Here is a 563,832-nt window from a genome sequence, read left to right as displayed (position 1 = left end):
GAAAGCCCAAAGGCAATGCTGTATAGCAATCGATCGATCGATCGCAGCCTCTCTAGCTTCGACGTCTCAGCTACGCCGATTTTTACGGGCTATAAGCACCCGTTTCCTTCTCTCTCTTATGAGCTTTCGCATATTATAGGCGAGCAGGCGCTTATAATATAACCCATTGCCTACGGGGCTGTACCGTGCCTGCGCTCAGCGATAAGAGGGGGAGTAAGTAAGAGAGAAAGAGAAGCTCGATGACGATGTAATTACCCTTGCGGACGCTGAATTTTTTATACCCAGCCGAGAGTCAAAGCAACAATATATAGGTTCGTATTTTCTGACCAAACACGCGTATAAGAGGGTGCACTCGCCGTAAAACAACGCCAAGGTTTACTTTATATAATACCAGCTAGCCGTGGCTACGCATACAGCACGCGGGGAAGGATGTCGAGTCCACTTTTTTAAGCCCACGCGCAAAATGCATGTAATCGTTGTTGTTTAACAATTTGGCACACACGACCACGTTATATACTCGTAGGAAGGATGCGACCACAATCAGCTCAAATGATGAATTGATAATATCGTTAATCCGATAGAAAGTAACGTGGCTCGCTTATGCATTAACATGTGCATAACTTTCAACGGAGCCGAGTGCGGTAAGAGCGACTGGCATTGCGGCTAAAGAGGACAATGCGCGTCGTTGCGACACTGCATTGCGTTGATATAATGGCGATGCCAGCCGTGATTTATACAAAGTATACTCATCCGCCGTCGAGCTGCGCTTCGACGTATCAGCGTGTTCTATCGCGGCGAATCAAACGTGTGTACGAGCAGCGCACACAAGCTCACACGCATGACATCTGGTGTTGCCACGTATAAAAGTGCAGCTCGGCCGGTGCTTATAAGCTTCCAAGGGATCGAGACGCAGCGCAGTCAGTGCACCACGACGCAACATCGAGTGCGTATATTCGATTGCAAAGCTACGCCATAATACGGACCAATACCAACTTTCAAGATGAAAACGATGCTTCGATTTGTGCTTTTTTTTCTCGTCCTCGTCGTGGCGTTCCACCTAGCGGCTGCTCGGGTATGAATTGTTATCACGTCTCGAAATATTCAATTTATCCTTGAAACCCTGTCTAATACTTTTATAACGAAAACAATTATTTATAATTCAAGGAGCAGCAACAAAACGGAATTCTCGGACAACTACAGAGCATGATGTCGCGTATGCAGAAAACTATGACCGACATGATCCAACAAATACAGAAGCAATTTTCATCCATCACGTCGCAGGGATAATCTATTAATTATTTTATAGAATTTTTATTCACGGAGCGTCACAAAGTTTATTATGGATCGACGTGTGCAAAATGTATCAAATAATTCCGTCGCTCATGTACTCATATGTATGCGATTAATATTTTATCTTTTATACATAATTAAAAGGTTACATTAAATCAATTCGAGCATTGCTGGTATACGTTGACACGCTGTACCCACTATACGACAAAGATTCCATTAAATCACTGCGAAAGACAAATTAAAAAGCAAAAATACATGCGTATCGATTATACTTTTGCTATTTAGTTAGGCTGTAATAAAATAATCTGCAGTGGCACGTTATTGTACCTATAGGTGAATGAGTAATACACATCGTATATTGAGCTCTATATGTACACATGGCTCCAGGCCAAATTGACCTGGTTTTGTAAGCTTTCATTCATCGATCCCTTTTAGATGATATGTGTACCTACACATGTGCCGTATCGACAATGTTGCAATTCAGTCATACAAATAAAGCCAGGGATCCGTTGGATTTTGAGACAATTAAATTTATTACCTTTGCATATTTTTTTTAACAGTTGAAGACAGTGAAACGTTGAGTGAAGTTATCGGAATTTTTAATTGAGGATAATAGATAGAGTTTTTATAAAGATAAATAATATATAATTCATCAATCATTTGCTAATACACCAACAAGTGGAGCCTTTCATAAGAAACTTTGTAATTATTGTTTTTGTCCTATAATGAAAAAATCCCTAAGCATATAATACAAGAAAACAAGTCACAAGTCTCAAGCAAATATTTTGAAGGTATCGTTTCATATTATATTAAAAATTAATTTGAACATTTTTTAAATTTTCCTACGCCGAATACCCTTTGTATTTTTTCGTAACATGGAAAATTTTACGGAGTTTATAGATGCTATTTTCAATCTTCTACTGCTAATAAACGAGAGAGGATCTAGGATAATAAATAATTGACCGTGAGGTTAATTGGTGAGGGGTAAGATACGAAAGAGACTAAATCGAACGAAAATGCATCCGTTGCAGAAAAAAGACGCTAGCAGATTAATTAACTAAAAATGTGCAACGAGAACACGAGCGAGAAAGTTAGCTAAATCACGTAACATGTAGCGTGGCAAGCTGCATCAGCACCATATGTACGTAACGTTTTATTATTTCTATATCGATTCCGGCTCTTTACACTTCATAATAGATAAAGCGCATTAAAGATATTTAAAGTTTGATTTCCGGATTCTCGGAAATATTTCACTCTCGCGTGCTGGTTAATTTCATATATAATAATTTTATTGACTCCATTGAAGTATTCGAATTTGAAAATTGAATTCATATGGTGTAATAATGATGGTTTTGATTAGTTTAATTGAAGATTACCGACTTTTAATCGAATCTAATTAAACATTCTACTTTGAATAAATTCATTTTCAATTATATACCTTAATAGATGTGATATTGATGGGTAAAGACTATGGTAAATGAGGTTGGGGAACAAGTCACAACGAAGCATATTGACCAACTCTTTTTTTTAACATTTCATTGTTCTTCCAGTTAAAAAAAAAAAAAAAAAAAAAACAGGTACTTAATGATGTACACGAATTGCACGATTAAATAATCCAAAAAAGTACTTCATTTACAACAATATCTATAAAACATTGGACATAAAAAAAACAAGTCAATGCGTGATATGTTGTTCTTCGCGACTTATAGATAGGTCCACAAAATCGATTTTGAGTTAAGCATCTAACATCAGATGCAAAATGTATACATATATTTTGCAAAATGTTCATTTTACATTTCCTATGACATGTGGTTTTAGACGGAGAATTATATCGTAACTAACAAAAAAATGTTCAACCATGAGCATGAAAACATTGAAAAACATCGAATGTTGAGCAAGAGAAATAAAAAAAAATTTTTTTAAATAATAAAAATAGTAAAAAGTGCCATGAATAAAGATGTGGTTTCAGCAATTCCGGCCTTTCTCTGCATTCTATTCCTCTATCACCTCTATAAATTTGATCGAGAAAGAAAGAGAGAGAGAGAGAGAGAGAGAGAGAGAAAGCAAGACTTTGAGTGCTTGCGTGTATATTATGAGCGCCTGGAACATCGTACACACAATGCATAAACGTATACGCTGCCAGTAGAGCTCAAGCATTCGATACAATGTATTATAAACACATAGGTATGTATATTTAGCCACGCAGCCACATGCGTATTAGACATATTGAGCAGCCGAACGCTTAGAAGATCCTTTGTTTCTCCCCATTGTAGTCGCAGCAAAGGCCCACCACGACGAAGCTCCGTTGTACCGCTGCCTACGCGTTTAATCAGGATTTTCAATCGACGCCTACAATGTGTCTGCTTCACCCTGGAATATTTGATCGAACTCGAATTATGTCAATCTATGGACCCTTTCAGCGTTGTTTAATTTAACCCATCAGTTTCGACTTATTCGACGATCTGCTTCGGAAATGGAAAAAAAAAGGTTTGCCATTGACGCTTCGGTAAGCTTGGATCATCGTTTTCTAAACTTCCGTCCATGCCGCAATGATCACACTTTGGAGTCGCTCATTTAGACGTATCAATGGCTTTTGCGACTCTTGGCCGGGACATTGTCGTCGATTTTCTCGGCAATTAAGGGAAGCAGCTCGCTCGATCGAGCGCATTATCCGACATTAAGCCGAGTAACAGAGACAAAACGTATAAGCTTGAGCGTCGGCTTCTTGGAAGCTCGGCAAGATGTACACCCATAATGGCTAGGTCACGATGGGCGCACTTGCCCGTCGAATTTCGCCAGAAGGATTAAGGCCGCCTGTGGCGAGACTTGGGCCCGGACACAATGCCAGCGGTCGTTTTCACGCGAGGCTTACAATTTGCGGCCACTCACCACCAACAGCCAACATGTAAATAAATCCAAGTTCACTTACATGTTATATGTACTCGCTGTGCATCTCTCGAGCGCTGATCGGCTGTTCGCTTGGCCAGCGTTCAAGGCACCTTTTTAACTTTGCGGATCACGCCTCGAGGCGGCGCGAGAGCAAAGTGTAATCGATATACGCGTTCAGCCTCTCTCCGCGTGGCCCTTTGTGCTTTCTTGTGCGTGATCTGTGCGGCATTTCCCTTTTGATTTTTTTTACTTTCGCACGCTCGCTGATTTCAAACTTGAACTTCTTACCTCTATTTAATTTTGAAATGAAATAATTAACTTTTACTTACATTGTAATTCTAAAATTATTAAAGTTATTGTTCAAGGTAATTTTACACTAACACAGTTGAAATTGTTCCAAAGGCTCATCGTGTTCTCTCGTGATATTTTCGTTAATTAAAATTTCCGGTTGTTGCATTATTTTTATACGTTTCTCAAACTCGAATAGATTTTTGATGGACAAATTATCCAGCAAAATTGTCTGTTTCTCGTGAAGGCGCAGCCATCCCTCGGGCGGAGCTTTGGTGCATCGCTGGCCAAACACAAAAGCAGCGAGTCAATGGTTCGAAGGACGGCAACAAAATCCGGAAGGATGCGACCATACGCACGGATAAAATTTCTGCGTGAGATAACTAACTGCTCGGTTGCGTTTTCTCCTCGCTCTTTAAAAATTTAGACGCATCTAATCCAAACTCCGATGATCAGGGCTAGATTTTCTCCTGTGGTGCTCGATTGAACGAAGTTCGATCAGAAATTAGCCGGATTTTGTTTGCTGAATTTGTGTAAATCGGAATTTATGATATCGCCTAGAGTCCGGATTTAAGCATTGAATACATCCTATTTATTTGACGATTAAAACAAATTACTATGTATTGGGAGGCATGGATATCAGGTGCGTTCAACGTTCGAAAAGGCCTTCGCTCCGAGTAAAATTCAATCAGTAAAGTAAAAACACATTTTGTTATTAAAAAATATTGATTCGCTTCAGAGTTTAATATACAAATAAAGCTGGCTGCTCTCGCTTCGCTTGCTCTATTTAAAACTCTTTGTTTCGATGAAAAAATTGGCGTGCATTTTTCAGCTGCACTGCACGGACATAGCTGCAGCGGCATATCAAAGTAATCAAAAAGTGTGCGAGCAGCTCGCACGAGGCGCACAAATTAAACCGTAAACAACGCGGCAATAAAAACATCTAGTCGAGTCCTGCACTAGCCGAGGCGCAAATTGTCAAGCATCCCTATGAATTTCCACATTTTCATTCGATTTTAGTATCGCAACGACCGAGACAGCCGCAGCAGCAGCTCCGAGCATGAACGTATCCTGTATGCACTGCACGTAGGAAATAAAAAAAAAAAAACACCTCTATCGGGTGCATCGTTGCTAATTGGTTTCTGCTTCGAAAACACAACTATGGACGACGAGCGACCACCTCGTTTTACACCCACCCCGAGCTCTACACTATTGTCCAATCATGGAAAATTAATTGACACAAGCCGTCCGATACATAGATCAGACTCATGCTCAAAGCACCACGCAGCGCCAACCAAATGATCAAGCTCCACATGTATGAATACGAATTCGTATTTTGATTATTTCCGTATTTCAACGCTACGCACCCCTCGTTTTAAACCCTCGCTTCGAGTTACCAAGAGTATTTTTATTTATTTGCTGTTTTAGACGATGTTTATGTTACAACGTGCTGCAAATTCATATTTGTTAGTTTTGTTATTACTTGGAGAATCATCGGGACAAAAACAAGCTGAATTGTGGACAGTCAATTATCGTTCCCTCTCTTTTTTCCGCAGATTCAAATGTTCGCCAAGTACGGAAAGCGAATCGGTCAGATTTAAGCCCGTAGCTCGTGATAAGGATTTCAATTGCTCAGCTCCTGTATCGCAGAAAACAATTTTCAAATCGTTGGTATTCAAATGATCTACCGAAAATCAAAATCAACGTTTACGTAATTGTTAAACATTTTTTTCACTCGTTCATTTTACAAAAAAACATGGGAAAATGTTCATAACCAAATTAACTATTTAGTTCGTATCTCAACAGTATGATGGTATTTTTTACATTAAAAAGATCTTTTTGAAGTTGAAATAATTGTAAAAATAATAATGATTATCGTTTTGATTCCAATTAAATTTACAAAACATTTTTTCGATAGATGTATTGATTTGATCGATTGTTCGACGATTGGTGAAAATTTGTTTTTTTAAAAAGTTGTACGAGGTGCACGCGTCGTTGGGAAAAAGCAAACTTTCATAGGGTCAGAATAACTGAACTCGACAGGCTCGCTGTCTGTACCCGAGCAGTTTTATAATCCTAATCCGTCGGTTAATCGTTCATCCGCATATATATCCCATGGAGAAAGATAATCGCAGCAGCACATGTCTCTTTCTTGCTAAACTGTTGCAGCCCTGTCACGATTCCCATGTGAAATGGCGCTGGATCAATGGCTACCACGATACGTGCTCTCAATTTTTTGTCACTTCGTCTCTGGTCTCAATAACCATCTTTTCAAAATTTTAAATTGTAAAATTACATTATGTCAACTTCTAATAGGTGAAAATTCATCTTTAATCCAGGGGAAACTTTCGATAGCTAGATTAAAAAACAAATTTTCTTCATTCTCCTCCATCTAAAATTTTCTTGGACTATAAAAAAAAATTTAAAAAAAAGCAGTTTCCACTAGTTTTAAATAGTTAATCGATTTATGTTTCATAAATTAAACGTCATGTATGATACATGCATCGCGTGCGTACGCTTAGAAAGTAAAATAAAGTAAACATCAAAATTTTATTATAGGAAGACACAATATGGAAGGAAAGTATTTTTTCATGTCGGAGCGATTTTCACTTTCAGGATATAAAATGTGATGTTTGAATTTATTTCAAGAATTACAATGAGAGAAATCAGTAGGCTTCATTGGGAAGCCAAATAGTCGCGGACGACTGTCAACTTATTGGATAATTTTTATGAGTGTATATAAAGTAATAGCGATAATGGCGTATTAGAAGCAACGAAGAACTGGCATGCGCCAGTCGATAAACACCAAGGCAGACAAATTAGTAAAGAGACATGTAATCGCGCGCGTGCGACCAGCGACGCTCGGATCGAAGCACTGCACGAGGCTCCATTGTAGCGCCCAAGTAATGGTTTTCATCGCTCGACAAGCTTTTAAGCGTGCAAATACACAAGCACGCATGCACAAGGGCCGTAAGGCGCGTAGGTAGGGACAGCTATAAGAACGCCATCGACGCCGAAACGATGAGATAAAGAGGCGCGACGATTTCCTGCGCTCAGCTACACTCTATATGTGCTATACCTCATAGGCTAGACGACAATGATTACGACAAGGATGGGGATCAAATGCTCAGAAACGTGTGTGATAGACGCGACACGTTGGGGCATCGGCGCACGCCGCTCGAGGCTAACTTCATACATACACACACACACACATCGCCCGTAAAGCATAAACGCAAGAGCAAAGGTAAACCTTGGCGGTAAGTTGGGTTCACGAGCACCCCAATCTCCCATCCCTCCTGCTTCTGGCTTATAAGGCTGCGTATTATAGCTCGCTCTGTATAATGTATATAATGTGCTACACACCCATGATCCTCTGCGACTGGGCGACTGGCCCCGCTCATGGGCGCATCGCAGCGAATCCGGTTCGCAGATGAGAAGAGAAAGGACAAACAAAAATAAGCATGACAATGGTAATTCATGATATAATGTCTATGGGACGTGTAATGCGCGATTACAAAACGGTTTTAGATTATTAACGAGACGAGCATTTGAATAATTGAACGGCCTCGGCTACATTCGCTTTGCTGCAATCTCGAGGCTTCGTTTACTATACCTACGGATCCTAATGCGGACGAAGGATGAAGGAATTTCGCCCAAGGATTAAGGATCAGGATTTCGTTTCGCATGTACCGAGCTCCGCTACCCTGTGTCGCGCTGCAGCTAATGTACCTCTGCTTATTCCTGCGGATCATCCATTACATCTACACATAAATGTGCTGGGGCTCGTTTGATTACTCCAGCTTCTTTATTCCGCAGCTCGTGTAAGTACATCTCGATAGGTGACCCGTATTACAAGATGTTCATCGTACCCGTAGCGCAAATTTTCATGGCCACATTTGCATGATTCATAGAACGAAGCTGCTCTAAGCACTGATTATACCGAGAGGGGCAGAAAAACATTTTATTAGTTTAGAAGCGTAGTCGCCTGCTCTTTAAAATTTTCAGCGCTAAACGAAATTTGCGTATCAATTGCGATCAAAGTATCGAGAGATGATTTCGTTTGTCGCGATAACCTTCCGACTTTCTTGTCAAATGTTATAGCGTGCATTTGAAAGTGGAAAATACTTGAAGTTCAAAAGAAAATAAGCTCGTTCAGGGTGTTGCGCAATTGCGCAATGATTATTTTAGCTAGTTGAGAGCATCCACTGTAACAACAAATTGTCGTCTTATGTAGGTCACTTTCTCGCATGCGCGCAATGATCAGCGATTTCCGTATACATATTAGACCGTACGCTTATTTGTAAAAGGTCTAAGAGAAATAACCATTCAATCTACGTTTAAGCTCATCTCTTAATAATACGTGTCTGTACTTTGAAGTATCCGCGCACCGAGAGTGAATAAAAAACTTACCTATCCTCTCGGACTGATTATAAACTTTTACGACTATATACATTGTCGATTGCATATTACGAATGTGATATTTTTCATCAGCTTGCTAGGAAAAAAGGGAAAGCCTTTTTTATTTCCGTAAGTAATCTGGTCAAATTCAACACGTCCGATTAGAAATTTCATACATCCAATGTATCATTAATGTTTGTCCAAAAGAGAAGAGTCCTAGTTATATATGCTATTTATGTTCGGAAGAGAGCGAGCTACATAAGTGTGAAGAATGAAAAATCAATTCACACCTGTTGTCAGGTGGAAGCAGTGCGACAGAGCAGCAGCTCTTCCTGTTTGTGACGTCGAGTCGGCGAGAATAATGCGTGTAAATTAGAGGCTCTTGAGCAATTGCCGGCGTAGCTCGTCCAATCGTCGCTCCAGCTCGTTTCGGCAAAGGTATAATGCCGCTCGTGCGAATAATCAGCCGTCCCCCGACTCGTGCCCATGCGATGCCTTCCTCGCGATGATAAGACCGAAACGCCCACGTCTTCTATCCTTTTCCGTCCTCCCTACTCGGCGAGAGGTAGTAGCGCGTGAAAATTGACGACGACGACGACGACTCGAGGACGATCGGAGGAGGGTGGCTTTTGCCTGCTGGCACGGAAATTCCGGGCCGTCGTGCGCGACTGATGTAATATGACAAACAACGTGCGGAACTCGCATCTACGCGCGACTCGCTGCACGCCGAGCCGACCTCTGTAATATGCGTTATGCGTCGGCGACACTGTCAGCGCCGCTTTGTTGTTTTCCATGCGAATCATATCACGTCATTGCTTGTTATTTTATGGATTTCAAAATCAAAGTATTTCAGTCCTTCAATCATATAATATTACCATCACATGAAGCAAAAATATTCCTTTAATAACTTTGACATTTTCCCCGTTTATTATATTTGTAAAATCGTTTCTTTGACGCTTAAAACCTTTCATGTTTTATGTTTTTTATTTCAAATAAAAATTCGACTCAATAATTTATCAATAATACAAATCAGGTAATAACAAAAAATATAAAGTTTCAGCGCGAGTTTGGAGTTTTTATGTAAACAGACGATTATGCATTGCTGTTATCGAATTACTCCGGTTCCCAAACAAAATTTTAAAATGATATTTTATCGGCACGTCAAGGTATATTTTATCCAAAAATAAAATTTTTAATCCAGTTCTCAATTGAAAATATCGTCAAAATGATTTATGATGTCCTAAAGAACCTCAAAATTAAGATAAGTTCAAAGCTTTTCAGATAATTATTCAGTAAAAGTTTTAGAAAACAATTGAAAATTTGAATTTTGAACTGACTTTGCCAACTTCTTAACGCTTTATCTGTCTGGCTCCCTCTGTTTTGTAAGGCTTATACACGCAGCCGTCGCAGAAATACTTATTTTTCACCAACTGATGTATTCCAACCCCTTGACCAATTCGAGATGATCCTTTCCCCTGTAGCTCGATACTATGTATCACCTTAGCCGCTTTCGTCCTCTCTCTGTCTCCCGCCGAGAGAAGGGGAACACTTACTGCGAGTATTGCAATAGAGGGGCGTGGCCATGTGTAATGCCACGCCTACTCGATATATCGAGCCAGAACATCGTGTCCTTGTCTGCGGAGCTTTACGCTCATCGCAAATTTGAGGATGTACAGCGGACGATCATATTATGATTGAACATCACACGCACGCGCAGCTCTTTTGTATTAATAAGTGGCGCACTTCACTGATAGTATCATATAGATATCGCATCGCCGGCTTGATAATGTGCCTACGCTTGCCAGCCACTATATGTATGTGCGTATGTTTACCAACACTGTTGTGGCTCATTCGTAACTAGTAAAGCCGGGATTCTGTTTGATTTTGATACAACTAAATTTATTACATTTTATAAGAAACGATGAAGAATACCAAGTGAAAACTTTAACGAGTTTATCAAAATATATGGTGGAGGAAGTAGATAAAGCTCAATAATTTCTCAAGATAAATTACAGATAATTCATATTTCTAATATACAGGAAATACATTCAACGGTGCAACAATCAACAATATATACATAAAATTTGGGAATCAAAAAAATTTCTATTAAGTAACACGAAAAAAATCTGATAAAACTTGAAATTTTAGACGAAAAAAATAATTGCCTCCAACATTTTTTCATAAAATTTGAATTTTTCATTATCATACTTTCATTCGAAGATTGTAAAAAAATATTTTTTTAATCAAGTAAAAATGTTAGTTGAGTTATCCATTATTATGAAGTAATGTTTGACGAGAATCAAACAAATTCGCGTGCTATCTCGTAAATCTGATTTTAAGTGAGTGCTGAAACTCGATATTCAATGCTTTTTACCTATTCTCAAAAATGTAGCTTTTACATGTTTTTTTTTCCAGTTTGGGTCTGAGAAAAATAGATGAAAATGAATTTTTACCGTAAATGTGGTTGCTAATCCACGCGTTACCAATCTCAGTTCACAATGTTGATGGCTTTACTTGTCAATATCTATGCTTTATCCGTTTAAAGGAGGTTGGAAAAGAGAAGATTAGAAATCATTAATCAATCTAATCACTTGACGAAACCAACCATAATCCCAATAGATAATTGATTATTATGTGATACATGTAATTTTATGGGGGGTAATATAACGAATCTCAGTGAAATCAGCCAGACGCGCATGAGAATTTTTAATTTCCAAGAATTTTTAAATCAAAAGTTGAATATCTGAAATGCGTTTATTCGCTTTTAATGTGTGCCAGTGAGTAAGGTGTATAAGTGAAAATGATATACAACGTGTATAATAGACGAGTGAGCGAGGCCCGAGTTTTGTGTGATAAATACGTCATTAAGTTACAAGTCGCAGGTTTTGACGCTTGGCTCACGGGCCGATGAGTTGGCGTGCGCAGCTCTCGAAACCAAGTGCGAGCGAGGAAAGCGAGAGTAAGCGAGACGGAGCGAGATGAGTGCAGGATAGACACCGAATAGAGTGTCTGGGGGAGGCGTGGCCCGCTGCGGTGGCGGCGGCGGCATGAAAAGCTAGGAGAAATGGACACGCCCATGCGGTGCGACGTTACGTGCCATCGGCGCCTGGCGCGTGAACAATACTCGAAATCATCGACAGACACCCTCGCGACAGCCAAGCCGAAAGTGTTCGGGACATTCGCTCAGCGCAGCTCGCTTTAGCTCATCGGCCAGAGAGGCAACCTCGACACGACTCGTCTTATTCGTTCTGTTTTTTCGACTTTGCTCGACAGACCAATCAAAGTGATATCGACGTACGAGTTATTGTGAAAAGTTTCCTACGAGTGGATCAGTTGAATTTCGCGCCGGACAGTGAGTTGAATCCGCTATCGCTGTGAGGCCTCGGTCGCGCATACCGGCCTCGGTCCTGTGTCGAGAATCGCTGCTCGTCAGAAGAAACTCGCCGATCCAAACGCTAAATTAAAGTCGACATCCTGGCTACTATGGTAGAGAGCAGTGCTTATAGCGGCGATTCTTCCCGGTCGCCGCTGGCAGAGTCACCGTCGCCGCGTTTGATTGCCCACCATCATCACCATCACCATCACCATCACTTGTCGTCGAAAACACCGCCCAGCACGACTTCCGAGCATCTGTTCGAGCATCAATTGGACCTACAGCGTAATTTGTACTCGCCGGAATCGCGTCGTAGAACTCCGGCCTCGGGCTCGGCGTCGCTCTTCACCATTGACAGTATATTGGCGCCTCGATCGAACAATAACAACAACGACAGCAGCAGTCCCAATCACAACAACAATAGCAGCAGCAGCAGCCACAACAACAACAATAACAATAACAACGTATCCACGGCGGCCCTCGTTGCAGCGGCGAGTCTCCAATCCGCCATTCACGACAGGAATGCAGAAGTAAGCTCGGCCGTCGGGACCAACGGCAGTGTCAGGCAGGCTGCAGCGGCAGCGGTGGCAGCCGCCGCGGCTGTGGGAGTGCATCCTTTGCAGCAGCAGTTGCACCACTTGGCTTTCACGTCGGCTGACTTTTTGGGTGAGTTGACTTTTTCCCTCTTTTACTCTTCTCTTGTCGATATGACTTTGGCTAGAATCGCCAAGAAGCAAAAAATATCTTTCGCGCGTGTAGGCCTTAGCTAGTAAAACTCACTTGTAAACACGCACGGAGCACGTATATGAAAAAACGATCTTGGGTTTTCGTAGTGAAAGCTTAACCCGCGAAGGGGAAAAAAGCCCAAGGTGCCGAAATTCCCACAGACTTTGTAAGAGCTTTCGGCTTGTTTTCCTCGTGAAAATCCCCAGGGAGTATGCAGTCGGATGAGTGGTGCTTTCGCATCGTCTTGTACGTCAGCAACTGTGTTCCCTAAGTGTGTGTGTGTGTGTATGTGTTTGTATACAAAGAAAAGGGACTTTGCGGGAAGACGAGTAGTGCGCGGTGATTCGAGAACTTAACACTGATATCGGATTGCACTTTCCAACACGGACGAACAAAATATCTGTGAAAATCTATGAAAGGATTTTTACCGAACTTGCCTATGGTTTAATGATAAAGTTATTATTATATGACACTTTCTTTGATGCTGTTGTATCGAATCGAATAAACCGTATGTAGGCATAATTATTGCATAAAAAAGTAGTAATTGATTCGACGTACTTGGTACACTTGGAATGTAAATAAAGGAAAAGTATGATGTTGTTGGCAAGTTAATGTTCATATCGGTAAATACATGTGAAAAATTTGAACTTGTTTTATTACTACTTTATGTACGCTCGTAAATATAAAACAAATCGCCCACGCATTAAAGCTTTTTTGGCGAAAAGTTGGAGAGGTAAAGGATGAGCGGTGCGCAAAGGAAAATCCGCGTTAAGATCTCCGCACACGCACCAATGATCTCGCGCGAGCGAAAAACTCGCGCCAGAAAATACTTGCGGAGATTTATCGTCGCGACTGACTGCATATCGGCCGCCTAAGAAAAAACATTACGCCTAAGCTGCTTTTATGTATGCGCGCAAAACTCGGCGCGCTGAGAGAGATTCTTTTTTTTCGCTCCTCGCGCCTCTTCTTATTTTTTTTTTTTTCACTCGACGACGCGTCCCCCGGGATCCACGTGCGCTCGAGACTCGATATTTTAATAGATAATACTCGCAGCTTTTCACTTCGATTTATGTACATATTATTATATATATGCGCGTTTTACACATTGAAGCGGAAATACCTGTGACGTAAGAAAATAAGGAGGAAAAAGAACGGAGTTTTTAGGAAGACGTTACTTTTGTATACTTGCAGCGGCAGCGGCGGCAGGCTACCCGGCTTTGTACTCGAACAACTACGTAGCGGCGATGGCCGCCTCGCTGCATCCAGCGTCGGGTGTCTTTTACCACGGTAGTCATCCTTATCAATTGCCGGGCTCGGTGAGCGCCGGAGGTGTCATGACAAAGCGCAAAAGACGCCACCGGACGATTTTCACGGAGGAGCAGTTGGAGCAGTTGGAAAACACGTTCGAGCAGACGCATTACCCGGACGTGCTGCTGAGAGAGCGATTGGCTATGCAAGTCGACTTGAAGGAGGAGAGAATCGAGGTAAATTGCGCGCGCAAAGATCTTCGAACGAGCCCACAATCTGCTGTTTGGGCAAACACGCGACGCCGCTTGTTTACCGAGTAATTAGCAAAACCAATAATCCGAACGCGTCGTAACTCCGGTAGGACGTGTTCGGCTCGTTTCGCTCGATTTAATTTCCGTCGCCGCTGACGAAACTTGCATTCCATTTGCCTCTCGTTCTTAAATCGGCCGTTTAGTCGAAATAGTTGGCCAGCTTTGCCGCAGCTTTGCATAGTGCAAATAATCGACGAGACTCAAGGTCGGCCGAGCAGCAGTGCCGAGGCGAACTGCGAGATCGATGTATAAGTTGTTAGGAAGATGTAGTCGCTGGCTGCTGATGAAGCGAAGGGTGCGTCGATGATGCTTCGCCAGCAAATTGACTCGGACAGGCGTGATGCTTGTGCGAGCTCCGCTTCTGTATTGCTTGGATAAATCTGCTGCCACGGCGATCGCAGTAATCGTGCGTGAATTTTATACGCATACACGGACGAACCGAGGCTGGCCCCAAAGAATCTCCAAGTTTGCGTCGATGAAACATTTTTGTTTGCTCGTAAGCCTAGTTATACGCTGGCGCTACACCGCAGCTATTTTTTCATGTTTGTTTTTGCCAAAAGAAAAAGTTTCGGTTAATTTTTTCCCATTCCTTCTTTCTCTCTATCTCTATCTCTGTTTATAACGATTGAAAATGCACAGTATCACGTCGTGCTGTTCCTACAATTAATCTTTTGCATTACTCTGGTTATTTTTCTAATTCCGACTTTGTGCTTTTACCAGCTAGTCAGATTACGCGGAAAAAACCCGCGTCCTCGGCAAAATTTAATCTACAAAGCCCATTAGGATGCTCCACCTAAGCTCTAATTTCGCGGAAAAAAATCGAGGAAAACGACGCTACTCATCCTTGCCTATTTTATTACGGCATGTACGGAGCTCGGCTCATCAGCCTAGATTATTAAACAAACATGAAAAGAAAACAGTTGATTTCACACCTTTTCCAGCCTTCGTGTCGACTCGTTTCTCATGACATAGGCATTACGTGCCGTGATTATTTTGATTCACCGGCTAGAACCTCAAGAGGACCTTTCATTAATTTCATATACAAAACTGCTTTGCGTGCGCGCGATATGGCTGAGTGTTTATCGAGATGATTCGAGGATTAGGAGAAATTGAAGCCGAACGAGACAATTGGTGGGAATCGTCAAGGAGTTTAATGATCGCTACATTTTCACTTGTTTATTTAAAATAGTTGCAGTGTTTTTTCTTTATTTGTTGTTTGAAAAGCGCCAAGTTTATTTGGATTCGATTATCCTTTTCCCAACCAATATTGCGCTTCGTCAATGGGTCGTTCGGCGAGCTGTCGGCAAGCGCTACGCGAAATTGGAAAATCAATAGCGCATTAATTATGCACTATCGGCATTGTTTGCACGGAACTTTAGATTATGAGCTTTGGTGCGCGGCATTCGGAGCGATTATACGGCCGAATTTTGGCAATCGACGGCCATTATTCAACGAACGATTGTACGCAGCAGCCAAACATCCGAATGAATGCGTGACATAAACAATGGGACTGGAGGCCGCTTAAAGCCCGACACGAGTTTGAGCGTGTGCGTTTAATTAAAATTGTCGTGTCGCGACCGCTTCATGCATTTTTCCGTCTCATGTATGAATCCTCGGACTCGTATAGCTCTTGGCCGACTCGGCTTTCTGCTCTGATCAGGAAAAATGAAATCGAGCGCGAACGTAAGCCATGGCCTCGCACCTCCCGAAGCATAAAACGTGTATTTTGCCTTGCGACTATCCCGGTCAATCTAAAATCTTTCTTTCAGTTGAGCCGAGCATTTACAATACCAAACAAACGCGCGGCCTCTGCTTTTTATGTGTTACGCGCGCGCGTGTCTATTATTCCGGCCCACCCGTTACACAATTTTTGATCACACACACACACGTTTTCCTCAACTTATGCGGTATAGATTGCCTCTACAATACGATTTGTGCTGACGCTTTACCTAATATACCTACTGTGACCTGCATTTCATCTTTGTTTACACTTTCTCGATTTTTTTCCTCATTAGATACATATTAATACGGCTCATGGAATGTAAGATTTTATCCGTAGTCTTTTGTAGCGAGAGGTGTGAAATATCTCACTTTTAAATCATCGTTGCCCAAGAAGTGCTCTAATTATAGCTGTCGACAGATAAGACGTGGAAATGATTCTATTAGAGTCGGAACCGATTTCTTTTGTTTTTCCTACTAATAATCTAACTCTATCTCTATGACGTATATTGTTTTGAATTTTGACGAGATTACCAAAAAGATTGACCAAGCGTTTTATGGAGTTTTCAAAGCTTTATTCACTAACTTATTTCATAGGCGGTATAGGAATATTACACCATGAACGAGAGATTAACACCGCGATGCGCTTTGTAGATTAAATTTTGTCCCAAAAAATATCCTACCACACAACATTTCAGCTAACTCGTGTTATAAAAACTCAATTCAATAGATTATCGTGTTATTTGATAAATTAATTATAAAACTCGTTAAATAATTATTGGGCATTTTTAACAGTCTTCAGAAGACAAAATATTCAACAAACCGTTCAATTTTTTGCAGGTTTGGTTTAAAAATCGCCGTGCCAAGTGGCGAAAGCAGAAACGCGAGGAGCAAGATCGAGTGCGAAAACTGCAAATGGATCGACCACGAGCCAATAACGCCACGTCAGGCGAAACAACCAACGTCAATCCATTAAGACTTGCCGCACAATCCGGAGGGCCACTTCAGTCACGTCATCACGATAACGACTCTAGTTCAGATCTCGAGGTCGCGTAGTCTGGACTGCGCCCCTAAATTTTCTAGTTGCAAAAGTGAATTAGGAATTTTATTATTATTATTATCAATTGTTACTCTTTATATCCATCTTTAGGTTGTAAAAAGACTTTTTATTACAATGCTATGATCTGAACGTAATGAGCAAATCGCATCACGTTTCTTGTCCCAAGTACGAAATTAGCGGCGTTGATTTAATTTTTGCTCGAGACAAGAACATCATTTTTAACGTGTATAAATTCGATGCCATTTGCCCAACCTGTGATTTTTTCGTGATCAAAATTGTAAATGTGCCAAATTCGAGGCGTCTTTGCAAATTCGATTAAGCTTTAAAAAGCATTAATATTTTCACGAATCGAGGAGACAAATCGAAAGTATGCAATAATGTATTTTACAACGTTGTTGTAATGCAATTATTCAACGATTAGTTTTAAATAATATAAAAAATGTCCATGACATTTAGTTGTGAATATAATTTTGTTTTTCTCGTACGATAATAAGATGCGATAGCTAAAAGTATACTCGATCAGAATTTTTTAATCGATGAATCGATTATGTACTCAAGTAACCGTACGACTGTAAATATTAGTAAATGTATATATTTTTGTAAATAAGAAACTCAAATGTATAAAAATCAAAATTATATTAGCGAATATTACTGTTACGGAGTAAAAATACAGTAGACTCGAGTGATAATGTAACTGTTTTTTTTTAAATTTTCTTTTGTTATGAAAAATAAAATGGTTGCATTGAATCAATAATCATATAATTAAAATGAAAATACAAAAATAAATATATAACCACGAATCAAGATTTACATTCTCCTCGGGATAAACTTGTTTTTGAGACGAAAAATGTATTTAATAAAAATTCTATCGATCCAAACTCTACAGGACTTTCATTGCATCAAATTATGCTTATTCATCCCTAAGAAAAATTAAAATTTCTAAAGATTCATACAAAAAGAGATTACTGGGTATAAATGGATTGTGTGAAATAAAAAAACAAGTCCTTCCAAAAATTTGTTCTATAATGAAAAGTATACAAATAATCTTGAAAGATCCATTGAGACTCACACCTCGATATGTTGAAATCCTGGCCGAAACAATGAAAGAAGAAAATCTGCGTATTTGCCTTTCGGCTTTTTCAGCGCTTCGCGTTAGCGAAGATAGGATTTACTGGAGAGAAAAAAGTAGCGCTTATTGATTTTCTCAAAGGAAGCGAAAAAATCAGATTCGTCGAAGTGAAATCCTTTACTAACGCGAAGGCGCCGCAATTAATCTGCGCGCACAGTGCGGAGAAACTCGAGGAGTTTTGCACATAGCCTCGAGAAGGGCACGCGTACGGGGGCATAAACTCCATGCGCCGCCTGTGTGCGGTAAGCGTGTGTGCAGCCTCGTAACAAAAGACAAATCTTCGAGCTAGCTCTCGGTCTTGGCGAAGAAGTTGCGAGCACACAACACATAGCCAAGCTCGAAGAACTTTCGCGAGCGAGAGAAGTGGATTAAGACGCCGGAAGTCATTGAGCCGTCTAATTTTCTTGGTAGCTTTATGGTTAAATCACTGCCTAAATTTATTGAGAGATGGCTTTGATGGCTGGGACAAAGTTTTACAGAGTGTGCAGTCTCTACTATTTTCTATCAACTATTTTCAATCTGCAAAATCATCAAGTTCAAATACTATCAAAGTTTCCGTTTTAATCGTAAAATGAAAAAATATATATTTGCTTACGTAATAAATACTTGTTACACGTGTTTAACAAAATAGACTGTCCCAATCTAGAGTTTTCAAAAATCCTTAAAATTACGACTAACAGTTAATTAAACTATCGACAATTGGACAATTTTTCAGCCGCATGTTTTACGCGGGACTTTCTTAATCTTTTTTTGCATTAGTTTGTCTTCTGCGTAAGGACATCTTTGCGATTTCAAAGGGCACTTTTTCTTAGCCGCACCTTCATCTTCGTCGTCATCACCGCATTTCCTCGGACGTTTTCTATCGCACGGAGCACCACGCGATGTATCCTTCATCCTAACAATTTCGAGAGGCCGAAGAGTAAATTGACTGCACTCTGGCGAACCGATGATCAGAATTATGCTACCAATGAGCTCTTCTATACAAGTTGTTCTGTCGAGCAAATGCGTAAATTTGAAAAATCATGTCGTGAAACAAGGATGATTTTAAGAGTTGAGAAGATAGCTACCTCAGCAAGTAGACGGATCCATCTCCAGGCACAAATATGGGAGGTCCGTAGGATTTGACGTCGCACAAGTAATAGACGCCAAAGTGTTTGAATACACCCAAGCGACTATTTTCACAGGCCAACACAGCAAACTCGTGCTCTTGAAATAATTTTTCAATCGATCGCCAGAGACAACGATGGCCTCTTAGGTACAATTGGCCACAAATGACCGGTAACGCTTGCACATGACACTCGATTTCACCGATGCTAAAGCTATCGCGAGCTTTCAAGTTCCAGTCGTCCTCATCGACGTGGCTCTTGGTTGTTTGAAGGCTCAGCGCACGATTCGTGTAAAAACTGCAAAATAGAAATGAAAAATGTGCATAATTTAGAACGCAAGGGGGTACGGAAGGAGTCGAGGGTGTAACAAAAGCACTGACTCGTCACCGCATACAACGATGGCATCAAGAACTTGCGGCGTCCAGTACTCGGGTGTGTTGATGAGGACCATGGCCGCGCAAACGGCATAGCAGGCGCTCGCCTGCCTATTGCGATTTTCCTCGGCGAATCGCTCATCGGTTATGTGATATTTTCCCCAGAGCACGTAGAAACGACCTGGTTGGATCACGTCATAATATTGCCATTTGGGTGTTGGCTCCAACCCGGAGAAGAAGCTTCTCTTCCAAACAAAGTGCTTCTGGTCGAGCCAAATTGATTTTTCAAGCTTCTCGTCCGCCTGCAACGAATAGCAAGGAGACAAAATTATTTGAAATAATTTACGTTGAATTTGATATCGCGTTTAGAAGGTCCAATTAAGTGCAATTACCTCGGACAATCGATCGATGTCGGTCGGACTTTCGGGGTCGTCGCAAGTCTTGTCGGTCAATCTAGCCTCTGGATCGTAAGTGCAAGACTCCTTGTCTTTGGGCGTCAGCTTGAGCTTGGCCTTTCTCGGGCCTCTCGTGAACAGTTTGACGTTGTGTATGCGACACGAGTGGAATATGACTTGGTAAATTTGCACGGTGAACTTGTGCTTCCTCTTGATGCCGCGCTTCCTCAAGTCCTTCTCTTGCTGCGTGACGACGGCCTCGTAAGTGTAGGCTCTGACGGTGAGCAGCATGAGGTGCCTCTTGAGCGCGTCCCTCGAGCAGAACTTCATGATGCAGGCGTAGCCCGAGTCGTCCCAGAAGCCGTAGTCGCTGCAGCGGTACGGATTGTACAGGTACCAGAACGAGCCCTCCTGCCAAAAGGCCATGCTGAACCTCGACGTCCTGATGATGCAGTTGTTGTAGCGCATCTCGAGGCCGTCGAACCACTTCTCGATGCTCTTCGTGTACTTGTTAACCGTGATCCGCGCGCATTCGCGGTGGCGCTGCGTGCCGAAGGTAGCCTCGGTCAGCGTCAGCTCGGGCCGCAGCTTTTGACGCTTCACCTCTACCTCCTTCTCGAGGTATTTGAAGCCGATCGACGAGCTCATTGGCACGTCGCAAAGTTCCTGGATCAGCTCCAGCTCGATGCTGTAGTTGTAATTGAAGACGAGAACGTCGTCAAAGATCTGACGCTCTTTGATGTTCAAGTGACCGATGTGAGTGAACAGTAGCCAGGCGTGCTGGTAAATGTAATCGATGTTGGCGCCCCACGCAAACTTGTATCTGAAGCCGTCATTAACCACAAACATTTACGCTTTTTCCCCTTTCAACGTTGTCTCGAGTGCACCCCTACCTCAATTGGGTTTTAGCCAGCAAGGCTACCATCGCCTGGTAGAGGCAAAATTTCCAAGTCGTGCGACGACTCCTCGACAGCTCACCGAGATGCATCCCAGTCAAGCCTCTAAGGCAAACGTTGGCGTACTCGAGTCTTGCGTTATTTTTCGACGTCAAACTCCAATAAATGTAATCGCCGAATACCAGGCCAGGTTGATTGCCACAAGCTCGATCGATCGTGACTTTGATGTCGGGTTTGGGCTTCGTCACAGGAATTCTGGCGTGCCCGAGCTCCTTTTGGTGCGCCATCTCTTCCATTCTCTCGTCGTCGCTCGTACCTGTGTGAAAAGTAGTCTCGAAAAACTGCCCATTCAAATGCCAATGAGCAAATTCAAAAGGTCTATTTCTTACCGGGTGAGTCTATGGCGTTGACTTCGCAGGGCGATTTCAACATTTTCTTCATCTTCATTTTTCTCAGCCTAATTTTCATTTTTCTCACATCATCCTCGTCTATGCATGGCCACGATCTTGGCCAATCCATTCGACTTTTAACATTCTCATTGGCGCTCTATATAAACAAAAAAAATCAAACGATTGTCCATCAAAGTTTACGATGAAAGCCAACGAACCGATGGGTTATCGCGCAGAACTTTCCAAATCGGATCGGGCAGAGTGCAGGCTTTTTGAACTTCTGCACTAAAGGCGTGTATAGGCCGAGGGGAAGGCACAATTTTGCCCAAATATTCCTCTTTGACCAGGGGAGCGCGGGGCTTTCGCTCAGTTTTATTGAACATGCCCGATGTCTCTTGCTCATCTTCCCTTTTTTTTGCCAAATCGTCTACGAACCTGTCGAAATTTTCGAGCGTAAGACGAGGTTTAAAAAATTAATAATTTAAAAAAAAATATTATTGAAATGTTCACATTCTCATGTAGGTGCGCCAAGGAGGATCGTCTGAGCACTTCCATTCCTCTTCTTTAGCACAAGGTGGCTCTTGTGGAGGTATTTTTTTCTTCAGAGTACAATCTTTGACAGCTTCCTGTGCATCTTCGGGTCTAACAGAAGGCCGGCCAATTGCCGGATTACTTTTGCTCGCCATCTTACTGCGCTTGTCACTTATAGTTGAGTTTTTTATTTTATCATACTTGAAAATTTAGACATTGATTTTGACTGGATTGTTCAAACAGGGAGAGAAGCCCGAATACTGTTTTCAGGTTAAAAACAAAGGACTGCTTTTTTTTTTATGTTAGTATCGTAATAATCAAATTCGAGTTTTACCAATCTCCATCAGTTTAATCCGGGTTGAAAAAAGCAAGCGGCAATGGAAATGCTCGAGTCGATAAAAATCTAAATAAAATGGATACATTTGGGTGTAGGTTGAAAGGGGCCTAGCAAGCAGCTGCCTACAGGTCTATTGTACGAATACGAGCTACGAGCTGTTAACCCAGCGATTTTCTAATTATTTTCCACAGCCCCGAAGCCATAAATTTTCGTCGATGATATGTTCTCTCTCTCTCTCTCGTTCTCTGGCAACATGGGTAGTCAATCACGACTGCGTACGCGCGGTGCGGCGCTCAACTACCGCTGCGAAGCCAACGATGCTAGATTTTCAAAGTCTTTATAAAATTACCGGCCTGATTCCACAGCCAATGGAAATAAAGTTTGAAGCCTTATCGGAGGATGGAATTCAGAGCGAGAACGTTGAGCGGCAAGTTTTCTGCTTTTACACTTTGCTGCAGACGTGTGCCACCCTCTCGTTTCGTCTCACCTCGCCTCTTTCTTTTTTTCAGTCTCAGACCGGTAGGATCATTAATGGATTTGTCGGCACGAGACGAATGTATTTTGTGCTTTGATTCGGTAGCTCGATTCTTTTTTTTTTCGAGTCAAGTATAGCGAATCAAAGTGGTCGTAAATACACATAGGCAAACACCGGAGAGGAGGGAGTAAAGTAGTAGACAAGCCGAGCGATAAAAGTTTGATGAAATACTTAAAACTTGGCTGAGCAGAAGGAAAGAAGAGAGAAAGGAAGTTGGAAACAATCCAAGGGTTTGCCATTCGCTCATTTGTACTGGGACGCGTGTTATCTGTATCCGCGGCGAAGCTATACACAGGCAAAGTTGCCTCTTTCTATTTGGCTCCGGTCTCACTTATATACTTTGCTCGGGACTTTGTTTACTCAGCGGCGCTCCGAGTTGTTTTTAAAACTTTACTCCACTCTCTCCCTTCATCAAGTTACTTATACATGTATATTATAGGCGTATACTCGGAACGAAACAAAAGTATTTTATCCGTCAATCTCATTGAATTTGCTGGAGCCAACAAAGCTAGAAACAGTATCGGTGAAATGTTGGCATGCATAATGCATCGGATGTCGATCGATTCGCTTGATCTTCCTCAATTACGGCCAATCGTCGCTTCGATCAATTATCTAATAATGATTCATATGCATCATCGCCTCACTGTTAATCATTGGATGAATACACATATATTACATTAGTGTAAACTTTATATAGAAATAATAGAGAGGCCGAGGGCATGAGCAGGAATCGCAGAGAGAGGATGACCGCTCAATATACAGAACATGATGACATTAGCGCATATCTGTCGCTCGTGATCCAATCGGGCGACGTTAGGGACACATCATTCATCGTCCAAAGTACAAATGATGAATAATCGTATATAGGCAGGGTGGCTGTATGATCCATACACAACGAGCGCAATTACGGTGGCGGAGAGAGAAAGAGCCACAAAATAAACATCGAGTGCGGCTCTATGGCTAGAGTCAGGGCTGGGAGGTAGGGGGCGCGGGGGTGGCGTACGCGGCAACGCAGAAAACCGTAGCCCCGGGGTCTCCATATAGGAATGTGGCAGGCACGAGGGCAGGCATGAGGCGTATTCGCGTGTATATTCAGCCGCGCGCGTATATACCTACGCGTATACGCCAGCTGCCGGCTCTCGTTTTCTGCGGCAGCGGCGTTGAACCTTCGGGCCGTCCTTTATCGCCCTTTGCCCTGTGTCGCGTGCGTGTGCGCATGGCTTATATAGCCAGCCACCACACTAGGATCCAATTAATTTTCTTTTAATTACCGCTCGTTTCAGCGAGCGAGCTAGACCAGTACCGTTGCGCGCTTCACGATTCTCCGCTGCGACTCTTGTACATTTGTCGACTGCCCGGCCACGTGATTACGTTTTTTTGACTTTGCAGCGATAGACTATAGCAGCCAATTTCTCCGCGAGTTTTCATTATTTTTCTGTTATTCCAACGCGTTGGCTCTGCTATTGCCATATATGTATATGATATTCATCCACGATCCACGACAATAATTAACGTTATTTGCTTAATTACGCTATTGACCATTTTATGTGCTATCTGGCGGGGCTCATCTCTGTGCGAATATTTATACAGGCCGCGCGTTTCGTTTTCCATTTGAAAGATGCAAAGTGGCGCGCGCTACAGAGCTCGCAATACAGCGACCAGCGCAAAAGAAACCATAAGTATAAGCCCTAGATAGCTCCCGCGAGATCCTGCGCTCGCTGCTGCCGAGTTAAAACCTTTCGAGTGCGGCTAAAAATAGGCCCCACCGGAGAGCAAAAAAAAAGTGAGAGAGAGAGCAAAAAAGTCTGCGTATATGTATATATAATGTGTAAGTAACCGTTCATCCCTTACTTATATTACCTCTTCTTTCTCCAGCGTAGACGATTCAAAAGAATAACGCTTCGCTCGGTCTGTCTCGCGAGCGACCTTTTAATTATCCCCTCACTGACGTTAAATTCTTTATCTGCCTCTCTCTCTTTTCTCTCTTCTCTCTTCTCTTGCGGGTTGAAACAATGCGTGTGCCAGTGAGCGAGTCTGCGAGAGAGAAAGAGACGGAGCCGTGTTTTCTGAGCAAACAGCAAAGGCCAATGTTGATACGCGGTAATAGAATAATCTGGCAGCTGATTCCGGGGATATGACTCGCGGCTATATGCTCGCCGAACTTGGAATCTAAACTGCAGCGCGCGCCGCACACGCAGTACCAGCACTAAGTAATACTTAGACCCTTTCCAAGGGCTATACCTACGCACATACATTATATACAGAATTATATAGCCGTACATAGACACACGGACAGAGAGCACGTAACGAGTGAGAGAGAACAGCCGCCGATTGCTCGGCTCGATCCTGCAGCCCGTACATTCGAGCTCCAACTTTCCAGTCTCTATACGTATATATGCGCGCTGATTTGATTCGCTGTATGGCTTGCTATTCGAGGGCTGTGTTTTGCTTCGCTCTGCGTCCTACGACTCATTTCAATTTATCCAAGTGCATGCGAGCTTATATATATGTATATACTACAAGCGCTTCACTAGTGCCCACCTGCGCCCTTGGTCTTACGAGCATCGGAACTTTTTTTCTTTTCTTTTTTCTACTTTTTTTGCCTCCCACGAGATGTGTCATGAACGCGTTTACGATTGTAACTACGTCAAATGTGCAAGAAGAAATGGCGCGCTGGAGAAAAAGATTTCCGGAAAAATACTTTCAACGGTATAGTCGGTATATGTGCATTTATAAATATTCAGCTGTACACGTAAATGCGCGTGGGCGAGTGTGTGTGTGTGTGTGAGTGAATACGAGCGAGTTTGTTGAGCGAAAAATTGAAAAATGCCAGACTTCACGTGCGCGAAAATTGAAAAACTCCCGGAAACGAGCTCTGCAAGACGAGCGGAACGCAATGTAAAATATGCCCCAGCTACATCAGCGCGTGCAGGATATGCAGAAGAAATTTCACAGGCTTTACGGCTTGCTACATGTCTCTCTTTTTATCATCTATGGATGCAATATATAAAAATGGCTTTGCCTATTCATATTCATATCCTATACTCGTACTCGTACAGAACAAGGATGTCAAAATAAATTGACTTGGAATAGAGTTGAGAATTCGTCTAGTCAAAAAAATATTTTTAAGTCACTGAAAGCAGAATTGCCGACAATCTTTACTCTATTTCAAAATTTATTGATAGAAAGACTCGGACATTAGAATTGTAACGACATTTATGAATAAGCACCCAGTTTTACGAAGACTAGTTCAAATCAGGTGAGTAGAAAAGAATAAAGCACCTACCAAGATAAATTGCTAGAAAATATGCGCATCGTATTTCCGCACGTCTGCTTGAGCAATTGGCTGTTGCATGGCAAATTTGCACTCTTTGACTTTTTAGTCAAGATATATTTTATCCAAACTTACGCTGCCGCTCGAACGTGTGAAATATCACGCACACATATCAAAGCTTTCATAAATCATATGCGTAGAAAAGGCATGAGACGAATAAGCAATAATTTCACTTCGTCCATGCATGAAATATGATTTATGCGGATGTAACCTTTGTAAATTCATTCTCATCAATCGAACAGTCATTTTAATACCAGTTCGCTCTTATCTTTTTTTTCAAACGTTTGAACAAATCTTTCTTAACTCATGACTCTGTACCGATCCTATTTTATGATTAAGCGATAACCTAGATAATCTAAACTTTTTGATGTACATAATTTTATGCAGCTTGAAGTTAAGTGAAGAAATTATAACGCAGGCAATTTATGATACCACGATACACGACGTATACTAAACAATTTAGGACGTATTTCGAAATCATAGCGCTTGACACATCAAAACGTATTACTTGTCACCTACAGCTGTTACTCGCATTTTAAAGCTTGAATTCTTTATAAAATGGTCATATGATCATCAGTCAAGAATAAAAACATCGCCTTTTAATAACGCGGTAGTCAATAATAATCTACAGATTAGAGGGTGCTGACACTATACGCGTTGGCGCTCGAGCGCGCGCGCGCGTGACAAATGCCCGGGTTAATGTACGCGTGGCTCAGCTTTTCACATCGGTGGATTACTTCAACTAATCCGCAAACTGTTGTTTAGATATATTTAATATAATTACAAGAAATTTCCCGATGATCGACTTAGAAAGATTTGGCCATATCTTCCATTTGATAATCCTAGTAATTGATAGAAAATCAATTATATGTATTTTAGGTTTATCTCGCAACGTTATAATTCAATTAATTGTCAGCTCTACCCGCTACTTTCAAATTGAAATTATTTCGAGCTTAATAATTCCGCATTTAATTATTTTTGAACAGAATTTACACGTATATTCAATGTGAACTTTTAGCCATACTCGTAACAAATGCCAATAATAATAATCATTTGCTGCACATATAAATGTGAAACACATACAATATTATGTTGTAGAATGAATCTAGTACGCATATAACTGTACTTTTGCTAATTAATAAATTAATGAGCGAATTAACAGGGAATATTCATTAGCAAACTTGATTGAACTTGCGAGAAGCTGCATAATATAAGGTAACTGCATAATATAAGCTATATATTATGATGCTCGTTTTACAATGCTGCGCTGCGCTTTATTACAAGATTCATCGGGCGAGCGCGATAGCTTCTAGTTTTTCCGGTTTAATCAAGCGAGTGATTATATTGCTGGCCGATCGATGTGCTCCAGCGGGCAACTCTGCTTTTCTTGCAAAAGTTACACGAGAAGATCTTCCTTACGCGCTGGCTCGATCCATTCTGCGCAGCAGCTAGAGTTAGTTTTTTTTTTGCGAGTCTTATCGTATGCCCGCGCCCCAAGAGCGACCTCGTAAAAAGCTTATTCGACTAATCGATGCATGAAAACAATTTCTCCTCGAATGTTCCTCGTCAATGATCCGGCCGATTGAGAAAAATCACAACTCAACGTCGGCATTATTTCGAAAATATTGACTCTCATCTGCAGAACAAACACCGATGAAATTTGAGTAATTGTTGTTAATTTTACTCGTGCTCGAGTCCCAACCGCATCGAAGCGTTACATGTACGAGTAATTTACACCCCAAACGATAGTTTACGCCTGCACCCAGTCCAAGCACTTATGTACGAGTGTGCGTGCGACGTACTACTAAGTGTTCGAGGGCCGTGCGTAAGCTGCATCGTGTGGATTGTATACTCAGGTGTGCCGACGGGGGATATATAAGTGAGAAGCCCCGACTCTGCGTACACAAAATCCCAAGAGTATCTTACTCGCAGATGACCGCAACTTGACCTAATTTGCTCCATTTCCAATGAGCTTCCGCAGCCAGTATGAAAGCAAAAGATTATCGTAAACGTGTCCAGTATCGATCCCATTTTTTTTTAATGCGAGTAAATTATTTTCAATATGTTTAAATTATTTTTCTTCTAAATGCTTTTTCATAACATGTTTTTGATTATAAACTCATAATTCAACGTGTTGTTAAACCTCATTTCTTCCCCTCTGCTTTAATATCATCAGTTCCTAGGGTTCCTTTTAATATTATTCAAGATTTATATTCATACAAGTATCTTAATGTTGCATTCATGTCGCATCTATTAAAATTAAGATTATCTTTTAAATTGTCAATTATTTGATGAAGTGACAAATAAAATAACACTTTCAGATTGATAATAATCACCCGTTTCTCACTACCCATTTTACGACTAATAATATAATCTTCACAACAAAACTGCTATAGTTGTCAGAAAAAATAAGCATGAAATCATACTGATAAAAATAAATAAATAAATTTCAATGTTGTTCAAAAATGCTCGCGTTCTTCAATTTACTCGATATTTTTGTGTAGTTTAAATTATTCAACTGTTTTTGAAATAATTTCGCTTCGTTGCGAGACATTATTCAGATAATAATATGAATCTAAAATCTTTCAATCAAAAGATGTGATACCGTATCTTCTAACTTATTAAAATGAAACGTTTTCTTTTTTATAATTTCTTATTACAACTTATTAATAATATTAATTCAAAAATTTTCAGACGTGTAAAATTATGCAGGGTTGCAACATTTAAGAGATAAATATATTTATACATATGTAACGAGATTTTTGTTATACTTATAAATTACATTTAATCGACGAATGAAAATTAAAAATACAATATTTTTGATATCGCTGTTTACTCCAAGTCTGCATTTTTATCGACAGTCAAATTTATTGCGAAGCTCTGCTGACAGCGAACGTTCACAAAATTCGACACTTGCGTTCGATTATTCATTGAATGCAGAGTTTTCTCACGATTCTCTAGCTTAATCATTTTTCAACTAATATGGACGTTAAGGATAAAGTAGTAATTGTGACCGGAGGGGCTCGAGGTATCGGATATGCAATCGTCGAACATTTTTTAAAAAATGGAGCACAGGTCTGCACAGTATCAAGAGTGTCCTTATTCAAATAGCTAAGCTTTCAATTGAATTTTTTACTTCAGTATGTTGGCGTATTTGATCTGTTTGAAAGAGACGACGACCGAGTCACCAACAGTTTCAGCAAACTCGCCGGGACATTTGAAGAATCGAGATTCGAATACTACAGGTGCGACGTAACAGACGATAAACAGTTTCGAGGTACAGCTTCAGAAAAAAAATGTTTTCTCGTAAGTCGAGCTTTTGATTATCTTTGAATTTATGTTTGCAGACAATTATATGAAAGTTTTGAAGTTGAAAAACTACGTGGACGTTCTTGTCAATAATGCTGGCGTGGCAGATGAAAATAATTACGCTCGCATGATCGACATTAATTACGTAAGTCTTATGCGATTGCGCATAATCAACGTGAGCCGTTTAATATCATTGACTTTTACAGACGGCCGTCGTACGAGGAACTTTAATCGCAATTGAGCATATGAGATTAGACAAAGGTCACAAGGGTGGAGTTGTTGTAAACATCGCTTCATTTTTAGGTTTAGTCAACGCTTCTCTAGCACCTGTTTACAATGGCACAAAACACGCCGTTGTGTCTTTCACTCGTTCCATGAAGGTAGGCACTTGGTAGTTTTACTGAATATATGATTTCTAAATTCTAAATGTGATATTGCAACATTTGTTCGCAGTCACATTTTGACAAATTGGGTGTTCGAGTTAATGCTGTGTGCCCTGGTATGACGGTGACGGACATGATTGAACCGACAACTATGCGCAAAAATGTTTTTGAATTCGTTACTGACGAAATGGTGCACGAGCCTCTGAGCGTTTATCAACAGAAGTAAATTTGTATTTTTTAATTTTCCGAGTACATCTTAGCTTATACTAATATTATGTTTTCTATCCGTAGACCCGATAACGTTGCATTCGCCGTTGTAGAAATAGTTCTAAAAGGCAAGCCAGGAGACGTTTGGTTGGCTCAAAATGATGAGCCATACGTAAATACTGGAGAAGAAACTGATTTGAATAAGTTGCGAGTTCCTTTTTAATATTTTACAAAAACCACTGGACGAGTTTGAGTCTCTGCATATAAAAATCATCTGTTTCATACTGTTATCATTTTTTTCTATAAAATGTTATGCTTTTGGCATTTGACAAAAAAATTAAATGAGTGATTATTAACATGAAAATTGCAAACAAACTTCTTGCCTTTTTTCTGCATCAGTTGCGTGAAATTTATTTTAATACATTTTTTGACGCATTTATTGCATCACCACAATGCATTTGATTAGCGTTATGGCCGTGTCTTACGAGGCACATCGAGGCGTGCGTAAAACGTTCATAACGATGAACAGACGACAACGTGCTCTGCACGCGACATAAAAAGCCACGTAATTTTTCGTGCATTACCGAGCTTTCATAATACAAAGTCCTCGTGATTTGCACTTATAAATTTTAAAAGTTTCATAATTCATTAAATCTTACATATGAATACCTACAACTTCAATTTAATTCACTTGTCAGCATATAAATTAGTTTACGGACAAATCAACTAGGTGAAAATTACTCGACTAGATCAACAACCGCGAAACCAATACTTTTACTACATTCCTTGTTTTGATATTTTAATATCTTCTATTTATTTAAGATAGTAAACTCGGACTAACATGTAAACGCTTATACGAATATCGGATCCACTATATTAATTCGGTATATGATTTAAACAGTGATTTGATCACACAATCATTGACGATGGAAGTTCGAAACTAGATAATATGTGTTAAAATGAAAAAAAAACAGTTGTGCCTATTTGTAAGAAGTTAAAAAATCAAGCTAGAAGACGATTAGATTGTTGATCTAACGTAACGCGAAACGATAAGCACGTTTGCTGCAGCGTTAAAACTTTTAAAATGTATTTGAAGGACATCTCTTTACTTTCTTCGAATTAAATTAGTTAATAAAAGCTAAAGGTCTCATAGTGCAAAATGAAATGATGAATATATAGCTGAGAAGGGAGTTTTTGTTTTGGTACTGCAGAGGTTCAGCGTTTATTTTAATATGTTAATTGCAATATATGCGATGCGCATTTGCAGTCCGTCGCTTTCGATTAGCTCGTTACATTCGGCGAAATACGCGAGAGATATGTAGATGTAGGCTCGCCTTAGAGGGTGGATCGAACTCTGGTGTTTGCCTGGGTCCAAGTAACAACGCGCGCCCCTGCATAGACGCACACATAGGTACAGGTATATTACGCGATACGCACAACGCGCAGATCAAAGAGCATCGAGCTCGCGATTATCCGTCCGACGGGGCGAGAGGATTCACCGCAGCTATATAGGTGTTGCGTACCCGTGGGCATTGGCAGGCTTTTATACGCGCGCCTGCCAGAATATGCGAGTTTATTCTCGTGAATATCGACCACAAGGGCTTTTCCAAAATTTCGTAGAAATTCTATCCGGAATAGATGCAGCGATAGATACGGTAATGCATTTATCTCGAAGCTTTCGTGATAACTCGAGCTGAGATAACTTTTTCGAAGCGTAGACGAGCGACTCGCAGTCTCATTTTTCGATTACTATACGCTCGCTTTCTGCATCACGTTAAATTAGTTCGTGTACCTGATGTTATTTACGTTTCTTATCGTGCAGCAAGCCGATAAAATCCAAGTGACTTGTTTCGGTACATTCTTTACAACTTCAGTACAGCCGAATGGGTGTAGAAATTATTGAAATAACGAGTCGTTACTAATGATGACTCGTACGATTCATTTGAGCACTTTGATGCAGTACATGAAAAAAAAAAATTAACAATATTATCAGCATTTCGAGCAAATTTCAAATCATTAATCAGGTACTTGAGCACGCATCGAAATAAACATGTATCATCGAAATGTCGAAATTGCAAACTTTTCAAGAAGAATAATAAATAATGATAAATAAACTGGCGATAAATCTATCATACGGAAATCAACAAATAACTGTATCGCCAGTGGATAGAGAATACAATGAACTCTGGCTGACGAGTCGCGGGCTTTCGAGGAAAAAGTGCTGAAATGATCGATTGCTGCGTTGGCGCACGTTGCCGAAGCAGCTCGCTTCGTCCGATGCTCCTCGTCGTCGATGCTGCTGCTGCTGCTGCTGTACGAAGGGACGAGGAGTACTCGATTGAGAGAGAAAGAGAGCGACAATAAGGGAGGGGGACGCGTTCGGCAGCGCAACGCCCTTCGCGGTTTGCTTCGCCAATGGCTCGCCGACGCCCTCCGTGCGCGCTCGGATCAACCTCCCGCTGGCTCGAACCCTTAGAGGCCCCCGTGTGGAGGGGCTGCGCGCGCATTTCGCCACTCGGCATGATAGGACACTTGGGAATATTACCTACGCGAATCGAGAGAGAGAGAGAGAGAGAGAGACGTGCATATAACTCTGCACCTAAGCGGCTGTCTTACGCCGCTTTCACTCCAATATAATATGCATATGGCTTTTGCAGTAACACAGCGCAAAGTAGGTTCAAATAACGTAAACGACGAATCTGCTACATCATATATGCGTACGTGTATATCGCTGTAAATGCTAATCGTTTTCATTATTATCTCGATTGACAAAGTAGCCAACTTGTGTCGATCGTAATTGTTTGCCATTCAAAAAGCCAAACTCAAAGTTTAATCGAGTATACTAAACGGTGGAGTTGTTTTGCTTTAAAAACGAGAAACTGTATAACTCACTCAATTTTGTCGAGATTCGCGTCTGGCATCTGTGTGCCTATTCTTATAGTCATAAGTACAGATTTCAGACTAACAGACTTTTGAAACATTACCCAAATTTAGATTCTAACAAATTTGGGTAATCCATGCGAAGTTGCTTAATCTTTTAGAGTGACACGCATCACGGACCGATCACGTCGAATCCGCAAGTTTTTGCTTGGATTCTAATGAAAAGCTGTCCGGCAGTACGGAGCACGGCTTCTCGCTGGTGCACCTTGGTAACACCCCCCCTGGCGCGATTGAAGCGCAACGCGCGCACAGACGCATTATATAGGCGAGAACATCGCACACGCGTATTAATAGCGAGAGATGGGAATCCTGAGCCAGCCGCGCAGCAGCGGGAGCTTGCCAACAAGCTGTCACTTTGCGTAATTCACGCAGCATTCGGTATCATAGCCGTGCCAATATAGCGAAAACATCCAACGGCTTCGCGCATACGTCGCGCGTACCGTACGTCTGCGTGCACCCACACACACACGCTTATAAAATATAGCTATCCCCGACTCTTGACTCGTCGTCGCTCTATTTGCCGTACATCTCGCGCCGCCCTAGACACCCCAGCCCCCTACATTATGGACAGCTATCACTTTACACTCGTAGCTTTTATGTATTTTTATTACGCTCTAACGAACGAAGATCCTGCTCTCGCTGCACCCACCTACACAACTTTACCTTCCAAATTACAACATCAATCGTGCGAAAAACAGACTCGCCGATCGCAAAAATTCGGTCGATACATCTAGCGTTTTCTGTTTCTTAATATCGTTGTGCGAGCAATTTTTTCCTTTCCTGGATTCTGGGCCCTTTTCCAATTATATTGTACTTGATTCGTGGAGATGAGTTCAAGGTAAAAGTCTATTCGAAATTGTGAATAATCACAGCAAAACATCAAAGAGCTGCGTTTGTGTTATTTATTCAAAGTAAAACGCTTTTATCAGAAAATTTCATACGTGTTGCTGCATGAATTGAAGTGCAATGCTGTTCCAAAAACTTTCATCGGAACTAATGAAATTGCAAGAAAATCTGTAGAAAAAATTTAAAACTTCGAGAAACGTCCATCGTTGTGATAATTACAAGTTTTGGATTTTTAATCGTGAGTCGAGCAAAGGCAATATCGACAGATGGAATAAAATACATGGGCAGCTTAGATTGCGCGAACGAGGGAGCTTAAATTTTCCAGCCGACTGACTCGCGCCTGGCTCGCTGCTCTCGGCCCTCTGACAAATCTAGCCTTTGATTTGCTCGATTATATGTGCCTTTTGCCGAGAGACAGGACAGGTGTAACGACGGCTTTGTTCGTTTGATCTGTGTGCATGTGTAAGGCAAAGACAACTTCAGCTGCTCTAGGCCGGCTTGATTCTTGCACCGAGACTCGACCTTTATATAATATATACCTGCGTGCACACAGCTGAAGAAAGAGTGTTAATTTACATGACAGAAAGCGTAGGAGACTCGTACTTTTTCCGCCCTTTTACAACTGCTCAACTTCATTTTCTTAATTAACTTGCAAATTAGACTCGAATTTTACTTACATTATAATAAAACTTATTCGATGTTACATTTATCATAAATTCACTTGTCCGTGCTCTTGTTCAAACGTTATGGCCATTAATTTATCTGTAAAAAAACTCGTAGTATAGCGACAGGTAATAATTTGAACATTTTGCCTCCGATCATTTGAAATTATTTAAAGTTAAAAATAATATACTGAGAGTTTTAAAGGACGCGACAGTCCAGGCTGAGATAAAACAGCCCAAGGGGTTGTCTGGCACCTAATTAGAGTAACGTCAGAATCTTCAGACGCGTTAACCCCGTGCTCGGCTCGGCGCTCGTTTAATAATAAAAATAATAATAAAATAATAACAATAGAATTATACATAATCCAAGCTGTGCTCGGAGAAATATTATAATATGGCGCGGAGAGACGCTGTTTTACGTATATATACGCAGGTTTGCGCTCGCAGCGAAGAAAATTCTTTTCACGCGCTCGCTTCCTACCTACAATGGGATGATAAAGTTTTCTTTGGGCGCCGAACGAGAGAGTCTCTTTCTCCTCTTTGAAAGCTCCTCTCCGTTCAGCCGCCGCCGCTACCTCCACTCCTGCGCTTATATATACCAAACTTTCGCGCTCTATATCTATATGTCTGGCTCGGCGCGTAAAGCTCGAGGGTAAGATGAAGAGGCAAGGAAGCTTTCATATGAAAGTACCTTCTTCGATATCATCTCATTTTGTTTCAATTTTTTTTCCTCCTTTTTCCTCTTCTTTTACTTACTGCTCTTTTGGCTTTTTCCTGGTATCTTCTCTTACTCTTCTGCATATAACTCATATAATACATTGTACAATATTTTACTCCAAAGACTCCAAAGAAAGTTTAAATATATTTATTAATTATGCTGTAACTCATTATAATTTTCCAATCGAACAAAGGGCTAAAAATTGAGCAATTTTACGATTCAATGGAGCTCTTAGGTAAAATTCACTATTTTCCAAGGTAACAATTCCATACAAAAAATGGTGCCACATCACCGTAAAGCTTGTAAAAATCAAAACATTAATCTCTCGGTCAACAATAGCTTGATATTGTTTTATAGGCCACTTGAACTCAAATGGTAAGATAATGGATTGTATGACGCTTTGGTGATGTGGAGAATCGCCAACAGCGAACCAAACGTAAAGCTTTATTTTTCCATTCTGATCCCATTTTGATCGTGGAAGATCACCGACTACACCCTGACACGGGCTCTTTCTGCGGCTCCGAGCCAGTTGCGGCTTTTTTCAGGTTACGACTGTAATAAGAGAAAATAATTGAGCTGTCAACGACACTGCTCGCCGTTGTGAAGCTTAAGTAGGCATTTCATGCGTTATATTCTATACGCGACAATGATTATGACTTAGCTTTTGTGTCGACGAGGGGGTGGGACACTGCTGCACAGTGAAATTCATTATATTGTCTACTTGTTATGCATAGATCGGTATAGATTATCATTTCAGACGATAATACTCGTAGCGTCGTTATCGCTCGTATCGCATTTTTTTTTACACTCAAACGAAAACTCACTATCAAGTTGTGATTCTATACCTTCAACGATAACCACGGACTCGCACAGTCTTGTGCAATTTCATAATGCGAGCCGAGCGTATATTGGTAGAGCGAGCAAAGAAAACAAAGTAGTAAATACAGAAAAACCTATACTTTGCTCCACACCCCAAGGCGTGTGTATTATTTTTAGGGTAAATGGACCTGCGACTACTAACGAGAGATTCGAACGAATATTGAGTCCGGAGAGGAGAAATCCAGATTATAAATACCACCGAATAATCAATCATTGATTCGAGTATTCAATTATTCAATCATTAAGGGCTCAAAGGGGGCTTAAAATCGAAAAAAAATTTATTTCATTTTCAAGTAGGATTTTTTGTCACCTTTCCATTACATTTTTTAAAATTTCAAAATTTTGATCACTCACTGAGATACAGCTGTTTTCGTGAGCCATTTTCGTATACTTTGCGTGTTAAATTTTTTCTTCTTTTGCCTTTTCTGGCGCTTACGTTTTTAAAAAGTGCACCTCAGGGTCGTGTACACTTCTTCAGAACATCAATGATTACGGTCGCCACCTTGGGCGTACCAATCCGACCCTTAAGTCACCCAGCACAAACACTGGAGCACAATTTTTTTTCATTTTATGTTTTTTTTGTGACCTCCATCATGAATCTACTGATTGAAAGTGACTTATGAGTTCGATCACCTCGCCCGAGGTTGTGACCGTAACCATACGAAAATGGCTTAAGGAAACAGCAGTATCTCAGTGAATGATCAAAATTTTGAAGTTTCAAAAAATGCAATGGAAAGGAGACAAAAAATCCTACTCGAAAATAAAATAAATTTTTTTTCGATTTTAAGCCCCCTTTGAGTCCTTAAGGACAACGAAAAAAAGTATCGAGAGAAAAATATAATAATCTTAGCGAGGCACAAGTAGTTGGTTTTATTTTTCTTGAAAATTTGCGAAAGCTAGGGAGAAGTACGCGCGATAAATGAGAAAAAGGGATTTCGTCGTGATAACGCGAGCTCATCGAGCTTACGTAATATTTCATAACTATGCGTACAATGAAGCTCAAGATAATTATGCGTCTGCGCCTCGGGGCTAAAAGTACTATCATAGTTGAAAGAGAAAAAAAAGGGCCTACGAGCGAGTGAGAGAGAAATAGATCCAAGTTGGGCTTGGCGTCACGGGTGCCGTGAACGATATTATATATGTCCATAGCAACCCCAACAATATAAGTGCAATTTCACTTAAAGCTCTATCATCAACATTGTGACATAAAAGAGCATTAGACGTATCCCGTCTTTGGGAGCGCGCGGGGTGGATCAAGCCTGAAATAATACCTGCTAATGGCCCGGAAGTTTTAAGGTGACGAGTTTACGCCAGTTCATGTGGATCTACACGTATATAGCTGTCCCTGCAAGGGTGTGCTAATTTGTATTTCATCATCAAATACAACATAAAAGTATCATCGCTTATATTGAGCTTTGCTGCCTTTTGTCAACATAATGTTCTTGATGGTATAATGACCTGAGAATTTATTTTCTTTCTTTAATTTTTTTAAATTGCAAGAGTTATTTATTTGAAAGGATTGTCTTTAAATTATGTATTTTTATTATGTTTGAAATTTTATTGATGATACTCAAGTAGATAGACAAATTTTTATCGCAAAACATGACAAATAAATTGGAACATTGTTATTTTAAATATAAACTAGATTAGAGTGGTCACGAATCGTGTTTTTTCAGGATACCTACTTTCCATAATCAAGCAGATATAAATCTGTCGATCGGAAATCGTAAGAAGTGCAGCATGGAAGCGTAGCTTAATAAGAATAAATGGTAGGTACAATTTAAGCAAAATCAAAGCTGTACGCTTGCAAGAATATATGTATATAAATAGTCGACAATGCTTACGCAAACGCAAAACCAGTGTACATTATACGCCTCGCGTACGGCATTTGTCGCGTGAAATAATTAATTAACACGGGGCAGTGGCAGCAGCTTCGCCTTGGCGCATTATAATTGCGTCGCTAGAGGTTTTAATGAAAAGCCTCGGCAAGCGCACAGCAACGTCTATACTCAACTTTTCTCTCTCTCTCTCTCTCTCTCTTGCTGGCGTAAAAAGTGCAAATTATCGTTATAACCGGCCGAGCTATATAACAGCTCGAATACTCCATGCTTGCCTTATTTGATGTTTCATGCTATGCTGAATTTAGAACGAGAGAGAGAGAGAGAAATGGTAAATTGTAACGCGCCCCGAGCCAGTTTAGTTGCTGTATAAAAAGCTCCGTAATATATAATATTTGCTTTGAACGAGAGCTTGTTGTTATCGTTTTCGCTGTTCTGCGCTAGCGTAACTCTGAATCAGTCACGATTATATTGATTCAGATTTTACATTAAATTCATGATTTTCGTTGTAATAAAAAATCACTACTAGCATTGAATATATACGGCGAATGAACCAATAGGTCAATACATTAAAGAATTATACTGCAGCAAGTACAGTCGTTTTCATGAGCTACTATTAAAATTCATAAAAGTGAACGCATCGAGTTATTTGCGCGGAGAGTAAATAAGAGCCGAGTCTGCTGCTGCGCTCAAGCGACATAAAATTGACCCAAAGTGGCGCCTCGATATCCTTTATTCATATTGGCGCGAAGGTCTCGAGTCGCACGCCTCGCAAAATAAACTTCTTATTTATCCACTAATTATGAGACGGAGAAAGAGAGAAATGCGAAACACGCGTCGGACTGCTGTCCTTATACGCCCGCACAACATTATTTAAGCAACGAGCTCGACTTGTGTTACGCTATTGACTCTCTAGTATTATACAATATAATAATATACATTTAGCTTGTGTGTAGTAGAATAATAGCAGTGGGAGCAGCAGCTCTACGCACATAAAACAACGGTAGTCAAATCAAACATTAGCCTATTAACTGGGTCAACAACTATGCATATAATAACGTCGCACATTACTGCTTTTCATCAGCTCCAACTAGTCTCAGCTTCTTGATTTGTCATTTCATTTTCTACTTCAGGAGATTTTTATTTTTATTTTTTCACTCTCTCTCTCTCTCTCTCTCTTTAATAGATTTTAGCGTAACACTATAATTTTGTTCACCCATACATGTTTTCAAGCTTTTGAGCTGCTCTCCACTGATCGATAGTACGATCAAAGACCGGAGCGTGGCCGATTTCTCCGTGCAAGGGGTATGAAGTGTTCAAAGCTAAGTAGTAATTTTAACACCTTTGAATCACGCCTCACACTCGCGTGGAAAAAGCCTCGTTACGAACGAGACAGTATTTATTTAGTGTAATCGAGCGAATAAATAGTGAATTAGGAACGTCGATCAAGCTGCGCAAAGACGATAGAAATCATGACGAAATGTACAAATAAGCAAGTAAATTTTCGTCAAACACTTGGTATGCGCTTTCGACAATTGTATTTTTTTTCACCGTGTGCTTTCCGCGCGACAATGGGAGAGAACTTGAGTAGATGCGCTCGTGGAAGAAAGGAATTAGGCAGAGGTACGAAGAAACTTAGTCCATAATGTCGGTGAATAATCGCGTCGATGAAGCGCAAAGCCAATCGCTTTCCGAGTTCTCGTCCTAGTGGAAAAGCCGGAGGGACGAAAACTTATTCGAAACTTGGACCGATCTCACGACTGGCTGGGCAATTGCGACTTTGAGGCTGCACCGCGAAACCGTAATCCTCGCGCACAATCGAGTGCTGAGATCGATCGAGCGTGCCAACTCTTACAATCATCGTCTTGTGTACACACGCGTTTTATACTTTTATAATACGCATCTGTACGTGCGCACGAGCGTCTTATACTTTTGTCCTGGCCCTGCACACGTTCGACCTGCATTCGGCGGCCCAAGGCATGTAATACAGATAAAGGTGTTTTTTACTTAGCCTTAAAAAGAAATTGAAACTGACCGAGCGAATTTAACGATCTACTTCTTACGAAGATTACATTAATTTTTTGAGCTTCGTGTATCGAGCGATCGATTTTACTGCTTTACACGAATGTGTGGAAAGGAAGGCGTGATTTTTCCGATGGGATAATATTTTCATTAAAACCAGCTTTCGGTACTCTTTGATAATCGGAAGTGCGAGAGCCACTGTAATAACAGTTAATAATCATGTACAAGGCCGAACAATCCATACCTTTCAACTTCAATTGTTTCGGCACTCAAAAATCTGTAGAAAATTAGTCGATACGTTATAAACATACGCGTGACTGGCGGCTCGCTCTTACTCCCTTCTTGATACTTTCAAATTTTTGAAAGCAGCCTCCAAAATCTGCTGTGTACTTAAAACATGTACTTCAACGAGGCGCTCTTTTTGATGCCCACAGCTCAAATCGACGCTACGTCTACCAGCTCGTGTTTGCGCTTTGGTCTAGTTTTTTCAAGCTAAAATGCAGCCAGTCGCTCAATCGTTTGCGCAGATGTATGCACGAGTTCCAGCTCGCTACTCGAATACCTCTTGCAGACTCCGATCCAAAGATGTGGCGACTTAGAACGGATTGAAAAAAACGTCCAGCACACTCCTCGGTGCGATTGTTTTTGCTTGAACATTGAAAAATTCGATCGATTAAAAATCTGTTTTTCACGCCAAGCGCTCAGGCGCTCAATCGATTATCTCTCTACATCGAGCAGTATGACTACATACACACGCGGATGTATAGTATCTGCGTTCGCGTCAACAGACGGTACTGTTTGAATTATTATTCAGATGATATTCAAATGACGCGTGTCAGAGAAGCCCAGCGCGCGGGCCAGCCGACCCGAGCGAAAATATTTTCTCAGATAACAATCTCGTAGCGCGTGTGCAGTGTCGCGACGACGCGAGCCCTTTAAATACCGCTATGGGGTGCGCTCGGTCCATCGAGCAGATTTTAACTTTTCAAGATAGCTCCAGCCCGGTTAGTTCACGTCTAATGCAAGAACATCCTTTTATTATTTGCTTACTGGTTTTTAAACGCACTCCCATATAACATACTCCACATCGAATCCGCGACCTTTCTACGTATCTATATCAAAACATATTTGAAAATCATCAATGCGCTACTTTTTCAATTCAAATAATTCTTTATTTTTTTCACGACATACCTTTTATTGATTTATTTATTAGAATATCTGCGGGCACAGTCATCTGAAAATGTTCAGGATTTTGAGGCATCGAAGTAGAATTGTATTCAATATTTTCTACCAATATAAATTATCAATGTTTTATTTAAAATAACTTTTTCCATTAACAAAAAATATTCATAAAGTCTGTTTAATCTTACTGATTAGGTTTTTTTTATATTTAACGGTGGATTAGTTGCAATGCACGTCCTGCCATGACAGGTATCCATTTTTTTTAAACGATTACGGAAACGATGTCGTTTTCGTGAACCCATTGAAACCCTCATATTGTTCATTTGAAATTCATCCTTAAGCATGTCATAAAACTCAACAAAGTCCTAAAATTATAACAGGTACGAACGATCAGTATCAATAAAAATCAGTTGTTTGAGAGCTCAAAGGGACTTGCATTGTTTGAAAAATAATTTCTCTATCTACCATTGCAAATAAAAACTTTTCATACAATTGAAAAATGAAAGTTCGATTAAATAGCTTTATATCAATTGTAGGTAATTAGAATTTCCAAATGTCATTAAAAGCATGCGAAAAATTAATTTTCAACGTTAATTTTCACCCTTTGAATGTTATAAGTGGGTCTTATAAAGAAACAAAATGTACCTCGTTATCTTTGAAGACACAAAAAACATTGTCTTCATCTTTGGTAACTCTTCGCACGCAACTGTAGGTGTTGTTGGCGACATCTTGGCATTTGCAAGAATAATCTTTGCTACAATGCTGTTAATCACGTAAAAATTGCACATCAAGTAGAGGAATAATTTGTAAGTACTTATTAGCGTGGCTTCAATGAATTTATAATATACATACGCTAAGATTGATGTCGTTATCACTTGGACAACCAGTGCTTTGCTTAGATTCAGATTTTTCTCCCTTGTACTCCACCAGAACTGTACGATCCTGAACAGTGTAATTGAGTAGCGACATTCCATCGGAAGGCACCTCGATTCCTGCGATATCAAGAATCGTAGCAAACAGATCGACGCTGCTAACCGTCGAATTGACACGAGTCGCTCGATCGATACCTGGCCCTCGAATAAGCAGAGGCACACGAATGTCTGTTTCGTAGGGCTGTCGTTTGTCGTAGGGTTGGCTGAATTGGCCTTCAACAATTTCCAAGATGTAGTAAAAAAAATCTGCTAAACATTTTAATTAAAATTACCTATATGATAACCGTTATCGGACGTGAAAATGATATAAGTCTCGTTTAGAAGTCCTTGCGACGACAATTGAGAATACACAGCTTCAACGAGTTCGTCTACCGCTACGAGGGTCTCCCAGCGCCTACGATAGATTTCGTCTAGTTTCTTGACGACGTTCGAAGGCAGTGGCGAAGGACCCATTCGTACAAGCCAATGTTTGTCCTGCGAAATTTCATCCGTATAGATAATTACTTTTGAGCGGTCACTTGGACGCGAGGATAAAATTCGACTTTACAGGCGACTGACCTTTTGAGATATAGTGTTGAAGTTAGGGGTCCGTTTGGCTGTTTTACCTTTGTACTTGTCGTTGTGACGAGGAGCCGGAGTGAAGGGTTCGTGAGGAGCCGGTGGAGCCAGTACCATTAAAAATGGTTCCTCGGCTTTTTGCTGTCTCAAAAAGTTCAGGCCAAAACCTTTCTGAAAATTCATTGAACAAGTATTTTTTATTTGGTAAAATTCATAAAATTGACTGCTATTGGTACTTAGTACTCACAATTACGTCGGTCAGGTAATCATTCGGCGAAGTCCCATACTTTCTTTCCTTGCCATTGATGGATAAAGAATAAGAATAATACTTGGAATTTCCAACCAAGCCGTACCAAGCATCCCAACCTGCTGGGACACGTGACACTCCTCCGGCTTTTTCGTTTCCATACTAAAGCGATAATAAGCACCAATTATACAATTAATACTATTATAAACATGATAATATTTTAGATCTCAAAATTGACTGTTTGCAGAACTCGACTTTACCTTATTCAAATATTTGCCAGCGTAAAATGTCTTGTAATTTTGCTGGCGTTTGAGAATAGCAGCGAAGGTATTATTTTCGTGTTCGACTTGCCATTGCTTTCCGTTGCAGCCACCGGCCAATGAGTTGTCGTAGGTACCGTGATTATGTTGATACTTGCCCGTTAGGATAGAGGCGCGATTCGGACAGCATATTGGTGAAGCTGCAAACTGTAAATATCGCGATATCGTGGTGTAGCTCAATAAATTTCGGAATATAATGCTTTTACCGCTTTATCAAAGGTCACTCCTTCTTCTCCGATGAATTTTCGCGTATTTGCCAATGGTTCCTAAAACAACCTTACGAACTTACAATTTTTTTACGTACACGAGTTAATTTTGATTACACATTACGAACCATCCCATCGAGGACAGAGTCCAAATCGTCGGCAACGATTAGAACTATATTTTTGCTCGTACATTTCCCAGCAAATAACAACAAAAGAAACGGAAAGTAATGTAACACACTCATATTATAAGTCTGCAGTCAAGCAGACGCTGTGCGACTGCTTGATAATACGATACGGTTATTAAGTGCTTGATTGTATTCAATTCTACAGGGATTCCCTGCACACATTCAAATATCTTCTGCTCTTGCGACAGCATCCAATGTATCTTTGTTTCTATTTAAACTTTAAAGAGATAAAGATAGTCTAATCTTCAAATAGGACTTACATAAATATTGTTGATTTATTATAACTTGAAATGATGTTTGTGGGATTTTTTCAGATTATTTTCTTTTTTAACGACAATTGTGGAGGAGGGCAGGAAAAAACTTTTATAATTTTCATAAATTCTTCATTTTATTCAATATTTTCTCCATGGGTTGTGAAAGAATTTACAGCCCCTATTTAATATTAACAATCTAATTCGATTATAAGAGTACATAAAACAAATCTGAAACTCAGTCGATTAAGTTCAATATTATTTTGGAATGGACACAAATTCATGATGAATATTACACAAATGCAAAATTCATTTTAAATAGTCGAAATTACAAGTAAATTTTTTAGAACGTATGGTAACATAGTTTTTATTCTAGACATTTCATTGTGCTTATAATAAAAAATCGTTTTCATAATTTTTTTCGTGTCAGCTCACAGAAGAAACGAGCTTTATAATAAGAGCATTTTCCGTTCATCATAATATTTTATTAATAGTTAGTTTATATACAGTCCGTTATTAATTCAGTACATTTATTAAATGATTGTTTTTACCAAAATGTCTTTACAAAAAGTTCAAGACAAGATCTATTTTACGTGCATACATTTTAATGAATCATATTCATTTTACTTAAGTAAATATTTACATAAAAAAAATACAAATGTGAACAATCACGATTATATTTAACAATAAATGAACACAAATTTAACTGCATATTCTTACCTACTCGAAAAAAATCACAAAACTACTGACTTCGTTAACGAAATAGTAAGAAATTGATACATCATACCTAGATTACTTTTTTGAAATTGTAAAACTCAAATGATTAATCGTCAAATTAATCGTACTGCTAGGCCTTCCTCGGCTTTACTTTTTTGCTAATGCTTTTAGCATTAATATTCTTAAGCTGCTCAGCAATAAGCTGTTCTTCTAATCGAGGGTCACTCGAAGCCAAAAGATTTTGTTGATTTTGAGAACTTTTTGTTGTCGATTTTCTCGACCATTTTTCAACAGTAGTGTTAAGCCAGGCTGAGAGAGCCTCACGGTTATAAAAAGCAATGGTAACAATCAGAATAAGCGGCAGTGGTAAATAAGTTATTTGACCGCCATCTCCATGATCGTGATGGCGTTCTCCATTGAAATGAAGTTCCGCATATTTGAAAGAGCTATTAGCTGTAAAGTAAAATGGCTTTATATCGTACTTATGCGTTGCTCTTGACAAAGTAGTTTCAAGTTGAACAAAGTATTTTTTGCCATCTATTTGAAGAGGCGGAAAATGCAAAATTACTCCACTATTGGTTGATTTCATGTGATTGTTATTATCTAATCTCAAAACGTGAATGGGCGAATCTGCCTGATCTTCGCGACAAAGTTTTACCTAAAAATTAAATTAGTTTTTAATCAGTATTTGTGGAAAATTTGAGCTCGGATAATTTTAAAAATTGATCATAAATTTTTCAAATACCTTGAGAGTACGGTAGTTTTCTGGATGAGTCGAAATAACTCTTACAGACACATCGGTACGAGATACTGGCTGTAGAGCCATAAGTTTAATGTCATAAACGTCTTGCGTTGCTTGAACGGCAATAGAACTCGGAATCGCTCTGAGACCACGAATATTGGTATCTTCCAGTTTTACCCTAATTGTGTACATGCACTAAAGAAAAGTTAATAAAAGTCATTATTCAAAAGTGATAAGATATTCAAGTGGATGGATTTAAAAATCAATAATACTTTAGGCTCGAGTCCTCTGATTCTCCAGCTTCCATCAGCTTTAGTAACAACTTCCTCTTGTAAATGAGAACATTCCGCTTGACCTTTTGCTTCTACCACTAATCCTGCTTCTGGTTCACCATTCAAACAGCTGACAGTACCATAGGCACTGAAAGCTACTCGTCGACCTTGCAGAGATACTTTAACGCTTTTTCCCTCTTCAACCTTGATCATTTTTGAAGCGGGTTCAAAACGATATTCTTTCATTGTTGGTCGAAGATAGTATTCACCCGGTGACAAAGAGTGGAAGGTTAAACTACCGTCCTCCATTGTTACGAGGTTTTTACGGTAGCTATGAGTCCCACCGTTACTACCTGATAAAGAAATCAACACACCCTGCAAGAAAAGTATGCTTTTAGACTCGTTACAAAAAATCATTATGATATGAATTACAATTAACATACTTGAAGTGGAACGGAGCCTGCAACGTCAATAGCTTGAACGTTGATTTCAGCTAATTTACGAGCAAGAAATTTATAGCCTGATGAGCCATCGTCGTGTTTCAAAACATAGCCCTCTTTTTTGGCTTCTATACTATATTCAATACTAGCATCAAGAGGTCCAATTTTGAATGATCCATCTTTTTGTGTCATTAATGTATGTACAGGGACTTCTTTGTCTACTCCAAAAATTTGAACTGACACTCCTTCTAGGGGTGGGGATATAGAACCGATAATGATCTGTTGAAAATAATAATAATTTTGTTGTTTAGATTCATTATTGGAGATAAATAGTCCTGATTAATAAATAATTTGAAATATATTTACTTTTCCTTGCTCTGCACGGAATATAGCTACATCATCATTACAATCTTCTGGACCTGTGACTTTTATAGATGGAGGATCAAAAAGTAAAGCTTCAGATGATGGAGAAATAACGTACGTTTCTCCAGTAACTGCCTCAAAAGAAAACATATACTTATATTTATCCCCATCTTTAACTGCTTTGAGATTTTTTTGGCTATAAAAAAAAATTTTTATTAATATTATAAGTTATCAGTCATAATGAATGTGTTAATATTACATACATAATTGGAGATTGACCGTCAGACTCTCCCTCAATTTTTACAGATACACCCTCCACAGATACAGCACTAATTATTTTTCCAGTTTGAGTGTGTTCAGAAGAAGATAAAATGATCGGAGTTTGTTCATTTGTATTCCATGAAAATGAATCTTTAGCATAAGTATGACAGCCTTTTGGGAAAAATTCATATTTTCCTGGCATAGTTATGCAGTGCCTAGTGCTTCCTTTCAAAAGTTGCAAGTACATTTTTTTATTTTGCTGAGAAGGTACTGCATATTCAACTTTAGTATTATGAGATGATATAAATGTAACAGAGTATCCTGTTTGGCGGAAAGGTGGTACGTTTGGAGGTTTTTCCGAAACAATTGTTACAAAGTGGTTTGAACTATCCCAGCAGAAAGTATCTGAGTCTATTATAACTTCATATTGTCCAGGCAGTACATCTTCAAAGATGTACTCTCCATCTAAAAAATTTTAGAGCATTATTTGCCATACTTTAGAATAATTAAACTGTTAAATAAAATCGTATTTACCTTTAGCTTTGACTGTTTTGCTTTCAACTAAATTATCTACCATTCTTAAAGTTATTTGTGTTTGTCCACATGTCTCTTTAGAATCTTTATCAGGTAAACAAACAATAGAGCCTTTCAGAGTGGCTTTGAGTTGCAAGAAGTTAACATCTTTGATTGGTGATGCAACTACATCTATGACACGATTGACAGGGAAGAACCTGGAATAAAGAAAATTTTTTTCAAATTCTTATCCAATCAATATTGTCAAAGTATATTGAATTATGTTTAACACTTACTGTAAACCTTTAGACTTTTCATGTTCATCAACAATAACACTGAGGTGATAGGTGTCTGGAGTAAGATACACAGACCACTCACCGGTATTTGGATTAATTTCAATTTCTTGCATTTTAGTTGAATCTTTCGATTTAACAAGCATTTTCCTATTTTCTAAACTAATTTTTGTTGTTGATGAAATTTTTCCTGATACTTTATATGATTTCGGAGTAATGATTGGTAATTCAGGATTGCTTGGCATTACTTTAACAGGCATTTCTTCAAAAAGCATATCATCTGCAGGAATAGAAAAAAAATTTTGAAATATTGTATAATGAAAAGAAAATTATGCTTACTTACTTTATTTGAAATATAATTATGAAAATTAAACTTCGAAAATTCCTATAATACTTACTTGCTTCAGCATAGAGTATGTATTGTTTGGCCTTGATATTATCAGTCTTATAAGCTCCATTTTTATCGGTAACAGCAATTTGCTTTTTTGATAAAAATACTTTTGCCCCAGCTAAAGGAATTGCTGGTTTTATGGATGCCATGACTTTTCCACTGATCGTAAAACCAGTTACTTTGAACTCCTGAGATAAAATTAAACTGTCTTGAACAACAGAAAATGGAAGTTCTGAAGGTTTGACATCAAATTTCGTTTTTGACCCAGCATAATGAGGAATAAGAGTATATTCTCCTGGAGATAAAGCAGGGAATGAAAATCTACCATTTTCATCAGAGAGAATGTGACACAAAGGCTTCTTTTTTGAATCAAAACCCTCAACTGGTTTAGTGGCACAATATTTTGCTTGGCCATTCTACAACAATTTTTTCAATGTATATTGTTTAATCATGAAGCCAAGTTATATAAAAATAACAATAAGGATTAGCTTTTACTTACACCATACAGTAAAAATGTTACTTTCCCAACTGGTTCTCCTTCAGTGGTAGTTACTCTTCCACCAACATCAAAACCAAATACACTCAAGTCACCATCTTTAATTTCAGTATTTCCTTCTTTAACAATGACACTAGTAGAGTGTTTTTCCATGTGCCATCTAAACTCAATATGTTTTATTATAAAAATGTTCAATAAGTAAAAAAGTAAAATTAAACTGAAATATTTGAAAGTTCAAAACTTTTTACGAAAATATTAAAATAATTCTTACATTGGATGACTAGCTACCAAAATATATTTTCCAGGCTGAACTGGAGTAAAGGAAAAAATTCCATTATCTGAAGTTGAAGTAGATCCCAAAAGTGTTGTATTATGCTCGTCATATAAGGAAACAGATATTCCTTTTGGTCCAGATTTTGTTTTGGATGTGACAACCTTGCCAGTTATACCAAAACCTTTGAAGACAAAATTTATATCACTTCCTTGACTGCACAAATCTTCACCTGAACCATCAATATTTAATATAACTTCTGTAGGTTCAAAACTCCAGCCGGTTGGAGGTTCCAATTTCAAATAATATTCTCCTTTATCATAAATTGGAAGGAAGTAATAACCAGTATTAGGAGCACACTCTGTGTGATCTTTTAAACTTCCTGATTTGGTAAATCTGAAAATAAATTAAAAATAATAAGTAAATCTCTAAGATAAGACAAATATGCAACTATTACATAGCTTGAATGACATTTATTTACAACTCTCCCTGGTATTGAAATATGATTTGTCTTGATTGATGAATTTAGAAGGGAAGAAATTATCAAGAACTTTAATAATTTATAATCTGCAGTTCAGAAAATTATTTAACAAATATTTTATGTTATGTTAAATCAACAGACTGTTAAAAATGTATTCAATTTCAACTGGTTGTTACATTTAGTGCTATATTTAAAGGAGATATTCATAGTTTCAGTTGAAGCAAAGAAACTTCCTTTGATGTTTTCTTTCATTTCTCTTTGTCATTTATAATTTTTAGCATAAATAATTTATTCAAACAATCAATTTTAGTGAACAGACTATAAAACGCCGGAAAGGTTAGGTCACAGTAAAATAATGAGCTTACAATTTGACAGTGATACGGCTAAAATCAATGTCGGCATGGCTTTTAACAAAACCGCCGCAGCCAAGGATCTCGTCAGTGGCAGAAACGAAGCTGACGAGGCCGAGTGCGAGGAGTATCAGGATCTGCATCCTGAATGCGATGCTGTGGCGATGACGTATATAATACTACTCGGTGTGCATGCCCTGTGTAGCGGACAACACTTTACTACGTCGAGTTGGAAGTTTGCGACGCGTGACTGATTAAGTATCCATCTGATGACGCGTCGATAATTGTTATTATGATTTCGTTAATAGACCTTAGTAGACTGATTATGGGCCTATTTTGAGAGCAGATACGACAATTCAAATAACTACTTTCTGGGTCTTTCATCGCATTGCAGGTGCTAATGGTCTGCTTTCAAATGCACGATGTATCATTGACGGTATTTAAATAAAAAGTCGCTTATATCTAATGAGAAGGTCGAAGCATTTAATATAATGATCCAAAAATGAACTGATTCAACGATATCAAACTATTCGTCATAACTGTATCTTAATTATGATTTTTACTCTGAAAATAGTTATCATTTTTAAATTAAAATAACCTTTGTCAAATGATAAAACCTCCATTTATTTTCATTATGTTCAGTAACAAATAAACAACAAAGTCGTTGCAAATAAATTTTGAGCGAAAAATTCATGAATATGTACTTTTGGTAATAATTTACAAGATTTTATTTTTTTTAAATTGCAATTTATAAATAATGTCGCCAGGTAAGTGCTATTTTCACTTTTACTAATAACTTATAATTGAGTCAATCCAAATGGAAAATATTCATCATTTTTCTAAACTTAATATTAATACCCCTGAAAAATAGATTTGCAGGTCGCACGACATGATCATGATCATTAATCAGTACATTTTTTTAAATAAGGATATACCGAAGCCAGCGAAGAAATGAAAAATGTCAAACGTTTTTTCCGAAAATTCCATTGAATATATTTTTAAATATTTATGCGAATGTTTAGAAATCAACAAAATACAGACATTCCTGTAGCTCTTTAGAAAAATACATTTTGTTATTTCTATCTAGCTGGTTTGATCGGTACGTCCTTAATTATATTTATTTGGTTTTATGATCGTTAGACGAAAATAAAGCACTGCATAAAAATGTTTGAAATCTGAACATCCGCTGATAATGAAGTTGAGTTGTTTCGTTCTATTAGAAACGAGATAATCACATTATTTGGAGAGCGATTGCTCAGACTGCAAACGCATTTATCGATTTCTACTACGCATTTAGAAATTTAGCAACACATGACGCGATTTGCATATTATCGGCAGCTGGCGCGTAATGATAATACGTTGAACCAAAACCTGCAATCATCTAAAATTTGATGAATAATGATATTTATGAACTAAGCACTTCAACACTCTAATTCGCAATTTGCCATGGAACTGTGGCGAAGCGATTCAGAATTATTTCACGTTTTACGAAATTATTTTGATTGATTTTATTTTCACATTCTTTGTCCGAACTTGCATTTAGTGTTGAAATATACATAGAAAAGTAATCTCAAATATTTTTCGGAGAAAAAAATTTGATTGAGTTTATTTTCGGCAACTCTCTCATACCGGAAACTGAAAGTATCTATATTATGACGCCAATTGTTAATAAAACACACGATAAAACTTGGATAATTCGATGAATCGACAACTGCAAATGCAAGCTCACAAAACGTCAATGGAAGAAAGTTACAAAGCTTAATTCATAGATTTACGAAAATACTTAAAACTTGTAAGATCAGATGTCCTATCAATATATATCATATATGCTTTGAAATTTTGTAGAGATTCAAATGATTTTAAATGAAAAATTCGAGCCCGATGCTAAAATATGAGCTGCAGAATGGTAAAATGATGCAAATGAGCATTGAGGAATTATTGGAAAATAAAAAAGAGCGTGAGTTACTCGTTTGCAGATGCTACGCATAGACGAACTGCACAATATACGAATGCTTGGAGATCGTCGCGCGAATCAATCATCGCCGATCGCCGCCAGTGGTTGCACAATTTATCAAGTCGAATCTACACATCCGGATTCGAGAGCTATGCTGGCTAATGTATGCTGCAGTTGCGGCGCGCGTGCACATGTATATATAGGCGCTTATAAATATTCGGCGCCACGCGCAATAAAGCAAGCGCCAGATAATTCTCATTTATGAAAAAGGCCTTTTCGCCTTGGGCGTACGCGAGAAGCGTCTCTCTTTCTCTCGCTCGAGACTCTCGTGAATTTTTCGAGCGAGTCGCAGATTCTTGACAATTACTACGTCATCGAAACTATCATCGCCACACCATCTGCACGAGCTCATAATAATAATTGCGCACATTCATAATAATATATTATACGAGCTCGGCCGTCGTATATTTATAAATGCACATGCATGTAGAGAGTAGCGTAGAGACTGGACGACACCTATATATAGCTACGACGGCCGGCGCTACATCCTATAATTGCATGCTAAAATATTTGCATAGCGGCGCGTCGAGTTTGATCAGTTTTAATCTCGCTGCTTCTTTTTCTCGGCGTTAAGTCTTGTCGTGGTCGGCTGAGTCGGGTCGCTGCGATGCACTTGCGGTCGCTACTCGTGCGAGCCGAGAGCGAGACGAGAAAGTGGCCGTATGGCGCGACGCCGCGGCACTCGTTGCTGCGTGTGGCGCCTGTTATCGGGAAGAGATCGAGAGACGAGAGTCGCCACCGCAGAGAGCATAATATGCCTACCCGACTCTCAGCTAAAGTGTATTCGCACGCACCGACGCGCACCAGTCCAGCATCCACTAACGACGCGAAATCGATCGCTGCACATATAAATATGAGCCGACTTTAGTTTCGTTTCTGCGCTTCGATGATTAACTTCCATCCGAGCCTTACTGTCTACTCGCGACCGTCGAATCTCGAGCTTGCGCCTCCCGAAAGCCCATCAAAGCTCAGTACCGCCCACGTGATCCTTCCGAGCCGAGGCAGCTGCGTCCTCTGTTGCACCCTTTGTCCTCCTCGAGAATCCGCCGACTCGCCACTATGAACAAGTGGCTTTGCTGCACCATTTACATTGGCTTTTTCAGCTTTTCCGGTGAGTAAATTTCTTATACCTCATCGTTCGACTTTTTACACTGAACCTTCCTCGACTGGACGATTTTTATTCAATTACTCCACGATAAAAATACCTAATCTCGTACTAGTTTTCTAACTAATATTACGCAAATTCTGATTAATCTACTTTTCTAGCTTTCCGATATTAGTTTGACCTTACGAATCAATCGTCGACAAATTTTCCCATACCCATTCAAGTAAAATCAAACCCCATCGTTTAGAAACCAATAAAACCGAATCGATGCAAAACAATCTTTGCACTTTTTTTTTATTCGTACGCTGTGCTTAGAAAATCGTTTTTAATAATAAGCATTACGTTCGTGACTTTTCCTTGGCCTTGGATAACTATCATCTTAAATTTTAAATAAAATAATAATAATATTCTTTGGAATAATGCATTTATTAACTTTTGACCTTTTCATCTCTTGATCTATTATATTAAAGATGGAATTTGAGCGTGAGTACTTTATGAAATTATTCAATATATTCGTTAGTTTTCCTGATATTGATTTTTTTACTAAGAAAAATAACTAATCATTCTCACTACGCTGACAAATATTTCAGGGTTCATAGATATCACCAATTCAAAGGAGATTCTGCCTCAAAATACTTTATTGAATGAAGTTGAAACAATCATTAATAAAGCCATAAAGCTTATAAATGAACCAGCTACTTTTAAACTTTACACGAGGTAAATAATTTTATTTTCATCATTGTCGCACTGGAAAATCATTTGATATATTTTGAATTCCATGTGAATCTCTAGTTCATTTTTTTTTGAATCAAAAGAATTTGAACAATTCGTATTATTTCGTATCACCAAAGCTTTTGTATAACACTTCTATTCTCAGCGGTGACGTGCTCCGTTTCGACGAGTCGCGTGAATAAAATATTTGCACAAGATACTTTTTTATAGCGCAAAATTCTTTTATCGGTGAATGACAAACGCCGTTAATGTTCTTATGCTAATAAATAATCATTTTTTATGAAATTTTGCAAATTCAAAGATTCGACATTAGTTTGACATAAAACTTGCGTGTTGGACAACATTTATTGAGCTTAACATTGAAAATTCAGGTCAATATCAAGTTCGCCGTGAATCATGATATGCCGGTATCATAAATATACTTCGCATTTATATACTTATTTGGAAAGTGGCATTTTGCATTTCTCAAAGTTCACATTTGATTTAATATTTGAAAGAGAAAATTTTAATTATTGCAATTAAAATTATTAATGTATTTTATTTTATATAAGTACAATAAGTTTAGTGAAAAATGTTAAGTTTAATATTTATAATACTATTATTGCAGGGAAAATCCTTTTGGAGAAGAACAATTGCTTCTTAACAATACAGAAGTTCTCTATGCATCACATTTCAACGAAAGCAGGCCAACAAAACTATTGATACATGGCTTTAGCGATACTGGAAAAGAGGCATGGATCAGAAATTTAGTTGACGGTAGGAAATGAAATAAAATATTTTCTTTAAAAGTTGATCCTAGTGTCATTACGTATTCCTTCTTGATTTGTTGATAAATCGAAATTATGGTCTTTTATAATTACTTTTTCAACTATTTTCTTTGATTTTATGAAATAGTATATAATTGAACAAGAACCTAATGATTATAAAAGGACTTTATGGTAGACATGGAAAAGAAAAACTATTAATTTTAATATTGGTACATTTAAAAAAATTTAATCAATCTTATGATTATATTATGAGATGTTTGCAATTACATGAATCGCAATCAACGTTAGCCATGTGAATCTTAACATATCATTGCTGATTCATTATTTCTTTTTTAAAATCAAAAATCATGACTTCATTCAAAATTAATCAAATTATTTTTTTATAGCTTATCTCAAATACCAAGATGTAAATGTAATAGTAGTCGGTTGGGGTGTATTAGCTGCTGATCCTTACCCTACAGCAGCAAATAATACTCGCCGAATCGGTGAATATCTTGGAGTATTTCTTGAATTTCTAAGTCGCGAGTCCAATCTAGATTACAAAGATGTACACATCTGTGGTCATAGTCTTGGCTGTCATGTGGCTGGGTTCACGGGCGCATTACTCGACGGAAGAATAGGAAGGATAACGGGTACTTTTTTTTCTCAATTTTTTAATCAAGAGAGGTAAAAATTTTAATTACTCTCACTTTCAAAGGTCTTGATCCGGCGAGTCCGCTTTTTGAAACTCCATCCGGTGGTGTCGATCCCGATTTTCGTCTCGATCCAACAGATGCTCAGTTTGTCGATGTGATACATACTAGCGGTACAGCTTTTGGATTTTTAGCACCAATAGGTCACGTCGATTTCTATCCCAATAGTGGAAAATTTCCTCAACCTGGTTGTAATTTCGCTCCAACAAACAGTGAGTGTCCAGAAAAAGTTGTCGATTTATTTGCATGCGTGAAATAGCAGAAAATTTTATTTAAAAAAATTGCGAACGCAGCGGTCAATTTAATTTTTTTTTTTTTTTTTTCATATACTTAGCTTACTGCAGTCATACACGAGCTTACCAACTAATGACAGAGAGCATCGGCAGTACTTCTGGATTTAAATCGAGAAATTGTGAAAGTTGGGAAAAATACAAAGAGGGGCTGTGTGATCGTAATCCCATCGTCCTTATGGGTGAATACGCATCAACGTCGTAAGTATAAACATGCAACACCATCGATTCCACACGAATAATTTAAATTTGAAATATTTCTTGTCATACAGGCTACGAGGAAAGTATTATTTGACGACCAAATATGTTGCACCCTTTGCCATCGATTGAATATTTTATTTGAAAAATTAGCAATAATTTACTGCTGAAATTTAACTCAATACGATTCAAGTTATCGTGTAATATGGATAGATAAAACAACGCTTTCATCGACTAGTCATTTATAAAATTCATGAAATTGTACATCACACTCTATCATTTATTCTTCGCACAGGCTCGTAACATACTTCAATAATTTTCAATAAATTGTTTTTTAAAAACGTATGCAATATACTTGTAAATTAATCTCAAGTTAAATGTTGAATAATTCATTTTTGTCTCAAAAGATACATTGACAATGGTCTTGCTCACGAGAATGCCTAGAATAATTAATTAATGTATATTTTATTATTTTGTACAATATTGCTTGCATTTAAGTAACTTAGACTGTAATGTGAATAGTTAGCCATTTGTCTATTATTTTGATAACAACGTTCTGTAACCCTAAAAATCCAATTAAAATGTAAACATCCTGACATAAAACTGAAGTATACTTTTATCCATGTGTGTCAAATTAAACTTCATTAGTTTGTAATCTTTTTCTATCTACTTTATTTATGGTAACATACCTCTTGTGAATACTGCGTAAGTCAACTTTGGGAGGGAAAGTGAGTTAAATAGTACTTAAAGCAGGTTATATCCATTCTTCTATCACATTACATGTACATTAACATCACTTACCTACATTAAATTACAATATAAAAATATGATCAAGCTTTTCTTTTTAAATTTTTTACGACGCCTACAATAGTATCTAAATAATCCGAAAGATTGCATTACTGAGTGGAGCCACTGGGCAGTATCAGTGCCCCACTCCGTACTCCGCACTTTGCAAAAATGACGTTCTAATATTATACATTTGACTTAAATCTCAATTGTATCGACTGTCGAATCTTGCGTCGCAACTGCGCAGACGATAATTTCAATGTTTACATTGTTAAAACTATAAAACTAACCTACGATCTACAACGTATGTACTCGATTGTTTTGACTTTTCAAACTTTATTGATTAAACTTCTCTCGTAGAACAAATCGTTTCAGAAATTACAAAGATGGGTCCGGACAAAAAGCTAACTGATTCAACGCCAGCAGCTTTCATCGAACGGAAGAAAAAATTATTTGATGTTCTACACGATGCAGAAAAGTCACTGAATAAACACAACAATCATACAAACTCGAGAGTACCAAAAATTGAACAGCTTAAAATTTCTGGTAATAATGTAGAAATTAGTAATGGTGGAAAGAATAGAATTCATGGCTATCGAGGTCGTCAGAGCATATATAACCGTCCTGAGGGACCCGCTCCTCGTGCTAATATAAGAACAATCCCAGACTATCGCATTAATCCAGATAAATGGACATGTTACAGCTTGAATGATGTATCAGATATATCTAATGACAGTAATCGTGCTGCAGCCTTTTCTTTCTTGAGTGAATTGAAGAATAGAAAAAATAATGCTCACAGTTCAAACGACAATGGTAGAAAAAAGCTTAAATCTGCACCTTTGAATGAAGTGTCTATATTGAATATGGAAGTTGACAACGATAGTGTTCAAGAGGATACAAATTCAGGTATAATAACGTTTAAAAAACCAAAGAAAAAGGTTGAGAACAATAAGCCAGAAATTCGTCCTGAATTTAGAAAATCAAAAGTTATAATGCCCGAGTATGAAGTGGGCACTAGAAAAATTGATAAAAAAAAGACAACAAAAAAGTCAAATGTACAAATTGATAAAAAGAATTTATTGAAACTAAATCATCTTGATGAAATTGATGATGTATAAAAATCAAACTTGTATCATTAATTGATTTTCTGTAAATATTTTGTAAGCTAAGCATTGTTTTAGAATATAACTAAGCTTATTGTATTAATACAATGGAATCCATTTTAGCTAGAATTATTTAGCAAATGTAAATAAAGTAGCAATTAGAAATTGAGTATAAGTAAATAAATACTTACATAAAAAGAAATATTAGTTGTTTTTATTATCATGGAAAACACAAAATTAATTCTGTTTACTGACGCATATAGTGAAATGACTAAATTTTACATAGAACCACTATAGAGTTTCCATCAAATATTTTTCAGTATCTCTTTTTCTTACGCACTCAAATTTTTAGTAATAGGCATTGGTGCATATATAGGATGATTACCAATAACTTGTAAACTACACTTAAAGTTGTGAGGAAATTCACCTTTACTTCCAGAACTTCAGCAATTCAACTCAGAAACTTCAAAAAAAAGTTTAAATGTAAAGCTAAATTGAACATTTAAATTGGTATATAGTGTACGTACAACATACAGTCTCCTGTATATAAGCAGGTGTCACTCAATCTTTTCTAGCAGACCGAAGTGTACGCATGTAAACATAGCAGTGCATTTGCAGTTCGTGACATGTTCTTCGAGTTTGAATTATAGTATCTTATACCGTTTTATATTCACTTTGTTGTCTCGTTTGTCGCAATAGTAATATTGTCCGAAATGTTAATCAATAAAAGCCTATAACGCAAATATTACGTGGTACAGTCATCTACGGTTAAACACTAAATTTCATTAGTAAGTGGTTATGAGTTAAATAATTTTCTCAGGAGCTTGAATAGCAAGATTAACTCTTTATAGGTTAAAAATAAGTGACTTCTAAATCGTTTATAATTTTATTATATTAAAAAGATAAATCTATCTTCAAATCTGTAATGGTAAATTTACATTAAAAGCATCTTTTTTTCAATTTAGTCTATTTCAACTGAGTACATTCTTATTTTTTAATAAAATATTGAAAATAAACGTTGATTTTGAAGTATTTTTATATTAATTGGGAATGAAATAGTCTGCTATTATTACACTATTATTATGCTATGTGAAAATATTTCACTTGATTGGCTCTTTTAATCTTTATTTTAAAAAAATATAATATATTAAAAAACATGAATCATATTTACTAGATTTTATTTAAATCCGTAAAAAATTTATTTATTTTGATTTCTGCAGATAATGGATAGTGAACAACAAAAAGATGAAATCAATGCTTTAGAAAGTATTTATCAGGATGAAGAGTTTTCGTATCATATTGAAAATGACTTATATCAAGTAACACTAAAAATATTCATTTTGTTGCCGGACAATTTTTCACTGAATTATAAGATTAATATCGAAAAAGGAGAAGAGAACAGAAAAATTATCATTTCTCACTTACCACCATTAACTTTGTTGATTACATTACCATCAAATTATCCTTCTAAAGCTCCACCAAAATTTATTTTAAGATCATCATGGTTAGATAAAAAATCATCTACCAAATTATGTCAAAATTTAGATAACATATGGAAAAAAAACCCAAATCAAGAAATTTTATTTTCTTGGATCTGCTTTTTGCAAAATGAAACTTTAGAAATCTTAAAAATACATGATAGTTATAACATAGATCATCTTTATAATTCCTTTGTTTTACCTAAAATAGATGCACCAGAACAAAGTAAACCAAAAATTAAACATTTTGCCAAAAATCAATGCTCACTTGACAAAAGAGCAATATTGGATAAATTAAATGACTGTGACCCAGTTCAAATGCTTATAGATTATAACTCTGTTAGAAAAAAAATTATATTCAGGAAAAATTTTCACTCTTGTAAAATATGTTTTTCTGATAAGGTCGGTGAGAACTGCACGCAATTTTTACCTTGTGAACATATTTTTTGTAAAGATTGCATTGCGGGTTACTTGGAAATTAAAATCAAAGAAGGTGAAGTAAGCAATATATTGTGCCCAGAAGATAATTGCTCATCAGAGGTTTCTTCAATTCAAGTAAAAGATTTAGTATCAAATGAATTATTTTCCAAATATGATTCCTTACTTTTGTCAACGGCATTAGATACAATGACAGATACAATTTATTGCCCGAGAAAAGTTTGTCAGTATCCAGCTAGCAAAGAAAGCACTGAAAATATGGCAACTTGTCCTAATTGTTTTTACAGTTTTTGTACATTTTGCAAGAGTGTATATCATGGTATTAATCCTTGCAAAACAATCCCAGGTATGATCATTTCACTCTATTGTATTGTTATTTATAATCCATTGCCACAATTATTCAGTGCACTAATTTATTTTTCAGAAGAAAAATTGAAAATTTTAGAGGAATATAAAAATGGCTCCCCAGAAGAAAAAGCTAAACTTGAAATGCAATATGGAAAAAAACAATTGCAAACACTTTTAGATTCTTATTTATCGGAACAATGGTTGCGTGAAAATAGTAAAGATTGTCCAAAATGTTCAACTTCAATAGAGGTAGGCTTTTAAGTTATTAAAATTGTTTATCTAATAACTCCTCAATTCAAATAATCTCTTCAACTCATAAAACTTTTTTATAGCACCAAAAATATAATATACTTAACTTAAATTTTATTGAAAACGAAATTTAGTTAATTTACTGCTTAAAAATAGTACTTTTTAGTACTCAATAAACTTAACAATTAAAGAAAACGAAATGATTCGTTTTTAAGAGACTTATAAAAAGGGGTTGGTAGTAATTTTTAAGGGACTATTACCGGTTGGAAAAAAATGAGAAAATCTATTTTGATCATTTTTTTCTCTGCTCGTTTATTATATATTTACATCCTATTTCTTGCTCGGTGTTAAGGGTAAAAAAGTATTCAAAAACATTTCTAACGAGTTTTTTAAATATTTTTTCTCGGAATCGCATCATCTTCCTAAAAAGTGATATTTCAATATTGAAATGGTGGAAGTCGGAAATTTTTTTTCCAAATAACCCTTTTTTAGATCCTTTATCATCTCATACTTAATTTTCGACATTTTAAATGGTTTTAAATGGCAATAAATAGAAAAATACTCATTACAATTTTTCTTTTTTCTGTAATTTTCTGGTATATTACCTTGTCATATATGTTAATAAAGAAGTGTGTAAAATTTTATAAGGATCGGCTGATTGCTAGAAAACTTACTTTAATTTCGAACATTAATTGTCTTGAATCAAAAATTGAATTGCTATTTGCTTATTTATTTTACAGAAATCAGACGGCTGTAATAAAATGTCTTGCTGGAAATGTAGTTGCTATTTTTGTTGGATATGTTTGCGCATATTGGACAAGAGATTTCCATATGCTCATTATCGAGATGAGAAGTCCCCATGTTTCAACTTATTGTTTCATGGTGTTGAAAGAAATGATCATATCGATGATTATGAGGATGTCGATGACGACGATGATGATGATGATGATGATGACGATGATGATATCGATGATGTCAATGACGATGATGATGAGGGTGATAACAATGAAATTGTTATGAATATTCTCAATTATGGAGTAGAAAATCTTGTAGTTGTTGATGGAGACGTTATAGACATCGCAGATGGCTAGCATCAGTCTATATTGAAAATCTTTGAAATTATCAGATTAAACAATTGTAAATTTTATAATAATGTACAAAAAGTTGGTCACTCTATATTTTAAATTTTACTGTAAATTTTATAATTTATTTTCATTGAATTATATTCATAAGTAATTAAAAAAAAATAAATAATATATCTTTCAAATACATGCATTCTAATAGGCAATCATTAAGATAACTAGAAAGTAATTTCCAGTTGCACCAAATTCAAAGGTTTATCCTTAAGGGGAGGTTCTCATCAAACTTGACTAAAAAATCAATTTTTTTGTTGTATTTTCGAATTGATTATGCTTTCAAGAATACCTGGCTAAAATTTCATAAGCAAATTCGAATTTTTAGTCGGTCAAACTCAGGATTGAGAGTAAGCGCTTATACGGCACTCAATGGCAGTTAACAAATTTAAACGCGTTTTTCTCGATATCAAGATATCTCAAAAACTATTATAGATATCAAGATGATTTTTTTAAATTTCAAGGCAATTAAATTTGCTGGATCTTGGACTGTAATCATAATTTTACAATCATTATTTTTATTGTTACAGCACTTTTTAGAGCAAAAAAAAGAAAGTCCACCATTTTATGAATTTTTAACTTTTCTTCGTGATTATAGTCCAAGATCCAACAAATGTCTTCTAGTTTATAACAAAATTTGCTTTTTTGATTTCGGACAAAAATTGGCTGAGTTGGCGCTTATGGAGGTGCCTTTTTTTCATCACTATGTCTCAATGCATATTACTATGAAACTATTCGGTACTTTTCTTTAAAAAAATTTGTAAAAGTAGTTAATAACATGTGTAATAAGTACCAAAAAATTTGACTTCTTTATTTACTTCTTTCCATGAGAAAAAAAATCTCGAAATTCACGTCATTTTTGGGTCGCTAGATGAGAATTCCTCACCTTGAAATTTATACCCTCACAATTTTACAAAAAGCGCGATACTTGTTTGAACCCAGTTGAAAAAAATTGCATGGATATCCACGTGGAAATCCACGAGGATTAGTAATCCTCGTGGACCATACAGGGATTCCATGTGGATCGTACAGGGATTCCACGTGGATCATACAGGGATTCCTCGTGGATCGATCATGGGCTGAAAAAAATGCAATCACCACGGATATTCTACTGATCCACGCTGATTTTTTTTCAATCCTCGTGGATGTGGAACTTGTTCGCGAGCACGCGCTCGAAAATCAACAAGGATTTCCGCGCAATCCCCGTGGATCGATCGAAAATCAACGAGGATTTGCGCCAAAATCCCCGTGGATCGATCGAAAATCAACGAGGATTTGCGCAAAAATCCCCGTGGATCGATCGAAAATCAACAAGGATTTCCGCGCAATCCCCGTGGATCGATCGAAAATCAACGAGGATTTGCGCAAAAATCCCCGTGGATCGATCGAAAATCAACGAGGATTTGCGCAAAAATCCCCGTGGATCGATCGAAAATCAACAAGGATTTCCGCGCAATCCCCGTGGATCGATCGAAAATCAACGAGGATTTGCGCAAAAATCCCCGTGGATCGATCGAAAATCAACGAGGATTTGCGCAAAAATCCCCGTGGATCGATCGAAAATCAACAAGGATTTCCGCGCAATCCCCGTGGATCGATCGAAAACCAACGAGGATTTGTGCAAAAGTCCCCGTGGATCGATCGAAAATCAACGAGGACGTAAGATGTTTTATTACTAATACAAGGAGTACTAAATTTGAAAATTGAGAAGCACTTAAGGAATGCTGGGTCGCAAATGTTACATTGTTTCTCTTTTTTAGAATTTTGCATTGAATTTGTTCATACCTGATTTTCATATAGGTATGGTTTTATTAGAATGACACTTTTTGCCTATAAATAAAAATGATATTATGATATATTAAAATTTATTTTAATATTTGTTTATAAAACTAATTGAATGTTCCAGTAGAGCCTTAAGAAACAATATATAATTTTTGATAATTGCAAAGGACTATTCGAATTATAAATTTAGAAGCTATAATATAAAGTGGTCTCTCAATATTAAAACTTTTCGAATAGTTACAATTATAAAAAAGATAATGAAAAAATTATTCAAATAAGTAATGGCCGTGTCTTGAAAGCGCTCACTTCAATTCGCTTGTTCGCTTGGAATGGAATATTAAAAGTGGTCTGCGGGAGCAAAATTATGAGCACGTGGACTGAACGAATTGCACAGCCACAGCAGAACCGGGAAAGAATTTAGAAAACTAAGGTTACGCAAAGCGGAACGGTGTGAAGTTATCCGAATATCTCAATAAATAGTATTATTGTACCGTGTTCGGCTCACAAGTTTAATACGACAATAGGAGGTAAAATATTTTGCAAATTGCATCAGATAAACAACCTACTAGTAGAATTAAAATATCCTCGTGTGATCTGAGCTTTTTATTAATTAATAATTAGGGTAGCTACTTTAATATTTTTGAATCATTACGATTATCTAATTTTAGTAGGAATCTTGAATGAATCAAGGAGAATTTATGATTGACTCTTAGTCATCAGAATTCTGACAGTTACAATTTTAAAAAAGAACTAAATTTTAATATTTTTTATGCTTTCTATGTCAATTAATTGCATTGAATCACGAAAATAGTACAACTTTTTTGCGTTTTTTGTAGGTGTTTTTATATCTCATTATTTTTTCTACTATAGTAGTACATATATGATAATGAAAAACATATGTCAATTGATAAAAAATAAATTAATTTTTTTCTAGATAAAATAAAATTTGAAAAAGCATAATGCCAGAGACCGAGGCTAAAACAATTTTGGGTGAGTCAGACTAAATTGTTCATTAGTATAGTTTAATATAAAGTATGTATAAAATCATAACTGAATTTCTGAATAATTTTTTAGCCCCTATTTATACATCGGAAAAAACAGGGAGCGATGATAATGGCAATGGTTCCGAAAGTAAACCATTTAAAACTATTTTGCAAGCTATGAGACATGCTGGCAAAGAACCTTTTCCAGAAATTTATCAAGATTCAAAAGAAGAAGGAAAGAAATATGAACTTGCTGCTAAGTCGCAACTTAAAAAAGTTCAAAAAATATGGGTAAGAGAACAATACAAAAATGAAGATAAGCAAAAGAAATTGCAAGAAGATGAGGAAAAAAGATTAAAAAATTTGGAAGATGCCAAATCTGTTATGATAGAAGAAGATAAAAGTTTGCCTGAAGCTGTGCTTATTAAAATTGATAGAGCAAGTAAACATAAAGAAGAGAGAGTAAGAGTTTTTGGCTGGGTACATAGATTACGGCGACAAGGTAGATACAATTTATTAATTTTAGTTCAAGAATATAATTCTTGCCAGAAGGTATCAAAAATCAATCTTTTTTATATTTTAGGCAAATCTTTAATGTTTATTACATTAAGAGATGGAACTGGATTTCTCCAATGTGTATTGAATGATAAATTGTGTCAAACTTATGATGCCTTAGTTCTCAATACAGAGGCTTCTGTACATTTATATGGTACATTGAAGCCTGTTCCTGAAGGGAAAACTGCTCCTGGTGGACTTGAACTTTTAGTGGACTTTTGGAAGCTTATTGGCAATTCTCCTCCTGGTGGTGCTGATGCAATTCTTAACGAAGAAGCTCATCCTGATGTGCAACTTGATAATAGACACATTATGATAAGAGGAGAAAATGTAAATAGATTTTTACTATCATACTTTAAACATATGAAATAATAACTCATCATTGAAAAATTTCAGACATCGCGTATTCTGATTATGAGATCTATTCTCACACAAGCTTTCAGAGATCATTATAGAGATAGAGGGTATTGTGAAGTAACTCCACCAACTCTTGTACAGACTCAAGTAGAGGGTGGTTCTACTTTATTCAAATTGGATTACTTTGGGTAAATATTTAAAATGGCTGAATAAAATTTACCATAAGTATATTTATACTATGATATTTTTTTAGAGAGGAGGCTTTTCTAACTCAAAGCTCCCAGCTTTATTTAGAAACTTGCATTCCTGCTATGGGTGATGTTTATTGTATAGCCCAATCGTATCGTGCTGAACAATCTCGAACTAGGAGACATCTTGCAGAATACTCTCATGTTGAAGCTGAATGTCCTTTTATAACTTTCGATGATTTATTAGATCGATTGGAAGATTTGATTTGTGACGTTGTTGATAGAGTTCTCAAGTCTCCTATGGGACCTCTTGTTAAGGAACTCAACCCTGATTTCGAAGTACCTAAAAGACCTTTTAGAAGAATGAACTATTCCGAAGCTATTGAGTATTTGAAAGAAAACAACATCACTAAAGAAGATGGAAGCTTTTATGAATTTGGAGAGGTGATTTAATAAAAATATTATCATAAAATAATACAATTATAGTATCAAATTTTACTTGAAAATTTTTCAGGACATTCCCGAAATGCCAGAAAGGAAAATGACCGATAAAATAAACGAACCAATCATGCTTTGCCGATTCCCAGCAGAGATAAAATCATTTTACATGCAACGGTGTCCCGAAGATAATCGGTTGACAGAATCTGTTGATGTATTACTGCCAAACGTTGGTGAAATAGTTGGAGGATCTATGCGTATCTGGGATCATGATGCCTTACTTGAAGGATATAAAAGTGCCAACATCGATCCAACTCCTTATTATTGGTACACTGATCAGGTAAATAAATATTTTTCTCAATTCAAAAATATTTAAACCATTGGTTATTACAAAAAAAAAATTTTCAGAGGAGATACGGAACATGCCCTCACGGCGGTTATGGTCTTGGATTAGAGAGATTCATTTGTTGGCTTCTCAACAGATATCACATTCGTGAAGTATGCTTGTACCCAAGATTTTTGGAACGTTGTCGGCCATAAAAAATTTTTCCATGAATATGTTTTTGTTCACACATGAATAAACTAAATGTAGGTATAATGCATTAGGTTTCATTATTACAACAGTAATAACCCTTAATAAAAACTGACATTTTGGACCAATTGAATAAAAACTAGAAAACGATATAAAATAACTATTCTTTTTTTTGAAAATCAACAATTTATTAATTACATTTTATTTTATTTTAAAAACTAAAAATCAATCTGAGGTAACTAATAATACTCTGAAATTATATGGCTTCAGCCAACGTAATTTTTTCGTTTTTTAATCTGTATATGTTGTATTTACATACAAAGCCTGATGCATTTGCATGTGTTTTTAATCACTGAAGTTATTAATCAATATTAGATTAACATTATTGACTTATGAAGCACAAGATAATCCAAACAAAAATCTGATTTCTCATTTCTAACAGAATATCTTGAAAACAACTTCCATACCTTCAGATATATTTACTTTATTTTATAATAATGTATATTTAGCTTTTTTCATCCCCCTTTCAGATAGTTTGTAAGAATCGATATTTTTTCCAAAAGGATTAAACTCAAAGTTTTTAGCTTGTACAAACTATTTGAAAGAGTTGGCTGAAGATGAATATCGCGGTCAATCATTGAAACTAGGCAGCACACACATATGTATTTTTTTATATAATTTCAACAGTATTGTATCGTAACAGTTTTTTCATCTCATATTAATCCACACATGATATACGAAACAAGGCGTTTGTAGCTACATATATTACAAGTTATACATTTTATGTGTGTCCAGTTGAGAGTCAATATTCTATGCTAATTTTTAACAAGCGATTTGTCATAATTAAGGCAACAGAGCATGTTACTCAAACCTCGGCATACACACTTTTCTAGATAGTATACGTTGCATGAATACGCATGATTTTTATTTTATGCGCCATAATACATGCTTACAACAAAAAGTAAATAATTGGCAAATTCTCTTCAAACGTAGTCTAAAAATAAAATTAATATAATCGATTGGGCTTTGTACATGAATTTTTTGAGTTAAAAATATAGATAAATAGCCACACAGAGTAATAGCTTATTGGATATGGATATGCTGAACTCGAACAAACACTTTGCACTTTTCCAATCAACAAAAAAAATAACCAATTATTTATTTTAAAAAATTTGATTACGAGCATTGGCGTCGAATAAATTAGTTATACAATCTGTAAATTCTTTAAAAATTACTTCATATAGCAACAAAGTTCATTAGAACTGGAACAATAAACATTAATTATTCACCCCACAATAAATATAGAAAAAGCTTTTATAAATTTTTTTACTTTTTCCGATAAATTATAAATTTGTGTGGGACTCCAAACAATCCGTAGCAAACATTTACAAACGGATATTAACATCGTTTTTTGCACGACCATATAGCGCCGATCTACATACTTTCTTTATATACCTAGATACTTCCTTTTACCTTTAATCTATGGCACTGTTGTATATTAATTGTGTACAATACCTTAATAATTCACACATTTCAAAAATCGTAAATATTTTCAAATAGCAAGAATCGAATTGGAAATACATGAACGACTATTTTTAGCCAATGAAATATGCCAAGTACACTTGCCAAAAATCGATAAAAATCTAGTACGTATATCTTGTGACGTAGTAATCGCAAGTACATAGTAAATATTTTCTTTCTTTTTCTCAATATTTTTTAACGAGTCCAATAAAATCAGTCTAGTAAACATTGATCTGATTGAATAAAATTGAGACAGCACAGAATTGTTTGAACTCGAGAGACATTAAGATTCAGTTTACTTTCGAAAAACAGAGCATCATTATTGAATAATAGATTTTAAAGGAAATACGACAATTAGTTTTGTGATCATAATTAATGAGTGTCAGTTGAAAAATTCAGCTTACTTATTTCTTCTTTTTTACAAAGGAGTCTGTTGTCATTAAAGTACCAGTATTGAATTTCATCGACCAGCTGTGAATCAAAATAAGTCTTTGTATTTAATTGTATAACTATATAAAAAATAATTGATTTACCTTAATATATTGCGTGAACAACACAGTCTCGTTCGGGCAGTTGACGAACTTTCATCGAGCCATCAGCTCCACAAGAGAATAATCGTCCTGATGCATCAACGTGCAGTTGAGTGACTCCCTGCAGAAAAAATATTGTTAATAAACTTGATCGATCGGGATTAAATTTAATGAGAAGAGTTGACTTACTTGTCCGATATTCTTGAAAAAGCTCGATCTAGGATGTTCAGCTGGGAAGGTATAGAGAAGCGAATGGACGGTTAAACCCCAGACCTTGATGTCCCCGTCTCCGGCGCCGCTGACGAAGAATTCCTCATGTGGATCGAGAGCAAGACACTTAATGGCAGACTCGTGCCCCTGGAAACGATGACGTTGTTGACGTTGACGTACATCGAAGATGTTTATGTCACCCTTTTTGCCACCACTTATTAGCAGTTGATGCTGCGGCGCTAAAATGACCGAACTAGATCCTTGTTCGTGACATGTAAAACCTGTAGTAAGAGTTAAATAAAATGAGTCATATTGAAAGAAAAAAAATTATTCTTGGTGGATTATTTTTAAGTACCTGCTACAAGAGATTTGTTTTGAGGTAGTAAGGTATCCCATAGAGCCACGTTGCGGCTCTCAGGTCCATGTCCAGCAGTAGCCACCAAACTGCAAGCTCCCAAAAAAACGAAGTCAGATGTTACTTTGCTGTGGCATTGATAGTTCTGCGAGGAAAAAAATATCATCATAAAAACTGAAACTAATGGAAAGATGACAATAATTCTGAACTAAAGCAAGAATACTCACGAAGAAAGGTCTCGTTGTACCCTCTCGGCAGGCTACTTGAAAGAGACTTAGATGTCCATCAGAATCAGCGACGCCGAATTTATTGCCGTGTTGAGAGAAACGTACACGGGTCACCTTGGCAAAAGTGCCCGGTAGCCTGGGGGTTGCCACGGCTGATTGGTGACTCCATTCCCACAAGGAAACCGATCCATCTTGCGATCCAGTTAAGTCTGTAAACATAGAATAAGTGTCACGAGAGCGGTTTCAGCTTTACGATATGAGTGCATTTTATATATAAATGACTCACACAGCGGCAGCAAAGGATGCGACGACATTCTTCTAATACCGTCGATCTTATGTTTCAGTATCTGTGATAATTGATCGTGTAAATAGAGATTAGTAAGTTATTGGGTCAACGTTTTTTCGGCAATTTTTACTAACATCTATAGAATTCATAATTGAACATTTGACGCTTCAAATAGAAACATATGTAATTACAAACTTGAAACTTATCTGCAGTTTTAAATTAAGTCAAAAGAGAAAAAGTACAACTTATTAAACGACAAATATTGAAACTAGTTGACGAATTTTTGTTTTAATTCAAAAATAATCAACAAGAGCGATGATGATGCGACGATGAAAATAAATAATTAAGAAAATTAGAATGTCTTATTTACAAGGTTGTATGGAACCTCGCAATCAAACTTTGAAAAATTTGTTATTTGATTCAAAAATAAAAAAAGGCTTAGCTATGACTCTTTTACATTGTCATTTAAGCATTCCTGCGATCAAGAAAACGAATTTCACAATTAAGAAGAATCCTTTAAAAATTCTGAAAATTTTAGGAGATAATGCGTAGAACAAAAAGTTTTGAAATTACTATTAAAGTATACGTGAATTTTTTTTGATTTTTAAAGACTTTTTTGAATTATAAACACGATGTTTTAGACCAGAGTAAGATTTAAAAAACATCGTGAAGAGTCGTAAGTACGGAGTTTTTTCATTTTCAGGTCCATACAAGCTCAAAAAGCTTTAGAGTGAGGTTTCATATAAATTGGTAAATAAAAAACGTCCTAAAATACATGTATGATGTTTCATTTGAAAACTACCACATACTTGGGTCAGCATGCTTACAGAAGCATAATATTTAGCTTAAACTAATTTAAAAAAGCATTTATATCTTATAATTTTGCTTTTATTTTGCTCTTTTTATAATCTTTTTTCTCTACATATAAATGGAATATAGTTTCGTGCATGATGAAGGATGTTGGTCATCCTGAGTTGATGAATAAGTTATTGGATGGTGAAATTCTGGTATTAGCAAAGCGAAAGTAAATAGCCATTCCATCAACTCAAGGATCATCCTAATAAACGTGGCGCAATTCATAAGCAATAAAATGGTTGCAATCAGTAAAAAGCATTGATGCACATCGTGAGACAATGTAAATTATTATTTGATAAACCTTACATAATGCATAATGTAAGTCAAAGCGTAAGTACGGTCATGTGAGATAACGAAGGGTAATAATAATACTAAGCTATTGTCATCTAACTTGAGAGTCGATCAATTGATTTGCGATACCTTTCAATTGTCGGATTGATTATTTTAATGTCAATTTATCAAAAGCTATTGCAAATCTAACTCAACAGTTTAATAAAAGATGAAATGATGAAATTGCGGTGAGGGATAGAAAAATCACAGATAATGAGGGACTAACTGAAACCAAATGCATAAATAAAATATAATAAAAATAAACAAGGAGTTAAGGTTGCTTTTGCTTTTTTTCATGTTAGATGTTAGTCTCTCACCGGTTTCAACAAGTGTTTGCTCCTATCAGCGACAAACTGACAGAAGCGCAGGTCGTGGGAGCCAGGAAAAGCGGGCATCCCCTTCATCTGAGAGAGAGAATGCGAGAGCAATCATAAGTCGACAAATCGTCGCCACATTAACATTATACAATAGATGGCGCAGTCATTTTGTATCGTTTCGTTTCGTTATTAATTTATTAATATTTATTAGAAAAGAAACATTGAATTAATAGTGAATGCGAGTCGTCATTTTAATTGTCAGGTTGCGATATAAGCATTATGGTACCACTTTTTAGTGACCTTTGCACAGAAAACATACTCGCATGCAAATGTAAAATGACATTTAATTAGCTGAACATCATCATTTATAATATTATTACTTTTTTAACGAAATATGTAGACAACGAGATTGGTTTTTTTATATTAGTGTTTTTAGTGTTATTTGTTGACTAAATTGTGATATATGATATTTAACATTTTTTCATTTTTGACGATTATTATATAATTTGCAACTCAGTAAAATATCCCTGAAAAATGTCTTATGCATTAGTAATTACACTTTTGAAAAATTCTTTTTTGCATGATTTGTGGTTTTGTGTCAATAAATGAATCGTGTTATAAAGACCACTATGTACACGTGTAGAGAAATCTCCAAATTATTGAAATAATTATCAGACAAATGATAAGCTGAATAATTATGAATGAATCCTTAAATATGTTAATGTGTATAATTGAAAGATGGTCAATACTTTTACTGCAATCATAATTCAGTATACATGAGTGAATCGCTGAAGATTTTATTGGTTTCACACATTAATTGAGATTTTCAACGAGTATGTAATTGAGCTGTGTAGAAATAATAAATTAAAACTTACCACACTGGCACCGCGACCGCTTTGACTGCCTATGCCTGTTTGGTTTTGGTGTCCATTTTGTTGAGGGCTTTGGACGAGCAATGGTCTGTCAGCAGCGGTCTGATTTTTATTTAAAAAAAAATCAAGGTAATGGAAATTATGGAAATCATTGCCTGAATAAAAAACCATCTATCTATCAAATTACCTGGATGACTAGAAAACTGGTTGGCTGCGTTGGTTCAGGATCAGGCTGTTTATTTAAATTAATGAGGTCAAACTCGCATTCGTCTTCTAACCACGACGGAGATTCCAAAAGCAGTGAAATATCCATTTCTTGCACCTCGCGTGGCGTTGCTAATGACATAAGTCCTGCATTTACCTGTGTTCATAAAAAAATTTTTTAATACCATAAAAATTTTCGATGAATTATTAAACGCAAACAACAAACCTGATTTAGACAGAAGGCACTGATACTATCTTGTTCCTTGTGGATTATCCTTACAGGTTCGGGTAAAATTTGGGTACCACTGTCACTTCCTTTATCCTCTCCAGAACCTCTAGTCTGGGAATCACCTCCACTATTTGCATCTAATATAGAAGAAAGTGACCTTCTCTTTCCAAATACTGCACGTATGAAAATCTCTTGTACTGACTCTTGCCTTATTAAGTAACACCATAGTCGATTCGACGGTTTTGCCGACGCCATTCGAGTACTGAGAAAAAAATTTGTTTAACACACATGCAAAAACGAAGGACGCAATCATGTATGCAAAATATTACTTGAAAGGAGTGTTTCCTCTTTCGAGAAGTGAACGGTATTTATGGATAGCTGGTTTTCCAGGGGTAGGAATAGGATCTGGAGCACAGCCTGGTATGAAATTGACCGGTGCCGGACCTTTATTTTCTAGTTCTTCGCGCAAAGACTCCTGCCATTGGACCACAACTCCAAGAATTCCATGTATCAACGGACTGCTGACTGGTAATTCTGTAAAATTATCAAATAGTGATAATTCATTTTAGAGTAACAGTACATTCTTCTCGACTATCTTACCTTGCATTTCAATCCCAGCTATGGTTAAAAAGTCTTGCAATTGTTTTTGCAGAATTTTCACTATTGCTAATCTCATGACGCACCAGCTAAATGAGTTTGGATCAGTATGTTCTGTATTATCTTTTGGTTTACTCTTTGGTTTTGAATTGGTATCAAATACGTCATCTTCTTCTTCGGAAACCTCAGTTTCGGATACGGTCGATTCTGAAGAGTCGTAATCTATTTCATCTGCGAGTTCACCTTCAATTATAGGCTGCAACACGATTACGTTAGTTAATGTTAATTACAGTTATTTTTCGTTTGTTTTGAAAATTAGTTTTCTCACTTTTATAAGAAAATAGGAAATCATGCTCATTTGTGGAGAAATAAATTGTTCGCGATACGTTGGCTTATCTTCTTTCATATTCGGTTGTTGCCCAGAGAATTGACCAAGCAGTTTCATATTAAGTTTTACGCGCTGCTTAGTCAATGATGTAACCGTATTCCAGACACCACTACTTTTAGTAGATGCTGGTTCACTACTTAAACTATCGTTTCTTTCGATACTCATAGATCCCGTCTAAAATGAAAAATGAGATCAATTCAAAATACATTATATTGAATAAGCTCGAAAAGTTTTCAAAAAAATAGCTTACCTGTCCACTAGTACTAGCAACTCTAATCAATTTCTTCACACCGCCTCCAAATAGGCAAGACCACGTTTTATTGTCAAATTGATGTCCTACCAGTCTATATAATATGTGGCTATCGCAGCTAGATAGAGCATAGACAAATAAGCTCATGAATGTAGCTACAAAAGCTTCGCAGAGAAGGATATTTAGCTTCGGTGCATCCTCGTCCTTTTCGCGAGCTAAAAGTGCTCGAAGGCTCGTTACACCGGGCCATTTGCTAGGTGAAGTTGTAATGCAAATACCGTCATCAGAGGAGTAACGACGATGACTACGACTCGAGGCCACAAGATGTCCGCCTGAATAGGCCTCAACTTCAGCTGCCGCTGGAAAGCTGTCCCACGTTTGATGTTTGTGAACGAATGTGTCCGAGTCACACAGAGATTGGTATATGCACGCGCTCAAAGCTACGGCAAGATCTCGCAGCACGAAGACCTCGGAATAGTGGGTATTTTTGTGCGGCATTGGTGGATTTCGTAAATCAACGATCGTTTGAAGCATATCGTGCTCGAGTGACTGCAAATGTCTGACCGGATCAGCTACAACCGTTTTATTGCAAGCTACACTAGCACTTAAAAGTGGAAGCGTTGTAGGGAAGGGCAAGGGACTGAGCAACTGCTGCTGTGTCTTTTCTTGTTGCAATTCCTGGAGAAGCAGCACCAATTCCATTCTGACAGATGCCAGACCACCTCCAGATGCGCCATGTAAGGAGCAATATGACAACAACGTCCTTAGCAAAGTCTCATTAGCTTTCAGCCACTTTTTGCGTTTCACAGCCCTTTGGACCTTTGCTTCAAAGTCCAGCTTTTCCGCCACTAGAATTTCATGCAAAGTCGGCTGTTCGCCTGGTCTGTAGGATGGTGGTTCTTCCATTATACCGCTTTCGTCAGCATTCGCTACATCTCCGTCTGTACTAGCACTGTAATTGCACAATTGTCGCAAAGCATCAACTTCTCTCTCAAGCCATACATATAACTGATAACGTAACTGCCCTCCATCGACTTCGAAACCTGTTGCCAATGTAGACAATTCTTCCATTAAAATTTTCAAACACGCTACAAATTTCAGTTGCTGCGCCATTATATCGGTTGATTTCTTGGCTTCATCTGAAAATAAAAGGCTTGATGTGAAAAATGTACATGTGGTAAGAATTATAAAAATCATTACCGTCTTTTTCATCGGGTCTTTCCGCTTTAGCCTCGCTTATTTTCTTATCTAGTTTCATACTCATTGGAGGACTTTCATCGTCATCATTTTCCGCGTCGTCATCCCAGTTTAACTGCAATTCATCTTCTTTTTTAACCTCTGGTTGAGACCAGTCAAATGATGATGCTGATTCTATAAAAATATGTTACAGTTAACAAAAAAATTCATTAAGCAATACAGAATCTACAGTAGATTTTAGAAACTGACCGATAACCGAAGTAGGTTTGGAAGTATCCCAACTTAGCATACCCGTATCAATCTCATTATTTTGGTCTTTGATTTTGGTAGGACTATTCAATTCGCTTTCGTTGTCATCCGAATTGGTTTCCATGACTTTGCTTGGTAACTTAGAGAGTACCTCAAGCGCTAGAGCAGGACATCCAGCTTTGAAATGGGCATGGGCTGTGGTAAAGTATAGCTGCCGCTCGAGCGGAGTAATCGTATCTTCAAGCGTGAGCTGCTTGTCTTGTTGCGCTTTCGTCTCAGTGCCGTAACTAAAACCCGAAATAACGACAGAGTGTCCTTTCCTTTTATCCTGGGCAGTGGAAGCGATGTACTGACGAATTAGCAGAGGATGAGTACGCAGGTAGACGTAGAAATTGAAAACATTGGGATTGGCCGTGGAACCCACGGGCCTGTCCGACTCGTCGTTGTATTGCGGATGTAACGAGCCAACGTTGGTCAGCAGTAGAGTATTCAGCGAACCCGAGTAATCCTTGAGAATCCAGAGGGCCATGCTGCGAAGGAATGGGTCAGGATGCATACGCGAGACGTCGGGGTTGGAGCCATCGCGATCACAACCGAGAATCTCTTCATACATGAGTCGTTTGAAATTCGGTGATGTCATGTCATCCTCGTAGAGCCGAGCGATAGTCATGGCTAATTGTAAATCATTGAGCTTGTTGAGGCAGACATCGATGGCATCGCGTAAGGCACCAGCGAGCAGGAAAAAGGCCGCAGCATGCTCGAAACGCTGCTTACCTAGCAGGGCGAAGGCATTCTTGAGTGCGGCTTTTCTCCAGCGATCTTCGGCAAAGTTGTTGCTAAAGAAGCTGCTCATGCGCTCGTCGCGCCTATTACGAAAGAGACCCCACAGAAGACTTTTCTTTTTCATGGCTAGATAATATATAGCAGCATCAATAGGATCTTGATTCTCTTGGAAAGCAGCTTTGGCGATTTTCTCGATGCAGCGCTTGAGCACAGCCAAGTTAGTAATCCACCAACCAACCCCGAGCTCTTTTAGTACCGACCACTTGGGCTTGTCACGAGCATACGATGGAATCAGTCCCATCAATTCCTCTTCATTTTCGCTATGGAACGCCCAGACCAGGTTGCTGGTAGAGACGCCTTGCTGCTGAAATTGGGCCCGTTGGCTCAAAGGCAAGCAACGAATCAAATAATTGTAATGTTTCATGGCTAGAAGAAAGCGTAGACCACAATCATCGAGGGAGTCCATAGAAAATTCACCATCGGGAATGCCCGTAAGATTCTCTTTGGCTAAGGCGCTTTTCTGAGCGTCGTTGGCAAAGCGCTCGGCAAAGTCGACGTTGCAAGTTGAAACGGTGTCGGCCAAGGCCAGCAGATGCATTTGATCAAGACTCGACAGTCCCGGTAAATGGCTGTGAGTGAGCAAACGCGACAGAACGCGGCCCTGTCGGGGTCCGAAGTACGAGATACCCTGGCGTTCTGGCACCGAGCTGCGCCTGTCACGATTCTGACGAGATCTCTCGTAGTCCTCCTCCAACATGTCGTCGAGCGAGTCACCCTCATCGAGTTGGCCGTCGAACAGTTTGTTATAATCCTGCTTGTCTAACTCGGCCTGCTGAGTGATATTAGTCTCCTTATCTGCAATCAAGAGGGTCCAGAGCGGGAGCGGCGAAATCGATGTGATCTCGGCGTAATCCAACGTCAACTCCTCGGGTATCTGAGTACTCGATCCGCGAGGCTCCAGTGGCGATGTTGTGCCAGCGTAACTGACGGACATGGTGCGCGAACGCGACCAGCCACTACCCTTGTTTTTCATGATATTCTCGTCGTCGTTGCGTATGGGACAAGAGCTGGTGATGCAACGTACCAGATGAGCGAGAATCGCCTTGACCCAGCGTATTTTACCAGCGTTGAGCAGCTCCATCAACTGTTTGGGATGATATTGCGGCAAGACGGGGCAGGCAATACGAGATGCCTCAAACAGACCGTAGTCGGGCATGTAGTCGAGATTCGGTGCCGAATCGATACCGCGCTTTTTCTTCGCGTCGAGCATCGTGAGATTGATGCTGCTTACTCGTGACAGGTGCGGCATCGACGACACGTTATTCAAGCGACGCTGCGACGTCTCGTGCGCGAGGGTGCGCAGATCCTCGTCGCGTAGATTGCGACTTGCTTGAAACTCGTCCGATTCTTGCGACTGCACGGCCCCAGAGTGCATGCACTCGCTGTTCGGGTTCGCCTTCCACTGCGAGTAGACATGCATCTCCGAGTCCATACCGACCACGAGAATACCGTCGCGAACCCAGGATATCTGCATAGGCAGGGGTGGCAGGCCGTCTGCCGTTGTAAGCTCGATTTTGCGCAATTTCATCCAGCGAATCTCCTCGACGTAATGCGGCTGGGCCAGCGACGAAGCCTTACGCAAAATCGGACGCATCGTCGTCTGTGACTCTTTCATGGCTTTCATATTAGCTTGAGCCAAGTCCGAGCAAACAGGCGTGAACAGCATGATTTTGGAACCAACTCCTACGGTGAGAATATGGGAGCCGTCTTCTTTACTAACCCAGTCGAGCTGTACCAAGTGTTTTTGAGTCAAAGGACACGTGTTGCCATTCTCGATTATGGACTTTCTGAGGGACTGCAACGTGCTGAAAGACGGTACAGCAAGTAATCCCGCTTTGTTGGGTTGACCCGAATCCGAGCTATTGTCAGAGACTGATCCATTACGCGGTGTGCGCACATCTTCGTGGCTAAGGGTCTGCAGTACTTGAGTAAGACGCTGCTTCTTCTGCAAGTAGCGACTGTCGTACAAGTAACTGAGATCAAGATGTTGATCGACTTGAATGCGAGGCAGATGGATGTTTTTCAAGTGTATCGTGTCTTCGAGGACCCACTCGCTACCACCAGTACTTTCGCACTCATAAATGGCAACGCAAAGATTTACATAGCGCGAGTCGGGATCGGCTTTGGTAGGTCGCGTGAAGGACTTGCCGTACTTGTAGGCGCAGGCAATACGTCCACTGTAGGCTGCGCTGATGTTCAGTGGCTGTCCGCTTATATCGATGGTTGACTCCTTGTCCTTGCGGAACATTTCCCACTCGCACCATTCATAGTCGAGTGGATGCTGGTTGGGATCGCCCTCTTGGACCTCGCGTTTTGTAACTTTGCAATTCCAGAAGCGCACCGTACTGTCGCTACAGGCGGTAACAATAATATACGGTGCGAAGCAAGCGGGATAAATCGAGGAGCTGCTCAGATGACCAGCGGCTGGGGCTGCATGCACCAGCTCGACGTTCTCGGGTATGGGAAGTTCTTGGGTGCAAACTTTGGTGGTGCTAATGAGCACGTGGCTATTGGGATGATGGTGATGATGTTGATGATGATGCTGGTGAGGGGGTTGCAGATGGTCGCCGCTCTCGCTGTTGCGCCGACTGCGATGGCCGGATTGACTCGGTCGACGCGAGCGACGACCACCCGGTGTCGCTTCGTCCTCTTCGTCCTGGACCAGTTGTGAGTCGGGAACGTACATCATGGAACCACTGAGACCATGTCCCTCGGGCTGAGACGCTATTACCAGGCGCCACATGTGCACCGTAGTGCCTTTCGAGGTACGCTCGAGAACTACGATGTAGAATGGCTCTTCAAAGATCGCTGACTGCTGGAGATCGACCATGGCGTCGAGGTTCGATTCCATGAAGCCAAGATCGTTGGCCGAGTCAGCTGTGCTAAACGTTTTCTCGTCACTTCGTTCGCCGGTAATCAGCTGCTCCTGGAAAACGTGCAAGAACTGCGTATTCTGCCAATCGTGAGTAGCGTCGGATATTGCGTCGAGTTGAATGACGCAGCCAGGCCTGGCAGTCGACTGCTGCGATACGATTTGAATGCGATCATGCAGTGCGTGATGCATACCATCGTCGGAGCTCACGTCGCTGCTGAGACTCGCCATCGAGTCCATGAAACGACTGCGACGTTCGCTGATCGACACTTCGGCCAATAAACTGCGAGCGTCTATGACTGCTTGATAGACGCGTAAGCAGTGGCCGTCACTCGCGACGAAACACGCCGATGGAGAGTTCGACAGATTGCCCAGAGTGGTCGACGGTAGCAAAGTAGGTATCCAAGCGACGTTACTGAACGCAGATATTTCAGGACTATTAATGCGGGCGAGCTCGGAAACGCCGCCGCTTTTCGAGAGCGGACCAACAGCATCGACTCGCCAAAGTATGAGTTCGCTGCAAAAGCCACTGATTGACTTTTGTTCTCCGCTCTCTTCAACGATAGGCTCTTGCTCTTGCGGTTGCTGTTGCTCGGTCGACTGGTTGGGACTAAAATCGGGGATGTTGTGGTGAGACGTGGTCAGAAGCAACGGCAGTACCGGATGGCAAGTGATATCGTTAACGCGAAAACGATGTCCCGAAGCGCGGCAGGCATGTCCTATGCTAAGAACTTGTGAGAATTTCGTCTTATCGGCGAAGGTGAGCTGCCAGAGATTGAGCGTACCATTGGCATGCTTCGATACCATCGACACCATCGGGCTTGGATGGGCCAGCATCTCGCTCATAGTCTCCTGCTTATTTTGATCATCTTGCTTGTTCTGTTGATTCTGCGTCTGATTCGACTGCTGCTGATGGTTCAACTCGCTCTGAACGTTCTTGGCGAGTTCCTGGCCAGTGCGCGAAGTAAGTGTTGATTGATCTTCGTCTTGCTCAATGAGACTAGGTAAAGGAGCTTCGGTTGGCTGTTGCATGGCTGGATGTTGACCCTCAAAGGTAGACTTACCAACGACGGTAGAAGATTTGACGACCTCACGAATACTTGACAAAGGACCCCCTGTGTTATGCGAGTACATCGAGACGTTGTGGCTCATGGTCGAGGCATCGCCCAGTGGAAAAGCATTTGGTATGCGGGTTGAAAAAGAGATTTGAGCTTGACGAAACGAGCCTGGATGATACTCGTCCAGCCACTCTATGTGCCAGATAAGAAAACTTCCGTCAATTGGATGAATGGCGAATAACAAATCTGGGTTGTGATGCCAGTCACGCAATAAAGTTTCGATTTTAGTGTCCAGCGCATCGGGTGCCTGATTGGTCGTCGTCGCATCCGTAGCTATTGAATTAATCGACGTAGTATTGCTAAACAAACAAAAGAACACCCGTTACAAGTCATCTTTTTGGCTTTTGTCTTTTTGCTCGATAATCGTCAAATTCGTTAATTAGTTTACAACAGAGCGGTATTATTTGGGTAAAAAAAATTCAAACTCTCGTGGGAGCAGATGCAGAAAGTTATTCGCTGTAGTGCTCACCTAAGGCTTTGGTGCGAATGGACACTGTGGGGAAGGCTATGGTGAGACGAAGTTGTATGGGCTGTGTGATGCTCGTCGCTGCTGTGGTCATCCTGGCTTGTCGTGCGTCCACCAATAGTGCCTTTTTGACTCGTCGAATGTCGACTTCCTTTTTCTGTTGGTCGCACCATACCGTAACATGATAAGATGCTGCCTGATAAGTCATATTTTTCAACCCCGACCATGCACCATTCAACATGCAACACGTGCAATGGACAAGCAATCGTGGAACCATTTCCACGCGATAAAGTAGAGAAAACCATGAGTTTTGTTAAATTTTGTTAGATCCAAGGCAATTAAGCAAGCCCCCGATAAGAATGTGATTAGTAAATGATGTGATGTTAATAAAAAAATCATTATAAGCGAAAAAAATTCTTGTCATTAGTGCTTTCAATATTGGATTGTGAAAAATGAAAATTAAGTAAAAATAAAACAACATCTAGCCACAAAAACATGAACTGAAAAACGTAAGCAAACGTACTTGTTGGAGTATGTTCATCCTCTGAATCATGATCAACGTGATCCGTTTCTGATTGATTATGATGATGGTGATGAATACCATCTTCTTTTTCCACCACCTTTCTAGTGAGTTCCTGAGGATTTTTAATTTGATTAAAAGGGATTCGTTGGGATGGAATGTTTTAAAAATCTTACCTGTATAATACTTTCTGCTTGCATTGTAAATTCCATTTCTTTATTATTCAACCAGTGTAAAATAAAATTAGGTTCTCTGTCAGGATCACCAGTGATTAGACTTGGAACCAACGGAATATCTGTAATTTTATATAATTCATGACCATTTTTGGCCACAAAAATCTTTAAAACTAGTTCAGAAACAACTCATACCTGTTTCTGCATTAATACTTGCTGCTAAATGAAAATGCATGCCAGGATAATACCCAGTGTTTGTATAATTATTGTGAAAATCATGAACCGAATAAGTTGATGGTAATGTAGGTAAAGTTTGAGCAATATGACCAGCTTGATTATGTTGTTTCACGTGTCGTCGTAAATGGAAACATGTTCTGAAAAGAATTATACGATCTTCATACATTTTCTATTTCTTAAAAACCGAATCAAATATTGTGTACCTCATATGTTTTAATCTTTGCATAAACCGAGTTTTATGCATATTGTGATGTCTATGCTTTCCATGATGTCCATGTCTATCGGCACCTTCAAATTGGCTCATATTAGCTAATCCTTCAATTTCTGGTGGAATGGTTTCCGTCCAAACGCGGCAAATATTATCTCGGCATGAGGTAACTAACATATTAGATACTGATCCCCTAAAAAAACAATTATCAATGTGAAAATTTATATTTATCTTCTTAAAACTATTAATTGGAATATTCAACTAACTTTGGCATGTATTTACTAGTTTTTCTCCATGATATGTGGGTCACAGCTCTTGGATGTGCAACATAAACAAAACTAAAACTATCATTTGATACTGACTGAGAAAAGTTTGAATGATCCATACTCCTTAGAGGAAATACTGTTAATCAAATTAAATAAAAAATAAGTCTTTCACAACAAGAGGTATATGCTATTAATTTTAAACTTACATGGTTTGTTTTCAAACCAGATTTTTACTAATCTATCATTCTCTCCAGTTGTTGCAAAAAGTGTACCATCAGGGCTGAAGCTCATTAGATGTACTGGCGTAGCAGTGCGACACTTCCACACGCAATTCCAACCTCCTGGTTCATTAGCTGGATTTGTTTCTGTACCTTGTGGACTTTCAGCTTCACCACCAATGGAAAATGTGACAGTACCAGCTAGAATAAAATATATAGTATTAGCAATAATTTTTTTGCAAATGTTTAATCGAAAAAACAAAATAGCTGCAATCATAAACCATAAATTAAGTATTTAATCCGTCAAGAAGCTGATAAAATAACAAGTTACATTTGTAAAATAAAAAGTACATTATTAAAAATAAAGCAATTATATAAGCTTAATGATTTTTCGATGATTATAATCTTTTTTAAAATGAAGTGATGTAAATTAGGCTGCTGCAATAAAAATTCGATTGGATGAGGAAAAAATTAAGAAAATTAATAAAAATGTTCATTCATTAATAACGAATGAACTCACGATCTTGAACAGTAGCGGCCGGTGCACTGTGCTCCATAATTGCCGGTTCCTCTATTGCTTTTGGTTTCGAAGCTACGCATAATATTAAAAGTAACGTTATCGATGGATAATTAATCTAGCACAGAAATATTTCTCTACATAGTGACATTAATTTTATAAAATAAGCTAAATAAAAATACTCACATTGTTCTTCAAAAGGTAATATATTTTGATGCCAAAGTTGTAAGAGTTCTCCCCCTGTCAAAAGGCGAGTACCCTCTAAGTTCCATGACAGAGAACTGATATTGGAATCTGTTTGTAAAGTGCCAGTTTGTACCCATCTATATTCCAGATGCTGAAAAATTGAAAACCATTTTATAAAAAAGAATGATAAATTATTGTTAAATAATTACACGAAGCTACAATTAAAACAAGTCTAGTAAGTGAAGAATTTTGAATAGATTTATAATATTTAAATTTGTATTAATCAATGACCAATAATAACTGTGCAGCAATGAGCTATGAAAATAACATATTGCCAGGAGATGTAAACTTGTTGCATGTTGTTACATAAAATCATCATGCATCACTAAATTGAATGAGTGCTAATATAGAGAGAAATACTCACATGAGAACAAGTGCTATGAATAAGCGGTGTGGGTTCAAAAATGCAGACTTGATTCTCATAAGCAGCAGCAATTTTGCCAGTGTCCGTACTACAGTCGAGGCAACTGATCCTTATGTAGTTATGTATAGCTCCAGGAATAATCTGTGCCCTTTCAAAGTTGTCCGCAAGGATGACAATGTTGCAGCCAGCAGCGTAAGCCTTGAGAAAGAATAAATAGATATAGTTGTGGAGCATGATCTATGTGTACATAATAGTAGATTTAAACGTGATAAATCTGTCACGTCAGGTGCGCAGTACTCGTAGACAAATAGTTGAACAGAATTTGCATTATTTATTGAAATAAAACAGAGAAAGGACACATCGGGTATTTTGGAGTTGTAAGAAATGTGTCCAAGATAAAGACTCACCGTAAAAGATATGCCTTCGACGGAGCCGACGGCACAGCATCGATCGCCTGCATTGCAAGCTCCACTGAGTATCTGATGGCAATTCATGGCTGCTGGAGCTTTTAGTTATATTGCACTAAAAATTCAGAGCTGGAAAATGTTCATATTGCTGAGAAGAAGCTCGTTGTTCTTATCTCGACGAGACTGTGCGCAAGCAGACAGACGTATGGCAGAGCAGTAGCAGCAGGCTCTTATTTATCGTTCTAAGGTGTGTATACGCTGAGATAATCGCAACGCCGTGCGTATTTAAAGTCGCTATATAGAAGCAGCTGAGCAGCTCGCGCGCGGCGCAGGCAGTCAAGAGCTTCCGAAGCAGAGGACGCAAATTTTGACAGCAAAGTCGGCTACGTCGTCTAGCAGTAGAGCAGCTAATGCAGCCATCTTTGATTTTTCACATCACGCTGACGACGTTGACGGCGACGGCGAAGACGACGACGCAGACGATGATGATTGTGGCAGCGAGATCTTACGGCAGCGCTGATATACTGCCTGACTGACACTCGAGCGCGTATACACTGTACACACGTACACGAGCACACTTGCTGCTGGCTGCTACGATGTTTTTCGCTCTCGCGGCAAGTCGCTTCACGGCGTCTTACGCTTCACAGTCTACTCAGCAGCGTACACACTGCATTCGCCCTATATATCGGCGTATGTGTACGTTACATTAGGCGTGCTAGTGTACGTGCGCAAGTGCATATAGTTAAGTAGTTGCTGCACTCGCAATTCGCAATTCGCAGTCGACACACATAGAGAGCAGATAAAATCGGAGTGAGCGAGCAAACGAGCGAGAGAGAAAGAGAGAGAAAAAGAGACGAAGAATACGTCGATATATGTAACGCGTGTATGTGTATTGAATGCGGAGGATGCGAGCGCTGTCAGCAGTCAAGCAGTGTGCGCAGTTATACTTGTATATTATGCGATCGTCATCGGTGTGACAGTAGTCCACGTCTACGTACAGCAGTACACACCCATACGCGGGCGAATGTGCGCCTATAGTATTGCGTTACGTCCGCACGTCACACGGCGGCACACAGTTTGCACACCGCACACACGGCTACGGAGTGCACAGAGGGCAGTAGAGTAGAGTTGCCAAGTTATAAGCTAGTAGCAGGCGCGCACACGTCGTCGATACTATGTATAGGTAGCCAGCACACACCTACACCAGCTGGCGTGTATTCCGCCGGACTGGCCGTTGCGCAGCTGAACTTGGCAAAATATAGGATGTACGCGTAAGCGTTGCACTAGTCACTGCTTCGCTATATATACTACTAGCGACCCCGTCGTGGCTTCGCCCACGTTCAATTTTTTCAACAAATTCGACTGCTTAAAAGATCTTAAACAGGTCACGTCAAGTGCGTAGTAGGAAATTTATGAGTTGAGTTCACACACTTGTAAAACTCGAATAGCGTAATAGCACATGTACACGTCAAATACAATGTATTCCGATTCACCGCGTGTAAAAAAAACAACTGCTTTCGGTCTTTTTTATAACCATTAACCGTGCAAGGGGCGAGCGAGCGCGCAAAGTGGTAAAATACGAAAAAAATTCTGAACTCAAAAATAAATAAGCAAATAATGGTTTTAATATGATAGAAACCTGCGCAGTGGTATAATAAATATGTGGTAAAAATTTCAAGCCGATTGGACAAATAGTTTTTGAGATCATAAAGGACAAACAGACACCAACTTCGCTTTATATATATAGATTCGCGCACTGAAGGACTGTTGTTAGCTATACGTATATATATTTACACGAAATAGGTGTTTTGCGTATGCGAAAGAGTCGAGAGTGCGCGATAGGTTGCGCGCGCAAACAGCCACCCGCGCTCACGGTTCACGACAGTAATCGCGTTCGCTTTCGCAGCCGTACGCTGCTACATTGTAGTATATTTATAATGGATAGTCGGCGCACAGGTGTAGCAGAGCAAAAGCGCCGCAGCTGTGAAACGGCTACTATTTTCCGTGGCTGCGACTGTATCGTAACGATTCCCGATTGATACTTGATACTCCGAAGCGGTGAGCTATCGAACGCGCGACACTCGTGCGATAGCCGCCGTTTTTACAAATTGAAAGCTAGACTAGATTACGGCATCGATTGTCTAAATGGCTTTTTTATGACCATGCCTACGTACAAGCATACCAATAATTGTAACACCTCATTATGGTGTAACGTGATTTATAGATAAGCGTACGTTTATATGTACCAACTAATTGATATAAACACTGATGATCGATGATCGCGATGCAGCGAGAAAATTCGAATGAAAATTCGAATAAAGCTTGGAATGAAAATTTGAATGGAAATTGGCTCAACGGATCTATGTTATGTTTACGAATCTTGTGGCGCGATTCGCGCCGAAAATATTACTTTCGAACGAGTAGATGGGGCGGTGAAATGATTTGGGAGCCGATCGAAGGATCGAGTCGCGCCAGTCAGTTTTCGATCCGAGAGCAACACAGCACTCGGGCGTATCTGTCGGCGCGATTTTTCCTCGATAAACGTACAATCGATAGGCGGAAAAATGCCTTTCGTCCTCGGCACGAAGCAGCTGACGGTGTTTTTCGTCATACTGAGCATAATCTGTCTGCCGCTGAGCAGTCGCATCACCCTCCGATCGCTAATATGGAACGACATGAAGGCACTGTCTTCGACAAAGGGCTCGTACTGCCTCTCCAAGGATCCCATCATGCCGTTTGACTTTAGCAAGTTTTCTCAGGCCAATCACGATCAGGAGGTCATGCTCTCGGAGACGATGAACGAGACGCTGCGACTGCACATCTGCGACGAGCTGGCCAAGCCTTGCCGCGGCGAGAAGGGATACGCCATTTGCCTGCATCAAGAGGGACAAGAAGAGATCGGCCTCGGTAATAATTTGCTACACACTCTAATTGAATTGCTCGCGCTGGCCGATGTCTCTATTTACTACGCAATGTTTACATTTTGTGTGCGCGCGAGACAGGCAGGGAACCGCCAGAAGTCGACTCTCGATACGAAAAAATCTTATTCAAATACACGGGCGATCGATGCGACTCCGAGTCAAATTACACGGTCGAACTGGAGTTCATATGCAACTACGATTACCGAGACGAAGTATCTCTGTCCATTGTAAATCTTGACGTACGTATAATAAGATGAGACGAAAAAAAAAGACTCGAGACGCGCGTATACGTTAGTGGATACACACACACACACACACACAAATCTATCTGTTGCCAATGTAGTTCGAGCACTCGTGCCACGTTATAATCGATCTGCAAACGATAAAGGCATGCCCCGCGCCCAGGACACCCAACTGCACGTTCTATCAGGGCCAGGAGAAGTTCGACCTGTCGATGCTGCGCAACCACTACGACAATTACGAGATCAGCACGGCCGAGTCGGGCCCGAGGCAGCACAGCCCCATCATGCTGAACGCGTGCGGGCCCCTCGTGCAGAACAACACCCACTTCAAGGCGCCCGGCTGCGGCCCCGAGAGCACGGCCTGCTTCATCGACCGCAGCGACGGGGCCAACCCGGTGCACCGGAGTCTGGGCAGGCTCGGGCCCAACACCGGCTTCTACATGAGCGACCACGAGATCCGCTGGGTCATGAGCGACGGCGACCCCTGCCCCTACAACGAGAGCCTCAACTACACGACCGTCGTCTCCTTCCTCTGCAACCCCGAGAAGATCCTCAGCCATCCGCAGTACGTGAGCGGCCTGGGCCAGTGCTTCGTCCAGATCATGTGGTACTCGTCGCACGTCTGCCCCGAGTGGATCCTGAGCCAGGCCTCGGGCCGCGAGCTCGCCCGGCCCTGCACGATCCGCGACCCCGAGACCCTCTTCGAGTACGACTTGACCAGTCTCAGAGGCCAAGTCTTCAAGACGCAGACGAGCGACGGCGGCGAGTTGGAGATGGCCGTCTGCGGCAACCTCGGCGCCAAGAGCATCTGCAGCGACGGCTCGGGCGTCTGCAAGGTCCTCAAGGGCCAGTCGTCCGGCGTCTCGGGCGGCATCGGCAACAGCCACCTCTACTGGAAAAAATCCGGCCCCTATCTCAACTACACGAGCGGCGACTCGTGCTCGCCGCTGCAGCGCCGATGGACCAGCATCGAGTTCAAGTGCGGCCCCAGCGACAGCAGCCTCGAGGTGGAGTCCGATCATCCCTGCTATCAGCGCATCTTCTGGACGACTCCGCTAGTTTGTCGCAAGCCTTGCACCAGCAAAAAGTTTGGCCTGCCGCTGGGTCATCTCACCAACGATCTAGAGGACTACGTGGTCGAGCACAACGAGACGACTTATTACTTGAACGTCTGCAGGGAACTCGTCAATCCTCCTCCGGGATGCCCCAAGAACTCGAGCGCGTGTGCGATCGGTCCCAAAAAGACGGACGCGGCCAGCGGCAATTTGGGAACGTCGAGCACCGAGCCGGAGCTCCACGACCCCAATACGCCGCTTCTTGGCTTTGTCCACGGCGACACCTGCGTCGAGGATCCCACGCAAAACTATTCCGCCAGAATCATTTTCACCTGCGACCATGAAGTCAACATGGTAAGCGTATTTTTTAACTATTCTCTCTCTCGAAGCCGAATCGTACGCACGAACGAATATTTTCAGAGCTACCCGCAATATTCGATCTACTTCGATTGCATCACTTACTTCGAGTGGCCGACCATGTGGAGTTGCGGCAACGTCCACGCCGATTTGGACGAAACGACTTACAAAATCGTCAACACCTTAGGGGACGAGTGGGATTTGTCGCCGTTGAAAGACTACAAGGCCGATATACACCGCCTGTACAAGTTGGCGCCCTTCAGCCTCACCATGTTCAACCGAAGCAACTGCCCGGGCGGCTCCTTCATCTGCGATTATCGCCAAAACTACGGCCGAGAGATCCGTGTCATGACGGATTATTCAACGGGCACCGTCCAGCTGTTCTTCAGCAACGGTAGCATCTGCGATCGCAACGCAAGAGCCGTAAAAATCGCCAACTCCTGGAGGTCCAACAAGCTGTCCGCGATAATCGTGATGAAATGCAACGCCACAGCTGGACTAGGACTCCCAGTCATCGTCGGGGTAAGTTGACATCACTGATAATCAACCCCATTCACCAATGACCGATAAAAATCGCCCTTAAACTTCTTTTGTTTGCGCAGGAGGACATATGCTCGGTCGAATTCGAATGGCAGACCGATGTAGTATGCAGGGATCGAGAAAACGAAAAAATCCGGCCTCCTTCTGGCCGAAATGCTCCTCGCAATGAAACGACGAGTCACTGGCGTACGTAAAGTTTTTTCATCGTCCCACTCACAATAATTACGATTCATAACTATTGTCCTTTTCAGCTACAATATTTATTATCGTATCGGTCTTCATTGTCATGCTAGTAGTAGGAATTTGGTGGATTTACAAGACGGATTCACTCAGACAGAGGTTCATTGTGTTCTATCATAGATGCCGTCATTTTCGTCAAGCACCTGCACCAGGCAATGTCTCACGCGAAGATCTAGTTATGGAATAATAGTAAATTTTAACGATGCGTTTGTTTGTTAAAATGAAAATGTAAAATACAATATTTATTTTTTATAGGAATTTATCGTTTTTATTTTTTTTTATTAATATTTATTACAATTAATTAATTGAGTTGACATAACATAGCTACACCACGTATGATCCAGTGATCTGGAGGTTGACTTGTCGGCAATTCGATGGCAATCACAAAGTTCGTAGAGTGTCCTGTAGTCGACAGAGTTCCTCGTCTCTCGCTAGTCTTATACAACGGACACCTGAACGTGAGTCTCGGCAGTATTTCTTCTTTTCTTCGCGGTACCAACCACAACTTGGGTCGACAAAAAAATTATTTTTTCGTTCCAATTAGCAAAGAGTATTTGATGCTGAATCAAACTTACGAAAGGCATTTCGTCGAACAATACTTTGGGATAGCTCTCGTTAATGACCATTTGTTCTCGATCGAATCTGGCCCCGTCCAAATACAGACCGTAAACGTAAACTCCGTCTTCGGCTGCTGTCTCTATTTTCGTTTCTTTCATTACGTGAAAATCGTAAATCAATAAATCGATTGGAATTTGATATTTTCTGGCATAATTCTGACGGATTCCGGTCAAAAAAGCTTGAGTAAAATAAAATCCTGACAACCAAAACGTAGCTGGTGGCCCATCTTCGTACCATTTCTGTTAATGATTAAGAATAACTTATTACCTTAAAATCGAAACTTTTTTTTGTAATATAATATAGCACCTGTAAAAAGTTTAGCCTATCCAAAAAATCTTCGATATAATTTCCAAGTGATTTCAGTGACGGGTATGAGTTTTTCATCCAAAGGCGTGGAATTTTGCCGGTCAGCAGGGCTGTAAAGACCTGTTCGAGTTCGTAAGATAACACAACGATTCCTGAAAACGAAATTGAATTAAACAAACAAATTTTTCCATCGAGTTAATTTTACTTTTATACCCTTTATGGCACGTCCAACATTTATCAGACTGCTTCTGATGCACGAAAGAAGTTTGTTGAACCGGCCCATTTCCTGTACCAATACCGTATTCATACTTTGATTGTACGATGTCGGATATTTTTCCTCGGCTGCTTGGATATCGAAGTTGTTTGGAAGCTTTTTCAATATGTCAATGGTAATTTGGTAAACCACATCATCTTCCGATTTTTCTCCGCTGCTGTCCCTACTTTTTTCCTATTAGAATAATTTGCGATCTAAATTTATGTACAGTGATAGATGTGGAAACAAGCGTGTAAATCGTGCTATATAATGAAATATTCGTGATAAGAGTGCACACTGAGCTACTTGAATTATTTATCCATTACATATATCACCTTTACTTCCCACAAGTCCTGAATTATTGAAGAGATATAGTAAAAATAAACAAAACGAAGAATAATTTATTATAAAATCTATAATTTAGATTAATAAAAAAAGAAAAAAAAATAAATCATCTCACCGTACGATCCTAAACATGAAATACGATAGCATGATACCAATATTAAAATGAGTAAAGTTATTAAAAAAATTATAGGTAAATAATAATACAAGGTACCTGAGTAAGCAACAAAGACGAAAATAGTAAATCGGTTTCTTGATTATCCTTCACGATGTTGGCATTTTCGTGCAGTCCAAAAACGCTCGGCTCTGTTATGATTGGAAATTTGCGCGTGTAGGCCAGATAAGCTTCGTATTCTTTGAACAAAGGAATGTAATAAATGTCGGACGTCGGATCAACGTAGTAAACCTTTTGCTTCACAACTTCCCTACAAATGGTCATACATATTTTTACAAGAGTTTCTCTAAGATATTAATTGTTGAAACTCACTCGCAGTAGAAGGTTCTGAGGATCGCCATGAGAGTACGTCTGTCCCAGTCATCGGTAACCCGACCGCCGTAATTGCACTCTCCGGTCAAATAAATCAGCGCTGGAAATTGAATGTCTTCGTACTGATTTAAAAAGGTTTTCAGTTGAAGAACGCTTATTCTCAAATCCGTCTCGTTGAATTCGTACGGAGTGTTCCAACCGATCGAACCAAATTTACGACGTTCTTGAATGTTGGCGTGAAAGAAGCACAGAGCGTAGAGGAGCTTTTTAAACGTCTCGCTCTGGTTGCAAGATTCGAAGAATTCCGAATCGCTGATGGGGTCGCTCATGTAGGACTTGAGGATGTTGGCGCGAAGACCTTTGGGAGGCTCGTTCGTTATTTTGATGGAGTTCTGAAGTATCGAAACAGGAAAATGATCGACTGGGTAGCTAGTCAGCCAGAGTCGGAAATCTGGATGGGTCGTGTCGGGATAGAGGCCTTCGGCTATTTTTTCCAATGTACCCATCCAGCTCTTGGCGAGATGGCAATTCTGTAAAACCACCCAATGCCCATGCTTGACGCCGTTGTTGATCAATTCGACGGCTATGGGTCCTTGACCTTGACCGAGAGACAGAGAAAACAGCTTGTTGGCCCCGAAGCCTTGATCGTCGGCAAATTTCAGAAGCAGCTGCATGGGGTCGGCGCCGGGGGTCAAAATAAATATCAAAGGAGTACACGAATTCGAGTCCGCGTACGGTGCAGCCAAATCGAAGGGTGGAGGTTCCAAGTATTCTGCTCCCAGTTGAGCTGTAGTCAATAAAATCACACTTAATACTTGAAGAAACATTATTTTTAGCTGGTAACTCACATTCAACGAAATTCTGTACAGCTGGAACTATTCTGTCTGGTCGAATACATCGTAAAAGCGCTATCCTTTGGAACGGTGTTAATTTTTGAAATGGTTTAGGAAAATTCATTGACTGTGGCTCTTTTGAGTCAAAAATTTCTTTCCACTCGTCGATTTTATTCTCAAAATTTTCCCGTAATCCCTGCAATAAGTTTTATCATTGAGTAAATTGTACCAACATCATCATCGCTCGATAAAGACCTTAAAACCAGTGATATCGTTGAGTCGACACAGTTCGTTCCAAGCTTGAGATGGCAACCATGTGCTGGGGTTTTTATACGGATTATCCAATCCGACTCCTCCAGTTAAAATAAACATCCATAGGACATGAGACAGTTTACCCAGATTGCGAATTAAATTGATCACCAGCAAGAAGGAAAACAGTAGTTTATCCTTTTCGAAAAGCGATCGACATACGTTGTCGAACAACGACCGAGTGAAGTATTTTTTTAAATCAGCAATTCTAGCATCAATTTCTTCAGTTTGTTCGGTATTATCGATCGCCAGTTCAAACAAATTGACGAACCAACTTAACGAATATTGATACATTGGGTCGATGTTCACTAAATCAGCTGTAGATAAATTTTGTTAGTTTCTTCTAAAATATTGATTTATTTGATAAAAATGTCTTACTCGTTGTGAAGAACAAGACTGTACTGTAAACGGCAATGGGCGAGTAGCCTAATCTCGTGTCATCGATTGTTTTTTCCGTTATTTCAGCGGCTGCTTGTTTCACTTGAATCTCGTTGCTCAGTACTTTGGAAGAGCTAAGCACGGCAATGGCTTCTTCGTCTTCTAAAATGTCGCCTTCCGATGTTGCGAGTAGTGCCAAAATTTTGTCCTCCGTTTCTTTCAGCAATCTATAATGTAATGACGAATGAGTAACTAATGCTAAGTCAAAATTATTACAGCTTACTTTTTGTTTTCCGCTCCTTGAATGATCAACGAATTTTTCTCCGCTTCCAAGTCAGGTCTTTCTTTCGCGACCACGATACCCAACAGCTGATCCTCCAATCCGCTAGCTGTTATCATGAAATTTATCAACGTCACTTTCACCACGATCTCTGGCAAATAATGTGGATTTCTCAATTTGGTCGTTATATACATTCTAAAATGTCACGTTGGAAAAGTTATTATAAAAATGGCACACTCGTGTCTATGAAGGGAAAATTACCTGAACTCATTGTGGTACTCGACAACAGAATCGCCCAATTTGATGCACAAAGCACCGCCTTGTCTAAACGTATGCTTCATGAGGACCGGCTCGAGTAAGGCATCGAGCTCCTCTCCAATATTTTCCAACAGTATTGGCTGACCAAATTGAATGGCATTTTCGAGTATTCTCGGATAGTCGTTTTGACTCAGTTTAATGATACTTAAATTGAATTCATTTTCCATGTTTTTCACCCACTTGTTGGCTTGCCCTTGGGGATCGATCATCAGTGGCCAACGATTGGCATTTCTGCACAATGAAGATATTTTTTTTTACAAATATACAGTAAAGTAGTCGGGAGAAAAATGATTACTTGACGATTATTCCATTGTCGACTGAAAAAGCGTCGGTGGGCAATCCAAAAATATTCCAAGCTCTTATGAGAATTGGCACGCCGAGAATATCGCGTAAATTAAAATCTCTCGTGCAGACAACTTTGAGTTTAGTGCAAAGATCCACCCAAGCAGTGATTTGTTTGGCTCGATACGGTGTGGTGAACGGTCCTAGATAGGCAATCACACCTGACGCTATCATTATGTCACCGGTCAAACGAGAATACCTAAAAAATATTAAAACATTAGTGAGTGATTCCAAGTAATTTAAAAGTCTATGCAAACCTTTCTCCAAGTTGCTTGGCACTATCAGACCATCTGTTGTACTCTCCGCCCAGACCACCGATTAATTCTTCAGCTCGTTTCAATTTCAATTCACACTCGGTATTTTTGTCCATCATATTTTGATAATCTTGTTTTCTTGCTTTCAAATCGTCTTCCAGATTCGCCAGTTTCAACTGAAATTACGACGACTCGTAACTCGTAACAGATTAATCGATCAAAGTGAAATGGCATACCTGAACTTGACGAAGCTGTTCCCGCTTGACTTCGAGCTCTGCCATGGCTGCGTTATAAACGGCCTCGGCTTCGGCCAGAGCTTTTTTCTTCGGTGCAATGACTTTGGCGACTTTGTCGTATTCCGAAATGGCGTAGACCCACTTGCAGAGACCCTCGCAAGCAGTCGAGGCGCTCTTGATTTTTTCCGGATCAAAATTGACATTGGTAAAGAAATCGCGCCTGATGCGATCGATTATTTTTTCCGGTATATTGTCCTTGTCGAAGTTGATCAACGAGTCCAAAAATCTCACGTCGCTCAGTACTTTGAGCGAAGCTTTCCAGTAGTCTTCCATAATTCGGCCATCGGGTTGTTGTATCCTTTCCGGTTTTACTTCCTAAGCAAAGGAAAATAATGCGATTCTGCAACGATGTTTCTTCTTCACGAAACAAAAAATGTGCGTATACCTTCAAAATACAAATGCTCTCCATGACGAGCTTTACGCCGGCTGGAGGATTTTTCATGGCTTTCACGACGGCAATATCCGACTGAGTGAGCGTGTTCAATGCGGCCTGAGCTTCGTTGAGGATTGGCATGGCTTCCTCCAGATTAGCGTCGCATTCAGCTTTTATATCGGCGGCTTGGGCTGCTACTTCCTATACAACGCGGACGAGTGCGGATAACTTAAAGTAGGGATTATCTGGGAGGGAAAAAAGAGCCGTACCATCGCAGCCTCCTCGTCGATTTTGACGATTTTCTCGACCTCGGCGACGTCAGCGCTCTCCTTTTCGACGAAAGCCACGATTTTCTGCACGTCCTGCGTCGCCGTGACCAGCATGGGCTGCAGCTGTTTCAGCGTGTCCTGCATGACAGCGACGTCGCGCTGGGTGCCGTCCAGGCGGCCCAGGCCACCCTCGTAGCGGAGCTTGCTCGTCATGATTTCGTTGCGCTTCTTCTCCAGCACGATCTTGAAGGTGTTGAGCAGCTCGAGGTACGACGTGGGCGTGACGTAGGTGTGTCGTCCGAGCCGTTGGAGAAACTCGAAGCCGAGAGTCTGGGTGGACACGTGGAAATATTGGCACATTTCGATGGCGGCTCTGCGCTCGAGCTCCGTGAGCTCGATCTCGCCGAGGAACTTGACCGCCACGGCCGATAGGGCGTCCTCCGGCCAGGGCTGCATCCAATCGATGGTGCAGCAGTTGACCAGCGCCGGGAACGTTCTGATGCGATTGCGGAACGCGTCGCCGATCGGTGACATGGATACCGTTATGTGCAGCTGGTCCCGCGCGATCTGAATGAACAGATTGAACAGGGCCACTGTGCTGCCGTCCGTTTGGAGCGAGCGCTCGCGCTGCCTATCGATTTGCCGCATTTTCTCGCATATCTCGGCCTTCTCCTCGTTGGAAAATAGATTCGGCACCTCGCCGGTGTTGAGCATGTTATTGATGTCCTCGAGGAAGCTCTCCTCTTTGATCTGCGAGTCGGTGAACAGAAAAGTCGAGTGCAGCTCGCTCGACGTCGTCTTCAGCAGTATCTTCTTGATGTCCTCGTGCCAATCGTACGTGCCGTATGTCTTGGTGATCTCGACCTGGTGTACCTCGTAATCGCATATGTGCGAAGCGAGACGAGTCAAGGACTGTCTGCCGGAGCCACCGACGCCCACGAGAAGGGCATGACTTCGCGGCTGCTTGATTATTCGAGCGATCTTGGACAGGTGCTCGATCGCGAATCGGAAAAGCACGAGATTCATGGGTTTTTTCGTCATCGAGTTGTATTCCGACAGGTAATTTTCCACTATGCTGCGCAACAATTCCAAATCTGTCACCTCTTGGTACAGACGAACGTCGGCTTTAGGATCGGCAAAGTCGCAGTAAACCAATTGCCGTAGCTCGGTCTCACCAACCTGATAAAAATACAAATTTCAATATTTGTTTTTATTCGAAACACTCGATATTCATGCGTACGGGTTGAGACTTGTCAACTCTCAGATCGCTCAAAAGATCGTTGAGATTAATCTCCATTTTATCGACGAGAGTCGAGCGTATTTGTCCGACCAACCAATCGATGTCGGATTGCTCCACCAAACGGTCGCCGAAGACTCGCAAGATTTCGTGAACCCACAGCTTTTTCATGCTTTCCAGAGTTGGCATTGTCTCGGGCACGGACAAAAGAACTCCCTAAATCCCAGACAAAGCTTCGGTACACGATTTGGTGCTGTTTGATAATACTTTACCTGTATAACTCGAGAGAAATCCCTCAAATTGAATAAATAATGGGATTTCATCGGTGTAGGGAGTAAAAACTTGAGACTTTTTTTGTAAATATCTAGAGTAGCTAAGACAACTTGATCGATGCAAGGGTCGAATTCCTTACTAAACCCTCGAGTGTCCAAATGCCAGAGGATGATTTTACTGAAAATGGCGATCATCACGTCGTCGGAAAAATCCGATATGGTGGTAACGAAAAAGTGTCGTTTGAATCTCATGGTTACGTCTTTGCCACCGCTCACTGGTGGACTCATCGCACACATCAATTGCAGCTCTATCAGTTTCAACGCCGTTATGTCTTTTCGATCGTACCTGCGTGCATAAATACGTATTAAGCACAAGCCATAATACTCCATCAACATGAAAATACAATATGTTTTACCATTGAGATTGATCGAGCATTTGTCGCAAAAGTTCGATCGCAGGCTGAGCTCCGTACTCTTCTTTTTTCGGCATGGACACGTCATCGACAAATATGACCCAACGTTTACCGACTGGGGGACCATAAACGCCTTTTCTGCGTTTGTCTAGCTTGCTCATTATAATGTCCTGCGTCTGGTTGGCCGTCGTCTGAGCAGAAAAATTGATGAACAGTGGCTTGTACACCGCCACATCGTTCTTTTTCAGCAGAAAGTCCGTGACGTAAACGGATTTTCCCGTTCCAGTGGGCCCAACGAACAGCACGGGTTTCTGATGCTGAACGAGAAGTTGGAACAATGTTGTGTATCGAATCGTCTCGACAGTCGGAACGATTATTTGATTGACTGGCAAATCTCGCGGTATTGGCGGAGCGTTCATCAACTCGTCCGACCATAATTTCCATTTGCCTTTGCCCTAGATTATCCATTACATATTTCATAATGTGCCCTAATTGTATCATAAATATACGATTCAGAAACACGATTACCTCTTTGATGAATCTGTAGTCAAAAACTAAACCATCTTTAGGCATAATGAATATGTACGGCTTAAGCGGTGGTGGAATTGGATTTGGGAGATGGAATTTTTCCTTTAGAGCCGCTGGAAACTCTTTTTCCAATAGACCACGGAATAATTGACTGAAAGTAATTCTATCTTCGGCAATCAGAGTGCCTCCCATAGCCCAAATACACGAGAAAAAGAAAGACCCCTGTACAGACATTTTTTTCCATGTACTTTGATGATTATTTTATAAATTAAAATAGAAATTTATACCTCAACTTGAGCTCTGAGATCTAAATCACTCGGCGCTTGGGTCATTTCTTCGCTCCTGTAATCATCGAGGAAGCAATCCATCAGGTAAGTTATACTCTGAACGAGGTTTATATCCGACATAGGACACATTTCCTAAAAATATTTTCATTAACAAATAAAATTCACTTTTTTGCGAATAAATACTTGAAGCACGTACGGAAAGACCATAACGTCGAAGTACATAAAAAATAGGTTTGCAAAATCTCAAAAACAAGGATTCGAGCATGAATTTTTTCAACCAAGCGCTGATTATTTCTGGAGTAGTGTTGAGCCACGCCATGAGCAATGGTTCCCAGCCTAAGCTCGACGGCTCCATGTAAATCATGCCGCATCTCGATACAGTGGCAGGCGAAGCAACCTCCAAATCCATCGGCTCGAAAACCAAATTAGTCGTCGGAGCAAGTTGAATGATTTCACCGCTCATGAGGCATAACTTTTTGTTATCGTCCAACACGGTGTTCATGTTTTCGATCCAAATGGCATCGATTGGACCATCGAAAATGAGCCATTTGCGATTGTTGTTGGTCGAAGTAGCGAAAGCGCGATAACTAACAGCGAGAATTCCGTCTTGCCACTCGTGCGACGCTGGGTCGAATTGTCCGTACAATTGACCGATCGTGATGGATTTTGGATTAATCACGATAATCTCAACTTTTCTTTCGTTCATTAGTCCCTGTATGGAGTGATGAAGAATATTTTAGACATCGAGGAGGAAAAAATTTGAATTGCTTACTCTTTCTTCGAGCAGTTCTAAGGCAGCTGCCAACATTTTGTAAGCGGTCGATTTTCCACCGTGAGGCAAGCCAACGATCATGAAGCCGTGCCTGACAATCATCATCTCGTAAATCTGTTGTATTTTTATCAAGAACCAGGGAGTGCACTGGATATTGGCGCGTTCGCAACATTCCAGCACGCATGCATTGAGATCGGTATAATCAGGTTCCGGTAGTACCACACCCGGAAACAGGTCAGACATGATACCCTGAGAATAAGTTGAATTTTTTAGGCATTTTAAAACGAGTTACTTTAAAGCGAGTCAGACAATTCTTACATTGAAAAGCGGTACATCAGGATTTAAGAATTTTGGTAGATTAACGTCCCGTATACTACGAAGTATGAGCACGTCCTCGTTTTCATCGGGATATTTGAGCTTCAAATTACCAGCGGCTGTGAGAACGGATTTGACGGCTCTCATACCGTAATCATAATGACTTTGAGTGGACAGCTGCTCGGAACACAGTTGGTAAGCCGTCACTATTTTTATAGACAACGGCCTGGCTCTGTAAAAACCAAACGAGTACAGGGATATCTCGGCGATCAAGCCGTAATTGGGAACCATCATGGCGACCGAGCGGAAGAGGGCTTTCAAATTGTCCGGCAGTTCCGATCTACCGGCGTAACCCGGATTCATGGTAATGAAAATTGCGCAACTTGGTTCGACCCTCAGCTCGGTTCCTTCAAAGACGATCGTTTCCGATGTAGAGTTGATGGCCCTCTGAATGGTTAGGATCTGCTGGGCCACCACGGACAGTACCTCGAGATCGATTCGGTTGAACTCGTCGAAGCAAGCCCAGGCACCCGCCGCTAACAAACCCTGCGATAATCTTTGCTTTTGAGGCAGTTCGATGCAACCGGTACAACTTTCGTACCTTGAAAAACTTTCCAAGCGCTATATAATCGAGACCGTCGGAGCAATTGAAAACGACGCATTGTTTTGCGACTGCTTTGGCCAAATCCTTAGTGGTCTCGGTTTTGCCGGTACCAGCTGGACCTTCGGGTGCGCCACCCAAATGCAAATTGAGAGCCCCAAAAAGCGTGCGGTAGCAGCGATCGGTCAGAGGCGTTATTACGAGACGAGGCGAGTTACCCAGATATTCGTAGCCGTAGGCCAAGAATGCGTTTATCATCATGGTTAACAAATCGTTGTCCTGAGTGAAAATGTCCGCATGAAATTTAAATTGAAAAAATATCGAGCAATTTACAAACCATCCAATAATATCTCAATTGCGAGATCCAATTGAAATCTGTGGGGCTGGATACACCCAGCTTGGCGAGATCAACCAGCACGTCTCTGGCGTGTACGTCGAGCGTCACCAGTGCCTCTGTTTTGACAAATAAATGATTTAAAATCGATGAAATAGACGAGAAATCGTCATTGCTTTTTACCGAGAGTTGTGCGATTTTGCGTCGAAAGTTTCCCTCTGACAAGTATAATGATTTCACCGAGCTCGTTATTGCACTGGTCGACGTAATCGAGCAAGCCTCGCTCGGTATCTTGCATAGCTACTGTAATGTTCTTCGTCCAGTAAAGCTGCGATATGCAGAGAATTGTTTGGCCTGGCCAATCAAGCACCCAAGCGCTTCTAGCTTTCTTCGGGTAGGCATCCTTTGCTCTTATTACCTTGGATCGAAAGCAACTGTTTTCATATTTTAAAGTAAAAATTGAAGGATCAAAGCTTGTACCATTGCTCGAACGCTGTGCTTCATGAGACCCTCGAGCTCGACAAGCCATTTTTCCACCTGGCCCTTGGCTGCATTCGTGTCGATTATATTCTCCAATGTGACCTGCTCGTTTTCCGAAGATATCATAGTCGTTATTTCCAATTGCTCGGTAAAGTTGAGCCTTGCGATGCCTTCGAAACACTTCTTCAAGTGAGGTTGTACTCTGAAAAACCGACGCTTTTCATCAAACAAATCGTGACCAATTGCAACTCAAGTTACCGAGTAGGGTCCTTAGTTTCCGAAAGAATCTCCAGCAATTCGTCATTGGACAAGAAAAAGAATCTGGGAAAATAAACCCTCTTTTTCTCCAGATAATCGTTCAAGCCCTTCTGAATAAGCTCGAGCAGGTTGGTCGATTTTTTCAGTCGATCGAGCATTTTGTCGATTTGCACAACCGACATGACTTTCGGCTCGAGCACGACGCTCGACATTATGTCCCTCCAAATCTTATCGACGGCGCTGAATCTTCGGCCCTCTTCAGGCATCTGCTGCTGTATATCCGGAGAGGAGAAAATAGGCTCGAGATACATCCAAGTTGCCTGCACCTTGAGCCAGTAATCGATGATGTCCTGCAGCAAGTACAACGTCGCCTCCCACTCTCTTGGTTCGATCGGGTCGTAGAGCGAACGTTGCGATCAGTGGGCAAGCCTCGGCTAGGGAAAAAATCAAGGTCGATACTCACAGCGTCTCCTTTTCGAATGGTTTTATGTAAAGGGAATTCTTCATCGTCTGAGCCTTGGTGAGATGATCGTCGAGGAGCAGCTGAATGTCGTCGACGCCGGCGATCACGTGGGTGCCCGTGTCCCTGTACGGATTCACCGTGAACTCCATGTCGGTCCAATCGGTGTGCATCTTCTGCAATGCCTTCTCCAAGTTGCTCTCCTTGGTCGCGGCTTCCGAGATGTTCTCGAATTTCGGCACGTAATCGTCGAGGCCGAAGTCGATGACCTTCGAGAGGCTCATGTTGGCGTCGATCTTGATGGGGAAGCCGACGATCTCGGAGACTTGCTCCCAGTGCCTGGCCTTCATGCCCGGATTGCCGAGCGTCATAATGAGCGGTATGTGCTCGCGAAAGTCTTCGATCTTGAGCCGCACCGTCTCGGCCAATTTGCGTGGCAGCGGCTCTTGAAAGCTCTTCTCGAGCTTGTAGATCGATCGATAGGCCGTTCCGGACTCGGACTCAATTACATTAGGGTCATAGCTGCCGACCATCGAGCCCATCCACTTGTCGTGACTCGACAAAAATTCGCAAGCAGCGTCGTAGAACTTTTTGTAAGGCGCTAGCCTATCGGCGATCTACGCTTGCAAAGAGTCGACAAGAATTTTTCGCCTTACATTTTCCTACAATAAAATACCGAATAAAATACCTTACCTTTTTCCTCAGCGGATAGAGGGATATTTCCCAGCCAAACATTTGCTCCTCTTGATTGAAAGCGTCGATCATCTGCATGGCCTGCTGCAAGCGATCCTCCAACCTGTCGGCTTTCTCTTTGTAGCGGAATATCTCGTCGATATTACCCCAGTACTGCATCTCCTCGCTGTGATCGACGTACACCTCCAAGTCCTGATTGAATTTTTTGATGCGCTCCGTGAGGGCGGCTTGATATTCGCCCGTTTTGCCCTCGATTATTCGCCTGTGCTCCTCGAACACTCCGTGCATCCGATGATACCATTGGAAAGCCATGTTGTTGGTCTTGATCTCTACGGCTTTGAGGTGCATGTAATCCGAGAGAAACACGATGTACTTGATTATTTCTCGCAGTCTGTCCTCCAGTTCATCCGACAATTCCGTCTCGGCTTTTTTTACGAATACTTTCAGCTCCATGAGCTCCGACGTGTTGGGAGGGACGCTCATGGCTCTGCTGGATATACTCTGGTACTCCTCTCCGATCCTGCACAACGCATAATTATCGAATGAAATTACGAAACCCAACGTTTGATTCACAAAAATGCTTACAATTTTGACTTATCCTGATAATCGTGGTTCATCTGACTGATAAGCATATTTTTGCAATGTGTCGCGGTTTTACAAATGTATTCAATCAAGTCTTCTTTGTGAACCTCGAAAATACGTGTGAAACACAATGAGTCAAATTCCGAAGGGATGTTTTTAACGAAATTGTCGTATTTTTCGATGAGCTCGGCAAACTCTTGAAACGAGCGAGGCGGACTTTCCGCCAAGAAATTTTTCACGAACGTTATTTCATCTTTATTGATCAACGTTACATACTTATCGAAGGCTTGAACCTGCAACTCGGGCTCTATTTTGTAATACTCAACGAAAGCCTCGATTTTCTTCTTGTGCGGGTCGAGAGTGTCTCGCGATATATCTGGCTGAAATCACAAACGATGACATTTTTTTACTATTTGTACTTGTAAATTAGGATGATGTAGACAACCTTCAAGTTGGTCTGACATTTAGGTATATTTGGCAAAAAATCGGAATCGATACGTTTGTGTTCGTCAAGGGCGTCCAAGAGAGATTCCATAAGATCGCAGAAAACATTATTGAATGCTTTGAAGGACGGCTCAAAAATGATATTCTGGTTTCGAACGATCATGTAGACATTGAAATTCAGGGGAGAAATCTGTCGAAAAAAGTCGGAATTTTCAAGATATACTTTTCGTAACGACACCGTCGTCGTACCTCTGTATTCAATAAGCATTCCAAATAATCTTCGATCGATCGATAGCTGAGATAGCGCAGTTGGTCCTCCATCATTATCGCTAAACAATTGAACAATCTCCTCGCTTTGTCTTCGTCGTTCAAGTGCAAAGTGCCCCTCTTCTTGGCCTACAAAGCCAGTAAAGTATTTCGCATTCAAACGATTGATATATTCAAAGGGCCTTACAGTGTGAAACATGCTCTTGATTTTGGCTATCCACTTCTCGTCTAGGAGCATTTTGACGTTATTCATCGACACCACTAGGTCGTACTGGAAGTTGGACAAATCGTAGGTTTGAGTGTGAGATAACATAGCGTCTTTGTCGATCTGGCGAGTCGATCTGAAAGCGACGTTTACAAAGGTTATTCAATATCGCTCGTTATCAAGCTCCACTTCAAAGCAATCATATTGTACATAAACTCGCGAAACCAGAAATTCAGAGCTTTTCTCATGCAAGGATGATACAGCACCAGCGATTGTTCGAGCCTCTTGCAAACCTTTTGAAATTTCGTCCGATTCATCTTATCGGCTTTGGTGACTTTGTTCGGGCTCTGCGAAATATTCATTTTAATAAGAAAACCTGCACGGAGTACGTAATCATTAAGGCTTGCTATCCTCTCAAGCTCGAACAATTATTTTTGCACTCTACCTCGAAAAAGTCGTTATTCGTTAAGTGATAACCGAGAGCGAAATCGATCGTGGCTCTCTTGATGCTCATCACATAATCTTCTTTGATCTCGTCGACGAGCCACTGGGTAATCTCATCGAAATGCTCTCTCGATTTTTTTGGCACCAATGCTAAAATAGAAGCGAGAACTTTGTCGTCCAGGGGGCTTATGTAAGAATCAGCTATTCCGTGCGATAAGTAACGATAGTATTTGGGATTTCTCAACAATAAATTTTCGTTCACTTCCTCGACGGAGCAATCCTCTTTATCCAAGTCGCAATCGTCGTGCTTGTGATTTATTATTTCTATTAGCTTATCACGAAACTCTTCCCTTCTCCGCTTTAAAACTGTGTAACAGTTTTTTTTGAAAAAGCTCTCCTTCTCTTTCATGCGCGCAATCAAGGGATTTTTCGATTTTCTGTAATAAAGCACAGTATTTCTCGAGGGGTAAAAAAACAAACAAACAGAAAAACAAAAGCTCGGGAACTTTAGCGCTTAAATACCTGAGTAATTTCTCCGTGGATGAGTCGATAACCTGTTGAGGTGCGTCGAACATGGAAAATTCCGTGAGTATTTTGTCGAGATCTTCATTATTTTTGCGCTTATAACCGATGGATCTAAGAAATTTTTTCAACTCGATCGCACCCGTCGACTCGCGAAATAACTGGTTGGAATACATGTTTCGCCGATCCTCGAGAATGCGAATATTTGATTATTTCTTTGGCCCTATATACATGTGTTCTCGCCATAGGTTAATACGGCTTCGTTTCCATGACGATGCAAACTGCCCTTCAACGGACTAATGATTCTCATTTAATTGATCATTTGGATGGTAGGCAGGGTTGAAAAATAATCAAGTCATTTTTTTGTAGGATTTTCTCAAATTTTCAAATATATTTTTTTAGCTATACACTGTACAACTATTCATTCCGTGTATTTATTTTCTCTGCATAAATACAGCACATTTAATATGATGACTATACATTTATGAAAATAATATAACGTACAGTAATTATCATTATTGTTCATTAATATATACTTCCTTTGACATTAAGTAACAAAATAGTCATTTACCCTAAATACAGAGGACCGGTACGCACCGCACCAGTATGAAAATTGATTTATCGATTGTAACAATTCACAATTTTTCCACGTTTCTCGTAATAATATTGCTTCGTTTGTTGAAGAAAGTATAAATTTTGCTTTTTCCTTGTTGGTATTTTCCATGAATCCATAAGCGACGAAAAGAAAATGACATATACATCGTTACAAGAGGATTAATACATATCTCAGTTTGTTTGCGTATCGATTGTCATTGGATTTATTCATACTTTTATTTATTTTTCATTGCGCGTCTCTTGCTCGAGCTTATCCACGAATTCATACATATCTAAATATTGCATATTTTACAAAAATTGGTAAAAATGGAGAGCGAGAAAAAACTTATAGAAAAATCATATATACATATAAAAAAGCTGCACTCGTCCAGTCTGCGGTAAATTTAAAAAGTACACAAAACCAAATGCTAATTGGAGGACTGAAAGAACCGAATCGGCTTATAGTATTTTGTCGAGATCAGGATGAAATATGTACCGCGCTTGCACGAAAAATACACGAGTATACTCGAATTCATCGATAATTCAGCGGTCAGTGGTTGAGATGAATGTTTGCATTGCGCACACATACAAGTTACGTATTGACTTTTTTGTAATTCTCTATATTACTTTTCTATTGCAGTTTTTCATGCGTTGAATCGTTGATTTATGGCAAGTGGAAACAAATGGCGAATAAAGACGACAAAAAAAGAACGACGCTAAAACTGTTAGTCGGTCAGCTGAGCGAGAATGCACAACACCAAATGCATATTTTGTACCATGTATGCATATTGAGGTCTCTTCGTGTTCGTTTTTGATTACACAGCAGTTTTCAGCAATAAGCATATATACACATCGCGGTAGGCGCGCAATGTATTAGATATATATCTGTGTGCACGAAGGAGGTGTATGGCCCCTTGTATATACATACACACACACACACACACACACACACAGACACACGCATACATACACACGTATACTTTTTCTGGCTCTCTCGCTCTCGTGCGGGAAATAATCGATATTCCGAGACACTCGTGCGCTGCACACGTACACATGGACTCACTCACACGGCGTAGAGACGCACATACTCTTTATGACTACGTGTGTATATCTATATACTCTGCTCGTTCTGCTTATTATTCATACAATATATAGGATGCTATGTCAAGAATATGCAAGAGCAAGATTCATTATAATCCACTTTTTGTGGACACATATCGTCGTTATCAAATAATACATTATTTTTTTATTACTTTCATTCCCGGCCAGACCCTAGCTCACTCTCGCATGTGTGTATTTATAATCGCAATGAGTATGTTCAAACAGCCACTAAACACCCCACATTTATTATTACTCGTACCTACATTGTATTTGTGTGCATCGCAGCTGAAATGCTTGTATTTTTCATCCTTTTTTTTAGAATCGGGTCACTAGCTTGCAACCGTACAGTTGCTCGAGCGCCTTTATTTATTTATTTATTTTAATCTTACCTATCTTTATTATCTTTTATAATTCACAGTTTATTTGCTACATGCTGGTACGTTAATACGGGCTCTCGAGATTTGTTTTTTTTGTTTCATCTCGCTTTTTAGAATTGGAGGAAAAAAACGGAGTCAAAGAGATATATACTTACAAAAGATGTGAGCGTAATACTGAATTCTTTTCTCATTAAGTTTATTTATCGATACAGTATCTGACTAACAAAATCTACTGTGGTCACTAGTCGAAGTATTCGTCGGTAAGTAGGTTGACATTACATGTAAGTACACGGCAATTTCGTTACGAGAGTGAGAGAAAAAAGCTCAGCTTTTGTACGTGTTCCAAAAAAGTCGTCATTTGTACTTTTCTCTCGAAAAATATAAGAATTGGTCGATATATCCACATATTTGTATGCATATATATTTTATTTTTTACTTTTTATTTCAAAGAAGAAAAGAAAAGACGGTGTCGTAGGTGTGTCATTAGGTAGTCGTTGGCCTATGGGTACCTATTATCGTACTGTCCCGTATTAGTCTGATCGACGACTGGCTCGTCCGGGACACGAGGGACCTGCTAGGGCCTCGTGAAGCGATAGCGCAACGGTTGCGTCCAGGCAAGCAACTCTATAAAATTTTATCATATTTGGATTTTTCGTTTCAATCAACTACGTGATCATAATTCTAAAAAACTACATGAAAAATTCCATATAAACGTGCTTTTATTATCTATGGATATAAAAATGATACAACTACGCACAAAACGAAAAAGAAATAATATCGAAAAACATCTATTGCTTTTTTGTACATCGTTTCACATGATATAAATGTATAAAAAGATATATTATAAAGATGTATCATCTCAAAGCGTGTCAAAAATATACTATGTATATAGGTATGCACCGCATGTATAACATATTCTTGAGATGATATTAATGCGGACAAGAGTGTGTTTCTCGATGTATAATGTATGCATGTATATTTGATGCATTACAGTTCTATGCATCGAATGCATGAATGCATGCATTCGTAAATGGAAAATCAAATCGATTGCAGAAAGTCCATTTATTTTTTAACCGAGTTGATGTTAAAATTTGATTAAGCGCGTGGGAGTTGTAAGTAACACGTGTACTTGTCTACGTCGTAGCAAGTCTCGTACTATTTAATGACCAATTTATTGCTCTATGGAATTGCCACGTGCATTATCAACGTTCCCAATTGAAAACTCTTATTACTCCTGATTAATTGCATTCTGCGTAAGCTACGAGCACAAAATGCAAATACTTGCGTATATATAGCTTAGAGGATAGACACAGATTGTGTAATAGAGAGAGAAATGCTCGAGTAAAGTAGAGTTATATGCGTGTACAGTCCTCAAAATAAACTACGAAAATGATGATGATTAGACGAAGGCAGCAAAAAGTTCAATCGTCTAGAGAATCAAAACATACTAACAATAACAGTGATGACGATGAAAGCGTGCCTTAGATGTGGCTGTGTATTGTTTGTGTATACGTGTATTCTGTAATGTATGTACGTATTATGTGCGTGATTGTCTTCTATATATAATAATAGTATATATATAGATGCGGTCAAGCAGCCGAGCGCAACGTGCGTAAGTGTGTGTATAAATCACAAGACAGTATTTAGTGATGCGTCTCTAAGTGCTGGGTTGATGATCGGGAATTACCATTGTTGTTGAAGCAAGGCACCACCGCGTTCCAGACGCGATTGCAAAAGCCACGGGCTCGATTGTTCCAGCCCGCTATCGTCTGGCTGCTACGTCGCTTGAAACCTGCAGCGTTTTATTCATGTATTTTTTTTCAGTATTACTTGCGTCGCGTGTGAACGAAAAAGACTCTACGACTCGCTTACCATCTCCGTTGGCTTTTGACGTCTGTGTCCCATTGGCAGCAGCAGCGACAGTAGCAGCAGCATGAAAAAAAAGGAACAGAAAGAGAGCGGCAAACTTTATCATTCGATTAAAGAGACAAGATGCGTATAAAAACATAGAGAACGGAGAAAAAGTTTTTTAATTGGCGCTCGAGTTTAGTCAAATGCGAATATTTAATTGGAGGAGAGGTCAGAGGGTAGAGATGAAAAGGTGAGTGGTCGAAAAGTGGAAGGGCAAAAAAGTTCACCTGCTCGGCGCGTTTGGCAGCCTCGATCTGTGCCTGCTCGATCAGTTCGTTGACGAATTTATTGGTCTCGTTCATAAGCTCGTTGTCCTGCTTGAAGGCGACTTTGCGCTCTTCCAACGAGTCGGTCGAATCTTTGCTGAGAAAAGCCTTATTGTGATCCTCGGCCGGGGGCGATACAAACGACAACTTCATTCTGACGCTCATTTTGATCCGGCTTTTCTCTCCTTTCGAGCTTATCTGTGGCCTTTTTTCCTTCTATTCGCTTGTATTTCTTTCAAACTTTTGCTTCTTTATTGCTCCCTTGACAGAATGAAAAATTTTCCCTTTTAAAAATGTATACTTGTATATTTGCGTACATACACATCAGTTTTTAATGAGATCACAGACACACACACACACACACACACAAATGTACAAGCACGAGAGCATTAAATTACGAGTGAATATTTAATTTGGCGCCTTGAGCGAGCTGCGCTTTTTTTTCTCATCTTCTCGCTGCTCAAATATTAAAAACGTTCACGGCGCGTTATCGCACGTACAAATAGCTGCGCGACGATTTGTTTACTCGCAGGTAGCCGAGAGTGCACGCGTACTTACGGCCGTGCTCGGATATTACTCTACAGACTATGAAGCGACGATTACGCGGAACGAAAAAAAGAAGAAAAAAGAAGAAGAAAAGAATGCAATCGCGTACGTGGCTTTTGTCGGAATGTACTTGCACGGAAAAGGAACTTACGAGCGTGCTTGTTGATGGTCGACTGTCATTTCGCTCGTCATGTTGGATCGCACGAGACACAAGCGCGTGCTCAACAACAGCCTCTGGCGAGCAGCGAGTAGGAGCAGCAGCAGCAAGTGTCTGTAAATACGCGGCGCTCTGTGTTGGTGCGATCTTCGTGCGAGTGTGTATAGGTGCGTACACAAGCCCCAAGTGTGCTGCGCCTTGCCGCGAACAGACGCAGTCCTTGAGAAAAATGAGGCGTATGGAAAATCGAGTCGCGATACAGCAGTCAGCGGGGCCTAACCGTCGCGAGATCCTCGAAAACTAATCGGGCCACCTGTGGCTGTGGGCTGCTGCATCGTCCTGCGAGCAGCGCAACTTCCCTGGACACACTTTGCACTGGCACACTCGCGCACACACACACACGCACACACTCGCGCGTGCAATTACGGCCTGGGATTATGTCCCGCGTCGGAGCTTTCGCTCGGGCCGAGGATAAATCAAACAGAAAAAAGAAAACAAGCAGAGAAGCAATTAGGAGCGATAAAAGCCCTCGTTGACACGCCAAATCTGCCCTTGTTATTGTTCCTCGCTCCGAATTACTGCACTGCTCCGAGCCCGTCCGAGTAAATACGACGTCGAGGTGCACGTGCTGTTAAACTCCGATGCTTCGAGCTACGGCCAGATGAAAAAATAACAACACTCCGTGTTGACGCTGCTGCGTGGCGTCGTAGGGGCCGTTTTGGAAACGATCGCAGGCAGCAGCAGCCCGATCGCGTGCACATGGGCTCGAGCAAATACGACTTATTGCTTAGTTGGGAGCTGACGCGCGAGTATCGCAAGCTCGAAGGGAAAAGCTGGCCAGTCGCAGGCTCGCTCGCTCGACGTCCCTGACTACTGCTGCTGCAGCCTGTGCTGCTGACTAGCTGGCAGCTCGACGATGCGCCGCTCCCGCAGTTCCTCACTCCCGACTCCCGAGTCCGACGACGGGCGAAGCGAGACACGCCGCGCTTGCGCCTCTCTCTCTCTCTCTCTCTTCTCTCTGTATAGACCAGCGGGCGTCCACCCACCTCCCCGGTGCTCCGACATCATCTCGTGAGTCGTGGCTCGTGCACCGCCGAGCGACTCCGCATGCCGAGGCTCGCTTCGCTTTTCCCCCCTCGATGTATAACTATAGACGCGCACGTACAGCTGAATTGCCAAGCTCCCTCTTGTTTCTTGTCTCGCTCGCTCGCTTCTACTTAGGCGCCCGAACGAAACCCCTAACTTGGTGAATTTTCGATGCGGATGGGGCCGAGCAGTACGCTCTAAAGGCGAGCGATATACGAGCTGCTTTTTTTCATATAGCAACGCAAGCCTAACGTTGTTTATTGGCTGCTCATGGTGCTGACACACTGCCTGCGCCTTGACCCGTACTCGGCGCGCACTTTCCAAGTCGGCTCGAGCACACGAGTCCCGTGCAAGTTTTCCGTCCCGGTGTCATTGAAAAGCCCCGAGGGAGGGAGAGAGAGAGAGAGAGAGAGAGAGAGGAACTCGCGACGAATGCCGTGGCTCGTAATACGTAGCTGCCTGCACGGACACGCGCAAAAGTTATGCCAACAATGTGCCAGGATAATGGAGCGCGTGCGAAGCGAGCTTGCAGCCACCTTTAATAAAGCAAATTCTTCGCGAGACCCTGCCACTGTATTAAGCTCTCTTTCCCTCTCTCTTTGAGGTAAAAAATACGCTGATATACAGCCAGCTGGCTCGTGCACATCGCACCTACTTACACGAGGGCTCGAGATCAAAAGCTTTTTTATAACAGAGCGGCTTGCGCGACCGAGAGAAAATCCAGCGACTAAAAGATGCGGGAGAGTACGCTCTAAATGGCTTTTGACCCAAAGGTCGACACACCCGGAGCACTTGTGGCTCTCGTCGAGCTCTTCTACCTGCACGATTATCGAATATAATAATTTTCTTTCAAAACTTATATAATATATCTACTATGTGTATAATAACTAGCGAAGGAAAATTAATTAAAATCTGCTGCGGCTGTTAGCCTCGGCGTAGGACGTGCTCGAATTAGACGTCGTGTGTGCAATATAGACACGGCGACGACGTTTGCGGCCGACCCGAATAATTACTGGCGCGAGAGCTTGACATTTACTAATTGCTAAACGCAGCTCGCCTCGACAAATAATACAAAATGTCACGCGGCGAAAGCAATCAAAAGCACTACTGCGCATTTATAGCCAAGTATTAATCTTTATGATTGTTTTTATTTTTTACATATGACTATTTGTTGCGACTGCGAGCTCGCTTTTTCTTCTTGGTTGAGAGCACTCGTTGCAGATGTTGGCGCCAGGCGCGCTGAATTATTCTCGCCGCTCGCTGCCTCTCGAAGTTGCGCAATCGATCGGCGAACGCCTGCATCGTCGCCAGCTCGCGCTCTCGCTTCAGCCTCTCGTACTGCTCCGTTTGGAGTCTGTATTCCTCCTGCGAATCGAACTGTATTATAGATTCATCGTGCTTTTTGTACGTAGGCAATGAAAGACTGCACAGCACCTCGAGGGCATCGAAGTGTTGATCGGTGAGATGCAACTGTTTCTCCAGTGCCTCTTTGAGCTCGTGCAGCTTACTGAGATCGTCGTCGTAGGCCCTCCTCGCCGCTATGTTCGCCTTTTCCTTGCTCAAACTGCGAAACAAACAATTGCAAGGGCCAACGAGTTTGAATTGATACAAGTGATTGATACGCATACCATTGCTGGCGCAACTCATTCTCCTGCGTTAAATCGGCCGCCCTGAGCTCGTCGAGCATAACTCGATGGGCGCGCAATTGATTGGCCAAGCTGTCCTCTTGTCCGAGCGCGTCTTCTTTCAAGTCACGCAACGCCAGCTCGAAATGATGTCTGCGCGAGCAATAAAAGTTTCATCGCGAGAAACGATACGTTTATGTGCCGTCCCGCGGTCAACTCGCAATATATCTGTATATCGAAGGGGGGGGGGGGCAGCCTACTTACACTTCGTGTCGGAGCTTTGATCGATGCTGCTCGGCGAGTTTGTCGATTTGCGAGGATAATCGATCGACGTCCATTTGCGCGTCGTCGACTATCTGCCTGTACTGAGCCGTTTCCTCCTCGAACTCCTCCTCCAAACCTGATGGAAATTACCTTACAATTTTTCACCTTCCTTTTCCGTGTCGAAGCGAGCGTAAAAATGTATAATACTTTGAATGCGTTGCCGGACGCTTTCGATGCTGCTGACGGCGTTGCGTAGATCGATCTTGCGAACCCTCACTTGCCGCGGCGTTGATTTCATTTGCCATTCGAGTAGCTGCCTGAGTCGTTCGAGCCGATCGATTATCGAGACCGCATCCTCGGATAAGGTCTGCTTGTCGATGCACTCCAAGATCCTATCCTCGTGCTGGCTCAGACTCTGCGGGATCGAGTTTATTTATTAGATCTTAGCTATAGGCTCGTTATCTATTAGGCAAACCTCCAAAACTACCGCCCAGTCGAGTAGTTTCGTGCTCCTGTGATTTGTGACTCCGTGGGCCACGACGGCCTTGCCTGCGACACAGCAATGGTCAAAGTTTTACGCGATAAATCCTCGCTGCTATATTTGGCTGTTTTTCTTTCTCTTACCGTGATCGCACGAGGACTCGATGTCGTCATCGCTTCGACTTTTCGCGCACAATCGGACGAGCGCCACGTACTCTCTGCGAGACAACAAATCCTTGAGAACTTTTTGCTCCAGCAGCACTGGGATGGATATCTGCAATTGCGAACGATATCACGAGACGTCGCTAAATTGTCAACTGTCGATTTATTACCGCTATCTCGAGTTTCCGGGAAAAGCGACGCAGAATCCTGTCCACGCGATCGATAGCCAACTCTCGGATCTCCATTCTTCACGATGTCTATGCGCTCGTTCGAATTTTGCCGCGCTTCGGATGAACATATGACTCCGCCGCCAGACACGTGAATCTCGGGATGATTGTCATTTACGCGCTCTTTTGTCGAGACGTCAAGTAGAATGTCTGCTGCTCTGACTGAGCCGTAAACAAACGCCGATCGAGTCGCTCGAGCGAAACTCTGCTCTCTGTCATTTTTGCTTCTCTTTGTGCCTGTGTAATATCATGAACGATTGATCGATACTGGTGCCGAGTGTGTAACCTGTTGCTAGGACGACCTACACTTGTTACTGTTATATATTGCTGCGACAACACGACCTAACAGCGGACGTCCTAACCTTTACTCTCGGCTGAACAATATGTCAAAAGTTTTGCTTTGTTTTTATTAACTCGCCAGTACCAGAAAAAATGGAAACTGTCGAGAAACCACAAGCTGTGGATACAGTGGAAAAAGAGGATTCTGCTTCCAAAGATGAAACTAAAGAAAAGTGCGAGGTTTATTCGATTAGGCCTAAATTGGAAAATAAGTAAGTACTATACTGCTTAGCTCTGCTTTTCATTGCTTATGTTTTACTTAAAATTTTTATTATCTACAGATTCAAGCCACTCAGTGCCAAAGAAATAATTCATAATGTACTATTTGAACAACTAGCTGAAAAGGAGTACGACGAAGCAGAAGCCAAATCTTGGGCTAAGAAAATTACTGAAATAATCAGAGAAAGACTTAAAAGTATGTTTCAACAGTTTATTTATTATTGATTTATTTCAAAATTATTCACTTTAATTTTTATTTTCAGAATTAGATTGCAAAAAGTACAAATTTATAGTTAATGCCATTATCGGAAGTAAAAATGGTGCAGGCATGAAAGTTGGGACAAGATGTATTTGGGATGCAGAAACGGACACGTATGCCCATGATAGTTATAATAATGTAAGATGAATTTTTCTCTCAAATTTTTACCAATGAATGATACGATTAATTAACAACTTGTGTTTTATTGCAGGATACGCTGTTTTGTGTTGTTGCTGTTTATGCAATTTATAATTATAGTTAACTTTAGATAGCTAATTCCTTAGATAATTTTGGTAATAAAAAAAATTTGTGATCGTATAGAGAATAACAGTTATAAATGTATTGATGTGAATACAGTGAAGGGGTCAAGTACATTGTATGATAGTATTTATTATTATCTTTTTGTTTCTATATGTACATTATTCAAGATTCTATAAACTAGGTAAACCTTGTCTTACGTATTAATATCTTATTGTAATAAACAAAAAATATTTTATTACAAATAGCACAGTTATTGTTAACAAAACAACACCGCAAGTCAACATCCTTATGCAAAAGTTATTTTTGAATAGTAGATAAATTAAATAAATGATGTAGAATGTCAACTGAGTAATAAGACATGAACTGATACACGTATAGACACTTAATGTTATTGAACTATATAAAATGACAGGTTCAACTGCTATAAGAAAAGAAACCTGGTATAGTAATTAAAACTAGATTTAATAATAAAATGACACAGTACTAAACTAAGATTTCCTGCTGATTAAGAACTAAAATTTGTATGTATGGCATACGAAGAATTATAGAGAGACTTCATGATACGGTCATTAAGAGATACAGGTATAACAAAAATGTAAAAGTGCTGATAAAGATGTATAAATAAGCGATCAAGATTGAAAGGTCATGGTGTAATTATAATTGGTCTACATGATGACGCATGGCAATGCGCAACAGAGAGGTAGACAGACCGGCACGACTTTCTTTTTCGACTTGTCCTTCTTCTTGGTGTTCTCGGCCGATCCGTGCTCGTAAGCTGCCTTTTCCTTAGTCCATTCGCTCTGCGAGCAACAAAATGAGAATACGTGTTTTTACAAACGTCGATTGACAACTTCTACTCGACGTGATATCATTTCGGATGAGTAACTTACGCCGTTCTTGGCCATGGCTTCTTCCTTCTTGGCGAATTCGGCTGAGCCCGGCGGATAGTAGACCGGAGGTCCGGCGACGCTCTTGCTGCTGCTTCTCATGGTCGAGGTGCCGTTCGACGGCGAGTGTTTGATGTATTCCACCTCCTTGGTGATGTGTCCGTTTTTGCTGTGGAAGGTCTCCCTTTTCTCGACGACCTCTTGATGGTGTTGCTGCTGTTGATGATGCATCTCCTGTGGGTAAGCCGGACAGTTGGGTAAGCGATCGCGAATAAGAGTAAGAGTACAACGAGCTAATGGAAAAAAAAAGAAGAAGCTGCAGACTGACCTCGGAATCGAAGGAGGCCATGAGGTCCTCGATGCGCCTCGGTGGCTGCTGACGGGGACTGGCCGGTCGCTCGCTCGTCGGGAAGGGCCTGGTGCCGATGATCTGCTCGTCGTACTTGTAAAAGTGGGCATTGTTGCTGGACTCGTAGTTGGCAGCGGGCTTGGGTGGCCTCGAGCTGGTCGAGTAGTGCTGCTCCTCGAAGTGCTGCTGCTGCTTGCTGCTGTTGTGCAGACTGCTCTGGACGGGGCTGGTGGCGCGCTCGGACGAGTAGACGACTCGCTCCTGGCGCTGGTTCGACACGTGGTCGGGGTAGTCGCGGCTCTGCTGGACGTACCTCTCGCTCCGGTTGAGGGTGCTCTGCTGGCTGAGGGGCTGGGGCTGGGGCTGGGGCGAGGCCTGACGGTAGCCGCGGCGCTCGACGAACATCTTCTCCTCGTGGTGGCTGCTCTTGCTGACGGGGGTCGGGCTGGCCGCGACGTACCTGGGGCTCGTCTGCTCCTCGAGGTGGTAGCGCCTCTCGCTCGTGTTGCTGCTGCTGTGCTGCATGACCGGCGTCGAGGGCGGCACGTACCTCTGCTCCTCCACGTGGTACCTGACGGCCTTCTCGCTGCTCGTGCTGTGCTGGCTCGGCGGTGGCACGTAGCGCTGCTCCTCCACGTGGTACGACTTCATGATCTTCTGCTCCTTGCTGCTGCTGCTCTGCTGGCTGCTGACCACGGGCGGCGAGACGAAGCGCTGCTCCTCGACCTGCTGGTACCTCATGGCTTTTTCGCTGTTGTTGCCGATCTGGGGACTGGCTACCGGGGGCACGTAGCGCTGCTCCTCCACCTGGTACTTGACGGATCTTTCGCTGCTGCTGTTGCTCTGCTGAGGAACCGCTGCGGGCGGCACGTAGCGTTGCTCCTCCACGTGGTACCTCACGGCCTTTTCACTGGTCTGGCTCTGCTCCTGGGACTTGGGCACGGTGTAGCTCACGGCCTTGTCGACGTTCACGTTCTTCGTGACGCTCGTGGTCGTGCTCGAGGGCGGCAGGTAGTTCTCCGGCGCTCCGGGCAGCTCGTACGTGTAAGTCTTGATGGTGGTGGTGACCTTGGTGTTGGGGCCCGGGGCTAGGTTCGGTGGCAAGTACTCGACGTTGCGCAGCTCCTCGCTGGTCGCGTGCTGCTCGCTCTTCTGCAGGTTCTTGCGCGACAGAGCTGGACTGGGCTCGCTTCTCGCGCCTGTTCACCCAAGAAAATCGTTATCAAATTGGGGGCTGATTAAACTCGCGATCGATTAATGGGGAAAGCACTCACTGGTCTCCTTGAGGTATTTAAAGTCGCGCTCGGATCTCGACTCGGAAGCTGTCCTGTGCAGTGGCGCCGGTATCGTTTTCGTCGACACGTCCGCCTTGTAGATCTGCTCGCGAACAAATGAGAGGTTTACTTTGAGTAAGCGATCATTTATACGAATAAGGCATTGACCATCCTTGATCGGATGCCCAATTTGGCTATGGCGATGCATCATATATTTTTATGTAAAAAGACTCACTATTTCCTTGTTTTGATGCTGCTGCTGATGCTGATTTCTCGCAAAGTCGGGACTGTCGCGCGACCTCGAGCTAGATCGTTCGAACGTACGTTGGCTGAAGTCGTCGCTGAAACGCGTTTTCATTAATTATTATTAATGCGCCTGCAATTGCTGCGCGTATACCGGAGCAAAAGGTTGGGCTCCTCGCGGGCACATCCGCTGACTTGACTTTTATTGTATACGCGTCTTTTCTTTTTTATTTCGGCGATTCGATTTCAAGGGATATGACGTAAGCGCTCTGACCGAAGCTGACCGACTTTTACGAGCGCCGATCTTTCATTCGATTTTTCAAGGTCGCGTCGCGCCGTAAGTCATACATACTAATTAGACGGTGCCATACGCGCACTTGTGCGCATTCGCGCGCGAGAAACGGAGCTGCTGCAGCCGCCGAGAGATAAACGCTTTAGATATAATATGTTTGGCGCTAAATTAGCGACGGATGAAAAGCTATGTTTTTTATGGCTAATGAAAAGTTTGCGTAACGAGACGAGTGTGTGCTGCGCCCGAGTTTGTTTCTTCGCCGTAGCCGACGTTTTTTGCGCTTTTCTTCGCGTATGAATCGGCGACACTTTATGGCTCTGACGTTGCGAGTTAATTTTTTTGTCTTTCAAACGTCGGTACTGCATGCATGATATATGCAAAATCGCTTGACTTTAAACGCGCTGTAACCCGATACCGATATTTACGTACACTGGCAAAGTGTCAGAACGGAAAAAGCAAATTTGGGTTCCATGTGAATCAACGTCGCACTTTGAGGTAAATTAGCCATAATTGCCTCGAAACGATTTGCATTAAAAAAAGTGAAGAAAAAATGTAAATGAAAGAAAATGAAAGAAGTCGGTGAGGATGGTCGAAGCTCACAATACCACTTATAATTGCGATCACACGCACGGAGCGTTTAAATATAGAATATGATGGAACGAGCATAAATTTCGCCTCGATTCATTCATTCTTAAGCTACCATTGAGATCATCGACTACATCATAATGGATCGCTTCACCCTGAATATAACAACAACAAGCAACAAACGAATTGAATATTTTAATCGCACTGGAATCTATAATAGCCAGCGGCGCGGAGATGAAGAGAGAGAGGGAGAGAAAACCGACACAAACCGCGTAGGAGTGTTGCATTCCCGCGACGATCTTTTATAGAGATAGAGAGTGCATATGCATAGGTTGCAAGGATAAGCGCGAGATGTTGTGTGTGTATAGACTTTTGTGAGAGATACTTACGCGATGGAGGCGTCATTCCTACTGAATTGCTTGTCGCTCTTCGACCAAGATTCTGCGAAAACAGCAAAATTTTATAAATAAAAAGGGAACTAGATGCGTGACGCGATCTCGAGCAGCAGCAGCAGCAACAGCTTCTGCACTCGCAAATGTGCTGTTACTGCTCGGCTCAAGGTCGCCGCATTCCCGTAAAAGGCCGCATTTTCACTTACCGAGATTTTGTCCTTCCTGCTGCTTGTCGTAGTGGTAGGAGACCTGCTTGTAGGCTACCGTCTTGCTCTGACCTGGTTGAACCTGCGGATCGAATACAGAAACTTTGGTGAGCACGAGAGCGCATGAAATTCGACTCGATCATTATCGTTGCTCAATGGCGACGATCAAGGTTGACGAACTTCCGCTTATCGTTAAGAATCGCTCCTACTTCCGTTCGATTTCGCGATTCATTATTTATTTTCGTCATTTGTCAATTTTTTCTTCTTTCGCGAATAATATCACTCGGCAACTGGCGGAAATACATTGGAAATGCAATATTATGCATCGGACGCTAAGTTTAGAAGCAAGTTCACAGTTCTATTTTCGAGAGATGCTACCGCGTCGGCGTCGACTGCCATGGATTTTCGGAAAATATCACACTCGGTATAAAACAGAAAAAATATCGAGTTTTTGAGATAGTATCGTAAACACTTGATTCAGTTCGGAGCACGCTTTGTTTTCAATGTTCTTTATTTTGCCTCGAGGAGTTATGAAAATTAAGGTGGTTTATTTATACGTTTGTCGGGGCTTGAAAAATTATTGCAGAGCAATGGTTATTTCGAAACGTGTTATTCAGCCAGTGCTTAATAAACGAACGAAAACCCGAGTCGATTTACTCACGGCCAACAGAAAAGCGTTTGTGACGCTCGAAGCATTATTGAGTTTCGGGGTATTTTTAATTTATGTTTACGTCGGAGCAGAATTTTCTGTCAAACGATGATGTATTGAGTCGAAAAAATTGATAAACACGATAATTCAAGCTTTTAATCTAGTTGGAACGAGCTCGTTGTATACAATTTTCAAGTTTAGCGGGCAAAAAATGGCATATCGTTCGGTTGTACGCTCAATAAACTATAGTCGTGAGCATCCGGTAGCACAGAGAGGTATCATCGAGATCGTAAAAAGCGAGCGTATAGCAATTAAACGAGACGAGTTTATCGCGATGCAATTATGCACTTGTTAAAAAATTAATGCAACACTCTCGTATACACTCGGGCACACTTATCATGCCTCCGTAATAAAGATTTATTTGCAAAGAATATCTACCGTTTCCACTTTGATGACTCTATCTCGCGCCATATCGGAAAATCGGCTTTGATACTTTTCAGATATGCACACGGTATCCAGTAAGATCGGCAACGGAAAGTCGACTGTCGAGTCGATTGGAAATTACACGCATGCATGTGAGTGTGATGCGCGACTTGAATGGTACGTTCGCGCGCGTCTGTGGGTGTCACGCGCCAAGCGAGCGAGAAAGAGAAAGAGAGAGAGAAAGAGAGAGAAAAAGAGAGAGAGGTGAAAAAAAAAGAGTAAGAGACAACTTTGTACACAAGCGCGTGTAGGAGCCGACCACGCGCTTCATAATACACGCGCGAGAGAGTGAGAGCTACCTTATACGGCGGATCGAGCTGTGCAAAAGTTTCATGCGTGCCCCGCGCGAGTTACTCTCTTTTTTCTTTCGCGATCTCCTTCGATGGATACCTTTTTAATGAGTGTAAAATTTTTCGAGACATGTGTTATAACGAGGCTCGATGTGTCGATGTATGCGCCGCTCATAAAGCGCGCCTATCTACTTACATCTTTGAGCTCCTCGTCGAGCATCTCAAGGCCGGGAATTCCAGAAGGTGTGCCCGCCGGACCTGTGCTCACGTACTTTTCGATCGTCCTCGTGCGGCCGCCTCCCGATGACTGCGAGGGTGACATCGACCTCATTGCCGGCGATGCTGATCTCATTGGCGATTTTCTAATTGTTTACGGTGCATTTATTATTATTACGGGCAAAGATCGATCGTTATTTTTTTAATTCGAGACAATTACCTGCTGAGACTGTTGGATCGATCGACTGTACGAGACGATGTCTGGTACTGTTGTTGCTTGTGTTGTTGTTGCTGCTGCTGATAGTGATGGGAACGAGGCAGAGTGTCGTTTTTGCTCGGAGATATGCTCGTTTGAAGATCGTCGAGTAAGGCATCTGTTTTTTGTGCAACGTTCATTACCGAGCGAATTAAGGGATCTTGTGGAAATTTGGTTAAAGTAAACATAGAGTTAGCTTTATCTAAGATGGTATGTAAAGATGATGAGTTAATCGGTTAGTTTGATCGTTAATCAACACTGCGCTGAAAATGCGATGATCGCTTTATTCTGCTGGTCCAATTATTGATTTATGTATGCGTCATGCTTTATAATGATCGGAAGAGAGGTGTGCAAGAGCTGCAAAGAATTTGGGAAATTTTCGCGGGAGAATTAGAAATGCGTCTCAAGAGAAGGATAGAGCGATAGCACGACGAAGCATGTCATACCTAAATTGTTGTCGAGGTTGCTGGCCGAGGTGGACGAGTACGACGAGTGGTGGCTGCTGTTCATTGTTTTCCGATTCAGAGTACTGCTGGCCATTGTGACAATTGGAATTACTTCTCAAGGCTTTCGAAAGAAATTCAATATCTCCTGTTGCTACTGTTGCTTCTCGTTTCAGGCTGCAATTAAATAATAGGCGACTTTCTTAATTTAAAATCCGAGGAAGATAAACAGAGCGGAGGCGCGCTCGTGCGCGAAAGATCGAGTTTGCCCGCCTATTTCGAGCTCGATGCGCCAACGACGACGTGGAGCTCTCCACGCGCGCCTCTGTTCAAATCTGGAGTTTCGCAATTGCCAAGAATACGTTTAGAGAATATCGTATAATTGCGTGCATCTCTTGTATATCATATAGACGACGAACGTTCAATAAACAGCTCGAGAACGTACGAAAGACGAGATAATCGAGCCTTTTTTAATTTTTTTTGTCGTCGTCGTCGTCGTTGTTGTCTTTTTTTTTCAGATCGATCATTACACAAACTTGACCGACTTTTATCTGCCTCTCGGAGTCTGAGTCAAGCGTCGCTCAAATATATATAAGTAATTACTACATAATGATTTCCATATACACACACGCGCGTACAGAGAGAGAGACGCGTTTATACAGAGATGAGAGGCAGGCAGCAACGAGCTCGTTTTATTTTAGCACTGCGCGCGTGCTCTCTGTGCCTCTCTGTGTCACAACGGCTCGCTCGAATAGCAATGCTCTCGCGTGCGCATACGAATACCATTGCAAGTACACGCAACTATAGGTGCAAAACTGGAACCACTGGACGTTTTGCGCGCGCTCCGATCGGCGTTTCGCTGCGGCGTATATACGAGCGTATATGAGTGCGAGAGAGACTCGCTCGGTTGCGAGCGTCGAATCGTTACAAGGTCGCGGCGCGCGACGGAACGCACTACCATAATCATAACAACAATTGCCCCCGTGCGACGGCGCCGAGGAGCGAAGAAACTTTAAAGAAGACTCGAACAAGTTATTTTTGACTCCACTAAAGCTAATAAAGAGCTGCTGCGAGTAACTCGCCGCCGTTGGCTTCGGCCAAAGCGAGCCAACCTATTGTGAATATGCAGCGCACGCTCTGTTTGTTTTTCTCAACTTATTTCCTCCGTAATTCACAGCTTTTTTCCCCGACCGATTCCGCAATTTTTTCCTCCGCAGAAGCGTCGATAAAGTAAAGCTTTCACTGCGAATCAAGATTATTCTACGGACTCGATGTTCATGCGAACGCCGCGTAAATTCTATAAATGAATTTTGGAGCAGTCTCGGCTATGTTAAAAGTTTACTTTGCACAAAAACAGAGCACGTTTACACGATCTAGACTCGAGTAAGAGCGAGACGAGAAAAAATAATCACCTGTGCACGAATGGTCGAGACGTGCGGGAGAAAGGAAAAATCCTCTCGGAGGTGCGGTCACTGTGCAAAAAGCTCGAGTGTCATCGAGCCGGCGGTAACTTGACGCACTGATTTCTGGTACACACTGCAGACGGCACTGAACTGTCGCACGGCACCTCTTACGCACAGAAAAACACACAGGGAAATGTAAAAAAAAAACAACAAACCCGTAGCAAGAAGAACTGTAACAAGAAACACGTCGCGTGTACGCCGAGTGCGCGAGAAAGTGTCAGCTCTCCGGGGATGCGATCCGCAGCAGGTCTGGACGGCGACTATCAGAAAGTGCCGCGACTGCGAGAGTCTATATGGGTGCTTCTATCGGACGGCGCGGCGAAAAGTCGACGTTCGCCAAGTCCGCACGCATACACTCGAGCCGAGGCAGGCGTACGTATTATAAGGCAGCATATACACACGGCTCTTACAGTGGCTGGCTGCCCTACTCCACGGAGTCGCGTGCCGCCGTCGCCAGTCGCCAGTCGCTCTTTCGGCTCGCGCTCGCCATAGCACCGGAGATAGAGTGTTCCTGTCTCTCCTCCGCCTACGCGCTCTCTATACGCATTATTGAGCGAGCACCGAGAGAGAGAAAGAGACACGGATCACATCACCTTTTCTCATTTTCGCCAGCTGACGGCCTTGCTCGGGCACGAACGACCGCACGAGCGATTTGTTGTTCCTGCATTAATTAGCGTAAAATTTCATGCGGATTTCCGATTTTTTAACCAGTAGCCAGCCACATTACCAGTATACATTATAGAACTACGCGATCAGCCATGTCCCCATATAGTCTTATTTACGAAATATTATGTAGATAGCTCGTGTGGCTGGCTTTTTGATTTAATTCTCAATTGATGACGAAATCGGCGACTATTACATTTATATACATGCTCTCTCGAGCTGGAAATGCGCACGGAGAGCGTGATGACGCCCACGCGGAGCAAGGCGCAAAAGCCGCTCGTTCGCTCGTATTTGCTCGCTCGCTCGCTCTGCCGTGTGCGTTGCGCTAGGCTATTTTATTTTTGGCCAGGCTATGTTTATGGCGCAAAGCGACCGACGCGATATAAGCTCGGCGTCTTGCTTACTCGATGCCGAGCCCGAGCCGAGCCAAACTAGCCCTGCGATAGCCCCCCGGCGAAACACAACAAACGCGTACGAGTCAAAGTTTGATTATTTGAAGAAAAGTCATGGAGCCGCGACGTTTCTGGGACAGTGGGACACTTTCGCTGACCCCCCAGGCTAATTAGCCCGTGTCCTTGATCCACATCGATCTCGAGCAAAATATACAATCGCGGAGAATAAATAAAGGGACGGACGTGCGAGCGCGTGGGCACTTTCGCGGCGCGCAGTGTCAGGGTCAAAGATCGGTATCGACGACGTACCGCGATCATCAGGTGCGACGCGTTGCGCAGCGTCCGATGTACTAAATTTGGATCCATCTCTCGACTCGCTGTACGTGGAATCGCTTGCGCTTCCCTTCGATCGAAATAACGATCGGTATGAAAAATATGCCACTAATTCGCCAACACTAGTTGGACCATGCCCCCGCGCGCCTTCGCTCGTGGGAGTACTTACAAATGCCGTCATCGTTATTCCTCTCTTTATTCGAGTCTCGCTGACTAATTCCTCCCAATTTATATATAGATGTAAGTTTGCTCGAGTTTTCTCTCTCTTCTCTTTGTTTCTCTCACTTTGTGTTTGTTTACTACGGGTATATTTACACACGAAGACAGAAAATGAAACGCTGCTTGACTCGTTTGACGAAAAAACAACGAAAAGATGTATTTTATTGCGATATACATTACATGAAACGAGCTCGACACAGTTGATATACATTATACAAGAAGGTTAATCATACATAATGAGCTTTAGAAAAAGCCAAAACGGGCTGAAAGTAGGTTTTAGCTTTTCAGACTAGTTGGCTACGTAGTGTGTGTAGTATACCTCATGCACCTACAATAATAGCTGTCGATTTGCTCATAGAATAGCTTCTCGTAATGGGCACGCCGTTTTCTGCGATTTTCTTCTATTTTCTGCGGTCTACAACGCGTATATTTTTACGGATGAGATCATATATTTGCGAGTATCTACTGTACACAGAGGATTTTCTGCTGACTAATCGTCGCGATCGGCGCGCACGTGTTTGCTGCACTATATGTAAGCACTACTCGCGACGCGCGCGCCCGCGTGCATGCATTGCGTGCTTATACTTTTCTAATAAATCTACAATTTTAAGAGACAACAAAGAGAACGAGTTGCCGGATCGTGTGCGCGCCCGCTTGAACTGTACATGTCCGATTTATTCTCAAAGCCCAGAGAATCGACACAGTTCATTCGTGATTCTTTTCGCGCCTCGCGCGCCAACGTCCACAACGTTTCGTGCTCGCGACGCGATCATAAAAATCACTAAATGTATCCGAGCTTGATAAATTATTCATGTAACGAAGAACGCGTGTGGCATTATGCAATCTACGCTTGACTAGAATTATAACGTATTTAATACTCTACGAATGTTCCCTAATACAATTAAATATCCATCCCGTAGACGTCGTCCGACGTTAAGCTGAGTAACGCCGATGATTAGCTACTCGCACAATAATTATAAACGTACGTTTACTTGTGAGCGCAGGCCGAGAAACACATAACAAAATAGCTCGTGAATGATCTGGGATCTAAATATGTATGTACACGCACAAGACTGTTATTCAATACAAAAGGTACGTTTTGGTATAAAAGTGGAGGAGGTGTGCGTGAGAAGAGTAATCACAGCTATGTTATACATATATACGCGGCTAATCATAAAGGCTCGTGGCGGCACATCTAAGGCAGCGGTGATCTGGCTCGCTCCAAGGACATGGACGTCGAGGACGGCAGCGGCAGACTGAACGAGGCCGGCAGACTCGCCGTCGTCGCCATGGTGCAGTCGAGTTTGCGCGCCTCGTGCTCCAGCAGGACGGCGTCCAGCGACGGGTCCTGCGACACGGTCCGCAACGAGTCCCCCAGAGCCTGACGTATCTGCTGCATCTCGCGGCCCGCTCGGGAACTCCTGCGAAAGCAAAAAAAAGCTTAGTTTATGTCGAGCTCGATGCGTCACGGTGCGAGAAAGAGCAAGAAAGTACCTGAGCACGTACAACTGACGTCGCTTGATCTCCTGATTCAGCTGCTCGCGCAACGCGTGGATCTGTCGGATGGCATAAATGGCTCTCAATGCTGCGAACTTGAAATTCAATGAATAGGATGTATTATTTACCTGACTCTCCAAACGGATGACCTGCTGCCTGTGGCTCTGCTCCCGAGCCTCGAGCAGCTTTTCCGCCTGGAGTTGAGCGGCTCGCGACCTTTCCAGCTCGCAGTGGCTTCTGTCGCGAGTCGTCAGCTCGAGCATCGAGCTCGAGTGCACCTGAGCCTTCAATCGGCTTATCTCGGCCTCGCGATCGGCCAATTGCTTTTCCAGGCGTCGCACTTTGGCTCTAAGCTCGCGATTCTCCTGCTCCAATTGATCGTTGTTGAGCGACTGCTCGATCGACAGCTCGCTCGTGAGAATCTTTTCCGGCCGCTCGTAGCTCTTGCTGCGCATTCGCGACGACGACACCTGACGCTCCAAGTTGCGCTTGTCGTTCTCCAGGCCTTTTACCTGCGCATGCGATATCTCTCCTCGATAAAGTTTCCGACTCGTACGCTTACACGTAATTATTACCTTGTCGGTGAGAAGATCGAGCTTGGTTTTGAGCTCGCTTCTCTCGCGTTGCAGCTGCTGCAACTGACGCGTAATTTCCTCGTGATCTTTGTTGTCGGAGTAGTTGGCGGCTCCTCCCGAGCAAGCAGCGCCTCGGGAATCGCTCGGCCAGCTGGACAGTCTCAATTGGGCCTCGAGGCCCGAGCGCAACACCTCGCTGTTGGACACCTCGTTTTGGAGCCGCGCGTTCTGATCGCTGAGCATCTGATTGGCGTGACGCAGCTCGCACAGGCTCGACTGGACGTTTTCCAATCGCTCGGCCAATACCCGACGCTCGCTTTCCGTCGTCGATAGTTGCTTCTGGAGCTGTTGGATCGAATCGTCTTTTTTATCATTATATCCTCCTCGTTATTTGTGCACGATTTATATATCAAAAGTGTCCAATTCAATTCCAAGACAGTGCGGTCACCGAACCAATTTCCATGATTGCCATTAAACTTACCCGACAAAAGCAATACGTTACCTGCTTCATTTTTTCCGTATCGCTTTGAGAGTGCGCGTTAAATTCGATGAGGCTCCTGTGCAATTGATTGATCTCGCATTTCATGTCGCTCTCGGCGCTCGCAGCCGACTCCAAGGAGCGGTTCATCTGCTCGACGGTGCTCTTGAGGGAGCTGCATCGTTCTTCCAGAGTCGTGATGGTTCGCGCCTGCGTGTCGCAGCGATCTTGCAATTTCTGAATGTTGCTCTCCTTCTCTTGTATGATCATTTGCAAGCGCTGCAGATCGCCCTCCAGCGACATTCTGTGCACTTCCATTTGGGTGGCGCGATTCTCGCTCTTGCTCAGCTCCTCTTTGATCATGCGTTTGTCGTTTTCCAGCTTGTTCACCATCTGCTTCAGCTTTTCTATTTTATCCTGAAATGCGTTCAAACGTCAGCGTGCGCGAGTCAATTTTGTGCATTGCGCACGATTTGGCTTACTTCGAACATGGTTTTTTCATCGCAGTTGCCGCTCACCGCCAGCTCGAGGCTCATGACTCTCTCCCGGAAACGATCGCACTCGCTCGTTTTGTCTTGCAATTTTTCCGTCTGCGAACGATAACGGTTATCGTCTTAAAAATCGTATGTAATTCGGCTAATCGTGCCCGTTACCTGTTGCTGCAAAAGCGTGCTCTTTTGCATGAGCTTCGTCTCCATGGAGTTCTTTTCGTCTTGCAAGGATCTCATGCTCGCCACGAGGGAGCTCAGCTTCGAGTCGATCTTCATCTGATTCTCCTGAGCTTCCAAGAGCTGCTTCCGCGTGCTGCTCAATTCCGTTTTGCAGTCGTCCTGCGAACAAGCATTGATTTTTAATAACGTGACTGGGACTTTTTCCTCTTCCTCGCTCCTTCACTCACTCTTTCACGTTCGATTTGAGCAACTTGTTGCATGAGAGCTTTGACACCCCTTCGGACTGCCTCGGGATCCACGTCCAGGATGACTTCGCGATTTCCATCCGCTGGCTCTTGAACTGAATGGAAGAAAGCAAATGTAATTCGACTCGCATGACGTACTTCGATGCACCCACCTCTCGCAGGACTAAAGCGCCTCGTTTGTTGTGGGCTGACTTTGAAGGGCATACTGACGGAGCCATCGAATTGAATACCAGCGATGCGCCTGAGTATCAAAACGATACTGCTAAGTTTTTGCTCGAGCTCCTTCTTGTGAGCGTCCAGCTGGGAGAGCTGAGCGTCTAGAGCTCGGACTCGGCCCTCGGAACCGCCCAGACGAGCCTTGAGCTCCTGCAACTGCTGCGACGCGTCGGCCAAGCACACCTCCAAATTGTGCTTCTGGTCCTCGAGCTTTCGTTCGCGGCAGCGAGCCTCCTCCAAACGAACGAGCAGCTCCTGTTCCCGACCGCGAGCTCGCTCGTCTTCCTCGTCGTGGTGAGCGCGCAGTTTTCCCAGCTCCATTCGAGTCACTTCCAGACTGTTTTCTAAATCTACGACCTGTTGCGCACACATCGATCGAGGATCAACGTCAATACAGCAAAATTCAGCTCAAATACACCGACAACTCAGAGTACCACGACATGTGTGTGCAGATAAAGAAAAGACTGAGCTACGTGCAAATCTCACCTGTTTCTTCATCTGATGCAGTTGCAAGTGCAAACGTTCTCTTTCTTCGATCTCGTTCGCCAACCGTCCCTGAATTTCTTTCTCCGTGTTTTGAGCTTGATTGTTCAAATTTTGAGACTTTGTCAGATCTTCTTGGGTAATGCGTAGTTGCTGCTGAAGCTGCAAAATCTCACGCTCCGATTCGCGTATGTTGCTCTGAAGACGATTTCGGTCGGAGTCAAGAGCCGTTCTCGCCTCTTCCAAACCTAAATTGCATATTCAACGTGTCTATTGAAAAGAACTGATACGTGATTGAGTGCTCTAAATTACCGGCCATCTTCTGGTACACTTCCTCCAAGGTGCGCGCTTGTTCCCGTTTTTCGCTCTCGATTTGTTTTATGCGCTCCCGAAGTTCTTTGTTGCTGCTGTTATATTTTTCCTTTTCGTAATTGGAATCGGTCAATTGACGCCTTACGTCAACCAGTTCCTTGCGCGATGTTTCAATCGTTACTTCACCTGCAAACGTGTGACCAGTTTTGAAAATTTGCAAATATTAAAATATGATAGTATCGTACCTTCTTTCAATTTCCTCACTGTTTCTTGGAGTTGATTGTGCAGTTCATCGACCTTATCTTCGGACATGTGAAGCTGTACCTGCAATTCTTCGTTTTCCTTAACGGCGCTGTCTCTTTCGTTCCGAACCTCCTCTATTTTCAACTCTAATTTCAATTTTTCTTCTTCGCTTCTCAACTTGGTCTCATCGATTTTACTTTTTATTCGATTCAACTCGTCTCTCATTTTATTGAGGCTATTTCGGTCTTGCTCGGCTTGACAGGCAGATTCTCGTCGAAAACGATCGAGCGTTCCCTTCTCACCCTCTAGCTCTCGGTACACATTATCCAATTTGTCCATTAAAACTTGTTGATCTTGATGAGCTGTAAATATTCCCCAATTGCATTATCTGTTTAAAATATATTATGAAGGAAATTACCAATTAGCAAAGCTTGTTGTTTATCATTTTCTGCTCTTAATAGAACCTCTTCATGCTGTTGACAAACATTTTCTATGTGTTGTTGTAACTCTTCCATTCTTTGATTCAATTGAGATAATTCATTATCCTTTTCATTCTCTAATCTTGATAAATCCATTTGCAGTTTCTTTTCAGAAGCTACTTTAATTTGTTCCTAAAAATAGTAAAGTTTTTAGACAAAGTCGAAAATTTTCTTAAAATAACAAACCTTTTCTTCATTGAGTTTTTTAATCGCCTCTTCGCTTTGTTTTTTCAAATTTAGCACGACATTTTGGAATTCAGCCTCCTGGTTTTCGCTAAGCTGCGTTAAACTGTGTTTTATATCTCTCGCGTGTTTCTCGCTATTTTCTAACTCTTTGGTCAATCTCAGTATTTGACCCTTCAAACTCTCTTGTTTAATCAGAAGCTCCTGTTGCTCTTTTTCTAATTGCAGTTTCTTTGAGTGCATACCTTCCAAATTGCTCTGAGTTTCGAACAAAATGGCCTCGAGAGTTTCCTTCTCGCTGCGAGTCGAAGCCAAAATTTCTTGCAATCTTTGAATCTCCTTGTCACCACTCTCTATCATGACCTACAAGAATAAATTTGTTAATAGTTGAAAAATCCACATTAACTGCAGTCGTACGTTACCTGTTTTTCTTCATTATCCTTGACGAGGTCTTCTAGACTTCGATTGATCCTAGCATTCATCTCTCCAGCTTGCTCGAATCGCTGCTTCAATCGCATAAGTTCTTCATTGAGGGCCTCCTTTTTTCTAGCTAATATCGACAGTTGGTTGCTGAGATCGCCTCGCTCCCTACTAACCTGAGCCAGTTCCATCTCCACCTTCTCTTTTTCAATTTCTAAAAATTTCATCTTTTCGTGCATAGTGACTTTTTCGGATTCCAAATCTAATCGCGTCTGCTCGGCTTGCAACAATTCCTTCCTCAGCGAAGCCAAATCGTTTTGTTGATCGGTACACTGCGACATCAAGTTGTTCTTTTCATCGATGCATTTTTTCAGTTCTTCCTGCAAACGCGCTAAATTTTCTTCGTGCGAGAGGCACACAGCTTGCAACTTGGACATCAATTCTTGCAAATCGGATTTATCGAGCACTACGCGTTCGAGCTCCAATTCGATATCGGCCTTGCTCTTTTCCACCTGCGACAAGTGGGAATCGACTTCGAGTTTTTGTTGCTCGAGCACGTCCCTCGCGAGATTGGCTTTGCTCAGGTCTTCCCTCAAACTCAACATTTCCTCGCGCAGCTTGCTCGAACGTTCCTCCTCGATTCTCAAACTCGCCTCTCTCGAATCGCAGTCTTTTGCCAAGCGATCGACTTCGGCTTGCAGATAGGCTTTGTCGTCTTCGAGTCCCCGACATAGCTTTTCCATTTTGACGTTGAGCTTGTCCAGCTTGTCGTAATCGGCGTTGAGGGTATCGATCGTGCTGGCGTATTCGAGCCGACTCTTGTCGAGACTCAATTTTTCGCAACGCGCGTTATCCAGAGCCTTTTGCAGCATCTCTTTTTCTTGCGACAAGTGTAAACTCTGCGAGCGGAGAGAGTCCAGTTGTATGGTCATTTCGGCATTTTTTTCTTCCAGTGCCAGACAACGTTCCTCGATATTTTCCGTCTGTTTTCGCGATAGAGATAGCTGCTCCTTGTTCGTTTGAAGTTTCACCTGCAATCGAGAGGTTATTCTTAATTAGATCAATCCAATTTTAAATAACGAAAATGAGGGAAAAATAGTGTTACCTGCAACTCGTGAATAGATAACTGATACTTGTGCAAAGCAGCTTGAACGGCACTGATGGTGCTCTCGGCAAAGGCGGGAATAGTGGACACTCTCGTGGTCGGTCGTTTCGGAGGTGGACCAGCCGGGGAGAGATGAAGGTGCGGCGTGGTTTGACTGTTGACACTGGCGTCGATGTCCCTGGCCTCTGCATCCTGTATGACCGCGTGGGCGATTTCTCTGAGAGCCGTTTGAAGGATCTCCAGGTCTTCCTGTATCCGCTGCTTCTGGGCAAAGGCCGCCTCGCTCTCGCCGCATTTGTCCTGGAGAAGCTGCAGGTCGCGAGTCAGGTGCAGGATTCGCTCGTCCTTGGCTCGGACGTCGGTGAGGGCGGCCTCCAGTCGGTCCTTGGCCAGTTGCAGCTCTTGCGCTTCGGCCGACGACTGAAGCTGGCTCTGGCCTTGGGACTGCCTCTGCCGATCCGGCAGCATAGCCTGGAGCTTGAGAGCGAAGCCGGTGCTGCTGCAGGCGGCCAGAGTATCGCTGGCGGCGCTGGCCAACTGAGTGCGCATCTTGCCGAGGTCGCGCTCCGTCGTGAACTTCATGTCGGAGAAGAGGCGCTTGAGCGACACGACGTCCCGCCAAAGGTTCAAGAGACGCGCGTGTTCCGAGGCGTAGTACTCGTTGAAGGCCATTTCCTCCTCCTTCCACTCGTCCTCTTTGGTGGTCATTTCCTCGCGCAGCGAATCCCACTCGCTGCTGAGCTTCTGCAGATCGCTCGTCAGCGTCTCGTTGCTCCTGTGCGACTCTTCCAGTTGATCCTTTAATTGGGCGTTCGACTGCTGCAGACGCTCGCACCTGCGTACGATAACGACGGGGTCGAATTATATTTTCAAAGATACGTGACTCGAGGCGTAGCGAACGTTATCAATGACGCGTACAGATTATACGAAAGCTTACCTGGCGCGCTCCTCGGCGAGTTTTCTCATGGCAGCGTCGAGATCGGTAATCTGCTCGGCGTCGCGCATATCTCTCATAGTCTGCTGGGCCGTCTGGAGGATCAAGTGGCTGCTCGAGGCCGGCGCCAGTCTGTCCTCGTCGGCCGGCGAGTCCGAGGCGTTGTTCTCGAGCTCGGAGCATCGCTGCTTGTACTGCAGCACCTTGGCCTGGAGCCGGGAGACCAGAGCGGCCTGGTGCTGCTGCGCCTGCCGATACGTGTCCAGTCGACGCTTGTAGCTCGCCGCCTCCTCCTCCAGCCGATGGCGCAGCTCGTAATTCTGCTTGAGCAGCATCTCCGCGCTGTAACTCTCCTCGGGCTCCTCGTCGCCCGTCGTCTCGTCCGAGTCCTTCCTGCTGCTCGAGGCTTCCATCCTCCTACCTGCTAAACTCGACGACTGAGCCGGACCAATGCAACAGAGTGTTTAGCCTCCTTTGAAAATACCCTCCGATTTATGTTCATCGCGCTAAATTTTGTCTTCCTACCTCTTTGGGCTTGCTCGTCACTGGTTTATTGCTTATGGAAGTTCGGCGTCTGTTCATTTGCTCCCTCAGAGACAGCGAGGCAATTCTTGGCTGTTTCTGTATGATTTATCATTTGTTTGTGGTGAATCGCGTTAAGCGAAGCTCGGGGCTCGCTCGCTCGCTCGCTCGTTCTCGCAAATTACAAGAAGCCGATAATAACGATGTGGTATTGTGCGAGCGCGACGAGCGAGCAGATAGACTTTGACTTTGACTGCTTCGACTCTGTATTATTATTCAGTCGAGAGTTGCCTTTTCCTCGCCCCGATGATAATAGCCTCTCTTTTATTATCGAAAAATAAACAGCCTGCGCTGCGCTTGGCGCGCTCTTGTGTGTGCAGGCGATCGCGTGCGAGCGAGCCAGCCAAACAACAAGTCGTTCGTTTGGGCGGAAAAGCCGTTAAGCCGTGTGCGAACCGAAGGAAGAAAAAAAAGCCGAGCCCGCGAGCTCGTCCCGCGACGAGTCCCAAGTCAGACTAACGAAATTTGTCGAGTTCAAAAGCTCTGCAGGTGCGAGTTGGCCGCGCGTCGATCAATCGATTCGCTTAGACGCCGCCGTTGCCGCTGCCACACTCGCGGAAATCGTGCGGCCTCAACTTTTCAACTGATAATAGCCTTATCTGATATAGCCGTTTGCGCGGATCCAGACTAATTGTTCGTGTGCATACGTGCCGCGGGGCTCGCATCGCGACTTTTCGTCGTATATACTGCACCACTTGGACTATTTTTTCTCGCGAACAAGAAAAAATTCCTTCTTCTTCGTGTACAACATCGACTCGAGCTGGCGCGCTCGTCGATAATTGAAAAGAAAAAAGAGATATTATATATGACTGGCCTGTACGTCGATCCCGTGATGGAAAAGGGACAGTGGAGCTTTCGAGGCCGCGCGCACGCGGATCTGGGCTAAACATGCCAAAAACTTTCTCGCGCGGCTTATCTGTAAAGTCGTAAATTTCGAGCGCGTGTCCTCGAAAGCTCGGGACGCAAAGTCGAACATTTTCATAACTCATAAGTAGCGTTGCCAGCGTGACAGTATACGTATAGCACACGTTGCGTTCGTCTTAAAAGATGACAGCTTCGTCGAGGGGTGAAAAATTTACGGAAATAATCGGCGTATCTAGACGCGTTCAAAGGCCGTAATCATCTCCGGCTCGGATTACAATTGCGGTGGATGGAATTGTTCATATCGCTATTATATACGACTCGGCGCGCCGTCGAGGCAGTTGGCACGAAGACGCGCTGAAACGTTGTAGGCGCGAGCCACGATAATCTCCGGGGATTCCTTTAATTGCCGACTGGTGCGCGAATAAACTCGCGGCGAGCACGACATATCTATCGCGCTCACGTATACACTTGGGCCGTATTAATTTGCGAGTCGCGATTTTTCCAACGATCGTCGAGGAAATATCGCATCGGGAAATGTCAAAATTCGCTGACATGCTCTTCGCGTGCGCGTCTATTTTTGCGTTCGCGCCGATTGATTACGATTTTTTGCCCGTCGAGTGATTTTTCAAGGATGATAAGAAAAAAAAACCGTTTATTTAACGCGTGCAGAGCGATTCGCCGGTAAGCTAACAAGTCGCGTACATCATATACCTTTAATACGCTTGGCACGCAATACACCGAAAATGAGAATATTTTACCCGAGCAAAATAAATTTTTCGAAACGTCGAGTGCTAAAAATTTGTATGCGGGGAATGAGTAGGCATTTAAATATTCATCGGGAACAGCGCATAACTCGAGTCATAACGGAAAAATCGATAGGATAACGAAGCAAAAAAAAGGAAAAAAATTAGTACACTTAAAACAAGAGTTTATTAATGGAAAAAGGGGGGAACTCGCGGCAGTACAGAGAGAAAGAGAAAGAGAGTGCGAGAAAGAAAGAGAAGGCAAGCAGCAAGACGGAAATTGCCACTCACGACTCGAGCTGCGCTCGTGTATACGTCTTTAGGCCGCGCGAGCTCGCGCTCACGATTACGAGCTTCATTTTCAATTCGTCGTTGGAGCGAAGCTCTTTTTCCAGACGATATCATTCAATAGGCCCCAGTGATAAAAGCTGCCAAGAAGCGCGAGAGGCGCGAGAGGCTCTCGAGCAAAGGCCGAGATTATTGATTTCCATTGATGATGTTTTAAGCGCACATGCTGCGCATACATATGAATATATATCGTAACTTGGGACGACCAAACTGATACAATGACGGCACTGTCTTATCGTTTACTCTACGTGATGAAATCGTTATGTATTGAATGACCAAGTCTATATAATACAAAAAATTCTACTGTCGTGCAATAATCTCATTATGAGTTGTCGGCATCGTGTAATCGTGCATGTTGACACATCAATTATAATCGGGCTCAACTTACCGGAATCATACCGTCCTTTTTTTGACTTTTTATCTGTGCGAGGCAGCTAGAGGAAAATGGGCAAAACAAAAGGACTATTACGTAAAATTAAAGCTAAGCAAGTAGCGTAGGTGGCAGTGGCCCCCAATGTACTGAGGCTTGCATTGCTCGAGGATATATAGTCTTGTGTGTACAGTGTGTTCTCGGCGGGCTCGACTCGCGTGTCTCCGAGGATACACGCGGCGCTACCTGTCTTTTTCAAACGATAGGGGATACACCTGCCCGCCCCATATGTCGTTCCCGTATATATTCTTACATCCCCCCATTCCCGGCCTCTCTGTATAATGTTTGCCTTTTTTCTTTCTGCCGCGCGTATTCGTAACTATGTGACGACGACGACGACGACGACGACGACGACGACAATGATGATTGGACTTTTTTTGCCCTGCTCAAGGAAGCAGCAAAGACGATTTTTTAAGTAGAAAAGTTGGCGCACGAACGTACGACACAGAAAACTTTTCGCGTACAAAAGTTTATAATAGTCACTTCAATAGTAGCGATCGTGTGAAGTGTACATGAAAAATTTCATGACACGTAGCAGAGCTTCTCGCCAATTTGAGAAATAAAATTACGCTTTTATGTTTCGTATTGTGCACGCGCACACATATATAATTTATGCGCAACAGCAAAACAACAACAATAACCAAAAACATACGGACACACACACTTGCGCTTTAAAAAAGATTAGATAATTCGGGCTGCGCGCATATAAAGTCAAGTACCTACGATACCGAATTAATCTCTTTTGCATGGCCGCGTAAATGTATTTCTGTTTCTGCCTCGTGTTTTTGCGAATCTAATTCGCGAATTATTATTATATGCGCGCTCCAAGCTCGCCCGCACACGCAGCAGCAGTCGGCGTTCGCAGGCGCGCCGCTCGTGTCAGTGCAAGCGAGGGGCTAATAAAAATGGAGCGTAGAAAAATCGTCTAGCCAGTGAGTCGCGACGATGATGTATATATACGTAATTATTACTTACACTTGCCTTTGCACTCGCACTTATCGCTTTTCTCGGTTTTTAAACGATTGCGTGTACACGATGTATGTACTCGAGTACAAGATTGGCATCCGCTGCTTTTCCAATGATTTTTGTCGAGCCTCGAGGTACGTGCGGGTAAGGATTGAAAAAAAAGTTCAATCGGTAACGTGTGGTTGCAAAAAATGGTCTTTATTTAAAATTTAATTAAAATTTCTAGAAATAATTCCTAGCCCTTTGATCGGGGCGTAGAAAAGAGAACAAAAGTATATAAATAGTCGTCGGTGCGCTGGCATATATACGATCTGCACACACACTCACACACAACGCAGCACAGCATAGGCGATGCGCAAAGCCATGAGATATTACACATAAACCATAAAAGCTCGGAGCTTCCGTGTCGGTCGAAATAAGTTTTGCCGCTCGCGCCGAGCTTTCGCGTGCACCAGTCGCGCATGGGCTAGTCGTTATATCTATATATACGCGCTACATTGCATAACGTTCGATGAAAAATATGCACAAATACAAAGTGGCTTTGTATCGTAACACGTACACAAGGATTTTTCTCAGCTGAGAGGTTGAGGGTCGATGATTCGTTGAAGCTGCTTTTCCGCAGAGACAAGTATAAGACAGGCAAATGAAATCATCGCTCGCTCAACGAGACATACAAAATACAAGCGTTTTATTTGAGTCGAAGCGCATGAAGAAAAATATGCGTCGATTTCGTACGTAACAATGATACATGCAGGCGCTCACGCATGTCGATATGGCACCGCTCAACGCAACAAGGACTCTCGTACGCACACCAAGTCTATGGGAATGCTCCGATCCGAGGGTGCGCGTAAATATATAGGTAAGTATATGTTTTATGGCGCGAGAGCGAATATTCCCGCGGCGCAGTCCAGCTCGTTCGGGCGCGCGCGGGCTTGCTTCGGTTGTCAAGGAACCAGAGAACCGCATTTCAATATTATCGCATGATAAGATTGCATTAGACGTAGAGCTGGCGCGCGAGCGAGCGGCTGCCGCATCGACGAAGCCCTATCTAGTTCTCTCTCACTCGATATCTTTTTTCTCCATTTGCTCTTTGCCAAAGGCAATTTAGGCTTCTCCATGACAAATGTCATTTCTCGCTCGGGCGTTTTCTTTCTTTCCTTCTTTCTTTCTTTAATAATTTTTTTTATTTTCTGCTCAAAGAGCTTACGAAAGCTTTTGGCCGCGCTGCATGATAAACGGCCCGCGCGCACTCGATCGCCAGTCGAGTATTCACATTCACATGCAGCCAAACTGCGAAAATCGAGTTTTTTTTCTCTCTCTCTCTCTCTCTTGGTATATAATAATATCAGCTGGTGCTCTGTCATCGTGTTATTGTCGTGCACTGCCTCTTCATCTTGCTTCAACGTCTTGTAACGTTAAACATGTATATCGCTCAATCCCGCGAACGAACGCGAGCACCGCAGCTGTCGAGATAAAATTGCCACGCAGAGAATCAATCACTGCTATATAGCTCACATTATATTCGAATTCCTACTCATAATGTTTATTATTAAAACAAATAATCGAGTTGCATAGGCCACGAACTTGCATGATTTGCACGAAAAATCCAAAAATATGCATCGATGCGCTAAATAATAACGCGCAGTTAGTTTCCGCCTGCTCGCGCTTATATTATAATCATGCACGCGTATCGCACTTATCGCTTGTCTGAGATCTGTACAAATTGGATTGTGAGTGCAACAGAGAAAGAGATAATACAGCTCAATTTACTTTCTCTCTCTCTCTTACTTAATGAGAATTCAATTACGTGCTATATTCTAGCTTAATACGCACTGCGTTCCGTTGCTCGATTTCAATCAATATTTGAAGATTACAACAACGACAAAAAAACGAACCACTTATGAACTAAAGTATAAAATTGTACGTAACTAACAAGTTGCATTGTGTCTTCGATGGACATGAATAAACTAAGATTCGGGTAATATTATAAACTTTGTACAAAAATGCCTTAACTGGCGCAGCGTAAAGTTCGCCGATTTATCAAAAGTTCAACGTACGCCATTGAAGATTTAAATATGCGCACAAATCATCATCGCACTGAAAGTGTATCTGCCCGAAGTCGCAGGTCACTAATCGCGCACTTAAATAAAACAAACAAGTGTTAATCGAGGCACTTTATATTGAGAGAGACTCGGTCGATATCTCAATAAAATTACTGAACGACTGCCAGAGGCGGCTGATGCTGGGCCCTCTGGGCGCCCAGAGCATCCGCCAGTCGGCGAAACGGCAGCTGCACCCAGCAGTAGACGCAGTAAGGCAGCGGATCCCAGTAGATGAAGAGAGCCTCGCGTTTGTCCAGTCCCCGGGACGACGAGTCGCTCGCGTGATTGCCGTGTCCGCAGCTCGGTTGCTGCTGCTGATGCAGCTGCTGCAGCGACGTCTGCCTCGGGACGCCGATCAAAGGCCTCAGGAGCAGCCGAGCGTGACGAGCCTCTTGGCTCAAGTAGGCCGGTCCGAGGCCCACGCGACAGCCCAGCGGCAGCAACTCGTTGCCGGGACCGAGGCCGAATCGGAAGCTCAAGTGGCCGTTGATGCAGCCGGCCGAGTCGGCCCAGCCGAGCTCGAAGTAGCGCTCGAGCCAGTGATCGATGTCGGCCCTTGGCTCCGGCAGCAGAGTCGTCGTCCCGTTGCGAGCCACCTCGAGGCGGCAGGTGACGTTCGACAGCAGTCGAGTGTCCCTCAGAGTCGTGCAGGTGACGAAGCGAGCCCCGCACGGTTCCAGGAGCACGAGCCAGCGGCTCCGCAATTCCGAGTAGCGCTGCAGCTCGGCCGGGCTGAGCGGCAGACGCAGCTCGGGGCCTCGCTCGCGCATACCCACCGGGCCCGCCGGCACAGCCACGTAGGGCCCTCGCAGATCGCCGGACTCGGAGAGGGCCTGGGCCTCCTGCAGGCCTCCGCTGAGCAGCCGGTACGTCGGCACGGCCAGTCCGGCCTTGCGGGCCCTCGACAGCAGCTCGAGCGGGTCGTCGAGGCGCAGACACTCCTGGGCCCTGGGCACCCAGCAGTCGACGCCCAGCGATTCCAGGTGCTTGCGCGCCAGGGCGTCGTAGTAGGCCGGATTGGCCGTGTTGACGGGCACGAAGGCCGAGACCCGCTCGCGGGACACGATGTCTCGGAGGGCTCGGACGTAGGCGGCGGCTCCCGAGCGAGGCCCGGGCCTGGGCACGCTGTAGTAGCGCGTGCAGGCGCGAGAGAAGCGGGCCAGGCCGAAGAGGCCCTCGAGCTCGTAGACGACCACCCGGGCGCCGGCTTCCGACAGGCTGCGGGCTAGTCTGACCGTCTGGACGCTGCTGCCGCCGCTGAGGAGGACGCAGGGCCGAGCGCCTCGCCTCGGACCGGCTGCTGTCTGTTGTCGCGCGTTGTAGCGCTCGCCCGGCCAGGGTAGCAAGCGCAGACACGCCAGGCCTGGTTGCAGACAGAGCCAGCCCACCCAGAGCCAAAACGAGACCCAAAGGGCGGGCCAGAGCAGCAGATATCCGAATATCCTGCGGGCGGCGCTGCTGCGTTCCTGAGGAGCGGCCAGCTGAGACCTTGGGGCGTGCCGGCCGTTGCCGATCGGGCTGCTGTCGACTTTCAACCTGGACAGTTCTGCCTTGTTGATGTGACTCTGTCGGCGCTCGAGGAGCGAAATCGATGTCGTGGTCGTCGTCGTGGACGTCGGGCTGCTCGCTGACGTCGTACCCGTCGTCGGCGGGAGAACCGCGGCACTCGCGGCTGGACTGCTGCTCTTGCTGTTGCTGGGCGACGAGGCCCAGAGACCCTCGAGACAGGCGCCTTCGCTGCTGCAGGCGGGCATGATGTCTGCCTTATCCGAACGATGCACTCGAAAATTCGACGGTCAACTCGACAGCTCGTCACCAGTGCTCGGCTTGATTTCTGCCTGCATCTTGGCCTCAGCACGATCACAAGCTGCACTTAAGCGATATGTTCAACTGCACTCAACTGTATATGACTTTGTGTCCCGACGCTCCCTTGCAATAACGTTCTAACCGATTGATAAATTTGTGTAAATGTGCGGACGATCGGATATATTCTTGCGTCTCGGAGCGCCGATCGACGAATGCACTATGAACCGTAATTGCTTGCTCTCTCTCTCTCTCACTCTTGCTCTTGTGCGAGCACGAGCCCGCTACTTCTTTACTCTTATCTAATCAGACCTACCGGATTTATTGGCGAGACGCCTCGATTTCATCACGCTTCTTTCGACAAAAGCTCCGTAGCCGTCATTATATCCGCTCTTTTATTTTAGGGCTTTTTTCGCTCTTATCTCCAAAAATGTAGAAGCTTGCGAGCTTGCGTCAATGAAACTTGCGACGAAAATGAGAAAAATTCATTTACTGCCAAGTTGTGCAATGCAACTGATTAAGCTGATTAAGCTTTATCATGTCAAAGTAATAATTCGTCATGTTGAAGTAAACTATCCAGTAGCTGCCCGAAAAATAAATCCAAGTGCATGCAATCCAGCATTTCATTGTTCGAGTGAATGGATGGTAATAAACTGTGACACAACGCCATCTTTTGAAAAATCTTGAAATATTGTACTTAATATCGACGTAAGATACATTCAACATAATAAAATTACAATAATTCATATATTTTAATTTCCAAATAAATTAATCAGGGTCACAATTGAAAAAATATATGTTTAACTTGAAAGTACACATTTTATGGCTATCATAACTTATATTAAATAAAAATAAATAAAAAATCGCCACTTGTAGAAACTTTTAAAATCTACATATTGACAAAATACTGTTAAAATCAAATTTAGTGAATTTTAAACTTTTTAAAAATCATTACATAGATGCACGAAAGAATTTATTAATATTTTTTAATTACGTTTTTTATTTATTGAGCTTAGATAATAAAAGTCGGTTATTATATTGTTTATTATAGTAGCTCACACAACTTCCGGTGAATCGCTCAATGCAATGTATCGGTAAAACAGTTTCATGCTGTTACATTTTACTCAACATTAGAGTGTTCATTATATCTATAAAAAGCTGAAACTGAGATTGATAGTGGGATCGTCAATTTTCACCAAAAGTATCGAACAATAAATACTCAATTTTTGAGTATCAGTTATTCGGCGAAAGAATCAAAAAATTGATGCTGGATATTAAATGCATACCTTGAAGAGTAGGTATCGAATAACATGTATATAAGATATAAAACGATTTGGTTCCCAGTAGCTACAAAACGTAAATACAGCGTAGTAAGGGCCACCTGCGTATATAACATACGCGGCAATAATAACTGTAGAACACGGGTAGGTAACGGCATGGCCCCAACTTAGTCCTATTTACGTTTTCTACTGGGAAACTAGTCATTTTCCATCTTGTGTACATGCATTGAAAAATTAATTTTATAACTCATACGTTTATTTCATAATATGAAACACGAAGAGACTAATTCATCAGAACTCTAAAGTAAAAAAAACTGCTGCCAATTCATTGGCAAAGAGCTTCCTCATAAAAGATGCTATTTTGATGTGTAACCACTTATATGAACGAACCAAACCTTTATTGATAAATGAATTATAAATCTTCAATTGAAGCTATTAAAAAGAGAGTTTGTATTCTGAGTCTACGCTATCTTAGTAAAAAAGCTGAGAAGGCCATCATACATGTATGTATACAGACATTAGTTGAAAATTCAATTTAGTTTTCAAATATGTGAGCCAAATTGTCCTATGACTTAGGGTTCAGAACCTCGTTTTGGAGCCTATCATAAAGCTTCCTCTAAGGAATCAAAACCGAGTACCTAAAAGTATCGAAAAATGGTCGACTCTTTGTCTTGAGAATAAGTATCGAATATTTTAGAAAGAATCTAGTAAAATCACCGAAACCTACCACCGCATGAATACTTTGTTCTTAAAAGCAGCTTTAAACGAGCGCAAAATTCAAATTTAAAAATTTTTTACATTTTTTACAAAAAGAAGGGATTGCCACTCTCTAATATTCACAATTTTGAACAAATTAACTATATTTTTATTATGAAGCAAACAGAATAAAAAAAATATAATTGTTTTTACGTCAAAAATTAAATACACGAAATTCAGTAGTAATAGATGGGGAGGGTTTAGCCGAATGGTGAAGAATGATTTCAGTAAATTTTCACAATAGATTTATGGTAAAATCATATACTAAATTGAAGATTTTTGAATTTAGTTTATTTTATTTATATAGTAAACACTCGCACCGGTACGGGTGGAGTTGCGTATGACAACTCGACAACAACGAGGGCCCGCACGAGCAAGCTGTATGTATATACTCCAGCATAGATCGATATGACACATGGGCAGAAAGGAACGGATGAACGCGCAATCAAAGCTGATACACATGTGACAAAAACCAGCACGGAGATGACTACAGGCTGAGTCGCGAGGAAGAGCTGAGGTAATATTCGTTAGGTAGCATCTTTACGATCTTAAGCGTAAGACGGCCCAAGCGAGCTCTTTGCATCCCGTCGATCTGTCGATGACAAGCCCGAATCGGCTGAATTCCAGGAGACGAAGCGACTCGTAGTTTTTGCGCGCGTACGCAAAGTCTCGCAAAGTCAAAACTACTCGTGACATCCCAAAAACAAGAGCAGCGATAACAGTCACCCGTAAGGGGCCAGCAACGCACATGTGGCCGAGACCAGCACGGAGATGACTACAGGCTGGGTCGTGAGCAAGAGCCATTAAATGTCATCTTTACGATCATAAGCATAAGACGGCCGAAGCGAGCTCCAGAAGGCGAAGCAATTTGTAGATTTCGCGAGAGGCAATTCACCGAAAAACAAACTTGCGTGAGCCAAACGAATGAAAAATTGCAGTGCTCCTCGAACTAGCGGAGATTGAAATGTCCTCCGACAAACATGTGCAAGTCGTGCACGGGACCAGGAGACGGGGCAGACCGGACACAGAATGCCGTTTAAATACCGGGCCACAGGACGGCCGCAGGGCAGACCGTTACCGAACTTGAACGAGGGCAAAGCTACGCGCGATCGTGAAATATTTTACTTATCGGGACTTGGACAAATTTTGAGAAGTATTCTTGTGTATTGGGACTTAGTCGATTTCACGATCATTACGATTCAGCACTTGGTCGAATTCGCGAGCCACTCCGAGTTTACAGCAGTGAACCTGCGATCTGTACGCGCATCGAAAATACAAAGCGACGGGCGCGCGCCGAGCAACACGGCGAAGATATTTGTGAACACGCGCGTTAAGTGCAAGTGCCGAACATTCGAACGCGTAGTTTTCCACGACTAGCGATAGTCGCCTGTGGCCGCGGAGCAGTCCAACAGCCACTGCACCGTGTCCACGAGCGGCCAACAGCCGAACGGCCGAGCAGCCAAGCAGCCGCGATCAACTGCGCCACCACCACTTCTGCCACCGCCCCCAGTCACGAGTCTCATTATAATTGTAAGCTATTAATTTAATTAGCTGATAAGTCTCGTCGAAGTTCTTGTAATAATATTTATAACAGTAGTATAATACTACAGTCTTGTGTGAACCCAAGCCCTTGTACCTTTCATTTCTTCTACCTCACCCCACTAGAGAGACAACGCGTATAGAGTAGAGTCATTAGCTTTCAGTCAGCTGACGTATTTTATTAATAAGTAATAGATGGGCTAAAAACCCGTCATTACAATAACAAGAACTTTGCCTTTTGTATCACAACTTGACTTGATACAAAGATTGCAAGACAGGATTCTTAAATTAATGGAGTATCTGCTATAAGCATTTACAGACTTTCGAGTCTGAGACTTGCATTTTAAAGCAATATCATATATTCTCAGGCAGGAGTATTAATCGTCCGGTGAATACAAGCGGTTTAGAATTGTTGAATTTCCAAGGAGTACACTTGCAGACGGGCAGTTAGATTATAAATATTACTCTTATAAATATTTTAATGCTCTATCTAAAAAAATGAAAGACTTATGTGTTAGTATAAGGACTTGGATGAAATTGATGTAATATGAAATCAAGCTAATTAATATCGCATAAAAAGTTCTTAAATTTTTAAGGTTACCGTTATCATTGTATATTTTATCCAAGGCTATGAAAAACAGAAAAGTCCCAGTGTACGTGTAATCACTGGCCGTTGGTATGAAAAAAGTTTTATTTACAGTAGATCCGTACTCTATCTGAAAATTCGAATTTTCAAAAAAAATTTTTGAATTTTAGGATCTCCTGAAGAAAAGTTGTAGTTTTATATTTGCTTTTTATTGGACAGTGTACATGCTTGTAATTTTGCTAAAATATTTTTATTTTTTCTCATTATATTTTAATTAGTAGCACCATCCTATGTGCGGACACTTTTTGTCCCCACTAGATTTTTCTTAAATTGTATCTTTACACAAATTTGAATTTCGCGCCACTGTAGGTGCTGCTTTTGAGGACTGCGCACTTACATTAACTATACATTCACCATGAGGTATGTATGTTTTGGTTTATGAGCTTACGAGTTCTGCCGCTAGTCCGAGCGCAAGGCAAGCGAACGAAGAGAGATTAGAGAGACGGGTCTCACTCTCGTTAGATTACCTCAAGTATTATTCTTTCTTGTAGTAAATTAACAAAAGCTAATTGCACGAGACAGCATCTCGTTATCGTATACATTGGTTTAGGTAAACAGTGGTGATAAATTGGTAATACTTTTTTTGTGCGCAGTTACATTTTGATTTTTGTGTCTTACGCGTTTTTACAATTTCCCGAGTGAACCCATCTCCACTTTTGTGATTTCGTTAAGATGGCCGACGTTTCCGAGGGTAAAAAACTTACAGAATTGCGTGTCATTGACTTAAAAACAGAGCTAGAACGTCGTGGCCTTGACAAGACTGGGAATAAAGCTGCATTGCTCGAAAGATTAGCTAAGGTGAAATACACTTAATTTTCACTCTCAGCTTTTTGTAATAATTCAATTCAATTTCATGATTGTGTAATAACATAACCTACAAGTTAGTCACATTAGTCGCCGAATATTGACGGCTGTTCTATGTGTATACATACCTATATCTTTCAAAAACGGAAATAATTGATAAGGATGCAATGATTGATGTCACATACTCATTACTATAATTCCTTTTTTACAGGCCATCACTGGCGAAGGACATAATCCAGACGAATATTTGATAGTTCCTAGTGTGGGGCTTTCCAAAGCTACTCTTAAAAAAGCAGTTGGTAAGTAAATTACCCGTTCAAATTCCACATACATGACTTATTTATTATGAATACTTATCATATTTTTTTTTATAGTAGAACAGCCTACAATGGTACCACTAGTGGAAGAAACTACCAAGGCTGAAGACACCAAACGAGTAGAAGTTGAAGAAGCAGACAAGATTGAAAAAGTTAAAGAAACTCCAATGGAAATTAACGAAGTTGTAGAAGCAGAAGTAGAAGAAGACAGTAATAATGATCAACAGGCTACTAATAAAAAAAAATCTAAAGATGACGCACTGGTAGAAAAATCCAACAATTCTATAGATGGTGCCGAGGAACTTATAATCAATATTTCTGCTCAGCCAGAAGACCTCAACATGGTAATTAAACCAACACTTAATTTTTTATTTAAAAAATAACATTGTGAATTGTTATTTGATATAATAATAAATTCATTATTGTTAACATCATTATTCAATACATTTTCTATTAGGAATGTCAAGATGCTGAACCTGAGCCTGAAACTGAAGAAATAGAAGAAAAAATAGAAAAACCAATAGAAAATAAGTATACTGGTTCTGAAGATTTGAGCAATGTATCAGCAGTTGAAACTAATGGAATTGATAATGAAGATTCCATCAACTTGACTATTGGAGAAGATGAAGAAAATCTACTTGCAGAAGAGGTAAAGTGAATTTTAAATTTAATCATTTATATTTATTTAATTGAGCCTGTACTTAAAATCAAATTTATTTTTCAGTCTGAATCCAATGATAGGTCTAAAGGTAAGTCATAAGATTTGATAATTTATAATACTTTTCTTTCAAAGGTAAATTAGTAGCTATCGTTGAAAATTGAATGAAATTTTAACCAAACTCATGCGAGTGGCTGCAGAATCTAGTTACAGCGCATGTCATAAATATGTAAACTAGTAAAAATATCAGAAAATGCTTATGAAAACGATGAAGATCATTTCTCTAAGATTTGATCTTTATTGTCCAAATCAAATTCAGCGAGTATATGTTTTATGAGAACGAGGGCAAACTTCAAACCACTTTGATTGGAATAATAAGACAACAGCATCTTACTTTCGAACAACATCAGTTTCAGACAAGGACCATTTGGTGTTTCATCACTATGTTCCATGAGTATCAACCTAAAACTGACTGCTTTAGCAATATACAAAAAAAATTGCCACTTTTCCCGACGTGATTATTAATTGAAATGTTTCCTATTAAATATTGCTTACATTATCCATGCCAATTCGATACGCCGTTGGATTTAAATTGTCAAACTACCTGTTCGGTAATATTTAAAAGCCTTAATAACATTCAAGCTTGATGAATTATTTTTACGACCACCTTTGGGTTTATAAAAAAAGAAGCCACTTGATTAGTTGCAGCCTCTTTGAAGAAAATCTACTTCACTTCTGTAGATCAAATTTGCTTTATTGCTAAACTAATCATACAAGCTGAAAATTTGAACTGCACTGCTGGTCATACCCTTTTTAGTTTCTCTTCAAAACAAATTCCAGAGTTGTGTTGATACTCACTATATCATTGAAGAAAATCAGGCACATAATTATATATATTTATCTGATCTCTTAGTGAAAACATTGATTTTGGTAAGCTACAAGAGAAAAGTACTTCACAAGGTCTGAAGGGCCAAGAAGTATGCTAGATGATTATAATAGCGAAGTTAAAACTAATGTGTCTAGCTCCTCATCATAAAGAGTGACCAATATGCTACCTTGATTGTCTTAGCAGATGGAGATAATAAGAAGAAAATGGAAGAGAGTGACAACAGCAACAACAACAGTGACATCAGTATCAACAAGAAGGGAGACTCTAAAGGTAGCGGCAAAACAGAGAGCAGTGCTAGCGACAAGGAAGAGGAAACTGCATCTACTACAACACCAGCTTCTTCTGGTCCTAGTGCAACAGGAGTGAAGAACAAACAAGATGGAGAAGGAAACAAGAGGTTGGTCTCATTCTACCAAAAAAGGTTCACCGCTGTATTACCCACATCCAGTCTAGATTCTACTGGTTCTATACAACAACTGCCCCATACTGCCACACCTTCTACGACTTCTCTATGATCAGAGCAGCAATAGATGATGATATTTTAGTGGTTTCATTGGCGCAATGATCATTATTCTTTCCTTGGCAACAACAGTGCTTCTTTGAGATCAAATATCTCAAGATGCAGTCGTACATGCAAGATCTTTTCATTCCCTATATATACATATTTTTTCAAAACAGTTAAAAATGTCTATGTCTTTTGCAAAGAGCAATTTGCTCTAAGGTTTAGCACATTTAAATGAAGGCTTTAGATCCTATACTCTGGCAAATATGTTAAAGAATTGAAAAATTGGCTAGCAAATTTATAGTGATGGTGATTTGCAAGTGATATTTCGTGTTTCAATTAATTTTTGGTTTATTTATTGATGATGTTGATTGGTGATTGAGAAAAAAGAAAACTAATTATCATTAAACATATAGATTGGTGAAAACTAATTGTTGATATAACAAATATACAGTATACACCCATAGAAAGTGGACTAACAATTTGAATTACTCAAATGGGACGATAAGCTAAGATTTATTTGAAAATTTTTTCGTTTTACTGAAAAAAATTTTTTTAATCCTCTACTGGACTCACCGAGGTACAAAAACAATTGGGACTACAGAAATGAAAAGAAGAATGCGACGTGATTAAAAAAGTGAATTGTAATAAAAGACAATAAGTGACGATTGAAAGGACGTCGAAGAAGCTGTTTTCTTACATTGATAAATTGCTAGCCAAATTTGTGCTCTTAACATAATTACAGAGACATAGACAAGCCTGAATTGATTGAGCAAAATAAGCTGTAAGAAAATCAATTTGATTCTAATCATTTTTTGTTTTACTATTTTCAGCTCTGATACAAAAAAAGAAAGCTCCAAAAAGGAGGATTCCAAGGGTGAGTATCATATTTTAATATTGAGAGTATGATTAGTTAAAAAACAAATTCAGTTCGAAAATTACTGATAAATTATACTTTTGTAGAAAAAAGTTCTTCAAGCAGCTCAAATTCGTCAAGTAGAAATCTTTGGGTTTCCGGTCTATCGCATTCAACTCGTGCCACTGATTTGAAACAAATTTTTTCAAAGTATGGAAAAGTCATCGGGGCTAAAGTAGTGACAAACGCTAGAACACCTGGATCAAGATGTTACGGTTATGTTACAATGTCTTCGAGTGATGATGCTGTCAAATGTATCGAAAATTTACACAAAACAGAGCTGCATGGCAGGGTTATCACCGTTGAAAAAGTGAGATACACTTTTCGATAATTTCATAATTAATCAACAATTTTTATAAACAAAAATAAAATAGCATATTACTTTTCCTTTAAAGGCAAAAAGCGACTCCCAACAAAGAGATAATCGCAAACAAGCTGCTTCAAAAACTGATAAAAAAGATGAAAGATCGAAAGATTCGGAATCTAACGATAAAGAAGCTGAAAAAAAATCTGATGATCAAAAAGACGCGGAAGATAAAAACGTCAAAGATAAAAAAGATGCCAAAATCGATGAATCAAATAGTGATCGAGACAAACGCGAAAGCAACAGTCAAACTAAGGATGAAGGCTCTTTAAAAGATTGTGATGCTCGTTCAAACAAATCAGAAAAAAAATCTGATCATGGTCGAGGTAGTAGCCGGGAGGATAAAAAGCGTTCTTGGGATCGTGCACGCTCAAGATCCAAAAGCAAAGACCGAACCCGGCGTGATAACGTATTATCCTTTGATAAAATAAAGGTACACTATGCTTCTTTGATACGAAATTTCTACAGCTGTAAAAAAAATTTCTCAACATTTTGAGCTTTTTCTAGTATTGTTACAAGAATAGTAGTTGATTGTATAATTTTTTACAGGAGGAACGCGAACGACAGCGTAATCGAGACAAAGAGCGTCAAGCTCGAGAAGAAAAACGTCGTCAGTTTGAAGATATGAAACGCAAACGTGATATAGAACGCGAAGCTGCTCGTCTCGAGCGCGAACGTGAAAAGCTCCGCCTAGAACGAGAGCGAATTGAACAGGAAAAAGCCGAGTTACTGCGTTTAGAACGCGAGCGTCAAAAACTCGAACGCGAAAAGTTGGAACGTGAGCGTCAAGAATTAAAGCGTCAACAGGCTAGGTTGGAAGAAAATCGCCGAGCTCCACCACCACCAGCTGCCCTGAAACGCACTTTGTCTGATAGACGTGAACCCCGTGATTCTTATCCTGAATCCGACAGAAAAAGGATGGCGACCGACGGTCGCAGCCGACACAGTCCATCTGATAGATCTGACCGTAGACCAGACGTACTCGAAAGAGTTGAAAGAAGAATCGAAAGTTCAAGATATGACTCTAGACCAAAAGATATGGGCATGTCAAAACCTTTCAAAGGTGGCAGAGGCGGTGGGGACTTTGCATCGCGTGGTGGGCGAGATCATTTTGAATCTACCAGAGGGGGTGGTAGAGGAGGAAGAGGAGGTGTCAGAGATACCCGAGGACCACCACAAAATGATCATAGACCTGGAAAAGACAGATATGAAAGGCCAACAACGTTTGGACGCGAACGTGAAGTACATAGAGTTGAGGAGAGTTATAGAGGTGGACGAGATACTCGTTACGAAGCCAAACCCACTCGTACGTTAACTTAAATCTTTTGATTTCATCATTTATTCAAACAATCGTTAAAATGAAAAAAACATTTAATTTTTAGGTGACACTCGATACGATGTGGGAGGAACGAAACCGACAGGTTGGCAATCAGGACCACCAGCAAAACCGACTTATAATACGACTAATACACGAAATGAACACAGTGGCTGGAATAATCGATCTTCAGATACAAGGTAAATTTTATACACGAGTTAATTTTAAATAATCAATCTATTTTTAACATATTTAAAATGTGAAACATTTTTTATTCTAATAGAGTGACGTCGCAATGGAATCGAACTGATAATGTCAGTAATAACATGGGTGGTGGCAATGGTGGCAATGGTGGTCATAGTGGACACCAGCGCTCACAAGTATATCAGACAGGACCAAATCAATACGGTAGTAGCAACATGTCACAAGGAAACAGTGGGACATCGTATGGTGGTGCCAGATTTGATCCTTACAAAAATTCCATGCAAATGAGGAAATACTAAAAAAAAAATAAAAATCATCAAACCATTGTTTATGCATGGAAAAATCATTAGGTTGAAAGAAAAATGAAATCGTATTTTATGCTACATGTATAAGTATTCATACCATGATTATTAACTAGTGTTTGTTTGATCATTGTATTTTTTAAAGTATGTGATGACCGGACTTTTATAATTAAAAATATGGATTTATGTTTCATGACGTAGAAATTGTGGTCAATGAGTAACTTTGACGATCGAGTTTATATCATCTACTTATATAAACTGTTGTTACTACTTCACTTTTCATTCAAAAGTGGTACATAATTATGTATTATTATCAATGCAATTATATATGAATGCATGGATGTCTATACAATTAGATATTTAAGAGAATTTCAGCTATAAATTAGACACTACTTTAGAGTAGTACCTTAAAATGCTGTAAAAAGTTGAGTAAGTTCCATATGAACAAATGTAAATTTAACCATAATCAATAATTGTAATTAAGGAACGATTTTTTATGTAAAGGTCATGTTTGTAATGTAGGTTTGTATGGAAGAGTGAAAGATTACTGTTTATAATCTAATTTAATTAATTAAATTATAATGCAACTAAATATCAATAAAAATGAAAAAAAAAATTACTTTATTGATGTCATCTTTGTCCCGGGATCGAGAAAACTTTTACTTTCTGAAGAGTAATGTCAGAGCGTTTCGGAACGTAAACAACTTGGCGCCAAGCATCAATAAAAAAGGTGTGAAATATATAGGGCGATCGGAATGCGGACGTATCGCGCGACGATAACGACAAGACAACTTTGTTCGGAAAAATAAGGTAATGGAAAAAAGTAAAGTCGAATAAGGTGCGATAAAGAGAGGAGTAGGAGGCTCGTATTCGGAGGAATGAACAGGAGTAGGGAATATAAGGCAAGAGGAGCACTTTCCCTTACCTCGTGTATCGATGTGTTGTTGCTGCCGCTGTTTCTGCATGGTGGCGCCTGTCTATCTCGCTCGCTCGAGGAGAAAGAGGACCGTGCGCCGAGCCGTCGACTGGGATCGTAGGCAGAGAGGAAGAAAGAAAAAGAGAGAGAGAAGTGTGTCGAGGTCTTTTCACGGGCAGTCGGCGATCGTCGCCGCGCACGCGAACATCGGCACGAAATTATCCTTAAAGTTCTTAAAAAGCTGCGCGAATCGGTTCGCGAGTTTGAAAGAAGCTAGTGCCAGTCTCAGAGTCAAGAGGCAGAAATCGATTGTACTTCAAATGTAAAGTGCTTGGTTGTTGCTTGCTTGGAAAAACCGATCGACAGGGAGGAGCGCGCTGACTTCACACATGCTACTGCTTCTCATCAACGAGACAACATGTCAACGGCCTCAACGACAATCGGTGAGTCGCATTTGCCGAGTCTCTGTCCAGCCAACCCGAGCCGCTAGAATATCGGCATTTTCACATCCCCGTGCGTACGAATCGGTCGCATACGTATGCGCGCCAGCAAGAATAAAAATATGAAAAACACCGTTATAATCTCTTGTGCAGTGTGCGAGTGTAATGCGCTGCAGTGGTATACACGACTTACAAGAGCGCGTGCGAGCGAAGAAGAAAAGAAAAAGAATCGCGAGCGAAATGCATTAAAAAGAACCGCTGCATCGTTAATGCGAGCTTAAAATTAAAAACGATCGGTATCCGTTGTGAACAGCCGCACAACTAGGTTAGCAGGTGCTCGGCTGCCAATGATGGAAAGAAAACGAAAAGAAATCAGAACGTCGAATGATTTTTCATATTGGTCGATCGGGCCGCAATCGGTAACTAAATGTACACCTCGAAACGAATCGAGCCGATCGCAACCTCTGCGCCTCGAGGATCTGACAAAATCCAACGGCTCGTATAATAATTCTTTTCTCGGTAGTGGACGACCGGGTAATCTTCTGCAGGTGAAAACGTCATTTCGCGCTATGTATAAAATCGCAAATTCGCGAGAAGAGAAAGAGAAAAAACGGCCACAACTGCACGCATACAGCGCCCGATCAATGACAGAGAAATGCAGTTGGCGCGCTTTCACGTATTATAAAGGTGGCAAGAAACAAGTGTCAAGCTGATTTATATCAAAGCTGCGTAAGCGTCGCGGAGTAAAAAAAAAAGCGGTTGTCGCGCGAGAAGAGGCGCCGTGTCAAGCCACGAGGGAAGCTTTTTTTTACACTGCAAAACAAGGTGAAATTGCGCGTGCACGCCTGGAAATTAACATCGAGTGTCTTTTCAAAGAAACGCCAATATGAAAGACGCTCGCGCGCGCGGCTTTTTTCTTATCGCGTATCTCGTATACTTTTACTTTTTGTCGCACTGCGCTCTCTTCGAGGATATCTGCTCGACCAATTAGAAAATCGGTTACGCTCATACGCAACAGGGAGAAAAAAATAAAACGTTTATCTCGTACTAAAATATTGTTTAAACGTGAATCTAATGCTGTTCTCTACTCGAGCGTACCGAGAGAAATTAATCCTTTACAATGCATTAAAGCCTAAGTAGGTCAGCCAGACGTGTATATTGGCTTCGTTAGTATCATTTATGCACAATTTTCCGGAAGTACATAGAAACGTCGCGTCCTTGACAATGAGCAGGACATATCTCAGTTTTGTATGCGAGAGCAAAAAAAATCACGTAGAAGTGAAAGATGTATTCTCACTGGATCGGTCGATGAATCCACGATGCTAAATTTGTGTGTGTGTATACATGCGTATAAACGATCGCACACACGGGCTGACGGGAGTGGAAGAAAGGCACACTTTCTCGTATATATAGCCGTATACATAAGTGCGCAAAAGGTGAAAAACTTTCACCGTCGATCGACGAGTGTCTGTCTGCATGTGTCCGCCTACTCGCGTGCGCACTTTGCGATTAAAGCGAGAGAAGATAAAAAAAAGTCGTCATCGCGCGCGCGCATACCATTAAGTTCGCGCGCCTGCTATTACTTCACCGTGCGCGGAGCACTGCGTTTTTCCCCCCTAACGATCGAAATAGTCACGCTCGACGCGAGTGAAAATTATCCAAGATTTTGATCGATCGAAACGATTTCTCGCCGATGAATCAGAACGGATAAAAAAACCCAAAATGTCGGAGCGCAAGCTCGACACCGCGCTGCACACATACGTACGTCCGTGCGTAATTACGAAAGTTTATACGCGCGAAAAATTTAAATAAGAGAAATCTACGACGATGTTAGAGAGATCACTCGGGTGAGTTAACACTCGGCAAAAAGCCGAATCTTTCGACAGGGCATGATTCGAAGAAACATCGGAACGTCGAAGAGTTACCGATCGGCATCCGTAATGAGCGAATTACGTAAGGATCGCGGACACAAGCGTCAAAACGATGGCGTAACGTGTTTATACGCCTTTGCGCATCATATCGTATCTAATTGATTTTCGAGCAACATAAAAACGTAAACGCAACGATTAATTGTCATTATATGTAGAAAGTCGAAGAGTATCCGAGTGAAATGAATTCGTTCGATTATCGATCCGCGGAGTAAATTGTCAATATAGCCGGTGCAATTCATACGCTCGGGGTATGTAATTTAATCGGCAAGTAGCCTAGACATTGAGTAATAACAGAGCATACATCGAGGATCACATTGAGCGAGCATCAAACGAGTTTCTTGGTGTTCACGACCTTATAATCGCGATCAGCTGTTTTAGAAAATCATTCTTGCTTTGCTTTCTTACCGCAGGACTATGCCTAATATGGTGCTTGACAGCTGATCATACACTGGCCTACAACGAGCATGCTCCGATCATTCGAAATCAGCGTAAGTCGCACAAACTCGATTTAAAGGCCCGATTTTAAATGCCCAATTGTTACGCAAACGATGAATGTTTTGGATGTAGCAATTCCAGCTAGCAGTTTCAGCTACGGAGGTCATGTACCTCCCTTTCGAGCGATACCGAACCAAGGCCTTCTACCGCCGATGCGGCCCTGGGCCCATCCAGAGACGCCAGAGACTCCGGGATGGATGAGCGAGGGTAGCCAAGCGACGAGGATCGGAGGACCCATCAGGCGCCGTGACACGATCCGACCGCCGAGGCCGCACTTGCAGCTGGTCAAGGTGCCGGAGTCCGATCCGCTGACGACGATAACCGAGACCCTCGGGGCGCTCAACACCGTTGGCAATTACATCGTCAACATGACGAGGGGCGTCGAGTCCTCGGATGCACCCAAGGAACTGCCCTCGGCCCTCTACACCATATCGAAAAACATACTCGGTCGCAACGTTACCGACAGCATAGCGCCCTTCGTCAAAGGCGTCACTCTACCCTTAAGGTGAGCTAGAGTAAGTTAATCGCGAGCTCTACAACTCCTCATTCATAATCCCGGCTTTCAGACCAGGAGGTGGCTCCGTATCGTCGCAGACGTCGACCAGTAGTACGAGCCTACCAACAACGTATCCATCGACCACTACCACGAGCACTACCACTACCAGCACGACTACCAGCACTACCCCGAGGCCGACGACGACAACGACGAGCACGACGACGACGACTCCAAAGCCAAGCACGACCACGGCAGCAACGACCGAGGCACCCCTCTCGGTCGTGTCGATATCGGAAGTCGGCCAGTTACCGCAATCGGCCAGTTTGAAGCTGCAGGAGTCCAACGATCGAGATGCCAAGGCGAGCTCCGACGCGTCGCCGAGTTGTATGAGCGCCGACGGTGGCCCGGGCAAATGTCAGGATCTCAGCACGTGTCCCCAGCTGCTGCTCGATCTGACCAAGCTGAGGCAGTCCATTTGCTTCAAGAGCCTCTTTGTGCCGGGTGTCTGCTGTCCGGTTGACTTTGCCTCGCCATCCACGAGCGTCTCTCATATTCCCATTATTAAGTGAGTAGAGAGCTTGCAGGAAAGCTGCTTCGAATCGAGCAGAGCGATTTTTAAACGATTGTGTTCTATCCAGCACGAGGCCGACTTTGAAACCCACGCCCAGACCGATTCCTTTGATACCTCATACTACGACTACTACGAGCAGCACGACTACATCGACGACGACGACGACCACTAGCACAACCAAACGACCGCTCATCGCTGATCACGACTTCTTGACTAATTCTACAAATGGATTCGAGTCGATCGATAACAATTTCATTTACGACGACGAAGGTAAGTTTATTGTAATTGAACGAATTGCTGTGAACTCGCTTCGAGACATGTAGCCTACAACTGAATGAATCAACAGATTGCGGCGTCCGTAACGCCGGCAAATACCGAGTCGTTGGCGGCGAGGAGTCCCTACCCGGAAGGTGGCCTTGGATGGCGGCCATCTTCTTACACGGCAGCAAACGCACGGAATTCTGGTGCGGTGGCTCGCTCATCAGCAGCCGGCACATCCTCACCGCAGCCCATTGCACGAGAGATTCCCGACAGAGGCCGTAATTGTCACATAAACTTATATATAAAATCACTGCTTCCGATCGCTCCGGCAATCATTAAAAATAATTTTTAAATCATTTTCAGATTTTTGGCAAGGCAGTTTACTGTGCGGCTCGGCGACATCGACCTCGAGCGCAACGACGAGCCCAGCAGCCCCGAGACCTACTTGGTCAAAGAGATCCAGGCCCACTCGAAATTCTCGAGGGTTGGATTTTACAACGACATCGCGATTCTGGAGCTGGACAGGCCGGTCAGGCGCACGCCTTACGTAATACCGATCTGTCTGCCACAGGCCAAGCACAAAGGAGAAGCTTTTGCCGGCGCCAGGCCGACCGTCGTCGGCTGGGGAACTACGTATTACGGTCAGTTGCATCATCTTTTATGCATACTGCTTCTTTTAGAAAGTTATGACAGATCGTTGGCTAATCGTTCGCCAAAGCATTTCTAACGGATTGACTCTCGATGACTCACAGGTGGCAAGGAGAGCACGATCCAGAGGCAAGCCGTGTTGCCCGTGTGGCGCAACGACGACTGCAATCAGGCCTACTTCCAGCCGATAACGGCCAATTTCTTGTGCGCCGGCTACAGTCAGGGCGGCAAGGACGCCTGCCAGGGCGACTCGGGTGGACCCCTCATGCTGCGGGTGGAGAATCGATGGACGCAGATCGGTATCGTCTCCTTCGGCAACAAGTGCGGCGAACCCGGCTATCCGGGAGTCTATACCAGGGTCTCCGAGTATCTCGACTGGATCAAAGGCAAATTACGATGAAGAGAAGCCTGGCAAAAAGCCTTATGTGTGATTTAAATTAGTTTTACTTTGTTGAAACGCAAACGATTTAAATTTTCCATACGAATCTACCGAAGAGCTCGTTGTTACATACTAAGCGATAAAGATTAAGCGCTTATATTCGCCATTATTGTCATTGTTGTTGGTCGTTAAAAAAAAAAAAGAAAAAGTAGGCTTTGTTAAATTTTAAAGCTCGTAACGCATCGCTGCGTTGATCAAGGGCGTGTACATATATAACAAGATAACGTCGCGTATATAGATACGACGTGCACTAGTTTTTAACATTTGTATTCGACGCAAAAAAGAGTATTCAAAGAAAACGTGTATATATTTTTTATAGTTAATGGTAATAATAATTCGGCTTTATTTATTAATTTTAAAATATTTGTAATGAAAATTTGTTATAGCTTGTTTGTTTTCTATTTTAAATAAATTACTCGACTATACGTTAACAGTTCTGAAATAATTTTGATATTTATTATAGTCTTTTATGTATACTTTTTACAAGCCATTCATTAGTTTTGACTCTTTGGTTCCATTGAAAATACACGTATAAAAAATCTTTGGAATGGCATATTACCGCAGATTAGACTTTAGATAAAGTACCTTAAACTTTACGGCAATAACAAATAGCTTATTTCTTGTTCTTGTTCACTTCCATCTGCTGAATACTTTGCTCTATCGCTTCCTTTAAGTTTGCTGGAAGACCATTGTTTAATCTTTTTTCAATGTTTGAATAATCGTCCATTAAAACTTTGTCTATTTCCTTGAACAAGTCATAAGTGCTGCTCGTGCGGCTTGACCTCACTGCACTTTTTCCGTTTTCTTTGCCCTCAGTATGGCATTTCTCTTCGACATTTGCTTCATCCTCTGGAACTGTTTCACAGTTGCAATTTCTAATTCCAGTTCTGATATATTCATCTATTTTTTCTTTATCAAGAAGCGAAATAGTTTGACTTCTGTACAAATCGGTTTCAATTACGCTCGTAACAAATTCTTCGACAAATTGTTTATTGAACGATTCATCTACATTACTTTTTTTGTCAATGGGCACAGCTAGCTCTTGTCTTATTCCAGTTGTATTATCAAAGTTGAGACTTTCAATATTTTGATAATCATGACTAGTGGTAGTTTCTTTACATTCAGAATTTTGATCAACGCCAATTCCATTGGAAGATATGTTGTTGATATCTTTATCAAAATCGGACTTTTTACTGATATCTTGTTCATTAGAGCTTTCGTCAAATTGTAAATCAGATTCTTTATCTTCTGATAAATCCGAAGTTAGGCTTGTTGAATCACCTACAATATGAAATATAAATATCAAAAATGATTTTAAAAGTAGCGTATTGTATTTTTGCTTTACTTACATCTAATGTCAATATCAGTGCTAGAATATCCTTCTAACAACCTTATAGTTGGTGACTCTATTGATCTTTCCAACTCGCACATTCTTGCTGCCAGAATTCTAAATATACAAAAGAATGAGAAATATTTTTAAAATAGTAAAGAAAGCAAATACTCACTTATTTGTTTTTTTTTGATGAGCTAAGGCTACACTTTTATCATTTAATGAGTCCAGAAGAGCAGTACAAATACTATGCAACTCAGTTAAAGCAGCTGCTGCTTTCTGTGGAGGAATATTGGGTCCTTGTTCTAACATTTTTTCTAACTGTTTGAAACTCATAATGAATCCAGCAGCTGATTTAGCTCCTAACTTAATCATTCCTTTTTGTCTTTTGCTATCAAGCATACCCTGAAATATTATTGAATTATGAGTCAAATTATTTTACTACATTGTTTAATCATAGGAATAAAAATGTATACATACTTTATATTTTTTAAGTGACTGTACTGCTAGTTCTTTTTCTTCCATCATTTGCTTGAATCGTTCTTGCAAATACCTTTACAAAATCAAATGAAAATAAAAATTCATCGAGTGTAAGGAAGAATTTATATCATTTGAACTTACCTATTTTCATTAACCAATGAATCTACATCCACAGGTTGCGATGCATTTAGAGCCTTGGATAGTTCATAATTTAGTCTATGTGCTTTACACTTGTATGCATCTCTTTCGGATATGAGTTCTTGCTTCTCATCTATCACAGACTGTAAGTCCAATTTCAACTGATTACATTTAACATTTAACCTCTCCAATTGTTCAATCAACTCTTCCCTCTGATGAATGGCAGGAGCAGATTCCAATGGCAAAATAGTTTCGGTTTTTCTGGCGCGCAAAGCTTTGATATCTTCTTGACTTTCATTAAGTTTTTGTTTCAGCGTGTCAACTTGTAGTCGAAGGCACTTATTCTGTTCTTTAGATTCTATTAATAAGTCCATAAGTTTAGTATCTTCTTCTAAAGTATTTATAGTTTTACTTTTATCTTTATTTTTATTTGCTGCATTAACAGGTGAGGACTTGAAACCATTTATAGTCTTCTTAAGTTCATCTTCTTTGTCTCGTCTACTAATATCCTCTTGCAATTGTTCAACCATAAGTTTGTAACGATCTCTTTGGGCTCTGCATTGATCTAGTTCTTGTCCAAGCACCAATAATGCCTGAGTCTTTATTTGTACTTTTTTATGCAATAAACTCACCTGTGACAATCGGAATTATTATAAAAAAAAATTATTTCAAAGAAGTAAGAAACATATGGATCTAAAAATAAACTTACTTCGCTTTCAGCAGGTTCCACACCCCTGTGTAAGGGTGACGAGCCCTTACACCTATTTCTTTCCAATACCCCGTTCATTCTTCTACTGTTTTATTCAAAACAAAGCAGAAATTAGAAAGCATCAATCTGGTGTAGAATGAGGCTCGTGACTTGTCATGGGCGATGCTTTGCTGAAAAAAGCTCGGTTATTTGGTTTATCATCAAATCCTTATCAGCGAAGCAGCAAAAGAGTAACGATAGCACACTATTCTCCAAAAGGCAATCGTATTGTACAGGAAACTTTTTTGTGCAACGAACAAATCAGCAGTTGGCGTACTCGCTCCGAGCATAAATATATTATCGTAAAAACACGACGTGCAAACCACCCTCCACGATCGCGAATATATGTACCTACTGCTTGTGTATATACATATTTAAAGTACAGCCACGATGACAGGTGTGTGTATCATCCACTGCCTACATATATAGCTGTAAGATAGCACGTACACATGGATGACACAAGGCAAGCATGCAGTTAAGAATCCTGCGCGCTTACCGCCTTGTCGTCTGCGCTTGCGCGTAAACACAATAACAAACTTTGCTTGCTCGCCAGTCGGCCCCAATGGGAGACCGAGACCCGAGTCGAGGAAGTGAGAGAGAAAGAGAAAGAGAGAAGAAAGAAGCGAAGCGAGAAGAAAGAAAGAAGCAGTGGCTGCTGCAATTCGCGCAGCGTCTTTTAATACATGTACATACAGTGCACACAGAAGCTGAGTCGCGCATACATGTATAGAGTTTTTGTATACTCTCACGAGTCACGACAGTATCGACAGTTCACAGTATAGCTCATTCATGGTGTCTTTGTGAGTTTGCAGGCGTAAAGAAACGCACGCAGGATTTTTTGCGTCGTGCGTTACATTCGAAGTTATCGATCCACACATGACAAGTCGACCGGCGTGATGTTGTATACCACACCATTAGTGCTATAGTCGCGAAGCGTCAATATCCACTTACAGCAAGTGTGCGTATACGGAGTGCGAAAACATTATCCTAAGCGCGTCTAAGCGACGCATTTCCTTTGCACGTACAATACGTCTACTTGAAATATAGTGCCCGATAAAGCGTTTAGTTTGCGATTATTCACTATGCCGAGAATACGGAGCGAACTGCTGGAGAAATTTGAGCTCGAAGCCGGTAAGGAGTTGAAATTGTTGATGAAGTGCGTTGACTCGAGTGCCTGCTACAAGCCTTACCAAAAGGTGAGAACTCACTTTGCCCTGTCTACATCTTTTTTACATGATCCGATGATCATCGCTGTTGCGTGTGTGTGGCATGTGTGTAATCGTCGTTTATTTATTACCTTCCACTGCGATGAACATCAGGATATTATCTTACAAAAAAACATCGTTTCATTTCTTTTTTTTTTAGCTTCTCTAGAGCCGAGAGAATGTGCTATTTTATGCCCGAGCTCTAGCAAATGTGTGTCTGTATAATATATATATGACTACAGTCTGCAAAGTGTATAATTGAGTTACGTTATTAGAGAGAGAGAAAGAGAGCTCGTACACTAGGCCTATCCGTTGTTGACGTTGTCGACTTTCGAAAGCGGAGCGAGGAATTTAACGTTGTTTTGACTTGGCTTTTAAAATGCGTCGCGTGCGCCTGCTTGTAATGTAATTTAGACGCTATTTTCCATGTAACTGTCTTGAAGCTAGTGAATACTTGGAGCAATTTTTCAAGCTCGAGCTGCCTTTTCCGAGTAATGTTGGACTCGATCGCTTTCGAGAGCGCGTTATTTTTTCTCGCCTTTGGGCTCGTCTGCTCAATGTCTTGCAGCTTCGCGAAGGATATGTATATCATGCTTCAAGAATCTGCCTTTGTTTCATACGTTGACTGCGAAGCGAAGAGCAGTGAAGCTCTTCCGCAACGGAAAGAGCCGGGACGAGGGTAAAAATCTCTCTGCCGAGTGGAAAAAGCTAATGACCGTGTTATCGCGGACTTTGACAGTCGTGGACTGCTCGATATTATTCGTCACAGGCATTGCCACCACGTGTGGCTAATAGATAAAAAGTGAATAAAGTGACGACTGAACGGTACAAACTGAATATCCATTCGTTGGATTTCCAAACCAATAGAAGAAACCGCAAGTCCTAATTAACGATGGCAAATACAACAAAACCAAATCGCGTCGTCGCGAAAAAAATTGATAATTCGCGCTTATCTGCTGACGACTTTGCGGGCCTCTCTGCACTCGAGTGTCCGAGTATACACCGTATACAACTGCTGGGAGCGTTATCGGCTTCACATAAACATTACAATCCGTAAAAATATTTGGTCGAGCCGACTATTTATCATTTCTAGATGAATTAGACAATCATCTACCTGATATGCGTATCGTTGCATTAGTTTGCGATGCTCTCAGCACGGGGCAATTGTTTACTCGCAGCATCGATTTCGCGTCTCTTGCGATATAAGCGTAAGAGAAAGAATAAAAAAAAGCAACAATTATATTAAAGCGGAAGCCTTGTACATACATAATGCATAAAGAAATCATTGGCTCGTCTGTGTTGATAGTACACACATAAACGTGCATGTGCGCTGCGCGTTGCGAGCAGCGAGACTCGAGCTACTACAGCGACTAGTCCCCCCTTGAAATTTGCTCTGCGCGCGTATATATCAGGACACTAACATGAGCGTATAACGCCGCCGCCGCTGCCACTGCCGCTCCGAGCTGCGGTGAAAAGATATGTATGTGGTCAGTCGCCGATTAGAGCTCCGCTGCACACACGGCCTCTTTATATATACAATACATATACACGCGGCGTACTCGACTTTTATCAGTACTTGAGGTCTGCGACTCTGCCTATATATACACGTCAAACTCAAGGGGAAAAGTATTCAATAGCTCAGTTGTGTGCCAAGTGTATGTGCTATTTTGTATTAAAAAAAAAATTATTATAGTAGCTGTTTTACGAGAATGTGTAATGTATGCTAGATTAAAGAGCTCTCGCGTGTGTGTGACTCGAGTCTGTGCTATTATTCATCGAGTGTGTCGACGAGTTTGACAAAAAAACTCAAGCTGCCGTTTTTCTTTCGCTCGAGTCCAGCTTTTTTCTCGCGCACGAAAAGGTATCCTTATATAATTACATTCCTCTGCACCCGAGCTTTGATCGAACAATGTGTAATTTCTTCTCTCTGTTTAATTTAACGCGTTTAAAGAGCTCTTCCTGCGTTGCTTAATTGGTAAATTAAAGAGATTTATAATTATTATATCGAATGTTGAATATATTCGTTCGTCGTTCCACTTGAGCCACTTGTATTTTTTTGTGCTTTCTTCGGCCGATTTTTTAGAGCAGAAAAAAATATATTTATATCTATGCCTGTATCAAAGCTTGGCCGTTGGCAACGTTACTGTTTTATCTGATAAAAATACCAAGCGCGACCAAGACGAACGTGAAAAAAAAAAAATAATAAATCGCAAAATCGATGCCTGAATAATTCAATCAATGAACTTAATGCCGTCCGCCTCGTACGTACTACTATCACGCATACGTGCTGTTTCCCCCTTTGCACGCGTAACAACCATGAGACGGTATTATTATATAGGTAAGGCGGTCGGTGCCTATTCTGCATGTGAAAAAAGAAGAAAAAAACGAGAGTAAATATGAGCACGCGCGAGCGGTAAACGGAATCGATCGGTTTGAGCCATTAAAAATGAACACGGACATTTTCGAGTGCACGCAGGAAGACGTCGATTCGCCCGAGCGCCTTTTAGTTTTCACATCCGATTTTCTCGGCGGAATTTTCCAATTTGACACTGATTACAGATCATGTGTCGGACGTCAATCGGAAAATCGTTAATTATGCCGGGCGTCGCCTCACGAGGAAACGATAATCGACTGGAAATCGGCCAGATAAAGCTTAATTTCGTAAACGTATCCCATGATCGTAATAATTATAGACATGACCGAGAAACGGTGGTCGAATTAACATTTATTAATTCGACGACGCTCTACGCGCGCAATTAGCATAATTGCTCGATCCATCCATTTGTTTGTATCGCGAAGGCTCGAGTGTATCCAAGACAATTACTCCGCATCACGTTTTCAAAATAGTTGTCATTTTTTGTTCTTCCCAGTCTGAGTCACTTATGATAGGCGACCTCGGCAACGTATATATCATCGTTTTACACAGTCCTCTCGAGCACACGTATCGATGCTCTCAGCCTTATCCGCTTGTTCGCTTGGCATCGGTACAAAAAATCAGGGGCCTAGCCTGAGAACGTGTAAAAAAAAGTGCACTCTCACTAAAAATAAATAAGCACGCGTTCCATTATAGATTTCTAGCTCTTTTATTATTGGTATAGGCACGAATCGGACAACGCCGAAAATCTCACTGGCTTTTTTCACTGCCTTCGAGTCAGTTCGTAAACGGGGAAGCTGCCTGTGCTTCTGTACTGAATACCGATATTCTCTAATCTTTCATTTATATCAATTACTAGTATTTGATGAGAATGGTGGCTCTTTTTTATGATGGAATTGATCCGAAAATATCGATGATGGCTCTCAATAGGCGGTAATTGAATTTTTATTCGAGTGTGAAATTTCTCATGAATTCGTCTCTACTGCATTAACTCATCGGAAAGCGATAAAGCGAAGAAGCACATGGCTGGAAATTCTAGTAACGTAAACATCGGTAAAAGCACGTCGACGACAGCTGCGGTCGAGATCGTATACATATCTACATTATACATAATTCGCGAGTCGTGCAAAGTGCCGCGTAATAGCGGTTCACATAATTAAAATAAAAAATGAAGAAAGAAAAAAATGCGCGAGCGACACGACCTCAATTCGCTACAATGCGTTGTTGTCCTACACAGCCCCGCACAAGTACTACTGACGTTTGCATTATTGTCGCGAAAAAGATAGCTGATCTGCATGCATATACATTCGTTAGGTGTAGGCACAGGAAGATCGATTATTCTTCATATCTCTTTAGATTTTCGTGTCTAGGTCGTCATCTGCACGTAGGCTAGAGTGGCCCCCTCCCTGCACGTGCAAGAGATAGAGAGAGAGAGAGAAACGTTACGCTCTTCAGCGCACGCGGCTCTACGCGCCCAACTATTCGAGTTTCTCTTTTGGCTTCGAAACTGCATCTCCGTCGTTGTTGCGCCCTTTTTATCGTAAACCCTGCCCGCGCGAACAGAGAAAATGGTAAAGAGCTTGTGATGTGTGTATGTAGTTGATCCGCGAATAATTTACATTATTTTTATGATTCATCATTTTTATTTTTATTTTCAAGTAGATGCTATGTTGTTTTCTTTTATTTTCCAGTAAACAATCAGAAGTAGAATAAAAAGTAGCCGTCAGTTATTAAGTAGATTGCTCATTTGCATGGCTCTGTGTTTTTTTTGCTACCGATAAAGCAAGAAAAAGTAAAAAAAAAAAAAAGTTAAATGACCAGAGCAACGTGACTACCAGTGCACGCGAGTATTGTTGTCGATCATGACCAACGACAGACAGGTAAGTCGATGCTTCTTCGTTTTTTTTCCATGCGCACAATAAGTATGCATATGATATGTAGTAAACTTTTGCACCCACGTATGTTTGTTTTCACAAGTCACTACATTGATATTTCATTGAACCCACAGTGGTTCTGATATGTGTATATTTTTGCATCCCGATGTAGTAATATTTAGATGTCGACTTATCGTTGCTACGAGCTCGCGTTTGAAAACATTGGCTCGAGCCAAATTGGACGCGTTGCATACGTTCCGCGTGTACTGTTAACGATCTCAACTGCGATGCGTGTGTGCACACGTCGTTAATTCAATTATACCCAGATATATATATAAACAGAAAAGAATTGCGATAACAGACAGAGCGCGACGAAAAATTTTTGACGCGTTCAAAATAAATAGACATCGGATCGATATCGGCTCGTCCTTATCTAGCGCGACGTTTCGAAATTAACACGCGCGTCCAGTGCGCACAGCTTCGAGATTTTTCCGATCGCCATTACTCACTTGCGTGCACTTTGTGAATATATTTGCAAACATACGAGCGCTTCAACTTGTTTCCACACTTTATTATTAACGCGTATAGCATAGACACGCTGGCTATTAATGACGCAATGCCACAAACGCGCGCACGCGAGAAAAAACATCTCGAGCCTCGGCGACTCTTGACTCACCCATGTGTATGTTATGCTCTCGCACATGGTTGCAACAACAAAACGAAAACATCGTCATCGCTCCTCTCCTTGGTGTTCTCAGGCATGGTTCAAAGGTGTCAGGAGCAGCAAGTTCCGTCACGTCTACGGGGCTCCAGCGAAGCGGGAAAAATGTTACGACAACATCAAAATCACAAAAAATGCCCACGACTCGCAGTTCTGCGCGGTCAATCCGAAATTTCTCGCCATCGTCACCGAAGTCGCTGGCGGTGGTGCTTTCCTCGTGTTGCCGCTCGACAACGTAAGTATATTCCTAGCACATTAACTATGGCCTTCGAGCATAGCTGCTGCATTCTAATGCATTTGAATTTGAAAAAGCCACGAGCGAGTTCGTTAAACTTATTTCCCTAAAAATACAAATTAGAAAACGACTCACGCTCGAGCGATGCGCCGCGAACGTGCCCGAATAAAGAAAGTGATATATGCCGCGAAAGACGTTTGAATCGCTGGCGGGCGTCTGTGCGATAAAAATCTCGCGAAATGCCATCACGAACTGGCGTTTCTGAACTGTGTAGCTTTTTTTCCTCGCATTTTCTTCTAATTACACTTGCAACGCCTCGCTCGTACTTTCACTGCTAAACGCCAGAATGGAAGAGCACACAAGCTAGAAGCCTCGTGCAGCATCTTTTTTTGCCGATGCTAATTGCCTCTCGCCGCCGCCGGCAAGGATTAGCATTCGTTGTACTGTACTCGCGGGAAGGCGCGCGCAGCAACAAGCCGTAACGATGGCAAATTTTGCGTTCGTGCCCGCAGACCGGACGTTTGGATTTCAACGCCAATCGGGTGACCGGCCACAAAGGGCCCGTGCTCGATATCAAGTGGAACCCCTTCAACGACAACGTGATCGCCTCGTCGTCGGACGACTGCACCATCAAGCTGTGGCACATACCGGACGGCGGCCTGTCGCGCAATCTCACCGAGTGGCTGGTCGAGCTGCAGGGCCACAAGCGCCGAGTCGGATACATCGAGTGGCATCCGACCGCCGAGAACATCCTCTTTAGCGCTGGCTTCGATCACTCGGTCATCGTCTGGGACATCGGCAAGGGCGAAGCCATCAACGTCATCGACTCGCATCCCGACGTCATCTACAGCATGTCGCTCAACAGAGACGGCAGCCTGCTGGCCACCACCTGCAAGGACAAGAAGCTCAGGGTGTTCGAGCCGAGATCGGGCATCGTCGTGTCGGAGGGCATCTGCCACGCCGGCACCAAGGCCAGCAAAGTCGTCTTTCTCGGCTCGTCCGGCAGATTGCTGACCACGGGCTTCAGCAGGCACTCGGATCGCCAATACGCCGTTTGGAGTCAGCACGATCTCGGCGCTCCGCTCACCTGCGAGACCATCGACTCCAGCAGCGGCATCGTTTTTCCTTTCTACGATCACGACACCAACATGGTTTATTTAGCTGGAAAGGTGCGACTCGAGCTTTCCTATACTCTCGTACTCGGGCTCCCTGTTTTACTCGAGGCTGTCTTTTCATCTTGCAGGGCGACGGCAACATTAGGTATTACGAGATCGTCAACGAGGCGCCTTGGATACACTATCTCAGTCAGTTTATATCGGGCAATCCTCAACGAGGCCTGGGTATCATGCCGAAACGAGGCGTCACCACGTCGACCTGCGAAGTTTTCCGCTTCTTCAAGCTGCACGCTACTCGAGGCATGTGCGAGCCCATCTCTATGATCGTGCCTCGCAAAGTAACCTTTCTTCCATATTTTTCTCATTTTTTGCCTCTTTTTCTGCATACTCGCTCACCTTTTTTGCTTTTTTATCCTCGCAGAGCGACCAGTTTCAAGAAGACCTGTACCCAGACACTGCAGGCACGACACCTGCTTTAACGGCCAAAGACTGGATTAGTGGAAGCAACAGTCCGCCGATTTTGATATCCCTCAAGACTGGTACGGCATACTTTATTGCATTCTCACGATTGCTCGTGCTATATAAATTTAAATATATATGACAACCGTAGGTGGCAGTATAACAACTCACAAGCCGAGAGTGTACAAGCCATCGCATATAGCGACGACGGCTGACTTGAACATAAGGAACAAATTTGCATTTCTCTCGACGCCTACGGTGCCCGATTATCGACCAAAGGAATTCACCGAGATCAACGAAAAGAGCCAGAAAACATCAAATAATCAGAGCACGAAATTTCATCAGTTGCAGCAAAAATTCAATAGTGTCACCTTATCGGTATGTTTATTTCGTTGCAATTCTTGCTATGTAACTGTAGGAACCCATATACATATTTATAGTATCGAGCGTTCTTACACCTTAATAAACGCTACAATTAGCTTTTTTGCCTTAACCTTAAACAAAACTGTATTTTCCAGCTTTTTTGTGCATAATTAGCGACTGTATTAATTTTAAATGCTTTTTTGAATTTTGTCTGCTCGCTTTTAATTTCCGATAGCCTTTGCTTGAATTTCGTTGATTAGATTTAGTAGCATATATAATATTGCCGAAAAAAATCCATTTTCCTGAAAGAACCATTCTGATAATAAAAAAAAAAAGAGCCTTTTGTCTAATGCACTAACGCAACACTTTGCATGACCAACTTTGAAGACACCGAGACGTAGCGAGAAATTCTATGAGCTCATTAGCAAGTTTGAGAGTCTATCTCGTTATATTGATAAGGTAGGTTTTAGTACTTTGAATATCTCTTTCTTAATTCTTTTACCTGCTATGCATCCCCATCTATTTTCTACTTTATTGTACGAAGAAATTTAGTTGCTTTGAGAATTAACGTAACTAAATTAGCAATCTTCATTAAACTTATATACATTAATCATAGTACATTCAAAAAGTATCTACGTACTTGTATTAAATTATGCTTGCTACGTGTAGTTTAAATTTAACATTTAATTTTTTAACTTATATTTCTAGCCATTTTTGCATATTTTTTTCAAAATGTATGAGACTCGATAATAAATAGCTTCTTTTTGATACAGAATAACATAGTGACGTCCTCACTAAATGACAATAAATCGTTGGAATCCTCGGATGTACCAAACGATGAGGCTGATCTTAAAGTAGCTTACGTGCGCCAGGGCGAGGAATTAAGGCTAATCAGGCGCCAACTTGCCAACAGTCAACTGCGCGTGAAAGAATTGGAGGAGCAAATACGAAAGTATCAGCAGAAAGGCTTGTAAATTATTTTTGTAACTAACAGAACACGAAAATGAAACTAATTTTGACTCGGCTCAATGTTACTATATTGAGTGAACACACTTGAATTTTAGCATGCCGAAAAAATTTAGGATTTTTATTCTAGTTTGAGACGATGTATAACATCGTCGAAAAATGCAAATCAGTTCGATTCGTATTTAACAACGTCTGTATAATACAGAGTTTAATCTATAATTTTATTCCCTAACGCTACGAAACAAATAACGACTTATGATATCAAACGAAACGATTGCACAGTTGAAATACCTAATAGCATTTTAGGATTTTGGTATTATGTGCGCATCAGCTACAAGATGTGCAAATCTGTGATTTACTTACATTTACTCATTTTTTCCATTCCTTCTTTAACTTGGACATGAATCGCTTTTTCGTATATCGAAGTACACAAATTAATTCTATAATCATTTTAGTAGTCATTAGCTAGGACCTTCGTAAAAATACCATTAAAGGTCAAACTAAGTATACTGTTTACTTTTCAAACTGTATTATTCGTTTGAATAAAAAACAAGCGAGGATAAATTGGCGTAAAAATATTACAATTATTGTATTATTTATCAATGTTCTCAATTAAATCGATTATCAATTTCGCTAACTAATGAAATCTTGAATTTTTCTACGCAATTAGTAGAATGTAAACTCAAGAAAGTTCGTTTAATTTAAATTAATATGTACATTAAATCGAATAACTTTCAAAATATTCATCTTTTTACTTTAGAATAATGTACTGCATGTCAAGTGAATAAAGTAAAAAAGAATAAAAAAGTATTTTAAATCAAGTAAAAAATACTATACACCTGTCAGTAATAAATTCATCATTCTAAAAGAATAAAAGTGAAAAAGCATAAACCAACGGTTTATCTAAAATTATTTTTAATACCTTTCTAAAAGAAAAGTAGACTTGATCTGGACAAAAATGATCATCTGTTGTGAAACGTTAATTGTAGTTGTAACATGCGAAACAAGATTATTACGATGTCGTTTATTATGAACACGATATTGAGACATATTTAATCCAAGTTTGATTGTTAAACAAAGGCTTAGCCCATGTGAGTTAAAGGAAAATAAATATACCAATGCTCGAGGAATAAAATCTCGATGCGTGTAGTTGAAAATTATGACTCAAAGTTGCGCAGCGTGCCTTTGCAGAGCAACCAAAAAGAAACGAGACTGCCGTTTGTTGTATTCTTTGTCAGAGCTGTACGATTAGTTTTTGACGAAAGCAACTTTTACATGTTCAATTAAATAGAGCGAAAAAATATAGATGATGATATTTTGTACTAATTCTCTTTGAAGACTTGAAAAAGCATGGGCCAAGCATGTTAAAATGTGTATTGGCTTTGATATTAAAATAATCATTGTATAGAATGTGAGGAAAGCGATTAAAAATGATATAATAATAGATTTCATAAATATATCGGGAAAAACATATATTGCGATTATGCCAAAGACATAGAAAAGAAATTATGAATTATTGTAGCATGATTATATATTTAACAGAAATATACATCATTGAAAAAGTTTTTCAATAAAAGATTTGACTATTTCAAACCTGTGTTGTCCATTCCTTAAACCTATACATATTATCGTGATGCATCAGATCTTTAAGTTTACAAGCTATTCTTATTCTACGCTTAATTTGTTAAAACTACACGAACTCATGACACACAGCTGACAAAATGAAAATTCACAGTTGTTCAATTGGACGGAATCGTATACGTATAAACAGCATCAATAATTGCATAATTTATCTTAGCAGCAGGTAAGTTATCGGTGGCAGGGCCGAGAGCAGGACGATAATCAATTTCGAAGCCGATATCGACGTTGCTGGATTACATCCGTCCGAGCCACACGTGTAGACGCAAGTACGATACTCCAGTTTGTCGCCAGGCTGCTGGACGTACTCGCAGTAATTACCTAAATCTACGGATGAGCAGAATCTCTTGGTGCCAATACCTCCTACAAAATCAAATTGATCGATTAGTCTTAATCGAGTGGTAATAATAATCATGAATTAGTTAAAGCAAATAAATGCAAATGAAAATGTTAATAAAAGTTAGTGCATGAATAAACCTCCATAACGGCCAATAGTTTTGATGCAGTATTGCGCCTCAAAAACATGATCGCAGCTCTTTGGTTCAAGATAAGTGATGACTAAAGCCGGATTCTCGCACATCCACTCGTCAGCTGATGTGCATTGATAGCACTTGAGTGTTAGTACTCCAGACACCATGTAAATTAATGTAGTTAATTTTTTTCTTTTCATTTTTATTATGTGTTAATCATTTATCAACCTCAATTTGTTAATCCTTCTGTTTTATTTATCTAACTAATATTGATTAATTTCATTAGATTATAATTATGAAAGATTAGAAGACTTTGTTATTGACAACGCGTATTGTACCCTGCACCGTATTAATAGTCAAGCGAAATATTAATTCGCTGGAATCATGTTTTACCCTCGAAGCGTCCAACGTGCTTGATACAATATTTAGCGCCGTAAACATCGTCACATGAATCCGGCTCGATGGCCTCAGAATCCGTGAGAAATTCGTTGCACAAAAACGGCCTCGAACTATTGGTACTTACGCATCGGTAGCACTCAAGACCGCTAACTAAATAAAAACAAATTAAATAATAATAAATTGAAAACAAAATTCTTTACATACTATAATAATGAACGAGTAAAATATAGAAGGGAGAAAGGTTGAGGTAAACTAAGCGTGAGAGTCAGTCAATAGTGAATGCACAGATAACGGAATAATCGCTCTACTCTTCTCATCCTGATTTTGCATTTTTCCGATTATTGAATAAGTCATGCAATTAAATCGTCAATTTCGATTTACTTTCACATAAAAGATTTTTTTTAAATTACTCTGAACGTAAAAAACAAGAGAATAAATGGAAATCTATAGAATCAATTAGGTTTGCTCTCAAGTGCCTCTTCCTTAACCAGATAAGAACATAAAATAGTAATCATATTCGCGGGGAAGTTTAATACAAAAACATCTCACACAAATAATTTCTTTTTTCACAAAATTAAGTATGAAAATTTAATGAAAAATCACTTGAAACTTAAGTCAGAACAATGATAAATTTCAAGAAATGAAGCACGCATTCGTATTTTGAACTTAATATTTAAATTTTTTCTTTCAAGTTCGATAATGAAACCGGGAAAATTGTTTAAATAACATTTTCAAATGATTCAATAAAATATATAAGTAGTATGAAAAATATTAATTCGTAAGTTCGTTTAAAGTGATGTTTTAGTGGTTGTGGTCAATAAACGGTGAATAAATAATAACTCTGATAAAGTTTTAAAACTATTCAATCAAAAATAAAATCGATGTTACGCGAGGAATAAGCTTTTAAACATCATGTGTTGCACATTTCAGAAAAAGCTCATGAAATCGATTAGTTTGTTTCGTGAAAATATATTTATAATTTCAAATCAATTGATATTGAACGGTATTTGAGAAGAATTCGACTTTTGAAAGTTGGCAAGTCGTCGATGAGGATGATCACAGGTAGGTAGCAACGCGCACGAGAGGAGGAAAACAAGCGACCCATGCCGCCGTCTCCCACTCACGTTCAAGATCTTTCGTCCAAACGATCGTTCAAGCAAAAATGAAAGAATCTGAGATAATTTTTACGATCTGATAATCGAACATCCTAATTGATCTTTATGGACAAAAATGAAAAGAGTCGCAGGCCCGATGCTCGTTATACCGATTACAATGACCCCACCCAAGTGCAAAGGACGTTCGACGTTGTCAACGACTCTAAGGCGATGCTTTGTTCAGAGGGTACTCACCTGATCTCAAGCTTAAGGCTAGAAAAGCGCAGAACACGAGTCGCACGGTGCTTCTCATTTTGTATACAAGCCAGACGGCGAGTGAAAATCAAGGCAAACGATTTAATCGCCGAGCTAGACTCACTTTCAGGTTATAAAAACGCGAAACCGTCAATGTAGCGGAGTGCCCGAGCTAGCGAATAATACTGCACAGGAGAAGGAGGCACGACTCACGGCTCGCACTGGAGAACGCAGAGTCCACGACTCCACCATCCGATCTATACCTACAGGCAGACATTACATGTATAAAGGTGCCTCGCGAGCGGTGGGGGATCGAAACGGACACGGGCTGGGGCAGAGCCGCCCAGACAACGCCACGCCGCCGATGTTGCGTGTTTCGCTCTAATGAAAATTAATGTACTTTCTTGTGCAGCTGTAGGCCTATCGGCGGCACATGCGAGCGTGTGCGTATGTATGAGGGGCATCCCTTAGAGCGACCTTTACGAGCGAAACTCTCGTGTTGTACCTTCGCGCTGCCAAAAGGCGACTCGAGGCGATGCAGCCTTTTAGACTTGCGCGCGGCTCGATCGTCGTTGAAAGCTTCTTGTGCTGTGCACGATGCAAGAGGCCAATAAGAGGCCTGCACGAGCTTACGAGAGGAAGATGCTTCAAGAAAATGAATCGCTCAACTCGAAGGACGCTTCCCTCGATACAAAAAAGCCGATCGATTGGCCCCTTGAAATTATCGTCAAAACGAGCGAGCGAGTGGCTTCGAGTGCTCCAGCGATGCATCGAATATTAAAACTTTCACGGTCAATTTTACCCGGAAAAATGTTTTCCAAGGACGAAAGTACTTGTCAACTCTCATGCAGACACACACGATGCAAGAAATCGAGATCGAAGCGCACTTGTTTCGGAATTTACAAACTTATATGGCAGCTAAAAAAGCTGAGCATGTGCACGGTAAATTGCATCAAACGCAAACTAAACGCGCCACGATGCTTCATTCGATAAAGCTCCAGCCTGCATGCGATGGGCTTTTAGAATTTCTGCCGCAGTATTGGAAATTCTTCAACTTCCTAAATTGCACTCAAAATATCATTATTGCTTTTTGCTTTTATGCATAAAAAAATCTATGCTGCCTCATATTCCATACATTTTATTTATTGTTTGCATAGAGAAAAGGCAAAATATAAAAGTTTTTTTTCATTACAAGTATGTGGTTTATGCAGCAAAATTTAATATCAGTCGGCGGTAGTAAAAAAGTTGAAGCTACAACTTTAATTTTAAATATCTCAAATAATTATCTCAACATTTTAGAAATTCTACATTACATTGTATGATATAGAATGGTCAAACCTTCTTCTTCATCGCGTGTATCTGCTTTAACGTTTCGAAGACTTAAATTTTTTTTTACGCGTTTCTTGAGACTTAGCCGAATTTTTGCCTTTTCCACTTTGCGAACTATTGCCTATTGCTAATTTAGTTTTGCTCCCTTCTAAAGACGAAGCCGCTGATTTTCGGTTCTGATGATTGTTCTTCTTCGGTACCCTCGACGAATTAGAATGAGCTTTGAACTTGTTCAACTGATGCACAACTATTTTCTTCGCGACGCTTTTAACTTTTTTCTCTTTCTTTCCCGCGACTTCGGCCGAATTAGACGTTTGCTTCCGCACGTAAATGGGCTTATTTCTCAATTTAACGTGTGTCGAAATGATCTTGGAAACGATGACTTTATTTTTTGAGCTTTTATCTGGATTACCGTTGGTCACCGAGCTCTTCGCGAGTTGTCGTGATTTTTTCGTTTTTTTTCTCCCCGCCTTCGAGTTTTGCTGTCTCGATGCCTTGCGCTCGGATTTGTTAGTAGAGGCAGGAGACGACAATGATTTTTCGAGTGCCGCGATATCGGTAAATTCGAATTCTTGAAAAGTTCCATTTTGGAAACTACCGTTCTGAAAATAAATATGATGATGGGATCGGAAATGTGGAATACAATTTTTTTTAATGATTGCGTTTTAGTGCTTTTGCTTTAATGCTAAAAGTGACGAGGATTGTTGAGTGATTAGAAATAATTTAAATTTTATAATAGTGTATATAAAATTGATATATATTTTTTTAACGCTTTATCAACAAAAACACTATAAATTATTACGTAATCAACTTGCGCATAGTCATACATACATATATGTATATGATTTTTTTCATAAATATAGATCTAAAGTAAACATGTTTTATATATAATTCGACCAAAAATATACAAATTCTGACATAATATACATTTTTATACACATATGCGCATGTGATTATGAAAAACATTAAAATATACAACCATAATTCGCGAGGAATAATTATAATATTGTGTTGATTCGCTAATCACGCTTTGAATTATTTCAGTCGATTAAGGTATTTAAAATTAATTAATTTCACTTCGAGCAGAAGCAGTGTCGAGTATTTATATAAATTTTTTATCAACATGATTAAAGAGTTAATCCAACGTAAGCACTATTATGCCTGTTTTTGGACTGTTATGCTACGCTATTTCTGGCTATCTATAAATAAAAAATAATATTGTAAAATAAATGTCTGTTCTTCTAATTTATAACACTTTTACACATTAACATGCAAAAACGAGGCACAGAAAATTCAACGAAAAATTGCTCGTGCTCACACAACATAAGTGATAAGCTATTGATTTAAAAAGTATCTTAAAATATACCATTTTGTCATATTTCATCAAATCATTTCGTAATTTAATTACATTTTAAACGCAATGTAAAATAATAAAGATACTTTTTGTCCTTACGAATTCATACGTGTACATTGTATAAATCTAAAATGTTCTTGAAAGTCAAAGAAAAGATCACGACAAGAATGATTGCAATATATGATTTATAAAACTCTTGTCTCAGTCTATTCTAAATTTAAATTATATAATCATATAATAAACTAAAGTACAGATATAAGTTAAGTGCTTAATATGGAATGAAAAAATTCTTTAAGCTCGATTAATTTGTTTTTGAACAAGTGCTGAAAGCCCGTTTGAAATTTTTCAATACTATATACAATTAAATGCATAATCAAGTCCATGGAAGACCAACAATTTTAAAATATAATACATTTTAGTTATTACTGTTTAAGGCGCAATAAATGGCTTAGTCACTTGTTAAAAGCAAACGTTCAATGTCAGCAAAGACGGCACTGTTGTATTTCCGTATCAACGTCGTCGTTAGCTACTAAAATATCGTTTTCATTATTAGAAAGATTTACCTTATTTAAAGGTTTACCCTGGGTTTGATAATGATTCGTGGATATCAACTTCAAATAGGTTTTTAAAGCTTTCAAAGAACGATATTGACTGTTCGGTAATCGACTATTTGGATTACTTCCATTCAAATCCAGAATAGAGGGACCAAGCGCTGCTCCAACCTTCAACAAAAGCATACCTTGTAAGAATGATGTCAATAAAAGTAGCAATCTATGCTTACCTCCTCATAAATCACAGGACTATACTTCGGAGGGACAAATACTTGCCCTTGCAACTTGTTGGAAGTTTCTTTGATTCTGGCAGGAACTGTGTTGACTAAACGTCCAGTATTATAATTGCACTCTAAAGTATAGCTATGAACTAAGCCAGTTAATTTATACACGGCTACACGTCCAGAGCCTTCTCTGGACATTCCATCTCGTTTATCTCTGAAATAATAAAAAACCTTTAGATAAATCAACTATTGTTTTTTAAAATTAATAAATGATATTGAAAATTACTTTCGAAAAATAATTTCAAGTTGTTTTACGTAAGTATTTTGATAAAATTTAAAGAGAAACGATATTGCAAATCGATACTTACACACAGTACATATTTTTTTCGGCAAAATTACATGAAGTAAAGTGAAAGTTTGAATTGTTGATTGACATCAATTTCGGAAATAGCATGCATTCAGCGGCATCTTCTGGATCATCAAAATGATTTCCGTATATGAAAATTCCTTTCTTCGATGCGTGGCCGTGAAAATCGATGTACAAAAATAATCCTGACTGAACCGATTCACTTCGTGGAGTTGATTTGTTACTCTCTGTTTCAGTTCCAGACACATTTTCTAAACTATTCTGATTAACTGCTGAAAAATTTACGATTTTTATGAAGATTTTAAAATTGATATTCAGAAAATATACAATTATGAAAAACTCACTAGATTTTTCTGAAGCTTGGGTTAGAGCGTTGCGCACTTGACCACCTTTCTCAATGAATTTATTCTTTTCATCAACCGACATTTGAGTAACCTGTTGAAAAATACTTTAGAATATAAAGCTACATTTTATCAATGAACAATTTGAATCAATTTTTTTACCTTCCGTAATAATTTATTTGTTTCCCTAGATACTGAAGAGTTAATTGTTATGTTAGGAATACTAACTGTATTAGTACTAATACTTTTTTTTGTTTCAAAAACTTGGTCATCTAATAATTTATAAGAATTATGATAATATCTATAAAAAAAGTTAAAGTTAGAGAAATTGTTTGAAGGCTTATGATTTTAAATATTAACCTGAGCAATGCTCTTGCAGCATATATTGTTGGATGATCAGTTTTAGAGGGATTAAGATATAAACGATTTAAATTAATTCCTCTTGTGTCCATGCGATAATATCCTTGTGCCACTCCATCAGGGTTTAACATTGGAATGAATTTGAAAACGTAGAGTCTACGCAGTGTGATAGCAATTTGATCATCACGGTTTAGCAAAAATTGTATAAAACCATTTAAAACAAAACTAGATGGTGTTTCTCCTGGATGTACTCTTGCACTCATGAAAATAATCTAAAAAAAATTTGTCATAATGCCTTCAATAATAATTTAAATCTTTTATATAAGAATATGAAATTACCTTTTTATCTCTGAACTTAAATGGTCGTTTTTCATGAACCTCTGGAAATAAGTCTTTTATTTTGGCCTCTCTATCTTGAAGTATATTATAGAATGAACTTATTGTCAAAACATCCAGTCTCCTTCCTTCCAAAGATTTTATTGCACATTCTCTATGATAATAAATATCGTCTGGAAATTTTGTACTTTGTTTAGTCATTTTTGTATCTATTTTTTTAAGATAGGTCTGAAGATCGGTGTAAGAGAATGGATACGTGAATGCAAAATAAGTAACAGCATTTCGATTTTCAGGTGTACGGAAGTTAAATGATAATATAAATTGATTGTTCTTATCATCCGCCTGAAAAAAATTTTTTAATTGAATAAGATAAATTTTAATTGTGATAATTACAATCATATATTACAATAAACAAAGGTTTATCTCTTATTCGATCCCATTGTGGATGTCCTGGTACAACTTTATATACCGGTGACATTCCTTGACTAAACATTTTAACTTGTTTATTTAAATTGACTAAATTCAGTTTAACAACAACACCTGGTTCAGCAGCCCTGATACCAAAGTAAAACCATGTTTTATTATTATTTTGGTATTCAGTTCCTTGGCAGTCTTGTTTTGTCCAAAGATTAAATTCATAACTGGGAGGTTCTTGCGCTAGAGAATTCTTCAATGCTTTATTATTTTCATTTTTATTGTTTTCATTTTTAATTTCTGTTTTAGAAATGTCACTTTTATCTGAAAGAGAAATAGAAATTAACTTAGTTAATTTAAAAAAAAAAAAAAATTGCACCCACCATTTTCAGATTTATCAGATTTGTCAGAAATTTTTTTATCCTTAATTTCAACATTTTCAACCTTAGCAAGATTGGCAGAGTCAAAATTATTTACAAACAGAAATCCTTCGCACTTGATATTTTCTTCTATGTCTTCCATGTCTGAAAAAGTCACAGCATAAAAAAATAAACATAAACAATTTTCAACTTCAAGTGACTCATAATGACCTACTTGGTTAATTGACAAATACAGATTTAGCACAACTTTTAGTAATGATCATAACTTTTATTCAGTAGTCACAAAATTGGAAAATTGACGCACACATATAAAAAAACACTTTTTTGACAGACAATAACTTAGGTACTTAGTAATGTGGAAGTTGTACAATAAATCCTATAACGATAACGATCCATCCTTGAAATTGTATAACTATTAGAAATGTATAATCAGTACGACGAATTTATCCCTCAATGCGAATGTTGCATTATTCAATTATTTTCTTATTTCGTCCAGAAGAGTCCATTTCTCTAGTTGTTGAGTGCAAAAACACCACAGCTGCACTAGACACAGCGGTTTCCTTTTTTTTTTATTATTTTGTTACATGTAATAGTTGAGCAGTCGTCTGCTTTGTGCAACGTTCATGTTTGCGTATAGATATACCTGCACACCTGACGTTTATGCACGAGCGGTCACGACAAACACATTTCTTCAGAGCAAAATACCAAGCTTGACAAGCGAGGCTCCTTCTCTTATTTGGATCACAATATCGTAAAATTATATAGGTTCTATTTGTAAGTGAGCAAACGAGCTTTTGAACGGTATACTTGAAAAGTTCAAAACTTCCAAGTGGCATAATAAAAAAAATGAAATTATTCGATGAAAGTAATGGCGTTTTAAATGTAATTTGGAAAAAATTCAATACACATATTCGAAAAGACCGCGGTACCGTACATCGATCAGTAAGCGTCAATCTGACTCACGTAGCTGGTTTATGTACATATGATGCAGGCAGACATACTGTACATACTCAATAAAGTCACTCGCAAGAACCAATCTAATGTTATTATGGACGGCCGATGGTGGCGCCAACTACTGCGCAGTTTATCTTGAAACTGCAGCCAGCCAGCAGCAGCAAACACGTTCGTTCCAACTTCCAACTGAGTTTCTCGCTACGTGAAAGTGATACACGACAAGTACCCTTTTATCTAAGTAACTTCAGCCTTCAAAAACACCATGCCTAAAAATAAGGGTAAGTTTTATAAAATATTTATAAGTCAAGCTTCTAACATATTAAATATATAATTATACATTAGATTTATGGAAAAATGCAAACCATCCTAAGTGTATGATAACATTACACTTTCTTAGTCACTTTAAGACATAACCTATTGATACGTGAAATGCACGATGTACACAACAAGCAATTACAGAATACTAACATTTATTCTATTACTAATTACTAATTCACAACATATTTTTCTTGGTTATTAAATTCTTCATTGCATTGTTTTAGGAAAGGGAGGTAAAAACAGGAGGAGAGGAAAGAACGAAAATGAAACCGAGAAAAGAGAATTGGTTTTCAAAGAGGATGGACAAGGTAAATAATGTATAAATTTTACTCAAGTAATTTAATCATTTTATATTGAAATCAGGTTTTTGAAACTAGCACATTAATAATAGAATTTATCATGTGTTTGTTATTTACTGGCTTTTAACTATACAAAGTTTTTTAAATTTTACATACTTGATTCTGAGTAACCCTTTATCAATAGGATTTTCATTAAGCCTATTTGTCAAAAAATTGCCACTTCTTTTCTTCAGTACAAAATAATCTTTTTTCCTTGAATTTTTTATATCCAACTTTTTCTTAATAAATATTATGATTTTAAAGTATTTTTCTACTTGATTAATATAATCAATCATTACATTTGCTTATTTCAGAATATGCTCAGGTCACAAAAATGCTTGGCAATGGTCGCCTTGAAGCCATGTGTTTTGATGGAGTAAAACGATTATGTCACATCAGAGGAAAGCTCAGGAAGAAAGTTTGGATTAATCAGGGTGATATTATATTGATTGGTCTCAGAGATTATCAAGATGCCAAAGCTGATGTTATTCTCAAATACACTGCTGATGAGGCAAGAAATCTGAAAACATATGGTGAATTCCCAGAAACAGTCAGAATCAATGACACTGTTACCTTTGTTGAAGATGGTCTTGATGAAGATATTGAATTTGGTGATGAAATCAGTGATGATGATGAAGATGACGTTGATAATGTGAGTATTAATTATGCTGCTCCACTATAATTTAAAATGTTGTTGTAAGACCAAAATTTAATTAAATTTGTTCATTTTTCAGATCTAATGATTGTTTCATTATAAATGAAGCATAGCGCAAATACTACATCTGATAAAAAAGTTGAACTATGTTTTACTCGAACCATTAGTAACCAATTTACCAACTCCATGGTTTACTCTTGGAGTAATATGAAAATGAATTTGAATAAATGTACTGGACAAAAACTGTTTGATTTTAGTTTGTAAAACAGATAAAAAAATTATTAAAATAAAAAGGAATGGCGTGGAAATTCAAGAATTTTAATCACAACACTTGTTCTACCAATAGATGTTGAAATTATAATGACTATACTTTCATTAAGCAATACTAGATAACAAAGTAACTAGACGTACATGATTTTTATTTTATATAATTCTTATACATTTTTTCTCTATTAAATAACTTGTCGTTTTATTAAAATTGTATGTTTTTTTAATCCTCATATTCACTAATGCACAGTTGGATAATTTTTCAAAATAGCATAAATTAGCCGATTTTAGTTCAGCTCATTCTGCAAAGCAAATACAATCAAGCATTGGGTTATAAAAAGACTATCTCAATTACTCAAATTATTAATAAATAAATTAAAAATTCATTACCATATTTATTTATATATTTATATCGTGTATAGTAATCGTACATTTCATGTTTCAAATATAATCCGTATGTCTACAAATTAATAATTATATAAATATACACAAATTAAAAAGATTGTTATACATGTATAATATATTTATATTATAAATTCTCAAATAAAATTTGCTTCAAATATACATAATTCTAATACAATATAATATTTCGTCACTATATTGATCGCTTATTCTCTTTAAAAACACACGATGCTTTTCGCCATTTCCTCCAAAATCGTAGTTAAATTAAGAAACATCAACTTGGTTTTTTTTGGAATGGCAAATTTTCATCAGCATATACAATATTCTCTTAGTAATACAATATTATAATCGTTTATAAACGTATATCTTTTTTCTCACAATAATTAATAGAATATAATGTAGAGCGCAGGAAAGCATATAATAATATATATTTTTTATATTTTCATATTTAATATCTCCATTTTACATTTCTCATATATTTATAATTATAATCGTCCATCGAAAGCCGAAGCTCAAATGTATATAGAATCTCAAAAATGTTTATAAATACAAATTAACAACGATCGTTTCTTAGAATGTGTAATAATAGTTATATTAGTAGTTTTATGTGCTCAATTTTTTTTTACTTTTTCAGCTGATGACACATCTACTAATATATTATATGCATGTTTTAAAATATTTTTTGTTTCATACTATATAATATATGCTTGAATTTGATTTTTTTATCGTCTTCCACTAGGTACTACAATTTATTGTATCTTTATTTGCCCATAGCGATATTTTTCAAGTATTTTCCGTTTGTAATATATTGCCATTGTTTTCATAGTTTTCTTTCTATATGTGACCAACAAATTTCAACTTTGCCATGGACGGGCGCGCGGCGCTGATATATTTTTTTTCAAACATTCGTCAACAAACTAAACACTATTACCGATATATAATGTATACACGACTTTTAGTAAGAAAAGATTTGTCATTATAATTTGTAAGAAAAAGGTTTCGATCATTGAATGGAAAAAGAGGGAGGCAACGAGATTTTCAAAAGCTTTTTCCTTAATTTTTTTGTCAGATATGATATATATCTTTTCTTATTTTTCTGTTATGAAAGTACGTATACAAACGACACTCTAGGCCAAAAATGTGAATAATTACTTGTCTTTATGTATAATTTATGAAGTGATTGCGCGTACAATCATTGAAGCGGAAGTATATGGGTTTTTATTTTACACTATCTTAACGAGAAGCTTCGTAAGTTTTCTCTCGATCACTTTTGCAATTGCTTTTATTCATATATACCAAGGTGCATATTAGAAAAAAGTCAATTGATTTTTATCTGATCGTTGTTCAAAAATTTTTTTGTTAATGATCATTCCTTCATTGATTGCCCTTTCGTTCCTCTGACATGAATTGATCGACGATTTTTTGGAGCCCATCACCGCCGCTGCTACTACCATCTTCAGCAACTGAAGTTGTTATTGTTTGCGTTACTTTAGTGATCCTGAAAAATTTCAAAATGTATAGCAAAAATTAAAATCTCTAACTAACAATAAATGATGAATCTTTTTTACCTTTCGCTCGTGTCAGGATTTATCTCAGTTGTGGTTGTCTCTATGTAGGTTGGGTCACCTTGTTGCAAAAAGTCATTTTCTGTCATAAAAAAGAAATTCATCGTTTTTATAAACTTTGTTAATTATTGTTTTCTCAATACCGAATTATACTTTGCAGAAAATTGATTTAAAATTCCGACTATGAGCAAATGTGTTTTTGTATAATAAGGGCGACATTTATCATTACGTTACAGTTGAATAAATTATCATGCTCATTAATGTACAATAAAATTTACTGGACTAGACGCAAATAAAAAAAGTTTTTAAAACGCGCTGTGTAGTGTTGATTAAATACTAATAAAATTGAAATAAGCTATCATTTGATTGTAATTATTGAAGTACGAGAAAAAATACAAAAATAAATGTAAACTGCGAGTATCAAAACAGTCCTTCTATATTATGGATAAGTGATTTAGTTATTATTTTAAATTTATAATTCGTAATTCGATAAAAAATATTCTATAAATTTAAATATAAATACATCTTATAAATAAATGATTCAGATGATTATGAAATGAATATGTATGATAATGAATCGTAATATCATAGTCAAATCTCCCATTTTTCGGAGAATCGTGCTTTGCTCGAAGGATCGCTTAAATTTTAAGTACCGATCTTTTATTTTCAAATATCAGAGTTATTATACAATTATAAGCTCTCAATCTGTTTTCTATAATTTTATATTGACTTTTAGTCTATCCGTCCATTGCAATAAGTTCAAACATGATAAAAAAAAATTAATTACTCAGGCACCAAAAATACACTCGTTACTCTTGATGCAAGCATATATTTTCATCAACTATATACATTTTCAGGCCTTTTGACTGCATAACATATAACACATATAATAACAAAAAATAATTTAAATTACATCAGTGCTAAACTTAGCGAGCTTGTGATTAAGCGGTCGATAATATTTCTTGAAAAAATTTTCTAATACAGACCTCTTTCGAAAAAATGTAGTATTATAACCCTCCTACTTTAGAGGTAATACTTTGTTCAAATTTATTTGACTTTATTTAACTTTAGAAGTACTACTTTACTTCTCAACTCCTGCAAGTAAACCTACCTATATAAATAAATTATTTAAAATACAAATCGTTAAGTTATTCGCCCTCTCTACACTTTAGCTTTATCTTGAAACTTAATTTGAAATGTATTATGTGAAGGCCTATTTATTGATAATCAAGTGTTACGTAAAGATTTTAGGTAGGAAGCATGAAAAAGTAAGATTAAATAAGATTGGATTAAGAATGGCTACGTATTTACTTCTAATATGATCTTCTAATATGCCATGCCCTATTTGGGGTTATTGATTAATTGACTGAATAAATTATGCAACTACAAATACTACAAAACAAAATTACAATGATAAATAAAAAAAGTACTCATGAGCATACATAAAATATGTTCTAGTTAGCATGCATACGATTCGCCGTGATTAAATTTTGTCAGATCAGAAAAAGAGAGCTTGCGTCGTGAATCTTACCTCGCAATGTATGAATCTATCGGATACTTAATACAACGATAATTTTTTCATTTATTTATTTATTTATTTTTTTTTAAGAAAAAGGTTTTAAACGTACCCAGTCTCTCGAATCGAGTGACTAGAAAGAGAGCTGGCAACACTCTTAAAATCATCAGGCTCCAGTGCAAACATTACAGCGAGTAATGCAACCAAGATCGTGATCGCCGCACACGTCACAAAAACGGCAGATTTGGACCTTTTACTATTTGTTTTTGCATCCATTTTCACATCACCATTCTCAGTCGATTGTTTGCTATCGACACAACAATCGGTAGTTTCTTCCATTGCTGTCACTTGAATATTTTAATCGAATTTAAATCTCGATTATTCTTCTCTTTCAAATTGACCAATTATTAAATAAAGTGGTCAATCTAAAAGTAGCTGGAAATTCTTAATTGAAGACCGCACACCATATGAAAGCCTTACTTGTACTAAAGAAGAGAGCTACCATTTTATTAGCTGCGAGGAATCATTGATGCTCTCATTGTCACTTCGGGTATTACACATCATACAAAGATGACGGCGATTTAGCAGGTTTTTTTTTATCGCATGAATCATGTGCCCCAACGCATTGAATTAATTTTTCACCATCATTCCGAGTAAACACCACATTCTTTCGAACCATTGTGAGATAATTAGATTTGATAAATTGTAAATATCCACTGGCACAAGCTTTATTTTTCTGAGTTACAACCAATGTTACAACCAGCACCAATAAATTTTTGAATGATTATAATACACTTGACAGATCACTCATTGAAAAGTAAGGAAACAAAAAGGTTTTACGAGTAACAGACACGCCTCTTACCACATATAATATATAAATATAGATTTATCATAAAAATATCGTGCAAAACAATTATCAAGCATAAGCGCATAAAACACATTGAAAATCAGCATTGAATTAAAATTTGAATACACCATTCAAAGCCCTTGGTTTTCACTTTTATGAACGCATACATATAATATTATTATAATGAAGGTGTAATTAAAACAGCGTAGGTCATTTAAACATCGAAACACAATCGTATTACAGACATCGATATTCACAGAAAAAATATTTTTAAATTTACTATCAAAATAAGATTCAGCGAGTTATGTTCAAAATATTACTCATTAAAATAAGCTGTTAGTTAGAGGGATACCTTGGTCATCCTCCATAGGAGACAGTTCAGCGCCTTCGTGAAGCGCCACGTCCGAGCCGCTCGAGCTGCCCAAAGTTCGACCTCGTCTGTTGGGCGATCTACGCCGGCGATTTGGTGAACCGTCGCTGTCGGTATCGCTAATTGTACCTTGCCTCGAAGTCGTCTTGATGAGCGAGTCGTCGTTACCCGATACAGGCGATATGTCAATGCTAAATTGCGTATCCCAATGCTCGCTGGGCACGCTCGCTTCGCCCGAGCTGCTGCCACCCATGATTCCTCGCCAGAACTCGGCTTTATCGTCGGGTTGACTGGTCGTCGCGTCATTCATTTCATTGAACTCGAGATTTTTTAGGGCAGTGTCTATGTTCACCGTCATTGTGTTCTTCAAAAATGATGAAACTTCGGCAACCGTATCGTTATGTTCAGGATAATAGTTCTCATTCATGACTTTTTGCTTCTCGGGCTCGTCGAATTTCAGTACTAAATTTTCTGTGTTGACCATATCCTTGGCATATTTGTTGCATTTTTCGGATAAATTTTTTTTTGTAAAAACACTGCGGGAAGAATCTTGATTTTCCAAGGAATCGGCGGTATTTTGCAAATCCTTTAAATCTTTCGTGTCGATAGCGTTTTCGTTGTCGAACGATGATTTTTTCGATCTTGTCTCGTGTTGTTTTGTGGATACGCAAATTTCGTGGTTCTCTTTGTCAGTGATAAAGACTAACCCATCCAAGGTATCACGCATGAGAACAGGAGCAAGGAAATTAAAGCACATTGATACAAACTTAGTAATTCTTATTTCTAGCCCAACTGTAGCAATGGGACTCAAAATTCAACCAAAGGTATTTTTTGCAAAAACTTCCGATCTAACTTGATTTATTGCACGGTGTGTTAATAATAATAATAATAATAATAACAACAATAATAATGATTACAACAATAATATCAAGTCAATACAAACCGTAAACACAGTTAAAATTAATTTTTCGGTTAGTATGTGGTATTATTGCGTTAAAAATGAGGAATTGAATAACACCTATGCAAAAACATTCTAATATTCTGCTAGAAAGAATCTTTGAAAGATACTTAATTGAGCCTTGAATTGACAGAATGAACGATTTTTCGTGCAGTGATAGTGAGGAGAAAATGCAGAAAAGGTTGAATAAACTTTTTGATAATGGAGAAAATTCTCAAACCATGAATGAGAAAAGTACCTCTCAGTTTATAAAAAAATGTTTAAACCACAAAAGTCTGTGTAGAAAGCATCAGCATGTGCTAACTATATAAGATAAAGCTAAATATAATTGAGGGCACCGTTTATATACCATTGTGTACATCATTAACCCTATGATTATTATAAAATTATTGATCCTTCGATTTTAATAAGATGTGTAAGTGTTTTCATCATGATGAATGATGAGATGAGAAAATGAGAAATTTCGACATACCTGCTTGTTTCATATCAGCAAGAATTTGGGCTCGTTTAGTTGCCTCCTCGGTTATATCTGCAAATGCACAAAAAGGGTCGCATTAGATTGATTCAATTTTTGTTCAAAGAAACATTCAAAGCAGTGATATAACAAAGATTAGGATGAATGATGTATTTTCCCTGCATGTTTTACCTCGGAACATGCTTCACTATAAAGACTGAGGAGTTCCTGTTAATTCAATGCGATAGATCACTTACTTAATAATCAATCATTTTTATTAGACAGTGAATTCTCATGATTGGCTAAATAATAATAAACATTAATAATAATTATAGTAAAAGATCAAAATGACAACAGTAATGATACAAAATTAAGGTTTAAATAAATAAGAGATGAAGGGTGACAAATAAAAATTGCGATTAAGGCATGTCTTTTCATTTCTCTGTGTATCCAAAAGTCGTCCAGAAATGCGAAGCAGCGCAAAAATCCTGGAATCATGCATCAAACTGAGGTAAAAAAACTATCAAAATCAAATTCAGACACAATATGGTCACAAAGAAATGTGTTGATTCTTATGGCACATGTAGAAATCAAGTTGAAAAGACACTTCATGGATTGTACGAATTTAAATAATTTAATAGTTAATTAATTTTCATCTGGGCATTTTTTTATCCAAAAGTCTTTTTTCTTAGACAAATTGTACGTCTCTGATTTGTTAATCCTAAATAAAGGATGGTGATCAAGATTAAAAAAGTTATTGGGTACGATGTTATAAATGGCTTATTTGTATAAAAATGAATGGTTTCTTACACGTTGAACGATCTATTATGTGAATATATGACATAGTTGATTATTAGCTCGGTCGACAAATTATTCATTCAAGCACTTAAATTTTTTTACTGTAAATTCAATAATTATCAACCTACTAGAAATTATCAGTTATAAAAGTATCATTTCGATGGAGCTAATCATAATCGATATTAACAAAATGTGAAAAAACTAAGGTTAAAAAAAGCATTAAATTAATTAATTGTGTTACATACAGCTGGAATTTAATATTTATGAGTTTTACGCTTATTCATGTATAAATAAATATACGCATGTAGAATACAATTATTTGAATATACCTTTACTTTTATTGTTACTGAAATCGGCTGGATCGGGTGGTGGTGTCGTGCCCGTACACACAGACTTTGTAATGACTGTGGTGACGGTCTGATGAGAGACTGGGTCAGAATGCATTAAGTTGCTCGAAACTTCACTAGCGATTACCGTCACTGATTTTTGCGTTATTTGCACGCTGGAATTATCTTTTTCCTGGTACGATACTACTTCATGTGGAAGGCGTGATTCTTCTATATTAATACTCGTAACGGGTTTTGTATTGTCTATAGGACTCGACGATCCCAACATAATGTCTGATTCTAATGCGACTTCATCTCTAACTTTCTCTCGATTTTCGGTACTTGGGTTAACATCGTAGCTACCAAATGGCTTAGAGTCTTTAGATTCTCTCTTTGTATCTTCCCAGAATTTGCCGGTGGCGTCTTTAATACTATCTGTGGCATGATCAACTTCTTTCGCTATTTTGTGAGTAGCGCCTTTTGTCTTTTTGATTAAATTGGATATTACTCCGGGTTTTTTTGATTTTTTATTCTTTTTACTTTTGTCTTTTGACGTTGTGTCTCTTTCCAAAGAATTCCTGGCTGAACTTGGCTCAGAGCTTGACGAATCTACTGGTTCTAGTGAGCTTTCTGGCATTTTATCATCTATTTTCAATGCGAAATCGCGAGAATCTTGAAGAAAATCTGAAGTAACTGCTTTGACATCATCTGCATTAAATCTATCAGTCTTATATGCGTTCGGGGCATCAATTTTGGATTCATCGATTGTGGTTTTCTCTTCATCTGCTGGAGATTTCCGGATTATTTCAGAAGATTCAGTTTTTGATGAACTTATCACTCTACTCGACTCACTTTCGGATGAATGTTTTAATTGTGGTATTACAGAACTTATTTCGCTGCTTTTTTCATAAACATTTTTTTCTAAAACAGTTTCTGATTCTGTGATAATAGTTGTAACTTCAACAATACTTTTTTTAAAAATCGTTGACGAATCAACTTGCTTAGATTCTTCTGAAACTTCTTTTTTCGTGTGTATCAAAGTATCTTCGTCGATTTTGGATAAAGATTGTACATTTTGACTAGTTGTAGTTTTTTCTTTTTCATCGATTTGTTGGGTTGATGATTTTTCTTGTTTTGGTCCTTTTAAAATGCTCGATAAAAAGCCTCCAGTTTTACTTGAACTTTTTCTGCTTGAAGGTTCTGATACTTCTGGTGAGGATAAGGTATCACTAACGCTCTCAGATAATATTGTTTTTACTTCAGTCGTACGAGGAACTGAACTTTGCCCAACATTTTCTACCACTGAATCGATTTCTTTTTGTGACTTATTTTTTTCTCCTGAAATATTTACTTTCGAATTATCAGAAGATTCTTCTGATGCTCGTTTAGAGCCTTTAAAAATACCAGATAAAAGTCCACTAGCTTTATCTTTACTTTTATTTATTGATGAATTAGCGGAATGAGTAACAGTTTTAACATCTGACTCTAATTTATTATTCAAATCATTAGCGTTGGTTGATATTTCCTCAGTCATTTTGCGTATGTTACCCTCTGCTGAATCCATTTTCTCTATAACAAGTGAGGACGTTTCTTCAGCATTTTTAGAAACTGAATGAACTAGTTCTGAAGTAGCATCAATAGATTTTGCTACATCTTTTTTCATTTTTTTTTCCTCTTCTAATTCATTAAGTTTCGTTTCCTCGACGAACTCTTTCATTTCATCGGCAACCTCGTCTACGGCATGTTTAGCCCCTTTGAAAAGCCCAGATAAGAAACCAACTGTCTTTTCCTTTCGTTTTTTGGGCATCATGTCAGTAGAACTTGTGGTCATTATTGAAACATCTGCTTTTATGTTTTCATCGGGATTAACTTTTTGCTCTAAATCTTCCAGAGTTTGGTCAAGGTGTGATGAAGTAACTGCAGAATCTGTCAGTTGTTCTGATTTGTCTTGTGTTTCCAATGTTACTTCTTTTGATTTTTCAATTTCTTCATTTGCATTACTTTTAAACATACCAGAGAAAAATCGACCAGCTTTTGGTTTTTCATTTTTTGTTAATGTCTTAACTGAATCGACAGATGCTTGAGAAACCTTTTGGCCTTCACTTTGTGTGTATTTGGCGTCAGTGAAAATTTCGTTCTTAGGTTTTTCCGTATCGCAAAACTTAAGCTTCAAATCTCCATCATCGGGTATTATTTCTGAGGTATTAACATTTTCTACAGTTAAGAACGGATTCTCAATCTCCCCCAGGCTTTTTTCAATTTTTGATTCGATTTCATGAGCCTCTTTATCAGTTTCCTTTAATAATTCCTTAGCCTCATCAGCCACCTCATCGGTTGAATGTTTTGAACTCTTGAAAATTCCCGAAAAAAATCCGGTTGTTTTATCTTTGGCTTTCTTGGTAGACTCATTAACTGATTCTGTAACTTTCTCGGTTTGTTTGTTGATTTTGTCTTCGGTATCATCAATTTCTTTAGATATGGTGTCCTTAGCTCGACTGACATCTTTTATTAGTGAAGATGTTTTCTCAGCTACATTATCGCTTGTTTTTGTAACATTCTTTTCTAATTCACAAGCTGCCTCATGGGTTTCTTTGAGTATATTTTGTTTTTCTTCTTCAGTTTCTTTTTTTGTTTTTTCGATGAATGTTTGCACGTCTTCAACAACTTCATCCGATACATGTTTGGAACCCTTCAAAATGCCAGAAAAAAAGCCACTGGATTTATCTTTACTTTTTTTAGCAGTTGTATTAATTGAATCACCAGCAGATTTTAAATCACTTGAGGTTTTTTTCTTTAATTTATCAATTTTTTCAGACGTTTCAATGTCTAATTGTTTGGCATCATCTACTATTTCGGTAGTTGCCTCTAACATATCTGTAGCAGCTTTATCCACGTGTTTTGAAGCAGAAACAACAAGATCACCGGCTTCTTTTTTCACATTTGTTGCCGATCTTTTTGCTTTTTCTTCTTCATCTAATGCTTCCCTTTCCGTCTCTTCGATAAATTCATGCATTTCACCTGCTAAATCATCAGCAGCACGTTTAGCTCCTTTGAAAATACCCGAAAGGAATCCTCCAGTCTTATCTTTGCCCCTTTTCGATGAGTCACTAACTGAAGCATTATTACTGGTTTCGAACGAATCATCGTTTGCATTTTTTGTGCTTTCGATTGAGTCAGCCATTTCTTTACCACTTTGATTTTTTATTTCAATCAGTGAAGATTTTTCACTTGATTTATCATGTTTTGAAAGATCGGGGTTTTCTTCATCAGTTTCATCAACTTTTGATATTTCCGATGGATTTTCATTTTTATTTGATTCTCCGATCATCTTCTTCGCCATCGTTCCTTCAACATCGCTGCTAATAACCTGTGGCGCGTCTTTCGAAGTTTTTAGAATGCCAGATAGAAATCCGCTAACCTTGTCTTTTCCTTTTTTAGACATGCCATCAAATGAATCCGAAGCCAATTTCTTTTCGCTTTTAGTTTTCTTACGCAATTTTTGCGTGTCTGCTAAAGTCTCGCTGTATACTTTTTCAATATTATCTGCTACGTCGATGGCTGTATCAGTAAGATAATCAAGAGTTTTTTCTTGGCTTTTGGACGATGCTATAGTTAAATCAGTGACTTCTTTTTGATATTTTTCGGTTACATTTATTGCCTTTTCTTTTTCTTCTAAACCTTTTTTTTCTATCTCCTCGACTAATTCCTTTTCTTCATCAGCTACTGTATCAGCTGCATGCTTCACGCCCTTAAATATTCCCGAAAAAAATCCGGTTGTTTTATCTTTGGCTTTCTTGGTAGACTCATTAACTGATTCTGTAACTTTCTCGGTTTGTTTGTTGATTTTGTCTTCAGTATCATCAATTTCTTTAGATATGGTGTCCTTAGCTCGACTGACATCTTTTATTAGAAAAGATGATTTCTCAGCTACATTATCGCTTGTTTTTGTAACATTCTTTTCTAATTCACAAGCTGCCTCATGGGTTTCTTTGAGTATATTTTGTTTTTCTTCTTCAGTTTCTTTTTTTGTTTTTTCGATAAATGTTTGCACATCTTCAACAACTTCATCCGATACATGTTTGGAACCCTTCAAAATGCCAGAAAAAAAGCCACTGGATTTATCTTTACTTTTTTTAGCAGTTGCATTAATTGAATCGCCAGCAGATTTTAAATCACTTGAGGTTTTTTTCTTTAATTTATCAATTTTTTCAGACGTTTCAATGTCTAATTGTTTGACATCATCTACTATTTCAGTAGTTGTCTCTAACATATCTGTAGCAACTTTATCCACGTGTTTTGAAGCAGAAACAACAAGATCACCGGCTTCTTTTTTTATATTTGTTGCCGATCTTTTTGCTTTTTCTTCTTCATCTAATGCTTCCTTTTCCGTCTCTTCGACAAATTCCTGCATTTCACCTGCTAAATCATCGGCAGCACGTTTAGCTCCTTTGAAAATACCTGAAAGAAATCCGCCTGTCTTATCTTTGCTTTTTTTTATCGAATCTTCACGTTTAGGGTCTTTAATTTCTTTGGAAGTTTCGATTTCCTCTTTTTTTGTATCATCTTCGATTATAGCAGTTGAATCTGATATATTAGAAAGAGTTTTATCCACATTCTTCGAAGCGGAAACGAGAGCATCAGTATTTTTTGTCACTTTTGTTTCTAATCTTTTGGCTTTTTCCTCTTCGTTCAATGCTTCAATTTCGATTTCTTTGGTGTATCCCTTGGTTTCGCTCGTTAACTCATCCGCAGCGTGCTTTCCACCTTTGAATATCCCCGAAAAAAATCCAGCTGTCTTATCTTTGCTTTTTTTAACTGATGCAACTGTCAAGTCATCATTTTTTAGGTCTTGAATTTCTTGAGGAATACTTTCAACATTAGAGCTTACGTCTGCAGTGATGGAGGAAATTTTTTTGTCAGAACTGGCAATATGCGGAAGAGTTGTTCTCTCCAACTCTTTCTTAGTTTTACTGGTTTCTTCAAGCTTGTTTTGCTTTTCTTCATCTGCCTCTTTTTTGGTTTTTTCCAAAAACTCTTCAACCTCTTCGACAACTTCATTTGATGTATGTTTCGAACTTTTCAATATACCTGATAAAAATCCAGCGACCTTGTCTTTACTTTTTTTCACTGCTACATCTGCATGATCTACTGCTGTCTTTGCATCACTATCAACTTTTTTTTCCAATTTTTCTTTTTCGTTTGATGTTTCGTCAATGACTTGCTGAACACTATCTACCGATGCCTCAGTTTTTACCACGACTTGAGCAGTCAGTTTGTCTATTTCTTGTGAGATAGCATCAGCGTGGTCCTTAACATCTTTCTTTACTTTTTCAGATGATTTCTTTACCTTTTCTTCTTCTTCGATTGCTTCTTTTTTAGTTTCTTCGACAAACTCTTTGAGTTCATCCGTTATTTCGTCGGTAGCGTGTTTAGCTCCTTTGAAAATACCCGATAGAAAACCACCAGACTTATTTTTCGATTTTATTGATGATTCTTCGGTGAACTTTGTACTTTTATCAGATGGATCTTGAGTTATTACTTCCGCATCATTTTTTTCTTTTGCGGGTCGATCTACATTTGAACTCTTAGTGCTCGATAAATTTATCGTCACAGTAGGTAACATCGTTTTAGAATCTTTTTTCATTTCTTCAAATTGTTTTGGATCCATTTCTATTTCTTTTAAGACGACCTCATTCATTTTGTCTGATGACTCTTTTTCGTGGTCTAAAACTTCTTTTGTAGACTTCTTGGAATTTTTGAATATATTGCCTAAAAAGCTAGGTTTTTCTTCGGCTGTTTTCATAGATTTTTCCTCACAATCTGATATTTCTGTTACTTGGTCTTCTTTATCTTCTGTAGAATCCATATCTCTAGAATCATTTTTTTTATTTTTTGAAACATGTCGAGTACTTTTATTTGATTCCTCACTTTTCTTCAAAATTCCACCAAGCAATCCCACTTTTTCTTTTTTCTTTTTCGTTTCATTTGTTTTTTCTGCATCATCCTTGGAAATCAAATTTTCTGACGCAGAATCGCTAAGATTCGGAGTATTCAAGTTTTTCTTTCCTTCACTTTTATCGGCTTCTTCATTTATTGCTTCAGATTTAGTTTCTTCAAAAAATTCCTTTACATCTTCTACAACATCATCGGCAGCATCTTTTGCACTTTTTAATATGCCGGTAAGGAAACCACTTTTGTTCTTTCCTTTTTTAGCTGACTCATCTTTTGTCACTTTTTTTGATTTTTCATTGTCAGATAAGTGACCGGTTTCTTGTTCATTATCAGTCACAGAAATTATTTGAGGTACAGTTGTGATAGAAATTGTATGTTCATTTAACTCGTCTTTGTTTAGATTGGAAATAACATCAGTATTTTGCGTAGCATTATCTGATTCGTTCTCAATTTTCGTTTCTGTCAGTATTTTTTCTTCAATTAACTCTTTCATTTGATTGGTAGGGTCTTCGGAAGAAGACTTAGTGCCTTTGAATATTCCTGAGAAAAATCCTCCAACTTTTTCTTTACTTTTTTTCTGCTTTTCGGAAATTTCCTTTTCGGTCTTAGTTTCGAGATCTTCGCGAGGCTCAGTTTTCATTTTCAAATCGGTGCTAGAGATTTGAGAATCGACTTTTGTCTCATCAATTGTTTGTATCATAATTTTTCTTTCTTCTTGAATCTCCCGCTTAGTAGTATCCAAAAATTGTTGAACGTCTTCAGCAACTTGATCTGATGTACTCTTCGAGTTTTTGAACATTCCAGATAAAAACCCACTGACTTTATCTTTATTTTTCTTTATTGAATCTGCAGAAGGATCGATTGCATTTTTCACATCGCTTTCAGCCTTTAGCTTAGCAGTTTTAGTCTCTTTTGATGTTACATTTTCAACATTTTTTATACCTTCGGATACAATCACAGTTGTTTTTTCTACCTTGACAGCAGATAAATTGACAATGCCTTTACCTTCAAAATATAATTTTTCACTCAGTTCCTCATAATTGTCAATACTTGTTGATGGATTATTAGTATTATTGGATGTAGTAGTGGTTTCAGTGAAACTCATTATAACCGAATCCAAAACTTTATCTGAATCCTCTATCAAAAAATCAGCTTCCTTTTCTACATCGTGCGATAATTGTCTTATTTCTTCAATTTCTTCAGTAGGTTGTTTCGATACCACTGCTTTTACATCGCCAGATGCTTCTGTACTTGTATTTCCTTTGAAAAATCCTGATAAGAATCCCCCCGTTTTTTCCTTTCCTTTTTTGGCAGCGGTTTCCGCAGAATTCATTATCGTTTCAACTTCTTCAGTTGGTTTTTTTATTGACTCGATTTTTTCTTGAATCGTATCATGTACTTTATCAAGATTTACTTGCGGGGCTGCATTAGCTGGTATACTGATTTGAGTAGTCTCTTTTTCCAAGTCACCAGTTTTTTGTTGACCTAAAAGAAGTGTTTTGTTCTCATTCTCAGACGCAGTGTCCACTAATTTTTTAGATTCTTGTTTGATATCAGATGATGCTTCTTTTAACTTTTCATTTTCGTCGAAAGATTTACCCTGTACTTCTTTGACTAACTCTGATTTATTTTCAGAGAGCTCATTTCCTGAATGTTTAGTATGTTTAAAAATACCAGATAAGAATCCACCAGTTTTTTCTTTACTTTTTTGAATTTTTGCTGAAGTTTTAGTGGGTGTCATTTCACTATCGAAATTACTTGTATTTTCCGAAATATTTTCAGAGCCATCAGTTATATTCAGGATTTTTCTAGAAGATAGTTCTTCATTTATATCGTCAATTTTATTTTTCGAATTTTGCTTTTCTTCATCTGCCTCTTTTTTGGTTTTTTCCAAAAACTCTTCAACCTCTTCGACAACTTCATTTGATGTATGTTTCGAACTTTTCAATATACCTGATAAAAATCCAGAAACCTTGTCTTTACTTTTTTTCACTGCTACATCTGCATGATCTACTGCTGTCTTTGCATCACTATCAACTTTTTTTTCCAATTTTTCTTTTTCGTTTGATGTTTCGTCAATGACTTGCTGAACACTATCTACCGATGCCTCAGTTTTTACCACGACTTGAGCAGTCAGTTTGTCCATTTCTTGTGAGATAGCATCAGCGTGGTCCTTAACATCTTTCTTTACTTTTTCAGATGATTTCTTTACCTTTTCTTCTTCTTCGATCGCTTCTTTTTTAGTTTCTTCGACAAACTCTTTGAGTTCATCCGTTATTTCGTCAGTAGCGTGTTTAGCTCCTTTGAAAATACCTGATAGAAATCCTCCTGCTTTATCTTTGCTCTTTTTAGTAGGCTCACTGACATGATCTCTACTTGGTGTCATTTCTTCCTCACTGTCCTTTTTTAATTTTTCATCTTTGACAGTTAAATTGCTATCATTTCCATCAACAATCTTTACTATTAGTCCTTCATTTTGAACTACTTTATCAAGATCATCGATTGTTTCATTAATATTCGTATTAGCTTCATGAGATTGAAGTTTTACATCATCTTTCGCAGGCTTTTTATGTAATTTATTTTTTTGTTTTTTAAACGAACGTTTTGATTCACCAATGTATTCTTTAACGTCTTTTGCTGCTTCCTCATTTGAAGTGTTTGGTGTGGAAAAAACACCTGAAAAAAATCGACTGGTTTTTTGTTTAGACTTTTCAGGGGTTTCAATAGAATCTCTGACATTCAATTCTTTTTCTGTTTTTATAACTTCAGTAGTTGAGACTGTTGGACCATCATTCGAAGCTTCACTTTCAAGATTAATATTTTTTCTTTTCTCATCTATGATTACTGACGATTCTTCTTTTTTTTTCTTGGCGTCTTTGTTTAGTTCATATTCAGTTTTTTCTTCATCTTCAGATACACTTTTTGAACCCTTAAATATACCCGTGAGAAATTTGCTCTTTTTTTCCTTGCTTTTTGTAACGTTCGTTTCGATTTTAATAATTTCATCTTTAAGACTCTCTTTTGTGATTTCTTTTGCTTTAGCTGTGTCATCATCCATTTTTTCATGAATACCATCAACAAGTTCTGTAGTAGTTTCAATTGTAATTTTTTCCAATTTCTGTTTAGTTTCATTAACATCATCTTTAACGTCTTTTTTCACTTCATTAGTTTTATGCAAAATATTTAATTCGGCATCATCAATATTCTTTTTCATTTTCGAAGTTAGGTTTTTAGCTTTTTCTTCTTCCTCCATAGCCTCTTTTTTTGTGTCCTTTACAAATTTTTTTACTTCATCAACAACTTCGTCAGATGCATGTTTTGCACCTTTAAATATCCCCGATAGAAAGCCGTCCGTCTTATCTTTTCCTTTACTCGGTTCTTCGTTTTTCATTTCTATTTTTAATGACTTCTCAGCATGAACTTCCTCATCAATGTTTGCTGTAGTCGAAGTAGTTGTTTTATACAAATATTCTGATTTGTAAGGACATGCATCAATAATACCAGCAGTATTTATGCTGTCTTCTAGAAATTGTTGAGTCACTTTTTTCAAATCTGTTTCTACAAATATCGATGATTTTTCTATAACATTAGGACTCATTTTTGATTCATCACCGCTAGCAACTGGTACGTCTTTGGTGACACTAGATTCTCTAGAAGTTGATGACTTTTTATCCTTTGTTTTGGGAGATTTCTGGAACATTTTTGAAAATACTCCAATTTTTTCTTGTTTAGCGTTGTGACTTTCATTTTTGTTTATTTCAATTTCTTTTTTTAGCACCACTTCATCGTCTCGGTTCGTTTCCTTTTCGTTTGGTCCATCAGCATCTATGAGATCTATTTCGTAAAAGGAATTATCTGAATTTACTGTTTGATGTGTACTGTGCGATTTTGTTTTTCGATCATTTTCTTCACTACTGGTAAACGGAGCGTCAGCGGAACTTTCTGTTTTACTTAATTTTTTTGTTTTATTTTTTGATTTGGGACTCTTTAATATACCAAACAATCTAGAATTATCCTTACTTAGTTTTTCGTTCGATATATTTTTTTCAGATTCTTTACTTGCCATATCATCTTTATTTAATTCTACATCTTGTAAAGTTGATGCATATTTAATGTCATCTTCAATCGTTGCATCAGCTGATTTTTTCATTTCGTCTAGTAATTGAATCGTCGAAGCTTTAGTACTCTTGTCCACAATATCAAAAGAGATTTCCGATGAATCTTTTGGTTTATCTTTTTTATTTTTGGGAGATTTAAAAATGCCAGCAAATATTTTGCTAGATTTGTCTTTTGTTTTTTTACCGTCATTTAAATCATCTGGAAATTTTGATTCATTGTCTTGCAATGTTTCATCTTCTTCTTTTCGCTCGTTAGATACTTTCTCTTTATTGCCTGGTAAAGTATGTATTCTACGATCATCGTCGGATTTTGTGTTCTCTATTTTGGAGACAACAGGCTTAAATTTTTCACCTGCTTCAACTTCTATTTCTTGAATGCTTACAATACCTAATGGTCTAGTGAAATCAGTTGTATCGTAACCGGTATCTGCATCTTTTTCTGTCTTAACATCACGACCAGTAGTGATAATAGTTTTAGTAGTAATCGTAGTTATCGTTCGATCTCCATCGGTTCCTATGATACACTTTTGTTGAATTATAGGAGGCTCAAGTATATTACTCGCAGCGCCCTCGAGGGCATCAGATTTCTTTAGACTTAATGCATTCTGAACCTCGTTCAATTTTTTCTCTTCATCGTCACTAACAACCGACCACCCTTCTTTCGCTAACTTGTTCATCTCTTTCTCAGCATCCTGTTTTACACCTGTTAATGAATTTTTTTTTTAAATTTAGCTGCATTAAATAAATCATATTCATTGATAAATCTTTGTTATGGTTATTAATCATTGCATATAATCTTCTTATTCTCTTTGTCTTGCATATTAATACATTGATAACGGCTGTTAAACTTCCATACAGCGAATAATTGTGCAAAGTATGTGCAGAGGAGCAGCCATCACAATTGAATTATTAAACTCGTAAATTATTAGCTGATTTTATGTTTTCAAATAGTATTCCGTAATAGAATCGATCGATTATATTTACAATTGTATTAATTTTTTTTTACTACTGAATTCTAAAATACTACGGGTAACAAATAGAGCAAAGCTCTTCCAAGTATTTATCAATAAATTCATAGAAAGTATACAAAACTTGCATGGAAATGGTGAAAAATTAATTTATTCTGTTAAATTATAATCAAACCAAAGATACATTAATTATTATTTTATTAAAAATTGACTCAAATCGATAGCTGCTCCGTGCGCCCACGCAGGTATGCTGTACGATAGAAATTAAAATTAACGCATGCAACGCCAAATGATTGTTGAGTGTAATTGAGAACGCTGAAATATGTTTATTACTTTATACAAAAGTTGCAAATTTATCAATGAATAATGCTCAGATTTAAAAAAAAACATATAAAATTAAAAGAAATGAAAAAATTATATGCTGTGTAAATATAGTCTAATCGTCGAAAATAATAGAAATTATTATGTATTAATATTATGAAGTATTGTAAAAAAGCAAGCTGCTACAAGTTCGTAGAAAACGGCACCAGCTTCCAGAACCTGTTTATTGTATAGTGGAAAAATTATTTGGTTACATTATTGATTCGAGGCCATAGGGAAATGCACGAGAAAATTATTGTGCAGTAAAGCGGAATTCATTGTCAAGTATATGCATTAAATAGTAGATTATGTTGAGCTTTTAATCGCTAGAACTAGGTTTATATTTTTTAATAGTAGCTGCATATTTATTCTACAAAGCTCCGCAACCCTTGTCCCAATTATCTCAATTAAAAAGTTAATATAATAATGATCTTGCACGTGCTCAATTACTCACCAGAGACTATTCTGTTAGCATCCTCCAAGACTCTTTGACGTTTTTTATTATCGTCGTCGATATCCTCACGGGAATTTTTCACCATTGTTTCAGATGCGTGCAACTTATGCTCGATAAAATCAGCCATCATATCACCCAGCTCTTTTTCGTCACTAGCGTATTTATCTTTGATAGGGGTTGATGTAGCGTTGTAAATAGTGCCATTCGTTATCGTGCCGTGCTGTTTGGCTGCTGTTGAAAGTGCGAATGAAAGAAAAAAAATTCAACAACAACTAGGTGTGTAAGCTTAGTGCTAACGAAGGGAAAAAGGCCGTCTTGCCTTTGCAAAACTTTAATATATTGTTTTTTTTGCAACGTGTTTACTGTAAGCGAACGAGGTTAACAAATCACGATCACGAATTGACAAATGATTAAAGCTACTTTTCGCTGAACTGTAAAAAGTGTAAAAAAAGTAGAAGTGATTTATACGTGCGTTTGCCGAACAGTATTGAAATGATGCGCGTTACAACTCACTCTTCAACGCGTAGGCGCACAATGACAAACGCATCGACAATGAATAATATGATTCATACGTAATAAACATTGTGTAACAAACTTGTAAATTTCATTATAACGAAAAAGAAGAATAGAAATAATAATAAATAAACACGGGAGCATTCTCACAAAATGGGACTGCATAAGAAGTATTATTAGTGGTATATTTTATTACAAAGAGAAAAAAAGATGTATTTAATGCACTTTTTAACTTACTCGTCTTTTGGCTTCCTCCAGTAGTACTGAGATCTTCGACGGATTCCGAGTCCTAAAACAAAGAAAGAAAGAAACAAACTTAATTAATCGTTAAGTCAACGCGGTGTTAAACGATGAGATCAAGAGAGGGACAAACATTGGGCAAGCGAAGAGAGGGAAAATACCATCGACGTGACTCAAAAAGTCAAAGTGCACTATAAGTAGAGCAAGTTTATTATTATTTAAGATAATTTTCAATGCGATCGCGCATAGTTAGCCGCAAGTAACGAGCTCTCAAGATTCCTGTGCTAGGCGCGCTCTCGCTCGAGACGAGACTTTTACACTGGCCAATTAAAATTAACCTTGAGGTATTTCTTATACTTTTTTAAAAAATACACAGAGCACACATATATATGCCCGCGACTTACCTTCATGCGATCCGGCTCTTCATATTCAAGCTCAGCTTTAGGTTCCAGAGTAGCGTCTCGCTGAAGAGACGTGTTTCTCGATGGACCTAGCTCATCTTTGAAGGTGTCGAAACCAGGTTGATCTAGTCTGACGCGAGCTACGGCTTTCTCGACGTCGTCCGTAACCAGCTCGACGTTGAATATGCACGTTTTCACTATATCCTCACGGCCGATTTTGTTAAGCGCCTTTTCCAATGTATTACCTGCACATACAACAATGGACAAACACAATTTACAACACCTGACACATTTGAGTCACCAAATTGCGATTATTATTATAAAAAAATTTTTCAATTGATACCGAGAGTAACACTTTCAAATTGTTGAGTAAAATTTTTCGTTGTAAAAGCACTGTTTCGAAACTCAATAGATTTTTAAATAATATCGTCAGATCACTTCTGTGAAGTTGCAATGCCTCTCTAATTTTCTTGATATTAAGATAAGTATATCGCCCAAATGAATTATGTACCTTTTTTTCTTATTTCTTAATCTCGAAAAAAAAACACGTCATGCTCGCGCACAGCCTGGCTCGCTACTGATGAGACTATGGTCGATTGCACTCACCAATTATGAGTATATTGGAATGTACGCGGAGCTCAAGAGCTATCATCATCAGCAATATAAATATATATATATATATGACCATGTGAGATAGCTTGGCGCGTGTGAATGCTATAATACGCGTGAGAGAGTCGGGAGTGGGGGAGTAACACTTCCATGGGCCTCATACGCCGAGAATTATAATGAAGAATGACATCATGTATAGGTAGCAGTCGTTTTTGCACAGATTCCATCAGGACTGAATCATCTTTGTGTGTATCTGTCTCTCTTTACCTGATGTTTACTTCACCTTGCGCGCGCGCGATGCGCATTTCATACGCAAAAGAAACTGGTTTTTTGTACGTTTTGCACGTTCCGCAAATATAGCTTATTCGAGTCAAATTAAGTAATTTTTCACAAATATTTCATAAAACACAAATCTTACCAGTGGCTTTGTTACCATTGGCTTGCCAGGCTTTGAACATAGCGGTGGCTTGCTGAGCCGGCAAGTCTGGATGATTTTCTTTGATTTGAGCTATTTCATTTGGCGTAATATTCAACTCTTGTGCTAATTTTTCCCAATCCTTGTCGAGTAGGTTGGCGATATCGGTCAAACGGATCGTCGCTCTATGAATAGCATCTGGCCTGCCTGAAATAATTTATTCAAATACAATCATGAATGTTATTCAACTTATTGTAACTTTTTGTATGAATATTAAAATAAACTTACTTAAACCTCCATCTCTAAGGAAGCTATAGTTTTTAGATAGTTCAAGCAAGTCGAGCTCTGAACTGCCTCCATCCGGTATGATTTTTTCAGGAAGCATAATATTGAGGGTACAAATCGGCGTTTGAGGTGGTTCACCTTTAGCTTTTTTCGGCTCGCTCATAAACATGATGCGGCCCATTGTGTCTTGCGCATCAGGATCTCTTACCCTTACAGTGAAAGGAACGCGATTTTCTTTAAAACCTCGGAAAGGAAGTTGCAATTGTTCGCCACTTTTGAGCACAGGTACGAGATTACCAGCAAACTCCATAAACTGCGTTTTACCCTCAAGAACCTAGTACAGTATAACAGTCAATTGAGATTATTAAATTGAAGCATTGACGAGTAAGTCAAAACATGCGATTTTTTACCTCGACGTCTCGGCTCTTAGCCACTTCAGTAAAGTGCTCTTGATGCTCTAACGTTTTATCCTCCTTGTCATCGGTCATACAAAATACCCGCAGTCTTGCTTCCAGAGGATCGGTGCGCTTCGCAAATACAACGAATCTATTGTGAAACACAAGACAAGCGTTATTTTTAACTAAATACATTATCATTTATGTGTTGTAAGCTGGCGATTAAATATTTATGACGCGCGAATTATGTGTAAGTGAGGAATGCATTGTCATACTTGGCCATAAACGGCACATGCGTAGCGTGAGTATACAATTCAGTTGCCATTTTTGTAGCTTCGGAAACGTTGCGGCAATCCATGAGCCAAAACCTCGCTGATACTGTGGTCGTGAACGATACACAGTCCTTGACAAATGATAAGGGCGTTGACCCTGTTACGTCTTCCCAAACTGCTCTTAATTGGCCGCCTATGAAGTAGAAAAAAATGCCAAAAATTCACCTCATGAATTATTTACTCAAAGTTTTTTTTTAATTCAATTTAACTGTGTTTTAATTTATGAGATTCGATTTAAATGCCGCATAATCGAGCATGTTTTGCAAGCAAGAGCTCAAAAAGTATAACTTTTTTCCACATTCCAAAGAAATGTATACATTTTTGTTTTAGGGTGTGTATTTGAATGAGAGTGTACAATTTATGACGATAATCAAATGTCAAAAACACATGATCGAGTTTATAAATGGAATTCGACTGATAATGCTTGCGAAGTAACTGAAAATAATTTGACATTTAGCAAGTTCGTATATTTTACAAATAAAAACTTAAAGTGAAAGTCGGAGGAATACTCTGTACATTTTTTAACATAATTATGAATAGAAAATTATTTAAACAAGCCAATGTTAAAAACAGTACAAGAGACATTGTTTATAATGTATGCGAAAAAAAAACAATAAAGTAAATCTCAAGAAATTTATGTGTAATAGTTAATACACAATGTTCATCTGAATATAATGTCATATTATGTATTCACATTGCAATATCTGCTATTCACGTATATGACCTGTTCCACGTTAAACGTAAAAGGTCAAAAAATGGTATACAATGTTAAAATAAACTCATATAAAATACATTAAAAAATGAAAACCACAAAATTTGTGATCTAAAGTATATATTCTCATGTACATATTGATGGAAAATCAATATTGGATTTTTATAAATTAAATATTGTGGGTTTAGGTCATACAGAAAACCGTTTAATATAGTTTTTGAATGGGGGAAAAAAATATTGAATTGTATGAGTGACAAGTGCAAAGCTTTATCTCGTAAATGGGATTTCATTTCTATCTATACAAACCAAATTTACTGTCGATTTTATCTAAGATGAAGGTCGAAACATTTTTGTGATTAATGGTGAAAAATTGTTTTTTTTTTTGTTTTTCACGTGTTTAAGTGAATAAAAAGAAAACTTAATGAAAAATGATAGTTTCACAATTTGAAACTTTTTTTCAAATTTTTAAAATTTGCTTCTCTATGAGGAACCTTTGTGTGGGGGTTTATGTAGTCAGGAAAAATTTTTAGAAGAAATTTAGAAGAAATGTAAACTGAAAACCATAGTAACTAAATCGAATATGCAACAATATTAAAGTCTCAAAACGTTATGTATTACCAATTATTAAAATAAAATATTCAAAACTGATCGATTCTCAGTGGAGTCTAAAGGCCAATAAAAAATTTTATTCTATAAATATGAAATTTTATTGGAACTTTTCGGAAAAATGGCGCAATAAGCGTAATATCGCCAAAACAGCCATTTTTCGAATTTTTTTACACGTTTTTCGACACACTTTGATATCTCCAGACCGTTCAACTAGAAAGCCTATTACAAAAATTTAGCAGGTAGTAGTAGACATTCTGAAGAAGCTTTGTAAATACTTTTGGAAATGAAAGTCATGATCGAACACATTCAGATTTTGTTTTTTGATTCTTTCTATGTATATGGCATTTGGCAATCCGCGTATAAGAGTAAGCCGCGTATAACGAGGGATGCCTGTAATAGGTATTATAATAGGTTTTTCATGTGGCGTAGAAACTGTTGTTTTACTCTGCAAATTTCCAAATTTTAATGCACATTTTAAATTTGTCATTCCACTAGTGTACTTTAACATGAATCAAATCAAAGTATACAAAAATATTTATTTTCGACCTAATATTTTAATTGTTTTATGAAGACTGTTTGTTTTGAGGCATGTAGGATAAATCATGAAAATTTAATATTTTTATTATTTTCATGAATGGCTCATCCAAAAACCAGGCCTATATTAAACTGTTTTTATTTTTTTTTTAATGACCTAAAACCACATCAATATTTAGTTTATAAAAATTCAATATTAAATCTCTTGATCTATGAGAAATAGATCTAAAGAATTGGAGAAGCTTCTTATTTTTTTTATATGTGTGTATATGTTGAAAGGGAGCAATATCATTTTTTGGCCACACAAGTTGACATGATTTGGCCCATATATCATGTGTAAATCAAAATTCTATGAAAAAAATTACTTGACAATAGTTAAATTCGATTTTATACTTTGATTACTAGCAAACTAGTGAGTCATATTTATGGCAAAAGCTAAGCACTTAAGAGCATATATAAACACTACTATAAATTTAAAAAAAAATATCTAAATCATCTAACAATTATTAATAAAAAATCTTTTTTGATACAATAATAACATGTTGAAGTCGCATAACTATGTGCTGAACAAAAATGTATTGATATATAATGCGAAAAATATATAATGATATTATGGACATATTTATAGATTTATATTATATTTTATATGTAATGTAATAAATTTGTAAACTACGTTGGTAAGTAATGATCCATACCTAAATGACTCAATCCTAATAATACGCAAGCATTAACAATGAATCACAACAAGAATATATGTATAACAACAATGATAATCAACAAAATGTTTTTTTTTTTGTTTTGAATAATAAAATTTAAGTTTACAGAGTCTGTGCCACCACAAAATCTAATAATACTCGTAATTGTTTCAATAATAATGTATATAGAAATTCAACGCTTTAACGCTAAAAAGTATCTTTGAAAAATCTGAGAAATTCATTAAAATCAAAATTTTTGTCATTTATGGGAATTTTCTAAACAAAATAAGATTATAATGTATTTTAACACTAAAATATATAGTAGTAAAAAACGAAGTGGCTCTTTGATAGTTGTAATCATTATAAAGTAAATTAAACAAATAAAACATTACCAGTAATGCTGCAAAGCAGTCTAAGTGTCGGAGCATCTCCTGAATATTGATTTATCATCCCCTTATTTGCAGCTTGAGGTACAGGTATGGTTAAAATGATAGGCTTGTGAAACTTTCTTCTTCTGGGCTCGACCGTAACAATCGGAGAAACGGCCACCCTGTTGCCAAGTAATTTAGCAACGAGCTCGGCCGGTATCGGATGAGCCTGTTATTAATATTCAATTAAAACTCTTTCGATTGCAAAAATTAATTGATGCAGCATGGTTTCGTTTATACCTGTAAGCCAACTCGAATTTTCTTGGTAAGAGCTGCTGCTGGAAAGATAGCTTGCACTTGCGGAACAGCTGTGGAGGACACCGTACCTCCTTCTGGACCAACAGCGTGAACTTCTTGTCTTATGCGAGAAACAACAGCGAAATAGTGTGGAAAGTCAACAGTCAATATCCTGACTATACGTGAAGTTTGAAGGTCTTCCAACTGGCTTAATTCTGCGAGACAAATGAGCGGAAATCAGTGAGTGTATTTTAATTTTTGATATATTAGCTTAATCAATATGGATTTCATACAAAACGTACCTTCTCCTTCAAAACTCTCGTTAAGAACATCCTGAACAGCCTCTTCACTAGCTTCCAAGGTGTGCTCGCGCCAAGTTTCTCCATTGTCAGATCTCAGTATAACGATTTCACGCTCTTTTCCACGTAAAGAGGCAAAGTGTGGCACTTCGATGATTACAGGTCTGAATATTTACATAAAAAAATCATTAATGAGAAATACAGCGAGAAAAAAAGTCAAACACGTGGACGGAAACAGAAGCAGTAATTATTGAAGAATGCAAAGAAGCGGTCAATCACAAAGGAATATATCGTATTTATAGCTCTTTTATAATAAATTTGAACTTGAAATAAAATCAACATTTTTATTGCTTTGAATAAAAAAGACATAACGATAATCACGACTGAGTCAATAGTATAATTAAAAGGATTATGTTTAATTGTTGAGAGAAAATTGTCATATTTTTTTACCCTAAAAATTTAGCTCCAACAGGTCCAAGCTCGAGTATGCGACTTGCCAGTGCCTCACCCTCCATCAACGGTGGTGGATTCGTCAGTTTGTCTCTCTTGAGGTAACGGCACGTCACTCTCATGGGCATTGTGGCTTTTCGCGGTGGCACAATGACGCGTACTCCGCTGTGGCGACATCCTCGCATGGCACCGCCTCGGGCGTCCACCAGAAAAGAAACCAGGAAGCTGTTGATTCGCGAGCAACAAGAACGGGAGAGAGAGAGAGAGATACAAAATTATTATCTTTTCTTGAAAAAGTACAAGCTAGGTGTTGCATTATTTGAATTGATTGTCTCGGTGTGTATACACTTTAAGCGCGTTGCTGTGTTATGATAACTTTTCCGTTGTCATAATTAGAAAAGTTTATTGACAAATGTGTGCTTTACCAAATATTGAAGTATATTAATGTGCTGTATGGACGAAATATAATTATGCATATGTCTAGTATATACATTTGTAAGTGTTTTTTTTTTCTGTTAAAAATACCAATGGGAAATGAAAAATACTATATATTACAGGTTATAAAAAATAGATACTTCATGTGACTAATATCTAATAAGAATCAGTTAATAACTTTCCAGACCATATTAAATTAGTGTTAGTAATTATAAATAATTTATGTCTATGATTACTAAACTGCTTTTGTACTGCTGCAAAAGCTCATTTGTATTTTAAAGCGTGACCGAATGTGTATACATAATTATAAAGAGATAAGCTCGAATCGATAAATATATACAGAAAATGACAATGTTTCGAATTTATTTTACACATATATATGATCTGATAAGTTGAGTCCAATAGTAAAATTACTTATTTGTATATGTTCACATTCAAAAACTTTCTATGTGGTTTCAATAGTAACTCATGTTTTAAAATTTTTACTCGCTGCAAGCTAAAGCTTATAAATTTTAGTATTTTTAGAACAAAGTGTTCATTCAGGGGAAAATTCCTTCATGAAACTCAAAAATTTCTAGAAAATCATCATTTTCTAGGGATTTCTAGGGTTATTTAGAGTTTTGTACATAAAATGAAAAAATTATGTGTGCGAATTTTCCCCTAACAGCCAAACCCCATTTGAAAACGCTTCAACAATTCGAAACTGCAGCCTTAGATATATTTGTTTTATACTCTTGAATATTTTTAGAATTTTTTGCTAAAAAGTTAACAAACCCTTCGAAAATTAATAGCAAGTTTGTAGAACATATCTACAACAAATTTTTTTCGTTATTTCAATTCCCAAGACTCTTCTAAATATGAATGGATTATTGATGAATGATGATAAATGATTTTCTTACAAATGAATCCTGATTTTGTATATGAAATGAATTGATGACAATGTTAATGAATCGATGATAATGGCATTGAGTTAAAAAAAAGCAACTGAAAAATTTCTGAGCTAAATGTATTACGCCGTTGAGATGATTTTAAAAATAAAAGATTCTGTCTTTAGTGCGGCATCGTCAGATGGCAATAAAAATAAATTTTGTAACCAAACCGTAATTTCAAAATTATTTTATCGACTGTGCATGTTGTATGTTTTGTGTGTATGCGTACTGTGCATACGTCACTCATAGAAATTGTAAATTTCTAAAGGTCAACTATACATTTGACGTTTTCATTTTGTTTATAATAAAAACTTAAAATAGATACTCAAGAGCGAATTGTTTTTCTACGGTACATTTCTACAACTATTTACTTCATCGAACGTTACATTTGAAAGAAGTTTTTAAATTGAATCTAGAAAAATAAACATTTCAATATTTTTGCAAATCTACAGAAAACAAATGCAAATGAAATATCTTATAATTTGTGAATTTTAAAATTTAAAGGTAACGTTTAGCCAAAAATATCGGGCTTATGCATTTCTTAATTCCTTATCTCGAAGACAAAGCAAAAGAAAAATATTTTTTACCATAGCTTCGACATTGAGTATTATATTAGAGATGCATAATCTCGAGATAAGCCTTGAGCTTTCATGTAATCCCATTCCTTGTGAATGTGTGATAATATGAAGCGATTTTTTTTGTTCTGTATCTAACAGAACTAGTGAGATAAGAATTATAGAAAATATGATATAATTTATAATAATAGCAGAATGAAATATAAATGCCAATGTCTTGAATATAGAAAAATCATAATTCCGCAGAGTAGATAATACAAAAATTTTGTGTCAAGGCTAAAATATCGAATTATGATACATTGCTAACTGTATGAAATTTGTGAAATGATTCATTTGGTGAATGAATAATGAGAGAAGAAGAGAAAAATAAGATGTATAAGAAAACTAAAAAATGACACTGGCGCAAAGAAAATAACGATGCGTATAAACAATATATACTGGAGTACTTATGTACGTGGCAGTATCAGCAGAACGAAAAATAATAATTTACGCAAGCAGATCATTTTTAGCAGTAAAAAAAGCTATACTTTTGATGAAGAAGAAGAGGCTTCCACTTACTTTTTCCATGATGGAATTCTGCGAGTAGCGCAAAGAAAATAAGAACGTAAAGGATCCAAAACAAAATAATAATTACGCGTTAGTAATGTTTAATTATTTATGCTTGATACACATGTAAAAATATAAAAGATATACGCTATCGGCAAAGTAAAAAACATAAAAAATTATACAATGACGATCATGAGATGATGAGTCTAAATTTTAATCTTATTTTATTATCGTTTATTTTTTGTAGAGGATTATATACTCCAATAATCATTATGTATTATAGTATCGAATTTACGTACGACACTGAAATCCATTCACACGAAATATTCATGATCTCATCTTTATATATGATATATTTACTGTGTACATTGTAATATTCCTTTAGCGGACATGACGAAGATGCTGCGAAATACCTAGGATTAAATAACAGAATGATTTGAGAACTATACAAAAAAGATGTTGAATAAAAGTAAATCTGTAAGCATTGACCTAACATTGATTATTGCCAACTGCACTTTATTTACCCTAGTCGAGAAAATTTTATCATAGATGCGACATTGAATTACATACAAAGTAAAAAACATTTCAGAGATTGTTTACTTAGACAATGGCTAAGTTTAGACAATAGGCTAATCGAACGAAACAGCAGGAAATTCAACCAATAAATGAGAAGAATCATTTCAATCAAAATTATCTATAGTCTAGAGGGAAAACTTTAATAAAATTAACAAATTTTAGATTTTATAATTTTCGCTAAACTGTGTGTAAAATCTATTTGAGTATCATTTTTTGAAGGTTTAGTAATTATGATATTAAGAGAAATTTTCGTAAGAGCGCTTAAGCTTAGGCAATTTTACATGAATAGTTAAAGTGTCATTAATATCAATTAAGGCCTCTATATTTCACCGAAATTAAGTAAGCTTTAGAGATTATATTTTAAATTTCAATTTTTATTTAAATAATTTAAAAAATAACGTTATAGGTATGTATGTACCTGTCCCTCCACATTCCTTGTCCTTTTGGCACAGCGCCAAGAGCTGCCAGCGATTCATTTAGGGATTCTATGGAGGCACTAATAATTGGAAGAGAACACCTTAGTGTATGATTATACAAAATTCATCTGTCTAAACCGTGCTTTTTACTCACTCACATGCTATTTGGATTGCTTTGAATTTTATTTTAATTTTTAATTCGTTATTTTTTTCGTGCAGATTATACAATTTATTGATGAAATGTTTGGGTCGTTGTTAAAACTGGATATATATTTTGTAATAAAAGAAAAAAAATATGCCTACACAGATAAATATGATGCGAGATTGAAAAATTAAACTACGAAAACACATTTTTATTCTAGACTTTCAGCAACAAAAGAGAGTTTGTAAAATTACAACAAGAAGAATATAAAGAAGAATCGATTGAAGAAGTTTTAATAATGAATTAAAACACTCGTTAGTCCTATTTACAGTGTAATTTTAGTTTTCGTGGGGTTTTTTTTTTGTAAAGACGATTAATTATTATCAATCACTGTTCTTCTTTGAAAACAATCAACTGCTTAATAAACTACTTGAGCATAATACAATTTTTACGATAGATACATTAACGAGAGGGAGTGGGCAAGCATGCCTTAAATAAATTATATAAATATTATATATACATAATTGGAATGCAATAATAGAAGAAAAGAGTACAGAAAAGAGCTACTAGAATATATTATTTCCTACATAAGTACGGATTATTATACCAACTTCATAACCTACTACAAGAGATCTTCACAATACCAAATTGTTAATAGTAAAATACTAATATTTGTCACTACATAAAAAAACGTATCTACGATTTTAGGTAATGAACCATTTTTTTAGTCACAAGCATTCCGTTTTTCACCAACACCCATACAATTTTCGAAAATAATACTATAATACACAACATTATTGTTCCAAGATTAATTTTTAAAGTTCAACAAAATTATTCACAAAGATAAAATTACTTTTTACTTTTTTCTTATGAAGAAAAATTGCTGTTTTTTAATTTTTAGCAAATAAAGTAATTAGCTATCACTCCAAGGCTGGCAAATATTAATATTCTCGAGGTAATTTTTTCATGAAGCGTGTAAAAATTATTTCTCAATTATTGATTAATTCGAAATACATACATTATAAGCACTTATGTAATAATAGGAATGAAACCATTATTAGTAATATACTTTTATACATAAATATGCATAGTTCAATAAGACGCGTTTAAAAAAAGAAAAAAAAATTATTTACTGAATGTAGCCAGTTAGAAAAAAAGAAAGATCGATACCAGCAAGTATGATAAACATACCCAACATGAACTGGATGGCCACGATTGATATCAACGTTATCAGGTTTATGATTCGCCGCATTTTGTCGATTGTAACTCTCTTTGGTTATCATTTCGGTAATTGTCGGTGCTGCAAAAGAGAATATCAACAAATTATGTATTTCAACAGATAGAAAAAATGCATATCTTTCGAACTAGTCAAGAATTATTCACCTCCGGAGTGCCGATTGTCGCGTTCGTCGTCGGTTACGTTGACTCGCATCGAGTCATCCCCCATAGATTTCATGTCGTCGACGGTCATGTACCGATACTGCTGTTGATCACTGAGCATAGGATCTTCACCTGTGTGATGGGACCATTTTGATGATAATAAACATTATTATGTAAACAAAGAAATCATATTTTCTAGTGTATGATAATTGTACATGTACTTTAGACGATCTAATAATTAATGTAAAAATAAATAATTTTATCGTTAAAATGATTACAATGCAGTTAATGACAAAACCATCGAGTACACTTAGTCGCACGTGCGTGAGTGTTAAATTCCTTCTTGACGCGCCACTTCCTTACACAATTGCATGTGTCTGGCGGCTCTTGTATATTATGTACATTATCATCCTTGTTATCCAATTGTTTTAAATTTCTCAAACCTCGCTACGCGTATATTTTCATTCAATTCAATATTCTTTGCATAATACGTCTTTGCAGTTTCTGTATTGAATGTGTGCGTGTGCGTATAGCAGAGCATACAGCAACACGTTGCCGCGGTGGCCGACAACGATGACGACGACGACAAGTGACGCAATCGCATTAAATACATCATTCGCCCATGAGATCGAGGTCAACGCAAAACTACTCTATTCTCTTTCGGGCCGTTTCGATAAATTATAACTTTTTTTTTAATGCGTCAAATGTAGGCCAACTCTGAATTTGTCTTTTTCTTTCATCGACAAAAAAGTTTGTCTCCAGCTCATTTGAATTGCAAAATACGCGGATGTAAATAAATATATACACAGACGAATAGCAGTGCAGTATCGACAAAAAAGAGAGAGACAGAGAGAGAGCGGTACATTAAAAACGCACCAAATTCAATCAAGAGCTTGCTTATAGGCCACGGTAGTAGGTACACGAGTAAAGCAATCGTGTATTAATAGAAATTCACTGGTCGCAAAAACATACGCGTACACAAGCGGGCACAAAATTTGACACTAATGCCGCTACCCGAATCGATTCGACTTGCCGATAACGAAATTAAAATTATTATCTTTATGATTATACACAACGAAAAGGCCTCGGTCGACTGAAAGGGGAAAAAAAGCAAACACCGAGATAAGAAGTGCCGCACGGTTTATACAGTGTGAAAAAGAAGCCGAGCAAGTTTCATTGAGCCAAAAAAGCACGTGTCGATTCACGCAAATATAATCGCTGTACAGTGGTGTGCGTGTATACGAGTATTGGAGTAGTCAAAACAGAAGCGCACACACGCACACACTCGCGTAGATACACAGATGCACAGCACAGATGAATAATAATGCACGAAACATAGGTGTAAGTATCAAGCGGTCCATTTAAAGAACACACACAGATGTACCCACCGCAAAGTACGCAAGTATGTATACATGTACGAATATATGCAATGTACGTAGACTAAGGTATGTAGCGAGTCACTAGTTGCGCGGCACCGTCTTCACGAGCTCCGGTCCAACCGGTTTTTTTCTTCGATGCGGCGCACAATTTAATTCGGCGATAATATCGAGTGCAATCGACAAAATGGAAAACGCGTAGAGATTCACAAGCACGAGCTCGAGGGAGAAATAGAGTGCAAGAGCGTTGGCGACTCAAACAACACACGTATAATACGCACTCTGTTAATCCGCAATGATAATCCTTGAAGATATTTTCAGTCAACGCCGTCGTGTACGTTTGCGCGCGCGAGCCTCTCTGTGTATAATATACAGCCGTGTGCGTTGCCCTGCTGCTCTTGTGCAGCCTCATGGGAGTGTGAGCCGCTCTCCAAGAGTGAGCGAGAGAGACAGAGAGGCTGCTTTCGCTTCCCTCGAAAATCGTGCGCGATTAAAAGTGCAGATATACCGACTACACACGAGCGAGAGAGAGAAAGAGACGCGAAGAAAGAGAGAAGCAGAGAGGTGGCCCAAGCGATGCTCGCGCTCAAAGAGCGACAGTGAGCGAGCATTACATTGGCGGGTTTTATGTCTTTTTTTGTTGTTGTTACTCGTCGTCGTCGTCGTCGTCGTTGCTGCTGCTTTTTTGCAAACGAAAAGAAAGAGAGGCAAGAGAGAAACGAAGATTGGCGCGCTGCGGCATGCATAATGAGTTATTATCACGAAGAACGTCTGTTCTTGCAACCGATGATAATGCAGCGAATGTATGCAACGCGTCGAAAATCACCGCAGCCTAGTTCAACCTTACAATAGGACGGACTTATGGCCAGCCTATACCATATCGAAGAATGCGTCTACGCGCCTACACGCAACGACGATCTGCCAATTGCCTAATTGAAAGCTCGGCTAGACGCGCGCGGTCTATGCTCTGCTACGCTCGGCGCAATCGCCTCTTCAATTTTCTCCTTTTATAGTTCAACGATTGACAGGCAGACGAGATTAGTTGTTTATTTTTTCATTCGCTCTAATCAAATTACGGCGAAGATTCCTGCGGTATGTCATAACAATTACACGAAAAGCATGTACGAGCTACTTCGAGCTCGCTGTGTCGTTTCGATTTTCTGTCATACGTGTGCAGCGCCTGTGGTAGTGAAAAGTCTATTTATGGAAGATATAATGAGTCGAAAATTGATAAGAGATAAGCGACTCGCGGACACAATCGTAAACTAAACCGCGAGCGTGCACAACTCGGTCGATATCTATGTACTTCGGAGCTGCGAACTACCGAATTATTGGCGTCCGGTAAATGTATAATGTAAAGCTGCTCGTCGTCGACGTTAGTACATACATACGATACGTACGTACGTGAGAACCAAACGGGTAGCTTTTATCGCGCATGCATGTACACGACACGTTTAAATTGAGCGATGCGTCACCGCAATTATTACTTGTATTTATTTGCAAGAGATGTTAAATGGCAAAAACGTGTTCTTTCATCCCAAAGCAACGCTGCTGCTTTACGAGCATCCGTTGGCGCATGCATACACGAATGTGCAGCGGGCGTTATAAAAATCATTAAGAACTATTATAAAGACGAAATCTCGCTGCGTTACTCGATCGGTTTCGCGGCGCGAAATGTCGATAGTTTTCCGTGCTAGCCACGCACATTAAGCAATTTTCGAATTTATACTGCTCGCTTGACCTTCCTATTTTACTCGCAGCCATGTTTTTTTGAGCTTTATCGCTATGCACTACGTCAATTATGTATTTTCTTTCGCGCGCCGCGAGTTAATAAAGCCTGCCTAATAAAACCTTATTTTATATTTGCGAAATGTCTTGGAGATGCAGTTGCGCGACTGAGGAGAGACATTATAAATGCATTAAAATCAATATTTCCTCGAGCACATTGTATCGTCGCGCGCTTTTCTAGAAGCTATTTTTTCCATGCCTCGAACTTATGTAACGGCTACCACGAGCATCGTGTTTTCTCAAACGAAATCTTCAACAGGTTGGAACTAATACAAAATTTCATTCACATATGCGCGCGTATAAATTTGCATCCGTTTTGTCAGCTTATGCATAACAATGCGAATATAATATTTCCCGTTATGAAGCGTGCCGCGTGCTATATAGCTATAGGTGTGTACCGTTGGTCGTCGCGTACCGCATCGATACGTAAATATATCTAATTAATCTCGGCACAGGCGCGTTCGCAAAAAAGCATAGCGTTTTCCAAATATACGCGGATCGCCTTTGCGCGCGCGCGCGCGACCAAAATAGTTTTTCACGACCGAACGGCAAGAAAATATTCACACGCCCAAGAGGATTTCCCCCCTACCTCGGATATAAGTCAGCCGTCGTCGGGGCGACAACAAAAAGCACGCGCGCGCCCGAGCCGATGATGAGCGACCTACTTTTGCGCTTGTGGCCATAGCGGCGCAATTATAAATCATGTGCCTCGATCGCCTGGACTCGAGTGCCGTTGCTGGCGCCGAATTCTTTGCGCGGCCATTAAGATGCGTAACGCCACATCCTGCTCTTAAATGGCCACGTGTCTATGGGCTTGCATCAATGTATCATATCGATAAAGAGCGCGCGAATGTTGCTCAATCGCGAGCGACGAAAAGCTCGGGCCTTTTGAAAGTTCCGCGAATCCGAAGCTCGGCTCGCTCTACTTTTTAGTGTGTCAAATGTGCGCAAATAGAGAAAGATTGTATTTAATTAATATTAGCACATAGACATGCAGTCACAGGGCGAACGTCAAAACTCGGGCTTATAAAGCAATCAGCACATGCAAAATTAATATCTATTTTTTATTTAAGAATAAACAAGTTAGGTGTGTGTGTGTATTGGATGCTGCAGATGTGGCTGCGAGCGAGCGAACTTGAACTTAATTAGCAGCGGCGGCGGAGGCGACGAACGGTAGTTCAAGCCAAATATTATGCAGCTGTGCTGCAGCGAGTATTTTTCTTTTGCTTTTTTATTAAATGAAGTGTGAGAAAGTTCAGTGCACTTTTGGATTATAGAGGCGTGCGATGATGAGCGCGATGATGATTTTCGTTCAATATAATCTCTCATACTCATGACGTCGCTGTTCCTGTGGTTTCGTCGACTAGTGCATCCACAGCAAGGCATTCTATCCTTGCTCTTCTTCTTTTTCTTTCTTTTCTTAATTTCTGGCTCGTCGTTGCTAACGACTGCGCCCACTTGCAGCTTCTTCTTCATTTTTTTATCCTCCTGTGCTTTCGGCATACTGCACAATACTCTTATTTACGCGAAAGCCAACCGAGCAAAAACACCTTGTAACATTTGCATCCAACTGCTATGCACTGCGGGAATAGTTACAACGCACTTAGAGATCGCATTACGCGCAGACTAATTTTTTTCCACACATCTCTCTCGCACACACTGGACGTCGTTGATTATTTACGTAACGCGCAATAATTTTATTCGCAACGAGAAGAAAATAAAGAAGAACGGCACAACGATGTAAAACTATATCGTGTAAGAAATCGAGGAGGAGAGCCTCGACGGATGCGTCGACGCGCGGCAGGAACTCGACGACAACGCACAGCGACGATCAGTTCGGCAACTCAGACACGACTATTATACTAATTTTATCATAGCGCACGCGAAAAAGCTACGTCGGAAACGTACGTATAGAGAATCGCGCGCGCGGGAACGAGCCGAGTCGCCCCTCTACCTCAACGTCGACGAGCTGCTGCAATTGGACGCGTCGGAAAAGCTTCGGTGGAAAAAAGGTAGGCGAAGCGACAAAAAAAGCCGAGCTTGTTCGACTCGCGATACTCGTCACGGCAGGTGCAAAGTTTTTTCAGCCAAGTCTTTTGCCAACTCTTTGCTCGCACACACGAGGATTCTTATCGCGCACGAGAGCAACACCTTATGATGTACGCGCGATAAGTGCACGCCGCACGACATCGGCCTCGAATTCGCGAGTCTGCGCCGGAGTCGCTGCTTACCGAGGCACCCTGTTAAATCGGAAAATTAAATTTTCTCACGGATTGTCGCGTTTACGCACGTTACATAAACAAAGCGCACAATTTCTTACGCGTAAAAATACAAAAGACATTGGTTTTGGCCGAAAGCCACCGCGAGCGTCTATCTTTTGCTTGCTCGCCGTGGATCAGTCTGCGAGACTTTCGGTATACACATGTAGGTATATAAGCTTACATTAGAGCCACCGAAGCGAACTACATCTCGCTTAGAACTGAAACCATAAAGACCGTAAGGCTGTAGCAGCTCGGCTCTTCGTCGCGCGCTGCACTTGGTGCGCGCTATGCCTTTAACTGCTATATGCATTCGTGCACACAGACACACAGGCACACACACACACACACACACGAGCATTGCGTAACCATTCATGGCAGGTATACAATGCAGAGGTAGGGGATTTTATGTATACACACATGTAAGAAAAAGAAGCACGTGCAAGCGCGACGTTATGTGCATCGCTGATCGTCGCGGAAAATATTTTTTTTTTTCCTATTTTTTTTCTTCGGCTTTTTAGTGGTCGCGTGCGAATTTTTGCTACGCGTAGCTCAACTGTTTCGAGCACTGGTCTAAGCGCAGTTTGTGTGTATAATGAGCCCCTGACACGGATTTTTCATCTTTTATAGTGCTCAAGCCTGTGCGCGCTATTTTTTCGTTTGCTCGACAAATTAGCAGTCGGTCGCGATCGCGATATTTTCCTTCGACTAGGATTACGATTCAACGCTCATCGGTCGTGCATTAATCTTACAAAGTAATTCAAAATTTAATTATATTCTACTGGCGTATTTCAAAGAGCGGTGCGTTCGTTACATAAAAGAGCTCGCCGACGTAAGGAAGTTGTAATTTGTTCATTTTTCGATCGTGTTACGACAAATACACACACAATACAGCGAGGCCCTCATTTTTCTTTGTCAGTCTTTTGATAACGATTTTTTCTCATTATTATGTTACGCGCGAATTTCAATACTCGAATATTCGCCTGTACAACAACACCTGTAAATCAAAAGGGGCCAAAAAAGTAACGATTACGAAAATAGATTGTACAAGGAACAATGATAAAATATACCTCGAAATATACACGTACGAACGAATGTTTAGGGGCATTATAATATCAACAAAAGTCCGGTAAAATAGTCTCGCGGGCGCGCGTTTAAGTGTATATTTATCCGCGAGACGCGCGCGCGAATCCAGGAAAAGAGCCAAAAACTAGCTGCACGCACACTTGTTTCCGATATTATAGCCCATCGAAGTCCATTGTTGATAAAATACAGATCTCGCGCTCTCTTTTCTCCGAAGGCGCGCACATGTGATGCAGTGGCAACTATGAATCTGGCATATTGTGCAGGATAATGCTCTGGCCTATTTAACGATCCGCACACAAGCGCGCGCGCGCGGCCAAATATCGATTCTTTTTCTCTTCGCTCTTTTACGCGAGTTTAATGGACTCGAGCGGGAGTAAGAAAAAATCTCGATATACCGCGCTCATCTGGGCTTGGGATTATTTTAAAACGATGACTAACCAGTCGATATGCCGTTTATTATTTCACGATATATGCAAGCGTATATACGCGTGTTGCACAAATATGACTACAAGTAAATATTTTCAGCTCTCTTTCGCTCAGTGTCTGTAGCGGCGCCAAATCGCCCGCCCGCTCTTACGTCTATAATCATCGTCATTAATTAAAATTTACAAAAAGAAAACGCAATCGAACGTGCAAGCGCGTCTACTTCTCCAAGTAGAGCATAGAGAGAGCAGAAATTGTAACGATGATGATAAACAAACACGGAGCGTGCCACTCGTGCCGCTCGATGGGTGTTGGCCCAAGGCAATACAACTCCATATTGTCTACTTTAGAAGCACCTACTTCATCATCCTCCTCGTGTACGTCGTCATCGTTCGACTCTTCTGTCTTATCCAATACCCGCGAGCAACAGATTTCCTCATTCGAATTAACATATTGTGCGTATTAAACTCGAGTCGTGAATTTACTATTCGGCCGTGTTGCTTCGCAGATGCACAATATGTACTCGCAGGCCTATTCATAAAAAGTGAAAATTCCGATGTGGATCGAAAATTTATTCCAGAGCGCAATAATAGAAGCCAACTGTTGGCTCGACGCTAGCACTGCTGCAGTCCATACAGCCTGTAAGGCAGATCGGGATCATCGGCGACGAGCGATTAATTGCAGCAGACGTTCTCGGAAGAACGTAATGAATAGGCAAACAACGAAAATTGCTGCCTTACATGCCGATCGAGGCGAAAATATTCTTATTTTTGATGTAAAGCAAGGCTACGAGTCGTTACAACTCGAGCCGTACTCTTGCGGTGTCTATCCTATTATTTTTCATTTCCTTCTTTGTTGCGCGGCGTTGATTATCTAACTTGAGCTGTTCGTGTATACGTGCGTGTATGTGCTCGTGCATCGACGTTACGCACGTCTTTGGATGCTGCCGAGGCTGATTAGTTTTCACCTATTTGCTGCAGCTGCATCGACGAGTATCACGTATACACTTGTGCAGCGGAGGTCAAATGACCAGAATTGACACGATCGTGTGTTATATCTGTGCCGCATGCGCCATTGGTCGCATGTAACGAGTAATTTTTAAAACAAACATTAACGCATACAACCAGAACAGCTACGTGTGACTACTTGATCTAGCCTACATGAGAAATATATATTCACACATCTAAATTGTAAAAGAAGCGCAGCGAATCATACCAGAAGCGGTTAGCCGTACAAAAATAAAACATAACAATGATAAATGCATGACCAGAAGAACAAGGAGAACGACGATGACGATGATAAGCTCATAACAATCATAAGAGATGAATTATTGAGAATCGATGTACGAAGCGAGCAAGCGCGATCGAGTAATTATATACGCCGAGCGTCGCGCAACCATAACGACCGCGCACGTAACCAGATTATTTTTGATCTATTGATAGATGCAGTCGATCGTTACATGTATGTTTATAATATGAATGACAATGAGAAAACAAAAAAAACATCGCAAAAGCAGCCACAAAAAACAGAGAATGAAAAAGAGAAAGAGAGAGAGAGAGAGATTATGGCAAACTTACGAGTATAAGTCATTTGGCCCTGGTAGTAGGAAGGTAGGTACACGTGTTGCGCATGAGGCGCTTTACCCGCGTACACATTCATGGCCGTTGTGCCGATTTCGTCGCCACCTGACATTCATTATATGCACATTTGTATTGATATACCCCGGCGATTCATCAAAATTAAAAACAAATCCTATGCAAGTACGATGCTCTCAGTCGAGTATACGCGAAACAAGTCGTGCAACGCGCGCAACATCTTTTTGAGTTTTGATATCGAATTTTTTTTTTTTTTTGCAAAATAGGACGCCGAAAATAACTACGCGGCCGAATATAGACTTCTAATGGGATGGCTATATCATTCAATATGAGTGGAGCAGTGACTTAATGGCTAACAAGACCTAACGTAACTTTGATGTGAATAAATGCTTTAGAAAAGGACATTTATTATATTAGTCATGCAAAAAATATTTCAAATCACCACAAAAAACTAACATATTCGAGTTAATCTAACGACTTCATTTCCCGCTGTTAGTCACAAAATATATGGCTTGAGTAAAATTACATTAGTTGATCCGAATTAATGCCAATTTTCGTCAAAGAAATCGCATGCTTTTAACGGTCGTTAAAACTCTGAGCGCACATAATTTAACGTAAGCAACATCATATTGAAATCCTAAGTGTAAGCGAACAAACGGCATCTACGTGCCCCTCGAATTGACTTACCACCTTCATCCTCGCTATCACTCATGAATGTTTCTTGCATTGATTCAGGCGCTTGCACTTTGTACTTCTCTTCGATGGTCACGGTATGAGTGGTAGTGATAACGGTCTCCGTGACAATTTTTAATGTTTCCACGACCGTTATGTATCCGAGTTTTTGTGCGATGTCCAGGGCTGTTTGGCCATTCTACAATAAAAAGAGAAAATTAAGCAACTGCTTGGCCTCAAGAGCGATATGCAAATTTCGCGAGGCACGGGTAAAAAGAGAAAACAGAGATTAGACGAACATTTACATGTGCAAACACGGATACAAGTAAGTATACATGTAAAATATTTAACGCTACACGAAACATTACTTTGGCACTTTAACAATTCGTGTACTTACATTGGTGACGGAATTAGGTTGAGCCTTGCTCTCAAGAAGAAGATTGATAACCAATGTGTGTCCTTGCTGAGCGGCCTGATGAAGAGGAGTGTATCCGGCATTGGTGCGCTTTTCCACCGTAGCTCCGGAGCTCAGTAGAAATCGGACCATCGCAGCTTGACCAAAGTGAGAAGCGACGTGCAGCGGAGTGTAACCGGCCTGAAGTAGGTACGCAGCAAAAAAAAAATTAATTCACACATTAATTTTTATCGTTTTTCACTTTTTTACATTTTTCGAAGCAGCGTGGTATGTACGTGCACGCGCACGACAATCCAGCCTTTGTTTAAACGCGTACTAAAAGTACACTGTGAGGCGCGCAATATGTATGCATAGAGGGCACGTATAAAAGCAAGTAGAGCAGAGCAAGGGCGATTAACATCAGCTCGTTAAATTAGTATGCGTACTCTCTTTTGTAATTCAATTATGATGCTGAGTTCGATTGAAAGACGCGCTTTTGTTTATCAGCACCACGTAATCAACTGAAATGACCAGAGAAAAAAATCGCTTACTTTGGTTTTTGCATTGACTTGGGCGCCGTTTTTAACCAGAATTGAAGCTACATTGACTTTGTCTTCTTGTGCGCACAAATGTAGCGGTGTAAGTCCGTTCTGTGAAAAATACATCATTTGGTAAATATCGCAAGAAAAAAAACTTGCTTCGCATAAGGCTTGGCAAAAATTCAACAAACCTTGGCGTTCTGATTGGTATCGGCTTTATGCTCGATGAGCAAAGTCGACATATCGGTATGTCCTTCTTGGGCACTCAAATGAAGCGGCGTGAAGCCGGCTTTGGAGTCGGCATTAGCTCTTGCACCGTATTCCAGTAGCGTTGTGGCAATGTCCATCTATTGAGAAGCAAAAAAATCAACGTTGAGAGCATCAATAAAAGCATGAAAAAAAGCAATATCATGGACCTTGACTAGGTTTTTGTATCTCACCTGATTCTTGCGCGCTGCGATGTGAAGAGGAGTATGACCATTTTTGGCCATTGCGTGCGGTGAAGCACCCTTATCTAGTAAAAGTAGAGCCACATTTTGATGATCGTAGTGAGAAGCTACGTGCAGTGGAGTAACTCCGTTCTGCAAGAAAAAATTTAGACACGCGCCGTAAGTCAAAAACTCTCTTCGCTTTTATTTTCACAATGTATTACCTTTCCTTGAGCGTCAACCGGGGCATTCTTTTGCAGTAGAAGCCTAGCAACGTTCATGTTGCCGTATTTAGCGGCTAAATGCAAAGGCGTGAATCCTTTTTTGGTGACTGATGTGAGAGAGGCACCATTCTCCAATAAAACCGATGCTACCTAAAATTTGAAAAATAACACTCAGCTCCGATTCAAGAAGATTTATAAAAATCTATAATCATAATCTTACTTCTTCTTGGCCTTCTTTGGCAGCTATATGCAATGGCGTGTACAAATCTTTAGTTGTTACATCGACACTTGCGCCATGCTGAAGTAACAGCATGACGATATCTACGTTACCGAGGCGCGAAGCGACGTGTAGTGGCGTTTGCTCCTCCTGCAAATGTGGAAATGACAATCAAACTATTGTTCATAGGACAGAGTAAAAGTAGGAACCTACCCTAGCACGGGCATCAACCTGTGCCCCATTCCTCAGGAGTATTCTAATAATGTCAGTCTGATTCGCTCTGGCTGCTAAATGCAAAGGTGTTTCACCTCTAACCGTTGGTATGTCTGGACTAGCTTCGTGTTGCAGCAGGTAAATGACAATATTCATACAGCCCATGAAACTCGCGACATGAAGAGGCGTCAAACCGGACTAGATTAATGAAAAAAAACAATTATTGTATTTGACACAATAATGAAATATCTCGACAATGTACAGAAAAAAATGTATTTACTTCGGTAGTTGCTTCAATACTGGCTTTATGTTTTAACAGCAATTCAACGACTTTAATCCTATTTTTTTTGCAAGCGATGTGAAGTGGAGTAAAGCCATTCAATGCCCTGGCGTTGGGATCGGCATTACGATCCAAAAGCAATTTAGCTACTCTAACGTGTCCACAATGAGCAGCTACGTGTAAAGCCGTGAGATAGTCGACCGTGACTTCGTCAACAGGAGCTCGGTGATATAATAAGATTCGGGCAGCATCGACATGGTCACCCTGGGAGGCCATGTGCAGTGGTGCCAGTCCATTCTGTGAAATTTATTGTTTGAAATTAGTTGCGTATTCGAAATTTATTCTATGAGTAATGCAGTGGACTTACTTTGGTTTTCGAACCAATAGGGGCTCCCTTTTCAATGAGTATATCGACGACTTCATGGTGTCCAGAGCGAGCGGCGCAGTGCAGAGGTGTGAGTCCGTCTCTAGTTTTAGCTTCTATGTTGGCTCCTTTGCTCATCAGTAGATTGACCATTTTTATCTTTCCCCATTTAGCTGCCACGTGCATAGGAGTGATATTGTGCTGAAAAGGAATGGCATGTTGTAAAAATTTAATTATTCAATTTGAATAGTTTTAAAAGCGTTTAAAAAATACCTTAGCTGCAAAATTAATATCTGCTCCTTTATCGTAGAGCAACGAAGCGATTCGATCGTTGCCATAGTGTGCGGCGATGTGAAGCGGTGTGAAGCCACTTTTCGAAGTCACATCTGGATTGTGGTCATTCTGAATTTCAATTAAATAATTGTTTCAATAGTTTTTTTCGAATTCGAGATTTAATAAATGCATTATAATACACACTTGTAAAAGCAATGCTGCCGCTTTGCAGTCGTCCTTCTTGGCCGCAATGTGCAAGGCGGGCAATCGAACTTTGCCTCTCGTATCGTTTTCCAAAAGCACGGCCACTACCTTATCGTGGCCCTGTTGCATAGCGACTGCCAAAGGTGTAAAGCCGTCCTGCAACACGTAAATAGCTTAGCTTTATTTTCCGACATGGAGCGCATTGAACAAAAGGTCGATCAAGTAATTACATACCTCGGTGGCAAGTGTCTGGTTGGCTCCTTTGTTGAGGAGAAATTTAACGACCGAATCGTGATTTTCTTGCGCTGCCATGTAAAGCGGAGTGAATCCATTCTGGGATTGCGCATTGACCGACGCTCCTCTCTGCACGAGCAAGTGTACAACCTCCTCTTGTCCGGCTGGAAATAATAATTTTTCGATATCAGAATCGTCGGTCCGTCGTAAATGTTTAAAGGCTCGTAAAGCAAATGTAAGGTATCATAGAAAGATAGCTAACCAAGAGAGGCGATGTGAAGAGCGGTATTTCCCTTTTTTGTGGCCGCATCGACGATCGCTCCGCGCAGCAGCAGCTCCTTCACGATTTCCAAGTGTCCGTCCTTGGCCGCCAAGTGCAAGGCGTTCAGTCCATTCTGCAACGTACACAGGATGTTATTTTATTATGAAGAAAAAAGCTTCGCACGCACTCCAGGACGCGCATCTAGAAATATAAAGAGTCAACGATACACACAATGTATCCTTGAAACTTTATCTCCCCTTTCGCCGGCTGGGTTGAGCAAACTTTTTACCCTCTCTTAAGGCCTTTGCGTGCTATACAAATGCATGAAGCACATGATTTTACGCACAAAAGTGCTACAAGACACTCAGACGGCTTTGATAATGCGCGCACCCCCGTTCAGGTTATCTACACGACAAAAGAGCTTTAAAGTATCCATTTTTTTTCTCTTTCAGCCTCTTTCAGCCTCTTTCAAACCATCAGTCACGCAGCTTTTATCTACATATACCTACAGACCGGGAGGGGTCGAGACCTTTCAGAATTGCCATGTAATGAGCTTACCGCATTAGAGGTGTTGATGTCCACCCCGGAATCCAGATACTCGAGGACTTTTTCCAGCTGACCAGCTCGGGCCGCGCGCAAGAATAATGTGCTCGGTTCTCCCTGCAACACAGAAGCAATTAACATGCGTTAGTGATTTAATTTTGCCGATCGATCATGCTCAGGTGATTGATATATTTTATAATTGTCATTAAGTGCCGGTCGATAATTGCTTAATACGCCGAGCCGCCTAGATATCACGTGCGTTGATGCTGCACTCGTTTGAGCTATTTTTATTTTGAAATTGCTCGAGTAGACACGCGCACGAGCCATTCATCATAGCCATGTCCGCAGCCACAGAGACTTTAAAGTCGTACACTTTATTACTCTCTGTGCCTGCATTACACTGCAGAGAAAATGTATAAGGCATACCGTGTCACGATAAAATGTCCGCAAAGTATATATACTATAGCAACATATATAAAGATTGTTCTTATTATTTTTTATTATTATTTTCATTCCTTTTGCACGATAAGCGGAAGAAAGAGAGAAATATAATAGCGATTTGGCACGCGACTTTACCGAACGCAAAAGTAACGGTAAATATTAGCTCGGAAGCGTATCGATGACTGACTTTTCATTAAAAGGTATTGGTGAACGAACGAAAATCAAATGATTATTCTATACGAGAGTCGGATGGTCAATATTTGTTGGCATTAAGTCGAATCGTACAGCTTTTCTATACATAAAATGAATTAAAATCGATAATTATACAAAATTCGTGACAAAAGAAACGAGCCCAGAAAAGATAGGCCTTTACGAAGGGTTGACGCACGAAAGCGAGGGTGAAAAGGCTAAGCATATTATGTAGCTCGTGCCAAGAAAGGAAGAAGCCGCAGAAGGCGTACACGGTGTGTAACTTGTACACAGATCGGACGCATATCCTGCGGGTATCGCCGGTAAATTGTGGGTAATCGATATCCCCTACATGTGCTTTTCTTTCCTTTTCCCCCGACATATGCAGCTATTGAGCAGGATGGCTCGTGAGTCTGCTAGTTGCCGTGCAATACATCGCTTTTATCTTTTTTGTATCTCCTTATAAGAGAGAAAGAGACTCTACTTAGTCTCCTGTCGATAATAAATGAATGACAGTTCAGCGATACAACAGTTACAAAGAAAAGATACGAGGCGAGCTCGTTAGATTTCGAGTTTTAGCTCAAAACTCGGTCACGAGCTGTAAGCGAAAAAAACTTTCTCTCTCTCTCTCTGCCAGAAGAAATCTCTCGAGTGTACGTAAGTAAAAACTACATTATTCAACGCTCGAGCTAGCGAGCACTTGTACTTTGCAAGTTCAAATGAAAACAAACATGAAATCTGCAGCTTGCGAGCATCGAGCAGTGTTGATATAAAAAGCTATTTCAGTTAGGAGGAGATCAATCGCACTAGCACGCATTTGAGTATGTGTATTTTTATTCTGGCCCTTGGCCACTTACGATTAATACTTTCATCGCGTGTATTATTTAACGCTAATTCGGTTGATTCTTTCGTATATTTTAGTTGCTGAAACAGTCTTGGAAACGTCTTGTACAATCAGAGTGTAAGTGTGCACGCGAATTCTCGAAACGAGCGGGAGGCAAAAAAATCAATATAAGCATCTCGCTTAGACGAACGCATCTTGTAGCGCGGTTAGCGAGTCTCTTTTCATCGAGTCTCGAGGTGCACGCGGGGCCGTATAGCTAGGTGTATCGCTGTCGACGTTTACCTTTGCGACTAGGCGCTGCTCGACCGACTTGTAAAAAATTCACGTACTCGCGCGCTCTCATTGCTCGCTCGCGAGGTCAACGACCTCGGCACGTCATAATCATTACCGAGGCGCGGGAAATTCTTGAACTTTACTCGCGCGCACTTGCGAGATGCTTATTTTATAATAATGATTCAGAAGCGGAAGCGCCGTACCTTTTATACACCTACGCATTACGGTTCATTCTTACTTTGACCTTGCGAGCGTGCACAACTTGACTTGCGTAATAATTCGAATGAAACGATCGAGTGTGAAAAAAAGTGCGCGTGACGCCTCCGATAGTATATAACTGTATGCCAAGGAAGAGAGAGAGAGAGAGAGAAAGAGAAAAAGGAAACAATTTTTTTATGGCCTTCCTTATCTTAGTGGCGCCTGTATATGGACGAACGATGACGGCTCGAGAGACGAATACTTGTGAATTATGAATTCATCTCAGATGACTGCGTGAAATTTTGCACGCCAACGTTTGCTGCCACACTTTTTTTTCTCTCCTCGTGACACTGAATATAAACATGACGAATCGATGCTTTTCGAGGATTGACATCATTTCTTTTCTGCGATGCACTGGGTAAGGAGCTAAAAATGTTTCGTGCAGCTACAACAATTGAGCTTATGCCACGAATTCGAAGCACTTGGCGAAAACGAACTATTTATAAAGCCCTCTGTCTTTATTTCTCCCTCTCTCGCTCTCTCACTCTTTCTTTCTCTAGAGTATGAGAAAATTTGCCTGCAGCAAATGATGCGAGGCAATTTTGTATATTTCCTCTGAAAGCTCGACACGTACGCCAAGAGGTTTTTCGCCTCGAAAACAAATATCGATGTTTTGTGCGCGATCGAATCTAATATTAGAGCCACAACAGCTGAAGCATTTAAAAAAGTATTCACACGCACGTTAATAATTGGGTGTTTCTTATCGTGTCTAAGAAACGGACGAAAAAAAAAAGGTAATTAGGCCAAGGTCGAAGAAACATGCACAGACGCGGTCACGTCAGGATATGTTTTTCCTCGCGCAGCAATAGAATTTACTATTGGACCGGCTCGTACGGGTGCGAGTTTACTGCCTTCGTAATCTCAACGCACGCAGCCCTGCAGTGACGTCAATGTTCTATGCAATTGTCGCGTTTAATTCTCTCGTCCCTTTACGTGCCGCGCCAAAGACATAATACGTAGCAAGTTGATGCGATAAAAAAGTGCAGCCCTCGAGGCTCAAGCTCGGGCAGGAAAAATAGTGGAATGAACAACGAGAGTGACACAGATACATCAATGAGCAGATAACGGCTCGCGACGCTATTTCTAGTTTTATATTGTTCGCACAGGCGGCCGTAAAACGAGAATTGCCAATATGCATGCGCGCGTAACGAGCTGCAGAATTGACGCGTCGATCGTTTATATGTTTTTTTTCTCCGACTCGCGTTCATACGTGTGGCGCGCGGCTTTGATCAATTCCACGTATCTAGGACGACGTTTTATTCTTACGATAATTTGGACGATAGTCACGCGAGGCTCCTCCTTGCGATATTGCATCGAGCAACGACACATCGGTATCCCCTCGAATGTACAGCAGTGCTATACAATTCATATATACTTTTGACACCATGAAATTGATTCGTTAGCCGCCCGCATATCCGAGACGCCGGGCTGCTATGTAATTCAATCTCGCAGGGGAATTAAATAACGTCGACGTTTTGGGGCCGATTATCTTTTTCGTCGATCGTAGATTCGGCTGTGTACGAGTCAATAATTGGTCGTTGCTGCTCGCTGCCTGTTGCCGGCTATACGGAAGTCAAAGGTTAACGAGTTGTTAGATAGGCAATTAGGCCTTGTACAGAATCGTTGCAATCCATCAATCATCGTCGTTACATACACATCCGATCGAAGACGCAAGGAGAAAGAGGCATTCCGCTAGTCGAGATTTTTCCATCTAGAGCAACAACGAGACAGAGAGAGAGAGAGAGACTCGGGATCGGCTGGAAGAGCAAAATCAGACGTCGCATCGGTGATTTTACACGACAATTCGAGTCATTGATGCGCGCATACCGTTTCGCAAGTCTCTTGGTTGCGGAGGAGCTCGTTGCGCGCTGCGTTATATATAAATACCCTTTCCGGCCTTGATATTGACTGGGCAGTATGGCGCAGTGTGCAGTGCGCGCTTATACACGGCCGCAAGAGAAAGAAAGAAACATCAGAAAGTAAGAGAGTCGGACTATTAAGTCGAGAGGAGTTCGTTGCACCGCGACTCTCGCGAGGTGTGCGGAGACCTTCAGAGCGTGACCAAGAGACGATTCAGCTACGTATATACGTATATATACAAGTACAGCAGCGAAGAGAAAAAATCTTTAAGCACGAAGGGAGAACTTGCTCGTCCACCTTCGCTTCTTGCTTCTCGTTCGCTGCGCAGCGCCCGACGCTCTCCAAGCTTTTATAGCTTTGGCAGTTCACTCTCGCTCGGCAATGCGCAGCGCGTATATATAGGGAGCGAACGGCGCAAAAAGACAGCACGATTTTGCCGAGCAGCCCAGCGAAATTTTTTGCTACGTGAATTAGCGCGGCACTGATTCTAAGCCTGCGGCACTGGATTCGCCGTCTCGAGTACATCCTTTTTAAAGCACGCCGCCTGGCAGGCCAGCAGCGGCGCAACTCGTCACATTTCGGATGCACTCGGCGATTTAATGAATGAATACCTACGCTCTTGCGCTCACCGGTCACGTTCTTGACCCAGTGCGATAAAACGTTACGTGCAGCTCTATGCCGTACTCGTCCATATACATACGAGAATAATAATTTCCTACACCTAGACTCCACAGCTTATCGGCCGCACTCTGCTAAATGAGATTTAGCCGGATGCTGTAGGAGATATCGCGCCGGTTAATAGCGCGATAAATATTGAACCTCGAGAACCGTAGAGAGAGAGGAAATTATGGTGGTTTCTAGTTATTAGCAAAACACCGTTACAAAGTATATCGATTCGATTGCTTTTTACCCCCCGGTTTTTCGCTCTCTCGCCGAGATATAATTTCATTTCGGCCAGTTGCAGCCGCGTTCGAGTGTATAAGTCTGGCTGGCATGTAGGTGTGCAGACACCAGCCTAGGCAGCTACTTGGCAGCGCGCATATTTACCGCTTAGTTTTCTATATCTAAGGTACGTTGACCCTAAACTGCCGGCGCAGCCAAAGACAAGTGCTCGCTCGAGCTATATAATACGGGCGCAACAAACCCAGAGTCGGATCGTATCCGACGCGATGTTATATGACAGATTCGCTCGCGACAACAAAAGATCAGCTTGAAATTACATATGCATGAGTTGGAAGCGATGCGAGATACGAGCGATGAAAGAAGCCTAGTGTGTCCGAGATGATGAATTCATACAGCAGACCAAGAGAAACAGGGAGAGAGATGAGAGATTTTTAAGAATCGGATACCGTTGGGTCTACTCGGACTTTGCCGCTTGTGTTGAAGGGCGAAAAATTTTCGGCCATTTCTTTCATTCAGAGTCCTGCGTAAGAATAACGCGCCACAGCGGAAGTTCTTGAATCTTCAATCGCGCGTCACGCATGTTGGCGTGCAGCTGACCACTTCAATCATTTTAATTTAAATTATATAGGCCAAGTAGCTCTTTATGCTGCATTTTATATATCTTATGTAAGTCTTTTATCCAATTGAAGAATGGACCATTGGCAACAGACATGAAATCCGGACGGTTGTATAGAGAGTAACAGGTATGCATGCACGCGCAGCTGTAACGACCCATTGACTTTTTTATCGTCGCGAACGCAAAGCTGGTTTTACTTTTACCGCGAGCAGCGCAAAAAGTAAATTACAACGGTTCATTTTCAATGTTCATTGAGCGCTCGACCTAATTGATTAAAAACTTCATTATTGTCCGCAGGATAAAAATTCGAGCAACTTTTTATCCTACAGGTGAAGATCGGAAGAGAAATTTTAGAAGATGACGTAAGCAATCGACAAAACAACAACGCGCAACAACAACTGCAGGAATACTTATAATAGTTGAGTCACGCGATGTATAGCTGCACGCGCGCAAAACATTGAATTTCGCGTTGTTTATAAATGCATCATCATCGTCATCATCTTTATTTTGCGAGGTGTAAGCAAAAACACATGTACTCCAATCGCTTCTAAGATTTTTTTATGAAACGATATCGTTGTACGTTACTCCTTGGAGTGCAACTCAGTTTTTACGATCAGCGACGCGAGCGTCGGATACAGTGAAAATCGTTACGTCTGGATATTTCGATCGATGCGTTAAATTTTATATGTTAAGCCGCCTCGGAATTTGTGGACTTGGGCTGCGCCGGATGAGTCACTGACCTACTGCAATAACAAAATCGGCTAATTTCATTTTCGACCCTGTTTGTGTCAAGTTATGGATCTAAAAATATGCATGCTCTAAAAAGTGTCTTCTCTTCCCAGCACGTATGCACGTGACGGAATGACGTTTCAAGAAATACATTGTACTTTCGACAGATCCAAGAAATCAATTGCGTAGGGGCAATCGTGATCAATTGTTTCGAGCTAAAATGATGGATGCGCTTGCGTAAATTTCTCTATCAAAGTCCATTTCAAAGAAATCGAAACTGTCTTTACGACAATTACAGAGGAAGAAAATCAGACACCCAGAATTAAAAATCACGATACGGCGCTTCCCTAGTCGCTATCATTTCAACACGAACGTCTAAACGATTTCAATTTCGGTATCGTCTGTAGCTGTCATTTAGAGTTTATTTAATCTCCAGCATAGCGCCACAACTGGCCGAGTGTCATTTTCACGCGAATGCAATCGATGCGAAGACGTGTATGGAAAGTCATTAAGCGACTAACAGCTTTGCACTGAGAAGAGCGTCAGAGACGCAAATGTGCCTACATGCGGACATCAAGTTTTATGCATACCCACGCCGTACGAAATGCTATATTTAAATATAATATCGAACAAAAAGTAAGGCAAAATCAAAGTTGAGCTCGTGAAATAATGCTAAGCGTATCGTTAAATTTAAAAAGTTATATTACGAGGCAATCTTATTGTTGCTGTTCGTTCCGCATTACGCCCTTGAATGGGAAACAAATGAAACTCCTCCTTTCTCCGCTTCCTTTCCTCTCTCTCTCTCTTTCTCTTTCTGTATACACACATACACCGATGGCGGACAATTCATATAAATAAAAGAGTTATGTTTTTTACTCGACCCACATGCAGTTTCGTCGAGCGAAAAACGAATGGGGTCTTTGAATCCAATGAAAGAATACATTTCGATTCTTCCAAGATAAGAAACGACAACGATGACAAGTTGCATCTCTTGAAATGGATAGAGCGATTAAATTGACCGAGAGAAGAAGAATCTCCCCTCCTCCAAATTGTTTCATACGCTGTGTACTTATGTGCTTGCATTCGAGACCCGCTGTAATTGACTCTAAAGGCTTTGTTAAATGCTTATTAATTATGACGCTCGAGTTGAAATTGTTTTTTCTTTCAATTACGTGCGTAGGGCAGTTTCACGCGATAATTGAACGACGTTTTGCTCACCATATAGCAACCAATCGCAGTGGCCGTTCAGAAAAATGTATCCAACTCGAGCGAGATAAAATATAAAAAAAATAGACGCCAGCTTTCTCGGAAAAACGAAAGGAGAGCTGCGTCGTCGAGCGCACAATCGGCTTATTGTCCCACTGGTACGAAATTAATATCGTGATAATTATAAGATGCGATTTCGAATAATATTCGACTGGACGTACCGCCGTGAGCTACTGCAAGCTTATATCGCCAGTTAACGCCAAACAAGCAAAGCTCTGATGAGAGGATTGGATCACGCACACGCATGCGTCCTTAACCCACATAAATTATTTTCGCAGGATAATAAAGCTCGAGCGCAGGATCGATTCATAATTTGCCGGCTGGAGCTGGCATACAGCTGTGCTTTGCAAAGGATCCTTTGTGCGTTGAAAAGAATATGTTGTCCCTGCGCAGAGAGGGATGGAAGCGCTAGAGCTTTTTTGCGTAAAAATGTGACCTAGGGCAAAAGAAGGAGGCTTTCGAGTGCGAGACGCTCGCTAAATAGAGTTCAAGGCGACTCTCGGCTCGTGCAGGTGAGCGCGTGCACTATATACACGGGCCACAGGCATATAATTTTGCAGAACATATTCGACTTGTCCGTCAAGCTCGCGCCAGCTGATACGATCATTTTTCTTATTTCTGGCTTTACGTGTCGAGCATCCATCAACCTTGCCTCTGTGTGATATTTTTTGCGAATCCGCGCAAAGATACGAGCCGAGATATCCTTCGATCAGGATAGACGTGGCTCGTGCTCTGGCTCGAAAGAAGAGAACAACATTTTTCGCGCGCTACAATGAGTGAGCCGTGCACAAAAAAATCGATACACGAATGGGGTATGCACAGACTATGAGAGGGATGCACTGCAGTGCTCGCGCGCCAAGATGCGAGTATTTATATATCGGCCAGTATTACAAGAGAAAGACGAAGAAGAAGAAACAGCCGGTTTTATACTGCTGTGCACCCGTCCGAGTATCTATCTATGTGTGTTCGTGCGTGTGTGTGTGAATGCCTTTGCATGTGCGAGTTGAGGCATACATGTGGGCCAAGCGCGCAAAATGGAGGCTCCGGCCAGCCGGAGCGTAAGGGAGCGAGCGAGACGGAGAGCACGAGCACCAGTGCGACGATCGATATTTCAGAGAGCTGCTGTTGGCAGCGCCGCGAAAACTGCGAGCGATAGCTTCTTCCCCTTGTGCTCAGCGTACCCGTATCTTTTTCTCGGCTCGTTTTTTTTTTCGAGGCTAAGTTTCGTAGTGGTGGAAAATAGTTGCGCAATTTGAGAGAGAAAGAGCCGAAAGGAAGGTGCACGCGGCGAGAGGTTCGGAGGATTTTCGCCAGACTCGCCAGCGGCGGAGCACGTGACAGAGCCCCGGGAAAAGTGGGGCGTTGCCATCGAGAGTGGAAGCAATTTTTGCGCGCCGAGCACATTTCTCGTAGATCACGGATTGAGGGATGTTGGCGGAAAAACGGCGCGAAAAATATGGATCGCAAGCTTATAGAATGGTCGGAAATTCTGTATCTCAAGCGAGCTGCCTATGGGTTACGCTGATGCGTGTGACGTTTTCCCGCTGCGTACGAATGCACGTAAGGGAAAATTTAATTAAAACGCGTTGCGCTGCGTGCAGATAATTCGAGCTGGCTTTATGCACAAATATGAAATTACAAAGTACAAAAAAGTGAGGCTCAATCGTAATACGCATTCTCTTTCTGTCGTGTCCACGCACCCACACCCACATGTACACGTTCATATAGAAGCGCACGAGTACGTGTACGCGCAAAGCGTAGTTGTCCGCAGGTTTCTAATTTGCCTTGTGATCTAATTAGCTGTGCGAGCTCGAAAAGCTGCAGCGAGAAAAGTAGAGCCTTTCTTTGTAATTAACCGCGTGCAGGAGCTATCGTGTGTTCGCGATAGAACAACACGAGCTAATGTTGGCGCACGCGAAAGCTAATTAATTATTATTGGTAATTCCATGGCAAGTAATAAACGCACCAAGAGAATCTAATTTTTCATATTTCATCGATCGCAGATTATGCAAGCCGATAAATTGAACGGTATTTAGGTTGCTGCTTCTAGCTTATTCATTGGGAGCTCTTTGGACTTCCGAGGCCTTACGCTTGGTAATGAGCTTTTTTCTCCACGCTTCACGAGCTCTCCTCGGCGACACCGCAGTGCACTTGCAATCCCGAGATATGACATATTTTCACGCGTTCGATACCCTGTTACATCACAAAGAGCGAGAAGACTCGGAGGCAATTCACCCTTTTCCCGAGGCCGAGTTGTACACACGTATATATACCGCACTGCAAAACTAATTCCCTCGCTTTTTTCTCTTTACTTACGCTCTCTCTCTCTCTCTCTCTCTCTCTTTCTCTTTTGCTCTTCCATCGCTTGCGCAGCGACTCTTCTGTCCGACGATTATTTTTAGCTCGTATGCCGTGGAGAAAATAACCGCAGCGTACTCTGCCGCGCGTGCGGCAACGATCCATCCGAGCACGCACAGCTTAAGCATGAAGCTTTGCAAAGCTTATGCAAGCGCCGCGTGTACGCGCGTATTATATTACGCGCCCTATAGGTAATTTGGCAAAGGAAAATCGCTTCGCGGCCGAGTACACGGAGGAAGTCAAGTGTTTATGCTGCGAGATACAGCGAGAGGCGCGTTCTCTCGACCTCATGGAGGTTTTACACGCCGAGACGATCGTAGCACGGCTGATCGCGTCCGTCAATTTTCTCGTCTGCTAGACAGCTACTTCTTCATTTCAATTTTTTTATTTATTAATTTTTTTTTTTCAAACCGATGTAAATGCACTTACTCTTCCACCTCAAAGGAAAGGGTTACACGACGATCTGCATCATCGTTTACAGTTAGAGGTGTAAAAGAAAAAGTTTCGTGCGGTTTTGCGGACGAAACGCTGTGAAAAAAGCTCTCCTAGATGTAGGCAAACGAGATGAGATTACCATCGTCGCGGTTAAGGCTTTTTACCGAGCGACGTGTCACTTCGCTACCGACTTGTTGTGTTTCCAAGTTCAGACGCGCTCGAGATGCCAGCGGACGTGTTTTTCCAAATTTTTACCTCGATCCAGCGCTGTTTGCACATTGAGATTATATATATTTTAAGAAGCTGTGAATCATATGTTCACGTTCACGAGTTTCGACTAAAGCTGTGTTTATCGTGATTTTAATAGACATACAGTTGTTTGTCAACAAATTCAATTATTCTAGCTCTACACGGTTAGTTGTATGCAATGCATAATAGACGCATGTATATCAAGGTGTATTCTTGTACCCACTAGATACGATCGTGTGCAAAAGCCGTAATTTCTAATTCTCAAATTCACCGTGATTTCGTACGAGTAAAGTCATGATGTTTGATGGGATTAAGCAAAAAAATTGATATTTTTATCTAAAAATCCACGAAATAATTAATCTCAGCCTAAAAAAGGGCTATATATAAACTAGGGGGACACCGGCCGACGTCTCCGGATGAAAATACCCTTACATACTGCGCGTGCCACTTTACGCTACGTCTCGCTTAGGCTATATGAGTAAGCGAAATACGCGTCACGTATCCCACGTACACCTTCATTTATTTTCAAATTAACCATGTTTTCGTCCGAACTTTGTCCACTAACAGAGTGCCCTAATTATGAGTGCGTCAATATACATACGTCGCCCATGACCTATCAATAATTCAAACGGAAAATATTGCATTGATGCTTACTTTGTGCGTAATGCGCGTCGCGACAAAAACCTTCGCATTCTATTTTGACCGAGTGCGTGAATCCGATATTTCAGCTTAAAAGCACGGATTCGCTGCTGATGGGTATTTTACGATACATCTAAAACACGGTTTGACTGCGTCATCTCGTAGTTTGCAGCTGCAATTTTTTTTCCTCGTCGTTTATATGGATTTATATTCGCTCATGAAGTATTCATTCAGCGTACATTATACCTTCGCCTTGAAGGTTTTTCATCGAGGAATGCAGACGTTTCGTGGAATACCACGTGGCGCGCGTGTACATTTTCAAACCCAATAATGACATCATTAGTCTATTTTAACGATCGTCATAATATTGGATATCTAGAAGCGTGCAAGATCGTCTCAAACGTGCAATTTCTCGCAAAGCCAAGGGAAAGAAAGTAAGAAAAAAGGGGAAAAAGCTAGATATTAGTAACGTTGATCGCCACTGTTGCTGCTGCTGCTGCTGCAGTGCGTTTTCTGAACATCGAAGGACGACTTATAAATCCACTTGGCATTGCTCCAAATAAGCTTTTTTATCTTGCCCTTTTCCCCTCCTTTTTTCGGGAATGATTCGAGAGATGAAATTCTTCGTACTCGAGTTTTAAAAGTAATTTTCTAGCCAACGCAGGTAAATGCGCAGGTCTGCGTATTATAACGGTAGACGAAAAATTTTACAGCAGCGTAAATTCTTACGGTCTCGCGTGCGAAGCAATTAAGATTAATTGTGCGGATATAGCGTCTCGTTCGAACTATATTAAAGGAATAAATTGATTCGCGAGCACGAAGACACTGCACCGATAGATTCTCTAATTATCGTATTTACGTTAATTTATGTTTTTTTTATGAAAAACCGTTGCGATCTCAAAAGTCAGCAATAACGTCACCTCTCTAGCCATAAATATAGCCCACACGTGCTCCGAAACGTATACATTCGTAGGCGACCCGACGCCGCTCATTGTACGGTATTGTACGTGTGTGTATGTGCGTGCGTGTGCTATGTTTGCCAACGCGTATAACGAGTCCTCGAGAAAGATAGAGAGAGAGAGAGAGAAAGAGCAATTTACAGTGCGTAATACGCCGAGCAAATAATAAGTTCGTAAACACACTTGGAGAGTTAGGCAGCAGTAAGCGCATGCATCGAAAAAGCATTTAAAGATTTAAAATACAATCTTGCGTGATTGGCCATTGGGCAGAAACTGTGTATGTTTTATTGTGTAAACGCGTCGCTTCGGAAACAGGCGAACTGAGGCGCAGAGCACGCACACACGCCGAGAACCCTTGCGAACTCGTTAAAGCGTGATTCCGCCAAAAAAGCCGCACCGCCGAGCGAGCTGGCCTTACACACGTAGTTGTACGTACGTATACAGGAGGTAGGTAGGCTGCACATGCATACCTGGCTGCGCCGTTTGCCGAGTAGGCTACATATATATTACACATTCACGCGCATAGAGAGACGGCCCGAATATAACTAGCGCAGGCTTTAGAAGTCGAAGGGAATTTTATTTGTCCCGGTTAAATGTCTCCCCGCGTCAGGGGCCTTTGGTGGCTACATGATTGCCAGACACGTATGTAGGTAGGTAGGAAAGAAAAAAAGTCAGACGATAACAGCTGGTCGGGTAAAAATGGAGCGAGTTTTTCGCGCGACATAATTGCGATGCGAGCAGCAGCAGCTGCAGAGATTTTTCGACGAGTTGCAAGAGTTCGCACGCGTACTTATCGGGGAACGCTCCAATTTCCCAGGTTCGCACGCGCTCCGGGTAAGCGGCTTCGCTCGAGGAATTCTCAGCCCTTTCATTATAAACAAAGCGATTTATTATTGCTCTAAGCAGTGCCAGTGTAGCTTTTGCCAGTGTGCATGTGTGTATTCTGCAAGAGGCCCTATAGAGAAGCGCATGCGCATCTCAACGCACGGCCGCTTTATTTATTGTTCGACTCGGATCGTCGAGATTTATAATTAGATCTGTTTTAGGCATTCTAGAAGAGTCATTGACTCTCGGCGATTCCGGAGCAAATGGCCCGCGGAGATCATCGAAAGAGCCTATACGGGCTCTTCCGGCATCTTCTGACCCAAATATCGAAAAATCTCGCTGGCTCAGAAGTTTGCGCGCGTTGTAGCTATATCGCGATCCCATCCCGAGCTCCGAGTCATGTGCGGGTAAATAAAGTGCAGCCGCGTCGGGCTGCTATAGCTATAGTTTATATATCACGGCCCGCGATCGATTCGCACGCTCACTGGCTCGGGAGTCGGCAAGGCGCGAACGATTCGTCCGTCGATGCTCTCGAATAAGCGGAAAAAGTTTCAACGGATAACGAGCTCGATCGAGCAAACTTCGTTCTATTCTCTGTGCGAATCATTTGACGTACGGCCGAAAGCGGTATACGTGCACCTGCTCCCGCGACACACGCGAGCCTCGCGCCGTTGTCTTGACGAAACTGGAGCAGCCGTCGTAGGTATATAGTGCAGAGATAAGAGACTCTTTCCCGTGACAGCTCGCCGCAACGAGCGCAGCCTCTTCACTTCTTACTTACTGCGTTACGCGATATTGATCCACGCGCACGAAAATCGCCGAGCACGCAGCTATCATAATTATTCGAGCGCAGATGCAGCGAAACTGCAGCTAGAGCACGCGTACATACTTGCCTGGCGGCAGGCCTTGAACTTTGCTGCGACGTGTTTCGCGCGAAGGCTTTTTCCTCAAAGTGCCTCGGGGATAATGAGACCGAATTGCGAATGGGCGAGGGAAAAGCTGGACTTTTCGAGCGATGAATCGTCGACTCGATCGCACGATCGTTCTTATCCAATTCCGACGCGATGGCTGGAAAGGGTGCAGAAAAATGAAATTACTCGTCGTACCTGCTTGCCGGTGCGTGGCAACGTCTCGACGTTAGTCCCCGGTGCCACCGGCGCTGTCTTGTCGACGTTGCCGTTCTGGTGGTTGTGATGGTTGTTGTGATTGTTGCTGCTGGCGTCGCCGTTGCTCATATTGTTGTTGCACGCCGCCGTTGTCGTTGTCGTTACATTGTTGTCGCAGGTTAGGTCGGTGGTAGTGGTGGTAGTGGTGGTGTTGTTGGCTTTGGCAGCCGAGCCGCCCTTCTTGTCTTCGCCCGTCATGCTTGCGCCTTATGAGCAGTCACCCCCGCGATGATTCCCGGCCCGCTCCCTTTTATGCGCGAGTCTGTGCCCTGTGTATTGTTTGTGAATCCTCTTGCGCGCGAGCGCCTTTATGTGTGGTACTGCTCCTCTTTTTCTCGCTCTCGCTATTACCTGTCGCAGCGATCGATGCGCCTATGACTGGGCCAAGCGAGACGGACGACAGATCCTTCACGCCGGACTTTGACGTTTTGCCGATGAGAGCCGAGTGTTTGTCATTATATCCCAACGCCCACGCATCTGTGTGCATAGATGCTGCACATACACGATACGCGCAGACACGCCAACAGTCTATGCGTATACGCTAGTTATATAGAAAGAAAACCGCACCCCTCGCCAGCTATCATACCTATGTGCATTGTGCACTCGATTCGACACTTTTGCACCACTTTGCCTTTGCGTACACCTTGATCTCGAAATTTTATATCTTCTGTTTCTCGTTGGATCAGCCAAATAGATTGCACCAAAGATTCGAGCTTCGATGCTGCTTCCTTCGAAAATTCATGTAAATACGCATAGAAGAGAGACGCAAGGGGTTGAGCCGAGCAATAATATCAATTTTCTCGTCGTAGCTAATTTTACTGAAGAAACTCGCTCGAGTCCAGGGGTAGTTTTTGCGACTAGCTACGATTTTTTTTCGTGTCACGTATTAAATAGCACGGTTTAAGCGCTGCATGGGGTAAATTCTACAGCAGGCACTGGGCGACAAACACACGCACTGCACGCACGCACTTTCCAGCGGCACACGCGTGTGGCGAACGCAGTCCACAGACACCGGCCACTCCAGCCGAACTAAGCTGTGAATCGAGCTTAGGCAGCTCGACTCTTTTTCGCGCAGCAGCAGCTCCCTTCGCCGCGCGCCTTTTGCTTTCAACTTACCTATCAATCTGTGTGTGTGTGTGTGTGTGTGTGTGTGTGTGTGTGTGTGTGAACTGTGTACGAGTATAGCCGTTTCCCCTCTCTGCGCGCGCAAACACCGACACACGCACACAAGCTTGTGCGAAAACTTGCTCCGATGAGAACCGCCCCGTACAGATCGTCGAGCCGCCCGCAGGGGTTTCCGATGGCCTATCGAGTGACATCTGACGGCGCACTGACGCACCAAGTTTGCCGTTAATTTTTTATCTGAAACATCTATTTCTTCTACGTCGGCATTAGGAACTTTAAGATATAATAATTTGCCATGAGATAGCAATTTTCATAGAATATAAAAACTAAAATGAGTAAACTTTGAGTTTCATGATTTTTATTAAAAACGTACTATTTTATGTACAATGTATTAATCAAGTTTCAAACTTGCAAGTTCAAACTTTCAATTTTCAAACCAATTTTTTCATTTATTCATGATTTGCAAGTCCAATTAAAAGGGATTTGCATTATACGCACGAGGATTTATTAACTCACGTGAATTGAATTGTAAATACAATTACGACTTCATTAGTTTGGATTTTTTTTCATTTTTCTTTTTTTTTCTTTTCAATAATACGTACCCCTACCTACTTATTTACATATAAACATCCTTATATTTTCAAGTTATACTCATGTCGTACATTGTCAATTGAATATCTCATTAACTAGCCAGCATTTCGAAACAACGTCATTATAATAATTACAAAGTCATGAATATACGTGATGTATGGCTTATATCTACAAAAAAAAGGTATTCTCAAATTCAAACTTATTTACACCTGGGTAAATTCTAATTTAGCATAAACAACGTTTAAGATTTCAAACATAAGCGTGACATTATTATCAATTAAATAATAACTTACGATGAAACTTGTTGCTACTCTATTACTATATAAATTATCAATTATCATTCTAAAAATAATTACCGAAGATCGTGAACAAATTAGAAAATTAAATTTTGAATTACAAAGAAAACTGTTTACAATAAATTACTGATTATTCAAACCACGAACATTTTCGATGTGAATATTTTCAATAGAAGCATTTACAGAATTGTTAATTGAATGATCAAAATCAGCGTCGACAAATTCATCCAATAAATTATCCAAAACGACAGCTTCAGCATCCATATCGGTTTCGTTAACAGATCCACAACTCACTAGTTCAAAATGATTTTGCATCATATTTCCTGAAACTACAGACTCGACATCAAGAGGTTGACAAAAGTCTTCCTCTGATTGCTCTTGGTTGATATCCATAGGAACATTAAAATCAGTGTTGATTGAATCTGTGACTTCTGGTACTTTAAAAACATTTTCGTTCGTATGTTTCTGATCTATATCCATAGCATATGCAGGCTCATTGATGGTCGATTTACAAGAATTTCCTAATGAATCTATGCAAACTTTTTGCGGGTTTAAAGACTCAGTGACATTCAATCCACGATGATCATCTTCTAATTTATCTTTCTCAATTATTTTGGACGCAACGCTTTCGAAAACAGTCGATTTACCATTTTTATTCTCAGAAGTATCTGGTGCCTGAAGTTCAGAAACTAAACTTGCATCGGAAGTTGATTTACTAATATTTTCCGTGATGTTATTTTCACTTTTGTTCTCAGAAACTGTAGTTTCATTGATTCTTATTTTAATAATATCTTCCGAATTTTCTTGTTTAATTTGCACTGGTGCCTGGTCACTATTATTACATTCTATTGATTGACATTCAATACTTTGTTGCAGAGCATTTTCATCTATATCTTTTCTATCGTACATTTTATAACACTTGTTGCATTTTTTACACATTTCAGAGTGTAAGTGATAGCCCAAGTGTTTCTTGAGATATCTCAAATTTAAGCTTTTCTGACAAAATACACATTGTACAACCTGTTGTACACTGGGGTCATGGCTGTGTTTATTATGCTTTTGGAGCAATGCTTTTTCTGAAAAAGTTTTTTTACAAATGTGACAAGGATACCCCATCCCATCATGATAAGCCTCATGACTTGATAAGTAATCAATATGTAAAAGTTTATGACAAATCCGACATAAAGCAAATCCATGCTCCTTGTCAAAATGCAACTTTCTTTCATTTATATTTTCAAATGTTAATTCACATTTAAAACAAAAATAAATTGGATCATTAGAATGGGTTTTCATGTGTTTATCAAATGGTTCTTCAATATCAACAGATGCTTCACATTTTAAACATACAGTTTGTATGATCGGTTCAATAAATGGTTTCCCTTGCATCACTATACACCTATGATAAATGTATTTTTCAATTTTATCAAAATTAGTATCGCAATAACCACATTTTGGCAAAAGAGGATGGAACTTTTTTACGTGAATATTAAAATATTTGAAATTTTTGAATTTTTTACCGCATGGGCAAATGCTTTTAATTATGCTTCTCAAATAAGCTAAATCATGTTCCACTCCTTTTTCAGAAGACAGAATTTTCCTGAAAAAGAAAAAATGTTTTATTAAATAGGTAATTTTTTTCAAATATAATGTGATTATCATAAGGATTAGAATGTATTTTAAGAGAGAAAGTGATTTTTTTTGTAATGTTATAAAAATTTGAAACATTAACTTGTGAATCATTTTAAAATAAATACTTACTTGCACAAATTGCTCAAAGTTGGTACAGAAGAATTATCCTCAATTTTACCTCCTAAAGTTTTAGAATTTGATTCTTTACTGTCAGTTAAATTACTATAATTTGAATCGACCTCAACGTCTTCAATATCAATTTCTTCGTCATCTTCTGTCTGTTTCATAACTATAACTTTTTGGGATTTAGACTTTTGATATTCTTCCACTGAAGCCATTCCTGAATCATTTGATGATGCATCGCTATCTTTTGAAGTTCTAGATTCCTTAAGAATTTCATCCACTGGCGTTGAAGACGAACTTGGCACAACTACATAAGAATCATGTTTATTTTTTTTTATTTTAATATTTATTCCATTGGCTAAATCAGAATCATTACCACTACTTTTACAAGTGACTTTATGCATCCGCAATGTATGACTGTTTCTGAAAGTCCTTCCACATACACAGACAGTATTTTGCGTATCATTTTCAATTAGATTTACATCATTGGTTTTGTTTTGATCAATTTTAACTTTAGGTTTAAAAATGTTGTTTGATACCAATAAGGTACTGGGTTCGGAAGTTTTTGCTTTACGTAATGGTGAATTTAAAAATCGACATCTTGATGGATCAAAACTTTCAGGAGTTTCACCGCGTTTTCTATGTAAAGATTTATGATAGTTGAGAGTTTTCCTGGTTTTATAAACTCCATGACAGACATTACACGTCAATGATGTTTTCAATGTATTCCTTAACAAATTAGTATTGTTGAAAGTTCTAGACATCGTTAATTTGGGTTTAAAACGGTCAAAGTTGTTTAACTGTGTAAAGCGGTTTTCTAAACCTCGCTTTTTCTTTTGCACTGTCCAATTAGTAAAATTTCGCTTCCTTTTTTTAATGGGTTGTGATGTACTAGAATTTGGATTTATACTTTGAGTTTCAGTTTGTATTTCAGTTGGTGTTTCTTCAACAGGAGTGTCATCTAAAGTTTCGCACTGGGCTATTATTGAACTAAGACATCCAACTTTATGATAGCCTTTCATGTGATTCAAAATGTCAGTAGTTATTCTTTTGCATAGTACACATTTAATTCTTGGTTTGCCACGAGAAATTACTTTATCATTAGAGGTTTCTTTAATTTTTTTTAAATTACTGTTTGATGTGCTAGATGGTAGCACATTTGCGGCAGTTACTTTGCGTAAACCTAGTCCAAGTTTCATAACATTATCTTCCTCTTCCTCATTTTCATTGACTTGAGTTTTATTTTCTTGTAATCCAGATTCTCTTGGGTTAAGATCATATCTTCTTTTGGGAACCACATATACTCCATGCATCTTTTGTGCATGATCATGCAGTAATTCTGGACTTTGAAAGTTTTTGTCACATGTTACACAATGAAACAATTTTGTATGTCCTTTCTGTGTGTATCTAAAATCAGGAACTGAATTATTCATTTTTCTACCTTTTTTTCTTTCATATACTGCAATTTCATCAGATGAAGGTATTGATGAGAGCATTGAACTTTCACTATGAATTGAACTTCTGACACTTGTATCAGATCCTTTACACCTTTTGATGATTTTCAATGTTTCCCAAATTCGATCACATTTTTCAAGCTTAACGTAGACATTTTTCAAGTTGTATTTATTCTTATACAGTGCCATTAATTCATCCTCCTAAAAAGTTAGAAATATTAAAAGTATTGATAAAAAAGTTAAATTATATAAAAATGAAAGTTTTAATCGTGAAGTGAGATTTACATTGTAAGCAGGTGGTGAAACAGCTCGACACAAAATGCTCTCATCAACTTCTTGATAATGTTTTTCCGGAGGTAATTCTTCTTCGTCCATTTCGGAATAATCCATAACTCCTTCATTCTCGTGAAGGGCAACGTTAAGAAACGGGCCATCAGGAATAGGGTCCTGAGGTTCTTGTTTAATAACAATATCATCGTTAAAGTCCGTAGTCGAGACGAAGTTGGGCGCACTTTCAGCGCTCATCAGATTTGCACGACCCACTTGATCCATTATTTGGGTTTTATACGTTATGTACCTCTGCACTCGGCATGCAGCAACAACAATATCACAAAACAACAACAATAATGTCCCTCGGCGTGCGCAGTTTATTTGCAAACTTAAAGGTTATGCGCTTTGATAACGCAGACACACCAAGCTAGCTGCGCAGCGTAGCCTGACTAACTGCTAGGTCGAAGAGTCCGCCGTATATTCGCAGAATACCCTACAAGTAATATAAGTAACTATACACTGAGACTATGCAGAGACTGACTCTCTCCCCACGACCATGTCTGGCTCGAATATTGAGAACTAAACGATACCCATGCGCCCCCTGGTGGATCGGTGGGGAATTGAGGCAGATGAGTAAATTTTAAAAAATAACATGTAAAAATGGGAAAAACTCTGAATAAAAAATGCCAGCGATAACAATGTTGATGTTTATCATTCTTAAAACGAAGATCAGACCCTCACATAATTTTAGAAACAATAACATTCTTGAAAAATTGTCACATTTTTAAAATAACATAAATTAAAAGTCACGACTGACAGCAGTTTCGAAAACAGCATAAGTAGCACCCTACTGGCGTCTGCTGAGCATTTGCCGTTCGTTTGTTGACATTGCCAAGATTCACTAAATTTTTTCATATTTGACATGGATAAACTTAAAAGACCAGTGTATTGCAGTGTACAGGGATGTAAAAAAAAAAAAAAGGCACACGAAGACTGTATTAGTTTCCATAAACCACCAAAAGATCGTTCAGTTTTTAATAAGTGGCTACTGGCTCTGAAAGTAAAAAATTTATCAGTGCATGCTCGTATATGTAATCATCACTTTTTACCTGAAGATTTTTTACCAGGTTTGTATCAACTCCTTTTTGAAGATCAATCATTAAATGCTTATCTAATTAACTAATATCTAATTAACATTTGCATAATTATTTTTCTAGTACCAGGTAAAAAGCAGCTTAAACCAGAAGCAGTTCCCTCTCTAAATGTTCCTGTTTCTTTGATAACAACAATTACCAGAGATCCTAATTTGCCAAAAAAAAGAAAGGAAAGAATAGAAAAAAGAAATCTAAAAAAAATGTAAGTTTGATTTGCTGTCATTTTAATCTTTAACTAAAAATGATATATAATGAATCAACTATAATTAATATCTAGAAAGCTGGATGAAGAAAACCAAGCAGTCAACGAGAATGTACAAGATTCTAATGTTCAGCTCTTAGAAAGTGATGTTCCTCATATTAATTTAATAGACTCTGACAATGGTGTAGCTTATGACGCAGAACTAATAGAAGATATAACTCATAAAGATAGTGGTGTTCAAGCAACCTGTGATGTGATTGTTAAAAGTACTCAAACTGATTTGTCTGGCTCAACGTTCAAGTTGACTGATGCGTTTAACAGTGAAGAAAATCTTAAAATATTTACTGGTGTACTGTCATTCAAGATTTTACTCACATTAGAGGAGTGCATAAGTGAATTAAGGAAAATTGGTAAAAAAAAACGCATTATAATTCTTTCCCTAAGAGATTGTATTTTACTAACATTTGTAAAACTAAAACAAAATCTACCATACAATGCACTGGGTGTTCTATTCGGAATCAGTCATGTTATGGCAAAAAAATGTTTTATAAACACTCTAAAAGAACTCGCCTTGGTGTTGAAGTGTTTATTGAGATGGCCGAGTAAAGAAGAAATTCTAAATAATATGCCAAAGTGTTTTGATAAATATAAAGGAACTAGGATTGTACTGGATTGCTTAGAAATACCAATCAGACAATCCAAATGTCTGAAATGCAGAATTCCCACTTACTCTAATTACAAAGGAAGACATACAGTGAAAATTATGCTTGGTGTAACTCCATCAGGTATGATATCATATGTCAGCAAGGCGTATGGTGGTCGAGTATCAGACAAGGCCATTTTCAAAAGATCTCACTTATTAGATAGAATGATTAGAGGTGTAGATCAAATAATGATTGACAGAGGATTCTTGATCGAGAGAGAATGTGCTGAATTTGGTATTAAAATAATCAGGCCACCCTTTTTAAGAAAGAAAAAAAAATTTTCTGCCAATGAAGCTACTTCAGGAGCTGATATTTCATCTGCAAGGGTACACGTTGAAAGGAGAATAAAACGTATACGAGAATTTGTTATTATGCAAGGTCCCCTATCAACAGAAATTGTGCCTTATATTAACATAATAACAAAAGTGATTTGTGCCTATAGTAACTTATGCTCACCAATTTTAAGTGAAGATAAATTCAGAGCTCAATACTAATCAATGATTGTTAATAAATCTTTTTTATTTACTTTGGCAAACAATAATACTTAACATAATATAAACACATCTATGTATATACGCTTTCAATAAATATTTTATAAAATATTTATAACTAATTCGTTTTTTGGTTTTCTTGTATACATGGTAAAATATGATTAAAATAAGTACATTTTAAAACATTAAACATATTTTCAGAAAATTTTGAATTGTAAGAAACTTCAAAAACAACAAAAGAATCATCAAAAGAAGAATAGATGATGAAGTGACATTTTTCAAATCCAAGAAGCATCATTCCAAGTTGAACTTGAGCATAATACTTGTGTTTTTCTTTGAATATGTACACTCCATTGACAAGTTCAAGATAAGATAACTTGGATAAAATTTCTGAAATTGTCTTATCTTTTCCATCGACAGGACACTTTACTTCAATTAAAACTTTAGAAGTCCAGACCACACCATCAGCACTGTATCCCATCCATGCGCAGGATGGGCGTACTAGGAGTCCAGTTTTTTCTATTTTTACTTTAAAAACCTGCTCATATTTTTTTAACGCATTATCTTCATTGATTATACCATGATTTGTACTTGCGTTTCCTTCAAAATCAGATAAAAATACATTTTTGTATTTCTTCTTCCAATCAGCTTTTTTATTATCACTGTAAGTATAAATCTCATAGCATATGCTGCCGGTAATTCTTAATTTTCGTGCCTTTTTCCATAAATCATTCATTTGGCCCAAAGTCTTCATAAATAACTCAACTGACTCGCAGTGGGAAATTTGCACATGTTTTTCATAGAAATTACTATAATTATTACATACATCTACTGATTCAAATTTTAAATTTTCATCCCTCTGCAGCAAACTATGAACTAGAGATAAGTTGAGAATGTACTCTTGACTGTATGGTATCGTTTTAACATTTTTTTTTGTTCTCCTTTGTCGAGAAAAATGAATGGCAGCTTCACTATCAGGATTACCTGGAACGTCAATTTATAAATAAACAAATATAGTTTTATTCAAAATTATTATATTTATTATTTATATTATTTATTAAAGATTTTTTTGACTTTCACTCACTATCAATGAGTTTGTGGAAAAATAAATTATTTGTTTCTTCGTCGACCATGCCATAATCAACGTATGCATCGGCTTTTTCAAAATGACAATATTTGTCGATCGGTATGACATTTTGATATGGAAGACTTAAATTTTTTTTCACTTTACCCCATTTCTGTGGGGTATCGGTGCAGCTAATTTGTTCTAAATTGAAGATCCCTTGTCTGTGAAATTTTAAATAACAATAAATATATGTTTTTATCTTTGATTAAAAATTTAGACTTACCTATTTACGAATAAAAGAGTCGCAAAAGTATGTTTACATTTGCCGCTCTCGCCAGCGACACAATCACAATCACATTTTATAGTTTTTTTATTCGAATCAATCAATACCTCAATTTCCACTTTATAAGGATCATCATTAATCTTTGACGATGACAAGACGTATGATAATATAGAAGCTTTATTAGTATCACGTAACGTGCAACCGCACAATAAAATGTGATCGGCCAATAAAACGGCTATACCTTCGACTATAGGCCGCTTTGAATCCCCTAATATCGTATAAATATCTTCAACACTTATTTCTAATTCTATATTACTCATCTTTAGCTTATATATCAATAATATATTTATGATACGATGAGCATGAACACAACGTAGCAGAATAATGGATAAATAAAAAACAAAAGAATCGCAAATATCAATCAACTTGCGGTGGCGGCGGCAACTCCCGCGAAATTTTGCTACATTCATTTTACTATTTAAGACACGCAGATCAAACTTTTCAAGAATTTTATTGTTTCTAATATTATGTGAGGGTCTGATCTTCGTTTTAAGAATGATAAACATCAACATTGTTATCGCTAGCATTTTTTATTTACAGTTTTTCCCATTTTTACATGTTATTTTTTAAAATTTACTCATCTGCCTCAATTCCCCACCGATCCACCAGGGGGCGCATGGGTATCGTTTAGTTCTCAATTGTGTGACGAGGGCCTGCGCTTCGTGTCAATGAAACATCGAGAAAGACTGAATTCGCATCTTACTGAATCCAATACTAACGAGACCAATTTCAGTTTTCACGGAATATATTGGCCTTATCGGACTATTGGAATAATATTGACGTACTTGCGCGTGGAGTGTGCAAGTCGCTCGTTGGACAACGGGCCTGACAGACTGCCTAATGAACTTTATTACTTTCTGAGCTCACAGACTCAAGTCGAGTTGTTTTCTCACTCTCAACATGGCGGAGTGAACTAGCGAATTTTATAACTGTCACGCACGTTGTTGGAATTTCTTTAAATTCACTTATGGACTCTTGGCTTACCTCAAAAGGAAACTAAATCAACTCCCTTATGCTTGGCTATGCTGCAGAATCTTCATTAAGAGGCCTTCAATTTTTACACATGCATACATCATGAAATTTTATTGGTGTAAGTCTGCAGGAGTGGCTTTATGAACCACTTCTCACGCAGAACATTTACGGAGCATCGAGAAGGATGAAAAGTTTCAAAAATTAATTCAATTCTCTATGATGATTTCAAGGTCCATAAATAATTTTTCGTTGGGGCTTAATCATAACTTTTGGCAAATATATCGAATTGAATTTAATTTAGAAATTAATTAAATCTTTGATTTTTATATACTGAGAAGTATTTGAAACTTGACTATGACGATGACATTATGCTTGGATTAAATCCAGTCAAGGATAGGATTAATTTGTAGTAATTATAGCAATTTTACTGGAGTAACGTTCGGAGTACGTATGAAGGAATTATGAGAATTGGACTTGAATAAAGTTTTTAAAGACTCCAACATGTTGAGAAAAATATGGAAGTATGGGCTAGGCTAATGATATCAGTACAACGTTAAGATTTAACGGTCCATCTTTGACTTTCCAGTTATTCTAAAAGGTATTTAAATCATACGGAACGCTCCGAATAAGAGACGCGATGGAAGAGTCCATTTTGTGCGACTTGGAAAGCCAATGGAGCAGTCTGCATTGCTACAACGGCGTGGCGTTCGCGCGGAGCTCATATATTTGTCGGACAGCTACCCGTGAAAGTACATGCTATAAGTGCGATATATACATGATGGAGAGCGCGTCGACTGAGAAGATGAACAAATCCATCCAACTACCTCGGACCACTATATAGATGCGCGTTTTATCTTCAGGGAAATATATTTGCTCCCCCCGCGAGGCAGGATACGCACACCGGCAGGTCGAATCCGAAGTCCGAGCACTTTGCCGAGATAAAACGCAGCGTAGTAGATGTCACTTGAGCTCTATACTGCTATCAGCCCAAATATGGACGTAACGTCGAATTTTATCGGGAAAATAATGCCAGAGGCTATCGATTGAGCTGGCAAGATGTGAGAAACGAACGATGTCGGTGGTGGAATCCTTGGCACTTACACCTATGTATTCGGTAGACAGCGCTGTGCCTTCATGTGTATTGTATATAGTCATACAAAAATGACGTACAACGTCTATTACAGCGGCTCACGCCTGATCACGGCAGTGGGTGAACAGCCTCACAAAGATGAGAGACAAAAGCTATTTAAAGAGGCTGATAGCATAGCTTATGATGTATAAGAGGTGGAAAATCGACAAACCGCGCCAACTCACCTACGCTAAATGCTTGCCATTATTTTCATTCAATTTCGCCAATGGTGCTGTTTCTTGTCTTCGGATTTACCGTGGCCTTTGCACATCTTCTACATTTTTTCATTGTAGATTAATGTTACAAAAAACATTTCGATTTGCGTAACCCAAAGACCTTACTTTTCCATGCTGGCAATCTATTCAAGCTCGTTGCCTCGGCGAACAGTCTATGAGACAGACAGTGTCAGGCCAGTACTTTTAAATATATGTGTGACCAATAAGTGTCAAATTTTTCAAACTTCGTAATTGATGAATCGATTATTTAATGTGCAACTTGCTTTTTGTTCGTCGATTCAATGAGAAGCTTTTTTATAGATAGACAAATACTTCTCATAACACAACTATATTTTAAGGTTTCGAAAATCCTCATCGATGCAGTTTCAACTTCATCGAATCCTTTGAAATTCATAGTCAATTTAATTTAAGGATGTGTGTCGCTTTATTGGGCAATAAATTTTGAACGACTCCAAATTCGATGCAGAACATCGCACGTGCTAGGAATTTAGCTGATTTTCCAAGACATCATTACTTCAAAAAAATATCACGTAAGACTGATTCAGTGCATACGTTGTAACATGCGATACAATTAGGTAGCAAATTTAAAAAATAACGAATGCATACCTGCCAGTCGTCGTCAAGATGTTTCGGCTAGCGTTTCTATTGCTCGCGTTTTCTTTCAACGTCTTCCATTGCAGCCCTACTCCAGACTTTCCACACACAGGTTTGATTCTACGTCCGAACGTTAATTCGCCCTTTTGGATTAGAGCAGTGAGTAATTCTGGATTTATCAAAAATTTAGAAAACCGAAACTTACCAATCGGCGATGGCGTTCGAGATTTGTTTAAAAACATGAGAGGTAAAATGCTCATCAAGGATTCGATGAATTCTGGAGCAGGCGTGATGGGCATGGGATTGGATCTGAATTCAAATCCACTAAAATCAGGAATGGCCAACGATATGGTGGAGCGCATGATGAAAATGATGCGCCCAGGAAGTATATCTATTGATCTTTGTGAGTATTATGTATAGTATGAAATAAGAGTATAAAATCCATGAACTAAAGTTTGCGGCCTCTTGTACTCATTCTCATTATCTCTTATCAGCCAACGTAAAATTTGACCCGAGCAAAGATTGGGGCTTTCGCCTCGGCAATTGGTATCTGATCCGCAAGTTCGAGCCAGGAGAGGAATCGTCACGCAAAAATCTCGAAGAATGGATTAATTGGGACGATCTAATAAGCGACGATGATATGACTTTGTGGGGTATTTCAACGAGAAAACCTGTAGAAGTCAATTCTTACGCAACAAGTCATTCTTCTACATCACTTGAAATTGCCACCAAAGAGATGGTAACTTCAACGATCAAAGAGATCGATACAGAGACGAATGAACGTAATGACATTGCAAATGATAATGTAATAGTTGCGAACACATCAACTCAAGTCACAACTTCCGAATAAGCACAATAATAAATAATTTAGGCATCTTATATTTTATTAACATTTTAAATTAAGAGTTCAAAATTCAAGTTCTCGTAATTTGGTAATTCGTAAATTAAAGAATAACTATTTGCTAAAAAAATGTTCAAGTGTGAAAGGGTTTTAATAAGTACATTTAAATGTTGTCGTTAAGACATGAAATTTATTAAAAGATAATAATACAAATACGTGCGTAATTCACCAGCTTCATGTCTCAATCTGAGAGTAGGATTTACTGAAATAAAAGAATTTATTAAATTAATACAAATTTATTTTTTAAATTTTGGAAATGTGAAGTTTTCAGATAGATAAGCATGAAGAATGTGATGAACATAATGAAATACCTAAAACCATTACCATTCACAATAATTAGAAAAAAAAAAATTAATTTTGCACTATCGAAGACAAATAATACAGTAACAATGATGATTTTTGAAATAAATGGATTGATGGATTTATGGTAATTAAAAATTATATAAATTCAAGCCATATTAAAATTATAATGACATTTACCAACACCAATTTACATTAATATTTTTGAAATTAAAACCTTAAAGAATATAATGGATAATGAATACACTAAATCATTTAACAAACTAAATGAAGAAATATCGTAGTTGTATCAAGCACTATGAATTTAAATATAAAAGTGAAATAAAAAGTGACATGCTGATGACGAATCAACACAAATGAAGATGACCATCCTTTGTTGAAAGAAGAATGAATGTAGATAGATAGAGAATATTACTTCTTTCCCTAGAAATATTGATAGAAAAGCGTAACTTATATAGAAATAAGACCTAGGCAATCATGTATCATGACATTCATTTGAACTTCAAATATATTTTGTGCATTAGACATTTATACTAAGATTTGCGTTCAAGTTATAAGTAAAAGAATTATTTAAATGAAAATGATAACTATATAAAATCCATTAATAATAATTTAATAAAATAAGACCATAACCAAAAGAGATGCATAATCAAGTTTAGGTGCAATAGAGAAATATTACAAATATGATGTACCTTCTTTGAAGCAGCTCCTACTTTGCTCTTTTTGGTTCCTCTGACCTTCTTCATCCTATTCTTCCTTTCCTTCCTCTGCTTTCTGGTCTGCTTCTGTTTCTCATACAGACCATGTCGCTGTAGCCTGTATTTAGGCTCGAATTTCTTGGCATAGTCTAAGGTATCATAGACGAGAGCAAATCCTGTGGATTTGCCACCACCGAAGTTTGTGGCAAAACCAAATACAAACACCACGTCGGGTGTCACCTTATACATCTTCGCGAGTTTCTCGCGGATTTCAGTTTTTCTCACTGAAGGTTGTCCTGCATGGAGGACATCGACAACCTACATAATCATATAAATATCAATTGTAAGAATGATATGAATCAAATTGATATAAATAAAGCTCAAACTTACCATCTGCTTGCGGCAGAGCAGTCTGTTGGTCATGAACTTGCGAGTTCTAATTGTGCACTCGGCCTGTGAAAATATATACAATTGTATTACATTAGAGGTTATGTTCACTAGAGGGATATATTTGATAAGTTAATAATTTCCTTAAATTATAGTATGAACTGGAGTCAACATTCAACAACTTAGTAAACATAATTCTAAGGCTTTGACATTTCAAGAACCACTTTTTAAAAACAATTAAATTAAATCCTGCGTTGAATTAGCGGCAACATGTGAAATCACTTTTAACCAGTACATATTTTCATAGAGAAGTTATTGAATAAAAAGAAAATATTTTCAGTTAAACAAAATTGAATGTTTAAATTGGTTATGTCGAATAAACGTTGCTCCATTTTGCAGAGGATTGTTGAAAGTTTATTGGATTAACGCTACATACCATTTTGATTTTAGTTTTACTACAGTGAGTAGAGAAGTTTAAGAGAACTCAACATGCGGCTGGAGAGCACACGAAGAAAGAAATCTAGGCTATGTTCGCTTCACATGCTGAAGCGAACGCAGTGAATTTGGTAACTTATAATGCTCGTTAGCGCAACTGATGAATGGCGCATTTTTCAAACTTCTCAATGAAAAATTGAACAAAATCTGCTGTAAATTTTTAACTTGATATTTATTTAAAAAAACAATCTTAAAACGATGAAAATTTTACTTTGTATATAAAATATGATTCAGGTTTTTAAAAAATTCAAAATAAGATGAATTCAGGTATTATTAGTAAAAATATATTGCCAAAAAATTTGAAACAAACGTAATTTAAGTATCTCATTTAGTCGAATAGACATTGCAAAAATTATTTTTAACGTAAAATAATGCAATTAAAAGGTGTATTCATCATCTTTTAAATTATTCGCTAATGATACAAAATATTTTGTTTTCTCATAGAGGAAGCTTTGTGATAAGCGTCAAAATGAAGTTGTAGAACAATTTGGTTCACATACTTGGAAGCTACGTTGAATTTCCAAAAAATGTCTATATGTATGTGGTTGTACGTCCGGTGGTTTGAAACCAGTGTAACTTTGAAATGTAGGCACGTATTATCGTATTTAGACGCGGTATGATTTGTTTTGAAGGATTTGTAAATCGCAAGAAGCGTCAAAAACTTATTCAAGAAATTACATTTTTTTGTTTTTAGCGTATGGAATTTATAACTTTTGAATGAAGGCACGTATTTAGATGCGGTTTGGCTTTTATTAAAGGTTTTGTGTGTTGTATGAAACATCAAAAACTTATTGAAGGGTTCATGGAGGCATTAAAAAGTTACGATTTTATATAGTTTTGAAAATTAGGTTTTTGTTTGTGAGAGTTTATTGACTAATAAAATAATACGGTTTGTTATAATTTTGATTCCTAAATATGAGCTAAATTTTCATTAGCTTTAATATTTAAAATCAGGAGGAAGCACTTTGCCATTAGATGGCCTGCCACTATCTGTCTCATAGATTGTTCGCCGAGGCAACGAGCTTGAATAGATTGCAAGCATGGAAAAGTTAGGTCTTTTAGTTATGCAAGTCAAAATGTTTTTCCTTCCAGTAACCTTTGCAAAAGAAAAGTTTTTTCATTGTAAGTACAACTGTTATTAAAGTCTTCAATGGTGCAAATACATTAGACATGTAACCGAGAAAACTTGTACATAATAATTACATTTTCCTGAAATAAATATTTTTTATCGTAATTTAAAATGTTTGAAAGTATGAAAATGTTTTAAAAAGCTTAGATAACATCCATTGTTATTTAGCATAAATAAAATATTCTATGCATTTGTAAAAAGTTTGTGAAAAGCAGTGGGAAGTCATCATTGTAAATCAGACAACTCTAATTTAAACTTAACTTTAAAAGTTCAATTTAGATTATTAATAGAATTTGAGATGGAATTCATTCACCTTGAAAATAAAATATTTCTGCATAAAGCTTGAAAAAAATACATTTATTTCAATAAAAATAGGTGAAAAAACCACCTTCATTTTATACACAAGTATTTCTTGAATTAGTTAGACATTACACTCATCTGTCTGCAATAATTCTCTAAGTCTCTTAAAACAAATGCAAAAAACTTATAGAGCTGACTTAGTACATTATAAAAACGCAAAGATTTTCTACTGTATCACAGTATCATCTTGTTCCTTTTAACAATCGGAATTATCTTTTATAAAATCTCCACATTTATTTGATCACTATTTCTTACTTAAACTATTTACATTTTTATATATTTACAATTTATTGTCAGTAAAACTTATTTTTAGTCTTAAGCACATTTTTTTTTTAATCTCAGTACAAGTTGAAATTCGCTTGTAGCTACAATGTCTTGATGATCTTCATTTTCATTGACCCATTAAAAATCACATTCTTACATTCATCTGATTACATTTTATAATACATTTTTATACTTGAAAATAGATTTATATTTTTATAGTAAAAATATAAATATAGTTTTTCAACCATAAATTATCTGTAAAAAATTATGATAAATGAGCACACAATCTATTCATAATTTTCTTTGAAATTCATTCACATCGACGTTCTGTTTTTAATTTCATTTTGTTAATAAATTATATTTACACTTAGAAGTAACCACAATTTACAAAATTAAAACAATGAAATAACATTTATTCTTACATCAAAATTTTAGCTTTGTTGTAATATCTATTAACAAAAAAATGCAGAAATACGGCACTGTTTCATTTAAAGTAAAATCTTACTTTGTTAATTTTGTTCGTAGCAGTATATTTTGGCTTGATTAAGCCATTCAGACAATTTTCACTTTACATAAAGCTTTTTAGATTTTAACGTTATTAGTCAAATTTAAAAAATTTCAAATTCACCTTCATGCCATTAGGGCATCTTTGTGTCTTACATTTAAAAGTGTTTCTGCTTCTTGAATTGGCGCCACTTCCACGCACTTGCTATCAGACTCTGAATTTGAATTTGCGGCGTTATCACTTTCTTGAAGAGTCGATAAATAATTACCAATGATTTGAGCATTAGATGTACGCTTCAGAGTTCTAGAAAGTTCGCGTCTATGAGGTAAAGCATATCTCAATCTATCCCAAAACCAAGGATCTCCCCACTTGATGTAAGTGTTCATTGATAAATAAGCTTTCAAGTCAGGATCGAGATTTTGTATATTTCCCACGTCTCCATATAAAATGACAATTACTCGTGCTCTGCCTTCATTTAATGCCTAAAAAAATTAACGAGATAATTTTTTTATTGATAAAAAATGAGTGTAAAATTTTTACCTGGCGATGAGCTGTTTGAAATTCGATTTTTCCCCACACACTTTCCAAAAAATTTGGAGATAGCACAATAATTGTTCTACGTGACTCTTCGACAGAATGTGCTATTTGAGCTGGAATCCATTCACCTTGAAAATAAAATATTTGGTCATTTATATTTCTCAGATTATTACAATTTCATTATTATTATTATTTTTTGTTTTAATTTCTACTCACCAATAACCCAATCTCTGTAGTGTAAGCACAGCTGGTACGGTTTGGAGCCACTTTCGAGTTCAGGTACTAGGTCCTTCAAAACGAAATCCTCATCCAAGTGAGAGTAACTGATAAAAGCATCGTATTGTTTATCTTTATCCAACTCTTCTTCTGTGACAAATCTAAGGCATAACTGTTTCGAATACAACCAGATTTTTACATGTTTTTTGTATTTGATACACATGGCGGTAATCCAAGCAGCCAAAACGGCAAATACGACGACTACTGCACAAACTGTCAAGGTGATAGTTGATGCATTGGAACATATCTCATTAGCAGTTACCGTTGAAAAATTTTCTCCTGTTTCGGCACAGCTAATGCCATGAAGCTCCAGTTGAACTAAATTTTTTTGCACAAAACTTAAAAAGTCTCTTGTATTACAATCACACAGCCAAGGATTGCTATGAAGAGAGAGGCTTGTTAAACTTTTATGATCTTGCAATCGCGAAAGTACATTATTATCTAAACGAGTCAACCTATTATTATGCAATTTGAGCTGTTGCAAACTGTCGATCATGAAAATTTCTTCACTTAAAATAGAAATATTATTGAAAGATAAATCAAGTACTGAGATATTTTGAGGCAGAAGATTGACAGGAGGTATTTCCGTGAGACTGTTGTAAGTCATATAAACTTCAATGAATTTTCCTTCCAGATTTTTGATTGTTTCAGGAAAAGTATGAAAACTCCTTGATGTACAATCTACAGCTACAACTTGTCTTCCAGAATATTCCCAGCAAGTACAAGTGCCATTGCAAACACTGTTCTCCAATTTTATCTCACATCTCAAATCAGGCCAATGCACCTCTTTTAAGGTTTTACCTTTCAGATGGGCTGGAGACGTGCATTTTACGGTATCTATGGCTACAAAATTTACGTAATCATAAATATCTTGGGTAAGATTCTTCTGTGTGTATTTTATCAATTCAAGAAGATGACAGTCACAAACAAGCGGATTTTCAGTTGCGTAAACTTTTGATCCTCTGTAGTTTTCAGTATTTAACCCGCTTATGTCGATTGTGGTAATCTGATTTTTTCTTAAATTCAAAGTAGTCCTGTTATTCAAAAATCTCAAATTTCTCTCCTAAAGTAAAAATATTATTATGAATCAATTTTTTCAACGCGTATTGTATTTATATTACTATTGACTATAAATAAATACCGTAATTTTTTGAATTAGATTTCCTTCGAGATCTACGTTTTCGAGATGTGACAGCTGTGTCCAATGATCAAACACTTGAGTAATGTTATTATACTTTGCATCAAGACTTTTTAGATGCACCAAGTTAAACAGTACAGAAATGCCGTCATAACGCGTCGATTCCAATGTAAGTTGATTATATGACACGTCTATATATTCGATTTTTTTCAATAGTTTGTAAGCATCATAGTAAATAAACTTGAGGAAGTTGTTGGAAACGTCTAATACCTTTAAATTTTCCAATCCCATCAGCATACCCCTAATAAAACAAAATCAAAATTAAGAATTGTTTGATTGAATTCCATGGTTAATTAATATTTTTTACTCACTCGGTTAGTTCAGTCAAGTAATTGTCATCCAAGTAAATTCGCTCTAGATTTGAATCGCTAAACAAACCATCAGGTAAGGTAGTCAAGTTATTTTTGGCAACCCACAATTCAACCAAGGCGTTATTACGTTTGAACAGACCATCTGACAGTTCACCTATGCTATTATTACTGATATTGAGCGACTGTAAGCCATAGGTATTTTCAAACGAACTTGCAGGTATACTAGTCAATCCACTCCCCACCATTTCGACATACCAAAGTTTTGTTAAATTCTGAAAAAAACCTTCAGGTATAGACGTAAGAGCTCCTTCATTGTGATTCATACGAAATCGTTGCATCGTTTTATTAGCTGAGTGCAACAGGTCGGCCTCCAGTTCATCAATTTTATTAATGCTGAGATTAAGAACCTGTAGATTTACAGCATATTTGAGCATACCAGGGGGTAAAATTCTTAATGAATTATTCATCAGTTCAAGCGTTTGAAGGTTTATCATATGGTCGAATGTGCCTGGTTCAATAGTCTCGATGTTATTGCTCCACAGCAGCAAATCCGTGGCATTTTCCAATCCTATGAAGTCCTGCTTCTTCAACCGAGTTAATTGAAAATTTTCTGAAATCTCAACGACCTGTATTTCAGGATTTAGAATAAAAAAGTTGCGAGGCACCTCTTTGAGCTGCGTCTGTGTGATGAGAAAATGCTGAGGTTTCGAGTAGTACAACAAATCACTTGGCAATTTGGTAAAGTCACTGTCGGTCAACTCTATCCTAGGAGTTGGCAGATTTTTAAACATGCTACTATGTAGCACCGATTTAACGTCTTTTAAAATGAGTATGATCACATTTTCAATCCCCATGGAGTTAGCGAGGTCGTATATATTCAGGGATTCTGGTATGTAGCAACCGCGTAAAAATAATTTGGTGTGAGTGATATTCCATTGATTTTTGGTCAATCGTTGCCACGCTGCGGGATCATTGTTCAAACAGTCGACTATGAGGGAGAACTGGTTACTGTACTTTTTTTCGCAAGAAACTTTGAAGTCGGTAGTCTCTACTGTTTCCTTGCAGAATCCATCGACGCCACTGGTAAAGCATGCGACGAGAACGACACTCCACAGGGAAAAAATGAAGAAATGATGTCTATGATGTTGGCTTGACATCGTGGTGCATCACAGGATCCACCTGCGAATCAAAAATAGAAACTCGTGAGAATTGTGCACAAGCAGATGGAATAAAGTGCCGAACGCGAGACAAGGAAAAAGATCTGCACATCTGGGCATCGTACAAGCGATGTCATTGACTCGACAAGGCCTCCGTCAACGCGACGCTATTTCGATAACGAGCGCTCGTGATTACACATTCAAATTATTCAACTCGAATTTTTTGGCTACTTTTCGATGTTCTAATTTCATTTATAAAAAATTTTCGAGCGGTCGTTCCATTATCTGAGGCAAATTTTTCGCCAGACTCTCGGATCTGTTATATTTTGGATCAATGAAGGACGCCTATAAACAAGCTTTTTCGAGATGTACAAGGCCGAATATATATATATTTATACCCTCGCTTTTTGTGCTCTCACGATTCGGAGCTACATGCCTACTTCTTACATCGTAAAGACTACACACTCTTACATGCCGGTGTGCGTGTTCTCTCTCACTCTCTCTCTCTCTCTCTCTCCGTCGAATAAAAAATATCTCGCATGTATTTATTTTCCGATTAGATAATGAACACTGCTAAACGATAATTGTTAATCGTATTTACTTTTACGTCTTATTTTGTTCTCAGTTTCTGTCAGTTAATTAATGCCGGTTCTTCGAGCCGTTTAAAATTGTTTATATACTTAGCCAACATTTTTATTTTTTTTGATTTCTAATAAATATTTCTTAACAATAATTTTGTCTTTTTTCGATTACTACTTAAGATTCCCAGAGTGTATATACTCGTTATGAATTTATAAAGTTGTCATTTAAAAAAAAAAAGAAATTATAATAATAATAATTATAATAATTAACAATAATAATAATAATAATAACAACAATAATAAAGCGAATACTTCAATTTTTCAACTTAAATGTAATTTTTCGCCCGCGAGCTTTTGATCGAAGAATGGCGAACAAGGCTCAATTACAAATAACAATGAGTTTTGCTGCTACAATTTATCAACGATAAAGTTATAAAAATTGGCGCGTTACGAATCATCACGGTTATTATCAGTCTACCGCAGATCGACTGCGCATGAATCATTATGCATAGGACTCAAAGAATACAATCATTAACTCAAAAAATTTACTCACTTTAAACGAATAAAATATGTGATTGATTAAATTTCGTCAGGACAACTTCATAGCCCGATGGTAGCTGACATACATTAACATATATGTAGGTATGCATTCACTACACATACATCTATATCTATGTATATACACACATATGCATGTATGTATGTATGTGATATAAATGTGAGCAAACAATTTATGCACAACACAAACCAAAATAACCCAACACACAGGGATTTCCAGTTTATGTTGTTTAATAATCACTCACTCATATCGCTTATTTGTAACTTTTCTTTTGTTTTTTTTCTATACTAAAAAGTACTTGCGACACGCGTTATTTGCAATTTTTGCAACGCCACCGAAAGATGCTGCAAAGAAAGAGAAATTGAATATGAAAGAAAAAGGAACAGACAGCGACGTGGCCGGCACGAACTCGCGCACTAAAAATGCCATAATGATCAATGAATATAACGCGATGGCGGAGGGGACGCGCATGAAACGAATAGCAAGATCATGCGACGCGAAGAAACATACTGATCCACCTTCGTAGCTGCGTGTCTAGTGTCATTATTGCAGGCGCAAGTAAATGTTTTTCAATGTTTTTTTGCTCACCTCAGTCTTAACAAATTGTTGTCGTTGATCTAGCCTCGTAATCGGAGTCCGGAGCGTCGAGCAACTTCTTTGCATCTGTTGCCGTAGAATCCGTGTCGACAGCTACCGAAGTATCCAAATTCTTAACCGGAGAATCTTTATTATTAACGGCCGCGAAGTTCTTATGTTCCATTATTGACTGCAGCACCAATTCATTAATTTTTGAGTTCGTTCCAGATTGTCCTGGTAATTCGTCTTTATGGGGCAGAGCATAGTATAGTTTTTCCCAAAACCATGGGTCACCCCATTTTATATAGGTATTGGTCGAGAGATAGGCTTTAATTGTAGTATCAGTAATCTCTTCTATTTTAATAGTACCGTATATTATAATTATGAGACGAATTCTCTTTTCTAGCATATCAAAAAAATGAGCAGTTCGAAATTCCTCTTTACTCCATTGACTATTTATGAAGTTCGTTGACAAAACTATTATAGTTCTTCGCGACTCTTCGACTGATTCGACGATTTGTTTTTGTATTAATTCGCCACAACGCCAATCGCGGTAATGCAAACACAGCTTATAAGGGTTAGCACCGCTTTCTAGTCTGGGTACTAGTTCAGTCGCGACAAACATGTGGTCTTCATTCGCAAAACTGATGAATACGTCGTACTTCCTATCCTTATCCAGATCGTCTTCTGTAATGAACCATCGAAAGAACCGTTTCGAGTACAACCAAATTTTTATCTCCTTATTGTATTTGAAGTACAATGCTATTGAGTATCCAAAAATGACTCCCAGAATTGCCATGCTGAGGCTTCCTCCTATGATTAAATTTACATGATTGGCGCAAAGATTGTTAGCAGTCAAAGATGTAAAGTTTAGTCCAGTGGAAGCACATCTGACTTCCTGCAGGTGGAATTCAATAAAATTTGTTTGTATATATTCGAGAAATTCTAGCGTATCACAATTACATGCCCAGGGATTTTCGTGCAGAGTTATATTCTTTAATGACTGATTTTGTAATTTTAATAAAACGTTTGAGCTCAAATGAGTCAAGTTGTTTCGATGAAGTTTAAGCAGCTTAATATTTTTTACATTGCTGAAGTCAATATCGAAACGAGAAATGTTATTGGACGACATGTCGATCGAAACAACATTAGACGGAAGAAGGCGAGTGAATGAGGATTTATCAACTTGATTGAATTTGTTATGGCTAAGATTCAGCTCGATGTCCTTGTCTTTCACGTAATTAATGCCGAATGGAAATTCCTCCAAATTTTTCGAAGAACAGTCTATGACGATAGCATTTTTGTTTGGATAGTGCCAACAAGAGCAAAAATCTTTACAAACATCGAATCTGATCTCGGGTTGAAATGGACACATAAAGTTGTTTGGATCGATATTTGATAATGATATATTCGCTAAACGAGGTGGACTCGCACACGTGATGAGCTTGCCCTTTACGTGGTTAATGCCAAACGGAATTTCTTCGATCTTTTTTGAAGAACAGTTTACAGCGTAAGCATTTCTGTTTGGATAATCCCAACAAGTGCAAATATCGCCACAAACATCGTATCTGATCTCCGGTTCGTATGGACACTTTAGTTCGTTCATATCGATGTTCAATAACGATATATTCGCTAAATGAGGCGGGCTCGAACATTTGATTTCTTCTATTTGATTGAAGCTAACAAATTTTCGTGCTGCTCTATTGAGCAACCCCTTGGAGTAACGTACAAACTCTAAAACGCGACAATCACAATTCAATGGATACTGTGAAACTTCAATCACTATAGATTTAGGTTTATGGTTATTTTTGACATAATCTGTAGCCACTTCTTCGATATCATCCAACTCAATACTTTTAATTGGATTGCGTTTTAGATTCAACCACGCTTCGTGATTCAATAAATTTAGATCCTGTGTCTGAAAAAAAATTAACATTTTTAACAAACGCTTTGATATACTACTTTTATCATAAGACTTACTGATAAATGAGTGATGTTATTTCCCTCGAAATCGATTCGTTGTAAATTAGTATTTGTCAGCCACTCGTGAAACAATCTGGGCACATTATTGTTACTAGCATAGAGTTCCCTGATCGAGATACAATTTTGAAAGACGTAATCCAAGGCCGTGCCGGTCATACGCTCCAAAGTTAATTGATTGCGCGACACATCGACCACCTCAACTTGTTCGAGATGATTCTGATATTCATTGCAAATGTTAGGATCGATGTATCTTAGACGATTCGATGATAAATAAAGTCTTTTCAAAGCACTCAAACCTCTCATAGCACCACTGTGAAACAAATGAAGCGATTAATACGACATCGATGTATTGATTAATATTAATTTTACCTGGTAATGTTGGTCAGTAGATTGTTACTCAGTTGCAAGACTTCCAAGATTGTATCATCAAACAAACCATCCGGCAAAGCAGTTAAATTATTTGCCATAATCCATACCTCTTTCAATTGGTAATTCCCACTAAATAATGTCGCTGGTAGTTCGGTAAGGTGATTTTCACTGATATTGAGCGATTGCATAGTCGAATCGGAGAAAACATCAGCTGGTATTGATTCAAACCTGTTGGATAATGCCTCGACTTGCTGGATATGCCTTAAATCTCTGAATAGGCCCGCCGGTAGAGATTTAAGTGTTCCTTCATTTAAGCTCATTCGAAACTTTCGTAGCCGACTATCATTTTTCCTAAACAAATCGCCAGGCAATTCATCAAATTGATTCGCACCGATATTGATAATCTCGAGAGCTGGGATATTTTGAAAGAGACCACCTGGTAGGGTCTTCAATCTATTTCGAGAAAGATCAAGACTTTTCAGATTAAGGAGAGTATCGAAAGTACCAGCTTCTATTTCGTCGATAACGTTGCCAAAGAGCAGTAACGTATGCACGTTAATTAGACCTTTGAAATCGTCTCTTTTCAACTTTTCCAATCGAGAATTGACAATTTCAACCTTAAAAATCGTGTTCGAATTCGAAAAGAAGTTATGAGGCACAGCACGCAGCATAGTCTTGACGAGGTAAAAAGAACGAGGTTGAGTATCGTGGAGCAGGTCGCTCGGCAAATCCTCCAGTGGGCAATTTTCCAATTCGATCGTATCGATGATCAAGTCTTGAAAATTCGTTCTAGTAGGGATAGTCGACGAGTTGGTCAACTGAAATGTCACTACTTCTCCGAGTTGCATGCTGCGAAATAGATCGGCCAGCTGCAGATCGGTTGGCAGACGGCATCGATCCATACTCAATTTGACTCCAGTCACATTTAACCTTGGTAAGTTCGACCATGTTTCCGGCGATTCTGGATTCGTACAGACTAATTTGGTGACGTGGCCCTTTGATTTTGTGCAGAAAATTTGAAAATATTCGTTGATGTTTGGATCATTGTACCGGCAGACCCCCGAACAAACGACTACGAGCAGGAGATTTATGAAGAATATGCGGATGAGTAGTGGCATGTTTAGCAGCACGATTGACAGTCTGCAGGATTTAGAGTCTAAAAATTAAAAAATAAAAACATTAATATTATTTATATAATTTTTGGTATCATAAGTTTATTGTGGCTTGATTCGATGATGTGATCAGAAAAAATTAAATTGCAAGAGGAATTAATTTTTTCCGCACTCGCGATAAAAATATATTACGTCTGCGAGAGCTCATTCCATAAGCACGTATGTACATTTGAACAGCTGCGGATGCTCGAGCGGCATACTGCAGTCAAACAGGTTGCAAAGACGAAAAATACACTTAATCTTTAAAGACAGCGAAAAATAAAAAGAAAATTTGAATTGAATGTAAAAATAGAGCTTATTATATGAACATTACGAATCGATGTACACGCACCGTTGTTGGTAAATTTTGTCGACGGTCAGTACCGTCGTTGCCGCGCGCAGTTTACTTAATAAAGCTTGTATACATTTGCTTTTGTCGATAGTCATTACTTACAGTCTAGGTGTCCACCTTTGCCGGCAAATATTTACCGCTCAAAAGCGCGAAAAAGTAAATAAACAAACAAATTCGGTCCAAGTATTGGCGCGGCACGAGGCAAGCGCGCGATATTCTAATAATAACGTGGCACAAGCTAATCAGGTGCTATTGACATCGGGACTCGATACACGCGGCTCTATTTATATATATATATAAAAGACACGAGCATTCGAATAAGCAGCTCTTGAATAAAAAAAAAGTAACTAAAAAAAATTCATTCGACAGAATGATTGAACAAGTACTGCACGTGGCAAGCTAATAGCGAGATAACGAGATCCCATAATGTGGCTCTTTGGCGAGGCTCAGACTTGGGCGACTATTTTTTCTTTCTGTTTTCCTGACGCTCGAAAAAGAAAAAGAGAAATGAGTCTCGAGTCTCGTACCGCAATGCAAATACGCGTAACAAGATCTATTTCCATCGATCGTGGGCGTGCAAACATCGGCCGGTCGGATGGCCGGTCGATCGCGCGTATGCATAATTTATGGAATTTCCTGCGAAACGATTTCTTAAACTCCGGTTTTGCGTGATAAGCATCCTCTTGCGTTCGATCCTTCGGCATGCTCGGAAATTGAGTTTATGCATTTTGATTCTCGGCGCAATGTGTTTTCGCGCTCAAAACGATAAGACGTACTTATCTCATGAAAATGTCATCTGGTTGCAGACTTCAGGCTTTGTTTGTGCAGTTTAATGCGATTTGGCTGCGCGTGTAACGAATGTCGCGCTTATGCGTGAATTGTATGAGTGATACTATGAACCAAACAAGACGATTATTCTATTAGACGCGTTGAGGAACTAATTTCGCTTCGAGTCCGTTGCGCCTTGGTCAAATTCAGCATCGCTCAGTTCTAGCAATGACGTTCTACGATAATTTCTATTATTTTTTTCATCTTATCGTTTCCGGAAAAATGAGTCTATTATTTTCATTAGCGAGTGACTATTACTGAATACTCACTAATACGTAAATATCTGCGCATACGTAAAACTCGAGCGTCTACGCGGCTGTAGCGCGTCAGGCATTATCTCGCGTGCTCTTGCAAATGCTCTTGCAGGTCCGAACAATCAAGTATACAAAAGAGAGCACGTGGTTCGCGTGTTAAACATAATAAAAGCGAAGCTGCTTCTGCTGCTGTAGCAGCATAATTACGTTCCATGTATGTCATATGCTGCGCGTAGTACACACACACACGACTGCGTAGCCAATTGCGGCGCGCACGATTTATTCGCACATGAATCACGAGACGCGTCAAGTCGCAAAACAAAAGTTGAACGCATCTCGTGTCGGAGCGCACACAATTTTCACGCGCGTCTTCTAAATATAAACTGGCCTGCCTGACCCAGGGGGGTGCATCGTTTAGCGAATACGCTTATCATCTCGTTGACCCGTCTCGTTACAAGTATCTGCACTATCCATACGTGACGAGATGTCACTTGGTGCGCTGAGTGTGCAGACTATTTCTTTGAACTATCGATGGATTTTTCCCCAAAGTACTCTCCCAATCGACTTACAGAGCAGTCTTTATTGGGGAAGTGGCCGTCGAAAATAAACTTTCGAAAATACACACAGATGCGCAGCACTCACGGAGCGTCGAGCTAACGACAGAGAAACATATAAAAACGCACAAACACTCATAACGATAGGTATGTATGTAGTTAAGCGCGACGACCTAGTACAAGTGAGTGTAGTTGCCGGCGCACTAAAAACTTTTGCACGTATATCCGCATACACACGTAACCACATAAACATCTATATGTAAGCTGTACATGTATGGGTGTATGTATAGGCGATTTATTGAACTTACTGGATAGGAAAACAGTGTCGAGTCGTCTGTGTTAGATCACTCGTCAATTGACATTATCAACCGCATGCGAGTCCTAATCACTAGATGAAATTGGAAAATCGAGCCCGCCCGTTCAATGAAACACATTGATTTGCCGTACAACATATGTATGTATGTAAATAATACCGAGCGAAGAAAGGGGAGGGAGAGCGCGAGCAAACTGTTGCATGGAGCACAGAGCGCGGCGTGCTCTCCGCGCGTTTCTCTTCTTCTTGTCGCGGCGATCGCGAAAAGCCAACTAACGACCGCCGAGCGAGAGCCCGACAACTTCTCCGATCGTGATTCGACCTAAAGCGCATACTTGCTCGCAGGGGCCCCCAGCGCACGCCGCGCAAAGGAGAGAAACCAAGAGATACATATACATGCTTCTCGGCGCGCAAATAAAACGGCCTCTGCGCGCAATCTACTATAAACGTGTCCTGCAGCTCACTTTAGTTCGATGGATGCGGTGATGCAGGCGCAGCGGATCTTTTCGCACTTGTTTGCCGTCTAACATTTGAAATCGTTTTATAAGTTATAGGTCTTTGTGATTGATCGGGAAACTTTGATATTCAAATGAATCTGTATATAGCATGTTAGTTGCTTTCTTCATAATGGTTTGAACGGAAACGAAACATCGTTTCGTGTTTTTTTTACGAGTGATCATAAAGTATACTTATTCATTTAATTCCTCGAAAAGTAATATAGCGATTAAAACTGATTTTTCTCGTGAAGATATTAAAAGTTACACTTCGGTCAAAGACACGATCGTTTGATCTAAGATCTAATGAAAGGAATATCGGATCAAGTAAGTGAACTTTTATTTCTCAACCTTGGTTCCATTTTCAATGGATTTTTTGTTGACTGTACAAGTATACCTTCTGCGATGCACGTTTAATTTATGTATGCTAGGCAAGCGAATAAGATATATGGAGAAAATGAAAATAAAAAAATTCTGTTTCATTAATTTTATGCCCCCTTTTATTTTTTCTATGAGTATAGCAATCGAGATCAACTTCCTCGAAGCGCACGAGCACTTTGATTCACAAAGTTTTACGAATTTTTTCAAGAATCAATTTTGCGCAAAAAAATTCATGAGTATAGTTTATAACAACAACAATAAAAATTGAGTAAGGTAACTTGAATATAAGCTTCAGATAGCAAAAAATTACTGTTGGAAATTTCAAACTTTTTAAGTCGATTAACAAGTTGATTCTAATTTGTCGAAAATTCAGTACTTTTCATCTAAACCTTGCACAAAGTTACAAGAAAATAAAAAATTTTCTGTTATCGCTGTGTTGTAATTGTCGTTTTGAGTATTTGTGTCGACACTGTCCAAATAATCTTTACATATTTTGAAATTATTCATTTCAGTTCACAAAAAAAGCATCAATTTATATTTCAGTAGCATAAAATGAAAATTATTCGCACGTTTTGCAAATTGTACTGAATATGATATTAATAATGATATTGGAAATAATTTTAACATTACTTTTTAAGTTTTTGATGTACAATGCCTAAAAAACTAATTAGATGATCAAGTCATGGCATGTATTTTTAAAAATTAATCTTTTCAAAACTAATAGCGTTAAAAAGTAATAGTATTTAAAACACTCACAATAGTCTAGACATGTGACAAAAGTATAATTTTTGGCAGCAACTACAGTTAGAAATTCAGTAAACAATCTTAAATTTGAAAATGGTTTAAAAATTGGTACTGCTTAAATAGTTACTGAAAGTTAGTTAGTGAAGTTATTATTTTATGAGGAAGAAAAACAGAAACATATCTAATGTATGAAATAAAATACTAAGTTAAAAGCAGGAAAAAACAATTTCTTAATTTTACAAAAAATTGTATTTATTTTATAAATTCTTTATATTTTAGTTCATGGTACGTTTCAACCCATAGCTATTAATACTCTATTCTTTGAGAATATTTGTAAATGAATTTTTGAATTCGCTCATCTTACTCAAATAAAACATGAAAAATAAATTCAATAAACGGGTGCTCAGTAATAAGTTGTGTAAAGTGTGTGATAGCCGGTGATGTCTGCGCTATAAGCAAAAATCAAAATCTGAAAATATTTTATTAAAATTGCTCTTCTATTATCCGCATATGCTTTTTTTGAAAAGACGCAAATAACTCGTTCAATAATATAATACAGAAATAAATTTATGCATTTTCTATAATTAATTATGTGGTACTTTTTCAGTTTGCAATATGCAAAATTCGTTACGCATAAATAGTACATTTATTGAACGTTTGATTCTGTTACAGAGCAGAAAACGTAAGACCAGCGAAGTACGGGCGGCCTGTTGTGTGTATACCACATGGATGGGACACTAAAACAATAGAACACGAGAAGGTAAAAATATCGCCCCAACTTCGTTCGATAACCATATCAAACTTTTACTTATGTAAACGTAACACCTCGAAGATGTATCTATAGAGAACAATACAATCTTAATATCGAATTACGTGTTGACTTAAAAAATGTTAGATACTTTGAGCTGTTACTATTGGAGAAATTTTTATGGCATTATATGATGACGTAAAAATCAAATTCTGTGCGTTGAAATTGGTCTCACGTCTCGGTAATTTTTCAAACAAACATTCGATTTCTTTAACCATAAATACTTTGTATATCACACGTATTTAATAAATACTTAGTACCTATTTACAAGTTCAGCAGACGTCGTAAAAAAATCACGTGACATACTGACTTCCCTGATATACCGATAGCCTACACATATTCCAACCTACTTCGTTGTCCATGTCTGTATACATGCTCACACAGAACGATCTTGTCCTGTAACTAAACGTGCTCTGCGCCAGTTCATTCTCGCTCAGCGTCTCGTTGGATTAACATCGCCCGCGACCGTGCCGTCGAAACGCATCTGTACAGCAGCTTTTGATTTTCTTCTTTGGTAATCTTATGTCTTGAAACCTTTCTCTCGATTTTAATTCTTCGATATTTATTCATTTTTTATAACATTAAATTTGTTAGTTTATTTTAATCGTGAAAAGTCATTTGTTGTTTTTCAATTGTTCAAGTTGACAACCCAAAATGTTTGCCGTAGCTGTTGGATAGACTAGCAGAGGTCTGTTACTCTCAGTTTTTAAGGAAAAAGTTTATTCAATGGGTGTTTTGTGTTGGATTAAGGAGCTCTGACAAGTTTATACTTTAATCAACGTAAGTTTTTTTTTAAATCAGAAAAATTGAGAATGGTATTACCTAAAAATCGCAACTTTGCTGCTACTTTTGAGTTCTTGTGTTATAAAACATCTAATGCAGTTTGTGCGATCAAGCTTTTTCAACAGTACTCGGAACAGCTCCTCAAAATGTTATTTTAGATCTGAATCACTGTTTGTTTTTTTTGTAAGTGAATTATCATAGTGATATGCTTACTTCAATTGACAATTTTGAGACTGATATTTAATATCAACGTTCATACGTTTCGTCATTTTTTCTGTATTATAGCCATTTTATGGCGCGCGCCTTTTGTACTATAAGTTTTGTTTCGCGACTCGTTTATAAGTCTTCTATCGAGAACTCAATCGAAATACGCGGAATGCGACGAATAGACTCAATAAGCTAAAACATTCCGCAGTGCCACTCTGTTAACCAATCAGAACGCTGACAAACTGCTCACCCGATTTTAAGGTGAATGTAGCAGCCTCGTTTTTTACCGACTGATAATTAGAATTTTATGAAAATTCTACATACCTCCCATTAAAGAAAAATTGCAAAACTTTTCTAAAGTTAGAAAAAGTGAGGACACCAATCTCTTGCTTTTGTTGTACTGCAAGGCGATAATTTGAAACCGAGCGAACCTGTGATAAATATTTGTAGTGGAAAGGCGAAACGGCTCAAGTCCACTTTGCGTGTTTTCGAGAAAAACGCGTTTTACGTTGCATGTGAGGGCATAACTAAACGCGGACGACTTGAGGTCTGATACTGCGAAACTTTAAACTACTACGAGGTAACTTTTGGCCTGTGTACTTATCAAATCGAGAGGCATATCATAGTGATAATAAAGACCGTAAAATATGGACTTCAGTAATTTTGCCTGTCCATGGTTTGCACTTTAGTCCACTTTTAGCGGTCACTTTATTTTCAATATCGATAATTTCGTTCAGTTCGAGACCATAACCTCATTTAATGATTTTGCATTAATAAAATAGCTCGTGTAACGTTATACTGGTGTCAGATCTCAAATCTTACAACGAAAAAAAAACAGAGCTGAAAGTAGGCCCTCGCATATTATATCTACCAATCGTAAAGCGAAAAAAATGACATCCAAAGAATAGCTATAATCATTATTTTCTCTTATACATTACAATCGTCTAGATAGAAATTTAAAACCGGAAATTTTATTTGATCGTGCCTTATCTTTATTCGTAGAAAAAACTTTGCTCTCAAATTACCGTTTATCAAAAGTAAATTTGTATCGTTTCAAACAGTCAAAATCAAAAAACTTATTATATTACTAGGTTTTCTTGACTGTTTTTAAGAAAAAAATCAAAGAATTTGATCACTTCGTTTGAGATGATTACCATGATCATTTATATTCCAAAGAAATGGTCAAGTCCTTTTTGGTAGTCAAATGATTTTCTATGATTAAACTACAAGATAAACCTCAATGGCCAGAAAATTGAGTAATGAATGAAACTTTTAAGATTTCTCAAAATTGGAATAAGGATTAAGACCCGTCTGATACAGTTAATAATTAAAAAAACGAAGTAGAAATGCAGAAATGCATGAATTTCTCCCCAACTTCAAGATTGTGAGAGAGTTCAAGATATGTGAGAAAGGGATCTAGAGGACTCAAATTTTGGGAATTTGATTTTTCCACGTACAATAAATAGTGTGAATTTCGTTTTTTGAATCATTATCTATCATATGATATAACTCATTTATATGCATGTATTTATTGTTTAAATAGATGTTTTTATAGTCCTTTCAATTTTTTTACAAATATATTTGACAAAATTATTCGCTAAGTAATTTTAATCTATCATAAATTTGTTTTGACAGATTGGCAAAAATTTTTCCTCATCTATACACAACGAGAAATAAAATATCAACAGTATTAATAACTTGTGAACAATTATGAGTTGGAACAACGAACGTCGTTCACGGGACTATGCTGACAATCACCGACGTACTCACAGAAGCCATCGAGAGGACGGACGTCAACCGCGTAGTGACTACGATGATGATTCTCGGCGTTCGCAGCGTCAGAGGGATTACGATGATGTCAACGATCATCGATACCGATCAGATTATGATTCTGAACGACGCAATCGTAATGGGTCGGGTCGTAGATATCCGTCGATTGATTATACCAATTCTTCGAGACAAAAGCAACGACGTTCGAATGATTTGAATGATGATCGTTCAAGAAATCGCGAGCAGAGTTCACGATCAAGTTCTATGCTCAATCATGTTGGTCAACAAAACTCTAATAGAACTTCATCATCTAACTATGCTTCGGAGTGGTTTCGTGGTCAATCTGATTTTACCCAGCAGCCCATGTTGGGAGGCTATTCAATTCCATCTCCTCCTCGAGAAGTAATTGACGAGCCGTTGAACGATACTGAAGATGCTGAGGAAGAAGCTTTAAAATTATTGGAGGAAGTTGACAAGTTAGAGGCTGGCAACATTTCAGATATAAAAACTGAAATTCCAGATGGTAATCCCGAGCAGTATGAAATATATTATGACGATTTTCTCTCATACCCTGAAGATGGCCCAGTTCCTGAATGGTACCAAAAGCAGGTAATTATTTAATGCAGCTAAATAATTATAAAATCATACGCAAATGAAGCTGCTGCAGATTAAAATGCATTTACTTGAATTTGCAGTTGGATGTAAAAGTAAAACTTGCACTAAGTCGAATAAATAATGTAAGAGATAGAGTCTGTTGGAGCGATGACCAAGTTAAAGAGCAAATTGAACTAATGGAAAGCGATCACTCAAGTACTTTATGTAAAATGGATAAGCCTAGACATCCAAAAATTGATCAAGCTTGGTTCAATACATGGAAATTTGATTGTAAACATTTAATATTTCATACATACATTTCATCATCTTACAATGATTGAAATTTTTTTTTCAAAATTTTGACTGAACCAGTCACATGTATACATTTTTAATATTTCATTTCATTTTTAGGTAGACAAGCTGTGATATGTGGTAGTTTTGTGCCAGGACATGTGCACACTAAAGATTGTGAAAAAAATTCTTTTATACCGCTCATAAATCCAAATCAACAAAGTTTACCATATGAAATTCCCAAGTATATTTCAGAAATTGTTCAGGTATTTTTATTGTATACTGTTGTATTAATAATGTTTCTAACGATCTTTTTCTTGAAACTCTAATAGGAAATTACAGATTTCACTAACACAGCCATTGAAAGTAACAGTACAGTAAACGTTAACAAACCTGAATGGAAATGGATTAAACTTCGAAGTAATTATAAGTGTGAAGTGCTCGTTGTAATTGGAGCTCAATATATAAAACCAATAATTTCTAAGTTAAAAAAATTTTGTGAAGATAGGTTATTTAAAACCACAAAGATTTGCTCAATTTCATACGTAGATTTAAAACAGTAGGTATTAACTAGATAAGTTTGCAAAAAAAAAAAAAAAAAACATATTTTCATATCTTTATATTTTAGAGGTGTAAAGAATAAAAGTACACTTCCCATTATAAATCTTTGTGGAGAGCTTACAATGTTAGATAAAGTTGGGAATGTATGTGTCCAATATGACCATAAAACAAATATGCAGTTTAATGCAGTAGAATTTAATATACTAGGCAAAGTAATACATGAATATCTCGATCCAGAAAGTCACACAACAATTATTGATATTGGGTCCACCATAGGATTGTTAGGGTGTATGATGGGCAATGTAAGTAGTAACATATATAACAATTTAAGTCATAAAATAAATAATCAAAAATTTTAATTTTTAATTGAAGAAAAACTGTGCAAAAGTTATTGGATTAACTGACTCTAGACATGGAATGGAATTAGCAGAATCCATAAAATCATTAAATAACATAAATAAAGCAACGTTCATGGAATGTGACAAAGATAAAGTATATTCCAAATCTCTGTCATTGACAACATCATGTAGTTCTGTTGTTATTCTTAATTTGAATTCAGTTTATGGAAGATGTATGTTTTTCAATATGAATATTTGATTACTACCATTTGTGCAGCAATATCAATTACATTGGCTTTTTCAATTACAGATCCATTAATCTATGATGATATCAGAAAATTACCAACAGTTTGGAGACTCGTTATTTACGGTTGTTTTAAACCAGATTATGTGAAATATTTCACTAAATTGACAAACACCAATGATGAAATAGGTGAACCTTTTTTACCTATAAGATATTGTGTGTTAGATAAGTCACCATCAAATACAGATGAATTTATTATCGTACTACTACTCGAGAGATCTTCATTAGTTGATGGTAAAACAAAACCTTATAAAGAAGCTCCAACTATGAACGTTGGATCAGAAAATCTTAATTCTGGAGTTATGAATAACCATCGAAATGAAGTCGCACCTATTAATGATAATGTGAATATTTTTAGAATTCCCACACAAGAACCTAACATACCCTTGTTTACTACTGTTACTCATGGAGAAGTGTTTTCTATACATTGTAATAATCCTAATCTTATTGGGAGTATTGTTCCAGATTCAGAATGGAAACTTCATAAAATTTCTTTTCAAAATCCGTATTTTAAAACATATCGAGAAATACCTGCAAATTTTATAAATATGGAAATAGATGCTAGATACCAACGCCACTTGGAACTTAAAAATCAATTGAACGCACGTTATACAGTTCAACAAACTGTTGGAAACTCTTCTTTTAACTCGGAAAATCATTCCAGAAATGTAGTGGAGTCATTTATTCCTTTAGATTCAAGAGTGGAAAATCCTTACAACAATAATTTCAGAAATAATCAGCAAGTTGATGAAAATCTTTCTCAAAGTTTTAATTTGAATAGTTACCCAGAGAATGCATCAGAGACGTTGAGAAGGCGTGAAGATAAGAGAGTTGAAAATCCTTTTAATCGACAAGGAAATTCAAGAGATCCACGAAATAAATTGAGAACTACTGAGATCCAATCTACAGAATCGCGAAATCTTACATTTGAAAATAGAGGTACTAACACACTCAATGAACCTAGGCTTAATGTAAATAAAGTAAAGTTAGGCTTGAATGAATACAAAAATCGTTCGAAATCGTCTGATTCTTCTGAGTTGAACAATTTAGAGAAGTATTCGAGTGGAAAAGAGCCACACATGAATCGATCAACAGGTACATCAAGCAAAAAAGAAGATGTTTGCAAAGATAAATCATCAAATAGTCAATATAACTCTAAAAAAAATAGGGATGAAGTGCATAAAGTAAGATCAACTACAAGCGATTCATTAGAAAGACATCAAAATAAAATGGATAGAAATGATAAAGAAAAATCATTGGTTATTCGATCCACGTCAAAAAAACAAACAAAACCGGATGTGATGCATGAGAAAAAATCAACCAATAGTACTTCACTTGAATCACATCAAAAGAAAAAGGGTGAAAAAGATGAAGAAGTGCCATCTACTAGTAGATCACAAATTTCAAATGAAAAATTAAAGGAAGTACGTGAGAAAAAATTATCTATAAGTGAATCACGACAATCACATGAAAAATCATCTACAAGTACATTACAAACACAAAATGAAAAGTCTAAAAAAGGTTACAAAGAAAAACCATCTTCCAGTTCATCACATAGTTCTTGTTCAGTTCAGAGTAATAAGTCACCGCCTTCGGAAACTGAAAAAGATGCTAAAAAAGATAGAAAGCATCATAAAGATAAATCACATAAACATCATAAGCATAAATCACACAAAAAAAAATCAGAAAGATCCAGGTCTTCTAGTCACAAAAGTTCATCACCTGTGCAACAAAATTTGAATTCTTTGCTTACTCATATTGAACAATTAAAATCTATCAAAACTGAGCCTGAAAGTGGTAATACTGATAATAATGAAAATATGAACATTTGTCAAGGAAGTCAGCTTTTTAAAGTAAAGATTGAAAATATGGATCAAAGGGAAAACCCATATCGTAATTCAATTCAAGAATTTTTACCAAACCCAGTTGTTATTAAAACTGAACCAAGTACAACTATCGGAGATCAAAAATGTGAATACTCTGATAGTGATATTGAAATATTACCTCCAGTGAAAAAAGAACCAGTTTATGTTGCTGATAGTGATGAAGATATATTAGTTCCAAAAACTGACAAAAGTTCCACACATGACTCTAATGATGAATTAGTTGATGAACAATCTCTTTTTGTGCCATTACCCGAAAAATTAACTCGTAATACTAATCAATTGAAATTTTTATTTGAAGTTGTACAAAAGTTATGGGAACATAAATATGGATGGGCTTTCCAAGGACCAATGTTATCTAATAAAATGTTTAAATTGAATAATTATTCAGAGATCGTCAGTGAACATATGGATCTTAATACAATTAAAAAGCGCCTGGAGAACAAATTTTATTGGAGTTCTAGTGAATGTTTAAAAGATTTCCAAATCATGTTTCAAAACGTTTTTTCTTGTATGAACGAAGAAGAAAATGTTCTTCATATGATGACAAAGAAAATGAAAAATTTTTTCGATGAACTGGTAAAGAATAATGACATTTTTTTCTATCTTGTGTTTACCATAAAATAATCTACCATAAAAGAAATATTTTTATTACTAATAACTTATATTGTATTTTTTAATTTTTAGATTATTGATATGCCATCAGAAGAGTTGGGAATTGATGAAGAAGATTTATGGTCTATGGCAACACCAAAACGTGTGCCACCAACATCATCTCAGAAAGAAGATACAACATGTTCTCTTGATGGTGTGCAATTAACAACGAAAGCATCTTACTTGAATGATTTATCAAACACAATATCTTCATTCAAATTTCAAGAGCTACTGCAATCATTTAAAAATGAAAGTAGCGTTGTCTCTGAACATGGTTTTGAAGCGCAAGTGCCAACCCAAATAGGCCATACTTCAGCAAACCAAATGCAACAACAACCAGAATTAACTCTGACACCAATAAGAATAACAACTGTAAAACAGGAACCTGAACAGGAATCTAATATCAAGATTCAATCACAATTAGGCCATGAATCAGTAAATCAAATTGAACAGCAAACTGAACTAGCTCAGATGCCATCAGTAACTGTAAAACAAGAATCTGATACTGACATTCAATTACAATCAGATCATGTTTCAGAAAACCAAATTGAACAAAAAACTGAATCGGCTCAGACGCCATTAGCAACTGTAAAACAGGAACCTTATTCAAATATGGAAATTAAATCAAAATTGGACTCAGAAATTAACAAGTCGACTGAAGTGGTAACTCAATATAGTGAACAGAATTTAACAAGCTTGCCATTATCTTTAAGAATTGCAAGCAACTTTACTACTGTTAAAGTGAAAAATGAGCCAAATGAAGAATCAAATCAAAATCTAGTCAATTCAGATTTTACAAATTTTCCAACTACGACACACTTTACAAAAACAGAATACTTCTTAACTGAAACGTCAGATAATTTAAATCTAATTGATTTTGATTCAGTTGGCTTAAAAGTGGAAAATGAGTTACTACCATCATTCATGTCAGAACGCGAAACAAACCCTCATAAAATAATGGATCAATCAGAATACTTTTTGACAAAAACATCATTAAAATCAGAATATGAAAGTTCACAAGGCTTAACAATTAAGAATGAAGTAGAAATAAATGCTCTAAAAGATATGATAAAACCTGAATTATCCAATGATACAAATTTGAATAACAATAGGAAGCGATCGGCAAAAGAAAATAATGAGGATTCTTTGACTGAAGATGCGTTTTATCTTAACTCCAATGATAATCTAGCTAATCAAACAATAGACAATTCTGCTAAAAGACCACGTTTATCATGCAGCAATTCAGAAGGTTCTCCTGAAGCTGTCAGGAGTTATTTTAATCCCACTTATCATTTAAACTTGACTGGATTGAATGACAGTACTGACCAATTAAGAGAATCGCCATCAACAAGCCCAAAGCCATCAAACTCTAATGAATTAGAATCCTCATCATCTGATTCAATGAATAAATCTGCACCTTTTTTAGGTTCAATTCCTAATCTATATTAAAATTTTTTATAAATGAAATCTAAAATATTTAATAATTCAAATGATAGATTTATGTAACTACAGTATTGTAAGCTTTATATTTTAATATTCCATTGTTACCATAAATTTACAAAACTTGAAGTATTTGATTACGATGCAAGAATGTTTGCATTTATTTCAGATAAATATTATTAAAATTAGAATTTATCATTTGTGTGCATTGCACTTTTGTCTCATTTCAAACTTTCTATTGTTATAGATATTAAGCAAGAATAACATGTTTTTTGTTATGTACTTTTTAGTGACAAAATTTAACACAGAAAAAATACAAACAGACAAATAGACTTACTGTAAAATATTACATGTTATTATGTATTAATGCCTTAATATTATTGTATGAATAATTTTTTACCAAGTACAAAATAATAATTTTTGTTCAACCCATCACACGCAACTCATTTTATTGAATTTTATTTAATTTTAGTGTATATAAAATTGATTTTCGTACTCCCAGTAATTTTTTTGCATGAGAAAATAAGACGTAAATAAACGTCAGGGATGTTACGGTGTACTTATTTGTATACGATGTAGGTCATAATTCATAAACAAAATTTTGAGATTGACGATTAATCAGCGCCATCTTCGCACATGTTTTGCGGATACTGCTCTATAAACATGCATCGCCGACGGCATGCGGCAACGGCGGACGGCCTTAGAACCGGCCACTCGCCAGTCAACTGTCGATCGAGAAGCAGATTTAGATGTATACATTATGAGTTGCGATGCGATCGTGTACTTATAACAACGGTTTTTGTTAGTCAAAAGGGAAGTATTAAACGTTATTCGTAAATTTTTGTACTGAAAAAAGTTTAATTAAGTGGTCAGTGCTTATGTGTGGGTGTTTAATGAAACACTTAATTTTAAGTTATATCGAGTGAATTTTTTGTAAACCAAGCAAACATGCCTTGGACAGAAGCAGAGAAAAAACTTATGATTGGTAAATACACGTTTAAATTATATCACTAATGAATAACTAATTAAAAGGTTAATTTCGATTCTCTATTAGAAATTCGGTCGTTGACTTCTAAGAGTCTTGTCAACCCCGAGTATGAAGAAATTACCGACTCAAGTATCTCGGAAATTTCTTCCGACATAGGGGGTCAGACAGAGCAACACCACAAGAGCGATGATTCAACTCGGGGTGGTAGTAGCTGTGAGCGCGACTACCACGACTGTTCGATAGTCGTCGTAACTTCCAAGAACAAAGATAAGTCCAAAGGGTCCAATGTCACCGACGATTCCTGCGTCGACATGTCTATTTCACCAGCGAGCAGTAACGCAAATCAACTTTATTATGATGCAGATGACGAGCACACGGCGTTCGGTGATAACGAGACATTTTGCGCGTACGACAACTTTGATATACTACCAAATATAGTAGCCGGTTACGACGAGTCGAGCTGCACATTCGATCAAAATCCAGTCTCAAAAAATTACTTGATCCAGAGTTATGATCCTCGTTTTTACGAGGATCCTGATATTTTTGGCCCCAGTGGTAACAACGACCCCCAAAGTTTCAATCCTGATTATGATGAGCCCGCAAAAAGATATTTATTGAACAGCTACGATTCCCGTTTTTGCTGCGATGATCCTAATACTTCTACAATCAATATCTGCGAGCACAGTTCGTTTCCTATTGACGCTGATTGTTTTGATATCAAACCAAACATTGATTTCCACAGTGATGATTATGATAACGTTTATACCTCGCGCATTGCCCTCGATGTTTACGACCAGATGAAAAAGTCAAAAGCTGACGAACAAAATTTATTCAAAAGAAGGAAAGATTTTGCTGTATCCAGCAACAGTTATTACAACAAAGAAACAGATAAATTTTTGAGCAATTGTCAAGAAAAAGCTGATGATTCTTTTGATCTCAATAAAAACCATAATAATGCAGATGCTAGCTATATGAGCAACACTGATGTTCATAATATTTACTTTACTGAGAATAGTGATGACGCAAAAAATGATTGCAATAATGTCAATAGCAATTTTGTTTCTCACAATTTTCATGAGAATAATTGTTCAGAAAAAAACTTTAGTCACAATAGTTTAAACAAATTTAATATACGCTCTAGTAACGATTTTAAACATAGTTGCATAAATATGCTTAGCAGCAATACAAGTACTCAACAAAATGATTTTCTTAAAATAAAAGTTGAACCTGCAGATGATAATTGCAATGACAGATTTAGTAAGTTTATTACATTAAGATATTTTATTCAAAATATAGTTGTAATTATTTAATTAATCATTTATATACTGATTCTTGTATTTACTCAAGGTCAACAAATTGAAAAAAAAAACAAAATTAAATAACCAACGTTGACTATATTTCGAATTAAGTTTCTCTGGGACTTCTGAAATTACACAAAACATAGATAAGAATGACATTCCACGAAAGTGTCGTTTTTATCTCGTTTCAATTTACGCGGTGCTTTCCATCTTGTTTCTTCTGTGAGAACGGTCTGTTCTGTATTTGTCATCGCATAACCACGAAACATAAAAATTTGACACCGTTGACTTTCTTGGAAATTTAAATTCGTTGCCTTCAAGCGTTAGCTAATTTTATTGCTATACACGTATATTCGTAAATATGAAATATATATTTACAACATGCTTATTAAATGCCTTCTGCTAACTGTCGTGAGAAACTTCAAGTGTATTGTTTCTGTCACACGTGCTTGAGATAAAACTACTCGACATGTTAGGATTCACTTCTTGCATACAGTGTGCCGCTGAGGAAAGACCTGTACTTATGTTTGTCTACTTATAAGTATAGGTATATATGTTCCAATATCGCGTGGTCGTTCTATGTAATTACTATTGCTTCTTCTCCATCGTCTCAAACGTGCATATAAAACATTTATTAGAATGAAATAAATCTAATTTCATCTTTTCAACCTGTGAACAGTTTTTATGTGTTAAATGTAATGTATAGTTCACTCATTCAAACGTACTGTTTTAAGTAAAAAATTTTCTTTAATTTTTTACGAAAAATTTTAATTTACTTTAGCAAGTTATATTTTGAGATTAACCTTTCTGCGTGTTCTATCGGTTCAAAATAAATAAATAAAATCGCTCTGGATGTGTACTTTTATCTTCTTTTCTTTTCTTTTTGATATTGTCGAAGTAAAGTGTAATTCAATATATTTTATCATCTTTCACGCTTGCTTTTATTGTTTTGATAGTGCATAAAGGGGCAACCATATTGCTGAACTGTGTGTTGGTCGTTCCCTCATAAACGCTGTTGTTCATTTAGTTCTTTTATTGTACATTCAATGGAAATTGGTTCATGTTATTTTTGAAAAGTTTTAATTAACTTTTTGTAGAATACTTAACTGTAACTGTAAAAATTATGCGTTGCCCTTATTTACTTTTTGAACTTTTTTTGACATTTCAATGAGGCTATGTCTCACAGAAAAACAATAAGAAAGATGAAACTGAGTTGAATAATCTTTACTGAAATGCTGAACTCTTTAGTTAATCAAATACACTTTTGAACCTGAGTTTTTCAAATTGTAACCTTGTTGTATTTGTGGATAAAAAAATTTATATTTGACAATTTTTTTAGGTTTCAATGAAAAATACTGTACAGATGTTTACAGTAATCATCATTTGACAAATGATTGTAGTATAGAAAAATTGGAAAGTGTTACTGAAAATTGTAATTTTGAAAAATTTCAGTACTTGAAATTTACATACATTCACAGTGAAGAAATGAATTATTTTAAAGAAGGTAGTTTAGATAGCAGGAGCAATTTCAATAATCGCTCCATGCTTGACAAAAATTCAACTCACTCAGATGGAAGCTATGATTCAGACTACGATGAAGAAATTAATAATATGTTAGATTCATTGGTCCCAGAAGATGAAGACGGCGTAACAGACCCTTTAGATAACAAAGAGAATAATATTTTAGAAGAAAAAACAATAGATGATAACTTGGACTTGAGAATAAATAAAATTGAAGATGTTAATAGTGCAGATAATAATAGCGAACTAACAGAAAATCCTGATTGGTATGAGAAAATGGTAGGTATAATATTGTTCTACTGAAATCATATTTGAAACTAAAATAATAATATTATTAATTTTAGTTACAAGACAAAATTAAAGAAGCCAAAAGACGTTTAGAATGTGTAAGTAATCATGCTTGTTGCGTTGACAACATATCAAGAGCCTATATACTTCGTATGGAGCAAGACCACAATGCACCTTTATGTCAAATGGATATACCCAGGCATATACCATTAAATTTACCTTGGAACAATTTTTGGAAATTCACTTGTTAGTATAGAAAACTTTTTTCTAATATATTTGGTGATAAATTGCTGAAAAATATTTTTAATTATTATTTTTTTAATAAAATTCTAACATGACAATTTTTATTCAGGTGAAGTTGGTTGTAAATATAGAAAAGACCCTCCCCCAGAGCATGCACATGTTAATTGCGAAGAATTGATGATGGTGCACAGTGAAACTGATACAGTCATCAATAGTAAAAGTTCGGCAAATTGTGAATTTCCAGATTTCATTATAGAAACTGTTAATGTAAGTACCTTAAACTATAAATTCATTCTATCAGGAAAATTTATTAATTTAACCATTTTAATCAGATGTTTCAAGAATTTGCATATAAAACTACAAGAGATCCAAATTTTGAAATAACTGATGAAGTATATGACACTTTTTATGAAAAACCAATATGGACATACATCACAATCAGATCCAATTACAACAACGAAATTCAATTGACAGTTTGTGGCAAGGGTGTTTCTGGGCTGATAAAACCCTTAAAAAAATATTTCACTACTGGATCCGGAAAAGCTTGCAATGTAACATCATTGTACTACATAAATCAAAAGAGGTATGTCTAATATTGATACATGATATATTTAAAGTAATTTATCAATTTATTTTCTTCCTTCAGATCATTGAAAAAAGGAGGGAACTCCATTCCTTTATATTTAACAGGAACATTACAGCTAATAGATAAAGTTGCAAATTTAGAACTGATTTATAATCCTAAATCATGGAAATCATTTAACTCCAAACAGACAGAGCTTATGGGAAATTTTTTGTGTAATTATTTAGATCCTAATCCTGAGATAACTGTACTTGAAATTGGTTGTGGTATTGGAGTCCTCAGTTTGATTCTCTCACAAGTGAGTCTTCAATGTAACATTGAAAAATATTTTTGAGGAAGTTGGAAACAATTTAATTCCTTTTTTTATTTGCAGAGAGCTAAAGAAGTTATTGGCCTAAATTTATCAGAAGATGAACTTGCAATTGCTGAGGAGATAAAAAATCATAATGCAATACGAAACGTAGAATTTGTCCAGTCTGGTCCTAAAGAAATATATGACAAATGTTGCTCAAAACTTAGTAAATCATTATCTGTAGCAATTATCAATTTGAATTCAATTTATGGAAAATGTAAGATCAATTCTAATTTTTATATTTTTTTTATAAAATTTAAAAAAAAATTTTTTTTTTAATTTTATAATTTCTACTATAGATCCTTCAACAATAGCAATATTGAGAGATTTGCCTAGTATTGGAAGAGCCATCATTTATGGCCCTTACACTCAGGAACATGCAAAGTACTTTAGTATGTTAACATCTCCAGGAAGAAAATATAAAGATGAATTTTTACCCAGGAAATCTTGTATCATTGATAAATCTCCAAGCAAAGTTGATGCATTTAACATTGCAATTTTATTTGAAAGACACTCTCTTGTTGATGCAATTACTGGAGAATTCAGAACTGATATTGATAAATCATTGTGGTCAGCCAGAGATGAAGCTCATAATAAGGGTCGCCATAGAATTTTTAATTCTAGTCTTGAAGATACTTCTAAGGGTACTGCAGAAATTAAACGTGTAAAGCCAAAAAATTGGCTCCCTATTAAAAAATTAGATGCAGATGTACCATTGAAAAAGAAAGACTTGAAAAGATTGTATGATTTTTATTCACCAATATCTTCTAAAGTTGCTGAAGAACGTCAGGAAGAAAGAGAACAGGTTATAAAACTAGAAAATGAGAGAATGGAAGCATTGAAATCTTTACGAATCAATAGTGTTTCTTCAGATTGTTCAGAAACGTCTGTTAAGATAAAATCCGAACCATCTGATTCAAGTTCTTCTAAATCTCCCAGATATGGACCTTTGCAACTTACAAAAGAACAGATGGAAGATCCAAATTATAATCCATTTAGAATATCCAAACCGCATGATTATTCAAAATTGGAGCGTATACCTGCTACATCTTCATATGCAGTTAAATTGGTTAATAACCGCAAAATTAAACGTATTGCTTACGATAGTCCATTATTGCCTATGGAAACAGATGATGATAGCGCATCATCCTCCTCTAAACAAGGTTCTAATACTGATTCTTCAAAGCAAAGTAATAAGCAACAATTTAAATTAATATGGCCTGAAATTGTGAGTTTACCACCATGTAAATGGGATACTCCAAGTCCATCTTCTAAAAGAAATTCAACATCTAGTAAAAAAAGTAATGAGAGATGGGATACTCCAAGTCCACCACCAAAAGAAAAAGATGATTGTTGGAATTCTTCTTCAAAATCGTCTCCACTATTCTATACTCAAAATGTTCCATTTTTTAAACCAATAACTTACAACGAGTATGACAGCAGCAGAAAAAGTTCTAGTCTCAGTCCTTCTCGTGATTTTCTGGCGAGGAAAACATCATCTTCCTACCATCGCAGTTCACTATCATCACCTCGCAGGCGATCACCAGAACATCGTTATTCCGCACGAGATAGGTGGAACTCTCCGAGTCCACGTAGGCGTTCGTCGTATCGTGCAACGACTCCAACGCGTATTAAACGGGAAATTTCAAGTCCAAGGCGAAATTCATCGTACCGATTATCTACCCCAACACGCATTAAACGAGAAATTTTAAGTCCATCTACTCCAACGCGCGGAAGGCGGGAAACTTCAACTCCACGGCGACATTCAAAGCGTTCATCATCTACACCTACTCGTGATGGATGGAATACTCCGAGTCCACGACGGGAATCATTGTATAGATCACCTACACCAGAACAATTTTTATCTCGTAGTGTTCCTTCAATCGTTGATAAAGCCATTGCATTGATGAACCGTGAAAATAAAACTTCATCTCTCAAAACGAAATCAAAACTAGAAAAACGAGAAAAACAAGAAAAACGAGAAAAACAAGAAAAACAAGAAAAACAAGAAAAACAAGAAAAACGAGAACAAGAAAAACAATTGAAGAAAGTAAAGAAATTGAAGCAAAAAGAAAAGACAGATGAGCGTGAAGACGGTGAAATAAGTGACAGCGAAAATGAAGAACCTGGTGAACGTGTTGAGCAATTAGAAACTGTGAATATTGCCAATGATGATGAAATTGAAATACTGCCGTTACCTCCTAAAAAAGAGATTAAATGTGAAGTACTAACGGATAGCGACGATGAAGCAGTTCAAACCATTAAATACATAGCCAAGCCAGTCTCGATCAAGAAGGAACCCGGCACAGATTCAGAATCGCTCAAGGATAAAACTGACGAGCTTGATTTGCAGCACATGAAAACACCAGTCATCACTCCAGCAGCTTTGAATCTTCAGGAATCTTCAAAAAAAATTACTGACTTCACTAACACTGAAGGCTTCCAATTCCAGATTCACTCAGATCATTCGTATTTAGAAATGTTATCGACTAAAGGTAAAATGGATCTGAATACCAAAGTAGTTGATAATCAACTAGCATCGAAAAACGTTGCTGTAAAAGAAAGAAACGTAAAAGATAAAGATGAAATACATACCTCCAAAAAAAGGAAAGGTGTAGATGGGGATCTGAGATATCTCATTGAGAAAAAGAAAATTTTGCAAAAGCAATTAGAGCACGAAATGAAATTAAAACAGAATATACGTACAAAAAGTAGATCTATTTCACCACCCTCGCCTCCAAGAATGTATGACAGGAGTAGACGCACCTTCAAGAGATCGCCGTCAACGCGAAGACGTTCACCAACACCAAAAGAAGAAATAATACGGAATCGAAAACGGTCTGTGTCTCCAAGGTACTCAAGTAGACGTTCGTCTTCCCCTCGATTCACTGGTAGGCGACGTTCGCCATCACCGAAATTCAGGAGCCGACGACTTTCCCCTTCACCAAATTTCAGCGGTCGTCGACATTCGCCGACAACAAAGTTTAGCAGCTTGCGTTATTCACCATCGTTCAGATTCAATTCAAGAGGTCGACGCTCGCCTTCACCGAGAACGAGGCGGTCGCGCTCCCCTGTCCTGAAATACAGGCGTTCTCGTTCACGGACGCCAAAAAATCTACGTTCGCGTTCTGGTTCTCTAGTACGCACGACAAAAATACACTACCCAAATAGACATGCATCTCCATCAGGACGATGTGCCATAAAACGATCGCACGCCACGTCACCATCTGTAATTAGAAAAAAGGCACGGTCACCTGAGAGTATATCGCTATCTTCGTCCCCATCGCCAAAACGCAACAGTTCGCGATTTAGTAAGAGATTGAACAGAGACTCGATATCGCCCGCTAGGACAACTAGAATAAAAAAAGAAATTGGCCGTAGTAGCCAGTGGGATACACATAAAGGCCGTTCTACTGCAAAAAGCCATAGGGAAAAATCGCCAACTTACGTCGATCTTACCGATTCTTCTTCGTGACAAGATGACATTTTTAGTTCTGTAGGAATCGTTCATGATTCAAGTTTTTTGATAAGAAACGTAGTGTGATATATCAATTTAACATGTTTATTCTCACGGTGCATTTGTATGGTTTTAAAGTACATTTTGAATGCCAAGATAACTATAAAAATATTTTTTTATGCATCTTTATTAATGACAATGAAGCAATTACAGCTACACAAACATAAAGCTGATAATGAAAAGTTTAATTCGTAATACTATAAAATTATCACTCGACAGTTTTCGTTGATGCGTCAATGAATACGTAGTAATTGAAAAAGTAAGAGTTTGTAAGAATGAATTATTTGGCGAAATTTCGATTAGCTCATCGAACCTTTTTTATATATTGTATAAAAAATATGTAAATACAAATACGTTAGAAAATTTAGAAATAAAAAATGTAAGTAACAATAAGAATCGACAAATAGATGATCAAATAAAAATATTTTATACTCAAATATGTACGTTGAGTTATTTTTCTATGAAACTCGTCCCAAATACTTATTTATGAATGCTTGCCACTTGTTGAGCCAAATATCGAGTGCTTTCCACTTGTCTTCCTTACTCATGGCGGAGTATTGGATGGAATTGTAGACGAGTTTTTTAAATACCTTGAGATCCGCTCGCCTCGACATGATGCCCAGGAAGGCCTCGTAAAAATCGTAACTGAGTCCGCGAGCAGCCCAGAGGCCGGGGTCGTCGCTGGACACGACGACAGGATAGTCAGCGGCGAAGAGCACACTGGCCGGGTGGTTCCTTTGGTCGCGCACGAGAGCCAGCACTTGATTGGAGACGGGACAAAGCTCGATGGCGATGTTGCGTCGACGAACCATCTCCAGCAGCTCGGGATGCTTGACGAGGGCGTAACCGTGGCCGATTCTCCTGGTGTTGAGCAGCACGGCGTCCAAGAGGTTCTCGTCGCTACTGCTGCCGTACCAATTGGTCTCGCCGGCGTGGAAGAAGAACGGCAGCTCGTTGTTGAGATCGAGCAGTTGATCGGCCACCTCGACGAGCGGCAGGCCGATGTCCTCCTGACTCACGAGATCGAAACCGACGACGAAGCCTGGAAAAGCGTCGACGAGCGATCGAGCCGTCGCCACGTACTCGCGGACTTTGGACGCGTTCACCCTTCGACTCGGCGCGTAAATCAGCTTCAGTCCGACAAAGTCCGGGTGATCTCGCTCGAATCTCTCGGCGACCCGTTGATAGATTCGAGCGACCTCGATCGGCCCGTACTCCGTGCCGTTGAGCTCGTAGAGCGTCGGCAGTATCGTGCGCAGCTCCACGTACAAAACGTTGTCCTGGTAGAACTCGAGCAGCCCCTGGTACGTGTAATCCTCGAACACTGGCCTGCGAAAATATACAACGAGGCAAAATTCAAGTACTCGTTGGCGAAAGCAGGGATAGTTTGCTCACCTGTAACAGATGAGATCACGCCCAAAGACGAAAATCGATATGAACTTTTTCCAAACAGCATTGCCGTTGGGGTAGACGACGTCGGGATCGGCGTCAACCTCCAAGGACAATTGCCGCTTGATTCTCGCGTCGAGAGTCTCGTTTCTCGCGTCGCTCAACAGCGTCCAGGAATCGTCTTTGGGCTTGTCGAAAAATCGCAGCCTCAACGAGTCGTCCTGTTGGCTCACGTAGAGATTCGGACGGTACGTGAGATTATGGTAGACGTAGTCGAGAGACACGATGGCGGTGTCGTGGACGTGCAGGGCTGCGCCTTTCGGCATGTCCCGTATCATTCGGAAAACCGTTGAATTGTCCACAGAATCGTGAACTCGCAAAAAATTTTGCGATGGCAGGAAACTCGACGGATCTTTGAAACCTGTATCGAGCGTATAATTGTTTATTATTGAGAGCCGATGTTAAGCGCGCTTCACTAGCGGTATGGACTTGCCTTTGTCGATCTCCTCGTTTTTCGCCTTCATCAGTATCTCATTGACAGCTTGTTCGCTGGCATCGAGAACTATGCCATGGCCGAACATGGATTTCTTTTCGCTCTGCAGTAATTTGGCCCTCTGGCTCCAGTAGTCATTGTTGACTCTAGCGTGAATCGATCGACAAAAGACCACGAACACGATGCAAATGATGATCTTCATGATGCGTGCGCTGTGGCGCAGAAACGAATCCTCACTAAATTCGACTAAACGATTTCGACTGTCCGCGCGAGCTGAAGCAGCAAGATAAAGCACTTATCTAATCGTCGCGCTGCGCATTGTAGGAAGTGTCGACCTCTGTTTATTTATCGATTTTATAGTATACACCATACAACTTTAGAATAAATTTCAATTATTTTATAATTTGGTTAAACTTTCGATTACAGGCCTCGTTAAGATTGTGATTGATAAGTGAAGACATGATTAATTCACGAGTCGCAGGAACATTTGAAAAGTACCGATAAACGCGTATGAGCGGTAAAACTTGAAATGACACGGGCGAGTTTTAATTGCCGCAATTACTCCAACAGCAATTTCATTTCGAGGGATTTTTGACCCAACAAAATCAATTTCACTACCTTAGTCAGTCCGTACGAGCACAAAAAAGGAGTACTTTCGAGTGGTACAAGCCAGTTCTACACGATGGACACTCGATTCTATAGCTCAGAATAGGTGGATGTGTTGCGGCACAGCTACACTCGTTATAATCGATCGATCGAACTCAACGAGTCAACCATACTCGATAGATTTGGCTGTAGAAAAAAGCTACAGGCGATAACTCCGTGGAGCGCATAGGCATATCTAATCGCGCGATCGAAAGCTCTCGGATAATTAGCAATCGATCGAAAAATCGCGAGAGCTGCGTAATTTTCTTCCGGTTAGGGGCATCACGGAGAGGCGTGTGCGGGCGAACGAGCTTCCCTCGCCGAGGCACATTCGCACACGAATGCAGGAAACTTTGGAGCTCGCAGCCACGTACCTATCGCATACGCAGAGCAGTATTTTCGTTCTCTCTTTTTCACTTTCTGTGTCGCGTGCTTGCGCTCGTGACGTCATCGCGCCGGCGCGTATACCACTCGCCACATTGCACGCACGCATACGCGCTGCGCACATAGGACTTTATTTTTATCCCGCTATATTTGCAAAGCACGCGCAAATGGGAAAGAGAGGGAGAGGGAGCGAATGTTGTATGTAATAGGTAGGTATCTTGATCCGCGAGCGGCAGCGTGGCCGCAGACCGTGAGGCAGGCCAAGCCGCACGATCATTCGCGCGGCGTGAGACTACGTTTCGCAGGCAGTATCATTCTCAAAATATACGCGCAAGTACGTGTGTGCGCACAGAGAGCCGCTTATACGCATCGGCGACACAATTTTTCTCCGCCTAGGCATCTTATAACCGATCGTTGCTGTATAATAAGTAGGCGCGCGCGCGAGAGAGAGAGAGAGAGAGAAAAGCTCGATTTACCCGCTGTCCGTGTGCGCATAAGCTCGTATACGCAAGTGTCCCTTGTGCGGCACAGAGAGCCGTTTCGCTTCGAGGTAAGCAAGAGTCTTTGCAATAGTTGCTCGACTATACGAGAATACCAAGAGACGAGAAGAACGTATACACGCTACGTATAGATGTACACGCGTAGCGATGATTGAGTGCAAAAGTGATCAGATCGTGTCATTGGGGCTTTAGGGATCATCGCGTTGCGGTCGTTTCGTGCCTCAAACGCGTACATATTATACGTCTGTTGTTACTCGTGTGTCGCGCGCCTATCTTTTTGACTGCAGTCCAACTACCGCTACTACTTATGCTCAGTCCGTGTACACATTGGAAGAGCAGCTACATCGACACGCTTGTGCCAGTCGACGCCCTTATTCGACTTTTAAGTGTGTATACGTGCTCTCGCGGTCGCGCGCAGCTGAAACACGTGAGGCGAGATCCAAAGCCACAAAGTAGCCCAAGTCCGAAAAAAGAAATTGTTTATTTTTGGACGTCGAGTGCGAGTATCGAAGTGCGCACGAGCGCGCGGACTCGCGCATCCGTACGCACACACGTATTATTCGCTCGATTCGCAGGCGAATATACGCGCGCTTGAAATAGACGCGCGGCGCGCTACAACAATATGCGAGCTTATTTTATAAAGTCGCGCGCACATGATGTGTATAGGCGCCGCCTATGCGAAGCGCATCGACGAAATGCCAAACGGTCGTCGAGGCACGAGTGCGAGGGGGGGCACTACTTTTTTTTGCAGCGCAGCCGACACACATTCGCGCCTCGCATTTATAAGCAAGTACACATTATGAGCCGTTGTGAGCGACTGTAAGCGAGGAACGTGGCCTGGCATAGCCTCCGTGTCTGTATGTGTGTGTGTGTGTCGTGGCTCGGTACGTATCCAGCACGCACACACGTGTGCGCCGATGCGAACACGCACTCGTATATAGCCCATGTGTACGATACATAATCGTGCAAGCACGCGCGGCTGCGAAATTTTCGCCATTCTAATTCCGTCGCTTTTAAGCATTATTGATTTGTATTGTGAGTGAAGTGCGAGGGAGAGAAAGAAAGAGAGATATAGTCGCGGAGAGCGTGTGTGTAAGCGCGCGCACGCACACCGCCGCCGCCGACCCGTGTATTATACCTAAACTTTGCTGAGCTGCACGCGACTAGCTACCTTGTGAACGAGCTACACACGTAGCGCGGAGGTTATAGAGCTTTTTCACTCGCGCCTTCCCTTGTTTCATTGGAATTTCGGCCAGTTTGCCAGTTTGAGAGACATACAGAAGAGGAAAAGTCGCCTGAGCTTTTTCAACGGATTAGCCATCGTCGAATTACGCGTGATCAAGGGTCGCCGAGATCGAAATCGAGACGAAATTCGCGCAGAGAGCCCTTTAAGCGAGCTTTACAGGCGATCGTACACGAACTCTTTCGCGCCCGCGCACACACACACTTACACAGACTCGCCTTATCCTTCCAAAGTACGCTGACTTTGAAAACTCCGAACTTAATGAAACTTGCGCGTTTTTTCGTCGTTCGCGTCAAAAATTCCGGTGTAGAATTAAAAATCGATACTAGATAGAGTCAAAGATAAAAGCCAAGCTATTCGTATGTTGGAAAAATTTGATTAGGTTCGAGCGATACGAAGGAATAGCAGCTGGTCATCCCCAGCGGCGATGAAAGAAGCCAATGCATACGAGTATCGGAGGCGCGGGTGAAGGTAGAAATATATCGTTGGAGCGATAGTCGATCGCAGGCCTTTGGACGTCTATAGCAAAGGATGGCAGCTCGGATCAGGCAGCTATACGCGTATGCTCGACGTGATCGTCGTCATCGCGCGATCGCGAGCCAGTCGTACATGGTATAGCTAGTCAGCATCGAGGCTCGCCCTTTCCTCCCACTCTCTTTCAATCTTTTATCGCTTATACCACCTTCGAGTCGCGCACAAGTTCATCCGCTGCTTCATCCGTGCCGCGCGCTATTTACTTATATATCTATACACATACATCTGTTCTCTCTCTCTCTCTCTCTCTTTCTCCCTGTATACATATCTATAGTGCGGGAGCGAAATATCGGACCGGCGCAGCTAAGTTTTAGATTCATACGCTTGCGCGCGCGAGAAAGAGAGACCAACGGCACCAACACCAAAGCGTTAATCGCGCACACATATAGTGACCAGCAAAATCGAGCAGTGTGTGTGTCTGTGTCAGTGGCTCGCGCGCCTGTGTGCATATTTCTCAACTGGTCTTGTTCTCTCTGTTCCAGTGCGAGCTTGCAGCTCACAAGCTCTCGTTGGCTCGACTCTCCGTGGCTCTGTGTGAGTGTGTTTGTGTGCGTGTGCGAGAAAGATACGAGTCGGTGTGCAGCTGTGTCGCTATACTCGGTGCGCGAGTCTCTGCAAAAGAAGCTACTGCTGCGCGGGCGCCGTCGTTTTGCATGGAGCATCTACGTCAGCTGCTGCTGCTGCTGCTGGAGCCTGTGCTGCTGCTGCTGCTACTGCTATTGTGTGCATCACAGTAGCAGCCCGAGTACAGAAGCATCGCCAGCGTAGCACAGCCTCGCGCGGCGGAATCGGCCATCGTCGCCAGTAGTCGTCGTCGTCGCCTTTTTTTTCCTCTCTCTCTCTCTTACACTCGCTCTCGTTCAAAGTGCCGAGAGCTGCGCTGCTGTGCCAGAGACAGGCCTCTCTCGATCGCGCGTGCAAAAACCAAGCGTCATGCTGCTTCGGGGCTAGATAATACGACAGACGGACGAGCAGTCAGCGAGCTTCCAGTCATTCGTGAGTAGCAGCGGCGGCGGCGTATCGATGAAGCTCGGTAAAGGTAGCTGCTGCGAGGAGCTACCGAGCCAAAGTACAAGCAGCAGCGACAGCGTGACTCGTCGCTGCAAGAGAACGAGGAGAAGATCTCGCTCGTCGATCGATTGATTCGAGCGCTCGAGAGCCGTCTACTGTTCCCGCGTGCACTGTCCCTGTCTGCCAATTGTGCATCCTATAATCTCGAGCTGCTGAATTATGCTCGATGCGAGTCCGCGACTCTGCCAGAGCGACTCGTACGTTGATAACGGTGCAGCATCAGAAATCGAGCAGCGCAGCGAGCCCCAACGACGTCCGAATCAATGACGCCGAGGACGACGACGAGGAGGACGACGACGACGAGGACGACGCGAGCAAGAAGCCAGCCAAAACTCAAAGCCAGTTCTGAATGAGTGGCGAAAGCACAGTTGACGGGCATCGTCGTCCTTACGGTTGTTACCCGTGCGCTTACGGCGACAGCGAGCTATTGACATTCGCGACGATGCAACCCTACGTCACGACCGCCATCACATAGCATCGGTGCTCGAGAGAGACCACTGGATGCACGAGGCAGATTCGCTCGAAAGCTCCATTTTTATCTTACGCGTATAAGCATGGCCGAGGACGAGGATCGCTCGAGCAGGCCAAAGTCGTCGGGGCGCCGCGACGACCACGAGGACGCAGGACCTTCCTCGCGACTCGTACACGCTACTAGCTGAGCCTAAGAAACTTCGGCAACGTATCAGTGCGCGCAAAAGCTCTCGCCTCTCATCCTCCAAAGGGACTGTGTAATTAATTGTCCCCGCGAAATATGAATAAAAAGTGCATATTGTGAGTGTATTTTGAAAAGAGAGCGAGAGAGAAAAGTAACATGTGCCTCGTCAAGGACATGGATCGCGTTTGAAGGCAAAAACAAGGTAGGCATATAGTGGCTCAAAGTGAGGATCTGGCGGGAACGCGGCAGCCGCAGCAGCGGCAGCGGCAGCCAACAGCTGCAGGTCATGGCAGGTTCACTCTCGGGCTTATCGACGAGCGGCTATCAGCAGCAGCAGCAGCAATCGGTCGTAGGGGGCCAGGGCGGCCAGACGCCGACGACCACCGGCGGGAGTGCTGGCGGTGGCGGCTGCGGCGGCGGTTCGTCAGCTGAGCTGCAGCGCGACCAGCCGCCCGGACACGGCCACACTTTTGCCAAAAAGACCTTTCACAAGCCAACCTACTGCCACGGATGTACGGACATGCTCTGGGGTATAATACAGCAGGGCTACATTTGCGAGGGTAAGTTTGTCATTGTTCGCCGCGGCTCTCGCTTTTACGCCGACGAGGGAAAGTATGTATGTGCCTATATACAACGTATAACGCGTGTGCTAGACACCATCGAGCTACGGTTTAATTATAGAGACGGCACGCCAAAGAGAAAGAGAGAGGAGGAGACACAACAGACTGGCCTGAAAGATCGATAGCTTCGTTCTTGTTCGAGCAGTAGTTGTTGTTGTTTTTGTTGTTGTTTTGCTTTTGTTGCTGTTGTAGCTGAAAAAAAAACCAAGTGAAAAACAAAACAAACTGCCACTCGATGTACATTCAATCACGACACTGATGCTTAATTCCATCTGACGTCACTTATATTGCTCCTCTTTTTTTTTAAGGATATAAAAGTCATGCCACCACGAGTTTATATACGTATAGATCGTCTGTCAAATGCAAAGGATCGCGCGCCTCTATATATCTAATGGAGCTTACGGTGATATTTTCACTTTATTTTCGAGTAAATTGAAAATTTACCCTGTCTCTCTTTCGCGCAGAGAAATGACGTTAATTGGATTAAATTTGTTCTTTTATATTGAAAATACAGAGACGCGAAAGCTCAAGTTGAAAATCAAAATACTATCGGCGACAAAAAAATCAATACACAAGGACGTTCTCACATGTCTCGTTTTAATAACACCTACAGCAAAAAAGCTAAAAAACTAAAAAGCTCATAGGTCATCCCCCTGGCATGCAAAGAGATAGAGAGAGAGAGAGAGAGAGATGAGCGAGTGTAAATTAAAGAAACTGACGTAACCTCGAGTACAAGCTTCTCGTATTTCCTGTGAACAGACGAGTGGCTGCCTTGAGCCATCGACGAATGATTTTTGTCAGACTCTAGTTCGCTCTTTCTCTCTCTCTCTCGTCTCTCGCAAAGCTCGAAACGAGTCATGTTTGCCCATCAGCCGTCTTTCTTCAGGAAGTTTCTCATACGCACACAGAGAGAATAGCCCGTGTCTGTGCCTTAATTAGGGGCTTCTTTATTCTAGGCTCGAGCCTTGTATCTTATATACATGCTATATTAAAACTCGCTCGAGGGCTCACTCGAGTGAGCGATGCTAGCTGCTAAAATTTTTTTTATTTTTCCTTACTCTTTCTTTATCTTTAACAACGCGAAAAATGCAGAGAGTATAAAAGAAGAAGACGACGACGAAGACGGAGCTTTCCATCTTTTCTTCCTTCTATTCACGTGCAGCGGCGTTCATATACCTGGGTGCACGTTAATAGGTCGTTTCAGGAGAGCGGCTCGCTGGGCACATACTCGCCCTCCGTCCCTTGTGCAGCTCTAGTATGTGTAAATTATAAGATCCTACTTTCCTAATGACCCCGTCGACACTTTTTGCGGCGAATTTCAATGAATTCTTTGTTAGCGTGCCCAGGCCCTAGTCGAGTACTTTTTCGAATTAAAAAAAATAAAAAATGCTTCCCTCTCGCCTATAACTCGCAAAATACGTGCAATAGAAGTAAGTGAATGCAAAACGAAGGGACGTGGATGGAGCAAGAGAGAGAGAAGCTCGAAAGACTCATTTTACAGTCAATAAACGAAAGGTTGAGCGGAGACGGGAGGGTAAATTCGATTCGCACACCAATCAAATCCTTGTCTCGCTGTAGATGTTAACGTATATTACAGTCGCATACCTATCATCCAGTAGTAGAAAGAAAAACAGCATCAGCAGTAGCAGCAGTAGCAGCGCAACAGACTGTTATGTGGCCTGTCAACATATATAAAGGCGTGAGTAAGAGAGAGAGAGAGAGGAGAGGAAGAGGAAGAGGAGGAGGGGGAGGGGAAGTGCACGAGAGAATCCAATCGAACCTGGCCGGCCTCCAAGGCAACTCTAAAAGGGTAGGAAAGCCGATGAATGGCTGCCAGTCGAGCGCTTCATTCAACACTCTTGCCTATATACATCATCAAAACCAAGTGAGATGCAATGCTCAAGGGAAACAGGCAAGAGAGAGAGAGGAAAGAGAATAGAAACAACCGATGAGAGAGAAACGATGAATTGGAAGTGATAGGCGTTTATAGATATATGTGAGATAATTTGATGGACGAGCTAGAATATTACATCGGATGCTTCTTTTTTCTTTTATCGTTCATTTTTGAGTATAGGCGACGATCGCGTCCGAGCTTTCTCACGGTCTAATTATTCGCATGTTTTTTTAATCGAGAAAGCTTAATGAAATTTTCAATAAACTGACCTAATTCCCACACGCGAGCTCTGCCTCTCTCTCTCTCTATGGGGTACAGATGTACAGGTAATTATATCGAATGTACCAAACGATGATGTAAATTTGTAACAAGAGGATGGATTAATCGATTAAGATGCTCGAAAAACAGCTCAAATAAGTCGCCAATCCGATGTTGAAATAAAACACCAGCCGTGGGAGGAAACCGTGGAAAGTATAAAACCCAATGGTAGCGTGCGCACGCACGAAAAAGTTTTTTTTCCTTTCCACAGAAAAAGCACATCTGAAGTTTATACAAATACGCTTTAGCGATGCTTTTATGGTTTGACTTGCCATATAGAGTCTTACGAGATTCTTTTTATTCGTCGCATAAAAAATTGACGCTGCACACGCGTGCGCAAGTTAGTCAACAAAAAAAAATTGTCAAATAAACGATGTAAGCTCAAGAGGGAGAGAGATGAAAAAAAAGGAAAGGACAAAATTCTTTTCTTTCATTCGTATAAAGGCAAGAGTGGGTACTCGACTGCAACGAAACGCACACACACACACACAAGTACACAAGCGCACACATACAAATTTAGGCGAGGTAGATTTAATCGCGCGTACGAGAAGAACAGAGGGAAAAATATACGATTTTGTAATTGCTCGATAATAGCAACGTGCATGAGTGTACAATTGTAAGGGTGTGTGTGTGTGCGTGTGTAAGAAGCAAGGCGCGCTCAAAGCTCACGCTCGAGTGGTATCAATAAACGATTTACAATTGGCGCAAAAGCTCGCAAAAATACGCGAAGCGCAAGCTCAAGCAAAACAAGTATAAGTTTGCCGTAGTGTATACGATAGCTTTCTCTCGCTCGCACAATAGGTGGGTATTAGTATAGTGGCTGGTGATAGCGCGTTGCATATAATAATAAAAGCCACACGGCGGCCGCGTAACCCAGTGAGGGCGCTCAAGTCGCTGAGAGAGAGAGAGAGAGTGAGCGCTCCTCCGTGTCGTGTGGTACATACGCATCGATCGCTTATACCACTCCGTCTCTCTCTCTCTCTCTCTCTCTCTTCAGCAGTAAAGGCAGCAGCAGCAGCTTTTATAAAGCTCACCAGAGAGATGTTGTCCGAAAAATCTTGCAAAGCTTTCAAGGGATTGCTTACATCGGAGAGCGAGCGTACGCGCGTAGCTTTTTTCCATAGCTGGATATATTTACTAGTGATTCGTTGCCTGCAGGATGCATTTCCAACGATTAATTCTCTATCTATTGCGGCTCGCGTTCCTTTTTTTCCTTTTTTCGATTTTATTTTATTCTATTTTTTTATTTTACTTTTTTTTTACATACGAATATAATATTACTCTTTCGTTCTCGGATGAATCGTGCGTCATAGCGAATTCGCTGAGCTGCCTGCTTGACAAGGAAAGGAAATTATTCTCGTTTTAAAATTTTCAGACCTATGCGAGCGCGCTAAATACTTTTTCTCGAATAATAATCGAAAGCTATATCGCTGTAAAAATGGCAAAAGCCACTCGACGTGCCCAGCGGAATAAAAGAGAGAAATTTTTACGTCTTTTTTTCCTCTCCTTTTTCGTGCATACGTACACGAGTGGCTTGGAGCTCGCAGAGCAAAAAACCGCGAAGAGTAGCAATAAAAAATAAAAGAAGGAGAGGAAAAAAAAGAACGAGTTCTGCACGAATAAGCACACGAGGGGGTGTTGACGCCCTTATTATATTTATAAATACAAACATTATATACACATCAACGGCAGGCACTCGTCAGTCGCGCGCGCACACTCATACGCACACATACACAGACACAAAAGCAGACGCGTTTATATCCAAGATTTGCCATTTTTCACTCCAACGAGTGTTTACATCAAGGCCGATCTTTATTTTTAAGCTCGTAAGAAAGCAGTAAGGATACATCGCCGGCGCGACAAGTAGAAGATTTATCCCGGTCGCAGCAATCGATAAAAAAACCTCGGTCAGCTCGTCGTCGATTCGCATGTAATAAAGTCTCGGTCACGCGTGCATGTATAATTACATTTCAAGCTGATCGAAAACCGGCCCGAAAATTATTACGTAAAGTTCAGTTGCAGAAGTTGACCTAATTTGTTACAGTATATGTTATACACGTGTGCACACGTGGTTCTCTCTCTCTCTCTCTCGTTCTCTTTCAGTATATTCGCATTTACGTGTGTGCGCGCACGATACACATAACGTTTATAACGTCGTTAGTTGGCCTATTTTGCGGTGTGCAGTGTGCAGGAGAAGAGAGAGAGAGAGAGAGAGAGAGAGAGGGAGACTGCAAAAGGGGAAGAAAATAATATATAGACATACTCGAGAAATAAACTACTCTATTTTGATGACTGGACTCGGAGAAGCCGATAACTCGGTCATTTTGACTTTTGACGCGTGGAAAAAGTTGAATAGAAGAAAAAAATGTCACAGTCAACGAACTAATGCCGCAGCCGTGAGAAGTGCGAAGCATAGCTTACGTCTCGCTCTCGATTTTCGATATACGCGCGCTTATATAGGCACTTTTGTTATAGGCTTCGAGCACGTAATTGCGTCGGATTGCGTTCGAGCTTGATAGTGAATTTGATTTTTTATCACAAACTACGTGCGATAACTGTATCAACGACATTCTTTTTCATTATTTTCGATCGTTGGATTTTTAAATCAGCTACAAATTCGTAATTATTTAAATCAAAGCAGTATTAAAATAAACAACTTTAGAAAAGCAATCGAGGGCTGAAGGGCTTATTTTTGGGCGTACAAAACTTTTTTAATTACGAAATTTCGTTCACAAAGTAATACATTACGCGGAAATTACGCGTACTTGTATGCGGGCTCGTCCATGTATGTATGTGTACAAGTCAGTTGAAGTGATTTATAAAATTTAAAGTATGTCATTAAAATTACACGCATTGCTTTATTTTTCACAAGAGTGTATTTTTCTCCAGCGAGTATATAATTTTCTTTGGTCGCTCGGGCGCGGAGCCTAAATTCATTTCTAAATTTTTAAACGCCAAAGAAAGAGAGAAAAAGATGCACAGGAAGAGAATAAGAGAGCCATAGAGCTCGGGCTTTTTATGAATAATAAATAACTGGCGCGCAGTTGAAGCCAAGTTTCGCATAATTAATTATAATCTGCAAAAGAGCGCCGCGCGTGGAGCTTCGAGATATGGTTTTGGAAACTCGTCGGCTAGTATATATAATGTTTTCTCTGTTTCGCGCACACACGCGCGCGGCTGTATTAAGGTTTGCTCGCGTCTTATATTTACATTTCATATAATAATTCTCGAGCGAGCGAACCTCGGAAATTAATTAAAATTTAGCTCTCCGCGCGATCAGTGTCACGAGGGATACGCGTCGCTCGCACGCGTCCGCTCGGCCATGCGTTCAATGCAGCAGTAGCTGTACTGGTCGAAAAATTAAGTACCATTTTCCTGAACTCGCTGCCTCCCTTTTTCTCTTGGCCGAAAAGCTTAACGAATCGTGATTCTGTAAGATACACAAACAGATTATATGTACAGAGCAGTGCGCAGCTCCGTTGGAGTAAATTGCGCCCGCACTTAATGAGAGCTCCTCCGCGGCGGCTTGCTTGATAGGCGAGTCAAAGTTTCGCAGCTCTCCTTTTACGCGCCAACTAAATCCTTTCTCTGGCTTCTGTAGCGTACCGTTGAAATTTAGATGACTTGGAGAAGTTGAAGCTTAGAAGCTCCGCCAGCCGATTCGACGATAATTGAAAATGTCCAACGACTTATACTTTACACCCGCGTCGATCGTCGCTCGGACGCGTTGGCAACAAAAAAGCTCTCGATAGCTTCTCGCGCGCACAGCATACGGATAAGAAAGGAAAATGAAAAAAAAAGGAGAAAAATGGTAGGGAGTAGAATTTCATCGCGAGCACCGAGCCGAGCTAGTGCGGTATTGTCGGGCAAGGCCTACATCGGCATTGTCAATGATGCAGACATACGTATAGGCGCGCGCACACGTACACGAGCTCGCACACAGACGCTCGGAGCGCGAGCCCATTCAGTCGTCCCATTCATTGGCGCTCATATTCTCACTCTGACATTTCCGCCGGAATCTTTCGCATCTCTTATACACAGGCGAACGTGTAGCCAAGTAAGCGTGTGCGAGAGAATTTTGCAAAAAGGGAGCTGACTACCGCGAGCGGGGTTAACTTACACAGCGCTGCCACACGTATGCGCGCTTCATGAATAAAAGTACGCCGCGCGCGGACAATGAAGTTGGCAGGTCGGCGAGTCGCGTGTGTAGCCTACGATGATAAAGGCTCGCAGGCAGAGAGACACAAACGCATGAAATGCTATACTTTTTTCTCAGTTTTGATTCGCAGTTGAAGATAGTCGCGGGCTCGCGCAAAGGTTGTCGGGCACGTGCGTCCACATCGACCTATTATATACGTGGCGCGGTGCTACATACGTGCGTCCACATCGACCATTTCAAATTATCCGGGATATATTGCGTAATGCAACTCGTCAAATACGAGCGTCAAATTTATTAATGTGTAGCTGGAGCAGCGCCGAGCGAGAAATGTTTTAATTAATGCGCAAACAGATCGCCACGTGCGCGTGCAAATTTCATAGGTATTATCTTTCCGAATCAATTTTCCGCGGCTGGCTGGAAGCTGCGCTCCGGTAAATCAGTATTATATACGGCTCGGCTCGAGTGAATCTCGCGGCCCCGCGCGCCCATCCTACAGCCCCAGCGAGCTGTCTCTTGCCGCGCTAAATCTACAGTGTCGGCTTGGCAGCAATTATTATAGTTAACAGACATGTAGTTCCGCGAGTTGCTGCCGTGTTTGTAGTACTAGTGCCAGAGCTCAGGCTGCTGCCAGGGGGGTGAGGTGTACACCCGACCTGCGAGCACAACAGCAACAACTACAACAACAACAACAACAACAACTGCAGCTGAGGCTAAAATTAAAGCAAGCGTGAAATGGAAAATTGCAGAGTCTCATTTGTGTGCTCGATGCTTTTGCGTATATATATAGTCTGCACGTGTTTGTACGTTCGTTTGTGCGTGCGCCTGAATGAGAATCGAGCAAGCCACTCGTTTTGTATCTAATAATATGTATAATCAGCCAACGAACGCGTTTTGCTTTTTGCAGTTTGTAACTTCGTCGTGCACGAGAGATGTCTCAAGACTGTCGTTTCGCCCTGCTCAAGCATAGCTGTGAACCTCATCAAGGTAAGCCGTATTGAGAAAATTCATTATGCGTGTCAATATGTACTTATATTCACGAGTCCGTGACGTTGTTTGCCATGTTTTGGTTGCGCACGCAGAATCCAGTGGCGCACTGCTGGTCCGAATTGGTGCATCAGAGGAAGAAGTTTTGCAACGTCTGCAGAAAGCGCCTCGACGACAACCTCTCCCTGCACTGCGAAAGTGAGTCTTTCTCTCGACAAAAAAGATCAGCCTCGTATAACAACAACAAAAACAACCAACCAAACAAACGTATATTGTTGGTGTTTTGCAGTATGCGAGTACTACGTACACACGGAATGCCAGGACTTTGCGGTGGCCGACTGCAAGGAGAACGCGACCTACCTGCCCGGCAAAGATCTGTCCTCGGTGCGGCACACGCACCACTGGCGCGAGGGAAACCTGCCGAGCAATTCCAAGTGCGCGCTCTGCAAAAAGACCTGCTTCTCGACCGAGTGCCTGGCTGGCTATCGCTGCGAGTGGTGCGGCATGACGGTCAGTATTCATGACCAAAGCCCGAGATGGCTTATTTTTTCAAGCCCGACTGTATTATAGCGCGCGCTCGTTGCGAACGCCCATCCAGCGGCTGTTTTTTTAATTCTCCCCGACGCGCGGCGCCGTTTGAATAATTTTCGGCGCAATTTCCGCACTTTTCTCGTTCTTTGAACGCGCTCTCGCCCTTTGTCTTTTTCTTTTTCCTCTTTCGGCCTTTCGCTCGGTCGCGCGTTCAGCCAGATGCACACCTGCGCGCTACAATTTTTGAGCTCTCCTCGCCGAGCTGCCTTTGAGCTCTTCACCAATTCGTACTTTATTCAAACGAGCACGCGTGTCTCGTTCCTTTTTTCTCGACACCGAGAGCTTTTCGCCTAACAAGCGTATACATTGATACTATAAAAGTCCGTCTTTTCGAGCTTTATTTATGCACGCTCTTTTTCTCCAGCTTCCACGCGTCGCAGTCGGATTCGTGTACACACACGGATGTACGCGCTCATCTGCATTTATCGTATTCGGTCTCTTGTTGATCTATGTCTCTCATTGATGACCAAAAAAAAAAAAAAAAAATAACAATGATTACAGTCGCATGCGTCGTGCTATCGAGACATTCCGGCGGAATGTACCTTTGGTATGCTGGAGCCGATTTATCTGCCGCCGCACGGCGTCAGCATACCGCGCACCGAAGTACCCATGGAGGCCATAATCGGTGTGCAAGTCCGCAGAAAAGAAGTGCTCGCACGTAAGTATTTATACACCCTACTTAGCACACTTTTTTCTCTCTAGATTATTATCGATACTATAAACAGACTTCTTCATTTTTAATAAACGTTCCTATCCTTCTTTTTCTTTTCTTTTCTTTTCTTCTTTTTTTTATTAGTACCAAGTCAGTTATGAACTTTGTGATGCTTCATTTATTGATAAATGATTAGCAGCAGCAGCAGCTTTTTCATTTCTATTCGTTACTGTACATAAACTGTACATACTTGCCGTTACTTTTTTGTAGATACAGTCGTTATTTTACATGTACTCACGAGAGACTGAGAAAATTCTTTAAGCCACTCGAAGAATATTATTGTAGTATTTTCTAGCGTGCACACCAAAACGTTCCAATGCTAATAAATAGGTTCGATTTAATATTAGCTCGTATGTACGTACGAAAATTTCTTTGAGCTTTGTGAATGCCGAGTTTTTCTCTCTTACCTTCCTTTTCTTTTCTTTCTTTTTTTTTGATTCCATAGAAAATGAAAGCATACCCGATTTATATACTTTTCTTTTGATCGGGACGGTAAAAAGGCAGGTCTCTCAATCGATTCGGAAAAAACATGCAAATGTCATCTAGATACGAATTTCCGAGATCAAAGCTTCAGAAATATTCGGAGCAGATTGAATTCATAATTAGTAATCAAAATTGCAGGGCAAATAAAAGCTCTCGCATAATAATGTATTAACCGCACGGGTATGTGGAAAAGATGAGCCTAGTTTATAAAGGGAATCACACACGCACACACTTTTATAGAGAGAAAGAGAGAGAGAGAGAGAGAGAGAGAGAGAGAGAGGAGCGAGAGCTGAGAGAGAAAGAAAGAGGCGCAGGAGAAGGCGCGCGTGCGCATATGGGCATAAAATGCATATAATAATCCACGATAAATAAAAGCTCGAGCGCGTGCATGTTGAGACGAGCTTTTTGTCGAAGCATTGCACTTTTATATGGCTCGAACGCGTCGCTTATATCGGCGCGTTTTCCTTTCTCTCTTTCTCTCTCTCTCTCTCTCTCTCTCTCTCTCTCTCTCTCTCGCACCTTAGCGTCGTCGAGTCTAATCTATATACATAGTATATATGTATATGCGTGTATAGAGTCGTACGTATACTGCAAGTTTATTTACACGTACACTGGTTCGTGCACATACGCACGCAGATACACTCACTCACATACATGTACATGACTCCGATTAAAGGTATAGAAATATTCTTGCCAACTGGGTCACGTTGTTGTTGCTGCTGCTAAGCTGCTACGTATATACTGGCGCTGCGTTAATGCTGTATATGTATTTATATTTTTATACACATATATATAATATATGCTTTTTCTTCTCTCTTTCATTCCTACACTTTCTTTTTTTCCCCCTTTTTTTTATATTTATGTATACGTATATCCTTGCGCGCGCGCGACGACGACGACGACGAGATAGTAACGCCTTGTACCTTTCTTTTTTTACAAGCGCGACGTGTATGCATATCATATATATTTTTTGCGCCTCTCTTTCCTTTCTTGTTCTCATCCGATGCGATAAATAATTTTTTTTTTTTGCATACATGTGCATTATGAATATAAATATGTATATAATAACGAAGCGCTAAGCGCGATCAAGTGTCGTTACTTCGCACTTTTACACAATGTGTGACGCCACCGCCCCCGCCGCCGGCGACAATTCAGCCTACGCCATACTAATAAAAAACAATAAATCTTTTCTTATTTACTTTTCTCTGTCTTTCTGTACCGTTCCTTTATATCATTTTTTTAATTGAGCACAAAAAAAGGAAAAAAGAAAAAATAAATAAGACGAAAAGCAGCTTGGTGCACGTTATATAAAAGGTCGGGAAATGTATATGTGTGACCATGTATAGACATTTGTATGACAAATTGTCAGACTCAAATTCGTAAACTAGACTGTAATACATTTTGTGCAACTGCAGCGATTCGCGCACAGGCTGACTAATAACTGCTCGTTACTACTTGAAATGTGCTGACTCGCGCGCAGCTCGCCTCGACTGGTCGCGCCGCTGCGAATTTATCCGTCCCCGAAATAAAATTACACCCTTTTTTTCTCGCCGCAGTGTTGAGTTTCAAAAAACTCGACAGCTTCCGCAGTACAAATGTTTAATAGCAGAAATTATATTAGCTTAACTGTACCATATAATTGGAGTGTGTGTGTGTGTGTGAGAGAGTGTGTGTATGCACATATACTTGATTCTAGTGAGACTTGACTTGAACACGCCAGAAAAAAGCCTCGCTCTTTCTCTCTTATATGCTCTGTATCTAATGATGTACCTTATAAGGTACACAAATGACGTTTGAATGGCCTCTTGTAAGTTCTGCTGCACTCGATTTGAGCGCGCAAAGAACATATCATAATTATTATTATCGTGAATAAAAAACGGATTCCACTTTGATAGTTGCCCACTCGGAAATGAAATTTTTCGAAATCGATCTCGAGCGTGGACGATTCTTTATAAGTTAATGCTTGCCGGAAACAACGACAAAAGACAAAAAGACTGCCATAAAAGAACAAAGGAAAAATGTGTCTAGCGGGAAATAGCGACGAGTACATTGGCGAAGAGGATGATGACGATTCAAACGACGACGAGGAAATGGAGGATGAGAACGACGACGAGGACGAAGACGAGGAGGAGGACGAGGCGCCGCCAAACGCCGAAGAGGGCGAACGGGCGAGGTACTGTCGTCGTATGCGTCGTCGTCGGCGGCGGCGGCGGATGATGGCGCGTCGCCGTCGTTATCATGCCGATGCGGCCTCGGCAAAGACGCAGCAGAGTCGCGGCCTTATTTTCGCTGCGCTCCGGAGACTGTCGCTCGTACTGCCGCGCACCTGCCAGGGACCATGTCACACGTATCCTCCCTACGCTCCAGGTATCCACACATCGACGGATCGACGCAATTTTCTTTTCCTTTCTTTTCTTTTTTCTTTTTTTTTATCTTGGTGTGCGCGTGTGTAATGGTGGATATGGTATTAAGCATTGTGAATTGCGCTGCAATATGTAATGATTGAACCGATTGAATAAATTAACTGACGTTGCAACGAATTCGTCGAGATTTTGCTAATGACTTGTATATTTGCATTTCAGCGAATCTCGCGAATTTCACGTTTTTTTAACTGTGCTCATTAAAAACAAGTAAAAACGCAATAAAATATGTTTTTCGTGTTTAGCTTATTAATTTTTTAATTATTGTAATAGCTGATTGACATCATAATTTACATGTAATACTAACAATTATAAACACTTCATATCTTCAATTAATTGATAAATTAACGTTCTATACTCTAACACAGCTACAAAAAAGTCAAAATGTTGCACTTATGTACCAATTATTATCTGCACTTAAAAACAGAATGAAATGTTATTTGTAGGTCTTATTTTTGGTTTTTTTTCTCTCTTCGTGTACCGTTTTAGCGATTTATATATATTTGTAAGGATCCATTCTTACGAAAAAAATGTCTTACGATACGAGAATGGATTCCAGTTCAGAAAACAAGCGAAATTGTTGGCGTTTTGGTTACATAGATATTGCTCTTTTTTATCCCTGGCTCGCTATCTCTAAACATTGTTATTCAATGAATAAATAAGAAACCAATATAATAATGATTAACTAAACAAAAAATGTGAAAAAAGCGAAGTAACCGACATTTGCGCTTTGTACTGCGTATTTTTTTCTTTTCATTTTTTTCATTTTAAATTTACCACACACAACATTATACTGCTTTACAGTGTATATAGGCAAAAACTGATACGTATTTGCCGTATTAAATTTCATGCTTCCTCTTTAATGACCTGTGAAAAAAAAGAATATTTCTCATACCTTTAATAATAAAACTTTAAAATGTATAACTCTAAAACTCTTGATAAAAAAGCCAGTAATGGTGTCCATTTTTTCTTTTAACTTTTCACCTGCTTTGAAAGCGATGCACTTTTATTTTTTGGGAAAATATAGGAAAAATTGCAAATTTCTTTCGATGACGTGCAGATGCACTCTGTGTATTATTAATGCATATTAAGAGCTCGTTTATACCCGAAAAGTTATGAATTTTGTCGAGTACGTAATCGGAACTTTATTCGATTTATTTTAGCCGAAAATGACAAGAAATTGGTTGCATGAAGTACGCACTTGAACCGGAAACTCTAACGCCCTCATCTATTTATCATCGAGTTTGTAGCTCATCGATGCGCTATTTTGGTTTAGTCGAACGAAAATTCGCTTATTTTTTTCATCGCAGCTCAAAGCATTTGGCGATTTTAATAGGCATTTTGAATTGGCTTTTCTCCGCTAGTCTTTTTTTCTCTATAACTTGGCATGTGTGGGTGTGTGTGTGTTGTGTTGTGTATTACGGCTCGATGCATGCAAAAAAAAGATGCACCCACGAACGACGCCGACAACAACGACTTGTACATAAAACATTACAACCGGTGTGCGTCGATAATATGAAAAAACTAACACGTATATGGAACATTATGACAATGTAACTGATCGAAAATCTGTCGACAACAATATGGGACAACGGCTCGTGTCAATAATATCTACTTCTCTTTTCTTCTCTGAAAACTATTATCAAACATACACGAGCACATGGTGCATTATGATTCCACATTCTATACATATAAAATATATATATATGTATATGGCCGATTCTCTGTCAAATCGAATGTCTCAAAATTATTTTTTTATTACAGCATATTTCAGTTCAAGTTTTTGCAAAGCTCCAAAAAGTGCTACGTAAGGGTAAAAAAATGCTGAAAAAAATCATGATTTGTCATGATTTGAAAAATATTTCCATCGTGTCAGGCAGAAGAAAAAAATGTTAATCCTTGAAAGAGAATCAGTCATCTATACACATATCTTACAATATAATATATTCACACTCACATGTATGAATATGAACACACAATATAGAAGCAGTCTGCAGCGCTGGAATGTATCCGCTTTGTACATTGTGCTTCGCTATAAGTCTTCATGCAAATAACGATCCATGGCCATGGGTAAGAGGTGCGAAAAAAAGAACAGCAACAAATCCTGAAAATCCCTTTTTCATAACTACTAAATGATTATTAACTCGCGAAAACAGCCAAGATACTCGTTGTTTGTATTGGAGCTTTTAGTTTTTAGTGAGTACTTTACGTTGCATGATAACATTTTAGTACATAGTTTTGTTCTGTGCGCTGTTGTTAAACGTCGAGTTGAGCGTAGTTTTAGATTTATCATTTACTTTTCATGTGCATCCTGTGTCCGTACAAAGCCGTAATCGTCTTAAAACATAAAGTCTCATAAAAAAAGGAAGCAAAATTGCCCGAAAAATTCATAACTAATGCGATAAAGCAGTAATTTTTTTTCATAATCCCGCATACAATCAAGCAAAGCTCTATGTTAAGTGGCTGCTCGAGAAAAAAGACGACTCATGAATGTGTATATTTTATTGGTGTTGGCGCGTCTCGCAGCTCGGAGCATCTCGGAGGAGTTCAGCAGCGGCGACACGCGATGTCGCGAGAGCGAGGAGCCTGGATCGACGACCGGCACGTCCCAGGCCAGCACCGGCTCCGGCACCCACAATCGCCCGAATAAAGACGACAAGGAGCGCGACGAAGGTACGCCCAATTCGCCCGATAATAATATTCAACGGAATATTATCATGCTCGAAGTGGCAAAAATAACAAAAATTGTTCCATGGCGCAGAAACGATCAAAGTCTACGACGGCAACAATTCCCTGCGACGGCGACTGTTCCGGGTAATAAGCGTACCGCGTCAAGCGACGGTCGAGCAGTTACTCGTTATGGCCCTGCAAGCATTCCACATTACCAAAGATCCGAGTAAGTAGTCCGTATATGTAGTGAATAAGAGCCGATGGGTTCTCTGCTAATTTCGAGCATTCGTTAACGCTTTTGCCAGGCAATTTTTACCTGACCGACTTGTACACGAACGAGGAAACGCCGCTGTGCGATCCGACGCCGGTGCTGAACCTCAACCACAAGGAGGGCAAGCGACCCGCCATTTTTCTGCGCTTCAAGGACGTCGAGAGCAGCGAGGTGCGCGTCTACCCGGGTAAGCTGCCCGTGTCCGAGGCCTTTTGCACGGTGCCCGTGACCAGGGACACGAGCGTCAGCGATCTCATCCAGGAGGCCATCACGCGCTTCCAGCTCGAGAGCGACAACTGCGAAAATTATCGCTGCAGCGAGATACTGCTGGACCGAGGAGGTACTTTTTAACTTTTTAAATGAGATGAATAAACCAGGCGGACCAAGAAAATGTTTACTATGATTACTATGTTTACCATGTGCAGCGGTGACCGAGCGGGTGCTCGAACGTGACGAGCAGCCGCTGGAAATTTACAAGCTCCTCGGCAAGGATTCCATTAGGCAAATGGAGCTGATGCGCTTCTATCTCCAGCTGAAGCAGGACCCGCACGGGCCCAACATTGCTCTCTTCGTGGGCAACTTGCCACCTGGACTGTCGGAGCGCCAATACGAGAACATGCTCATGGACTTTCTCGGCAAGGAGAACAGATTCTCGTCGATCGGTCCGATTTACTACGAGTACGGTTCGATGGTCATCACCTACGAGGACTCGATAACGGCCGTGCGAGCTTTGTACGCCCTCAGGGAGTCCAAGTACGAGGACAAGCATCTTCTCGGTGAGTCAACTGGGATGATCGATTGGGCCGAGTCGGAAAAATAAATAAATAAATTCACGCAAACTCGTCGTGTCTATAATTACGCTGCAGTGATGCTGCTGCCGAGCATCGAGCCGAGCATGGTACCGGCCGGCGTGCAGCCTCTGCTCGTCTTCGTGAACGTCAAGTCGGGCGGCTGCCAGGGCCTCGATCTCATCTCCAACTTCCGCAAGCTGCTCAATCCGTACCAGGTGTTCGACCTCGACAACGGCGGCCCTCTGCCGGGCCTCTACGTCTTCCGGCACATCAAGAACTACAAGATCCTCGTGTGCGGCGGCGACGGCACCGTCGGCTGGGTGCTTCAGTGCCTCGACAACGTCGGCCAGGACAGCGAGTGCTCCTCGCCGGCCTGCGCCATTGTGCCCCTCGGCACGGGCAACGATCTGGCTCGGGTGCTCAGATGGGGCAGTGGCTACACGGGCGGCGAGGACCCCCTCAATCTCCTCAGAGACGTCATCGACGCCGAGGAAATCAGACTCGACCGTTGGACCGTCGTTTTTCATCCCGAGGACAAGGACGACAAGACCAACGTCGTGCCGAGTAATGCTGGTCAGTTGCTTTTCTTATTTTACCGCTCAAAGCTCTCAAATAAAACACTCGTTGGGCTCAATTAGTTATAACGTCTTTTTATTTATTTTTTTGTTACTTTCACTTTATGTACACATTCAACATTTTTGTAATTAAAATAATTAACGGTGATTACTTAAATTATACATATTAATTTAAGATCAAATGAGTATTTTTGATTATTACATCTCCAAAACTTAATTTAAATCAGTTATATTTTGTATCGTAAGATGTAGCATGATGCTCCAATAATTTAATAGATTTTCCAATGTAATTGAGTTTTGCATCTAAATTTAATACAATTTTTTTTATTTCATTCACTGATTTATTCAATTTTTCTAAATTCATTTGATTAACTTCTGAATTTTTTTTAAAATCTTCAAATATTGAATCAAATTTTGTCGAAAATTCTTGATGAATTGGAATGCCTGGTAATATAGGTTTAGTATTAGCTGTAACTACAAGAGTTAATATAAAAAGTGCAATAGCTACTTTCGACAAAGACATGATGATCTTAGAGTCGCTACTGAAGCAAATAAATAAAAACTCAACTTATTTATACATTTCCTGCACGCAATATCATTAATAAGGGAGAATTAATCTGCTTCTGTAGCAATATTAGTTTGAAATTTCCTGTGTTTTGTATAATTGTGAAATGCATCAATACGTATTAATAAGATATTTTTTTTTTAATGTTACTGTATTTACTTCGAATAAGTTAGATCATAGTGTAATTTCATCAATAAAAAAAAATGATAATAATTAATTTCAAAAGAGTGCAAAAAATGTATAAACTTTAATTTAGTTTGAAAAATCACTGAAAAAATGTTCTTTTACTTACCCGAGCTTTTTTTTACTTATCTACCAATTTTTCATTAAAAAATAATTTATAGATAGCATTGCTAATGCGAGTATTGCATCGAGACTTTGAATTTTATGACAATTTTATGAAAATTTGATTTTTCAATATTTAAACCAAAAATTATTCATATACGTGTTTTACGTACTTGATATTACCAAAAGTGTTATCATATAATGACGTGTCAATACTGAAAAAATATGTATTAGTAGCTTATCCGTGTAGACAGTTCGACCGCTACATGTAATTCTGCTCTTATGACGCCATTCTCTCTCACATTCAACTGCACTTAATTCTCTGATTTGCTGTAGATGATTGTCCGAATTTTAGATAACGTTTATTTGAGCATACATGTTACGTTTTAAGCGATTTTCTCCCCCTCAATGCGTAATGTAAACAATTCGTTCGTTTGAATTAATTTTTCAAAAATAACCTAGTCTGATGAGCCACTTGATAAGACAAAGAACTTGAATTTGCATAAACCCTTTTCATTTGGAGTTAATAAATGTTTATTCGAGCGATAATGCCATATTTTCTTTTTCCTACTTTTGATGTTGCTGAAAATTTTCTTTAAAAATTCAATATATCGAGATGGCAAGTACTTAAAAATTAAAACCGCTTCATTAGAGAAACTTGAGCTCGAACTCAAGCTCATTATTTTGTTCATACTTTTCATGCACTAAACGATAACAATTCATTTCTCGTCATAAATATCAAAGCCGTATAAACTGTACCGTCGAAATTAGTGCGCGGTTTTCTACTAATAGGTCCGTAAACCAATTTATATGACGAATAAAACATGTTTGTTTGGATTTTATTCGACTAACTACGGCAGATAAAAAAATTTCGGGTTCATCAGAAATGAGATAGACTTTGTTCACATTTTTGACCCATTTGAAATTAATCGATTGAAATGATAATCGAAAAATACATGCTATTTCTACATTGTGTTTAAAACTTTCAACTCAAAAGGAAATTGGCTTTTGTGTGATCACTGTTCAGTCGGCTGAAATTATTCGTTACCTTAAATTCTATTTAAAATATTTATTCTCTTTTGATTTGATTCTTGCATTGGTGTAACATTAATTAACTCTTGTGGGGAACGATAACGCAATTTCAACTGGAAAAATTTCTCATTCGAACCAGAAATATTTGAAATTTCTATTTTCTTCAATTCTGATTGCAATATTTAGTAATTAAGTTTTAAAAGATGATTTTAAATAATTTTTTATCTTCATACGAAACCACAATTTTGCGTCTGCACTTTTTACTTTTGGATAGTTATTATATTAAATACTATTAAATAATGAAATGTTCGCTATGGATGCCTGAAAATATGTTAAGAAGTGGTTAAAAATGAAAATATTGAATTCAATTTAGATTGAGATGGCACCACTCGTAAAACAATACGGATAAAAATTTACTTATTTACCAATACGTAAATATCTAACAGGTTTATTAGATGACAAAATAGTTATTTAGCCAGCATATTTACTGCACAATTACACCGTGAGTTTTATTACCCAAATGTTTTATTTTTAGTCAAAATGTCGAGATCTCCTTTCATTTGTTTCATCTCGTGCTCCTTTTTCGATATTGTATCGTTGAGCCAAGTCTTCAAAGATTCGAGATTATGGTTCAATTGGCGAATCGCTTGCTCGTGTTCCTTCCTCGGAATCGTCTCGTTGAGTCGAGCTTCGAATACGAAAGGTAACTGGCTCTGGTCGGGGACCCGGTAGAGTTCCACATATAGTATGTAAGCGGCCACGGAGAGAGACAAAATTGAAAATCCTAAGAGTATCACTGCCGTTTCGTTGCGCATCGTGTAAATTTTGCCTTCGAACTGAGCGCAACGAGTGCGAAGCGAAGCAATTGGCTAATCGAATCGTATCTTGTGTTTCGCAATTTCGCAGTCGCTGGTTCGACGAGCGAAGACAACACGCAGATATTCGTAATGAACAATTACTTCGGCATCGGCCTCGATGCTGCTTTATGCTTGGACTTCCACAACGCTCGGGAGGAGAACCCGAACAAATTCAACAGTCGCCTGCACAACAAGAGCGTCTACGTCAAGATGGGTCTGCGCAAAATGGTCGGGCGCAAACCCTGCAAAGATCTTCATCGGGAAATCAGGCTCGAGGTCGACGGCAAACACGTCGATTTGCCCCAAGTCGAGGGAATCATCATACTCAATATCCTCAGGTCAGTGACACGACTCTTTTCTTTGACGTGCACAATATTGCCTCGCGATCCTTCTAAACTTTTTTTCTCTACTTCTTCGGCTTCGATTGCAGTTGGGGTTCCGGAGCCAATCCATGGGGTCCCGATAAAGAAGATCAATTTAATAAACCCAATCACTGGGACGGCATACTCGAGGTTGTCGGTGTGACCGGAGTAATACATTTAGGACAAATTCAATCGGGCCTTCGCAACGGAATGCGGATAGCTCAGGTAAACAAACTTTTTTGTTCTCGTACTTTTCTATTGAGCGGATGAAAAATACATATTCGTCGCATTTGCCTTTAGGGTGGACACATAAAGATTCACTTGCACTCGGACATTCCGGTTCAAGTAGACGGAGAGCCATGGGTCCAAAGCCCGGGTGACGTCGTTGTACTGAGATCTGCACTGAAGGTAATATTTCACTTTCTTTTAAGCATCTTTTACGGTTCTTACTCTGCAACATTTTATTTTTCGTTTGACCGATGAGCAAAAGTGTAATAACTACGAAAATCTACCTCAGCAATATTAATGTTGCACGTTATCATTTTTATGTATTAAAACAAAAAGTACGAATTTTCATTTACCAGTAGAAATAATTATTCATGAATGACGTTCGCTTTTCATTCCTTCGACAACTCTTCACATTTCGTTATTTTGCTCTTTGACATGTTTTCAATTACTGCGTACACTCACGACTTGAACGTTCGACACATGCGTTGTATCTTCAAGAAAAATTAAAAAACAACAACAACAACAACAACAATAATAATAATATCAGTAGTAGCAAGTTTTCAAGCCGATAAAAAACTTTACAAAACTGTTTCTCTAGAGTCGTATGAAGTTTTCATTGGACATGCCATATTGTACGAATGAAAATACATGAATCGATTGGGGGCAGGAAGGCGAGCTTCTTCGACTATAATATACTATGAATAATGTATATAAAAAAAAAATCATCATTCCGCGACTTTCAAATTTTTTGTCAGAGAAATGTGTTCGCCTATTTGACAAATAAAAGCATTGAAAATTATTTTATCTTTACCGATGAGAATACGCTCTTTTGAGTCGCTTTACTTTTGTTTTCTTTTATATGAATTAGGCTACGATGCTGAAGAAAAATAAGGTAAAACGTCGGAATACAGAACCTTGGATCCTAGCTGCTAACGGAGACAGAAGTACAGCTGATGATTGAGGGAAATATTTTTGCCAAAAAAATTCTTATAATTGAACCGAAGCGACAGTAATTTGTGCAACACCTCATTAAAGATGTACATTGCGGCAGAAAATATTAAAGTTAATTAATCATAGATAAATTGATGCCATATATGTTATACAGCTCAGTTGAAATCGTAGTCTTAGTTCTAATAAACATTACGATAATTTTTAAGTAAAGATTTACTTAAGCAATTTAGAACTTAAATCTAAAGTAAATCCAATAAATAATAAATTATTGCGCGTATTTCTATAAAAAAGTATAATGTATAGATACATAAATAAGCTAATGATATAAAGATAGTTCAACTAAGCCTATGCGTATGGTATGTAATTGTCGACAATTTCAATAAGTACAAACGGACCCTTGTATTGAATAATGTAAAGTAAGGCAACTTTTTAATTTTGTTAATATTAGTCATACTATCATGGCTACTGTGAATAGTTATTATTAGTCATATGTGAAGGCTAACGAGACGAGAACCATAATGACACCGGTACGAGTGACTTTAGTTTTTAGAGATTTGCACAAATTTTCGGACAAATCGCAATGTAAATTCAATTAGTACTTATGCAAGGACCACAACTTAAAATGGTCGTGTCTTCCCTTTTAAATACGCACAAAAATATTTTTCATTGAATAAACTATATTTTGTAATTTTTTTTTATTTCATCAACATGTCACAGAACTAGATTTTATTATATGTCATACTTCACTTTTATTTATTAAATATTTATTAAATGTTAATGTATACACATCGACGACTCCTAGAATGGTTTCCGATCGTTCATCCTGCAATCACTTTTCAATACTTTTCATTTTTAACATGAATTCATATGAAACTAATTTCACATCATTAAAAATTATTATTTAAATTAGTTTGTATAAATATTTACATAATTAGAAAAGCAAAATTTATTTTTTAGGTGCGAATGAGTAGACTTTGTAAAGAGATTGAATTATGTTCGTTGAGAATGATGTTATTTCAGTTTTTATTTTGGCAAATTTTATGGAAGCTATATCGCAAACGGAATAATTTGCTTATAAAAGTAAAAAAAAATACTTCCTGCTATGCAAAATATTTTAATTGTTATTGTGTAAGATGTTATTTTATATTATGAATGATCAAATTTATTGTATGTAGTAGAGATTTTTTATATATTTAGATGTTTATAATTATCCACAAAGTACCGAAAAATTCACAAACCTGAATCTATAAAATATCTTTGAAATATTCAAAAAATGAAAAAATACGAATAACAATAAAAAACGCAGGCGACAATGCTGAGGAAGCCAAAGAGCAAATGACGAAGGCTTCCGGAGCCGATGTCTTCCGGCTCCTTTGCTCAGCAGCAAGCGCAGCTATCGTTGCCTGGACCTGCAGCCGGTTTAAGCAGCAGTCCCAGCCAAACACCCGAGCTCGACGACGACGACTAAGCTTAACGCTGCTCCGATTTATTATTCTCATTATGAATTAGTTTTAAATTATAAACAAACACACATTTCTATATGCTCATTAATCGTCGATAAAAATTTATTGCGCTAACAATAAGCATGATTTTTTCAAATTAATGATAAGTACAAATGAAAGCGCTTTTTCTTAGCTAAACTGATTGTGAACATTATTTGGCGGTCTTCGTCAAAGTTAATAATAATTTCATCTCGCAATCAATGACTTTTATGCTTTATGATCAATGAATCAATGACTTTATGCTACAAGCCACGAGTACACTTAAGACACAAGAAATACAAGAATTTTTATAATTCTTTTAAAACCATCTCGAATTTTATCAATTTTTTTGTTGAAGGAAAGTTAGTTGAAAAATCGGCTTAGCAGCGAGTACAATATATACCAAAAAATAAGAACCGAATGTACACGATTTATAATGATGTATAAATTGGAAGATAAGACTAAGACATCGCAATTTTCTTCATTTTCCTATTACATTCAATAATTATCATATAAATATTATATATTAATGATGTATCAACGTAAATAAAAAACGCCGTCTCTCGCACATAATGTCATAAATGAAAAAATATATATATATATATTATACACCACTGATGCAAAATGAAAATTAGCATAGATATTCGAAAAGTATGCTCTATGACTACTAATAATTATTATAGATAAATGATTAACGGATATTAACACTTAACAAAACAAAAATACGCTTTAAAAAAAAATTGTAAGATGAAATGAAGCTGATCGCGCGCGCACGGCCAAGAGAATTTGGCGCGACATGCAAATCCTCGAGCGATTATAATAGACTTTTTTTATTTGTCGCGTATATGTTTTTATATTAACACAAAAGCATGTATAGTAAATAATTGATTGATATAGTCACAAAATGTTTACACTTCATATAAAATAAAGTGAAAAAATAAAAGCGACTATGTAGTGGGTGGAAATCCACATAACTACAAACTAAATTATAAAATGAAAGATTTTAAAAAATATCGCAATTAACGTATTATAGTATGTATCTTATCGTAACAGTGCGCGAGTCGTAACTTCAGCGATGTAAAATAATTTCAAAAAAATACATACACATATTATATTATATTATAAAAATATTATATAAATTATAAAAAAAATTTAAATTTAACAAACAAAAAAGGACGACTCGTACGCTAAAGAGAATTGACCTTTTTAATAAGAAACTAAAAGTCGATACACAAACTTATATTAGTATGTGTATATAAAGATTGTTGAAAAAGAAATTTTATTCTGTGGATATATTGTGCACTGTCACACTGATGATTTTAATTATTATCTTTTTTATCTGTTTTATTACATGGTATAGATGCTTTTAAAAGAAATGAATAAAAATGTATCATATCTTTTCGTAGTTTTGAATCTAACTGCCGGGCAGTAAGATTGTTATAGTCGATCGATATGGAATTGTAGAGTTTAGTTGAAATCATTAGAAAACATGGTACTTGATCTATTGTATCAAAATAGCACAAAAGATAAAAATGCCAGTATCAAGTTATTATGACGCTTTTAATTTTCATTCAAAAATCTTTGATCTCTCTATATTTTCGACTCTTTTCACTAATCATGAAGGAACAAGTACAACTTAATTTTTTTATGAGCGCGGAATTGATGATAAAAATCAAATCGTATCAAACAATCTAGTCCTTACAAATCAGCATGTGTTAGTGTACGCATAATGTCACTAAGGAATAATTAAACGTTATGTAGTGAGAGTAATCATAGAAGAAAAAAAATTGTTTGCATTCACCAATGAGGTTTATAGAGGATCGTTAAAAAAAAGGTGCCAAAGAGAAAATAACAAAAACATGAATTCTGTAAATACAGTGATTAATGTAAAGAAAAATGTCATATTCAAGGTATTGGAAATACTTTTCGTTCGTTTCGACCTATCGTAATTCCCCATCGTTTCTCATTTCGTGACTTTACTAGATTCCTTAATCGTGGGGACTGAAATTTATTCATTTGAACATTAAATACTAGAAAAAAACATTTTAGCGTCAGTCAATAAACACAATACACGTATTTACGATATAATCTAGTCAATAAAAAAATGACGAATGATGAGGATAACGATGGATCTTATAACGAAATAATGAAGAAAATATTCGATCAAAAAGATACGAGTTACGCATATAGTTCTCTTGTCGTGCGCGCGAATGGCTCTTATACATAACTATAAGTATGAATAGTCTTTATACACACAAACGAAAAAAAAGAAATACTAATTAAATGAAAACTCCATCTTATACACCGATTGTCCCACCAAAAAAAACCAACTCTTTTGCGATGAAAAGACGAAAATTCTAATTACTACGATATTTACATAGATTAATGGATATATTGATACACTTACACATTGCATACATAAAAATTTCGTTTCTCATTATTGTACGAGCGAATAAAGAGAAACTGATTAAATATTTAAGAGCGCATCGACGTAACTAACTCACATCTACATTTTCATTGCGTTCAAGAGTTAACATCGCAGTAAACAAAAAAGTATTATAAAATCGAAACGATCGAAAAACATTAAAGTATATAATATTAATAAAGAAAGACGCGCATAAAAACCAATTAATAACTTTACGATATTATTATTATAATATTTAATAGTATAAAAAAATTATTAAAAAGCGAGGCATATGATATACACATTTAGTTTTGAATATGATGAACTGAATGATGGAAGTTTAATAATAATACAATATAAAAATATACACACACGCACACGCATAATTAAAAAAGAAGACGAATAATATACGTAATTGAAGCGCAAATAAAAATATGAGAAATTGATTCAAATAATACACGCCCTGTTGCAGTGATAAATTAAAAAGGGATGGTGTCTCAATAAATGCACACGAGAATATATTTGTGTGTGTGTGTGCCTGCGCAAGAGCGAATTACAAAATTGTGAAATATTGAATCTAAACGAGTGAATGATATATGCGAGTCTCATTAATTATAAACTTACAGTACGGAAAATAATTTTTAATAGATATTACAGCTAGCGTTCGATTTTCAAGATATAAATGAGATGCGTATGCGTATGAGAGCTGTATCCATGGAAAAAAAGAGTCGAGAGGTCGATAACTAATTGCTGGACCGTTACTGAAAAAAAAAAATTATGTCGTGATCTCTCGATCGCGAATGCGCCATGCAGATGCACAGGGCTCAGTCGCTCGAGTCGTTTACACCGATCAATACGCGCGAAAAATCGAGATCCAGCGATTATAGAAAAACAGGTTTCAAATGATTCGAGCGACGCATCTTTGGCGGAATTTCGCGACCAATGCGTAGTAAAACTCAAAAGATCTAATTGAATGTGGAAAAATGAACGCTGAACGAATCTAAAGAGAATGAGAAAAGAAAAACGTTTGTTATTCTGACCAAGCTGTAATACTGTAACGATGAATATATATTACTGTTGCGTCAAAATGAATATATATTACACGATCTATTATAGAAGTCGACAAAATAAATGAAAAAAAAGAAGCAACAAACAAAAAATAATAAGCGGAGGAATAAATAAGCTAAGAACAATCTACGTATAATAAATAAATGTATGTGCTACGTTTAAGATGCGTTTTAATGAACTTCATACCTTCCAACTAATCCCAGTTTATTAATTTTTTCGTCTGAGTTTCTATGAAAAAACAACTTAGTTTTATTTTATTTTTCAAACTTTTTATTTTAGACAATATTGATTTTTATACATGATAAAAATTTATATTTTAAATAAAATTAGATTGATTAAACATTAGACATCAAATGACAGATGTGGAAGATAAAACAATTCGTATAATTTCTGTGGACGGAGCTGAAAGTATATTGTAACATAGCTTATCATACGCACAACAGGATAATCAAGACTTTATATTTTCATAGAATTAATTTTCAAATTTATACCGGTAATACAACGCTACAGATAATTATGTAACATACACATATATTTGGCAACCTTTTCGTATTAAAAGTACGTGCATACTGACAAAAAAAAACATTTGTCTACTAGCACTTATGAAAGTTACCTCATTTTAATGGACTGTATGTTAATAAAAACGATTGCAATCTTAATCAACATTCATTTAAATTGATATTACGCCTCCCTTTAAACACAGGAAATTCTTTAAATTGCGTCGTTCAATATTGTGCAAAAATTGGGTACACTTTTTTTTATAATACTTTTAAGGTTTGATTATAATACTCATCAACAAGTTTTATACAAACATATCATACATATCAAATCATAATATTTGTTATATCAGCAGTGAATTTTCCATCTAGGAATGTTAATTTTTTAATTATTAACGTTTGTGCGTGCTTACGCTCGCATAAAACAATGTGCTCTTCGTCCATTTTTTTTGTTTTTTACTTCTGATATTTTAGAAAAAAACTCATTTTTATTCATGAACTTTGATTATTTATGAAAATTATTATTTAATTATCAATAATGAAATAATGGAGAATGTATAGTTTACATTAGTAACATGACAGTAGTCGTGTTGTTCCAAAATATGGTACTCTTCAGTTTTAATTCTTACATTTTTCTCGATATAAAACATAATGAAACCTTTAATAGGAACTTCGTAATTTATTCATTTTTATTATCACTCTAATAGTAGCGAGAAAGTTTTTATGCTAAAATGTTATAGTTATTTTAAACATTGCACTTTAAATTTTCAAAACCAGTAGAGAGTATAGAAAAATTTAAGAAACGTTACATAAAAGTACCTAAGTCTTACGATGGACAGTAGTTATATCGAAAATTGTTCGTGATTTTCAGTCAAACAACTGTCTCATTAGTTTTGAATGAATTAATTGAAATGGTATTTGATATATATCATGCTTCGGTTTAAAACTGAAAGTCATCTATGTATCGAAAAAAATCCATGCAATTAATATAAAAATATTTACATAAAATTCGGGTTAAACCTAAACGAAATTGAATAAAATTTAATTTAAAATATATTTGATATGTACTACTTATTTAAAAGAACCTTAATGCACAACACTTGAAGTGAATCAATTTTAAAAAAAACATATTTTGAAACCAGTGGCATTCTATGCGAATTTTGACCTTATTTTTCAAAAAGAATTTAACTCTTGGGAACGAACCATGCTAGTTAGCCAAGTCCATGATCTTCAAAGAAGCCCTGAGGAGTTTCTTCCTGTAACATTGAATGATACAATAATTAATATATTTTGTTTTTTTGAATGTTTAGTGCATTTAAATGTTTTTAATTAATGTGTTGCGGTGATTAAAAAATGAATTACTTTTTAGATGAAAGAATCGTTTTATTAGTGTTCATTAAAATTCTTTTGTCCAAAAAAGTACGTTTTTTTTGTCAAGTGCAAAAGGTATGGTGTTACATGAATAATAGGGATCAATTAAACTTTGATGCTGCACTTACATTTTTCTGCAATGAGTTTTTTTGTTCATTAGTTTTAAGCACACCATGATAAAACTATATAAAAACTAACATACCTATGCATTTCAGTTCAATTGGAAAAACTTCAGACTAATGTAGTCTTCTCGTTGCAGCTTCAAATGATGAACTGAACCCCATTTTCATTTAAGGTCACACGCACACATTCACACATGAAACCTTTTTGCTCGCATCATTAAGTTAAGCTTTTTATAAATAAATAATTATTATTTTAAATATCAATCACAATATCAAAGAAATGATTTCTAAATCAAAACTATAGAGTTTTAAGTAAACTACATTTTGTGTAATTTGTATCTTAAAAATTCTCATACAGTACAGTATAAATTTAAAAGGTGTGTTAAAAAAAAATTCATTATGACAAGTAACAAAAAATATTATTGTAGTTTTCAGTATTGCTTTATTAAAATCGTAGAATTGTGTTTCTGTGATATGTATTTGAAAAAATTTTTTCATGTAAAAGTTACATTGATTGCCTAGACAATTTTATATTAGATTACTATCAATATCCTTGATTGCCTTTTATAAAACATTACAATAATTATTTTCTTTTTCAAAATTTAATGTACATGATTCACGAAAAGGCTTTTGCTAGAATTGTATTTGACGAAGAACTATATTACAGTAAAGTTTTGTTCATTGCAATAAATTAATATAAAATTTTTATTATTAAAATTACGAGCTAAATTTCATGTTGTTGATATGAAATGGTAAATACATTTTTTGACTTTTTTTATAAAATATATTTTATTAAAGTATCGGAATTAAGTTTTTTCACAGCATAAGACAAGTTATAATTTAGTCAAGGAATTTTTTATTGGTATTTTTCTTATCAACAAAGTTGATGCCACCCAGAATTTGTTGAAGTCTTCAACGGATTTTATGTGAATTGTAGCTAAAATGTACCTACTTTGTAATTAATTTTTTCTTTTCGATTAATTAATTTTTTTACTTAGACCAAAAACAGTCGAAAGTAAAAGAAGTCTAGAAAATCTCACGTTTGATGGCACTTCAGGAAGATTCTGGCAGGAAAGACTACTTTCGACAAAGAAAAAGTTAATTGGAGTATAGCAAATGGCTAGTTTTTAAACGGATTCTTACACAATTTAAAATTATTAAAATTACCTTCGACAACTTTGTAAGTTTGGTCCAGAATTAAAATAATGTATATAAGACATATAAAAGCAATCGCAGGGAACTAAGTTATAAATTGTATAAAAATCTGCATAAAAAATGTTATAAATTAATATTGAATAGTAAAACTGAATAAGGAATTTGACATGAAATTAATAACTTTCATGAACAATCGTCATATGCTACTCTTATCACTAAATTAATTATCGCCTTTGAATAATTACACAAATTGTTAAATATATTTATATATGTGCTATAAATGTACGTTAAAATGTAAACATTTGGACGCATATAAAGTTATATGTACAAACTAAGTGCACAATTCCTGAGTTGTTACGACGACAGTTGATTGGTGTTGACGAATTACAAGTTGATGATTTCTTTGGCTGGTAATATATTGTAAAATCTTGTAGTTTCAAACTCATTCAACATTTTACAACAGACCTATTTCTCGCAGAGCACCTTCAACAGCTTCATCCTTTACCAGAAATATAAATACAACTTGGATTTTAGATGGGATGTGGATTTGTCATATAATTGGTTGAGTAATTGAGTCCGCAGGACTGAGAAATTTAACAAGCAACAGTTTCAAATATTATTGAAGCGTTTTTAAATATATAATTGAAACTTGAGTTAAATCACAGCAGTCCTGGTTCGTGAAACCATTATTCATCTCAAATTGAATAAATGTTATGCTCTATGATTACAATTTCGAAACTTGACCTTCTGATTTGTTCATTACTTGGAACATTAATTTATTCAACTTGGTATGGACTATCAATTCATTCTTGATTCACAACACTGAGAGTTTGAATTATTCAATACCACTTTTCTGGCTCGGGATCCTCAACATGAGCACATTTATTCTATTTAAGATTGATCAGAAAGAAATATTAGGAAAAAATTTACGAGAAAAAAAAACGTGTGAATGAAACAGATAATGACAAATAAAACTGTACACGAGAAATTAATGAAGCTCCATTATAGCACATAAATCTTGAATTACTAAGTACATAATACACAAATTTTCAATTTCAATTTCAACTGTAACTAAGAGTGTGATTTATTTATGAAAAATAACAAAGTTTACATACAAATTTAATTTCTTAGCAGTCGTTCTAGACAAACTCGTCAAAATACAAATATAATTTTAGATTGCTAAGAATTTTTCGACTTCACCCATCTACAATTTCAAGTTACGAAAAACACATTTAAATGATTACAAATTAGACTAGAAATAACTAATTTATCTAGGTACAGGACACTTTGGGGGATAGTACAGGATCTCTTTAAACTAAACAATATACATTACTAAATTATTTTGATTTCTTTGCTTAAAAATTGACCTCCATGGCAAGATCTAGCAAGCCCTGTCATAATATCATTAGATCGATATTTCTAATATAAAAGTTATGTGCGTATCCATAAGAGATCAAGCAAATTGTTACATTTTCATTTGCAATCAATTTATTTTTAATCGCGTTTGTTATTGGGTTTACCAGATCATATATTCGTCCCCGTGTTATGGTAAGTTTTATTGTTTCCAACTATTATTGATTTTTATTTTTGAAACGATGATTCATTTGAAGTGGTTTATTGAAATTATTTGACCATAAATTATTATTATGACCATAAATCATTATTAGTATGAACGAGATAGAAAATTCAATTTAAAAGAAATAGAAACGATTGCTGGTCAATATAATGCGCAATAAATTCCTTCAAAATTTTTGTTTCAGAAATGTAAATTATATTAACTGTAATTGTAGAAAAGTATGAAGACATGCAAAATTCAAGATAAAATTCAAATTTGGATTTGTTTTAAATTTCATTCACATAAAGTCTCCGAACACATAGTTCCATGCTTTTATTGCAACTATTGTGTCTGTATACAGCGTTTCAAATTTTTGAATTGAAAATATCTATCCCATTGTTAAAATATGAAGAATTTATGCCAAAGAGTTGAAAATAATCATAACTATATACTGACACGTGAATTATTGTTTGTAATAGTCAAAAAGCCCCCAAATAACTATTACATTCATTATAGTTAGTTTTTCATAACGCTAAAAAATCGTTTAAAGTTGGTAATTCACTACTTTTTAAGTAGATCGCAATATGATTTGATTTTTTTTTAAATCGCAACATTTCAATGAGCAAAAATATTATTACTTGGTAAGTATGTAATAAATGTTTATATAAATCTTAATTCGATTTGCATAAATATTTTTAAACAATGATATCTACTGCTACAATTACAAGGTACGAATCAATACATTGGCTAACATTGGCATTCATTAAAATCCTTGTAGCTAACTATGAAAATTTCGACGGTATTTAAAATATGAATTGTCAGTTATGGTGGAATCTATAAAAATTAGCTCTATGATATTGTAAAATCTCAATAAAATGGCAAATTTTCAACAACAGCAGCTTGCTCTCTTTGGATAAATTTGAGTAGTTTCAAACATGCAAATACTCTAACAAGAAGTAAAACTATCAAACTTTCTCAAAAGAATTTCAATAAATAAATTTCTGTGTTTTTCTGTTCGAATTAGAAATAATTGTAGCTAAGTTCTTGTATCACAGTAAACTATAATTCCATATACATTATGATTTTTTTTTTCTGCATATTATTATTACTCTAATAATAGATTAAAAAACAGCAATTACTTTTACAATAAAAAATATCATTTGCAGTTAATAGTATTCAACAATAAGAAGAATGTTAATTCATTTAAAGTAGCAAATAAATTTGTAAGATTTTAACTAATACCGGTTCAACAAGACAAATGTCATTCAAAAGTCACTGAATGAACTTAATAAATATATATATTTAAAAATATTTAACATTGTCTTAGGTGCACTAACTGACTTATATTTGGGTGGAAATGGTTAATTGTACTTTAAGGTGTTAACCTTATTATTATAGCTGAACATTATTTTATCATCATATGCTTATATTGAACTGAACTATTATGCACAACATAACAATGAATTATACTTAAAAACACAATAAACATTTTTTGCAATTATTCAAAGTATACATTATTGACATAAATAAAGGGTCACAAAAAATTTTAAATATTGGGCAATACTTTCTGTTTCATTTAATTGAATTGAAAGTTGAATGATGTCTAGCAATTTTCAAAAAACTGAATATTTCACCAAATACTATCAGTTATTGATAACTTGTGCCAATCATAGAATGAATTATTAAAACATAAAGAACACTGTTAAAAACAAAGTGTAATAAAAAGATACCAATTCAACTTATCAACATATACTCTGGTTACAGTAGTTTGTTATGGAAAAGAGTTTGTCATGCATAATATTCTTTGTAAATTTAAATAAAAGTATGCCTAGCGAGTGTTGTGATGTTTTGTTTGTGTTGAGTTTATGAGATAAACATAAAGGTTTACAAATCTAACTTGAATTTGGATCACTTTGGCTTGCTCACACAAATTATTTAAGATTTTTATTATTCTAAGTTTCTAATTAATTACTTGTTTTAAGTACAAACACTGTTAGAGATTAGTATATTTTGTACTAAAGCATATTTTAATTGTACGTAAAATCTTTTCTTAAGTTATTAATTAAATATTAAATATTTCTGAAAAAAGCTCTTAATTTTTCAGTTCATATATACAATATAAGTATATAAAAAAGCAATCTTTTTTCCAAGGCAAGATACGTTCTATACTTGAATCTAACAATTTTATCACATTATATTTTCAAACACGCAAACGTACATTAAAATTTAGTACTAATTAATTAAACTAATGTCAAGTCAGAATGATCCGATTATGTACAGGGGATGATACAAAGACATATAAGACAAACACAGTGACATTTATCTAAGAACAGATTACAGTTCAATTGGAGTGTTTCCATTACATACCTCTTGTAGAAGATCTTGAGCTGCAATGGCTTTGAGGACATTTTTCTTGCTAGTTTCTTGGATTTCACCACCGACTAACAGCTCATCAAGAATAAAGTATGCTTTTTCAAAATTGAATATAATATCTAATTCACAAACCTGTTTGAAAAAATAACACAAAATATAAAAAATATACAAAGTATACATAAAATTGTTTAAAATAGTTTAAATTATTGGTACTTACACTTCCAAAGTATTTATCCAAAAGTTCTACATAACGATGAATAATTTCTAAAGTTAATAGCTCATTGTCATTTTGCTCTATCGCACAGCAAAAGTATAAGCTTGCATATCTATAAAAGAAAAAATTAACAGTTAACTGTAAAACAATAACGAATAAACTTACCTACTAAAAGAAACAACAATGAATACACTTACCTTTTGTAAACAACCTTGACATCCTTCCATTCAAGAAAGCTGGACATTTTTGGCTTTCTAGCAAGTATTGTCGTGATCAGTTCACGAGTAATCTTTTTTTTCAGTTTATCTGGATGTGCAACATACCATTTTTGTAAACGCAATTTGCCTTGACGACTGAAAAGCAGCATAAATTGCATCTAAAAATCAAGGAACATGTATAACATGAGTGATTATGGAAATCTTTAAGATGGAAAGTAGCATGTTTTTTAATATAAAAACTTTACCATTTTTTCGGGATTTTATACTTTGTCTACGGATGTTGGTACAAATATTTTGCGTATCTAGCCACCTGCTAGATAGAAATGTCAATAAGCTCTGGCTACACTGCCACGAAAGCAATTTTTTTTACGACCACAAGTCACAACAGACAACTGGCTTTAGCACTTGGTATATGTAGTAGTACACTTATGAAGGCAGCATCGTCGCTAATATAAACCGCGAGTGACGAGTCGCGACTATTTATCAGCACAGCAGCGCTTTCGTTACGGGCTTTGCTTTGGCTTTTATGAACTAGGCACGGAAATGTCGTCAACCAAGCGATGTTATGGCGAGCAACAGCACGTCACGATATTCTGTGTCAAACGATGAAGTAGGGCGCGAAGTACAAAAACACACTTGCGAGAGTGTGGCGGCAAATAGCCGCGAATTTCTGAATTAACCGGCTTCAACAGGCTCCTATCATCACACCGCAATGAATGAATATTCAACCCAAATCCTTGTTGTCAATCTTCCACCTCTTCCTTAGCGCGACTTGTCTCCTTTCTCGTATCAGGACGATGAGAATTGAAATCTTATTTTCAAATCACTTTCAATTTAATCATCTTCTTTCTATTCGAAGCATTAGTTGAGAAAACATTTTAATTTTTACAATGTTCCCAAAATATACAAGTTCTCAAAGGTTGAAATAGTGTAATAGAATAAAATCCTTAAAATTTGTATTTTGGTTTTTTATTTGTTCTGACAATTTCACACTTTCTTCATTATTACAACCACATATTATATAAGAATTGGAATAAACGATAATGAGGTTTAAGCATGATATTACATTATTATTGATATTCATACGCTTTGGTGTGTACATAAATATCTTTTGAAAACAAAACGTTATTTTTGTCATCATACATAAAACTTATAAGATTCATGCACAATAATAATAAAATATAAATACGTCGACGTATACTAACAGTAATCATAGGAATCACCACTTAACAATTCAAGCCTAAAAACGAATAAAACGAAATTTCTTCCATATTTACATATAAACGTAATTAATATACATTAACAGATTAACCCGTAAAATCAATCTAGTTTTACGTTGCCTTACATACGTACATACATTGACGTAAGTGTAGCATTTGAAAAAAGTTATTAAACTCAACTTTGAGTTCAAATATTAATATTTAGAGTATACATATAATTCTGTAAAGGGAATCCATGAAATCGCTGAAATAGTTCAATATATATTAACGTCATTTTTGAATAACAGTTAATTTTTCATACATAATCATGAAACAACATCTATATTCTCACAGTTGTGCAGGTGAATATTAATAATTTTCCTATTTAGCCAATACTATAAGACGATTATTTACGATTTTTATAGAGATATGTTAATCAAATCATCTTGCATTCCACAAAAAATCCTGTCACAATTTGTTTCAAAATACGCTCCACGAAACAAATAGTAATCAATGGCACATGCAATGATGAGTTTAATCAAAGCTCTGCAACAACGGTCTACTATGTGTGTATAATAATCTCAATTTTATAATGATATTTGATAATGATGATTATATTATCTGAAATTCCTTAATTTCCATCAAAATTTGCAAAATCAGCAAAACCATCCATAGCGGCACTACTACTAATACCAAAAGCTTTGTCGCCAAATGGATCTGGACTACTAGATGGTGGAACAGGTGAAGATTGAGCTTGTAATGTAGGTCCATGAGTTGGTCTTGGAGGTGCAGGACGTGGGGGTGGTTGTTTACTTTTCTTGGGTGGCAAAGCTGGACTAGGACTTTGGCCTCGAACTGGTGCATGAAGAGCTGCAAATGGATCGTCTCCAAAGGGATCTTTAACACTTTCCTGGAGTTCTTGAAATTTCTCAGCAAAAGGATCTTGGGTATCTGATGGAAAGGATGGTGTGCCCCATGCATCAGTGGCTTGTTGGTTATTATTGTAAGCGTCTCTTTTTATCTCTTCTGTTGGAGCAGTTGTTTCTGGTGGTGCATTACCATTTAGATTATACATAGATGGATCCAGAAGTGCTTTAAATAAAAGTGCTGAATCTGGAACCATTGTCGCATCTTGCATTGCAAGTGCGGAATCAAATTGAGCTATAGCATCAGTAATTTGGCGCTTCTGTTCATTTAACTGCGTCATTCCAGCTTTAGTTTGACTTATTTGAAGTTGTATAGATGCAAGTTGTTTTGTCAAATCATTGAGTTTGTTTTTAAATTCTGTTTGTTGAGTTTCTAATTTTTGTTCAGTTTGTCGGAAAGCTTCAATTTCTTGCCTTTTACTGTTTAATTCATCTTCTTGTGCTTTGAGAGTTGCTTCTTGGTCAGTTGCTTGTTGTTGAAGTTTGTCAACTTGTAATCTAAGATCATTTAATCGTTTTTGGGCTTCACCTTTCTGATTATCCAATTGTCTGAGAGTTGCTGCAAGAGTATCAAGTTCGCTTTGAAGGCTCTTCATCTCACCATTTTTAATTTTTATATCTGCTTCTTTTTGAGATATATCTTGTTCAATGGTCAATTTTTCTCTAATGATTTCATTGATCTCTTGGGCTATCATATTTAGTTCTGGGTTTGAGTAAGTGCAAACATTATTATTTTCTATAGGTGCTTCTTGAGATTTTCTTCTTTGAGATGGTGGAATCATGTTGGGTAGCAATTGATTAGGTAAATCTTTACCACTGAGTTTTTGCTTAATTAAATATATCGATAAAGCAAATTGTTCTTTGTTCAATTTTCCACTTTGAGACATGTCACAAAGACCCCAAATATGAGCAAGCACTGTTTGAGGAAGTCCACTCTGCAAAAAAACATCTTTAATTTCTGCTCCAGAAACGAATCCATCCATATCTCTATCAGCTTTAGAAAATAACTCATTGGCTGCTCTTTGTTCTTCTGCTGATATAATCCAATCACTTTTGGTAGGTACAGGAGGAATTATAGGTATGGCAGGTATTGAGGCTATCGGAGGAATAGCAGGAGCAGCAGGCATAGGAGGCTTGATTGGTTTTGGTTCAAAAGTTATTGGGTCCTGTACTGGTACAATAGGAGGAGCAGCTCTATTTTCTAATAATTCAGAAGGTAAAACATTAGGTACAGCATTTTTTTCCAATGCCTTATATACTAAATGCATTGCAATTGTAAATTCGTGTAAATTTAATTTGCCATCTTTATCCATATCTGCTAAGTCCCATATCTTGCCCAAAGTTTCTAACGGTAGTTTACTATCCATTAGAACACTTTTGACCTTGTTACCTGGTATATATCCAGACGTTGGTTCTAAACTATGAAAGAGTTTTTCATATTTAGCTCTCTCTTGAGGATTAATCGACCAATTAGTAGCACCAGGAACTGGTGATATAGACTGAGGACACTTAGGTGGTTGGATTTTAATGTCCCCCATTTTAGGTGGAGGTACATCCATGAAAATGTTAGCCATATTCAGGCTGTGTCCATTTTGAGACAAAGCACATAGTTTTAATGCGACAAACATTCCTGGCTTATCTAAATATCCTCGGGAGTTTGGATCTGCCATATCCCAAATTTTTCCAAGTATAATGTCACTTAAATTGGACTTTTTAAGGAATTTAGCAGCATCCAAAGCTCCAATTTGTCCAGTCTTTTTAGCATCGACATAATTAAAATATGCATCGAAAATTGCATAGTGAGGTCCGGAAACCTTTTCGGGCGGTGGTAAGGCTGCCATATTAAACTTGTAAACAAACACTCAGTGGTTGGACGTTACAAAGTTTTGGATGTGTTTTGATTTAACGTTGGACTGTTTTTTATCTTAATGAGCGAATTTAATCACTGAAACCCGCATTCACGATACTCGAAATACTTTCATTCTTCTCGAGGCTTTTATTTAATTAATAAAAAAGACAACTTATCGTGGCGTGTACTAGAGAATCGATCACAAGTGTGTGACTTGTCTTTTTATTGATCTGTAGCGAAATGAGTGGAGACCTCATTTCGACCGCTGCACAGGTAAACTAACCTATATGGGAGGCGGCGCTGCATCAGCATTCGCTATTCAGTGGTCATCGATCCCACTTATTATTACCATCTGTCAAAGTTTAAAAATCACTGTCAATACATTAATAACAATCATCTTCCTCTAACGAATAATGATTGCTTATTAGTATATTTTGATACAGTAAATTATTTTTTAGTCACATTTATATAGAAATTACGGTACTTTACATTTTAAAAAGAAATTTCCAAAGTTTTTAAAATTGAAAAAAAGCATAACTTTGGAAATAAGTGATGCAGCAATAATAATTCGTGACCTAATAACTAGCCCAGTTCAAATCAAAGTAGTTTCAAATGATCTTCATACTGCAACACATTTTTCAGAAATTTTATATTATTTCTAAATAAATCGTTGAAAGTTGACTCAAGCCTCTTTTTACTTAATTCATTGCAGAAATTCTCTTTCTAGAAGAAATCAAAAGAAAGGTTTTGAATTTCATCCAATATTTATTTTTTTTCTAACAATGATTTTTACAAAATTTCAAGTAGGTTTTCTCAATGCTTTTTGGTTTTATACTACAAAAAATCACTGCTGTTAATAACAACAATTATTTCAATTTACATGTGTATAAATGTGTTGATTAAAAGACAACTAGAGAGAGTTATGACTTTAAAAATATCGAAAATATTTTTCAAGGAAGTGTGTCAAACTAATGAAAAACCAAAAATCAATGAAAACTTTCAGCTGTTAAAAAATTGTTTATCTTCCACAGTTGAAACGTGAATCGATCATTTTTTCAATGTTCACTATCTACAAATAAATGAATTTTACCAGCTACTAGTATACAAATTTTTATGCATAGAAGTAGGTTCTAACATATGAATTATTGTATACATGATAACATGTACAATTACCATCAGCATAGATGTCACAAATTCACTTTAAAAAATACCTTTTCATTTTGATATTATTCATTCCTTTGGAGTTTCATTTAACAAAGATTTAAGATTATCATTTATATATTTCACCCGCGTAACAAGTTTGTCTTTGAAATTAACTTCATTATATGGTATTAACATGACTGTGTAACCTTCTGCCTCCAATAATTTTTTGTACAGTTGCACAAGACCGACAATACTGTTTGTTCCTCTACAGAACTCTTGATAAGCACAAGTTAGTAATGCTATTCTATAAAAACTTTTGTTTTTTGCACTAGTAGTATTTAATGCGATAGGGGTGCATTTGCTATCCACACAAAAATCAGCATCTGAAAATAAATTTAATTTAAAAGCTTATTCAAATAAAAATAAATCAAATTTTTCACAAATTAGTTACCTAATAGAAATCCCATCTTTGTATTAATGTTGGTATTCAGATAAGCAGAATCTGAAGGTAATAATATTTTCAAAGCTGCTACAATTGCATTTGCAAGTTCAGTTTTTTCTTTTGTCCTGTTTACTTGTGTGGTTAATATGTCAGAATCAGTTGGAATAGTTGGTCCTGCAATTGTTTTAAGATCTTCTTGTAGAAAATTTATCTATATGTCAAATTAATAAAACAAAACAATGCTTACCTTTGTAACTGGATGTAATCAATCGTGCTGCAGCATTGATATTCAAAATTTTAAGGATTTTTGCTGATTTTAGTTCTGCTTCATCTAATGAGCATGTGTTAATATTAATTTACATGTAAAATTTATTGCTTTAATAACTTGTATAAGTACATACCACCAAATATCCTGTTTAAAAAGCCTTTATTCAACACTGATTCATAATGTTCTACTTTTGTAGCATCTAAAACAGTCAGAGCCCAAACAACATCTAACCATTCACTACTTTGACACATATCACTTTCAGTTAATGGTGCAACAACTTTCTGTTGTAAAATATATGTTAAATAAATTTATCAAGTTTTTGAAATTACAATGAAATTTAATTTTCTTTGAAAATTGTGCATTACCTGAACTAATTCATCAAATTCCTCTGGTTTGTATCCTACATGTGCTAATGTTAATAATAATCTGCACACATCTTGAGGTCTGACAGATTCAGAATTTTTTATAACCCATGATGTTAGTACACCAAGTAATTTCTCATCTCTGTACCTCAGCATTCCTAAAGATGTAAATATTGACCCTACAACTGCTGTATTTGTACTTGTAGGTACTTCTTGTAGCAAATTAATGCAAACTTTTTTGATTAACATCTGAAAAGAATTAAGCAAAGTTTAAATTTGCAGTTGAATTATTGATTTCAATTTTGAATCAATGAAAAATTTAAATAATATTTTACCTCATCATAAAAATTCAATACAGCCATACTATATAAAATATCTCCCAACTGTTTTATGTTCAGTGGCTCTTGTGATGTAGCAATACTGAATGCTAAAGTCTGTAGAACTGGAGTATTTCGCTTTCCTTTACTAGCCAATGTTGATAGAACCTTTCAATTAGACAGTTGAAAAAATAGGTTTATAAATATGAGGCTATACCAAAACTTTGTTTTTATAAAATATATATGTACATATTCTTTCTCATATTTTCACCAATATTGATTAGAAAGAAACATCAATTAGTTAAACAAAATTATACTTCTACACAATTTTGATAGAAAATAACTTACTTTAATCATTTCTACAATTTTCAAGTTCCTGATTTGTTGTTTAAACTTTTCAGTTTGCAGTAATCCATACAACGATGAGAAGTTGTTAGCAATATTTTCATCTTTCTTTGGTAGTGTTGGAAGAATTCTTTGATTGATTCCTACCATAGAGCACAACTTTTTATAACGAGAATCTTGATGCAACTGAGTCATACGAATTTTACCAGTTGACACCCACTCAGATAAAACCAAAACAGCAGTTGTTGCTGTCTTCTGATTGAATCCAGGATTCTCTGTAAGACTCAGTATGTCATCTATACTTTGAGCTTGATTTATTTGACCTATTATTTGCTCATTGGCAGGACGATTTTCCTCGACTGATGTATTTTTCATCATATTTCTTAGAGAATTAGTATCAAATAGTCGTTCTTCAATGCGTTTTCTTCGACCATCCCTCTGATTAAATGGAATTCTGGTAACTTTCTCAATCTGAAAGAGACGAATACATAAGTACTCAAATGTAAATGATGACCTAGTCAACTACCAATTTATTTCTTCAAAATCCACAAAATTGACTATACTTTCTGGCAACTGAATGTACTATCCATCATCAAACTGTAATGAGGAAACATACCTTTTCCACCAGATGATTGTCATCGGTGCGAACTTTGCTCGTAGCAGCGGCATCCAATTGCGGATTCGTGTCAGCAGCAACGGAGCTAGCAAAGCAGTATTGACTAGCAGCAACCCACCAGCTAGGCCGTGGCTGAACGATTTTTGCACTGAGCTTTAACATTGTCATGGACTTCAATGGTCCTTGGATCGAAGGCGAATTTTCGATTAACGACCCGATGCTACGTTAAATGAGAAGCGTCAACCACGTTATTTATATAATCGCCACCCGAGAATCGCAATTGCCGCTTGCAAGCAGCGGCAGAGTGAACGAGTGATACACGCGATTCTCGTTTTTGAGGTTATGGATCGCGATAGAATCAGCAGCAGCAGAACAGAACAGCAGTAGCTAAAATCTACTAATATACTATCCTAAGGTAGTGGAGCGAATAGCGACGTAGATGTAGCAGTGCTAAAACCCACAACTTATTACAAACTATTTGATTATGATGAGTTGAAGCGTTGGAGGTATTGGCAAAACGCATGCAGTTATTTTACAGACAACCAAACTTTCCAAAAACTTCAAGCCCAGAAAATAGAAAATATAAGCATGTGCTTTTTATTTTATTATTTCAATTTCTGTTTGAGTTTTATTAAAGCTGTGCAGCTTTATTTTTAGCCCTATACAAGCTCATCTCAAAAATCCACTAATAAATAAATGTTAAAATATATATGAAAAATTATTTCAGGCCTTTTAACTGATCAAAAGCAGTCTTATGTGCATAAGTTTAAGTGAAAAAATGTTTGTCCATAAATAACTGTCACATCCTACCGTAATAATTAATTGAATTTATTTTGCTGCTTCATAGTGTCGGCTGCTAGCTGTCAAGTCAAAACCATCGAAATATAATATTAAAACTGATTTTTTTTTAAACTTTTTCCTTGAAAAGAGAATCTGATATAAGATACGTTATAATGAAATTAGATATAATATAATTATGAAATAAGATGCGGCAAGTAAAATGTCTAATTAATATAAATTTTTTTCACGAAATTATTTTAAAATATTTCAATTCTTGCAGCATGCACCTTTCGATGCTTACGGAAAAATCCCTTAAAAGTAGTCCATTGAAAATTTTGCGGCACAGGGGATGATTTTTGAGGCTGCAACGACAAAACGTATAATGAAACTAAAATTGAAGTAACCACAGCTGGAATTGGAGACCATTTTTTTGAAATAGTGTTAAATTATGCCCAATCTCAAATAATAAGTGTAAGTCTACAGTTCTATGTTACCTGAAAAATTTGAAATTTGGTTTAATTTTTATTGACTTTACACTTGAGAATCGTATACCTTTTCGTTATCAATGTAGGTTCAAATTCTCACTAGAATTACACAGATTTCACTTTTTTTGATCTTGAGTGCTGTCTTATTATTCAACGAAATCCGTACATAGAAAATCATATATATGGAGTTTAAACAATATAACAATCAAAATTATACAGGTTTCTCAAAGTTTATTAGAGAAAAAACAATTTTACACTGATAGGTATATAGAAGTCACACATATTTGATGCTAATAATACTTATAGTTTTTTTTACAAAACTTATCTAGATTTATTATGGCTAGATAAATAAAAACATTTAAAGTCACATTTATAAATCCTGAAACCAGGATAGAGAATACAATTTTCATTCAGATTTTTCTTTGTGTAATGAAATTTATTGTTACATTTTCCAGAAATTCATCAGCACTTAAGAAGACAAAGAATAATTGATTAATTCAACCATCCATCTAATTAAAAATACATCTATAGCTCTAGCTATTTATACATAAAATAATATAATACAATACAATTGTTAATAAACTGTTTAAAAGCCTCCTTGATAATTATTACCACCTCCTCTACCACGGAAAGAACTGCCACTCCCGTAAGCTCCACCATTTCCTCTGAATCCACCGCCACCAAATCCGCTGCTGCGTCCGCGATATCCACCACGGTTGCTACTTCCTCCAAAACCACCACCTCTAGTAAAACTGTAGCCTCCTCTGTAATTATTAAAGTTGCCTCCACCTCGGCGATCTCCTCCAAAGTTTGAATGCATCAACTTTGCAGGGGGTGAGCGGTCACTATCATCGAATCGGTCTCGGCCGGTCATGTGTCCACGAGGTGGACGACGCGATGCAAAACCACCTCCGGTAATAGCTTCCATTTCATATCGGCAGGCATTCATCGAACAAAGATTCTTTACAACGGCTAAAATTTTTTCGTCCATAGGACTAAGTTCCAAAATAGTCTCTGGATCTTTAGCGGCTTTAACTACTAAACTCTCAAGTGCGGGTCTAAGGGCCACAATTGAAGCTGCGACTTTTGGATCAATATCAAGATTAATCCAATTGTCTAATTTTATTACACCATCGATGAATTCAACTTTTCGGGATCCAAAAAGCAGCAAATGCAATGGGGAAACCATCGTCATCTGTTTACACGATACTGCACGGGTACGAATTTTTTCTCCAAAAACAAAGAATGGAAATGGGAAAGTTTGTTCGAAATTACTGCAGTTTACTGACGTTTTATGAATGAGAGCCGCTTTCGACTCGGTGGTAAGAACCTTACGTTTTTCTTTGTGATAACAAACATTTGGATAGAGACCCATGCAAAGTAAAGCTGTGATAATATCCAAGCGTGTATCACAGCCAGCTTGATAATTCAGAGGTATTGGGCACATTGTTTCTTCAGGAAAACCAGCACTGACCAGAAGGGATTTCAGTTGATTCTAAAAATTTGGTGGATTTAATTTAAATGTTTGAAATTTTAAATAAAACTGAAAAGAAAAATGTATTCACCTTAGCCTCCCACGTAACTCGTAAAGTTGGTAAGCTAACATTCTTTGATTCGCAAAATGCGTTTTCGGCGTACTCTCCACTAGCCCGAGCTTCTTCCCAACATTCGAAAACGTGAACCATAGCAACGTGATCACTGTAACGCGCACCAGCAAACCATTTCTGCTGGTTTGACAAACGTCTCATATCCGGACCCATATTATATACCTCAGGAAAAGTCGAACTATTAGCGGCCATTGTCGATAAAGCGTCGCCAACACGAAACATACTGCCAAGTATCATCATTTTGCCTAAACGTGGTTCGATGGGAAGGCGAGCGAGTATCTTACCAAGGGGTGTAAGTTCGTCATTTTTGTCAAGGCATTTCATTTCTGAAAAAAAATTATTCTTATATATACTTACTAATTTCTCAATATTGATAGAAACTTCTAAGGTATTATTATTAAATTCACACCTCTCAACAAAACTTCGGCTTCGATGACGGCATCAATGGGTGGAGGTTCGAGAGCCTTGGACAAGAACTGACCAATACTGCCTAATCTAAGCAACTTGATTGATAAAGCCAACTCGTGCAGAGGAGTACGGAACATTTCTGGCGTCATGTACTCATCCATTTTATCGTATCTTGCCCGAGAACAAAGATGGAAACAAAATCCAGGTCTCACGCGTCCAGCACGCCCTTTTCTTTGTTCAAGATTTGTTCTACTTGCCCAAACAGTGGCATAGTTCGTCATATTATTGTGAGATGTGAAAAGTTTCATCTTAGCTTTGCAAGAATCGATAACATATACAACATCGTCGATAGTTATTGACGTTTCAGCAATATTTGTAGCAAGAATAATCTTGGTTTTTGTTGGTGGCACTGGATCGAATACACGACGTTGATCTTCTCGCGGTAGCTGAGAGTGAAGCGGAATTATCACGTAATCTTGACCACCAAAGAGTGGGTGTTGTTGCAAATACTTCATTATAGCAAAGATCAAATTCCACCCAGGTAAGAAAACCAATACGGCTCCGGGAACATTTTGGTCGCGAATATACCTGAGTAAGGCTTCGAGAAGCTCAAAACTGATTTCTTTTTCAGACATTTGAGACATAGCAGTTTTCGTGTGAGCGCTGTAAGAGAAAAATGCTAATGATTTATAATATTTCTGGTATTCACCATGCCATGAACCCTCTCATTACCTGTAATGCTCGGGAACGACTTTGTTGAGGTTGTCATCAGATTCTCCCTCAAGTGGTAACTCGTCGGTATCGCGGCTTTTGCGTTTCCTCGATTCTGGTGTTGGCATAAATTTAGTCATTTCGATACAGTCTTCCAAAAAGTATTGCTGCACTGGGAAGGCTCGCCCTGTAATCTCAATTACTGGACAATCGTTGAAATATTTGCTGAACAGAGTAGTATCTATGGTAGCAGACATGAGAATTACTCGTAAGTCAGGATATGTATGAATCATATCTCGAAGGACTACCATGATGAAATCGGTATTAACATCGCGTTCATGAATTTCATCGACGATCACATGCGAAACACCTCTAAGACCACCCTCTGAAAATTAATGAGCTTCCTGTTATACAAATATGAAAATTCTAGTTTACAATCATTTAACTAAACAAATGATACTAACCAAGCTTTCTTAAGAGCACTCCAACAGTACAGAACATAATGCTACCATAAGGTCTTGGTAAGCAAGATTCGAATCGAACTGAATAACCAACACTTTGTCCAAGCTGTTCACACCGTTCCATTGCGATTCGATCAGCAACAGAAACTGCTGATATTCTTCTGGGCTGAGTTACAGCAATAGAGCAGTAAGCACCTTGACCAGTAGAAATGTAGTCGTCCAGAATAAATTGACACACTTGCGTTGTTTTACCGCAACCTGTATTGCCTCTAATAAGGACTACTGGATTATCATTTATGGCATCCATGATTTCGGTTTTCATTGAAAATACTGGAAGCTTTGAGCGATTTTTATAGCTTAGTTGAAGATTTTCGGACTTCTGCATAAAGTCTCGCGCCTCTCTTTCTAAATCTTGTGAATAATCGTCCAGATTTACAGAGGCTAATGGTCCTTCATCTATATTGCAACCACTCCATGGGTTCCAGTTTTGTTGAGGTGGTGACCAACTTACAACACCAGCAGCTTGAGGTTTTGATGAAATAAAATCTTCAAGAACATGGTCAGTTACAAGAGAAATACCTTGAGAGCTGCACTCTCCATTTTCTTCAATCCTGGGAGGTGGAGGTGGCTACAAAAAATTTTAAATATTCATTAGTTGTTTTCAATATTCAATATTAGGAGTTATCAATATTTTAAATCTTGAAGGGAGCATGTGAAACCAAAAATTTTCTATCAAGATTATATTTGAATTGCTTGTTGCAGTTTTGATGAAAGCTTCAGGCTCAGACTTAAAAACAATAATATTAATCTTAATTAACACCTTACCCCATTTAAATCAATTGGCTTGATCTCTAAACCTCTCAAAAGATTGTTTATTTCATCAACAAGTTCTGGAGCTATTTTCACTGGGTATGGAGGCATTTGGTTAATCTCTTTTTTAGTTTTCAAGGAACCACTAAATGCTTCAATTACTCCTAAGTGATACAATTGTCTAACCAAGGAGAGAGCACAGCTTTTTGATGCAGTTTGCTTATTAGAGCCAGTTTCACGTCCAGTAACAGCTGCAACCAATTTTTAACATAAGTAATCTATTTTGATGATAAATAGTAAAAAAAAAACTAGCACAAGTCATCTAAAATAAATAAGACTTACATCTTCCCAACTGTTTCACATAAAAAGTCATTTCAGCCATAAAACTCCTGCAATGTATACATTTTGATGCAAATATTGTCAAATTTATAATAAATTTTGTTACATGTGGTTTATAATGAGTACTCACCTCAGGTAATCATCATCCAAGACCAAATTGGAGCACACAAAGTGTATATCTACAAGTAGTAGCACCAAAACTATGATTGAATCATTTAGTTCAATTAAAGTTTTGGTTGTACCAGTGATATTTTTTAAATTCAAATAAGAATATTTATCATTGAAATTTACTGGAAAATCAATCCTTCCAGTAGATCTCAATGCTGTTTGAATTTCATTTATTCAGTATTAAATGTACAGCATTAGTAAAAATACTCTACTTTTATATTTTATTATTGTACTCCAAAGTGGTCTTGTTTATATAATACAAAACAACCAAAGAACTACTTTTGATCATAAAGTATAAATTCAAATTATATTTAGAGTTTGAAAAGTTCACCTTGAATTAAATCTACCATTCATTGAAAACTTTTCAAACTATATTTGTTTCAATTTATGATTAATGAAACTAAATGATAAGAAAAACATTTAGAACATTGAACAAACCTTGTGTGATCTGGCCCTACAACAGTATATTTATAGTCAGCATTAATTTTATTGATTTGCATAAATTGATGAAGTTTAGATTTGGCATTTTCAATAGTCCAATTTCCATGTATACCAGCGTTGACGTCAAGGTCCTCAGCTTCTTCAACTTTTTTTTGTTCAGCCAACCGATCCATATAAGTGTAATTATTTTCCCCCCTGTCATTGTAAGATCTGTAGGCTTGGCCAAAATCATTGGGGCCCATACCACCTTGAAACACAGGTCTAGTAGGTGTGCTAACATTAGCTTGAGTAAATGATTCATTTGCAGTAGTTGGTAAATTTGCATCAGCAGGAACATCGGTTGGATTGACTTTGCCAACACGAACCAAATAATTAATGAAATCTCGACAAGCATTAGCTTGGGAGTCTTTCTTGTTGGTTGAATTTCCAGCGGCTACATAGTCAAATCCACCCACTCGAAGTTCGCAGAGAAAACGTTGCCTATGTTTTGGGCCTAAAAACATGGTAATATTTGGTATTATGCATTTCTCAACCAATGCAACTTAACCAAAACACAAACGTCATACATGTATAACTTACCAGTTGGTCGAACTTCAAATTGTGGCTCAGTTGAGTTTTTGCTGCACCATTGATGCAAAAATGATTTGGAATCGCCCATGTTAAAAAGTGCTCGGATCGATAATTATTTTATAACAATATTTATTGAAAAGGACTAGCTGATGAGCGACGCTTCGATTAAGCCTTTGAAACATACAGTCTACAACCAATGCTGCTGAAACAGAAGCGTAATTGCTTCTGAAGACTCCTTGTCAGCTAGTCGGTTATGTTAGTAGTATTCAGCTTGGGTCTGTGTGTTTTTCACTGCACTGCTATCTATATACTTATTTACTATTAGCAGTAGATATATGAAACAAGCGCTATAGTTTGGTATAAAGTACTGACTGCTGCAAGCTGCAGGTCAGATAACATACAGTGAAATCTCTCTTTAGCGGACACCTTAAAAACCTCGATAAAGTACATTCAACATTGTATACATCGTTTGGGGTATGGATTTTATTCGGTACCATTCTGTCATTACTCAATTATCAATAATATAATAAAGAATGATCAAACAGGAGGCAATGTTATGTTGGTAATCGCAAAAAAAACATGAAATAAATTATGCACTTGCGCACTTTATTACTACGCCCAAATCATGAACTCTACAATATTATCATCATGCAAAAAATTAAAGAAAACGGCAAGTATTTTTTTTTATAAAAATCAATTTTATTATTTCATTGCTTTAACTATACACAGTGCGGTTCAACATAGTTTTAAATAAATATAAACAATATTGTAATTACATAAAAGATTCTATTAGTCATATATTTTTTTACATTACAATTATAAAAATTGTATTAACAATTATATTACAAAACAGCATTTATATATAACAATTATATATATATCTGTTATCCCTTCACCCATTTATTAAACAATTTACGGTGTGTTTGAAATTTGACTTCGAGCATCAGCCATAACTTCCAAAGCATTTTTTTCTATTAAACTTTCGGCAATATCTTTTCCTAATTTTTCAGCCTCAGATAGGCTAATAGAACTGACTTTTCCTGGCCATACACTGCAAAAAGTCTTTGGTTCTATGTAAGCATGTTTTCTTACAGGTTCAGCATCTTCATCTGGTATAAATAATTTCTTTTCTAAAGTATTTTCAATAAGTTCTTTCCCATCTAAGGATAAAACAGCACCAGTTAAAGTCAAATTTTTTTCTTTTAACTCTGAGCATACACCCACAGGTGCTGAACAGCCACCTCCTAAAGTTTTTAAGAACGAGCGTTCGGCTACACAACATATCGTTGACTCCAAATGCGTTAGAGGTTCTAATAATGACAATACTGCCTCGTCTCCTTCTCTGCATTCTATACCTAGGGCACCTTGACCAACAGCATATAATGATTCTTTGCAATTCATACGTTCCGTTATTCTATCTTCAAATCCTATTCTTTTAAGACCTGCAACTGCTAATATTATAGCCGCAAAATTAGTTTTTTCATCATCCAGTTTTTTAAATCTTGTGTTCAGATTTCCCCTTATTGTTTCAACTTTTAAGTGCTTCATATTTCTAGATAAATAGGCAGATCTTCGTAATGAACTAGTACCAATCACGCTACCAGGTGGTAATGTTTTTAAAGTGTACTGGCTATGAGCTTTAGACATGACAACAGCATCTTCAGGATCTTCTCTCTGTAATATTGCACCGATAATCAGCCCATCTTTCAATGTTGTTGGTAGGTCTTTTAACGAATGTACCAAAAAGTCAACGTTGCGCATTTCAAGAGCACTTTCCAATTCAGCTGTGAAAAGAGATTTTTCACCTATTTTCGGCAGTGAAATATTGAGTATTTTGTCACCTTTTGTGTCCATAGTGACAATTTCAAAAGTTACATCTGGATTGAGTTCTTCCAAAAGTTTTTTGACATGTTTGGTCTGAATAAGCGCTAGTTCGCTTTTTCGCGATCCAATTTTGTAGGTTTTTGGCTCCATTACTGCTGATGATATTTCCAGAACAGGAGCTCATAACTGTTAATAAAAAAATAAGACGTGAATAAGTATAATTGTTTCAGAAAGATAATGACAAGAGAACGCAAAAGTGAAGGCATAAACCGCGAGAGTTACGAAACCACTTCGTTATAATTATATACAATATGGCTGTATCGTGAGTATTTTGCAATGCACCAAACTGTCGCGAAAAAATAATCAACTCATTTCAATGACGTTTGTTTATTAATAGAAAAAATGATAAGAATTAGTGAAATCGCAAGGTTAAATGATTATCAAAATCAGATAATCAACGGTACTTACTAATTGAAAGTTAATTTTATTTTCCATTACTTTCACGCAACGAGTGGATTATACTAGGATAAAAAATAAAATGATCCGAATGCTAATAATATGCCAATATTTGTGTAACTTTCTCCTCGATCCCTTTAACCTCGCGAACTCAATAGTCTTAACACGTACGTGCCTCTAACGCGATGTGAGGAGAAATATCACATGTGACGGCCATGAGTTCCTTATGTATTTAGGAGAAAAACTGACTGATAGACTTACAAATGAAGTAATTTAAAAGTCCATAAAAATGCGTTGCTGCGTAAGAAATAAGGCGGCTATTCAATCGAATTCGGATTATCGGTGAGTCAAAAACTGTCTAGTCTTGACTGATTTCTCGATCGTTGCACTTATATCGTGACGTGTTTTTGACTCCTGCATTGATTTGAAGATAAAGACATGAGAAACTAATGGTGCCCCATTGCACATGCATGCACGATCGTGATAAGATTTCATGAAAAAAATTAAAATACAGGAAAAAGCAAGAGTTTTTACGTGCGACGTGTGAGCTGTGAGATCTCCCCACGAACTGACACACCACACGACTGAGCCTCGACTCTGAGAGACCACCAGCGACACGGCCGCGCTCTTTCACTTTCGCACGAATGTACTATATACTTGATAAGTCATCGTGAGAATTACAGAATGTGCGTAATACTGAGCAAAATCAAGAAATTTTGCTTACACCAAGCTTTAAGTAATGAGAAAAAATTTAGTTTTTTTCAATTATAACATTAGGTTTGCCAGCCATTAATTTTCGGGAAATAAAATGAATTTATATAGTACTTTTTATCCCTAAATACAGATGGTAAAGAGTTATATGATAAATTATCATCATCTTGGTGGAGTATTTCCACTACGCCCGAATTATTTGAATTTCATTTTAAAAATCGAAAATATTGTTTAACTAGGTATCTTTCTATGTAGTAAAAATTATTATGTGTGCGCGCACAGATGTTACGTCATTTGCAATACATTTTTTTCCGAGTCGATCGTCGTCAGTCATGATCGCACGCGCATCGCGTGTACGAAGAAGAGAGGGGCAACGACGAACCCCAGTTCGCAAATCGTCATGTGGCTTAGCAGAAGTCCTAAAGCAGCAGAACTCTGAATTACCAAGTCGCGAGCGCGAGTCAAGTCCGCGCAAGTATAGTATACCCATTATATTCACCGTTGGACCTCCATCGAGTCGTGAGAATTATAAGTACAGATTTATCATCATTAACAGATCAATTTGGACCCTGTCACTGTGTCTGATCTGTTGAACAAAATCTACGCGAGTTTCTATTGTTGTCGATTGCTCATCAACTTTTGACGCTTGTAGATCACTGCTATTGAAAAAAACGGTAAGGTGCAAATATGAATCGATAACAATCATAAAGCATCAATAATGCTTCGTAACTATGAGTCTCTAATTATTTTTCTAATGTTCGATATTTATAACTGGCACTACGATGTATTTTTGATTGTTATTATAAGATTGAAAATCTTTGACCTTGAAATCTTGAGTTCAAGCATCAAGGCTTTTCCTATGTGCATGTATTTTGTTAAAATTCTCAATAGGGTTTGTTCAATGATGACCTATACCAATAGTTTGAACAGTCTTTGTACAATTTAACTACTTAGGATCATTTTTAGATAAAGCGTTAAATTTTGCATCAAATTTCCCTTGTTGTCATACTGATGCAATACTCAATTATATTAACTACATATAAAAAAAAATTATTTTCCAATGATAATTACTATCCAAAATTGATTTCACAGTTTTAGCAGATATTCAGAAAAGCTCAATCATGGACCGCAAACCTACTGAATTTGAAAGTTCTTATAATGAAGAAAGTATTGGATCAGGATTGCTTCGTAGTATGCAACAAAAACCTTTGGCTTATATTGGTAAATTCATACTTTTCATTAAGTTATATTTTATCAATATCAATATATGCTCTGTTGTTAACTATTACTAATTAATCTTATTAGGTCTACTTGGAATGGTTGGTGCTTGTTCTTATGGATACATGCGTTATAAAACAAGAGGAGTTCTACATTCGACTTCCTTATTTTTAATGCAACTTCGAGTTGGTGCTCAAGCCATGGTTGTTGGTACTATATCAATAGGCATGGTTTATAATGCAGTAAATCAGTATAATTTAAGAAAAGAAAAACAGCGCCTTAAAAATGCTGAATAGTTAAAATTTAATGTTGTTACATTTTTACCCAAAATGAATCATGCTGATTTGTATTTTCTATGAAAATTGAACTGCATGTACAAATGTATTAGATGGAAAAATTTGGAACTGTGATTTTCCATGAAGAGTAAATCGTTAACTTGAGTGTTGTATGCTTGTATGCTTAATAATGAAATTAATTTTATCAATATCTTATATGCTAATAATTTTTCTTATACTTAAATAATCACGTGAATAATTTATCTGCTCATTGTAAAAAACTGTAAATATAGACAAGTGTGTAAAGCAATATACTGGTGATATTGCTATGGAAATTTCTATCCAATAAATATTCTCATTTCGGTACAATTTATAATATGTTTACTAGTACATCCCTGTATATAATTGAAAAAAAATTTTGGATCTCCCAGAAACAGGTACCTACTATATCGGATTACTTCGAGCTTTTGTCGCATTTTTGATGCTTCATATATGATATAATTATTGCTTTGCTGCTGTCTGCTACATTCTAATCTCACATGGATTTAATTCCGTGAACATAAAGTATTTTGGTCCTTAACACTTGAAAATTTAGTGTCATTACAGCTTTGGTGAAATTACGAGGAAATAAGACCATAAACTTTTATTTGATCCTGTGACATGTGTAGTTTTCTCTTTTAATTCATTTTAAAAACATAATTATAATTCCATTTTTTGGTTAGAAATGGAAAAGCATGGAACAACTCATGTAGAAAAGTATTATTTTAACTTTAAAAGGTGTACTAACAGTGTTCTTCACTCAACTAAGAAGTTTCTATTTTTCATTCTTCAAAAAGGATTTCGATTCGGCCTGACAGTTGCATTATTGACCATCGTTTTAAATAGTTATTAATAATTCGACTTTGCTGCTTTTGATTATCGAACAGACAATCTCTACAATTATTCAAACAGGATAAAAATTTATCAAGAATCTTATAAACAAAATCTTTTTTGAATTAAGAAAATTGTTCAAATTGGAAGACGAAAAAAGAAAATATGTTCACAAAAAAATATCAACCCCAAACATCTACTCCTCAGAATGTCAAAATACCAATTTCCTGTGGTGTTCGGGAGGCCTTTACTGATATATCGCTAATAAATAGTAGTAACATAATAAAAGAAGAACTGGATATAATAGATGATCATTATATCGAAGAAAAATCTAATCCAATGCCGCACAATATTTGTGAAGTTTTAGTAAACGGTCAAGCGACCAATACGGTGTTAAACTACGATTTTATTCAAGAACAACCGTGTTTAGAATACAATGAAGACGACCAAGAAGACGAAAAAGATCCTTTGTTTATTGGTCAAATCGAAGACGAAGAAAAACACAATTTCAACGAACCTTCAAACTCATTCACGGTAAGATTGATGTCATTTTCTAGCATCACTAACTTTGACGTTTCGTAAAATCGCGCGAATTTTTTCAAACCCTTATTTAAGGTTTATGCAGTTGGCTTGACTACATGTAGGACGCAAATTCAGATTATCATAAATCAATTTGCAGCAAGCACTGTCGAAACTCGAGCATGCGGAGGCACACGTTTGTTTATTTCCATGCTTAAACCGCAGAGTGATCGATTTATGACAATCTAAAACAGACTGTTGTTACATGTAGCTTATCAATTAGTGATAGTACAATTTGGCTTTTTTTACAAAGCGGGTAGCAAGGTTTTAGACTTGTGTCGTTAAATTTCAAAAATAGGGGAAAAATAATCTTTTACAAAAAGTCTTAGATATAAGAATATTTGTTGTTTAATTAATTTTTTTAATTTATCCATGAAGACGAGGCAGCAGGTAACCTCTGAAAATGTTTGTCTTGAAAAAGGAAATAAACAGGAAGAAGAGGATGAAATAGATGAAGAAGAAGATGAAGAATATGGAGAAGTTTCCGATACTACGGAAAATGACGAAATACCCTTATCTCAACTTCAGTTAAACGTATCTTTTTAATACATTCATTTAATACAATTTTTCAATCTAATGTATTTAAGTAATTCTTTTATTTCTTTTATTTTAGAAGCTGGAAAATTTGACTATACAGTTGCAGCACGTAGTACCTCCTCAGCATTTAATTAAACAACGTACTATAAGCCGCTGTACCCCGCGAAGTAAAATGATAGAATTTGAAAAATATTGCAAAATGAAAAAAGGAGCTTTTTCTACGGTTGAAGATTCAATAATTATCAAAAATTGGAAAATGTTTTGTCAGGTATTTTATAAATTACTTTTTTGATAAAATTTGTTGCTAAGCATTTTATTTTTGATTATCTTAGGTTCATGAATGGGATGAGGATGTAGTTGAACCTTTTTTGAGAACAAAATACGGTGGTAAATTTTACATAAAAAATAAAGAACAGCGTCAAAATTTTGTACGATTTTTAGCTAATGGTTTGCCATGGAGAAGCTTGTTCAGTGTATTTTCAAGATTTAGGTCTTTATTCCACAAGCGTAAAAATGGGTAAATTAATTATAAAATAATGATAAATTGTGTGGCATTTTACATCTTGGTTCATAATTTTCAGTACATACAGTTCTATAGAAGATGAGCAGATTTTGGCTTTTATAGATGGAAATAAAAAAATGGATAAGGAACTTAAGTGGGTACAATTGGGAGAAAAAATGTGTAGAGATCCAAAATCAATTGCTAAGCGATATGTAAGGTTAAAAAAAATGGCTAATAAAAAAGCTACAAAAATACATTGCAGTTCTTCAAGCTCCTTTCATTCAAGAAAAGATAAAAAGTTATCAAAAAGTAGCATAATTATAACAAAAAATGCCCCAAATTTAAAGAAGTTTAAAGAGAATACAGGTTTGGGCTCGTTTTTGTTATTTTTTAAATACCATACTAATAATATACAACAATTTTGACTACTCCAATTTTCAGTTGAAAAATTTGTCACATGGAGTCCTCAATTAGTCACCATTTTTATTGACAATTTATTGAAAGTATCTGCGGTTGAAGATTTGAGAAAATTGAAAAATGTTGAAATTCACAATGAAGTGTGGTCAGAACTAGAAAAATTAATGAAAATAGATAAAAAAGTTCTTGAAAATTTTTGGAATTTACGTCTCCACATGCAATTATTTTCTTCTACTCCAATTTACTTGGATGATCTTAAAATTGCCTTAATTCAATTGTAAGATTATTTTCAAAAATATTGATAAAATATTGTAATTCATGTTTAAATAATTTTATCAAAATTTTAGTTTTCATCAATCAGATTTCAATAACTTTGGAGATATAAAATGGAAAAGAGTTTGTGAACATTTTGATGGAATAACTGTTCACTTTCTGAAAAAATTATGGAATTATTTACTAGGATATGCTCAAACAAAAATAACATCACCGGACTATAATGGTACATGACTTCTGCACAATTTTAAATTATATCAACTTTTTTATATTAACAGTTTCATTTACAATTGCAGATCTTGTCAATTATTTATATTTAATGCACATCTCTGAAATTAGAAAAAATACAACAGAAGCATTTTTACCTCTGCTTTATTATAAAAAAAATAATTTAATTTTGTTAGATAAAGGAACTGAAAAAGAAATCCCTGGATTAATTTCAGCAGATCCCTTAAATAATGATGATGATGCACAAGCAGTTTGTAATACAGAAATAGATGATAATGCTGAAAGAGATTATAATTATTTTCCAAATTCTTTTGAATCTAGAAACAAATCAAGAAATAATAAAAGTGAGAATTTTATTATGACAAATTTAATTAAAAATTAATTTATAACATACAAATTTTTGATTGTAGTTAGAACAAGTGTTGATTGGGATTTAAATTTAGTACAAACTTTTATTGATCACTTATTACAATACACATCATCCAATTTGAATACTTTAAAAAATAAAACTGTGCCCGAGGATGTTTGGCTAAAAATTCAATGTTCCATGCGTATTTCAAAGTTAGCGCTTCAGGAATTTTGGTACTTACGACTTCACCTACAACTATTTTCACCAACTCCAGTGCATTTGAGCCAGATTCAAATAAACTTGATTGAACTGTGAGTACATTTACAAACATTTTACCTTTAGTATATTAATAAAAGTAATATTTAATTTTTCAGCTTACATGATTTAAATATAAAAAACATAAATGATATAGTTTGGGATGAAATTTGTTTAAAATTTGAAGGTTCAACTGCATTATTCTTATCTAAACTATTCGATAGCTTGATTCAACAAGCTTTAACAAAAATCAACTCAGACAATTTCCAAGGTAATATTCATAATTCATATTTTAGAAAATTATTAATTATGTGTATAAATTTATGATATGATATATTTTCAGAACTTTTAAACTATCTTTATACTAAATATGTTATTGAACTTGAAGATAATATAACTGACGTTGTATTGCCGGCTTTACACTGTAAAAATGGTAAAATAGTTTCTGTAATGATAGGAGCCGAAAAAATTGATGGAAACACAACACATGATCCTTTTATCAACACAGTGCTTGAAGAGTAAAGATAAAAATTATTATTAAAGATATTTTACTACAAAATATCAACAAATGTAAATAAATGGTTTTGTGAAATTTTTATTTAATAGATTAAATATTAAATACATAGTTAATTTTAATTTGCGGAAAAATAAAAATATATTTTTCAAGAGGTATATCAAAATATTGTTGTTTTATTACTAGTTTATAAGTTCCAAATCAAAGAGGATTCTTGAAATATCAAGATCATTTTTTTAACTATCACTATTAACTTTCGTGGACACTAATATTGACATTTTAATAAGTAAAAAATATCCCAATTTAAAACAAAAGCGAGTTCTGTCCCTGTTTGAAAGTACGCGGCAATAATAATAATAGTATATACGGGCTAGCTACTAGCATAGGCAGAGACGAAGACCCGAAACAGTGGCAGTACGGTAGTGAATCTCACTCACTCCAAGGCCAAATAAAGAAGAAAAGAAGACGGAGACCCGACTTTTGCTATGTTTACATTTTTTTCGCTGATGCAGAATTAAACTCGAACCGGTGTCCTTGAAAGTAAATCCCGACTTTTAAATTGTCAACATTTTATAACTTTCAAATTTTGTTGTTTGGCGAAGACACGTGTTGCATCTTATTTTTTTATTACTTTCAATTCAAAAACAAAAAATATAATGGGTCTTATAACAGTACCTGGACTTCCACGTAAGGAATTTTTACTACTTCCACTAAATGTTAAATTATGATATTTTTTCCTAAAAACCAAATTTTTTTTCAGCTTTTCATTTTTTAAAGAGCTGGCCTCTTACAAAAATTGAATTGTTCATGAAGCATTTCATGAACATCACTGTATGCAAAAATGTTTCAGAATTAAAAAATCACATACTACCTCAGTGTGTATGGGTAGAGATGGAAAAAGTTATGGATGAAGATGCTGATATTTTGAAAGAAATGTGGAGATCTCAATTGCACATGCAGTTTTTCTGCCCTGATCCTATTCGTTCAAATGATCTTAGAATTAAATTAATCAGATTGTATGTAATATTAATCATAAAATTAATCATTTTAAAATTTTTAATATTTTTATGTTTTTGTTATAGCATGTACGATAACAAAATTTTTGATCCCAAAGGCAAATGGTCAAAAATTGCAGCATACTTTGATGGTTACACAACTCTTAAGTTAGGTGAAATATATAGATCGCTAATGAAAATAGCTAAGAAAAATTGTTCCACAGCTGAAGGTAAATTACTATAAACTTTCAAAATATTCAATCATTTCATCTCTTAATTTTTTTTAGAAAGCCTAGAATATTTATATACAGTGTATATTCCAACGATCAAGAATAGTCCTTATAACCGAATGTTGCCCAGACTTAGGTTTCAAGAAGGAAAAGTTGAATATGTAGAGGAAGATTTGATTGAAATGAGTGCATACGAAATAGAGTCTGACGTTGAAGAAGAATGACAAATTTGCAAGACATTTTGGGAGATGAATGTTTAATACTTTGTTAAAATTAAAGTTTTTTTACAAAATATTTATGTAGTTATTACAAATTCAAATGCAGTAATATTTTTTATAAATAAACTTATGTTAATGAATTGACAAAAAATTTATATTTAATTTATGTTGTTGTTGTTGCTGCTGTTGAAGGTTTATTTTTTTTTGCTTCTTTTGCATCAACCTTTTCTTTTGCTTTTTGGTATAGAGGTACAAGTTTACCTTCTTTTGCCAAAACTTTCAATAATTCCATAATGAGAGGAAGATAGTTGTGCTTTCTCCTAATATTCTCTACCCTGTATTTTTTTGTTTTCCATATTTCTGTATCTATGAGGGCTTGTAATCTTGCAATTTCACCAGGATCTGTTGTCAAACTTTTTTCTCTCTCATATAGCATTTTTCGATCGCTAACCAATGCCATTAAGTTGAAATGAATTTCACCTTCACTGTACCTAAAACAAAAATCAATTATAGTAGGCTCTTTTACTTTTTAGTAAAGACTCTTATCTTACTTTTTAATACGCTTTTCAATTGTAGGTTTAGCTGCTTGTACCCAATCTTCTCCTGCCGGGCATGGTCCAAGATCAATAGGGCCTTCTTTCAATCCATCCAATTCATATAACCGTCCATCAATAGGAACATAACTCACAAAATGGAAAACATCATCATCTTTTGAAGCTTGTTTATTGTCGAGTTCAAACAAAGTTTGCCTACAAAAATTACATTAATTTTAATATTTTTATTTTTTAAATTTATACCATTATAAAAATAAATATTTTACCTGGCAAATGAATTATGAACTTTTCTTATAAGATCAGAATTACTTAAAGCTAACCCTCTCATGTTTGAATCAAAGGCTTGGCAAAAAGATTTGAATTCTTCCAAATTTGGACCAAGTTGAATATCATCGTGTTTAGTATTCATCAATACGCTGATGATTGCTTGTGTGGCACAGGCATTGTTTATTACCTAAAAAGATTTTAGTTATTTTTTTTCTACAAGTTTTTTAAATTTTTTAACCAACCTGTTTAGCAAAAAATATTTTGTCCAGCCTATTGTCTGTGACAATTGGACCAGACGGTTCGTCATCTTGTACCCATTTGAACAAAAATATAAGTCCATGAATAGGTCTAAAAAGTAATGAGTTAATACATAATGCTTGGTGTCAATAACGAGTTATAAACAAGACTTTTTTGCTTACTTTAGATTTTGAAATTGCTCATCATCAAGACTATATAACTCCTCAACTTGAACTCCTTTTACTCCTGTAATTGGGAAAAAATTAATTTAAAAAACAATGACAAATAAAACGCTGCTAGAGCCAATCTGAGCTTTTTGTCATGTCATTCTGGTCAATGTCTAAAGACAAGTTAATGCAAAATCTACGCTACTAAGACCGATGAGAATATAATAAAATAAAATTTTAGTTTTCATAATAACGAAAAAATTACCAAATTCTTTGATTAACTCGGTAAAAACACCGGGATCACTTTCGATAAGACACCAATTTCCAGCTGCGTCCGCCATGTTTATAAAACTAAAACTCTGCCAATTTAAGGTTAAGAGTACGAAACATATATATGCGTAGACTGCTCGCTATTTTGCATTTGTGACTTGTGTTGTGTCGTAAATTGAGCCTGCCCTTTACTTGGTGGTTAAAGCCCAGCTGTTTCATGTAAACGAATTTGGAATGTTTGCCGGGCGTAGCTTCTAGAAACAAATATAGTTTATGTTCGTTGATCAAGTTGAAGTTCTTTGGAGAGTCTATATCAAAATTTCAGTAATTTGATAATAGCAATAAATCGTAAAAGATGCCACAGGCAAGAAGAAAAACTCCTTTTAGTACTAAAGCTAAAAAGCAACAATTACAAGCTCGAAAGCAGAGAAAAACTCACGTTTTATTGAGTAATTTTTTTGAATAACAAAATTAGTCCTTTCATTCATTTTAATATAATTTACTAATGTTTATAATGGAATTCTTCAGATTCTCAACGTAAAGATCAAGATGATGATGAAAATGCTTTTACCTCAGAGTTTGGTGGTCCTGGCATTAAAAAAATCAATAAACAACCATGTGATAATACAGGAAACAAAGGTAAATACGCTTTGCAATTTTTCCAAGAGTCGCAGTTGGAACTTAAAAAGCGTAAGGAACAAGCTTTGGAGCCAGTCACTGTGAAAACAATTGAGGAGCAAGAAATTTCAGATGACTACTTTCCTGAAGGTATTGATATGCCGAAACGCCCTGCATGGGATTTCAGTATGAGTAAAGAAGAATTAGATATGAGAGAGCAAAAGTATTTCACAGTTGAGTCAGTTTTTTGTAATAATTATAAAAACTTTCTTTACAACTTTTTCTAATTTTTATAAATTTTTATAGGAGTATTTAAAAAGTATGGAAGACTTAGCTGATGTAAGCTACTTTGAATTGAATCTTGAAACTTGGAGACAGTTATGGAGAGTTATTGAAATTACAGATATATTATTAATTATTGTTGATATCAGATATCCCGTTATGATGTTTCCGCCTTACTTATATAAGTATATAACTGACGACTTGGGCAAAGATATGATTTTAATTCTTAACAAAGTTGATTTGGCTCCGGCACCACTGGTTGTTGCTTGGCAGCATTATTTCCAAACAAAATATCCAAAACTTCACATTTTAGTATTTACATCTTTTCCAACATATAATGTCAGACAGACTGACAATAATGAAGATAAAAAGTTAAAGTCAAGAAGGAGAAGAGGTAAACTAAAGATGTCAGCTGAAGGAGCTCAAAAAATTATGGAAAAATGCAAAGAAATTGTTGATGGTCAAGTAGATCTAACCAGTTGGCACAATAAAATTCAAGAAGAAATGCATTTGGAATATGATATGGATATGGAAGAAATTGATAGAAAAGAAAATGTTACAGTTGAGAAGAAAGATACTGGATATTGTGTGCGTGAAAAATATAAAAATGGAGTCTTATCAATAGGATGTGTTGGTACACCAAATGTAGGAAAATCATCTCTCATAAATGCATTAATGGGTAAATTATAACAAATTTCATTTAAAAAACGCAAACTTAAGCAATCAATCTAATCTTGTTAACATTTTTATAGGAAAAAAAGTTGTTAGTGTATCTCGAACCCCGGGTCATACCAAACATTTTCAAACAATTTATCTAACCAAAAACGTTTGTCTTTGTGATTGTCCTGGTCTGGTATTTCCATCAACGGTTCCCAAACCCTTTCAAATACTCATGGGTTCATTTCCAATTGCTCAAGTTCGCGAGCCGTACTCAACAATCAAGTTCATTGCCGAAAGAATAGATTTACCGAAACTTCTTAAACTCCATCACGAAGACGACGATTTTGTGGATGGTGAAGAAATTTGGTCAGCCATGGACATTTGTGACAGCTGGGCAGCTAAAAGAAATTTCCGTACCGCAAAAGCAGCTCGTTTGGATTCTTATCGAGCTGCAAATAATTTACTCAGAATGACATTAGAAGGGAAGATTTGCGTTTTGGCTTATCCACCAAAATGGTCAAAAGAACAAAGTAATTTTATTTTTTCGTAACTACTTTTTTGTCAATCATTAAATTTTTGTATATTAATTTGCATCTATATAATCCGCAGAAACCTGGGAAACTCATCCGGATGTTGAAATCGTTCAATGGATTCAAGCGCGAATGCGCACGGAAGAAGATCATTATTATCAGGAAAAGCTCGATTCTCTTTCAGAATCCGACGAAGATGATGCCGAGACAAACGAAGAACAAGAAACATCCGAAAAAGATAACTCAGGTGACTCTAAAGACGAATCATCCGATGAGGAAGAAATCGCACCTAAGTGGGAAAACAAATTTCAACTGCTAGACGAAGAAATGTAATATCTTAAGAACGCATCCATTTTTTCTGTTATTCACACTGTAGCTTTGTTTTTATTATGATTCAAAATACTGTATTTATCTTTCGTAAAATATATATGTTTACTATAAACGCTTGCGTTTGAGCATAACTTGATACTTAACAACAGTGACAAGACTTGAAGTGAAAAATCATAACAGAGACTCGACTATGTACAGAAGAGACCTCAAGGCTTCTTCCTGCGAAGTTTACCTTGCAAGTGGTTTAACAGCTAAGCATAATGCGCCTTGCGGCAGTCAAAGCGAGTTGCATCGTTTCGCGTCGAGACTCGTCGAACAGGCCCGCTCGAGTGCACAAACGAAATTATTAAATCTTCCTTCTTTTCTAATTTTATCCGTTAAAAGTTTGCATAATTACGCATAAAGCTTTGTAATAATTCGAAAAATTTTAATTATGACGTATATAGCTGTCTTGGACCCGCACGATATTACGGTGTTCAGGACAACGTGTATTATATGGGTGTAATGAAAAGCAAGTCAGCTAAGTAGAAGCCATCAGACTGATGGGCTCTTGTACGCGTTATGTGTCTATGGTGCGCCAGACACATTAATATAGCATAAAAGACATCCTATACGTCGTCTTGCGCACAAACATCCCGACAGCCGACTAAGTGCTCGAAAATGAGTCCTCTGTTTTGTTCAAACCTCAACCGTACATTTGTGCACCTCTTTTTTATTCGAGCCTTGCGATTAAGTATAAATGTCTTATTATTTTTTTTTATCGATAATCAATAAGCGAGATAAGTCGGTTACAGTATGTACGTGGTCTATTTTTAAGTGCAGCACTCGACAAGTTTATTATTTCTCGAGACAGGAAAAAAGGGTAAAAAAATATTGGAAAAGTAAACGTTGTCGAACTCTGGTAGTTGGAGAGGAAAAATTGCCCGCAATCCGACGAAGGAAGGGAGAAAGAAAGAAAGAGATTGAATTAGCAAGATTGGAGAAGACTAAATGTTATTTTTTAATTGCCACGTACAATCGGAGCTTTTATGAGAAAAAATAATCGTTATAGTCTGTTAAGGGCGAGTTAAATCGGAGAAGTCACGAGAGCAAATAATATAATAGAGAATCTTGCGAGCGGCAGCTTGTTGCAAAAATGAGCTTCGACGCCACTCGTTCGGCCGAGGAAGTAGTCGATTGTTTTAGTCAATATATTATGGATTAATTCAACAGCTTTAGTCGTATTATCTCATTCATAAAGATATGAGTGAATTGTGTTATTATTATAGAAGTATACGGCATAAATACAGTTAGAACTTGGTTAGTCAACGTTGGCTCACTTGTCGTTGGCTTTGATTAATACCATAGACTCTCGGGGCTCGAACTTATATACGCACGATGTCTGCCCGGGAGCTTTTGATCCTTTATGGAAATCTATTCATAGAGAAGTGAGCTTGCACGCGCGTCCCAGGTGAAGAATATGACAAAAGATCTTAAATAAGTACCTATACGAGATCACACATATGATCGTACGCAAGATCTTGTGCAAGATCTGGCCTACGATAATCGACACAAGATCTTATATAAGTTCTTGTGTCAGATCGTATGTTAGAACTTATATACTTTGATATTTAAGAATCCTAATAATTTTCATACCTGACGGAGGAGGTGTACCAAGAATTACTTTAAGATTGTTCATTAAGTAATAAAGTATGGAAATGTATATTAAATAATAACAAATTATCAGATTTTTAATCGAGGAATTATTTTATTTTCAAGTTTCAAAAATGATTACATTTTTAAGTGCGACCTAACATAGATAGGTTTATTATTAAACATTTTCTACGTCTAATTGACCAAGAAAACTCTAGGTTTTTTTACGAATCAACTTACAGCTGGTTTTCACAAAATACACTTAAAAAACATATTTGATCTGATGATAGTCGAAGATGAAAAATAACCTAAGAACGGGTGTAGTAGCACCTGAAACATGAATTTTATGAAAAATTACCACTTTCTTGGTGAATTCATGTATGTGTATTTATGCATGTATTATATTAGTATTAGAATAATAAAGTTATTTTGTTTATTAACTACATTACAAATCACTTATCTTATAAAGATGCTACAATCCGGCTCTGCTGCGACACTGCTTCTGTTGCAACTGCTTCTGCTGTTTCTTCAATTTTTTCACGAAAATCACTTGCTACGGTCGACGCCACGCAGATGACAGCGTTCTATCTCTGGTCAGTGACCGATAAATACCAAACTATTCACACTAGAATATATATTCTAAACCAGTTAAAAATTGATGTGAAATATATTATTTATATTTGGAAACACTTTTAAGATCGCTGTTATGCTGTTATTGGCGTGAATAATTTGGTAATTGTCGGTTACAAACGAGAGACAGAGCGCTGCTGCGTACGGCGCACGCTAACCTGCGTGGCGTCGACCGTAGCAAGTGATTTTCGTGAAAAAATTGAAGAAACAGCAGAAGCAGTTGCAACAGAAGCAGTGTCGCAGCAGAGCCGGATTGTAGCATCTTTATAAGATGAGTGATTTGTAATGTAGTTAATAAACAAAATAACCTTATTATTCTAATACTAATATAATAGATACATAAATACACATACACGAATTCACCAAGAAAGTGGTAATTTGTCATAAAATTCATGTTTCAGGTGCTACACCCGTTCTTAGGTTATTTTTCATCTTCGACTATCATCAGATCAAATATGTTTTTTAAGTGTATTTTGTGAAAACCAGCTGTAAGTTGATTCGTAAAAAACCTAGAGTTTTCTTGGTCAATTAGATGTAGAAAATGTTTAATAATAAACCTATCTATGTTAGGTTGCACTTAAAAATGTAATCATTTTTGAAACTTGAAAATAAAATAATTCCTCGATTAAAAATCTGATAATTTGTTATTATTTAATATACATTTCCATACTTTATTACTTAATGAACCATCTTAAAGTAATTCTTGGTACACCTCCTCCGTCAGGTATGAAAATCATTAGGATTCTGAAATATCAAAGCATATAAGTTCTAACATACGATCTGACACAAGAACTTATATAAGATCTTGTGTCGATTATCGTAGGCCAGATCTTGCACAAGATCTTGTGTACGATCATATGTGTGATCTCGTATAGGAACTTATTTAAGATCTTTTGTCATATTTTTCACCTGGGGTGGGCCTGTTTTATACAAGTGCCATTGTCTAGAAAGACTTAAGCGAGTCGCCGACCGACAATTGGACTATTTACGCGGTGAATCGGTTATGCTTAACGAAGCTCGGCCCGAGCTACTGGCTGATTTTTCTTAATTAATAAATAGCGCGCAAGGGAGTCACTCGAAAGTTCAGTCAAACGTCATCGCAAGCAATGTGTGCAGAGGAACGTAGGTACGCGTGAACGTACTGGTGCGATTGCAGAGCTGCAAAGGCTTTTAATCAAAACATCAGAAGCAGAGAGAGAGAGAGAGAGAGAGAGAACATAGAGATGAGAGCTGCCAGCCAAGAGCTGCGCTTCGTTAACTCGTATATGCTTAAACGTCAACGCAAACGTTATAGGCGATGATCGGGTCCTGCGACACTTTGCTACAGACTCATGCTAAACTCGAGCCACGATACACCCTCGCGCCTGTCTAAGCGCGCCGGCACGATGTACACTCGACGCTAGCTCAAAACTTTTCCAAGCAGCTTTCTGAAACTTTTCGGCTTTTTTAATGGCGATAATGACGCGTAACCGATCGTTACATGAGTTTCCGCTTTGATCTCACCTTTGTATATAGATAATGCTCGCATGCCAGTAGCGACGCGTCTCTCTATATAATCGCAATGATCACGCTCACTCGCGCACATAATGTATACGCAAGTCCGCAAACTTTCCCTTCCTACCTGCCTATATACTTACCCCGATATATATGCTAGCTATGGCGTGTACAGCTGAGCCCCAGGGTTAAGTGCCCGCGCGTGCGATACCCCTCGGTATCTCGCAGAAACGCCAGCGGCGTCAGCCGGGCTCCTTCAACCCATCCAAACTCGAGTGTTTTTCTTGCAAAAGAAAAAATTAACAAAAATTTATGTTTAAATTACATTCGGCCCTTCCCTTTAGCCCTTTCCCAAAATTCGTTGTTACATTCTAATGAACTTGGCGAACACGTACGAGGAGGCGCACGTGCAAAGGTATAGCAATTATACACACCTCCGGGATCTAAACTTTTGACGCGTACAAAGTCCTGAAGGCCGCACGCGCGCGATTCTCCTGTTTTACCAACTATCCGAGTTTTTGATTATTTTCACACGCAAACGGGCAAAAATCAATGCTGAAATTAACTTGCCTTAGGTCCAATTAATGACTTGTTACGTACTGATAGAAAAAAAGCATATCGAAACTGTCTTTAAAATTTATTTTTTCGTGTAAAATAAGAATCTCGAGAATAGAAAGAGGGAAGGAAAGTAAAAAGGATGATACATGCGTATTATTTACGAAACAATGAAAATGATAAGAGCCAAACGCAGGTAGTTGCGCAATAAACAGTTATAGACACTCTTGCAAGTGTGTATATGAGTTTCTTAACAGCGCAATCTTCGGGGCTCAACAAAAGCACGTCGCTCGAGATATATCCTCCAAGCAATTGGTATAGTCAGCTAGAAACTTATTGTCTGCATCTAGTTCTCTCGTTCAACAATAACAATAGTAAATAAAACATAAGTACATATAGAGGCGTATAATCATACGTTTTATTGGTCGGATACAGAATACAGTATGTGTTATATGTATACAATGTACGAAACGTTATACACGCGCTCATAGGCTCTTGCACTCAGGACATTCAAACGATCGGTATAACGTATTTATAAATATATATATATTTACATTTATGTACAATGTGTTCATAAGAGCATTGATGCAGTAAGCTCGTATCATCATCCCTTAAACATAAATGCGTATGAGTATGCGTATGTGCGTAAGATGAGACTTCTCGCTGCGCGTTGCTACACATAGTTACACTTAAATATATTGCATATACTACACTCTACGCTATATAATATATACGTACCAAGGTTTCGTATTTTATTCGCTTATTACATTTACTCTTGTGTGCGGGTACTTTTTTCTCGTGATATGTGCTCGTGGGTGCTCGATATTGGCAAGATTTAAATTTACGGTTTTTGGAAGAAAATTTTATAGGTTTGCATCAAGCTCTCTATTTACATTATTCATAATTTAATTTAATTTTTATATGATAATGACTTACATTTCTCATTGAATGATTACAAAAATTTCGACGTAGTGTATCTTCAGCTTTATTATAACTCTACAGGCAGATTTCATATAATGCAAAACATTTTTAATATCACAATAAATGATATATCACGTTTCGCACACAGTTTCATTCATACTTCCCCAAAACATCTCAAATATAAAGCGTTAACTTTCGTTCAGAATCTAAATTAAAGGTTTTTTCCGTATAGAAAAATGCATATCAAATTGTAAAACTTATTCGATATACTTTGACTTTTTATTGTGAGTAGATTTTAGAAAAAGGCAAGGGTTTCACCATTACTTTATCGTGGAAATTTAATACTTACATGAAAAATGACATTTACGACAGTCGATATGATATCTTTCGATATTAATTTTCAATTCGTTAATATATTTAATATAATTTCCATTGTATAAATTCTATGAAGGGTATGTACTTGCACAGTAGTATCGATTCTTCAACTCTTTAACGACGAATAAAAGTTTAAAGTCGATACATCGTCTATCTAATAAATACTTTTTTCTCACATGTTCTTATACTATAAAAGCTCGTAATTCGCATGAACCTTCCTATCGATACACATCAAAAAACATCAGTTAAATATAAGTTTATATATTAATCTTGCGTCTATAATACTTGGGATTATCGCTAATGTATATTATTTTAATAAGTAACATCTAAGTAATTTCCGTTTAAGACACTCATAAGTATAAGTACAGGAAATGTGAAAAATAGTCAATCGGTGGTTTATACGCTTTACTTATAATTCATTAATAATCACGTTCTTCATTATGGCAATATACGAGACCGAAGATTTGACGGGTTTCGCTGAAACACAGACTAGGCGCAGATATCGTTCTCCTCTACAATTCTTTCGAGAGTCTGTACCTGGGCCAATTCACTCAGCTCCTTGAAACGTTCGTGACCCTGCGGAGGCAAATTAAAATGGAAACTCGTTAATCAATAGTTTTACGTGCAAAATATGCGCGTACGCGGCTGCGAAATGAATGGTGGAGTCAGTGCATCGTCCCTCGCTAATAAAATATTCACCGTCTTAAAATCGTGCATACTCGTCGATATATTTATCCACGTAAGCGGCACAACAGAAGTACTTACAAAAGAGATGGGTATCTGCAGTAATTCCTGTTGAAAAATCAATCCCTTCCTCAGCACGTTGAGGTACCCCTAGCTCTGAAGCACGTCGCCGACCACATAAGAGTCGTCGATCTGATGCTCGATTCCGTTGCTGGTCTGAATGAGCAGGTGTCGCGGTACCTCCAAGGCCGTGTGCAGAGTGACGGTGACGCCGCGGTTCAAGCTGCAAGCCGGATAAAAGACCCCGTAGAGGTCGCGAAAGGCTATACCACCCTGGGCTTGATCGTTGACGAAAAATCGCAAGGTATGCGTGTGCTCGAGGTCCAACAGAAGGCCCACGGTGGCGCCTTGCTGTATGCCACCGTCTGTGCGTTGAGCGTGCATACCAGCGTGCATGAACCACGAGCGCTGACGATCGATATACATGCTCCAGCCGCGATCGTCTTTGCCTGGAAAAATGGCATTTTATAGTGATCGAAGGGCCAATGTCGCTTGCCGATGCGGCTGCTCGATCAGCAAAATGAAAGTAAATACTCACCGAGCATCTGATCGCGAGACACGTCGGCTCGCGCGATCCCAAAGGCCGGATCGGTATCGCTGTGATAGCGATCGATGCTGATCTCCCAGTAATGAATGCCTCGAGAAAATCCAACGTTCGACAGGACGACCCGATGCTCGTAGCCCTCGCAGGCCGCGCTCATGCAGTCTTCCGACATAGAGATCTCTTGAGGTACACCCGGCGCGCTCAGTGCCCACGAGAACCAAGCCACTGCGCATGAACGAGCAAAACCATCATTTATACATGCGAAGCCATAGGCGTAGATGCGAATTTACGGTGCGATAGCTTACCTTCGGCCGTCTGCAGGCCGATGAGCTCGGAATATTCACCCTCGCCGGCGCTGTTGAAGGCCCGTACCCTGGCGTTGTACAGCGAATTGAAGTGCAGACCGTCGACCGTGCAGATGGTCTCTCTGCCGCAGTAGACTTCCTGAAAACATTTCGGGCGTTTTTTTCTCGCTTATAAACAAGCCGCGCGCCTTAAAAGTACATATAAAATATACACGTGCGGCTTTTAATGCACTCTGCGCCTGGGTAAATACTCTTTCTTGTTGGCGAGACGCTCGTGCTTGTATAATATGAGCAAACAACGAGATATCTCCTTTTTTTATGACTTCTTTGAATTTAATATCACATCGCTAGTATAAAGACGCGCGGCGCATCTTGCAAGCAGACACCCTTGCAAATAAGATGTAATTTTTAATACTCGAATGTATATGTATATGTATATAGCAGCTAAAAGGGAAAAATTTAATAATGATTTTAAAAAAGTCTTGCAGTACGTGTATATAATGTATACGCACGCTTTATGAATTCATAAACTGGCGCCAGTGTCGTAAATAAATTCTTACGTATAGTCGCTCTCTCCCGCTTGCTCTTACTCTCTCCCTTACTCCCTTTTCCAGGCCTTTCACCGCCCTCTCTTCCCTCTCTCAATTCCATCTGATTTATTAACGTTAAAGAGCTAGAGACACTTTGCTATCAAGATGACTGTATATAGTCTGTATAGTTTGCTCAATGGACTCTTGGCTGATGCGCGCGAGTGAGAGTCGAGGCTCTTACGCATCGTAGCCGTCACTCCCGCTTATATAGGATCTATAAATTTCTCCGTTGCATGTGTAATACCGTCGTGGAATTAGGAGTAGAGGAGGCTAAACCGAGTAGACGTGAAAAAAGACAGTCACTTGATTTTACTTTGTGGCTTCACCGCAATGGCTGGTTCGAATTTTTTTTGTTTTCTTTGAATTTCAATGTTTATATAATTCATACATCCACATGATGTGTAGTATAGTAAAAAAGCATCGTTCACTAAGATATTTCGATTCGATAAAATCAACAATCACAATTTTATCTCCCACGTAAAAATTATAATTTCTTGAAAATATTTCATTAACTTACATTAAAAAAGTTTCATTAACTTACCCTAAATTCTCCCCCGCATCCATCGTCAAGTTCGAGCAAATAACCTTCGATAGCAGGTCCCCGCTGTCCCGGTACGTGTGGAGCTTGCCATGCTACGGTAACGCTGTTGTTCTCGGCACTGCATTCCTCGGCTATGAGCAATGGTGCTCCTGGAGCTGTTTTTTTTTCGTTCAACGAAAGACAAAGATTCAGAATTATTTTTTTGTACGCCCACTTTTTTTTGTCGAGTCTCGATTCGAAATGAAAAGAAAATAATAAATCTATTCAGCCGGACATTTATTCGGTGAAATAAACGCTCCTAAGGCATGACCTTACATTATTGACCAGCACGATAAAGTTCGTATACGTAATAAGTCTCTCTCGACCACTGGGACATTCCGAAGCCACGCGGTTTTCGCTTACTCTTCGAGTCGCGAGTTGTGTTCGTCCCGCATGTACGTCTATCCTTTCGTACCACACGTATGCACGTCAGCAAACTGTTGAAGCTTTGTAATAGTTTTCGAAGGAATAAAGCATCTGGCGTCAAGCAAAACGTGTGTACGAATTTGGGTTAAAAGTTGAAGTATCAATTTTTGCCAATATTGCGAACGAGCGTGCACATTTCGGATGCATTTATAGAAGGAGTATATTGAATTACGAGTAATATAAGCGTTGAGAACAGGGAAGGGGGTATATATGCACGCAGTAGGCAAAACGATCGATAAGCCAAAGAGCATTGCACTCGTAAAAGTCAAGGGTGTAGCGCGAGCAAGAGGCGCGCGCCTACAGGGATGATGTAGCTTATTCGGGAGGAGAGAGACAAGCTCGTCGTCGTCGTCGTCGATGGCAAAAGCAAATTGATTGGATCTTTGCGAATCTACTCTATTTATATAGAAGTACTCGGCCAAGAACAGACCCATCCTATCCATTGCTTTTATGAGTACATACAGATTGTGGGAGTGGCGTCATATGAGTGATTTCTCATTATTTTAAGGAGTAACTGTTAAACCGAGTTGACGGTATCGACGCTAACGAATCGAGACTCATAATTATATAATATGTATGAAATGTGAAATAAAATAATGTTAGTTAAGAATAGGAGAATAATGAAATGTCTACTCATTACAAAGCAAATGAAGTTACGGAAAAGCAAAAGCTACGACTATAATAAAAAATATTTTTACGCAGAAGCAATTAATTAAAACACTCATTTATATACGAACATTCATGAACATAATCAAACTCAGGTAAACGATGAGCGCAGCGAGCTTTTTAGCTAATTAAACAAACCGAACAAACCGTCATTGAACAAACCGAAGTGTGCATGTGACTTCTTTTTTATTACGTCCGCAAATTGTCCATTCGTCATTTGTACAACGTTGAAACGTAAAAGCAGAATCAAATGGAATTTTTAACAACCACGTGAACGAGCAAAAAAAGGTACGAGATTTCGTTACATCTTAGCGATGGTTAATCCTCGAAAATTTTTAAGAGCCTAATTTCCGGATGACACATCTCTCGCTCGTAGTTTCGCGCGTAGCAAGCTTTAAAGCTCTTATAACCATGACGAAAGCTCTTAACACGACGACGTTCGCGCGCGAGTGTGAATCTAATTAATCCTTTGGGCCATGTATACACGCGTGCACACTCGCGGGCGAAAATCCGTCATGTTGTTGACGATTAACGTGCCGGCTGATGTATGTACGGCACGCGACAGACAACGTGCCACGTCTACGAAATAACATTAGAAACGAACAAAATTTTCAGGATGAGATGCAGTTTGGTCCGTTGGTTTTTTGTTATTGTTTACCTGTTGTAGGATAAGGTTCCTCTCCTTCCATCGCTGCTGCGTCCGTAGTAGTTGCAAAAATGAAGCCCGTTCGATCAGTCATCATCGATTCTTAAGTTTTTACATTAGCATGTACGTCGTGTTAGTATGTTTTGGATTATAAAGCAGGTTTGTTGATGACAACATGACGAGTGATTACGTGCTTTTGTTCTTGAGAAATTCGAGTCAGCCGACAGTATCGAGCGTTACAAATTGTCCGAGCATTAGGTTAAACAAAGCCGACATACGATTCGAATCTCTTATAGAACAAAAGACCTTTGAGATTAGCGATACATTAGTATAATTGATTAGCTTTGTCAAACCCAACTCAACTCAACTCAACTCTACACAACTCCATCGGGTTAATCCTTATACAATGGCCTCTCTCCAATGTGGGAAAGCAAAGTCAAGCAACATACTTACGTTTCATCTGTACAAAAGTCAGCTGATCGATGGCTCTTCTGACGGGCTTGTCGTCGAGCGTCAGATCGAGCAGCGGCAGTCTGGCAATTTCCTGAACACCCTCGGCGCCACCCCAGGAGCCGGCGGCCGCGGCGGCGCGCATCGCCAGCATACCGCCGATCTGTAAGAAAGCTGCGCTGTCCGTCTCCTTCAGCGCCTCGATGCAGAAGGTCAGCAAACCCGTGGTGGTTTGTAGATGGCTGGCGCAGCGCGACACTTGCTCTCGTAGAAGACGCACTCGGGCCTCGCGAGTCTGCCGCGCCGCCTCGACCAAGCGCATTTTCCGCGATTGTAGCTGAGTTATCAGAGCATTTATGCGTTCCTCTACGTCTTCTTCCAGAGAGATGCACTCTTCCTGCGAATACAAGCAGAAAAAAACCTTGAGATTCTACAATGATTAATTACCAACGAATTGCTTATAGAGGCAATATTTCTCGATCCTACTAAGAAGTTCAATTTCCTCTCATCCATCTAATTCATCAATTTTTTGATCGTCAGCTCGGTAATCCCTTGACCGAGGACTATCCATTTAACCTGAAGCATTAATTACCCTTCTTCATTGCCCAAAGTGCTCTTATAAAATCCTACCTCTTTATGTATAACCAACCTTTTCTATTTGAGAGGTAAAAACCAGACGGTAAAAATATCATCATAAAAGTTTTTTTAAACAATCATATCGTAACAAAGATATTAACTGTTACATCGCAATTATTACAAAACCTTTTCTTGGGAGCAATAAAAATTTATCGAATTCATCAAGATATTCGAGATTTATTTTTTTGTATAATTACAATATCACTTGATGTATAGTTTTAGAATGAGAATCTTATAAGTTGGTTTTTTCTAGTTAACATTGAATGTAACACACAGAACAGAAAGTTTTGCGGAGAGTAATTTAAAAAAGTAAGAAAGAAAGAACAATACTCACGTGCACTTTATCTGTCATTCTTTTAAGTCTCTGAATGAACTCCGTTGTCGAACGCGCTCTTTCTGACAACTGTTGAAGATTTTGCGAAAGTTCGGTCTGAAATAATAAAAGTGAAAAATAAAATCATCATTTAAAATGGAAGAGTAACGAAAAGTTTCATTCAAATAATTCTACATCGGTTCGGAAAACAGATTCATTATGATGCATAAAATGTGCAGACCTGCATACTCTGTATGTTCACAGGCAACACGCCGTATAATCAGAATATTTTCTACGTGACATCATGTATAATATATCCCCATATAACTGCGAGTTATTTTGAAAAATTCAAGCCTATTTTAGAAAAATAAAAAATTCAATAGATAAACTAGAAGCAGCGTATGAATGCATGGTAAACGTTGAGATATAACTCGACTGCAATAAAAGAAACTCTGAAAATAAAAAAGCGCACGCGCTTCGAGTTTCGTTTTATACAAAACTTCGTGTGTAATAAAACGACGAAAAAAGGTTTTCGCGTATTTCTGTAGCACAGCCATAGGTGCCATCAAGATTGGCGTGAGCGCGTGACAAAAATTTGTATACCTTTAGGAGATGAAAGTTTTGTTTTGTCATGTTGTTGCTTGCAACGCATGTAGAAAAATGCGGACGTGCATATTTTTTTTCAGTGATTGATATGTGCGAGAAAAAAAATTCCGCGATCGGTGGTATCATAGTGATCAGAATTAGCCGGTATAATAAATCCACTGACTGTTTAAAAATTAACCCTAGTCTGCATGTAAAACTTTGCAACAGATCTGATTTGCTTATTAAATTCAGCAATAAAATGTAAGCGTTTCAAGCTTTAATTTAGAAAATTAGAAAATTTAGCACTTTTTCAACTACATCTTTAATTATCATTATTTGGGCTTCTGAAACCGAAATTAGTTTTATTCGGTTGATAAGAAAAACTAAATCTTGTAAGAATACTTAGCATATAATCAGCCTTGTGATCTAAGCATTCTACATTACATCCTACAGTGTAATTAAATTTTAATTAAATTTTTCATTCAAATAACATTACTTTAATAGAATTATTGATTGTTCACGCAAATATTAGTCACTGATAGCATAAAATTTAAATTTAAATACTTTTTAATGTTAAGCTAACGCAGTAGTAAATTGTTTGAAATGAAGTCTTGAGTTCGAATGAAATAAATTAAACGTTAGTTGGTAGTTTTTGATGGCATTGACTTTGTTTACGCACACACTCTACGCAAGATTTTTGCGATGCTTGCTATGGATATTACACGTGCATAACGTGGCAGAATTTTGGCTGCAATTGCATAGCAGATTAATTTGCTATGTCTGCTTTTCTTCATTTTTTTACGTACGTTTGTGCAAATAACAGATTGAGACAAAAATTTTATACAATTCGAAGATTAACATCCTTATTTTTATCTATTAGGCTTTGACCTATTTGGATTTGACATTTTCATCAAAAAATTCAATACATGAATTTTTCAGAAACGGATCATAAATAATCTCTTGTTTGTTCAAATTTTTCAACGATACGTAATCAATTCTAAAGCAATAGTCCAATTTACAATTCTTCTGAAAACGAGATTTTGTACAAATTACGTAACAAATTGTCATTGCAAATAGCCAAAAGACGGTCGCTGAACAGTGGCGTCCTAATAACGATCAGCAGCGGTCACAGCTTCTCGACCGCCCGACTGGTATACCTGTCTGTCTAGGACACTTTCGCACAACTGTCGCGTCTGTGAATATTCCTGTGAATTCATTTTGAGGGGATGGCACCAGCTGTCTTGCCGTTATGTATTCCTGTCGCGAGCCAACTAAAGCTTCGTGTGCGCCCTTATCAGCCAGTCGCAGCTCGCGAAACTTCAAGTTCTCTCTCGCTTTCTCTGCTTTTCCACTGCCACCCCTCTCTGCCTCTTTCCGAATATGGAGTATCTTTGTCTTTGTCTTGAATCGCTGAGCCCTGGGAATATCTTCTTATATGTACGGCGGTTAAGATCAGACTCAGTTTTTGCGTGCGGCACATAGCTAGATATACATGAGCTATACAAAACACTGCGCAAGCTCTTGGATTATTCATCGAGCTTTTTTCGCTACGCCGACGAAAGAACTTGTTATTATCAATCAACATAGTTAAGACTCGTTAGTTTTAAAAGCTCGACTTTAGTGACATTTAAAGCTTTTACGGCAATGTACTCGGGTACGGTTGACTGAATAAGTATGTACGTAATACAGTTTGAATATGTGTCAGTGAAGGTAGGCACATTTACGACTCTGCTTGCATTAAATTGAAGCTTGCAGCTTCTGCTAAGCTCATTATAAGAGTCAAATTTATACTCCAACAGTTTTAATGTAGTTTTACTAAATACAGGTCGAAGGCGTAGCTATGCATACTGCACAAGTAAATGCAGTAATCAAATCATAACACAACGAACGTATTATACATTGTATATATACCTATATAGTTTATATCTATCTAGTCGGATTCTAACATACACACAGATATGCAGACCCAACATGGACAAGACCAATATACAGTTTGTTGATCGGCAAAACATAAGCTGGAGAAATCCACGTGTGCGTACATAACAACGTCAGAGCCTATATACCTACGCACGGCCGATGTTATCTCGTCTCAAGACTATTTCTGCTTCTACGCGCTCGGCGTGTTATCGTTTACCTAAGAAGCTTATATTGTACCTATCGCACGCGCACACACACTATTGCGACGTTCAGCTCGTATAGAGTTACTGACGCTCCGAGGATATCAGGATTATCTATAGGTATTTTCAAGCCCTCGGAAAAATGGACTTTGTGGAGCGCGCTGCAATCTTTCCTCCCAAAGTATCATACACGCGAGAAAAATAAGCTGCAAAAAAGTTGAACAAAGTTACGACGACTCTACATCTATTATCTATATCGAGGAAATATCAATCAACGCCAACTGAGACCATAAAATTTCGTTTCGCGTCGTTTCACAAATCTGCTCGGCCGCGCGCTTACACATGACACTAGCGAAAACAATGGGCTTACTGTGATGAGCGACCTATCGTGTCTCGTGCCCTAACCCCTCGGATATCTCGTAGGATAGATAGAAAAAAAGTTGTGATAAAAATGCATTAAAAGTCAAGTTGGAAAAAAATTTTTTGTTTCTTCTTTCGTGCAAATATATATCTGTAGCTGGAAGCCAAACGTACGTACTATTGCGTGTTCAGCCCGAGTCCCACTACGATACTCTCATAAAGTTTCGTTCGATCGTCGGTTTTTTTTACTTTTATCATCCCGCCACCGAGGACGATATTGCAAAACGATGCTAGAAAGTACAGCCGGGTGGATGAACTCCATACAAGGATGTTTTTTTTTTACTTGCATTTATGTAATGCAAGTGAAAAGTCAAAACGTCGTCGTGAAATCGCTGTTTGATTTTTTTCGCGCTGTTTTTAAAAACGACTGAGACAAAATAAATAGTCATCAATGCGCGATAATTCTCGAGCAAACATCGGGAAAATATTGCGCTCCGTAGATTCTCATTCTAGCAAAACATTTCGAGAAAATTCACAGAGGATATTCGATTTTCCACTGATCAAATTCACACTTTGCGTCCGTCGTATAAACGTTCGACTATATAATACTGTTGTCCTTTCACGTGTGAGCGTATTTTTTGTATCTTTACACGTCCACCCTTAGCGAGTATTTTTATCGTTCCCAAGACGACACGAAAAACTCAAGCACCTGTCGAGTAACGTGAACGTGGGATCAATTTACTGTACAGTGTACTCAAGATATAGCACCGAGGAATTAAAAAAGTATTTATGCAAACAGTAATTGTAGTAAAAAAAGTAAAATTGACGGGCTTTTAGAATTTTGCGTAATAAAAGCGTGCGTATGCAGAGAGGATCGTTGGTACTTCGGTGCTCGATCCGTGCGTCAGAGCAAGCCAAACTTTAAGCCTAATTCCTGAACTTCGCTAGTTGTTGGCTAATACCAGCGACGCACACAAAACTCGCGCGATGCCTGATAATCGACGATTACATACTCGCATACATGGGCCATCAGAAATCGACCTCGTATGTATACACATTCACCAGCGCGTGTTTGACCCTTAAACCAAGCGAACTTTGTTATAGGCGTAGCGCCGCATTCGATTTACCGTCGCTCTCCAGGGGAAACGAGGTAATTCCTACGAAATTTCCCTTTGTTCCAATTGAGGATGCTACCGTTGCTGTCACTGTGTGAGCGCGTTATCTGCGCTTACGATGCATATTTTTGCGAGGGTGAATTCCCACACCTAACGACGTCCTTAGTCTTGATTATTAATACACTCATTTGAAGAAGAGACTTGCACTGTATTGTTTCTGTAATCATTAGTTTGTTAATTTGCTGCAAAGAAACAGATTAACTGCATTTTCCAACTTGTAAGTGTAAAGTTTGTCCATCTGCTTTGATCGAAATTCTAGTCACGCGTATTTTCTTATAAAATGGACTCGAGGAAAACTTTAGCTGCGCAGACGCTTCAGTACCATTATACAAACACGAATGAATGAAACAGAATGGGGTAAATGAAGGTTAACACCGTCGGCAGGCTCAGACAAAACAATTCTGGTATCCTAAGTTCTAAAATAGTTTCCGCTAGTTCATTACGCACCAGCCAAAGTAGATTGGAGAAGATGTAAGCAAGAAAAATGAGAGAGAGAGGGAGGGGGGTATTGAAGTGCGTCTTGAACTTGAAAAGGTAGAGCTGCTAGCCCAAGTGACACTTCAGAAGTCTCTGAGCTCGTTTTCACTCACTCGGTCGGAGTTTTGCAAGTGACAAAAACAGCCTTACTTAAAACAAGAAAATATTGTAATGGCAAGCAACAGTGTACTTGCCTTTTTTATTAACCTTATCTTTTTAACCTCTAGAGGGCCGGAATTTCAGAGGTCATACCATCCATAGAAAACTGGCATAAAAGGTAACTTTAATCATTGATCGATCATATTAGGCTAAGTGGTGCACCAATGTATTGGCTTTCCGGCCAATTACATGAATTTGTTATTTTAAAAACAAAATATCCAAAATGATCGAGTTGTCACAACAGACACGATAGAAAATATTGAAATCTTTCTTTGACTATTGCAACTTTTCAAACCCGTCAATTTTTTCACATATTTCAATTTTGACGTATTTTTTCTTTGGTAAACTGTACTACAATCAAACCTCTACATGCTCAAGTCTTTCTTCTCTGAAACGTGGTAGTTGGGATCAAGGGTCTATGTATCGAAGAATACATTATAATCATAGTTCGATTTTTCGATCACAAGTTCGACTTATAACTTTGTAAAAAACAGCTCAGTTTCGTGACCTCGAACGCATTATTACAATCTGTATGAAAAAATTGTCTTCTGTGCATATTAATGAACTAGCGGACTTTCGGATATAATAATTCGCACGAAAAGTTTTCTCATTTGGTGATTTAACAAGTTTGTGCACACAGAAAAAAGGAAAAATATTTTTCGAAATATCCTCATTATGGATGTATGCGCTATAATGAAATGTAATGCCATTAAATTATATTTTTCGTTCGCTCATTAACACTACTTCTTTTTTAAAACAAACAAGAATTGCGTATTAAGTTTTTTTTCCCCGACAGTAAAAGCTTTTACTGCTTTATATACATTCTAATCGCGCTGCTACTGAATCCTATGTATACTGTCATACGCGCGTGCACTCGTAGCGAGTGTGTAATCTCGACATTATGATATTTTCCGATGTGTCACTACCATCTATGTTCATATTTTATACATCGGTCACTTGGGATTTTAGCTAAAATTTTCAAAAAATTCTGATTAATGTAAAACTCACTTGTACTCGTTATTTGTTGACTCATATCACGATTTTAATAATGGGTATTTATCTTTTATCTGTGCATCGAAACTCAAATTATTCAGTCATGATTATATTTAGACCTGAGCACAAAAAAAAGTATAATATCGAACTCATTGGCTGCACATTTTCATTCACCTTTGAAAAATTTAGCTTAAAAATAACATTTGGTGAATTTAATGCTTGGTACACAAATTGATTAAATGTAGGATAATATTTTTGGCTTCCAGGTCAGAAGATGTATTTTTGATGCGTTAGTTTAGTTTATGTATTCATTTTCATTATTATGCTCTATGAAACATAAAAATCGCTTCAACTATTCGAAGATTTTAATATTGCAAGTAAATCCATTTTTTTGTCGATCCGAGCAAATTGCTATTACGCAGGTAAAATATGTCAGAGTTGCGTTGTTAAGTACAAAAAAAGTAAAAGAAGCACAATCGATAAATTGCAGGCAGTAGCTACTTTTATCGGATGAAAAAAGCTCGAAATTTAGTGAAAAGACCAATGTAGCGTAACATAAGAGCTTCGAGACGAGATAAATCTGCGGCAAAGGTGAAATAAGTGTTCTCTTGTAGTCTCTGTTGCCGCGTGGCGAGTATGATTCGATTTTTAGGCTTTGTGACGGAATAATATTTTCTCGAGAGCTTTTCGCTGCAGCAAAGGATAAATATTTGATAGGTTCTAAGCGATAGAAGCGACTTATATATCGGTATGTACGAATCAATGCATAAAGCACAAAGGAAAATGCCTAAACGAGCGAGCCTTCAACGTTTCAATTTTCACAATAAAATCAGACTGTGTATTATGTGGAATCTATATCTCACGTTTTTTTTCCTTGCTGCGAAAAAATGAATAAATCATATTTCTTACGTTTACTTTTGGAAATCATTTTTGCAGGATGAAAGAGCACATCCCTTTTCCTGGCTCGATTACCAATTTGTGTACTCTTTTTTTTCATCATCCGGATGTGAGCCACTTGAAACAGCGGCCCAGAATATTCGATCCTGCTCATAAATGTAAGTGAACGTGATGAATGTGAAAGAAGATGAGGTAATTCTCAACAGTCGTGGACAGGTGCGAACCGCACAATTCATAAAGCTCGTAGTTAACATTTCCGCAAATTTTCTCGTTTAGAACGTCATTTTCACACTCCTAAACAACAGGTTCAGTTAAGCATTAAAGTTCGTGTATCATGTACGAATTCACAAATCACCACGCCCGGGCGCGCCCGTGGTATAATACTCAAGAGCGAAATTTTCGAGGTTTTCAGAGCATTTGCACAATTTCACATGCACTGATAGTGTTGTTGCTTGCGCACTCGTTTGCCCACATAGATACACACACAATGTACAAATACTCTACTGAACTCGAGCAAAGTCAGTTCACGCTGTTATTTAATGAGTAGAAATTTGGTCAAAAAATCTTTTTATACGAGTGGATTTTAGAACGTTTACATGACACGCGGTGAGAGTGAATGACCCTGTGACATAAGAGTTGAATGCAAAGAAGAAAAAAAGGCTCACCATGTCGAGAGAAGAAAAGTAACCTGACTACTGAACGGCTACTAGTGTTACCTTGATGCGCGCCTGCACGACTTTATGCGTGCTCGATTCGAGATGTTGTTATCCTGAGAATACAGGAAGAAAATAGGCATGCAGCACTAAAACATGCGATTGTGGTGATCACAGCGTATAATACATAAATATTTAAGGAAGAATACGTGTTTATTTCATGAAATTTCTTACATTTTTATGTAGTAAATGAAATCGCAAGAGTTCTTTGAGTTAAAATAGCCCGTTGTTAAAGACAAGGAGAAAAATTCCATTTTAAAATTGATTTATACTTTAAGGATACCGATGTCTCTGAAAATTTCTAACAAAGATCTAAAGTACAACTGCAAATTTTCCAAATTATTCTGAAATATTTAGAATTCCAAGATAGCAAAGAATTTAAATCTTAAAATATCAAAAATCCGAATACTGCAAAACAAAATAAAGTATGAAAAATTCAACAGAATTGATTATTGAAAAATTCATTTTGAATAGTTAAGAATTTAAAAAACAAAAAAAAAATTTATTTTTAAACGGACAGATTGGTGGTTTTGTTTGTTTAAAATTTGAATATATTTTTTAGAGTGTACATCATTATTACAATGAAGAAAATATTATACTTGAAAAGACCGTCAAATTAACGCTTAACGGGTTTTAAAAAGAGTTATTTTCAAATACGTTTTTCAATAATTTTTTAATATCTTCAGGAGGTTTCTAAGGGTAACGTGCGAGTCAATCGAGTGTTCGGGCTGGTTTAAGTTATCGCCGAAAAAGTCGTGTTTTCGCGTCTTTAATTCAAAAAGTATTAAGAAAATGATCGGCTGCCTCTATTTTGAGGAGCGGTTTTGTAAAGAAGAGAACTTTTTCTAAAATTTGAATATAATTATTCCTTGGAGGAAGTTGGTTTGTTTACGTAAAATGTAAAAAAAGCTCAAATTTGTATGCATTCCCATATAAGCCCGCGTTAATTTTGGAAACTTTGATCGCATTTTTTAGAGATTTTGGTCGGCATATAAAAATCACACCATTGGATTCGGAAGATCAAAATCTATCGATATTGATTTACATTTTTCTCGAGAAATTTGCACGGGGAGTACAAATTTTAGCAATAAGTAGTGGAAAAAAAAAATTCTTTTTGCGTAAATTTACTAGAAGCAACTTCTTCGATATCGTGCGATGACATTTACATATCTTATAAAACAACGAAATTTTATGTCTATTGCACGCACGAACTATAAACATCTCCCTCTTGCCAGTCGACGTTATCTACGTTCGGCGTTTGCGCAAATGAAGACCAGTGCCATTGTATCGCACGAAAATTCACGTGGAGTCCGTTCGATTATATGGAAAAGATAATACGCTGATAGCAAAAATGAGTTCAGTAATATATAAAAAATCCACAAATATCATTCGAATTTCAGTTAGTGTTATTTCAAGCTTCGCGCAACGTAGCCATGAATCGCAATAGATTAATTTGTATTTTGTGCGTAGTTTTTGCTATAGTGTTGATTATTTCTATCAGCGTTGCCGTCGTACACAGGACTCGACATGTAGTTTATACTAATCAGCGGAGTGCACCTATTATAGTTGTTGAAACAACTAAACAGCACTTCGTTCCACATTTGGACATAGGATTTTCAATAGGAGGAGGTGCCTCATCAAGTCGTACACCTCCTCTAACTGTTATCAATCCGGCAATTAATATACATCCCACTGTATCGATCTCAGGCGGAAAACCTGGTTCAAGCCAAGGACCTATAATACGACCGACAATTTCGAAAACTGCTACAGCTTCGAGATACGTTCCGCCATCGAATCACCCTGTGCCGAGTCATCCTGCACCTTCGAGACACCCTGTACCGAGTCATCTTCCACCTTCGAGACACCCTGTGCCGAGTCGTCCTCCAGTGCGACCAAGTCGACCACATCCGCGTCCAAAACCAACTCACCGTGGATGAACAACTTTCGTTTTATAGGATGTTTAAATGAGTGTAGAAAAAAATCTTAAAACTTTAAACTTAATGTAAAATAAGTGATAAGTTCAATATCGATATCACCTCTCTTTCAGAGAAAAGATTTTCAATTATGACGTGTATAAATATGTGTACAAATATATTCTGTGAATGACGTGGTATTCAGTACTTTTACCACTGATAAAAATAATTTAAAAAAATCGGGAACAAATATTGACTAAAATTATTCGAATTCTAAATAACTTGACAATTTTTATATCTATTCATGCTACTTTTGTTAATTTCAATAATCATGTTAAGGTTGTAAAAATATAAAGCACAACTTACACCAAACATTTCTAATAATAATAATAATAATAATAATAATTATTCGAAACACTGTAATTTTTTTTACTATTAAGATACTCTCGTTCGGGTATTAATGTTATAGTCAATTTGATTCTTAAAAATAATGTGTTTAGATACAATGGAATACAGTTGAAAAAGTAACTTCACTGAGATGGTTTGAAAATTGTGATAAGTATTTGTAATTGAAAGCAATGATCTTTACTCAATCAAAATATTTCGAGTAAAAAAAATATTTATGCGCAGTTTAATACGATTTTTATGAAAAAAGTAATTCATCGATAATTATTTTTTAATACCATCATTAAAATTTATCTCTACAGTATCGATAATACCAATGGATCATGTTATAGCAAGTTACATTCAAAGGAGTTAATCTGCTCATTAACAGTATCAATAAAAATGTTCTTAGTAGTAGATTTCTTTATATTAAAATCCATTGTCAATGAAATTTTCTAAATTTTTTTTTCCAAGCTCATTTAAACAAAATCATTTAAAATATTAACAACATTTTAAAAATAAATAAAATCAAGAGCTTCCCTCAGTTGGTAAAAAAATATTCAATCGAAAAAAAACCACAGAAAAGTTTATCGATTAATACATAGAGAATAGCACCGTTCAATGAGAGTCGCCTTTTTGTAACCCAGCTATTCGCGATCGGATTGGCCGATTTTTTTAGGCTGTTGTTCAATTCAATTGATATAAGCAGTACGAAGTAACGTTGCCGAAAATATTAAGTATTATTACCAGAGTATATCTTCTAACATATAGGATTGACTGTCGCCGAACATTTTGGTTTTTTTTCATTACTGATCGCTACATTAAATGGTCGATTCCGATATACTATGTACGGCAAGGTGGGGCTTATAGGGTACTCTATTTTTTACACAAGTTTTTACACAAATATTGTGGAGTTTAACATAAATATTAAAACTCGTGGAATGTACTCGTATACGCATAATTAGTATACATGTATATCATATTGTAAATACCCGGTCACACTTCGCATATGAATGATATCATAAATGTAAGATAACGTAACGATATAAAACTTGTGTGGTTTGTCACACGTAGTTCAATACGTTGATTCATTTCTCATGTACAATAAAAAATTATCTTTTTGGGGGCCCCTGAAAATCTTTTCATAATCAATACATCGTATGACGTCTCAAGTGATGTGAAGTAGACTAGCCTTTACCTCCTCTTATTAATTGAGATTGACTACGATACTTAATTTACGGCATAGTAAAGACGAATATCCGTATTAAACAATTCAATATCTTTCAAAGTCCACCAGTTACTTTGTGAATATTTGAGTAACACATAAAAATAAATAACTACCATTAATTTTGATATGCTTTCGCATTCTCGTCCCAGTGACAGTCCTTATAATCGTTTTCAAATGTTTCGAAAATCGACCTTGGTCTACTTCTTACATTAGTAGTTCGTACGGTACTCATAGTGGTCACAAATTTGTATCGTCCATCGCTTGGAACAGTAATAAAGTCAATCATCCCAACTACAGTTCCAGTCACAGTTCAACTTCCAGTCACAGTTTAAGTTCAAGTCACAGTTTAAGTTCTAGTCACACTTCAATTTCCAGTCACAGTTCAAGTTCCAGTCATCATTCCAGCAGTGTCTCGCACAGTAGTTCCTATAAAGGGTAAAATACAAAAAAGTGAAGTGATCTGTATTTTAAAAGTGCAAATCTTCAATAACGTGACATTTCAAATTAAAAAATAAAATAAACAGTATTTGCTGCAAGTTTAAGTTCCTCGGCAAAGATGAAATCAAACCGACTTTACCAATTTCTGAAAAATCTTCTTTAATTTGACTAATCAACGATTGAATGATGTGAATTGAATGATCTTAAATAATAATTTATTTATTATGAAAAATCTGTAAAAACCTACGAAATATCATGTTTAATAATATTAAAAACTTGAACGATTGAAGCGTCAGACAAGAAGCAATAATCGATCCAAAGCAATCAAATAAATCGATATTTTTTGTATTACTTTTACTTTTTCAACTGCTTAAAAGTTAAGCCTCTTCGAGTAATTTTGAGAAATAATTCAAAAAACATTTAGCGAAATCTTTTGAAAAACTAAATAGACACCAACCCGCAATAAAAAAATTACATCCTTGTGTTATTAAACGTTCGATAGAAATTTGAAAAATTATTTCTTTTTTATATTTAATGTTATTAGAGATAGTAAACTGAAGTTTGTGAGCAACAAATTGTTTGTATCTTTTTCCTCGCAGGTACATCGGAAACCGTATCGAAATTCTACTCAACTATATCGGTATAACTTTATCCCGAGAGTTGGACCGATAGAGAGAAAAACTGCCATCGGATCATGGCCAGAGGCAAATTCTAGCACGGATGCACGACTGCGGGACGAGGGAATATTTTAGTATAGCTTTCTCGTAGCTCTAACGCACCCTCCGGGCCAAGAGGTACTCGAAACTTTTCAGCTATGCTAGCTGCGAACTACTGTTTCCCCCTGAAATCGTCCATTTTCTTCGCGCTGTGTTACGTACGTACACGCGTTTTTACGAATAACCGTAAGAAACGCACAAGCCGGAAATGTGCGTAATAATTGTCGCAGCTTGTGAGTAAAAATTGTCATGCACGAGGTATCGTAAAAATCGACCCACCAACTCAAATATTTACAGGCAGCAAAGCCGTTAAAAATAAAGACGAAAAAAATCCTGCGCACCATTCGATAAAAATACCCACATCACGCGCTCCGTTAACCCAGCTTTATACCGTGGCAGGCATTATGCTAGCATGTAACGCCCCTTATTTTCTCGCTTGCCTTTTTTTTACTCTGTGCATCGGCCAAAGCATTTTTGGCACGTAAAGAGAGACTCTCGTTAGGGGTAACACGTGCGAAAACCTACTCTTCCTCGAATAAGCTCTCAAAATATTATAAACGCGTGGAAAGAGTTTACAGCTATGTACTCAGAGAAATAGTAAGATTTTATGGTTATTTTCACGTAAGTACTTGGAACGTGAAGCATAATAGCATTCTCTAGGTCAGGAAGGTGAATGTATGGCCAATAGATTGAACAAATTCACGTACATCTTTATTTCTTACATGCCAACTGAACTCACTCGTAATCTCTTTTAAAGTATGAAGTACACTAAAAAGACGGATAAAAAATGTACACACAGCAAAAGCACGAAAATTATATTACACTTGAATTTGTTTAAATCTTTTGCAGCTACATCAGACATACCAACCCCTATTACTCGTAGGAGCACCTAGCTCAACTGTGCAAGGACTCGGAGCGCAGAAATAATAATTTATTTGCCAGCAAGAGGTGAGTCTGTTAAAGAATGCGAGCGCACAGACAAAATAATCATTACTGTAATATCGAAGAGAAAAAAACACATCAGACGATTGTATTGTGTATACACACTTGGGGTCATGAGTCTACAATTTATATACATAGGTATATCATTTCAAGTTTTACTCGTTAAATCGAACTTGAGAGATTGTTCAAATAGTTAAGTGGTATCGAGTGTTGCACTTATTTAATTAAGCGTGCTCCTTTTTCTTTCAGCAAAAGTTTAGATTTGCTATAGACGGTGATATCTTTTGCGTCAGTTTTTTTTCATTTCGTTAATTCTATAAAAGAAATTGAATTTATAACGTTTGTAGAGAAAATGAATCTTTTCCGTAATTGTTAGTGAAAACTTGATATTATTTATTATTTCAAGCGCGATTGTAATAACGATTTTTGCATATTCAATTCTTCATCCATAAGCGCCTCGGATTAATCTCTCAGTTTGTTCATTTTTTCTCCGGCTGACTCTTCTTACTGTAGAATAATTTTTAATTTCGACGTACATACCCACGCACGTCAGCGATTTCAAAAATTGCCAAGATGGATATGCACATTCAAATTCGCATGCCTGCTGTTCATACTCCAAAACATTTTAACGTATAGAGCTCAGCGAGCTGGGAAAAATTAAAAAATCCGTATAGGTGAGTTTTACGAGTATTTAGCTGAATAATAAATTATTTTGAAGTTTCTCAGTCTGTACAAGACACCCTTCCTTTTGTTCTTTTATCTTTTTTAAATATCAGTGTCATTGTGTAATTGTTCTATTATCTTTTGCTTCCGACAATTAGTCAAAAGGTAAGCGATTTTACCAAACATCAGTCGAAATGCGGCAAAAAGTATGAAAGAACGTCAAATAATATAGAAAGGAGTAATTTTCATAATTGCAGTAGAGGCTGTGGGTGCGCACATGCGCGGATAAAGAATTTAATTAATGAATTCTTTTCGGCTAAAAAAAGATTCGTATTTAAGCTCATGCGTCGTATTTGGTATTCGGTGGTGTTCTTCTAAAAAATTCCAACGATTATTAAAGCTTAATAGTCAAAATAGCTTTAAAAAGGTGTAAATTAGCATAGCTATATTTACTGGCGCACGTAGAGACGCAAAAAGCGATATTATGCACTACAAAGAAATCTAGCCTCTATTCTATAAAAACGCAAAAAGGTTTGTACACACACTCGCCAGATGTACATAGGCGCGTAGAATGGAAAAAGAGAAGCTCCTCGTCTCACTAATTAAAATTTTTCAACTGCCTCTCGCTCTCTTGGCACTTTTCGTGCGCGTGTGCGTGTGCATGTATATGTCAGAAGAGTGTTGTGGAAATTCAATTAAAACACTTGCGGGTGCGCGCCAACTCGGGAAAGAAAAGTTATACGCTAAAAAAGATATTAAAGCCGTCAATACTTGAAAAGAATAAACAATACATACATGGGCGACAGACTGGTATTCATTCTTTTCGCAAAATTTCTCGATCGATCGATGTCTATTGTTTACAATAGCGGATTCGCGAGGGGCGTACGTTTGGAAAAACTTTTTTCGACTTTCTCTGTGGCCTGGGTTGTTAGTTGCTGCTACAGCCAACTTTTCAAAACTTCCAAGCACAATTAACATAAAGTTCGATCGCGAACTGCTGTGAGTTCTTTATTTTTCTATGTTATAGTCTGCATCGCAGCATCAAGGAATTCGCATAAATTTAAAAAAGTTGAGTGCCGAAGGAGAGACTATAATTTCCGAGGCTAATCCTAAGTATTTTGTATATATGCAAAGCGACAACAGGAGAAAAGCGTGTAGCTACGAGTAGTGATTAAGCGACGTTGACGCGTGCGTGAGCGTCTGCGAACGACAAAATTTCATTCATAATTAAATTATACAACACCAGCAGGGCTGGCTGCTTTCGAAGGGTTGAGTGACGTGGGCAGGCGCATTCCCGCGCCGCAAAGCGAATGTACAAATACACAAGAATATTAGCGAATAGTCGAACGTTAGTAAATTAAACTTTCATCGCCATAGCCGCGAATTTTAATTTTAACGCGGATTTATGTATATGTGTACGTGCTAGTGCCCGAGTCGTAAAAATTCAGTCGCTTGTGCCGGCGCTAATGTAAATCCCAATGGGGCACGCAATCCGTGCATAGTAAAATATCCGAGTGGGTGATGTGCTCCCGCAGGTATGTACATCGAGCCGCAATGACGATATGAGAAATCTATGCAGACGCGTGCACGTAGGGTGTGCATATCGATTTTTTTCCGTCACGAGCATTTGCACCTTAGGCCGAGATTATTTTAATACTTGAAAAAAAATGTAAATAAATAATATAAATGTCCAAGTCGAAACAAACAAATACCTATGAAAAAATTAAAAGCCAGTCATATATGTAGCAATTTTTTCTGCTTGATCTTCCGATAAAAGAAAGAGGGAGAAACGCATAAGCGGCAAAAAGGAAATGATCGTCTGCAGCGTACGAGGCAATCGCCGTGTACAAAAAAGGCGAATATTATCGGATTCCTAGTTGGCTGCCTAGACTGAAGATTGAATTTCGCTAGTACGGCGCAAACGCGTTAAACAACGGAAGCGTTAACTATTGCATCGCGTGCTCTTCTCATGCCGGTTGCTTCTCGTCGTCGTCGACGTTGTCGTCGTTGTCGGCGTCGCGCGTTCGCTCGCTCATTCGCTATACAGATACTTTATTTTAGCGAGCGTTTGCCGGTTCAATCGAATTACAGCGATAGAGATGAAAAGCGCGTCTAGAGCTATGTGTATATATAAGAGAACGAGAGCAAAATGCTTTTGCGCAGCTCGAGTCGAGACTGCTCGCAAGCGCTGGGCCGTAATCGGGTTACACTACTGTGCGCGCCGCCCCGGGTGAGCTTGTTCTCTATCTAGCCGAGCGAGCATTTCGCGTGCGCCGCATCGATTTCGCGAGAAATTACTATATAAATATGGCCCGGCGATGATTGTATGCAGATTTTATGCAGGCGCATTTAAAATTTTGTTTGTCAATTGGACGAATAATTCATTGAATTATGCATCGATCGAATCATGTTTAATTATCGAGTAGCTTTCGGGAGCTTTTCGGAGCCCACCCCGGAGTGTCGTTTTCCGAAAAGCTATTCCAGTTGTCCCTCGCATAAACAGCTCCGAGGTAATAAAAACATTGCGCGCGGGCTCCTATGCTAGCGCTTAACTTCTCTTATACTTTGCACACTTGCATGCTGTAAATAATACTTGAACTTGCGGCTATGAAGCTTTTAACGGAAGTTGAAAGAAACAACAAGCTTGCCTCCATACGTCTAACTAAAATATTATTTTGTTAGGGGGAAACAAACACTTGTGAGGTAGTAGATCAATTGTTCCGAGCATCGATTAAAGCTCTCCACTTATTTAGAAAAGCGAATAGAGCACCAGCTCTTTTTCCTATAGCGATAGTTCAACGCGCTGAAATCGAGAGCACTAGCTTCAAATTTAGACTGCAGCTTCACAACTACGTCTTTCTATAAGTGAAAAAGCTAACGACGTCGTGTTTCAAAAAAATATATAAAAAATAAGGGATTATAGCTGCTAACTACTCCTTGCACTTTATTCGCCCTCATTTTTGCGATCGGAAAAAACGCAGCTTTTAGGGTAATAGCTCACTCGTATTAAATTAAAAAAATAAAACTACGTCGATCAATTTGTACGACGTTTCTTTTCAAGAATTGCTACGAGTTGTTGCAGTACACAGGACGCTTTAAAATGCAAAACATGGAGAAAGACGATCTCGCAGACGAGGCAAGCGCCAGACACCATGAGGCATAGCCAAATCCAAAGACGGAGTTTGATAGTTTAGGCTGGCAGCTCGAGATAGTGTACATAATTCCCCAGCGATGTAGCGAGCTTATAACACAGCGAGAGTTTAACAGAGCGACGACGACGAGGACGCACAGATTCTATAGTACCCGCAGTTGCGCTTTCTTCCTTTTCAAAAATAGAGCAACTGCATCGCGCTCAGTCGCTTTGTACAATGCGCTCGGCAATACAATATATATCTATGCGTAGGTATTCATTGCTTTTATTCGGACACAACGCAGCGGCATTGTCTGCGTCGTTATATTGCCAGGGGGCGAACGTATAGACAAAAGCGACAAGCGCCTGCCACTAGTGTGTCTAGACGCGAGAGCGGGGTTTTAACGTATTATAAGAGCTATCTCTCCAGCAGTGCGTGAGCGAGTTATTTGTCACTCGCGTGCGTGCTTGCGCGCTTCAATGTATTTTCGACTAATTAATACCTCTCGGCTTATCTTTGAGGAGCACGAGTTCGCCGCGCATTCATACCTGTTTTCGATTGGCAAAGAAATAAAAACAATATCGTCACCGCATATATGCCACACGCACAAACTATATATGGCAGCGAAATAGAGCCATCGTGCGGCCGAGTGCTCCCAACGCAGAGGCAGCGTCTATCAAAGCATGAAATTTGAAATGTGCAGAGAGAAAAGTTACTGGAAGGGAAAGATATTTCAAAGGTTTACAAAACGAGCAGACTGATTGGATATCCGCTTCTATGCATCAGCAAGAGATCATGTGTACCGAGGGGGTAGATGTGTCTGCGCGCATGTGCGTACACGAGCATGGGGCTCATCGCAGCAGAGGTGAAAGAATCACGAGGACAGAGTCGGCCAATGTTTTTCTACCCGCTTAAACATGCCACGAGCGATTCTTTCTCCTTGCGTGACTGATACGTGATATTAAAAATGAACAGAGTTCAATTTGACTTTCCACTACTCAACGGTCTCGTGTGTCATGTTGCGACCGACTGAATTTTCACGTAACAAGGGAAACGTGCGTCTAACTGTATTATCTCTGATCTTTTTAACCAAGCTCGCAAATGTACGCGCCGCTGCTTCAACGTCGCTGCAGTCCATGACGGATAGCTTGGATTTTTCAAGCTTCAAAAATCCCACGCCAAGTTTCTCTTTTGTCCAAGTATTATTAACATTCGCTGATTCTTTCGACGTGCTCATATAATAAAGAGCTTAAAAACGTATATGTATACAGGGCACTGGGAGCTCCTCTTTCGAGAGTGCCTCGAAAATGACATGCTCTCCAGTCCTGGGCGTGCAAAATATATATACGCGTACAAAAGCTACACATAACTCAAAAGAGTGAGTGAGAGAGAGAGGGAATCTCTCGCTCGAGAGAAGATGTACCTCTTTTTGAAAAACACGCGTCCCGCATTTGTCAAGTTCTGTGTGTGGCGCGCAGCTGCGAGTATGTTGAGTATACAGCCAAGTACAGACATCCATATTTACATCATACCTATACTCTGTCCCGTCCCTCCCTAGTCCCCCCTTCCTCTCTTCTGTCGGTGTTAACTCGGCGTCGGCTCAATTAATGCAATAAAGCTCGGGCTATATAAGCGCGTACATTCGCGGACGAGCAGATTTCTCGGAAGGCTTCGTTAAAATTTCGGACCCCTCGTCATTTATATTTCTGGTGCGCGAGCGAGCGAGGCAGGCGACGAAAGAAAGAAAGAGATGAAAGGAAACTGAAAGCTTCTACAACTCGCGCAGGGCATTGCTGCTTTATGCGTGCGTGTGTAGGGTCTTTTTCCCTCGAGAGATATGGAGTCGACGCAGAGAGAAGGTGATGGCGCATAAGCCACAGCAAAGCTAAGAACTGAACCTCTTTTCATACGGCATAAAGGGGGGCGACCAATGCTTTTTGCGGCCGAGGTTGAGTTTTAAGTGCATTTGATCGAGATTGTAAGAATAAAATTTTAAAAGGTGAGCAGGAGCTTAGCCGAAATGTCATTACGAATTGCTAAAACAATCACGATTCTATGCTAGCTGCAGCCTCTCGCGCGTTCTTCAAACAAAAGAGACTGAAACGAGAAAAGTGAGAAACTATATAAAATATAGCCGCGTGCAGGCATCGGGAAATCAAAATAATTCATCATCGAAGCGCCAGCCGTGTGTCGCGAGCTGACGATTACGTTTCTTTGACGTTTTGCACGGGCGCGCGTGCGTAACAAAAAAATTCAGCTGTATAGAAACTAGTCGACGCCGACAGAAAAAGGAAAATATAGGAAAATAAAAGAACGCGTGTCCCGCTTCGTTTGCTCGTTTATATATATCGCGAGTAGCAGAGCGCAGTAGTAGTAGCAGCGATTGTTCGCGTACGTACACACGCAAGAAAGTGCTTCGTTTTGCACTTTTCCTTGCGCAGCGTCGACTTTTCGTGCATTCGAGAGTGCGAGAAAAATAAGGACACGGCCTAAAGCGGAAAAGAAGAACGAGGGAAGTGTGCGCGACTACCGCTGAATATATGTATGTATAGCTTTTTTGTTGATACCGTACGTGCATACGCTCGCGAGCATAATCGATAATGCATGTTTTTACGTCTGAAAACAACTCGATGCGGGCGAATAAAAAAAATACAGAGAGTCAGAGAGCATAGAAGCAGAGTATGGAGCAAAAAAATAAAGGAGCAAGGTAGAAATTACTCTGCGTTACGTTAAGCTCTGCAGGCTATGACGTTTAAGCTCTACGATGTACATCTTGGCGGGGCTGTAAAAGCTTCCGAGATAAATTAGATGCTTTTGCCGGAGGAACGCGCAGTTTGTAAAAACGTAATCAGACCCGAGAGACGTTGACAAAATACGAGGAGAAGCGAGAAAAAAGCTATTCGTTTATACGCGCTTCTTTTTGCAGCTACGCTATCAATTTGAAAAGCTGCCGATAGCAAAAGAAACAAATGATTTTTCTCGTTCTCACCCTTGACTTTTACTACCGCATAGGTGTGCGACTGTCGATATTAGTTCCTGACATACACATGAAAAAAGTAAAAAGAAAATGCCAAAAGAGAGAGAGAGATGACAGTCAAGAGGGTGTGCGTAAATATATCTATTTCCGCGCGACCGGAGTGATCGATTGGCAGAGCTTGGGTTATTGGTATACGTAGGTCTGACCCTTGGGGGTTACATACATACAAGAGCCATACGAATGTCAAGGAGAGTGGATTGTAGAAGTCGGACAAATTGAAAATGACATTTGTGCGTATCTATATCCTGGCAGACACATATCGTTCATCTTTCATTTTTTTCTTTCTGACGAGCAAAAAGGTGCAGTGCCAGTGACGACATTTTTCCGATATAGTTTGACGATTTTTTTCCTTCTACGAATCGTGTATTTATCAAATTGGAGAGAGATTGAAAATAAAGTTTAAAAGCAGCGGAAACATGAAATATATTTAAATAGTTAATCGCCCGGTCAAAGGTCCGAAAGCAAACAGAAGACACAGCGCGCGGCTATATAACCCATGCACAGGCACGTGTGTATAATGCAGCCATGCGCGAAAACAGATATATCCCGCGAGTGTAGTACACCCCCAACGATGCGAAGAGAGAAGGAAACGCACGAAACATGCCGTGCCATGTGGCCGTAAGTAAAATGCAACGACCCGACGCGAGTTCCTATGCAGCCATAAATACATCTACTCGCGACATCGGCCTTCTCTCGCTCTCTCTCTCCCTCTTGCAAATGCGATTACAGGTCATCAGCATACGTGTATTGTCCCATTTATTTCATGAACATGTGGATAGAACAACCAAAGAGTACGACAAGTTGTAATATCAAGTCATGAACGAGCATACGTAATTTGAATCGCTTCATAGACCAAAGTAGCCGAGGCATAAATATTTTATTTGGAAAGAACATATTTTTAAGTAGATTCTAAAGATTCGCGCAAAGAAGTGAAAACCGGCTGAAAAACTTGTTTATTATATTACTATTATAATAATATCATAGTGCTTGCGTACCTCAGATATTACACTTTACAGTGCATGCGTATTACAGTTCATACGCATCTCCGATAGCACAATGCGCTAAATTTTGGACTCTCGTAAACAGATCGAATTTCGTCACATTATCGTTCAAAGTGTAGCTTTTACGATTGTAGCCAACAAAAGTTGAAATTTTGTAAAGATATGTCGGTGCTCACAGAATAATAAAAGATAATAATAAAAAATGATGATTCATAAAAGAAACGTAGCCAGATAAACAATTATTGAAAAAATAAGTCAATTACTACCTTATAAATAATATGGTTAAGGTAACTTTTCTTTTTAAATTGAAATGAATTCAATTTCTTAAAACTTGAGTATAGATATGAAAATTCGCGGGAAACTTGGAATATCTTATGAAGTTGCAAAACACGAACGAAGAATTAATATTTTTGCCGATATGCCAATTTCGAAGATTCGTAAAATAGCTGCGACAATTTCATTATAGTATGAAGTTATTTAAAACTTTCATTCTTGGGAAATCGCCACAGAGATTCGATAATATGAAAGCGCCTTAAAAATGCACCTATCTTGCGTTAGCGTATTTTTTTTCTGTCTCGCCTCTCATTCTTTTTATTCTGGCGGCCGGCAAATACACATATAGGGTAAAGCAGCTCTAGCCACAAGCTCTATTTGTCGTTTTCCATTCTCTCATTCTCTATTTCTTTCCCTGTGGTCTGCTTTTTCCACAGACGATAAGAGAGACTCGCCGGAGAGGATCTGTTCAGCGTCGTAATTTTAATTAGACATCGCAGCGACGTATATACAGGTACACGAACAAGTTGACCGTATACTTTTCTGACTGCTTCTCTGTACTTTCTCGAAGATTTTAGATATGCAAAAGTCTGAATCTGAAGAGACGAAGAGGCAGATTGAATTGTGCAGAGTAAAGCGATTTTTCCTTTGCTGCGCTAGAAGAACTGGTAACTCGCGTAAGCATTTGCAGCAAAGAAAGAAAGCAAGAAAGGAAGAGCGAAAGAAAAAGAGAATCGAACTTTGCAAGTTCTGATTCGAAATACGTATATATACCCCGTGCAAGGGTTTTTGTCGCAAGTGCAAGAATATAGAAGAGAAAAAATGAAAAAATGATTTAAAAAGAAGAAAAGAAAAATGGAAATTGTATTGTTTGCGTGAAATCGAATGATTCTATGAATGGTGATGAGATTTTCACGAGATCGCATCCTGCAAAATGATATGCGCGATAGATACCGCCCTATACCGAGTCATTTTTATTGCGATTCGCAGCTTTGCATGATATAATAGGCACGCTGAAAAGCTCAGCGCTTGTATTATTTAATGAAAATACGCCATTATCAACGATTGGGGGTGGGTTCGAATGTAAAACTGAAATGATTAGTAGTGCAAGTTTACACAAAAAAAAAGAAAGACGGACTTGCGCAAGCTTCGACGCCTAAAGCTTCAAAAAGGAAGAGCCCGAACAAGATTCGATTCCAATCCCATTTTCCAGCTTTTACTTCGCAAATCGACCAACGGAGAAGAGAGAAAAAAAATAACATCTCATTTTGTCGACCCTTCGGTGTACACGAGTATCTGCGTCGGTGGTGGCGGCAAAGGCAGACCCTTCATCCTTCATATTCCGAAAGAGCCGCACACCGTTATTACGCAACATCAAAATGTGCCTCTAGTGCTACTATGCGCGTTTAATATAATACAAGCGAAGACCCTTAAACTTACCTCGTGGCCCATGTATACATAAGCGAACGTGGGATATCTTCGAGAGAAGCTTCAAGAGAGGAATATTAAGCTCCTTTGTTATTGGAGGTTGCAAAAATGAGAATACAATATCGGGAGGGGGCGAGGATTCCGATGAGAAGTATATGGGGAATTTATTTTTGCTCGCACAGTCGCAGCAAGAAATTAGGCTTTTTATTATAATTGAAGTATGACTGAGATTGTTACGAAATTAACAGACTATCGATTACGAAGTAAAAAGAATGAATTAAAGACAATTTATGCGTCATTTCGAAATATGCCGTTCTAATTCAGTGGTGCACTGCGCAGCGTATGAGCAGCAAAATGGAATTATGAAAATATCCTGCAAACGTGGCAGCGCCTATAGGAGAAACAATACGGCACAGACGGGCGGAATATGGCCAAAATGCATTTATGACAGGGTGAAACAACTACCAGTCAGACCACCGCTGCTGCTGTTGCTGCAATGCTGCATATAGGCTGACTCCGAAACAAGGTATTATCGAGCCTTTTATCCGCGAGAAAATCCAATAGTCCGATTGCAGCGGAACTCGAAAAGCATCGAATAAGCGCAGCAGTCGGAAGGCAGGCTTAAATGTGTTTTTAGTTTGTGTATTTGGAACTTGTATGTGTATATCGAGTGTGCATGGGAAAAAGTAGCTAGCGGAAATGCCACTTGTCGTGTTATTATATGCCGGATATAGGCAGTGCAATTTTCACGAGTTAAAAAAATTCCAGTTTGAATGAGATCACGTGATTTTGACTCATTTTTCCCATTGATACTTGATCGAGACGAAGTGTCTGGTCGTTCTATTTATAAATCATACGTCGACTTTCATTCTCAAGTTTATTTTAGTTTTTGAAGAGCAAAGACCTTGAGAGTTTTGGACCAGTTTTAATTACATAATGATTTTTTTAAACGTTTTCTTGTTAGAATAATCGTTTCTAGAAAAGTGCTAAAAAACAAATTTTTATATCCGCAACATGACTCTATACATACGCGGTTCAACGAATGTAAATACATCACTCTCGAAAGGAATATAAAAGCCTTAAATGCTTCACGCACGTTTCGATTTACGCATAAAGACATCAAATTGAAACGTCAAATTTGAAATGAAAAAGCTTTTTCTCGGAAAAGGGCTGACTCGCTCGCGAGTTCGCGCGTGACGAATATAGCGATTCAAAATAAAAGTCGCGGCGAATTGACAAAGTACGCACGTGTACGTACACAGGCGTTTACGTGTCATTAGAGGCCACGAAAATACGGGGGGCGGCTCTCTCAAGACGAACTGTACGAAAACGAATTGCAAGAAAAACGTGTATCGTACAAGCCGTCGAGTAGTGCGATCGAGCTAAGAAGAAAACGAGTCTGCGAGAAAGAGTAGCTACTAGCTGCTACGGGGAGGAAGCAGTAGCAGCAGCAGTAGCAGATTGGTAGTGGATAAAGTACGAGGAAAAGGGGTTACGTGATGTGCGCGAAGCGCCTCGTTCGAGTGTAATTACTATTTTCAGACCGAGAGACAGAGTCTTGGCTTTTCCTTAAACGCGTACTTATATACACATCTGCGAACGAGCAGTACTTGAATAAGTATTCCTATGAAGTATGAAATTATAATCTTATTCATCATTCTCGTACATTTTTGAAATTAAAGCTCTTCCATCATAATCTTAAAGCATTTGATGAAACGCTCGCGGAAGGAGAAAGAATAGCTTCGTTCGTGGCTGAAGCTATAGGTGCTATATGCTTAATTACTGAGTCGGACCAGTTTTCATTGCTTCGAGCCGAGCTTTAATTGAACCTGTTTTGTGAGTGCACGCGTATTACAATGAAAAATTGTTCTTGCAATTATATCGCCTGGCTTTTTTGTTTCTTCAACTTTAGTATTCGCAGAGTCGAGAAAACAGGCTGCAAAGTCGAACCAAAAATGAGTAATAGCTAGTGAATCGAATCGTGGGCTATACCACGCGCCGCCACCATGAATATACATGTGCGAGTTGAAAGTAAGAGAGAGAAAGAGATTTCAAACTGAAAACTTGCATAAATCGCGGCTAATTGTCAGACCGAGTGTCTTATACATATACGAAGTGCGGAACTTTTTACAAGCGCCCGCAGAGCAGCATGCACGCTATATGCAACCGGCTCGAGCTTCAAACTTGCAGGAATCATAACTCGAAAGTTTTCGAGGCCTTAATCCGATCTATAGAATACGTATTTACCCAGTTTTATGCAACGAAGAATGTCAACAAGCAGCACTAGGCGAAACTTTTTGATGAATAATTTTTTAAATACGCAAATGCGCTTATAAAAGCGGAAGTTGTACATACTGTGCACGCGTACGTACAGCATATACGTGTGCAGAGGGATCGATCGCAAGCAGGGGCTGGGACTTTTCATCCCCCAGCTGCTCTCTTGCGATGATGTGTTGTACGCGCGTAAACGCCCAGACAAACAATTCACACGGACGGTTGCGTATATGCACGCGTCGCGCGAATTATTATTATATATATGCCTACACGTGTAAAATGTATACCCGTATGTAGGCGGCGGTACATCGGCACAATAGCCGATGAATACACTTGTGCCATGTTTATGCGCCGCGTCTCACGCTCAAACGCTTTTACGACAATTTTTTCGTCGAAAGTTGGCGCGCGCCAGACGGATCTTATCGCGTGCCTCGCGAGCAGCCACCGAGTCGGCGCATTAACAAGAAAAGGAAGCGAGGAATTGTGCCCATTATCAGATAATGAAGGTTATTCATTAGCGAAAAGACATAAATGAATAATATCGCCGAGTAAATTCACCAGTCGCTGCTGCATGTCTCGCGTTATTACGTAGCCGACTAATGAGACATTATATTTAACATGCACGAGCTTGCAAAATTGTCCCTTGCGCCGGGCTGTAATACGAGAGCGACGCATGCCAAGTTGACATTATCATAGGGTCATCAATTCGCTCTCCACGCATACGCGAGACATTCGCGAAAATTGTCCGTTTCAAATGCCCCAGCATGTGTACGTTTTTCCGGCTGCACGAGACGCCAGTTCATTCATAATTACAAGGAGAAATCGATACTGCAGTATATACTCGAGAGATTATTCATGGATAAAAATGTCAGCCGAAGGCGCACAGCCAGTGTTTACCCTGCGCAGTTGTTGCCGCTTCTGCCGCCGCCGCTGCTGGGCGTCAACTTTATACGCTTTTTTCTCCCAGCTATACTTTCCTATTTTATTTACGCCGTGTCTACCGTACGCAACGCATGTCTCTTTGAGTCGAGCTCTCGAAATTTTTCTCTCGCTTATTTCGAGCTTTTTCCTGATTTTTCATTCTCTTTCGTACATTCCAACAAACAAGCGAGCGAGCTTTGGCTTATTTTCACTAAGATCAATAGTTTTAGTTTGTCGTGCGACTAACTTATTAAAACTCTTTACTTAAAATAGTAACTTTGAGAACTATGCACTCCTTTTCGGCTTTATCTAACTTTCAAAACGCTTTCCCTTTTTCTTCTCTTGGGTTCCTCCCTTTTTCTGGGAAATTATATTTAACTTTGTGGGGTGGAGCCCCTGGAATTTCCTGGTCATTTAAATATCGTACGCATATAAACTTTGCACTCGCGTACACGTACGCACAAGTCCAGTGCATCAAAGTCACGCGCTTTGGGGGTAGCGACCGGCATTATTAGGCGTGTATAACCCGACACTTTTTGCCGTACTATAATCTCTACCGGAAAGCCCCGAGGAAAAACTAATTTCACTAATTCAGCGCAAGAAATGTATATTACGGGTTTATTATAGGCGCACGTCTACGTATCAAGGGACTCGCGAGCACGGGGTATTGTCACACGAAAGTGGCATAATGTCTGATTCGATAAATTGCACGTTGAAATACGAATGTCTCGTATTCTTTTTTCTGCTAAGCGTAAAAAGGGAACAGCAGCGTGGTCGAATTTAAAATTCCTGTACAAAGCGAGCATAAAACAGGAAGAAGCAATCAGAAATTAAAGCCCGGCAAGTTAATCGCAGCCTTAAAATCTCGTCGTGCATTTAAAAAAATCACACTCAAAAGAGCGGGAAAAGCTGCGTGAGCGGCAGCCCTACACACGGAAGCCTTATTGCATCCGGTCAGAGAGCTCGAAGCTGGCACAGCTGGCCCACGTCGTCTTCGGCGATTACTATTTGCCCAGCAGACTGGGCTGGAAGGGGAAGAGCATGGCTTTGGAGAGCCGAGCACAAAAAAGACCAAAAGAAAAAGTCCAGCGAAAGGAATGCTTAATCGAGTTCGTCCTCGCTCCATATATATACGTATATTGTATGCTCATGTATGTGCGGCTGCGGCGCTTTTCATGAATAATTCAATCGCGTGCGCCATCGACTTTTCGAAAAGCCGAGCTCGAGTGTCAGAAGTCATCCAAGTTTTCGTGTGTCGCGAGCGCGACAAGAAGACCTTTTGGCGAATCGAATGAAACGGCTTGGTTTCGTAGAACAGCTTGAGATTTATCCTAATTAATTATTATACATGGAGAATTTTCGTGTGCGCAAACGACGCGTAATCAAATGCTGCGAACGAGGACGGAAGACGAAAATGTGCATATACCGACGCGGCTGTTAGACGACGCAGAAACAGAAAGTTGCGCTGAAACGTATTCGATTTGGCAGGATATTTCAGCAACGCGAGAAAAGCCGCAACGGGAGAGAAAGAGAGTAGGCATTACTACTGCCACCTCGTCAACGCCGAACTCAATTTTTTCCTCTTTCTCGTGCGCTTCGCCCTCTCCCTTTAGCTGCGCCCAGCACCAACTTATGGATCGCTATTTTAATGCTATGTGCTTTTTTGCATGCGCGCACGCGTGTACACGCCATCTACATAAGGTATGAAATAATGGCTCTTTGTTCTCGGCGCTCGGATATGGGATTGGGATGACGGATTAGATTGCCAATGTCAATAAAAATCACGCGATGCGTAATATTTTCCAACTACTTATCCGACGCAACGAAACTTTTGGCCCACGCTCATTAAACCTGTCCAGATTAGCCGAACTGGCCACTTTACATTGCCCCTGGCGCGCGCGCAACACTTTCGACAGTGTAATTTGCGATTATCTCTTAACTGCGCCATTTTTTTGCTCGTTTTTGGATTGCGAGTTGAACTTCATCTGGTACTACGTTGGCAATAGCAGATTTTCCAACCCTCATGAATTCTTAAAGCTAATACCCTGTGCGCGTCGAGACAGCGGGTATAAAATATATGGCAGCACACTCTAGCTACTTGAAATAGAGGCTATATAGGAAAAGCTTTTTGCTCGTCTTTTTTGCCAACGAGCAGCCACCACAATATAGTCTTTTTCTCAAGATTTTTTAGGCTTTCAACTTTTTCTACTCCATAAGCATATCTTGTATTTTTTTCTCGTGACCTACGTTGCGTTTGCATAAATGCGATTTCTGCCTTGCAATAATTCATCATTTTTGCGCACGAAAAAAATGTTAAGCATCATTATCTGTAAGAGTTTTGGAAGTTTTGAAAGCACAGCTGCAATCTACTATGGAATGTTTATTAGAGAAAACCGCTCTCTCGAGTGCACGCCTCGTACTACGTGTGTGCGTGCCAATTTTCGCTCTGGCCTCTCTTCTTCCTTCTTTTACACTTCTGGCCTCTCTCCCTTTTGCAAAGAGAGCCATAAAATCCGGCAAATTAAAGGTAATACCCTCCGCCGGGCTATACGCGCGAAAACTTTTCCTACGCGCTCGCCGGATCGAATCCATTATCTCGGATGCGTATATATGTATACGCGGAACATGGTAAACCATACCTTATGTAGCGTGCGTACTCGAATTACCAACGCAGCAGCAGTGGCAACGGCAACGGTGTAACAGCGCGGCTATATGCACGACGGCGACAGTCGTCGGCTCGATTCGGCTGCAAGAGCTGCTTGCCAACTCGTTGTTATTCATTAAAGTTGTGTGCGCCCTGTGTTGAGGTAAATTGTGCGTACAAGTGCTCGGCTTACAGCGCGCGAAACGTGTCAATTACCGAATAAAGTGTCAGATACGCTATCGTCAAATATTTGTCGAGCATTTGCATTGCCGCCAAGGAACTTGGTTACGGCGCAGCGCAATTTTTCCTCTCCGTTTTTTCTCTTTTCTTCCCAATTCCGAAATGCAACAAGCTGCACTCGATAAACGTCAGCGAGAATATCTGAAAAGTAATCGTACATATATATATATACTGCAGGAGGCGTATTACATATATTTTACACGACGAGCCGGCGTAGCACTGCACGACTTTTGTATCCGTCTATATATAGAATCGGCGAAAAACTACTACGGGCAGAGGCGAACTGACGTCGGTTCTTACTTTACAACTGCTGCAGCAGACATATCTTTGGTTATATACCTACGTGTGTGCACGCGCGCCCGAACACTGCCGCTTCATCGGATTCACGTCACATACCTGCAACTCATCTCTTTCTCTCTCTCTCGCGCTCTCACTACCCGTGTATTATACAAGCAAAAACCCAAAACGATCGCAATACAAGAAAAAGGGGAATATTTCTCTGTGCGCGAGCTATTGTTGAAGGCCGTATATTCATCTCTTTCTCTCTCTATAGTATGCGCTACAGCGAGCTTTTTTCGCTCAGATCGCCCATAGCTACGCATACGTAATTCTAAGCAGCGGCAAAATTTCTGATTTTTTCGAGAAAATCGAGTTAGCCGCTGCTCGCTACTCGTTCGATTGAATTATGATATCCAGACGACAAAGGGTTCCCGGGGAAAATCTTTGATCTATTGTCACGCACTTTTCTTCCGTTGAAAAAATAAAACACTGACGATCGCCTATATCCGATCCATCACCCAAGATTAAACTTCTAAGTGTTCGTTAGAAGCAAAAAAGAGCCACGCAGCGATATGGTTTCTTTTACGGGGAAACGAATTTTCTTCATCCACCGAGAAAAAGCTTGTTGTTTGGATAGATCAGAACCGTCTGGTCTTATTTCCATCAAACAGCTATATGCGTACTCCATGCGCCCAAGTAAATTATTCTTCTTTAACGAAATTTGATCCGCTGAAAAGCAAACAAATAAAGTAGCAGTTTTTAGTCGACGCTTCGTATACGACTGGGAAAAGGATAAAATAAAAGAAAGCGAACTTTTCCCGAGATGGCAAGATGAATGTATCTTTTAAGCTTTAACGGCCTCTTTTTCGAAGCTTTCGTTATAGCTTTATGCACTCTATCGTGTGCGTGTATACTCCTAGGCCAATAAATCCCATTTCGCGTCGGCGACGCGGCGCACACGAAAATCCCTGCCGTCTATATGGCCAATACCCGAGACGTAGCTTTAACCCGAGACTTGATATAATAGTTTGCAAAATTCTGAATAACGCTTTTAAAACATCGTTATCTCTTTCGACTGCTGCCACGAATTGAATATATAAATTCGTTTTTTCGTTTCCTCGATATTTGGCAAGAATAGGAGGCGTCACGTGTATTTCCCTCGCCCAATGGATACTCTTCTATGGATGGAAACGTTTTTTTTCTGTTTATATAATTATACAATGGCCCAATGTTTTTTTCCCTTTTGCGAGAAGTTCTCGCCAAGTACGGTTTCGGGCACTTGCCACTTAGACATTGTTTTTCGATTCTATTCACAAACTTGCTGTTAGGTCGTTCTCACGCTTCAGCTTTGCACACATGCTGCGAATCAGACCTTTTGTTCTCATTGAGTTTTGATTTTTTATGAGGAAGCAATTTTGAGTATGCCATTAAGGACCTTTTTTTCAACTCGGATTAATTATTCACCCGGTGCACGCGTCAGTATGCGCAGACAGCCACAATCATTGTCAAACAAACAAAATCTCGTTGGGGGCTTTCATTAAGTCTGCACCAACCACAATTGAAATTTCTAATTACCAACTTTAAAGATCGTCGATAATTTTGACTCTTCAATTACCAGTGAAACAAAAAGCGGAGCTCGACACACATTAAGCGCAGCGCTACCACATGCGGGCTTTATCCTCAAAACGTCAAAAGAAACTCGATTTTCTTCTCTTTTGCCAAGGAATACATATTGCGCGTATTTTAAAATGGAAATTAGATTTCAGCGATTAGCTCGGTACTTGTCTATAAATTTGCGCTGCGGTCATGAGTAATTTTGTGAATCTGGCCAAAACTGCTTGGCTCGCGCGATGATGCATTTACGATAAATATGCGGCTCTCGCTTGAAGGCTGCCGAGGGCGAAATTATAAAACTTGGCCGAGCTGTGGTTCACAATTTTACTTACAAATAAATAGTGGCTGTTATTCAATCGTCTATTGGCAGTTCTTTTCTTACCTAAAACCAATGAAGCGGAAAGTCATTAGTATTCGTGAACTACGGCGCACTTGTTTATTTATAAATATTTAAATCCCCGAGGCTGTCGAAAGTAAACAAACTGCAAAAAAATCTATGGCATTCAATCGTAAAGCGCGTCGACAATAGCAGCAGCTATTGATTGGATCTCATGATTCCACTTTTATTCCGTCTCTTGCTCGCTCATTTCTCGACTCGAAGCATCTGAATACTCTCGAGGCGTTTCTACTATACCTCTTGATTATAAAGAATAAAAACATTTCAACGTCGCAGCGACACTACGGGGTATTACGGTACAATAATTAAAATCTGCGTGCGCCGATACATAAAAGTCCTAGCTGCAACTTTCAGAGAAATATCTAAAAGCAGAGACACTTTTTCTGTTACGCCGTCTTTTTAAGAGCAGAGAGTTATAAAAGTTTATACAATGGAAGGCCAAGATCGGGAACAGAGATTTTCTCTTTTGTTATTGCTCATTGCGGTAGCTGAAAATCATAAAACAGAGAGACTAATTTTTTTGTCGACCGAAAACCAATTATCGACGTACGAATCTTGGAAGCTACTCTCGAAAATCAAATAAGTAGGTATTTTTATATCTGTGAACCACTCTTAAACGGATCGATACGTTCATCTATCGTATTTCCTTAAATTATACGCATTTGTACTTTTCGAGTACCATAACTTTTCTAGTTTGATTTTATTCATTCTAAAAACCAACATATTGCATTTGTCGTAGAAAACATAGAAATTTATTACGTAAAAAAATTCTATGCGGCAGACAGAAATTTTACCATCGTAATCAACCCTGCTTTTCTTACGGATGTACATTAAGAGGCACTGTACATATATATATTAATGGTGAATAGACCCTTAAAATTAGAGGTAAAAAAGGTGAAGGCAGACGTACATATAAAAAAATTGTGCGAACGAAGAAAAGAAAAGGAGCGATAATGATATCGCCTGGCTGCTAGTGAGAAACAGAGGGAGAAAATACAAGCACTGGCCGAGTGCAATTGCAAGCTAAGGAAAAATAAATACGATATTCAAGAAATAAAATAATAATCATAGTTCGTATAATAATGATGAATGTACTCTTATAAACAAGATGAATAAAAAACGACTTTGATAAGATGTGTATGAATATATTTTTTGTAGAAAAATGCAAACGTACGATCGCGTTACCCGCATCATATTTTGTACGAACAAACAACCGAGATTTGCAACCCATTAAGTAATGAGTAGTTGCATGCGGGAAAAAGAAGTTTCGTTTCTTCCCCGCGTGGCACCAGGAACATTACGTTAAAATAGCCTCTGGCCTGCGGCGCTAGTCCGCGCCTGCAAGTTTTGGAAAGAACCGCAAATGTTTCGGAATAACCATCCGCTAATGACGTAGACCCCAAAGGAGAAACCGAAGGTAGACTTGAAAAAAAAAAACATAAGAAGAAGCACGCAGCGATTGAAACTCAGTTCTTGGTGATTGAAAGACGAAGATGAAAGGAAAAGTAACAGGTCTGCTAAAACAGAGCAAGCTTCGTTAGGAGAAGTGGAAAAAAATTCAGTCAAGCGAAAAAAGTCGATATCGAAGACATATGTCTTGATAATAGTTTTTCTAGCGCACAGGTGACATTGATGTACGGTACTAAGATAGGATTTTTGTCTCGTTTACAGTGACGCCACGCTCAATCGATTACGAGTTTGTGACTTTGACGAGGTTCTAATACTAACTTATTTTTCATCCACACTCATAAATCAGCCTGGTGAGGAATCAACTTTTTTAACAAAATTTTATTACATTTTTTTATAAATTTTATTGGGATTTTGCCCAAAAAAAAGAAACCCCTTCATTTTCTTCGACATCTTGAGCATTTTTTATGGAAAAAACTTGCAATATTTTTAAAATGAGCCCTATGACCCATAAGATAAAAAAAATAGGTGTTCATTTCTTTGACTAGTGATAAAAAACAAATTGGAATTTCGGAAATCAAATAGTCTCTTTATAAATACAGAAGGAATTATAAAAAAGTTTTTTAATTGTGTGCGTTTAAAAGTTCATGACGCATGCTCAGTTCAAATCGTATGCATAAGGAATTTATTGTGAGGCACGTCTTTTTCAAGAATAAGAAATGTCTTCTAACTTATGCTCAGTTTTTTTCATTCTATCAACGTATAAAAAATACTCAACGTTCATATTTAAATATTTCAGAGCAATAAAAATTACCATTATAGAGTCTTTTGAACATCTAATGGTGAGTTAATTTTGGGTTAAAGTTTTTATGCAGAAGCTCCGAGAAATTGTTCGTGTTAGGAATAGCAATTCACATGTGGAGGACATTTGAATAAGATTGCGAGCATTACTAGCTAGTTTGTATATTGTAAAACAATTACATTCGCTTTAAAGCCTCAAACGGTAACAGGCTGAAGAACACGACAAGCACGTACTACATGCTCAGTTCAAAGTCAAGCAAATATACCAGACGTAAGCTCATTTTTTTAGCTCCTCCAAAAAGTTCCATGAAAAAGTCCAACAGTTTGTAAAAAACGAGTGGTAGTTTAAAGCTAACTGAATTTAAAGAGAAAATTAAACTGTGTATATCGTCAATTTTATGAATAAAAGAAATTTGAGGATTCACAAAGATATATGGCATTTACTTAAAGAAGCTGCGCGACGTTTCGCTAAAAACGTTGTTTACTAATTAGTAATTAGAAGAGATAGAGGCAACTTTTTTGTCGGAAGCCGAGCAGTGCTGTGTGAGCATTTATTCATAATTAGCCCAAAAGAACTGTTTTGACGTGCTCCAGCGCGAGAGGCCCACAGGAGCCGGCGACGATTCACCTCGGAGACTGTACTTTAGACCCGAGACGCGCAGAACGAGCCGAGCGCGTTTAGTCGCTGCACTTGGTTCGCAACTTTAATTAAACTTTGCATAATGCGCGCGCACACACGTGCGACGCAGCCATACGCATAAACTCACTCCTCTTGCGCCCCATGCACATATGAAATGAAAGTCGCGTTATAAATTTTTTAAAATCGACCGGTCGCGCTAGTCGGCGGGGCAAAACCGAGTTATTCCCTGCGAAACGGATATATATACTTGCGCGAGACCGAGTGCCAGTATGTGTGCTTGTATGTATAGTATATACATGCGAGGAGAGTAAAGCACGAGCTAGTACCCGCGCCAGCTCAGGTCAATGTACAGCGAGCGAGTGTGGCTAGCCGTAGCTGTGATGAGATGCAAATGTGCGCGAAACCGCAACGAGAGTCTCGGCTCGCGCGCGCACACGTCCATACACTTAAGCCACGTGTGTCGTTGACGTTTTCCCGTCGTCTTTTTATGTCTTTCGCGCTCTCTGCGGTTTAACAACTGCGTACTCCGTATAGTCAAACATGATCTTTTGACTTTTTTTATATACACACAGAGTCACATACATAGGTATGTGTATATATTTCCAGAGGGGATGGACGTTTTTCCTCGGCTATGAATGCCTGCCATGCTCGCAAGAAGAAAAGATAGCCAAGAGCTTTAAACGAATGGAAATGCGAGAACGCCTAGGAGCGCAGGATTTCATTCAGTGATTGTGCGGCTACATCTATTGGATCTTCAAGATGAAAAAGAGGAGTGTATCTTTTATATAGCAAATGAACTCGAACTGTCGCGGTCGGCACTGGTCGTCGTTGCATTTCAGTGTATACGACGTGGTACGCGTAACGCTACATTAACCGCAGTCGAGAAGAAAAAAATTGAAACCTTGATGCACTCGGAACACATACGTGCCACGATGTCACTTCCATAGCACACATTTGAAATGTTACAGCAAAAGTATTGAAAACGAACGGTCGTGCGTACATAATATATCTTTTCCTCAGCCTAATTGTACGCGTACTCTCACACATATATATACACATTTATATTGGGCAAGTAATAACTCGATGTAATGTTCCACGAAGAAGAGAGAGAGTTATGGCCTTTACTTCTTTTCTTGGGCTTATTTTTATGGCTCTTTTTTACTTGGCTTTCAGCTCGTCGCGTACCAAAGCTCTCCATACACTGGATACTCGTCGCGTCGTTCACGTGGAAAGATCTGGCCTGTTTAGCTCGAGTTTCCAGTTTATACACAGCCGAATCAATTAAGCAATTTTCCGAAATTCATAGCGGCGCGCCTCTACTTTTCTGAAGCGGGGCTTTGAATTACAACTTTGAGCTCGTACATTAGGACAATCGATAAACAATGTATTGACGTCATCAAATGTTTTGTAATTATGAATTTGCCCAGGCGCAAAACAAAATGTACAACTGCATTAGACTGCAACGCGCTAGGCACTTGAATGACTGCATAACTGTGTGCTTTTATAATAACCAATCTGTATACGTATGTTGAGAAGCACACAAGGCTAATTATTAGGTCGTTAATATTGGATGGACCGCGAGCCATGGGCACCCTTATAATCGCAACGCGCAGCGCAAACTGTAAACTCCACTGAATAGATAATGTGGTGTTAATCGAACGCCTATACCCTCAGGATAATCATTATGCATCGAAGAGCAGCTCTGTGGCGATATTTTTACTTTTCGCCCCCAAAACTATGCAGAGCTTAATTATGAATCGTCGTGGACGAAAAATAGCTGTTGCTTTAATGTTTAATGCTTTGGCTCTATGCAGCGATCAATTATTAACACGAGCTCATCATATTCGGATCGCAATACGCGCGCCAAGAGCATCGGCAGAGGGCATTGATTTTGACGATGTGTTTGTTTGTGTGTGTGTGTGTGTGTGCGCCACTACGCAGCCGGTGAAAGGCATTTGTGCCCAACAATAAAGTGGGAATTTATTCGCGAATATATATATACACATAGACAAAATGCATCGGGTCGAATGATGATTCGATGCAATCATACTCCTCGTGAAAATTCACTGGCAGCTAGCCTGTGCAGCACCGTGGACCAGACTTGCAGAGAGTTTAATTAATCCAGGCGTTGCCCGGCTCCATAATACTCTCTGTGCCGTGTACGTGCGCGATGTTTGTATTTGCTTGTCCATGGCTTTTTTCGCGACGAACGTACACAAACACTCGCACACGCCTATGCACTTACACATAAGTGCGTATATGGTATATGAATGGTGGTGCAACCAATCGAATAATTGTGACTCGCCTGACCCTACGGCTTATGATTATTAATTGAAGCTGCGTTCTGCGTTTTGACGGATTGAAAATTCCCTCTTCTTGATTGTTCACTGAGCAGTTGAATAATTCCATCTAATAGTTCTATACTTTCAAAATATTTATTAAAGTTTTTGGTCATTTTTTTTTCATTTCCGTAGATCGATGAAAAATGTCTCTCCGTGGATGGAGATGGAGAATTGCCTGTTTCCGAAAACAAATTTATTTCAGAGTCTGCTGAATGTACATGCAGACATAAAACCGCCCCAGATTACACGTCATATATAGCAGTCAATATTTATTTAGAGCAAGGCATCAATATAGCTGACGAAGTAGAGAGACAAGGCTGGATGGAATCAGAGTATGGCTCCCTTATGTCGGCCAGCTTCGTAAAAGCAATATCACCCCTTTGACTCTTACGTACGGCTGGATCTACAGCGTCTTGAGCATCAAATAAAGCGGACCACGCCACTGGAGAAATGAGAATCGAAGCTTGGATGCAGATTCCAGCGATGTGGAAAGGTATTAATTAGTCTGTGTGGAAAAGGCCTATTAAAGCAAAACTTATATTTCAAACTTGTAACCATCTTGTTTTTTGGATAATTTTTGTAAAGAATTTCCTCAAAAGCCATCAAATTGAATTGTCAGCGTGAAGTGTTTTGGCAAGGTACGGAATAACCACAAAAAGTTGCAAATGTTGGAAATTCGATTTATGATGAATCTCAAGAGCAGCTTCTATATAGTCATGGCAGTCTGGCCTCGCTCGCGGCACACATCAGAATTATTATCGTCACCGTCGTCATCATCAGAAGTAACATAATCGGAAGGGTTACAGGGGGGTAAACGCGTCATAGCTGGCAGGCCAATATGCCGCGCAGATATAGCAACGAGAGGATAGCTAATGGAAATTATCGCCGCGTTGCAGCGTCGATTACCTCGTCGCTTCGGCTGGCCACCACGTATGTACGTACGTACGTGTATGTTTGTTTGTATGTGAGTGTAGTGTGGAACGCCACTGGGTGCATCAGGATAGTACGAGATTTTGTGCTAATTACCATCCTCCGAGCACAGGCAGATATAACTACTAATGCAGGAGCCGACAAGGTGTTTCTCTCTCTCTCGCTCTCTCTTTATCACACGCACCGGTGCCCGAGCATACGCCATAAGCTCGTAAATCAAAATTAATACGCAATGGGGATATAACTATCGTATATACCCTTTGACGTAGTGGACGTGAGAGGATTCGTTTAACCCGTACGAAATTGCGAGTTTTTTCTGGAAAGTAATGAGCTTTTTTTCTTCGCAAACCCGATGCACGACGTTGTATGCGAGCGGAAGGAAATATTTTCACGTATACGAATACACGACGTAATAACTAAGTCGTGTGGGAAATTGCCGCGGCAGCTCTCTATTGACAATATTTCCCAAAGCAAGAGAAAAAATGTTGATTGACGCAAGGGAATTTTCTGTCGAAGTTACACGATGAACGTAAAAAAGTTCGAGACATTCATCATCATCCATGAAGTGCTCCGATGCGAAGAATTTTTCGTAACATCGTAGAAGATACATTTTCGTTCTTGATTCATGAGCAAGAAAAAAATGTATTTATAAGTATATCGTCCTGACATAAAGTATCGAGGGTAAATCATCGCGTATAGCCGCAGAAATCTAATCATCCGACGATCACCCTCGCCTATATATAGGCGTCGCCTATCCGCAACCTTTCACAATTTGATTTCATTCCATTCAGCTCTAATTGAACGTCACGCCATTTAATTGAATAATTGTCTTCTGAAAGGCTCGCGTATCGCAGAAGGACCTGTCAAGCTAAACAATTCTGCTAAAGATTTCGTATCGATATTCGATTAAATAAGTAATCGTCCAATAAAATTTTTGTACTTGTAATTGACCCGAATGTTTTATCGCTCAGTCCTCTATATTTAGCAGGCTAGTTAAATTTATGCACGTATGACATGCTAAAACGACTCCGTGGCCAAAGGGAAAGAGAGAAAATTTATGAGCACTCGACAGAGAGGGAGATTAAGACTGAAAGAGACAGATGGAGGTTTGAAACACGAGAAAACAAAAATACTGGAACAAGTTCTCTTTTAGGGCTCAATTTAAACGATTTTTTCAGAGTGTTTACACTGGACTCTCGAACATTTATCTCTTAGTCCTTTGCGAACTTATTTAAACGACAATACACACTCGAGAGAAAAAAATCTGTCGAAGTCGATAAAAAAACTTCCTAAACCTTTTCAACACACTCGCGCAAACTTTAGGTAAAAATTTATACAACTCTCATTACTGCAAAGAAAAGGAACTTGGTCATACTTAAGAGTCTCGGGTACACAAGAGAGTTTTTTTTTCAAACCAAGGACTTACTCGTGCAAATTGCTAAGCATTATCGCGCACATACTCGGTCGAGTGAAAGCCGCCGAGTAATCATGATTATTCTCCATCATGCGAGCTCGTGTCGCCTCATAAAAGTGGCCAACAATGTTGATTAGCATATATCGGTCGCGTGGGTGTGGGCATTTTTATACAAAGCCACCGATGGAGTTATAAAATTAAAAGAGAAAAATTGCGCGATAAGCTGAGACTAGTGGCGCTCGATTCTATTAATTTCGTAGGTCGATCTATCGAGGTTGAGCACGCGTACTTTTTTTAACAAGAGTGAGAATGGATTTTTTATTCAATCGTAATTCGGCAAAGTTAAATTTTTAATTGAGACGATGTAACGAGCCAGCCCGTTGAAAGTCATGCACTTGATGAATGCTGATTTTGACTTTTCTCGAATGCACTCACACGCATACGTACGTTAACGTACACAAGCTCACGCACACCTTTTCAACTGCATGTGAAGCAGTGCCGAGTTTCAGCCTAACACACGGACATTGAATATTTTGAATGAGTTCCAAGAACATACGACGGAGAGCGAGAAGAGAAATCCATTAACGACGCGAAAATGTAGGCCGCGTAGTTTATTATAAATTTTTACCGCATACATGTGTATAAAATACAGATGTCACCCGATACCGCACGCACATATAACCGAAAGCTTTTCTTCGGGGAAGAGAGATAACGAAGATAGAATACAATATACGGCGGTTGCTATGGAATTGAAACCACGTGCCCAGCGATGCGCGAATGTGTTCGCTGCGTACGTCTGTAGAATCGACGTTCGACGCGGCAGTACAGACTAGTTTTCGCTCTCGCTCCCTTCTTTGTGCAAACGCAATAGGCACGATCTTCGAGACGAGTACGAGCGGAAAGCCTGGCAGCAGCGACATACATTTTACCGCTCGACTGAGCAACGCGGCGGCACTTCTTTTTCCAATTGCACCGAGTACTGGTGCACGCGACGACGAGAAATTTGTTTGATTTCTTTGGGCTAACGGCTATCGGACCAAGTGCATTAATTTATCGATAACCGCGCACAAGTGCCAGGCAAAACAATAACAAAAACTCGTGCTGCAGACGTGTACACACAGACTTTTATTCCACTTCATCGCAGAGCCAGGCTGCTCGTAGTTTTATCTTGTCTTTCTTTCAATGCACTTTATGTGCTCTCCCCCTGCAGACGCACGCATACTCGCATACGTTCCTCACAAGCGCGCATATATTCGACAGTCAAACATACTCTCTTGAGGGGAAAAAGCTTTAAAGCTCCGAGCCAAATAGAGAGGGGCTGCCGACTGTATAATGCAGACAGCCACGTAAAAATGTGTATTACATTTTTCCCGTATATCTCCGAGTTTTCGAACGATTATTATCGCACTGATATATTTTCCATACCGTCATGCGAATGATTAAAAGATTGCTCTTCGTGTCTGCGTTAAAAGATCGACGATCGCGTATTAATATTCGAAAAAGTATTTTTACGTTTCCACATGCCGTAGCAACGAGAGAATGAGAGAAAGAGAGAGAGAGAAAGAGAAAAATCTCGAAGCCGCTAGGAAGATAATATCCTCGAGGTGCGCGCAGGGAACAGGTTACACGGATGAGGTAAGTGACTATAAAGACTGCAAGCAGCGCAGCAAGTGCGATCGCATGCGCGCATACAACATTTATGCCACGGAGGGTCGCGAGTTTCTTCTTTCTATACCACTTCTCCAAACCAGTCCTGAGAGCCAGGCACCAAGAAGAAAGCAAAAGGGGCACTTTGTTGCAGCCCAAGAGAAGAGTATAGATGCACATATAGACCTTTGGTATAGTATGTGCGGCATGGAGCGATGCGAGAGGACGCGCAGCCTCGTGTGCCTCGAAAATACGCTAATTAATTATGACGTGTAAGCAGCCATTACGCGGAGACGAGCGTGTGAAAAGCCCCGAAATGATTTGCTCGATGGAAAAAGATTGCGTATCGTACGATGTCAAGGATACGTCGCGACCGGTTGTCGCCTCGCGTTTACCTGCACAGCACGCGATCGATCGTAAACGGAAAAGTTTATTCAACACTGTCTCTAACTAATGAGCTGGAAATATCAGTCGTCGATGAGCACGAGATGGGAGCGTAAAATGAATAAAGCCGAACGTAGTTGATTAGGCTTGCGATCGTCCAAAGTATTTGCTCTGAAATTTTTTAAGCGTTTGAAAAATTTTCTTGCTATTTTTTTGTCATAGCGCACGCATAGCCATCATTTTTTCAAAAATACTTTCGAAAAATTGTTTCCATTCCATCGTCCGAGTTGAACGATGGGCACTAAACAAGGCACAGCCTGAAACATGCGAAATTTAATTTGATGCCTTCCACGCGTTGATCGTTGATTGCAATATTTATACTCTTTGACTTGTCCGTCAGTGCAGTACGCTCAAGCGCTGAACCTGGCGTGTTGTATTCGTTAGTCCTTTTTTCTCGTTTTTTTCTCATCCATTTTTGGCATTCCAATACTGATCCATAAAACTTTTTTTGCAATTTTTCAGCGAAAAATTCATCAATTGACTGATTTCAAACGCGTAATCAACAACAAAAAAAAACTATTTTTGAAACTGAATCCTCCTTTTTCCGAGAGATGGAAAACGCGATACCTTTCAGAGTCGTAATGATTTCGAGTAATTTAACGTGGTAACAAATAATACAACATCATAAATACCGTATAAACCAATATTTGCTCAGAGCCAAATATCAATATAAGCGAGGATAGCTGACGAGACAAGACGCGAGTCGAGCTCGTCCGCAAAAGCAATATCACCCCTTTAACTCTTATATTTATATACGGCTGGATCCGGCGTCTTGGGGATCAAATAAAGCGAGGCCTTTGGAGATGAAAATCGAAGCTCGGATGTAGATCCCGGTGTCGGAAAGGCATTAATTAGTACAGCGAAGAAAGAGGCACGTGTGCGGGAGGGTTGCTACTCGTGACGCTTCTCGTTTTTTTTTCTCTCTACCCTCGAGCAGTTTTGCTTTTTCTGTCGGAGTCTGAGTGGTTCTTGATGTATCGCCGTGTGCATAGTATTTCATGGCATTATTACCATAGAAACGCGCGCAAGAGAAAAGAATCGCGGCGTATTAGCGTCGATACTTCCATGCCGCAGTGCAATGATGAGATGGACGAAAAAATAAAATCACTCGTTGCCTGCACGCCGAATAGCGATCAATAAATAATCGGCATTTCATCTCATTCGTGCAGAAACGTACACAGAGAGAAAGGCAACTCTTTGAACAATTAGTAATTACGTAGCTGGAGCTACAAAACCGCACGATACGTTCTCGAATTCAATCTCCCTCTCGAACGCATACGTGTGAGCTCGCGCTCGAGAGAGGAAGCTACGTTTTCAGAGAGCCCCAGATAGCACAACGCACAAGCGGAAAGTTCCGACTGGACCTTTATCAGCGAATACCTTGGGAGCATTTAGACGTTATTGTAACGAGATTTCTGCAACATCATTAATACATACACGGGATTTTCTGCGTTCCCCCGCACAGCAGTCTTGGTCGAAACGCATAAAATTTCATTATACCACGGGTATAGTGAAATAAGCCGTTGGAGTCGCGTGACGTGGAAAATCGGCTTTAATCCAGGGCAAGAAGTGCAGCTCATCTGTGTGTAATCATCGAGCGAGTACCAAGCTAGCGCAGCCCAAGTTTATAATTCACACTTGCGTCGCAATCACGACAGGGTCATTTTTACATATCTCTCCAGCATGAAATAGCGCACGTAGTGATACGGAATTCTAATAATAGCGCGCGTTCGAGTCCGCCCGCTGATTCATACTATCCTGACCCTTGTCATCCTCGATCTTGCTTCTTACATGGATTATACGCGCGGTAAAAAGCCTCGTATCATCCGCACGAGCGTAGGCAAATGTGCCTGTATATATCACAGCCGCAGGATTAATGGCCGAAATTGAATGGGCTTAGAGAATAGATGACACAATGCTGAAGCGAGTATACTTTATAATTGGAAGCTCGGCGATTGGCTATCTCGATTAAAACTCGAGCACATGCATGTATACACGGTCACACAGGCGTTCTAGTTCGTCGCGATAAATTCGATCGCGGCGCTCAAAACCCGCACATATTGCGCGATTTATTGCCGCTTGTTCTTTTCTGCGCTGCACCTTGTATTTATTAGGTCGATAACAAAAGACCGACGCGGCCAGAGGCAGCTCGTAACAATTTGTTACCGATCGCGCCTGTATACGTGCACGCACCGAAGAGGCCTGCAATAATGATAAACTTTTCACGGGCATATGTCAGTCCGGGGTTTTGACGCGAGTGCGGGAAAAACGAGCAGGTGTCGAGGTCGTCGGATGTATGAATACAATGAGCAGCTAATAGCCGTATATGTATACAATGTCTGAAGGGATGACGCGAAACAAAAAAAAAGAAGAGAAAAAAGATGTTACGCATACAGACCACGGGAGGGACACTATTGGGGTGAAATCTCGTACCATTCAATGAGAAAATGAGTAGGTATATTATATTCGTACGAGCGCGAGTAATAAGATGCTACGAGGTCGTGTATTGTTTTCTTCACCCGGAGAGAAAGGTTGGGCGCATCCAGATATCGATACGTGCGCCGCATAATCCTTTCGATTGTTCTCTTTGCCGCGTATGTACTTAAACACGCGCGCGGAGAAATTTTTCTCTCCGAGCTCTCTGATTATTGCCGAGTCGTAGTATTGCGCTCGTGTATGCGTGCGCGCATTCGATATAATCGTAAAAATCATTTTTCCAGCCACGTTATTATGCCATTGTTTTACGCAAGAGACGAGCGCATGCGACGAGACAAAAAATAATCGACCCGAGTACTTTCGGCTACTCTCCCGGAAGAGAACCTGGCAATCGAAAAAAGGGGTTAACAAAGAGGGATGTAAAGGGGTAGAGAAGAGGGGAAAACAGAGAGAGAGATTGTACACTGAAAAATTTAACGAGAAGTGTCCGGAAGGACGTCTGCATGTATGTACGGAGGGATAGAGAATGAAAAAAAGGCTAAAGGGGTTTCGTGAGACGTTTTTAATTTTCCACGTGATGGGCGTGAAGTTTTATAGGCAGGCGGTACACCGGCGATTGTCTATGTATATGTTTTTCTCGCTTATCTCCTCGCTGACTATTAAAAACTTGCTCTTTGCACAATACAAACCTCATATACAACGTAATATTTTTGTTCAAAAAGAGAAAGAAAGAAAGAAATGGTGCACTATCAGAACATCAAGAGCTTGGCAAGGTAGACACCGGCAAATGCTGTTACAGAGTGAGCCGAGACTCTGGTGATAATGACTACATCGCCGTAAAACAGAAATTATATTCTTGACACCCAAAGACAGAGAGAGAGAGAGAGAGAGAGAGGGGAGAAAAGGAGCAAAAGAAAGTGCAAACTTTTTCTTTATCTCTCTGCTTGTCGCTTGAAAATTAATAAAGTTCCAAAGTAAGCGAAATTTTGCTGAATAACCGAGCCAGTTCTAATTGCTCGTCCACGCTTAATTTTACTAAAAAATAGTCTATTTTTCCGAACGTGTCAGCGTTTTAAAAGATTCACATGGAGTCACGCGACACTACGTAAGCGTGCAGTTGCAGCGGCGGCGGTTTATCTTGGCCGAAGATCCGATAAGGCCAAAACAATAGAGTACGTACGCGTGCGCTGCACACGATGAGAGCGGGTGTGTGCATTGGCCGCGCTTATTACACGCGGTCGCATCGATATCGCGACCGATCGACGATGAAAAAGAGGGTCAGCCGCGTGATGATTTCAGCGACTCGACTTCCGTCACTCGCAAGATAATAAAAAAAATCTCGTGTATACGGCAAACGAGCGTAGCTATAATACGGCGGGTCTTAATGAAGCTCTAGGCAGGCATGGCTTGCCTCTCTCGCACAGACGGACGTAAACAAACACACGAGAAGAGCTGTCATTCGTCGCACGCGACCCTTTCGCATTGAAAAACAAAGCTCAGCCGTTGTGGGCCAGAGCTCGTGCCTCATAGCAGGAGCTCTCTTTATCCTCATCCGATCACAATTAAAGGGATTCCTTATCGGACTCGCATTTAAAGCCTCGCTCTCTTCTCTCTTTCTCGTTCTCTATGAATTGCCTGCCTATGTGGACGACTATTTGCTATTTCGCATGCAATGTGCAGCTTAGCGTCGTTAAATCGCCTACATATATACAATTGATTATGGTTAGATGCATTTCCTAATGAAAGGGGGGCAAGAGGGAGAAAGAGAAGGGAGTTTTATAACGAGACACGCAGGCTTATAAACGCTTTTAGCTGGAATTTTGTCGTGGCGTGTGTGCGTGCGATTGTCACGGATAAAGGAGGAAGTAAAAAATGCTGAATATTTCAGTGGGCGAGATCGTTGACCGCGTCGCCGAGCGATCGCCAATCTAAATAGCACTCGAGAAGTACACGCGAATATATCCTTTATTGCCAACACATACGAGCGCGCAGAAAAAAAATTAATCCGTCTAAAGTAGATCTATGAGTATTGAGCAATAAGTATATAGAGCTGCTGGCGGCTGGGTACGTAGCGTACCCGAGAGAGACTTGGAATAGCCAAGTTATTAGTCAGTATGCGCTAGAGTATGCATATTCCGTATGGCCGTTATTGAGTGCGCGCAATAATTTCCAATCTCGGCGATTGATATATAACAAAAGACGGCGAAAGAAACGCGCCTGTATGCGTAGCCGTATAAATTGTTTGACACCCTGACACGTGTATGTGTGAGTATGTATTTATGAGTGCCTACGAGGGCCATTCGTTAGATAGACGCGAGATATCGGAGCGGGAGCAGATGTTTCAATGTTTATACAAGCCCGAGAGAGAAAGCCCGTATTTTATGCATTGAGCTACGGAGACTTTACGAAACAGCGAGCAAAGCATGTAAATACTTGACGAGCGTATGTTAAAAGATCGAGCTGATTGAATATAATCAAGATGTCACTTGGCTCGAGCGACTATATTTATCGGGAAACGATAACAATCGAGCGCGTCTCATTTTTACACTTTTCTCAGCGAGTCGTTGAAGCATCGAATCTGAAACGGTAGATAACCGCACGGCAAATGAATCCGCACGCACGGTCGTCTCCCCAAACGAGAATGCACGACAAACGTGCGTCCCCCAATGATGTCATGTGCACTAAATGTATACTAACCTTTTGTGCTTTGCAGGCGGCGGTGAGCGGCAACACGTCGTGCGGATGGGTCGTGTGACGATCCCGCAGACACAATCCGCAGGCGGCGACTTTGCACAGGGCGCAGTAGAGGCTCAGCTGCTCGCCCGAGTGCTCCGCGCAGCCCGAGCCGTGGTGCAGACCGTTGTCGAGGCGCGAGCCCGAGTTCCGGGGACCCGTCGACCAGGTACCCTGAGCCGGGCCCAGGTGATGTGCCGCCAGGGGCCCGCGCATGGGGTGGCACGACTCTCGGCAGCCCTCGCAGTACAGTACCTGTTGGAAGGCGAGCGCCCAACATTTTAGTCCTGTATTATACTTGGAGAGACGTTTGTATCCCGCTGCTTCGCGTGGATCTTACAAAAGGGGGCCCCGCGGACCACGCGTGAGAATTTTAAAAGCTGCCTGAAAGCCATTGCTTTTATGTGCTTTATAACGCGGCTCTAATCTCTATTGGAGTTGCAAATGCAACGTTTATTGCACCCTTTCGGCGGCTCGCGTACATAAAGAAATGAAATTTTATTTTACGCCCACACGATATAATGCGCGCAGCCAAGCCAGCGAACGAGCGCCTCGTAAAATCTCCGACGAGTAAAATCATTCGGCCGATGCGTACAAGGATACTTTATTGACCGACTTCTTTATTGACCAAGTTCTCGGAAGCGCGAAAGGCTGAAATCGCGCGAAAATATATAAACAGTGAAAAATGCAACACTCGGAGCCGGCAATATCGTTCGCATATACAGTATAATACTATACAGCTAGAATAAGCCAATATTGACGGATTTTAATGGCTATAACTCGGACGCGCACAGTCGATTCGTTTTGAAAATGCGGATCAGAGTCGAATACAGTTTTCCGCTAAACCGGCGATTTTTTCCAATTATAAAATTACTCGGGTAAACAAAGCATTCGAGATACACGTGCGCCAATAGCAAAAAGTTGGAAAAATTGTCGGTGATACGAGTCGATGCTTGATTCAAATTACGCGTAATCGCCGACGTGTTTTTTATCGGCGACGATTACGATCGATAAGCTTACAACAAGACGTTACGACCGGAGGACTATTGCAACGTAACGAGAATCCGGCGCCGCTCGTAAAACTGCCAAAAATCGAGGCTGTGGAATGCTCCGCGGAGCCAAACTCCTTTCACTTTTCGGAGGCCGGTCTCGGGCTCTTGTTGTTGTATCGTGCTTACCTCGCACTGCTCGCAGGCGACCGTAGCTTCTCGCGGTTCCTTCTCGCACATCTGACAAAGCAGCTTGACGTTCTTGGACTCGAGGTACTTGTCGACGATCCTCTGCATGGCCTTGTACTTGGGCAGGTTGTTGGCTCCGCCGTCGTCGAAGAAGACCGTCTTCTGGCAGACCGGGCAGCTGAGGCAGAGGGTGCCTCCGCTCGGCGGGAAGCCACCCCCGTTGCCAGGTGTGCCGACGTAACTGCCGGGTCTCGAGCTGCCGGTCGAGGCGGCGCTGCTCGTGCTGCACACGACGCCCGAGTCCGTCTCCGAGAGGATCGACACCTTGTCGGCCTCCGGGTCGCAGTTGAGGCTGCCGTTGTGACCGTTGTGGCCGTTGTGATTGTCGGTGCCGACGACGTGGCCGTTGCCGTTGGAGCTCGACTCGTGGCTCGAGGACGTCGTCGACGAGGCCGAGCCCTCGGCCGGGCCCACCGAGGAGGGCTGAGCCTGCAGATTTACGGCGCACGCCAGGCAAAGCGAGTGCCAGCAGGGCAGCAGTACCGGCTCGACGTACAACTTTTTGCACGACGGGCAGCGTAGCTCGTCTTCCATCTTCGCGAGATTTGCAGCTGTCACTTGGTGTCCCTGTTCCTTTAAAACTCCGTACTCATGATCCTTGCTGCTCGCAGATCACTCGCTCTAGTCGCTTTGCAGCTGCAAGTGCACACTGCTTCAATAGGAGCAGCGACACAGCACGTGGGAACGTTATGTCCTTTCTCTCTCTCTGCGGCACTATATATAATAAGGTCAGGGCTAACCGGTATGCTCGGCGCTTCTTGCTCCGGAAATATTTTTCTTCTATGCTGCGTCAACTGCAAAGTCGAAAATTTCAGCTGCTGGCTCCAATTTCACATATCACGCGGCAATTGAGTTGCAACGCGAGTTAAAATTGTCACGCACCAACACGACAACAACACGCGCACGACACCAAAAATAAAGCACTTCAAACACGCCAATAATTACTTGTAATATAATCGATTAGTGGATCACCAACACTTGCACTCGATTGACACACGATGACAAAATCCCACACACGCGGTTCGAATTTCTTTCAAATTCTAAAAAGCCCGTGTACGCGTTCGAAACGTCGATCAAAAACGACAACAACAACGTTTGTACGCTGTGCTATGTATATAAACACGCGAGGGGCCGTTAAAAGTTCACGGATACGCTCGACACGAATGCAGCGAGTTGACTGACTCGTTTCGCCGAGCGAAGCTGCGAGCGGAGGCCAACCGTGCGCTCGAATTGGCGCTGCTGCTGCCGCCGCCACCGTTGTCTCTATATATATCTGCGTGCCCGCGGAGTCAAAGAACTGCTGCCGGCCGTACGATTCTGTTTAGCAGGCGCGTATCTACCTGTATACCTGCCTATCTCGTACCTGTACATTTTTATCTTACAACTTTTTTTCGGCCTTGTATACTCATGATTCGAATGACAACAAATTTTGATTCTTCGTTCATGTAGGAGGAATATAATGGCGTGTATTATTCTGGTAATAATTACGTGTGCCTGTTTTTTATAATCCAAAGCCGGTCGTGTGCTTAATTATAGAGATTTGCTTTCGTTCGCCTCAACTGTATTGTCAGTAATATTTTTACGATTGCGTAATGCCGATAATTTTAAACGGCGCTTTAGATGAAATCGTTAATATTTTGCGAAGGAGATTCGCAAAAGTTGACTCCGAAATTCAGTTCATCCTTGACTTGGAGGCAGGCGGTGCAAAAATTTTAGCTTCAATGGATTTTTGTGTAAACAATTTGCGTAAAGCCGATCATTGGTTTCAAAAGCACTTATGCTTGAGAAAAAACGGACGATTTGATGAAACATTGGGGGCCCTGCAAGTTTACGCTTCGTCACTGGCGCGCAGGCTATACGCTGCAGGACGAGAGATGTTTTCAAGCGCAAGGGCGATGAGGCGCAGAAAGAGAAGAAAAAGAGAACAAGGTCGATTTTAAGATTACATAGGGACGGATGCACTTGTAGGATGCTGGTAACAACGACCACGACAAAAAAAAACAGTATTGGCAAAGAAAGGATGCAAGCGCGAAAATTCACTCTTTTAGTTCGACCTACTTCGAGCGACACGCGTGACGTAAAATTATACGCGTCGAGTTATGTAAAATTCTTAATTAGCGTTGAGAACCGACAATTTCTCAGCGAGATTAGTGCCTTGTCCGACTGCGCAAATTATTTAACATCCTACCTTCATTCATTAAAAACAACATTCAAAGGCCAAACTTCAAGCACGATAGTTTGTTTTATTTTACTTCTACTTTTTCGATGCGAGTGGGTGAAAACCACTTGCAAGAAATAATAAAATATATTTAGTATTTTCAATAAATTGTAATTTCATACATTGTAATTTCTTAAAAATATATACATCATTAAAAAGCTCCATGATTAAAAAATTCGTATTCTCAGTGCTAAAATTTTGTATAGTCAAATTTACAATTCATCTTTTCGTTTGACGATAAAAAAATCAGAAATTTTCTTTTGACTCTCTTTTTGGTTTTTCGAAGAGTTTAATTTATTTTGAAAAGAACTTATCTCTTCCTGTTTCTCAATTTTAACGTCCACTTCCATCGATACACTTTTTACATCCATTTTGACCGACGGTTCTTCGATTAACAGTTTATCCAGAGTATCGAGAGCAGATACTTTTTTCTTTGGAGAATGAACCATGGCTTTTTTTTCTCCAAACAATTCGTCGAAAGTTTGCTTCTTTTTATTTTGTACAGATACAGTGCTTGGCTGATCGTTTTTTTCAGCAATTGCTTCTGTTTCTTTACCACTGGTACTTGCAATCTGCACGCTTTCCTCCGCTTTTGATGTACTTGCCTCGGCTTCATCTAAAGCCGCAACGTCACTTTCTACATGCTCCAACCATTTACCAATTTTTTCTTCTAAAGCGTCTTCTTTTTGTTTGGCGATTGAGGCATGTTTCTTGAAGTCCATGTTGAAACGCCATTTGTCTGGGCGATTTTTGTCAGCACCGTCTTCTTCTTCAAACGACTTTGATGAAAAATCTTTATCATTGAAAAAGTGTACAGACGACTTCATTTTTGTTCGATTATATAAGAAACGATAAAAATCCGCCCGATTCTCCACTGATACTTCTTGATATTTCGATATGAGTGTAAATAAATGGCCTGCAATATATAAAAAGTGTTAGAATCACTTGCAAAAAAATGGAAAAAAATTTAAAAAGATCATGTTATTTTACCTATATTAACGTTATTTCGAACGAGATGCCAATACATATCTGCAATTCGATCCCTTAAACTTGTATCACCAAATGTAAAATATACTACTGACCGTCCAGCTACACCAGCTGCCATTAATTGAACCAATACTTTCAATTGTGGATTTCCACGAAACGCACCACACCCCCAATTTCCTGTAGCTACTGCCGGTAAATTGGTCGATGCAATTTCAGTGCTGAAACCAACGTAGGCCTAAAAATAAAATAATAATTATTTGCATTAATTGTGGTTGACATAAATTTAAGTAATAATGTAAACTTAGATTTTACCTTGTTCAACTCTCGAATGACATTTCCCATGGTAAATTGTACTTTGGGTTGATCAAATTGTAACGCGTCTATAGCTACTATACATGTTTTTAATCTTCCACTACTATCTCTTGGAGTTTCGTCGATAAAGTCGCCATCCCATATAAAAGTATTACTGTATCCTTTGTATTTACTGTACCTCTCAACACCTTTGATAATGAGAGCTTCTGTATCCTCTAATGCTTCGGCAACCAACATTGTTACCATTAATTCTGGGCATATAACAAATCTTATTTCTTCTTGAACAGAACCATAATTCAAAACACCACCACCTACATACCTGCAAGTATAAATAGAGTTGTATTAGTGATTTTTAAATAATACACATTTATTATTTTTAGAATATCTTACTTATTTGCAAAATCAACTTGTAAGAGACCAGCTCCTTGGGTTTCAATAGTACCTTTACTTGAAATATGCAGTGAAGGAAGTTTATTTTTTTGATCATTCCATCTAGGGCAATTCCTTCTGGCAATGTATCGTCTTTGTATTGTAATAGTTCCTTCAGGACCTAAATAATATTAATTAAATTAATGTTTTCAAGAAAAAAAATTAAGATAAAAAAAGAATAAAAATATTTACTTTTTGAAGTTATTCTTCTAAAATAGTGGAAAAGACATTTTAATTTTTCCATTACAGAATTGCATCTTGAACTTCTCTTTTCGCTAAAAGAGGAGAATAATCTGAAAATCATTAAATAATTAAATTATTCAATAACTACTAACAGATGTTGGCTATATTATTATTTACCCATTGAAATTTATGTACGGAAATGTGCCATATTCTGATTGAGGATTACTTGAGTTACGGCGTGGAAATGTACAAAAAAATGCATTAGCCAGTAAAGAAGCTACTTGCAGTTGACTAAGACTTATTGATGCATTGGTTTGACGTTTTAATAAAGGTAATGGTCCAGTGATTAAATCTGGGAGTTGCAAGGCAAGTTGAATCATCTTCGGAATTAAAGAACCCAAACACAATCCCATTTCTTCTTCATCAATATACTGCAAAAATATGAACACTAAGTTTGAATGGCTAAATATGTGGCATAAATATTTAAATTGATATAAAGGCAATTACTTTGTTGAAAAAATGATGAAGGGCGGAAAAGTTCCATCTTTTGGCATATTTGTGATTATAAGATAAAATAGCCATTTGTAATTGCTCAGAAGACATAAAACTTTGCAATAATGCTTCTTGAATTACTTCCCATCTACGTCTAAAGCCACTCGATTCATTTTCCTTAATCAAAATTAAAATTACCACAAAATGAAATTCAAAATATGTATGGTAAAATTATAATGGTACACATACTGGATCAATAGGATAAAGACTATGTACAGAGTGTGGCATTCGCACATAATTTTGACTCCATTTATCTGACTGGCTGGAGGGATAAGCTCTTGGAGGACCCCTATTGGTAAGAGGCAGCTGTGAATTTAATGCTTAGTTTAATTAATTTTATAGAAGAAGATCAATAAATAAATTAAAGAAATCACCTCAAAGAGAACTGTATGGTTTGATGTTGGATGTATTGGTGGTAGGTGGTTCCAATCGAAAGGTCCATGATGCTTATAAATTTCCTCTAAACTTATACCTTTCCAATCAGTGTCATCACAGGCAAGATCTGGTTCAGCACAACCAGCAGATGTAGAGCTTGCTACTCAAAATATCAAAAATGAACGATTGTTCACAAATTCCAAGTATGCAAAAAACTTACTTTCATCGGTTGTCCCTGCTACAGACACATTTGTATCAACTTCTGGATCAGAAAATAGCTCTGGAGAGGGCAACTCTTCTTCTAATGAAAGTTTAACTTCAGACATGATTTGGCAAGTTTAATATAAAATCTGTACGATAATAATTGATAAAAAGATAAAAATTGTATATGTTTTTGAAAATATAAAAACAAATTCACATCTCACATGATAAAAGGTTTAAAATTGTAAAAATTATGGCACTGTCAGATTTGACTCGAATCACCGGTTCTAGTTATATAAAAACTACATTTTTGCCGGAAAAATAATGTAGAAAAACAGTCAGTTGACGTCTGTTTGATAAAGCGGAGCTGGAGTACTGAGCCGCGGAGTTAGAAAGTTGTTGACCTGTTGTGATTGCGAATTGCAGCCAGCAGAAGCGGAGCAGTGGCGCATCGAGCGCCAAAACACATAAGTTGAAGTATCGCCTGCGAGATGACGCTAGCTGCCGTCTCGAGCGAGCAAATGCAATTATCGCTAACGCAATTGAGGCAATCGTCCGGAGAGTAGTCGAGATCGATAATTACAGTGGTAGAGGCAACGCAGCGTAACGGCAGATGATTTTACAGCTCAGGGATAAAAAAATGAAAAATCATACGGCCGCAGGTGGCTCGAGATGGGAGTCTGTGCAGCGAGCGCGACACGACGATCTAGCTGCGCGACGCAGAGCATGAATTTCCTCCGAGGCTGCGTATATATCGTATTGCAGCAGCGGACAACGAGTAACTCGATGCATATTCGCAAAGTAGACGCGACGAGTGTCCTTTACACGAGAGCTGCATATGCATAATACATGTGTCGCTGAATGCACACACACACGTACCTAAGTAGAACAATCGCGGCAAGTATCCGCAGATCCCGCAGATCTCGGGGGCAAAAATTCCATCGCGCGCGCGGTCCCTTTCTACACGCTCCGCTGGGACAGGTAAATGTGATAGGTATATGGGCATACACGTAGCCCCACAGTCATAATCAGCAGTGTATATAAAAGCAGTACACATACCTACAGGAGAGTAGGTATAAAAGTGGCGAATGGCGCGCGGCGCGGCGGGGTGGGGATTCGGCAGCTACACACGCGTTCCTTCAACCGCCTCTCGCCTCGCGAATCCGAGTCAGTTCTCGGTGCACACTTAGCTCGTCGCGTGTACTTCGCGCATCGATACATAGCATACCTCGAGTAAAAGTACCTATAACAACAACAACAACAACACTTATGTACTTGAATAGGTACTATTCGCGGACGTAAGCCTGAATTATTGATAACGACAGGTGGCCGCGGCAAAGCTCCATTTTCGTACAACAAAATCTCCTGCTCCCCCGTTTTTATACGTTTTCATTTTTACCAAGTGTCAGTGCGCGCAAATGTGAACCCTTATTCTCCAATTGACAATCATAAACAAGTGCCAAAGTGTCAAATTAGTGCGGGTTTGTGTAACTAGAGTACAACTGAAATAATAATAAGTAAAAAAAGAAACAAGTTACTTTTGACGTATCTTGGAATAAGAACGATGATACGTCCTTCCCGTAGCTCGTATACGGGAATAGAGGCGTGAATCGAGGATAAAAAGCTCGACTTTGGCCGATGATATGAGACGATGAATCCTGCACGGAAGGATTGCACCGACTCGAAAACGGGCTGCTGCAGCATTCGACAAGGTGAGAGAGCGAGACTGCATAGTTTCTATATCTATATTTACTCTGGAATGCGCGAGATACACAGGCCAACGAGCTGAGTACCTGCTACTTGTCGTCTTATAGTCTTATAGTCGAGCCCCTGTGTATACCTCGTAGAAAGAGAGAAATGAAAGGGAAGAACGCTAGAAGGATGCTTAGGAGAGTTGATCTAGCTATGCAACGAATAAACTCGGGCCCATATATAAGCATTGGAAAAACAAGAGGGTTCGTTGCGCGACGCGAGGTTATATTATTGATTTATTTTTCACCGTGCATATGCTACGGGGCGGACGATGGGCCAGAGATGCGACTCGCTGCTGTTATTTCGTTTCTGGCAACTGTCGCGAACGTTGGCAAAAAAAGGAAGAGAAAAGAGCAGAAGCAATCGTATCGATACTCGCATTTTAACGTGCACGAAAGCTTTTGTTTCGAGTCGATGAAAAATGTCGCGAGCGCGCGCAAGCTCAAGGCATTGGCCAAATTGTCGAATACTCTCACGTGTGATGACTCGACTCTCGACTTCGCTGCGGAGACATGTCGCGCGCGCGTCATAATAAAGACCTAATCGCTGCTATTTATTCATGCGTGGGACCGTCGTTACCTCTTATGAGAGACATGCGTCCATACGTCAGCTGACTCTTATTTATTTTGCTTCGGGTGTACTTATAAATCGTCGAGCTCGCGATATTGACCGTGAAGTGTATCGATCGACACGTTCGCTATGCACCCGACAGAGACAACGTCTTTCTTTTTTCATTAGTTTTATTTATTTTTTTATTTTTTTTTTGCTCGACGAATGCAATCCCACGTCTGCAACACGTCGGTAAAGGTCTGCAGTTACCTCATATGCGAATGTTCGTTTTCGGATGCCACTTCCGCATGGGGTTAGACTTATATAATTAGAGCTTGGTGTTTATTTTCGAACCAGGCTACACATCGGCATAATAATGTCTCTGTCCAGAAATCATACATAGCGACTGCATCTTCACTCGCTCTCATTACAATTTATTTTTGGAAAATTACCTTCATCTCGCTCATTGTAGTAATAAATCAGTTGAGAATCTCTTATCAGCGTTGAATAATCGCAGCTGATACGCGCGTGCTTAATCGTTTATTGGGAACTTGCAATTTAAAGGCCTATCGAGGTTTGGAAGTAAAAAAAAATTAGTCCGTAAGAAAATATCTTATCGATCGTCGTTATGCTGTACGTCAGCGATGTGTGCGACGAAAAAATACGGCCAGTCGCCGGTTTGGCTCCGACAGGCTTTCGAGGGCAAAACACGATTTTCGAGTATATCTCGAAAGTTCAGCGAAGAGGAAAAAAGACACCCACGTATACATGTACGCATTGTCACGTTCTGCATGATTTCTTATGCATTTACAGCTCGCGCGGTCCCAGCCAAAAAGTGCAGTAGCAGTACCAACCGAGGCAAAAAGAATCCGCGTGGATCGTCATTTTTTTTGTGAGTACACACACACACACACACACACACAAAGATGCTTATCTTGGAAAAAGCTTTGACTCTTTGTCTATCTCCCTTCTCTCTCTTTCTCTCTCTCGTCGCTGCGTGATGAGAATTGGGTCGTGTTGTTGCTAACCGTCTCACATGCACATGTACCGATTCAACTGTCTTTTGCTCTTTTATCAATAAGCTTTATTTGGCAAAACTATATGGGTGCGATAACGATCTGCACGTGAAATGGCTATTATACTACTTTGGTGTTGGTTCAGATTTTTCTTTCTCTTTTATCTATCTGTGCTATGGGTTTTTATTGGGTCACACGCATGGTGGCGGAGAAATTATTGTTGTTAGCAATAATAGCGTTTATTTTCAGGTACGTTCGCTATGGTTAAAAAAAATAAAAGAGATATCAGTCATTTGAATGCGGCGGCGGCTTCATCGTACATGTAATTAGCCGCAACTGATAGCGATCGTGAGCTCTCTGCTTCGTTTGCGGCGATCGACGCGGCTAAATCTTGAATCCTCCCACATCCTGACTCGTTATTTCGTAAGAGAAAATTCGAGTCGACGTGCGATCCGCGAAATTTTTTATTACAGCCTTCACTTTGAACTGTTCTGGCCCTCTCGACCGGCGCAGGCTGCCACGCGTCGGCGTTAAAAGCATCGCATACACTTTTAGAGATGCAATGGAAACGTTATTTTCTCTTTTCGCCGCTCCGCAGTCGAGAGATGCTCGAGTGGCGAAATTTGAACATTCATTTTTGTCTGAGAGGCCGATAACACCAAGAAGCCTTTCTTCGAATTAACGATCTGTGTATATTTTTACTTGAGTTCGAGTACGTTTCAGTAAAGTTTATTTGGTTCGCCATTTCTTTTCATTGTATGGTAAAAAATATACGCACGTAATTCCTTGTCACACGGGTAATCCCTATGTTTTTCGATTCGCGTAACGTCGACGGAGACCAACAAAGCCCAACAGAAACGACACTTACACGCGCGTAACCACTAGCATATCACTTGAACACGCAAACCTGTATAATGTAAGTGATAGTTTGTAAATGCTACAAAGTATATTTTTGACGAGGTTACTCGCACATACATGACTTACGTAACTCGAAAATAATTATGGCTTTACAATTAAAAGAGAAATTACGTGCATAACTCGCATAACTTCCACATACAAGCCTTGTTATATACTGAGCTTTTGTATTTAAGAATGATTTTATTAAAAATTAATTTCAATGATCGAAATTCAGGTTTAAATGACTTGAACAACAATACATCCATGAACTACTATTTATTCAAACGTCTTTTGTTTAAACGACCTCGTCTAAAACGTTTAAACTTTTCCACTATTTTTCAAACTGCAATTGTTGGATGATTTCATTTCATATTTCTATGGGACAAAAACAATCTTCTTTACTTGTAGAAATCCGTTGGTCGGCTCAAACAGGTCTCTCGTGTCATCAAGTCTGAAAACTCACGAAGGCATTTTACTTGATGCAGCCAACGGATTTATTTCAGTGAACAAATTGCTCCCATTTGCGAGTACCTAATGAGGACTTTGAACTTCATCGTAGCAAGTGTATCAAAACTCAAATAACGAAATCCATATGAATAGTGCAGATCAGTGTCTGTATGTCATAGGTCGTGCATGGCCTCGCGAGGGCATAACGGTACCACCAGTAATGTTCCCATAGCTCTGTCTTACTTTTTGTTATGTTACACGTGACCTTCGGTCACGCTAAAGCTCGAGCACCAAAGGTCAATATGGATTGTTGATAATATTTCTCAAAGCTAACTATTTTATAAAAATTTTATCACTATTATTTATTCAGGAGCGAAGACCACTTATCCATTAAAATATGTAGTAGCATTATACAAAAATTCTATTAACTGCAAATTGGGTAATTATTTTTACATGTTCGACGCGAAAAAATTTCGATCATTTATTCATGTGAAAAGTCAATTGAAACATCAAGTCATGATTTTATCTCTCGTCAAGAGAAGTATCCATTTTACATTTATTTACATAATCATCAATTGAACTAATTAATTCATTCAGACGTTTTATCGGATAAAATTATATATATATATATATATAAAGCAATGCGAGGTTTAGGCTTGTGTAGCCGAGTATCTGATCTGAGTGCATAAGTGTATTGTATACGTGTGAATTTTTCGCTAGTCAATTCAACTGACTCGCGTATCCAAAATCTTGCACAGCTCTCGCTTTCTTGAAAGGGTGAGAAGAAAAGTATTTTAGTTATACGCAGACTCGTGATCATGACTCGAGATTTCCAAGCACTTGGTTTCTTATATGCAAGTAGCTGAGAGAAATGAACGATTAATCGTGTGTATATGTAGGAGGTATTAGGGAAACCCATCATATTATTATTTGCCTTTTAATTGGTTGCTTTCTATTTTCTCATCGTTTGAATACAGTGGAGGAAGATCTCGTACATTAATTATTAACTATAGAAAAACTTTCTGTATGCAAAATATGTTCGCTGATATTTGCATAGTACTGGGCGGTCAAAAGCTCATCTGTATGTATCTTACTAAAATTACCTTAAACAACATTAGGCAGTGCTTATATGAATGAAATTTGTTGAGTGCATCAAAAAAGTTGAGTTTCATACGATATAAAAACCAAAGAATCATACAGTCACAATTTTTTCTTTGCGATATGAAATTTTATTTGGATTTTTATGTTACATGAAATGCAGTTCACTTGTCGGAATAAAAAAATTTCTTCCAGTGTACTTTTCCGGGGCGAAGAAAAATGTTCACTACGGTTACTACTCCTGTTTTCGCTCAACTCCGAATTAATTTTTTACAAAAGAACAAAACTTGATACCAGTATTTAAGTAATATAATTATGTTAAACATGTTCGGCTCAATACAAACAATACAACAAAAAAGAACAGCTCAAAACAAAAAAGAATTTTGTGCAAAATTAAATTGCTAATATTAATTATTGAGCGAATGTACGGACATAAGCAAAAATAGGTACAATGACCTTAGTCGAATGCTGTAGTAAAATTTGTTAACACATCGAATAACTTAAATCTTCTTATGCTTTTACTCTTTTTGAAATGATATATTTTTCTAAATATGATATTTACATAAGATAATTATTAACTATGGGTTTGGTATACTAGGGCAATTTGGTATATTTCAAAAGAAAAGCCCCTATAGTGTATTCTCGATTATTTAACATTTTTCGTCTAATTTTTAGGTTGCATTCGGTTCTTAACAACCGATCTATATGGGGCAATGCGTATCTACTAAGGCGGGCGCTGTCATCGCAGCATCCGGCTACTCGTCATTTGACCGCATCATGGATAAAAAGTCCTCGAAACATAAGGTAATTATTCTTGTTTTTAACATGAAAAACACGAAACAAATCACATTGTATAATTAACATGTAGCCATTTTTTACAACACACTTTCATTTTACTCTAAACACACATGCGTAAAGAGGATTTTTTATTGAATTAGGGAAAGTATACAGATTAAATAAAGTATTTTACATTCACTGAACACCTTTATTTTATATTTTGCTGCAGTCTCTACAAATTTTATATGTATGTTTGAAAAATGTATAAAGCAGGGCTTTCGGATCATATTATTTTAAATTCAGATTTTCAATTGAAATTTATTAAAGTACTATTCTTAACATATATTGGTTACAATTATTAAATTTAGCCAATCAGTGCGCGCGTTAGATACTAATTTATGATAAAATTTTGAAGAATACCGTTTATCTTCGTAGCTAATATTTTCCGGTTTGATGCAAATTATTTACAACATTTTTAAATTCATAACATAATTCAATCAAAATTTAACAGTTGAATAAACACCAATTAGCGCCAAAAAACATATTTCACTAACCAATCACGAGGCTAGATATATATCTGTCAACTATTTCAAGATGGATACCGATTTACGTGGTTATATTATGATAGAAAGTAGCCCATGTTAATAAGATAGGATTCATTAGCGTCTCATTGCAAAGAGTGCTGTGAATATGCCATAGACCGTCTACAAATTTATTTAAGGGAAATTTGGCAATGACCCAAAAAACATTTTCACTTGTTATAATATACATACGTCATTATGCATTTTTCCTTGAGAATTGTCATTCTTGTCAAATATTTACTTAAAACTCAGAAATGACTATGGTTCATAGCATCTTAAATAATTATTATTTGCAATGATTGTATCCCTTTCGCAAATTTTCAAATAAAAGGGGTTGTTTTAATTTTTGAAGACCTATACGTGATGAAATTTAATATTCATTGAACAAATTAACTATTTCATTCAGATCAACGCATAAAGTTAAAAATTAATTTGTTTAAAGTTTTTAATCTACACTAAACTTAAAAAATCATAATTTTAAAGTCTATTGGAGGAAAAAGCATACTATAATCGTCATTCATTAGACAAAAGTTAAATCGTTTTGAGATAGAGACTTCTAATGACTCTAATTTACATAGATGCTTATTCATTTATCGCCATCACTTATAGATTTCAAATGCGCTACTAATCCCTTGTTTGCTGTATAAAATAAATTATATGAAGGTGATAATACAGTAACCTATAAGTTTGATTGCTTTTTGGAATAACGTAAATTTGAGCGCTTAAGTTTGACCAATTAAGTATTATTTGATTAATCTAGAACTTTGTTATGATTGATTTTTTTAAACAATTTAACGAATTTAACGAATAAACGTTATAAATTTATCATTAAAAAATCAAAGAAATTGAATCGATGCGCACGTAACCTATAACGAACATAGACACGCATGATTGCCCGTGCGAGAACAAGGGTCAACGCGCGTGTTCTAAATTGGACATCGCTGTGAATGCAAAAGATATGAAAGGTTTATTGGTACAGGTGCTTTAAACGACTAAAAGTGGAAGGTGTGTCTTGTCCAACCAATAGCAAATGATAATTCTATAATGAGGCGCATTTTATCCTTTTTATTCTAATCTTTCGTCCGATTAGTTTCTATCTTGTAACTTGACTTTTTAATCTCAAACACGATCCCCTCCATACAAAAGTATTTCAATAAGTAGCTCTCAAACGCATTACAGCTTATTATATCACTGATTCTGGTAAGTGAAGCACCTTCTCAAGTTTACCTGTTTTATACATTTTTACAATTTCATCAACCTTTTTCTCGATCTTCGCTAAATTTACATGTAATTGTAACAAATCATCTGACGATTTTTTGTTCTCGCTTTCATTGTTCAAATCATATTGTCTTGGGAGATTTGACCCTATAGCCCAATTTACAATTAGAAGGCCAGGTTTTTCAGCAACATATTACTTACTTTTATAGAAAAGTGATTTGTTCCGGATCAGCTTGATGTACCCTGTTAGACTAAAAAACTGCTTAATATTAAAGTTAAACTTTTATGCTGTCTCATTTTCTTTGCTGCGCTTTGTAGTAAAAAAGACACCAAAACTCTAAAATAAAAATGAAAGCTTTATAATCCGTTTTTTGAAACAGGTACCTGTTTACTATTTTTCTTAGCTACTTGTACATAGTGTTTTAAAGGCACTATAACGACTTTTCATGAATAATCTTAAAAAATGAGTGATAATGTTTAGTTTTAGCATGGTTTTAAAAAAGGTCTTGTAATAACGAAAAACAACGATTTCTCCTCATTTAAAAATTATTTATTGTTGACGATCATTTCAAGTACTACGTATTGGGGCTTTTTTCATAAATAATCGAGACTTTATTTCAGTAATTAAATAGTAAAATCCCTTTAATGATAGTAAACTTATTCAAAAACATACTTTTGATTTTATTTCTTTATTTAAAAATAATATTAAAAAATAATTGTAAAGAATTAAAGTTACAAGTGAATAAAAATTACTTGAATTGATGCCCGATACGAATATTAAATTTCATGCACGCGATGTTTGGCTAGTATCTTGATAATTCTATTTTTTACAATATATTGATAAAAAATTATCAATTTTGGAACATGGTTTTCAAAAATTTAAGGTATAGTTTTTTGGCGTGCGATTTTTCGAAGAGGTATTAAAGCCTTTTAAATATGAGTAATCTATAAAAAATTTCATAAAATACTCATTATATCATTGGCTGTATGGATTCTGCAAGTTTAAATATTGAATAAATTTATATATTAGCCATTTATAATTTCTTGATTTGTTCGCTTCGGCAATGTTTTTAAAGAAGCTGTAAATTGGTGAGGTCTTCGTCTGATTGTTAATATTCAAATTCCCAATCGTAAAAAATTTGATTGCAGAATATTATGAAAATAACACACGTACGAATAAATATCCTGCCTTTGAGATTTTCTGCGCATGGATCCTTTGAACGTTAAAGCTGCGCAGCGCAAGCGCATTTCTTCTTGAGCTCAACCCTGGAGCTCTGGGAACTACGTTTCAATTTCTCTATCGCCTCCTCACTTTCCACCCCTTTACGGACGCAATTCGCCCACCCTCAATGAAAGCGCCGGCGCAGTTGTACCGATCAATCGCCTGTTCTCCTCTGCGAAGTTTTTACGTCGTCTGTCTCGCTTACTCCGGTCTGGCGAGTGGCTGATCATTTTTTGCATCATGCCCGTATTTGGTTAATTATCGCTCCAAGCTTAGAGGATATGTACGTTTTTGAAGAACTAAGAGTTAATTGTTTAACCGGGTAAGATATACATCAAATATGGCGAGGTCGTCCAGGTGGGATTACGAAAATGACGAAGAACTTCGCTATGGACTTCGGTGTCAGGATGATTTTGAAGTCGAGAAAACTGGCTATGCGGTAAGGTTGTTAAGGCGTACATTTGTGACGCAAGTGAAATGATTTTATCACTTTTTTAGAAATTAAAGTGAAATCGCCATTTTTTCTCATATGTGTATTCCAAATGTATAAGTGTTAATGCGTGGCAAATTTTTTTGGATGACTTCTGAGCGTCTCATCAGCGTGGTGACTTAAAATAGATATTATTGATTATTACCTTATGTTATATAGTAGCAGTGAAAAAGTGATTTTCTCTTCCATTCAATTTTTTATCTCTATTTGTCTTTGATACCCGCCTAAAATTCTGGGGTGTTGTTTCATGGGTATCAGTTTCGTTTCGTTTTTTTTTTATTTTAATTTGTTAATAATTATAATGGAAATATATTTCTAAAAACGTCAATCGTCTCAGTTCGTCTATTACTTTTTTATTCATATCTGTCTTTCCTATTATTCTTTAGATAGAAGTTAAGATTATCAGGGTAGTTGAAACGACATTAAAATGTTTCAATCACTGATTGATTGATGATGTGCATAAGTTATACGTATAGTACCCAAAGCAAACGAAAATTTTAAATTCAAACAAAACAACATAATTCCTCTATACAATTATATAATTTTCTTGAATTTGTTCGCGAATAGTATTTTAATTAATATATTATTTTACAGATTCTTAACAAGAAAAAAGATTCTACCAAGGGGACCGATATGTCGCTTAAAAAGAATACAAACAGCGGTTTACCCATACCGATCGGTCGTAAGGAGGCATCACGCTCAAAATCCGTAGGACCAGATCGTTACAAACAGAAAAAAATGGAGGACGATTTTCATTTTACTGGTCCAACTCGTCATCCTGGTTCGGCGTCGGGACGATCCACTCCGCGGCTAGCTCCACCGAAAAAAGAAGCCAGTGGTGTGCCTTTACGAACCAACAGATTTGGTTTTCGCACTCCCAATCAACGGTTCACCGACAAAGTAACCGACATTTCTTACAATAACTTTGTTAAAAACATTCAACAGCCAAAGACTGGCTATGGCGTTCGAAAGGATCAGACCACTTGCAGGTCGTATCCGCAGTCGATGAGACCTCAGTCATCGCCAATAAATCAACGCTTGGTGAACGATAATTATAAGAATAACAACGTTGATTTCAACAAAAGGACTACTGATACGGTAGTTGCCAAATATACACTTCAGTCGTCGAATTTGCCTAGGCCTCAAGTAGCAAGGATGGCAAAATTTACAAAAACAGCAGTCAATCAAAGCAGAAGGGCAGGCACGTCGTATTGCAGTTCAAAAGATGGGTCCAGCACGGAAGATTCCGGTCTCGGTAGCCAAAATGGGGTGCATTCCATTGAACGTTCGGCTCGCAGAAAAGTCCGAAAGCTTGGAGTCGTCGTTAAAGGAAAAAAGTTTGACGTTGTGGACACGGACGAAGACGATACAATAACAGAAATATCAGTCATTCCATTGCCCGAAGATCTGTGCTTGCCTATTCCAGTAGGCCGTTCGAGCCCTAAAGTTAATCGGACCACTGGTACAGTACGAGAGAGAACTAACTTGTATCAGAAAAATTTGCAAATGGCAAAAGATAATAAATTGTCGAAGACTTCATCGCTTACGGTATCAATGACTTCATCAATGGCATCATCGGAGGGCTGCGGCGAAGAGGTGAAAGTTATGAAAGACGCTAAAAAATCAGAAAAATTCACTGGATCTGCTTATCAAGCGGTTATGGCAGCAATGACGGCTATGACAGAAAGTCAGCAAATACCGGAGTCGACATCGTCTAGCTCCGATGAGCAAGACCAATTTGGCAATGGCGGAGAGGCCTTATTCGATATGGTAGTGCCATCGAGCGAAGAAGAGCCCCAGATTCAGAGAATCGACGATATTCCGATGAAAGCTGTTAACACAGTATCACAAAGTACATCGGAGCACTTCCAAACTATAACGAACGTAGCAAAGACCGGCGCATTGCCGAGCAGCACTTTGAGATCGGTGCTGCTGAGTATCGAGGATCCGGCATTTGCTGCGGTTGCGGCCACCACTACTGCAATGATCGATGATGAGACTTCGCCGCTAGAAAACTTTACTGGACTCGACAGCCCAAACAGCACCTTTACGCAGCTTGAGATTGATTTGGACAACGCAAATGACAACTGCGAGGCCGAACAATTGGATGCGGAGAGCCCAGTATCGTCGAATTCCGGTTGCCTATCCGTGTCCGTATGCATGTCCGAAGGGAAAGACTTTTTCGACGACGAGATCGAAGACCAGCCTGGCCTCATGTTTGCTGATAACGAAGACATGAATTTCAACGACAGTCTTACGATCAGCGATATTGTCGCTTGCATAAAAAACAAAAATGGCGAGGTCAAAGCAAACGAGAGCGTGGAGAGCAGTCCGCGTTTGACGCGAAAAACCGAAATTGCCGACAGCCTGTCTTCCTGCGACTCGATCGCATCCGACGATCTCATGATGGACTACGAGCCCAGTGAAGCTGACTCGTGCGAAAATGTCATGCAAAGCCTCGAAGATGCCACTAGTATGCTGCAACTGGATTCCATTATAAATATTGCCAACAACAACATCAACGAGATGGCTAGAAATAATCAGAATGAAATTGAGTACGTATAATCTTCTTTTTTAATGTTATGAAATATATATTCAGCGCTGCAATATTAATCGTACAATTCGACTGAGTTATTCTACGTGGTTTGTTTCCAGTTTATTTTTCGCTTGCATGTTTTTTATTTTTATAACCCAATATATATAAGTCATTATGTTGCACCTGTCTATTTTTTTAAATGTTTAATTGTTACAAAAAATGATTCAGACGATCTACCCATAAAATCTCGTATATATTTTGTGCAACATTTATTTTACGCGTGTCTTATCATGAGTCATTCGCGCTACTAGTTCCATGAAATACATAGACTGGATAGGGCACATTTTATTTCCAATTTTTCTTCTCGTAACTTGCTTCCAACCAGACAAGTTTTAATTCCATATAGTATGATTTCATAACTCGAACTTAGATAGATTTCTGAGTCACGAATTAAAATATTTTAAGATAAATTGTTACCACTTTTAGTACAATATTACATCATAATAAAATTGTAGAGATTAGATTACTTTGTATAAAAGCATTAAGGAAACAGACTATTTTATCGACTAAAGATATTACGTAGCCTTGCGAAATTTACAATTGCAGCAGTTGCTACTCTGAACGTAGTGTACCTCTTCGACTTTACGATGGCAGCACGAGTCAGTCCCGTTCTAGCAGACCCGACTTACAAACCCACTTACTCACTTTAGATATAAATATTTACTTCTCGTGGCGTGCGTATGAGTCATATTATTCGAACTTATTCGCGATGACATGTGTAGTTGTAGCACGCGTTCAACGCGTCGATTATTATGATTTTTTATCGCTCTATTACGAACTTAATTTGAACATGACTCGTTTTTTTTCCTACTCATTGAAGACGGCTGGATTAACGAAAATGATCTCTCAGTGCAAAGAAGCCTTACGCGTCTTCTTCGACCTCCGCTGCGTTTATTGGAGTACGACTTTCCACCCTCGCAGAAATACGAGCATCGACTTTCTTTCTCCCCTTGTTCGAATGGAATTCCCCCTCGACTGGGGATTCGTCTCTAGGAACGAACAAAAGCTTGGCAACGAATGCTGCCCTTATATCCAAATTTTATTAGTGCTGGCGTGAATACAATCGTTTTCTTAACACGGTTTCAACTCTAGTAGTTGTACAACTTCATCGTGTTTTTTTCTCATTCAAGCCAAGCCGACTTGCTCAATCGCTCAGACCTTGTTTTTTTCTTTGTAACACGGTCACCGATACATCGTCGCATCGGAGTCCGCTAAAAACAAAACTTTGACTCATTTGCGCGAGGTACGGCACGTTTTCCATTTTCCTCCGTGGATAATCTGGCCCACAACTCTGCGCAATATTACATGTAAATTGTAAAAGCCATCTTGCAACGCCGCCGCGCTCGAAAGCGTACGTATAATAGGCCTAAGAGAGTCAGCCGGTCGGTGGTCGTGGCCTGTTGTAATGTTATATACACATTTCTGCGAGCAGTCAGTCGGCATTTTACTGCCGTGCTAAGCGCATCGCTCGTGCCGATTTCTTCTCGCGTTTGAGCCTCATAATTGACACTTTTTCGCACGTGTGCCTCTACGCTTTTGCTGGTGAATAATTTGGTGCTTTCGAGTGTACGTGCGCGTGCATCTTTGTGTGTTATGTGAAAATTTCCAAGTGTATATTTACAAGGAGTCGTGTTGAGTGTCTATGTGTGCGTATCGAGCAGAGCTGTGATCGATAACGAATAAAAAATGAGCATGAAATCTGCGCCAGACGATGGAGAAAAAGCTGCAGCTTTCTAAAGAATAGTAAAACTACGCGGGATTTTATGCTCAGTAATGTTTTTTGTCACGCTTCGCAAATTATAATTCCTTGTCGATTAAAAATTGCGATTCACATGCATATTGTTGAATCAGTGTCGTTGAAATTTTCTTAAAACAAGTGAAAATTTTCGAATCGCAAAGCAAGAGAATATAGCGCGTTATTATTTATGATAAGCGATAGAGAGTATCGTTTGAATCATTAATTTTTTAATTTTTTTTGCGCATTAGTCAGGCTCTTGTGCTTATGTATTTTTATTTAAGTACAAACTTTTCCTATGCATGATTAGTACCGTCACATCTTATAAGTTTTGATGCGAATCTCTCCTTAGAGCCATTATATACGCATACACCTATACTTTCTCTCTCCTGTAAATAGATATCAAATACAAGTATCGTCCAGTAGATATTTTTTAACTAATCTCAAGTGACATTCATTGAGAAAAAAATCACTACTGTGTTGATAATCGTGTTTTTCAAGTAGTAGCCGTTTGAACGATTTTACATTAGAAATTGTGTGCGTATTTTATTAAATTTTATCGAGTTTTGTCATCGCGGATAATTTGTCAGTCGATAAAATCACATAATATGCAGGAAGCAAAAAGTCAAACTTTGTGTCTTGTATCCATCATTGCAGGCTCTCTTCCTCAAAAGCAACAACATTACACTTGAAGAATCGAGTGTAAAATTATTTAAATAACAAAGCTTTTTAAATTTTTGCGACTATTCTTCAAGTACAAAAAAGATAGAGAGATAGAGAGAAAGAAAGAGAAAGAGAGACAGAGAGAGAACAAGACAGAACAAAGGATCATGAAAGGAAAAATGATCTCTGCTGCTGAAACTTCTGCAACAACCACTTCTGCTTCCCATGCAACTTCTACTTAGGAGTTAATAAGTGGCATCTCTGAAGATCTTTTCATTTAAAATATATCATAAAACTTGAAAAATAATATTATACATACAATATTATATGGATACACATATATATATTTGTATGTAGCATATATATTTGTACAAGCGGCGTCGAGCGTTGTGCTATGTATTTATATATAAATACGCATCGTGCAAAGGAGAGAGAGACTATTTCGGAATATAAACTCAAAATAGAGGGTATATATGTTTGTGAAAGAGGGAGAGTATGAGATCTGTGAATGCGTCTTTTTTTGGTTTTCTCGGCACGAGCAAATCTCAGTGTCTTCTTTTTGTTTTTTGCTTATTTCCGGGGAGAACGGAGTATCTCGAATACGAGAAAATTTTGCAAAGAAGAATAGTCCGGAGCTGTTTTGCCCAGTTATTATGTTGAGACGTTAACGGTCGCTGTTTTTGTAATTAATAATGTATTTTGAACGAGCTCAATGAGCTTTTATGAGCTAAACTGTTCAATTGTTCAATTGTTCATATCAATTTTATCGCACGAGATATACTTTTATGATACGTCCAGTTATGAAAATTGTCTACAAATATTAACTTTCTAGTCTTATCAAGAAAAAAATTGCGATCGTTTCCGCCCAGTTTTACACTCATTAATATCTGATAATTCTTAAATTGTCCTCTTCCAAATATATCGAAAAAAATTGCCAATTAAATTACTTGTCTTTCAAAAAAGACATCAATATAAACTAAGCTCTATTATACGTAGGTGAAAGAAAAATTTAATAAATATAAATCAGCGAATTCGGTGATATACAGAAAATGACTTTCTAAATTATTTAGTCTGAATTATTTCAACGTATTATAAAATTTATTATACATAAATCAGTCAAATATACTCAAATCTTACATACTCAAATATTAGTGCATAATAATGCTATATATTCTCTTGCATTGCGAACAAAAAAAAATATAAAAACCATGAAAAAAATGAGTAACGATTATATTGTCTCCGTAGAGCGGCTACAATATGTGTTTGACGTAAAAATTACAATATCTAAAAAAGTGGATTAAAAAAGAATATTCGGTGAACTTAACAAAAAAGTAAAAAGTGCGTTCGTTGTATGCAACTAATGGTGCATTGATATTCAAATTGTACATTCTCATGGTTATACCGATGAGAAAACTCAATGATGAACTCGTAATGGAGGCGAGAAAAGCGTCATTTGTTAAGGCAAACGTCACGTCGGCGTCTCCCACCGGAACGCACGCCAGTTCGCACTATCAAAATACCACGTCTCCACTTAATGGGTAAATATTATGACTTAGCTTTGATCGTTTGATTAACTAATTGATCGGTTTGAGCCGTGCGAATGTGTGTATCGTTGGAATGCATATCGTTGAGAAAAATGCACATGAAAAGCAAGTAGTATCGACTTTTTTATATGATAGATCTAGATGTAATTTTATTAGACGATAAATAAATGAAAAATTCAACTCGAGCTTTGATATTAATATTGATACAAATAAAACATAAACATTTTCATGTGCATTCGAGACTGTATAGAGAGAAAGAAGCGATGCAAGTTTTTTTTGTGGCGATAACTAATTTTAAAAATGTTGAATTCATTCGACTTGTACTAATTATGGATGAAAATTTGTCTTCGCAAAAATTTACGACCTAGGATGTATTGTAATCGCAGTCGAGGCTATATATTATGAATAAATCTTGTTTAGAATATTTAGTAATCAAATGTTGTTATTAATCAGCTCATAAAAGGGTACCAAGTTTTCCTGCGTCGGTACAGTCGATCGAATTACAATGGTAACGCACAGTACGCGCGCACACATGAAAACCGGTTTTTCGCCACAACCTTGACTATTATTATAAAAGTGCAGCGGATCAAAATGCACCTTGCATTGGCGCGACCTTGTCAAGGCATTTCGAGCAAGGGGATCCGAAATATTTTTCAATTTTTTTTTTGTTCAATCTTGCGCGCGCGTCCTCACAGCCGCATATAGTAGGGAAAGCCGCTGCCACATGCACGTACTTATGCAGGCGCGCAAATAGGCTCGCAGGAAATTTTCTCATGGCTTGCGCAGTGGCTCATTACAATGAACGAAACGCTAACAAGAATAAAGGTAACGCTCTCTTGATTATTATTATACACGGTCTATAACTTCAAAAGGCGCAAGGCTTATTTACATCGGCGAGCTCAAAATTCAAATGTAACACGCGAGTATGTGTGTGTGTTTGTGTATGTGTGCGCACGGAGCGCACCGCGCGGGACAAACAATGGAATTGTGCTAGGAATAATCAAGTGCTTGGTTTTTTCTTTCTTTTAAAAAAAATCCCGTGCCGAGCAGTGTAGCGCGACTGCCGCCCGAGCCGCTCGACATTCATCATCGAGATTGGCTGCTCACACAGCTGCAGCGCGAATTTCCAGAGTGATTCGGCGATTGTTCGATTGAGAAATTTCTACTCGAAGAAGCGCCCGAATCATGTAGGACAGTGTCTCGGCTACTGGGAAACTATGCGGCTTATCAGAGCGTTTCGTCTTTGCTCCTTTTTTTCATTGATTATACCTAGCTGCACGCGTGTATATCTTTGCCGCGTGCACTTTCATCGCGCCACCGTCCGTATCAGCTTTTCCGATTACATCGCACGCTTATGAATCGACTTCCTCGGCTGCGTAATATCGCAAATTGGACACATACATTTGAGAAATAGAAAGTGTCTTCGGCCAGTCGCATCCTGATTTTACGTAACGCATCGCGCGCAACCATCGACGTATGATCACTACTGAAAAAAATATCTACGTTCTGTTGGCGTGCGCACGTGTGTCACGGGAGATGAACGTGGAAATAGACTCTCTCACGTGTGCCGTCGAATTAAATAAATCAGGGGCGTGCTCTAGATCGAGCAAAAGGTGTGCAACACGCAGTCGATTTCTCGACTCGAGTAATTGGGTGAAACAGATTTTTCTAAAATGACAGTGACGACACGGGCTTTTTTCTTTTATCCTGCTTCCGCTCGAGCCGCAGCGATACACTTTTATGACCGGTATTTAGCATATCGGCACACTATTTATAGCGTTTTTCAAACGTACAAATCTGCTTTTACGATTCGAATGCGCGCTTTTTATCTCTGGACGCTGGTAAGAGGCAAAAATTACTTTACTTTTCTCACTTGACGAAGCTGCCGTTTGCCACTTTCGAGAACCATGACCGCCAAAAATACCCGTATACGCGTCGGAAGACACGCGCTGCAGAGAGAAAGACACGCTCGTCTATCACGCATCTCCGCTCGCCCTCTAATCTCTGCTGTTCTAAATATACACGCAGACGCTTCCTCCGTACTTCATTGTTCTAATTTGTAAATTCGCAACAAAATTACCCTATCTGGCACGAAATTCCTGCTGTATATCTCCAACTTTTAATTATTGTTCGTTTCTTTTACAATCGTAAGCATCACGAAAAATATACGAGTTGCACGCGAGCAGTTGGCTTGTTTCCAATGAATTTGCTGTTTCCCCTCCAATTTCGGTTCTTAAATAGGCTTTGCAACGATTGAAATGTGTTTTTTTCTGCGTTATCTTTTCGGGTCGCAGCCCTTGCTCGCAAATCGAGGCTGGCAATCGAGACACGAAACAGAATTAGCCAATCGCCAAGCGGTTATTGTTCTTAAATGATATTGATAAAAATCGAAATTGAAAAAGCTCGTTTTTCATTAACGATAAAAACATGCTCTTAATTTCATTTAATATTAATCTCACTTCATTTTGGAATAGACGAGAAGGAAAGGCTCACGCCCACGTTTACAAGGTTTTTATAGAATAGACACACAACGTCGTCGACGGAATGGTATTGAGCCAAAACTTTGGCGCTTGCGCGGCTTCGATATTGCGCGCGCGTCCTCTGACCGACGACGTTTTATACCCTCGTCGTCGGAGGATCATACGTATATTCGCGAGACTACCTCGAGTCGAAGATTTTGTAAATTTCGATCGATTGTATATTTTTATTTAAAATATTCGATTCTAGCGTTAGATACAGTATTTTACGAGCCGTGTACGATCGTCAAGTCAAAGTAGGACCAAGTCAGGGTTGTGCCTTAATGTCACGAGAGTGGAGCATAATGGAATATCCTCTCACGTCAGTTTCGTGAAATATATATCATTCCTGTGGATCAATTGACGCTATGATCATCAAAATATTTAGTTTTCTAGAAATTCTAGACAAACATATCACAGTGACGAATAGCTAATACTGAGATGGTCGGACTCGAGGGATGTAATCTTAGTTCGCATGTCGGCGTGATAAGCTCGGCAGTGTTCAGGAAGTGACATTTGTTGCTCGCTCGCTTCAACGGATTGAATCATCGTGGAACATATTACGCACTTTGCATTGTGATGAAATTGCAAGCTGTAATCGTCGACCTTGAGCTCGAATCATGACCGCGAAAGATGTAAATGAACGAATCTACTTGAATGAAAAAGTACAAAGGTGTCAGTGAATTATTAAAAATGATTGTTTTTGAGACATGAAAGAGAAAGCTGTTTTCTAAAATTATACGATTGCCAATTGCACAATCGTGACGCGACACTGCACTTGGGACAAATTTAAATTTTCCGAATTTGGCGATCCACACTAACGTCGAATCGTTTTACACGCGCGTGAAAACCTCGACCTCGAGCTTGCAAGATCAGAATACCTTGGTAAAAGAGCAAAAGTGAAAAAACAAGCATGTCAGGTTCGGACGACAGTAACAAAGGTGCGAAACGCCGTAGTGGCATACCGCTGCCCACTACGTCGAGAGCACGCGTACCCCAAGCAGCTGGCCCCGATCTGAACTTGCCAATACCCGAAGATCCTAATAAAGATTCAGGATTATCCTCGGAGGGCACGACACCAGTCAATGGCTCGCCGACGTTGCTGCCTCGAAGAATGAGGATGTCCGACATCATAGCCGCGTCGAAAGCTCGTCTGCGTCTAGCCGAGTGCGAGCGGTGCGATAGATTTCCTTTATAGCTCAGTCGAATTTGCGATTATATACTCGTTTAAATTTTTATTCTATTCATTTAGTTCAACTTCTTATAATTCGTGTAACTTTTTTTCCACAGCTTGGCAAATTCTCGATCACGACTTCAACAGCTCAACAGCCGTTCGGGCACCGATTCGCCGAGGTCGCTCGACAGCACAAGATCTCGACAAATTTACAGTCCGCTGAGAACACCAACACAAATCGGTACGAAACTGCCCATACCATTGGACATCAGCAGTCCGAGGGATGAAGATTTGGTCACGATCGATCGCACGACTTTGAACAACTGCTATCACGATATCGTTACGATGAAGACGATAATATTAAAATTAAAACGGGTCATTCAGGAGGTAAGAATTGTGACGATTCATTTACTTTTATTTCATATTTGTATTTGTCAGCTTATGTTCATTTTTATTTCCATCATTCGAATTAAACTTTTGTTTACGTTTTGTTTACATTCATTTTTATTTGCTCTGTGTGTGTGTGTGTCCAATGCACGCTTCTTTCAACTCGCAACCAATCAAAAATCCAGCCTGGAGAGAACGGGTTGACGAGGGTAGGTCGTTGCACTCACGAAAAAAAAAAGAAAATTTCATCCGAAACCTTTGGGATATCGTATCTGATGGATTTTATTCTCGTTCTTCAGAATTTCCCTCTCACCCCATTCGAGGTGCAGAATGGTCTCTCCGACTTGATTGAGCCCAGCTTGGAGGACACAGTTGATACCATGGGTACAACGACGTGCTCCGAAAGCTCCACAGATAGCCATCATCCTGTCAAAGTCAGTGTTTCGACGCAAACTCCAGTTAGCGATTCCGCTCATAGGAGGCTCAGCTCGGCCACCCCCGATAGCGCACACGTGAAATTGGACAACGACGAAGTGCTCCAGTTGAAAAAGCAAGTCCAAATTTGCAAAGCAAAGCTGCAAGAGAAGGATGCGGAGATTTTCAAACTCAAAGCCGATGTACAAGAGTATCAGCTTCACCATGGCAGGATCCAGGGTATCAGATATTCACCGGATGAAAGCCTCTGCACGCCATCGGAAAAATTGCGGCCAGCATCCTTGCTACCGCCACTGTCAAACAATAGTAGTAGCACTGGATCGCTCGCGAGGTGAGTTATCTATGTCACTTTTTTCATTGAGTATTATTGACAAAACATTGAACTTCTGCAATGCTGCCATTTTTTTCTGGATATTAAGCAGAAACTGGATCGGTCAGGTAGAGTGTGTCACTTTTTGTGACTTGATTATGGGCTACGTGTTACTTATTACTCTTAATGCCTTTTTGTACATGCACTTAGAATGACTTCAAGCGACAATTTCTTGGACTTGTAGTCTATTCGACATGAGCTAGATTTTAGTTCTTTTTCTAATAGTTTTTTCTACTTGAATTTTCTAAGCACATTGAACCGATAAAGTTGAAAAATTTTCCTCATCGTTGTAAAAATTTGTTCAATGTTCATAACAGTACTGATTTTTATAAATAAATTTATATTTAGTACGTGAAAAGTAGTTGAGATTGCCTTAGTATTTGTACATAATTTAATAAAAATAAAAATAAAATGATAATCGATTTACGAAATGTTATGTTTCATGCTATCTTAAATAGGATAACATAGTGAGTATTGTAAATTAAAAGTTTCGTTAGTCGTATGTTTATTAGATACAAAAAATTTGTTTCAAATGATAAAATATCTACCATGATTAATGTTTCAGCTCGAACGGGTCGTCGACTCGAAGTTCAACGCCGAGATCGTCACCGCCGATGCCGCGGCAGCAGAAATCGATACCCACACGAATCCAAGAACCGATGAGGTCGTCGCTACCGAGTCTACAGAGGTTGCAGTACCCTAGGCCCGTGAAAACGCTACAATCGCCTGAAAGCCCACAAATGCGTAAATCGCTGTTACCAACGCCACCGTTAGCAGCAAAAAGAACGACAGCCGCGGCAGGGATACCGAAGGCTCGCGCCCACTCGGCTCCTCGACGCTAGATCGCCAACAATAGTATCAAAGTACCTTTTGGGGAAAGAGATTTTCTATGATCGTAGTATCTACGTTGTAAATTGTTGATTTTTTATTTTGTTAAACGCGCTGATGACTGGATAACAGTGGAACAAAGAAATTTTGTTTATTTCTGACTCCAACGATTTCATATCTAAATCGTAAATTGTAATTTAGTTTTTATTTTCATTATTTGAACTGTCATGTTATTTATTAAAAAACGGACTTTGTTATTCAGGCATCAGCGGACAGTTGAAGAATGATCAGAATCTCCTATATTAGGTATATTTTCGCTATGTTGTGTACATATAGTTTATCGAGCGAATCTTCGATTATGTACCTACAATAAATTCAAATTTATTTACTAATGAAAAAATTTGTAAATGCGTGCCTGTTAGTGTCGTATGGAAATATCACATGCGACGAAACGATCAAATTCTTTTATTTATCATTACGAAATTAATATTTTTATTATAACTTTTAGATATATGATTCAGATTCCTATTTATTCATAGTCGCTCTGATAGTGCAATGTATCTTTTCTAATTTATCGTTTGAGTTTCGGTATACTAGAACGCAATAGAGGTAAATAATTCATCAGTATTTGTGAATGATTGGAAGAGTGATTTTTACATTATGAATTCAGTAGAGTACTTACATAGTTTAATGATTTGTGTCTTTACTATTATGGCTATACTCAGTAGCTATTGGAAAAGTACTTAAAATATGATAAATTCAAAAGTAAGTCTTTAATGAGCATATTTTTGAAATTATAATACGTTATCGAGTGCTTTCCAAAATGATAAAGAGGATTTAAATTTTTTGAATGAGTGAGACTTTTATATGAGAGTGATGTAAATGTTTATGTGCAGCTGAGACTAGCTAAATGCTAAATGATTTCATTGATTTTTACGAAAAATATTAGTAGCAACATTCAAGTTTTAAGAAAACATCACTCCACTATTAAACTTGTAAGCAGCCAAAAAATTATTTTCAAGAAAGTAATTATGTAAATATGTTGATTGTAAGAATACTTAGTATGGTATTTTTATGTAAAGTAAATTACTGGTAGTCTTAAATCCAGTTAACATCAAATGAGGGAACACAAGTTGTTTGAGTGACTAAAAAACTTTTTTTAAGTCATTAAAAACTGAGATTTTTGAAGGAATATGTAAAAAGCATGGATAATGAATAAGATATGAATTGCTGTAAATTTGATTTTCAATGCATCCGAAATTTAATCATGTATAAAAAATAAAACTCATGAATGTGCCATTTGGCAAAGTCTCAAATATAAACTGCAAGATGAGTAAATAAATCACATTTGCAAATGAAAAATTATTCAATTTATTTTTTTTAATATCCTTTTCCTATTTTGAATACTTTTTTAGGTTATTCTTTAAAAAAAACTATAATCAGAATATACTATTTAAATAAGTTGTTTTATTCGTAAACGCATTGTATTTAGTAAAATTTGGTAAGTAAATTAGTTTTATATAAAAAAACTAGAATAATTTGAAACATTAAAAACACGCTTAAAATAAGCTGTATTCTCGAAAGTGGAAACTAAAACAATGAAAATGTATATAAATACATTGATCGATTAACTCAATTATAAATGACATTTAAAAACATTTTTCGTCAAAATACATTATTCATTTAATCTAATTGTTAAAAAATAATGTCAATTAGCAACAAAAGCCTTGATTTAATTTTTTTGTCACGATTAATTAATCTTGATGAAATTGCATTCATCGACTCCATGAAAGTAACTTGAATAAAAATGACTTTAGTTGCGTAAAGTGGTACAAAACGCGAATTAAAAGCTAAACATCATTTATTCAATAACAATGATAATTCATTTTTTATCTTTATCATCGTCTATTAGCTCTTTCTTTCCGAGAGCTTTATTGTCACATTTTTTGTCCTTCTCACAATCAAAGATTTCTCGTTTTACAGTAACTTTATTGTCACTCCACCGAGTATCGCTTTTGGATTTATTTTCGTTTGGAGTTCCGTTGAGCTCATTGCTATTTTTCTCGTCTTTAATTTCAACTATTTCCACTTTCTTATTATCTTGTAAACACTTTCCAGCAATGTGACAAATATTTTTCAAAGCTGTTTGATACGAATATGCTTCAGTCTAATAAATATAAAGCAAATACAATAAATTTTAAAGTATTGATCGAATTATTAATGAGTTTTATATGATTTTACATACCGATATTTTTTTAACTTTATCGTCTGATCCTCTCAATCTATCTTTATACATTTTCAAGTCCTCGGATAGATCTTTTATACTGCTGCTTTGTTTCGATGACTTTTCACTGAGTGTCGTTAATTCATGTTGTATTTCCACCATTTTTTTCTCTGTTTCTACTCTAGCACTCTCCGATCTTTTAAGTTGGTTAATCAATTTTTCGACATCGATTAAAGAACCTTTAAACATGATAAAACCGTCCGGTACAGATTCCATCTCTACGTCATCTGTGCCAGCCTCTCCTCGTGCACGTTTTGATGGTGGCCCGCTTCCGATAAATACTGGTAGTAATTTTTTGTTGCCTATAATAAATTTTAATATTTTTATTTTGAATTTTGAATTTAAATTATATTTTTTAATAATAAATTTTTTTTACCTAAAGCCAAAGACTTAAGCGTTTCCTCCTCGTTATCTATTTTGGAAATGGTATCACCATTATCAATATCATCTTTCTTCACATCCTTGGTATCATCGTCCTTAACTTTATCAGTTAATTTACGATAGTGTAATGAATCTCTTGTGACAACTTTTTGGACTAGTTTCCGAACTTGTGCGCGGGATAAATTTAGACCTAGGGTGTATATTAACTCTTCAATATCTTTATCAAAAATGTAACCACAATGAGTCTGATCAAAGTAGACAAATGACAAAAGTAGGTAGGGATCATGAGTGTATAATTTGACCCGCTTTTTTTTGCCATCCTTATCTTTATCTCGTCTTCCATCCCTTACCGAATCGTCATCCTAGAAGTAATAGCAAAAATGTAAAGATGGATTGACTATAGATTATTTATCACTTTTATCGAAAAAATTGTATGGCTTAATTTTACTTTTCCGATAGAAACTTACATCTGAATCATCATCATCGTCATCATCTTCTTCGTCGTTTTTATCCTTATCTTTATCGTCATTTTTACTTTTGGTATCTTTATCATCTCTTTTATCTTTACAACTATCGGCTTTCTTCTCGTCTTTTTTATCATCTTTTTTAGATGACTTCCTATCATCCTCTTTTTTTTTGTCATCTTTTTTATCTTTTTTCTTTTCTTCTTCTTTTTCTTTTGGTTTTTCAGGTAGAGAAAATAGTGATCGGTAAATACGAAAACCAAAATCACGCATCAACATTTCGTTAAAAAGTTCTGCGAATAAGGAAACTTCAAAAGAGTGTTCCTACAAAATAAAATTGTTGTGTTATTATTTTAAAATTTTAAAATGCGTTCGTGCCTAGAAAAATTAGGTACCTTTGTATCTTCTGGTCTATAATCTAGTAATACGCTTAGAGACATAACAGTGCAGTCGAATTTCCCGCTTTTTGCCGTTTTCGAAGGATGAACAACTATGTGTGGAGCTTCAGGCAAATTGAATCGTTTTTCCAGTAAAGCTTTTTCTCGTTCGTATGATTTTTTTTTATCTTCGTCATACTATAATATGAATTAATTATTATATGATATATTTTACATTTAATATATTGTAACAAAACAATCTTAATATTATTAAATTTTTCAAATGGTTAAATTTCTCAAAGTTAAAACATACCTCTTTGACATCTCTATCACGGTCTCTTCTTTTGTCTTTGTCCTTTTCTTTTTCTCGGTCTCTTTCTTTTTCTTTCTCTCTATCTCTGTCTTTCTCCTTTTCTCTTTCTTTTTCTTTTTCTTTTTCTTTTTCCTTCTCTTTTTCTTTTTCCATTTCTTTTTCATTTTCTTTTTCCTTTTCTATCTCTTTCTCCAACTCCTTCTCGTTTTCTTTTTCATCGACACCGTCATCGGCAGGAGATGGTGGACATTCTTGATCATTCTCATCAGATTCCTCTTTTCCTTCTTCTTTAGCTTTCTCGGATTTCAAAGCTTTTGTCAGTTTTGCTTGAAGTTGAGATTTCAATCCCTTAGAGTTTAGATTTCTAGCGGCCAATTCCGATCGCAGTTCATTTACCTTGACAAAAAAATTATAATTTAAATGCTCATATCGAAACTTGTATTACATTTATTGAGTATAATTTTACGAACAATCATATTTTTAGGATCCAGTTGAGAATAATGTGTTGGTTCTTTTTGATCTCCGGATATCTCTTCCTGAAATAGAGAAGAGAAAATTTAATAAAAACAACTTCAGTAGGTACGATATTGAAATTCTACGAAACTGAAGCAGCCCTTATAACCAAAACATGACTACACTCTCAATGTCATACATACGTTCATTCATTCTAACATACATTCAATTAATATTAAATGCAATCTGTAATATGTTATAATATAATACAACAAATATCTTTAATGCGTCAATATTATATATAAAATATAAGAAACTGCTAGACTCTTAGAGTGTCCTGGCTGTGATGTTGGTGTTGTTTCATTGCATAATAAAATTTTAAATTCATAAGTACTAAGTTAAAAAGTAAATGATTATGGTGGTTTGTATAAAAAAGAAATGGTGTCAAATGAAAATCGTCTGAGTAAACATGAAAATGACAAAACTGCTGCACACATTTCCTAGAGTAAGGCCTTGCTCACTTGGCTAATTTTATTTCTGCTTCATGACCTATATAATTAATTTCATTGTCATTCGTTACTCTTTAATGTCTTTCCATTTTTTTGAAAGTTTCTTTCATAAACAATCAAATTAATTTACAAGCATGTGAAGCAGTCTTAAAGTAATTGGGTCAATCACTTGAATGTATGCTAACAAAAAATTCAAACATACAGATAGTCTTATAAACATCGAGAATGAATGTTTTGGCAACAGAAAAGAGCTAATCTCTTACATAAAAGACAATTAATAGAGAGAAATAATTGGGAAAGATAAGTATTCGTTTAACATGAATACTCTCATCTATGTTATGAATGTGAAAAAAATAAAGCAATAATGATTAGAAAATAGGGTTTGTAGATAAGGAGTAAGAAAATTAAAAAAGTGATAGATAAAAAATAAGGAAAGAAATGAATTGTGTTTATAGATGTGCTCTGCCAGTGCCTTTTGCTCGGCTGCCGGTGCGACTGCCACCAATGAAGTCTCGTTCTCGACATTGTTCTCGCTCGTTGTAGACGTTGCATCTTGCTGCTGCTGCTGCTGTTGTTGTTGTTGCTCGACAGCAGCGATGGTAGTAGAAGTAGGAGTAGTAGAAGGTTCACTTCCACGGCTTAATTTGCGCTCGAGTTGTCTTCTGTAGCTACCGTTTAATGAATCCCATTCCAATCGAGTGGGAACGCAGCGCCAAACGTCTGGGAGAAAGAGTATGACAGTTTCAACGCGAGAAGGTAGTGGCTTGCCGGACTTGTGATGGCTGCTCTCGGACCTTCTGTAGTAGAGCTCCAGGAAGCGGTACCTACATTCACCCCATGCACATAGGGCAAAACAAACAAAAATACAACTAATGGGCTTCTCCATGAATGATCATTCATTATTATCATCCATCAACACATTTTTTTACTCCGATGCCTTTATAAGCATCCATGTTCATTTTAATCTGTCATGTTTTGCCAAAGAAGAGATAGAGAATTATGTGCTATTATTAATCATGGTTCCCTTTGCTGCACACTTAAAAGTTTATTTTATTATTTAAAATTCATTTTTTCATGAATATGAATGATTCTTATATAATAGATAAAATAGTGTATAAAATGACAATAAAGGATTAAAGCAAAAGTATAAAGTAGTCAAGAAAAATTAAGTTAAATTTTGCCTTGACCAAGTACATTAATAGAAGTACCTGTGTTTTTCTTTTTGTTTTTTTTTTTTTGTTTACTTAGAGTGCTTTTTTATACTTTGATGCATATGTACACTTTCAAGCAATTTGCAAGCAATACCCTTTGGTTAAAGTCCAGCATACTATTGATAGTATTTTCACATTAAATTTATTGTAATAACTTCTTGTACAGAATTTTTCATTGCGTAAAAATTAAAAATTTTCAGCTTACAATGCAAATTCAATGAAAAAATAAGATGTAAAAACAAAGAGAATGAATTCAATCTTCTGTTCAAGAAATTTTCATTTATCATTTAAAAATTTACGTACACTAAGGAGTTGTTTCTCATAAAATGAATTGTAAAGAGTTATAAGTACGTACCATTGTGTGCAATTAGATAAATCAATTCCAGTTAAAGCTTTGCAAGTTCTGATGGCTGTTTTTATGAGTACGGACGGATCTTTGTCTGGATTTGGACCATCAAGTGAAGGGCTCCAAGGACCACCGATTGCCATTGTTTCGTTTTTGCCTCGTAAGCCCACTAAAAAATTGATCAAACGTGTAGGGTGAATGTAATCACGGTCGCTGTCTCGATCCTCTGTAACGCCGCAACATCGTTTGTAGATTTCTTCCATTTGTGGCATAGAAATAAGTAAAACCTAAAATAAATATTAAATTAGAGTAATTTTTACTTATACTTCATAATATTAGTAGGACACTTACTTTGGCAGAAAACAAGTAATCTGCATCAGGGGGTTCTAGTATAGATGTATTTTCAATTGGTGGATCAATATCCTTGTGCATAACATGAAAGGAGCAGGGCTTGTTAAGAGTAAATGGCATGTGAGGTGGAAAAGCATCTACCCATCGAAAGTTGGTGGAAAAAAAATCACTGGGAATGTACATATTTTGGTAACGCCTTTTAATCTCTAAAACGTCCGCTTCAGGCCTATTTGCAAAAGTGATGAGATTAATAGAATTTAGTTGTTTTAAAATAAATGTAATTTAGGTTTTTCAAGTTTGTTGCACTTACAAATCTAAAGATATCTTTGGTATCTGCACCATGTAACGAGGTACCACTCTTGTTCTACGTCGAGGTCTTGGGGATTTGCTTCTTCTTGATCTGGATGGGCTACGTTCCTCTTTCTTCTCTCTTTCTCTTATCCGATCTTCTCTACGACGTTTACGTTCAATTTCATCGTCATCATTTCTTCGATCGCGAGGTGATCGTTCTCTAACTCGTGACTGCTTATTTCGATTGTTCACGGAAGAGCTAGTGGAATTACTTGTACTAAATCTACTATTAGAAGAATCTGATGGAGGAGGTACTGCACTATATGCTCCTGTTGATCTTACAGGTTGACTTTGTCGAGCAGCTGTTGCCGTTGTCTGTGAATTAGCACTGCTGGTGTTGTTACCCATTGGGAGTACTTGTATCCTTGTTGCGTTCCATTTAAAAGTCATGTTATGACTAAAAGATGCTTCTACAAGTACTCTATCACCAACAGCTGGATTTGATCCCTTGACACAAGCACTAAATGATGCCATTTAGAATTAGACTTTTAAAACTAGATTTAAATGATTCAAATTTGAAAATGTTACCTTGTTTGAAAAAATACATCCTCGTCAACAAAACCAAAGTTTTCATGTACTTTTGTGACTGTTCCAGTAAATACTCTTTGTTTGGTTGATGAAGGAGGCACATTTTGTTGTTGAACTTGTTGTGCCGCTGCTGCTACACCAGCTACTGATTGCGGAAAAGCATTGGTGTTTATTGTTCTTGGAGTAGGATAAGAAACTGTAGCTACTTGAGGATATAATTGTCCACCTAGCCCAGATGACATATTGGCATTTAACTGAGCCATTGATGCCATGTTAATATTTTGCTAAAATAATAGTTAAACAGAATAATAATTTGTTTTTAATTTATAAATATTTATACAAATAATTTTACTTGTTGCAAATTAAGGCTCTGCTGATATACTTGTTGATTTGGTGGTTGGTATTGAACCATTGGTTGACCACCCATAGCTTGATTCATTGCTTGACCCAACATTTGTTGAGGAATATTTTGAATTCCTTGACCTGTAGAGAAAATAAATTTATAATAAATTGAAGAAATAAAAATCATACATAAAGAAGACCTGTAAAGTGTACATAATAGAGGTATGTTAAATACTTTTATTCTTTTGAAAAAAATGGAATTGGGAGAATTAAAAAAGTAAGATTTTAATATTATTTTAGATGAATTTTAATTTTTAAGAAAAAATGAAATAAAATAATGTACAGAAACAGTATCCAATAATTTACTTTATGAGATAGTCTACAGTTTCCCCAGTAAGTTACAATCTATTTTTATACATTTATAATGAATAGTTTGAGTTAAAGTCAACCTCAAACTTTAGGTTCCGGATGTTGCAAAAAAATCGAATGAGCATATTAAAGGTTTGCAGCTGAGGATTGATGAAGGAAGTGATAATGCATAGAAAAAAAATGCGTTGTTACCTGCGTTTCGGGCCCAAGGCGGATGCTTGCCGCCGCCGAAGGGTGACATGTTACTCATGATGATGGTTTATTATGCACAAGTTTTGCGCGTGTCGTAATGAAACGACGACGAACCTGCACGACGCAGTGCTAATATATGCGGTTGACGTATTTTGCAATGTTCTTCCTTTCCTTTTTTTTCCACCTCGGCGTTTTATTAAGTTGCGTGTGAAATGTCTTTGCACGGCCTAGTTGAATAGCTTTAAGCGGTGTCGCTTATACTATAGTATATAGCAGTAAGATACACACACTGTTTTGGCTCTGGTGATATACACAATAGCAATTCAACGCTGCAAGAGAAACGGAGAGCCTGCAGAGAGGCGTCTCTCGATGCAAAATTACACTTTACTATGCTTTCAGCTATTTCACAGTGTGCGTCCCGAGCATAAGCCGCCTCATCTGCGCTATTTTGCCTCCATGTACTATTTGCAATTTGTGGATCCGGCAAAACCGTGGGAGCCGTGCAGTAGCAGCATACAAAACATACAAGCGTCAATTGACCGCGTCAAAACAGTTCTTTGACGCAGCCGGACTCCGGATTAAAAGCTGTTTACGATTAATCCTGCAAATAGAAATAATAAAATTCAGAAGACATATTAGCTAAGAAAAAAAATCAAGTGCAGTCAGGATTGTCTTGTATTTTTTTAGTGTTGATTATCGATCAACAATTTAAATAAGAATCTACGCTCGACGGGAATGTCGTTCGATTTCCTGCTAAAATAAACACATCGTTCAATTTTCTTACTTTAATATCGAACGTAGACGAGTTGTTTCGTAATAAAGTCAATAGTAATAACCGTTGCACATCGATCAATGCTAAATTCGATAATTCTCTTTAGCATAAAAAATAATGTCATTAAGCATCGAATTGCATTTATTTACTGCGAATGTGCAGTACCCAAACAGTTATAAATTTCGCGGTCCCAAAAAGCGATGGTGTGTTTGTGTGTATTCATCGGAAATTTGTGGAGCCGGAAAAATTACGTAAGCGTGCCAACACTGCATACCATCGTGATAGACGATCATAATCACAGTATAGTAAGTCGCGACTAGCCGGTACCAGCACGTGTTCGCTAAGGTACGGATCACGAGTTGAAACACCATAGAATCCCCGTGCAGTGCATTGAAAAATTGATGCAATTTTGCCAGACTAGAGAAGAAAAATAGACAGAGAAAGGAATTCAGTATGGCTTTGGGATCGATCGGACGGTGCTTAGGACTAGCAATTGAATCGACCTTTGTTGCTCGTCGCACGGGCAGCGGCGCAGCGGCCACAGCTCTACAACAACGTCAACTTCTTCAGTCGTTGGCAGGTTCGGATTCGGTCAACATCGCTCGCTCCTACGCCAAAGCCGCACCCGGTCAACCCGCCAACAAAATGACTCTGCCAAAGGTCTTCTTCGACATGACGGCTGACAACAAGCCCGTGGGCCGTATCGTCATGGAGGTTAGTCCCATGCAGTCGTAGAACGTTTTTCCTACGATTCCCACTGTAGCGATCTTTTATACCCATTGTTTATCCTTGCACGCTTTCTCATGTTTCGGCAAAACCGAAAAATCTATCATTATCGACGGAATCATTTTGGAGTTGTTGTGTCAAAAAATTGCGAAAGTTTGAAATATACCCGTGGAGAGTGTATCTGACGTCTCTTTTACGGAGTTTCGCGACGTCACTTTCACATAGAATCGTTTGAATTATGAATTATTTCAAAGTAAATAATGAATCGCCTACGCGAGGCTCGACTTAATATTCAACGAGACATCGATCGCGTTCAACTTTACTCCTGGCTCGATTGATTATAATTTTCAGCTTACTCATCGGAAACGGAAAAAAGTCGATATCGCGATGGAAAAAAAATTATTTTGACGCGATAATAAACACTTTGGCGAACAACGTGCCTATCTTACGATCTACAGTATTGACTAGCGCTGTTTTTTCTTTTGTTATTATGTTAGTAAAGGTGACAACATTTTTTACGCTGTCGCGTGTGCTGTCGCGGCTCTCCTTTGACCCTGTGCTCGAAAAACGAATATTTCCTTCTTTGAAAAGTAGACGAACGCAGCAAGCGAATATAAGTAAGCGGGTCAAGTATCATTAAACTACTGCGGCGGTCGTTTAAATTCTTCCGAGTCTCAATTCATCCCAACGAGCGTGTATACGCACGACGATGGCGTTTAATTATCCCTCAGCGAGAGAGAGAGAGAGAAAGAGCCCTTGAAGGTCGTATTAATTCAAGACTCATCTTTTTTAGCTGCGCACGGACGTTGCACCGAAAACGGCAGAAAACTTCCGGGCTCTGTGCACCGGCGACAAAGGCTTCGGATACAAGGGCAGCTCGTTCCACCGGGTCATTCCGAACTTCATGTGCCAGGGTGGAGACTTCACGAATCACAACGGCACCGGCGGCAAGTCCATCTACGGCGCCAAGTTCGAGGACGAAAACTTCCAGCTGAGACACACCGAGCCGGGCGTGCTGTCTATGGCCAACGCCGGACCCAACACCAACGGCTCGCAGTTCTTCATCACCTGCGTCAAGACTAATTGGCTCGACGGCAAGCACGTGGTCTTCGGCAAAGTCGTCGAGGGCATGGAAGTCGTGCGAAAAGTGAGTCGTGCCTCATTTTTACCTTTCTTCAAACAAAAAAGATGATCCCCTTCTGGCTTCACTTATTTTGCTCCGATAATGAATCGATCGGTGCATCTATCGAAGCGAAGGGAGAGTAAGGTTCAATCCAATTGCTTCGTGTCGGCTCTTATTGCCGATGTGAATCTCAAGGTTGATACAAAGTATACATTATACAAATATTAATTAAGAAATTACTTTGGCGATTTGACTAGTGCATAGAATCGTATCTACAGCTATTACAATGTCAAAGATGTTTGAATATTCAACGTTTTGCCTTCGATTGTATACGTTCAAAGCACTTGTTTAGAGACTAAATGCATGTTAGAGTAAAGGTCGTCGCATCGGTGATATTTGTCACACGGAATAAACTAATTCAAACTTACGATTCGCTTAAACATTGCATTTGTGCAACTAAATTTCTTCGTACGAAATTGTCCTTGGAGAAGTAAATCATAGCCAGTACAAATAGTAACTATTAACAAGTAAGAAAAAACTTGAAGCGCGACGGTCAGACCGAAAAATTCTATTCCTGGCTTGTATAGATAGGCTGGCCCTAATAGTTAAATGACTGTCGGAGCTACGTCGGGGCACGCACAATTTGTTCCATGATTTTTCGCACTCATTGACCCTATACGAAAATAGACTCGTAGCGTCGCCGGTGCCACTCGATAGCTTATAGCTTCCTCGTGCACTTTTTTACATAATCGTGACTAATTTCTTTTCTTTTCAGCTCGAAGCATTGGGATCGCAGAGCGGCAAAACGTCGAAAAAGATCGTCGTCCAAGATTGTGGCGAAGTCAAATCATAAGCTGCTCATCGATTTATAATAATTATAGTTGCTATTTTTAAACATAGAAAGAACAAAAAAGCAGAGCGAGTCAGCTGGCTGAATATAACAATGCATAAAATATATGTGCGAATCGGTCCAATTACCATCAATAAGCAAGATGATCTCGTATTGTAAAATATGACATTGTATCGAGTTGTCCATCGTCGACCTTCTCTATCTCTATATATATGTATATCTTCCTTATACTAAAGCCTTGTATGTCCCACAGTGAAACGATGCATCGTGTTACATATATGTATAAAATACACGTACGTACACTTTTTAATACAATGGATTAATCATGCGATGATTATGTTTATCGCTTAATGGGTGTACGTCCGTGTTTATGTGTGTTAAAAGTGCGACGTGCACGTGTCTTTGCACATTATTGTTATTAACGTCATATATAATGCAAAAAATGCACGTATGCTCGTAAAAGCATTTATCGAATGTTCTTTGAAATGATGTATAAGTAATCAAGTTTATAGTTGGGAGACGAAAAAGGGCCACGTCTCTCATCGATCTATTACTCTATTGCGTGTTCTTTTTAGTTGTTGAAATTTTGTGATTATGGATCTCCGATTATTAAGTACGACAATCGCACAAGACCAGTAACACCATGTTATTAAAATCGATATCTGTTTCATGAGTGTTCGAAACAATAGTGAATACACAATTTGATTGTTACTTTTTTCGTTAAAAGCTCTAAGTTATTATAATTTTTATTTCTTTAAAATAATAAAATGTTGTTTTTCGAAAAAAGTCAAGTCTAAAATGTAGTATGTTTTCAAACATTGAAGATTTATTTTGTACAACATCATTTTTCCAATTTATTTTCTGTTCTTTTAATCGGTTCTAATGTAATCTATTTAATTTATAATTCAACTTTCCAGTACAATTAAGGTGATACTCTCAGATCTTACAATATTTTCTTGTTAAATAACATTGAATGAATCTACAATTTGCTGATAACGATTCATGTCCCTTAACGCGTAACATAATGCGACTTATAATTGCGCTGTAGCATCAGTTTTACAGTGCACTGCACAATCGTTTGTTGTCACAATACACAATTTATTTTTCGACTTTTTAGAATATTCAGCTAAACCGCACCGTCCTGCGACGCGTGCTACTTCTTATAAACTATCATTTCATACAGCATAGCTCGTAAGCGTGTGTAAACGCTTGCACATATTGTAATATTCAGTAAACAATATTTAATACGTTCGCGACAATACATTGGTATATATCATTTTTTATTAATATTATTAATTCAAAGAATTACAAATACGGAATGTTTATAGTTAACGAAAAATCGAAACCTTATTTACAGATAATGTTTATTTATTATTACAGATTATTTTAACCATTTTTAATTTGATATAGATTTATATTTTGTTGGTAACCTTGAAAAATTGCCGAACCACCACACACATATACTCGTTTATTACATAGACGTAAGGTAAATATTATTAGGTCGGTAGTGGTAAAAAGGAAATTGCATTCATCGCAATTATGTGAAAATCAATAATCAACTGATACGTATATACATACATACTTTATGCATACAAGCATCTAGAAAAAGGACATCTTTCTTAAAACGCGTAAAAAAACATCTTGCTCGATTGCTTTTTTTTACGAGCAAAATTTGATAATTGTATTGCATTTTGCTTTTTTTTATCATTCGTTGCAGAAAGTGATATTTATATTATGCGTATATTGAGCACTCAATGTTGTTAAGTTGATAAAACAAATGTATTTTGTTTTAGTTATATATTATTTTTATCGGATTTTAAAATTCAACCAAAATTAATACACTGCAACGCCTTTCCTTTTATATATGTGTATTATGAGGAACATTTATCGAACGATTCAACATCAAGTTTTCATTTACAAATCTCTATACTTTTTTTGTACACGAACATCAGACGCTTTATTAATTATTTTCATTTTTAATGAGGTTTATCTATATATTATTAGATAGACGGAACAAAGATTCAGAAATTTTATTCTGAAATCTAAAAAAGTTTTTATTATATTGTTTTTTTTGTAATAATTTCTGTACAATATTTTATTCTAAATTTTTTATTAACTTTTTTTATAACAATTTTAAAGTTTACCATAATTTTCTAACTAAAGATTGTCTATACATTCATAATGATGGTCCATAATTTTTATTATTTTGATCTTCTATCGAAATGTATCATTACGTTAAATCTTTCAACTTTTTCTTTTTTTTTTCAAAAAATATATCATCACTTATGTCGTAGCCTAAATATATTATGAGCTATAATAGCCAGATGTAGTTGTATTTTAGCCAACTAGTAGATTATACAATTTTTAGTCAATGTACAATTACACATTACTTGCAAACAAAGTGTCCCTCGGGCTTGACATGGATATCAGTAATTAATTACTCTTATTTGCTTACTGTTAGTACACGAACGAATCTTGCAGTAGACTCTATTTACTGTGGCTTTTCAATTAAAGGAAGGGAATGTTCTGCATAGTGAAATAATAATTATTTAATTAATTTTATGGTATTCAAATAACGTCCTTTGTCCAGCAGAGGATCAAATGCAAGACTTTTATGCAAGAATTTATTTTCATTTTTGCAATTAATATCTTCAACACCTATAATTATTTATGTTCTAAAATTTTTTAATTTCATCTCGTCTTATTTCTGAATCGCCAATCATCTCCACTGTATAAAAATAATTTACTCAATGAATGGAGCCATATGTAATAAGTAATAACTATAGCGATTAGCAAAATAAGTGATTGATATTCTAAAATGTGAGTTATTCAAGATAGAGAGAGAGAGTAAAAAAATGAAATCGTTCAAGATATTGTTCAAAGAAATCGATGTCTTTTTACTTTGAATTTAAAAGTAAATAGAATTGTTGATTCTTTTTGTTACCAGGTAATTTTAATGACTCACATTTATTCAATGTACATTGCTATCGCCGAGGCGTCGAATGCTCTGTCACTTTGAATATCAAGTTTCGATTGCAAGAAGCTCTAAACGATTATTATTTATTTATCATGGTAGTCGAACAACGGCTGCACCATATTCATATGATACATTTGGCTTTATCTATTATAATGGTCAGCGTAAAAAACGTCTAATTAATCGCACACACGCCAACGTCGCGATACACGCGCAGAACGAAATTTACAATTAGCTCGAAAGTCCTGCAGGACTCTGGTAATCAACCAGCAAAACCAAAAGAATGACACACGCGAGTGCACAAACTGTCCCTTCGCGCTAGTCCCGGACGCTGTCTTCACTTGACGAACAGATCTTTGAGCTAGGAACGAATCGAGGCATCGCCAGCTTGGTCGCTCTGCTCCGGCTGGTCGTCCTTGTTATTGCTGTTATTGTTATTGTTGGGGGTGCCGGCGACGCTTCCGCTGCTATTGGTGGCGGCTGGGGCGGTCGAGGCCGAGCCCGGACTGGTGGCGAACCAGGCGGCCACTCGGCTGGTCGGGGTGCCGCCGCTGGCAGATCTCGGCGCTCTTCCGGTCGGCGAGTGGACCGTTTTCTCGGCGTCCGGAGTCTCGCCGCCGCCGCCGCCACTGGCACCAACGCCGCTGCGCAGGAACTCTTCGATCGCGTTGCCGAGGAGCTGCGGGCATGAGATTAGATTCGCGTTAATAGAGTCGACTGCATTTTCGGAAATCAATCGGCCGTGCGCAATTCGTTTAACGAGCCTGACATTTTTCCAAGACTTTCCAAGGATAATGGCATTGGCTCGATAATCGAATAGTAGCCCTCCCCTTCTGCTTCTTCGTGCTCCGTAAACTCTATCGGCCGACATTATCTATCTCGTTAGTATCCCGCGCGTCGAAGCTCATAAATCGAATTACTTTCCGGCCTTTCAATGCTCTAGAGTTGATTTTCTCGAGCTACTTTCCGTTCTTTTTTCCATGCTATAACATACAAGTAAAGTGCAAAATAATAAGGGCGAACCTGGGCATCGACTTTGGTGCCGCTGGTGCCGTCCCAAACGACCTTGTGCTTGGCGTCGTCCTTGGTCGGCGAAGTGACCTTGGACAGGCTCTCCTTCACCGCCTTGACGACGCGCGACTTTTCGAATTTGAAGCTCAGAGTGGTCGGGACGGCGCTCGACTCGCCGCAGACGCTGCGCTGCTTTTTCGCCATTGGCTGGTGTCGTTTGGCGAACCACGAGGACGCCGAGATGGTCGAGGAGCTGTTTTTCGACGACGACGACGACGTGGAGCTGGTGGCTGCGGCCAGCGATGCGCTCGTTGCCGATTGCTTGTCGCCGCAGCCGTGAAGTATCGACACGTCGAAACTGTTGGACCGGTTACTCTTTAACCTGTTGGGGAGGGTTCAACACATTTTTCAGTTAGTATACACTTTGAAATGAGCCAGTGGCTTTTTGTCCATGAAGCTTCAAACAAAAGTTTTAAGGTGACACACTGAGAAAATTGATAATAGTGTTAGTTGCATTCAGTATTATTATAAATCCGAACGAAGACGGAACGGATTTGGCCTCGTTTAATAGATTCGTAGTATTTTTTAAAACTTCCTTATTCCATCTTCGTCCTATCAATTTCCCATAAAATGAATTATAACGGTAAACTTAATACATAGCTGAGAGAAGAGAAAAAACACCAACAAAATCAATTGCAGCACACAGGTTTTTGTTTGCAAAATTGATCAACAACAATAAAATCAACCTGTTTCTCCTCTGCTCGATCGTTTTGAAAGTAGACGTCGAAGGTTGAGACTTGCCATTAGCCGGCTCTTTTGGCTCCTCGTCGATGCCGCAGCGATCGATCTCCGTCGCCGAGGACGTTAGCGAGCTCAAGATCGATATGAGATCGGTATTGGAGCAGACGATGCCGGAGGAGCCGGAGCGAGGCGGGATCGGGGGCGGCGGGCCCAGGGGTATCCTCGGCGGCATCTCGGAGGCTCTGCGCCGCGTCGACCTGTCCGACGGGATCGTGGCCAGACCGAAGTCCGAGTAGCGTCGGCACTGGGACGCGGTGTATCGCTGGGCCGCGCCGGAAGTCGAGCCGTTGTTCTCGATCGGCTGGACTTCGCAGACGCGCTCCCTCGACGGAGTTCGCCACATTTTCAGTCGCACCTATTAACGCGTGCAATTGCCAACGATGAAACGTTTTTCATTATTATATATGCCGTAGGACGTGTTCCGATCGATAGTCTCGGCACGCCAAGTATATGCTCGAGTGCAATATAACTCGTTACGCGAGCTAATATGCGGAATTTTACACTCGCGGCTAATGTGTTGTAACCTTGCCACGGCCGTCCGTGACTCTGTGCACTGCACATCAATCGATCGATTTCTCATTTAAATACGTTCGTTTGTTTTTCAAGGATTAAAGCCCTGAAGAACGTGTGGGAAATATATTTTTTATCGCTCATTTGCATTGGTAATTTTAAAAATGGAAAATTGAAATCGACAATCGGACTTTGTTATTTTTGTCTGTGCAAGCAACAGGAAGTTTCGCGTCGTCGATCCGATAAAACGCTCGCGACAATTTCGTCAATGTCACTGTCGAAGGACAAGCGCCCATTTTTGGAAAATACGGATCCAAGGGTGCAGCGAAACGGGCGCAATAAAATAAGTTTGAAAAGCTCACCTTTCTGGCTTTGATGTCGACGATGTCGTCCATCATGTCGAGCTGGAGATTGTGGGTGCTGCCGCTGTTGCTCGGCGGGCCCGAGAGCAGTCCCGAGGAGTCGCGTCTGCCTGCCAGGATGCGGGGCGCGCCGCCCATGGGAAAGGCGGCGATGGACTCGCGCCTATTGCGTCCGAAGAGGGTCGGCGGGACGCGCGATATCGTCACGACGGAGTGCCTGCGACCGCCTGGCTGGGGTGGCGTCGACTGCGACAGAGTCGCCAGGAAAGCTGCCTCGCGCGGCGACGGACCCGAGCCCTCGCCTCCGCGCTCGCTCAGACGGCGCACCTGCGAACCCCCGAGCCATCAGCCCAATCAGCCAACACACGTATTATATGTATAGTATATGGTGCATTAGTAAAGCTGCGGTAGTTTGTACACGGACAGCTGCACACGCGCAACTACAAGGAGAGACTTTGCCCTACGCGACGCTTCTGCTACTCGGTAAGGTAGCTGCAAGTGTGCAGCTGTCCGTGTATGCGTGCCTGCCTGCCAGTGGCTGTGTGTACGTAAGCTTAAAGGCTCACAGGCACGCGATTTCCAATGCCGATGTTGTCGTATAGTCGAGGGAGAAAGAGCGTACGCTCGCTGCTGCTTATCGTTTCGAGTCGATGCGCCAAGTCTCGATCGTGTAAAAGCTTTTATCGCCGAAAGAAACAAAAGCAGAAAAAGACGAGCTCGAAAAAAGCAAGTTTGCAGCTAATAGATAGCTGTTTGTGTTGTACAACAAGCGAGTCGCGTTCGGTGTGGCGCGCCAAAAGCTCGGGGATAGCTTATAGCTCGCTGATCGATTGTTAGCCGCGGGGGTTAGTAACCTCGCTCTCTCTCTCTCTCTCTCTCGACTGCTTCGTGCCCCTCGATTACGATCGAGCTATTAGGTATATAGGAGGCGAATCGAACTTACCTGCGAGGCGGTGATGCCCGAGGTGCACTGAGGCGTCGGCAGGGAGTGTTTGCGGGCCTCGCGCCACGGCGACAGCAGGTACGGATTGAGTCCGGGCGAGTCCGGGTCGAGGCACCTCGGCGGCGAGTCCGACTGCTGGTACTGCAACGTGTCGGCGGCCTCCTCCTCGGCCAGTGTGCTCTCCTCGACGACGATGAGGGGCTCGCCTCCGCCGCCGCTGCTCGACGAGAGCGACGACGAGTACTGGCGTCGCATCGTCCCGGCTTCCGCTAACACCGATACCTGCGGGCCCACAAAAACAAGCCGTATTTTTACTTGGACTGCACTCTCAACCATCCGATTCTCGACGTATCGAGCAAAGCTGTCGGCCTACGGGTTCGGTCTCGAAGATCGTCGCTAATTCCATGTCCCAGTGCATGTTTGCAGCGCAACGGCTCACGCAACTTTGACGTTGTCTGTGATAGCTCGTCAAAATTATAATGCTTATTTTTATTGGGAATGAAAAAAGTTTTCATTTCAAGACTAGAAGCTATTGGTTTAAGAAAAGCTTGAATATTTATAAATAAATGATTATGTGGAGCAAATCGATCGTTAATCGATCCAGGTCGATAGGTTAATTTCATGGAAATCCGACGCTTCTCATTAACGCGAGGCAGCTGCACGAGCTTCGCTTCCGAGTGTACAGATAGATCAAAACATTTCTCCGTCTCTCTCTCTCTCTCTCTCTCTCTCTTTGTGCATCGACGTATTATATTATATGTTGCATGTGTGTGTGGCTCTCGCGCACACATCTGCATGCCTATGTATCGTACGAGCGACAAAGATTCTACATATATACGTATTATAGGAGGGGGACGTTATACGGTCGCTCGCCACAATTAAATCAACGACCAAGCGCGTCTCAGTTTCTTCTTGGTCTGCTTCGTAGCTCCTTGTTAATTTTACACGAAAGTTTAGCTTTTTTTCCATCGTGTAAAAAATTGCATCGAGAATGCTGATCGCGGGTATTCTCATCGTCGCCTGCCTCGTGCCGCAGTCGCTCGGGTAAGTATTTTTTCATGTCCAATGGGCCGCTTGCGCTCCTCGCATTTTTCTGTCAAACACAAATACACTTGTACATACATCGGCTGCTGCTGCTGCTGCTGCTGCTACGTTTGATTGAGTTGGACGTTCATTTAGCGAGTATTCAACGCGGGATATTCGATTTTCCGATATATAGAGAATATTTTAGATTCGAACGTAGCGCAATGATGAAGTTTCGCTTTGGGCTTGTGCGCGCGTCAACTTGTGTGTTCTGTCTATATGTGCAATACGTAGAGCGAGAAAGAGAGAGAGAGAGAGATGGACGCGCTGCAGCCAAGTGGTTTATATATAAACACACTCTCACATACACATGTTTATTATGGGACGACCATCAGCTGATGTATCGTGCAGCTCGCTTTTGCTGCCTGACCAGTTTCTCGTGTTCTCTACACTTGTCCGTATAGATTGACAAAAAATTTTGACTTGCCCGAGCCCTTGACTTTTTGAGGCAGAGACTCAATGCTTACTGAGTCGATCAATTTTTACAATAATGATAGAATTATAATTATTTTGCTCCAAAAGCCAACGAGTCATGCTTTTGTTCCGACGTACTATATACATGCATCTATCGGTGAAAGCAATGACTTTGCACGCTTATCAGGCTCTCGACTTTGTCTCATTGTCTGCCGACGATACTACTGTTGATAAGAATATATCGCATTGAAATTTTCAGAAAAAATGCCCAACACCCGGTGGCAGTGGCCAATTACGATTTACTGATCTTCACGCAGTCCTGGCCGCCGACCAGCTGCTACGAGTGGGAGGAAAAGTCACCGAAACACGAGTGCAATCTGCCACCGAACGAGGAGTGGTCGATCCACGGCATCTGGCCGACCCAGAACCACACGATGGGCCCGTTCTTCTGTAATGAGTCGTTGCACTTTGATTTGGCCGCCCTCGAGCCGTTGAGAGCCAAGCTCGAGGTCAAGTGGATCGACGTGCACAAAGGCGGAAAGCCGCACGAGTTCTGGAAGCACGAGTGGGAGAAGCACGGCACGTGCGCCATCGACATCGAGGAGGTGAGCAACGAAAAAAAGTACTTCCAGAAGGGCCTCGATTTGATCGAGAAATACGACATGAAGGGGGTGCTGGCTCAAGCTGGCTTGGCGCTCAATCGGTCCTACGATCTGCAAGATTATTTGGCAGCCGTCAAAAAGGTCTTGGGCACTAATGCCTACGTCGAGTGCGTCAGAAATCACGTGAGTTCCTCACTTCCTACAGGCGTAAACAAAGAAACAAAACATTAATGACTGACACAGGCTCTCTCTCTCTCTCTCGTTGCAGAAAAAGAACGAGTCTTACGTATCGGAATTGAGAATATGCTTCGACAAGAAATTCCAGCTGATCGATTGCAACGGCATCCCCGAATTTCCGAGCAATTGCAAACGCAGCGACAAAATAATCTATCCGGCCTGTCCACCAGAATTAATCGCTCCACCGATGGTTAAACAAGTTTGACGCGCGCTTGCCAATATCATCAATATTAATCGAGTGCGAGAGGCAGTGTCGGATTTTTTTCATTCGCACCATATCGAATCGCACTGATTCATTTGACGTTTTTTCCTATGTAAATAGTTGGGATGTATGCGAGAGCCAAAAATTATTTTAATCAACTTTGTTTGCGCATCAATACATTTTTTATTCATAAATTGTGCTCTACATTAAACTTGTGTCATTCATTTCGTCCACGTTAAATTTGAAATGACGTTTATTGCTCTTTTTACAAGGTCCTGTGTCGAGTCGAAAAGATTGGCAGAGTCTCGGTAGCTTTTTAAATATATTGCGCAGCTTTGATTCATTTTTTGGTACATCTGGCTTACCGCGAGTCAGTTATACTAAAAAGCTACAAGCTCGAGCCGAGTATTTCATTAGAGCGAAAAGCAGCCAGTCGCAAAGTAGTCGAGCTAATGAAACTGCCCCACCGAGTTGAAAACAAGGAGCGTATATTTACGTGAGTATATTTTGCCACCCACCGAGCCAAGCTCAAATAAGTCCATTAGAATTGAGAAGTCGAAAGGTGAGTCCACAAAACTACCGAGCAGAATAAATAAAATAGATTTGCGATTTTTCAATAAAAGCGATTTGTTCGACCATATTTTTCAATGGAACATGGAGAATATGTATCCCAACGGCATTAGCTCGTTGTTTAGTCTGATATTTATTATACACCAACAAATTCACACACTCGAGTACATATGTTACCTATAGGTACACGAGGATGAGTTCTGATTTCCCTGCAGATTACCCTCGGTGTAAATATGATGTATCGACGCGAAGGATGTGCCGCCTTACCTTTTGCTTTCGCTCGTTTGTGACCGATATTTTGGTTTCTACATCAAATTGCCAGTCGTTATGAATTTTCATACAATGTGCTGTGATTATTGGAACATATATTTTTTGTAAATTGAAACATGCCACATTTTTTGAAGGATATTTTTTACTTTATTTTAATTTGAAAAAGTAAATTAAGCATTTCAAGTCAATACGAGAACAATTTTTCAATTAATTACAATTCTTCTATGGATCTGCAGAATCGATCGGTCTGTCCCTCTTCCGATGTAGATGATCATCCAAATAGACTGCCTGGTGCAATTCCAAAAGTACTTCATTTATGAATGAATCACCACATATGGAGCATTCGTAACCTCGAGCACGAGGTCTTTCTTGATTGTTAGAGGCATCCTGACTTGATTCCTCAGAATTGTTGATCGTTGATTGTTCTTCACTGTTGGTTTCTACTTTTGAATAAGGAAATTGCATACTCTCCTCATTCAACCGATCTACTTGTTCATTCGCTCGTAAAATTTCATGCATACTGATCCCTTGGGCGAGGATATTCTTTGATTTACGCACTCGATCTATCAAAACTTTTTGATATAAATTATCATCAAAACCTACATCACCCCCCCAATAGTGTAGTTTTCTGTCGTTTGGATAATTGGTGGGATACATTTCCCTTCTCCTTTCATATGCATCGGGAATGCCAGGGAACTTAACTTTACCTAAAGTCAGACCACATAGATCATCCTTTGTATCATTCGGATCATCTTCAGTGATTAGACCCTCGAGGTGTTGATGTAAGTTTTTGAGGGCCAATTTATTAAGCTTATGGTCATACTTCAATAACGGTTTGGTTTCTTTCAAGTGACTTGGAATTTGGTATTCATTACTGAAAGAACCTCTGACTTTGGTCCAAATTTCGATGCCACGCTCACTCCTGACATGAATGATCAAGTCGTTGGGAAACAACTCGTAGGGTTTTTTTAAGATTTTAATTGTTCCATCATCGTTCTTTGAATTATCGACACTGCTGGATACAGGAGGCTTATATGCCTTAAGCGCCTCTTCATAAAGTGATTTGACAAAGATTTCCTCACGAATATTTGCGAGTTCTGAGCCTTGTTGACCACTGCCGTATTCATTCACTGGGTGTTTATTATTGTCATCATTTACTGATTGAGAATCAGCTGGCTTCTCGTGCATACCTTTCTGGCTAATAACTATGGGAGAAGAGTCATCCTCATTCACAAAATCTTCGTCGCATTGGCCGCTGACCAATTCATCTTCATCGACACTCGTTTGTCTTCTACAAGTCACAACTAAATTACGCGGTTTATCTTCAAACCGATCACTTTTTCCACTCAGAAATTCGTTAAATGCTTTATAGTCAAACTTTGTTTCCGTCAAGTCTTCGTTGACAATATTATTTAACTTCAATTTGAGCTCTGCACGTGTTTTTACAACAAAAATATTCTGGCCGTACTCAATTTCATAAAAAGTATTTATTTGATCATCCTCATTTGAAGTCGATGCTTCCTGATCTATCTTTTTTTCGAAAGCACCAGTAACTTGAAACACCATGATGCTAGAAATATAAAGATTCGGCGGTAAATTTACGTTAATAAATTTTAAAGTACAGCTTGGTTAGGCAACTGAAAAGACTCTGATTGCGAATTATCGTAAGATACACAATTAGTAAATATTGAAAGCCAGTAAGTATAGACTGAAAAGCGAAAATCAAAATAACGTACTTTCAGTTGGTAAATTTGAGAAGTGTTGATACTATTTTTATACTTTTATTATTATTTTGAACGAGAACTAGACTAATTTATGAATATCGAAACTCAGATATTCATATACTAATTGTTGTATTATTAATTTATTATTTGTGTACTCATTTCAAATTTAAGTATTTATTATTTTCTGGTTACGATGAAAAAAAAATTTAAGACAAAAAAAAAAGATTTCTAAAATACAGGTAGAAAACGTTTTCTATGTAGTACTTTACGATGAATTGTAAAGACTCGAGGCGTACTAGGTCCTTTCGAAAAAAAGAACAATATAAAGGGGTGTATACAAGCCGTATTCACGCGCTAGAGGAAGAGAACTAAAGAAAATAGTGTGATAAAATTTGTCGCTGGGCTGTTGTTGCGCTTTAAGTTTCCCTGGGAACGCAAGTTTTCCAGTGGGAAATTTTATTTTCGTTACTATAGAGCAGACTTTGAATAAATTTCACGTATTAAACGTTTGGGAATTGTGCGCAGTCTTTATTTTTACGATTCAAGGAAATGGAAAGAAAAAGGAAATTCTGATAAAAGTTTTGGAATGCTATTACTGACTTGTAGTTTCTTTAATATCCGATTAGAAGCATGGCAAAGAGTTTACTGCTTTTTGCCTCGCACACGCCGATGCCTTCATTATAGGTTCCACTCTGATGGCCCAATGAGATACATCGCACGGTGTAAAAGAAATTATAGCATGCTTGACATTGAATTTGAAACGAGAAAAAGTGGCCGGTGACAAGAGCCAGGCGTGATCGTCATATGGATTTGTTAATTAAAAAGAGCCTCAGTGGCATTTATTGTGGAAAAATGGTTGAAATATCAATATTATAAATGTCTAAGATCGAGAGGTTGTGAGCCGAGTTGTCAGAAATAATAGTTTAGTTTAGAATAGTAGGTAGAAATTGAAATTATATTGAAATTATGATTGCAGATGTTTCATGAAAAGTCGCGAAAAGAAACGTGTTAATTATATAACATGGGGGAAATTGTCAATTTTTTCTTAATATCAATTACGTTTGCCAAGGCCATTTACCGATGCGTAAGAAGCTTATGTATCTAATAGTAAATTGTCGTACACAACGCAGAATGTATCCCTATACTTGGCTGGCTGGTCTGTGCGACGCACCTGGTGCAGATCAGCATTGATCGAGCGATATTTTCTCCTCTCCCGAAGGCCCTTGGGAGTACTTGCGACATTTATTAAATGTTTATTTTATTTCGTATCTGAAAATTACTACCATCGCCGTGTATGTGAGTCGTTCAAGTTTTTTAATGAATTTTCGATCGACAGATGATGAAACGTAACTTTTTTTGGCGAGAAATGTTGAATAATTGAAAAGCATCGTTGTCGCTGCTGCAATCATCGTCGCGAAAACGGATATATTCTGCGAGTAGGAAGAAAAGAAAACGAAATTTCGCTGCAATATTTTATTTAGTTCGTTAGAAAAGCTCTTACAAAGGTGCATAAGCATCGTAACGACGCTATCGACGCAAGTACGTCGTATAAGCTCGTCGATGGATGCGTTAGATTTTAGTATTCCATAAGCGTTTATCAGTAGACGAGCGGCAGCTCGATGTTTACGAGCCGGATTGGAGTGAGTAAGTTACATCGATGTAATGGCTCGAGTCGGAAAAATCGCTACGCCTGGGAGCTGTGCACGTACTTGTTGTAATCCTTGAGCGCGTCGAAACGCTTCCGATGAGTTCGGTCCATCTTTATCGGTCCGTCGTCCAGCGGCCCTTGGCTTTGGCCCAGCAAATCCGAATGCAACGCTTTGCTATTTGTAGCGCTGCACGTGCTCAGCTGTAATTATTTGTACACGACGATGTGTGAATTTTCTCCATATCATTTCCTTCGTATGAAAAAATCACTCACTAAATAAACGCACGCGATCGCTAGTAGGGCAATTTTGGCTTTCATGTTGTTTTGTGCGTCGTGCTTTGTCTCTGTGAATGTTTTTTTTCGACTGGAAAGCGTCTTGTATTATATGAAACATCGTCTGGATGTATTATCTGTAGTCGTGTATAGGTGCTCGTAGCTGCTGTTTTAGCGCGCAATAAATGCATTATTCACGTTGGAAAAATGTCATCGTTATACGAGTTTCATAGTCGGTAAAATTTCACGATAAGCCATGCGCAGTTGTTTACTCGCCGTTGCGATCTATCATCATATTTGCCGCGAGGATAGAGGAAAGAAAATGTTTCGCAAATTGCTGAAAATAAAACCACATAGAGCGCTGACTTTTTCCATCTTCGATATTTCCCGCGCGTGTCTTATCTGCGTTCGATGTATTTTGCACGACTATTTGAAAGTCCAGGGCAAGTCTCTGGTACTTTGGCTCTGTGTATTTTTGCATTCAACGTTCGCGAGCGGAGCAGCTCGAGTTAATAGTCGTTTTTTTTCTCTCTCTCTCGACTGATTAATTGTCAGCGAGCGGGACGAGCGGTTTACTACCTGTAAATTCAGGACGAGCAGCGAGCTTTCAACGACGATACATATACGTACCATAGTCTGGGCGAATGTGGCCAAGCTCAAATTGAATCTCGGGCGTGTATATTTACGCAATTTTGCAGCACTTAAAAAATGTCAAGTTTTCCTCGTCGTTTCCATTTCGCATGGCTGTGTCGCAGACTATCCTGCAGAATAAAGATAACCAAGTTGGAATTGTTTCAGATGAATAATTGAAATTCGTGAATGCGCCTATAGCTGACGCAAACTCCTCGTGTTTAGTATCTGAATTATCAAGTTTTCCAGGGGTATAAAGAGCGTCTCTCGCTGCGCCGAGGAATTGGCCCGTGAAACTTTGAAGGAAAAGATGAAAAGTTGCGCGAGCAACTTAATCGACGACTCTCCTCCAAGGATGACAGATTCAGCCCGAGACTGCAGCTTTTGACTGAATTTTTTCTGTCGCCCAATTTACAACGGAATTTCTTCAATTCAGTGTAAATAGCGGAATGTAAGTAATAGCTTTTCGAGCACTTAATTCGAATCTTCTGTATATACTCAATGAACGAACTATCCAGGGCTGCAGGCTTGAGTATTTGAGCTGCGAATTCTCGATGCCATTGAAATTTAATCATACGGTCTTTCGCTTTGATTTAATAGGTGCACCTCAAACTTTGCAGTATTGGCAGTATTCTCGTTCTTTCTTCGAGTTTCGCGTGTATCGTCACTGCTTCGATAAACAGCTCGAAAGAGAGTCCAAAGTCAACGGACTCGAAAGAAATGGCAAAATATGTTGAAAACCAAATTGTCAACGGCCGGACGCGCCGAGAGCCTTTCATAGTTGAGCTTTGCCGCTGGAGATGCAGACTTTTCCCCAAGTATACTCGGCGCTTTGCACTCGTGACACGTTCGATATAGCGAACATATGAGAATATCACGAGAACAATAAAGACATTTTATTGGGTGAAAATTTCGAAGGAGGAAAAGCAAGTGGTTGTGGCGCGGCGTCACGCCTGTTGATTTATGCGCGCACGAAACGAGATAATTCTCGTAATACGTGAGCGCGATCGTATACATGGATGTAGCGAATTTTGTAATTCAATCAATTGTGCGCGTGCAGACGCACACGACCGATCTCGCTTCGTATCATATAATAATGCGAGACAGCTCGGGTAGGTACGCAGTAATGTCCGACGCTCGGAATTCATTATACATTCGACAGATTATTCCACGCACAAGTGTGACTCAAGTTTCTGCCGCATATGCATATAATTCATGCGCGCTATAACGAAAAGCTTAAACAAACACGAGATGTGCATATTATTCGGAAAACGAATACTCTGCAGAGATCGATTTTTTCTCTTTTTTTTGCTCCACTGCATTATCGAGGCTAGGAAACGCGCTTCGGGATTTTCCCGTGCAGCTCGTACGAGCGAGAAAAATTTGCGTTATCTCGCTCGATAGCGAAGAATTCGCGATCGTATAAATGGGAGGAATTCGCGCATTCGTTAGTTCAACGAGGATAGTTCGGAAAGTGAAATTATGAAGCCCGTCGTCGTTTATTTGGCCTGCGCGTGGCTGCTCGCTGCGATCGCAACGAGCCAGGCTGGTTTGCCACCGCCGCCCTCCCGACAGGACGACGTGCTCGTGCTCATCGACAAGCCCAACGTCGCCGGTGAGTTGCACGACTATTTTTCCATGTTGAAACAATTCTCAGTCGGTGCGGTCGTTACGTTTCCGCAGCTCAGCATGTTCCCTCGGACAGCACCATAATTAACGTGAAAAAGAAGATCCGCGACAATGTGTACAACTTTTACGAGGACGGCTTCGGCCTCCGAGAGAGTGAGTAATGCCAAAAAAGCTCGCATATATTTCGCATGTAAAAGCTCGAGTACAAGCGTTTGACTTTTTTTATTTTTTAAATAGCCCCGCTGCTGTCTAGCTACTGCAGCGAGGCCAGTTGCACCAACTCCTGCATCCAGCGCAATTTCGGCTCGAGCTTTGGTTTCTGCAGAAACTCGCTGTGCCAGTGTCTGGTGCCTGCCTACGCGGTCAGGTCCTAAGCTGTGTGTTTTCTGCGACCTTCAAAAATAAATGAGCTGCTGATGCTACATGGAATAGTAAAAATACACTCGACCGCATCGAGCGATAAACTGTCGCCAATCGATACGGCTCCAGCATAACATCTTTGACTTATCTTTATTCGCTCGCTCGCTTTTCCGACTTTAGTGTGACCTTATTATTTTTCCATCGACGCGCTAGACTGTAGAGAAGAAAAGTGCAATGCGCGAAGCAGCTGATCGGAACGAAGAGGCTCGTAGGGGCGCGTTTACGACGCAGCAACTTGGTTATTCGAGGCTCGAGCTCGCGGGCTTAGATGCATACTCGAGACACCCGATTCTTCAGCTGTCTCGTTAACCGATGCACCGACGAGATCCTCCGCTGCAGTATATATTCCGTGCAGTTATATAGGGTGTAGCAAGCGGTAAGCAAAGTTTGCATCTGTTGAGCTGCTATGAGTTTCAAGGGTTTAGAGATATCTTGCAAGCTGTGGCTATATATCTGGCATCTCCGAGAGATGGAAGCTCTAAGCTGTGCTGTGCGTGAGAGGAAGAGAGAGAGAGAGAGAGTTGATCCGAGTAATTTGACTCGCGGCGCTGTTGCTCCGTTAGTGGCTTATAATCCGAGCGAATATAAATTGTTTAACATTTAACGATGCGCCAGAATATAAGATTTTAAAGGACGGAAAAAGAGAGAAGAAGACGTTATTTGATTGCTCTCCAGGGCTAAATTAAGGATTAATTCGCCGAGAGAGATTCAGCGCCAATAAACAGAGGGCGTACGTATATACTATATGTACAACTGCATATGCACCGTAGGGGCCGTGTTTATAAAGCTCGACACTCGGGCAAATGGAATTTTCCCTTTAGAATTCGCTAAAAATTCGATACAGCCTCGGCCGCGATATTTATAGGTATCCCGAGCGCGCACGGATCGAAGAAATTAGAGTGAGAGAGAAAGCCGGTTTACGCAACGAGCTAACTTTTCGAGCGCATACTCCGATCCTTTTATTTTGTGCAAGCTGAGTTCGTTGCGAGAATATGAAGGTTAATACACTTTTGATCAAAGAGAGCTGAAAAAAAAATAAATAAAGAGAATGACCGACTGGGATAGAGTAGATGAATTTGATCGATAATCCCCGAATGACTTTTCGCTCCGTGGCGTGAAGCTAAGCTCGCGGCGGAATTGACTTTTTCTCGAGATTGCGCACCCGTATAAGAACGTGACTCCTTTCGTCTATATGTGCATGGCCAGCTCATACCTTTTTCCTTTTTTCCAAAGTTTCTCGGGCATATATCGTAAAAACTGAGGCGTAGTTGGCACACGCGCATTATATTCGGAACAACCAATTAAAATCTACATCTATGCTTTTAGCTGGGGTATAAACTCGAAAGGGGGAAAGCTCACTAGGGCCTATTATCCATGAGCAAAAGCGTACCTGCGATCTGCCGGTTCATTCTTATAAAGTGCGCTAGCTACTCTACCATACTGCATTACTATTACGCTCATTCGAGCCGAATTTTAATTGCTACAAACTGCACGCTGGTGTTTCTGCAGGTCGGAAAATATTTTTCAATGTTTATTCCGGCTTTCAAGCGAGAATTGCCAAAAAATAAATGGACGAAAAAATAAAAAAATAAATAAAAGAAAATAAAAATAAAAAATCCCGAGAATGAAAAAGCTCGATTCACAGACCATGGATCAAGGTAAAATTTAAGACGGGCTTTGGCCAAGGTACAAGGGATTCGAAGCTAAATTCAAGTTCAATTTCCGTGAGGTATAATAAGCGCGTCTCGATCGCTATAAGTCATCTCCGTTTTAAGGCCAGTTGTAGCCATTTCCATTATTCATTTATCCGTTTTCTATTTTTTCCCTTCACTTACGTACGTATGTATGTACAACATACATTTATTCAACTTAGCCGCTACGAACTAAGAGAAAAAAAGGCTAAGCTATCGTCAGCCGAGTCGGAGGTTAGAACGATATATTTTCTAATCCTCGGGTGTGCGGCAAGTTATTGACTGGCCGTGTCGCGCGCATTGTTTGCTCTGCTTCGTATCCCACGTGTATACACGTCCGTGCGTGGAGTTGCCTCGTCGTCGAGCTACACTCGTTTCCGTTTAATTCTGCAACATCGAAAAATGTAAATACAGCTTATAAGGGGTAAACCCTGTGCCCAAGTAAACGTCAATAATAAAAATAGTACACGAGCTTGCATAGGCAGAGACCCTACTTCGCTGCACTCACATTTTTCGGCATTGGAGAATTAAACGGAAGCTAGTGCACATATGCACACTACACGCTTGGGATTGGTTAATTTACAGTTGTAATTATACTAGCTCGTCGGAGCTCGACTAGTTTACTAAGCTCCAACTGTTTCGGAAGCTTTAAATGCTCCGTAAATTCAATTTCGATGTTAGCCATATATACGCAGGCGGGAGCGAATTATAAATATATCGAAGCGAAAAATTGCCTCTCGGTGAATAGCTGGAATTTCGGGATTAATATCCGCATGTCCGTAGCTGGGAGCGAATTCAGTTGCGCTGGTCAAAAGCCCGCAGGTATATACATTCCACGCGCGCGGACGTACGTTCGATCGCGTGCGATTTATATTTGTTCAAGTTGGTTTTCAGCGAATAAGTTTGCTCGATTCAGTGATCTTGTATACAAGCGCATATACCCGTGAACGCGCCCGTCGCACGCGTATATATTGCGACTTTCAGATACGATTGAGCGAGCTTATTTTTGCAGATTTACTCCATAGCCCCGTGCGAGCTTTGCAGTGGCGCTGCTAATCAAACGTAGCTAAATTCGCACTTTCTACGCGAAAAAGGCAAAAGTTGAGATAAGATGGAAACAAAGGGCAGTCCGGGCTTGTTTTTCATTTACTGGCCTGGTTTAATGAGGCCGTTGCTCTGAGCTTAGCCTCGTAAATCATTTAATAAACGTCGTTTTTGAAAGTTATGTACTCATCGCGCACAGTCTGCCTACTATACTTCCTATACTGTGCCACTTGTTGCCGCGGCTACGCGTGAAAAACTGTATAAGCTGCGGCGAAAAATTGAGCTATAAAGTTTTTTTTTCTTATATTATCGGGGCCAATCGAGCCACGACTCTGCGAGAAAAAAAACTATCCAAAATATTTCCTTTTATTTTTTTCTCATCTCGCTGGAAAAAGTATCTATTTCTAAACGTCACTTTAAAAGTATAAAGTAGTTTCGCCTCGTCCTTTAGTATTCTCTGGAGTGACTGAGCAATACTATCACTTCGTCATCGTCGATTCTATTTTTTTTTCACTAAAACGCGTGATAACGACAAGAGGGTTCAAAGGGTCGATAAATGGATTTCAGCACTTCAGCAAGAGCGAGAGGGAAAGAGAAAAAAAAGGATGAAAAGTTTTGGGCTGCCACGGCACTACGATCTAATTAGCCGAGTCTTTTTTACATCTCCGTATAAGCACAAAGTTCAGGGCAGGGTTGGCTGCACAACGCACTGTACATCCTTCTTTTCTCTGAGGAAACTTTGATCGTTAAGCCATGTGGACGTTTTTATCCGAGGCTCGCACCCTTTAAACTTTTCTACTTATGTATGGATAATTTTAAAGGCTGCACGGTATATTACGACTTGAATAAATATCTGCCGAGAAGAAAAACTTGGCTGTGAAAAGTTTGCGCATGTATATGTAGGCGCGTACATAATACATGGACGATTTGAGGCAAGCTTCGATTTTCTCTTTCACTGCAAGAGTAGAGGGAGGTAGTTTTCTGGAATTACTTTATAAGCTCGCGCTGTGCTGGGGCATTTATTTATATTATTATTAATACGTGACAAAATTAGAGACGCGCAAGCCTATGCGCGCCTTGCGAAACAAACAACTTGCCAAGCGTATCCTTTGTTAAAGTCTGCAAGCTCGAATTCAGTACTGATGAGCTGCAGCAATGGAAACGTATACGTACGAGAGCGAAGAGTTTTGTCTCTCTCGCTCGCTCACTCGCTCACTCGCTGTGTGTCTATGTGCACGCGCGACTGAAACTTCGTGAAAGAGAATCTCGTTGTTTGCTCGGCGCGCATATATGAGCGACAGACGTTGCAAAGATATTATTATTATTATCATCATCTTTATTTTTCGACTGAAACTGCACGTAGCTGCTGTGCTGCGCGTTAATGTGCGGCAAAAAACGACGAATGTATAATGTAGGTTAAAATTTCGAGCGAACCGATGGCGCACATTATCGATGATAAAATTTTCCAACGTGTGTGCACATGGATATGCTTATGCGCTGTCGATTATCGCACTCGCGCTCAATATTTTGCTTCCGCACGCATACGTAGAAATACATCGATGCAGCTGACGTCAGGCTGTGCAGCTCTTCTCTCTTCTTCTCAAAGGGTGAGTTGTAGGCAGGCTTATTTTGACGTCATTCAAGCCTGGAAAATATTTATACACATGCACTTGTTTTTTTGCCGTCTCATCACGCGCAACTCCCTTTTTGCATCGGTCGCAACAGCCTCGCTGCGAGTATTTATTTATTCTCTGTTGCACATCGGCTTTAATGGGAAACATTTAAAATTCTTTTTCAAAAGATTATTTCTTTAAGGTCGTCTAGATCCGCGAGCGAGGCGCTAAGACTAAGAAGGGTTAATTTTTCATTCCACCAATTCATGCTTGGGTATTGTATCGTCTCGCTTGCAGTCGAGTTCCATACACGCATTATGATGTAGCCTGCTAACCTAAATAACACGTGTGTGTATGTGCATATATGTGCTCGTCGACGAGAGCAGCATCAGAGACTCGACTCTCGAGAGCTATTTCCAAACTATATATACATACCAGAGGCGCAAGTATACACATGTGCATTGCTCTGACAATGGCTTTGTATAAAGCTTAAAACGGATGTTGCGCTGCACTCGCTAGACGATTAGACGCTTCGAAAGAGGTGGAGGCCCATGAAAACGGATCGATACCTAATACCTTTGCGACTGCATTCTTTATGTTTTTCCCAGCTACTTTGGGCTTTTTTGCGATCACTGACCAACTATACGATATTTTAATTCAGTTAATCTGTTAATGACCTTCTGTCGAAACTCCAGTAGCTCGGCGTCTTCATTGAAAAAGTGCCTAGTCACTCTCCTTAATAATTAAGCAACTCCCGCACAAAAGATATCTATTGATCGAGTAAAATCTTTTAATCCTCGCTATTTAATGCCTCGCCAACCTTTCCAACTGTATAGAAATAACTTGAGTGTATGTGCTATATGCAACGATTAATACGTGTACTACGGGTGATAAAAAAATGCCACTGCCACCAGTAATGGAGACACTACCCTATATATAGCCTCTGCTGCTTTGAAATAATAACGTAAAACAGGGAAAATAACTCGCCGAGGTCGCACAAATGAAATTATTAAAAACGCGAGCTTTTCCATCTTGAGATCGTTCGAGCGAGGGCAGCACGGCGCGGACAACTTCTCAATTATGCCGATAGGAAATTACAGAAGGGTCTTGAATGAGAAAAAATGAAGGCGTGGAAAAACTTGCCTCACAACTTTTGAGTAAATCTTCTTTTTTAAACAAACTAAAGGCGGGTTTTATTATTGTCTTATCTTGAAAATTTGCGGCATAAGTAAACGTGATTTACACTGTTAGATTAGGACGCGAGACTTGCAGCATTAAATTTAATGATGGATTCACATTCAAATTTTTTTGACTTTTCGAAATTGATGGCTTCGAATTCAAACTAAAATCAATTTTCACGACGAAAAAATAACCAGACTTACAAAAGTCGGGAAATAATACTATCTACCGGTACATTTTCGGAGTGAAAGATGTCTTTCTTAGTTCATAAAAGCTCTTTCAGGGCGCATTGGAGGGAAGAAATAAAGTCAATTTTTCTCAGCTTCTTTTCATATGCCCTTTACCTGTCCAATAGACAGTCAATGAACTTTATAAATCGAAATTTAATTTCATTTAACACGGCAAGTGTTTCATCAGACTTCAAGCAAAAATGTACACAAAGTTATGGATTTTCATTTTACTCCATAATTAAATTTTAATGATTCGAGCATCGGATATTACATTTTTTTATCACTCTTCGTGATTTGGCTTGAAATGACCGACGTTTCAATTAGAATTTCTCTAATGTACTTTTATAATTTTGAAACGCAGGTTAGGTTGCTTTCATATTTATGCGAGAAGAGAATATGCGAATAATAAAAGGATTACAGCATTATGAGTTTGATGATACAAACTAACAATGACACAATTTATATAAGTCACTGTCGAAAGTTATTTCGATGAAAGCGTATGAATTTTTCACTTTAAATCGATCATTCTCGCGATAGTGCTCGTTTCTGGTGTCATTATCTTTGAGAGCGGAGAAAGCCTCGAAAAAGCTCACTATTATATTTGCGCAGCGCGAATAGCAAATAAAACTTAGATGTGCACGCAAACGTGTTTTCGGCGTCTCTGCAATGAGGTTGCATTAGGGTGATGTTTACCGGGCTGACACTCGGATATTTTTAGATGGAAAAATGTTTCAGATGTTATTCGAAAAAATGTAGGTACGTCTGTTATGAAAGAAACCACCACGAAGCGAATAAATGCCGTATGCGTATGCATTTTAATTGTGTTTATTTGCTAAATAAACTTGAACCGGAATTTCTTGAAAAAAAAGTTCGACTTTAAGATAATTAGTTACGTTTTGCGATACAGCACATTTGCATTATGTAGTTGAAACTTTTTTCGAGTTCAAGTAATAATCTGAACGTTTGTCCGATAACGTGACCATTTTCTACGATCCATTAAAGACCAACGTCTTTTTTCAGCTATATTTTTCTATACACAAGAGCAGAGAGAAAGAGAGGTTCTACGTAGAGCAGCTCTTTATGTACTCTCAATATCGAGTAATCTTTTGCCTTGGTCTTTTCTTATTTTTAAAGCTAACAGTGCGAATTACTCGGCTACATTCTATCGGTGTTCTTCTTTTTTTTACTTTCTGCACTAGAGACCCTCGATAACTATAGCAAAGAGGTTAAGAGCACACATATGCGACGGTGTTGATTCAAGGGTGAAAGCGTTGAGATCTTAAAGTTATGAGAGGGCAGGAAAAGGGCACTAAAGCTCGATGCGTATATAATAATGTGAAAAGCTCCGTAAAACGGAGAAAACATTACCTCGTAATTTTCTTTTTAATGCAAAAATAACGATGCAATTAAATTCAATTATTATTCGCATGTTGTTACTGGCATATGATATCGACGCTCGATGCGTTCACATTCTGCGAGATTATATCACCAAACGCGGGGCTTTGATGTATAATACAATTTGCAAGCTCAATAGTCATTAGCGCGCTTCGGAAAGGTAGAAGAGGGGTTATAGTAATAAAAAAATCGTTTGTGAATTAGTTACCTTCATTAACCGATTTTGTGTGTAAACGACCGAGTGCAGCGTTATTCAGAATGGGAAAAATATTTTGAATCTCGTCAAAATTAATCTTTCCGATTTTCACATTAACCCATTGTGTTTCAGAATTTATATAAATTGATTATTCATTCAGAACAAATATTTATTGATAAATATAATTACAAAACAATCATATACTCGCAAAATGTATCCATGTGTCAAATCAAAAAAGGGTCAGTTAACATTATAAGACCACCGAGTGTTTTTGGAAATGATGTTTTTCCTATATTTTTGGGATACTTCATTAACAAATGAACATTTTAATATCATTTCAAGATTTTTCGGTGAACCTTTTCCGATTATTTTTTCTTTATACACTTTTATTACTTCAAACTGATCGTATTTATATATTCAATGGGTGATTAATAATTTTATATGAAACGAGCTTTTACATCGATTATTTTTCCAAATTCCACTGAACTACTCAATGATCCCACTCTTAAAAAAAGTAATGAGTAGTTTTGAGTTGCCAGATTTCCAGGATTGTAATTAGGCGTTTTTGTAAGTCTTGAAAATTATGGTAAGATGAGCGAAAAGTTTAAAAAAATGACTGTTATTTGTACATTTTAAACTCAATTAAAAAATGATTTTCTTTGGCCGGAGTTTTTTTTATAGATTTACGAAAATCAAGTAATTTTATATTAGTAAAATTCAAAATTTCTTTATCTATTGATAATAAGGAGCAAGACAAAAAACTACGTAAGTTAGGTCTCGGGAATCACTCTTCATACATTTATGTAACGTTAGGAAAATTAATTCAACGGTTAAAAATTATATTTGTAAAAAAGTATTTTGTTGAATGTATTTTAAAATAATATTTTAACTTAAATATCAGCCAATTTGTTATAAATCCATCATTAGTCAAATTTTTCTGAATTTTTGAAAAAAGAGTCAGTTTTAGTCTCGCAAAGCGGGTTAGATGCAGCTTATGAACATAAATATTCAATGAACTGCATGTGCACTCTGTATTTTGAAAAAAAGATTTTGCTTGTCATCAGAGGCGTAACAATTTAGCTCTGGGATGTAAAATATCCGTGCAAAATAATTTTTTTCTCTTTTAATTTTTTTCGCATGAAAAATTCCCTTACAACATCGATACACAACTAACCGCAAAATGTTATAACCCGATGGCAAGCTTGTTCTAACGCCCACGTGTACGAGCTTGATAACTGACCCTTTACAATTTTCTTCTTTCGCTTGACAAAAAAGCACGTTATCGCTGCTAAATTTTTAAGCACCAAATGAGCGTAAAAAAATATCACATTTCATGTTATTTAGTTGTTTTTTTCTTCGAATAGATTCCGCTTTAATGAAAAACTTCAACTGCAAAGAGCAAAATTTTTTTATTCATCTATTGGTGCTGTAGCTGGTGTGCATCGTTCATACCTACTACTCCCTCTCGCATGGCTTTTTTCGAATTTGAACTCCGTGTTGGAATTAATTTCCTCTGGCTATGTGCGTATTGAAAATTGTCCAGTTGTCAGATTTTTTACAATATATATATGTATATAAATAACCTTTTTTGTACGGACAGAGCTATATGCTAGATTTTTTTTGTTTTCTACAACTCTTAATTAAAGTTTCAACTATGTTTGAAGTTTTAATAGAATTTTTTATAGAATCGCTTGTAAAACTAAAAAGTAAATAATATTGCTTTATCTCAAGTTGGAGTGAATCATTGGTGTCGACTATAATATGTCATATTCTTATAGTGACCTAATTAATATCCATAATAGCTGACGCTCGCGCTTATGCTGTACATTACAGTATAGATGATTAAAATTTTTGTCTGACGTTGGCAAAAGTTTCGTCTGCTTATTGATTTTCCCATCCTCAAACTCTTTAACGATCTTTGGCCCTACGTTAATTTTCTTACATATTACTCGTACATTATAGTTATTATTTTAATCAATCGTCATTGAACTTCGAAGCCAAATTACGGTGCGCATGAAATTTAATGACTTGTAAGTTGAGCAAGTTCATGCGTAGAGGAAAAGTAAATGATTTGCCGAAAGTTCACGGGCATAATTACAATCTCGATAGTTGTTTCCGAGTTTGCTGTAGTCGAGCAACTATGCTTTCTCTTGATGAATATCGCGACCTAGTGCATATTTTGTTCTCCTCCCCATGAAAAAGTAAGTATTTGGATTTTAATTTGATTACGTAAAGCGAGAAATCATATTTTTGTCCTCTTGCCACACGGCTAATAGCTAAACATATAAAGATATACAGAGCTTCGGAATCCAAGGTTACTTTAATATCCCTGAGGTAAAATATACACGTACGTAAAGCTGGTACATAAACGCTGACTCGTTGAGAATTATATACACGATGCACCAAAGGCTTACGTCCTCTCTATGTTAACTCGGCAGATGTTTAAACACACACACAAACGCACACATGTAAAGACACACGTACACATGCGTGTATAATACGTAGAATACGTTAATATAAAGGGATACTCTTCCTCTTTGTACACTAGACATTAAGTACATGTGTGCTTTGAGATTTAGACTTTTGAATACACCCGAGCAAATAATTTTGTCCATTGAATGAACGAGGTGCGAAGCTAGTGGATATCGAGGGATAAAATATCCCCATGACATCGGTCATCTCGTTAAACAAAAGCATATGTGTAATCTGGATTTTTTGTAAATTTTCAATAGTAAGCGATCGACTGGCGTATATTGGGTGACTATAAAAGGCGAAACAAAATAAAAAAAAGCTCGGCACTGGCAATAAAACACGCGGGCGTGAGGCGCAACAACTGCAGCCCTGTTGTGGCAACTAAATTCCATTTCCTGCAATCCTCTGTGAGCATGTGCCTGTGTGTGCGAGTGCAAGTCCGCGCGTGTATGTGGCTGGCTGCAAGCGCGCCCGCGTGTGCCAGAAGAAAAGGGTAAATCGAAAAGACGCACTTTTTCTTTTGTTTGTTGTCCTTCACTCAATGTCTCTTATATCTGCACGCACACGCGAATACACACACTCACACACACACACCTATTCGTACGAGGAAATCCGTTTCAAATAGGAAAAAAGCTCACGCGTATATGTATATATGTGTTTATAGCGCGAGCGATCGATTGCTGTTTGTTCTTTTGAACGGGAGCACGCTGGGAAAACGAGTTGGATATGTATTTTTTCTCTCTTTGCACCTACTTCGTTTTCCCGCGTGCGGGCGCGTTCTTTATACGTCGCTAAAATATTGCGAATTTGCCCTTACATCTTCTTATGCCAAAGTTGAGCTTATCGCCCTGGACGGAATAAAAATTTTTGCTTTTATTTTTTCTCGACCGAGGTATTGAGAGGACTCGTTTGGCTTGCCGCAAGTTATGAGATATTTTTATTAGTTCCAAGATGAAATATACGGCGTTTTTTTCTCATAAACTTGGCCGAAGGTATAATAAATTTCAAGAAATCTAATTTTACGATTAAAAGAGTTGAAAAAATAACGATCCCTCTTTTTCTGATTTTATTTTATAATTCAAGGTGTATAGCTACTCGATTGTTTCCTCTTCTCGTACAGAAAATGGTCATGATTCTCGCCCGTTATACGAAGCACGGCAATTGCCTCTGTTTATGAAAATAAAAAAAAAACATTACACGCACTCTCCCAACAATCTTCATGCATTATGCATTCGGTTTTTATCACGCACTCGCATGCTCCGGGCTTTTTCTTCCAGAAACGTTCGTGCGAATACCCAGCGAAAAATAGATTTGCAGATGTTGCACTGCTGCGTGACACGAGATTTAACTTTTTTATGAAGTACGCCGCTATTTTATTTACATAATATTTATGCCAAAATTCTAGGGATACAATTTAATAGCAGTTTTAATCATATTCATACGACAAAAATTTTAATAATTTCAATTTTAATTCTCATTTTTGCTGAAAAATATCATATTCTCTACTTAAAGTGGAAGAAGAAGAACGGTTTGGGAAATTTCAAGCGATCCGTTTTAAGGCGAAAAGTTTTCAGAAGCGTCCTCGAGGCCAAAAACGCACTCATTTATAGAAAAACTCATTTCCTATCTTTCATCTTTTTATAATTATATGAGTTTTCACTCGAGTGTGCCTACTATAAATTAAATATATAAAACATTTTTTTGCTCGGAATGATACTGAGATTGTGTATTAATGAAATGCAATAATTGAATATCACCTTGTACAATATAAATGAAATTATTTTTGAAATTTATCATTGTGAATACGCATACGATTTTCGAATTTTATGCAAAATTTCTGCACACGGGACTCACACTTTGTAAACGAATATTCAAAGCTTTGATGTTGTTTTTTTTTTATCAATTTTCGAGTCTCTGCAATGTAAATGATTTATTGAGGCGCCTGATCGAAATTGGAATTATGAAACGATTGATGTAGAAATTCAAAATCGAGAGGGGCACATGACACGTCGGATGTGTGGGTTTCGCGATATTCCAGAAAGCTCGAGAAGTGGCATGGAGCTCGATACCACTCGACTCTAGTGAATTTCCCTATTCAAAACCATCCCTCCTAATAAAATTATACTTGCATTCGTCTGTAAGCCCCTCGTTCTTATTGCTCAAGTACTTGAATATATACAGCGTAAGCTTCATTAACGGATATTTATTGTTTGACAAAATTATAATATCATCGCCATTGATGTATAACGTACTTTGCCCGCGCAACAAAAAAACAGCAGTCACACGTTATGTGAGATCAAAAGGTGAGTTAGGGAAAGCAGAAAGAAAAGTATACGAGCAAAAGTTTGGCCAGTACGAGAGTGAGACGAGTCGAGGGAGGAAATTTCTCACTGAGCTTTTATCATTTCAACTCTCGTGCGCGTATATTTACGCTTCTGCTTTTTTTTTCGTTGAATACAAATTCAGACGCAGTGTTGTGGGTCAAGGAAATCTATACTTTCGAGTCGTGCATAACGATATGAAATTATCTTGCGGCAACACGGCTGTACATGTGTACGCTGGGAAACCACAAGAGACTATACACGCGAAGGGTAAATATGTAGTGGAGGAGCGAGAGTAGCTGCGAGCTGAGGAGGAAATACGCTCCAGTCAAGGTTATACCGAGGCAAAGTCCTAGACTTTAGTTTCCCGAGCGACTCTCTAGCGGCACGTTAAATAGCCGAGGCGAGGCTTATTCTCGATTGGTCGTGTCGAAAACTTGCAAATTGCTGAACGACAAAAAGTCGAACGGACGATGCGCTATGGATCATCAGCCAAATCGCTCGAAAAAAACCTTGGCATTGCAGGGCCACATGTGTTTATAGTTACTTTTTGATAGTAGCTACCGCTAGATGGTCGTGAATTTGTAAATTTTTTTGGGGGAGTTTTTTCCCTGTCGAATCGTGATAAAAAAGGGGATCGATTCCCTCTCGGTGCGTCGACAGAATCTAACGCGCATATTATTCTGCCATCCCGCGATATAAAACTGTGCTGTCGAGGATGGCCGCTTAAACATTTATTTCCGCAGACTTGCGCAGCTGACACGAATGATGCCGGCACAATGATAACGACGACGATGATTGCTCTGGCTATAAGAATCATGATCCGTCTGACAAAGTACTTTGTGGAATGGACCCTGACTATTTTCAGGGTCACGGCAAATATCCCGGACTTGTCTCAATTTCAAGTGGATTACGCTTGGTCGTTCTTTAGAAAATCTGTTTGCTCTTGTGCTCGGCCACCGATTGTCTTACATGATTAACGTGTATTTATTGTTTCGGACGCGATCGCAGCTGACCAGCGTGAAGCGGACATAGTTGACCGATGGGGTTGCGCACGCCGCGTACACACTCGAGCAGTAGCTCGACCTGACCTAGCCAGCAAGAGTCGAGAAATGGACGCCAAATGTTTTTCGATAAACAAAAGTTAATGGAAAGCCGACGGTGTAACTTTGTTGCGCCTCGCGTGGCTACGTTGCGAAATTCAATATAAAATTCAACTCAACCGCTTGTACTGCGCAGAGATATTTTTTTTCCACGCGCTCGACAATAATAAAATTGATGTAACTTTGTCAACAGTGAGTGCAGAATTAAAATGTATACAAAAAGTTGCTACGTATCGATACGACGAAGGTCGGGACGCAGAATATACGTAATACGTGTGAAAAGTTTTACACTTATATTTGCTCGCTGCACGTATCGTTTGCAATGAGAGAATGCGTTGGTTTTTTTTCTTTTTTTTCCTCCAAGCAACGAAAGTGGAAGTATTAAAAATTATTGAAACGCGCTTCTTGCTGTTATTTGATTGGAACTGCACGCAAGGAAAATGAAAATTCGATGACTTATTGGATGCAAAAGTCGGATTTCAATTTCGGGAAAAAAGGCCGAGTGTAACCGTGGAGAGCCATACATATTTTTTTTTACAAAAAAAAATGCGAACAAAAGATCAAGTGCGAACCCGATGGAGTATGCAAAAATATATCGAGCAGTGCCCACGAAAAGGCGGACTTTTCATTCGAAATTTGTATCGTTTCAGGTGGTGCAAAAACAATCTTTCTTTATTAATTATTTTTCACACGTGTTTTGCATATCAATTACAATTGAATACGTATTCCACGTGCACTTCCACAAACACAATGGGCATATCTATTTATACACGTCAGTGCCATCCTGGCATTGCAACTCGTGCCTCGTGCAATGGAAAAGAAATTCAATTTTTTCATCTCCCGATCATTTTTATATGAAAAATGAAACGGGAAAATATCAACGGCGCATTTTTTCCTTATTATACCCTACTGGTGTCGTTATCGCGGCAATAACTACACGAGAAAATTAAAATGCTCTCTCGGCGTCGGCGTTGAACGTCCACTCATCGCCTGTGCGTGTAAAGGACGAAAGCACAGCCTTAAATTTACTTATTAAAATCCTTTGAATAAGCTGTGTCATTTCGAGAAACGAGTTAGACTGCAGCAATAGATTTTCTGGAACGATGAGACATTTTGCGACTCATCTTGTACTTGCGCATGAATGAAATCAAAGATGCAATTCAGCCGCTGTGCTCCACGCATTCTCACGACTGCGAGAGAAAATTAGCTCAAGGTAAAGGAACTTCCGGCTCTACACGCGCGCCGATGATGCTAGTGCACGACTCGTGCGAAGCACAACTTGACGATTACGTCTTGTGCGAATAATAATGCACATTGTTATTTTTGCCATTGTAAGCTTGTGCCTAGGAAAGGAATCAAAGGTGAAAAGTTGCGCATAAATTTTCACTTTTTTCTCAGAGACGAGGATGATTTATGTAGTTGACAGTCGAGACCGATATAACCAAGTTAAATTATGCGTGCAGTTTTGCACCTGAAACTTCCATGTAGATCACAAGCTCGTGCTCTCGTCACCGTTGTCATCTTTGGGCTCGCATAAAATATCTTGAGGTTGGAACATGAGAAATTATTCTCTTCTCTCAAAACAGAGAAGTGTGACCGCAGATTTTATGCAGAAGGAGAAAGCTAGTTTGTATCAATGGGAAGTTGAATAATTACGATCAACAAAAAAGCCATTACGTTGAGTTATGGGATTTTCTACCTTCAAGCTGGGAAATTATTGAATTTTTAATAAAGTTTTTTTTACGAGCGCCATGCAAATCGTTCGAAGCACAATGTGCAACGTGGAACTTCGTCAAAGTACCGATAAATTCATTCACGGCCAGTCTCACATTGAATTTCGCTCCACCCAAGCGTCCGTTAAAATTACTTACACCATGTGAAAAAAGTAAAAAGTAAAAATAAAAGAGCTTGGACATATATAGGATGGATTATGTGAGATTTAACGAAGCGACGTTACGTCTCTTGTTAAAGTATTTAGAAAAAGAAAGAAGAAGCTCCTAGTTCTCTAGTATTTACAAAAGTTTCGATGTTATCCGTCGTGTTTTTCATCCTTTCGAATGGAGGATAATGATAAAAATACTATGTCGCTTGGATAAGAGATGCTCGAGAAGAAAGAAAAATAGTCGAAAAGTCGTGTTCAACCTGATTGATAGATGTAACTGTAGTTCTTATTGTTGTTTCATAGAGCTCGACAACTGAAGATCTGCAGATCTTTAACGTCAAAAGGAACGTTCCCTATACGCGGAAAAAAGTTTGTTTCGAGCTATTTCTAGAAAGGGGGAGAGGGCGCAGCGAAGCATGAAAAAATATATACGCGTAAACACCTTGAACTTTTTTTATTGTTTATTAATGCTCTGATAATGCTGCAAAAAAAAAACGAATCGATGTTGTTTTCGAGATTTACTTGTGGGAGAGCTTGAAAATTTCAGTGACTTCTAACGAACTTCGGTATCGATTTCATTTTCGTCTCGTTACTCCGTAAAAGCTTTAATTTCTTTATTATCTCATGCTACCGACGAACTGAATTTTCCAATTACAACATTACGCTTTCTTTGCGATTTATACTTCTCTTTTTAAAATCCATCATAAAAGCGTGAAAGTTTTTTTTTTCTATCATAGCTCGAAAAGCGCGTTACCGTGAAAAATTGACCATCAGCGAGATCATCAGTTACTGCGTCAAGAGCGCGAGGGATGCGTTCAACGCTGCGAGGAAATGATACGATATCTGCTATACTCGGATTCAGCTCACGTAGTATGTCGCTTCATACATATAACACCTCCCTCTTCTCTGCTCGGCAGGTGTATCCACGCATAAGAATGTTTGTCGAAGGTTGAGGGGAAAAAAGTCAAATGCCACATTAATTCTTGAATACTAATCTAGCACCCGTAGAAAATAACTTGGAAACGTACTATTTTCATTCGAGTTAATGCGCGAGCGAAATAAACGTTCGGGGCTGATGTAGTCTACCCGAGAGAGCTTTCAGGCGCTTTTGAATTTACAATTCGTGTTTTTCGTCATTTACCACTTGAACAAAAGTGTTCTCGCAGAGAGAAAGAGATAGAGAGCAAAAATTCATCTTTCGCCCGGATGCACCACTGCCGGGGTCGATATGTATAAAGAGACCTGAGCAAAATTCTTGCTCACAATATTTTTCCCCTGTTTTAAATGTCAGAAAATGCGCGTACGAGAGAGTGAACTTTCATCGCTGAGTTTTAAGTTTGACCCGGAAATGGCGAGGTTCAAAGGATCAAATTATAAAAAAAGGCAAAATTACACTACGTATATATGGGCGAGAAATTTGAGATTTGGTATGCCGAACCTTGCTCTTTTAGGCCAGTGCGCACTGGCATCAATGAAGCAAGACAATCTCGTTCTATCTCTCCCTCTCTCTCTTTCTCTCTTTCGCTCTCTCTCTTCTTCTCAAAGCTATTAAAGGCTTTAATTACGGACGTGAAAGGGAGAGATAGAAAGAGAAAGAGAGACTGCGAGCTTCGTTCGATTGTCAATTAGTCATATAACGACGCTTATTGCCGTCTAATTAACGAAGAAATCCACCAATCTTTGTGTCTTTTTATTCATTCATGTTTTTCGAATGTCAATAACTGTTTTTTATTTAACTCATAGTTATTCATCTGTTAATGATACGAATAAATAAGATTTTTTTCGAGTTCTTCAAATTAATTTTTGTTTCTATCCTTAAGAAAAAGTTTACTTGGAAACAATTGTTCGAATATAGCCGAGTAAACTTTACTTTTATATTGAAGAGAAAAGCTAAAAGTTAATACGAAAAAGGAAAATATCCAGTTGTTTAAGTAATTAAATGTGACCCAACAGAGGGGGTAAAGAAATAAACTTTGTCAATTGAAAGCCAAAAGAAGAAAGTTGGCTCACTAGACATTTGATGGGTTTCGTCAAGCGTCCAAAGGTCAAATAGTCGATTTAACAATATTTTTCACTTATTATACATGCCAAAGTGCGAACTTCCTAATTATCCTCTTGTCTCTCGTATAATAATCTCAATGTCAAAATTTTCGTGCAGCTCTTGCGTTATTATAATAACTCAAATTACCCGTGCTTAGCGGAGCTTTAATACGAAAATCGCTCACACGAAAAAAGGCTTATTATTAAGTAAAGCTTGTTGTACCACTATCATATAGTGGGACAAAATTTTTAAAATAGACTAATTACCGCTCGTTAGTCAAACACTAAAGCTAAGAGGATGAAAAATGTCAAAAATAGCTAATTTGTTTTCATTTTTAATATTAACGAGATGCACCCGAAGACTATTATTTTTTACCCTTAATCCTGCAAGATTTTGGGCCGACATTTAAATCACGATTAATTTTGAGGCGCGTGGGACTATGTATATCAGAATTAATTGATATTCTCATTGAGAGGCCAAACAGCCGGTACACACGTATGGACAAAGAGCCATCGGCGAGAATTGCTCAAACGACATCGAACAGAGGAATCAATAATCTAAATTCCCCATCAGCTCTTACTGCGTCTGCATACACATACACGCTGGCGTGCGTTGCACTGCTCGATTATATACAGCGAAAATACGGTTTCAAATCTAATTACGTTGCTCTGTCTCCTTCCCTTACATGGATTTGTTCGCGCCCACTATCGCCAATATAATCACACCTTCTTCCTCAATCTGCGGAGGATCCTAGCGCGTGTCTATTCTCCAAGCTCGAAATGAACTTCCGAGACGCGTGAGTACATAGAGATAGTATAGAGCTATCGAGAAGTCGAAGCTCCATCGATTTTTCGAAAAATGAGATCGAGACGTTTTGGGGACACCTAGTTGAGTTTTGAATTGTACATGACATAATCATAATCACAGTAAATTAAAAGTTGAAAGTCAAATTGTATTAACGATGCAACTCAGCAGCAATATCAACAACAACAACAATACTCGGCCGAGTTTCCATGTAATGGGATGTCTGCTCTGAGCAAGGCCGATTAAATTGGATTGCAGGTTTCGGCAATCAATAGAAATATGTGAATACAACTCTTGTAACACACTAAAGATACCGAAATTCTACATTTCATACAAATGTCCATGAATGGCTTTTGGTTTTACACATGCACTTACGCGAGTGTTTATATACCTGCCCTTGAAGCTCGTCTATTTAAAGACTGTTTGATTAGTCTCTTTTCAAGTTGTCTCTTCTTTCTATGCCTCCAGAGCAAGAAAAACCTTCTAGGGCTATGGAAGGGCTGGAAGATTTTTAATTCGGGACGATGAAAAAGAGTACTTTCAAAGGTGTAAAGATCTCGCTTCGATGATACTTTTTACGGAGTTACTTTTCTCATTGGTCTTTGTGCTGCTCGTTGTGTCGTTGCGATGAGTATTGTTTATCTTTTCACTTGCACAAAGCTCTTCAGGATGGAAGCACGTCGTGAAACTTATTCGCGCAGCCGATAAAACCGAAACTTTGCTTCAAACGAGATAGCAATTTTCGTTCCTCGCCGGGCTAGCTCCTATAATTATTTGTGTGTACATCTCGTAGCTCATTAAATATTTTTCTCGCGTACACCTTATTACATTTTCCACGACAAAGACACGCAAGAACTTATTTTTGTATTTTCTGAAAGTAGCGTTGGCTTTTTCATTGATAAATCTTACTGCTGCGGCTGTCTCTTTGCGATCCAGCGATTTGTTTTTTCCACTATGGCTATTTATTTTTCCTCGGAAAATTGGATCAAGGATCATTTTAGCGAGATTTATAGCTTGTAATAAAGGTCATACGTACGTAATAGTCCGAAAAATTAGCAATGAGTATTGGCCACGTTATACAGCATGCACACTCGTATGAAATGCATTTGTGTTGAGAACCGAGAGAAAGAGAGAGAGAGTGGGATTATTTATAGAACCAGTGTATTTGCGGATATATAAATAAGACTGTGAGTGTCTGTGTGTCCGACATGTATAACGAATATAACACCAACATGACAAATACAGCACACAGTCCAACGTAAATACTTTGTCTCGCGGCCTCTATGTTCAATCGACTGTAATTACTGCCCTTTTTATCCCTTTCCTACAATTAAATCAATAAAACGACCGTATGCATAAGGTTTTTTTACTTTTTCCATGAATTCCAATAATCTTGTTTATTGATGAATTTTTCATTGAAAAAATGTAAGTATCGCGGGCTGTGGTATCGACCACCTCTTATTCGACAATTTGTAAGCAAACTCTAATGAGCTTTGGAAAACTTGCAAATTATTACTATCTCCAGTATTAGTGGCTAAATTAGCTTGGAGTGAACTTTGGCATCGCGTATCGGACTCGGTCAGAGGCGTCGACCTAATGGAAATATCTTGAGGGACTTTGTCCAAAGACGATAAGACACTTTTTTCATCGTGTGTAATTTGAGTAAATTTACAGAAATTATTTGTACCCACAATTCGTTATATTAACCGCATAATTTCACTCTATTACACGACGCTAAATTTCTCATGGAAATTGAAACCAAATATCCTATTATCTATACCTTTGGAATACTATTTGTGTCAAAATTTGTTTTACTGGAACGAAATTTTGACTCAGTTAGAAATCACATACCTCCGCGCGTCAGAAAATTGAGTGTAAATTATAGCGGAATAGCAAAATATACATAATGAAGCAATTACCCAAAAGCTCTTTGTATAGCCTCTATGTATATATGTGTGTTTGTGTGTGTGTGTTTGTGTATTGTACATAAATGACAGGGGGAGAGGGGGAGGTGTTGGAGGCTCTCGCAAGCTTTTCTGACTGAAAATTTACACGATATATTATGCTGCTCAGTGGCAGCTGCGTGCTTGTGCGTACGTGTGCCATAGAGGCCAAGCCAGGTATTAGACATTAATTACACCGGGTTGCTTATTTAGGAGCTTCCGCTTTCGGAACGCTCAGTTTGCGCGTACGAGTCGGAAAAAATATATATAACGTTACAGTTTAAAAAAGAAATATTGTGCTCGCGAGGCAGTGGAATCGTGACGTTGAATAAAATTCACAGCTGAAATCAGAGAATAGGAGAATCGATATGTTACACGTGTGAAGTTGCATCATCATCAGGAAAAAAGTAACGAAGCCAATATATAAATATATGAGGCTCGATCGCGTACTTGATATTCGATGATACAAACTCCATGTGCTATTTCTTTCTCTCCCTCTCTCTGTCTCTTTTTCTCTCGTGATAGCAGTCCAGCATCGGGCGGCTGTACCGTCCGACCATAACGCCACCGTAACCACTGTTGATGTACATTCATGCTCGATAATCGATACAGCTTATTCGTCGACTGTATCGAGCTTTTTTCTGCCATAAAAAGAAATTGAAACGAACGGAGGTTTTTTCCAACTCGAAAACTCGTTCGTGTATGAACTTCACAGCTGAAAAGCTTCAAAAAAATGCGTAAGCTCAATTTGCGAGGGATTTGGACTCGTCATCCGTACTTGCAAAACGTGTCTTGCAGATGAGGGATGCGACTGCGGATGATTTGTAATTGTTGGCTGTACGACCTTGTCGCGTGAAAGATGCGCTCTCGTCACTCCCACGCACAGACAGGCTTGCATCCGTTGGAAAAAAGGGTCGGAAAAAATCGTTTGCGATGCAAAATTTATATACGCGTCTTTTTCTGTTTTTACTGGCAAAACTAAGGTCGTGTCTAATTAGCCATTTCTCTAAAGAATCCTGCTCACAAAAGCACAGCAAAAACAACAATAATGAACGTTTAATTGAATCTTGGAGCTGCTCTTGTGTTTATTCTTATGTTTCACGCCTGCTAACTGATATTAAAGCCATCTCTTGTTGTCATTGTCACGGGTTTTTAATTTTCTAGCACGCGACGTAAATGAATACAACATTTGTCATGGAAATTGATAATTTATCTTGGACAATTGGACATTTTTTATTTTACATCATGCATTTGCTGACCCTTTTCAATTCAATACAAATCCGCTGATAAATATAATGATAATAAACGAAAGCTCTGAATCGGATAGCTACGCGCATTGAAATAGCAAATTTTCACATATTCAAATCCAAACATACAAATCTACTCTCAAGCGAATTTATGTGCGCGTCGAAATATATTAGAGCGAGCTTTAAGCTTACAAGCTCGAAAGAGAGCATTCTGTGTTATTACAAACTTATAAATCGACATATAAAGTCGTGCTCGAGGTGTTAATACGTATATTGTGTACGGAAAAATAGAACATTTTTACAAAATTTTCTCAATTTTACATTGGTCAGATTTTCCAAAATTTATCGAGCCTCTACATTTTAATAAATTATATTTTCCAATGTGTAAATGATATCCTGTATTTATGTGTCCCACCGCTCTAATTAACTTTCAAAGTAAATATAGCCTCGCTATTAAAGTTCATGCGCGACACGAGATTGCCAGCAAATAAAGTACTCACCGTTGCAGACGCGATAGTTATTTGCGTGTATTACAGAAGGGAAAAATCTACTTTGCGCTCGTTTTTTACCATTAATCGATGCAAATTAAAATCTGTGCGAAGCTGGTTCACGGTCGAGCCGTTTCACACTTCATCTTCGTATTTTTTCGATCAAAGAAAAAAAATCGTCGCTGTCCGCTTCGCGAGTCTTCTTGTTTGCCGCGCTTACTCGCTGTCTTTGACGACGGCTTGAGAAAAGTTTTGCTGCGCAATGAATATATATCTGCACGTATGCACGCCATCAAGAAATATGGGAGAGAGAAAAACTACCCTGATACACATCCGCAAGGTGCATAGTTTTCGCCTACAACATCGTCGAGTTCGAAAACTTGAAATATTTCATTTCCGTTGGTCTTACGAGTGCGATATATAGCTGCTGCAGTTTGGTTATCATCTTACTATTAAGCTATATTCCTACGCTCGAATTAAATCATCCGACATTAGTGTTTGTTCAAAGGAAATGAACATTTCTTACTGCTTGACTTAATTCAATTCAAGCCGTGGAGCGAGCAGAAATCCTCATATTCTTTATAATCATTTGTTGTAAGCTCGAGGAGGCTTAACTTCGACTACTCCGAGTTCATCGGAGAATTTAGCTCGATAAATGCACACGGATGACTGCTTATTTTTAACGTCGCATTCTATGCTGGCTCCAGAGTCATAACAAAGATATATTTTACGCGCAGACAAACTGCAGATACTTTTTGGATTCAGATTATCATATCTTTGATTGCTTTTTTCAAGAGGTTAATAATAGAAATTTGTCAGGCTGGCAATTACGCGTCACACTTCCTCGAAGCGTAAAAATTCGCCCGAAAGCTCTCGTCAAAATGACATCCAAATACTCAGTGAAAGCGCGAAAACTCATTAGTCATGCAAAAGTTTCTCCTTGTACTCAGAACATCCAACTTACCTTTTTATATAGATACTCGAAGAAATGGATAGATAGATTGGGCTGGAGGCGCCGGGCACCTTATAGAGTTTTACATCTTCCACGCCAAGAGCAGCCAATAGCAATGAGAGTCGCAAAAGTTTTTTTTCTTCCTCTATCTCCGTATCTCAGTTGTAGCAGTAGCAGCAGCCAACTTTTAACTTTGGAATCATGTTCTTACTGTGTCTCTCGTTTATTTTTTTACCTCTCGTTCGATTTTCACTTTGCCCGATAGTTCGAAAAGGTAAAATTCTAAGCCTTATTTTGTTCACCTAACGAAATAAATTCATACGCACTGTGATTATTTATAGAGGAAAGATTTTTAAAATGCTCAAAAACAAACGATGGATTCAAGGATGCTCAGCAATGAATTGTGTTACTTGTCATAATTTCATAGGGGCACCTACTATTCTTGCTCTCTCCATCTCTACTCTCACTCCAGATATGTTAGAATGTGAAAAATGCTCGACCTTGCTCTGCTAAATGCGTGTATATGTATAAGCGCGAGTCGCAAGTTCTGCATAAGCAACAAAAATTCACATATTTAATGCGCCCTCACCTACTGAACTTGAAACTCCATGGACCATCTTAATTAAATTCTTCAAATTCCGAGGCTCTGACGGACGCTCTCTCTCTCTCTCTCTCTCTCTCTCATTCGAAGAATTTCGCGTTAGCTACGAGAAGATACATTTAAACTTATTTGCGTGGCGTTCGCTGAGAACGAAAATAAAAAAACGCTCGCCCCGCGCTATTGTTTATATTATGCTCGCCACGAGGAGAACGGAACGTCCGTGATAATAAATTTCTAGCCCGCGATGGTGTGTTTTGCGCCTGGGAGATATCTTGAAAAACGGTTGAGATATCGCGTACAGCAGTCAAGATTCGCGTGGAAGAAAAAAAGCGTTCCTCGTCGAGCTTACTTTTGTTTACCGAGCTCAAGTTTATCTGCCGTTTCTTTTGTTTCGGTGAGTAGAATAAACAACACAAATCACTCTAAAATCTGATACAAATCCAACGTTTTTGGCTCATTATCTGAAAAAGCTATGCGAGATCTTTTTGCCGAGAGAATATTATCACGCTGTAGTATTAACTTTGAATGTGGAATCTCTTGAAAGCCTTATTATTAACCGAGGCCAAAGTTACGCGATACAAACTTGTGCATCATAATTATCAATATAATTATTGTTAATGTTGCCGACGCTCGTGGAGGAAGGAGAAAGTGAAGATTTTGGATTGTAGCTCTTTGGATGGAATATTGTATGCAGTGAGGAGAGCTAAATATACGTTGCGAAACATTTGGAATATAATTTAATATGTAATACCTTGTTAATATCGAATTTAATCTATTGGAAGTTCTCTTCGAGGGGGAAAATACCTATTGAGTGAAGGAGAGAGATAGAGAAAGCAACAAGTAGAGCAAGCGTGGCTAAGTCACAATCTACAGGTTAAATTACGGCACTATTAACAAGATAATTTTCCGATAATTTAACAAGTTTCGCCACAAAAAATTGCTAAAAAATTAGTGATATAAAAAATAATTGCAAAATGATAGTTTGAAATTAAAAATGTTACGGATTGGTTATCGGCACTGTTGATATAATTTTTTATTTTAAAAAGAAAGCACATGAATGATTACATTTTTCATTAGGAACTTCACGCACTTTGACTCGGCAAAGCAACGAAAACAAAAAAACCATGTATCAATTACTTTGAAAGAAGCGATCTCACGCTTTTGCTTGCCGGGCGGTCGGAGCGTAACTGAGAGGGCTCATATCAGGGGCGGTTGAGATGCGAGAAGAGCGAGCGAGCGAGCGAGTGAGAGGAAGAGAGATGCGACGAGAGGAAAAGCGCGCGCGTGTGCGCGCCCGGTCAATCTTGTGTGTGTGCGCACTTCGCTCGTTGGCCTTCGCGGCTCGTGTCTCTTGCAAGTGAAATTTCTTCAGACTCGTTGAATCACGATCCCTTCTTAATATTCACCCTTAATAATTAATAACCTGGCTTATATTCAACTGATTTTTTCTCCTCCATTTATTTATTCATTTAATGAAATATCAAGAGTGAATCGTATGGACTTTGAACATCAGAAAAACTTTGAGAGCAATGTTTTTAACGATTTTTTTTATTTACAAAAAAGCAAAGTCTAAAATTACCCGAAAGCTTTGTAAAGCAGTAACACGGTGACGTAACTAACTAAAATGAATTCAATCGGTGGTTCAACTATCTCTGTAAAAGTTTTCGTTGGTCTATGAAAATTAGCAAGATCAACATTCCCATTACTTTTTGGGGAAAATTTATGCGAATTATTAAAATAACTAAATCATCAAACTTTTAATCGATTTTAAATCATTTGCTACTACTATTAAAAGTATTAATTGTTTTTCATCATTTTATTAAGGATGTTTAGATATCTGAAAGAACGAGATTATACTTAAAGTTTTAATCTGACCCGTATTATATATTGGAGATCATGTAAACTATAAATAATCAATTAAGCAAAAGTATTCCTCTTGAGACATATATGAGTTCAATTACTCCTTATGACACGATGTAGATGACAATTGATGATCCGACACGTTCCAAAAAAGTATGCATAACATTGATGTCATAGCAGCAATAGTTCTGTTGGAATTCTGTACCAAGTGCATACATTTAAGTAAAACATGATTAATTTTCAAAAAAAATTCTAGTCACAACCGCACAGAATAATACCTTTAGACACACAGTTGCATGATTAGTGCAGTAAGAGCAGTAGCTATACCGCGATGCTATAGTGTACTAATTAGGTCACAGAAAAACTTACCACCATTGAAAATGCTGCATTCTAATCAATAAAAATTTTTCAATTTCAATAGTATGTTTGAAAGATCACAAAAATCAGAATGATAAGATGAGATTTCCATCAAACTTATTATTCAATTTATTTTTAGGTGAGTGTCAACGTCGACAGCAGCTTTATCAGTAATAATAATAGTTAAATGATTATATTTTACGGATAAAAAGCATTAATTAGTTTATGGTTCATAAATATTTCAGGTATACCGTTCTATCGATTTTAACTTCTAGCAGCCAGTTATAAAAATATTATGTTTTCAAATATTTTTTTAACTAGCTGATATGATGAACTGCAGATTTTTTCAATGTATTTTTTATCTTACTTTTTGCGATAGAACAGGAGATTGATGTTAGTTTAGAAATTTATGAACCCCTACCAAGCTCTTTAAATAAGCTTTGGAGCTTAAAATCTCGTGTTCTATTCACACAATCGATAACATATTATACTAACACACGCAGATTACTTTTGTAAATTAATAATATGGAATATGACGTATAATTATTTTCTCAAATGAATTCTTTCAACCACACTTGTGTTTATATAACAAAGAGTACTTTGCGGTCTTTTATCGCATAAATTTGATGTGCAGTTTTTATTGGAATTAAATTAATAATATTAAACTTGTAGAGATTTTATGAATCATTTTAATAATTTTTAATTAATCAATGTTATAACGATAAATTGCAATCACATTATGTTCAGGCTAAAGTAATTTAGTAAATGATACTTACATGATTTTTAAATTAGAAAATTATATTAAAAGATATAAAAAGTCACAAAAAATCGTTATGTTTAACTGTACATGAAATCATTTCAGAGCATTTACATGATTTTTCGTAAGCTTTTATAAATTTTCTTTATTTTTAAATTAAAAAAAGTTATGATTTTTTGTTTTTAATATTTAAGAAGTATTATGGCTTGTCTATCATGTAGTCAAATAAGTCAACCAAATAAAGCATTGAAAAATGTTGTTTGACATAGACTTGTAGAAGCCTGGAACAGATCTTGTATCATATGCTACTAATATTTTTCGATAATCAAATAGTGACTTTCATTGCGCAAATACGAATATAATATTTTGAAAAAGCTTATGTCAAATTTCATTTTGACTTGACGTACAAAAATGGTTTATAATATAACAGTTTTTTTAAAACAATACAGGCCTACTGTTAATGATATTTAACGATTAAATTGAAAAATATTATTTTATTGAAACAATATAATCAATAGTTTTTATCACTAATTCTGAAACTAAATTTTAAAACCAAAAAATAATTTATCTCTATTTTTTTTATTTGAGTAATAAACTATTGAATTTAGTTAATAATTTAAAAAATGGTTTATGTTATAAATATTTCTACTGTAACATAATAAAAATTATTTTTCCGTTCAAATTTATTGACATTTTTACTACGCATTCAAACGTTTATCGGATTATTTACAAAGGAAAATTAATATTTATGTCCACGTTTTGGTTCAGCGTAATACACGATGCGCAGAAACTCATTCCAACCAATCACGATGATCCAAATAAAGGGTAGGTAGTGTTAAGCCAAGTATGCATACATCAGTTTCATCGTTGGCAATTTTTCAAAAAAATACTTTAGAAACATGAGTGGCTATGCTTGCGAGCATCTATTGCTGAGTTCATCGTCTGGACACTTTCAAGTACGAATACCCTTTGCTCGATGAAATATTATCCTTCGATATACAAAAATGTACTCGTACACGTGTCATCTTTTGGTGCTAGCATACTCACGCACACCACACGTACATTTGTTGAATCCCGGGAGAGGTAAATCCTATCTCTAAAGTGCAACGCGCGTATCTATCCACAGAGCCTAGCTATTATGAGGGTGTGTATAACATCTAAAAGCAAAAGAGAGCCCGCAGATTCCCACGTGGACTTTTCATGTGTACGTTTTTCTTTGAGAGATTTAAGGAGACACCAAAACCAGGGTAAAATGAAAATTACTAAACATATTTCCCGAGATTTCTACTGAATGTTTTCTTTTCTCAAAAGCCACGTGGATTTTGAGCTTCTTTCTCTATTCACGTAGCTTTTGAGAAAAGCATTGCAATGATAAGTCTGAAAACATGCTTTAAAACTTTCCTTCGCTCCTGACATATCATTAAAAAGTATCGATTTTTGCGTTTTATTCATTGGTAATGGAAATTCATTTGTGAACTTTTCTGTTGAAATCTGAACGAGCCGTAAATTCAAGCTCAATATCTTGGTTTTGATGGCCCTATCAAGGATAAGGACTATGAGTTAATATCGTATACATTGTTATTGCCAGGTATATAACGAGGCGAATTATTATCCACATCAGCACTATACGATCCTTTTGAAAGCTCCAGGTCGAAAGGAGCTTTTAATGCAGCAAACCTCGGAAGTGCAGTAAAATCGGGGCTATAAACGAGCGCATTTCACACGTGTCCCAAGTTTTTTTTTTTGGTATTATTCATTTTTTTCTAAAAAATTATCATTTTTGCAGACTAGAGGTACGTGCGCAAGCTATGCTAAGTAGGTCAGAGATATTTAAGCACGTATGCGCGAGGCATGGTGCGAGAGAAAGAGAGAGACAGAGAGAAAGGAAACTCGCGTACCAATACATTATATTTCGGTGCACAGTTATCTGAAGCTCGCTCATCCGAAATCAGAGCTGCGGTTATCATCGAGAGAGAGTCGGTGCGGCGTCGGTTAGCACAAGCGTCGTGCTCGGGGGGATTTCTCGCGATTCGTCGGCGCGTATAAGCTGCCCTTCGTGCAGAGTCATCATATAATGTCTCTATAATTTAGCAGCCCCTGATCCGTTCGACTGTACCTGCCGCAGCTCGTTTCGGACGTATTTTCTTTGATCGGAGATCGAATTAAAGCACCGAGCACTTTAAAGTGCTCGCGCTTTGCTTACCTACATTCCGCTCGCGCACTGCAAATTTATCGCTCACATAATAAATACACGACTCCATATCCTATCGTATACGCGTGCTGGAGTAAATTTCAGAGGAGAATATGTATAAATTATGTTTATCAGCGGATATGCGCTTGGAATATCGATGCAGCTCGCAGCAGCAACGCAGCAATAGCCACGCTCTCGTATCGTAAATAGGATACTCGCTCTCGCACGGACCTCGACGCACGGCTTGCTAAGAGAGTTTTCCGATTTTTTCCCCGTCCAGCTTGCTCGAAAGTTTCTCGAGAGCGAATCAAAGCGGCTATCGTGTAACGTGTACACATAGCAGGCAGCGAACATTAGCGGATGTATCGGGCCACGAAAGCACAAACAGCCGGCCTCACGTTTGTTTTAACATTCGGTGTAACGTACTAATTACGCGTGTACGGGCGCACACAGCCCAAGGCCCCCTCCCTGCAAATGTGCACGCGGCGCTGGACGCGCAGATATAGGCGCGCGCAGAGAGCCTCGGAAAACGAGTGAGTCGCGCTCGGCGTGTGCGATATGGCCCTGCGCCGCGTCGTAAATAATACCATCACGTAGCTGCGGCTCTGCTGCTGCTGATGCAGAGGTCCTCTTGGACAGCGAGCCGTCGTTGTCCGAGATATTTCCTACGTGATATACTCTAGTGATGCAACTCTCGCTTTACCCCAGCTGTCATCGTATAGCCTGCATAAAGGATAGATTAAGAGTCATTACGGCGCACGGCTCGCCCGTTTATTTCGCTTTGCCGATCGCTCTTGTTATTTACTCGCTCTTCAAATCAGAAATAATGCCGAATCGAGTCTGCTTAACTTACAAAATGCTTTATGGCATCTAATAAAGAAGCGTAAAACGCGGCTGTCTTTATCTACCTTTGAAACGTCAACTGGTATACGACGGTATTTACTCTGCGCGCTGTTCACAGAGTCATGGCTGGAATCCTCTTGAAAGGTCGCATTTTAGGTAAGCTCAAGCAGTAGTCCTCGAGAGCAGCTGAGGATCCTCAGAGACTTGCCAGAAATACGTATTCCTGAGACGAGGATAATTAGACGATTCTTTTGTATGCAAGTGTTGTCGATTTTTATCCCTCGAAAATCCTATGTTAGCTCGACTTTGAATCTGCAATGATGTAACGGTATATCTCTTTAAACTCTCGAGCACGTAATAGCTTCTCTCTCCCTCTATCTATCTCTTTATCTCTCTCTCTCTCTCTATTTCTGACTTTGCTACTGAATAGGAAATTTGCTTTACTTTATATAATGTAACGCACAAAGAGTCTGCGATGTACTTGCGAGTCTCTTTTTTTCATCCTTTTTTTTCCTATGACTTAATATGAAACTCTAAGACCTCACTTACTGCTTTCGATAGTGCCCGTGAAAAGCCAACGACATTCGTGAAAAGGAGCGCATCTATAGACGAGACTTTTTATGACTAATACTCTCCAGCTACTCAGGTGCACGAAGCAAAGTCACTCTTGCGTCTCTCTATAAAAAGTTAATGACGAGGAAGGTGAAAAAGAAAAAATATTAACATTTATTCACGTCTCATTTAACGATGGAAGATTATTGCTAAGTGAGTTATGAAACGTGATTCATCTGGATTTTTGGAGAGATTATGGCTGCGTCGTTCTGGGCACAAAAGTGAGTAATTTCTATTGTTTTTCTCACTGTCGGTTAATTGCTACGGCAGAGCTGCGAGCCGAGCCAAATTTAGCAACAGAACAAAGTGGTCGCGAGATGCGCCTCCAGCGACGCGTAGATTTTAATTTCATGTATTCATCGCCGCTGATAATCTCGAAACCGCACAATAACTACTACACTGCCTTTACGCAGTGACAATCGAAGCAGTTCTAATTTGCGCATTGTGCCCATGAGCAATTGTGGGCCGCGATTTCTCCGATAATCCGCAGCAGAATGTAATCTCGAGCGGTATAACAAGACGAGGGTCAATGAAAGTCCACTTAAGCGTACAGAGCTTCGTCCCTAAATATAAGAAGTGAGGATGAAATTGTATAAGCCGCGTATGCTCCGGGGACGTTGCATAGCAGCTGTAGCGGCAGCTGCGTCGCTCTCCCGCTCGCGTAGAGTAGCTATATATTCATCACGAGCCCTTGCAATGAGAGAAAATCGATCTGTGGCTTTCTCAGCCTTGCATGCCGTAATGACCCTGGCGAGCATCTTTTCCATTAAAATCGACCGATTCCCCTTCTCGAGGAAAAATTAAGAATAAATCATATAGACATCGTGAAAACGAGGCATTTTTACACTTGCACACGAACGCAAGAACGATCTCGAGGCAGTGCTGTGCTTTTAGCGAAATTCATCATAATAATAAAAGCTACGTAACGCAGACGTCGTTTACATCCGCGTCGCAAGCTCGATACCCGCAAAATCCCCCCTCTCTCTCTCGCTCTCAAGCTCCGTAGATATACGAGCTTGCTGCTCGGATGGTACGCGCTTGCGCTCGGTGGCCAGTAAGGGGCTGCTACACGATGATATAATTCTGACTGTGTGCGTGAAGCGCTGCGCACGAGCATAGGAAAAATTCGGAGAAACATGGCGCTGCGCAAGAGCTACGACTGTTTTCCTGTGAGCCATGTAGAGTTTATCAACAAAAGTCGCTGCTAGTTTGATTAATTTAAGTAACACATGTAACATGAGTGCTTTTGATCGGTGAAAACAAAATGTGAAGTGGCTCTGCACTATGGCGTGCAAGGACGGTTTGTTTCTGCTGGAAATTGTGCTCCTTACTGCCTTGCTGCTGGTGTCCTACTCCGAAGGTACAAATTTCAATAAAATTGATTAAACTCATCGTTACGACTCGGATCGTATCTGCATGGAAACTCTTGATAGTGTATTGCATTACAAGGAGAAAAATGTCGATTGTCAGAGCTCGACTTGATATTGAAATTGTTCGCTTTCAACACTGTTAGATTAAGAATTTATCGTAGAATTGAAATTTTTCAAAATCTTTTCACCTGCATGTCCTTATCGTGGCTTATTTAATCGCATTATTATTGCTTTTCCAACTACACTTGAAATTGACGTCACAATGGGCAGCAGACGAGCTCTGACGTCACGAGAGGGCAGACAGCCTCCCATTAAAACCACGCAGAGTTGTATTTAAATAGCTTGTAAAACAAACAATAATAATCATCGTCCATGCTCGTTCCCGAGTTTACACGATGCTCTCAATGATTGCCGAGCTTTATTTTGTTGTTGTTTTTTTATCGGCAATATGCTTCATCATTTATAGCGACATTTATTATTTTTCACTGCTTCGAATACCTATGTGCACGTTGAATATTCATATTTGTAGCGAGCAATCGATACGTTAATTCAAATGCAATTGGTTGGAAAAATTGTCATTCGATTCGATGGGTTCTATGTAGGTCAGCTGACGGGAAAAGAGCACAGAACGCACGCCGCAGCCGAGAGAAAAGACGACCTATGGTGCTATCAATGCGACAGTATCGGCGAGGGTGACAGCTGCTTCTTCCTCAATATAACCGGGAACGATACTTCGCTCGCGCAGAAGTGCAAGGACGACAGGCGCATATGCATGGTACGCTCTTTTTTCTCAAAAGCTCATAAGTAAATATCGAATAAAGAAAAGAAGTGAATTTTCCAACGGTAGGTAAAGCGTTTCTCCTACACGACGAGCACGGAAAACTCGACTTCTCAGCCGAAGATGTGGGGTATGGAGCGCAACTGCACCAACAAGTGCGAGGAGGGTTGCATAGTCATCGGCGAGCGCACCAAGCTCTACGCCTGCACGACCTGCTGCGAAAAGAACTACTGCAACACGGGCAACGGACAGTCGGCCGATTACGTTATCAACGACGTCGAGTTCTTCCTGGCTGTGCTGCTACAGTTTATACTTGCCAAAGCTCTCAGTCCCTGCCATTCCACCTCGTGATATTTTCATTGTTAATTCTTGAAACAATGTAGATAAGTTTTTTCTCTGTAAGATATCCTACATTATAAAGCTGCAAATAAAATCGAGCTCCATTTCATTCTAGTCTTTCTTATATATGAGCAAAGTGAAAAATAGCGGTCTTGAATACTTTATTAAATCCTCACCCGAACTGCAGCATCCAGTAGCATCCTGAAATCGAGCATGATGTGCAGTTGGCGCCCCCGGGGGAGAAACGATCGGAACGCTATTTTCCTAATAAATTCTTGAAATAGAATTTATGCTTTCCAAAAAAATTCACTCGAGTTATTGGGTCAGGTGAAAATACTATAACGTACGGCCGGAGCTTTGAAAGCGAGCTCTCTATCCAATATATCTGCGCAAACTTTATTAACTCGTCTATTTCGCAGAACACGAGAATTGAAACATTAAACAATGTACGCGATAGCTATATAGGTAATTTGAACGGATTAATTAAAGCTAGGCTCGAGTTTTCCATGAATTCAGTCAATGTAAGTCAGATTGTTCTTACGTGCAACGCCGTAGTCCATTAAAGTCGCGCCAGAGGCGTATACACATACACACGCTGCTGCGCGCTCCGTCGGGGGAACTTTACGATTGACACGACGATGTTGCTCTCGGATAAGTTTCGCGGTGGATGTACGTGCATATGCGCGCCTGTGACTCTCTCTACATGTGCAGTACATGTGTATTTACAGAGTCACCTCTCTCGACGCAGTTGACGTGGCTAAATATCTCACTGTCTCAATTTGCGCTCAAAGAAGTCGCTATTGTGTGCAGGCGGCGGCAATCAACGATATATTGCCCTTTATTGCAGGCGACGCAGCAAGAGAAAGTTGAGCCGTTGGGACAATTGACTTTGAAATTCGTCGATATCGAGCGGGCTTTTTTCGCGCCGATTCGTTCATTCGCGCGTCGCGAACCGGAGCGAGAGATCGAGCGAGGGAGAACACTGGCAGTCGATTTACAAAAATAAAAAAGGAAACGTTAAAAATACTCGCAACGCGCGGAACTGCGAGCTGAGGCAGCTTAATAGTCGGCGAAAAACTCGGTTGTAAATTATTTCTAAATTCGATCGAATTAAAAATATATATTTATTTGCGTGTTGGGGCGCGAGTGTAAAGGTACACGTTTAAATACATGTTGTACACGAGTATACGCTCGGGCAAAGTGTCTCGAATTCCGTCGGGTCCCTCTCTCTCTCTTTGCTGCTGCTGCTCTCTCTCTCTCTCTCTCTCTCTCTCTCTCTCTCTCTCTCTCTCTGCTGGCACCGAAACGTCTCGCATGCGCGCGTGTATCCAAAAAGCATCTATGATGTCTTTCTCCCTACTTTCTTCGGGTCTCTACGAAAAACGTGCAACAAGAGCGGCCAGAAAGACGAAAAAAGAAGGGAAGGAGGAGGACCAAGTGGGAAGGGAACACGTACAACACGAGCATATAGCGGCAAGCGAGGGCGTGTGTGTGTGTATGCGTATTCCGAACACTGACCGTCTCTCTTTCTCTCTTTCTATGCGGGAGCAAAATACTAAAGCCATACGTGCCGTATATATACCGCCAATGTTGCCATTATTAGAATGCTTGGCTCGCGCGCGCGTAAAACGTCTGCAAGTCTGCTGCTGCTGCTGCTGCTGCTGCTGCTGCTGCTACTGATGCTGATGCGATATATTCCGGCAAGAGACACACACGCACACATACACAGCACACATAGTCGTGCTATAATTTGTGAGTGTGTACACAGCATGGCCAGTATATACACACACGACAACTGCCGCCTAAATTCAGTCGCGTGCAAACGGCAAGACACGGCGCGGCTATACACTCGCATCTCGCTCTCAGGCCGAATCGTAACGCGTACATAATATACAGCACTCGTGTGTGTGCACTGCTCTCTCTCAGCTAACGATTTGTGCAGTCTACACCGATACAACAACGCAACATATACATAAATTCAGTCGCGCGTAATGCAAGCCGACTGCGGCTCGGAGCTTTCGCTCTTTCTCTCGTTGCGGCCCTAATTGATCGCGATGATTAAACTGGGTGTTGGCGGCTTTTTATTTTTTTAAACACAGCTCTCTCGGTCCTCTCGTCTCTGGCTGCGTGAGAAAAATTAATTGAATCGTCGTCCGTGCGGCCGATTATGCACGTGATGCGCGCGAGCTCGCGCATGTCTGTGATGCGGCTACGTCTCTTGACTCTGAGCCGCTGCTGCTGCTGCCGCTCTTGCTGCAGTGCTGCGTGCAGTTATTTTAAAAGTAAATTACCGAGTGCGTCTGCTGAGTCGGCCGACTGGGAAATGCCGGCGAAAAGAGCGCGTGTGAATTACGCGAGTGCATAGTGTGACCAGTGAACCGAAACCATGCCCTCGTGCGTCGTCTTGACCCTTGTGACGCTTCTCATCGCTGCGGGCTGCATCGCGAGCACCTCTTTACACTATCCTCGGATCGTCCATCCACGTGTGATACCCAGCGCCGAACTGTCTCGCGATCGCCGCTCGCTTCACCACGGCTCCCCTCTCAAGAAGGCCGACCAAGATGACGAGGACGCGCTTTACGTCTCGCTGCACCGCTGGATTCTCAAGACCCAGCCGAATCGACGCTTGCTTTTCAGCTCGGATTTCCAAGTGCAGTGGGCCGGCGACTCGAGGCAGAACTCGTCCTCGCTGGACTCGTGCGAGAGCCGAGAGGGCCGCATCCAGGGCAAAGAGGCCCGTTCCCAAGTCATACTGACGAGGTGTCGAGACGACTTCTTCGGCTTGATCATACTGGACTCGCGAACCTACCTGATCGAGCCGTTGACGCAGCAGACGGCCAGCGGTGGCGAGCACCTGCTCTACGAGGCCGACTACGCGCGAGTCAGGCGCGACCTTGCCGGCGATTTTCAGGCCTCCCTCGTCTACGAGAGCAGCGACAGGACCTACTACAATCTCACCGGTGACACTTTTGCGCGTGAAAATTACGACGAGACGCCGAACTTGCTGAAGCAGAGCGCTCGGTTGGAGTCTCGAAATAATCGTCTAGACGGCGTCGTCGAGAGTAGCACCGGCAGTAGCAGCACCTACGACGATCACGACTACTATCTCGATCCTTTTTCCAGTGAGTTTAAAACCAGATCTTGCCGCTCGATCGGATGTGCAATGGGCATCGACTTTTTACATAAAATTTTGCAGACAAAAAATCGACATCGACATCGCCGAAGATGACGGGCCAAACAAACACTTCATCCGTATCATCGATGTCGGCTTCGAAATGGCTTGAATTGGCAATCGTGGCGGATTACTCGGTAATCGATTTCCATGGCTCGCGAGTCCAACAATATCTCTTGGCACTTCTAAACATCGTAAGTTGAGATGTCCCTTGGACGAAGACACACGCATGGACTGATTAATGCGAAAAGTTAGCCGATAAGATCGTTGGATAATCCACTTGTCGAGAAGCTCGCTCTCGGTACACTTGGGCAAATGGCCTCGAGCGTTGTATATACCTACACGGTGATATAAGCCGAAGGCAAACTTTTCAAAGTATAAAATTCATGGCGTTATTTTCCCTCAGGTAAGCGCGATTTATCAAGATCCATCCCTCGACGCGAACATGCAGGTGGTAGTCAGTCGCATGATCCTCTACAGCGACAAAAAGGACAGCATGGTAAAGTAGAGCCGAGCCAAATCGAATCATAGTTTCGGGCGGCAACGTTGCATGCACATTACATACATGGATTTTGCAGGTACATCAGGGCAATGCGCGTCGCTCGCTCGAGAACGTGAACAAGTGGAACCGCAAATTGTTGGCTTCGGACTCGGACGACGTTACCGCGAGCAGACACGACGTGGCCGTATGGTTGACTCGATTGGACATCGGCGGTCCATCTGGCTACGCTCCCGTATCCGGTGCCTGCGATCCAGCCAGATCCTGCGCTCTGAATCGCGACGAGGGCTTCACCAGCGCCTTTATAATCGCCCACGAAGTCGCTCACATGTACGCGCACGTTTCGTTTTTTTTCCAAGAAGCGCTATATAGCTCTTTTGTCAGGCCAACTACAGAGTACAGACGGCTACAAATCGCCTCGTTGATTTTGCAGATTGGGCCTGTCGCACGACGGCGATAAAAATGCGGGCAATAGCTGCGCGAGAGAGGCCGCGCGGGGCAGCATAATGGCACCGATGGTCGCAGCGACCTTTCATAATTTCTACTGGTCTACGTGCTCGAGGAAAGAATTTCAGCGCCGAGCCAAGCTCTGGACTTGCTTGGACAATCAGCCCGAGATTTTCGACGAAAATCACCCGCAGGTCAAGCCGAGCAACGAAGTGTTCGGCATGGACGAGCAGTGCCGGATGGAATTTGGAGATGGGTATGACAACAAAAAAATGTTAATTTTTTAACAATTAACCCTCGCCTGGCTCTGTTCGTATAGTTACAATTCCGTATAATTAATTTCCAACTCGGTTAATGTACACATGTCTGCAAAATCGTGCGGCTTAAATGCTTCGAATCGATATTATGCCGTGGATATAATTAACCGCATGCGGTGTAATACAATTTAGTACAACATTGCGGTCAACACTGACGCTATCCCTGATGAATTCGCAATTTCAACTTTCGTTGCGAGATATACGCGTATTTTTGACATTTTATGGGATTTCAGCTACAGCCGGTGCAAGAACTTGGAGTCGACGAATCTGTGCTCTCATCTGTGGTGCGGCCGGGTCAACAGTACCATGCAGGCCTGCAAGACGAAGAAGGGACCGCCTCTCGAGGGCACGATTTGCGCCGAAAACAAGGCAAGTCTCGGCATCGACCGAGAGCGAGCGAAAAAGAGCGAATTAGTCTCGAGGCTTTAATTTTGACGAATTATGTATTGCGTTGGTTGCAGTGGTGCGTAAACGGGTCGTGCGAACCGATCGATCGAGCGAGATACGATCCGAAGCCGCTGCTAGCTCGGGGCTCCGCTGAGAACACTTGGAGCTCTTGGAGCGAGTGCTCGAGGACTTGCGGTGTGGCGGTGCAGCACAGACATAGGCGCTGCGATGCCGAGTGAGTACCTACATGTTTTCGCTATAAGAGCTTACACCAAGTATATACGAGTCATTAACGAGCGATTGTTTAGCTGCAAAAACGCCAGGGAGTTTCGAATTTGTCGGGATCTGCCGGAATGCGAGGATCGGATCGACTTGCGGGCTCGTCAATGCCTGCGATTCGTCGATAACGTGGCGGACTCGACGAAAAAGAGCAGCTATTATCAAGCTCGTAATCAGAGCAGCGGCAACGCCTGGATTCCTCACGTACCGCAGCAGGGCACTCCGAGCTGCCGACTCGTCTGCTACAACCGAGACTCGGGCGAAATATTCCACACCGGCTTGAACGTCGAGGACGGCACGCCGTGCTCTTACGACTCCTCGGACGTCTGTATCGATGTGAGTAAAAGCGAGAATAAAAATAAACCGCCGTTGCTCTCGGCTGCGTGCGATAAATTCAAGCAGCTATGTGGAGGGAGACTTTATAATTGCTTTTCAAGGGCATCTGCCGTCCGATGGGCTGCGACCGTGTATTAGGCTCGGGGCGCAAGCGAGATGCGTGCGGTCGATGCGCCGGTGACAACTCAACCTGCGAGGTCATCGGGGACAAGTTTCAGCGGAAGCTACGTCGAGGTACGCAACACACTTTATGCACAGCCAATATCTCTATATACATGTACAAAGCCCGATAATTGAATGTCCTTTAGAAAAGCAACTAGTTTGCCTTTACCTTAGGATCTCCGCTCGCATGCTGCATTAAAGGCCTTTGCCTCGCGCTAGCTCTTTTATATAAATATAGACCAGCTCGTCGAAACCGACAATTCGATCAACTGAGTTAAAAGAGTGCGTCCACTGTAAATATTTTCCCTTTCCAAATATCGTAATAAATCAAATCGATTGATTTTTTAAAAATTTCATTCTAACCCACATCATTTTTAAACAAAGGCATAAACATTTTCAAATTTCGTTCAATTGAAATGATCAATTAAAAATTCATCAACGTTAGAAATGAGCCGAAACCATTTTTAAATTACGCTTGTAATGGCGCCACTACGAGAAACAGAAATTTTATTTACTCGTTCTCGTCGCCAGGAGGCAAACTTGTTTATAAAGCGATCGCGTCATTGATTTTTCGTTATTACAGCTTAAATACTCGACAACATAAATTCATACTAATATAACGGGTTGTAAATTGTAATTGTTTTTCTCTAATATTTTATTGAATCAAATATGAGATGAATAGTTGATCAAGTTTATGCTCAATGCATGAAAGTATCGCGTATAAAAAATTAGGTCAGACCAAAGTATATGTAGACGAGTCGAAGCTACATATATCAGCTGGGAGCGTAGCGGCTTCTGTAATCCAGCTACTGGAGGCTAGTTGTGGTGGAGGATCTGAGGCTGGGGCTCACTGCTGGTACGGGCTCCACGTCGACTGGGCGTCCGCACTAAGCTCGCCATCAATATGGGCACCTCGGAGGAGTCCGAGGTGGCCAGGTTAGTTAAGGAGAGGCGAACCGGGCCAGGGGGGTAACCCAGCAGCCAAAAGTCTCCGTGGCGAGCAGTAGTGGGATCGCGCCCGGGAGTGGAACCGTATCGGTAGCCTGGTCGATATGATTCGACCCACAACTTTTTTGCACTTTTTTCTATTTTTTTCATCATTCGGGGCTGCTTTGGGAATTTTTTGCAAAAAGAATGAAATTTTTGCGACAACTTTTTGCAATTATGTGCATAAATGTATGCCTCGTAATAGCCCCCACTACACGCACGGCGTAAAACAAACGAGTGGGACGCGCGTGCTCGCTCATAATCAGTTGCATATTGTTTTTGTGTTACAATTTTATTCATTTATTTTTCTTCGTTATTTATTTTTATTGCAGTGTACATGTTTGTAATTAAATAAAATATTTTCTGAACAACGAACCTTTTTTGTCAGAAACGACTCGATTGGCAGTCATACCGAAATTCGCCTACAATATCAAAATTGTCGTGACGATTTTACTCGTGGATTCGATACCGCATGAAGGAAATATGAAAATTCTCATACGTGACAGTCGGAGGAAACGACACGAGATAAGCAATTTTGACAGTGAAGGGCGAGCTCCTATAATGGTAATCGAAGGTGCCGCCTTCCGAATCGAAAGACTCGAAGAGAAGTATGTGCTGTGGAGTAGAGGACCCACCTCGAGCGAAATTGTCGTTTCTGTAAGATGTTTTATTTTTATTTTGAAATATTATCAAATTTTTTCAGGCGCACTGGCTCGAGTTTTATTTTGTAATAGCTAGAAAACGTAAACATAGAGTAGTAGGGGTCGCTCGTATGTATACCATACTTATCAATAATAACAATAGTACATGGCTTTGCATACGCGCAGCCTCTACTTCGCATTGCTTACGTTTTCTTGGCGGTGCAAAACCAATGTATATCCAGCGTAGTAAATATTTTAAAGTGTTGAATGTAATTTTTTTACAGTTATCTACAGTCAAATCAATAATCCGTGGAGGCGCTTCGATATCAACTTCTTCTCAATTTACAATAGAGCGCGGCAAATTGAGCCCATCTCGAGGAAAGTACTCGTGGTTTCCCGATTCCGCCGAAGCTTGCTCGGCTCAATGTGGCGGTGGAACGAGAAAACGACATCTCGTTTGTCGCGATACAGTTAAACGAGAGCTGGTCTCTCGCAGAAGGTGCCTCTTAATCGCCAAACCACCGAATTATACAGAAATCGAAAGTTGCAACGCCCACAGGTATATTTTTCATCATTTTTAAAAAAATTTTCATATAAAAATGTATGTTTGTCTGCAGTTGTGAATACACGTGGATAGCCGGTTCCTGGGAGCGTTGCACCTACAAGCTAGGAAACACATGCGCGAGCTCGGGTATTCAGCAACGAAGTCTGTACTGCGTTCGCAGGTCACTCGGGATACGACAGGTGACACACGAAAATGAACTCAAAGTCTACCGAAACACTTTGCCACCCTTGGTTTGCCGAGACCAACCGCAGCCCGAAACGGTACGCTCTTGCGGTGGTCAGAAGAATTATTGTCCTGGCCAGTGGGTTTATTCCGATTGGTCACCTGTGAGTATTATAAACAATTTTTCACTCAATTTCGAAGAAATGTATGAATTGGAAATATTTTTTAGTGCTCGAAAAATTGTGGACGCGGTATACAAAAACGCAAAGCTCGCTGCATAACAAAACCATCCAACAATAATGTTCCTCACTACAAACCATTGCTCGCCATCCAACCTTTACTTTTAGACGCTTGCAATGCAACTCGAGCACCCGATGAAATAAGAACTTGTCGAGTTAATTATGGCTGCGGCAGTCACCGTCAAAGCCCACCAACGACTTCTTGGATCTGTCAAGACGATGAGAAAATATTTTGTGCATCGAAAAATCTCAAAGTTAGATGTAAAAATGCGGCGTTTAGAAAAAGATGCTGCCATTCCTGCAAATCTGGAAAATAAAAGTAGAAAATTGATCTGCGCTTAAAAAAATTTTAGACAACTGAGTAAAGACTGATGAAAACACGCGAAGCTTTAACTATGTATAATAATAATTTTTAAAATACTTTTTGTTATTCCAATAAGAATAATGTACATAAAATATCAGAGGTAAAAATAATTGTAATGAAATTTTACATTTAAAAGTTTATTCCATTTTTATGCGAATAAATTTTAGTATAAAATTTATCTGATTAACATAATAATAAGATATTAAGACTTCTTTCATTTGTAAATAAAGAAATTACTTAAAAAATAATACTGAAAAACATAATAACTGTACAAGGTTGAATTATTCCAATGAGGCTAAGTTTATTTTGTTATCATAAAATGTACAATGCTTTGATAATACACAGATAAAATCGTCAGTGTTTAATCGTATGACTCTCGCTTCAGTAGCGAATTTGCATTCTATTTTAGTTCATACTCGAAAAGACCTAAAATTTTACGTATTTCTTTTATACGTATTGTTATTCTGAGAGATGTTTGGTGTAACAAATTCAAATGACGCATTCGCATGGGTCATGTTCATATGATATTTTTCGAGCATTTCTCTAGCTGTTTCAAGGCATTTAAAATAGAACACGAGAGACGAAGACATGTGTATGTATATCAGGGACGCAGCGAAGCCAGCGCGCATATAATAACACGTCGTATTTTCAAATAAAGCGCTAATTAACATTTATCGACTAATAAGCTGCTTGAATGGAAAACTTCATCATATTATACTTGTAGTATTGTAAATAATAGTTGACTCGTCAAATTTTCTATCTGAGCAGTTTTGTGGAAAAGTATAATGAATACAATAGTATTGTCAGTATTTTTGAACTACGTCGACATGATTTTGACGTTGTTTTTTTTATATCATAATGTATGTGCAAAGCTACTTTATAATTGGTAAGCTTAGCAATATAGGTATACAAATATATGAGTGCAGTGGATTTCACAGTCATATATTGGAAAAAAGGTGTAATGTTAAATAAAATGTAAAAAATTATAATCAGACTTACTATATTTATTAAATCTAAAAATAAAAGGTTAAAAAGTAAAATTTAATAATTATATAACAGATCATTAATATAATCGAGTTTAACTTTTAACAAATAAATAATTTCATAAAATCACTAATTTTATTTAATCTTTAAAAAACACTACATAAAATAAAAGTTATGATGTAGATATCTAACATATTAACATGATTAGAGACAATCATTGAAAGTACCTGTTATCTATCTTGTGTAGCTTACAAATTAAAAGCATCGATGAATTAACAAAATTTGTGTACATCGATATTTCTATACGCACCTTATGTTAATTTCACATTAAAATTGGTACTTTGAACGTACGCATAAATTTATATTGCGGACAAGTCCCGACTTTGAGGTTTATGATTTACACTTTTGAACTGTAGATTGGTATGCAAGCATTGAGCAGCAGAGCATATGTTTTTAAAGTAATTCATTTTATGATTCGTTACACTTTGTCTTTCTTTCACAAACGAAAATTTATAAAAATACAAATTTAAAAAGGCAAAGTTTTTTGGTTAATCTTCGTATGAAATTCCTTTTTTTTATTAAAAGTCTAGAATTTCTTCAATTTTTCGTAGTAGACGAGTTAAAATTTGATTTGGCAATGGGTGATTCGTAAAACGTTCATCAATTTATGTCATGCATGTATAATAATAGCAAATACAGAATAACTAACGTGTTTGTAGCTGCTTTGTTTGATACTTTACAAACCAAAGTACATTTGTTCATATAAATTTTAAAAACAAAACAAAAGATTACTTACTTCAATTTAGATCCATAATCTTACACAATACAAGTTATTACAGTCTCTATTATATGTTACAGACAATACCAAGTACAGATTTGATTAATCTTAATTTTACGCGTGAATTATTTATTATTATTATTTTTTTCATAAAGCAACATCGAAAAATGTACATTTTCTAAAATGTTTGTTTTTAGCAAATAGTGTAAATGTTAAAATTTACGGTAAAAAAGAAATTTCGCAATTGTATAGAAAATTTGTGTATATATTGTCAATCAGATGAGTATGTTTTTCCACCTTCATAATATATAATCCAAACGTACGAAGCCTTGTGATTTTTTTATATCATAACAATAAGTATTTGTCTATGGGGTGTCAGTGGGTATAACTATACGAATGACTTTTAATTACGTTATCATACACTACTTACAAGTTAAACTTACACTGATGAATCGATAAATTCGAGTAACATCTAAATATTTCATACTCTTTTTTTTTTATTTTTGGTAGATGCGGCATTACATTAGCTTACTATATTAGCTTTTGTTTTCATGAGTCTCTAAAGCGTGTTTGTTTGATAATATTCTTATTCGAGCTATTTTACTTTGTCATTAATTTACGTATCGTGCGACTCAGTGATAATGAGATAAAACTGGCAAAACGCGTTGTATACAATTATTTTTCACGTAGCGATAGGTTCTCGTTATTTTGTAAAGCTGCAGGAAGACAGTAGTATATAATAGCTTTGATTCTTTTATAACGATATTTACAAACGTTTATTTTCATTATAATTTGATATGGCGCTTAATTGTCTTATTGCATGGAGCAGAGCTCAAAAGTATGGAGCAACGAAAGACACTGCTCGCGGTAATTTCATCTCTACTTCTATAAATGTACAATATCAGAAAGTCGCGTGCAAATGTAATCTTTGGATAGAGAAGGTTAAATAATAAATTATTTATATATAATGCAGAAAGATGTGGTCGGCCCGAGTAATTCAGGTGCGATAATTGGCCGGGCGGGTGCAGCTGGCCGTGCCGGGCGCTATAGCCGAGAGTATGCGCTCGATGAGGCGCGATCTGCGTCGCCTCGGGGGCGGCTGCTGCTCGACGACGACGACCGGCGGTGGCTGCAGTATGTGGGCCCGCTGCTAGAGCTCGCGGCTCCCGGGGGCCCAGCCTCACAAGCGCTCCACGTAGTTGCCCGGGAAGGTGCCGAAGAAGCCGGTGCGCTGCGACGAGCCGACGTACCAGCCGTCGTCGCACTTCTCCATTACGAACACGGTGTCACCCTCGTTCAGCTCGAGCTCGTCGGCGTTTTGAGGACGATAGTTGTAGAGGGCACGGTACCTGAGTCGACAAACAAAATTAGTACATTCGTGCCTCCTGATCGTGCCAATTTTTTCACGCAATACTCACGGAATGGGTTCGGAGTGCGTGTCGATGTGGAGGGCCTCGTTCAGTGACTCTACGTTGACTTTTGTACCTCCTCGGGGCTGCAAATTCAAATAAACTATCTTAAAATCTCTTATTTTATTTTAATAAAATAGATATATGATATGACTTACCAGTGAATTATAGTGGGGCTGCGTTGCGTTAATATTAACTGGTAACGAAGGCGTATAATGATGAGGTCCCATACTGAGCTTACCACCGGATGAGCCATTGGACAGGAGACTATGAGCAGCTGGAGAAGCCACGGGTTTTCCTTGGATGGGCGTTTCTGTAAATTCACATTTATAAATATTTAGTTCCATGCAATTGATTGTAAAAAGGTTAAAAAGTTTAGTCGCAACAAACCAGGTCTTTGGCCAGGTTCACAAATGACATCTACGTATGACACGGGGAATATTCCTTTGCGTCCATGAGGTCCAAGACGACCTTCGTACCAATTTTCATCTACCCTCCGCAGCAAGTAGACCAGTTCACCTGCAATTATGAAATCATGAAATAATATCAATCTTCGAACGAGTTAAAATTTTATTTTTTAAACAAAACATACCTTTGGTTAATGATAATTCAAGATTAGTTTGGGCAACGAAATTAAATTTGGCTCGTGCCTGTCCCTCATACGAAGGTTTTTCGTACGATTTTTTCGGCAACGTTGTAGTTCGGATTTCATCGAAAGGAACGATCTGAAAAAGTATGATTTTAATCATTTTAATAATCATCTATAATGCCATAATTTTTGGGATAAAAATATAATGTTTCTCGTAAAACATTCACTGTCACTCATTTTTTGAAGTTATGAATTTCTCATGTAAACATTCTTTGAATTCAAAGACCAATCGATTTTTAGGAGAATAAGCTTCCGTCGATAAAATCGGTTTCTGCAAGAATGACATTTGCTTGTGCACCAACAAACGATATATTTATACCCTATACGAAAAGCGTCAAAACAAAATAATTGATTAAAAAATGTAAATGTACCTCGACGTAATTGAAGGGAAAGAGTCCAACCATGGCATTGTGCTCGCCCTCGTACCAATTTTTGTCGACCTGACGCCTGACGTAGATAAAATCACCGCGGCGGAACGTCAGCTCGCGGGGCGACTGACCGATGAAGTTGTAGAGTGCGCGTGCCACTAGGCGAGGCTCAGGCGTCTGCTCTTGCGATCTGCTGCGATAGCTCAGATCGTCCACGAAGTCGTCGTATCGATTCAGAGGTATAGGTGACTTTTGCGATGGTCTGTGAAGCAGATGCCAATATTTTAATGGACCACGTAGACTTGCGAACAAGTTGAAATAATTTATCAATTCTTTTTAATCGAATTTTTCGTTTTGTTTTATTGTTTTGAGTAATCAAAAATTTCATGAGTAACAATTATAATTTAAATTTTGAGCAATATTCACTACCAAACAACATATTTTTTTAACGGGTTAATTTTTTTATCGGTCAGTAAGCTATTATTAGGCTCAAAGGTAATGCAATCAATTCGTGTTTATCGGAAAAATTGATTAATCAGCATTTACAAAAGTTATTTTTGCTCTTTGTGGTTTTGAAATATACCTATAGCTATGATCAAAAGTGATATCCAAATAACGAGACGACGTTTCTGAGGGTGTTTTGCTACTGTAAATAGAAAACATTTTTTCTTCTCTTCTCTCAGTCAAGACGGTTGGATATTGGCACAGTCATATTATACTCACATGAAATTGTCGGTGTGGCGTCGCGAATCGATGTCGTGCAGCTCCTGAAGATATTTGCGTCTTCGCTCTTCCTGATAGACTCGGCGCATATTCTCGGCGCTGCGCCTGGCGAGCTCCTCCTCGCTCAGTGGCTCCTTAGCTTCGGTGCGCACTGGCGAGCGGTAATGAATCGTCACCTCGCCCTCCACATAGCGCCTCGGTGATTCTGCACGTTGCCCATTGAAATTAAGAGAAAACCAATTAAACACCTTTGCCATAATTTTCTCTATTTTAAATACGACTATTGTGTAGGGCTAGTTTTTGCAATTAAACTCTTCAACAACTCATCCTTAGAGCGACGGAATTACCATCGACCCAGCGAATATCCTTAATTATGCATAAGCAATGATTGAAGATAGTAATGGAAATTTTCACGGTGAAAATACAATGCATAGGCGCGTACTCGAGCAAGGAACTATTATTGTAACGAAAATTACACTTTCTCGCTTACATGAGCCGGCTATGTACGCTACCCTTCGCTGATTATCATATACTTCGGATGAGTATCTTCATACAGGCCAAATAACACATAATCAAAATAAAGCAGGTTTTAACTTTCTACCATATAATATAAAGCTCAAGTTAATTGAATTTTTAAAGGATTGAAATGTCCAAGTCATCTGAATTTAAATGACAGAGTAACATGATTGAATTAAAGCATTTTTCTGCTTTTAGTTTTACGATATATATTGCATATTTTATACATTTTTTTCTAGAATCTATAGTATATCGTGGTTAAAGCCTTAAAAGCTTTTGAAATGTTCGCAACTCGATAAAAGTAGTGATAAATCTATTTTATCGTTCGATACCTATATCACGAGGCTGTTAAATATAAAAAAGAAAAAAAATATTGGTTAAAAATACTGCAGTGCTAACTTAGTTTCGTGTAGCTGACCGAATCTGTTTCACTGCTAGTGCGTTACTTTTAATTGATCAAAACTGGTAAAATTGGGACGAGAAAAAATTTGCGCAGGGTTAGAAAACTGTCGGGTGTATGTACATGAGACAAACAAAGAACCGCAGGAATCGCATAATTGTTTTCGCCTGTGTTGATGAAATTTGGTCTGTCGTTTAAAAATGTCGTATATGCCTTTTTTCAATTTTTTTTCACAAACTTCAATGATACGTGAAGCAAAAAAAAAAATGTTTCCAAACAAGTTGTGATGAATGCAGTTTTGTTTTGAAATTCTGTTTTTCTTTTATATATGCCAACTATGTAAGGGTATTCGGAATGATTTTAAAGCATACACCAAAGAATTTTTGAGTCAATATCTAGAAATATGAAAGAAACATTTTTTAATAATATAATGAACTTTTAAAAAAGTCAATTACAAGGAGATGAAATGATTTCATTAAATAATTAATCGCGTTTTTAATAGAAGCATTTTATCATTTAACCGAGAAAGATCTGCAAGAATAGAGAATTTAAATTGATTAAACTACTAAATTGAAATCTTAAGTTTTTAAAATTTCGTAGAGATGAATGTAAGAAAACTGGCAATAAATACTAATGAAATAATGGGTAAAGTTTATTTTTCAAATGAATTCATAGTTAAATATTTATCTAATATCAAATGGCCAACCTTTTGACTCCGGGCATTAAATTGTTCTTTCAGAATATACTTTCATTTTACTTTTCACTCTGATAAGCAGTTGTATGCACTTTTTAGTTTTTTCTTGCCACGTCCTTCTTACGTAAAAAGTTACAGTACATGCACGAAAAAGAATGACGCGCAGCAAAATTCATTCATTTACTCGTCGTTCTATTGTTCCAGGGACGGTATTTTAATAAAACGAAAAATAAAATCACGTGACCTGCTTTTTGAAGATTCACCGGGAGTTGTACGTGTTGCGGACGCGTATGTGACGGAGAAGAGCAAAAAGAAGGAAAAATTGGATCTCAGATAAAGCGACCCACATAGTTGAATCTCTCTTTCTCTCTTTGCTGTTGAAGTAGTTCACAAACCTTTCTAAGGTTTCTTTGGAGATAGTAAAATTTATTTTTTCCCGATTCATTTGTGTATACACACACGACGGAACGGCGTTCTATTATATCGAAATAAATTTTACATTTTTAAATTAAATTAAAAAAGAGCCAACGAGAGTCTTCCTGTGGAGACATGTTTTGTCAAAAGCAATTTTATAATATGCAACGATACTTGACAGTGTACATAAATACTGCATCACCCTCGTACGAGTGTCGTGATCCGCTTCGCACGCGCAATTGTTTCGCAATAAATTACACCTAGTTATAGATTTGAAATAATTCAAGGCAGAGACCGATATAGAGGGAGAGAAATGAATTGGTATACCAATAACGGGGTAGAGAGAAAAGTGAATTCTTTACGCGCAAAGTAACAAATGAGATTACAATAATGCACAAATGAAGTTTCAGGAAAATTAGATTAAAATTGTTACCTAGTACAGACGTGCACGCAGGTAGCTCGCGTAGCTAAGGTTAACGAACCTTTTGCAATGCTGAAAAGATTCCGAAACGAAGTGAAAATTTGCCAATTGCAAGCGATGCGTTACGTACGTTAATTAATAGTTGTCTTTTTGAGCAAACGTACACGAGCAGAAGAGGCACAGAGCTATAGGCGTCGCATGCAGAGTACACGCAGTTGCTCTCATTTAGAGGCGCATGAAATCGTTCGCCGAAAAGTCTCTCACGAGTCAATAACAAAAGGCAGACAAGCGAGTGCGTATAGGCTTATATAAACGAGCCGAAATTAATTATAGATTAGCCCCCAAAGAGAATGAAGAGCCTGACGTGCGTGGATAGAAAGTGGCTTGCCACGCATCCAGGCTGCTTTTGCCGACTATCGCGTACAACACATACACATTCGCAATTAAATTTGAGGCACATGTACCGATTCTCTCGCAGGTCGCTCGAACGACGACGGCCCGATCGTCGCTCTGCAAAACTTCAGCCATGATCGGTGAGACACATTTGCACTGTATACGATATAGAGGCCCTCTTCTCGCAGTCGCGATCGATCTGCTTGCGGTGATGACACTGAGAGCCTTGGCTCGACGGCTCGTTGGCGAGCACACGCGAGACCTGTCTACGTGCGGCTAAACAAAGATTTAATACTGCGCGCGCGCATTTCTACTGTTTGTCTACGACGACGACGACGACGACACTCGACGGTCGACTGGGGGTTGGCTGACTTTTTTTCTCCCCCCGGGTATCGATGAGCCATATTTCCCTTGTCGCGCACACCTACAGCTCTCTGTAAGGCTCTTGCTTCGCTACCAAGTATACATAGGAGTAATTTGCAGCTTGTTTGCTGCGAATCGCTTCGCTAAAGTTTCAAGTTCATTGCACCCGGGCTCCTATCGCGCGCGTATGTCGGTCGTTGTCGCTTTGAAAATGTAGTTATATCAGCGAAAGTGTATACCAACATAGAGTCGAGTAGTGCGCGCGCGATTCCCCTCCCCGTCCTCGTGTACAACAAAGCATCGGCGCGTGCCGTAATTGACAATCTAGCCTGTAATCAATTAATCTTCTGGCGTCTCCAACGCTCACAACGAGTCTCCGTGTTATGGCTCTAAAAAAGGAGCTATATACCTCCGATAAAAGCTTAATGGATCGACACGCCCATTATGCTCTCGATTAATGGATGAGCACGTGCTTTTTCGCCCGAGCGAGAAAGTCCAGGATTTCGTTGCATCGATTAAATTATTGGGAATCAACAATCGGGAACATGAAACATTTGCATAATTCAATGATATACCACAATTAGTGTATGCGCTATTTTTTCAAACTGGAAATAGGTATGCGCGAGACATGGATCGTTTTGCATCGATATGAGCTACACCGTCTTTGCTGACTTTCTACTTGGCTTCTCACAGAAACGCAAATCTAACTATGCAAATTCCTCTATCTGCCTGCTTTTTCATGCCGGTTCATAAGTATATATGAGAGCAATTTTTTCAGCTTTGAATTTACGATATACACGAAAAAACAAACTGCCAACGAATTCTCATCCGTTTGAAAAAATATTCCCGGCTACTTTGATCCACGAGATCGCATAGAAAAAGCTCGTTACTCGCGCGCGTACACACACACACAGACACCGAATTGGTATCTAACTAGAACATCCTCGCTGCCAGCTCGTATATATAATGCACATTTGCCTCCGATATCGTATCCGAAACAAAAGGTGGCTGCAGTTATGTATAGCGGCATAGGGTAACAAAAGAGAGAGAAGAAGAGATGGACGAGTACGACACGAGGTACTGCGTGCTATAGGTGCTACTATACTGACTGTACGGTGCTGGTCCGTAGAGTGAAGTGGCAAGCGTAGTTCCTGTATCCTGTAGCTGCTGCAGCTCTTGTCGGCGTTGTCGTTCGTTCTTTTCAGCCGCCAGACGTTCTTTGGACGCCGCGTGCACCAGCCTCGGCGATAGTAAAATATCGTCTTCGGTCTCGTCGCTCAAAAGGTCCGAGCATGATTTATGGAACGAGCTCTGACCTCGGCGACGAATCATGCGCTCGATTTTCGTCTCGGCCCGCCGAGGCGACGACAGCTCCAGCAGGCTGTGGCTCAGATTCGAGCTGTCGCGCCTTTTCCACGCCACCGAGGAAGACAGAGAGTCGTTGCCGCGCTCGAGCTCGTCACAGCTATTGCTGTGATTGCGCCTCAAGTCCTTTCTCGGCTCGAGCCGGCCATCGGTCTCGTCGACGCTTCTCTCGAAGTTTTTCTTCAGCAGGCTCACGGCCGATCCGTTGACGGCCGACGAGCGCGACCACGAGTTCATCGAGTTGAGCTCGAGGCTCGACAGATTCGGCAAGGACTTTCGTAAATTTCGATTCAAGCGCTCCCTTCTCTTCTGAAAGGATTTGGCCGTGTCGTTCCAAACCGATGGGACGAGCGAAGATTTACGCGCGACTCGCTCGTCGGCCAATTTATTCTCGTCGTCGTTGCTCGGCAGGCGACTGGTCATGCATTTCCAGGTACCTCCATTTCGGTCCGTGCCAAAATAGGTCAGGGGTAAGGAGGACAATTTCGGCGACAAGACTTTCGGCTGATCGAAATCCAACGAGTCGGGAGTTGTACCGAACTCCGCTCGTGATTTCCTGCCGTCGGTGCTGCTGCTTCCGGAATGATTGCTTTGGCTCGTCAACGTCTCGGTGCTGCCGAAGCGCAGGCTACTTTTCAAATCGTTCGGGGCGACCGGACTTTTCATCGACGTCTGCGTCGCTCGAATCGTAGTCGCCGCGTCGGAGAAAAACTTGCGCCTCAAGTACCTGTTGTGCTCGAATATTTCGTGCAGCCGTTCCTTGCTCGTGTGAAATTCCGGGCTGTGAGGCACGACAAAGTCGTCGATTCTCCGGGGAAGCTCCGCTGGATCGATCTCGTGCACGTAGGCTTTGAAAAAATTCGATTTCAAGTGATTGCTGTTCTGATCTAATTTCTTGCTATCGTCGCTGCTCCTCGTCGGCTGCTGCTGCTGCTGCTGCTTTTGATTCAAGTCGTAAAAGGTCGCGCTGGCAATCGACGGGACCTCGTGAGCGTCTTGCAAGTCGCCGAAGTACGCCTTCTCGAACTCGGTCTTGGGCTTCCAATCGCTCAGATGCTCCTCCGAGCGGAAGATGTGCGCGTCCATGTCGAAATTCGTCGCGGCCTGCTCGGATGGCTTGATAAACACCAAATTGGCTTTCTGAAGTTCGGGCATGGAGCGGCGTTGCACCGCGTGCCGCTCAAAGTTATGCAGTTGAGGCTGCTGGACGTGCTGTTGCTGTTGCTGCTGCTGCTGCTGGTAGTGGCGCATTTTCAGGCGGCGTGACAGCCGCGAAAAGCGAGGCAAATCATGACTGCTATTATACACGCGAGCCTTGCAATTCTCATTATCATCCGGTGGATGCTGACGCGGTGGTGGTAACTGCATTTCAAGTCTAAATTTCACATTCTACTGGAAAATGGCGAGCACCTAGTGCAAAATACCATCCCAATCAATCGGATAGCATCAAAGTTTCATCGAATTCCTCTGTGTAAATATGTATACGGCACTGAGGGAGGAACAAACTCGTTAACGTAGATGTTTCGCGGCTGCAGTGAATTACACTAGCGGCAGAAAATGCATCGACTCCATCTCGAATGTTCACTAACAATTTCACATGGTACATGACGATTGTGACGCGCACTGATTTCGTAGCACATTTCTCGCAGTAAACCAATATGCAAGTTTTAAAAGACGCAGGACGAGAGGCGAGCGCGACGCGAGAGAGAAAACTGCGCGTCCACGAAGGCAACGATCGCGAGTCGACTGTTGTGGTGTTTAATAATAAATGACTTTGAAAAAGCAACGACTGCCGAGGGTCCCCTTCCTCTTCTTCTTCGTTTAGGCCTCAAGAACGAAGGAGTAAGAAAGAGAGAGAGAGAGAGAGAATGCAAATACAATATGGGCCTCCCTCCCACTTGCCGCTAGATCGACTCGGGCACGGCGAGTTCGTGTGTAGCTATATATATAACGCGTGCGCGCGCCTTGCCAGGAATGAAGCGCTTAAAGTTTGTTGGAGAATTTTTACCCGCTCAAAAATAAAAATCACTCGCGACGACGAGGAATGCCCACGAAAAATCTATAGATTACGAACTCGTATTTATTTTTTGTAACCGTGTGCGCATAAAGAATATCGGCTGTCTTTCGAAAGGATGAGCCAGAAACAGGTTGTGAACAGTATAACGTGTGTATTATAGCAAAATGACACCGCGAACTGTACGAGATCATGAATATGCATAAGCCCATGAGATGTTTGGCACACTTCTAGGCGAAAATTTCCGCAAAGTCCCGTCGATTATAATAGTATAGGTAGATCGCGAAAGAAAACGGAATACGCCGTCGATATACACATTAGCATTTGGCGTATATATAGATCCTTTCTCGCGGTCGACCCATTTCGCCGTAATCAATCAAAACGGCCAGTTATATACACGGGCTACGTAGATATCTCGAGGTGAACTTTTGCGCGTCACGAACGGCACTCGACGAGTAGCTGGGAGTATACGTAAGGCAGCTGCACTTTGTGTAGCTACGAGTACGCCGTGCAGCTGGACTGCAGCAACTGACCGGCGGCGCGCAGGCGATGCCACGAGCCGGAACGCGCCCGAGTGCGCCGGAAGGATCGGCTCGACTTGCTCTAATGTGGATAAGCTCGGCGCGCGCGAGCCAGCGAAATTCTAGATGCATTGGCTAATTCGTGATTCGACCGCACTGTATACGTGTACGCGAGATTTTTCAAATTCCCAGATTAATTATTTTAACGACGTAATCGATAAATCGGCCTGTAATAGCGATCTTGCTTTATAACGTCGTGCCCGCCACGATTGGCTGATTAAAGGGGCCTAAGGTCGCTCATTGCTATTTTTGACTCCCGCGCGCCGAGCATGCCGCGCTCGTAATTTTATCCGTAATCGCGTTGAGAAATTGCGATAGAAAGTTGATATTATTGTGAAAGAGTTACAATAGCTCGAAAATTTAATTCCAACGGTGCATTGAGGTAGCGGTCGTAAATTAACGAGTTATGCTTTTTGGTAAAAAGGCGCTCGCGTAAGTCTCAAAGGCCAAACTCGCACACGCCACGATTTATACCGCCTAAATCGAGGCAACAAATTGCGCTACAATATCCCTAAGAGCTCATTTGTTTAAAAGGCATGTGGCATTTTCCCCTCGTTCATCATGCTGCTCGATCTTTTGATGCTCCTCTTGTACGAGTCATGATATCCGAAAGCACAATTATACGGGCTGATCTCGAGGCCAACGAAATGCTATTTTTAGCCGTTTCTGCTCGGTAATGCAGCTCTCGGTGTAATGCAACTTTTTCGAGATTTTTTAATTTATATATAGACGCGTGTAAGAGCGCGCGAAATCGATTTTTGACCGTGGCGTACTGTATTCGCGATCGCGTGGTGACTTTTTATTCGGCGCGCCCGCCTCAAAGAGTCGAGATTTATACAATGGGAGAAAGTTTTCGCAACTTCTCATACAACGAGACTCGGCGTATCCTACCGTGTACGGCTACGTACGGGAGGCACTTTTATGGGGCTTTTTCGTAATTTGCCATGAAAAAAATTACAGGAGAGCAGCAAAAAGTGAAAATTACTCGCCGACGAGACGCGGCCGCATACATGTATCACAATTGAAATCGCGAGTAGAATTTCGACGCGCGCGACAGCGTGGCTTTAACGCCGAGCCAGTCCGTGCGAGCCGCCGCCGGTTGCATAATCGAAGCCGAAGCTATCGCAGCGTGTAGTCCATTTCCGACGTCGAAATTTTACACGGCCCCCCTAGACGAAAGTGTATCTTTGAGCTGTTGGATTTCACAACAGGATGATAACAATTCCGTGCGAGCGTCGTTAAGGCCCGTCGTTAAGTGTATAAAAACAATAAACGCGCCTAAGTAAATACGCGCGCTGCATGCGCGCAGAGAGTCGCACAGAGGGAGCGCGACGAGCTCCGGAAGCAATCGTCTCGACGATACTCTGTCATTCTATTATAATGAGGAAGTCGTCCCGAAGAAGAAGAAGATGTGGAGCATGGATTTCTCTCTCTCTCTCTCTCCCGATGCCCCCGCGCGCCTTAATTCGGGGCGTGTGCGACGACGCACTCGCGATGAGAAGCAGAAAAAAGTGAGAATATAGGCTTTCGGGTAATTAGGCAGGAAAAAAATGGAATTTTGGCACACTTGCCATTGTTTCGCGGCAAACTATCGCATATGTGGGAGGCTTGGGCGATATTTATCAAGGTCGTTCGCGAAGCCGCTTAATTGGCTAACGATTATTGTCTTACGAGGTGCGCGCGGCACTATACGGTAAAAGTGATAATTAGCGATGGAGAAATTTTTTCCCTCCTTTTATTACTATCGACGTTCGCGGCACGAGTGAACATAAATCAAGACGCGATCATTTTTCTTTTTTTCTTGTTTTATTATTTTTTTTTTTTGCTTCGTGATACATATAAAAAATTATGGTTTTTCCTGTTTTCGTCTCGGTGCGTGTGCATGTGCGGCTTCCGTTTCCCGATCTCTATACATACGTATATAACATTAATAATAACGGGGTTCGGCGCCCGTATTGGGAATGCAGGTGTCGTACTGGAATTTCGTATCGAGGAAACGTGACGTCGCACCGACTCACGACTCTATGACAAATAATTGACACGACGCCGCCACCGCTCGTATTTGCATACTATTTCCTCTTTGATTTTTTTTTTTAATGCAGCGGACAAGTGCTTGATTTTCAGCTCGCGGTACGTATTGATTTTGTGAATAAAAAATTCACAGTTATTCATTTTGAATTAAGCGAACAAAAAGCGATTAGTTATGACTCGTTCGCGAGTTGCGAGATGGAATCGACGAATATTCATATGCATTCTCTGCGCTCGAGCTAGCGTAATTATACTAAAAATAAGGAAACTCACACTTGCACTAATTTTTGCAGCAGTGCACGGCGCACACGCACTACTGCACCGCACGCCCAGTCTATAAAAATAAAACAGCACTATAACGAGTTAATAATACAAAGCCGCTCGACGCTGCGTCTCGAGCCATCGAAGCACGACTGAGCTTATAATATCAAGCCGAGTCAGGCTATCTCTCAAGAATTCGCACGCCCGGAGAGCAAAGTAGACAATATACCGCGCGGCCGTTCCAATTCATTCATGCCGATGTCAGCTTATGCATACTTACACGTGTGAGATTTGCAATCGTCAACGATTCCAACGTACGTGTATTGATTTTTTGGGACCTTGTATTAGCACATTTTTTAGTTTCTTCGATATTGTGGGGTATGTAAATAAACAGTCGGGCCAGATGGACTCGTTGCTGGCGCGAGGAATGCAAAATCACGTCTATCGCGCGCTAGATAAGCAAACGTACACGGCCGCCAGCACGTAGATAAGAGATATTGAAAGTAGCTGCTGCTGCTGCTGCTACTCGTGGATCAAGCTCGGATGCATTATAAATTCAAATATGGGCTTTGGCAGTACATACACGCAGAGATAACAAAAGCATCGATTGTGCACCCACGAATGCAATATGCTGCGCCGCGCATGTATGCTAAAGTAACGCCAGCGAGAAGATATGATTTTTTTCTCTGCATTAAAAATATCCGAGCTGCTTAATCCCGGGCTGGTGCACGCGGCTCGGGCAGAAATAAAAAAAAAAAAAAAGAAGGCGCGCGATGAAAGGCTGTTATTTCCTGCGCGCAGCTTCAAGTCTAATCACAAGTTTTGCTTCCCTTGGCTTATCAGTCGCTGCATATCCGCTACACGTTGCGAGCGTGTTCATACACGTATATGGCATGTACATTCGGTAACGGTATTATAGCATTTATCTTTGGACGCCCGAGCCCGCGCGGAGATCTGTGCCATCGTAAACATCGCTATTGTGCGCGCGCGCGTGTACTCGAGAGCCGAGATCGCGGGCAGATTTTGCGAGCCATCCTTTCGCGACAAAAATGCTGCAGCCCGGCATATAAGGCGGAAAAAAAATTCACAGACGGTGAATCATTTCATCGGCGCGCGCTCGAGCCTGACCTCCAGCGCGCCGATACATAATACACAAACGCACGTGCTTATATGCACAACACCGAACGCACGAGTGTCGATCGAGTAGCTGCTCGCTTACTTCCCCCTTTCCTTCGTCTTTGATTCTTATTGAGCGCGGATCGTCACTGTGGGCTTACTGCGGTACGCGTCGCTATGCCTCCCACGCGCAGCTACACGTGCGACTCGTATCGGACAAGGATACATGAATACATCGATGCCTAAGCTAAGTATGCTTGCAGTCGATATCGTCGATTGCTTTTCAAGTATATGTTTATATTTGCACGAAAGAGGCGAGGCAAGGATACCTACTCGAGCTCCAACTTTAATGAGTTCGCTCTTGATCTGTTTTGCTTATCTCGTACGCCGTGTGCCAAGTGAGGCTCGAATTCGCTTTACGAGGATTCAAGACTATACATCTCTGCAGTATAGTATCGATTTCTTACGTTATAAACATCATCTTAATAAATTTGAAGATTGTCGACCTCGAAAAGAATTGAGAGCCAATTCTGTTACCGAGCTATTAGCTCATCGGCGGTAGCCCTCGCGATATACAATGCAATAATCGTCAATTATAAGGGGCAAATTAGTTCCAGATCGGCAGAAACTAGATCTCAATCAGGCTTAACACGCCTAACCTACAATGATTCATCGATGTAATACGCATGAACATTTATAAAGATGCCGTGTAAAGAAAAGAAAAAACTTGAGTCTTTAATTTGTTTTCTGGAGAAAAGCGCCAGGAAGTGCAAATAAAAGAAACTTACAATTTAAATACAATTGTAAATTTTCGTTAGAATTTTAAAGTAGTTTACACTTACTTCGTAAATTTTTAAGTAAATGAGTTGTTGAAAAGTTTCGGAGGTACGTGTTGTTACCTCATCACCAACAATTATCAAAGCTTGTTTATAAAACCAGGAAGCCAATCGTTAATTCCCTGATTTTTTCGCTACGATATACCATTAAGATATCTTTGATCGACATAAGTTATATGATTATGGGACATTATATTGCCGCGTGCAGTTTACGCAATATCCATTTCGAGGGCTTGGGAGTTGTGTATTATTATCATTATGTGGCACACACGAGGTTCTCGCTAGAATTAGATTCTTGCGTATAATTAAGCAGCGGCGCATGCCTCTCACGCAAAACAAACGACATGGATAAACGCACACACACAGACACTCGTTATTATTATTTTATATAAAGACACACTAGTAATGCACTTGGAGGGATTATTATAGCGGCAAAAATTTTGAATATAAACTGCACATGCTTATATGAGAAGTATAGATATGGCATGTTCATTAAAAACGATACTAAAAACTCGAAATGATGATAATTATGGTGATTAAGAAAAAAAAATTAATACGATTACTTAAGAATAATAATGATGAAGATGAAATGGGAGAAAGAAACGAAAAAAATTACCTTGGCGTTCGCCGCTAGAATGTTGGGCTTTTGGCGGTGGTGGTGGCGGTGCATTCGTGTACTCTAAACAATGGACGAGCGAGCAACAAAGGAGAAAACAAAAATAAACAAAAAAAAATGAGACAAATTCGTGAGTGATTCCAAGGAAAAAGAGCAGAACGAAAACACGCTCTTCTCAAAAGCTCTATTGACTAATCTTAAATAATTGACTCAACTAATGTACTTGTATAGTTCTGATAACATTGGAGTGAAATTGCTTAGACAAAATCGTGATAAACTTTAATCAATATCGATACGCACTGCTGCGATTGAGAGCAAATTTCGACACATGAAAAGTAATGTTTTTTCTTAAAAAAAGTGTAATGATGCGGGCCTGTGATTTTAAACGTGAGCAGACCTACTGGCGCGCGGACCTTCGAAAGTGACGACGCTCGGCCGTGCGCTGTGGACGGCTAACTTGGGGCAGCAATAATCAGGCTTGACGTATTTGATCGGCTGAATCGGCGGCGGTGGCGACGGCTGATACCTGAATCTCGGCCGGTGCTTGCTCGGGTCGAAGGGCTGATCGGCGAAGACGTCTCGCTGCTGTTGTTGCTGTTGCTGCTGAGCCGACTGCTTCAGTATCGACACGGGGGTCCGGGGCCTCACTGGAGACGTCGAGGACGATCTCGAGCCGGCCTTCTTACGACTCGGTGGCGAGATGGATCTCTTGGACGAGTCGCTGCGCGACAGATCCGGTGGAGAGGAGAGCGAGCGAGGATTGTCGTATCGGCTCGGGTACCGATGAGCCACCCACTGGCCGGCCAAATAGGGCGCGACGTCGCGCAGCTCGTGCACGTCCGGCGCCGAGGTGAACATCTCGCCGAGAATCGACGTAGCTTTGGTCGACTCGGGGCTGAGGCTGCGCTCGAACATCTCGCGCACTCGGTTGACGGCTCGGCGAGCCTCGAGCTCCCTCGCCTCCTCCCTGTGCAAGTCCAAGCTGGGACTGGGTTTGCTGCGCGCCACCGAGTCGTAGAGCTCGGCCGTCTTGCTGATGACGTTGATGTGGGGCATGGTGAGGTCCTCGAGCTTCCAGGGCACTCGGGGTATGGGCGAGACTCCGCCTCGGCGCTTCCTGGCGCGCGCGGGCAGCTCGTACTTTCTCCGCAGCCAGGCGACGTCCGGTATCTCCTGCGGCTTGATGTAGTTCCTCTTGGTGTCGGTAACTTTGCCGAGGAGATTTCTCGCTAGCTCGGGATCGCTCTGAAACCTGCGGGCCAGCCGAGGCCTCCTCTGCTGCAGACGGGGTATGTCCTCGAGGCTCTCGAACTTGGCGCGCAAGCGTCTGACCGTGCCGTCGCGCACCAGCTTGAGGTAGCTGCGCCAGTATTTCTCGGGGTCGGGCGAGCCGCACCTCTGCCAGAGGCTCTCGAGGCTCTCCGAGGACGAGCAGTAGTACTGCGGCGAGGCTCGCGGACTGGCGCTGCGTGGCCGCTGCTGCTCGTCGCGCTTGGCCGCTCGTCGCGTGCTCGCCACCACGTCCGGCGAGGCGGAAGAGCTTCTTCCTCTGCCGCTATCGTTGCAGCTTATTTGTTCCGCTTTGGCGGGCCCCGTGGCCGAGCGCAGCGGTATGCTTCGATATTTCGCCGCGGCGCTTTCGCCAAACAGCTCTTTCAGATCGGTAAAACTCTGAGCCGACGATATTTTGCTCGGCCCCGTCGTCGTCGTCGTCGTCGTTGTCGTGTCTTTTCCGCCCGTCACTTTCTGCTCCTCGATCTTTTCGTAAAATTCTACTTTCTTTTGCAGGTCATCCAGTTCGATGCTGCGGTGCAGCACAGTTTTGACCGAAGTATCCGAGCTCTCGGTCGTACTGTCGATCTGGTCGGCGCCTTCTTTTTCCACCTTGACGCTCCAGTCGGTCATTCTCTTTTCTATCCTATCTTTTTTATCGGGAGCATCGTCGGCCATCGTGAGAACCAACAAAAAATCGTCTTTTTCTTTATAAACTTGGCTGCAAACTGGGCTTGTCTTCGGTGGCACGCATTTGGCCGAAGCAGCCGCGAGAGCACCTCTAGTTTCGCGGGGGGTCACGGTCTTGGTCTGAGCGACTTTTTCGAGCATCTCCTTGCCAAGAGTCAACGACAATCTCTTCTTCTCTCTCTCGGTCATGTCGGACGACTGAACTACCGAATCGCAGTGAGACCGTTCGAAACTGGTTACGTGGCCGATCGATCGGCTGCGCTTGATCACGTCGGAATTGTCCCTTTGCCTCGATCTTTCCGAAGCGATCATCGAGTGGCATCGCACGTGTAATCCCAAATCTTTTTCCGCGCCCGAAGAGGCCTCCTTCTTCGGCACGATTATTTCGAATTCGGAAATGGCGAAGCTGGATTGTTCGCTGTCCGACACGATGCATTCTCTCGTTACTTGCTTGGTGTAAGAGGCTACCGGGGGATCGGGACGTTTCGGCGCGAGCGTCTTTTTCGGCACGACCGGATCGTTACCGTAGATATCGTTCAATTGATTTTTCAATGCTGTAACTTGCTCGAGCGATAAACTGCTCCAGAATTTATTGCTCCCGCCGAGGCTGCGTTGCAGGGAGGCCTGGACCGATGATTTATCCAGTTGGTCGGATTTTTCCGCGGCTCTTCTGGTCAAGCTGTTGGCCACATTGATCACGGAGCTGCCGCGCCACAGAGGTTTGTAAGTATCTTTCTTGGCGGCTATTTCTCGCTGCCTTGACATCTCCAATTCACTCTGCTCTTTTTCCAACTTTTTGAATTGCTCTCGAATATTGTCCACGGATCTTTCCTTGCATCGTAAACTGCTGTCGCCGCGCCACTTTTGCGAACTAACGTCCCTCGTAGAAAATAAAAAGTCGTTTTCTCTTTCGGCTTGTCTCAGTTTTCGGTACACATCTTTTAGTTCTTGTTTGGCTTTTTCTTTAGCTCTGATTTGCTTCCAAAGCTCGTAATCGATTATCTCGTCATTTTTTTGGTTGACAAAAAGTTCGCCGGACGACGTTGTTCGCTCTAGTTTGCCCATTTTTTCTAAATTTGAATAAAAATCGTACAAATCTTTATAGCGCTTGGATTTTTGCCTCGAGTGGCGTCTTTCTAGAATGTATTTCTGATATTCTCCTCGATCGGTGGGGAAATTCATCAATGAGTTCGTACTTCTGGTGAGAGATAAATTAGAACCAAATGATGTTTGCTTGAAACTTTTGATAGAATCCATATCACTGGCACTTTTAGCTTTGTACTTTTTTGACAATCCATTACTCACACTCTCCAAGTAACTTTGACGATAGTTTTGTATTCTCCTACAGGAAGGTGACCTCACCGGTGACAAGGAGGGAGATCTACGAGCCGCTGGATCAGGACTACCCCTCAATGACTTAATCGGGGGTTCACTGAGACTTCTCTCCTTGGGCAATTCATGAGTAGGACTGGGGCTTCTGTCTCTAACGTAGTCAACGTCGTCGATTCTCGTGATGCTCTCAAACTTGCTGATTCTCGAATGGCTATTGCAAGGACTGGAGCTTCGGGAAGATATGCTTTCCTGCTCCCAATTTCGGAAGCGCGAATTAGAAACCGGTCGTTTGTGAGTCAAGTAGATGTTTAAAGATTTGAGAGATGGTTCGGATTTGCAATGATCGTTGTAAGATACTTCTTGAAACATTCGCGCGCGGTCCAGTACCGATGAGTTTCTAGTGGGACAAGGTTCTGTTGTTTCAATTTTCACATCTTTTAGAAACAGATGTTGAAAGAAAGAGTCGGACATGGTCTCCTGATGTTGTCTCAGAAGATCGGCGGTCAAAGTCGGCGTGATTATCTCTGAAACGGTGACTCGCTCGCAAGTCCTCATTTTCTCTGGATGCCCAATTTTATTCGTAGCGTGACGACTGCGACTCTTCGTACAGGTTTTACTGGATAGTTCCAGATTTTTACCAGCTCGATTGATCATCGAACTTCTCCTTGGTTCGACTTTTTTCATCGACGCTGGTTTACTTCTTGTCCTTTTTTTCTCGCAATCGCTGGAATTTCCCGTCAAAATACTTTTTTGTCTCGAAGACACTGTCGACTCCTTGTAATCCGTTAATTTTTTGCTCGGCGAGTACAAGAGCGTCGTCACGTCCAATCTGTTGTCACAGGTCATTTTACCGTCGTCGAAAGTCGAAGTTCTCTGCGAACTACTGAGTAACGCCCCAGTCGGCAGCGTCTTGCTCGAGTACTTTTGTTTTTCTTTTTGCCGATGGATTGTTCTTCGAGATTCTGTCAAAGACGTCAAATCTTGCTTTGACCTACTTAGCCGGCGACAAGACTCGTCCTGATCTCGCTTGAGCGCACGAGCTTTTGTTTCTTTTTTCGGCGAAGCCAACGACGAAGATGAGATTTTCGTCTTGGAAGCGTAGTTACAAACTTTGTTTGTACTTTTTGACGAGTCGCTCAAGGATATACGAGAGGGATATTTCTCCATCGAGGCTTTTATCTCGCTGGTTTTCCTCAGAATCGGCACCTTTGGCGATCTGCTGACAGGACTGACCGAATCACAAATTCGCGATCGCATGCGACTGACGTACGAGTCACCGACTTTGGTCAGACAAGGGGCCGAGCCTCTCTTTTTCAAGTTGCCGTAAACGTCGTTGATGGCGCGTCTCGTCATCAGCACTGGACTCGAGGACGAAGTTCTGATGATTTTCGGGCGAAAGTCTTCCTTTTCCTTATCGAGATTCGATCTGAGTTTCTCCCTCAATAGACGAACGTTGGACATTTGCAAAGTATCGGAAGAGGTTTTCGCGGTGGACGAGCTAGAATAGAGTTTGAGCGTGCGATTATTGCGCGATGATTTACGCTTCGGCGGCGAGGGTATTTTTGCGCTACTATTATTGTTATTGTGAATGGTGGAGCTCGCGACGGTGATAAAGGTGTTTCGGCGAATTGGGCTCTCGTGATTTTTCATGGCTCGTCTCGACGCCATTGAACTGACTGGGATGCGCGAGACGCTCATCGACGAAGTTGACGATGCCGGCGATGTGCTGCAACTGCCGCGAAGTCTCGTTAATGATGACGAGATCGGGTAGTATTCGATCTCCGTATCGTCTGTGGACATAAGTTCAGACACACTCTTGGATTCCATCCTTTTTTTTGTTATTTTTTTCTGTGCTGATTGGATTTTTGAATTTTTTTTTTTTTTTTAGTGACGAAGCTTCAAAGTAGTTGAGGTGTAAAAAAATTAATAGCTTTTGAAAAGTATGCCAAAAAACCGATCACCTTTCAATAACACCTTGCGTGAAATGGATCTGGCCGATGATAATTCATACTTTCCAGTCAGTAGAAGGAGCGGTAGTAATAGTAATTCATACAAGCAGTGCGTTGAGATCCGTGTACATATCTTGGTATTACTGATTTGTTTTTTGCTTTCATTTTTGGTTTTAATATTATTAACAATGCTGGTGGTGTACGTGATGACAGCACTCGACTTCGAGGTGCGTGAGAATTGTAATTATGGTGCAGGAGCAAAAGTAGATAAAACAAAAGAGTGCCTTGAGATATAAAAATCTTGATTAACAAAAATTAACCCGTCAGGTGTATCGATATTGATATTATATTATTTATCACAGCTTTCGTGTTTTCTCATTGATGCTTAAGATCAAAGATGAAATAAAAAATCATGATGAATTATGAGAACTACGTTTCTATGAGCTAATTACTGATGGTTACCGGTGATGAATTAAAAAATTTGTGGGCTAAATAAAAAGTAAACATAAAAGTACATTTTTTCTAACTCTAAGATATGAGATGCAGTGCTTTCAATCGATACAAGAAAATATAAATGTGCTCTAAAAGAGGATTTCGAAACAAGCCATACCCATGCCTTTGTAGCTATGTAGGCAAAAAAGAAAATGATTCATATTCTCTATTCTACTAAAGCATTTGTTACTTATTCGATTTGAAAAAACATTCGTAAAGGTAATTTTTTCTGGTTATTTTATTCACTTGTAAAATCATCCCCATATAAAATCATGCTGCGCTTTCACCTTATTTGATATGCATCTCAGTGCATTTGTTGAAAATATTGAAAATGTACTTATAAAGTGATATTTATCTATACTATGCGCGTCAGATTGTAGAAAGGTGGTGTAAATTTAACATACCTTTGGGACGCTCGGGAGCAAGCTTGCGAAAGCCGTGCAGAGGCACGTCACCGCCTTTTTGAACTGTTTTATAGGCTATTCTCTGCTCGATGGGACTCAGTGGACTAACATCTTCGCGTCTGCGGAAGACGAGCGTCGAGTCACTCTCGTAGCCTGACTCCTTCAACGCACTACAAAAAGTAATATTCTTTTATTTTCAATATCGACTTTTATGAACTTATGAAAGAACGTGCGCGAATGAGAGAGAGCGCACTTATACGTACTGGGTCATATACGACTTGGGTGAGTGCGAGTTGGACTGCTCGAATGGCTGCAAAAAATTAATTTGAAATTTTAGTACGTCGAAGTGGCTGCACGTATCGCCATTCACCTGCAGTTGTTGTAATAACATTGCATGCTTTACTTTACAAGCTAATTGAACGATTAATTGGTACAGTATGTTACAAAAATGTTAAGTATACGTTGTATCGCGCTGAAAGTTTTATTTTCTTTGTTTTAATGTCTTCAAAATTTTTACACAAGTCAGTTGGTGATGACACGAGTGTGATATTTCACAATAGTGTTAAAGTTGATAGGGTAATGTTATTGCTGTTGTTAGTATGTATGACAAGCTTACAATGGTTAGTATACAAAAATGTGCAAATTACATAATAGGCGATTAAAAACTAAGACTTATGTATACGATTATATATAAAATATAGTACAATTAAAAATTATAAGCCATCAAGGGTTGAGTAAACATAAATGTTTACAAGTAAGAATGTTTTTTCAGTGTTTTTCGATGTTGTTGTTTTGTATTTTTATCTACACAAAATATTTACTTTTTTAAATATACAGCGCAAGATCTATCCACTAGATATACGTTTCATTCATAACACATGAAAAATATTTATATAAGTTCAAAATAGGTATACATGGTTGATGAACGAAAGAGAATAATAGAGAATGAGAAAAAATTAAACATCGTCAAAGTTTTAATTATAGAGATGCAGCATCCAGCGAAGAATGCAAAAGGTAAGAAATGGAAAGTATAACGGTCATGCTAATCCATTCACGATGCAAATAACACATATAGATATCGTTCGGAGCTGCAACAAAACGGAGGTGAACGTCGACAATCGAGCGTGTTGTAATTTATGCTTTTCGGGTGCAGCAATTGTCGCGCGATACACACAGAGCTTGCAGCCGAATATCTAACCAGGCGTGAGGCGGAAGAAGAAGAAGAAGTGGGTGGCGCTACCGCAGCCGATGATGTGCCGTTCGTGGACGATGAGTTCGTGACGGAGGACGACGACGAGGCCGACGACGACAATTGCTGCTGGAGCGCTATCTGCTGCTGCTGCAACTGCTGCTGCAGGTGAGCCGGTATCTGGGGCAGCTGTCGGCGCTGCTGTTGCTGTTTTTGCTGCTGCTGCTGTTGATAAGGCCACTCGTCCAGCGGCCTGATGATACGATCCCCGACCGATCCGCTCCGGGGTCGGCTCGTCAATTCGTAAAGGCTCTCGAGCAAGCGAGTCTGACGGAGCCGCTGCTGCTCGAGATCGCGACGTATGTTCTCGTCGTTGCCCGCGACCGAGCGTCGCTTCTGATGATGATTGTTCAAGCTCGAGCCGGTGACGCGCAATGAGCGGGAGGACGATGAAGAGGATGACGAGGACCTGATGATACCGCTACTACTGCTTACGTTATTTTGGAGCGACGAGAGACGATGCGTTTGCAGGGCGGGTCGAGCGCTCGAGGACCGTTGCAATTTCGGAGCAGTCGTCGTCAGCGTCGTCGCTTCGATTGAACGGCGATTGTTTTGCTCGTTGCTTGCGCTATTGTTGTCGTTCGTGGTGGCATTGGCCTGGATTTCGTGTCCATTTTCGTCCAACCACTGAATGATTTTTTTTTGTTTCATGATATGCAGTGCAATGACGGATTATACAGAGATAACATACACCGGCAAGTGTTGTGCAGATGTACGGAAAAACATACAGAGAACCAATTTTTTCGCCATTATCATCAAATATGTGCGTGTGTAATAATCAACTCAAATTAATAAACCCGTTAAAAGTACATGATAAAACATTCAGAGAATAGTGAGTAGAAAAAAGTGCTGTTTTTTGCGTGAAATATAGAGAATTAAAATAATTTTATGTATTTGTGAGTAGGCAGGACATACATTTTTCACTCGTATAACGTTTCAAATGGATCAAACACTCAAGAGATTGCAGTATTGTAATAACTCGATGCGATTTTATTTCGATCGAATATATCAAATTTCAGAATTAGAAATATGAGTTTAAAAAGGACAGTCAGTCGAATTATTATTTTTGCAGTTTTTTCAACTTTCAGTAAAACCATAGAATTACAAGTGAGTCGAAAGTATGAGATAACTGCAAAATGAAGAAAAAAATTAGAATTCAAACGTGCAACCCCGCGAAAAACTACTAATTTTTTTGGTAATAAAAATTTGCCTACCCCGTCAAAAATGTCCATGACCTCGTCCCACCACTAGAAACAAAAAGGATTGAAAATGAGGCATTATGCTATGCGTTTCTGACCTGATGTAAGTAATATCGTTGTAATTTCAATGAAGAAATACAAAGTATTATTTTAGTTGTTTCAACAAAAAAGTTAATCGCAGATGGTCATTTGTTAAAAAATGACTCCCAAAAGCTAAAAATGTTTGACCGTTAAAAGTCTATAAGCATATCTACGAAAGCTAATGAAAAATAATAAAACGTGATAGATAAAGAGATATGAGTTGTTAAACGCGAGATGTGAGTAAATAATAAACAAAAAATAACCACGCATTTAGGTACCTCAAAATCGATTTCGTTTATTGCTTAACATAGCAGGACTTTTTATCATCTCTCTGTAGCAATTTCCAAAGTTAAATTATTATTACTTTTCAATAAATAGCAGTTTACGTAGACAATTTTTATATTATTTAGGTTGATATTTTTTTCTTTCTATACATTTTTGATTAACATGTATTGACTAACTCTCCTCTTTTATTTTAGGTAATTTTTAACTAACTAACTGACTTTAAAACTGACAACTAGAGCAAATAATTTTTCTTGAAACTCATGAAAATTAAAAAATAAAAGGAACAAAATTCCACACATAAACCATATTGAAATGTTTTCCGCAAACTACTGCGTAGTGAAAAATAAAAAACAAATTCCATTTTAATAAGTACATTAGAAGATCGAAAAGACCAAAAAGTGGCACTAAATCGATTTAAAGGTACCTCTGAGTACTTAATTTTCGATATACTTAGTGTAATAGAAGTCAATATAATCGTCAAGAGAAACATGTTCTGCATGCCATAGAGATTTTACCTTGCGCTTCTCCCAACTGAGATTGTCAGCCGACGGTGGCTGTAAGAACATACAAACTTTCAACTTCCATAATACGAACTAGATAATCTCCATATTCATATAAGTATAAATTCACGTGTAATTTTTAGTTTTAAAATATTCATATGTTTCGTATATTGTTGTTGTTGTTGTTGTTTGTTTGACTATTCAGTAGGGAGCTCGACGCGCAGCGCACATATCGATGAGAAATTCTCTCGGGCAGAATTCGAATTTATTACAATTTCATCTTGTTTATTATGCTACTTCTACGCAGTTGTTGTACTCGACGAGTAATCAGTCTTAATTAACGCTGATGAACATTATGATAATGTTTCTTCTATGCGTTTGCCACAAATCCGATTACATAAAATAGTTATATGGAAGAAGAGCTGAGCTTTCCCCATGTGAGTATGTATTATATACGCGGAGGTTGGGAGGATATATTTGGTACTCGTGAAACACTATTTTTATTGCCACAGTTGATAGGTCTCGTCATATTTTGGTCGATAAATGTCTCTTTCTCGCGCTTTTTGCTTTACGAGCTTTCGTGAAAAAAAAAGAACATCAATAGCTTGCGACTTTTACCTCTTTGGTTTCCTTCTCCTGAATCGAACAATTTCCTGGTACGTAATCTTCTATTCGGCCTGGCTGCAGGTGATATGTTTCGGGCGAGTAATGACCGTTCACACGTCCGCCAGCACTAAAAATGGGAAAAAATGTTTTAGATTTCAAGGAGACAAAATTAATATATAATACCGGTTACATACCCTCTGGGTAGAGTTGAATTGTAGTAATCATTTTCCTTATTGCGCTGTCTCTGCCGACGATTGTCGAGGGTTGCTGATCTGTCGTAATTGCGCGTGGGCTCGGGTTCGCTCAGATAGCCACTTGACGTACCACTGTATCCAGTCTGGGTGCCTGAAAAGACGATAAATTAGTTGGAAACTTACGGACTTCGCTTACCACGTGAGATATTTTTTTTTCAGTTTGATTAATGAGCAGAGTATAATCAACATTTAGCATGTACAATCATTTCTAGTAATTATTAACAGATGAACTTTATTATTCGGTAGTCCTTTTGCAGCTTTTTGTGAAAAAAAACCTTGTTAAAGCATGATTAATCGAAGCTTAAACATTTTTATTTAGTTAAAATTAGCGTTCAAGAATTTAGCTGCAAGCATTAAAGTGAGGATAGTAATAATGATGTTCCAATTATAATGATAAAATAATGCTCAAAAATCGATGATGAATAATTCATGAGGCGGGTAGAGCTTTTGCGTGAGAAAATTATTTTCCTTGATGACGAAATACTCCACAAGCTATAAAAAAATGCTGAAATTGGTATTATTGTCGCAGAAACACATCTTGGCTCATTGTTACTTGGTTTTACACTGCTCAAAAACACATGATCTTTATACTTATTAGTTTCTTAGTTATCTAGTTATTTTTAAGTAATTTCGATTTAAAAACCAATTTCATTTTAATGATTAATTCAAAAGCCTGAAATTAGTAGAGCTTTTAATACATTTTTCATCTTTTAGACAAAAGCCTCGCCTAAAACTCAAATACATTTATGGAATAATCACCTCGGTGTGGTTTGTAGCGAATAGTTACATAGTCGTCTGAAGGAGAAAATATATATTTTTCAATATAAAATTTTTCGTTAAAGTAATAGTGAAAGATTGAAATTTAATCGCTCTAACCCTTCTTAGGAGCGCGATGCAGCGACTCGTACATTCGTTTGTACCACTTAGCTTGGTTTGGTTCTTTTACTTCCTGCGAAAGATGAAGAGAAAATTGCGTGATGATAATTAGCTATCGATAAGTTTTCCTTTTTCTCCCAACTAAAATTCATATAATTCGCAAACACGCAAAACTTTCTTGAAAACTTTAGCCTCTCTTTCTCTCTCGCGACAGGTACGCGTGTAACTCGCCTTCGTCGAATTGAAAATGGAATAAGTTTTATCAGATCATCGTCAGCTTGAACATTTCCTCGTCGCGTTGGCTCTTATAAAAGAGCACTTCGCTGGAACGTTGTTATGAAAGTTCTGCGCGTGACAAGCAAATTCAATTGTTTCACGAGCAATTAAGTATTTTTATACATAAAAAATAAAAGGTCGTTTTGTTTACGGCTCTTTCCATCGCGTTGGGATTCACACAATCGATTTCCTTGTGGACTTACGGATCTTATACAGATGGGTATGCCACTGCCAGTTGTCGGACCTATACCTTCGTACTTTCTCGGAGTTTTTCGAACGATCCTCCTGGGCGATGAATTTCTCAAATCAGGCTCACTGTCGTAACCGCTCTTGAATGTGTACTCTGTTTGAACGTCGATCATACATGTATGTTTGAAATATATTTTGGTGAAATTAGCGGAAGCAAAGAGTTTCGTTGTCTTTTGTATTGCTAAGCTCGTGTGCATTTAGGGCAAGGCATGACACACATAAGTGATGTATAGCCAGTAAGTTTGTGAAGAAAATAAAAGAAGATACTTACTGACTTCACCGGGACTCAACAATGGCTTATCTTCTTTTAAAGGAGCAGAATGATCAGCTTCGTCGAGATAAGCTGCTCCCTTGGGTATGTGTCCTTCTGTAAGTTAAAAGTACAATGATAAATTTGTCAGTCGATCGTCGACTCGTGGTTTCTGCGAAAGAAGTCATTACCTCGCGCTTTCTGTAGCAAAGTTATGGTGGGATTTTGTGCTCTAGGCAGCCTTGGCGTTTGAGCCGTAGTAGTTGTCGTCGTAGATGAAAACGAGTTGAGACCCTGCGACGGTGCCGAATACGAATTGACGATTCGTTGCGACGACGTACTGCTGCTGCTGTTGTGTTGAAGGATTTGAGTCGATGACTCCTTTTTCTGTATTTCCTCGTGCCAAGGATTAGTTGCCGAAGAAGACGAAGGTGAGGGAACTGTTGGGGCTGACTCTTGCCTTGGCGATTGCTGCGTGTATTTTTTTCGACTTAGCACTGGGCTCTCGAACTGCACAGGACGGAACTCCTTTCTTTCGGGCACAGGACTAGGATTGGCATTCGATGGCGTCCAAACCGACGGGATCGGATCATCTTTTTCGCTTTTGTGGCTGCGCTCCGGACTCGACTGTCGCAGCGGCTTTGACGTACTACTTCCCGGTGACCAAACTCCTATTCACCAAAGAAATCAATCATTTAGTTATAGCATGGTTTTTTTTTACCTCGTATTATATATCATCAGAGATAAAATATTATCTTTTTAGGGAGCAAGAAGAAACGAAATAAATCACCCAAAAGAGCAGAATTCCATTGAAAAGTTCAAAAATGCATCATGCGCAAACAAAAGCCATTACGCGTCGGGTAATTTCATTCAGAAGTAGCTAGCAACAGCCGCAGCCAGACTAGCTAATTTTTCATCTCGGCACTAGAGTGAGACAGAATAGGAGAAAAGAGGAGCGCGAGAGGGCCGAGAGAATAAAGGAAGTCCAACGAAATATCTGAATAGGCTTATACGTTTGTGTCGCGCAGAGAAGAACGGCATAATTAGGGGTAGTTCTATACACTCACGAGGCCAGTTATGCGAAAACCATGACTATATGACGTGAATTTATGACTTGCCTAGTGCTACTGTGCTTGCTGCTCATGCTACTTCAAATTGATAAATATAGACAAACTTTAATAAACTCGTTCTTGCGTGTACGCACGTTTGTATCTTAACGCGTTTATGTGTGAAACACGGCAAACATTTTTTCCATCACGCTGTCATTTGGAGACTGGCTGATGTTATTCTCACTGATTTGATTGTATACGCAGTCTGATGTGAATCGCGATTCGAATGCTCGCAAAATAATTAGGTGCAAGCATTGCATATCGAAGCTTAAAAAAGCTCTTAGGGCTCGATAAAACTAACAAAATGCAAATGAACTCTATAGGCTTCGCGAAGTACATGTGGTCTTTGAAAATTCATAGCGCGTAATCGAATCGGTTAGCGTAATATTGCAATAAAGCTCGCCGTCATACACGAGCACTCGGCAGAGCAATTTGCCCCTATCTATTTTTAGAGGCTGCAAGCTCGGACGTTACGCTCACGCTTCGCGCTTTGTTTAAGATTGAGACGATAAATATACACGCGCGTACGCGTGCGTAGGTGAGCTTTTTGCGGTCCCTGGAAAAGCAGGTCTTCGTCTTTTTTTTTGTAATGAACGGTCGATTGTTTGCGCATACATAACGGAATGTAGGTTAGTTAGTAAAATAAACGGTTTTAAGCGCAGACACGGCGAATGCAAAACCTTGAAAACTATGCGGCATACACGTTGCGCAACGTGTGGTTTTTTCAGCGGCTCACGCGGCGAAAAAAACTCGTAAAAATTTTACAGCGTGATTGATTATTTGTTTTTATTTTGTACGCAGTGAACGTCAGCGATGCTCGCCTTTTTTCATTAGAAATCAGTGACAAACACAACAGATACGTAATCTAAACTAGTTAATTTAGGTTAGTCAAATCTAGTGTTATAAACACGCATGTTGGGACACACAAAAGTATTGTTATTGTTGGAAAAATTACCTGGTTTTGCCGACAACGCTTTGAACGTTGGGGCAATGATTTCTGGAATAACCAGTAAATTAGAATGTTGATTGATAATTGCGTTCAATTTTAGTTCATACGTTAATACATGAATCAGAAAATTGAAAAGCTAAGTTTTTCATGGTACATAGAAAAGGTATGGCATCAACATTTCTCGGACAAAACTGCTGCGATTCAATTTATCATCCTGCACGACTTCCGTACGCGAAAACATTTCTGTAAGGTACACGACGCCACTCGACGCACATGAGCTCCTTATCTCGTACATAGGTATATTATTTACCTCGAAGAAAAACGTACGAATAAGAGGATTCTTTATGGTTTGTGTAAGGCCGCGCGCACAACTTTGCACTACAGAGATTCCGGAGTTTTTTTTCCTCTCTTACTTTGGTGAGAGCGAGAGGTAAAACTTGTCAAAGAAAAGCACGCGCAGCTCGTGCGCTTCATTAATACAGAAGTAGTCGGTAGTAGACACACACGCGCCGGTCGTACACTCGGATTGAGATGAGCATACACGGAAGAGAGTCTGTGTGTTCCAATAATAGAACCGGCCGGCGAGTGTGCGACTGTCTTCGTGTATGTAAACGTTTCATAAGCAGTTTTTTCACCTCTTCACTTTTTTCCTCTCTTTCTCTCTCTCGCTCTCTGTTTTCGTGCGGATTTTTATGAATGAGATGGATTAAAAACTTCGGAAATCGTACAGTGCTTGCGGCTTTTTAAATTTACCCGTGACCTTGTTTTTTTTACTCCAAATACAACCTATCAATTCAGATAGGGCGATGGCTTTAGAGATCCATTAAAATATGGTAAAAGTATATTGATTTAAGACACGTTTATCATTATTAATCAAGAAAATGGTAAAAAGTCAAGGAAACGGGGCAATTTAATTCATTATCAATTAAAGACTCAAAGTGCTTGAAATCTTCTTCCTAATTGAATGATCGTAAGAGCTTTTTGACGTGTTTTTATAGGATTCCAAAAATATTATTTTCATCGTTTTTTTAACTTTCTTTAGGAAGTTCGTATTATTCTAGTAAAGAATATAATTTTTTAAGATCTCGTAAAATGTTCGAGTCAGTGCAAATGTTTCGGATAATTAGTTTACAAGCCGCACGCGCGATTTGAAGTCGGGAACTTGCTGCTTCATATTTTAAAAGGCAGTCTTGCCCGTATCACGGATGAGTGAAATTTATGACTCGATTTACTGGTGTTGCATAATTTTAGGCTCTCGGTACCACGACAACTGGCTACAATTTATGAATTTGAAAATTCCTAATTACAAGCGAGCTTGGCTGAAAAACGAGTTTATTTATTGCTCGAACTAAATTTATTTGGAGAAACGACAATTGGCAAACGACTGAAATTTTGCTAGACGCCACTACTAATTTCTGATCTTTTTCTAGAAACCACTGTGCCATCACTTTTCACCCACAAAATCACCCATAATAATTTCACTGTAGCAGCAATATCACCTCTACGAATAAACATGCACTCACTTTTTTCCAACATTATAACGCAGTATTTTCGAGCTTGCGCGAGCTTTTTTACAAAAAATCAAGATTATTGTAAGTTACAACGATTGCGCGGGAATCTCGGTGGGAAAAGCTCTAGTTCATTATAAAGAGAGAAGAGGGTCGAGCAGCGAGCAGAAGACTACTGCGCGCTGTTGGCTCGGTGGTGCGCGCACAACTGAAAACTTTAAAAGCGTCGTCGCGACGTGCTGCTGCTACACGTTTCCGCCTTTGGATGTGTAGTGTAACACGCCGCTTCTTGCCGTGTCTTTTGCGCGTATATATAAAGATACACGGTACACATAGACACACGTAAGAAAGAGAGAGAAATGGGCGGAGGCTCGACGATTCGTTTCGCGCTCACATTCGCATTTTCGCGTAAACCCGTCATTTCAGAGGGTGGATGCAGATTTTACATCTCACCAACGTTGCGGCCCTAAAAATAGACACGGCGCCATGTTCTCTCTTTTGCGCGCTCGTTGCATGCATATGTATATGCAAAGTATTTTCATAACATGCATCGCTTTTGCTCCGGTCAGCTCGTCGGAAAAATGTGTCAACCTATTGGTTTTTTTGTCGCTCTTCCATAAGCTGCAAAAAAATTTGTCGCTAGAGGCATGAGCTGGAGATATGTAATAGCATCTGCGCTATGTTTGAAAAATTCTCGACGCTGAATTTCGAGCTGCAATGTCGAGTAAAGTAATACATTAAAGCTGCCGTACAGACAGCTGTATACGCGCGAATACAAGATATGAAATTTCAGGAGTGTGTCGCGCACAGCGATTAAGCGCAGTCGACTTGCACTATGATAAACTTGAATTTTCTTCAGTTTGGAAAATTGTTTCTTCGTACGCGAGCGATGTGAATATAGGTGCGCGCATATAGGCACGCGTTTGATGAAAAACGATCTCGACCTTGCTCATCTCCGATATAATACGAGCACGCACCTTGAGACAACCTCCGACTTCCCGAAGCTCGCGCGCACATTCGATATCGTGAGGAATCTCGTACACACCTGGACTCAGCAGTGCGTGAAGGGCGCGAGTATTAAAAGTCGACGCATCGGGTAAGGGCTTCAGTTTATGAAATTTTGAGCGTACAACATACGACTATGTAGACTCTTCAGCCTGTTGCCTGCAAAAGTTTCTTCACTCGCTTAGATATATAATTCCTAGAGTATAATAAATTTGAATTGTAACTTTCCACTTAACCTGCTTACAACTTGTTATACCGAAGTATAAAAGTCACTGGAGCTCTGCTATTGTAATAGTTTCGCGCACACTGTGTATATAACTTTTCCTTGTTTCCTCAGTCAATTATAAAAACGAACATGTTTAATGTATGTATGTATTTATGGAGTCGCTACAAGCAGAACTCTATGACAGAATCGCGTGTTAGCCAAATGAATCTAATCAAAATTCAAATATACTCCAAATTGTCAATTTTCACGATAGAATTGAGATGGCGCAATCTTCACGTCAAAATTATACCATGCAAAGTCGTGTCTATAAGTAGATGATGGCTGAAGTGGGTATGTAAAAATCATAATTGCAACTAGTAATAGCTTCGGCTTAGATAGATCAACTTTGCTGATAGCGAAAAGTAATGATGCGGTCAGGTGTAGAAAATCGGGTTTTGTCTTGACGAACGAAATAATTAAACAGAGTAAATATCACGAAAAAAGCTCCTGTTAATTTCGAATACCAAAGAAAACAAATTTATTTTCTTAAAGTCAATCATGAAATAGCCAACAAAAAAAAGTCAACGAACGAGCTTTTTTGGCTTTCAAAAAGCCACAGCAGTGCCGAAGAAGATTAGCACAAGTTCTAATTCCTACAGAGAAGTTGGGAACAATCCTCTGCAGAATAATCCTCTCCTCTTCCTCGTCGTTTCTCCCTCGTCTCAATACGTTGCGTGCCTGCGCTGCTTTTTGCATTCAAATGGACGAGAGCGTGTGCCGTATATATATCACCGCGCTGTCTGCTGCACGCGAAATCTTCAAGTGAAACGCTGAATTACGAGAAATTAAGAAAAAAAATACGAGCCGACTATTATTGTGATGAAATAATTCACTGTTTTAGCTGAGCAATGCAAAAGACTGGTATTTTGATAATGGAGAGCTTTAGTTAAGCGAGCTTTTCAGCGTCAAAGACTGCAACAAGAGCAAGTTCACCGTCAAAAGAGTCTTAGTAGTTGCTGCTATGTACTGGGCGTTGATAAAAAATTTCTTTTGTGTATATCATGGAACATTGTGCTCGTATACATATACTGCAGTGCATTATCGTACTTATTTTTTATATATACTTCACAGCTTGTTCGCAAAACATCGTATCCAATTTTTTTGCGAGCTCGCAAGCAATTCAGGTTACCGATAGAGCCAGATTGTATGTGTGCTTGGGCTTTTCACGTTTCAGTGTGCTTGTGTGATAGAGAAGAGAAAAGCTGTAAGCTAACACACCTTTGCCAAGCAAAAATCCCTTGCCAAGACTCAGAGCCTCGTCTATCTCGCGCAGCAGATCCAAGGCATTAGCAGTTGGTCCTTAAAAATTTCTTACAGTGGCATAAGAGTACCTAGCTGGATGAATAAGGCATCAAAAATCGTATAAATCATGGTTTAAGAAATTGAGCACGAAAAACGATGTACATTGTCGATTGGCCTTTTAGTGATGAGTTTCGATGAATTTTGAAACCATAAAAAGAGTGGAGCTGCACTGAATTAGAAGCATATATCACAAAGAGTATTAAAAATAGTCTGCTCGTTGACGTTTACTGGCTTGCTCTAATGGAATTAATGAGCACTCGAGAAGAAAGAAGTAGCCGATATATTGGCAAACGGTGGATCCACCTTGGCTTGGCCGTTAATCAATACGGCAACTGTTTCTCCCTCTGGTTTCCATCAAGGACCTCTCTAGATTCCCGCGTGCGCTGATCAAGATCCTGCTCTCGTGTGTTTGCTCTATATACTCTGCTGATCTAGCGCTTCGGTCTATCTATATGGAGCCACGCTCGTGTGCTTGCGTATATTTTGGCTAAAACGACGACTACTACGACGGCGTAGAGATTTTGCGCAACGTTCGGAAATAGAGCCGGAATGACGCGGTAACCGCAGGCTATATACTACGCCGGGGGGGCATGGTGCAGCGCACACACGTATGCGTGTGTATAAACGCGCGCGTCGGTCCAGTATAACCAGTGACTTTGCTGCCTGGCCTATTTTTCTCACCATAGCCCCTAAATATAGTGGCCTCGTCGCAGTCTCTTTTTCGTGAAATATACGAGGCGGCTGCGGAGGTGCAAGCGCGTATACGCGAATACTTTATTTATTTTGTATTGTGGCTACTGAAAAAGGGTTGAGCAAAGGCCAATGTAAATTACACCCGTCTTTTTGCGCTTTTTCGAGCCGAACGTGTGCTGCAAGCTCGCGCCTCCGCCACCGAGATACCTACATATATTACGCGCACCTATGCCTGTGTGTATAATGCGATGCGCGTGTGTACAACACATGCACGGAGAGCAGAGCAGAGCGGCGAGATTTGTATTTTTGAGAGCGGAGCTTATGCAAGATGTTTTGAAAGTAGCTTGCTCGTCAGAGCATAGGGAAAATTAATCCAGCTAGCGCTAGCGGAGAAACGAACGTCGAGGGAAAAACAAAAATAAGTTCGCGGCTTTATGCGCGCGAATTTCGGGGCGAATTTATATCCTCGGCGCGTTGCCTCGAAAAATATCCTCTCTCTCTCTCACGGAGCACTGAACGTAATTGATCGAATAAAGTTTGCAGTGCACTCGAGGCTCGCCTCGCTACACCGTTACTAGGAGTCAGTCACTTTGAAAATCAAACTAAATTTAGACACAAACACGCAGAGGCCAGATTGTCTCATTCAGTATCAAACAAAACGATGGCCAATCAAAGGCAATTCAGCCCAGCCGCGCTGCTGATCGATATGCGTTAGTAATAGTTAGAACTATGCTCGCTATACGATGCTATATGCGGTTTATGCAATGCACTACACAGGGAAGAGCCACACGCAAATTAATCAAACGCAGCTTATATTATGAGCACACACAGAGCAAATCCTCACGCGCATTTTCTAGCTCACCGTTTTCCAATTTGACTTGCTCGTCTTTAGCCGAGATCTCGAGGAATTCTTGCAAGTGTTTCGGCAGAATCTTGGCATTCCTGATTGTTTGGCCGTCGAGCAGCACGCCGGGATTGGCCGACGCGACGCTATCGGCGCCCTCCGAGTCGCTGTCGTCCAGCTTGATGCCGTATCGATGCATCCGACTCTTGGCCTTCTCGATGAATTCCTGCTCCACCTTATTGAGATCGTCGGCGCGTAATTTCGCGCGCTCCGACCTGTGGCCGGTGATCTTTATGACGCGGCGCTGCTTCCGCACCTCGCGCTCCATGACTTTGTGCACGTACTCGTTGTACATCTGCTGGCGGAACACCTCTCCGTTGGGGATGACCGCGATCGAGTAAGGCCGTTGAGGCATCGGAATGCTCTGCTGCTTGCTGGGCGCACTTTTCACTGATTCCGACGGAGGATCGTCGAGGCTCGGATCGTGCAGATCTCGCAGGAACTTTTTCAGTTTGCCGTCTTCCGAGGAGTCGTTATCGACCGCGATGCTCTTGCGACATTCCTCCTTTATCTCTACCTTTTTTGAATTGACTGTTGCATCTGGCCTGCTTCTCTTCGAATTTACTTGGCTTTCGATTATGTATTTATCGTCTCTCTTGACTTCCGATTCTTCTTTCGTTTCATCTTGCTTTGAAATCTCTTTAGTCGGAGGCTTATTCAAAAAACTAACTTCTAGAATTGTGTAAGGTTTACGCTTACTCTTTGATTTTTCTTTTTTCATTTTTGCATGTTTCACGAATTTTTCGAGTGACTTATTTTCCTCTTCAGCGATGATTAGTTCTTGCAATTTATTCTCCAAATTTTCGATGTATTTCAATTGTTCTTCGAAATATTCTTCGGGCAAGGAGTATCTTTTATGATTTTTTTTGTTAATTTTCATATTATCTTGAAGCTCCTTCAAACTAGCCATTATTTCTTTTGTGGTCATTTGCTTGAGAACGTCAGGATTTTCGAGATTTTTCGGAACCACATCATTGACATCGTCCAATTCTTCATTTACATCGTGACAATTATCAATCAATTCAAGTTCGGCTCCTTTGCTGCTCATTACTTCTGACTCATCTTTTATAATAAGAGCAGGATTAATATAACCAGGTTCGTGTGCCTTAAAATGATGAGGCTGTATTTTACTTTCCAGCGACGGCGTTGAAGTTCTTTGAGGGGCAAAATGATCATCGCATTCCAACGATACATTTGCATTTTCTGTTCGGACATTATAACTATGAGGAATTATGGAATTGTTCATATTGTAAAACCAAGTATTTAGTCTTTCAGCTCTCAACCGTTGCAATTCATCAAAATTGATAGGGACCTCTTGCTGAGTTTGTAAAATGTCAAGGGGTGCGAAACCATTGGGTTCGCTTTTCGGACGAATGGGATTTTGTTTAATGATATTCAGTAAACGACTCGAGTCAGATTTAATTCGAGGTTCCGGAGCTTCTTGTGACATTTCAATGGGAGTCACATCGACGAAGTAAGAGGCTAGAGGACGAGGCTTGGGCTCGTCGTCGTGGTACTTGCGCCGATTCACAAATTTAGAATGCAGATCGAGAAGATTGTCCGCGGAAGTCTTCATCTCTGATGCTTGTTGCGACGGTGACAAGCACAACAGTACGCTCGGATCCTCCATCGTAGGTACACCTGTCCAAGGCTTATTTTTTTGTCGATGGATGTAGGAATTCTCGTGCTTGACCGGGAGCGGCTGGAATCTCTCTTGCGAATGTTTTCGTGTAATCTTTCCCCTGTTAACAGCGTCTACGGACATGGGAGAAAAATCATAGTCCTTGACCCTAAGAGAATCTGGCATAACGTCTAGATCGCGAAACACGTTGTGCTCGGGCGTTTCCATGAGACCGATGATTTGTTCACCAGCAGGCAGTGACATGATCTTCTCTATGCATAGGTCTCTCAGTGAATGGGGCAAAGGCTGCTGCTGATGCCGCTGCCGTTGGTCCACTGTACTATGCGAATTAAAATCAGGGCTAAATTTAGTCGGACTTGGATGTACGTAGTGCAGATAGTCACCGGCCGGTATTGGCTCTACTTGCGAGTCCGCTGCCTTTGAAACTACCTCTGGCGTCAGAGGCGACATTTCCTCGTTTCTTGGCTCCTTTCCAAATTTCGCATCGGGCGAATTTTTCGTCGGTATACCCACTGCGGACGGAGAAAGCTCGTAATTTTTGCAATCTACGGTCGAGTTTTGCTGTTGTTTCGAGGCACTATCCGCCGACGAGTCTCGCGCGGGAAATTCAAAGGCATTTTTCTCGCGCTGCCGCTTGTCGATCGAGCTTATGAGCGAGGGCGAGAGTAGGGGATCATCGATATAATCCGAAAAGCTCATCGATGCAACTCCGTCCTTATCGGCGCTCGATCGGCCAATCGGAGCTATTTCAGCAGTCGTTATCTCGTCAATGCCAAGTGCGCTATTGGCCCGTTGCGGCTCATCGACTGTGGCATTGTTGCGCAATCCTTCGCCACTCGATTTTTCACTAACGACCGCTCGGGGTTCCATTAGTTCGCTCGCTGCTAGCCGAATGCTCGCTGGTAATTTCTCAAGGTCGCAGAGCGATAGTTTATTTTGAACCTCGTGTCGTATGTCGTCGTTTTTAGATACGGCGGCCAAGAGTAGCCGCACGAGCGACTCTACGGCTTCTTGCTCGTCGCCGCCCGACTCGGCGAGCGGCTGATCGTGATACCTCGAGTACTCGGCTGGCAGAGGGCCCGGATAGAATGGAAAGTCCGCTGGGCCCATCTCCTGAATGAAAACGATATTACTAGCCGGCCCCGATGGATCGTGCATGTTTTCGAAGAATAAAGTTTCGAAAAACGGCACTTCGCGCGTGCACGGTTTTTGCCGTTCGAATGGCATTTGTTGCGACTCGGGATCTTTGTTTTCATTTTCATCGCTGTCGAAGGACGTTGTTATGTTTTCAGTGATGGTTTCCAAGTTTATTGAATTGCTCCTCTCCAAGCCGTGTCTCGCGAAAAAATCGTGTAAATTATTACCAACGAAAGGCTCGTCGATGTCGGACTTTTTCTTTCGACGCTTTTTTATTCTCGTCGGCTTGGCGGCGAAAAAATCGTCGACATCCTCGTCCTTTATGTCGGTTATGATCAATCGACAATTATCTTCGCTCTCCTCGGAATAATGAAATTCCGACTCATTTTCCGAACTCACACTGTCGTGTCTTTGCGTATAGCTGCTTTTGAGATCATTTGAATTATTTTCAGTAAAACTACTCGGGCGCCCGTTTATTTTAGCGTCGCGCTCACTTTTGTTTTCGTATATTAGGTCATCGACGCTCTGTATTTCACGACTAGATTCACTTGTATATATCACGCACTCATCACCCTGTTTATTTGGACAACTAGTCTCTAAAGGTACGGCTAATTTAGGTTCGCTACAAACTACATTATCACAGATAAGTTGTTGATTTTTCTCCACGACGTCGCTGGCTGGGCTTGCTATGCAACAGTCAACGTCGTCTTCACCCACTGTATCACAATTTTTCTGTTTATTTTCTTGCCCGACGTCTTGTTGGCCGCTCATCGCGCTAGAAACCCAATTTCTGCCTGCAAGCTCGCCTCTTGGCTCTCTGCGGCTCTTGCTGATCTGCTCGTTAATAAAGTCCCTTATGTGCCTGTTATCGGTATCTAGCGTAGCCTCCTCCTGAATAATATCCAAGCTTCTGCACGACTCTAGGCTGACTTGTGACTGAAGCGACGAACCCGCAGCGGCAGCATCGGCACGTTTTCGCAAATAAGATTTACTTTGCCCACGCGCCAAGCAGCTTCTGGAATTTACGTCGCTCTCGGGAAACTTGGCACTATAGAGCGCAGTTGGCGGCAGCGCACCGGGCAGTCTCAAAGTTTCGATAAAGTTGCGCAATTGTTTCTCCATCTCCCACGACATTATATCGTCGTTCTCGCCTGACGTCATTGCCGTCGCCGTTGCCGCTGCCGCCGTTTTCGACGTTGTCGCCGATGCTGCTGTTGCTGTCCCCGCTCTTTCTTCTTCGTGACTTAATTGTTCTTCTAAGCTCGATTCTCTCTCCAAATCTGATTCTGCTTCGACCACGATAGCTTCGTCTTTTCTGCAAGATCCAACCAGTGCCTCGTCTGCCTCGCTCTCTGTCACTTCGCGAATTTCGACGCGGTCGCGAATAGACACAGCCATGTTGCTACTGCTACTCGGCAGATTTTCGACTCTTTTGATGATGCTCTCGGGCAGAGGAGCGCATGGCTCGATGGGCTCCGAGACGCTCACGTTTTCGTCTGGTGCACGAGAAGACTCGATGATCCCCACACCAGCGATATGATCGAGTTTGGCTTCCAAGGGCTCACTGCGAACGAGGCTTGTTATTTCACAAATCTGAGTATTGGTGTCCAAGGTTTTTTTTTCAATTTTACAGCGATTTTTTTCGCGCAGCATCCTTCCTCGACCAAACGACAGATTTTCAGCGATAGGAAATTCGTCATTAGTTGATTTTTGCTCGGTCGTTATCGTCAACTCGGCATCGTCGGTGTTTTCAGCCTCGTCGTTCTCACTCGTTTGAGCAGAGTCTCGCTCATCATTTTTGCGACCAGTTTCCTTCCAGTTCTGAGCTTGTCTCCGCTGACGCTTCCTCTTGTTTCGACGACTACGTGATCCACTGGGCATTTTATTTGATTTGATATCCTCTTTAACTTGGATCTTTTCCGATAATTCTTCGAGGGAAAAATAAATATCTTAATTTAATTATGAGGACTATTATTTAATCAAAGGTTAATCCACTTGAAAAAAAAAAAACAATACGGGTTACGTAACAAACAGCAAAATCTCACTAGCAGCACATAGTGGTTTATCTTTCTCCCCCTCGTTCCGAAGAAGTCGCACGTGGCGGCGGCGGATCAAAGCTCGGCAGCTTTGAGATGTTTGCCCACAAGCTGACTGAAGCAACCGAAATTGCCTCGTGCCTTCTCGCGCGTAATCTTAAAGCTACTGTGAAAAGCTAGACTCGAGCGGCGAATTTCATTATTATCCCGGCAATGATAGAGAGCGCAACACGACTATGCAGACTACGATTGAAAGGAAATATGTAAGGAGCTCGAAAGCTCGCCATCAAAGCGTAGATGTGTGAATGCGTACTATATGGAGCTTGCAAAATGTTTAAGGTAGTTCGCGTGTGGTTAACGATGTACATTTTAATTATAGATGCGGGAACACAAACGGCACGCCACAAGTACGAGTGTTAAAGCGTAACAGAAAACAAGAAACGTTGTAAAAGTATTTCAATATGCACTCACTTTGATCGCCGTTCTCTCGACTCTTCTCCTCTTGTTTGCTGTCCTGGTCTAAATTGTTGCTACCCGAATTGCCGTTCTGATAAGTCGTATCCGTCTTCACTTCATCTGAAACGGCAAAAAGGGTAAATTGAATAAAAAATAATGATAAATCGCGCAGCACGAGTCGTTGCGGGGTTAAAAGCTCCGAGTACAATATATATAGTAGGGCGTTGTGTGCCGAAAGTAACGTCTGTCACGTTTCACGCGCGCATATATATTCAGAGCCTTTCGCGCGCGACTAGTGCCTGCCGTTGGTGTGTATTTAATATATACGCGAGTGTATACGTGCATACGACGAATTACGTATAATGTACATACAGGTATACAGGGACCGAGGGAGTATTCGCACTTGCAAATCTCACGAGCTCTGCACACGCTGCACTCGTACAGTAGTAGCTGATGCATATATACGTGCAGGCGCACGTCGAGCGTCGTGCCAAAAGGAGAGCTTCGAGTCGTCGTCGTCGTCGTCGTCGGTAGGCTGCCACACTGTTGGCGCGCGACGTCGCGTATGTACTGTGTCGAGCGCACCTCGTCGCAGCTATAACACTTTTCCCCACCTTTGCATACTGACTTAGATGTGTATGCACAGCTATACACATCCATCTATCCGCGCCTGCACGTGATTCACTCTTTTTTTCGTAAAGGGGAAACAGCCATGGGAAATGTAAGCCTGTGTATGTGAGTGTGTTAAAAAGAACACATTGACAGGGCCGTGGCGAGCGTTTACCGTGGTGGGTGTGTTTCTATTGCAGTGCAGGCCATTGTAACTGGCTTATCGCGTCAAAAGCCACAGCAGTGCCCTACGTTTGCGAGTGCGTACGTAATTTTTTAAGCGAATCGGTTATTTTTAAAAACTTACGAGATTACATTTGGAGAGCGAGTTCGGTCCGATACCAACGACGCAGCTTCGATCATCGACCATCCGAAAACACTTCATTTAGCTAAAATGCCTCGAAAATGCCAATTTATCTGTATCGCGATTCGGTAGAATTGTAGCACGAGGGCAAAGGGACAGCCGTCCTGTGCGTGACGGACGACGCAGTACTGTATACGACACGTCCACTTCCGAGATACAGCGAAAAGTACAGGCGCACACGCACACGCGTACTTCCTTTGGAGCTCTCGGTATATTGTGGCGTTGTACGTTCATGTGCACTGCGAGTTTATGTTCGACACAAAACCCGCGCATAGTCTAATAGTACAAAACACGCGCGAGGCTAAACGTGAGTGGCCAATTGGAAATGCGCCCGCCCAGGTGAGCTGATTATGTGCAGAGGCACGCACCTACTTTTGAACAAGAGACAGAGCGAGAGAGCCGCGATGTCACGTGAGCGCGAGAGAAAGAGAGAGAGAGAGATGGGCTCGGGTGGGAAAGCCTACAGCCTATAGCTTGGGATCGATTAATTAAATCGATGCTCTCAAGCTCGATTGCCAGGCCTCGGTCATTGCAGTGGATCGTTTATTGTTCCAAGTCGGCGTGGGGAACATGTGTGCGAGGACAGAAAAGGGAGCGTCGATCGCAATGACTACAAAACTATAATATATTCAATGCATGTATACGTGTGTGTTCAATTAATTCTTACATGCTGCGTATTTTAGCTGATTGAATATCCTTGCTTAAGAGTCATCATCGTGTATGAAAAAAGACATCGATGATGAATTTTGATGCGTAGATTCTAAAATAATTATGTAAGAGCAACTTTTACATTTTGCGCGTGCGTGTATACGCACGTGTAGTTGGATATGCCAAAGTTTCGGAAACACTCGAAACTTGAGATGCTAGTCCCGAAGTAGCTGTTTGTAGCCGCAAGCTTCGCATTCAATTAGAAAATCACTTCATCCGAGCGTTGCATATACTTAAGAGTTGAAAATTGTTAGTTTCCTCGGCGCTGCACGCGCGACTCATATAACGAAGCTGAACGCGATTCTCGTAAATACACTCGTGTATCGAGAGAAAAAAAAGCCGCTGCTCGGGAGGGGAAGAGCTTGCGGGGTCTGGCTCGTGCTTTACAAGTTCGCCGGGGTGAGAAAGAGGTGAGTGACTCGCTAATTAGCTCGCGCCTCTCGAGAGCGCTTGCACGTACAACGAACTCACACACAGGAGCAAGAGCCACGAGCACGAGCGATATGTATGCTACGCATGTAAATAATGGCTCCACTGCACTCTTGTGGCACTACTGGCAGCATCAGCAGCAGCAGCAGCAACACTGCAGCCGGGGGAATTATATAAATAGGCTTACGTGCGGTTATCGATTTAACCGAGTTTCGCAGCTGTATTACAGCAACGAGATTGTTCAAAACGCCCGCGGCTATAAAAACTAATTCGAATGATCGTAAAATAAACGTCGAACCAAGACTTTGAATCAGTCAATGCGTATTATCCAAGTGTGTGCTTGTGTGTGTGTGTGGGTGTGTGTTTGTGTACGTACAGGAGGTGCTCTTCGACGCTACGTAGTACATCGAGCAGCAAATATATATGCGCGCACGGGCTTGGCTCAATCTGCCCATGACACCGCGCCCATTTGGCCCGATGCATCACGACTCGCAACTCGACCCGACGCTCAACCAGGAGCTATATTATTCAGTTAAATGCATGCATAAATGTATGCACACAGCTGACGATAAAAAATCACGGGTTTCTAGGCCGTCCCCGTAGCTGCGATTCGGTACGATGTGCCGTCGATACAACATCGCATAGGCGCAGTTCGGCATAAAATATCCTATCGACGAATTTCCATAAACGAGTTATTTTCAATTATCGCGTCGAATAAGCGAGCTCGGTACGACGTCTTCATCGGTGGCTGGAAAATAGCCGCGGAAAAGGCGAAATCTCGGCGCGGCCATTGGAGCGTGGCAACTGCCGCGGCAAAGACAATGCACGCATTGAATCTAGCCGTAAAATAAAGATAATGGAGAGTCGGTGCGATTTAAATTGAAAAAAAAACTACGCACGAGTACATAATGGACATATATTATTATAAAGACACGCGCGCGCGAAACCTTGCGTCAAAGGACAGACGCTCGCCTATGCATACATGCACGTCGGCCGTATAACAATGCGAGGCTACAGATGCAAATCGATGCGCCTAGGCGCACGGCCTATCTGTCTGGATGCGGACCATTGATCTCGGCCCGGCTAAGCCTCTATCCTATGCCATTGTACACAATTGACTATTGCTACACAGGCATATAGACGCGCACACCGAGGGGGTGAATGCTTTATCAGCTCTACGGTATATTAGCTCGATATCCCTGCCAATGACAACGACGACTATCATTATGATGATCGTCGTCACGATGATCACGACGATGATGCTGATGAGAATGAGGAGGAAAATTTGATGATTCAGAGGAAATTTTGAAACTGCGCAAAAACGATCGACCCGATATGACGACAATTTCCGGTCGGACCTGGCGCGCGTACGTGCAAGCCGGCGACGGCCTTAGGTGGAATCCTTATTTCCGCAAATTATATAGCAGACATGGCATATCGAATCAGCCTCGGTAATCGATCGTTCGACCGAGACGTTCCGATTTTACAAATTTCAGTTTTTGTTTCCGGCCCAAGGACTTTTTTCCTTTGTTGTCGTTGTTTGATTAGTTGGATTTTTTTACGTAACCAAATGGTGTGTGCAGATTAGTTTATGATTCTACTGCTCGTGAATTAATTGTGAAAAGATGATGAAGAAATACCATACGATATTTTTTCCAATTTTATATTTTCATTTTATTTACTCTCTGCTTCGTACAATTGGGTATATTAAAGCACAACTTAAAAGGTACAACTACGCTACAGTAAAATCATAAACTAGTTAAAGCATTAATTGTTCGAACAGGTCGTCCAGGCGCTACTTTTGAGAAAACTCGACCGTTCGACGTTACAGCTACAAACGTTAATATCGTAAATGTTACAGGGACATTTTTCCGAAATTTTTGAACACCATCTCCCTACCCGCATCGTCGTCGTCGTCGTCGTCGCAAGGGCTCCTCGGCGCGATTTTCAGCACCAAAGCTTTGTCCTCGACGGTTTTGTGCTTCAAATACGTCGTCCTTTTTTCCACGTAAAAATCGCGGACTTTGGTCGTTGGGTCGACCTGTAGCTTTATTTCAGTCTCTCGCTCGGTTTTTCCTTTGTGCTGCTCGCTCTCGGCGGTGGAAGCGGCGGAGGCGGCGCCGGCGTCCACTTGAAAGCGCACTTTTCTCTCCTCGCTCTTGGTCCTCGAGCTTTTGCCGTTGAACAAGTCGATCATCGTCTGCTCGATCTTTGGCCGCTCCTTCAGAAAATCCTCCAGCATGGTTTTTCGGGCAAACTTGGCCGTCGAGGACTCCTCGTTGTAGCTGTTTTTGTGGTAAATGGCCGGGTCGGATTTTCCACTGCAGCTCGGCTCTGCCTCCAGTGCCACCGTGTTCATGCGTTGAAAGTCCAGGGTATTGAGCTTGTTGCGGAAATTCTGATGACTCTCGAGGCTGTCGTCGCCGCTGAAACTCGCGGGTGGATCCAAAAGATATTCTTGGTAGCGTTGGATGCAGCCGGATGGATCGGGCGAGTGCGCCCTCTCCTCGTACATGTTGATCAGCCTCTGAGTTCGACTGGGCGGTGGTCTATGCTTCAGCCTTCTCCTCGGCGGTGGCGGCTCTATCACGCGAATCGCTCGGATCTTCACCGTCTGGGCTTTTTGGCTGCTCTTCCGCCGAGGCCACAAATTGAAATTCGACAAGAAATTGCTCTTCTGCGGTTTCGGATACACGACTCGATGCTGTTGCTGCCTCGGACGTTTGGTCATGACCAATGGATCGTCGCTCGGATAGGTGCGACAATTGCTCGCTTGCTCCTCGTCGTCGAGACATTGCGAGCAATTCCTTAAAAACTTCATGGTCACTCGACTCGCGTCGTCGTTGTGGTTGTCGTCGTCGTCGATGCAATTAGACGTCACACATGACACATTGATTGGGCCGTTATGAATCAACTTACGTCACTATCGCGCGCAAGATTATCTCACACAAGCGTCATTTTCGGTATGACAACCAGACGACAGCAGTCGACGCTAGGATAGCGACCTGCACCGTAGCGTAGCGCGCGTACACACTCAAGACGTCCTTCGCGCGAAGGTGTCGCGATACGTACTGGAGAGTCGATGAATTACGTCTCGCAATGGAACGCACCATTCACGAGACAATGCTTATGGACACTTCAATGCTCGGGCGAGCGAGCGAGCGAGAGAGCGATAGACTTCCTTTTCTACTCTTCTCTCTTTCTCTCCCACCTCTTTGATACACTAACCGAACTCTTTCCTTATGAGGTAAAAGAGCTTTTAGGGTGCGCCGGCTCCGTTGCTTGTATACGTCTTGAGACACTTCCGCGCGCTCGCTCGGACTGCACATTTTCTGCACGTGGAGGGATAGATGCAGGTGTGCGTTCGGTGGGGACGCACCGTATAACGGATGAATTTTTTCCTCTGCCTTTTTTTGTGCGCTAGACCAGCTCTTGGGATGCATCGACTCGATCAACGAGCGAACAATTAAGAGTCTCTCGATTATTGCCAATTGAGGGTAATTGAATTCTTTTATTTTATTGCCTTGCGAAAAAACACCCGAAGCAGTCGTCGCGCCGATCGTTACAATTTCTCGAGAAAATCAAACATACGGCTAAGCGTCGCGCTCGAATGAATTCATAATATTGTGTTGTGCTGTCGCGCATGTGTACACAACCATTATCAGCAAATTCATCGCAGCGTGGTAAACTTCGCCGTGCGTTCATCAAGCGTAATGCGCGCGATGCACAAGAATGAGAATAAAAAGAAAAGAAGAAGACATGCGTATGCGCGAGCATATCGCACCGTTAGGAATATATGCATACTTCCTGGACTGCGCATGCACTAATGCCAACGTCTCTCATCAACGAGCATAATCACATTTCACGTACACGTAATAATTTTACTTGGGCATGAATGTAGGTACACGCACGAACAAACAATACGACCTCGCAGCGCATATTTAAGAATTCAATGAAAACTACGAGCTTTTTTATTTCTCTCTTTGCGTCTCGAAAAAGTACGCTCACATCTTCCATGATTAATACCCGATGAAATGAGCTGCAGTGTAGGCCTATAAAAATTTCAGCATTACGGTTTAACACCCTGCACGCGAGGGAGCCTCAGTCCTTGGCCCGCTTGCATTATTCAAAACTCCTGGTTTGGCTTCGTGCAGTTTGCCACGCGAGTATCATAGGTCTAGTATTAATCTTGTTTAGGCTTTAGCACCCATGTGGCTGGTTTTATTTGTTTTGGGTAATAATAAAATTTGCAGTTCAATATGCAAAACAAACAGCCAAGGGCTGGATTGAAAATTACGCGGGAGCAGCTCTGGGCGTTTACTTGTACAAATCGCAAAAGGTTCAATTAAATAATGAACTGCACGAGCAATTTACGATTCAAGGTGACGGCTATTGACGATTTATCGGCGTTTTAATGAAAAAGGCGCGAGCACGTGCAAACTTCTTTATTTTATACATTTGCAGCAGTTGAGATATATACGCCAACTGTGCAGGGGAACTGCTGCTGCTGCTGCTGCGATATTGAAGTTCTCGTTTTGAATTTACAAGGGCGCGCCACAGTTTGAAATTCGATTATATATCCTGAATTAGGTATGTATAAGCATGCGTGCAGCGGTGCGATTCGATGCGCGCATTTATAAATTATTACAATGTATACAAGCTATATTGGTATTTCGCCGGGGCGAAAGAGGGAATATCGACGCGTGCGAGCGATAAAGCTTACCCGTTCCATTTTTCTTTGTCTCGGTGATAATTTGCGTCGTCGTTTTCGTCGTTATTTCTGCGAAAAAGACAAAAAATGAATCGTTCCGTCTATTATTTCGCTCATGTTCGAGGCATAATTTGCATGAAGAAAATGTTTCCCTTACTTTTTATCGTTTCTATGGAAGTGTTCTCTTGCAGGCTGCTCTTGTATATTCTTCTCTTTGGCGAACTGTTTTCCCTGCAACAAACGTGATTCAAAAAATCATTTTTTGCGCTCTCAATGTGCACGCGACGATACGGTCAAAAGAAATTAGATTGTCATCCTGATCGTCGCTTGCCACCGATCACTCGAGTGTGAACTTTTTGATGCACGAGTGTGTGTGTGTGTGAGTGCGTTAAAGAGAGGGTCAGCAAAAGTCGCGACAACAACAGAGGCTGCAAAAAAAGGGCAGCTCGCTCCGCTACACGATGAATGAACAATTCCGGCGGAAAGTATGCATGTATACGTGTATGAACAGACGCGCAGAAACGTACGGCAGGGTGTGTCTAGTTTCGTGTATCAGCGGAACTTCCGTTTTTTCGCTTCGAAGCTATATAGCGCATATCTGATACGTAGCTGCTGCGCGCGATTTCACGTAAATTGCGAGAGAAAATAAATGCGTCAATGCGACACGCGATTAACGAAATAATTCAAGCTTCGAGCGTCACTCGATCTGCGACATGGCGCGTACTTGTTAATTTTTAAGCAACACTTGGAAATAATATACTCAACTGATTCAATCCCAATGTGAGCTGGTCGCCGGCATTGCGCAACAAAGAGTGCGCCTCGACGTTGGTGAGGTCGCGCGTGGCCTTGCCATTAATGCTGCTGATGAGATCGCCCTCGCGCACACCCTGCTGCGCCGCTTTACTCCCGGGATTTACCTGCAATTACATTGGTTCGTGTATTTATCAGCATTAGATGTTCAGCTGACATGTGTTAATCATATATAGAGGTGGATTCGTGATTAGCAAAATGGAAAAATGGACGAATAATTAATTCGAGCAGTCATCGTGGCCTGGACACGGTGACGAGCTTGGCTCGCTTCATCGGCCGAAACAAAATTAATCGTTATTTTCTTGCGCTAGATTGAGAGCGACAATCCATCATTACGATTCATATCGGTACTTGTACTTGTCTCGCATCGGGTTGTCACCGAGCTCGTTAAAATCGGTAGCGCGCCGAGTGATTATGTGCTTCTGCGGAGCATCGACGCTTCCTGTATACCGGCCGATGGCGCCACGAGTTTGGCACGATGATTAGCAAATAACGAGCAGCGGCACGGATCGCTCGAAAAGTCGAGATGTGCAGTGCGAGGCAGGCAAACAGCTATACAGCCGCGAACGAACGGTTGCTCGTCGAGTAGGCGCGCCTGCTCGGCCTTCTCTCGCTGCTACTTTGCCCTAATAATTTGGCAGAACCATCACGGAGTTTGTTCAATTTCAAAAATCACTATAATAGATTTTTAAAGTATTAGTAGGTAGATGTGAAAAATGAAATAATTTTTCTCACGATTTCTTTAGATTTTTTCGCTCTACTTATCGATCAAGAATGAAGCAGACAAAAATGTCGTTAATGCAGATTCTCACCGTGATACTGACTGAACTGGCCGCAGCATTGGCGCAGTTGCGACGACGACGTTGCACTGCCGGCGAGCAAAATTTGAGCATACCGATCACGTGCGCTCTCCCGAACTTATACGTATGTATGTACACTTGTGCACTGCGTATACATCACTGACACATCTCGCCGGGTATTCTCTGCTCCTCTCGTTTTTTGCGTTTCACGGATACGTATACCGAAAACTTGTTCACGTAAAAATGACGATAGAACTGACTGGTGCGCGTCGATCGCTGATCGCGCTAGAATTCACACGCATGGCTCGTAAAAGCTTACGTAACCAGCGCAACGTCAAACTCCGCAGCTGTGCACACCGAGCTCGTTATCGGATACATTCCAAAAGCTTGGGCTCGATCGTTTTACATATTTCAAAGATAACACAGGCTAATTAGACAATGACAAGACTCGAGGAGAGTCGCGCAACGTTCGATCACTGGTACGCCGCTTAGGAGCGGATAACGCGTGAAATTTATGCAGGAAAAACAAAGGAGACGCGAAGCCTGGCATCGTCAAAACACTACGTATATTAAACACGAGCCGCGCTTCTGCTTCAGATCCGAGCGGGCGTACGACTGGGGGGTAGGTTGGTTGCCTTCGGGCGCGCCTCTTCTGCAGCGAGACTGCCTGAGACTGAGAGAGAGAAAGAGAAAGAGTGTGAGCAAGTGAGTGAGAGAGCATCGAACCGGTAGTGTTAGTAGTAGTAGTAGTAGTAGTAGCAGCAGCAGCAGCAGCAGCGGCAGCAGTAGTAGCTGCACGCGGAGGATACTGCAAATCCTGACCTCCTCCCTCTCCGCGTACGTGTGTGCATGTGTATACCTGTGCGCCTTTCTTTCTTTCTCTCTTTCTTTCTTTCTCTCGTTTTTTCTTTTCTCGGGAGGGTTTCGCTTCTCTGTGTATGTGTGTGTGTGCGGAATGGTGATTTGCGCGCGCGAGCCGCACTGCACTCTATGGGCGAATTTTTCGATCTCCTCTTCTCTCTCTCAGTCCGTAAGCGAGGTTTTCGCTTTTTTTCGACAATGAGTCTACAATACCGTGTAATCAAGGGATTTTTTGCAGAGCGACTCGTCTACGTGATTATTGCTGAGTGAGTTATTTTGCGGTAAAAGTATAATGCTAAAGATAATACTTTCGGGCTTCTTGTTGTGTTTGCAATGCTGATTTCATTATTCCAGAACAGCAATTTCCTGCTTTCGTCGAAAATGGAATGCAAATTTTTGACTGGCATAATGAATGCATCGCGCGCCGCTACTGATTACTATTTATATATTCGATAGCCATTGCGCGGCAAACGACAAAAATCAATTTCTTTTCATTAAACATGAAAAAACAAACTAATTCGCCGTTTCAATTACTAGCTCCCCTTTTCGTAGCTAGTAGTAGTAGTCGTAGTAGCAGCAGCAGTACGGGCTACAATCGACTTTAACCGGAGGAGCTTGCACGTACGTTAAGAGCTTGCAACAGCTAAATTGGATAAAGGTGCAACGAAGAGTGTGCCATTAGATCCGTTAACTTAGCTGCGCGAGCGGGGGCTTCTTGTTGCACCATTACTGTACCCCCCTCGCGCATTTCTCGTCTCTTTGGAGACGATCGATTTTTGACAAAGCGCGTGCGAAGCTTTTTATTCGCCTACGCGCGCCACATAGAGCTTTTTTGTCTTATTTCGCTGCGAGCGATTGAAAATCTGTTTTTTATACGAGATTATTTTTCGCCCGGAAAAAAGTGTCGCTGCGGTGAATGAGATTTTCGTCCTTGCTACAGATTTCCTCATATGAGCTTCCTGTAGCAGTAAAAAGCTAGCTTATAAAATCCTAAGTTAATACTTTGTGAGCTCGGCAGCGTATACAAACAGCGATTAATCATCGAAAAAAGTCTTTATCATTCGAGATAAAAAGAGAAAAATGTACTTTTGAATACTTTTTGCGCATACTCACGTGTGCGTCAAAAAAGTTTCGCTCCGACGAAAAAAGTTTTTTAATACCGCTCACAACGCATCGTTACCGTCTGCAGTAATACTCATTATACACGTGCCTTTGTTCTATCTTCCAAAACAACGAGCAACATACACACACAAAAAGCCATGCGGTAATTTGCACGTGCTTTTATCATCCGTTTTGATAAAACAAAAGAGCGTCTCGAAAAAACAATCGGTGCCGGTTTAAATAATAAACAAAAAGTTGTCTGTATGTCCGTAGAAACGAAACATTGGACTTTGGTAATAAAACTTGTTTTACTTTTGCTGCCAGAGAAAACTTGGGGCGTTATTGTCGAGCTTTCTCGCGAGTAAACTGTCTCAATAATCCCCAGCGGGGAGCGAAACTACGTGTTGTCGCAAAAGCACGAACTCATCGGGCGGACGAGTATTATTGGATGAATTTTCCAGAGCGGGCGAAAAAAGCGATTATCGTGCTGATGCATAAGCGCGTGACAAACAACTCGATAATTTATGTGTTTCAATTGCTCAAAGAGAACACGAATTCCACGGCAATGAGTCAAAGGAGAGATCGATATATGCCTGGAACATAGCTCTGATGCACACTTCTTTTTTTTTCAGCAAACCACACCCACGGCGGCGGCGACGGCATCTCACTCGCACTCGAGTACACGTCTCAGCTCAAAGAAGAAAATCAAACGTCTCACTGTGGGCATTATCCCACGCCGGTAGCGCGCGAGGATAAAAAGATCTATTCCTTTTTGCAGCTCACGATCGCGCGATGAAGTTTTTCAGCTTCTCTGTGCAGCTCGCTTGCCTCTTTCGGCTCGTCTATGCATGTAACGACGCGCTGCAGGGCTAATACCGAGATAAGGGTAGGTTATTACCCTTGCGGAGCTAGCGCAAGACATGAAATATACACTGTATGCGCGCTTGAAAAGAAACCCAGGCTCTTTTTCAGCTATTATGGATGCCTTTTGCTCGCGGAGTGATGCGCATGCATCGCGGTCTCTCGCAGCAAACGCACATTACGTGATCGATGCACTCGAATCGGAAAAACAGCTCGTTATTTTTCTTCTCTCTTTTTACTGCATCTATTTCTTTTTCTTTTTTCTCTAGCTTTTTCGCTTAAAATCGAGAATTTATGTTACATTGGCTTTGTCAATAAACGAGTGATGAAACATCGATCGCGAGCGAGCGATTTTTTTTTCAGCTTACATCGCAAAAGCGCACAGATCCACGAGGTAGATAGAGAACACGCAGACATTCAAGGCAGAAGATCGCTCGCGAACGAGAGAAACAATCCAACGAAACGTATCGACGCGCCTCGTCAACCTTCGCAATCTTGAGAAATTTTTTATGCATCGTCTGCTATTACTCAATTATCGCGCGATCGACTCGTCGACGGCTGTAGCTGTAAAGCCGGCGATGCATATTATATATTATGCACTCTGGATGGACACGTAGCGACAATATTAAAAGCGAATTCCAAAAATTCAAATAGCGACCTTCTCGGTACGTATACACACAGGCGAGCGTTCACATGCGAGGAAGAAGAGGTGAAAATTACTTTGTAAAACACGCGTACGCCGC

General features: G+C 39.4%; 56 protein-coding genes across 115 annotated transcripts; 27 read left to right on the top strand and 29 right to left on the bottom strand.

Moving 5' to 3' along the window:
- The first annotated feature begins 11,605 nt into the window (after positions 1-11,605).
- LOC106652318 (homeobox protein goosecoid-like) lies at positions 11,606-18,163 on the top strand. Of its 2 annotated transcripts, none has more exons than XM_023459379.1 (3): positions 11,606-12,904; positions 14,162-14,448; positions 17,083-18,163. In XM_023459379.1, the coding sequence occupies exons 1-3, from the start codon at positions 12,349-12,351 to the stop codon at positions 17,296-17,298; spliced, it is 1,059 nt and encodes a 352-aa protein (XP_023315147.1). In that variant the 5' UTR covers positions 11,606-12,348; the 3' UTR covers positions 17,299-18,163. The 2 variants fall into 2 exon arrangements, with proteins under 2 accessions (XP_023315147.1, XP_023315146.1); XM_023459378.1 differs by having other exon boundaries at positions 11,608-12,904; positions 14,156-14,448.
- Positions 18,164-19,142: 979 nt separating this feature from the next.
- LOC106652243 lies at positions 19,143-22,277 on the bottom strand. Its single transcript, XM_023459372.1, has 8 exons — positions 22,102-22,277; positions 21,810-22,026; positions 21,592-21,748; positions 21,200-21,518; positions 20,304-21,129; positions 19,918-20,204; positions 19,499-19,834; positions 19,143-19,422 (listed from the first exon to the last, which is right to left on the bottom strand). The coding sequence occupies exons 1-8, from the start codon at positions 22,275-22,277 to the stop codon at positions 19,143-19,145; spliced, it is 2,598 nt and encodes an 865-aa protein (XP_023315140.1).
- A 6,994-nt stretch (positions 22,278-29,271) lies between these two features.
- On the top strand, positions 29,272-30,515 carry LOC106660570 (15-hydroxyprostaglandin dehydrogenase [NAD(+)]-like). Its single transcript, XM_014383599.2, has 6 exons — positions 29,272-29,403; positions 29,470-29,605; positions 29,676-29,782; positions 29,844-30,017; positions 30,091-30,242; positions 30,312-30,515. Exons 1-6 carry the CDS (start codon positions 29,311-29,313, stop codon positions 30,448-30,450), a joined length of 801 nt encoding a protein of 266 aa, XP_014239085.1. The 5' UTR covers positions 29,272-29,310; the 3' UTR covers positions 30,451-30,515.
- Positions 30,516-41,378: 10,863 nt separating this feature from the next.
- LOC106653810 (N-acetylglucosamine-6-sulfatase-like) lies at positions 41,379-43,836 on the bottom strand. Its single transcript, XM_014373429.2, has 9 exons — positions 43,706-43,836; positions 43,578-43,637; positions 43,312-43,518; positions 43,052-43,213; positions 42,805-42,975; positions 42,519-42,720; positions 42,167-42,459; positions 41,960-42,076; positions 41,379-41,679 (listed from the first exon to the last, which is right to left on the bottom strand). Exons 1-9 carry the CDS (start codon positions 43,817-43,819, stop codon positions 41,506-41,508), a joined length of 1,500 nt encoding a protein of 499 aa, XP_014228915.1. The 5' UTR covers positions 43,820-43,836; the 3' UTR covers positions 41,379-41,505.
- Positions 43,837-44,128: 292 nt separating this feature from the next.
- LOC106653733 (nodal modulator 3) lies at positions 44,129-49,867 on the bottom strand. The gene is made up of 12 exons (XM_014373313.2): positions 49,619-49,867; positions 48,773-49,168; positions 48,505-48,661; positions 48,013-48,421; positions 47,618-47,894; positions 47,343-47,539; positions 46,811-47,273; positions 46,551-46,743; positions 46,188-46,463; positions 45,745-46,119; positions 45,476-45,667; positions 44,129-45,388 (listed from the first exon to the last, which is right to left on the bottom strand). Exons 1-12 carry the CDS (start codon positions 49,744-49,746, stop codon positions 44,861-44,863), a joined length of 3,591 nt encoding a protein of 1,196 aa, XP_014228799.1. The 5' UTR covers positions 49,747-49,867; the 3' UTR covers positions 44,129-44,860.
- A 2,375-nt stretch (positions 49,868-52,242) lies between these two features.
- Positions 52,243-55,746, top strand: LOC106656292 (pancreatic lipase-related protein 2-like). Its single transcript, XM_014377216.2, has 7 exons — positions 52,243-52,728; positions 53,313-53,439; positions 54,062-54,210; positions 54,608-54,853; positions 54,919-55,125; positions 55,248-55,404; positions 55,476-55,746. Exons 1-7 carry the CDS (start codon positions 52,677-52,679, stop codon positions 55,531-55,533), a joined length of 996 nt encoding a protein of 331 aa, XP_014232702.1. The 5' UTR covers positions 52,243-52,676; the 3' UTR covers positions 55,534-55,746.
- Positions 55,747-56,102: 356 nt separating this feature from the next.
- LOC106656351 (protein TSSC4) lies at positions 56,103-57,494 on the top strand. 2 transcript variants are annotated; one of them, XM_014377334.2, is made up of 2 exons: positions 56,103-56,491; positions 56,563-57,492. In XM_014377334.2, exon 2 carries the CDS (start codon positions 56,574-56,576, stop codon positions 57,303-57,305), a length of 732 nt encoding a protein of 243 aa, XP_014232820.1. In that variant the 5' UTR covers positions 56,103-56,491; positions 56,563-56,573; the 3' UTR covers positions 57,306-57,492. The 2 variants fall into 2 exon arrangements, with proteins under 2 accessions (XP_014232820.1, XP_014232898.1); XM_014377412.2 differs by having other exon boundaries at positions 56,392-56,491; positions 56,548-57,494.
- Positions 57,495-57,591: 97 nt separating this feature from the next.
- On the top strand, positions 57,592-60,952 carry LOC106660336 (E3 ubiquitin-protein ligase RNF14-like). Of its 3 annotated transcripts, none has more exons than XM_023459384.1 (4): positions 57,592-57,809; positions 58,511-59,552; positions 59,631-59,803; positions 60,544-60,952. In XM_023459384.1, exons 2-4 carry the CDS (start codon positions 58,514-58,516, stop codon positions 60,892-60,894), a joined length of 1,563 nt encoding a protein of 520 aa, XP_023315152.1. In that variant the 5' UTR covers positions 57,592-57,809; positions 58,511-58,513; the 3' UTR covers positions 60,895-60,952. The 3 variants fall into 3 exon arrangements, with proteins under 3 accessions (XP_023315152.1, XP_014238768.1, XP_014238760.1); XM_014383282.2 differs by lacking the exon at positions 57,592-57,809 and adding an exon at positions 57,868-58,078; XM_014383274.2 differs by lacking the exon at positions 57,592-57,809 and adding an exon at positions 58,165-58,218.
- A 2,166-nt stretch (positions 60,953-63,118) lies between these two features.
- LOC106649127 (asparagine--tRNA ligase, cytoplasmic) lies at positions 63,119-65,898 on the top strand. Of its 3 annotated transcripts, none has more exons than XM_014366413.2 (8): positions 63,119-63,245; positions 63,653-63,708; positions 63,793-64,203; positions 64,285-64,586; positions 64,653-64,801; positions 64,867-65,245; positions 65,316-65,579; positions 65,648-65,898. In XM_014366413.2, the coding sequence occupies exons 2-8, from the start codon at positions 63,678-63,680 to the stop codon at positions 65,777-65,779; spliced, it is 1,668 nt and encodes a 555-aa protein (XP_014221899.1). In that variant the 5' UTR covers positions 63,119-63,245; positions 63,653-63,677; the 3' UTR covers positions 65,780-65,898. The 3 variants fall into 3 exon arrangements, with proteins under 3 accessions (XP_014221899.1, XP_014221906.1, XP_014221891.1); XM_014366420.2 differs by lacking the exon at positions 63,119-63,245 and adding an exon at positions 63,254-63,340; XM_014366405.2 differs by lacking the exon at positions 63,119-63,245 and adding an exon at positions 63,351-63,550.
- An 87-nt stretch (positions 65,899-65,985) lies between these two features.
- On the bottom strand, positions 65,986-84,080 carry LOC106649096 (dmX-like protein 2). Of its 5 annotated transcripts, none has more exons than XM_014366371.2 (27): positions 82,844-84,080; positions 82,437-82,634; positions 82,013-82,163; positions 81,830-81,901; positions 81,298-81,510; positions 81,092-81,227; positions 80,821-81,018; positions 80,576-80,754; positions 80,384-80,502; positions 80,211-80,322; positions 79,691-79,883; positions 74,389-79,520; positions 74,143-74,313; positions 72,943-74,081; positions 72,633-72,866; positions 72,308-72,560; positions 72,037-72,241; positions 71,705-71,969; positions 71,462-71,635; positions 71,278-71,376; positions 70,403-70,489; positions 68,901-68,961; positions 68,615-68,823; positions 68,388-68,532; positions 68,012-68,313; positions 67,826-67,943; positions 65,986-67,763 (listed from the first exon to the last, which is right to left on the bottom strand). In XM_014366371.2, the coding sequence occupies exons 1-26, from the start codon at positions 82,928-82,930 to the stop codon at positions 67,827-67,829; spliced, it is 10,251 nt and encodes a 3,416-aa protein (XP_014221857.1). In that variant the 5' UTR covers positions 82,931-84,080; the 3' UTR covers positions 65,986-67,763; position 67,826. The 5 variants fall into 5 exon arrangements, with proteins under 5 accessions (XP_014221857.1, XP_014221865.1, XP_014221872.1 ...); XM_014366379.2 differs by having other exon boundaries at positions 79,691-79,844; positions 82,844-84,078; XM_014366386.2 differs by lacking the exon at positions 81,830-81,901 and having other exon boundaries at positions 82,844-84,079.
- Positions 84,081-85,322: 1,242 nt separating this feature from the next.
- Positions 85,323-88,456, top strand: LOC106659928 (cation-independent mannose-6-phosphate receptor-like). The gene is made up of 6 exons (XM_014382711.2): positions 85,323-85,750; positions 85,846-86,003; positions 86,108-87,415; positions 87,482-87,940; positions 88,021-88,144; positions 88,210-88,456. Exons 1-6 carry the CDS (start codon positions 85,408-85,410, stop codon positions 88,383-88,385), a joined length of 2,568 nt encoding a protein of 855 aa, XP_014238197.1. The 5' UTR covers positions 85,323-85,407; the 3' UTR covers positions 88,386-88,456.
- A 43-nt stretch (positions 88,457-88,499) lies between these two features.
- LOC106652160 (dynein heavy chain 7, axonemal-like) lies at positions 88,500-103,146 on the bottom strand. The gene is made up of 38 exons (XM_014370992.1): positions 102,971-103,146; positions 102,431-102,885; positions 102,215-102,338; positions 101,987-102,140; positions 101,782-101,928; positions 101,534-101,722; positions 101,092-101,468; positions 100,507-101,026; positions 99,817-100,430; positions 99,354-99,734; positions 99,096-99,297; positions 98,799-99,033; positions 98,619-98,734; positions 98,282-98,560; positions 97,684-98,226; positions 97,366-97,614; positions 96,790-97,305; positions 96,594-96,725; positions 96,307-96,528; positions 95,782-96,233; positions 95,366-95,711; positions 95,097-95,309; positions 93,857-95,035; positions 93,600-93,788; positions 93,155-93,529; positions 92,922-93,094; positions 92,618-92,863; positions 92,266-92,553; positions 92,008-92,199; positions 91,725-91,951; positions 91,293-91,663; positions 91,053-91,233; positions 90,205-90,991; positions 89,932-90,142; positions 89,336-89,570; positions 89,123-89,274; positions 88,774-89,055; positions 88,500-88,703 (listed from the first exon to the last, which is right to left on the bottom strand). Exons 1-38 carry the CDS (start codon positions 103,144-103,146, stop codon positions 88,500-88,502), a joined length of 11,934 nt encoding a protein of 3,977 aa, XP_014226478.1.
- Positions 103,147-104,190: 1,044 nt separating this feature from the next.
- Positions 104,191-108,850, bottom strand: LOC106650983. Its single transcript, XM_014369311.2, has 5 exons — positions 107,917-108,850; positions 107,181-107,480; positions 106,915-106,936; positions 106,730-106,834; positions 104,191-105,666 (listed from the first exon to the last, which is right to left on the bottom strand). Exons 2-5 carry the CDS (start codon positions 107,382-107,384, stop codon positions 105,617-105,619), a joined length of 381 nt encoding a protein of 126 aa, XP_014224797.1. The 5' UTR covers positions 107,385-107,480; positions 107,917-108,850; the 3' UTR covers positions 104,191-105,616.
- Positions 108,851-110,172: 1,322 nt separating this feature from the next.
- On the bottom strand, positions 110,173-111,824 carry LOC106652086 (cilia- and flagella-associated protein 58-like). The gene is made up of 8 exons (XM_014370876.2): positions 111,710-111,824; positions 111,522-111,651; positions 111,373-111,446; positions 111,105-111,312; positions 110,898-111,033; positions 110,637-110,786; positions 110,443-110,572; positions 110,173-110,373 (listed from the first exon to the last, which is right to left on the bottom strand). Exons 1-8 carry the CDS (start codon positions 111,782-111,784, stop codon positions 110,173-110,175), a joined length of 1,104 nt encoding a protein of 367 aa, XP_014226362.1. The 5' UTR covers positions 111,785-111,824.
- Positions 111,825-111,940: 116 nt separating this feature from the next.
- Positions 111,941-112,887, top strand: LOC106650953 (tctex1 domain-containing protein 2-like). The gene is made up of 4 exons (XM_014369253.2): positions 111,941-112,317; positions 112,387-112,520; positions 112,588-112,721; positions 112,795-112,887. Exons 1-4 carry the CDS (start codon positions 112,199-112,201, stop codon positions 112,843-112,845), a joined length of 438 nt encoding a protein of 145 aa, XP_014224739.1. The 5' UTR covers positions 111,941-112,198; the 3' UTR covers positions 112,846-112,887.
- A 66-nt stretch (positions 112,888-112,953) lies between these two features.
- Positions 112,954-121,207, bottom strand: LOC106650934 (cell wall transcription factor ACE2). 4 transcript variants are annotated; one of them, XM_023459382.1, is made up of 11 exons: positions 120,822-121,207; positions 119,413-119,586; positions 118,931-119,126; positions 118,691-118,856; positions 117,073-117,154; positions 116,864-116,915; positions 115,590-115,695; positions 115,355-115,457; positions 114,060-115,279; positions 113,735-113,965; positions 112,954-113,644 (listed from the first exon to the last, which is right to left on the bottom strand). In XM_023459382.1, the coding sequence occupies exons 2-11, from the start codon at positions 119,504-119,506 to the stop codon at positions 113,510-113,512; spliced, it is 2,385 nt and encodes a 794-aa protein (XP_023315150.1). In that variant the 5' UTR covers positions 119,507-119,586; positions 120,822-121,207; the 3' UTR covers positions 112,954-113,509. The 4 variants fall into 4 exon arrangements, with proteins under 4 accessions (XP_023315150.1, XP_023315151.1, XP_014224708.1 ...); XM_023459383.1 differs by having other exon boundaries at positions 121,028-121,207; XM_014369222.2 differs by having other exon boundaries at positions 118,931-119,084; positions 120,822-121,204.
- Positions 121,208-122,607: 1,400 nt separating this feature from the next.
- LOC106659738 (rootletin) lies at positions 122,608-133,325 on the bottom strand. Its single transcript, XM_023459391.1, has 19 exons — positions 133,246-133,325; positions 130,846-130,941; positions 130,324-130,757; positions 129,387-130,221; positions 128,284-129,312; positions 127,865-128,224; positions 127,618-127,810; positions 127,202-127,561; positions 126,957-127,142; positions 126,648-126,892; positions 126,098-126,518; positions 125,928-126,040; positions 125,683-125,859; positions 125,512-125,619; positions 125,054-125,446; positions 124,552-124,896; positions 124,105-124,488; positions 123,974-124,035; positions 122,608-123,900 (listed from the first exon to the last, which is right to left on the bottom strand). Exons 1-19 carry the CDS (start codon positions 133,252-133,254, stop codon positions 123,675-123,677), a joined length of 5,976 nt encoding a protein of 1,991 aa, XP_023315159.1. The 5' UTR covers positions 133,255-133,325; the 3' UTR covers positions 122,608-123,674.
- A 1,107-nt stretch (positions 133,326-134,432) lies between these two features.
- On the bottom strand, positions 134,433-138,352 carry LOC106651906. Its single transcript, XM_014370638.2, has one exon. The coding sequence runs from the start codon at positions 138,107-138,109 to the stop codon at positions 136,466-136,468; it is 1,644 nt and encodes a 547-aa protein (XP_014226124.1). The 5' UTR covers positions 138,110-138,352; the 3' UTR covers positions 134,433-136,465.
- A 4,439-nt stretch (positions 138,353-142,791) lies between these two features.
- Positions 142,792-149,215, top strand: LOC106650838 (SAFB-like transcription modulator). Of its 4 annotated transcripts, none has more exons than XM_023459375.1 (12): positions 142,792-142,929; positions 143,395-143,482; positions 143,558-143,844; positions 143,958-144,149; positions 144,225-144,249; positions 145,228-145,444; positions 146,383-146,426; positions 146,513-146,775; positions 146,861-147,262; positions 147,379-148,135; positions 148,212-148,344; positions 148,428-149,215. In XM_023459375.1, the coding sequence occupies exons 3-12, from the start codon at positions 143,572-143,574 to the stop codon at positions 148,645-148,647; spliced, it is 2,526 nt and encodes an 841-aa protein (XP_023315143.1). In that variant the 5' UTR covers positions 142,792-142,929; positions 143,395-143,482; positions 143,558-143,571; the 3' UTR covers positions 148,648-149,215. The 4 variants fall into 4 exon arrangements, with proteins under 4 accessions (XP_023315143.1, XP_023315142.1, XP_014224553.1 ...); XM_023459374.1 differs by having other exon boundaries at positions 142,792-143,177; positions 143,561-143,844; positions 148,428-149,214; XM_014369067.2 differs by having other exon boundaries at positions 142,793-143,177; positions 145,231-145,444; positions 148,428-149,214.
- Positions 149,216-149,277: 62 nt separating this feature from the next.
- LOC106651815 (clotting factor B-like) lies at positions 149,278-155,141 on the top strand. Its single transcript, XM_023459371.1, has 8 exons — positions 149,278-149,413; positions 152,348-152,425; positions 152,505-152,937; positions 153,083-153,493; positions 153,567-153,769; positions 153,846-154,038; positions 154,124-154,401; positions 154,513-155,141. Exons 1-8 carry the CDS (start codon positions 149,278-149,280, stop codon positions 154,806-154,808), a joined length of 2,028 nt encoding a protein of 675 aa, XP_023315139.1. The 3' UTR covers positions 154,809-155,141.
- Positions 155,142-155,281: 140 nt separating this feature from the next.
- LOC106660147 (coiled-coil domain-containing protein 149) lies at positions 155,282-157,979 on the bottom strand. 2 transcript variants are annotated; one of them, XM_014383011.2, is made up of 7 exons: positions 157,505-157,582; positions 156,799-157,427; positions 156,658-156,730; positions 156,353-156,582; positions 156,197-156,294; positions 155,862-156,128; positions 155,653-155,785 (listed from the first exon to the last, which is right to left on the bottom strand). In XM_014383011.2, exons 1-7 carry the CDS (start codon positions 157,580-157,582, stop codon positions 155,748-155,750), a joined length of 1,413 nt encoding a protein of 470 aa, XP_014238497.1. In that variant the 3' UTR covers positions 155,653-155,747. The 2 variants fall into 2 exon arrangements, with proteins under 2 accessions (XP_014238490.1, XP_014238497.1); XM_014383004.2 differs by having other exon boundaries at positions 155,282-156,128; positions 157,505-157,979.
- Positions 157,980-158,119: 140 nt separating this feature from the next.
- On the top strand, positions 158,120-167,672 carry LOC106649633 (coronin-2B-like). 7 transcript variants are annotated; one of them, XM_014367135.2, is made up of 9 exons: positions 158,650-158,739; positions 162,814-163,002; positions 163,755-163,952; positions 164,465-165,121; positions 165,196-165,405; positions 165,489-165,606; positions 165,678-165,904; positions 166,277-166,348; positions 166,663-167,672. In XM_014367135.2, exons 2-9 carry the CDS (start codon positions 162,985-162,987, stop codon positions 166,861-166,863), a joined length of 1,701 nt encoding a protein of 566 aa, XP_014222621.1. In that variant the 5' UTR covers positions 158,650-158,739; positions 162,814-162,984; the 3' UTR covers positions 166,864-167,672. The 7 variants fall into 7 exon arrangements, with proteins under 7 accessions (XP_014222602.1, XP_014222611.1, XP_014222621.1 ...); XM_014367145.2 differs by lacking the exon at positions 158,650-158,739 and adding an exon at positions 159,912-160,403; XM_014367156.2 differs by lacking the exon at positions 158,650-158,739 and adding an exon at positions 160,414-160,609.
- Positions 167,673-168,371: 699 nt separating this feature from the next.
- Positions 168,372-170,921, bottom strand: LOC106649655. 2 transcript variants are annotated; one of them, XM_014367195.2, is made up of 4 exons: positions 170,712-170,921; positions 169,357-169,512; positions 168,971-169,117; positions 168,372-168,856 (listed from the first exon to the last, which is right to left on the bottom strand). In XM_014367195.2, exons 1-4 carry the CDS (start codon positions 170,767-170,769, stop codon positions 168,645-168,647), a joined length of 573 nt encoding a protein of 190 aa, XP_014222681.1. In that variant the 5' UTR covers positions 170,770-170,921; the 3' UTR covers positions 168,372-168,644. The 2 variants fall into 2 exon arrangements, with proteins under 2 accessions (XP_014222681.1, XP_014222672.1); XM_014367186.2 differs by lacking the exon at positions 168,971-169,117.
- Positions 170,922-171,947: 1,026 nt separating this feature from the next.
- On the bottom strand, positions 171,948-177,373 carry LOC106648098 (cytosolic carboxypeptidase-like protein 5). Of its 4 annotated transcripts, none has more exons than XM_023459409.1 (11): positions 176,582-177,373; positions 176,371-176,511; positions 175,980-176,311; positions 175,577-175,915; positions 175,238-175,509; positions 175,040-175,178; positions 174,881-174,971; positions 174,538-174,805; positions 174,176-174,383; positions 173,958-174,116; positions 171,949-172,642 (listed from the first exon to the last, which is right to left on the bottom strand). In XM_023459409.1, exons 2-11 carry the CDS (start codon positions 176,507-176,509, stop codon positions 172,076-172,078), a joined length of 2,514 nt encoding a protein of 837 aa, XP_023315177.1. In that variant the 5' UTR covers positions 176,510-176,511; positions 176,582-177,373; the 3' UTR covers positions 171,949-172,075. The 4 variants fall into 4 exon arrangements, with proteins under 4 accessions (XP_023315176.1, XP_023315177.1, XP_014220267.2 ...); XM_014364781.2 differs by having other exon boundaries at positions 171,950-172,642; positions 174,538-174,808; XM_023459408.1 differs by having other exon boundaries at positions 171,948-172,642; positions 174,538-174,971.
- A 103-nt stretch (positions 177,374-177,476) lies between these two features.
- On the top strand, positions 177,477-179,110 carry LOC106648114 (eukaryotic translation initiation factor 1A, X-chromosomal). The gene is made up of 4 exons (XM_014364796.2): positions 177,477-177,599; positions 177,864-177,947; positions 178,292-178,629; positions 178,712-179,110. Exons 1-4 carry the CDS (start codon positions 177,584-177,586, stop codon positions 178,715-178,717), a joined length of 444 nt encoding a protein of 147 aa, XP_014220282.1. The 5' UTR covers positions 177,477-177,583; the 3' UTR covers positions 178,718-179,110.
- Positions 179,111-179,274: 164 nt separating this feature from the next.
- LOC106651724 (ankyrin-3-like) lies at positions 179,275-238,536 on the bottom strand. 13 transcript variants are annotated; one of them, XR_002763483.1, is made up of 38 exons: positions 237,464-238,536; positions 223,529-223,630; positions 222,971-223,103; positions 222,709-222,872; positions 222,475-222,630; positions 222,271-222,399; positions 222,001-222,198; positions 221,634-221,930; positions 221,354-221,551; positions 221,144-221,290; positions 220,924-221,073; positions 220,712-220,852; positions 220,463-220,618; positions 220,284-220,382; positions 219,736-219,933; positions 219,354-219,537; positions 218,649-218,756; positions 210,144-210,272; positions 209,952-210,060; positions 207,639-207,656; positions 205,142-205,366; positions 204,695-204,855; positions 204,396-204,607; positions 204,120-204,324; positions 201,121-201,310; positions 200,861-200,996; positions 200,454-200,784; positions 200,169-200,372; positions 199,145-199,386; positions 198,738-198,789; positions 197,988-198,218; positions 193,957-196,908; positions 186,139-191,139; positions 185,030-185,086; positions 183,582-184,301; positions 182,495-182,729; positions 180,870-180,948; positions 180,779-180,799 (listed from the first exon to the last, which is right to left on the bottom strand). XR_002763483.1 is itself a non-coding variant. In XM_023459405.1 (36 exons), the coding sequence occupies exons 1-36, from the start codon at positions 237,719-237,721 to the stop codon at positions 180,676-180,678; spliced, it is 17,013 nt and encodes a 5,670-aa protein (XP_023315173.1). In that variant the 5' UTR covers positions 237,722-238,536; the 3' UTR covers positions 179,275-180,675. The 13 variants fall into 13 exon arrangements, 3 of the variants coding, with proteins under 3 accessions (XP_023315173.1, XP_023315174.1, XP_023315175.1); XR_002763484.1 differs by having other exon boundaries at positions 186,139-191,143; positions 193,961-196,908; XR_002763478.1 differs by having other exon boundaries at positions 186,139-196,908.
- Positions 238,537-238,989: 453 nt separating this feature from the next.
- LOC106659321 lies at positions 238,990-243,580 on the bottom strand. 2 transcript variants are annotated; one of them, XM_014381812.2, is made up of 4 exons: positions 243,027-243,580; positions 241,664-242,942; positions 241,294-241,594; positions 238,990-241,132 (listed from the first exon to the last, which is right to left on the bottom strand). In XM_014381812.2, exons 1-4 carry the CDS (start codon positions 243,291-243,293, stop codon positions 239,659-239,661), a joined length of 3,321 nt encoding a protein of 1,106 aa, XP_014237298.1. In that variant the 5' UTR covers positions 243,294-243,580; the 3' UTR covers positions 238,990-239,658. The 2 variants fall into 2 exon arrangements, with proteins under 2 accessions (XP_014237298.1, XP_014237289.1); XM_014381803.2 differs by having other exon boundaries at positions 241,294-242,942.
- Positions 243,581-243,894: 314 nt separating this feature from the next.
- On the top strand, positions 243,895-245,631 carry LOC106660532. Its single transcript, XM_014383524.1, has 3 exons — positions 243,895-244,138; positions 244,229-244,367; positions 244,443-245,631. The coding sequence occupies exons 1-3, from the start codon at positions 243,934-243,936 to the stop codon at positions 245,563-245,565; spliced, it is 1,467 nt and encodes a 488-aa protein (XP_014239010.1). The 5' UTR covers positions 243,895-243,933; the 3' UTR covers positions 245,566-245,631.
- Positions 245,632-247,614: 1,983 nt separating this feature from the next.
- LOC106659607 lies at positions 247,615-250,817 on the top strand. 2 transcript variants are annotated; one of them, XM_014382222.2, is made up of 4 exons: positions 247,615-249,838; positions 249,922-250,014; positions 250,093-250,305; positions 250,397-250,817. In XM_014382222.2, the coding sequence occupies exons 1-4, from the start codon at positions 249,769-249,771 to the stop codon at positions 250,750-250,752; spliced, it is 732 nt and encodes a 243-aa protein (XP_014237708.1). In that variant the 5' UTR covers positions 247,615-249,768; the 3' UTR covers positions 250,753-250,817. The 2 variants fall into 2 exon arrangements, with proteins under 2 accessions (XP_014237708.1, XP_023315144.1); XM_023459376.1 differs by having other exon boundaries at positions 249,922-250,305.
- Positions 250,818-250,913: 96 nt separating this feature from the next.
- LOC106659615 (40S ribosomal protein S24) lies at positions 250,914-252,734 on the bottom strand. The gene is made up of 4 exons (XM_014382235.2): positions 252,625-252,734; positions 252,192-252,254; positions 251,796-252,119; positions 250,914-251,005 (listed from the first exon to the last, which is right to left on the bottom strand). Exons 1-4 carry the CDS (start codon positions 252,625-252,627, stop codon positions 251,003-251,005), a joined length of 393 nt encoding a protein of 130 aa, XP_014237721.1. The 5' UTR covers positions 252,628-252,734; the 3' UTR covers positions 250,914-251,002.
- A 2,126-nt stretch (positions 252,735-254,860) lies between these two features.
- LOC106649976 lies at positions 254,861-263,863 on the bottom strand. The gene is made up of 10 exons (XM_023459370.1): positions 263,793-263,863; positions 262,489-263,644; positions 262,117-262,429; positions 260,161-262,054; positions 259,859-259,904; positions 257,264-258,430; positions 256,896-257,193; positions 255,695-256,817; positions 255,482-255,606; positions 254,861-255,423 (listed from the first exon to the last, which is right to left on the bottom strand). The coding sequence occupies exons 1-10, from the start codon at positions 263,827-263,829 to the stop codon at positions 255,067-255,069; spliced, it is 6,516 nt and encodes a 2,171-aa protein (XP_023315138.1). The 5' UTR covers positions 263,830-263,863; the 3' UTR covers positions 254,861-255,066.
- A 2,654-nt stretch (positions 263,864-266,517) lies between these two features.
- On the top strand, positions 266,518-277,569 carry LOC106650968 (putative uncharacterized protein DDB_G0282133). Of its 3 annotated transcripts, none has more exons than XM_023459403.1 (10): positions 266,518-266,761; positions 268,232-268,319; positions 270,993-271,736; positions 271,823-272,012; positions 272,133-272,278; positions 272,345-272,571; positions 272,641-272,875; positions 272,946-273,144; positions 273,222-275,677; positions 275,786-277,569. In XM_023459403.1, the coding sequence occupies exons 3-10, from the start codon at positions 271,068-271,070 to the stop codon at positions 277,199-277,201; spliced, it is 5,538 nt and encodes a 1,845-aa protein (XP_023315171.1). In that variant the 5' UTR covers positions 266,518-266,761; positions 268,232-268,319; positions 270,993-271,067; the 3' UTR covers positions 277,202-277,569. The 3 variants fall into 3 exon arrangements, with proteins under 3 accessions (XP_023315171.1, XP_014224772.1, XP_014224780.1); XM_014369286.2 differs by lacking the exons at positions 266,518-266,761; positions 268,232-268,319 and adding exons at positions 268,796-268,881; positions 269,009-269,147; XM_014369294.2 differs by lacking the exons at positions 266,518-266,761; positions 268,232-268,319 and adding an exon at positions 268,833-268,881.
- Positions 277,570-277,818: 249 nt separating this feature from the next.
- On the top strand, positions 277,819-285,636 carry LOC106651645. Its single transcript, XM_023459369.1, has 11 exons — positions 277,819-278,177; positions 278,247-279,437; positions 280,818-281,278; positions 281,344-281,533; positions 281,640-281,797; positions 281,863-282,113; positions 282,177-282,411; positions 282,487-282,682; positions 282,765-284,457; positions 284,572-285,318; positions 285,495-285,636. The coding sequence occupies exons 1-11, from the start codon at positions 278,141-278,143 to the stop codon at positions 285,634-285,636; spliced, it is 5,301 nt and encodes a 1,766-aa protein (XP_023315137.1). The 5' UTR covers positions 277,819-278,140.
- Positions 285,637-286,440: 804 nt separating this feature from the next.
- LOC106651576 (adenosine deaminase 2-like) lies at positions 286,441-288,066 on the bottom strand. The gene is made up of 3 exons (XM_014370176.1): positions 287,865-288,066; positions 287,378-287,792; positions 286,441-287,311 (listed from the first exon to the last, which is right to left on the bottom strand). The coding sequence occupies exons 1-3, from the start codon at positions 288,064-288,066 to the stop codon at positions 286,441-286,443; spliced, it is 1,488 nt and encodes a 495-aa protein (XP_014225662.1).
- Positions 288,067-291,673: 3,607 nt separating this feature from the next.
- Positions 291,674-318,776, top strand: LOC106648689 (diacylglycerol kinase theta). Of its 4 annotated transcripts, none has more exons than XM_023459411.1 (15): positions 291,674-293,456; positions 300,792-300,871; positions 300,967-301,069; positions 301,161-301,381; positions 301,964-302,120; positions 304,686-305,024; positions 307,604-307,750; positions 307,839-307,973; positions 308,053-308,358; positions 308,444-308,794; positions 308,885-309,382; positions 312,173-312,461; positions 312,554-312,710; positions 312,786-312,893; positions 313,582-314,964. In XM_023459411.1, exons 1-15 carry the CDS (start codon positions 293,183-293,185, stop codon positions 313,672-313,674), a joined length of 3,258 nt encoding a protein of 1,085 aa, XP_023315179.1. In that variant the 5' UTR covers positions 291,674-293,182; the 3' UTR covers positions 313,675-314,964. The 4 variants fall into 4 exon arrangements, with proteins under 4 accessions (XP_023315179.1, XP_023315180.1, XP_023315181.1 ...); XM_023459412.1 differs by lacking the exon at positions 313,582-314,964 and adding an exon at positions 314,971-318,776 and having other exon boundaries at positions 291,676-293,456; XM_023459413.1 differs by lacking the exon at positions 304,686-305,024 and adding an exon at positions 307,062-307,154 and having other exon boundaries at positions 291,677-293,456.
- A 106-nt stretch (positions 318,777-318,882) lies between these two features.
- On the bottom strand, positions 318,883-326,998 carry LOC106648704 (AP-1 complex subunit sigma-2). 3 transcript variants are annotated; one of them, XM_014365792.2, is made up of 5 exons: positions 326,368-326,998; positions 326,102-326,280; positions 325,908-326,016; positions 325,685-325,822; positions 318,883-320,370 (listed from the first exon to the last, which is right to left on the bottom strand). In XM_014365792.2, exons 1-5 carry the CDS (start codon positions 326,368-326,370, stop codon positions 320,326-320,328), a joined length of 474 nt encoding a protein of 157 aa, XP_014221278.1. In that variant the 5' UTR covers positions 326,371-326,998; the 3' UTR covers positions 318,883-320,325. The 3 variants fall into 3 exon arrangements, with proteins under 3 accessions (XP_014221278.1, XP_014221285.1, XP_014221270.1); XM_014365799.2 differs by lacking the exon at positions 318,883-320,370 and adding an exon at positions 321,030-322,261 and having other exon boundaries at positions 326,368-326,995; XM_014365784.2 differs by lacking the exon at positions 318,883-320,370 and adding an exon at positions 321,030-322,649 and having other exon boundaries at positions 326,368-326,991.
- Positions 326,999-327,075: 77 nt separating this feature from the next.
- Positions 327,076-330,761, bottom strand: LOC106649189 (epidermal growth factor receptor substrate 15-like 1). Its single transcript, XM_014366479.2, has one exon. It carries the CDS (start codon positions 330,086-330,088, stop codon positions 327,953-327,955), a length of 2,136 nt encoding a protein of 711 aa, XP_014221965.1. The 5' UTR covers positions 330,089-330,761; the 3' UTR covers positions 327,076-327,952.
- A 79-nt stretch (positions 330,762-330,840) lies between these two features.
- LOC106649199 (protein TBRG4) lies at positions 330,841-334,062 on the bottom strand. Its single transcript, XM_014366490.2, has 8 exons — positions 333,590-334,062; positions 332,977-333,444; positions 332,647-332,796; positions 332,315-332,560; positions 332,083-332,230; positions 331,929-332,012; positions 331,691-331,855; positions 330,841-331,622 (listed from the first exon to the last, which is right to left on the bottom strand). Exons 1-8 carry the CDS (start codon positions 333,755-333,757, stop codon positions 331,327-331,329), a joined length of 1,725 nt encoding a protein of 574 aa, XP_014221976.1. The 5' UTR covers positions 333,758-334,062; the 3' UTR covers positions 330,841-331,326.
- A 1,378-nt stretch (positions 334,063-335,440) lies between these two features.
- LOC106649180 (dosage compensation regulator) lies at positions 335,441-340,748 on the bottom strand. Its single transcript, XM_014366467.2, has 9 exons — positions 340,379-340,748; positions 339,797-340,292; positions 339,194-339,240; positions 338,867-339,102; positions 338,045-338,669; positions 337,602-337,965; positions 336,871-337,532; positions 336,420-336,787; positions 335,441-336,349 (listed from the first exon to the last, which is right to left on the bottom strand). The coding sequence occupies exons 1-9, from the start codon at positions 340,455-340,457 to the stop codon at positions 335,441-335,443; spliced, it is 3,786 nt and encodes a 1,261-aa protein (XP_014221953.1). The 5' UTR covers positions 340,458-340,748.
- Positions 340,749-341,089: 341 nt separating this feature from the next.
- On the bottom strand, positions 341,090-343,381 carry LOC106649207 (porphobilinogen deaminase). Its single transcript, XM_014366503.2, has 2 exons — positions 342,911-343,381; positions 341,090-342,379 (listed from the first exon to the last, which is right to left on the bottom strand). Exon 2 carries the CDS (start codon positions 342,341-342,343, stop codon positions 341,282-341,284), a length of 1,062 nt encoding a protein of 353 aa, XP_014221989.1. The 5' UTR covers positions 342,344-342,379; positions 342,911-343,381; the 3' UTR covers positions 341,090-341,281.
- A 259-nt stretch (positions 343,382-343,640) lies between these two features.
- Positions 343,641-345,224, top strand: LOC106660453. The gene is made up of 3 exons (XM_014383424.2): positions 343,641-344,034; positions 344,453-344,581; positions 344,666-345,224. Exons 2-3 carry the CDS (start codon positions 344,482-344,484, stop codon positions 344,872-344,874), a joined length of 309 nt encoding a protein of 102 aa, XP_014238910.1. The 5' UTR covers positions 343,641-344,034; positions 344,453-344,481; the 3' UTR covers positions 344,875-345,224.
- Positions 345,225-345,356: 132 nt separating this feature from the next.
- On the top strand, positions 345,357-349,451 carry LOC106659515. Of its 2 annotated transcripts, XM_014382103.1 has the most exons (12): positions 345,357-345,609; positions 345,690-346,257; positions 346,681-346,836; positions 346,916-347,107; positions 347,172-347,356; positions 347,421-347,707; positions 347,783-348,035; positions 348,106-348,257; positions 348,328-348,603; positions 348,670-348,919; positions 348,983-349,134; positions 349,207-349,451. In XM_014382103.1, the coding sequence occupies exons 2-12, from the start codon at positions 345,889-345,891 to the stop codon at positions 349,383-349,385; spliced, it is 2,451 nt and encodes an 816-aa protein (XP_014237589.1). In that variant the 5' UTR covers positions 345,357-345,609; positions 345,690-345,888; the 3' UTR covers positions 349,386-349,451. The 2 variants fall into 2 exon arrangements, with proteins under 2 accessions (XP_014237589.1, XP_014237580.1); XM_014382094.1 differs by having other exon boundaries at positions 345,357-346,257.
- Positions 349,452-349,601: 150 nt separating this feature from the next.
- LOC106659528 lies at positions 349,602-350,941 on the top strand. Its single transcript, XM_014382116.2, has 4 exons — positions 349,602-350,064; positions 350,138-350,393; positions 350,460-350,602; positions 350,660-350,941. The coding sequence occupies exons 1-4, from the start codon at positions 350,034-350,036 to the stop codon at positions 350,824-350,826; spliced, it is 597 nt and encodes a 198-aa protein (XP_014237602.1). The 5' UTR covers positions 349,602-350,033; the 3' UTR covers positions 350,827-350,941.
- A 42-nt stretch (positions 350,942-350,983) lies between these two features.
- On the bottom strand, positions 350,984-352,487 carry LOC106656107 (ubiquitin carboxyl-terminal hydrolase isozyme L5). The gene is made up of 6 exons (XM_014376822.2): positions 352,311-352,487; positions 352,061-352,124; positions 351,884-351,989; positions 351,641-351,828; positions 351,372-351,569; positions 350,984-351,311 (listed from the first exon to the last, which is right to left on the bottom strand). Exons 1-6 carry the CDS (start codon positions 352,384-352,386, stop codon positions 350,984-350,986), a joined length of 960 nt encoding a protein of 319 aa, XP_014232308.2. The 5' UTR covers positions 352,387-352,487.
- A 21-nt stretch (positions 352,488-352,508) lies between these two features.
- LOC106656033 (guanine nucleotide-binding protein-like 1) lies at positions 352,509-354,831 on the top strand. Its single transcript, XM_014376696.2, has 5 exons — positions 352,509-352,764; positions 352,844-353,166; positions 353,240-353,894; positions 353,968-354,405; positions 354,485-354,831. The coding sequence occupies exons 1-5, from the start codon at positions 352,671-352,673 to the stop codon at positions 354,736-354,738; spliced, it is 1,764 nt and encodes a 587-aa protein (XP_014232182.1). The 5' UTR covers positions 352,509-352,670; the 3' UTR covers positions 354,739-354,831.
- A 4,611-nt stretch (positions 354,832-359,442) lies between these two features.
- Positions 359,443-414,413, bottom strand: LOC106660083 (E3 ubiquitin-protein ligase TRIM9). Of its 4 annotated transcripts, XM_023459396.1 has the most exons (11): positions 414,156-414,413; positions 413,214-414,067; positions 412,000-412,290; positions 366,264-366,359; positions 365,297-365,690; positions 364,856-364,945; positions 363,067-363,221; positions 361,936-362,074; positions 361,625-361,855; positions 361,108-361,535; positions 359,443-360,918 (listed from the first exon to the last, which is right to left on the bottom strand). In XM_023459396.1, exons 2-10 carry the CDS (start codon positions 413,805-413,807, stop codon positions 361,177-361,179), a joined length of 2,349 nt encoding a protein of 782 aa, XP_023315164.1. In that variant the 5' UTR covers positions 413,808-414,067; positions 414,156-414,413; the 3' UTR covers positions 359,443-360,918; positions 361,108-361,176. The 4 variants fall into 4 exon arrangements, with proteins under 4 accessions (XP_023315164.1, XP_023315163.1, XP_023315165.1 ...); XM_023459395.1 differs by having other exon boundaries at positions 413,214-414,413; XM_023459397.1 differs by having other exon boundaries at positions 364,856-364,888; positions 413,214-414,413.
- LOC106649544 lies at positions 379,687-442,190 on the top strand. 7 transcript variants are annotated; one of them, XM_014367027.2, is made up of 9 exons: positions 419,685-420,242; positions 424,965-425,093; positions 429,172-431,132; positions 438,922-439,192; positions 439,378-439,401; positions 439,492-439,958; positions 440,050-440,065; positions 440,456-440,464; positions 440,563-440,795. In XM_014367027.2, the coding sequence occupies exons 2-9, from the start codon at positions 424,995-424,997 to the stop codon at positions 440,698-440,700; spliced, it is 2,985 nt and encodes a 994-aa protein (XP_014222513.1). In that variant the 5' UTR covers positions 419,685-420,242; positions 424,965-424,994; the 3' UTR covers positions 440,701-440,795. The 7 variants fall into 7 exon arrangements, with proteins under 7 accessions (XP_023315161.1, XP_014222513.1, XP_014222480.1 ...); XM_023459393.1 differs by lacking the exons at positions 419,685-420,242; positions 440,050-440,065 and adding an exon at positions 379,687-380,013 and having other exon boundaries at positions 440,563-442,190; XM_014366994.2 differs by lacking the exon at positions 440,050-440,065 and having other exon boundaries at positions 440,563-442,190.
- Positions 415,511-418,976, bottom strand: LOC106660139 (poly(ADP-ribose) glycohydrolase). Its single transcript, XM_014382991.2, has 11 exons — positions 418,755-418,976; positions 418,550-418,679; positions 418,329-418,489; positions 418,144-418,260; positions 417,910-418,071; positions 417,580-417,833; positions 417,412-417,512; positions 417,181-417,340; positions 416,791-417,109; positions 416,482-416,713; positions 415,511-416,407 (listed from the first exon to the last, which is right to left on the bottom strand). Exons 2-11 carry the CDS (start codon positions 418,653-418,655, stop codon positions 415,704-415,706), a joined length of 2,316 nt encoding a protein of 771 aa, XP_014238477.1. The 5' UTR covers positions 418,656-418,679; positions 418,755-418,976; the 3' UTR covers positions 415,511-415,703.
- An 82-nt stretch (positions 442,191-442,272) lies between the features above and the next one.
- On the bottom strand, positions 442,273-450,067 carry LOC106648089 (cell division cycle and apoptosis regulator protein 1-like). Its single transcript, XM_014364770.2, has 14 exons — positions 449,297-450,067; positions 448,746-448,876; positions 448,394-448,677; positions 447,825-448,325; positions 447,515-447,740; positions 447,173-447,450; positions 446,079-446,430; positions 445,115-445,180; positions 444,764-445,040; positions 444,350-444,531; positions 443,958-444,278; positions 443,486-443,852; positions 443,071-443,411; positions 442,273-442,992 (listed from the first exon to the last, which is right to left on the bottom strand). Exons 1-14 carry the CDS (start codon positions 449,352-449,354, stop codon positions 442,708-442,710), a joined length of 3,669 nt encoding a protein of 1,222 aa, XP_014220256.1. The 5' UTR covers positions 449,355-450,067; the 3' UTR covers positions 442,273-442,707.
- A 303-nt stretch (positions 450,068-450,370) lies between these two features.
- LOC106648059 (peptidyl-prolyl cis-trans isomerase-like) lies at positions 450,371-454,043 on the top strand. Its single transcript, XM_014364720.1, has 3 exons — positions 450,371-450,782; positions 451,588-451,941; positions 452,693-454,043. Exons 1-3 carry the CDS (start codon positions 450,522-450,524, stop codon positions 452,768-452,770), a joined length of 693 nt encoding a protein of 230 aa, XP_014220206.1. The 5' UTR covers positions 450,371-450,521; the 3' UTR covers positions 452,771-454,043.
- Positions 453,572-459,996, bottom strand: LOC106648042. The gene is made up of 6 exons (XM_023459401.1): positions 459,742-459,996; positions 459,369-459,650; positions 458,426-458,752; positions 457,499-457,908; positions 456,765-457,134; positions 453,572-456,420 (listed from the first exon to the last, which is right to left on the bottom strand). Exons 1-6 carry the CDS (start codon positions 459,784-459,786, stop codon positions 456,103-456,105), a joined length of 1,752 nt encoding a protein of 583 aa, XP_023315169.1. The 5' UTR covers positions 459,787-459,996; the 3' UTR covers positions 453,572-456,102.
- Positions 459,997-460,256: 260 nt separating this feature from the next.
- Positions 460,257-462,117, top strand: LOC106648051 (ribonuclease Oy-like). The gene is made up of 3 exons (XM_014364708.2): positions 460,257-460,412; positions 461,125-461,650; positions 461,736-462,117. The coding sequence occupies exons 1-3, from the start codon at positions 460,360-460,362 to the stop codon at positions 461,907-461,909; spliced, it is 753 nt and encodes a 250-aa protein (XP_014220194.1). The 5' UTR covers positions 460,257-460,359; the 3' UTR covers positions 461,910-462,117.
- A 6,342-nt stretch (positions 462,118-468,459) lies between these two features.
- On the top strand, positions 468,460-469,144 carry LOC106648072. The gene is made up of 3 exons (XM_014364747.2): positions 468,460-468,636; positions 468,705-468,803; positions 468,888-469,144. Exons 1-3 carry the CDS (start codon positions 468,504-468,506, stop codon positions 469,022-469,024), a joined length of 369 nt encoding a protein of 122 aa, XP_014220233.1. The 5' UTR covers positions 468,460-468,503; the 3' UTR covers positions 469,025-469,144.
- A 26,778-nt stretch (positions 469,145-495,922) lies between these two features.
- On the top strand, positions 495,923-501,523 carry LOC106648066. Its single transcript, XM_014364733.2, has 3 exons — positions 495,923-500,252; positions 500,865-501,037; positions 501,110-501,523. Exons 1-3 carry the CDS (start codon positions 500,177-500,179, stop codon positions 501,389-501,391), a joined length of 531 nt encoding a protein of 176 aa, XP_014220219.1. The 5' UTR covers positions 495,923-500,176; the 3' UTR covers positions 501,392-501,523.
- A 1,536-nt stretch (positions 501,524-503,059) lies between these two features.
- Positions 503,060-510,028, top strand: LOC106648540 (A disintegrin and metalloproteinase with thrombospondin motifs 2-like). The gene is made up of 13 exons (XM_014365495.2): positions 503,060-504,501; positions 504,576-504,745; positions 504,958-505,050; positions 505,130-505,380; positions 505,484-505,753; positions 506,048-506,183; positions 506,276-506,436; positions 506,510-506,816; positions 506,918-507,050; positions 508,354-508,622; positions 508,891-509,165; positions 509,224-509,497; positions 509,563-510,028. Exons 1-13 carry the CDS (start codon positions 503,766-503,768, stop codon positions 509,887-509,889), a joined length of 3,402 nt encoding a protein of 1,133 aa, XP_014220981.1. The 5' UTR covers positions 503,060-503,765; the 3' UTR covers positions 509,890-510,028.
- Positions 510,029-511,891: 1,863 nt separating this feature from the next.
- On the bottom strand, positions 511,892-551,280 carry LOC106648482. Of its 2 annotated transcripts, XM_023459380.1 has the most exons (24): positions 546,523-551,280; positions 540,894-540,935; positions 539,021-539,500; positions 538,851-538,946; positions 538,534-538,673; positions 538,055-538,127; positions 537,938-537,973; positions 537,119-537,269; positions 536,937-537,051; positions 536,334-536,372; positions 535,468-535,500; positions 534,203-534,880; positions 533,268-533,314; positions 533,005-533,174; positions 527,267-531,949; positions 526,866-526,928; positions 514,848-515,052; positions 514,708-514,770; positions 514,128-514,386; positions 513,700-513,832; positions 513,498-513,626; positions 513,266-513,420; positions 513,117-513,193; positions 511,892-513,047 (listed from the first exon to the last, which is right to left on the bottom strand). In XM_023459380.1, the coding sequence occupies exons 1-24, from the start codon at positions 551,222-551,224 to the stop codon at positions 512,879-512,881; spliced, it is 12,738 nt and encodes a 4,245-aa protein (XP_023315148.1). In that variant the 5' UTR covers positions 551,225-551,280; the 3' UTR covers positions 511,892-512,878. The 2 variants fall into 2 exon arrangements, with proteins under 2 accessions (XP_023315148.1, XP_023315149.1); XM_023459381.1 differs by lacking the exons at positions 514,708-514,770; positions 527,267-531,949; positions 534,203-534,880; positions 536,334-536,372.
- Between the last annotated feature and the right edge of the window lie 12,552 nt (positions 551,281-563,832).

This window comes from Trichogramma pretiosum, unplaced genomic scaffold (genome assembly GCF_000599845.2).
Source record: "Trichogramma pretiosum strain Unisexual culture from Peru unplaced genomic scaffold, Tpre_2.0 scaffold57, whole genome shotgun sequence".
Lineage (NCBI taxonomy): Eukaryota > Metazoa > Arthropoda > Insecta > Hymenoptera > Trichogrammatidae > Trichogramma > Trichogramma pretiosum.
Note: the sequence above shows the minus strand (reverse complement) of the source record. Positions and strands in the feature narration are given on the sequence as shown.

Bases quoted from the DNA above. Each gene is read 5' to 3' on its own strand.
- LOC106652318 (XM_023459378.1), top strand. From the start codon at position 12,349: ATGGTAGAGAGCAGTGCTTATAGCGGCGATTCTTCCCGGTCGCCGCTG. The intron at 12,905-14,155 runs GTGAGTTGACTT...GTATACTTGCAG, and splicing joins CACGTCGGCTGACTTTTTGG to CGGCAGCGGCGGCAGGCTAC. The intron at 14,449-17,082 runs GTAAATTGCGCG...AATTTTTTGCAG, and splicing joins TGAAGGAGGAGAGAATCGAG to GTTTGGTTTAAAAATCGCCG.
- LOC106652243 (XM_023459372.1), bottom strand. From the start codon at position 22,277: ATGGCGAGCAAAAGTAATCCGGCAATTGGCCGGCCTTCTGTTAGACCC. The intron at 20,205-20,303 runs GTAATTGCACTT...CAGGCGGACGAG, and splicing joins ACATCGATCGATTGTCCGAG to AAGCTTGAAAAATCAATTTG. The intron at 19,423-19,498 runs GTAGCTATCTTC...TTTGCTCGACAG, and splicing joins GGATCCGTCTACTTGCTGAG to AACAACTTGTATAGAAGAGC.
- LOC106660570 (XM_014383599.2), top strand. From the start codon at position 29,311: ATGGACGTTAAGGATAAAGTAGTAATTGTGACCGGAGGGGCTCGAGGT. The intron at 29,606-29,675 runs GTACAGCTTCAG...TTATGTTTGCAG, and splicing joins AGACGATAAACAGTTTCGAG to ACAATTATATGAAAGTTTTG. The intron at 30,018-30,090 runs GTAGGCACTTGG...ATTTGTTCGCAG, and splicing joins CTTTCACTCGTTCCATGAAG to TCACATTTTGACAAATTGGG.
- LOC106653810 (XM_014373429.2), bottom strand. From the start codon at position 43,819: ATGAGTGTGTTACATTACTTTCCGTTTCTTTTGTTGTTATTTGCTGGG. The intron at 43,519-43,577 runs GTAAAAGCATTA...CGATATTTACAG, and splicing joins GAGTGACCTTTGATAAAGCG to TTTGCAGCTTCACCAATATG. The intron at 42,460-42,518 runs GTAATTTTAATT...AAATTGTTGAAG, and splicing joins CGATAACGGTTATCATATAG to GCCAATTCAGCCAACCCTAC.
- LOC106653733 (XM_014373313.2), bottom strand. From the start codon at position 49,746: ATGCAGATCCTGATACTCCTCGCACTCGGCCTCGTCAGCTTCGTTTCT. The intron at 47,274-47,342 runs GTAAATACGATT...AAAATTTTTTAG, and splicing joins CAAAACAGTCAAAGCTAAAG to ATGGAGAGTACATCTTTGAA. The intron at 46,464-46,550 runs GTAAATATATTT...TATTTTCAACAG, and splicing joins TCCGTGCAGAGCAAGGAAAA to ATCATTATCGGTTCTATATC.
- LOC106656292 (XM_014377216.2), top strand. From the start codon at position 52,677: ATGAACAAGTGGCTTTGCTGCACCATTTACATTGGCTTTTTCAGCTTT. The intron at 52,729-53,312 runs GTGAGTAAATTT...CAAATATTTCAG, and splicing joins TGGCTTTTTCAGCTTTTCCG to GGTTCATAGATATCACCAAT. The intron at 55,405-55,475 runs GTAAGTATAAAC...CTTGTCATACAG, and splicing joins GGTGAATACGCATCAACGTC to GCTACGAGGAAAGTATTATT.
- LOC106656351 (XM_014377412.2), top strand. From the start codon at position 56,574: ATGGGTCCGGACAAAAAGCTAACTGATTCAACGCCAGCAGCTTTCATC.
- LOC106660336 (XM_014383274.2), top strand. The intron at 59,553-59,630 runs GTATGATCATTT...TTTATTTTTCAG, and splicing joins TCCTTGCAAAACAATCCCAG to AAGAAAAATTGAAAATTTTA. The intron at 59,804-60,543 runs GTAGGCTTTTAA...TTTATTTTACAG, and splicing joins AATGTTCAACTTCAATAGAG to AAATCAGACGGCTGTAATAA.
- LOC106649127 (XM_014366413.2), top strand. From the start codon at position 63,678: ATGCCAGAGACCGAGGCTAAAACAATTTTGG. The intron at 64,587-64,652 runs GTAAATAGATTT...GAAAAATTTCAG, and splicing joins TTATGATAAGAGGAGAAAAT to ACATCGCGTATTCTGATTAT. The intron at 64,802-64,866 runs GTAAATATTTAA...ATATTTTTTTAG, and splicing joins TTCAAATTGGATTACTTTGG to AGAGGAGGCTTTTCTAACTC.
- LOC106649096 (XM_014366371.2), bottom strand. From the start codon at position 82,930: ATGAATTGCCATCAGATACTCAGTGGAGCTTGCAATGCAGGCGATCGA. The intron at 81,511-81,829 runs GTGAGTTCATTC...ATTTTATTCTAG, and splicing joins GGCCGCTACTGTTCAAGATC to CTGGTACTGTCACATTTTCC. The intron at 71,636-71,704 runs GTTTGTTGTTTG...TTATGAACACAG, and splicing joins GTGCCTTCTGTCTAAATCAG to GTAAATGCAGGACTTATGTC.
- LOC106659928 (XM_014382711.2), top strand. From the start codon at position 85,408: ATGCCTTTCGTCCTCGGCACGAAGCAGCTGACGGTGTTTTTCGTCATA. The intron at 87,941-88,020 runs GTAAGTTGACAT...TTGTTTGCGCAG, and splicing joins GACTCCCAGTCATCGTCGGG to GAGGACATATGCTCGGTCGA. The intron at 88,145-88,209 runs GTACGTAAAGTT...TGTCCTTTTCAG, and splicing joins TGAAACGACGAGTCACTGGC to CTACAATATTTATTATCGTA.
- LOC106652160 (XM_014370992.1), bottom strand. From the start codon at position 103,146: ATGTATTCCAACCAGTTATTTCGCGAGTCGACGGGTGCGATCGAGTTG. The intron at 99,298-99,353 runs GTAACTTGAGTT...TCGGTTTTTCAG, and splicing joins GAAACTAAGGACCCTACTCG to AGTACAACCTCACTTGAAGA. The intron at 91,234-91,292 runs GTCTTTATCGAG...AACTTATTGCAG, and splicing joins ACGATATCACTGGTTTTAAG to GGATTACGGGAAAATTTTGA.
- LOC106650983 (XM_014369311.2), bottom strand. From the start codon at position 107,384: ATGAGCGTCAGAATGAAGTTGTCGTTTGTATCGCCCCCGGCCGAGGAT. The intron at 106,937-107,180 runs GTGAACTTTTTT...AATGGGACACAG, and splicing joins CTGCCAAACGCGCCGAGCAG to ACGTCAAAAGCCAACGGAGA. The intron at 106,835-106,914 runs GTAAGCGAGTCG...AAAACGCTGCAG, and splicing joins GTCAAAAGCCAACGGAGATG to GTTTCAAGCGACGTAGCAGC.
- LOC106652086 (XM_014370876.2), bottom strand. From the start codon at position 111,784: ATGGAGATCCGAGAGTTGGCTATCGATCGCGTGGACAGGATTCTGCGT. The intron at 111,652-111,709 runs GTAATAAATCGA...TCGCAATTGCAG, and splicing joins CCCGGAAACTCGAGATAGCG to ATATCCATCCCAGTGCTGCT. The intron at 110,787-110,897 runs GTAAGTAGGCTG...TTGCTCGCGCAG, and splicing joins TCAAAGCTCCGACACGAAGT to ACATCATTTCGAGCTGGCGT.
- LOC106650953 (XM_014369253.2), top strand. From the start codon at position 112,199: ATGGAAACTGTCGAGAAACCACAAGCTGTGGATACAGTGGAAAAAGAG. The intron at 112,318-112,386 runs GTAAGTACTATA...TATTATCTACAG, and splicing joins AGGCCTAAATTGGAAAATAA to ATTCAAGCCACTCAGTGCCA. The intron at 112,521-112,587 runs GTATGTTTCAAC...TTTTATTTTCAG, and splicing joins AATCAGAGAAAGACTTAAAA to AATTAGATTGCAAAAAGTAC.
- LOC106650934 (XM_023459382.1), bottom strand. From the start codon at position 119,506: ATGGCCAGCAGTACTCTGAATCGGAAAACAATGAACAGCAGCCACCAC. The intron at 115,696-116,863 runs GTAAGTATCTCT...AACGCGTTTCAG, and splicing joins AGGAATGACGCCTCCATCGC to CGACGACTTCAGCCAACGTA. The intron at 115,280-115,354 runs GTGAGTGCTTTC...TTGGGTGAACAG, and splicing joins TAAATACCTCAAGGAGACCA to GCGCGAGAAGCGAGCCCAGT.
- LOC106659738 (XM_023459391.1), bottom strand. The intron at 130,758-130,845 runs GTAGGAAGACAA...GGTCCGGCTCAG, and splicing joins TGACGAGCAAGCCCAAAGAG to TCGTCGAGTTTAGCAGGTAG. The intron at 125,860-125,927 runs GTGAGTGAAGGA...GCTTGTTCGCAG, and splicing joins CTCAAATCGAACGTGAAAGA to GACGACTGCAAAACGGAATT.
- LOC106651906 (XM_014370638.2), bottom strand. From the start codon at position 138,109: ATGCCCGCCTGCAGCAGCGAAGGCGCCTGTCTCGAGGGTCTCTGGGCC.
- LOC106650838 (XM_023459373.1), top strand. From the start codon at position 143,052: ATGGCCGACGTTTCCGAGGGTAAAAAACTTACAGAATTGCGTGTCATT. The intron at 143,483-143,557 runs GTAAGTAAATTA...TTTTTTTTATAG, and splicing joins TACTCTTAAAAAAGCAGTTG to TAGAACAGCCTACAATGGTA. The intron at 148,345-148,427 runs GTAAATTTTATA...TTATTCTAATAG, and splicing joins AATCGATCTTCAGATACAAG to AGTGACGTCGCAATGGAATC.
- LOC106651815 (XM_023459371.1), top strand. From the start codon at position 149,278: ATGTCATCTTTGTCCCGGGATCGAGAAAACTTTTACTTTCTGAAGAGT. The intron at 149,414-152,347 runs GTATCGCGCGAC...TTCTTACCGCAG, and splicing joins AGGGCGATCGGAATGCGGAC to GACTATGCCTAATATGGTGC. The intron at 154,402-154,512 runs GTCAGTTGCATC...GATGACTCACAG, and splicing joins CTGGGGAACTACGTATTACG to GTGGCAAGGAGAGCACGATC.
- LOC106660147 (XM_014383004.2), bottom strand. From the start codon at position 157,582: ATGAACGGGGTATTGGAAAGAAATAGGTGTAAGGGCTCGTCACCCTTA. The intron at 156,295-156,352 runs GTGAGTATTTGC...TTGTATATTTAG, and splicing joins CATCAAAAAAAAACAAATAA to AATTCTGGCAGCAAGAATGT. The intron at 156,129-156,196 runs GTAAGTAAAGCA...TTCATATTGTAG, and splicing joins CACTGATATTGACATTAGAT to GTGATTCAACAAGCCTAACT.
- LOC106649633 (XM_014367116.2), top strand. From the start codon at position 158,626: ATGCCGAGAATACGGAGCGAACTGCTGGAGAAATTTGAGCTCGAAGCC. The intron at 165,122-165,195 runs GTGCGACTCGAG...TTCATCTTGCAG, and splicing joins TGGTTTATTTAGCTGGAAAG to GGCGACGGCAACATTAGGTA. The intron at 166,349-166,662 runs GTAGGTTTTAGT...TTTTTGATACAG, and splicing joins TATCTCGTTATATTGATAAG to AATAACATAGTGACGTCCTC.
- LOC106649655 (XM_014367195.2), bottom strand. From the start codon at position 170,769: ATGAGAAGCACCGTGCGACTCGTGTTCTGCGCTTTTCTAGCCTTAAGC. The intron at 169,513-170,711 runs GTGAGTACCCTC...GTTTTTATTTAG, and splicing joins AGCCTTAAGCTTGAGATCAG to TTAGCGGTCTTGAGTGCTAC. The intron at 169,118-169,356 runs GTAAAACATGAT...TGGTGTCTGGAG, and splicing joins GCACGTTGGACGCTTCGAGG to TACTAACACTCAAGTGCTAT.
- LOC106648098 (XM_023459408.1), bottom strand. From the start codon at position 176,509: ATGGAAGACATAGAAGAAAATATCAAGTGCGAAGGATTTCTGTTTGTA. The intron at 175,179-175,237 runs GTTAATATTTAA...CTTTTTTTATAG, and splicing joins GCTGCAAGAGCATTGCTCAG to ATATTATCATAATTCTTATA. The intron at 174,972-175,039 runs GTAAAAAAATTG...ATTTTTCAACAG, and splicing joins CAAATAAATTATTACGGAAG to GTTACTCAAATGTCGGTTGA.
- LOC106648114 (XM_014364796.2), top strand. The intron at 177,948-178,291 runs GTAAATAATGTA...TGCTTATTTCAG, and splicing joins TTTCAAAGAGGATGGACAAG to AATATGCTCAGGTCACAAAA.
- LOC106651724 (XM_023459405.1), bottom strand. From the start codon at position 237,721: ATGACGGGCGAAGACAAGAAGGGCGGCTCGGCTGCCAAAGCCAACAAC. The intron at 210,061-210,143 runs GTGAATAATTCT...TCTCTTTTGCAG, and splicing joins CGACAATCGGCACTCCGGAG to CACCGACAATTACCGAAATG. The intron at 200,785-200,860 runs GTAAAAAATCGC...ATACTGTACTAG, and splicing joins CTAAGAGCCGAGACGTCGAG to GTTCTTGAGGGTAAAACGCA.
- LOC106659321 (XM_014381803.2), bottom strand. From the start codon at position 243,293: ATGGATCAAGTGGGTCGTGCAAATCTGATGAGCGCTGAAAGTGCGCCC. The intron at 242,943-243,026 runs GTAAATCTCACT...CTAACTTTTTAG, and splicing joins TTTCACCACCTGCTTACAAT to GAGGATGAATTAATGGCACT. The intron at 241,133-241,293 runs GTAAGTATTTAT...TTTCTTTTTCAG, and splicing joins ACTTTGAGCAATTTGTGCAA to GAAAATTCTGTCTTCTGAAA.
- LOC106660532 (XM_014383524.1), top strand. From the start codon at position 243,934: ATGGATAAACTTAAAAGACCAGTGTATTGCAGTGTACAGGGATGTAAA. The intron at 244,139-244,228 runs GTTTGTATCAAC...TTATTTTTCTAG, and splicing joins ACCTGAAGATTTTTTACCAG to TACCAGGTAAAAAGCAGCTT. The intron at 244,368-244,442 runs GTAAGTTTGATT...ATTAATATCTAG, and splicing joins AAAAGAAATCTAAAAAAAAT to AAAGCTGGATGAAGAAAACC.
- LOC106659607 (XM_023459376.1), top strand. From the start codon at position 249,769: ATGCAGAACATCGCACGTGCTAGGAATTTAGCTGATTTTCCAAGACAT. The intron at 249,839-249,921 runs GTAAGACTGATT...CATACCTGCCAG, and splicing joins TTACTTCAAAAAAATATCAC to TCGTCGTCAAGATGTTTCGG. The intron at 250,306-250,396 runs GTGAGTATTATG...ATCTCTTATCAG, and splicing joins AAGTATATCTATTGATCTTT to CCAACGTAAAATTTGACCCG.
- LOC106659615 (XM_014382235.2), bottom strand. The intron at 252,120-252,191 runs GTAAGTTTGAGC...ATGATTATGTAG, and splicing joins TGCTCTGCCGCAAGCAGATG to GTTGTCGATGTCCTCCATGC.
- LOC106649976 (XM_023459370.1), bottom strand. From the start codon at position 263,829: ATGTACATACGTGCTTATGGAATGAGCTCTCGCAGAC. The intron at 262,055-262,116 runs GTAAGTCTTATG...ATTTTTTTTCAG, and splicing joins ATAACATCACTCATTTATCA to ACACAGGATCTAAATTTATT. The intron at 257,194-257,263 runs GTGAGTAAAAAA...TTGTTTTATTAG, and splicing joins TACTTGACTGAACTAACCGA to GGGTATGCTGATGGGATTGG.
- LOC106650968 (XM_023459403.1), top strand. From the start codon at position 271,068: ATGAGTTGGAACAACGAACGTCGTTCACGGGACTATGCTGACAATCAC. The intron at 271,737-271,822 runs GTAATTATTTAA...TTGAATTTGCAG, and splicing joins CTGAATGGTACCAAAAGCAG to TTGGATGTAAAAGTAAAACT. The intron at 272,279-272,344 runs GTATTTTTATTG...AAACTCTAATAG, and splicing joins ATATTTCAGAAATTGTTCAG to GAAATTACAGATTTCACTAA.
- LOC106651645 (XM_023459369.1), top strand. From the start codon at position 278,141: ATGCCTTGGACAGAAGCAGAGAAAAAACTTATGATTG. The intron at 282,114-282,176 runs GTATGTCTAATA...TTCTTCCTTCAG, and splicing joins TACTACATAAATCAAAAGAG to ATCATTGAAAAAAGGAGGGA. The intron at 282,683-282,764 runs GTAAGATCAATT...TTTCTACTATAG, and splicing joins GAATTCAATTTATGGAAAAT to ATCCTTCAACAATAGCAATA.
- LOC106651576 (XM_014370176.1), bottom strand. From the start codon at position 288,066: ATGAAGATCATCATTTGCATCGTGTTCGTGGTCTTTTGTCGATCGATT. The intron at 287,793-287,864 runs GCAAGTCCATAC...CGCTCGATACAG, and splicing joins AAACGAGGAGATCGACAAAG to GTTTCAAAGATCCGTCGAGT. The intron at 287,312-287,377 runs GTGAGCAAACTA...ATATTTTCGCAG, and splicing joins CGTGATCTCATCTGTTACAG to GCCAGTGTTCGAGGATTACA.
- LOC106648689 (XM_023459411.1), top strand. From the start codon at position 293,183: ATGGCAGGTTCACTCTCGGGCTTATCGACGAGCGGCTATCAGCAGCAG. The intron at 301,382-301,963 runs GTCAGTATTCAT...CAATGATTACAG, and splicing joins GCGAGTGGTGCGGCATGACG to TCGCATGCGTCGTGCTATCG. The intron at 308,359-308,443 runs GTACTTTTTAAC...TACCATGTGCAG, and splicing joins GATACTGCTGGACCGAGGAG to CGGTGACCGAGCGGGTGCTC.
- LOC106648704 (XM_014365784.2), bottom strand. The intron at 326,017-326,101 runs GTAAGTGTATTC...TTTCTTTTATAG, and splicing joins GTCAAGGTTGTTTACAAAAG to ATATGCAAGCTTATACTTTT. The intron at 325,823-325,907 runs GTAAGTACCAAT...TTTTTCAAACAG, and splicing joins TGGATAAATACTTTGGAAGT to GTTTGTGAATTAGATATTAT.
- LOC106649189 (XM_014366479.2), bottom strand. From the start codon at position 330,088: ATGGCAGCCTTACCACCGCCCGAAAAGGTTTCCGGACCTCACTATGCA.
- LOC106649199 (XM_014366490.2), bottom strand. From the start codon at position 333,757: ATGACAATGTTAAAGCTCAGTGCAAAAATCGTTCAGCCACGGCCTAGC. The intron at 333,445-333,589 runs GTATGTTTCCTC...CGTCTCTTTCAG, and splicing joins ACAATCATCTGGTGGAAAAG to ATTGAGAAAGTTACCAGAAT. The intron at 332,231-332,314 runs GTAATGCACAAT...ATTTTACAACAG, and splicing joins AATTTGATGAATTAGTTCAG to AAAGTTGTTGCACCATTAAC.
- LOC106649180 (XM_014366467.2), bottom strand. From the start codon at position 340,457: ATGGGCGATTCCAAATCATTTTTGCATCAATGGTGCAGCAAAAACTCA. The intron at 339,103-339,193 runs GTAAGTCTTATT...AATTGGTTGCAG, and splicing joins TGTGAAACAGTTGGGAAGAT to CTGTTACTGGACGTGAAACT. The intron at 337,533-337,601 runs GTAATGAGAGGG...TTTCTCTTACAG, and splicing joins GTCGTTCCCGAGCATTACAG to CGCTCACACGAAAACTGCTA.
- LOC106649207 (XM_014366503.2), bottom strand. From the start codon at position 342,343: ATGGAGCCAAAAACCTACAAAATTGGATCGCGAAAAAGCGAACTAGCG.
- LOC106660453 (XM_014383424.2), top strand. From the start codon at position 344,482: ATGGACCGCAAACCTACTGAATTTGAAAGTTCTTATAATGAAGAAAGT. The intron at 344,582-344,665 runs GTAAATTCATAC...TAATCTTATTAG, and splicing joins AAAACCTTTGGCTTATATTG to GTCTACTTGGAATGGTTGGT.
- LOC106659515 (XM_014382103.1), top strand. From the start codon at position 345,889: ATGTTCACAAAAAAATATCAACCCCAAACATCTACTCCTCAGAATGTC. The intron at 346,837-346,915 runs GTATCTTTTTAA...CTTTTATTTTAG, and splicing joins TATCTCAACTTCAGTTAAAC to AAGCTGGAAAATTTGACTAT. The intron at 347,357-347,420 runs GTAAATTAATTA...CATAATTTTCAG, and splicing joins TTCCACAAGCGTAAAAATGG to TACATACAGTTCTATAGAAG.
- LOC106659528 (XM_014382116.2), top strand. From the start codon at position 350,034: ATGGGTCTTATAACAGTACCTGGACTTCCAC. The intron at 350,065-350,137 runs GTAAGGAATTTT...ATTTTTTTTCAG, and splicing joins AACAGTACCTGGACTTCCAC to CTTTTCATTTTTTAAAGAGC. The intron at 350,394-350,459 runs GTATGTAATATT...TTTTTGTTATAG, and splicing joins AGAATTAAATTAATCAGATT to CATGTACGATAACAAAATTT.
- LOC106656107 (XM_014376822.2), bottom strand. From the start codon at position 352,386: ATGGCGGACGCAGCTGGAAATTGGTGTCTTATCGAAAGTGATCCCGGT. The intron at 351,990-352,060 runs GTAAGCAAAAAA...ATTACTTTTTAG, and splicing joins GAGCAATTTCAAAATCTAAA to ACCTATTCATGGACTTATAT. The intron at 351,829-351,883 runs GTTGGTTAAAAA...AAATCTTTTTAG, and splicing joins AAATATTTTTTGCTAAACAG to GTAATAAACAATGCCTGTGC.
- LOC106656033 (XM_014376696.2), top strand. From the start codon at position 352,671: ATGCCACAGGCAAGAAGAAAAACTCCTTTTAGTACTAAAGCTAAAAAG. The intron at 353,167-353,239 runs GTTGAGTCAGTT...AAATTTTTATAG, and splicing joins GAGAGCAAAAGTATTTCACA to GAGTATTTAAAAAGTATGGA. The intron at 353,895-353,967 runs GTAAATTATAAC...ACATTTTTATAG, and splicing joins TCTCATAAATGCATTAATGG to GAAAAAAAGTTGTTAGTGTA.
- LOC106660083 (XM_023459395.1), bottom strand. From the start codon at position 413,807: ATGGAAGACGAGCTACGCTGCCCGTCGTGCAAAAAGTTGTACGTCGAG. The intron at 361,856-361,935 runs GTAAGCTATCGC...GTTCATGCGCAG, and splicing joins CGGCCTGCAGACGGCCGAAG to TGGCTTGGTTCTCGTGGGCA. The intron at 361,536-361,624 runs GTGAGTATTTAC...CCATTTTTCCAG, and splicing joins GTCTCGCGATCAGATGCTCG to GCAAAGACGATCGCGGCTGG.
- LOC106660139 (XM_014382991.2), bottom strand. From the start codon at position 418,655: ATGTCTGAAGTTAAACTTTCATTAGAAGAAGAGTTGCCCTCTCCAGAG. The intron at 418,261-418,328 runs GTGATTTCTTTA...TTAAATTCACAG, and splicing joins ACCATACAGTTCTCTTTGAG to CTGCCTCTTACCAATAGGGG. The intron at 417,513-417,579 runs GTAAATAATAAT...AATGATTTTCAG, and splicing joins CCGTACATAAATTTCAATGG to ATTATTCTCCTCTTTTAGCG.
- LOC106649544 (XM_023459393.1), top strand. From the start codon at position 424,995: ATGGGGCAATGCGTATCTACTAAGGCGGGCGCTGTCATCGCAGCATCC. The intron at 431,133-438,921 runs GTACGTATAATC...TTTTTTCCACAG, and splicing joins AATAATCAGAATGAAATTGA to CTTGGCAAATTCTCGATCAC. The intron at 439,193-439,377 runs GTAAGAATTGTG...TCAAAAATCCAG, and splicing joins TAAAACGGGTCATTCAGGAG to CCTGGAGAGAACGGGTTGAC.
- LOC106648089 (XM_014364770.2), bottom strand. From the start codon at position 449,354: ATGAGTAACATGTCACCCTTCGGCGGCGGCAAGCATCCGCCTTGGGCC. The intron at 448,877-449,296 runs GTAACAACGCAT...TTTTCTCTACAG, and splicing joins GCCTTGGGCCCGAAACGCAG to GTCAAGGAATTCAAAATATT. The intron at 446,431-447,172 runs GTACGTACTTAT...GGGTGAATGTAG, and splicing joins TTATCTAATTGCACACAATG to GTACCGCTTCCTGGAGCTCT.
- LOC106648059 (XM_014364720.1), top strand. From the start codon at position 450,522: ATGGCTTTGGGATCGATCGGACGGTGCTTAGGACTAGCAATTGAATCG. The intron at 450,783-451,587 runs GTTAGTCCCATG...CATCTTTTTTAG, and splicing joins TGGGCCGTATCGTCATGGAG to CTGCGCACGGACGTTGCACC. The intron at 451,942-452,692 runs GTGAGTCGTGCC...TTTTCTTTTCAG, and splicing joins GCATGGAAGTCGTGCGAAAA to CTCGAAGCATTGGGATCGCA.
- LOC106648042 (XM_023459401.1), bottom strand. From the start codon at position 459,786: ATGCACTGGGACATGGAATTAGCGACGATCTTCGAGACCGAACCC. The intron at 458,753-459,368 runs GTAAGTTCGATT...GGGGGTTCGCAG, and splicing joins CGGGCATCACCGCCTCGCAG to GTGCGCCGTCTGAGCGAGCG. The intron at 457,135-457,498 runs GTTGATTTTATT...CCTCCCCAACAG, and splicing joins ATCGAGCAGAGGAGAAACAG to GTTAAAGAGTAACCGGTCCA.
- LOC106648051 (XM_014364708.2), top strand. From the start codon at position 460,360: ATGCTGATCGCGGGTATTCTCATCGTCGCCTGCCTCGTGCCGCAGTCG. The intron at 460,413-461,124 runs GTAAGTATTTTT...TGAAATTTTCAG, and splicing joins CTCGTGCCGCAGTCGCTCGG to AAAAAATGCCCAACACCCGG. The intron at 461,651-461,735 runs GTGAGTTCCTCA...CTCTCGTTGCAG, and splicing joins TCGAGTGCGTCAGAAATCAC to AAAAAGAACGAGTCTTACGT.
- LOC106648072 (XM_014364747.2), top strand. From the start codon at position 468,504: ATGAAGCCCGTCGTCGTTTATTTGGCCTGCGCGTGGCTGCTCGCTGCG. The intron at 468,637-468,704 runs GTGAGTTGCACG...ACGTTTCCGCAG, and splicing joins CGACAAGCCCAACGTCGCCG to CTCAGCATGTTCCCTCGGAC. The intron at 468,804-468,887 runs GTGAGTAATGCC...TTTTTTAAATAG, and splicing joins CGGCTTCGGCCTCCGAGAGA to CCCCGCTGCTGTCTAGCTAC.
- LOC106648066 (XM_014364733.2), top strand. From the start codon at position 500,177: ATGGCGTGCAAGGACGGTTTGTTTCTGCTGGAAATTGTGCTCCTTACT. The intron at 500,253-500,864 runs GTACAAATTTCA...GGTTCTATGTAG, and splicing joins GCTGGTGTCCTACTCCGAAG to GTCAGCTGACGGGAAAAGAG. The intron at 501,038-501,109 runs GTACGCTCTTTT...TTCCAACGGTAG, and splicing joins ACGACAGGCGCATATGCATG to GTAAAGCGTTTCTCCTACAC.
- LOC106648540 (XM_014365495.2), top strand. From the start codon at position 503,766: ATGCCCTCGTGCGTCGTCTTGACCCTTGTGACGCTTCTCATCGCTGCG. The intron at 504,746-504,957 runs GTAAGTTGAGAT...ATTTTCCCTCAG, and splicing joins TCTTGGCACTTCTAAACATC to GTAAGCGCGATTTATCAAGA. The intron at 505,381-505,483 runs GTACGCGCACGT...TTGATTTTGCAG, and splicing joins GCCCACGAAGTCGCTCACAT to ATTGGGCCTGTCGCACGACG.
- LOC106648482 (XM_023459380.1), bottom strand. From the start codon at position 551,224: ATGCCCAGTGGATCACGTAGTCGTCGAAACAAGAGGAAGCGTCAGCGG. The intron at 540,936-546,522 runs GTGAGCTAGAAA...TGGTTATTCCAG, and splicing joins GCAAGTCAAATTGGAAAACG to AAATCATTGCCCCAACGTTC. The intron at 537,974-538,054 runs GTTAGAGCGATT...TTTCTCCTTCAG, and splicing joins GCATCGCGCTCCTAAGAAGG to ACGACTATGTAACTATTCGC.